This window comes from Python bivittatus, unplaced genomic scaffold, assembly GCF_059951505.1.
Source record: "Python bivittatus isolate LINGU-HERP-01145 unplaced genomic scaffold, Pbiv_v1 ctg000350_np1212, whole genome shotgun sequence".
NCBI lineage: Eukaryota > Metazoa > Chordata > Lepidosauria > Squamata > Pythonidae > Python > Python bivittatus.
Window position 1 is genome coordinate 39,175,668 of NW_028277074.1, and position 576,716 is coordinate 39,752,383.

The 576,716-nt window shown below is 37.7% G+C and overlaps 11 protein-coding genes and 2 long non-coding RNA genes across 25 annotated transcripts; 8 read left to right on the forward strand and 5 right to left on the reverse strand.

Annotated features, from left to right (window-relative positions):
* Positions 1-9,165: 9,165 nt before the first annotated feature.
* On the forward strand, positions 9,166-31,076 carry MXRA5 (matrix remodeling associated 5). The gene is made up of 6 exons (XM_007431422.4): positions 9,166-9,371; positions 13,473-13,602; positions 14,929-15,319; positions 17,125-21,822; positions 23,536-24,436; positions 27,955-31,076. Exons 1-6 carry the CDS (start codon positions 9,166-9,168, stop codon positions 29,861-29,863), a joined length of 8,235 nt encoding a protein of 2,744 aa, XP_007431484.2. The 3' UTR covers positions 29,864-31,076.
* A 75,520-nt stretch (positions 31,077-106,596) lies between these two features.
* LOC148215161 (uncharacterized) lies at positions 106,597-119,700 on the reverse strand. The gene is made up of 3 exons (XR_015796862.1): positions 119,610-119,700; positions 119,235-119,301; positions 106,597-107,035 (listed from the first exon to the last, which is right to left on the reverse strand). It is a non-coding gene; the product is annotated as an uncharacterized LOC148215161 (long non-coding RNA).
* Positions 119,701-119,786: 86 nt separating this feature from the next.
* LOC103048308 (arylsulfatase D-like) lies at positions 119,787-143,458 on the forward strand. Of its 5 annotated transcripts, XM_088144973.1 has the most exons (13): positions 119,789-120,189; positions 126,004-126,098; positions 126,182-126,251; positions 128,486-128,526; positions 130,522-130,671; positions 133,059-133,180; positions 133,572-133,694; positions 134,911-135,334; positions 136,106-136,242; positions 137,965-138,099; positions 140,772-140,934; positions 141,548-141,669; positions 143,058-143,458. In XM_088144973.1, the coding sequence occupies exons 4-13, from the start codon at positions 128,507-128,509 to the stop codon at positions 143,414-143,416; spliced, it is 1,755 nt and encodes a 584-aa protein (XP_088001099.1). In that variant the 5' UTR covers positions 119,789-120,189; positions 126,004-126,098; positions 126,182-126,251; positions 128,486-128,506; the 3' UTR covers positions 143,417-143,458. The 5 variants fall into 5 exon arrangements, with proteins under 5 accessions (XP_088001102.1, XP_088001099.1, XP_025024439.1 ...); XM_025168671.2 differs by lacking the exon at positions 128,486-128,526; XM_088144975.1 differs by lacking the exon at positions 126,004-126,098.
* Positions 143,459-147,880: 4,422 nt separating this feature from the next.
* Positions 147,881-172,742, forward strand: LOC103067924 (arylsulfatase L). The gene is made up of 10 exons (XM_007431420.3): positions 147,881-147,940; positions 153,852-153,992; positions 156,227-156,348; positions 158,061-158,183; positions 159,266-159,680; positions 163,402-163,538; positions 165,322-165,453; positions 167,635-167,797; positions 168,113-168,234; positions 172,349-172,742. Exons 1-10 carry the CDS (start codon positions 147,906-147,908, stop codon positions 172,705-172,707), a joined length of 1,749 nt encoding a protein of 582 aa, XP_007431482.1. The 5' UTR covers positions 147,881-147,905; the 3' UTR covers positions 172,708-172,742.
* Positions 172,743-175,389: 2,647 nt separating this feature from the next.
* On the forward strand, positions 175,390-193,124 carry LOC103048767 (arylsulfatase D). Of its 2 annotated transcripts, XM_088144977.1 has the most exons (10): positions 175,390-175,500; positions 179,141-179,290; positions 180,246-180,367; positions 182,224-182,346; positions 185,345-185,768; positions 185,862-185,998; positions 187,418-187,552; positions 188,165-188,327; positions 189,127-189,248; positions 189,905-193,124. In XM_088144977.1, exons 1-10 carry the CDS (start codon positions 175,454-175,456, stop codon positions 190,270-190,272), a joined length of 1,791 nt encoding a protein of 596 aa, XP_088001103.1. In that variant the 5' UTR covers positions 175,390-175,453; the 3' UTR covers positions 190,273-193,124. The 2 variants fall into 2 exon arrangements, with proteins under 2 accessions (XP_088001103.1, XP_025024444.2); XM_025168676.2 differs by lacking the exon at positions 175,390-175,500 and having other exon boundaries at positions 179,191-179,295.
* A 221-nt stretch (positions 193,125-193,345) lies between these two features.
* On the forward strand, positions 193,346-209,786 carry LOC103048536 (arylsulfatase H-like). 3 transcript variants are annotated; one of them, XM_007431424.4, is made up of 10 exons: positions 193,347-193,661; positions 196,211-196,351; positions 197,963-198,084; positions 199,107-199,229; positions 199,861-200,284; positions 201,794-201,930; positions 202,683-202,817; positions 205,042-205,204; positions 206,034-206,155; positions 208,277-209,786. In XM_007431424.4, exons 1-10 carry the CDS (start codon positions 193,630-193,632, stop codon positions 208,645-208,647), a joined length of 1,770 nt encoding a protein of 589 aa, XP_007431486.1. In that variant the 5' UTR covers positions 193,347-193,629; the 3' UTR covers positions 208,648-209,786. The 3 variants fall into 3 exon arrangements, with proteins under 3 accessions (XP_025024442.1, XP_007431486.1, XP_088001104.1); XM_088144978.1 differs by lacking the exon at positions 206,034-206,155 and having other exon boundaries at positions 193,349-193,661; positions 208,277-208,443; XM_025168674.2 differs by lacking the exons at positions 205,042-205,204; positions 206,034-206,155 and having other exon boundaries at positions 193,346-193,661.
* An 860-nt stretch (positions 209,787-210,646) lies between these two features.
* GYG2 (glycogenin 2) lies at positions 210,647-233,357 on the reverse strand. Its single transcript, XM_007431421.3, has 10 exons — positions 233,172-233,357; positions 231,301-231,434; positions 225,249-225,390; positions 221,048-221,222; positions 220,123-220,285; positions 218,650-218,776; positions 215,027-215,240; positions 212,635-212,775; positions 211,766-211,870; positions 210,647-211,147 (listed from the first exon to the last, which is right to left on the reverse strand). The coding sequence occupies exons 2-10, from the start codon at positions 231,305-231,307 to the stop codon at positions 210,989-210,991; spliced, it is 1,233 nt and encodes a 410-aa protein (XP_007431483.1). The 5' UTR covers positions 231,308-231,434; positions 233,172-233,357; the 3' UTR covers positions 210,647-210,988.
* Positions 233,358-237,670: 4,313 nt separating this feature from the next.
* LOC148215162 (glycoprotein Xg-like) lies at positions 237,671-256,006 on the reverse strand. Its single transcript, XM_088144462.1, has 9 exons — positions 254,276-256,006; positions 248,462-248,509; positions 246,293-246,334; positions 245,779-245,844; positions 245,643-245,681; positions 244,828-244,884; positions 243,166-243,204; positions 240,193-240,326; positions 237,671-237,742 (listed from the first exon to the last, which is right to left on the reverse strand). Exons 1-9 carry the CDS (start codon positions 254,340-254,342, stop codon positions 237,671-237,673), a joined length of 564 nt encoding a protein of 187 aa, XP_088000588.1. The 5' UTR covers positions 254,343-256,006.
* A 197-nt stretch (positions 256,007-256,203) lies between these two features.
* Positions 256,204-286,060, reverse strand: CD99 (CD99 molecule (Xg blood group)). Of its 2 annotated transcripts, XM_007427673.3 has the most exons (11): positions 285,810-286,060; positions 273,105-273,146; positions 271,164-271,202; positions 269,658-269,690; positions 267,560-267,631; positions 265,201-265,257; positions 263,958-263,981; positions 262,192-262,227; positions 261,966-262,076; positions 261,699-261,752; positions 256,204-259,949 (listed from the first exon to the last, which is right to left on the reverse strand). In XM_007427673.3, exons 1-11 carry the CDS (start codon positions 285,868-285,870, stop codon positions 259,921-259,923), a joined length of 558 nt encoding a protein of 185 aa, XP_007427735.1. In that variant the 5' UTR covers positions 285,871-286,060; the 3' UTR covers positions 256,204-259,920. The 2 variants fall into 2 exon arrangements, with proteins under 2 accessions (XP_007427735.1, XP_007427736.1); XM_007427674.3 differs by lacking the exon at positions 263,958-263,981 and having other exon boundaries at positions 285,810-286,050.
* A 157-nt stretch (positions 286,061-286,217) lies between these two features.
* On the forward strand, positions 286,218-332,163 carry LOC148215163 (uncharacterized). 5 transcript variants are annotated; one of them, XR_015796866.1, is made up of 5 exons: positions 286,218-286,355; positions 286,826-286,944; positions 293,133-293,187; positions 294,086-294,175; positions 308,273-309,413. XR_015796866.1 is itself a non-coding variant. In XM_088144979.1 (4 exons), exons 1-4 carry the CDS (start codon positions 293,046-293,048, stop codon positions 327,409-327,411), a joined length of 333 nt encoding a protein of 110 aa, XP_088001105.1. In that variant the 5' UTR covers positions 291,845-293,045; the 3' UTR covers positions 327,412-332,163. The 5 variants fall into 5 exon arrangements, 1 of the variants encoding a protein (XP_088001105.1); XR_015796865.1 differs by lacking the exon at positions 293,133-293,187; XM_088144979.1 differs by lacking the exons at positions 286,218-286,355; positions 286,826-286,944; positions 308,273-309,413 and adding exons at positions 323,408-323,488; positions 327,392-332,163 and having other exon boundaries at positions 291,845-293,187.
* Positions 332,164-339,297: 7,134 nt separating this feature from the next.
* Positions 339,298-343,023, reverse strand: LOC148215164 (uncharacterized). The gene is made up of 3 exons (XR_015796869.1): positions 342,930-343,023; positions 340,090-340,198; positions 339,298-339,355 (listed from the first exon to the last, which is right to left on the reverse strand). It is a non-coding gene; the product is annotated as an uncharacterized LOC148215164 (long non-coding RNA).
* A 17,888-nt stretch (positions 343,024-360,911) lies between these two features.
* Positions 360,912-483,453, forward strand: DHRSX (dehydrogenase/reductase X-linked). Its single transcript, XM_088144464.1, has 9 exons — positions 360,912-361,012; positions 362,424-362,631; positions 362,721-363,132; positions 383,734-383,841; positions 397,912-397,980; positions 427,536-427,637; positions 447,595-447,802; positions 460,293-460,500; positions 482,987-483,453. Exons 1-9 carry the CDS (start codon positions 360,912-360,914, stop codon positions 483,173-483,175), a joined length of 1,605 nt encoding a protein of 534 aa, XP_088000590.1. The 3' UTR covers positions 483,176-483,453.
* On the forward strand, positions 362,995-374,560 carry ZBED1 (zinc finger BED-type containing 1). The gene is made up of 2 exons (XM_007427677.4): positions 362,995-363,132; positions 367,726-374,560. The coding sequence occupies exon 2, from the start codon at positions 367,778-367,780 to the stop codon at positions 369,863-369,865; it is 2,088 nt and encodes a 695-aa protein (XP_007427739.1). The 5' UTR covers positions 362,995-363,132; positions 367,726-367,777; the 3' UTR covers positions 369,866-374,560.
* Positions 483,454-576,716: the final 93,263 nt, after the last annotated feature.

Here is a 576,716-nt window from a genome sequence, read left to right on the forward strand (position 1 = left end):
TCAGAAAATTAAGGGCATTCTTCTCTAATGGGAAGCATGTGTCCTTTGAAGGAGGCACACAGGGATCTGCACAACCCACTCCAGTGTCACTTGGTCCCATACTTCTGACACATCCTTCCGCTGCTACTCAGAGTGGAGCTGGTAAAGTAATCAGCCTTAATCCTTTTCCTCACCACCTACTCCTTCTCTCCCGCCTCCAGGAGGAAACCTGAGGCTACTTTGGGGATAAATTCCTGGATTTGATCCCACAGTCCCCACCTAAGCAAAGGGCACCTATATGCTGGAGTCTCCCATAATGATCTGCAGAGTTTGACCCAAGGCAGCTCTCTTCTGAACAAAAGGTTAGTTCCTCTTACTTCCCCATGACCAGACTTTCAGCCAATATCCTCCACCATCATTGGCCAAACACTACCATCCCTTAATCATCACTTAGGACAGACATAGCACTTTAGGGTATGTTGAGCATCAGACATTCTCTCCCATTCCTGATTTCTCTATTCTTCCATAGCTAGGTAGTTGCTCTAAACAGTCCCTAGGGGGCACTGAGCCACAGTACGAATATTCAGAAATCAAGTTGAATTTCCTTTGAAAAACAGCCGATGGGGGGGGTGGAATGTCTTAATCTTATGTATATTTTTTCCTCTATTTTGGAGGTCAGTAAATATTTGGGCATGAGCAGGATACCCCAGAATGGGGGCCACATCTCATAATGTGCTTCAGGTACATTATTAAAGAATTTGCTTTAATAATGGCTGAACCATCTTGGAATTGTAATACAGTATGAAGTAATGAGAAAAGTTTAAATGTAAAGCAGCAAAAAATACAGTATAATACAATAAAAAGAATCTGTGCCAATATTCCACATCCAGTGCTTCCAGATGCCCATCCTATCTGTTGGGCACTAGGTTGGGAAATACTGCCCGATTTTAATAATTCTTATTCCTTTCCCCTCTTTGGTTACATTATTATTTATTTTAAGATGTGTAACCTTCAGGATTTCAAGGTAGCAAATGTAGCACTCCTCATCCGTTTCTCCATTTATATCCTCTCAAGAAACACTGAGAGATAGCTTAGGCTGGGAGGTAGTAATGGACCTTTAGTAGCTCAGTGAATTGCTAGTTGAGTAAAAATGTGAACATAGGTCTCCTTGATCCTAGTTCCAGCACTTCAACCACTACATCATACTGATTTTAGCAGAACAAAATCAAAGTTTATATCATTTTACACAGTATATAATTCAAACTCAGCTCTATCTGCCTCCATACAAACCATATCTATATAAAGATTAACTTGAGCCAGATATCTTGTGGAACATGTCCATCATTTTATTTATAATTCTGCCCTTCCTTCAAGGTCTTTAGAGTGGCTTCTGTTGATGTCTTCCCTTCCCCAAAATTTCATAGACGGGACTATTCTGCTGAGACACAAGAATAATTTAAACCTCCATTGAACTTTATGGGTATGTAAGAATCTGACTTCACATCTGCCCAGGGTTCACTGCACATTAATTCATGATGACAGGACAGAGAAAACAAGAGAACTGCAAACTGATTGAATACCTTTAGGCAAAGTGCCATCAGGTATAATCAGTGCTGGCTGGAAAACCATAGAGTGTCCAACAGTAGTTCTTCATTAAACTGGAGCTTTGTGTAAAATGGGCTACCAATCCTCCTCAATATTTTTATCAAGATCTTAGATTAAGCAATGACAGTACTCTGCATCAGATTTCCAAATGACATAAGTTTGTGGTGGATAGGCAACATCTCATCAGATAGAAATAGATTTCAAAATGGTTTTGGTAGAATGGAATTCAGGGCTAAAGCTAAGAAAATGAATGAAATAGATATAAGCCCATTATGAAAATGAATGCAATTGAAACAGGAAGACACAAAGATGTATTATAGTAGCATGGAATATCTTGTTTGCCAGAAATAGATGTGAAAACCATCTCAGGATAATAAATCATAAATCTCATATGAGTTAACAACTGCAAAAATACAAGTGCAAAAAGTCCATGTATTATTACTATATATTTAAGATGAAGAAGAGAAAACATAAGTAGAAGGCTATACTAAATCTAAGTTACAGGATGTTAGATTTCAATTGCATGTTAGGATAATTGTCTGGACTGTAACACTAATTTGATAGTAGAACTATCAGGAGAGGTGTTAAGGCTCTGCTTCCAGGAAGTCATAAAGCAGAGGCTGAACAATCATCTGCTTGAGATGGATTTCCTTTTCTGTATCAAAAAGAAGTTGAATGGCCCAGAATAGCTTGTCCCAACTTGGTGACTCCCATATGTGTTGGATCTCAAGTGCCATAATAGCCTGATCAGCATAGCCTTTGCTCATTTTAGCTGCGGATTAGAACATCTGAAGCAAGCTTAGGCACTTCAGAAAAAAATTGAATATATTCAGTGGTGTACTCAAATTCCCCTACATAGATATTAATCTAGTAAGACTTTAGTCCTAATTAAAGCAATAGAAGAAATATAATAATTCATATAGGTATTTGGCAATTGGTGGTCTGTCTCTATTTAAAACATTTAAATAAATGTTTTTCTTACTTTTCCACCAACACTGGCTCATGGCCAAGTTTCCAGCAGAATATCTTTGCTCATCATCAGTAAACGTGTGATCTCTCTCCACTGAAAAGCACTTCAGACATGGCCCTCTGCCATGATTTAGTGATACCTGAAGAATTTGAAAGGAGCCTTAAACACACACACAGACTCCTCCATTCTAGTTCTCCACTTGTGTACACAGTTTCTTCTTGGAACATGATAAACCACAATTTCCTATTAAACATGAAACAACAAAATATGGATTCTGTTTGTTCTCCAAGCCAGGATCAAACCAAGAAGTAACTAATGAAGCAGACTACAAAATGGGAAGAGAGGGTAAGGAGAGGCTATAGAGGCCTGAGGCACATTCCAAACTCATTCACACGCATAACACAAAACTGGTTTCACATCATGTCTGAACCAAGCCATTATCTTTGATGTAATGTATGGTGTATCAAAGTCTTTGCCAATAGTATTGGACCTATGATGAATGCAGTTTGATGTTGCAATTACTGAATTATGTGTATGGAAAATGAAGACTGTCTGCCAAAACTAATATGAAGGCATAATGCTTTCAGTAGCTTCCATATGAACACACAGCCTCATCTCTTTAATCAGATGGGTTTGTCATATGAAAATATAAATGTGAATATAAATTCTAAAAATAACTTTTATTTGTCTTAACTGTTAGCCTTTACTCATTTCAGGACATCAGCTGTTGATAAATATTCTTCTGTTATATGTTTATTTAAAGAAAGATAAGCACTGTGGAACAAAAGAATGGATATATGACACCAATTTATTTATTTAACTAATTATCCCATTTATATCCCACTGCAATCTCCATGGCTCTTTCAGAGAAAAATTCCATAAATATCCGTTTATGGCTAGAAAACAAGAGCCCATTGTTCTAGTCCCACCTTAGGCATGAAAACAGGCTGGGTGACTTTGGGCCAGTCACTCTCAGCCCACAACATCAGGCTTGGGCAACAAGGCAGCCAGTCCCCCAAAAAAGCAGACCCTGCACCTGCAGGAAAAATACTAGGAAGAAATATGTATACGTATATGTACAGTATATATATGAGTGGCTGGATAACGTAGTGGTTAGACTGCCGCCCTTTCACATGAGAGACTAGGGTTCAAATCCTGGTTGGTACCTCCCTCACCAGTACGATCATTGGGCAAAGACCCCTTAACGCTTCACCTGCCTACCTCGGATATGAGAGTGACATGAACTAAGAGAGTCATGCTGGCTCACAGATTGCCCGGATTAACAAGGTCCGCACCAGATGTTGGGGAACCAGGACAATCTGATGATAAGAAGGCTACTGGAACAAACTCTACATGTATGAGACAACAGAACCTGGATTAATGGAATGCTATTACAACAGTAGACCTAATGAGAGGGGATATATTAATTGTATAAGGGAACTATGGATGGGCAGAAGACCCACATCCACACTAACTGAGAACCAACTAGTTACCCAATGCTCCCAAAGCAAAGAGGAAGTTGCTCTCACAACTTGAGATAGACCAACTACACATTACATCCTGGACTCAAGAAGACCCAGAAGAACAACTGGATGTGCAGCTAACACATGAAGCTAGAATGTCACTGCCACCCCCTCCATTACAGAGCACAGCAGCTGACATGAGGCATAAGATCATGGATAAACTAGCTACAGTCAACCCTTGAGACTGATTAACAAGGCTCAGTGGAGGAGGACCAATCAGATAGTATGCTAGAAGATGCCAGTAATGCCCTCACGACAATCCCTACTACCACCATAACTCAAACCAATGAACTGGTATACACTACAGCTGCTGTAATCCTGGAGATGCTTGGATACATGATCAAGAAGAACAGCAGTACACCCCACCCCCCGGAAAATGAGGTTGGAGGCTAAAATCAAGGCAACTTAGAAGTTAGTCAACTGGTGGAACTACAGAACGGTGTGGACAAAGACTTGGCTACTTAAAAAATACAAGGGCCTGACTCCATCTGAAGCCCTAGGGACTGCTAAACAAAGGCTCACAGCACTGGGTACCAGGCTAAGGAGATACACTAGAGAAACAGAGGCCAAGAAGATAAATGCCCTGTACTCCAAAGAGCCATCCAAGGTGTACTCCCAACTGCAGTGCAACAACACAGTAACAGCAGACCACCAACAGCAGAAACTGAACAGTACTGGAAGAACATATGGGAGAAGGAGAAGACACATAACACCAGAGCAAATTGGCTGCAGGACCTGAGAGCAGATCATAGCAATCTCCCAGAACAGGAACCAATCACCATCACAGTAGCAGACATCCAACAGCAGGTCAAGAACATGAAGAGCTGGACAGTACCTGGCTGGACATGATCCATACCTAGCGGCTAAAGAAACTAACAGCAGTGCATGAATGCCTAGCAGCAGAGATGAATCAGCTGCTAGCAGCAGGCTTCAACCCAGATAGACTAACACAAGGAAGGACAGTGCAGATCATGAAGGAACCCACAAGGGACCATCCAACTACTAGCCAATAACTTGCCTCCCCACAACATGGAAAGTCCTATCAGGCATCATAGCCACCAAGCTACAGAACCATATGGGCCAGTACATGAGCACAGCTCAGAAGGGCATTGGGAAAAACACCAGAGTCTCAAAACACCAGTTGCTCATAGATAGAGCAATCACCCAAGACTCTAGGTCTAGACAGACCAATCTGAGCACAGCCTGGATTGACCACAGGAAAGCCTATAACTCAGTGCCACACACACGGATCTGTAAATGTCTGGTGCTATACAAAGTCAATAGGACACTAAGGACCTTCCTCAAGAACTCAATGGGACTGTGGAATTCAACACTGGAAGTCAACTCAAGACAGCTCACACAAGTGGCCATCAAGTGCAGCATATACCAAGGTGATGCGCTGTCCCCACTGCTGTTCTGCATAGGCTTGAAGCCGCTCAGCCAGATAATCACAAGGACTGGATACAGATACAAGTTCAAGAGTGGAACTACCATCAGCCACTTCCTCTACATGGATGACATCAAGCTGTATGCTAAAAGTGAATGAGACATCAAGTCACTGATCCACCTGACATGGATCTACAGTGAGGACACTGGGATGTCATTTGAACTGGAGAAGTATAGCCTGATGGTAGTAAAGAGAGGGAAGCAAGTTAAGACTGATGGGGTGGAACTACCACTGGGCCACTTAGCAAATGTAGAGACCAGCTACAAGTAGCTTGGTATCCCACAGTCACATGGGAATCACGATGAGGAGGCAAGGAAGACAGCAACATCTAAGTACCACCAAAGGATAAGACAGATCCTGAAGAGCCAGCTCAATGGGAAGAACAAGATCCACACCATCAACATTTATGCCCTGCCAATCATCATATACACTGCTGGTATAGTGAGTTGGCCAAAGGAGGATGTGGAGGCTGCTGATGTGAAGACTCAGAAGCTCTTCACAATGTACAGAGGTTTCCACCCCAAGTCCAACACCCAGAGACTGTACACCAGCTGGAAAGCAGCCAGGAGTCTATCAGTAAGATGGCACCCATAGTTGAGCTGCTGAGACAATGCCTGAGACAGCAGCAGTCATGGGAGGAGATTCAAGTGGAGGAAGTGCCATGGCAAGACAAGCCCCTGCATGGGATGTACCATCGACAGATAGCTGAGGTGGCTGACATTGGGAAATCCTACCAGTGGCTGGAAAGAGCTGGATTAAAAGACAGCACTGAGGCACTTGGATCATAGCAGCACAAGAACAGGCACTAAGCACCAGATCCATAGAAGCAGGGGTCTGCCACACTAGGCAGGTCTCAGAGACAGTCCAATACATAGTGGCAAGGTGTAAGATGCAGGCAGGAACAGAATATACTGAATGGCACAACCAAGTAGCTGCCATTGTGTACAGGAACATCTGCACAGTGTATGGGCTAGACCCTCCCAAATCCAGATGAGAGATTCCACAGAAGGTCATGGAGAATAACAGGGCTAAGACCCTGTGGGACTTCCAGATCCAGACAGGCGGGCAGGTACTGGTCATCAACCAGACATCATGGCAGTAGACAAGGACCAGAAGACAGTGGTGGTGATAGATGTAGCTGTGCCAAGTGACAGCAACATCAGCCTGAAAGAGGAACTAGAGAGGATGTGGAAACTAAAGGCCAAAGTAGTCCCAGTGGTGGTAGGAACACTCAGGGCTATGACTCCGAAGCTGGGAGAGTGGCTCCAACAGATCCCAGGAACAACATCAGAGCTCTCTGTCCAGAAGAGTGCAGTGCTAGGAACAGCTAAAATACTGTGCAGAACCCTCAAACTCCCAGGCCTCTGGTAGAGGACCCAAGGTTGAGGAAGATACATACTACCCATAGGGGTTAGTGGGGGGGGGGGAGAGAGGGAGAGGGAGAGGCAGGCTTCATTTACAGTTATCCTTTTGGCTATGTACAAATACAAGCGTTTATACTTTGATGTGATAAACAGGATCAGATAAAGTTCTCCAATTATGCTATCAATGGTGGCTTCATAGCTTAATTAAACGTTCTTCAGATTTGACTGTCCTTCTTTGTAGGAAAGAACCTCAAAAAGACCCTAAAGCCATTGTTTTCTGATTGGTATATATTTGCTGACCCACCAGACTTTGATGGGGAAGAAAGATAATGCCAAAGCATAGTGTATATTTTCCATTGCTATGGGGTTTTGTTTTCAAAAAAGTTAGAAACCTCACTGTACTGTACAACATTTTCTACTTAGAAGTTTGAGTCTGGGATTTTAAAAAGCATCTTTTGATGTTACAGCTTCTGTTTGGCTCTAAACAGGAATTATAGGAAGAGAAGATGGTGTAGATTAGTCCTCAACAGAAAAGAAAATAGGCAACATATCTAAATATGACTAGTTTCATGAACGAAATACCTTGTTAAATAGAACTTTCTTAGACATATCATACAGAGTTTTTGTTTGCTTTTAAGAAGAGTACTCTTGTCCACAAATATTTGGGAAGGGCACTCTGACCACAAATATTTGAGAAACCTACTCAGCCTGATGAAGCCTTTCAATTATAATGGCTTGCATATGATGCTGATAGGAAAGAAAGGCACTTTATTGCTTGCAGATTTAAATGTATACAGAGTTTTTTGAAGGCTAGTGGCTCAGCACTATGAGCTATCGTGAATAGGAAATGGTTTGTGTGATTAGCAGTAAGGATTATAATACTGTCCTGAAGCTATAGCTTTACTTGGTAAATTTGTGAAGCCAATCAAGAGTATGGCTTTTCCACTGCCCCTGTACAATATATTTCTGCAATCTAAGGTGATAAACTGGGTGGGTTAGGCATGGCATAGCAGGTCTTGGGTAAAAAGGTAAGAGGATAGTGAGTAAGATTCAGGAAAATTTGGGTACAGCAAGAAAAGAATCAGAAACATCCAAGTGGAATTTATCAATGAATTAGAACAGCTTGTGCCATTATATCGGCTTTCAATAAGTAATTTTCCTTATTGTGGGGGGAGAAGTTTCCAGATAGGAAAGTGGAGGGGTAAGCTATCAGAACACTTATGCATTCTTCTATGACACTTTTAAAATGTTTACTTATACTAGCCATAGTTAATATAAGATAAGGATTATCTAGCTGTACAGCCGTGCTTCAATATTTACCAGTAGAACTACTGTTTCCAGCAGTATAGCCATAATTTACTCCTTGGGTCCAAATATTTAGGACTTTTTTTAATGTGATTGGTGAGTCTTAAAAAAATCTGTGTTCATTGCCAGGAATAATTGTGAATCTTGATCTTACATTTACAGACCTTGGGGCATCGCATTATAGTTATTTATTTATTTGGTTGGTTCTCAACTTATGTTTCACTTCAGTCATAAAACTATCTCTAAGTAGCATACACTTCAATCCAATAACAATTACAATATAGCAACTTTATATACCCCTGCATTAAAAAAATATGTATATCGACAAACATTGTGCTCATATGATACTAAACAAAACTCATGCAAAAGAATAAATCATATTTATTGGATGGAGAACCCAACTCTAGTTACCCACTCCCCAATAAGCTTCTTAGAAAGGCCAGGTTTTAATGGTCTTTCTAATGTCAACAGGGTTGGGGGTGACCTATCCTGTGGTGAATTCTGCTCCATAGAATAGTATTATATTCATAATTATATAAATAGATGAGGGATCCTTTGTTCCCTGTTCTGAACTAATGTGGTAATGTCTAGGGGTGGGGGATTCAGCCTCTTTCAAGAATTAGCACGTAAAGTTGCTCACAGATTGAAGAGGTCAATCTAGATGAGCCACTAAGACACCCCCTAACATTGAATGACTTGCCAGACCCTATTCCTGTTATTCACACATTGTATTGGATACTGGGATCACAATGCTTAGAATAAAACTGGCTGTGCTTTCAGAAATGTCAGTTTTGCTGCTTAAGATTAAACGCCTATGTTAGACTACATTTTTTTTTTTGTCAATTGATTCTAATTTAGAAATCATTCTAACCTTATTAACAAATGCTTGTATTTGGAGATCTTGGTTGCTGTATCTAAGTTGCATGCATTTAATAATAAATCTCTTTCACAAATGAATTAAGGTAGAGCGAAATGAAGAATTTTAAGAAGATGCTAAAACAACCAAATTTGGGGACACTATCCATGGTGCTGATTCTCTGCCTGGGGATTCCAGAAGTCATCCTGGCATGTCCTCACCCATGTGCCTGCTATGTTCCCAGTGAAGTTCACTGCACATTTCGGTCCTTAGCAGCTGTGCCAACAAGAATTTCTAAACATGTGGAACGGATTAATTTGGGGTTTGTATAGCAATTTTTCTATGGAGTTTTATATTCTTCAAGTACAATCTTGTGAAATTAATCCTATATGTCATCTAGGTGAAGCACTGTGCATTGTCATGGAACAAAACTGCTATCTGATACCATCAAATCTCTTTCATAAAGAGATTAATGACTGATGTAAAGATTTTGATTAACTATTGTAATTCAGATTTTTATTTAGGCTGTGAGATACTCTCCAACACTATCAGTAACCCACTGAATTTGTTTCAGACTTGTCCTCTACCCTCATTCTAATTGTTACCTTTCTAGACAGGAAGTAACTGTTACTGTATTTTACCATAAAAGCCTCATTCAGGTACTATATTTAGAAACTACTTTTGTTTTTATCTCTCCTTGTAGTTCTAAAACTAAATCTGAATTCAGTTCTCCCATGCCAATGTTTTAAAGCTTTCACATAAACAGCTTATCCAGCTAACTTTATACAAACCACATTTACACTGATCATGGTCTTTCCCTATCTATCCTATTTTTTCAAAATCACCTGTATCATACTTCTGTTACTGATATTGCTCTCATCTTTTCTCCTCCTACATCTTTTATTTAATATCTGTCCTCGTAGCCCCCTTATATTTCTCCCCAAATCATTGAGAGCTTTACTCCATCAGCATGCATTTTGCATATAAAACTCTATGGCCAGTTAATATATTTTGCTTTAATTTTGATCCTGATGTTTCCCTAGCTTATGCAATATTGTCGGGGTAAGGAATTCTCATATTCAGATATTGCTGAGTTGGAAGGTACTCCAGACAGCATGACCACGAAAGAAAGGTGCCAGGAGTTGTACTTCAGCAATATCTGGAAGGCCATGAATTTTTAACCCCTGCCATATTGTAACAATAACCCCAAAACACAAAATAATATATCTGTTCCTTTACAATCATTACTCCTACAATGGCTATGTCATATTCTAGGAGAAATATTACCAACGTATTGAATTTTTTTTCATATTCCAAATTAAAACTGATTGAAAGATTTAGAATAAGAGACCCATAAATCTTTAAGTTCTTTTTTTCCTGATACTTGTGACTTTAGCTTTATAGTACATTGTACCTTCTAGGCATTTCAAAGTGAGAAAGAAGTCTATAGCTTGAAAGATACGTGGCAGATGGTATCATATATGAATGCCATAATTGGCACCTTATTAGCAAAGTGAATGGAAGAACCTTTCCCATCATCTAGAAATTCAGCCTAGTGACTTATTAAAAATAAAAAACCTCAAAGGAGCATAGAATGAGCTGCTTGATACTATTAAGAATAAAATTATAATGTCTTCAGAAAAGGTTCAGAAAAGGAGCTTCTGAATGGATGAAATGCTCGTTTAAATAATACCAAATAATTTCATTCAGTATAATCAAATAAATGAATTAAGAAAAAGATGAAGGCCCATCTGGTTTACTATTCAATCTCTGTTTACATGGCTCAGAGTAGTAAATATGTGGCCCACTATATAGTTGAATTACAACTCACAGAAATCTTCAGTACTAGCTGTACCTGTTACAGCTGCTGAGATCTATAGTTCACAACCTCAGAAAGGCCATAGGTTCCACTGACCGTGATCTAGAAGTCTTCCAGATGAGTTAGTCTTCAGCAACTGTACTCTAGGGATAATAGAGTTATTGCTCAATATTTTGGGGAGATACAATCAGAAGAAGGAAGCCTCAGGACAATGCATAATAAAAAGAACAATGAGAACCCTATGATTCCTTGCAGCAGCTCAACATTTGTAGAAATCTTCCATTCTTTAAACATTAATGTGACAGCAACTGAAATCCTTAGTATGGTGTAGAACAAAGATTCCAGAACAGGACCAGTAAACCAGCTGCTGACTGTTAAGAAGGCAAAAATCCTGGGAACAAGGCACGTTTGAATGAAGAGAAGATATGATGCATTACAGTACTGTATGTCATAAACTGCTATGGCCTACTATTGTTTAAACAGCTTCTTTGCAGGCCTGGAGAAGTTTCCTTCTTTGGCCAAAGGCTGAGGCAGAGAGCTGGCTGAGTCCCTGCCTGGTATTTATCAGAATCTGATTAAGCTTGAGGCCTAATATTCAATGTACAAGTGATCTGCCAGAAGCCTGAAGTTAAACATGACCAAATCTGGATGATTATATCCCAATAAATTTTCTGTATTCTATTTAAAGAACCCTTCTTTCTCATTCTGGATTTCTTCTTGCCTTATTAGAATACTCCAGTTCTGGATGTCTTTCTCATAACTCAGTCTTTCCTAGTCCTTGTAAATAAAATATCTTTATTATTGGCAAAGTTTTAAGAGGTATGCCAGAAAAGCCTGATTAACCATTTACTTACTGCAGCCTACATAATGATCTTGAAAGCTTCACTGTTTGAATAATGCATTCAGAACTATTGGCCACGATATCATTTATCATTCCTGTTGTTCATATTAATCCTAACTGCACAATACCCAAGGAATCCTTATGACAAAGCAAGAATCAGACCTATCTCGAATCATCTGGATTGATTTTGAGGAACCACCAAAGGGATATGACTACTATCATCAAGGTAGCTCAATGCTCTAATGTACTTTGGCAGAGTGGAGTCTTCACTGTAGAAATTCTGTTACTATGTACTGTATGGTGACAGGTAACCAATTGGCAGAATCTATCCTACAAGCTGGTCTTCCTGATCCCAAAAGTAGACACCTCATACCAACCCTAAATTTCACTGGCTTGAATTAGAGGCAACAGATTTACTTAAAGCAAGATTCAGACTGTAGAGCCACTTGTGCAAGAGAGAAAAACTCATGTATCAACCTATTACAGGTTTATTTATATAGACACAAAAGATCACAAGTGTGTGTTTACATACTGATTTTAATGCATTCAGTCACTATCTAAACCAATGAAATATACACAGTGCAGATTCTTTGTTTTTACTTCCAGTTACCTGATGACAGCATATGATCTGCATATGGTTATCTCACTTGCCAGTCCTGATGATTTCCCAGCATTTTGAGAAGAAAGGGGATATATTGGCTAGAGCAAAGATGTCCACTATCTCCCTTGCCAAACACAGATGCTGTTTTTGCTGACATAAAACAAACTAAACACTCTGTAGAGGAATATCTGATGTACAATCCCTAAAATCTTTACCTCCTTAAATTCTTAAGTTTTATTTAATCCGCTGATCTGACTTTCCTATCAAGGCAGCCAAATGCAGCATGAGTCACTCTTTTTTAGACTTCAGTTTTAAAATAGAACAGTGCTTGTTGATCTGGATAATTTTTAGAAAATCAAAATTCATTTAATATTTCTTTTCAGTTGATAAGCAAAGGACTTTGAGTAGGTTTTCAAGCATTTATTGTTTAATAAATAGACAGATCCATTAATACATTTGATTAATAAATGGCAATTTTGAATTAGTGAGGCTGTAAGTTAAAAATGTATGCAAATTTTTAATTTTTGGTGTTGCTGTTACATATTAGGGACAGCTGTAGAAAATAAAAATATAATTGGCCTTTTGAACAATTAAAACTGGATTTTGTTTAATTAGAAGCTATTTTATGTTCTGTTAACATTTCAAAAGCAGGCAGTAATAATATAATGAAGTTCTAGTGAAATACAGATTTGTTTAAATGAACCAGCTGTTAATCTGTTCATGGTGCTGGTTTCTCATTCTACCAGATTTATCTTACCAGTTAAATTTCTTACTGCTTCTTATGTATTCAGATGAAGCAATTCAGCTAGCAGCTTTGGTTTTCTGCTTCCAGAACTTATTTGGCAGGCATCCATTTTTAAATGTCTTCTATATAACTTTTATTCATTTAAGAAGAATGTTATGGGGAAAAAACCATTCTAACTGGCATTTTTCATAAATTTAAACTTCAACTGGATTGCCTTTATTTATAATTTACGGCCAAAGAACCAGAAAGAAAGAAAAATGCTTATAGAAACAATGTATGAAATGCCAGTTGCAGATACTAATATTGTTTAAATGCTTCATTAACTTTGTCAAAACAAAGTTACCTATAAAGACTGGCCTTCTCATTACAGAATAATGAAGCATGATGGAAAAAAATCTCAATTTCTTTTTTCTCCAGGTTCAACAGCATACAGGCTATATCTGAAAGCTCGTTTGGAGGACTTTCAAAGCTAGAACTGCTCATGCTTCATGGCAATGATATCCAGAATATACCCAATGGTGCCTTAAAAGATCTGTCATCGCTACAGGTAGAGCCAAAGATATTCTTTAAATAAATAAATCACAACACTTAGAGTCTGTTTCCTAATTTCCTAAGTGTTAGTGGACAAAACTGTGTTCCAAGAAGCACCCAGAAGACTCTCTGTACAGAGGCCAGTTATTTTGTTGCTAGAGAATCCATGTGTGACTATAAGAGCTATGTGCAAAAAGTACCACAATACTGAGCAAAAGCTCCCACTGATACATGCCAGTGATGTATGATATTGAAATAAATACAGTGATACCTCGGGATACGAACGCCTCTGCTTGCGAATTTTTCGGGTTACAACCAGCTCTGGCCCCAAAATTTTACCTCGGTTTGCGAACTCCGCCTCGGGGTACGAGCCATTTTCTGCCCGTGCCACGTGGTCCGCGGCCATCTTCTGCCCGTGCCACATGGTCCGCGGCCATTTTTCCGCCCGTGCCACGTGGTCCGCGGCTGTTTTTCCGGCCCTGCCGCGTGGTCCGCGGCCGTTTTCGCGCCGCGCCGGGCTGTTTTCGCGCCGCGCCGCGCCGTTTTCACGCCGCGCCGCGCTGCACCCGGCCATTTTCGCGCCGCACCACGCCACGCCCGGCCGCTTTCCGTGTGGTCCGTGGACGCCAGAACGGATTAACGGTAATTACATTGAACCTTATGGGAAATTGCCTCGGGTTGCGACCAAATTCGGGCGGAGGGTGGAACGGATTAACCGGATTTACATTGAACCCTATGGGGAAATTTGCCTCGGGGTGCGACCAAATTCAGAGGGCGGAACAGATTAACCGGATTTACATTGAACCCTATGGGGAAATTTCCTTCGGGTTACGACCAACTCGGGATACGCCCAGAGTCACGGAACGGATTAAGTTCGTATCCCGAGGTACCACTGTATACAACTGATTTTAAACATTGTGCAATAGAGTTACCATCTCAATTCTTTTATATCTAGAAGTTCTTGAACCTTCTTGTTAATGTTCTGTATTTCTTAGCACTAATCCAGTAAAGTCTGTTATACCTAATTTCATGGGGATACATTTTTATGTGTCCAGCTTAAATTCCCTTGATTCTGAACATGGTTAACCAAGAGTCTCTAGATTGGAGCCATTGCATTATCCTGTACCACTGATGCGCAAGTTATGGCCCTCAACATGTTGCTGAATAACACTCTCAGCATCCTCCACAATTGTTCATGCTTCCTAGAAAAATTGGGAGTGGTAGTTCAGCTATATGTGGTGGAACACAGCTTTCCTGTCTCTATAGTGTGCTGAACATGTTTTTTCTGTAAAATTCTAATATTAATAAAGGCAGTAACCTATTCATTTACTTGCTCCTTTAGGTATTCAAAATAAGCTATAACAAACTACAGTTTATAACTGGCCAAACCCTTCAAGGGCTTTTCAGTTTGATGAGGTTGCACTTGGACCACAACCGAATTGAATTCATCCATCCAAATGCTTTTCATGGATTAATTTCCCTCAGACTTCTCCACTTGGAAGGAAATCTGCTTCAGCAGCTTCACCCAAGCACATTTTCAACATTCTTAATCCTTGATTACTTCAGGATGTCAACAATAAAGCATCTTTATTTGTCTGAAAATGCCATTAGAACTTTACCTAGGGGCATTTTTGAAAGGATGCCTCTTCTAGAGAACATTTACCTTCATGGGAATCCCTGGTCCTGTGACTGCAGGCTGAAATGGTTCCTTGAATGGAGTGAGAAATCTGCAGGTAAGAAGAGCTTTCATGAATGGTGGTAGGAAATCACCTTCCGAAGAAATCAGCCAGAAATACTGTCTGGGTACAGACATTGTATTAAGCCATCTTGAGGTGTTTTTGTGTAATGTATTGTGTGAACCCAGCCTTTGTGGTTTATCTTGTAATCTGTAATTCAAATATGACATCCATCATGTTTGAGGCTTTTTTCCCCCTAAAGAGGATAATTTGCATAATTTGGCATGCCAAACAATGAACAAGACACCCCCCCCCAGTACATCAAGAATAAGCATACAAAACTGAATACATTTGAATTAACAATGGCATTTCTTTTCAGAATTAATAAGGTACCATTCAGTTTGCAGTCAAAAAAGCCAGATTGGGAATCTTAACACTTAATGCATTTCTGATACTGTACAATATCAGTTTGGATAGAACAAACTTACTTTCTCACATGGTAAGCATTTAACTAGGTATTAGAGGAGTCTTTTAGTCACTAAAAAGACTTCGTAAAATCCTCTGTTTGGGGTTGTAAGGGAAGTCTTGTATTTATGAGCTGAGGCTTGCAAGTGATATAAGAAACAAAATTAACTTCTTTGGCTATGCCAGGAACAAGCTCAATATTGTGGAAGGGGCAGATTCACAGCATCTGGTGGAATAGTGTGAGCAATTATGAGTCAAATTCTTATGTATTTCTTTGTTTAGTCAAATTTCTAGTACCTCATATCCATGGTTCTTTAGGGAGTATATAAACTAATTATAAATATACACGAAATAGTTAAATATAATAAAACACAGGAGATATATTAAAATCAGCAGCAGCAGCAACAACAACAAAGATGATGATGATGATGATGATGATGATGATGATGTAACATTTGAAAATTCCAAAAAGGCACCCACAAAATAGTGTCTAATAGCCTTAGATGGTTTCCTAAACTCTCTATGAGATTATAAAAATATTTTCATGGTACTGTGAAGTTGATAACATGGCACTAGGAGATACCCTCTGGGAATGGCATGCTACAAACAGGATACCACTACTGAAAAGGTTACTGTGGTCAACTGTCTTGACTAATTTGCCAGGAGTACCAGAAGACATTATCCATTCCATTAAACAGTTTTGGAACCCAGCATATGTCAGTTGTTGCATTTATATGAGCAAAGGTTGTTTGGAACCTGGCTAAATTAGTCTCATTAAAAGTCACCACTAGTAATTTAAAGGGACTATGGGTTGACTAGTCAGGATTCAAGAGAAGTATTTCCAGCATGAACTGCTCAGAATGGAAGGGGTTCCCCATTCCATTCATTATAGTTCCTCCTGAGATCTAATTTATCTAGGTAAATGTCTACAATAAATTTATTATAGCCACACATGGGAGTAAGGAAAGAAAGGCCAAATCCGAGAGAAAAAAAGAAATGTCAAATTTTACAGACAGCTTTATAATATTTTCAATTCTGTATTGTCTCAGTTTTATATCTGCCTTTCTGTAAAAATTGCACAATAGTGGCAACATTGCATTTAATTAGATTTGTTTATTTTATTACTGTATTTAAACTTATTTATGAACCAATGAGCTATGGGTGGTGTGAATATAAAATAACAAAGTTACAAAATCCAGATTGCCTAATGGTTAACCTGCATAACATAAACATTATCTCAATAACAGCATGAACAAATTGGATAAGAAAATAATTAAAATAATTTCAGCCAGTTAAAAGCATGATTTAAATTCAAAGTACAGTTTAAAACATGGAGCAGCAGAGAAAGCCAAATTACATCTTGTGAATTCAGAATGCCTCTTCGTTTTGTCTTTCAGGTATCCTAAAGTGTAAAAAAGATAAAGCTTATGAAGAAGGTCAGCTTTGCCCTAAATGTACCTTCCCTAAACAATTCCAGAAGCAGGATATTCAAAATGTGAAAGAAATTTCCTGCACAAAGCCGATCATACAGTCCCCATTAAAACAAAGCATCAGCCTCAAGAAGAATGAAGAGGAGAAAGAAGATGACACCTCTGAGCTACTGATGGAAGAATTTCAGTGGTCCCCATGGAACATTACTCTAAACATGACTGATGAACACAGAAACACCGTGAATCTCAAATGTGAAATTAAAAAACCAACAGATTCTACCAAAATTCAGTGGAACCAGATCTCTCCCCATGAAATTGTGGTCAATGGTACTGTTTCTCTGGATCTGGAATGTCGTATGAATCGAGAAAACTATGAGAAATTGTGGAAGTTTATTGCATATTACAGTGAAGTGCCTGTCAAACTTAAAAGGGAACATATGCTCAGCCGTGAACCTAAATTAAGCTATCATTATAGGCAAGGTTCTGATTACGATGCTCCCTATTACACGGGTGTCAAAGGCAGGATCCTTGCCGAGCCTGCCTGGGTGATGCAGCCATTGATATACATCCAGTTAAACAGACACCAGAGCACAGGAAAAAAGGTGGTTCTTTCTTTTTCTTCCCAGGTTTCTCAAACACTTCAGCCTCATGAAAACAAGCAGCAGAGAAGCAGCTGGGTTATGATAGAGCAAGACCAGCACACAAGAGTTGCTCAAACTGTTGTAGAAGGTTCAGATGCTCAACTAAGCTGTAATGTCAAAGCATCAGAAAGTCCTTCCATCAAGTGGATTCTCCCAGATGGGACAAAACTGAAAGCTCCATTCAGAATGGAAGGCAGAAGGTTTTCTGTCCTCAGCAGTGGCCAGTTAATCATCAGGTCAGTGGCCTATGCTGATTCAGGGGTGTATCACTGTGTTGCTCAAGTGAGAGATGATGTAGACGCAGTGGCCTACAGAGTTCTAGTGCAACCTACAATTATTCAGCAAGTTGATTCTGAGCTAACAAAAATTGAAAAAAATGTGGGGGATTCCATATTGTTGCCCTGTACTGCAGTAGCTATACCAGATGCTCTTTTAAGCTGGATACTTCCAAGCAGCCAAATTGTTAATGATTTATCAAACTCTTCCAATGGATATTTGCTAGAAAATGGCACATTGTTAATTCCATACAGCCATGTCAGTGACAGCGGTTACTACAGATGTGTGGCCATCAACCAACAAGGATCAGATGAAGTTGTTGTTAAAGTAACAGTAAATAAGATGGTTTCTGACAGGTCCTCTAAAAGGGTAAAATTTAAAAAGCAACCTGGTTCAAGAACCTCTGTAAAAGCAAGGGGGCAGGTCATAGGAGATGATGAGGGTTCAGGTGATAAAGAGATTTATGGTATGCCAAGCAAGAAAATTCATCTCAAGGACTACGAACTATCACTTAAACAGAAGAGTGATGGCATTTCTCATGTTCAGGTAAAAACAAATAAAAAAGGAAAACGTAAAATGAAATTATGGAAAGGCATAGATAGGACTGAAGAGATAAATGTTGCTGAGGGTCGAAGAGTATTTGAATCCAGAAGGAGAATTCATATGGCAAACAAACAAATTAATCCACAGCACTGGGCTAACATTTTGGCAAAAGTCCGAGGAAAAAATCTTCCCAGACTTACAACCACGGCAGTTGCTATTATAAGTACTACAGCAGAGATTCCGTTCCCACACTGGACAACTAGAAGTCCTCCACCTGTCTCCAGTCTCCCACCGACGAGTGCTATGGAAATAAATGGAGAGGAATCTTCAGCAGATACATCACATTTGGATGAAGCAAACTTATTCTCAGTCACGGTTCCCTCTGTCATCAGCATGCGGAATTACAGTCAAGATCAAATACTTTTTACAGCAGTGCATATGGAGCATGAAGCCTCAAAAATGGCAGAACATCCAACCAATGTAGCGCAGGATATCCAGATCTCTCCAACTATACAGACACAACCTTGGCATCATAGTGATTTGAGCACAGATCAATCAAAAGTAGCAGAACCAAAAAGGATGGACAATTTTGATGGAGAAATAAGTAAGATTTCAAAAAAAGAAGTTATACCTTACACTCAGAGCACTTTAATAATCGTCAGCAACAGGGAGAAAGCCACACCATATCCATATTCAGACGTTTCAGTCAAAGATCCTGTTCTTGCAAAAACCCAGAAGAATGAAACTAGCAAACAACACCTACAACCTAAATCTATGACTAACATAAGTAATTTTGCAATAAATTTTACACATGCTCAGATCAACAACTCTGCTACCATTGTTCCATCTGCCTCTCAAGCAATACATTTTGCTCCTAAAGAACATGCCAGCGCAGAACATCTACAATTAATTCCTTTTAATCCATCTAGGGGTTCTAAAAACCTAGTATTCACAAGTGTGCATCCTCAAAAAACAAAATCCTCTTCTACTATACAGAGTACTGTTCATCCATTGAAAAAGAAAGAATGGATGTTGACAGCTGCTACTACTAACAAGCCAACCACAGCAGCCACAATAACAGCATATGAAAGAAAAATGACTGCATCTGAGCCACCAATCAGTCATCATTCACGAAGGAGACCATATGGGAGACGGAGATTAAGACCAAATAGGTTCAAAAGACCCAAGCCTATTCCCCCTACGGCTTTTAATGTAGAAGAGATGACTTTTGCTAAAAAAATATCTAAAATTGACAGTACTACTCAAACAATGCAAGGTTTTATGGCTAGACGTCAGAAACCTGAGGATGAAATACAAAAAGTGAGTTCTTCATCATCAACAAGTATGACTACTTTACAAAAGTCCACCAAGGCCCAGGACACAATAGTAGCTTCAGATGTTCATCTTCCTACTTTGTTACCTAAGACACCTTTAACTCTTTCTAGTATCATAAAGGATCAGAAAGGTCAAATGGTAATACCAACATATGATTCAGTGACTACATCTCTCCCAAAGCAGTTGCATTTATCTCACAGTCCAGAATATGCAACAGCTGCAGACAAATTAATCATAGGTTATAATGAAGTCACAGATACACCCACAACAAGCATTTCAGGAGAAAGCTCAACATCACCTTCTGGCCTTAGCTCCTCAATGATTCCACAACTTGAAGAAAAAGCTGACTTTGTTTCATCAGCTTCCACAAAAGTTATTGATTCAAGGGTAGCTCAGTCAAGGCCTGCTACTCTACAGTATCTGTCTGTTAGCAAAATGGGACATCCTGAGACTCTGCCATCTTTAGAAGAATTGCAGAACTTTTCAGAATACCTAATAAAGACCACAGTTGAACCTTTTTCTCATCAAGGTGAAAAAGTGACGACATCTCACCACAGTTCAGTCTCTGATCATACTTCCATACCTACAGAAATGAACCAAAGTCTTGATCCTTGGCAAAATAAAACACATATACTACCAACTTCAAGATACTCCAAAGGAACTACTAGTCAGTTCCATGATCGTGATGATCAGACTGCTATATATATAACTGAAAAAAAATATCCCCCAGTTGTATCCATTTCAATGATCACTACTCTTCCTCCATTAACACCTAGCAGTCTTAATTCATCATATGATTCTTCTACAAAGAAAAATCACACATCTGTTCAACTAACACATCCAGACAGAAAAATGCCCAGTGTTGATAGCATAAGAGCCAAAGAGAGTTCAAGACAGAATGAACTTTCCACCATTCAACAAAAGCAAGATGGCAGTAGATCTTATAGCAGCTTTTCATTAAATCCAAATATTCCAAATCAATCAGTTGGAAAAAACCCTGGTTTTGCACCTCCAAAATATGTTCATGTGAGGGGGACTGTGAGACCTCCATATCTCATTGCATCAGGATTCTTTCATCATTTTGTAACTCACCAAGTGCCCCTTCATTATACCAATAAACCAGAGATAACAGCATACGCAGCATATACCACACAGGAGAGAAAAACTTCTTCCACGTTCCCTACCCCCACAGCTGCTCCATTATATAGATCTAAAATATCTACTCCAGGCAGGTCTGACAACCAAGATGAAATCAGACACAATATTCATTCCAAAGTTTTTGTCAGCAACTATCTTCCTGAAACTAGAGATAAGCCTGGAAGAACAATCAATCACGCTATACCATATTTGCACAATGTTAGAACACCATTTCTGATAAACAGAACCAGAGTATTTCAGCACTTGGGAGTGAACTCTAAACCACCAGTGCCTAATCCACCAGTCCCAGTAAGCTCAACTGAGAAAACATTTCTCTCTCTTACCAGAAAGATAATGCACAGCACTTCTTTAAAAGCTACTGCTATCCCAGTGCCTCCTATATCCTTGGATACTATACCAGCAGCTGGGACAATCATTCCTACCTTCACTACCCCTAAAATTAAATCTCAAATAAGTTCAACCCTACAGTCTTCCAGTGGTATCTATTACAATAATCCAAATCTGTTATTTGTGCCTAAGCTGGATAGAATTAAGGTTTTCAACTCTAGCATCGCTCAACCTTCTGTGCCTTTAAGACCCCAAGGAGAAAAACCTAAAATTATCACTAAAATATCTAACAGTCTTTCTGTCCTTGCTGAGTCAGATGCTGTTATCCCATGTGATGCCACAGGAGAACCCAAGCCTTTCTTTTCTTGGAGAAAAATCTCTACAGGTAACCTTTTTCATCCTTTCATTTCAACACAGTTGCAGTAGGATATAAACCCAGTGACATTGAATGCATTTTATTTAACAATAAGCATGTCTTTTTGTTTCTTTCAATAATTTAAGACATTCAGTAAGTTCATGAAGTTGTTCACCAGTCAGCAGAATAGATGGATGCACCATGCATATTTGCAGTCCTTGGTGTGCATTGCTGATGCAAAATGAAGATTTACATCTTGATAGGCGTTCCATCTTTATTGTAAAACTCATTGAAGCTATATTGAATGGGTTAAATCAACAGGTTGGTTCCATAGAGATGTTAATTCCAGTCAGTCTGGCCAAGAGCATAGGATAGTGGGTGATTTAATTTAAAATATCTGGAGAATACCCTGATGTATGTCACAGGACTTGATGCTTCTTTTAATAGAAAAAGGTCACACCAAATTTAGAGTCATTACATGTTATTGGACGATTGAAGAGAATGGTTAAATTTGGTACTTATATTTGTGAATCTTAGATTCTACTAGGGTATTACTATCCAGAATGAAGTGATATTTCTAGGTTCTACAGATGCCCCTTCAAGTTACCTTGAAGTTACAAACATGCTGAAAAAAGTGACTTACGACCAGTGCCCAAAGTTACGGCCATTGCAGCACCCCCACGTTCACATGCTCAAAATTCAGGCGCTTGGCAGACCACCCACACTTACAATCACAGGGGTGCTTCAACTTCCCCCACCCACCGATCTTCCCCCACCTATGACCTCTTGGTCCCGCACTACCCAGTGCTCAGCTGCCCCAGATGACCTTTACCATCTTCTTGCTCCAAAAAGTCCCTTTGCAAAAAGCTCCTTGGCAAGGTTGGCCTGGGCTTTTGCTTTGCACTGTGGGGGGGAGGGGGGGAAGCAAGCCCTTCTTCCCTCCCTCTCATTTTTTTTCCCCCCCACAGGCAGACTGGCCCAGCAACTTTGGTCCTCTGGCCACAATAGGCAGGCAGACCAGGCCCTTGCAGCCCCCTTTGACCCTCTCATTTCCTTTTTCCATGGGTAGACCAGTCCTCCTTCTTGGGAAGGTAGATAGACCAGTCCTGCTTTTGGCTGCCAGGTAGACTGGGCCAGAGCTTAGCCCTCCAAAGCTAAAGTTGGCACGCTGCACTCCAGGAGCTTTTTGCAAAGGGGCTTTTTGGAGCAAGAAGATGACGGTCAGCTGAGGTGGCAGAACGCAGGGCAGCAGGTGTCTCAGAGTGCAGGGTGGTAAGGGTGACTGTGACTGGGCTGGGACAGCTGCAGCTTCCTGGGGCATAGCAAGCAGCCCCAGAGCCGCACAGTTCTGGGGCTTCCTACCGCCCTGCAAGGCAGGGTCAGTGCAGCCAGAATGCCAGAGATGGGGAAGGAGATAGGTGGGTGGGGGAATTTGAAGGCAATCCCTTACCTAACTGAGGCTTGGGGCTGGGAGGGGCCAAGCCCAGAATGGCTTGGATTGGGGTGATACTTAGACCTGTGATTCTCGGTTAACAATGGCAACCAGGACTGCAGTTGCTAAGTGATGTGGTCACGTAATGTCTTGCTTTACAACCGCATTGCTTAGCAATGGAATTCCAGGCCTAATTGTGGTCATAAGTTGAGGACTACCTGTATAAGAACTGTTTTAGAAAGTGTTGTATTTTTTGTTTATTACAAAACTATCAACAACTTTTGTTTCATTTTCCTATCCTGAAACTTCAGGAGCAATGATGACAGCCAAAACAAAGATGCAACGTTTTGAAGTCTTAAAAAATGGCACATTCCTTATTCACAATGTTCAGCTTCAGGACCGTGGACAGTATCTGTGCACTGCTGAGAACCCTCATGGTACAGATAAAATGATTGTCTTGTTGACTGTCATAGCTCAACAGCCCAAAATGCTGGGTTCCCGCTTTACAGATGTGACTGTTTATTTTGGAGAAAAAGTGACTATGGATTGCCAAGCCACGGGAATCCCAAAACCACACATTTCTTGGATTTTTCCCAACCGGAAAATATTTCAAACTGTGAGTACTACGGAGGGAAGGGTGATGCTGTATGAGAACCGAACCTTGGTCCTCAAAGACACTAACTTTTCAGACCGGGGGATTTACAAATGCATAGCTAGCAACGCTGCAGGAGCTGACAGTGTTGCCGTGAGACTTCACATAGCTGCCTTACCGCCAATTATCGAGCAACAGAAAGAGGAAAACGTTTCCCTCAATGTGGGGCAAAGCGTTAGCATTCACTGTAGTGCAAAAGCAGCTCCACCACCTGGCATCCGTTGGGTACTTTTTGATGGTACTCAGATTCGAACCTCTCAGTTTGTCCATGGTAATCTTTTTGTTTTTCCGAATGGCACCCTTTACATACGTAATGTCTTGCCCAAGGACAGTGGAAGCTATGAGTGCATTGCAACAAATATGGTTGGGGCAGCCAGGAGAACAGTACAGGTGCAGGTGAAAAAGCAGTCGACAAATGCCAAGATCACAGGAAGCTCACCCCAGAGGACAGATGTAACATATGGTAGCACCCTGCGGCTGGACTGCAGTGCATCTGGGGACCCCTGGCCATGGATACTCTGGAGGCTTCCTTCAAAAAGAATGGTGGATTCTCTACAGAGGTAAAGGAAAAAAACCTTGATATTTATTTTGGCATGCTACATATAAGTTGTTGAATTGGGATTTTATTTATAACAACTCTGCAAATTAACATCATTCTTTCATTCATTCCAATAATATTTACAGTACATTAAGCCAGGGAGGCATAGACTGTGGCCCCAGGATTATTTGTGGCTTCCTAAGCTTTGGGAAATCTCTACAGTCCCTACAGAACTTCCCTACGAAGTCCCTACAGAAGTTGCCCCCAGTGTGTGACGTTTAATAAGATACTAATGGGAGAAATTATTACATTTAGGAGAATAAATATATTGACCATTTAAATTAATTCAAATTAAATCAAATCTAATGAATGCCCTTGCTGCACCCATTGGAAATCTGGTCCTTGGTTCCCCAAAAGTCGCACATCTCTGTTTTATGTTTCATGATTATAAATGAAATTTCACTTTATATCTGGGTATACAAAGATGCAGTGAAGTCTAGCTGTCTGTCATATGCAGTTTCTGAATGTGAACTTACCAGCAACTGTATTATAACTTTCATACCATTGCACTTCTCTTCCATATAGTATTGCAACTTCTGTGAACTGCTTGATTTTATGTACGTATTTTCAAAAATAAACCAGGTCAGTGCATAGCTAAACCTGATCTTACGAGTCAGGGTTATTGAGGTAGGAACTAATGCATAGTTTCAGCCCTTGCAATGCTTGGATGGGTTTAATAAAGCAAAAATTATTGCTCTGCTGACATTTGAATGGGAAATAAGACAGGGACAGTTGGACAACTTTACGTCCCAGCCTAAAATCATTTTCTAACTGCAGTGAAGTCAGGTCGCTATCTAGCTCAATATTCCAGCTTGTGAAAGAATTCTATCTCATGCCATTTGCTGCAGGCTGCAATTTCTGGTGAGCATGTGCTTAATACAAAGAAGGTCCCAGATTTCACTTCCTGGCCTCAAATCTTTGATGGCAAGCCTAGGAAAGATCTCTGCCATAGCTTTGAAAAATATTACCAGAGCATGAGTAGATAAACAGTCCCTTTTGCATTTGTCTGGCAATGTTTCTTGTAATATCTGTAATATGTACATAGTCTATGGATGTAGATATAGTTTAGATCAGTTTTATGCTTTAATATCACATGAAGCTCTGTCTGATTAATGAAGGAGTATCCAGGACATGAATTAGTATTGGAATTAAATCTCAAAAATCATTTAGCAGGAATTGGATAAACAGAGCTAGGGTATCCCTTGAGTTAAGGCATGTCACAGGTTCCTCATTGTAAGTATCAACAGTCTATTAATTATAAAAATGACCCCTGTCGTGATAACAGCTAGAAACCTGGTTGCTATGATCTACTTGATGAAGTCTGCAAAAGTGCCAGATTAAAAAGCTATTTAACCAAACTGTCATAGATTCAGCAATTTAAAGCTTAGACAATTCCATCTTTTGCCTGCAATTTCAGAGCCCATTACATATTTCTGTCAAAGTGGGATGATAACTGCTAAGATACTTTTGAGGATGAAATATTTGACTGAGATGGTGATGTTCTGAGTATCATTTCATATCAGTATTCCTTGTAATTTATATTGCAGAGGGAATTTAATGTTCCCAGTATAGAAATAATATTTCCTCAGTTATGGAATTGAACTCATAGTTAAAGCTATCAGATCTTGGTTGCAAAAATCTGGATGGCCACTACATGGGAGTCAAGAGTTATTAGTTATCTGTATATTCAGGCTGTCATCTATTTGGATTATGTTTTCAGCGGTTTATGGTAGTTATCTAGTCATTCTACAAAGCTCTTGGCTGGAATGCAGTTATAGGCCTCAGCCTGGTACTCTCGGGGCTCAAAGCTAGCTATTTTTTCAGCCCAGATCTGGTAGCCCTACTCACTAGGCCAAACTACACATTCCCACATAGATTAAAACCTTAGTGTGGGAAGATAGGTGGACTTTAATTACTTACCCATTGCCTTATGACAGGAGCAGAACCTATCTTGAATAGGGGATTCCAAGGAGGACTGGGAGATATTAGAAAGGAAAGAAATTATAGGAAATCATAGGGAGCATGTATAAAAAGTATCAACTAGAGTTCCCACTGCAGAGGAATGTATGGCAATTAAATGTCCTGTTCTCACAGCTTTGAGTCCCAAAAGTACTAGGCTGAGGCCTATAACTGCATTCCAGCCCAGAGCTTTGTAGCAATGACTAGATAACTACCATAAAACACTGAAAACATAATCCAAATGCTATTAAAATATTTACTAATAATATATTTAATGAAAAGAAGAAAAGAAGGGAGCAAGCATATAACTAGTGAAATTTGGATGCCTCCTAAAGAAAAAATGGACCAGGATGTGTGGTGTCTTTACTAGTCCCAGGAAATCTGTTCTTTTTTGTTTGATATGAGCTTGAAAGACCGAGAAAAAGTGTGGATGTGTAGAACACAGGCTGTAAGCAAGCCCAATTTATGATCTGTTCAGTGTCATTGATAGTAATTGGTTATGTCTTAAATTTACATTTTCTATCCTTGTGGAGTTTGAGTGAAGCTGAATTAGCTCTAAATCCATTAGAAAACTCTCTGTGTGTATACTCAGTTTTACCCTCCCACGCACCACACATAGACATATGCAAAAATATAGAGCTTGAATGCTTTTGTTTCTAAGACCTGACATTAATGGAATGAGAAGTGCCTCAAAAAATAGGAGCAGCTGAAGGGTGTAGAAATGCTCAAGCAGAATCAATATCCAAGGCAAACATCTAATTTGCCAAATAAGCATAATAGATCAAATTATGTCATTAGATGTCTATAACTATTTAAAATAGACTGATCATATATTTCACTGTCACATGTAATGTTTTGCCCTTATGAACTAAGCATATTGGCTATATTTTTTAAAAATTGCTTCAAGTAAATATTTTGTATAAGGTTTGTAAAAATGGACCTTCCATTTCTTTTCTACTCTAAGAAATCCCATGATGTAATATTAATGACTGACAGCATAATTCAATGAAAGTCTATTGCAATGTGATATATATTTCCCAGAAGTATGTATGAGACTGGCGTCAAAATTTGAATATTAATAAATACAGATATATTTTACTTTTAATGGGCAAAATTTTCTTAACTGCTATAATCAAAATAACATAATTCTCTATGGAATAGTTTCTTGGTTAATAAATGTGCGTATATCTTTTCATATGGAGTGTATTGTCAATATCCTGTTCATTTTATAAACATATGCATCCATGTGTATAAAGTTACTTGGAACTTATCCATGGTATGTATATATAAGATGATTTTTTTTTCCATGTCTACATGCAGGATTCAGTTTTATAAATAAAGCCACAGTCTTCAAAAGGGAAGTTTGAAGTAATTAACAACATCCGTTTATTAAAATAAAGTCAGTTTCAGGATGGGATTGTTGGCCTGCAAATGAAGATAATTATTGTTTGTTTTCTAGTTCAACAGATGATGGTTAATGAGCTTATGTTCTCCTCTCTCTTTTTTCCCCCTTCAAAATAGTTGGGACAGCAGAATCAAGGTCCTTGGCAATGGAACCTTGGTTGTCCACTCTGTCACTGACAAGGATGCAGGAGATTACCTGTGTGTGGCCCGCAACAAGATTGGAGATGATTACGTGGTCCTCAAAGTGAATGTGATGATGAAACCTGCCAAAATTGAACACAAGAATGAGAATAATCACAAAGTGATATACGGAGGAGACCTAAAAGTTGATTGTGTTGCCACAGGTCTACCAAACCCTGAGATCTCCTGGAGTCTTCCAGATGGAAGTATGATCAACACCTTCATGCAGTCGGATGACAGTGGAAGCCGAGCAAAGAGATATGTGGTATTCGACAATGGGACATTGTACTTCAATGAAGTAGGGCTGAGAGAAGAGGGAGACTATACCTGTTATGCTGAGAACCAGATTGGTAAAGATGAGATGAAAGTGCGGGTTAAAGTAGTGGCTGAACCTCCCACAATTAGGAATAAAACCTATGTAGTTCTCAACACCCCATACGGTGATGCAGTATCTGTAGGATGTGAAGCAAAAGGGGAGCCTACTCCAAAAGTGATCTGGTTATCTCCAAGCAATAGACCAATCCCAGTCTTGTCAGATAAATATCAAGTGTACATAGATGGGACACTTCTCATACAAAAGGCCCAAAGATCTGACAGTGGCAACTATACATGTGTAGCCCGGAATAGTGCTGGAGAAGACCGTAAAATTGTTTGGATCCATGTCAATGTTCAGCCCCCTAAAATAAATGGCCACCCCAGCACTATCACCTCAGTCAGAGAAATGGCTCTTAAAGACAGCCGGAAATTTATTGATTGTAAGGCAGAAGGCATCCCATCTCCCCGTGTCATGTGGGCTTTCCCAGAAGGAGTGATCCTCCCTGCCCCCTATTATGGCAACAGAATCACTGTACATCGCAACGGCACACTGGATATTCGTGGGGTAAGGCACACAGATGCTGTGCAGCTGGTATGTATTGGCAGAAATGAAGGGGGAGAGGCCAGGCTAGTTGTGCAGCTTCAGGTTGTGAATCATGTGGAAAAACCCGTCTTTGGGGATCCTGTAACTGAAAGGATTACAGCAACTGCAGGTCACAGCATCAATCTAAATTGCTCGGTCCATGGGACCCCTCCACCCAGAACTGCCTGGATCCTTCCCAATGGTACAGAATTGCTGAAAAGCAGTCATCTGCAGAGATTTTATCACAAGAGGGATGGTATACTACACATCAGTGCTCTGTCTGCAGCAGATGCTGGGACTTACCGCTGCACTGCCAGAAACCCAGGTGGTTATGCAGAGAGAGTGGTCTTCCTCAAAGTGGGAGTGAAACCAGAAATCAGCAATCATTATAACAACCTGGTGAGCATCATCAATGGAGAGACTTTGCAGCTTCACTGTATCACCCAGCCTGGCCAGCGAGCTCGTGTGACCTGGACTCTGCCTAATGGAATGGTGTTAGATGGTCCCCAGGTCATTGGACGATTCTCCCTACTTGAGAATGGCTCTCTCATTGTGCGTGAGGCTTCTGTATTTGATAGAGGGACTTACCTGTGCAAGGCAGCCACAGATTATGGCTCTTCCCTTATGAATGTTCCTGTGATTGTGATTGCCTACCCACCCCGGATCACAAGCGAACCAGCACCTGTCATTTATGCAAGGCCAGGAAATACAGTGAAGCTGAACTGTATGGCTATTGGAATCCCTAAAGCAGAAATAACATGGGAACTCCCAGAGAAACTGCATCTGACAACAGGAGCTCAGTCCCGTCTGTATGGGAACAAATTCCTTCATCCTCAGGGCAATTTAATCATCCAGCAGGCTACACAAAGGGATGCAGGCTTCTATAAATGCACTGCTAAAAATATACTAGGCAGTGATTCAAAAGCAACCTATATACACATATTCTAAAATCCTAGCAAGCATCTTTGGTTATATAGAGGTATCTAAAATCCTTGTCAATGGTGGGTCACACAGCTTAACATTAATAAAATAACAAAATGCAGTTGAGGCAGGTAACGTGTTAGAGAAAACATATGAACAATTTCTATGCTATAACAGAATTTCTCATCATCTGTCTTAGAATCTGACACTAGAGCAAGGAGGTATGCAGTCAAAATTCGATGGGAACAATTGAAGTGGATGTATTTAAATACAGCTTTGAAATTTGACTTGGAGGGGCCATGATTCAATCAAGCCAAATTTGTTTGGATCCCACTAAGGGGAATTTCAGGGGGAGCAATCAACCCTTCTGTACAATCCATGAAACCTAAAACAAATCCTTAACTTGGCTTAAGCTATGCTATGTGTTCTTAACTTCTCAGTTCAAGTTATTTCCCTTACATTCATATATTCATATACAGATATGAATATATATCCCGTAGATATAATTGCCTCCTGAATCTGGTAGCATCATTTTTTGAGGTCCCTTGCTCCCGTGTTACCTCACTAGCTACCAGTGATACAGGTGGAGAAATTCAAAATACCGTTGCATGATGGGGAAAGTTACAAGGGAAAGGCAAGAAAGCTATTTTCAGCAGCAATCCTGCAAATCTTGTAATAAATAGTTCTGGCCTAAATCTCATTTATAAATTTAATCCAATTTTTTAGTGTCCGCTTGGCAAATTATTTATTATTCTCATTTGTGTTCTGTGTGTTCCATAATTTGTAATGTTATTGGACAGGAAGCAAATTGGAGTGTAAATATGCAGTTTTTACAAATAATGTTAAATCGGGAAAAGATTGTCGACAACTTTTCATACCCCAGGCCATTTCTACTGTTTTCGAACCGTACACAAGCTAAATGTATTCCATTTTGCAACAAACACCTTAAGACATACCAAAGTAGTATTACTCTAACAAAAGTGTTGACAGAGGAAAAAATGCTTCCTTCTTGTTGTTGGCTATAAGCTACTCTCTTATATTCCATCCGACCACACCCAGGTTTCAAGCCTTGCTGGAAAATTAGTACTAACTGTTCTTCTATTGCAGGGGCCAAGGAATCTGTGGCTCTCCAGAAGTTGAACTATGACTCTCAGCAGCCAAGGCAGCAAAGGCTTTTGATACAAGCCATAGTGTAATTCAGTGTTGTCCAAACTTGGCCACTTTAAGATGAGTGGACTTCAACTCCCAGAATTCCCCAGCCAGCTGGCTGGGGAATTCTGGGAGTTGAAGTCCACTCATCTTAAAGTGGCCAAGTTTGGACAACACTGGTGTAATTTGTCCTGAAGTCTTGACATTTGTGCAATGATGTTGTGATGTATATGACCTGACCTACTGCCTTAAAGATTCCCATGCCAGGAACCATGGCCAGAAATGAGGGATGCTAAGAGTTCAGCAAAATCAAAATATTCCCCCTTCCTCTTTTGCAGTTCTCTGGAATCTTTCAGTTAGAAATAATTGAATAACAACCATCTGATTTTATTTCAGCATGGTCAAACAATAATTAATGTAGAAGTAAAAATGTCACTCAGCAACGGAATTCCTGGCTGACATCAGTCATCCTTTTATTTTATATTTGTCTATGTGTGTTTTTCAGACTATGAGACTAGAAGAATAGCAGTGACCAGTGTCTCAGTGTATAAATTATTGGTCTTTACAAGACTCTGATATTTTTACTGTATTTTATGTAATATTAAGATCAGTATACTGTATGTTTTATAATAAAAAATATTTTCCACATTTTTTTCTTAGTGGCTTTTGTAGTGATGACTTCAGGATGAAGATACGCTGTAGAACCAAATGAGGGTGTATAACAACTTTATTCCATTTTAATTCTTAACTATATGTTTATTTAAGTAACCATGTTAAAAGTTGTCTTTGATTTAAAAGTGATGTTCCTATTTTTAAATGACTTGCCATAAGATACGTATAATATAATGCCTAGATACTTTAGTGTTCTGAGCAATGCACAGTTAGTTCAACCTGGGTTTCTATCTTGAAGACCTAAAATGAAAGAATTTGAAAAACACATGATTAATATCATGGTAAATTGGCATTTTAGTCTCTTACTAGCATGTCAGGAAATCCATTAAGATTTCCTATGCTTAGCAAGATTTTTATTTTAAGCAGTTGAGTATAACGTGCATTTGCCCACATGAAGTGGTCACCTGAGCATTGTGAGTTCATAGTTTCAACTGAAGTTGTCTTTTGGAAATATTTGTACTTGGTTGGCAAATTGGCATGCAGGGCAACAGTTAGATAAATGCTAACAAACTAGTTCTGATGTTTGTTGCACCGGACTGGAAAAGGATGGAGCACCAGAGACCCAATGGTTGTAGACGAGGGGCTAAATGTCCCATTTTTGCCCACTGATTCTTTGTCAGAGAGAGAGCCTCAAACAGAAGCATAGCACCCATACAGTTTTCTACTATAGTTGTATCTCCATAGTGGATGCTTTCAGTACTCAATATACACAATGTTGGCTGAGCTACCTGACTCGGAGCTCATGCTTTTGTGGTTAGTGGGGGGCAGCATCTATTTGCACTGTCCTGCCATTCAGTTATCTCCATCTTTATCCTTGCCTTCTGTGCCTGATCTGAAGGGTGCTGCTCTTCACTCCCGTTACTGTCATTGGTTCAGGTCCGAAAGAAAAACTTGGAGAGATGAAGAAGTTGGTTGGGATGCATAGGAGGAAGAGCAGTCATCAGTTCCAGATTGGGCCCATAGAGAGAGGGAAGGATCTCAGGAAAGAGCAATAGAGCTAACAATAAAAATCAGGAAAGCTAAAAGTAACCATCATCACTATCTAGAAGCAGCTTCAAGTTGCTCTAGTTGGTATTGCAGCTAATGGATGCACTGCACAGCCTACTCTGTGCAATCATAACCTCAGATGTGCATGTTGATTTTTCATGGATATTTGCTGCTTCTCATCACGCTATCCACATTTTGGAGAACGGTGCATATTGGAACGGTAACAGTAACTATCTACTGTTGTTTTTCTCTACACCAATGGTAGCCAATTCCATTCTCTTCTTGTATGGTAGTTGTAAGGGTAAGATTTTTAGCACTAGTATAATACACATATGATCCAGGAAGTCACACCAGTTTGCCATTGCTTCAGGTAGCTTGCAATAATTTTGCATTCTTAGTGTATCCATCAGGACTTTTAAAGGAAAGTAGTCCTTACTTTGCTGAAGTGAAAGTTATTTATAGAATAGACTTGTGCACACGCACAGAAAGAACAGATATTTCAAACCCTTAATGATTTAGCAGACTGTTCAGGAATGGCAAATATATTCAATACTGTTCAGCTCCTACATACCTATTAAACATGAAAGACATCTGTTTTTAGTCAGACAGAACAGGCATGCCTCCACATAATACAATGGCAAATAATAACTTTTTTCAATCAGTTACAGTTAATTTGTAACACTAAAAGCTGAAAGGAGATTTCATTTAAATATACACAGAATTTTTTAACTACGCCTTATAAGTTGCAAATGCCAGTATAACTGATGAAGGAGATTAATTAATGGCATTTTGAAGATACAAGGTAGGTTGCAGAAAGTGGAAGATTTTTTTTAATGCCTGTTCACAAATTTATTATTATGGTTGATCACACAGTCAGCCAGATGTTTAGAGGATTTGGCATTTTATCCACTTATTGAGTCCTTCCCAAGGACCTGGGACAGGCAGAAGTTGTTCGATGGTGTTAAAGGTATCGTTGCAGGATGTAAGCTGTTCCAGGTAACGCTGGCTTTTGCAATTGACTGATGGCAATTTTGTCAATGCCAAAGGTGTTCAAGTGGTGCTCCAGATGTTTTGGAATTGCACCTAAGGTGCCTATAATTAGAATTATTATACTTTGAACTTCAATACAGCTGTAAAATGATGGGACTTTTGTAACTAAGTACTGCATTAGATTTACTGCTTTTCAGGAACTCTGGCAATAAATAGGTTTGCAGTGAGTCTGTATGATTCACCCGTCTTCAAGTTCTTTACTGATACGCATATCCTGATGCCATTTTCCCCCTCTCTCCCAGCAATCAGCATCCCTCACAATTGTATGAAATGAATTTTTAACATAACTCTAATCAACAGCAACATTTAATGTAATCTTTAATTTTCTGCAATTATCAGAACCATTCAGTAAATCTTACATTGGCACAAACATTAACAATATAATATTGTTATGCTGTCCACACTTCCTCCAAGCATGAGGAATTACAAATGTGCGGTGCTAGTTCATTTTCAAAGAAGGTCACTAAAATGCTGGCATTGTAAAGTCTTTGGGAGGGAGCTACACATTGCTGCATCTGTGTATAACAGCATCATAAAACCATGTGCACAGAGAACCAAGTCCTCCTGTTATAATAATGCTATCAAAGGGAACAACTGCAGAAGGAAGGCAGGCAGGCAGGCAGGCAGGCAGGCTGGCAGGAAGGATTTACAAGTATGTAATTTCTTACTAATAGATCTCCTTAGAATTCACACAAGAGGTTCTCCAGAAATTCACAATATCAATCCATTATTGATATTTTTAATTGAACTATGATTACATTATCAAGTAACTAAATTAACATAAATCCAAGATGCATAGGACAAAAAGATATAGAAAATACAAAAAAAATCTAAAATGTAAGTAAAGAGATAGGTACTATACATGTACAAATATGGGTGTGTGTGTGCGTGTATAAAAATGTGTGTGTGTGTGTGTAATTATATTATGGTCTATTGCTATTGACATAAACCATAAAATCCTTTTATGATAGAATTGTGGTTCCTGCCTCTGATGTCTCATTATTATAACTTTGTCTGCAATTTTTTTTCTAATGTGACAATTGAAGAGGCCTTGTTAATCCACATTGCAACTGTTACATTATCTAGAGTTTTCCAATGTCAGGCAATTATAATTTTAGCTGCTAAAGTTAAATGGCACAAACTTTTATTCTTGTATTTTCAAATAAAGAGAGCATAATAAAATAATTTCATGTTTTTGATTAAACAATCTCCTTTGATAGCTATAGTCTTTTTCTCTGTTTTCAGATGGGTTGAATCCATGATGTAAAAGATGTCAAAGAGTGACCTTATACACTCAATTCCTTTTTTGGGGGGAGGGGCAGCAGATTATGCACCATCAGGTCAATGTCGACTCTTAGCAGCCACACAGTTAAATTTTCTCTGTAACTATATGTCCCTAACTTGATCCTTCATATCTTCCAATGGTGCACCCATTGCCACTGTAACTGAGTCCATCTACCTTGCTGCTGGTCATCCTCTTCTTCTCTTTCTTCCACCTTTCCTAGCACTAAAGCCTTCTCCAGAGAGCTAGGTCTTTGCATGAAGTGTCTGAAGTAGGACAATTTGAGCCTGGTCATTTGTGCCTCAGGGTTGATTTGTTTGATGATTCATTTGTTTTTCTTGGCTGTTGACTGTATTCTCAGGAGTCTTATCCCATGCCAGAGTTCAAAAGCATCATACTCTTCCTATCTTGTTTCATCAAAGTCCAACTTTTGCTTCTATAGAGTGTTTACCAATTGTTTGCACTATTCTGATCTGACACATCATGGCATCTGCATGTTTTTTCCAAGGCCTTCATAGCTGATTTACCAAGATCTTCAAAATAAAATATTGTTTTAATTTATAAATATTTCTGTTCCAGAAGAAATAGATTTATCAGCTCATGTTGTTTGTTAGAGTCATAGAAGAAGGGGGGAGGAATCTACAAAAATATATACAGTATATTCTTTTCTTTGACTGGCTTGATTCTCAGACCTACAATAATCAATTCACATAAGTTTCTAAGAATCTATAGTCATATCATTTCAATTCATCAAACTCATATTTATATTATGTGAAATGACAACCATGGAGTTAACAGGAGCACCTCTATAAAATTCCCATCCTGTTATTAAGTGCTATGTACTTTGAGAAGTACCCATTAGCAAAAGAGTCCTTGGCCTCATGAACTTATGCTGCATGTCTTACCATATTATGACCTTGTCAAAGTGTTGCTAAGTGTGCCAAAACCTTGGAGACAGTAACCAGTTAAACATTTGCATTTTATCTTTGCTTCATATTGATGTACCACACAAGAGCTAGTAGCAACCTGATTTTATGGATTTAAGAAGTCTAAACGGACTCTCAAAGCTATGGAATGTATTTGTAACACATGTCATGATCCAAAATTTGGTTTTAAAGAAAAATGGAAATGTAAGCAAAAAATGAACAGCCTTGGAGCAATCAGTGCATGACACAGGTAGGAATTTTATACTATCAGGCATAGTCCATGGAGATCCTGCCCCACAGGAATTTATGCTCCAGTTAGTGCCACAATACTCTTAGATATTTTTGCTCCAATAAACTAAATGTAACAGGAAATGTAAGGTTGGATGGCCATTAAAAATGAAATCACCATTGTAAGAATGGCATTTCGCACATAAATCTGCAGGAAGACAAGGTGAACAGAAATAACATAACTCTTTACAAAGTTAACACCCAGTTGTGAACTTTCTTGTTAGGATTGTTTCCTTGTTAGAAAAGGATTTTATTGGCTGGTACCTATTCAAGAATCTTTTGTTTCTTCTACTCAGTGGTGTGGCCATCATTTCTCCCTTAAATATTTTTTTAGAAGACATTGTGCTTTTTAAGGATGGAAAAGCAAATGCCATGTTTGCCAAAACCAACAATTAGCCTAGTCACTAAGGGCCACTGCCTCTTAAGCTCCTTCTGGTTTAGCTTACTTGAAATATTTATACATTATCCTTTCCTTATGCTTTTACAGTAATCCTAGCAATAGATGGGGAATGTTAACAATTGAGACGACAAGACCTGACAAGCACAATATTATGAAATCTTCCACAGAATGATGACTACCGTCAGCTGAATGGTATAGTCAGATGAACAGCCAAGTTCTCTGCTCACTGAAATTCAGTAAAAGTAAACCAGACTCAAATTAGCACAAGACTTGCCAAAGGTGATGTTAATTAATATGTGTCAGCCCTTTGAGGTAGTCCAGACAGGAAACCAAAACCATGAGTGCTAACACTACCTTTATTTTAAGGTTATAGGAACAGAATTTTGCAAGTCTGATAGCCCTTCCCCCTTCCCCTGCCTTTACTTTCCAGAGAACTAGGGAGGGACCCTTCTGAGACGCTTTCTCCTTCCCATCCCTCCTCTCGACTCAGACCTCTCTTATCAGACTGTGGTCTAGGCTACGGCTCTTCCTCCTGTCTCCCAAGGATATTCACACAGCCCATTACCGTTGGACACCACACCTTAGCCATCTCCAACAAAGACAAAGCCTCTGCTATAAACAGCACCCAGCGGCACAGTGCTGGTGGAGAAAGGAACAGCCCACAGACACATATCTGAGGGCTCATTTTAGGGAGATGTGAGATTTGTACAGATTTACCTTTGTCTGATCATGTTAAGCCATAGGATGTGCTATGCTTCATATAGCCATGTGACATAGCAATATAACAACATTCCCCCCCACATACACACAAACACATACTCCTTAAGTAAATTCCTTTGTGCAAATATGTATGCATGACTGCCAAATAAGTATTATAAAGAGTATATTTAACAATATTCATTCTGTCCTAGAAAGTACATGCAGTAATCCATTCCTTTAAGTATCCATGGATTCTTTATGTTATTAACTGTATTAAAGTTTATTTTTAAAGTGTATCTCTCTCTCTCCCTCTCTCTCTCTCTCACACACACACACACACATACACATACACACACACACACACATGCTTCATAGATCCATTGGCATTTTATAATATTTTATTGATCCCGCAACTTTTACAGAATTGATTATCCTTTCTCATTTATGACTCCTCCTCCTCCTCCTCCTCCTCCTCCTCCTAATTATAATTATAATTATACCTTGTGGAGATCTGCATTATTGGCTTCTGAGCTCTGTAGTCCATCAGCGCTTATTTCATAGGTGTTACTGCATTTTAACAAGAATGTTTTACAAAAACGAAGTAACAAGTGTCATCTTGCAAACATATGACGCCGATCCCTAACTTTAGCTTTACCACAAATGAATCTAAGGACAACTTCCATGTAGAAATAATATCATCGGAACCATCTCTTCTCATTTCCTCTGCTGTTTCATGTAGCTACTCATTGATATAGCTGCTCATTACATGCTTAAAAATTCAATACAGTGGTGGCATCCATTCAGTAGGTCCAGCATCTTACCATACTTTTGACCTCTGTGGTCCTTTGATTAGGATTCTCAGAGTCCAGCCAGAATGCCATTAACTATAAAAGCAAAGAGTTTCTGCCATTTATATTCCTTCCTGTACCTACTGATCCCTGCTCAGTGCAGATACTACCAGGCCCATACCAAAGCATACAGCTGTACTAAATAAAAAATAAGGAAAAAAATAAAGGAAACCAAATGAACATGGAACACAAGCAAACAGTGGTTTAACTAGGATTGTTAACAAGGTATGATTGTTTCTGGGATGCCCCTGCTGAAAAGCGGGGAACTAAAAATGGAGAAACTTGTGATAAATCACGCAGATTCAACATCAATAGCAAATGGTTGTTTTAGATTACATAGGTGTTTCTAAGGCTATATGAATGTCCCACTAGATGGTGAGATATAGACAGAAAAATAACTAGCTAAATTGGCCTCTTTCCTAGGTCAAAACCATTCGTATCTTCCTCATTGATAAAAAGGACACAAAGAAACAGGACAAGGTAGGCATTGCTTAGGTCTGTTTTTCATTACAAAGCTCTTAATGCCAGAGCCAGAGTCAGCTCTTAGTTAGAATAAATAGGAAACATATGAATCATTCATTATATTTGGCACAGCTCTACGAATTGCACTACTGTAGTTGGCAAAGTCTTGTGCATGTAATAACTAAAAATCAACACCACAACTGACAGAAAGAATATATAAAAGAACAAGAGCAAAAAAATATTTAAAGTTTTTGCAAGTACTATAGCTGTAAAGAATTTTAGCATTTCTTATGAAGAATGTTAATGCAAGATAAGAAGCAAGAAAGAGTAATCTATAACAAGACAAAATGTACACCCAGCTAATGTAACTTTCCAAGGGCAGCAATCTAAGCATTCGTTCTGAAAACAACTTTGGGCTAATTGGCCCCCAACATACCCATCCTCCTTTTATCTCACTTCTCCTTAAATCAGATACTGTATGTCTGTTGTCATTGGCCCTTTGTACACAATTCAAGATTACTGCTTAATCCTTCCTTGTTAACAATTCAATTATGTTCATCAATGAAAGAAACATATTAATGATGTCTTATACAGGTCTACTTCCCATTTCTCTTCTCAATATCTTTGAAGGTTAATTCTGACTTCCAATGAGATGTCAAGATGGTCCATAATAAATTGCCACTGTGTATTCTATCAGTTACAATTGAAATGGAAAAATTGGAATGAGGTCACAGGCTGATTTTTACTGACATTTTTAAAGTAGTTTAAAGTTTATATTGAAAAGTCTTGCCGTCATCAACTTTAAAGTTATTTTTTAAAGTAATAAATTCACTATCAGTCCTTTGTGTTATCAACCACTTAGTCTTAGCTGAAAAGCTTCACCAGGATTTTTCTTTGAAATTTATTTGGTTTGTTCCTATAAAAGCCCCCTGAAATCCAGTATCTCTTTACTTGGCCAATGTTTCACTTACATTATTTTAAAATTGTCTTAAAAAAGAAATGCCAAGTGACTTCATGCCAGAAGAATCTTCCACCATTTACTTGGCTTTGTAGGGGTTTCCTGTTTAGCTAACATAAATATAGTCATGATAATTATATATTGATTGATTGATTATTTGCCATCAAGTTGTTTTCGACTCCTAGCAACTACATAGATAGGTTTTCCCCATGACAATCTATCCCTAACTTGGTCTCTCAGGTCTTCCAACATTGCACCCATTGCTCTGCATCCACTTTCCTGCTTGTTGTCCTTTTCTTCTCTTTCCTTCCACCTTTCCCAACATTAGAGTCTTTTTCAGAGAGCTGGGTCTTCGCATGTGTCCAAAGTAGGATAATTTGAGCCTGGTCATTTGTGCCTCAAGTGAGAACTCTGGGTTGATTTGTTCAATTATCCATTGCTTTTTATTCTCAGGAGTCTTCTCCAACACCAAAATTCAAAAGCATCAATATTCTTCCTATCTTGCTTTTCAAAGTCCAGCTTTAACTTCCTAGAGTTTCATAGGGAATACCACAGCTTGCACGATTCTGATCTTTGTACGTAAAAGGACATCATGGTATTTGAATGTTTTTTCCGAGGCCTTCATGCCTGTTCTTGCAAGTGCTAGCCTGTGGTGTATTTCTTGACTGCTTGTTCTTTTATTATTGATGGTTGATCCTAAAAGGCAGAAGCTATCCACCACTTCAATATCTTCATTGTCAGTTCTAAGGCTGGTTGTTCTACCTGTTGTCATTAGTTTGGCATTCTTTATATTTTAGTCCCATTTTTCACTGTGCTCTTTGACTTTTATTACTAGAGCTTGCAGATCCTTTGCATTTTTGGCTGTCATGGTAGTGTCATCAGCAGAGTCAGCCAGATGTTTAGACTGGATTTGGCATTTTAATCCACCTATCGAGTCCTTCCCAAGGATCTGGGATGGGCAGATGTTGTTGTTTGATGTGTTAAAAGTATCGTCGCAGGATGTAATTATTGTTGGTCACAAAGTCCAACAGAGGTTTAGACTGGATTTGGCATTTTTATTCATCTGTAAAGTCTTTCCCAAGGACCTGGGATAGGCAGATGTTGTCGTCTGATGGTGTTAAAGGTATCGTCGCAGGATGTAGGCTGTTCCAAGTAAAGCTGCCTTTTGCAATTGACTGATGGTGATTTTGTCAATGTTGATGGTCTTCAAGTGGTACTCCAGATGTTTTGGGATTGTACCCAAGGTGCCTATTCCTATTGGTACTATCTTTGCTTTCTTTTGCCATAGTCATTCTATTTATATTTGCAGGTTTTTGTATTTTGTAATTTTCTCCAGTTCTTTCTCTTCTCTTCTGCTGTCTGTTGGTATTGTAGGTATTGTAATATCCACTATTCAGATTTTTTTGTCTTTCTTATCAACAGTTGTTAAGTCTGGGGTGTTGTGTGGCAGGTGCTTGTCTGTTTGAATTCTGAAGTCCCAGAGCACTTTCGCTTCTTCATTTTCTATTACTTTGTCTGTTTTGTGGTCCCACCAGTTCTTTCTTACAAGCAAATGGTACTTCTTGAAGATATTCCAATGCACCATTGTTGCTACTTTGTCATGCTGTTGTTTGTAGTCACTGTGCTATCTTCTTGCAACAGCTAACTAGGTGGTCCACTGTTTCTTCAGTTTCTTTGCAGAGGCAACATTTACTATCTATTGCTGTCTTCTCAATTCTGGCTTTGTATGCATTTGTTCTTAAGGCTTGGTCTTGTGCAGCCAGAATTAGCCCCTCTGTCTCTTTCTTCAACTTTCCTGTTCTTAGCCATTGTCAGGTCTTATTATGTAGTTTGCCTGGTAATGTGTGTGTGTGTGTCTGTGTGTGTGTGTGTGTACTGGCCAGATAACACTTTGCCTTGCCGTGTCTGTTTTCTATTCTTCATTTGGTCTTTCTTGTAGGCCAGTTTGGTCTCTTCAATATTCAGTAAGCCATCATGGAGAACTAGCTTCAGTGCATCTTCTTCACTGTCCTTCAGATATTCTTCCAATGCCCTTTTTTCTTCTTCAACTGTCTGGTGTACTTGTAACATTCCACACCCATCTATGTTCCTTGGTAAGTAGAGTCTGTCAATGTCACTGTGTGAATGAAGGGCATGATTCATTGTCATTATTTTTCTGGTCTTCCTATCCAGGACTTCTAGTTCTGCTTTAGTCCAGTCCACTATTACATTGTCTGTTTTGTGATCCCACCAGTTCCTGCTTGCAGATATTCCAAGGCACCATTGTTGCTACTTTGTCATGCCATTGTTTGTACTCAGTCCTTGTGATCGTCTTGCAGCAGCTAACTAGGTGGTCCCCTGTTTCTTCAGCTTCTTTGCAGAGGTGGCATTTGCTGTCTGTTGCTGTCTTCTCAATTCTGGCTTTATATGCATTTGTTCTTAAGGCTTGGTCTTGTGCAGCCAGAATTAGCCCCTCTGTCTCTTTCTTCAACTTTCCTGCTCTTAGCCATTGCAAGATCTTGTTGTCTGCTTTGCCTGCTAGTTTTTTTGTGCACTGGCCATGTAATACTTTGCCTTGCCATGTCTCTTTTCTATTCTTCATCTGGTCTTTCTTGTAGGCCAGTTTGGTCTCTTCAGTATTCAGTAAGCCTTCATGGTGTACTAGCTTCAGTGCATCTTCTTCACTGTCCTTCAGATATTCTTCTAATGCCCTTTTTTCTTCTTCAACTGTCTGGTATACTGTAACATTCCACACCCACCTATGCTCCTTGGTAAGTAGTCTGTCTATGTCACTGCGTGGATGAGGGGCATGATTCATTGTCATTATTTTTCTGGTCTTCCTATCTAGGGCTTCTCATTCTGCTTGAGTCCAATCCACTATTCCATCTGTATATCTAATGACTGGAATTGCCCAGGTGTTAATTGCCTTGATGGTATTTCCTCCACTGAGTTTGGATTTTTAGATCTTCTTCACTCTCATGATGTATTCACTGCTAACCTTCTTGACTTCAATATGCTTGATGTTGTCAGCTTGAAGGTTGCCCAGGTATTTGTAGTGATGTTCTTCATCCAGACTCTTGATGTTATTTCCATAGGGCATCTTGATTCCGTCAGTTTTCACTATTTTTGATGGTAAGAGTGGCACATTTGTCCAGTCTAAACTCCATTGCAATATCTATCATCATCATCATCATCATCATCATCATCATCATCATCATCATCATCATCTCAATAGATCTTTTTAAGATGTGGTAGAATGAAAAGTTATTATAAAATAGGGTATCTGATCAGGTTATATAGACTGGATCAGATCCAATTCAAATTGTTGATTTGATTTGGATCTCAAAGTTTGATTTAATTCAGACGTCAGTCAATCTGATTTGGAAAATCAGTTCAGGTGGGTGGAGAAGCTTTTCTGCTCATGTGTAAAAATTCATTGAATCATCCAAATGATTTTTTTTTTTTTTTATCTGCACTGAGTCGTTACCGACTCTGCAGTGACTGCTTTTGGATGAGTCCTTTGCAGTTTTCAAGGCAAGGTGTTTCGGAAGTGGTTTGCCAGTGCCTCCTTCCCAGAGCAGAGCCCAGCTGGCGAGTGCAGGAGGCGGAGTTTCCGTTGCTTCACTCCTTTTTCAGGCGAGCGCCGCTTCCACGCTACCGGCAACCGCTTCCGACTCCTTTTGCAAGGCGCCGCCAGCATTTTTCCTCCCACCAGACTGAGAGTACCCATTTATCTACTCACATAAGTTTTTTAACTGTTGGGTTGATAGGAACTGGGGGAGAAAGCAGGAGCTCACTCTGCTACGCGAAGGCTGGGCTCGAACCGCTAAAATGTCGACCATTTCTGGCCGGCAACTTTCAGCGTCATTAAGCTGCTGCGCCCAATTCATTTTAATACAATCCTGTTTAGAAAGCTGATGTGAATATTTCATCAGATTCCTTTGAACAAAACTTTCAAAATAAATTTTTGGTCAACCTTATCATCTGAAATATCATACACATTCATGCTATTCCACCAAAGTATCATTTTCATTCTGTTTTAGTATCAGATTTAACTATCAATTCATCATTTTTGTAGGGGATATAGCAAAAGGCCCTGAAGGACAGTGAGAAGATCTATTACCAAGGCAACAAACAAGCATAGCTTAAGCCCATTCCAAGAAACTAATCTGAAAAAACACCTCAGACAGATCCCTCCCTAATTCACACAAAGATAAAGTGAAGGAAGAGGGAAGCACGTTCAGATTGGCAAATTCTGTTACTATAGCTGGTGTAATAAAACTATGTTTAGATCTATGTATATGGCATTGGCTTCTTAGTCTGGTCTACCCTATAGGGCTGAGAACCTTATTGAATAATCATTGGCCACATATTAATTATTTGATCTGTATTTCTTTCCATGTTTTTATTGTATTCCTTGGCATTTGGCATAATTCAAATAAGTTGTACAAAATTCATCCAAGTATGTATAGTCTATTGATTTTATACTTTTTTGTTGTTGTTGTTGTTGTTCTGAGATTCAGAAATATTTGTCTCGCAATAAAGCAATGCTTTATTTTGCCTAAATCCATCTGTTCATAAATTGGAAACAATTAAAGACTTATTTTCACCTTGTTTATTCTGTCAGTTAGACAAAATCATAACTACCTAATTTTACTAATTAAAACACCCTTTCCAATAGCCTGAAGATTTGGGGGATGACTAATTCCCTCCAATCTGCTACAAGACCTATTAAATTCCTACTGTTTTGCCAAATTTTCATTAAGTGTATCTTTCATTCTTTTTTGTCTGTTTGTTGACCAATGTAGGAGGTAAATTTTTAGAAACCATGCAATACATATTAAAACTCTTGACAACATTTCAGGACAAAGATATCCACACTGTCTGACCAAGCAAGGCAGCTATTTCAAACCTTGGATGATACAAAAGAAGTTCTGGAGATTAGCACACACAGCTATATTCCCCCAAAGCTATTCTGGTGCCATTATATGTGTTGGAAGATTCTGAAGATTCTGATACCAGCAGTAAAGTGAGTAATACTTCAGTCAACTTCTGTATGCGGAATGGAGGATGGGTCATAATGTCTTTTATTTCTTAAAAGTAGAATGGACAAATTGAGAAGACTACTCCTTTCTTCCTATCTTCAACTTCAAAAATGGCTTAGTGGTTACAGTAGGACTAAGACTGGTGAGATACTATATATTGAGCTACAGAAGCTAAATTGATAGCTTTCAGTCAGGAACTCTCACTGTCAAAAGAAAATTGAGCAAGTAAGTATTACGATGCTACCTTGACCAGTTGGTGGAAAGATGAAATACAAATCTGTCATTCTTTGACATATCTTCATTGTCTTCATTCTGGATTTTACTAGCAGCTCTGCATAGTTTAACACTGATAGAAAGCTACATCCATATGGTCTTGATATTCTCCAATTTAGTTCAATGCACTGGGACACAAGCATGCCAAGTCATGTTCCACAAATCTGTTTTATTTCTAGTATTGAAAAGGGAATCTAAAAAGACCTTCTTACTTTATAATTCATAATGAAATATTCTGTTTGCATTTATTGGGAGGGTTTTTAAACAATTAATAATTTTGTCATCATATTACTTATTTCACCTTAGAGGTTGAATACTTTATCTCTATTTCTTTTTTTACCAGAGCCAAGATGGCTTCTCCAAATAAATTTTGTGTTAGACCAAAGAAAATCTTAAAAAGATAATAAAGGCCTTATTTAGCAGTGTCATCACTGGATAAGATCCAAGTCTTTTTATATAATGATAACTTTTATGCATTCTTCCCTATAAAATTTATTTTCTTTACATCCTAGCTATTTAAAGACCAACTGTTTCATCTGATTATTATGTGGCATCAAATCATTATTGACTCTTAGTGGCCAAATGGATAGATTTTCTCCATGATGATCTGTCCCTAACCTGGCCCTTCAGCTCTTCCAATGGTGCACTTATTGCTACTGTAACTGAATCCATCTTACTGCTGGTCGTCTTCTTCTTCTCTTTCCTTCTACCTTTCCCAGCATTAGGGCCTTGTCTAGAGAGCTAGGTCTTTGTATTATGTGTCCGAAGTAAGACAATTTAGGCTTCCAGTGAGGATTTATGGTGAACTAGATGTCCCTGAAGGAGCAGAGATGGCATTATGGTGGAGATCAGTGGCCAGACAGTGAATTCCAGCTGGTGCAGTCTTTCCAGAAAAAGGAGAGCTCGTGAGATCACCCACTTGCACTCCAGACAGCTGCTCCTCATGAGTAGACTGCTGGAATTGAGGTTATTATGGTCAGCTCAAAATTGAGCAAAGAGGATTGACGTTTTAATGAGAAAACTAAATTAATGTGGTCCATTAGCTGGCTTTAAGATTAATAAACAAAAGACAAAAACAAATGAGTTTTAAGATTGAGAAAAAGGTTAGATATTTGGGTGTTAATCTGACAAATATGAATCGTATATTGTTTCAAAATAATTACGTTAAGACATGGAACAAAATTTTAAAAAGATATGTTAAGATAGGAAAAATTACAATTGTCATTGTTGGGATGAATTTCTGTGATTAAGATGAATGTTTTACCTAGAATGTTATTTTTGTTTCAAACAATACCTGTTTTGACAAGTGATGCTCCATTTAAACAATGGCAGAAAGATATATCTAAATTTGTGTGGCAAGGTAAAAAACCATGAAAGAAGTATAAAGTGTTACAAGATGCTAAAGAAAGAGGAGGTTTAGGTCTACCAGATTTGAAATTGTATTTTGCAGCTTGTTGTTTAGTTTGGATGAAAGATTGGGTGACTCTGAGAAATAGGAGGTTATTAGAATTAGAAGAGCATGATTTGAGATTGGGTGTCATGGCTATTTATGGTATGATAAAGTTAGTTAATGGAGATTTTAAAAAGCATTTTATTAGACATGCCCCATTGAAAATATGGAACAGATAGAATTAATTTTAATTATATTAATATTAATGTAATTATTTTTTTCTTTGTTATAACTTTATTAAATATTTAGAAAAAAACAATAAAAACTAAGAAGAACTCATATTAAGAAAAAGAAGAAGAAAAGGAAAGTTGAAAAGAGAGAAAATAGTAAAAATTAAAAGTGCCGAAAGGAAAATGAAAGAACAAAAAGAAAGAATTGACTTCTGACCCTTCTCACAACAGATATAAGTAACAATATACATCCAACTCTTACTCTAAGTTTAAAAAACTACTTCCATTATTTCTATTAATCCATATTATTTCTAAGCATCAAATCCATTAGAACTCAATTAGAACTCAAACATGAAGTTCATCAGGGAAGACATCAAGGACAACAGGCTGGCATTTCTAGACTGTGAGGTTCTAATTGGGACCTGTGGCTAGCTAGAAATAGGGATTTACAGGAAACCCACACACACAGACCAATACCTGCAATTTGACTCCCACCATCCACTGCAGCACAAACTAGGAGTTATCAGGACATTACACCACAGGGTAGCAACCATCCCCACCTCCATAGATGCCAAAAAGAAAGAAAACAGACACCTGAGGACAGCTCTTAAGGCCTGTGGGTATGCAAATTGGGCCTTTATTAAATCCACTTCTAGATCCAACAAAAAAATGGCAGACAGAGCCGAGACCCAGAAGATTCTACAGAAGAATCTTGTCATTCCATACTTGGCTGGTGTGTCAGAGAAGATAAAATGGATATTTGGAAAACACCACATAACTGTGTTTTTCAAACCCACTAACACACTGAGACAGAGACTTGTACACCCTAAGGATCGAACAGCAAAACATAAGAAGAGCAATGTAGTATATGCAATCCAGTGCAGTGAGAAGTTTTCAGAGCTCTACACTGGAAAAACCAAACAGCCTTTACACAAGAAGATGGCCCAGCACAGGAGGAGCCACAGGACCAGAATCAGCAGTTTATTTTCATCTAAAGGAAAAAGGACCGTCATTTGAGGACAATAATGTTCGCATTTTGGACAGAGAAGATAGGTGGTTTGAGAGAGGAGTGAAGGAATCCATTTATGCCAAAGTGGAAAATCCTTCCCTCAATAGAGGTGGAGGCCTCAGACCCAGCTGGTCTCCCATTTCTCATGCTGCTCTTTCATCAGTCCCCAGGAAGATTAAGACCACTTCACAAGTTCACCAGGGAGGCAGCACTTAATGACCCACTTGGGGATGAGTGAGCAAGACATCCACATCCCAAAGACTCTAGTAATCACATCTCCTATTGTCCCTTCAACGAGCCCATCATGTTAGTGAAAAATACACCACCCTGGAAAACATTTATGGGGTCCTCCCTAACCAACTTTCTAGACTGAAGGAGCTGCTTGGACAAGCAGCAAAATGTATCAAACCAAAAGAAAAGAAGTCCAGTTGCCATGACTTAACCTCCAGATATCTCTCAAATTCTTAGAAAATCCCAGTACTAGATAGAAAAGGTTGCACTCAAATGTTGTGATGCTAAATGCACCTATTAAGAAGTAGTCTCTGTGAACTGCAGTGGGATTTACTCCTGAGTAACAATGATTAAAATAAATACATCAAGTTTATATTGCCAGGTTTGCTGTGCAACATCAGTTTTAGACTATTACTGCGTGAGGTTATATGCAGCGCTACACAGAGCTACAAGAAATGACTAGGAATTATTATTTTTATTTTTATTTTTGCTCAGAGCTCTCAAACTCCTGTGCCAAATTCTCCAAAGGTGTTTAAGTCCAAGATGTCAAGAAGCTAACTGGGTAGCTCTAATGAGAAAACTGTAAGCTTGGAAAAGCTGTAAAAGTCGGTAAATCCAGGCTGTTGATAAACCTCAAGAAGTGATTACATGTTCCTGATTCAAAGGAGACATTTGCCACAATGTATGATATTTGCTCAGACATGAACATGTATCAATCCTATTATATTGGTTCATGAATTTGATGAAGGAAAACACCTCCCAAAGCACAGGAAGATAACCTATTATCTATTGAACCGCTGCTTTACATTTTGAAGAGTGACTTGTCCGTGGTCAGAAGAAGAATGCAGGAGAGTCAGCGGAATGACAATAGAGTGGGAGAATCTCGTGTGAACTTGAAAAGATAAATATTTGTTTTGCCCCTCCCTGAAATGCACACATATGGATTGTGATGTGGATGTAGCCTTTTGGGGTAATATAAATAAAGACTTCAGTATGAAGGATTGAACTTGCTAGAGTTCAGTTAGACTTCCTGCCATGAAAACATAAGTGTTTGCAAAGCTGGTTTTCCCCATCTCACACCCTGCTTCCTTACTCTCATTTTTATTTTTTCATGAAAGGGCCAGTTCCAGTATTATACTTACAAAAAGAAGTTGAATCACAGAGATGAAGTCAACTTACTGGTTACTTGGAAAGACTTTCTGTACAAGGTATATTATTTGTTTTGCCTGATACTTTTGGGATCAACTTCAGGACAGTTACTAATTGGCACTTCAGACATCATTTCCCATCAGCCCCAGCCAGCATGCCCAATGGCAAAGGAATATGAAAACCCCACACTACTAAAGGGCACAAGGCTTCTGCTTTATTTATTCCTTCTGAATATAATTATTCTGAATAAATTATTTATATATATGGTAGTTGGCCACTGGTTTTGGAGGGAAATTTCTATAGAAAAATGGTCATTGGATTCTTTTAAAAGTCAGGTAGAGGTGAAGGCAAGAATCTGATGATATGACAAGGTTTCTCAGCAACTAAACCTAGTTTTCCTGTCAAAACTGACTCAGCTTGGAAAGTATGTATTTATTTATTTAAATTTGTTATGGCCACCCACTCCAGTAGATTCTGGGTGGCTTATTAAATCCAAATACACTGGTAAAAACATTAAAAAAAAAAAACAACCACCAGAAAACAGAATGTGACAGCCTGGACTAAAAACAATTGTAACAATAAAAACAAGACAGGGGCCTCACAAACACATTAACTCCAGGCCTGGAAGCAAAACCAGGTCTTCTGGAACCCCAGGAGAGAGGGCACTATCTGTAACTCTGGGGGGATGCTGCTTTGGGGGTTAGGGCAGTAACAGAGAAGGCACGCTTTCTTGGTCCCACAAGATTGGAAAGTTTAATTGAGGGGACCTGAGGCATACTTACTGTGCCTGAATATACTAGGCAGGCAGAAACTGCTGGAGTTAGGTGGTCCTCAGATATCTAAGTCCTATGCCAAGTAGGTGGGATCTAGTGGAAGGAAGTAAATAATAAGATCACTAGTTTCTCCTTGCAACTGTTAAAACTAGGTTATTGCACAGCTCCAAACAACATTTTTGAAATCTAAATATTAAGATAAAACCAATAAAATCTCAAGGACCTAAAGCTTCTACTCTGAGACATTTTACTTCAAAATGTTTTACTGTGGCAGACTTCCTAGTTTCAAACCTTGACAGAAATTGGCTAAGACTGTTGACAACATCTTTTTGAGAGACTCTGTACTGTAGCTTTTGGAGCACTATGGTGGTGACATTATCCCCTGACTGACCTCTTTTTGTAAGGTGATTAAAGAAGTAAACTCTGAGATGAAAAAAATATATTTATAAAGGAGTTTAATCTTGACAGATTTTTTTCATTGCTTAACCAGAGCTTTGCAGAACTTTTAATCTGAGGACCAAAAGGTTCTTCAGAGGGCACAGGGTTACAAATGTTGTACAGTACTTGTTTGCAACTCCTTAAACCAAATGTGTGTTTCCTGGGATCACAAGGGAAAGGGCTTAGTTCCTACACTTTATCAAGTAAAATGACAGTAATATACAATACTGTCCTTGGCCATTTTCCTTGCCTTGTGGCCAATCAGGGAAAAATCTGCAATTTAGAAATGATAGTAGCATTTCAGGCCTATAACCACATTTTCTTGGAGTCCCTAGGATTTGGAGTAAGGTACCCAAAAGCAGTGTCATAAATTTCTCTTAGTGATGGCCCCTTGCTTGTGTCAAGTTCAGTAGCTTTATCAATTCAGGTGAGAAAAGGTTTATTTTATGATTTTATACTCCATACTTAGAAAAACGTTCAGAGTACCTTTTAAATAAATAAACCAAGCATTAAAAGAGCTGGGTGCTCAGAATACTTGATCATGAAGTTCTCTCTCTCTGCTTCTAACATAACTTCATAGAAGGTAAACATTTTTTTCTTTATTAATTTGAAAAGGTTCTGGACCAGAAATAGAAAAGTACTCACTTCCTTATCCCAAAACCAGTTGGGCTGTTCATATGTTCACTGTCAAATATCTGACATTTCTACATATACAGTATTTCAGGATAGAGAAGCTATTCTTGGAACCATAACTACTCAGATCAAAGCACAAAGAACCTTTTATACTTACCAGTCTCATCAAATTTAAACAAGAAAAGTTCTACCAGAACTTCTCATCTTAAGCTACTTAGCTACTGCTGTACTAAAAGTCTGATCAAAGGAAAGACCTCTGAAAAAGCCAATATAATATGGGAGGTAGAGATTAGAAGACACCCTCTGCATGGAATAAGTGATTCAGTTACTTCGTTAGATTCTGGTACTGCCATAGCAGAAAGAAACAAATTTAAATATTATTTGGTGCAGCTGTCAATTCAAATGGGAGTGATTCAGAGGATAATACCAATGTTGCTGAACCTTTAAGCTTCATTCAGTTTCAAGCATGCTCTCTGTCAACAACCAGTTGCCAATCAGGGTCCTTGTGCATGAAAATAAACATGATCACCCACAAAATACATATGTGTGCTTGAGCAAAAATAGGGTCCTATCTTAAGGCCAACATATCTCAGAAAGTTGTTCTGTCAGCTGCCTACATGAAAGATTGGTGTTCATTTTGCATTAGTACCGGTTGGATATCATTATTACCCAAATTATATATGTTATCCCTGGGCTATTTTGATTGGCGAATAGAATAAACTAGCTGTCTTGTCAAACATCTGTTTTAGTAGAGAGTATCATAATTAAATTACGTTGCTGCTGGGCCAACTGAAAATCACGTGTGTAGATCTGCCAGTGTTGAATTGGAGACGTTCCAAAAACTTAAAATGTACTTTTTGTGTATATATCTGAAATAGAGGGAACAGAACATGTTAGGCTCACTGTTCAAAGACGATCTTCCAGTCTATTCCCTGCAGTTGGTATCGGTCCCCCTTTGAGACAGGTAGTGGCTATGTTCATGTAGTTTCTTGTCAGTCACTAGTCAGGCACCTTTTGCTTGAAGCATTTAGTTGTTTTAAGCCTTTATACTAAATGGCAAACTCCAGAAGAGTCACAGATGCAGCCCTCAGAACAACTAGCCAGCATGCCTTGTCTTGTCTTGTACCTTTGAGGCTAATGTAGAATTGAACCCAGCCACTCAAAAGAATTGGCAATACACTCCAGTTTCTTGGCAGTTTTAAAATACACTTTTAAAGATTCATTTAAAGTAAAATATGAAATCTGTATTTGTATTTACATATACAGTACAAAAAGAACAAAGACTGTGCAAAGTTTTATAAGATACTAAAGAAAGAGGAGGCCTGGGTCTCCTGAACTGGAAGGTGTATTTTACAGCTTGTTGTTTGGTTTGGATGAAAGAGTGGGTGACTTTGAGAAGTGGGAGGTTATTGGAACTAGAGGAACATGACTTAAGATTTGGGTGGCATGGCTACTTATGGTATGATAAAGTTAAAGTTAATGTAGATTTTAAAAATCATTTTATTAGACATGCCATGTTGAGAATATGGAACAGATATAATCTACATTGTCTCCCAAGATTACTTTATAGTTGTCATCACTAGAAGCTTTTAATAGAAGAGAAATGATAACTAAAAATAGATGATTAACTTATGGTGATGTATTGGCATTTTCTCAAAGGGATATTAAATTAAAGACAAGAGAAGAATTGATATCAGAAGATTACATGTGTCAATGGTTTTCACATGTACAACTACAAGAAAGATTTAAAATAGATAAAAGGACTTATGGTTTTGAATATGGTAAGACTGAATTTGAAGCAAAATTATGTACTAATGATGAACATGTTATTGCAAACATGTATAAACTTTTATTGAAACTAGAGACAGAAGATGAACAAGCTAAGGACTGTATGATAAAATGGGCTAAAAACTTTGGTTACAATATACAGATAGAACAATGGGAAAATATGTGGCAGAAAGGACTGAAATTTACATTGTGTCATAAGAGAATTTTTATAAAATGATGTATCGTTGGTACTTGTCGCCAGAAAAACTGTCTAAAATGTATAAAGGTACTTCAGATGTATGCTGGAAATGTGAACAACAAGAAGCAACATCTTATCATCTCTGGTGGACTTGTAAAAAAGCAAAAAAAAATTGGAATGAGACACATTCCTACTTATATCTGTTGCAAGGAGGGTCGGAAGTCAATTATTTTTGTTTGCTCATTTTTGTTTCTTTTTCTTTTCTTTTCTGCACTTTTGATTTTACTATTTTGCTTTTCTTCAATTTCCTTTTGTTCTTATTCTTTCTCTTAATAATAGTCTTGGTTAGTTTTTACTGTTCTTTTAAAAAAATTAATAAAGTTATTATACTGCTCTACTGAGTAGCATTTCTTCATAAAAGTACAACACATAGATTCAGATCATGAGAAAGTGCTACTGGATTTCATAGGCGCAGATATCTTCAATTTGCATTCAAACTATATTCCACTACCATCTTAAAAAGAGAGTGGGGGGTATGCCTGATTGTATGAACCAACCTACAGTCACATAGTTTGTAGGTGCATAGCTGAGAACATGGCTCGTTTCCAATACACACGCATATATATTCAGATCCCATTATTTAAATGTATAAAGAAGAATATGGTCCAGTAGATATGGTGTTAATGGCAATTTGAGCGGACCAGCAAAAATGCTAGCACTGTGTGCTAAACTCAGTAGCAACCAATTCTGTTGCCCTTGCCCGTCAAGTCTCAACCTTGTAAATCAAGTAAACGGAGAACAGAATACTTTCAAGCAATTTCATTAGACTTGTAATTATTTAGACGGCAGCGTAACAGGGAAGAGACCATTGTGACATATTATAGATTCCTGGTTCTATAGATGAAAACAACACATCAAGCAATATTGTCTGTTGAAAGACTGATGCTATGGGTGCGCCAAGTTTTCAAATAGTTCACCCTTTAGCACCTTTTTAAAAAGATCTCTTTAATTTGGTCTGACAATTTTTTGTAATGAAAGTTGGGTGTATATTTTGGCATGGATCTTATAGTAACTGGATGAGCTTTAACATTTTGAGCCCCAAAAAAGTAAACAAATCAGTTTTAGTGAGACATCAGTATGAAGGGGTTCTTTTGAACTTTCTTCATATTTAACAGCCCAGGACGAAGAAGAGTCTTATAATTGTTTTTTCTATTTTAAAATATGGAATTTCATTTGGCAAAACAGCAATAACACTTCTATTGTTTTGACTTTGTTTCAAGCCAATTGCATTCATACCTCTCCATATGATACATTATTTTCAATATGCACTTAATAAAATTATTAAATTATAGTATGTTTGGAAGGAACATTAATTCTTGTACATCTGCTAACTATATGAAGAAGAAATTATTCCACACTGCCATTGCTTTTGAATGCCTTACTCCAGATCCTAGGGACTTCAGGAAAATGTGGTTATTGATCCACAACTACTACTGTCTACCATTTCCAAATTGCAGATTTTCTTATTGTTTTTCCCAGTTTGCCACAAGGCAAGGAAAATAGCTAAGGACTGTGTTGTACCTCATTTTGCCTGTTAAAGTACAGAATTGAACAGCAATATGTCTACACAATTCTTAAAGTCTACACATGCATTTAAAAGCACTATTCTTATAAATTCTGTGAGGAGAGGCAAAAGTTGTTATCAATACCTTTAAGTAAAGAGATAAAGTATTTTATTCTTTTTACCCATCTGGATTTGACAAAGAAAGAACATAGACTTGGAACAAAAAAAGCTACTTCATATTGAATCATCCCATTGGTTCATCGATCTCATTATTATTGATATTGACTGGCACTGGTTCTGTAGAATTTCAGAAAGTAATTTTTCCAACACTAAATGAAAATGCTATGGATTGTCCTAGAAACTTCTGCATGCAACACACTTACTCACCTTCAACTTTTCCTTTAGATGAATATGAATCATAAAAGGATGGAGGAGGATTTTCTTTTTTTAAAGAATGGATGGATCTTTATGGGAGCATGTTTGATACCAACAGAGGTGACCAGAGGAGCAAAACAAAACCCCCACCCCCACCAGCACTGGCAAGGCAGGCCACAGCACATAAATAGAGAGCAAACCCTATCCCATTTTAGCACTGAAGATGTTACCTAGCCAGGTAATGAAATGTTTGCAAGAAAAGAACCAAGCTCAGAGAACCCCAAGGACTCCGCACGTTTGATATTTACACAAAAACTCTGATATTGCCTTAGAATGGAATCTGCAACGACCTCTCTTTCTTTAGTCAAAGATGCACAGGATAATCGACATATACACAGATTTTGAAAGATCCACCTAAACAAGAACATTTTTGCTGGAAGTTTCATAAAAAAGGGATAATAAATGTCTTTAAAATAAGCCTGTGTTAGGATTGTTAGTAGTACTGTAGTAGTAGTCTTTAGTATAGAGAAGAAGCTGAACCTCTGGCAGAAAAAAAATTGTAAGTTAAAAGGGATGTGAATTTCTCATGGATTTTTTTTTTCCCAAAAAGCAGGTTGAAAGGGAAAATATCTTCTGCACAAGATATTCCATTAGTTTTTTAAGCAATATTTAAAAAATGTATCCTTAAGCTATTATTATATGAGATTTTTATTAAGGTATCTTATTTTGTTTCTCTGTGTTACTTGTTATCAGAATGCTGTGATCAGGGATGATTTATGAACTATATAAGTGCTGCTACATTGCATAATTGGACCTGCAAGCCAAGAGTTTCTTCACTACACTTTAAAAATGACAGACAACCCTTTTTGTTTTATTGATTTCTCATTGTTAAAACAACGTCATGCTTTTATCATACAAAATGAACTAATAGCATTTCCCCTCTGAATGCAAGTGACTTGCAGGTATATCTTTCAATGAAACTTCCCATCTTGTTGCCTTCTAGATGTATTGGATTTCAATTTCTATAATTCCCAGGCAGAATTCCATTGGATATTCTGGAGTTGTAGCCTGAAAAATCTGTTGAGCATATGTTTCAGGCTGGGAAGATTGGATTAACAATCAAACATATTACAAAGTCTAATTGCATATAAATTACCCAAAGTAGGCAAGTTTAAGATAAAGGCACCTTATGAATGTCTTCTGAGTACTAGTTGCTGACATGCATTATAATCTTCTGTTGTGTATTAAAAGTACATCACACTGAAACTGTTTGATCATTTTTAAACATGGGATGTGGGCTAACCAAATTGTGTATTTTAACTGTGTATTCACATTGGTTTTGCTCACTATCATAGGCAACTCCATCCAATTAGTTTCTTAAATGTAGAGGAAATCTTTCATTTTATCTGGTTAACCAACACACCATGTATCTACCATGCAAACAGGTGTCACTGGTTTTAGGACAGTTTGGCCTTTCCTATTCTCAGAACCTGGAGATCATTCCTGGAATGCATGTTAATATATTTATTAGTGCACACACACACACACACACACACACACACATTTACATAAACTACACCAAAGCAGGCAGGGCTGCTATTACCCTGAAGCTCAGGGTATATTCACTTTTAATTACTAAATGTATCAGTGAGATGTGGTGACAGTTCTTGGAGGAGATATCCTCATGGGATTCATAGAAAAAATGCTCTGCCAATAAAGGATTACACTGAGACACCAGTTGACACAAGCATTGTTTCTATGATAGCAAATATGGGACAAAGATGGTTCAACAAGCTTCTTCAGATGATACTAACACACCAACTGGTACCTTTAAGGACTTCATCTTCCCTCTGACGTCCCTGATGAGCTGCTCAGATGAATCAAGAAGGAAACTCTTCGTTTCTTTTCCTCCTTGAGTGCTATGGCATTTACTTTATGACAGTGCCTATACTCTGAGCAAATGAATCCATTCCTAACTGGTACCACAATTGCTCAAGGTGCCTAATCTTAGGTTTCATGCCCATAACCTCTATGTATACCATGAGGGCTTATAGATTCTGCTATAAGGAAGGGGTCTTTAAAAAAGAAATAAAGATTGTTCCAAGCTGAATTTGACTCCTGGTGACTTAACAGATACATATAAGAGTCACCCATTGGGGGAGATGGGTGGCATACAAGTTTAATAATAAATAAAATAAATAAATAAATAAATAAACTCAAGGAAATAGTATGGAAAGGATTTGTTATTGCGCTCTACTGAGTTGTTGTTCTTGTTCTTATTATGATTATTTCCAAGTCTATCCCAGAGCCCAGGTATTTCTTGGAGGTTTTCCATCCAAATCCTAGTCAGGCTTGATCCTGTTTAGCTTCCAAGTTCAAACATCAACCAGATGCTGCCATCTGCTAAGAGCTGACTAAAAAGCTGATTAGGACTTGCTACATTAAGTGCCCAGGGTACTCTGTTTTCTCTATTTCAGCTGGGTCACCCTAGTTTAAGAAAACTTCCACCAGAGCTTCCAGGGAAAATCAATCTAATTTGGTCTCCTTCTATATAGAAGGGGATTTCCTAACACATTGTAACCTTCACCAGTTAGTGATTTGCCTACAGCATGAGCACCACCAGATCACCCATTTCCAGGACAAAATCAGATTGAAAATATGATTTATCTCAAGTGAAGATTCCAAAATACTCTGGATAGAAGCTGGAACTACAGTGAACAAGGTCCTCGACATTCATGTCGAAGTCTCACAAGAGCAAAACCATAGGGGTCTATTACACCATATCTGAAGCTACCTGCACAAGCTCAATCAAGCATTTCCTTTGGCAACAGAAATTTGGAGAGAAGTTCTCTATCATGCTTCCATTTTGCCAAGATCAGGCTAACCAAAACCACACATTTTGAAAAAAAGCAAAATGACTGTTTTTCTTCTGAGCCAGCCAGCTCTACATTAAACAATGTTTTCATGTCTTTCATTTCACTCACAAATGATCATTCTCTATAAACTTTGTAAATAAATGAATAAGAAATCTGCTGAATAAACTTGCAGATTTAAATTTTAAAATGTCTGCTAATGATGTCTAAACTTCCATTTATTGGAAAGGCTACATTCTAATCCCAACTGCATCATAGAGAACATTATACATGCTCCTGGAATTCTTTCATTGCATCCATATTTGCATATTTTGAAAGGTCTTATTTCCTAACCAGTTATAAACTCTATTGGGAAATTACAGTTTCCTAATTGGTCTATTGACAGCCAGTTTGGTGTAGCAGCTAAGGCACTAGGCTAGAAACCAGAAGACCAGGAATTTTAGTCTCACCTTAGGCCAAAGCCAGCTGGGCAATCTTGGGCTAGGCCAAGTCTTGGGCTTGGGCTAGAAGCCAAGGGCAAACCATTTCTGAAATCTTGCCAAGAAAACTTCAGGGACTGGTCCAGGCAATTGTCAGGAGTCAACACTGACTTGAAGGTGTGCACGCATGCATGCATGCATGCACACATGCGCACACACAAAATTGGTCTATAAAGTTGATAATATCATCTTGGGTGATTGTTAACTTCTGGAATATACATTCATGATTCTTCCAATAGGAACATTTTTTAAAAAGTTAGTTTTGACTATATTATTTGGTAAATATTTATTTTATTTATGGTCCTTCCAGTCATTTGTAAGAATGTCCAGAGTTGATTGTATAAAGGGGATAATTTTCTTTCTTTTTCAAAACTGTGCTATGAAAACTGAGAAACATTGGTTATGCTCTGTTATCAGTTGTTTTGAGAATGGCTAATCATCATCATCATCATCATCATCATCATCATCAGAACATATTGTATCTACATTATTGACTAGCTCTTTGCCTTTACACAATGCTATTTACCCAAAGACTTACATATCTCCTTATACTGAAGGAACACGGAAGGGTCTTGGGGGATCATTTGGTCTACCTTCCCTTTTACCCCTTCCCAAATTTTGCCCCTGTTGCCTTTTTCATCACTTTCATATTCAGACAGCATGGAAAAGGGCTTAATACATGTCCTGATATGTCTATACATAGCTTCCCCTTCAATCCTGATTACCTTATATCTCTCCTCTAATAATTTTGATTAGTCATGTGCATCAGCACACAAGTCAAATCCTTTCCTTAATAGCCAAATGCTGAATGTTGCATTTGCCTGGTTCCTGAACAGCTGAGTATATTTGCTGATTATTTGACCCTAGCCCCTAGATACTCACCCAGTTCTGCCTGATTATACTGTAGCACCACAAGCAGAACATCCATTTGCAGGCACAATTCACCATCCATGTTGGGAAATGCCTAAAGAAACTTCATCTGCATGTTCCTCTGTTCAACCTGAAATGGGCTAAGCAACTATTTATGAATGTCATTTTATTATGGTGGTAGAGACATCTGCAATAGTTTATTTATTCCTTTGTCCATATCATGGCTAACCACTGGACACTTTACAAGTGAAGAGGGAAATTACTGTATGTTTGAAAAATAATATGAACTCTGAAATCCTGGGGGACATCCTCCCTCAAAAGCTCCCCAAATGATCCACTAAGTTGGGCAAAGAGTATACACTAGACCTTTGAAAACCTTTAATAATATTCCATGGGATTCTGTGTCTCTGTGCTGTGTAGATATTATGACATTGCTGCCATTCCTTCTTTAGTTATTATTCCACTATGATTATAGAATAATAAAAAGTGATAAAAGAGATGTTTTATCTTTTGCAACTGTTACCGAGGGTGGGCATTAAATCTCACTGAAATAGTTTATTACCATGTCACGGTACATATTGAAGGATTTATAGGAGATTAGTCAGGTAATCAGTTTCATGATGAATGCCTTCTTGAACAAATGAACATTCAAATTGGAATTAGGCTGGTTTTCTGCAGTTGCTGACTTTTTTTTTAAAGGAAAGTGAAGTACTAGTAGTTGTTGTTCTTGTTGTTGTTTGAATTGAAAAAACATATGGAAATACCAACTCTGTAAGTTCTTCACTATTGCAGAAATGTAGGAAAGAGAGAACTGAAGTGGAGAGGAATAATAGTCCTCAACTTTGCTCTATGGTAGGTTTCTATTCTCTCAAAACAAAAATAGTTAAAAAGAGACACCTTGCAATAGACAATCGAGAAAACAGGATGGACTATTCTGGAAAAATCTTGATTTTAAAAGACTAACATTATTTGAATACAGAACTGACAACTTTATGGATATGTTCGTTTACACTAAAAATTATACACAAAATCTCTAATCAAAAATCTCCTTAACTCCACTATCTAATGTTATTCAAAGATAATTATTTTCCTTTGAAGTTCAGTTATGTTAAGCCAGGTAATGTTGTGTTTAATTAAATACTCCAGAGCTACTTGAACTTACTTAATCTTCAAGCTGCATTCTAAGATTAAATTTATGCACGTCATAGTGTTTTTCTTTAATTGAATTATTGAAACAGATTAGAGATTGTTAGTACTTTTAACAAAGCAGCCTTTTAATGGCTCCTGACACAATAAAGGTATTTTTTTGTATAATATAGTTACCTCCTTTAACCTTTTGATGGTTTTTTGTTATAATTTTTCAACCACATCAAATAGAAGATCATTTAAGGACAAATGGGGCCAGATGGCTTGGAATTTTTCCCCTTAGGAATCCATGTGCATTTAAATTAAGACAGGTAAATTGTTCAAATTACAGATGGGTTTCAACATGTATTGCTCAAACCAGCAATTGTAAAGTGATTGTCTTATTTAGGTTTCAGAAGAATCCCATCAGTTCCCCAAAGTAGATCCTTGTCACACTTTTTTTTTAAAACATCCCTTAAACAATGGGCATAATTTCCTTGATATAATAATTGGTTTGGATCCAGCTTTCAATCATTAGGACATTTAGGAGTCTGTTATTTCTAAGTATGACTAGGTTTTGATCCAGCCAATGATCCAATCTCCTCCTTAATACTTATATACTGAAATAGCTTGTAGGCAAAAGAGCTGGAATGTGCATGCAAGCCTTTCCAATATGTAAAGGTTTCTCCTTCTTAACCAAAAGGGGGGGGGGGCTCCTTGCATGTAAAACAATTAAATATAGTGAATGATGTTGGGACCCTACCTCCAGGTTAAATTATACATTGTATTAATCATGATTTTTAAAAATGTATTATTTATATTTCACTGGGTAAGAAACAGTTGTAAGACATGCACAGGTCAGATTTGGAGCATAGACCTGAGTAGTCTTGCATGGCTACTTTAACTTTAGAATGGACAGGGAAGTACTTTACATGGGGCTACCCTTGAAGAGTATCTGGAAGCTACAGCTGGTTCAAAATGCTGCCATGTGGATGATATTAGGTGCCCCTAGGATGGCACATGTAACACCTTTGCTGTGGGAGCTACATTGGGTGCCAGTTTGCTTCCGGGTCCAATTCAAGGTGTTGGTTATCACCTTTAAAGCCCTACAAGGCATGGGGCCAGGTTACCTGAGGGACCATCTCATCCCCATTACATCAACCCTTCCCACCTGGTCAGGCAGAGAGGGCATGTTGTGGATCCCGTCAGCGAGGGAATGTCGGCTGCCAGGGTCCAGGAAGAGAGCCTTCCCTGCCATTCCCCCCACCCTTTCGAATATTCTCCCCCCAGAGGTGCAATGGGCCCCTAACATCCCACTTTCCAAAACGTTTTAAAGACCTGCTCTGCCAGTGTGCATGGGGCAATATGGGCTCTAACCATCCTAGGGAGAGGTTAGCACCCTGACGATGCTCCCTTGAATTATTCCCCAACTTTCCATCTTGCTTGGAAGCTATTTATTATTAGGTCTGTTTTATATTGTATTTTAATGAATTTTATTTTTGTTGTAAACCACCCAGAGTTGTTTCAATGAGATGGGTGGTGACAAATTTGATAAATAAAATAAAATTAATTAATTAAGCAGTAAGCATTCATTCATTTGTTCATTCATTCATTCATTCACCTATTTACTTACTTATTAGGACTTCTACGTTGCTCCAATCCAGCAGGAATTTTGTTTTTTAAAAAGTTGATTAATGGTTTATGGTTTGAAAAGAACAAAGTTACTTGTGGGGGGAGAAAGGAGAAGGATGAATACAAATAAAATGGAGCAGTGTCTTACTATTCATGACAGCTAATAGCTTGGTTAAAACTTAGTCTAGGAACTCATTGATAGCCATACTGGGATACATGAATGAGTTTGAGATCAAAGAAATGTTTCTAGGTAATAATAATACCAGGGAACACATGGCCAGTAGAGAAGCCTGTGCACAATTTGCATGACACTGTCCATTAACAGAAACTTGGCCTGAAGAATACAACATTTCTTGGCCTTTAAATTTCCTTGCACTAAAAGAGAATTATTTTGCCTCTTATGAGAACAATGGTACTCTGCTTTATGACTCTGGAGAAACTGAACTCATTGTAGCCCTGCATTTCCATCTGGCCCCCTCTAAGCAGCTGAGCAGTAAATAAAAGTTAAACCATGCATCCTTTTGCTTGGTGAGTCTTGCTTTGAAAACTCTCAAGCCATTTGTTTTTCAGGAGTTGGAGGCAAGAGTTCAGCTGTGTCAAGAGTTAGCCAAAAAGCAGGCCAGAAAGTCAATTTTTCCAGCTTAATTCTCCAGCTAGGCATCTGTCCAGGTCGTCATTAACAAGAAACTTGTTAAATGTGTGGTGCCCCGGTATCAATTTGCCGGACATCATCTTTTTGATGGAAGATGCAGTAATAATAAAGTCATGCCTCGGCAGTGAAATATATCCATGAATGCTGGCAGCAACGTCTCTTTCTTGCTAACTGGGTGGAGTGCAGAAGCATCAGTTCTCGATGGAACAGTTTGCTGAGAATTGCTTGGATTCATCATTTTCAATACAGAACAGGTTTCACTAATGAAGTTCAGACAGTCGTGTAAATGATGGACCTTATCTGGTATCCCTTTCTATGGCCCATTTATTTGTTTGTATTTGTAAACAGGACAGTGGATTAGGAATGGAAACAATCCCAGAACACAACTGAAACCATATATTGGTGATTTATGTACTTCAGATTTAATGGAGCTAAGTCTTAGCTTGAGATGAGAAGAGCCCATAACTTGAGACCTAGACTGGTTAGATACTATTCTGAGTAGTTACTTCTACTACTCTGACACCAGAGGAGATCCAGGAAGTTATAGGCCAATTTGTTCCAGGCAAATTAGAGGAAACAATAATCAAAGAATAGATAATTAAGCATATTGAAAAACAAGCCTTGCCGAAGAAAATAACCATGGATTTTACAAAGGTAGAACCTGTAAAATTTTCTAGAGGCTTTGGTGAGTGTCATATGAATACAGGTGACTCTACCAATACTATATACTTGGGCTTTCAAAAAGCCTTTGATACTCCTCATCAATAGCTCTTGAATAAATTTAATAGCCATGGGATAAGATAAACTGTCCTTTTATTGGTTGCTGGCTAGTTGAAAACACAGAAAGCAAAGAATAAAATAAAATGGACAGTTCTTTAAATGGAAACAATAAGAATTACAGGGCCTCAAGGATTTATGTGAGGCCTAGTGATAAGATATATTATAAATCTGTGTAGATTCTCAGCCAAATGATGAATGTAAAATGGTGCACATTGGGATAACAAATTCTATACTCGTGGGGGCCTGAACTGGTTGCCACTAACTGGGAAAAAATCTTGAAATCATAATGAATAGCGTGATGAAAATGGTGATTCAGTGTGCAACAGCTATGAAAAAAACAAATTTCACATTAGGCATTATTAGGAAGGGGACTGAAAATAAACTGCAGCATTGTCATAGCCTCATAAAAAGCTGTAGTACATCAGTAACTGCAATACTGTCTTCAGTTGTGTTCACCATGGTTGAAAAAGGATATTATATAGTTGAAAGAAAGTGCAGCAGGGGGCAAACAAAATAATTAGGGGTTCAAACACTTGCTTATGAGAAATAGATAGAGCCTTTGGGACACTTTACTATACAAAGAAAGGGCATGTGGAATGGGAAACATTATTGGGGTATATAAAACTATATGAGGCACAGAGAAAATGGACAGAGACTTTTTCTCCCTCTCTTAAAGGGCTAGGCTCAGTGTGATCTCATTCAGCTGATTGGAAAGAGGCAGACAATTGTATTTCTTCACACAATACATAATTCACCTGTGAAATTCATTACTACAAGATACAGTGATGGTCACTAAATTGGATGGCTTTAAAAGATGATTAAATCAATTCATGCAGATTGATTGAGGTCTTGAATATTTATCTCTGGCTGTTGGAAACATACCTCCAAAACTGCAGAGATAAACTTTTACCTATGAAGAACACCAAGGAGGTAATAAATGGTTTGATAGATTTTCTGACATAGACATGAATATCTGGCAAATAAGTTTTATCATTCAACCCTGCACCTTTCAGAGTTCTTTGGAAATAACAAAACATTGCTTTAGGCTGCATTCACTTTCTCAGCTCTCATCCTTCATGTGACCTGCCACAAGTCTTAACATTGTTCTCTCTTGTGCTAACAGAATGTTACACTTTTGTCTTGTCCTGCTAACATAGTTGGAACTTCAGCTAATTCTTGACAGCCTGCATATAGTACACGCCATGCATGCATACACACAAGCATACCTTGTGTGGGACAGAGAGAATTTATATTGTACAGGTAGACCTCATTAACAACTGCCTTATTTAGTGACCATTCACAGTTACAACAGTGATGAAAAAGTAACTTTATGATCAATTCCCACATTTACTACCTTTGCAGGTCTGTAAAGCAAAGAAAAGCTGAAGTAAAATCCTAAGCATAGCCAAGGTTTCACTTGGCAACTGCTTCACTTAATGACGGAGTTGCTGGTCCCAATTGTGATCACTAAATGAAGACTATCTGTATATAAGTAAACTTGGGTCCAAGTAATTTTACTTTTAATCACTGCATCCTAGAGGACAAGTTGAAGAGTGTTGAGTTCACTCTTAACAATGAGTGAACTGATGCTAGGCTAACTCTTATGGCTACTGCCTAAATATTGATTGCTTTTAAGAATAAAGGGATAGCAAAGCCTGAATGCCACTTTCTGTATTGAACTCCTTTGAGGCTGAGGGACCTAACCCAGCAAGTGGCCAGCGTCAGGAGCCAACCATCAACCAACCACCTGGGCCTGATTCAGCAGATAATCAGCCGGAGTAGATGTAGGAGGAGCCAGGAGACAAAGAGCTTAATCCTGGCAAGGTACAAATTGTCAGAAACTATCAGCAACTTTGGAGAGCCATGCCAAAGGAGGTCTATCTACTTCTTGAGAAACAAAGATGTCAACATCTGTACCTGAGCCAAACCTGCATCTGGACTAGCTAAAAAACAACCACCAGCAACTGCCCACCTCAGGCCTTTGTTCCTATGCCTTGCTTTCTTTGATTCTCAACTGAGACTGGTGGGCTAACCTCCTTGGCATTTGACTCATAGACAGTCTGCCTCTCTGTTGCTACATCCATTTCCCTAAACTTCTGTCTCTGGACTGAATTTTGAATTCCCCATACTGCATCTGGCAATCAGGCAGGACCTCACTTCCTTGTATTTATTGGAGTGTGTGTGCATATCAGCACAGCAGCTTTCTGCCTGCCTTTGAAACTTATGGCACTTGAATTCATCAATAAACCATTTGTAAATTATTATTGTTGGTCGCACAATCAGGCAGATGTTTGAACTGCATTTGACATTTTTATCCACCTACTGAGTCCTTCCCAAGACCTGGGAATAGGCAGATGTTGTTGTCTGATGGTGTTAAAGGTATCGTCACAGAATGTAAGCTGTTCCAAGTAAAGCCGCCTTTTGCAATTGACTGATGGTGATTTTGTCAATGCCGAGGGTCTTCAAGTGGTACTATTGGTACTATCTTTGCTTTCGTTTGGCACAATTGTTCTATTACTATTTGTAGCTCTTTGCACTTTGTGATTTTTCTCCAGTTCTTTCTCTTCTATTCTGCTGTCTCCAGGTATTGCAATGTCTCCAGACTTTTTTGTCTTTCTTATCAACAATTGTTCAGTCTGCAGTGTTGTGTGGCAGGTGCTTGTCTGTTTGAATTCAAAACTCCCAGAACGCTTTAGCGTCTTCATTTTCTATTACATTGTCTGTTTTGTGATCCCACCAGTTCCTGCTTGCAGATATTCCAAGGCACCATTGTTGCTACTTTGTCATGCCATTGTTTGTATTCAGTCCTTGTGATCGTCTTGCAGCAGCTAACTAGGTGGTCCCCTGTTTCTTCAGCTTCTTTGCAGAGGTGGCATTTGCTGTCTGTTGCTGTCTTCTCGATTCTGGCTTTGTGTGCATTTGTTCTTAAGGCTTGGTCCTGTGCAGCCAGAATTAGCCCCTCTGTCTCTTTCTTCAACTTTCCTGCTCTTAGCCATTGCAAGATCTTGTTATCTGCTTTCCCTGCTAGTTCGTGTGTGTGTGTACTGGCCATGTAATACTTTGCCTTGCCATGCCTCTTTTCTATTCTTCATTTGGTCTTTCTTGTAGGCCAGTTTGGTCTCTTCAGTATTTAGTAAGCTTTCATGGTGTACTAGCTTCCGTGCATCTTCTTCACTGTCTTCAGAAATTCTTCTAATGCCCTTTTTTCTTCTTCCACTGTCTGGTGTACTGTAACATTCCACACCCACCTATGCTCCTTGGTAAGTAGTCTGTCTACGTCACTGCGTGGATGAGGGGCATGATTCATTGTCATTATTTTTCTGGTCTTCCTATCCAGGGCTTTCCATAGGGCACCTTGATTCTTCAATTTTAACTATTTTCCCCCTGTTGATGGTAAGGATGGCACATTTGTCCAGTCCAAACTCCATTGCCATATATATTGGCTGTATATTTGCAGTGTTGAGCAGCGATTCCATTTCAGATGGTGTTTTTCCATAGTTTCAGATCGTCCATGCAAAGGAGGTGGGATAGCCTAGCAGATGTTTTTGATGTTTGGTAGCCATGGCCTGACTTGTTCAGTATTGTTGACAGAGGAATCAATGCAGTGACAAACAGTAGCGGTGGTAGTGAGTCTCCTTGAATGATTCCTCTCTTGATATTAACCTCTCCCAGTATCACTACTCACCAGCAACTGTGTCTTCCATTGTTCCATTGTTCTTTGCACAAAGCTTCTGATGTTTCTACTGACTTCTGATGTTTCTACTGACTCCTCTTATTTCTTGTAATCAATCCAAGTTACATTCAAGTTGGTCTTCCTTCTCCTACAGTTTTCCAAAATTATCTTGTCAATTAGGAGCTGATCTTTTGTCCCTCTGCCATTTGAACAGTTTCCTTTCTGCTCAGGTGGAAAGAGCTTGTTTTCAACTAGCTGCTGTTGGACTGCATCAGCTACAACACTAGTTAGCAATTTGAAAGTTGTTGGCAAGCAGGTAATTGGCCTGTAGTTGCCTGGTGCTGCCCCTTTTGCTGGATTTTTCATTATCAGGTAGGTTTTGCCAGATGTTAACCAATCTTCAAGTTCACCTCCTTGCAGTGTGTTGTTAAACTGGCTGGCAATGAGTGGGTGCAGACCAGTCAGATGTTTCAGCCAAAAACCATGCAGTTCATCTTCACCTGGTGCTGACCAATTCTTGATCTTTCTTGCACTTTTCTCCACCATTTCTGCTGTTATTGCAAATTTTTATTATTACTTGTAATAATAATTTAATTAATTAATTAATTAAAGTGGTTGTTGTTGTTGTTGTTGTTGTTGTTATTATTATTATTATTATTATTATTATTATTATTATTGGTTGCAGAATCAGCCAGATGTTTACACTGCATTTGGCATTTTTATCCACCTATCAAGTCCTTTCCAAGGATCTGGGATAGGTAGATGTTGTTGTCTGATAGTGTTAAAGATATCATCATAGGATATAAGCTGTTCCAAGTAAAGCTGCCTTTTGCAATTGATTGGTGGTGATTGGGTCAATGCCAATGGTCTTCAGGTGGTACTCCAGATGTTTTGGGATTGCAACTAAGGTGCTTATTATGGTTGGTCACACAGTCAGCCAGATATTTAGACTGGATTTGGCCTTTTTTTATCATCATCATCATCTTCATCATCATCATCTCCAATGGGCTCCAGGCAGTCTACAAAACTAGAAGAAGCATGAAAACAGCTAAAAACATAAAATCAGACAGACAGCCCAGACTAAGATGATCCAATAAACAACAAAATCAACAAAACAAAACAGTGGCCTTAAAAAAATAAAAAACCTCAACCCCAGGCCTGGGACCAAAGGCAGGTTTTCAAAGCTTTCCTGAACCCAGGAGAGAGGGCGGCGTCCTTATCTCCTGGGGGCTGCTGTTCCAGAGGGTGGGGGCTGCAACAGAGAAGGCATTCTTCCTAGGTCCCACAAGATTATAGTATTAAATAGAGGGGGCCTGGAGTTCACCTACTCTGCTGAAACATACTGGGTGGCCAGGAATGATTGGAGACAAGTGGTCCCTCAAATATACCAGCCCTATGCCATACATGGCTTTATAGATAATATACAGCACCTTGAATTGCACTTGGAAGGTGACTGGTAGCCAATGCAGCTCGTGTAGCAGTGGTAATACATAGGCATACTGAGAGGCACCCATTACTGCTCATGCCAATGCATTTTGAACCAGCTGTAGCTTCTAGGTGGTCTACAAGGGCAACCCCATGAAGAGCGCATTGCAATAATCCAATTGTGAGGTGACCAGGGCCTCCCAGTTGAGGAAAGGGCACAATTGGTACACAAGATTAACCTGTGCAAAGGCCCTCCTGGCCACAGCTGCCACCTGCTCTTCAAGGAGTAGCTGTGAATCCAGAAGGACCTCCAAGTTGTGCACCAGTCTTGAATGGGGAAGTGCAGCCCTATCCAAGACCAAGGATGGTAATATCCCTGACCCTGGAGGTCCAAATAGTCACAGCCACTCAGGATTGAGCCAAAGTCTCAAAGTCAGGATTGAGCCAAAGAAATGCTTCAGGAAGGAGAGTGCAGGGGGAGGCAGGACTCTTAACCAACCTTCCTTGCATCCCATGAACCCCAGTGAACAAAGGAAATAAAGCTTCACTACTCCATAAAAGCAGATCATTGAGAATTCTGAGCCTAACATCCCAAAAAACAAGGTGGAAAAGTAATTGTTTTTATTTTTCATTTGGAGTGGGACATTTTCTGCCTGGGTTTAATCAGCATAATTTAGGCTATTTGCTGGATAATATGAAAGCCATTGTTCTGCAACTTCCTTATTTTTCCTACATGCTTTAAAAGAAGTACAAGATGAATATTTAAATAAAGTATTGTAGTGAAATTCTTGTATGTACTGTACCTGGCTGAAACTCAGCAGAGCTCATGTCCTCTGAAGAGTTTACCATTCTTTTGATTTTCAAACTATTCTGTCAGAAAGTGAAACAACTGTAGGCTTTTTATGCCAGCTCGTTGTAGCCTAGGGACATACCTTTTCATATTAAATCTTGAAGCAGCTCAAATCAATCAATTTGCCCTTGAATTGTGAAGTCCATACTCAAATAGAAGTATGCCCTCTTTGAATCCCAGTTCAGATCAAATCAGAGTTCACTAGGGAGACTTAACAGATAACTCTTTTCCATTTTTTCCAATCCAGAGGTTCTTCCCTATCCTAAACCTTAATTTTTTTCTTTTTCAATTGACTGTCAACCAACACATCTTATTCTTTCTGTCCCTCTCTCTCTCCTTCTCTCTCTCTCTCTCTCTCACACACACACACACACATGCACACTCTTCCACAGACTTAGATTTTAGCTGCAATTTACCAGGATGTTAATTTTTCATGACCATCATGATTCAAGAGAATTTTTGCTATCATCAAAACCACCATTTATGGGCAATTTTTACAATAGCATTAGAGACAAGGTTAGCTCCTAGCTCAGCTTTCCCCAACCTAATATTTTCCAGATGCGTTAACTTCAACTCCCAGAAGTCCTAGCCAACAAAAGCCAGTTATGGAAATTGAACCCAATACATCTGCAAGGCACCATATTCCATCAGAATCTAAATTATTCCAGGAGATGATCTAAAGTCTTCTTAAATATAGCTTCCAGAAATTGATATAGTCATAAGTATCATGAAATCATGTCTCTCCAGAGTCACCATGATGATATTATCATACTCTGGAGACTCATGTATATTTTTGATGCATATTATAATATCTCTGAAGTGGTGTTGGGCTGTCCAAAGTTCCAAACATGTTGCATAGAGTTCTGGAATAAGAACTTAGGACTTTACAGCAAACTCTGGAAAATTCAGATCCCAGACTTTCCTTCCTCCCAAAATTGGATTTTTATTGAAACTTTGCTGTAAATTTGTCTCTATTAATTTTAATAAATTGAGCTTTAAATACATTTTAGCCACTCACCAATTCTATTTATTCAATATAATATCCTTCATGGATTATACTGCAAAATGATGTAATGAAATGTTTTTTTAAATCAACAATGTTGGGTTCATTTTTTAAATGGAATTCATTGAAAATCAAATATTCATTTTGATAAAATACTCCCATGCAATTGAGGAATCCCTGGGGTTTAATTTATGTTTAGTTTCTAAGGTTCAAATTTTCAAATACAGATTAGAAACTTGATGTGATGGAATGGAATTATGAAGGCCAGACTCAGGGAGAGAAACATTTTCTTTCATCTCCTGAGGCGTGAGGGAGAGATAAAAGGATGAGACTGGCACCTCCTTGAGGAATTCACAATGTTGTGGCTGGCATTACTTGGGAGCTGGGGTTTCAGTCTGGGAAGATTCTTGCTAGAGGTTGTAGCTAATAAACATTGCTGGACTGAATTTACATGGTATCTTGGAGTTCCTTGGGCTAGGCCTGACACTTGGTGTCTTATTCTCATATTAATCATTAATAGAAATTCCTGAGGTTGACTTTTGTTAGAGTGCATGACCCATACACCTGAGCTTCATTAGCAGAATTTAAAGGAAACCTATCCAGATTCTACAATGGATAGGGCAGACCTAATGCAAAAGTCTTCCCTGTGATTCACACTGATGATGATTTAGACAGTTTTCTTAGTAAACATGCTGTTTTTCCAACACTGTTCATCTCCCAGCAAATTATTCCACTTGAGATCTACAATATCAAGATACATCCTGTTAACAGATGAGAGTAGTTGAATTCTAAATGACTGATACGGTTTTTCAGCAACTTTTAATTGTTAGATATTTTTGCTACATAAAATAGTTGGAGAAGTGTTTATGAAACAACAATCGTACATTGAGAGCAAATGAATGAATATTCAGAATATTCTTAATACTCAGAAACTGAGACAAGAACAAGGACATAGCTACTACTAAAATTAATTTTGAAGAAGGTCCTTTTTAATAATGAAATTGTTAATATAATGGCAGAGCAATCCTATTTCATTCTAGAAACCCTGGATACTTCTGGGTATGCTGGAATTACAAATTCAAGAATTCCCAACTAACATGATAAAACAGAACTCTAGGAGTTCTACAATTATACTGTAAATATATTTACAGGGCACCTGGTTGGGAAGGTGCATTATATTTATACTGTATCATCATTCAGTAGGATTGCACGGGACTAGAGGAATGAAGGCTGAATTAATGCCATTAATATATCACTATGAGAAAGCATACTAAGGATATGGGGGAAAGGCTACTGATATAACCTACTTATTGACAGTTTTATGAGTTTGGAAATTTCACTTTGCATTGGATATTAATGACTGGGCAGCAAAACTCCTAAAATTGATACCCCCCAAATCAGTGCCATATATATGAATTGCTTCTTTGTAAAAGCATACCAGCAAATTCGGTCCTTCTCTGGAGCTGATTTCTTTAAAATAATACTATCCCTAAAAAGCAACTGCTAACTTGTCTTCTTGGGGGAGGAGTAGACATAGAGAAACTCAGGCCCTGTATCCTCTATTTATTGTTTGTTTGCCTTTTATTTTCTTCTTAACTGATTAAAAACAGAAGGCTGGATTTTCAATAATATAATGGAAACACAGATGGGTAACATAGTTTAAGACACAGTTTAAATATGAATTACTTTTTCATCTTCCTAGCAACTGTGCTGTTAGCAAACATACATCTTTTTCATTACCACGATCACCTTACTTTTTAATAGTTTATTATTAGCAGTTACTAGGGTTTTTCTTAACAAAAATTGCAGTTATGAAAAGTAGAGCATATCTATTCTGATTTATTGCATATCTGACCAAAATATTCTCAACATACATGCTCTTGGCAGAAATATTCTGTATAAGAAGTTTCCAGATAATGGAATCCATATGAAGCAATCCTCCAGCCATGCTCAACTCTTCCTTGATTCTCTAGCTCACATTCCAGAAAGAACCCCAATTTTCCAGAAAAGCTTTTCTTGGGGACAGGTAAAGGATCAACAAACCTTCATGAATTTTAATTCATTCATTCATCCATTAATTCAGCCATACCATATTTAGCAGTACTATAGTTTCATAGTTAGAAAACTACAACAGGATACTGTAGTGTTTCCAAAAATATCCATGAGGAATGTAAATAAGGGACGTTTGCCCTTATGCAAATCTACAGATCAAATAAGTACCGCTAATTGACATTACAGAGATGTCCCACGGATTGTGTATGGTTCATATTTTTGGATCTATTGCAGGGAGTGTCAGGGCAAAACCCAACAGCTGCATCAAATATGAAGCAGCGGAAACACTGTGACATAACACCAAATTCTAAATTAGCTATTAAAATGATTGGCTTTAGATCATTGGCCATTACTGAATAAAATCCATGCACATATTAAGAGAGGCTTGTCCCTTTTCCAGTAGAAATCCTCAAACCATATTATGAGAACTTGAAAAAGCAATTTCTAAAGCAATGAGTTGTTGTAGATAGCATCTTCCATATTCCAAAAGGAATATCCTGCCAGCCATTACTTCTTAAATATATCCATCCAAAAAGGATAATTAATAACAACTTATCATGAGTATAGTTGTAATGTACTTAATTAGTTTATGTGTTCCAGATTTGATTCTACACTCACTTATTTGAAATTTGTTCCACTGAAATAAACAGCAGATTACATATGTTTAGGAATAGGATACCAAAATAACAACCCTGATAATTAAATGGATTAAGTCTTCAACAATTAAGGACAATTATTTTTCACAGGATACTCCCCCAAACAATTATATATGGTCAGAACTAAACTTGCTAAATCCCAGACCACATTAGAAACTCTCTTTTCAGTAATGTTAACATTTACTTGGTTCCTATAGTGTTGCTTATCAGCAGCCAAATTTTCCTAACAGATGTGACTGTTATTTAAGACTATGCAGATTTGCCAAAATGTACATTTGGCAAAAATCTGCCTTTGGGAATGCTGCAATGGAAATAAAAAATCTGAAACATAGATATATTATACAGTTATATGATTATTCTCTTTTATTTTCTGGAATTCCCTTCATTTTTAAAAATATTTTCTCCAAGCAGTCCTCCCAAACACCTGATAGTATGTTCTCATATTAATAACACTGATTACAAATTAGAATACGAGTCGTTTTTACTCAAAAATACAGGTTTATTTAAGGTTTTATAAAAAATTATTATACAGAGATTAGAATAAATGTCAGTTAGCCTTATTCTTTGATAGTGATTTTGCAGATTTATGAAAGAGAAAAGGAAATATATGTCAGATTAACTCAACTGAAATTTCAGTTGACAACCTGGACAATATAAACAGGAATTGCATGAAATTCTCATTGCCATTTCTTTATAAAATGCAATTAAATGTAATATCCTGCATATTAAATATTTACATACATTTAATTTCTGCTAAAATCAATAATATACTATAATGTAAAATTGCAAAGAATTCTAGTTAGGATCCAAACCACAGTTATGTGTGCTCAAATCACATATTAAAACCAGTACTGCACTCTTAATTACACAGTGGTGTTGTACACACACACACACACACACACACACACACACTGTAGAAGTCATTTAGACAAGCACTTCATTCACAGCAATGTCATTCCTCAACATGTTGAAGTGGCCACATTCTCCCAAATGTTGAGTGTGGCAATTTCAAGGGCTTTCCAAGGTGTTCCACATGGAAACACTCAAGGCACTTTAGACTGACCACAAAGCAGCAAACCCTTGAAAAGACACAACGCCTGAAAAGACACACCACCTCTTGACAATTCACAGAATTTCACTTGCAGCACTAGTGCAACCCCCCCCCCCCCGAATCATTTGCGCAACTCAAATCTAGATCGACACACACATAAACACACCCGGTATTTCAGAAACAAACTTCTGTGGTTAAACTCTAATAAATGCTAGTCTGAAATGCCCTAATTAGAGACGCATTGAATACACAGCAACTTACTTTCTGGAAAAAAGAAAATAAGATGTGTACAACTATATTGCTCCTATGAAAAAGTGATGGCAAGAAAGGAAAGTTTAAGGACCATATTATGAATGGGCTGGAATCTCACACTTTGAAATCCATCACATAATCTGAAATGCTTAGTATTTAATTGCAAAACTGTGCTCATGCAGAGCCAGGTGTAATCCAGCCACTAAAATAGTCCAGGATATGCTGTCTTCTGACGAACTCCAGGAGATTTAGCCTTGGCTCTCTGCATAAGCATTAAATGTAGAGCAATTGTAGACATCAGAAACTGATCCATATAATACTCATTTAACAATCCTCCTGACTGCTTAATTTTCCTTTACATTGTTCACGGTACAAACAAAGAGGTGGCTAAGGCTCATTACACTTTTGGCTCATCTCACTGGGTTGGTCCAAACTTTGCTTTCTCTGGCTCAACTTCTTAAGTCCTGTTTTGCATTAGGCAAGAATTTCATCCTCTGAACCCACCTATTGGCTTGTGCAAGGATTTACTCAAACTGTTTATTCTTTTGTCTGGGATTATTCTTCTATGGAAAATGGGAACCCCTTATTTGACACATGAGGCAAGCCCATATTTTACAAATGACAGCAGCATGTTATTATTAGGGACAGAAAACCCTGCCCTCAGGGTGGCTAAATGAATTGGCATATTACCTGTATGGTGCTGCTTATTCTACAAACATCAGTCAAGCTAAGTGGTCGTCTGTTGTAAACCACTTAAGCTACAGTCACTATTCACTTATTTGGGAATTATCCCATGGGCCTGCCTGGCCCTTGAGATTTACTACAAAAACTCAGGTCACAGCCCAGCCTATTACAATTCATATGGCATGAGACAAACTCTACTAGAAGGTCCTGAGGACTGAACCCAAGATCTACTTTATGAAAAAATAGGTTCTCTCCCCTTGCTGTGGGGCCCTTCCTCTTAGTGCCTGGACCAGCAGCAACATATCCACATCTTAATATTTGCTAACAGTGGATCAAGTTTTACAAGAAGGCCGACTTAATACTGCTTTAGCATGAAGGGTGGTATAATGAAGTAAAATGAACTCATGGATCAGTTTTAATACCTTTCAGTGAACAGGTATGGTTTATATATGCATAATTAACAAACATTAAAAACAAAAATACAATACAGGATTTATGTTGGTTAATAGTTATAGTTCCTGCCACTGAATTTTGTTTATATGATTACCTCAGGTTGATGTGTGGACTTCAACTCCCAGAATTCCCCAGCCGGCAAGCTTACTGTGCAATGAACTACTTCAGTTACCATTGAGGAATTCCATTTTTCTGGCTTCTTTATGCAAGTGTGCTGCTTTCCAGGCTTCCTATCTCAGCTATAATCTCAGCTGGCTTTAGCTGAGAAAAATCACAATGCTTTGCATTTATTATAACTGAGAGCCCGTGAGTAATGTTATGTGTACTGAAGGTCTTGAAGGCATCCACTAAAAATTTTGCCTGCTTTTTCTCTGCTGCTTGTACCTCCTGCTATACCATGAAGCTCCCCTCCATTTCAAGAGATTTGTTGTGCAAGCTGGCAAGCTGCCAGCATAGTACCTTGTATTCACATTTCCTTTGGGTAAGGTTCACATCATTCCTTGGATCCAGGCCATCGGATTTTAGAGCTTTGCACACAGACGCACCGACCCGATGCTTGTCCATCACTATATCCCACTTCCCAAAAAGCAACACTGAAACCATTTGTGCGAGGTGATTTTGACAATTAAAAGCACAATGTAGACATTTAACATTTGTGGCTAATAAACAGGCATCAAGGGGGATGCAAATGCAGGCATCACTGACTCTGAAAAGCAAAAATAGTAATTCTTTTTTTGTGTGTATGTGGATGTATCTTTTCCAGAGTGAAGGAGGGATAACAGTTTAAAGTAAAGGATAGAGGTAAGTTTAAAAGCAGACCAAGCCTGATCTCACACTGTCTGTTGGCTTGACTAGATGGTTCTAAACTTACAAAGTGCAAAACAGTTGAACAAGAGCATCTATGGAGGCAGAGGGAGAATCAAAAAAATCAAGTGGCTGTGTCTGCCTGACTAAAGTCCCACCTCTATTTACATGTGTCACTCATGACACATATGAATGAAGGGTAGGCTTTGAACATGCTACCACAGCTGCCTTGTTGCTTTTGACATGGATGACAATGGAGCTGAGTCTTATCCATGGACTCTTACGATAAACTATCCATGGATATTCTTACAATAAACTAATTCAGGTCAATGTATAATTCTTCCACATCCCAATCAGTTTTCTGCTCTTAGGCCACCAAGTTGTATGAATCCCCTTTGTGTTTGAGGTGTGTTGGGAAGCATGAATCAACTCCAGAAGAAAAGAAATAGGAAATGTTACCTCAGATACGGCTGAAAGTCCTGGAGCAAGAGTCATTTTCTTCACATAATCAGGGTCTGTGGTACAAAGCAAAGGTTCTTCCAACCACCTGCTTGCAGCACATTCATCAAGCCATGTCTGCAGGATAGTGAAGGGTAGATTGAACATGCAAAGTATTTCCTTTGTCTTATTTGGACAGGACAAAGAGAATACACTTTGGCCTTGGCAAGCCACAAGAGCTTTACAACCTCCATGTATAAATATCGCCCAGCATAAGCTTAAAGTTAACTGGATCCTCAAAATAGTTTACACGTTTTCCTTGGCATTGGCATCATGTTCTACATAGTCATTTATAATCAAATGCAGCAGTTCACGTTTAGAGAACACATGCTCATTCCCTGCCCAGAAACCATATTTTATATTTTATTTAAATAAGGTCTAGTGTTCTGTTTGAGATCTAAATCAAGATTCCTGTTAATAATAACCCAAAATATATCTTGGTGCAATAGAATGGAAAACTGCTAAAAAAAAAATCACAATAAACCATTGAGAATTTTTATGGACGTGCCAATCTTCTTAAGTATCCCCTATCTCTTTTTAAAAGTATCAGTATTTAAACTTGGATATTACATCAGAGATAGCAGGTGCCCATTCCAGATATCTATCTCCACTAATAAAATAATGTTCAAAACTGGTCCTTTTTGCAACTGATCTGATTGCAAATGTGATCCATAAGGTTTTATCTAAAAATTAAAACAAAACACAGCAGCAAATTCAGGGCTAGAGGCCTTAAAGATTTTAGTTTCATAGAATCTGTGGTGGGGTCTTAAGTTAATAATGACGACTACGTTGCCAAATGAAAAATGTCCATCATTCTTTTGATATTCTTACTGTAGGGTCCTATAGTAGCAATAATTACCTAGGAAAAAATGGGATAAGAATCGTTTCATTTTTTATTTCTTTTTTTTATAAAATTCCCCTGCATGTATGTTTCAGAGATTTAATTCCATCCTTTTGGAAGATGTATTGCACCTACTTTTACTATTGTGACATATTAGGGTAACATAATGAAAAAAATAAATAAATAAATAAATCACTGCAACATTATCCTAATGTAATAGCTTAGCATTGTCAAGGAACATTGTACTAAAGCATGGCAAATTAGAAAACAAAACAGCAATCACAAGAGCCTAGGGCTGAATTTCAAACCTATTTGGCACTGGGATGCACATCCCAAAAGCATCCTAAAGACAAACACTCCTCATCCTTTACAATTTCCAGTTGGAACAAACCAAGAGGAAATAATGGAGGAAAAGAGTAGCAAAAAAACAGACCCCTTCTTTCTGTGAATCTTAAATGAGGCATCACAAGGCTGCAGCTCTGTGACATTGCAGCAGGAAACTCTGGAACCAGGAGGTCAAAATATACTCATAAGAGCTAGAACCACCCCCACCAACCACAGTACCACCATTTAGAGTAGTGGTTTAATCCACACCAACTGAATATTTTTAAAACCGTTTTCCTAGGGCTCTAGATCACTGTTTCTCAACCTTGGCCACTTTAAGATGTGCGGACTTCAACTCCTAGAGTCTGGGAGTCCCCATGCTGGCTGGGGAATTCTGGGAGTTGAAGTCCACACATCTTAATGTGGCTAAGGTTAAGAAACCCTGCTTTAGATATAAGTTGTTACAGCTCAAGTGGCATTGCTGCAAAATCTCAGCAGATGGTTCCAATTGACAATGCCTCAAGCCTCAAAGCTGAGAGAATACTCTTCATTGTAGTGTAAAAAGGCCAGCAATTCTCTCCATTGTGTTCCCATAAAGGTGCTACTTTATGAAAGATTGGCAAGGGGAAAGGGGGTTGGATCTTATCTTGTCTTATGTTCATACTCTGAAGCTGAGATACTCCTCCTATGGCTAAACCATATGACTTTATTGCACAGCTATAAAATACTGCCAAAAATTCACAGAAGTAGGTTTTTGTCTGAAGAGTCCCTGAGATGATTATTGTTTTGAGTAATATTCTTTTACTAACAACCTCATTCCAAGATACTTATATCAAATGTCAGATCTTTGTTGTTGATAGCAGGGATGGATTACTAGTAAAATCTGGTCCATTTTACTGCAGCAATTCAGCTAAAGGAGTTAGTTTTGCATGGTAACGTTGTTATGAAAACTTGTATAATTATTCAACTCCCTGGAAATTACTTAAGAATCTGGAGGTTAAGGTCAAACTACATAGCTAATACGGGCTCCCTATCTTGAGTTAAATCACTATGGGCAGACAGAAGTTTAAATCTTTTTATCATAGCTATTTACTTTCCAAATCCCTGGCTTTATTATTCTTCAGTACAAACTCCCTGTGTTGAAAGAGCTAAAATTTCCAGTAGTAGAAATTCACAGAAAGGAGCCAAATGCACAAATAGCTACGGACAATTTCTTGGTGACACGATGATCTCCAAGAAGTCAGCAAATTGGTTCTTTAACATTTTCAGATCTTAACAAAGGTTTTGCTTTGAGTCCTATTTCAACAATAAATGTTTCTTTGTGGAATTATTCTGCCTTCCTTACTGCAGCAACTATCTGTCTTTAGCTATATCAGTGTTTCTCAACCTTGGGAACTTTAAGAGGTGTGGACTTCAACTCCCAGAATTCCCCAGCCAGCATAGCTGGCTGGGGAATTCTGGGAGTTGAAGTCCACACCTCTTAAAGTCCCCAAGGTTAAGAAACACTGAGCTATATTATGTGGGGGGGGATGCGTGCATTTGTTTGTATTTCAAGATATGCATGATATGAAGCTCTGTTTGGATTTCTCAGTTTGATCCATATAATAATTGTGATTGGATGATTTAAACCCTCTTAGAAAAATCAGCTTGCAAAAGTTCTTCCAGCTCAGACTCATCCAATTTGATCTGATGATTCAGTCTGAATTATTTGAATTCAAGAACCTGAATTAAAGTTTTGGAATCAGTAAAAAAAAAAAAAAAAAAAGTCTCATAAAACTGTGCCTGGGAAAGAAACAGGTGTATCACTCTTAGCCCCCATGTATTCACTGAATGTATGAATAAGTTTCAGGAGCGTTTTCATGCATAAAAATTATGTGAGATTTTAAATCACAAATGGGAATGAGCCAAAATCTGAACCAGTCGACCAAAATATTATATTTTGACTTCTCTGGGCTTTCGATCAAATATAAAATGAATTATTTTAAATTTTAGTTATTCTTTGCACATGAAGGCTTCATCCAAAACAGCTTTTGTCATGCCTTGAAACGAAATCCCTCAGTAGAACTGTGTGGGATTTGTGGCTTTTACATCTGAGGTCTGAGACGGAGATTGCTGTAACAGATGAACACGACAAGCTTAGCCAAAATGGAACTTTCAATAAACTGAGCATGGGGAAAATAAGTTAATGGAATCCTTGTAAAACGGAATCGATGGCAACATGTGTGCAAATTATATTCATCTACACATACACCTTTAAGTTAATATGGCTTGAATCTGCATTTATTATCATTAGTGAAGGGATTTCTGCCACATTTTATATAAATACAGTGGTATCTCGGTTCACGAACGCTTCTGTTCACAACCAATTCGGGTCATGAACAGCTCCATTCGCAAAATTTTGCCTCCGCGAACGCCGGATCAGGTGACAAACAGGATCCGTGGCCATTTTCCCTCCCGTGACACGTGGTCGTGGCTTCCTGTAGGGAGGGGAACTCTCCCTCCAAGCAATAACCGCCTCCCCAACGGCCTTCCTGTCCTCCACGCCAGAAGTCATGTTGAGCAAGATTAGCGTTCTCTCTCTTCGTGCTGTACTTTGTGTCATATTTTTGTTTAAAAAAAAAAATACATATGGCTCAGAATGGATTAACCGTAATTACATTGAACTTTATGGGGAAATTTGATTCGGGATGCGACCAAAATTGGGTCGCGACCAAATTCGGAGGAGTCAGAATGGATTAACCGTATTTACATTGAACCTTATGGGAAAATTTGATTCGGGTCGCAACCAATTCGGGTCGCAACCAGAGTCGCGGAACAAATTAAGTTCATGAACCGAGGTACCACTGTACGATGCTACAAATATTATTTGCTTGTTTCTTTATTGATCAAATGCATACAACCAAATATCTAACCCCTGGAATTCTAGGTGGCCATATACATTTGCCATTTAGTATTGCTAGAATGATTTGCTAATACCTCTAGCACCATTTGGAGGTCTCAACTTCATAACAGCAATGCTGCCTTGACCAGAAAACTACAAACACCTTGCAGAAGCATATATATTAGAGTCTGGGAGCTGAAGTGGCAGAACATCTCAAAGAAATAAGCCAATCAATCAATCTATTCCAAAGAATACGCATAACAATAACTAAGTGGTTGGATTCATACATTGTGCTAAATAACAGCATGGTTTGTTTAGTTTTGGTTTTAGGGTATTGCGTGGTTCCACATGTTCACATTTCTCTGACCTTCTCTCAAGTGTCAAGTGTTAGATTGTAAACCCCTTAAGGCAGAAACCTGTCCTCTTCTACTTCATAAAATACCATCTATGGCAATGGTACTCTGTTAAAATCTCCCTATTTCAAGATGCGGAGAACATGAGATGCTATTTCACCCTGAGAAAAGTAAATATGTATGAACAAATGTCTGTCCCTCCATCTTAATTTTCAGTATGTGGCTACCTCTTCTGCCTTACCTCTTCTCTGAGAATAAAAACCTGTGTAAATTTTATAAACTTTAAGCTACCACAGTCTTCAAGTGAAGAAAGAAATATTTTTACAGTTCCTCCCAACCTTGAAACACTAGTGTGTGGGTTGTTGGAAGAGAACAGCCCTAGAGATACATATTCTGCATATAAACCATTTATTTCAGATTTACAGAGCTAAGGGGACAGCATATGCTGGAATTTTTATATGGATTATGTTCTCACACTCTGGTGGGCTACTTCGAGAAACATGGCAATTTAACAAAAAATGAGTAAATTGAGCAGTCTGTCACTTTAAATAAACTAAGTCATATGGTAGGGATAAATCTTCCAAATGCTGAACTTTTTATAAACTGGCTCTTTTGACTTCATTTCTTTAAACACCTGAAATAGACTTCCTTGCTGGTGAATGGGGCTATTGTGTATGTTAATCCTCTGTAGCTTTCTTTAAATAATCCAACCCTATATTAACATTGGCTGTAAAATGACTTGGGGATCCAGGAGTAAACTCATGCAGATAAAATTTTTCCATGAGACGATGATTCACTGTGACCTTTTGCTGCTTGTGTTGCAGTTCTGCAACCATTTGTGCATATACATATACATTTATTCACAAAACATAGAAGCATAGAATTTGAAGAAGCCATTTAGGCCATAAAATCCACCCCCCTGTTCAGTGAAAGAATTCAAATTAAACATCCCAGACAGGTGGCTATCCAGTTTCTGCTTGAACACATCCAGTAAGAAGAGCTTCTCTCTCAATAACTGGTTTCACTGTTAGATTGCTTTTACTATTATGAACTTTCTTATCCTAATATTCAAGCAGAATTTGCCTTTCCCTAACTTTATATACTTTGCTTCTGGATCAAATGATGCAAGGGCCTATGCTTTTGTCACTGCTGGAAAATAGTTTAAGCTTATAGTTTTGGCACATGATTATTTATGCATGTCTTTCCCAATGTGGATTCTTCCTGATTTTTTTTTTTTACTGTCCTTTTCATTAGCTTTAGCTGTCATAACTAATTATCAGGGATCATAGGAGTTATAATCCAGAACATCTGTATAAACCATGAAGGTGCCACCACTCATACCTACCTTTAGGTACTTTCTTACTAGTGAGGACTAAAAATCACTTCCATGAATTAGGCTATCATCCATTTAGTTCATAATTCTGTTTTCCACAGGATCACCACAAGGTTCACAAACCATGTTTCATTCCTCTGATGTTTCCACTAAGATGTGAGCCTCAGAGCTAAAGTATCTCTGTAAAGGAAAGATGGCACAAAATTATTTGGAACTGGTATTGAACAGATTACTCCTTTCTAGTCTAACATTAAACACCAATTTTCAAATGGCAAGTCCATTAATTTATCCATAAGGCCTTTATAAAATGTTAATTTATCCTCGTTTGGAGCATAAATTCCCATTATCAAAGTCTTGGTCCCATTCAGAGTAGCTTCAACCCCCACATATCTGCCATTATCATCAGTCAATATCAGTTCTGGTTGCAACTGAGAGTTTATATACAAAACAACTTCATTTCTCTTTTTGACTCCCACTGAAATAAATTCTTCGCCCAAAGTTTTGCAGATCAAATATTTGGTATCCTTTTGTCTAATATAAATTTCTTGTAAACAAACTATATCTTGTTTCAAATTTTTTAAATAGTGAAATAATTTTCTTCTTTTTTGAGGAGCATCTGTTCCATTTGCAGTCCACATTAGGCATATAAAATCCATATTTATACCACAAACGTAGACAAATCAATACCTGGGGCACCTAATGTGGTGATCTTCTCTTCAGTTTCTTGTTGTGTTTGTTGCTTAGAGCCCTTTGTCATTTCCATTTGCATTTCTTCCAATTCCCCTTTAAACTTTTCTAGAAATTCTCTTGCTTTTTGGACTTTTCGGAAATTCTCTTGCTTTTTGGAGTTCAGTCTGAACCTTAAATAATATTTAAGTTCAGGGAACATTCTCTTGCCATCTTACAACAATATTTTAATAGCAAATAATTTAATATATGGACAATGTAGAAGCAGAGATGTTTGGAAAAGATAGATAGGTATGAAAAATGCAGTGTTGGCATAAACTAGATTTAATCCTTTTTTTTTTTTACATGTCACCTGTGTTTAATTTATTTTCCTTACTATTTCTCGCTGTTTTTATGTGGGCATCTCTGCACTTGCTTACCCTGATAGGCATGATAGGTTTGTATCTTTGTATGATAAATAAGTAAATGTATTTGTTATGCGCAGTGCTGACTCAGTTTCCAATTATGTGCTTCTTTTCTCTTCTGTAAGCTTCTGACTAGTAACAACTACTTCCCTGGGGAACTGAACTGTTGGTCTCCCAGGGTAATGTTTGGTATGGCATGACATTTCAGTTGTTCATTTGACCTTTCCAAATATTTCTCTGATTTCTCTGCACATTTTCTTGTGATTATCAGAAATTGATCATGATTATGATTTTGGATGTACTGAAATGCATCTTTGACAGCAGTCTCCTATTTGCATAGCATGCCCATCCAATTCTTAAGGAAGCCCTCTGAGCTTTATTTGAGAGATGGGATGCTCCCGCCACTGCTTAAAGAGATGGCAATTTACCTCCTCCTCAAGAAGCCATCACTGGATCTGACCAGTTTAGATAACTTTCATCCCATCTTCAGTCTTCCATTCTTAGGGAAGATTATTGAGGAAGTGGTCAATGCTGCAACTTCAGGAAATCCTAGAGGAAATGGATTATCTGGACCCTTTTCAGTTAGGTTCCAGACCTGGGCATGGGACTAAAATAGCATTGATCACACTTGTGGATGAATTTTGGTTGGAGTAAGTTGGGGCTGGCTCTTGCTGACTTCTTGGTGGCATTCTATGCCATCAGTCATGTTATCCCTCTGGACTGGTTCCAAAGAATCAGAGTGGAAGGCAGTTTTGTGCTAGTTCTCCTCCTTTCTCCAGGGCAATTGTGAGATGGGTGACTATATAAATTGATGAATGAATCTCTTCTTCATTGGGCTAGCAGGAAGGATAACAATAACAGCAGTTATTGCTTTTGCTTAATTATCTCCTGACAGAAGTGGAATGAAATGCTTCTTGATACACAGAAGGTTAAGGCAGAATTAGAGCTTATTTTGGCAAATAGAGTGGAGGATCAAAGGAAATACACTAAAGATGTTAAATCATCTGAGAATTTCCACTTATTACCTTCAAAGCCCTATGTACTGGGAGTCAAAAACAAACATATATACTCACTAATATTTCCCTGAAAATTCTCTACCAAACCCTACAACAGCATTAAAAGAAATTATAACACTGGAAATCTCCTCTCCACCACCCACCACCCTCCCACCCCCCACACCCCCCACGCTATCCTGTTTGGCTGTTAATAATGTAGTTCTCAAGCAAATTGGCATTCCCATTAGAAATTTTAACCCACATAGATTATGTTACCTGTTCACAGCCTACTTTTTTTTTAATGTTCAAGTGGGAATAGGGATAAAATCCAATTTTAACAAAGTCTTTATTGCATTTTGTACAATGCTTGGATCAGAAGACTAGATATGCCTTTCAGTTCTCACAGTGTTTTAAAATGGCCTTCATTCAAGACCGTGGTCTGAAATTCACAGTGTCTCTTAGTAAGACTTTAAATCAAGCTTAATAAAATGTCTTGCTCTTTAGAATAAGTAAAGGAAGTGAAGCTCTGAGTATATAGCTGGTACAGCTAAATCTATTTTTATTCTCCTTATCTCAGGTCAGTAAAAGGCCAAAACTTTACCTGAGGTTAACAACTCAGCAGACTCCAACATCCCATCTGTGCACATTCCATTTCTTAGTATGGCAGAGTTCCTTAATGCATAGATTTTGATCACTGAATTTAGTAGCACTTACCTTCAAGAACATAGACATAGAATCCTAATGGAAAATGAAAGCTACAGACAGAAATACCAGCTCCATACTTCCCACTCCTTCTGTGTTTAACTCTGTTTAGATTTACAGTACATCAAATCTCCACCTAAGCTAATGATCCAGTAAGATGCTTAATCATCTTCATGATGCCTTTTGAAATGCCTTAAGCTTCAGACCCAGTCTTCCTTACTCATTTTGATGAATGTCATAACAGGACATTGGGAGGTGACTGAAGCATAAGTGACTATGAGCAGAGACTCCCAGTCCAGGTACAGGCACAACGGGTGCACAACACAAAGTTTAGCTTCATTTGGTAAAATACCCAGGTCATGCACATTTATTTTATATGCAAATTCTTTTCTCTGATTCTTTTCTCCTATTTTATTTCCTTGTACATTGACAAATTTTGTTACACTGCCTGTAAAACTAGGCATGAACTAACCTCTCTTTCTGTGCTGTAATATCATGTGATTGCTGTTGGCCATTGATTGTAACAAAAATACTGACCAACTGATGACAACAGTTGTTACTACTCTGTATTTGCAGCACAGAAACCTAATGTTTATCCTTTGAATATGTCTAGTTTTATAGTTTGAGTGTTATTAATGTTATGTATTTTAATTTTACAGTTTAAGTATCAGTTTTATAAATAATAATTTTAGGGTTAATTATGTCATATTATATGCCGCTTACATTTAAGAATATTCATTGACCGAAATAAAATATGGATTGGAATTGGATTGGAATTCACATATAATAATATTGTAAGGAAGTTTGTAATGAAAATATATATGCTTATAAATGGATCTTTAAAGTTTGTAGTGATACCTTGTCCCTAACCCCCACACAATTACTTAAAATATTTCAAAATACATCTGCAGAATGCCTTTTGCTGTAGCTGTAGAAGTCTTTTCTCATCCTTTTGACTGGATTCACAACTGAGGCTAAACTATAGTTTGTTGACAAAGCCATAATGGCCTGGTTCACATAAATAGTAAGCTATAAATCATGGTTTGGAAAGCACTACGGCTAGGTTCATACATCATAGTAATCTAAAACCAAACAAATCATGCGAGGAGGTAAATAGATTATCTTTGAAGTGTTATATTGTGATAATCTCTGTCTGTAAAGCAATGCATGCTTTTGCTAGTACTTCAGTAATTACATATTTATTGCACTTATATCCTTCCTTTTCTCAGAGAAATTGAGGCAGTGTCAGTAGATCATGTTCAAAAAGAAAATTCATCATTTTAGTGTTGCATCAGCCAGTCCTGCATTCTAGCTTTCCAGGAAAAAGAAGGCTAGAGGCAGGCTGTCTTTGCAGATTAATCACAACTCTTGAGCACATTGTTCATAACAAACTGTTAAGGGACAAAGCCCTAATTTAGGCCTGAAGCACAGATAGCAAACTCGGGCAGAAACTGGAGGCATTATCCTGGCTCAAGCCAAAAGTTCAAAACATGAACAAAACACTTCGGGCAGATCCCCTATTGTATATTGTGGCAAGTGTCCCAAATATGTTTTTATAGTTATCTCTGCATGCAGGCCTAACTGGAGTGCTCTTACAGTAATCTTCCTTAAGCACACATATGCCATAGGTTCACCCATCAAACACAACAACTCCAAAGAGGAAGAGGCAACCACAGAGGGAATGTAACATTTTCCTCAACCTCTTCCACCAACCCCGTTTCCCAGCATTGTACATTTTACAATGCATATATTGGTGTTGGATTATATTGAAATTTAACACTTAACGCTTAAAAGTTATAGACTGATACGTAGAATCAAAACTTGCTCATTGCTGTATTGTGCATTATCTCCATATTTTACTTTCTTGGAGTACTTAGTATTCTTTTTGTTAAGTTCTCAGTAGAAAAGAAGTACATTTTTTCTGCTCTACAATGAGCATTGTCTCTGCATGGATAGGCATTAACCATCTTTTATATTCAGGCAAATAGAAACCAAAGCCTATGAGATTGTACAGAAAGTTTCTACCCTGAAGCAAATCACTGCTGTGGGACTTATGTCTTTAGGATGCCCTGATCCTCAGAAATCATTCCAAAAGGGGACGGACGACAACAGGTATATTGTTAGATCTTACCTGACAGCAGCATATGTGGGATTTTCCCTTAATTATATGCCAACAACAACAACCCTGTGAAGAACGTGAGAGAAAGAGACAGCTCTATGGTTGAATGGGGACTTGAACCTGGATCAACTAGATTCAAGTCCAGTACTCAAAGTTGGATTGCTCATAAGAGTCTAGTTTATTGATAGGATGGGAAACACACTCCAAGTGTAATAGCATGCATTAGACTGAAATTAGTTATTAGGCTGGAAGTCTATATTTATTTGGGTTTAAATATAAACATAGTTAGCTCTGTTGTGAGGTTAACAAACTACCAGAATGGTTTCTAGTGTATAAATACTTCTTTTATGATAGTATCGGTTTTATGTCTCTCCTAATTATTTATAACTGTCTAGCAGTCATTTTGCTTGAAAATGTCTATGGGATATTAAATTATTACTAGTAGATCTCCTGATTTAATTTAAAAGTGAGCAAAATATTCAGCACTTTATTAGATAAAAAAGAGACAAGTAGATGTGGAAAAACAAAGAAAGGAAATATAGCTGTTGTGGTCTCTGTATAAATAAAGTCCAGAGAGCTTGTGATTTATAATCAGTTAATCCACTAGCTTTAACTTCTCCATTTCTGTTTCCAATTATTAAGGTTCTAAAGATTGGTAATTGCACTGAAATGTAGCATTGGCAGAGATTCAGCTCACTAGGATTTTATCAGGTTTTCCATTATAAATATCCATTTTCAGAAGTCTACACTGTTATTTAGTGGAAATAAAATCCTTAGAGGGATACAGGATTAGGAATTCACATCCTTAAATACAAGGCTTTTACTTGTGGGATATGAAATCTCTTCACCCCGGATCTGTGATAGTTGGAATTATTACCTCCTATATGTGCTTATGAAAATGAGATACTTTTGATGTCTAGAAATTAAACACTTTCATCTGGAAAAATGGACTACCATTTGGAATAAGGTTGCATTGTGATGGCTTTTTGGTTCTGTGGATCCTTTCTACTGCAGCTCTATTCTACTCTCCTTTTTGAATGTGCTACAAAAAATCTTTTGTTTCTTTGACTAGGCTGGTGGGATTAAAGCTATTTTAAATACAGGCGTGCTAATATTCTTTCAGAGAAAGGGAGGCAGACAGGCAGGAAGAAGGTTTGCCACCACTCTTTCCTATATGCCTCTGTTTTCATTAATATTCCTTCTTTTCAGTTCTTCGCACTGACCAGAATCAAGAATTACTATATAATTCCAGTTAAGAATGATATACTGTAGTAACCGTATTGATGACTTTATCAAGGAGTAAGTCCACCTATTCATATGGACATTTCTGAAGCAGATACCCAAACTCAAGAAAGGAATAGCAAACCAATTCTGAAAATTTTCCCAAGAAAACTGCTTAGATTTGTCCAGGCACTCATCAAGAATGGCTTGAAGGCACCAAAATAACATTTTAAAAAATGATGTCATAATAGAATTGCATATTAGGGGGTATGCTGTAACAATAAAATGTTGGATGACCGCTCTTTATGCCATTTTACTGACCCTTGAAGGACTCTTCCTAAGGTTTGCTTCTTTGTTCCCATACTTCTTTTCCATCACTTCTTTGTTTAACTGGTGACACTTCATGGGATGGAATCCTACTACTGCAATGTTTTAAGTTCATCAAATCTCTGGCCACCTTCCAAATGGCTGCTGACTTCCATCTCCCCTTCCTAATAACTCGAAGCAGTATTTTTGCACTTCTGTACAGTGGCCAGCAACATCCTAATTTTCTCCTCCTTGATCTGGCCAGCATTCTCTCCACCTGACCCTCAGGGAACACTAAAAATGACAGCTAACCACTACTTTCCAATCCTCTGTTCTCACAGTTTCTTTTCATGCTTTGAAAAAAAAACCAAAAAAACACACCTAAATTCCCCCCTTGTCCTTGTAACTATGGAGGATATGAAGAGGAAAATAATAGAAATGGAGAAATACAATGAGGCAGAACTTCATCCAATGGAAAATCACCCATCCCAGAACACCACAGGAAATGCTTCTCTGTCTTGCGATGTTTCCTCCAGAGCAGATCTGAGTCAATAGTGAATTAATCAGGTCAGTTTCTCAATCCTTATGGAAGGCCTACTATGCTCTGGGGACACAGGTAGCACGAAAGACAATGAAAAGACTTCAATATCAGATAACATGCAATAATGTTTCCCTTCCTTCTCTTCCTCCTCCTCCTCCTTTTTCTGGGGGTCCCTTGATTCTTCCTGTCTTCTCAATTTCTCTGTAAATCTTAAACCATTCTCATCAATGTACCCCTGTGATATCCATCAAATACAGATTTAATTGTGCAGAAATTCTGTAGTTTCGTATTCTATGCTGCTACTAAAACACATGTAAACTTCCTCCTTGCATAGAGTATCAACTGCTGGCTTAGTCATAAGAGATTGTCCAGAATCTAATGGATGATGTTCTGATTCACTGATGTTCATGGAATGTTTTTAAGAAGAGAAGATATTTAAGAAGAATACTGTCTTACAGAGGGCAAGATTCTACTGATGAGAAAGTGAGCAATCCCACTTTCTTAATTTTCTTTAGAAAGGCAATACGCATTTTTAAAATATAAAACCATATGCTACTATGGAGATTTCAGATACAGGTAGTTCCCGGGTTAAGAATGCTCAGGTTACAGATGACTCATAGTTAAGAACACAGCCTATTGTACCAAAATTCAAGTTAAATACACAATGATTTGAGTTAAACTCCCAATAGTTCGAGTTCATTACACAATACTACTTATACAGTTTTATACAATAATAAAGTTCTGGCTTACATACAAATTCAACTTAAGGACAGACCTTGGGAACAGAACTCTTTCTTAAATTGGAGACTACCTGTATATGGACTTAAATATTGAAATCCATTCTTCTTTCTGGGTCATTTAGACAAAATAGATTGGGGGTACAATTGGAAATTATTTGTTATTATCTTTTCAGACCATTCTGTCAGGTAAAATATTTGGGGTGGAGACATATATTGTTTCAAAAATTGCAGCACTTTAGCTGCAGTTTTCTTATAATTCCCAAGCAATTCTACATGTCACTAACTACAAGGCAGACTTACTTATTATGAAACACTGGTAATATCTGACACTTTGATCCCAATAACCATCTCTGAAGTGTTAATGACAGTATCATTTTTAAACAGAATTACTAATTACCAGGAAGATTTCATTTTCACCTACTTATTTCCATAGGTTGATGATCTCAGCTTACAGCCAATAATTTCAAACTCCACCAAATGATTTGACTATGCTGTCTTTTTTCTTCTTCTTTTTTTGTCAGGTCATATCAGTCATGCAGATCAGTTCAGTTTGCTAGTAAGAGTATAATTAAATCTACCCTTAGCAGAACATAAGCAAATTGCAGCTAAGCCAAATGCATCATATATCCATTACTTCCTTGTAGACCAACACCTTGTAGACCAACATGGCTGAGTTCCGTTGAGAAGATCCAAAGTGGCTTAATTCTCCTTGCACTGCATTTGCACTTTAATCAAACAGTACACCAAGGAATTAACTACTCTACATAGGAGGCATTCACATGGCCATTATTGTATACAATGTGTGTGCAAGTCAGACATAAAGCATTGGTTGCATTCATAGAGACAATTTGTATACATTCATATCCTGCCACATATTAGTCCAGATTGGGGAAAACACATCATCCTATTTAGCTTATGGTTATCACAAAACAGGTTGTGGCTGTGTTCGAATAAATCGCACTATTGATATGAATTAAATGTCAATGCAGTTTGAATTGGAATGGTTGTATATTTTCTCTCCCTTTTGAGAGAAAAAGTATTCTGTCTTTGAAATTCAAAAGATAGCATCCCAAAGAGAAACATGATACAATTTAGAAATTATTTCCTGCAGGCAGCATAGTCAAGATACATCTAACAATATGCAAAGGAACCAAAAATCATCCTTGTGAGACAAATGGCAACAGTTTGCATTTATTTAAGCCACAAACAGTTGGGTTGCAGCGTAGGTAGACGACTTACATGGGTAAGATAGACAGTTCACCTCTTTTCCAGTCTCCTGCCTTCTCAATCACACTCACCAAAGATGGGGAGGGTGGTGCAGTGCATACCACTACTGGGATCTCGATCTCTTTAAGGTGGAGGTGCTTTTTCTGGTTTGCGAACTGGAAGTGTTACTTGCAGATTGGAATCAGCTGATTTCTCACATAAAGAAAAAGATGCAATTTCCTTAAATTACTTTGAGTATCTATTTTCATGTTTACTGACTGACTGACTTACTTACTTTATTTATTTATTTATTTTATCCAAGAGCTCAGGCTAACAGCTTGGCCAAGAAGCTCAGAATGACATTTGTTGTATAACTTATTAAAGAAAGGAACACGCGCTCCTCAACATGCTTCTCTGGGTGTGATTTACAAAAAGTATATACTTTGCACTCAAAAGTCCTTCCCAAAAGTCCTTCCTAAATCCTTGGGGAGTTGCAACAGCTTCTAATGATAACTTGTGTTTATCATGGGTTTATCTGTTATATACAATCAGATTGGAAACTTAGCATTCCATCATTGGTTTTCTGAGCATTATATTTCTCATGAAACAAAATAAAATAAAAACTATATGCCACAAGATCATGACACCTGGCACGCAAATAGCTCCCAATCACCTTCACCAGCTGACCAGATTTAGTAAAAATCAGTTGAAGTCTTATCCTGCTTCTTGGAGGTCCCAATAGGTGACCAATTGAAGGAAAGGCAAAAACAAATTTATTTTCAGTTTTGACCATTTAAACTTGTGTCAACCCTCCCCCCCTAAAAATGCTCCTAGTCAAATGCAGTTCTAAATATTAGAGGGATAAAAGGAAGGCTGAAAATACTGAAATCAGCATTAGAGTACAAGCACACGATCTGAACAGTAGCTGGATTTTTCAACACATTGAGAAGATAAACCACTTCCATAGTCAGCCTCCAGAAAAAGGGAGAATAATGTTGGCTCTACCAGCTGCCCCACTGTCAGAACCACACTAACCACTGTGATGGGATGGGGTTGGGGGAAGGTTGCAGACAAAAGGGTTGTGGGTGTAACCAAGCCAGGTCCCTTTTCCCTAGATGAGTTTTAATACAGTGTGAAAAGTAAAGGGACAGATGGGACAAATACAAGGACCACACATGGTGGCAGGGCATTGAAGAAGTCTTTGTGGTATGACCTTCTCAGTGAAAATTAAAATCAGATTGAGCCGTCACAATGGACTGATGCCTTGAAAACAGTTTTTGTTTAGAGGAACACATTCTTTGTACTTTGATCCATTACATTTTTTAAAAGAAACTTAGGAATAGAGATTTCTTTTGAAGATATATCAGTCTCCTTTAGTGATATCTCCTTTATGTAGTGCTCATGTAAGGAAAGATATGGAAGAAGGTAGACATGCAACTTATCATGTCACTGTTCTCTCTTCCCAAAACTGTGCCAATTCTGATCTGGAAAGCAATAAATCATCTGCTGTCATGTATCCCAGGGCTCACATTAGTATTCAAGGGGTCCATTGTTCGTTTCAGTATAAATTTTATTTTACAAGAACGAAAGACTGATAGATATTAGTATGTTTATCTGTGTTGAGGCTGACTGTTTATTTGGCAAGGGAAAACTATACACTTTGCAGAATGTAACTGAACTGTCTAATGTTATAAACTGTATAATTTGATCTAATTTTTCTACATATTTTATGAAATTGGGATGATTTTTAGAAGTATCCATGTATAATGAACTATTGGATTGGACTGTATGTTTTATTCAGTTGAATACCTTAGTACTGGAACATTATTTATTTCAAGTTATTCCTCAATGACTTTGAAGAAAATATTTGGATCACACAAAACAAACCAGTAACATGAACTATTATTTATTCCAGACAAAATAAAATCACCTGGAAATATCCTTAAGTCTTTTTTTTTTTTTTTTTGGTCTGTTTCAATTTGTGCATTCTTCCCACAATTAAAATAAATGAATTATCAAGTGACATATATTATGGCTCCACAAAAGATGACTTAGTGTTGGACATCTGTTTCATCTTGAGCAGAGCTATTTGGTACATAAATTAGTTGAGCTGGGATTTTCTACCCTTTAATGAACTTTTCCATTTAGCATTACCAGAAAATGCATCAAGGAATCTAACAGCTTCATCATCCCTTCATTACAAAGCACAGGATGTGCATTAGGTATAGCCGTTGATTAATATAAATAAAAGTGGTTGCAGTATTTTAAGCCAAGAACAGTTACATTATTGGCTATATGGACACAAGTCAGAAGATTTCTAATTAAGCTTACCATTATATTACCATAGTGGAATGTCTGTGGTAATATATTTTTACTACAAAATGTAAAAAATGTGTGAAATTAACAAACATGTTTATTTATTTATTTAGATTTCCAAGGTGGTCCAACTCAACAGTGACTCTGGGAGGCTCACAAATTAAAAACAAAACCCAGTACATTAAGCTGGGGCAGGGGGGGAGATTATCATGACAGGGGAACAAACATACTGTACACCATAAAGTAATCTACAAAGTTGAATTCAGGTGATCATGCACCCCAACTTTTCACAGGGCTTAGGAAAAAAGCCAGGTCTTCAAGGCTCATTGAAAGGCTAGCAGGGTCAGAGCTGTTCAAATGTCTGGTGGATGCTGCAACAAAGAAGGGCAATTTCCAATGCTCTATCAGATGGCATGACTTGAAAAATGGGATGTGAAGTGAGTGCATTCTGTTGGATCTTGTGGGATAGGCTGACTTAATTGGAAATAAGTGGTTGTGCAAATAATCCAGTCCTATGCCATGAAGAATTTTGTAAGTGATAACCTGGATCTTGAATTGCACCTGGAAGCCTATAGGAAGCCAGTGCAGATCATAATATAACAGTGTTACATGGGCATACCATAGTGTATCCATAACTACCTGCACCATTATAGTTTTGGATGTGTTTCAAGGACAGCCCCAAGTGAAGCACATTGAAATAGTCCAAGCAAGAGGTGATCAAGGAATGAATGACTATGAGCAGTGCCTCCCAACCCAGGGATAGGTGTAATTGGTACACATGATGAAGCTGTGCAAAGGTCCTCTTGCCCAAGGGTACCATCTGCTCTTCAAGTAACATATAGATGAATTTTCCTCAGGCTTTGAGAAGGAAGTAGGAGAGGTAAAACAACTGTCAGCTCTGGGAAAGTTGCAAGTGTGAGAAAGCAACTCAGAACAGTCCCACTTTGACTTTGTTGTCCTAAAAACGGGCAATAAAGGTTTTGGCAGACCTTCAAGATTTGTTAATAGGCCTTAAAACAATAAAGTAGCATTCCTGGAATCCCTGCAGGGTCTCTTCCTTGTTCTGGCTGACACAGGAGGACCCTCAAATTGTACACCGGTTTTATCCCATCTACTCTATCCAGAGTTAAAGATGGGAAATCTCCAGATCCAGGGGGCCAGTCTTGTTTGGGTTGAACCAATATCTGTCCTTCCCCACAGCCTCTCCCAGACAGACTGTCCCTAAACAGACAGGCCAGGACAGAAATGTAAAGCTGCATATCATCACTGTACTGATGAAATTTAACTCCATGCTGATGGATGACCTCACCCAGCAGCTTGATGTAGAAATTAAATAGGAGTGGAAAGAGAGTGTAATCCTACAGAACTTCATAGAGGAAGAGTCTAGAACTAGATTACTTTCCCCTACCAATACCAACTGGAACTAGCCTTAGAGCAAGGAGAACTGCTATAATACTATGTCCCCTGCTCCAAATCCCCAAGGCCAATCCAGAAGGATACCATGAATTATGGTACTGAAATCCCACTGAGAGACCACGGAAGGCCAGGATGCATGCACCTTACCATCCTACCTCAAGTTTCCTCTGGAGCCTAGGGCCAGGGTTGCTGTAGCAGCTATGAACTCCTGAATCACCTCCAACCCCATACAGTATATAGCAAAGGCAGGTTGAAGTTCCCCAATACCATAAATCTGGGGAACCCCACTACAAGCATCGAGCAGCTCAGGCAGAAAAGCCAGTATACAGCAGAGAGACTGGTACAGTAGTAGAACCACAAGTGATCCCTAAAACCCAACTTTATCAATGTGTTATTGATTCAGTTACCTGTGGAGCAGTGCCTCTTAAAACCACCAGGCTAACAACTGGGATTGAGCTCAGGGGGATGGAATGTGGAATTGGTATACTAAGACCATGTTCTGTGAGAGCAGTCATCCCCTATCTCCTACCATATCTCCCCCAGTCCATCACCACTGTGATGTTTTTGCATGCCTTGCCAACCCTTCAGCCATACCAGTCCCCTTAAACTCCTCCCCCTTCCCCCAGGAGAAAGGGTCCCTTCCCATAATTTGATCCCACAGACATCCAACTAGCTGACTACCAGTTCTTAGGGTCACTTTTGACTTAGCACTCAGCACTCCTAGTCCTATGCAATCAGTTTACCCACCACAAACACTCATAGACATTCCACAGTAGGGTCTCCACTCCCTCCAATCTCATCTGGGGTAGCTAGACACCTAACTACACCCAACAATTCTACCAAGCTGGCTATGTAGTCCATTTCAGGCCCAGATCTAAAACCAGTCACCAGACAGGGCATTGAACAGGTCTTCTACCCTGCCTGCCCAAGAGGCTGCTCTGAAGGCTTTGCTCTTCACTCTTCACCAACTCCCATGGCCACCACAGACCTCTGCCACAGTAACTTTCTGGACAAGGAGGATCCAGGACCCACTGAATCTTCCTCAGGACCTCACAATCTCTTGTTGCAAAGTTCCTTCCTCCCTCCCTCCCTCCCTCCCTCCCTTCTTTCCTTCCTTCTTTTTCCTGTGGGTTTTTGATTTTCTTTCAAATGCAATTTTTTAAAAAAATTCTTTCTACACTGTATTCTCATTTCCTTCAGAGTAACAGTTGGCCTCCACCCACTATGAGGATTCTCTTACTTCCTCAATTTACTTTACTTCTTTAAACTTCTTTTCACTTTTCTAAATAGTTTAGATTTGTTCATTAGGCATCAATGGTAACTTAGTATCACTGGTGGATAAAATTGGAGACAGTTATTTAAAAAGTTCCCAAATGTGCTGCTGGATCCTTCTCAGATTAGTGTGGATCTGGCCTGGATACTAATTTGTTTTTCAATTATGCACATTCCCTGAGCAAAATCTAACAATAGACCGTAACCACATCATTGAATTTCCATTTTCAAAGGCAGAGTGCTCCTGTACCAGATCTTCTGCCAAATTTTATAGCTTTTTATCCTCTGGAACTCAAGTTGCATTCTAAAACTCTAGAATAAATGAGGGGATGAAATATCTCCATTCCAGGATTTAAATGGGAAGGCATTTGGCAAATACACTTTTAAAAGTATCAACTCAATGGTAGCTCCCAGGCTTCTAAGATAACTTTTTCAAAGTAAAATATAAAATCAATCTATTTTGCTCCAGTGCTATTTTTTATGGCACAGTTAGGAAAATGGAGAAAACCCATGGAATCCGAGAATGTACAAATTCCATTAACTGCACTTAAAAACAAAAAAATTGCCAGAAATGTAAGTTGCTTCCCAACTTTCAGTAAAAACATGCTAGACAGTTCTACATCATATATGTAGGCAGAAGCACATTGCCACAGAATAAAATTGATATATTTCTATGGAGAGATAAAATTGATATATTTCTATGGAGGGATAAAATGAATATATTTCTATGAAGGGGAGTAAATACTGGATTTATGGAACTATCTTTTAAAATTCAAGTTTCCTAGGCACTCATATTCCTAACAGACGCTCTTGTCTACTTTCTTCCCTCTAAGATATTTTTCCCTGAAAGTTATTGTTTTCCTAAAGTCATGTAGACATGACTATAATTATGTCACTAGAGTTATTTATTAATTATGTAGTTATCAGAGACTGAAAGCTTTCCAAGTTAAGAGGAGCAGCTTGTGCTCAAGCCAGGCCTTTTATAAATATATTTTGAAAAATATTTAACATTGCATGCTTTAAGTATACAAAATATGATGCAGAAAGAAGTTAGATGAAAGTGCACTGTAGAAAAAAATTCCAAGAGTTTGTTAAGAACTGGAGACCAACACACAATTCCACTGAAGCACAAATTGGTTTATTACAATATTCAAGGCACACATAAGCCTGAAGTGAGCGGGGATGCAATTCCTTTATAAAAATGTATGCAAATTACAATATACGTTGAATCAGTACAGCAAAATCCTTGATTGGATTTCATGTCAGAATGGTGAGGCAATGAGGATGAATATAATAACTGTTTGAATTGGGAAAGGAGTTTAAGAGTATATCTGTTAGTTGTTACCTTTCCCTTAAGTGCTTATCAAATGCCCTTGTTTCCCATTGCTTACTGTCCTCTGGTGACCTGAATCAGTATTCCTTTGTGCCTAAATTCCTTATTGCTAAGTTAACAGTTTATTTTCCCCAGGAAAATATATTTGGGGAGGGGTTGTCTTTTTTTGTTTGTTTTTGTGGGTGGTGTTTGTTTTTACTTGCCTAACCCCTCACCATATTTTCTCTTTCAGTACATAGCTGTCAAGTTGCCAAAAATCTTAATAGGGGTTAGTGACATATACAGACCTCTAATGATAATCATCCGCTTTATTCCCTGCAATGTCACTAATGGCCATTAAAAGTAAACAATTTGAAAAACAAAGTGGCCCAAGTGTACACATCTACATTAGAACAAATTTGCTAAAGGCCAACATTAAAAGCACCTCTTAAGTCTGCGGTCATGAAATGTTAAACATAGCATGGTGTAAATAGCTGTAAAAATAAAAAGTAAACCATTACATCCAATTGCTGTACAAAATGCTTAGTTGAAACAGTCTTTGGCTGTAATTGGGTGATATTTGTTTGGCCCAGCTTTACAAAACTGTAATAGGGTTAATAAGACACTAGGTGGATTTAGCAGAATGAATTAGTTTGTACCACCTTAAGTCTGTTCTGGACAGTTAGAAGATCTAAATCCTACCTGCTGGAACCAAAGTGGGCAAGGGGGGGGGGGGAATCCCATGTTATTATGCTGAATTGTATCCACTGTATATACTAAGCGCTTTAGCGCTTAAAAGTGTGATATGAATGAAGAGAACATAGGAGACATTATAGCAACAGGTAACTGCCAAGTCTTGAAATCTGATAACGAAATGTAATATCTCAACTTATCTTTAATTATACTTTCAGCAGGGTTTGGTTATTATTTTTAATAGCCTCTTAAAGACAGAACAAGTTTATAAAGCAGGAGTTTTCTAGGGCATCAGCTTTCAGAGAAGAAAATTGAGTCTGACCAATCAGTACCTTGGATGATCTAATCAGGTGTCTTCCAAGTGGTACTGGGACATAGAAAATTCAGCCTGAGATGGGGATTTAGGTCAATTCTGGCCCACATATCTCTGGACCTGACCTCAATTTGGTCAAACAAATGGTTGTAGAAACTTGATCCCTCACCACACTTATCTTAGAGTACATTCCAATAATATATGCCTAGGATTGCACTATGTGGCACTGAAAAAACTGTGACAGAATAGCTGAATTAATGTTAAGTGCTTTGTTTTCTATATTAACTAGAATGATTTGATGTACCTTCCCTCCCCTTTCCCCCATCTCTTTCACACTATCAGGTCTTTATTAAGTGGGGGGAGGGACCTCTTACTTGTTTTTACATAAGGGTTTTTCCCCAATTGCCTTCAAGTATTTCAATTCACATTGTTATTAGAGGTTGGCAGTAACCATAATTAAATTCTTTATATTATTAGAAAAATAAATAATAGGAAGGCACTGGAATTAAAAGGAAGAAAAATAAATATAGCATGCTATTTCAGACTTCCCATTACATGTTGAATTGTTCCCATATCTATCACTTTAACTGTGGTTTGATCTGTTGCCACAGTTACAGTAGTGATAGTGCGTGTGTGTGTGTGTGTGTGTGTGTGTATCCATATTTGTATATGTGTATCAAAATAGCATTCTTCCCCACCACCACCACCTTTGGGCAGTTGGCAAGCCACTGGCTTTCACACTGAATACACTCATTTTCTTGTTCCAGGCAACTTCAGGACAACAGATTTTTTAAAGCAATTCATCATTCTACAAAGCCATCAGAAATGATAGATGAGTAAGTGATATACCCATATACAACAACCAACAGTGATACTATAACAGCACCTTAAGGGCTCTGCAAAAAAAAAATATTATCTCATTTCAGCCTGGCTTCATAGATACAAGAGAGATGGCCAATTTTTAACAAATAAAGCAGACAAGCACAACTCTAAACCTTAGGCTGAATGCAACTGTCCAAACCGGTTCCCCAAAAGTTATATGCCCCTAAATTACAGAATAGATGAGAGTGAATTAGCTGAGCGGTCTTACTCCCAAATCTGATACATGCAGGATTAGGATGGGCTAGAGGCATCTTCTGGCAGGGGAGAAGAACTTTATTGGCAAGGATTGGCTATAGTTACTGCATAAGCCCAACCTATTTTTGTATGTGTGCATTTGAGGAGGACAAAGGGAGGCACATGACATCACACATGTCATTATATCACATGTCATTTGCATCATAGTGGCAAATAACATATAGTATATGACACACATGTCATTAGTGTGGTCTCTACCAGAAACCTGTGCTTGTCTGGAAAGTTTAATGGGTGTAAATCTGCAATGGCCTAAGAGAAACCTTCCAGGGGTGTGGTACAGGTATGAAGCGGTTGTACATATGATGGATTTAATGCATTTTATTTCCATGAATGTTCTCAGGATCAGATTTCTCACCTTATGTCAGCCTGAAGATAAAGAATTCAGTTTCCTATCCATTAACTCTATCCAGGCTTCAGAAATGGTGTTCAATCTGCCCCTCAGTTTTCTCAATGTATATGGCCCCGTCTAAATAATGCCACCACACAACAGAAATATTCCTGCACAGAGACCGAGTCTTTCCCTGTCCTGTTGTTACAAAAATCCCCTACATATTATACCCAGTTTGTTGAAATAGAAGGAGCTGCATCTGTGTTGATTTCCACCACCTGTAGTGGCTTTTGAAAGCAGCTGAGTGCACAGTAGTTTCCTTCTTGTGTCATGTTAAGCAAAGCTACTATATACATTTATAGAATTTGGTACTCTTGAGCATGCACAATTGTGCCTTTTGGTCTACAATTATCTTTGAAATATAAAAGCTCACATGTTATTTTTCCTTAAAAGAATGTGGGTGGGAGCAGTTTTTGCATGTCTCCCTGTAAAAGGCTGGGTACATCACGTAGCATAATGATACACCTTAAACCAAGGATGGGTTGGGCTTGCCTCAGGCTGGCCTCTCCTCACTCTTGCACTATCTACCCATAAGGATATAGTGTAAGATTAGCTTTGCAGAAAGGGCCAAGGAGGACTTTTAACCTAACAAATGATTTGTCCAAAATCTTCTTTCTGCTGTGACTAAAACAGGATTTTTTTTTCCTATTGACCAATTAAAGGAGGGACTTGATTCTAATTAGCTTGCCCTGCCTGGCCTGCAAAAATCCAGATAAGCACTAAATGGAAGCAGAGATACTCATAACTCTAATCATCTAGTGATCACCTGGATTTTTGTAGTTCAGATATAGTACTTCTAATTTTAATAATTACAGTGGTCACAACTGGTAGGCTGTACAGTAAAAAAATGTAGACATTTTACAGTGACGTGAAATTTCAAGGACTTCTTATTCAAGTCTGTGAATAAAGTGCCAGGCTGGGGTGCAGGTCTCTTTTGGGAAGAACTTACTTATCTACCTGGAGCTGTGGAGCATGAGAAAAAGAAGGATTTGTGAAAGGCTCTATTGAAACCTGAAGAAGTATGACTACACTGGGAAAGATAGTAGTTATACAACAGCTACTACTCCAGTGTTAATGTTGCACTTATCAGTGCCCTTGTTGATGCTGATCTTATGATAGTATTAGCTGGGACCCTCTTTTACCAAATACACTTATTTCATCATATAGTCCAGTAGTCACACAGATTGCTAATAAGATGTTGTGATTATATACATCTGAGTTAATAACCTAGTGGGGAGTTGGGTTCCCAAATGGGAAAAGATCCCATTTGGGAAGTGGTTAGTGATAATCACAACAGAACAGAAGCCAGCAAAAAGTGGGAATTCTAGGATTATGGTTGTTGTGAGAAATTGGGAAAACATACAAGAAGTTAGTAGATTGATTACAGGAAATGGGTATGTTTATTTTTGCTTTGCTTGTATAAAGTGATCAGAGCAGTAGTTGATATATAACAATGTACATCTCTGCTATCCGACTTGCACTCCAGGTGCTCTTTTGTAATTCACTACAGGAACTCAATTAAAGTAACGTATTGTACATAAAATCCAATGGAGGTGCTCACTGTGAAGCTTCTTGTGGTATATTTCCACCCTCTAGTGGTGAAAGCATCAAGTAAGAAATGATATGTTTAGATACTATTATCAATTTCACTCCCCCAAGGGATTTACACTAGCCAGCTGGATATTTCCTAACTTCCCTCCAGTCAGAACAGGATTTCCAGAAAATAAACTGAAATTTTATTTATTTTTCTTGCCTGCTTTCCAGAAGACAGCTGACAGCTTAATTGTTTAGCATATGATCTGTAGTGAAGAACAGACTTCAAGTTATTGCCATGAGTTTGAAAAACAGAACACCTATTCAGAAATTCACAAGAGAGCATAATACTCAAACTGTATCAGCTCTTATTCAGCAGCTGTACCATAGGGAAAACACTGAACCCAGTTACACCTCTTCTGTGCATGCCCTTCAGTTTCAGATATAGCAAAGTCTGAACTGGATTTATACTCACGTTCATATGAATGGAGGCAGAACAATCTTTGGATTGTGAATCCGGATTGTGAACTCCAAGATTGTGAGGAAAGTTTTACTTGAATTCAAATGTACAGGAATATAACTCCAATTCAGACAGTAGTCAAACTGAAGGGACAAAAGTAAGAACACATACAAGACATAGATAGTAGCATGGTCAAAGTGTGTAGGACAGTGTGTGGCTTCATAAATTCAAACAAAGGTCTGAAGACTCTTAGACTGTCAAGACATAAAAATTGACAATTCTATATTACACTGTTTTTTAAATTTGAATAAATACCATACTTCCGTCCACAAAATTGTCCTATATCTGCAGAAGCATGCTTCTGTCTGTGACAACAAGTTAAATTAGCTCACTAAGGATATCACCAAGGATCTTTCTAGAGGGAGCAGATCTTTTCCTCAGAATTATTTTCCACTAGTTTATCTACCTGAATATTCCTTTACAGGGCCGGAAGGTACAATTTTGCTACCTTATGAACTTTGGATTAACTACTTTAAAGAGAACTCATTTATTCATTTTTAACCCCAAAACAGTCAGAAGAAGGCACTCCAGTCAAGGAGGTAAAAGACTGTTCCAGCCTTACAGGAGTCTGGCCAATTCAGTAGGAAGAAAGTTAGATAAGGCCATATGAGATGCAGAGACACCTTCTACAGGGTCAATTTACACTAGCCAAGCGGTGACTAAACTAGCAGCTTCCCTCTGTCTCCACCCTAGACTTTCCAGCTACATGGCCATGGATATGAAAAGAAATCCAGTCTGGAAAGCAGAACGGAAAATTTGGCCTAATCCAAAAAGACGGCATTTTCTAAGGGAAATTTGGCCCATTTTCTGAATAAATCTGAAAATATCAATCTCAGGCAACCACTGACAATTACAGAGCTTTTCAGGGAAACAAAAGACAACTAAAAAAAAACAGTCATTCCTTCCTTCAACATGATGTGCTTCCAGGAAACAGGATGTGTGTCAGAAAAATCAGCCGATGTCTGCTTTGCTAGAACCTGAGGAACCACATGACAAGTGAACAGTTAAGAGATTTGGATGTCATGGTTAGGGGAAAAAGCAATTAAAATAACTTGATCTTAAAAAATTAGATTTCCTTTTTATTGCAATAAATGTATTAAGTTTAATTTTTTAAGATAACACCATAATTAATTGTCTTAATTCTAGGAATATGTAATGACCTGAATCCCACAACACATTTCATTGGGTCCATGGGAGACTGAGTATGTTGGAGAAACACTAAACAGTGATCAGTTATCCCAGTCAGTTAAATGTAGCTCAAAGCAGAGCTAATCATGCATAAGTTAAAATTAGTTATACCCAGTTGGTCATGTCTGGGAATGCCTCAGTCAATCACCTGTTTACCTGTTTAGTCCTTCGAGAAAAAGACCAGAGGAGCAAAAGAAGTCGAAAAGGAAAGCCTCTCATTAAGAATGCACTGCCAAACCCTGGCCAAACAAACACAATTCCCAAACAAAACTGTTTGGTTGTAGTATGCAAGCCATGCTGCCTGTCTGCCCAGTGTCATGAAGCTTTGCCAAATTCTCATTCTGCAAGAGCTCATGGGAGAGAAAATGAGCAGGGTTTGAATTTTTTAAATGGCGACTTTATACCCAGTTAGTCTGTATGATGTTATAACTGCCAGTAAGGAGAACTGACTAGCAAAGTAGTTGCTGGGTTAAGTATATTATCAGTCAGTTATCACTGCCATAATAACATCCTTTATTCGCCTCCAGAACTAATTACCTCTGAATTTCTCTGCTACTTAGTGGCTATTGTCAAAATAATGTAAATGGTTTTCACAGCTGCTTTCTGCTCTGTGATCCAGGAAAAGATCTAAAGAAAAAGTTCAGCTTTATACTAAGATATGCAGGCTACATTGCTTATTCTTTTTTATGTTTAGTTTTTTCAGAGTGTCAAAACAGACTACCAGGTCAACAGTATTTTAGGTGGGACAAATGAAAACAGTTTGCTAGGAGTGTCAATTCAGTTTGACTCAGTTTATGAATCTTGAGTAGGCTTTTTCTTGACTCTACTTATCTAATTTCAGTGTTGTCAGTTATTTCTTTACTTAACAATAAGAAACTGCTATAGTACAGTTAACAGAATTGTCCTAATTATGGTCTGGTATTTTGATGCTTGAACATTATCAAGATGACACTTTAGGATCACAGAAGATTCTGGGAAAACGTTGAGTAATAGAGGAGCTGGATGGAGACTAGAGGTCCTATAGGACAGCTCTAGTAGCTGTAGAAGATAGACTTGTATTGCTGGATTCATCCATAGGAAGGTTGGCTGATAAATGTAGAAATGTACTGACCAGTTGACACCAGCTAGGTTTTATAGAATTGCTGGATAAAACCAAGACAAGCCTCACCAAAGTGTACGAAGTCATGCTCTGGGAAAAAGTGTGCTGTGGAGGAACAGCATTGTGGATTCCCAACCAGATGATCCTATGGTTTGGCTGGTGTTGAAAATGATGGAAGATAAGAACATCAAAAGGTTTGCCTGTCAAAGAATAAGCAGACAGCCATCTGTCAACCCTTCAGTCTGGGAGAGTGGATAGCCCAATGTCAATTAATTAGATAAGCACTTGGCTTAAACTTAGAGAAGTAAATAAGAGTACAACTAGAAATTAAGAATGTAGAGGGTACACATAGGTAAGGCATGCATCAGATTGTGTTAAGATTTCCTTCCTTAGAATGATCTGTAGAACAAAGGCAGGTCTAAAGAAAAACAATGTTCATTTTGTATTTCTATTTTAGACTGTGTCAAGTTATCAGGTGAGAGGTGGGAATCAACCCACTAAAGAATGAAAACCAGCACCAAGTTGGTGAAAAGTGAAACTTCTACTTTGATCAATCTTGGCTTACACCCAAAGTGCATATTTATGTCTTTGTGAACTCAAATAAAGGAGAAATCTAGAAACCATGAGGCCCTGCCCTGTCCCCATCTGATCTTGAACCCATGTCCATATGTCCCCAGTGACAAAGCAGCTCTATTTTCTACAAACCCATCTGCTCCCCAAAAGAGTTCAAAGAGAGAGAGAGAGAGAGAGCAAAGAAAATATTATAGTACATTGTGGAATTGTAAAACTTAAAGAAACCTGAGAAGTAATTGGTTATGAGGTATAAATTTAAACCTTCAGAAGATGGTTAAAAGTATTGGAAACATACTGGATTTTTATGAGTGTAGATTACATATAATCCCACTGCTCAACATGATATATAGGTGAGAGAACATTCTAGCAGCAGTCCAATATATTAGACTTTTCTTCATGGAATGCCAAAAATAGCAGATATTTGATGGACATTTTGGCTAGGAAACTGCATATTCTATCCTCCAAAGTCTCCTCATGAAATAGGAGCAAGGTGTGAAGGAAGGGCGCAGCCACGTTCAAGCACCTCATATCAATACTCTCAGATAAATCATCACCATCCCGACATCTTCACTCAACAGAAGCAGCCAGTTGTCTGTGAAGATGCTATTCTGTTAAGTATATTCTCAGCTTTAGGTATCATCAGGACCTCTGGCATTTTTTTCCAAAATTTATTCATACACCAGGTCAAGGACTCTACTGGCATAAATGCATAGCCATATCCACTGATGCAAATATAAAATCTAAAAGGAGAACTTATGATTATCGGTGAAGGCTATAAAAGGCAACTGAAGGACCTGGCAAACCAGGATTAGACTAAGTACCACATAACTGTGTTCCCACAGGATGGATAAGCGCATCACAATCAAGAGATTCACTTTTGTGCGCTTGCTGCTTTCCAGAAGGAAGGAAATTTAACATCCACAATAATGATAGATTATATTTATTTTGGTCAGTGACCAGATAAAACAGAATGTACATAAACTAAATACCGCAAAGAGAGAAGAGAAAACAAATGAACAAACCATCCACATAGCCATAAGATAAATGAATTAGGTATGAGGACATCAGTCATGTGCAGTAGTCAGTTGTTCGTGCACATTCACAGCAGCTCTACAGAACTTTGCTACATTATGGGCGATAAGACTCTTCTTGTCTGATAAGAGAAATTTGACATGAAGGTTCTGAGGACAGTTTGATGTATGTAAGCAAGAGAGGGAAGATGAGCCTTCTTCAGCTATCATTGTAAAAGGAGCAGTGCAGCAGCACATGGAGAATAGATTCAACTGAACCACCACCACAGCGGCAGCTTTGGCTAATCATAGGGGTTTATTAAATCTCCTATGTAAAAGCACTGAGGATAGACCATCCATCCATCCATCCATCCATCCATCCATCCATCCATCCTATCTAACATCCACAATAACATGACCAAAGGAAAGAAATTCAGAGGAGGCCTAACTATTCCCTCCCCATCCTGTAAAAAAAAAACAACAATAACATTTATGGGAAACCAAATTTTGCTTAGGCTGTCAATCAAAGTGAAAATGGAATTTTTCCCCATGTACTGTACTTTAGTTACAATAAACAGCCTGACATTAGGAGCAAAGAACTAGAACAGATATCCAATCCTTTTATTCTCTGCTTCTTTATATAAATATCTACAGGTCAATCCAATATATATGTACCTTATTAAGAGTTGTCCAGTAAGGAGAATTGTGCTGAGCAGACCAAAGAGTTACCCAGCATTTGGTATCCCACTGTAGTCAACTAGATATCATAAGGAAGCAGAACACTAGCACTCTACCCTTCTTTCCCTTCAAATTCTCCAAGCTACAAGTAATCAGATGCATCCTGACTTCAATGCTAGAGAGATTAGAATACTGTTTTACTAGTAGTAGTATAGCCATTGATAGCCTTAGCTTTTAATAGCTTTTAACTATTAATCCAATACCTTTCTAAAATTACTCAGGTTAGGGGCTATCATTGCACACTTTTATGATAGTAGATTCCATACTTTAACAACATGCTGCTTCCAGACACAATTTTTATTGTGTAATTGCTCTACTTTATTCTCAGAATTTTACAAGTAATCCAGATGACATTGTCCTCTGTAACCTTGTCTGGACTCAGAAGCAAGTCCTGTTGGATCTGGTTAGTCCTTGGATAGGAGATCTTCAGGATGATCCAGGAGATGAAAGCTGTAGGATGGACCAGAAAGTTAAAAAAAAAAACAGAATAAGGTAGAAGCAGCCCCCTTCTGTTTTGCTTCCAAGAACACTATGTATGAGTCAACCAGAGCTGTAGAGACACAAGTTTAATAAATTATTATTATGTCCAGAAAATCCTCACGAGCTGAGCACAACTTGAAAAAGATTTTACTTTTATCTGTCTTAATCTCTCACAGTTTGCTTTATTAGGTGATCAGACTTTAGTATTATAGACGTGAAAGAAAAAGATCTTGTTAACTTTCTCCACACTATGTATAATTTTATATGCATTAATCAAGTCATCTCTTACCTTTTTACTAAGCTTAAAAGCTCCCTTCAGAGCTCTTCCATATTATTGCTGAGGAAGGACTTATGGTAACTCTTAACTAGACTGCCACCTTAGCGATTAAAATAACCACTAGAGGGGGCACGTATGCCTTTTTTTTTTTTTGCTTTTTAAAAAATAAAATAATACATAAGATACCTTAAGAATCTGATCTATGTGGCTCATGATATGAACTAATGTGATCCATCTTTCCCAACTAAGTACCAACTGAAAATTAGCTATCCAATGGTTTTTATAGGGCACTTCAATGTTAAATGTATAAACATGAATTGGAAATCCCTTTTTAAAAAAAATTCCTTGTAGCAATGCAGGCTTTTGTTTAGCACTGTGTTGTCCAAACTTGGCCACGTTAAGAGGAGTGGACTTCGACTCCCAGAATTCCCCAGCCAGCATTTGGGAGGGAAGGAACTAATGCAGAAATGGGGCAGGCTTTTAGGCTATGTTCCCTCTGCACTCTTAAGCTGCTTCTGTGTCATGCCGATGCCGGCTGGATACTACATCAGTTTAAAAAAATGTTGTCCAAATTCAGATGTTCAGTCTGGATTGCCAGCTATCCCAACCTTCCCATGCCTGTGGAATGATCAAATTCATCCAACCTGGGCACAGATCAGATGATATTTGGCTGGAGTAGATTTGACTGAACAGAAAAGGCAAAGCTGCAATTCTCCTGCTCGGTGTAGAAAAAGCTTTTAATAAAATGTATAGATGGTTCCTATATATTACCTTGGCCAAGTGTGGATTTCCTAGAGGATTTTAAAATGGGTACAGATTCTCAATGCATCCTTTAAAAAAAAAAAAATCTAAATTGAAGTTCAATCGCCATTTTTTCCATCTACTTTCCTACTCCACAAAGTTACCAAACAAGGATGTCTACTTTCTCCTTTTTTGATTTTGATACTGGTTTAACACCCTTAGTTTGGTTACCAGGCAAGAATATACTAATTATAGTTGCATAGTTGCATAATTCATTAGACTATAGATTGGCATTATATCCTGATGATATTTGTTTGCTTATTTCTGATCTTATTTATTCAGGCTCTGATGCAATTGATTAATGCATTTGGATGAATTGCAGGGTGTTCTCTTATTTTTGTTTATTTCTTTGCTGAACTGTCATACATCAAGAAGATATCAAAATCAGCAGAATCTATGTAATAGCTGAGAGGAAGAAAGGCTTGCAAGCCGCTAAATGTCACAGCTGGCATACGCATATATCTAAAGCAAAGATTGTCATGGCTGTCAACTCCTATTGAGAAAGTAATAGAAGAAATAGAGACAAATCATCAAGGAATATAATAATAAATAGAAAAACTGAGGTTCCTCTTGTTTACCTCTACTTCCTTTTCTCAGGAACAGGGAGAGCTGCACCATAATATCGCCAAACTTTTGGAGCCAAATATTTTTGCGCCATGTTTAACAATGAGCCTAAGAATCTGACACTACTGAATTTCTGCCCCAGTATCAGACCAAATTGGCCACCAGTATCCCTCATAGAGATCACCAGATTAATCACACAAATGAAAAATGGTAAAGCAGTGAGAACAAGTTTAACTTCAGCAGCATTGCTTAAGGTGGACATGGATTGCTGCATTCCAACTATGGTGCTGTTGTTCACTCATAAAAAACTTGCCTTTAAGATACTTGAAGACTGGAGTAGATCTATTGCAATCCCAGTATACCAAAAGGGAGATAGGAGGACCCAGGGAACGCCCACCCTATCATCCTTCTAAGTGCAATCAGCAAGCTCTATTTCAGATGTCTACTTAGAAAAATGGTGGATTGGCTGTTTCAGGATGAAATCCTGATAAGCAGCAAGCCAGTTTTAGAGAGTGATGATCACTTTCTTATTTTACATCATTTAATAGAAAAATACTCTAGACACACATGTTGTATCCTTTGTGTCACCTACAGTATATTGATTTAAAGATGGCATTTGATCCAATTTTCAGGGATAGGCTCTGGAAGAAATTGGCTTGATCAATGACTCCTGTTGCTGATTATGAAACTCAGTGAAAATAAAACTAAGCAGTGCTGTTTCTCTGTGATTGTATAGGTCATTTTTCACCTATGATTCACATCCTTAAAGTAGCGAAGCAAAATTGCATGTTGGCCCCATACCTTTTACAGTATTTTGTCTCCCTCCCTTTTAGAAGGAAAATTTCAAAATGTCCCAGTCAACTTTGCACCTGAGTCCTAGTGGAAATATGAACAGTTTCACATGTTCTCTTGCTATGCCCTTTTTATTCAGTTAATAAATCCACTTCTGACTCAATCATGCAAGATCAGACAAGGTGATTCTTGCTTTCTTTCCACTGACAGAACTGACAGCACAGCATATATCTCCACAAGGGTGGCCTTGTTCCAATGCAATTAATTCTCTAGTAATCTTGATAATTTGTTTTTCCTAAAACAATTTATTTTTATTTTTATTTTTAAAAATATTTTAAACAATTCCTCTGATTGTTTACTATATGTGGTATCTTAGTTTTGCAATCTATGTTTCACCCTCTGATTGTAAATTTAATTTAAGAATGTTCCAATTTTTATAGTTCATTATAGTTCCTCCCTTTATTTTTACCTGACTCTATGGACTGCGTTGTCCTGTAATACAGAAAGGATCTTCTGATTCAAGGAATTGTTATTTGGTTACTAGATACAGTAAATGACTAGTTGGCATTGCACAAAGGTCATTATTTCCTGTGAACTACTTAAGATATTTTGGTTTTGATGTGTATTGTATCTATGCAAGCTTAGTTACTATGGGTTCAATTCCTCTTTGGATTTCTATGCAGAAAATCCATCATGTCCCTAGGGGTGTACAACTCAGGTTTAGGACCTGATTGGGATAGCATAGGACCACACTGTTCCCAGATGTTTCTCTTATTTTATTCGGAAAAAAAACAGAAATAAGCAGTTTCAGTAACTAATTGAGCAGATAATTAGGTTTAACTTTTACCACATTTTTACCCTCTCTCTTTCTCTTTTTCTTAATAAATTCTGGCTGTTTAATTATTGTAGTATTGATCTAACTCCTAAGGGACAGGAACTGATTACCCTAGTCACATACAGATAGTCCTTGTTTAGTGACTGCCTTGTTTAGTGACCATTTGCAGTTACAACAGTGATGAAAAAGTAACTTTACGACCAATCCTTGCATTTATGACCTTTGCTGGTCTGTAATGCAAAGAAAAGCTGAAGTAAGATCACAAGCACAGTCGCAGTTTCATTTAGCGACTGGTTCACTTAACAACCAAGTTGCCAGTCCCAACTGTGGTTGCTGAATACCTGTACCTCAAAACTATAAGGGCCAGAGAGGTGTACTACAGAATTTATTTCATTTTTATCATCTTTTTCTCTTCTATTACCAAGTAAGACAACTAGGCTATTGGATCCCAATATGTCTCACAAGTTGAAGTTAAGGGGAAAGATGCCAGTAAAGGCATTCCTCTGGAAGACAAGTGATGGTAGTCCTAACTACCAAGCAGCTACACCAAGCACAAAGGTAGCCTAGGGTATGCAAATCCAGAGAGTTTGGGGGAACAGAGGTTTGAGGCCTCCAGATGCTCACTCTACAAGTTCAGTGACTATACAGATTCACGAAACATACTATAGTAATTGCGACGTTTGCATAACATGATATGTCCATACAAAGAAATTATGTGAACCAGGCTAATCTGAGGACTGATTCACACAATATACTAAGACAATGGTTGGGTTTCCACCACAGCAGAACCACAAATTTCTTCATACCATTTTAGTCCATTTTATTTCATTGTATGAACCCAGTCAGGGCATGTTATATCTCCCCTCTTCCAACTTCATTACTCCATTCATGTTTATCTTTAGTTAAAACACTCATTTATGCAGGTATCATTCATTTATTGTGGCAGTTTCATAGGCTGTTGGTGATAGAAGCTTATTTGTTCTAGTCAACTGGTGGGACATTTCAGGGAGTTGAAGAAATAGTGCTAAACTATGGTATACTGAATTATAGTTTTTTATCAAAACCACAGTTGGCTGTCTTTGTGCAACACACTGTGCATTAAACCATGATTTAAGACTATAATAGTTGTGTTCACAGAACATGCTAAATCACAAATAAATGAAACCCAATAATGCTTAGCATAGTGTACAAACCCAAAAAGACTATCAAGAAACAACACGAAAGCCACATTCTGCTGGTGCTGAGGAGAGGCCTCCCTCATCCCAGAATGATGAAGTATTTACCTTTTGGCATATTAATTCCACAACTAGAATGGCATGCAATAATATGCCAAAAGCTGGGTGTAGCCCATTAAAAAACACATGCAAATATCTCGCTATCAGCTGATACAACTAAAAACTGGTATAAGCTGGATAAAAAGCAAGCAATAATGCTATGAATTTGTCAGGCGGAAAGGAAAGACTGGTCATGACAGGTTCATGATGTATCATTTTTCAATCCTGTCAGTGACCTAGTGCCCCACCTAGTTCCAAACAAAATAGGCCTATTTCTGAGAAAAATGACTGCCAACTAATTGAAGGTGAAAGCACATCTGTGTAATATGTTCAAGGGCTCAGTGAATGGTATTTTCCCACTGCTAGGTTGAATACTGTCCACCCATCCTTCTCAGGAGAAGAGCATAACATTCGCAATCCCTATCCTGCTTCTGTTGTCTCTTTTCCAAGTTATTGACTTGAAAATAAATCCTGACTTCCCTTCAGGTTAATGGGTGATGAAGCCTAAGGCTGCCCTTAGAAAAGCCATTGAGGGAAATAAGATTTTAACACCGATACAGCTAAGGATGGCTTAAGACTGTTCTGCTCATGGGCTAGGTGAAGATAAGGCAGTCTCATGGAGGCATGAAAGAAACAAGATGTTGCCAGGGTATGTTTATGCCATGGTTTGGTGCAAATAGGAAAAGATACCAAGTATATCTCAAAAGAGTAGCCAATTATTTCAGCAAGCCTCCTGAAACCCTTACAGAAGCTTCTGAGATTCTCAAACTAGAAAGCTTGAAAACTCTGCTAACAATACGGTTGACCAAACTTTCCCCTTACCAGTGAGTGGGTAAACTTTGCAATTATAAATACACTTCCAGAATAAGTCTCAACAGAAACATTTCCCTAGCAGCAAAATGAACTTTTCCCCCAAGTTAATAGCTGATTTGGTTCTGCAGCTCCATGTAAAACGTTTAAAATATATTCTCATTTACAAACATAGCCTCCATTCAGCACAAGTTTTTTGGGCAAATTACAAGGTGAACATACAATATAATAAGTATTGAGCAAAAAAAAGGGGGGGATTAAAAATGTCTTTATTTAGCAGCAAAAATTAAGATAACTACATGAAGAGTAATTTTAAAAGTCTGGCTATGACAAAGGTGCAGGTCTAGTCATTTGGAAGAAGTTATTTCACAGTTGGAATGTCGCTCTTGAGAATGCCTTCTGGGATGGGGACACACTGGCCAGGACCTTTGAAAACAATCCATGATTGGGTGAGTATAAATGGAAGAAGACAGTCTTTTAGATAAACTCTTCCAGAGCCCTCAGGGGTTTTAAAAATCCAAAGCATCACTTTAAATTGGATTCATAAAAAGAATACAGAAGTTAAAAGCATATTCCTAGATGGACTGTAATTTCTAGTCCCATTTAATAATCCTGGAGTGTGTTTTGAATCAGTTGAGTTCCAAAATAGGGAACAATTCCAGATGTAATGCAATCAAATAGGCCAAATCAACAGTTCCCAGACTTTTCTTTTATACAGAACATTATATTAAAAGCTTTTGTGGACTACCACAGAAGCACAGTGTTTTGCATATACACACTTTTAAGCAAGCCCAACAAAGGATATAAATCCATTTTTGGATTCCCATGTTCTAACTGCTAAATGTACAAGGAATGCTTGTTCACCTTGATATGCAAAAGCACCATTATTTAAATTCAGAGAATGTCACACATGAATATTTGAATATGATATGTAATAAGTATAGGGTATTATATTTTTCTCCTCATCCCCACCTAATGGATCAGCAGTAATACGCTCCTGGACCATCTATCTTCCTGGATCACAGATTGGGAACACTGCCAAAGTGGGCAGTTACAATAGCAATTGTTTAATTGTGGCCAGGGTTAGCTTTCAGCTAATGTATCAGTGAAAGGTAATAAGCGTTTTGTGTCATACAACCGTTTAAGCTTGTAGTGATAGTGATCATGGAATAATACATTCCTCAAACTTTTTTTTGGCGGGGGGTGGGAATTCAACTTCTAGTAGAAGAAACTGGACACTATTTTCCCACTGCTGATCAGCCACCAAGAATCCCTCTGGCTTGTCTGAACTACATCTCTTTGCATTCATGTTCATCCCACTCATTAATCATCAAAGTACTGATCTGGCACAATCATGGCTTTGTCTGGCCCCAATAAAAAAGGAAGAGGAATAAGGAGGATCTGGATTCTGGCTAAACTTGTGGCATAAAGTGGCTGTCTAAGTGTAATCCTTTGCTACAGTATGCCTGTGAAATTTCAGGCATTCACATGATTCATTTTGAATCTGATGTTTACGTCTGTAATGAGTAACATATTATTTTATTCTGCCTGATTAAAGTTCAAATCTTGCCACTGTACACAAGACACTGCACGTATTAAAGTTGTAGTTCCAGGTCACTGTGACCTGAAAGCATTAACTTTGACAAGTACCTTATTTCACTAGATACTCTGATGTATGGCCTTGTAATAATGATTGATAGTCAGCTGAAGTTAAAATGCATCAGGACTTCCTTGCACTGTGAGCAACTGTGATAATTTGAGCCGTTCTGTTGATCATGACATTGGATGCCAACACCAAAGTGAAGTTTATGATGTTGATCTTTCTTTTTGTTTAAAGACTGGATTATACAATACTTCACCAAGGTTTGGATGAGCCAGGATGATTCACTATTCAGGACCACCATTTTGTCTCAAGCTAAAAGAAAAGTGTTACAGTTGCCTATGAATACAGTTGCCTTTGCATATGTCCAAAGCTGGCTGGGGAATTCTGTGAGTTGAAGTCCACTCATCTTAAAGTTGCCAAGGTTGAGAAACACTGCTCTAGATACTCCATCTCTGTCTCTTTTTTGTACTTTTTATGACCATCCCTACAGCCACTTATGGGGAAGAGGGTAAAAATGAGGCTGAAATGGGGCTGAAATTCAATTCTCAGGGGTGCTGACCTTAACAGACCACCACTGATGGAAGGGATATTGATGATTTTCCCCAAAGTGTCAGGATATGAGAGTTTCCCAGCCTCCTTTGCAGCAGCTGGGAAGACTTTGAAATGGCTGGTAGAGAACTGACTGGGTCATCTGTGACTGTGTGCTGCTAATGCACTGAAATGAACTAATGGCCTTTGCGAGCAGCCAATTCAGTCAATCGTATCACCCAAACAGAGTCTTCCTGTGCCAGCTTTGAAAAAAGTAGAGTCTCTGTGATGGGCGACTAAGTAAAGGAAAAATGCAACTACAAGTTTCAAACAATCTCTTCCTACAAAGTGCATTTATTTTGGATCTCTTTGCTTGCTTGTTTATTTGAAGTCTTTATCACTTCATTTCTTGCTGGTCTAATTACATTTCTCAGAGTCTCCTCTACAGGTTACATTTTTTCAAGCATGTAACTCAAGTTCTGATTTTAAATCCTGGAAAATCCAGACCAAAATAAATCTCTTTATTGGGATGGTGGGAAAAAGCAATGCCAAAATCTGGCCAGGCTTGGCAATGGCTGTCTAGTGACATGTTTCTTGCCCAATAACCAGTATCATTACTAAAACAGAGGTGTAACTGCTGGCTGGTAGTTGCCAGACAATTTAGAAGCAAATCAGAACCACGCTGAAACAACGAAGGCCAGAAGGAAGAGAGAGAGAAGCAGCTCATCATATCAAGCCACAAGGAGATGTGCAAACAAAAAGAATTAAAATGATGAATTCTGTGTAGCAACCTATTCCTTCTAAGAGATTTGCTGCCTTTGAGGTTGAAGACAACTGTAAACCCAAGGCTGCTTTGGAGAATTGGGAAGGTATTCAAATAGCTAAAACTGGTTTACAGGCTACCACTCCCTCTCCTACCCTGTCAGCATCAATCAAAGGAATTTCAAACAGTAAGTCTGCTTTATCTGAGGGAGAATCAACCAATGTGATTTCTCAATAAGGAGTGTGCCAAGGGCAGTTCAGTCTGTACATGAAGTTCCATGGCAAATTGCAGAGTCGTTACGTGTTACAAAGCAGGCTTGCAATCCGTGCAACTAGGAGGATATGAGGCCTACCACTTTAATCACTCTTTATCATAAAGGGAGGCAAAATGGTGAATAAACACCATAAATATTTCATGTACAGCTAACGGGCCTGTTTTATAGGCTCTTCCATTGTAACAAACAATGGCTTGCTACAAATCTAGCTACCAAACAAATTCCTTTGCTTAGCCCTTTAACTGGGATTAACAAGGGTGCTGGCAGCATTCCTCAGACATAGTTTTCTCTCTAAGTCAGCTACTGTAATGTCAGTCTTGTTATATCAATCTAGAATCTATATCCTATTTACCTAGTTTGAGAGTCATACGAAGGATTTTATTTCGGTTCAAAATTACTTTTTCTCCTCCAGGCTCCTGAAAATGTTAAAGTTTCTTTCTATGCTTCAGACAGAAGCCAAAGCAAGTTTTCCAAACTTTTAAAAGAGTGTCTCTATTCTCAGATAGGGTTAATTATCCCAAAGGTAAATTGTTTAACTCCAGCATAAATGTCTGTGACCCTCAAGGCAACGGGAAAGAGAAAGCCACCGAAATAGCCGTTTCTATCCTTCTGAATGCAAATGAGATACCATTATCACAGCAGCCTCATTTGCATTTTAGCCCTGCAAAAATGTCACAGCCAGACTGAGAAGTCTAATTGCAAAGGACAAGCCTGAGTGTCATTGTCCTCTTTAAAACTCCCAATAAGCAGGCCAGGGTTAGTTTACAGAAATCCAGTCAACCGGCAGAATGATATAGCCAATGTATAGATAGATACATTGACATCAGCTGCTGCTAACATAAATAACGATTTTCTTGATCTGGACACTGTTTTACAGCTAAGAGGAAGTATCTAGCAGCCCTGAGCCCTGAGATCCATAAGCTGGTGGAGGCTCTGGGGTATACCACAACCATGAGATGGACTGCTGTAAATTAATATTTTTTAAAAATTACATGGAACTAAGACTGCCAGCCAAATCTTTGGCTGAGGAAATAGGGGGAGCTGTGATAAAGACAGCCCCTGAATAATTTGGGAGATTATCACCCAGGTTTAAGACAACTACCCCTTGTGAACATCACAAAAATTGTGAGCTATCATGAAGTAGAGCCTATACATTAAGGAAAGGCAAAGCCAGATTAATTCCCAGTCAGAGAATGTTTAGGTATGTTTGCCGAGATAATTAAGGAACATTAGACTGTATTTCATCAGGTGAATGAATGAACAAATTTTACCTTCTCAATCAAGCATCCAGTACTTCATGACCAATTTCCCTTGCCAATAACCAAAAGAGTTTTACTCAGCTATTAACTTGGAACATACAGGTGGCGCTTGCTTAGGGACCACAATTGGAACCAGCAACTCAGTTATTAAACAAAGCAGTGACTAAGTGAAATCGTGATTGTGCTTATGATCTTACATCAACTTTCCTTTGCTTTACAGACCTGCAAAGGTCATAAATGTGAGGATTGGTCATAAAGTTATTTTTTCATCACCGTCACAACTCCAAATGGTCACTAAATGAGGCAGTCACTAAACAAGGACACCTGTAGTTGGATGGAAAAACAGAACAGCAGACAGAAAACAGGTGGTGTTCCTCTCAGAGTTTAATAACGTAGGAGGGCAGGAAGGCAAAAACTACTTTTATTGAGACTGGTTATTACAAAATCTTGCAAATCTGATTGTGCTGTTCCCTCTTTTCTTATATTCCAATGAATCAGGGTGTGTCTGTTTGAGCCACTTCCAAATGTTTTCTCTTTCCTTTGGATTTAAAAAAAAATGTTTCAGCCCTTAATGCCTATGTAACAGTTCCTGCGTATTTCCATGAAGGTCATCCTCCTTACTCTCTACAGTATGTTTCAGGCCACCATTTGGATAAACCAACTTATCTATATACTACTAAAACTCTCATGTCTGTAACCTTCAACTGGTCAAACAGCACATCACAGGGCAACAATTTTTGAACCAAGGTACCTCAAATGGGCTAACTTATAGAATGTGTCCAAAATCCGGGACCCATGACTCCCATGGGATTGAAATTTGGGAAATTTGTGGCTGTTTCAGCACTGCTGTGCTGCTGTGATCAGCCCAGGTCATGTGATTGTCATGGGCATATCCCTGACCTCTTTCCCACCTCCCTCTTCCCCTGTGCCCAATCAGCTGGCAGCAAGGCCCAGCTGGCAAGTAGCTGCTTTGGAAATACAGAAATTTGAAATATCTTAACAGCTGTGGGCATTGAAGATGAGGGAGCAATTTGGATGCCTGCTGGCGAGGTAAGGCTGGCTGCGGGCAACAGTGGTTGACAGGTGAGCCCTCTTCCTCCCTCAAGGAAGGGGTCCCTTGGGGACATGCCAGAATGAGGAGCAGGGTTGCAGTTTTCCTCACAGTCTGTGGCTCCCATTATTCCACCTCCCCCCAGCACAGTGGCAGGCAGTTCCACTGGTCAGCTGAGGAGGAGGCAGCTTCACCAGGGCATTCCTGAGGGTTGTGAGGGGAGGGCAAATGGCACAAGCCTACTGTATATTATATGTGGAAATGAAGGGAGGGAGGATGAATGGATCCCCAAACTCTTTCTCGCTTCCCTCTGGCCCCTATGCCCAGTCAGCTGGCAGCAAGGCCCAATGGGCAAGTGGCGATTGGCTGCTTTGGAACCAAGGCCAAAATTTGAAATCTCTTAATGGTGGTGGGCATTGAAGGAAGGATGAGGGAGTGACATGGATGCCTGCTGCTGAGGTAGGGCTGGCTGGGGGGCACCGTCAGTCGACAGCTGCACCTTCTTCCTCCCTCAAGGGAGGGGTCCCTTGGGGACATACCAGAATGAGGAGCGGGGGTGCAGTTTTCCTTGCAGTCCATGGCTCCCTTTGCTTCACCTCCCCCCACCAAAGTGTCAGGCAGTTCCAGTGGCCAGCTGAGGAGGAGGAGTAAGGAGGATGCAAGCCTATATTATATGAAGGAAGGAAGGAAGGAAGGAAGGAAGGAAGGAAGGAAGGAAGGAAGGAAGGAAGGAAGGAAGGAAGGAAGGAAGGAAGGAAGGAAGGAAGGAAGGAAGGAAGGAGACTTCTGCCAGCTTCCCACAAGCAAAGTCAATGAATACTAAAATAGGAACAAGGCATACTGAACTTAATGAACTTTAACTTTTGACAAGATTTCTCAAGAATTTAACACAACTTGTATACTTAATCTAGCTGTAATATTTCTGAGAAATAATTATTTTCCCTGTATTGGAGATGGATTTATGTATATCTGAGAGAGCATGAATTATGTCCTTTCTGCATTGGTTTTTCTGGCCAAATTCTGATCATTTGAAATCACTAGTGCAATTAAATATTTATCAATTTATGAAAGGAGCAATCATTATACAATTGATCAGATGCTTCTATATAATTTCTCTTTTTAACCATTTTAATTTGTTTGATTAAGCCATGAGATAATAATGTGCCTGAGTTGGTATTAACTAGAATTACCTTATAACTAGCTTTTAAAGTAATACTGTGCTGAGCTGTCCTCCAATTTCTTGAATATTTTCTTCCTCTAAAAAAGCCTCTTGTTTATCTCATTTTTAGAATGCATTTGAAATTTCTTTACACAATTTCATGGTATGTTTGATCTTACCATGCTGTGAATGGGGGTGGGGAAGCCAGCATCCACCACACGGGAATCTCTTCTGGGTATTCTTCTTCTTTGAATTACAGAATGAAAGTAATTCCTTTTTTATGATACTGAATACATTTTTGGAAGAAATTGTTTTTTAAAAAAATAAATAAATAAGCCGGGCACTAGTATGCAAACACTGAATGTTTTTTTCAAACATTCAAATGTTAATTTGAATACCCAAATAACACTGCAGACTTATGAAAAGCCCTGGTTATCATAAAGTATAATGAGACCTAGTGCAAACATAAGGAACGGGAAAGAAGGCATCATAAGATTATATACTAGACTGCAATGATAATGAAAAGGCTCCTTTTAAAAAAATAAATACTTTACATGTGTAACAAATCCCCCTTGCTGAAATGCAGCAAAGTTTGCCATTTCTCCTAAAGCAGTTGCTTAGATTTCTCCTAAACAAAAAGCTTTGAAGACAGCTCACTCTGGTCATTCCTGTCTGAGTAAGACTTCAGTTAAAAGGATGTGACGTCCCCTTTCTGGAGACTGGAGAGTAGCCATCACACTGTGCGAGCCGGATCTCTGTGAAAGACCTCACTGTTCTCTGATCAGTCCCACGTGGGCAGCTGAATGTTAACGCTGCACTGATGTAAGCGGCAAGAAGTTCAGGGTTGGGGAAAGGAGCAGAGATACGCTTGTAGAGTTTCCCACACCACTGTTATGCCATTAAGCTGTTTTTTTTTTCCTGTGGGCTTACAAGTATGCATGAGCAGATGGGACTGATGTGATGAGTTCCTTATTAGCCTCCAGCAGAGGCTGATGAAAAATGCTACACTTGTGAATGGGGTTCAGCGTTCTTGAAAAACCAGGAATAACGTTTGCCCTCCATCCACGCTCTCCAGTTGCTACTGTGGCTGTTGCTGCTGCTCTTATCCCATGGGCATTGATGAGATTTCTCCAGGTACTATATTAACTCATTTTCTCTGATCAAATATAGAAATAATTTGAATACCCAAATGTATTTCCAGCACTGGAAAAAAAAATTGTAAAGAGAGTTTAAAATAGCTTGTTTTGATAACATCTATTATGATACTAAGTTTCTCTGCACAAAGCTTCTGTGGATATGAAGGATAAGAACTCCCTTTTTTAATGTTCTGCTGCTGCTGATTTAATTGCTGATTTAATTTAATTCTAAAAAGATAGGGATTACCTTTTTCTTTTTTTCTGAATAATGCACCCTTGAGAGGCTAGGTTATGTAAAGGAAAATGGATTGAGTCATATTCATGCAATGTGCTTAGATCTATGCAAATGTTTTTGGAAATGAGATGCCATAAAAAAGAAAAGAGATGTTCATAAGACAAAGATCTGAACTGACTACACGATGACTACATCAGTGTGCTGCATGGTTCATAGGGTTGTGAGAAACACAGATTCAGGTGCTGAAACTCATCAGATGCTCTCTCAAATTAACACCCCCTGCTTTTGTGGAGGGTCTGTTTTACTTGGTAAAAGGAGGTTCTGGTCATGCACAGCACGTGTGCAGAAGCTGCTGTTAACCAGACTGGCTGATTGAGGCAGATCATCCCTGTGTGATCACTTGTCAAAATTGAGCAAATCGCCTGGAGGCTTTTCCCCACAGCAAGGCTGAGCTGCACATCTCTGTCAGCTGTGCATCTGTCAGCCTTGCAAGGTAGGCCAGACAAGAAGCACACCCAGAAGTACTAGTTCTAACTTTATTGTAAGGTTAAATTAACAAAATCTTGCAAATCTGAAAGTACCTCTCTCCTCCCCTTACCTTTACAGTCGAAGAAACTAGGGAGAGTCCCTTCTGAGATGTTTGACACACCCCCATTCCTTCTGCAGGCTCAGCTGCCTCTTCTCTGACTGTGGTCTAGTCTTCCACCTGTCTCCCAAGGCCATTCCCACATACCATTACAACATCCGTCTATTGTTCATGTATTCATAATTTTATATAAATTCCAAAGTATATGATTTCAGAAACAATGTATGAGACAGAAAGAGAGAGAAAAGGAAAGTAGGCTGCACCCATCTATTGAAATATCTGTGGAACATCTACTGTAAATGTGTATCTGTAACTTTTTTCATTGTTATGGTTGGTTGCACAGTCAGCAAGAAGTTTAGACTGGATCTGGCATTTTTATCTACCTATCAAATCCTTCCCAAGGACCTGGGATAGACAGATGTTGTTGCCTGATGGTGTTAAAGATATCGTCATAGGATGTAAGCTGTTCCAAGTAAAGCTGCCTTTTGCAACTGAGTGATGGAGATTTTGTCAATGCCGATGGTGTTCAAGTGGTACTCCAGATGTTTTGGGATTGCACCTAAGGTGCCTGTTGCTATTGGTATTATCTTTGCTTTCTTTTGCCATAGTCATTCTACTTCTATTTGCTGGCCTTTCTATTTTGTGATTTTCTCCAATTCTTTCTCTTCTATTCTGCTGTCTCCAAGTATTGCAATGTCCACCATCCAAACTTTTTTGTCTTTCTTATCAACAACTGTTAAGTCTGGGGTATTTTGTGGCAGGTGCTAGTCTGTTTGAATTCTAAATTCCCAGAACACTTCAGCTCCTTCATTTTCTATTGCTTTGTCTGTTTTGTGGCCCCACTAGTTCTTGTTTGCAAATGGTATTTTTTGCAGATATTCCAATGCATCATTGTGCTACTTTGTCATGCTTTTGTTTGTAGTCATTCTGTGCAATCTTCTAACAGCAGCTAACTAGGTGGTCCCCTGTTTCTTCAGCTTCTTTGCAGAGGTGGCATTTGCTGTCTGTTGCTGTCTTCTCAATTCTGGCTTTGTATGCATTTGTTCTTAAGACTTGGTCCTGTGCAGCCGGAATTAGCCTCTCTGTCTCTTTCTTCAACTTTCCTGCTCTTAGCCATTGCCAGGTCTTGTGTGTGTGTTTGTGTGTGTGTGTGTGTGTGTGTGTGTGTGTGTGTACTGGCCATGTAATACTTTGCCTTGCCATGTCTCTTTTCTATTCTTCATTTGGTCTTTCTTATAGGCCAGTTTGGTCTCTTCAGTATTTAGTAAGCCTTCATGGTGTACTAGCCTCAGTGCATCTTCTTCACTGTCCTTCAGATATTCTTCTAATGCCCTTTTTTCTTCTTCAACTGTCTGGTGTACTGTAACATTCCATGCCCATCTATGCTTCTTGGTAAGTAGAGTCTGTAAGCGTTGCTGCGTGGATGAAGGGTGTGATTCTTTGTCATTATTTTTCTGGTCTTCCTATCCAGGGCTTCTAGTTCTGCTTGAGTCCAGTCCACTATTCCATCTGTATATCTAATGACTGGAATTGCCCAGGTGTTAATTGCCTTGATGGTATTTCTTCCACTGAGTTTGGATTTTAAGATCTTCTTCACTCTCATGATGTATTCACTCCTAAACTTCTTGACTTCAGTGTGTTTGATGTTGTCAGCTTGAAGAACGCCCAGGTATTTATAGTGATCTTCTTCATCCAGACTCTTGATGTTATTTCCATAGGGCACCTTGATTCCTTCAATTTTAACTATTTTTCCCCTGTATGGCACACTTATCCAGTACAAACTCCATTGCAGTATCTTGGCTGTATGTTTGGACAGTGTTGAGGAGCGATTCCATTTCAGATGGTGTTTTTCCATACAGTTTCAGATCGTCCATGTAAAGGAGGTGGGATAGCCTAGTAGATGTTTTTGATATTTGGTAGCCATGACCTGACTTGTTCAGTATTGTTGACAGAGGAATCAATGCAATGACAAAGAGTAGTGATGATAGTGAGTCTCCTTGAAAATTCCTCTCTTGATGTTAGCATCTCTCAGTCTATCACCATTGTCCAGCAACTGTGTCTTCCATTGTGTCATTCTTCTGATGTTTCTACTGACTTCTGATGTTTCTACTGACTCCTCTTATTTCTAAGCACTTGATTATCCAGTCATGTGGCAGGGAATTGAATGCCTTCTTGTAGTCAATCCAAGTTACATTCAAGTTGGTCTTCCTTCTCTTACAGTTTTCCAAAATTACCTTGTCAATTAGGAGCTGATCTTTTGTCCCTCTACTGTTTGGGCAGTTTCCTTTCTGCTCAGGTGGAAAGAGCTTGTTTTCAACTAGCTGCTGTTGGACTGCATCAGCTACAACACTAGTTAGCAATTTGAAAGTTGTTGGCAAGCAGGTAATTGGCCTGCAGTTGCCTGGTTCTGCCCCTTTTGCTGGATTTTTCATTATCAGGTAGGTTTTGCCAGATGTTAACCAATCTTCAAGTTCACCTCCTTGCAGTGTGTTGTTAAACTGGCTGGCAATGAGTGGGCGCAGACCAGTCAGATGTTTCAACCAAAAACCATGCAGTTCTTCTTTACTTGGTGCTGATCAATTTTTGATCTTCCTTGCACTTTTCTCCACCATTTCTGCTGGCATTACTAGTTCTTTCATTTCAGTTTCTTTTTTATTCTTACCTACCTCTGTGATAGAAAAATAATAAAATAAAGCTGGACACTCTCCCCCCATCCCCCTTGCCTCTCCAGCAAATTCTATACTCCCCCTACCCCTTGCCTCTCTTTCTGCCGCCCCCCCCCGCCCTCTCCTGCAATCTCTTTTCTCCACTTCCTTCTGCCATTCTTTGCTCGTGCAAAACTGGATCAGCTCCAAACTATTGCATGACCCAAGAGTGACCATGTTCCACTGCCAAAAATAGCCCTCTTAACACTATCATACTGAAACAATGGGAGGGCCATCACCTGTCTGCTTAAGGGTTTGCCTCGGTTCTTATCTCACAATAGAAAAACCATTTATCCCCCATTTAACACCTATCCAAACCTATCCTCCAATCACATCCCTCAGATTTCCCGCCTCTCAGCCTCAAAAGTGTATAAATTCTATGCTTTTCTATTGTTCAGGGTCCCTTTTTCTTGAAAGCAGGAACCCAATGATCATTGCAATAAACACAGTTCTTCTCCTCAGCATTGTGCTCCTGTCTTTGGCAAAAATTCCATGACACCTCCTTTATCCAAGCTGCATTCTTGTATTTCTTTGGGTTGCCCCGTAGCTGCACCCAGGACTGCAATGTTTCTTCTTTGTCAGGTGTTCATTGGTTCATTGCAGTCTCTCCACTCATAGATTGGTAGAAACATTTCTGATTTGACTGAAATTGGAGATTCTGCCCGTACTGTGCAAGTCAAGCTTTGTATCTACTGATCTTGCGTATGGCTGTTATTTACTGCTTTATTATTTCCAGTGCTTCTTTGATCTTCTTTGTTTATAGGTGATATTTCTTGATCAAGTATTCTTTGGTCTTCTTGTCCTTCAGCTTCTTTTCTTTCATCTGTTCTAGCTTGCTTGCATCTGATCTTAGCATGCTGATCTTATTTTCCAACCTGATCTTCCATTTTGGTGCTACTGTTTGGCTTTTTTCTTGTTTGTTGATTTTGCATCCAAGGTATTCAGTTATATCTGCAGCTGTGCTGTACATCACTTGGTTTGTTCTTGCAGTGGGCTGGTGCTTAAATTTGATATTACAGTATTGGCATCTTTTAATACTTGTGCTAGCTATTCCTTTGTAACAAGCTTCAATGCAGGCAACTTTATTCTATTGTTTTTGTGCTGTTCTAGATGCTCAGTTATTCTTTATTTCAGTTCTTCTTGTTTTTAGTTAGAGGGCTTTGTTCTTTCTGAGGAGAAGGCAGAGGAGAAGGTGACTGGTTTGGGAATGAGAACAATTGAATAGCGATGCTGGCTTCCTCTACTACTGACCCCCTCTGAATTGTCTCCACTGTCTGAGCTACGTCTGGCTAGGCTTTGATTTCTTTGCCCTGGGTAGACCTTTGCAGTTCTTCCAATTGTACTTCTGTGAATGCTTTATTTTGTGTTATAAATCAATGTTGATCTGCTAGCCTTTGTGTTATAAATCAACATTATTTCTGATTCTGGAGGTGGTTCTTTCCAGAAGTGGTGCATTCTTTTCAGATATCATCTTCTTGTTGGACTTGATTTGTAATAGCAGATCATTATTTCTTTGTTTCCAGTCTTTGTGTATTTGCAATGGGTAAGCAACTTTTCTTCCAGTAGTCCTGCAGCTGTTGGTCCTGGTTGTTCAGCCAACAGTCCTGAGTCCTATAGTCCACTTGTCACCAGATGTCCAGGAACCAGAACACCTAGTGCAGTCCTTGTTGACCTGTGTGATAACCAATCCAGTATAGGTTTCTGTAAATTGTATCTCACCATATTGTTTATGGGAGAGACACTCTTGTTATTATTACTCAGATTTATTATAGCCACCCACTCCAGGAGATTCTAGTGAGACGCTAATACAGACTTCAATAAATTAGAGGGCTCCAGATATTTTTGACTTGTCTTGAGGGGACAGCAATCATTGTTAATATTGTGGGAAAGCACCTCTGTATGAGGGAGGTGTGATACAGATTTGCCTACACTTGTTTGTGTGTAATCACAGTTTATGCCTACATACACATTTGACTTCTAAAAACTTAGTAACATTTGTGAATAGGCATGTGGGCAGCAAGGAACTTTTACGATTAGCAGCACGTTTCAATGTGATGCCTGTCAATCTTTAGGACTCTACTCTTAGCAATTCCAGGCAGCATGAGGAATGGTAGGTTTTATGATCAAACCCAGTGGGAAGCCATTGGTTTGCAAAAGGGGCAGCACTCTAAAAGCCTGAATAAGTTGAGAAAATATTGGTACATGAAGTGGAAGTATGAAGTAATTTTTGCTTTATAGAGGAAGAGGCGTGGTAAGAGAAGTTAATCCTTCTTTGGCCTTTAAAAGGTATCTGTAAGAAAACAGAAGACGAAAAGAGGAGGAAAAACTTAGTTTCCAAACGGATTTCATAGACCAAGAACATCCGTGTGCAAACTTTGAAGGTATTTAATATTTATAGCATGTCAATATCATTTGCAGTTCTCCACATCTTCTCTAATATTGTCCTGTCTTTCTCTTGTCCAAGATTCTTCATTGCTGGGTATCTACAACTTGGCTCTCCTGAAAGAGATCATGGAGTGTTGTGCACATTTCTGGTAAATGGAACAAACATTGTTTTCTTTATTAACTTACTAATTCTCTGTAAAAATGAGTAAAGTAGTCGGACACAATTGCATTTCTGTAAACGTTAGTAGGTTTAATACTTTTCAGTTTACTATAACCCAGTATCAATTAATATGGAAACCAGCGAAAAAGGTCCATTACTCACCATTAACTTCTTTAAAGAGCAACACATATTACATAATTCCAAGAAAGCAGTTATGGTGAGAGTAGAGTTAAGACAGTGTTGTCCAAACTTGGCCACTTTAAGATGAGTGGACCTCAACTCCCAGAATTCCCCAGCCAGCCATGCTGGCTGGGGAATTCTGGGAGTTGAAGTCCACTCATCTTAAAGTGGCCAAGTTTGGACAACACTGAGTTAAGATATGAAGTGAAAACACCTTTTTAATTAGTGCTCCCTGGTTACCTTTCTGGGCTCCTTTTTTGATTAGTCATTTTGTTTTATTTCACTAGAACCTAATTATGTATGATTAGCTTTTATTCTCTACTGACTGAGTACCTAATTTACATTTGCCTTCATAAAAAATGATAATACAATGGGAAGAAAGAATAAATGACAGAAAATAACCTCTTATATAAACCATTCAAACAACAAAAAATTGACTATCTCATGGGACTTGAGAAGAAGAAAGATGATGTGAGTAATAATAAAAGTGCTCACAGAGAAGCAAGTCTCTGGAGTGGGATATGCAAACTGCGAATGAGGTTTAACTAGCAGCAGAAGCATGAGGAATTAGAGCCCCTGAGCTCCCTAGATTCAATAACTTCTCAAGACAGCTGCCATTTGTTCAGCTGCTGCAGCCACTTCAGAAGGCTGCCAAAAAGAGACCCTTAAAAAGGACAATGGTACAGACTTTGTATCCAGGCAGTGCTTCCTGACAGCCCAGCCTATAATTTCAACCCTTGAATATTTAACTGCAGTAGACAGAAAAGTGGAGTTTCTGAAAGAGTCCTTTGATGCATGCATGCTCTCCTGCTAAATTAGCAGAGGTTATTACACCAAAAACCCTCAACCTTAAAATAAGCAAGCTGCCTTTATCCAGAAGAAAGATCCTAATCTTAACACTGAATCAACTGGGAAGGGTGACCAACTCAGAAAAAGTCTCCACCTGGTGCATGAAAGACAGAGGGCCTGGAAGCAAAAACAACGACACCCTCCAAAATAATCAAGGTTTTGCTTTGTTTTACAGATCATCCTTCATAAATTCAATAAAGGCCTATGGGGCTCAAAGAAAGCAATTTTGTTCTCCTAAAGTCAATTACTTGGCTGTCATTTGTATATGACTGATCTATTGGAGGCAGAGCAGCTCCCAGTCAAATGGGCAACAAGTGAATTTTGCTGATATTTAAGCATCCCGCAGTTTCAAACATATTATTTAAAATGAAGCCCTTTGGGGAAACTTTCTCTACATTTCCAAAACGGGTGTTTTGTCAGGCAGAGATTACTTCCTTCTTTAAAGTACTGGCAGCATCTTGTTGGAAAAACGCAAACATGAAAAGCAACAGCTGCAGAGAAGCATGAAGACATCAAATCAGAAATGCTCTTGAAAAGCAGTCTCCTTAGATAGTAACCTCAGATAATGACCAAAAAATAGATGGTTGCTGAACCTCTGGAAGCCAACGTAATTTCTGATACTTTTGGAGCTTTCCCAGGAAGCAAACAGTTTCTACTGAGGAAACTAGAAGGTCTTCAGCAAACCTAACCTGAAATGCATGAAACAACTCCTCTGTTAATTGATTTGGTTTCCCCAACCCCTATAGATAACTGCAAAAAATGGAAATGCATTGCATCCTTCCACAACACTTTCTGAGATCAGAGGACCTGAAACCACTTCCAAATCTGCTTTTCCTGTGGACTTAGACATACCACCCACTCCTTTCTTATAGCAATAAGGACAACTTTATAACAAATTTTGCCAGACAAGATCCTCACCTTCTCCCAGTGTTCAAAACAGCAAATCTGGAAGTAAGGTGGGCACAGGTTAAAACCTTCAAATATATAGGGATAGTTTTTCAAGTTTCTAGAAGCCAAAATGCTCACCTAGACTATGTATCTCAAAATGCATATAGATCAGCTTCAGCTATCCAAGCTTATATTTTGCTCAAAGTGTACCGTTTCTACCTGATGCAATTAAATTATAAACTAGACTTCTATAATAACCTGATTATTATAGAGTCTAAATCAAATTTCTGACAATTGTTTTTCCAGGTTACCCACTGAATTCTAAACATGGTCTGGCAGGAAGCAGGGTCAGTAATGCTGAATTTAGTCTTTGAATAAATATTTTTTTTACTTATTGGCTAAAACTTTTCCATAACCCAGTTGTATTGCCCCATACAATGTTGACAGATACTTCTTGATTCTTCTTGAGAAAAAAAGCGATCGTATGAAAATTAAATTATTATGGCTTTTCTTGTATTGTTGTTTTGCTACTGGGGCCCACTGAGGCCAAATTAACCTTAATACAAAGGATTTTAGAGAATTTAAAACCATTAGAATTTGCTGTTCGCTGTATAAGAATCTCTGACTGTTGTGGATTTTTTTTGCTGAAGTAAGGAACACAACATTCACCTCCAAGTTGTAGTTACAAACAATCTATTTTCAGATCATGAACCAGCCTTTATTCATATGAAATTGTTGTCCCTAAATTTAGAAGAACTGTACCTCTGCTCCATTTCAAGGTGCTCCCCACAGCAGTTTTGGAGGAGAAATACAGAACATTCCATTCGCAGGGCAACTCCATCTTTATAGAATTTGTGCCACCAAAACCATGTCCTCCTTTACTGCTAATTCTACAAGGCCATCTGTCTTCAGCTGAATGCCCCTTCACTGATCAGCCATTAGTGCTCTCAGTTTGGCAAAAACCGTGCTCATGCATTTTTATTCTCTCGGTTCATTTTAGCAGTTTAGCTTTTTAGTTTTGTTACTATGGCTTTTGATATATCACGTGATTTTATATCATACTATAATTCTCATAGTTTCAATATTAATATTAATTATATTTTAAAGTGTAGATTTTAGTAATACTTTTTTATTTTTTGTTAGCTATTTTTATTTTTAGCTATATTTCATAATATATCCTTTTGACATTGATATCCCACAGTGTATATAGAACTGTGTTATATTATGCTGCCCTCTGGATGTAATCAGGTTTTATGTATCGCTGTTATTTTCATAATCTTAACCTTAAAATTTTAGCAGAACCATGATTTCATAGTTGTGTTAGCAATTCTAACTTTACAATGGGATGGTTATGAATGTCATCACTTATCTTATGCTGAAATAAAGATTACTAGTACTACAATTCATGGGATGTTGTTTTAATGATATTTGGAATAACATTAAGACAAATGTTTAGTTTTGACCATTTTTGCAAGAGCTGCTTGAAGTCATATGTTAAAAACAAAAATACACTGTATGTTTTATTCCAGTATGTCCTTAAATTTACAAGCTGCACATTTCTATACTGTTGTATACATTTCAAAGAAGGTGGTGTTAGGGAAATGAATATATAGGATAATAAATATAGCCTGTTCAGTCATCCTCTTAAATGTCTACTTTAAACCAAGTAGAATAACAAACTATGGATGCTGACCTAGCCTCCTCTGTTCTTTCTGTGTACACTAAGGATGAAGAAGAAATTCATTTAATCCACACTGAGATGCAAAAATTATAGCTGACTGAATGTTGCAATGCAGTCTACAGTTTTTTTAAAAAAGAACTATGTTAGGGAAAAGAATTATGTATAGAAATACAAATCACCATGAAAATATTGAATACAAGTCCTTTGATTGAAAAGTTCAAAAACTCTCTATTTTAGGCAAAACCACAATGAAAAATGCCTGCCTGGAGAACTGTGCTGCTCCATGCCAGCAGCGAAGTCAGAAGAAAGTTCTCTACTCCCTGGGTTTTAGCAATCCACAGCTGTGACTCAGCATGCATTATTCTTCGAATTCCTGAACTTCAGATGGGTTTTTCTGCCTGATGTGGCTTGATGGCTTTCTGGTGTGATGCATTCTGACTTCAGTAAGGAAATGTGGGGCAACACTTTCTGATTACCTTCAGGCAGCAAAATGTCAGGCTCTCTCTGTTCACATTAATGTCCTTGAGACTGAAGAAGAGCATATACCTTTGATACAATGTACTGTTGGCTTCTGCAGTTTTATAACAATCTATAAATGTATTAAGAACAGCCTTCCTTGGGATTTTACTAAAATGACTAACTGCTCTGTCATCTTTTTTAGGAGATATCCAATCTTATTTCTAACTTTTTACCTGGTGCTGAAGCCAAGTGAATTGCATGCTTTAATCAGCTACAAGCCCAATATTGTCATCTTATTGGCTGATGACCTTGGCATTGGGGACCTAGGCTGCTATGGAAACACTACAATCAGGTAGAAGCTGTTATACAAGTCCTGTATTTTATTTTATTTTATTTTATTTTATTTTATTTTATTTTCATACAACCAGGTGCATGCAAGAGTTTGGAAAATTTGCAGAGACATTACACATATTGGGGGGAAAATCCTGGTGCCATTGAGTAATCATGCTCTTTCTATACACAACATATGAAAGATAAATACTGATGATATGTTATTTATATTCTAGGAATAGATATATACAGTATCTTAGGAATTGTAAAAAAGAGAGATATGCCTAGGAATACTTGCACGATTATTATATGTATTTACCAGATGAAAAGATAAGGGGTTTTTTTTCCTCCAAATTTTAATTGTTAATTAAATTGTTAATTGGAGCTGGTCACCTTATACCCTGATAGTAATAGAAACAGCTGTTGAAACAGCTGTGTGGTGCTTCAGATCATGTAGGGGTTCTTACATAGCATCTGTCTGTACGGCCTTCATAGCCAAAGATCGCCGAATATCAGCTACTGCTTCCAAAGGGATATAATCCTTATTATAGGCTTTTCATATCATACAGAATTTTTTCTTTCTGTCTGTCCTCCATTACCCTACTCCTCTCTTTGCTAGAAGAATGGATTGATGAGCACGTTCATGTGCATACTTGAATGTTTCTCTATGAGAGAGCAGCTGGTGTGGGAGAGAAAATGGCTGATATATATTCACGGGGGGACCAATTAATTTTGTAAATTATGTAGCTAGTTTACAGACCCTTAATTCTGATTAATAGTTAATATATAATCATTTTTTTTATCATGGCTCTTCACATTTTTTGCAGCTTGGCTTCTGGCAGGTAACTCTACACGTACAAAAGGGTATCACATGTTCATATTTATTGTAAGTGAAGGAAATCTCCATAACAGGCCACAATTGATTAATTGGGTGAATAATATGTATCCTTCTTTTCATTCAGGATTTCAGGGCAGCATGCACAGTGCTTCCTTCTCCTCCCCCCCCCCCCCGCCCCCCATAGCAACAGTCCTGTGAGATAGGCTGGGCAGAGAAACAGTGAAAGTTATTTACTGTAGTTCTGTGATGAAATGGAATTATAAAGGCCAGGATCAGAGAGACAAACATTTTCTTAGCTCACCAGAACCGCATGGGAGGATCAAGAGGATGAGACTGGCACCTCCCTGAGGAATTCACACTGCTGTGGCTGGAGGACTTCGGGAACTGGGGTTTTAGTCTGGGAAGATTCTTGCTAGAGGTTGTAGCTAATAAACATAGCTGAACTGAATTAGCATTGTCTCTTGGAGTTCCTTGGGCTAGGCCTGACATCAATCAGAAAATGTTTGTCTCCCTGAGCTTGGCCTTCATAATTCCATTCCATCACAAGTTCCATAGCTGAGAATGCATGAGAACCTGGGTCTCCCCAGGTCAGTCTGACACCTTAACACTACACCATATTTTTTACATTTATATTTTATTCTGTCTCTTCTTTCTTTTGGGGAAAGCATTGTTTTTAAAAGAAGCCACCCTATTTATAAAATTAATTGATCCTGCAACCACATATGCCCACAAAAACCATTTTTACATGCACACAAACTACTTTCTCATACATACAACTCTCTACAGTTATGATCACACATATTTCCATCCATCCATCCTCCAAGCAGGAATAGAAAAAGGGAAGAGCAGAAAGGGAGATTGCTATAGTAGGAAGGAAGAAAAAAAGGGGGAACAGAACTGGATGGAGATGAGCTGAGAGAAAGTGGTAACTGAACAAAATGCTTGTTCAGGCATTATAGTGTTAAAATTCACCAGGCAAGCAGAAGGGATAACTCCCTTTCCTTCCAAGCCACTGGTGGCCTATGTTTCAAAAGAGTTCCTATTTTAACTCTTTTGCATATCCTCCATAAGCAGGAAATAAGTGTCTCAGGAGCATCTCTGAGAGAGTAAAAAAAAGTCAAGATGACAAGCCATGAGCATATGACTGAACCCCATCTTTTTTACAGGCGTCATGTGCATGGCACTCATTAAAGGGGACAGGGCTTTGATTGTGCAATAACAGTCACATCTTGACTTTTTTTATTCTCCTGTGGACAACCCTGAAGTTCAAAAGCATGGCTGGAGATGGGAAGACCTTCACATCACTACTACCTATCCATCCATTGACTTTGCACCCATTTTTCCTCACTTGCAAAAGGCAGAAGCAGAACTGTCTTTTTTCAATGAAGTCAGCCTCTGTTCTGTGAAATGAGACAACTCATATACAGTACACACACTCTGCCTGAAGTGAATTGAGATTTAAGTGAATTTTGATGCATGCAAAAATGCTGTTTTAAAACTGGACTAAATCTTTTATGTTTTTTCCCCCCAACTGTTCCAATGAAACATAATGTGTTGACATCTTTCCTTAGGACTCCTAATATTGATCGGTTAGCAAAAGAAGGAATAAAACTTACTCAGCATATTGCTGCAGCTCCTGTATGTACACCAAGCAGAACTGCTTTCTTAACTGGAAGATACCCAGTCCGATCAGGTTTGTTATAACTAAGTCTCAAGTGGAAACTATTAGCCATAATAGTGGAAATGTTCTTTACATTAGTACTAGGATATTAGTAAATATGAGTTAAGTAAAGATTGGGCTAAATAACTAGATGGGTTTTACCATATATTCAGAAAACAGGAGAACAGCTTTCCCCAAAATAATGGCCTCCAGAAGTTTCAGATTATAATTTCAAAAAATGTAACCCAATGTATCTGGAAGGAGAATCATTGAAGTTACTGTTTTTCTCCTTTCCCACTCAAGATTTCAGCATTAACTGCCTACTGATTAATACAAAAAATGGTCATTAGATGCATAGATGGTTGACCTATTGAGTCCACAGACATAGACTGGCTATCTTTTTTTATTTATGTTTTAAATTCAGGTATGGTTCAAACAATTGGTTATCGTGTTCTTCAGTCACTTGCTGGTTCTGGGGGTCTCCCTCCAAATGAGACCACATTTGCCAAGATATTGAAGAAACAAGGTTACAGCACAGGTTTAATAGGTAAGGGTACTACTTATTTGCCTCAAATGTTTGGGTAAAAGAAAAAGTAACATATTACTTGGCTCCTACTTTGGATAATTTTCATCAGAACTGTCCTTCCCACCAGATTTTTACCTAAGGATTCCAAACATAACAGAAGAATTAATTCCAACTTGTTTGGTAAGAAGCGCATGCTAATTCTTAATTTGAGGAAATACTCCAGTCAGCTGTAGCATTAACTGAGCACATGTTTGTAAAATTAATTTGCTTCAATTGGTGAACTGAGCTGAAATTATTCTATGAAGATCAAATGGAAGTGAGAAACTGGGATTATTCTGGTTAAAGGACAACAAGTTATTTGGTGGGATAAAATATATTCATTATAAGTAATTACATAATATTAAATACATTTTCAATCCAAGTTTTGAAATATCTGTCAAATGGCACACAAACAAAACTGCAAAGATGTAATAAATCAGTAATCATATGATTACCGACTACAGTAACATGGGTATGACTTTAACAGCCAGCACAAAATGAATAAAACATAAATAGCTTAATAAAGTTGTTAAAAAGTCTTGAAAGATTATCTAAAATTTAGAAAGATTAAACAAGATTTCTAATACTCTTTTAATCTTTTGATTAAAATTAGTTGATTTTAATTGAAAGATTAAAAGATTATTAAAAATCTTGTTTAGGCAAGCCTTATTTTCCTGTGAAAGATGCCTTGTACTTTATTCTATATTATTCCTATTTTTTATTTATTTATTTATTTATTTATTTATTTATTTATTTATTTATTTTAATCCCCATGACGACAGGCTTGGGCAACAACCCAGTCAGTTTATTCCTGTTGCAACCAATGGATCAACATTCGGTTGATTCAAAAAAAAAACAGACCCTGCACCTGCGGGAAAATGCTAGGGGGAAAAAAAATGTTTTAATTAATACTATATATTGTTTTGTGTTACTGATGAAAAGCAGTCAATACGTTTTAAGACTACATAATAAAACATGATAAAGGAATGTGTGTGTGTGTGTGTGTGTACATACACACATACATACTAATTTTTCCTCTCTATTCTGCAGAAATAGGCTATGTTTGAAGTGAGTTAGGAAATATAAAAAAAATTGTGGGTAACTAAACCTGCCTTTGGTTGGCATTACTGACATTGCATCTGCTTTGCTTTAATTTCTTTTGTTGTTTTGCATTTGTTTTTTCATTACTGTTTTTCAGGAAAGTGGCATCAAGGTATGAATTGTGAATACCGTAATGACTACTGCCACCACCCCTTAAACCATGGATTTGATTATTTCTATGGGATGCCATTTACACTAATGAACGATTGCCAAATCTCGCATTCCTCTGAGCTGGATCTGCCCCTGCAGAAGAAACTCTGGCTTTACACTCAGATGGTTACCCTTGCTCTGCTGACCTGCATAGCAGCAAAACTAACTCATCTGTTGCCTCTCAGTCAGAAAGCCATCTTCTTCCTGGCTTTGTCTGACTTCTTCTTCTTCATTTCCTGGTACTCAAGATTTGGCTTTGCAAGATACTGGGAGTGCATCATGATGAGAAACTATGACATTATCGAGCAGCCAATGAAAGTAGAAAGAGCTGCGCCTCTTATGCTAAGAGAGGCCATTTCCTTTATTGAAAGGTATGTTATTTGCTATTGGGAAAACATTTTAATGCTTTTATTTAATAACGCAGAACAATACGAGAAATAATAACAATAAAAATAAGAAAAGAAAAAAGCCAAACAAGAAGTATATCTGCTTCATGTACATGTGCATCCACACATCTAGGTGTAAATGTAAATATAGATGATACAGACAATGAGAGAGATACAGATACGGATATAAAGTTTTATACAACAGTGTCAATAAGAAACAACCATTCTTTATTGTCATTGTTCCATACATAATCTGCCTCTGTAAGCCACTCATTCATAAGAAGTTACAAATAACTTCTTGCTCTTATTGATGAAAGCCTCATTCTTTTAGGGGCAATCTATTGGATGCTAAACCATGACACGTGAGCTTGAAACAAAAAATGGGTTGCTCACCCCAAGTTTCTTTTAACAGCTTTTTCTCTATTTCTCTGAAGCATCAAGAAAATTGAAGTTAGTTCTTAGTAGGATATGGGATAATTGATTGTAAAGGGGTTTTGAAATTCAACCAAAGGCCATATGAATCTAAGCTGAGGACTACAGTACAGATACTCTACCCCTTAAAAAGCAAATAACTCTGAAATACTATAGAAAAAGGAAAGTATATCGGGCTTTCATACAGTGAGAACAGAGGGTTGGTGGTAGCATGGTTTAATGAACCAACTACTATTAGTACAATTATTTTGCAAAACATTAACTGCCCCTTCCTGAAAATTATTTCATTGCATAATTATTAAAGGCAAATTTTCCTTTTTTTAGAAACAAGCAAGGTCCATTCCTCCTCCTGGTTTCTTTCCTGCATGTCCACACACCTCTGGTTACTACAGAAAATTTCATCGGCAAGAGCAATCATGGATTATATGGTGACAATGTAGAGGAGATGGACTGGATGGTGGGTAAGTACATCTTAATTATATTATTGATCTATTTATTTGATTTCTAGGCTGCCATATATGTCAAAAGACACCTCAAAGCAGTGTGTATGTGTGGGTATCTATAATTAATAAAGCAAAGAAATGAAGCAATTAAGTCATTCAAATCTTATACTATTACTAAGAATTATGTAATATTTATGTAAAAACATACCTGTTAACAGTGACCAGAAAGGACAGTCTGGTGGAGAGATGAATCTTTATTGTTAGTAGACATACAATAAAATCCTATATATGCCTACTTGGAAATAAGCCCGTCTGATAACAATGGAATGAACTCTCAGGTAGACACCTGTATAGATGTTAGTTTAAAATATCAATGTATAGCTTGATCCCAAATAAAACTTTACTTCTAGTTTCTTTTGCATGGTTACTTCATATCCACATTCTTCTGCTCGTAATGTTTGGTCTAGCAATTACCAAAAGACTCCTTTATTTTGGATTTTGGTGGGTCTAAGACTTCTGAAATGAAGATGGAGAATGAAGTTTTCCTGCTTACTGCAGCACTGCAAAGAAATGAGGTCTTTCTGATCAGTTCAGTATCACGCAATCTCCATTCATTTCAAGAGAGCATTTGTTCAATTATAGGAAGGACGCAATCTTATGAGAAACCTCCTTCCAAGTAAATCTGGCTAAGTTTATTGGCAGGCTATGCATTGTGTAAATATGTAAACATAACTAGAGTGTAAACAGTGTTTAGAAACTAGTTTAAAATAACAAGAATTATACAAAGTCAAAGTACTTTATCCCGGTCATTGACCAAACTAGAGTCACACAGCAGAATAAGATTAATGAAATAAGATTAATGAGATAAAATAGAGTTAAATGTAAAATAAGGCCCATAAAGGTAAGTAAAAATATAATCAAATCAAAGTGTTCCTGGCAAGGTCCTGATAGATCTTGCCAGCTATTAAACAGAATTTGGTGATATTATAAAAAAAGTACATCATTCTGATCAGCTATGAGATAAGTAAAGTAAAAAGAATCAACACAAGCTGAAACTTGATCTAAGAAAGGTATACTAAGTTTGTGTCACAGTTCACAGTAAGATTGACAGTAGAGACGTACATGAGCTTTTGTTTCAATAGCTCCTGATTTGCAGTGACAAAGGTGTTCATTTTATGGGATTTTCTGGAATCTCCCTTCCAAAACTACAGTTTGCAATTCATTGCTACTTGCAAATGTTAAAACTCTTTGAAGTTTTAGTATAGCAGTTTGATTGAAATATCAGACAGGGTTATGCCTGGTGACATGAGTCCCTAAATAGACATCAGCAGAGATTAGGCTGTCCTCAACTTGTTGTTCCATATCAAACATCCCTGCTAGAATTAGAAATGAAGGTGTTGATCAAATGCATGCATAATGCAGTATGGAAAAATGATTATAACTGAGAAGAAATAGCATTCATAATCTGAAGTCTGGGTCTTCTACAAGAATGTAGTAAAAAGATGACCTTAGGCTGTCTTAATGTCTTATCTGCACAATTCTTGGAATTACGTTATGAAAAGTTGATTTTTAATTATGATTGTTACATAAGATCGAAATACTATATGTACCAAAATGCAATAATGTAACAATATTAGTGTCATGCACAAACTAGTGAAGATAACAACAACAAAAAGATGGTGTGGTAGGATTTTACCTGTCTTAAAAATTAGTGATACATAAGTGATGCTTGCTTTACAGGAAAAATTTTGGATACTCTTGATAAGGAAAATTTGAAAAACAGTACTCTGACATATTTTACTTCTGACCATGGTGGACACTTAGAGAGTTGGGAAGGAAATATTCAACGAGGTGGTTGGAATGGCATATACAAAGGTGAGAGTAAGCCTCATATATTTCTTTAAAAAACTTGTCTTGTATTTTAAAAGCCACTGTATGCTACCTTAGGTGTAGTTTAAGATATGGAACATTGAAATTCAGGTTGAGCAAAACCTGGTAGACCAATGAAGCATGCATCTGAAATAAGAAAATGCAGAATAGGAGTTTAATTCCTGCAAATAATCAACTTCACTAGTTATGAAAGAAATTAGCAATTTAATAGAAAATATAAACTTACCTATGGGAAAGGCAAGTCCTAATGAACATAGTTTCCTTGCAAAATCAACAGGATGAAAGTATGATTGTTAAATCTTCTAGATCTTTTAGCATTCCTTGATATCATCCTCTTGGTATCCTCTTTGATAGGTTATTTAGGGTGGAAATTGGATCAAAGTGTTTCTCCTTGAAAAAAGAGCTGTAATAGTAACTCTGAAGTCCCACATGGTTCCATCTTCTCCCTCATAGTTATTATATGTAAGTCTTTGAAGGAGAGTATGTTATCAATATACTGATAAAACCCAACTCTACCTCTACTTTACAACTGAATCAAGGCCAAATTACATTTAACTTCAATCCAATATTTAACCAAGCTGTAGAGGGCTGACACAAGCATCCTTAATCTGACTGCCTTAATTCTCAGAAAACCATTCACAAATTCCTGCTGTAGAACATACTTGTGATCCAAACAGAGCCATACACAAGATATTAGATGAAATTCATCCATACCAAGTTGCTAATTGGCCTAATGTATTCCTTACTGAACTTAAGGGAAACAGATGGTTTCCCTTAGGTTACCACGTGGCACAGAAGAAGGGAAGATGTCTCACTGGTGTTTAAACAGCTTCATTTTTTTCTAGATGCAATTCACAATGCTGATGCTTAACTTTTTATTGTTACATAGCTTTGAAACTGGGTAGCTGAAAGATCATTTACCCCCAAATAAACCATTGGCATATTTATTAATAAAGACCACTTAAGATAAGGTGCTTTTTCCAGTGAGGTTCACCTCTTATTTGCACATATTTTCTTTCAACACTAATGTGAATTTTTTTTTTCATACATTTAATTTTTAATTTCTACTCCAAGGGCAGGAGAAGCATACAGTGTTGGAATGAGGACTTTCCTATTCTTATATATGCATTCATTGCTGGGTAGTGAGTTAGGAAGTATACATACACAGATATTCATACACTTGCATACATACAAAGACAAATCATCTGCCCTTATGAGTTCAGCACAGCTAAGATTTTAGGAGGAAAGATTAAAGACTCTCCCTGCCTTCTTCCCACCTGCCTGTTCCATCTGAGTTAACAATATTGCTGTTGACTCCCTGGAAAGATCTATTTTGCAAGACCCAATGACTATAAGTCCTCTGGGCAAAAGCAAAGCATGGATAGGTACTGTGATACCTACATCAATGTGCTTATGGGCACCACCTTGAGCACCTGCTTGACTTACCCATTTAGCTTCATTTTTCTGTTTAGTTCCTTTTAATTGAAAAGCTAAATAATTGTTCATGGGTTCTTGCTCAAGGAATCTGATAGAACCGAAAAGGTTCTATTGTTTACAAGGTCTAGTGACCCTACAACCTGATTAGGATAAAAGTGAAAGTGTTAGAAGCACTGGGTTCTGGCTGAAAGTTCTCTGTATTTGCACAGCCTTTCACAAACAGAGACTTACCAAGAAATCAGCAGCAACTGCAAGACTAATAAATCAAAAGAGGCTGGCAAATGGGGAAAAGATGAAGGGACTATGAAGGCTACAATGATGGATGATGATGATGATGATGATGATGATGATGATGAGCCATCAAGTTGTTGTTTACTCTTAGTGACCACATAGATTTTCTCCCTAACCTGATCCTTCAGCTCTTCCAGTGGTGCACTCATCACTACTGTAACTGAGTCTATCTTGCTGCTGGTCATCATGTTCACTTTCCTTTCATCTTTCCCAGCATTACGGCCTTCTCCAGAGAGCTAGATCTTTGCATAATGTGTCCAAACTAGGGTAATTTCAGCCTGGTCAGTTGTGTCTCCAGTGATAACTCTGGGTTGATTTGTATGATGGTCCATTGGTTTCGTTTTCTTGGCTGTCCATGGTATTTTCAGGAGTCCACTCCAATACCAAAGTTCAAAAGCATCAATACTCTTCCTATCTTGCTTCTTCAAAGTCCAACTTTCACTTGAATACCATGATAGGCTGCATCAAAGGTCCTGAAGGCCACATACAGACCAAAATTGCCCACTCCCATCAGAGTGGTAGCATTAAGCTGCTTCTGTTTTTTATCTGGCAGCATGTAGTGGTCCTATGACTTTCATATTTTTCTTTGTGAGTTATTCTGGACAGATGTGTGTATGTGTGTGTGCGCACACCTTGACGGATGGAGCATTAATATATTCCTGAACAAAATCAACCACACCAAAAATCAAGTAGTTTTATTCTGTTTTCCATATGCCCAGCATTCTGGTAGCCACATGATAAAGTGTTTTAAAACATGAACAGAAGATGAGGAGTTGTATTACACCAAAGGAAAAAAAATATATAAATAAAAAAGCAGCTATATTAAGAAGATAATGTATTGATATGAAGAGACAGAAGGAACTTGGGTGCTACAGATATTTAATCCAAATATATATATAATCATGAAATGGTTTTTATGTTATTTCAAGGTGGAAAAGCCATGGGAGGTTGGGAAGGAGGAATCCGTGTCCCAGGATTATTTAGATGGACGGGAATGCTGCCAGAGGGCAAAGTTATTGCTGTACCAACAAGCTTAATGGACATCTTCTCCACATTGGCTCACCTAGCTGGTGGAACAGTACCACAAGACAGGTATGGATGCTCCCCAAAAACCTACTGAAAATTAACAGTACACACCTGCTATGATTTTAATTTATTGACTTTCAGAATATTTCAAACTGTTCCTTCCACTGATATGAATTCTTATCCTATCATGTAACTTTTTCTAAAGCTATAGAAATAAGAGTAAGGGTGCTTCCATTTGGATGGCAGCTACTAGAGCTTCCAATCAAAAAACATTCTGCAACTATGCTGACTTTGTTCTAATAAGAAAAAAGATGGATGAAGCCATGGGAAAATTTGGGAGATTTCAAATTAAAGAAGCAAATGTATTTTCCATAAATTTTCAGGAATGAGGTAAGGCAGTTGCATGATCAGAACGTATATTATCTGTCACAATATTTTTTTTTTAGAAATTGCATAAGTAAATAGAGAATCTTTTCTGGCTGAAGAGTTCTGCATATACTCCAGAAGATTCATGTGTACAAGAATTTGGAATTTCAGCTGATGCTGACTATATTCACATATAGCAGATGTCCAGCTACATTCATTCAGTGTATTAACAAATGGTCAGTTGCTTGACTATTAACAAAAGGCTCTGAATTACTCCAAATACACTCTACTGAAACTCTGTTTGCCCTTTTAGGGTGATTGATGGCCAGAATTTGATGCCTTTGCTCCAGGGACTGGTTCAATATTCAGGGCATGAATTTATGTTTCACTACTGTGGAACATACTTACATGCAGTGCGGTGGTACGAAAAAGAGAGTAAGTATAAAGGCTTCCTCCAAAGAAATCCTAATTTGCCTGGCAAAACCCCATTTTCTAAAAAGCTTATGTAGGGTTATGCGTTAAATGACTTCAAAATTGATAAGGTTTGCATTTCGATGTGACATTTCTGAACTGGAACAAAATTTATCCTTCTACTTTTACCCCTCTCCAAATGTAGAGATGTCATTAAATGATTTTTTTTTTTTAAAAACTGCATTCAAAACTACAGACATGAGAGAATACTTTATTCCAAAATGCCTATTGCAGGGGGGAAAGCTTGCAAATATTGGGGGAAATGTGGGTTACTTTCTGCATGCAAAAATTCATGTTTATAAACTGTTGTGGAAATTACAAAAAAAAAAAAGTTTGTGCTTGAAAAATGTAAATGTAGAAATCAGAAGAGATATATCTAATATCAATAGTTGTGAAAATAATTTGTGATTTCCACTGGCACAATACTCTGTACTTCTTGGAAGATGGTGGAATGTTAGCACTTTGAAGAATTAATGGATCCTTATTTCACTATCTGTTCCCTTTAGTTTGAAGGGGGAACAGTGACATCTATTTCTTTATAATTCACCAATCATAAGTTGTTACTTTGACCTGGAGCTTAATTTTGAGAAAGCCTCTATATATTAATGGTGCTGGCTTCTTGCATTTCAGATGATGGTACAGGTAGTCTGTTGTTACTACATGGCTCCAACCAGTCACTTGATCTGCTTATTTATTTATGTCTCATCGCAATCAAATTTGTCTTAGCTTTTATCTGGGACATCTATGCAGAAGTAAATAATTTGTAAGAAAGCACAAGTCCCTCCCATTTGAAATAACAAACCTAAAGGCAAATGTTTAATCATGTAGAGAGCTTAGTGATTTTTAACTGCATATTTTAACTTTATCTTTCATATGAAACCTGGAAGCCTATTTTGATCCAGAGAACCCTGGGGATTATGTATTTCAGACTGGCTAACCTAGAACTTAACATTAAAGATGCCCACATATTTTCTTGGCACCATCACCACCAAAACTAGTAATAACAAGCATACTTAATCTTGAAAGGCTAATTTTAGTTCTATGTATTAAGACATGAGCAGGATTAATTTTGATCTTGGAATAGTTGATATAAAATGTCTTGGGCCTAATTCAGAAATTAGTATTATTCTGTAAGAATTAATATGACCGAATGTTTGACTCCGGTACTCTTATATCATAAAGAAGTGTGGAAACCCCAAAGAAAAGCAATTTGCAACCTGGGTAGGGAAACAATGAGAGGTGAAGCTACATTACAAACAAGCCTCGCAACAGTTTTGTGGGTGAAAATCTGTCTTTCTAAAACTTGTTCATAGTTTGCCTCCATTTTAATGAAACAAATTCTTTCCCATCAGGTGGAAATGTGTGGAAGGCCCATTACATGACCCCAGTTTTCCAACCTGAGGGATCTGGAGCCTGTTATACAATTAAGTACTGTCCATGTTCTGGGGAAGGTGTCATCCATCATGATCCTCCTCTTCTGTTTCATCTCTCAGGAGACCCATCAGAAGCCATGCCATTGTCATCAGACAGTGAACCACAGTTCTACATAATTCTAGAGAGAATAAACAAAGCTGTAGAAGAGCATCGCAAAACTCTCACTCCTGTCCCACAACAGCTGTCTTTCTACAACACCATCTGGAAACCATGGCTCCAGCCATGCTGTGGGTCATTTCCATTCTGTTACTGTGACAAAGAAAAGGACAATATATAGAATGGTTGACATTTTTGAAGTTCTGTGTCTTTATTGTGGTATCAAGCCTAGAAAAAGAAACACTCTAAACAGCGTAGCACTCACTGGGTAGGAGAAAGAGAAGAGAGAGTTTAAAATGTGTTGTGTTGCAAAACAAAACAAAAAAAAATCCCTCTCAGCTTGGAGGGTTCCAGGATTATAGACACAATTAAGATGGAAAGAAGTAGATGTTATTGCAATTTCTTACTTTCCAATCAGTAAGGGAGGCCTAGTTTACTTCCCATGGGTGCTGCTTTGGTATAGCACTCAACACTGGAGCTCATTGGATGAGTCTCAGAGCCCCCCCCCCCTTTTTATTTGGATTTTATAAATTAAACATACTAAGATTACATGACACAGCATCATGCTACATTTACAACTGCCATTTCCAAGACAACATTTCCCATTTTATATATGTAAGTTGTTTATGCTGCAGATACATATCTGCCATTTCCCCATGCTGGGATTTAGATTGACCTCCAGGCAAACTTTTAATCCAAAATGACGCAATCAAGATCACATCCTGATTTTCACATGACAATGTCTTCCAGAAAGTTTATCTCATACTACACATGATCCTTAGCATTAGAGAAAGTGATGTAGCTACCTCAAATGCTTGATTATGAACAGGTCAGCCATTTCTCTTCCCATTGCCCTCTCAACCCTCCATCCAGAGTGGCCAAGCTTTCTCAATGCCTTTCTTTGGGGGCATCTTAGAAAAAAAAACATTGTTACAGATGGACAGCTAGATTGATTGATTGATTGATTGATTTAACATAATTATATAGCCGACCATCTCATACCAGGAGCAGTCAACTCTCATGAGTTTTTCTGAGGATCAACCCCATGTCCTGACTAAGAAACCATGTTTCTCACTAAGAAACCAAGGCCTGTGTATTTTCTGTAAAACCTCATATGGGTGTTTTCCTTCTGCAGCACCAGGAACACGGCCAGTCCAGCTCCACAAAATGTGCACTAAATGCAGAGGGAAGGCAACCGATGAAAAAAGTGTTGCAAGACTGTGACACAAACACTGCCCCTTATATAATACATACAAAGTACAGGTAGTATTCGTTCAGCGACCATTTGTTCAACCACTGTTTGAAGTTACAACGGCACTGAACAAGGGGATTTATGACCGGTCCTCATAGTTGCGGATGTTGCAGCATCCCTGTGGTCATGTGACAACAACCAGCTCACAATTATGATGGTCACAGTGTCCCGCAGTCACATGATTGCCATTTGCAACTTTCACTGCTGGCTTCCAAAAGCAAAGTCAATGGGGATGACTGTGGGACACTGTGACTACGCAGGATTTACCTAAGAAAGGCAACTGGAACTTATGCAGCTGCCGTCATAAGTCAGCATGGTCATGTGATGTGCTTATTCAAAAAAATTTTATAATAATTTTATTAAAGATTACAATTTACAACAATAGAAACTAATATAAACTAAAAAAAGAAAAGAAGAAAAACCAAAATAGAAGGTGCAGGAAAGAAAAAAGAGAAAAAATGGAAAGAAAAATAGAAAGAAAAAATAATATAGTAAAGAAAAAGAAAAATGTCTTAAAAAGTATATATTTATATATTTATTTTCTTTTTTTCATGATATACCACACCGCTTAGCAATGAAGTTGCAGGTCCCAATTACCATTGTTAAGCAAGAACTACCTGCACCCAGGCATGAAAGGGCAAAGCTTGTGTGTGATACCACAATGCATGTTTCATCATTTTGGCATCATCATGATTAGGAATGATGCCTAGCTTGCAGGAATTACCCTGTTCAAAATCCCGTGTAAATAATATACTTGGCAAACCAGAAAACTACTTCAGAATTGTTCTTGCCAAGCATTTGTTAAAACCACTAAAAGCTAGGGCATTAATTAATGTTTCTTTTAATCTTTGGTGGAGTTGCTATTAGGAGAGAGTAGGAAAACAGCCAGAGTGTGCAGAATTTCAAAAGAATTTACTGGTGTATATTTTCATGGCCCACATCAATCAAATGGTAATCATCATTTGGTTTTAAAGGAATTATCTAATTCTGTGAACCCCCCATTGAATCACCTCATCAAAACAGATTCATGTATCAAAGAGGGGACCTGCTTCTAAGCAGTGCATCAGATTTAGGTGTCTGTGAAAATGTTCAAAGTACTTCATGAATCCAAAGGTGTTGAATGGCAGTGGCAGTGTTGGGGTTGCTATGGAATGCTGCTGGTTCACCTCCATATATGGACAACACTGAGGGAGGGTTGAGTGAGATTGACATGAACAGCTGGCCAATCAGTTTTATAGTCTCATTACATTCTGCCTATCAGAGTTCTTTGGGGATAGACTATTATTACATTGTCCTGTTTCTGCTTGCCTTGTCTTTTCTCACTCTCTGTGTAGAATTTACTTGCTCTGAAGCTTATTCCACTTGGGGAAAGAGATGGGAAATCATTCTGTTGACCATTTTCTATCTGCTTGTGTCTTGAGTGGGTCGGTCTTGAACGAAGGCCCTAACTGAGTGCCTGGGGTTGCAGTATCAGGTACCCGGTACAGTCTATTCTTTAAATAACATAGTCCATTCTATATAGAAATGCACATGTGAGTTTTAAAGATTTTATTGAATTAGCACATTGTGAATTTTTTCCCATTTGTGATCCTTCTGATATCTCTATTGCAGTAAGCATACCCCTCGCAGACTCAGCAGCAGTACTCTTGGAGATAGCCTGTTCTAAGAAAAGTGACCCAAAAAAGAAATGAGGACAAAAGGTTTGAAAAGACAGATGTTCCCTAGACTCCTTTCTTCCTTCAGGAAACATGTGATATCTTTGCCCAGATTTTTTTTATTTATTTATTTATATGTCAAATTTATATCACCGCCCAACTCCCCCACAAGGAGGGACTCTGGGCGGTTTTTTGCCTCCTGTGCCCAAGTACTGTGACCAAAATAAGCAAACATACAACAACTTTGTTCTCTCCTTCCAGGAAAGAAACAGGGAAGTATCTGATATCCACTCACAGTCCTGCCCCTCCCTTCTCTCTTGTTGCACAGAGCGGCAAAGAAGCCACTCAAGAGCCACCAAAACCCAATCTGGTTGATTGTTAGTGAAACAGGAATCTGAAAAGAGGAGAGGAGCATTGACCCAACCATCAGCTTTTGGAAATAGAACAAGCAGATATGTCCTATTAACCCATTAGTGCCCAAACCCTATTTTCTCTGCTTTCTATACAGACTTTGAGCCTTTCTTCAAAAATACACTCCCTTGAAAAAGCAGTGTGAACTCTAACAGTAGTTCTGTATTCTCAGTTTCTATGCATTATAGGTCTCACTTTGCCTGAGAAGCACTCAGGGTTGATCTCTTCTTTAACAATGTTATGCAGCATCCCTATGCATATTTACAGAGGGGAAAATCCCACTGAATTCAAGGGAAGTTTTAAGTTTGATTTTTTGGCTGGGCATTTTGCTTTGAAACTGACTTGGAAGCATTGGGCCCTAATGTATGGTTAACAAGCAGAAACTTCATCTGAACCTGTTACTGAGTTATTTCGAGTAATATTTGATCAAGACTTAAATGGTGCCAATTTTGTGTTGGCTTGTCATTAGAAATGCACAGTTTGGAGTTAATGGCAGGCAAACCTTTCTTAGGTGAATATTTAATTTTCATAGGCAAGCTACTTGTTGGGCAAAAGTCTCATAAAGTTCGATAAAGCTTACTCACTTGTTAATGTGCATAGGTTTACATCCAGATCATAAAAAGAGTTGGAAGATAAAAAGTGATATAATTGGAACAAATACAAAACAAAAACAAATTATCTTCTCTGTTTCTTGTTCTTGTTAAATTAGGCCATCCTGAAAGCCTACAATAGAAATCAGGAAAAATTAAGGACAGCTATATAGGAAAAGGTTAACCAGAGGGGTTTGTTTGTTCATTCATTTGTTCTGGTGCCTTCCGGTCAGTGTTAACTCCTGGTTTTCTTGGCAAGATTTCAGAAGTGGTTTGCCATTACCTGCTTCCCAGGGCTGAGAGAGAGTGACTGGCCCAGGGTCACCCAGCTGGATTTGTGCCAAAGGCAGGACTAGAACTCACGGTCTCCAGGTTTCTAGCCTGGTGCCTTGACCACCGCACCAAACTGACTCTCAACCAGAGAGTAAGTGTATCAAACTCTACTTAAGAGTAAAAGAATAAACCAAAAATGTTTTGGCAGACTCAGATAACTGAATACATCAGCAAGTGATCCTGTTTTTCTTGCCAACAAACTCAATCAGAAAAGCAAAGGTGAACATTTAGCTTTTAAACTTCCTGCCAACGAATGAACTATGCAGTTCCTCATTTCAGTTTTGACTAGCAGAATTGCCATTAAACCCAATATATCTAAACAACCAATGAGGTAATCCGAGGGTGGGGAAACAGGCAAAGTGATTTCTTAATAGGAGAGAAAGAAGCCTTAAAGTCTATTCCAGTTCTGCCTCTGGTGTGGACCTAGTGATGCTGCTTAACATGTTCAACGGAGGAAATTCCAGGTAAGAGAAGCCTTAAGTGAGGAGTTAGCTTCTGATACTCATTTTGAAGACAATTTTTTTTCCCCTTTTTAAAATAGGACATACTGCTTGGTGTAATGGTTAGATTCTTTAATTATTGTTTCTAGCTGTTCTTATAACTATGTCTATAGGTAGTCCCCAGTTTAAGAAAGAGTTCTGTTCCCAAGGTCTGTCTTTAAATTGAATTTGTATGTAAGCCAGAACATATTATTGTATAGTACTATATAAGTAGTATTGTGTAATAAATTTGAACCATTGTGTATTTAATCTGAATTTTGCTACAATAGGCTCCATTCTTAACTATGGCTCGTCTGTAAACCAGACATTCTTAACCCAGGGATTACCTGTAATGGCAGCTATGAATCTCCTTGCCAATATATGGTGTGCAAGAACATCAGACTGCTATGACAATTATCTTTTTAAGATTTTTTATATACATTGGCCATAAATCGACCTCACATCTTCATAATCATGTACAGGACCATGCTCTAATGTATTTATCTGAGAAGAGAGGGCAGTTTTTCAGCAAGCTGAGGGGACAGCAGGTGTATAACTTTCTAAAATTTCTATGGTCTTTCCATGAACAGCAAAAAAGATCTGGTTGCTTGAGGCAGCATTTGAATTGGTGCTGCTTCAATAAATGCTAAAGATTTATGAGCTAGGGATGGGAGGTGAGGTTGAAAAGCTGAGTCCGGATTACAGTCATTTTTATACACAGAGTGATGGCTTCTGTGATAGTTCATTAATTCCTGACTTGGTTGAAAAAGTTCTCAACAAGAAGATAATGTTAATATAAGGCTGGGATTGCAAACCACACCTAACCAAATTTAAAGCCTTGATGGTTGCATTCACATATTACGCTAATCTTATTTTACTTTGGTTAGTTTTGTGGTTTAGCATGTTGTGAGAATGATTAGTTTATGATTCAATAGAAAGTGAAATCTCAGTGCAAAGGACTTTGTCTGCCGCAGACCAAATTCTGGTGCAATTTACTTTATTTACATAGTGATGTTATACAAATGAGTGAGTGAGGAAATTCTGTGATCCTAAAACTACTGCCAGTTGTCTAAAAATAAGACCTGAAACCCAATTTTCTTTGGCGTGGGTGGGGAGGAACACAACAATCTTTTCAATAAAAGGTACACTTGTTATAAAGACTTTTTTACTATATTCAGATATTAAGTATAAGATGCTTTGTTTAGGAAATATTTTAAGTTTGAAATAGACTAGACACTCAGCTTAGAAAGAAGGGAGATGGGGTAGGGTTGTGGTTTCAACATTCTCTGCCAGGAATCTAAGCATTACTGCTTCTTCCTTCTCCTTCTCCTTCTCCATATTTCTTTTCTTTTTTACTCTCACCCTCATTCTTTTTTTCATTCTTTTTTCTCTTTGCACGACTATGAATTCTTCTATAGTCAAAGTTTATAGTTTTATTACTAGCTTTAATGCTATTTTTATTCTCTTTAGACATTATATTTTAAACTGACAGTTTTAATTTGGTAAATAAGAACAGTCCCTTTTTGTCACCTTGATATTACTGTTTCTAATGTTAATTAGAATCTAATATACAGTTATATATCTTTATTCATTCACTTGTTCATCCATTCTTTACATTCTATATTTTGGAATGTCAAGAAACTGAGAGATACACCTAAGAAGTTTAAAACAAAAATTGAAGAGGGTGACGCTTGGAATAGGGTATTTTTTAAAAAAACAAACAAATTCAGGTTCTTCCCAGGTTCTTCCTTATATTTACAAGAAACTGGGTGGATCAGATTCATATCAATGGAATTTAAAAAGGAGTAGTTCTATTAAGTAACAAATCAACTGGATTTTGATGGATTGGATGTGTATTATCTATTTTTATGTGGATTTTTGAATGTATTATTGGATTTTGGTTTTATTGGAGATATATTATCTATTTTTTCCAGCATTAGCAATGCTGATAGTCAAATAGCTTTGATAACATTTTATGGCCAAGTAGGTATAAACCAGACATTCTGCATAAATGTTTTGCAAAGCCTATTCATTACAGGTGGTCCATAAAATTTTGGCAGGGTGTTTAACAGAGTTTTGTATCCACCAATGGACTGAAGTAAAGCTTCCAAGAAAAACTGATTACAGAGCTGGAGTAATCTCTGGTATTCAGGTATTTATTCTGGCTAATCTATGGAGATCACTAAATTTAACTGAATATATTATTTAAAAAAGATCTTCATGGCACATAATCTTCTCAGAATTTTTAAAAATAAATCTATAGTAAATTCGTCTGAAATTTGATTAATAATCTCTATTAGAATATCTGAACGTGCTATGGTATTACTATTATTTATTTATTATTTATTTAAATTTGTATGCTGCCCAACTCCCAACACCTCTGGGCAGTTCACAAATAAAAGATTAAAAACAAGGAAAAAATGAAATAATGGACAAAAATAAAGAATAGAAGATGGCAAGGATGTAAAAAAAAAAAAAAACAGGAATGAAAAAGCAAACCCACGCAAACCAAAGGGGGGCTTCACTCACCCTTGCCAAAGGTCTGGCAAAGAGGCAAATCTTCAAGGCCTTTTGAAACACCAGCAGGGTGGGGACCATCTAGACCTCAGGGGAGCAACTTACGACCACAATTGGGACTGGAATTTCTGTCATTAAGTGATGCAATTGTAAAGCATGATGTCATGTGATCATATTGCTTAGCTACAGCAAACATGGGCAGTCTTGGTTGCCGTCGTAACCCCAAGACATGCAGGTTGTTAGGCAAGGACTCACCCCAATCCAAGCCATTCCCGGCTTGCTCCCTCCCAGCCCAGATCCTCAGTAAAGGGGCTGCCTTCCCTTAACTCCCACCTACTGACTATTTCCCCCCATCTCTGCAGCCTGCTCAGCAGCATGGCACAAAGGTGCAGCATCTCGGGAAGCCCCAACAGCGCAGCGTGAAGCCACAGCATCCTGGGAAGCCCCAACAGCATGGCGTGAGGCTGCTATGCCTGGGAAGCCCCAGCAGTGCGGTGCAAAGCCAGAGCATCCTGGGAAGCCCCAGCTGCCCCAGCCCAGTCCCAGCTGCAGTTGCCCTCACCACCCTGCCTTCCGAAGCCCCTGCCGCCTTGCGCTCCACTGCCTCAGCTGACCTTTACCGTCTTCTTGCTCCCACTGCTGATGAGGCATACCCACCCTAGCCCTTCACAAGGCAGCTGCTGGCCACATGAGGTCATCTTCCCCAGGTCTCACAAGGAAGCTGCTGTGCGTGACTTTGGGAAGAAAGCCTTGTGCAGAAGAAAGCCTTGTGCAGCCAGCAGCTGCCTCACAAAGGATGAGGCTGGGCATGCTTGATCAGCAATAGAAGCAAGAAGATGGCAAAGGTCAGCTAGGGTGGCAAGGGCATAGATGGGAGATAGGTGGGTGGGGGGAGCTGAAACACCCCTGCAGTTGTAAGTGCAGATGGGCTGCCAAGCGCCTGAATTTTGATCATGTGACTGCAGGGGCTCTATAATGACCGTAACTTTGGGGACCGGTCATAAGTCCATTTGTTCAGTGCCACCGTAACTTTGAACAGTCTCTGAAGGAATGGTTGTAAATCATGGACTACCTATACAAAGAAGGTATGCTTCTGGGGTCCTGAAATTGTTTAATCAAAAGGATCCAAAGTGCACCAACCCTGCCCGTTAAAAATGGGAGACAGGCAGACCCTCAAGTAATTAGGCCTTATGCCATATAGGGTAATGACCAGCACCTTGAATCACACTCTGAAGCAAACTGGCAATCAAAAGCAGAGGTGTTACATGGGTATACAGGTAGTCCTCACTTATGACTGCAATTGGGACAGGCAACTCTGTCACTAAGCAATGCAGTTGTTAAGTGAAACATCATGTGACTGCACCAGACTTATGATGTCATCTCCACTGCAGTCATTAAGTGATTCACCATGGGTCATTAAGTGCGACATCACATGGCCACAACTTGCAACTTCCTGCTGGCTTCCCCATTGACTTCGCTTGTCAGACACTAGCTGTGAAGGTCACAAATGGCAATCACATGACCATGGGATACTGTGACCATCACAAATGCATGCCAGTTGCAAAGTGCCCAAATCGTGATCAACGTGACTACAGGGACCAGTCATAAACCTACTTTTTCAGTGCAATCATAACTTTGAACAGTCACTGAACAAGGCAGTCAGCAGGTGAGGACTACCTGTACTAAAGTATGCCCATCACTACCTATGCATTCTGGACCAGTTGAAACTTCTAGGTGGTCTTCAAGAATAGCCCATGTAGAACATGTTGAGATAGACAAGCTATGAAGTGACCAGGGTATGAGTGACTGCCTGAAGGGCCCACATTCTAGGAGAGGGTGCAATTGGCACACCAGATGAAGCTGTGCAACAGCCTTCCTGGACACAGCTGCCAACTGCTCACTGAGCAGGAACTGTGAGTCCAGGAAGACCCCAAGATTGTGCACCGCTGTGGGAAGTGCCACCTCATTCAAGATCAGACATGGAATATCACCAGGTCTGTGCAGCCCAAACACCCACAGACATTCAGTCTTGGTAAGATTGAGCTGGAGATGGTTCTTCCCCATCCAGACCTGCACAGCCTCCATTCACTGGGACAGAAACTCAACAGCCTCAGCTGGCCCAGAATGAAAACATATAATTGGGTAACATTAGCATACTGATGATACTGAATTTCACACCGGCAGATCTCACTGAGTACTTTCATGCAGATGTTGAAAAGGAGGGGAGAGATAGCAGACCCCTGCAGCACCCCACAAAGGAGGGACCTAGGGAACAATCTCTCCCCTAACAAATACTGACTGGAACCAGTCCTGGAGAAAGGAAAACAGTAAAACAAGGCCCCCAATCCCAGCCTACAGAGCCCGCTCAGGATACCATGGTATTGAAAGCAACTGAGAGATCAAGGAGCACAAGAACAGATGCACCACCACCATCCCTGCTACAACTCATCTACAAGTGCAACCAAAGTGTTTGTAGATTTACTATCTTAGTGCTAAACCCCAGCCTGAAACCTGACTGAAACAGGTCTAGATATTTCATTTCCTCCTCGGTTTTCCTGCAGACCAACCACTTTCTCTCTCTCTCTCTCTCTCTCTCTCTTTTAAATAAAATGTTGGATACAATAAAAGTCTAAAAGAAAGAAAGAAAAAGAAAAAAAAAAGGGCAGAAGTCATAACTCTATATTTTCAATGTGACAGGAGATAAAAATTAGTAAATACATGGGAAAGAATTGACTGCCTTTTAATAATTTTAAATATGTTACAAATAAATTTAAATTAAATCGCATTTAGTGTTATTGTGGTCCTGCCTACTTTTTGGAATGCTGTCCCCAACATGTATTCAAAGGTCTCTATCTGAAAAATAACAGACACCCCAATCTAAGGATTTAAAGACTGCATTTGTAGTTTTTCTGAGCATACCACAGTTTGCACAAGCAATATGTGGATCCGGTAGCTTCTAGAGCCAGGTATGATAATGCAGAATGGAATTTAAGATCACAGGGGAATTTAGGATGGCATTTAAGAACTCTGTCCATTGAAAGCTCAGCTATACTTGTAAGATGGCACTTTAATTCCCACATCCATTTCAAATTCATTACTGCCTGATTGAAAAGGCATCTTGTTGGTGAAAATTAGTACCTTTTTCCTTCAATAAATATTGCCATAGTCCATTTTCTGATTAATAAAGGAGGCAAACAAGAGTTGGGAAGAAGGTGTAACATTTCAATAAAACCATCAGAATAAAACCATCAGAAGGTCTTTCACACTGTAATTGATCCTGCTAAAAAAATAAAAATAAAAAACTCCACCTGTTACGATTGTAGGACATTTACGTTTCAAAAATTCTAATCCAATGATAACATTGCTCTTATTTTTACAGATGCTCTCCAACTGTTTTGCTTGTTTTCATCTTATTTTCCCAGTTCTGGGTAACCAACATGTCAAAACCTAACATTTTGCTCTTAATGGCAGATGATCTTGGATATGGTGATTTGGGATGCTTTGGTAATGATACTATCAGGTAAATGTAACAATAAAAGTAAATCATCTTTGGGTTTTGTTTTTTTTTACCATGTTTAAAAGAGATTTTTTAAAAGAATGTTCAAGAACAATGCACTATTTTCTAAAAGGGATAATGGAAAAGCTGAATTAAGTGATAGTGAAAATATTATATATCAGTGCAGAATATCAAAGAAGCTACATAAAGGATACATACTGTATTATAATTGGTACTGCAATATGAATCATAGGTGCCTGGTACATGTCGCAGTGACATCACGTGCATTATGATCATTATACAAATAGGCAGATGCCTATGATTTGAATGTAAATTTTAATTTAGGAGAATGATCTCTTGTACTACAAATGCCTGTTCACTTAGAAAAATGGGTGAAAAAACCCAGAAAGAAAAGAAGTGCAACAGAAACCTTTTAAAGAAAATCCATTGTTGGAAGGTGGTTGCATTTTTACCCACACAAGGCAAGAATTTTCAAAAACAAACCTGCAGAAAGAAATCACAGTAATTTGATTAAGATATCCAATCATGTATTTCCAGCAGACTTGGAAATGAGCATCAGTATCGATAAGGTAACAGATTCTTTCCTGTAGTCCCATTCAGTTTTGCCACCTAGTGGCAACAGCAAGTGTTGACTAACATCTGACTTGCAAAGCTAAATCAGCCACACAAAGACCTTGGGTTGAAAAAAAAAAAAAAAAGGAAATTATATTTCTTTCTAACCCCCATTTAGGTCTTTCTAAACACTATGTCTTCTTTGCGTGACAGACTCAGCTGCCCACTGATGTTACACATGGAGCCCAGATGCATGCATGTGATTTATGAATGTACATGCAATTCATTTGCTTCCATGTGAGCCAATGCAGCTTCTGTCCTGCAGACATTTACATTCGATGCATTAGTGCAGGAGGCTGACACCACAGATAGATAGATAGATAGATAGATAGATAGATAGATAGATAGATAGATAGATAGATAGATAGAACACTTCCTTAATTGTATATGATAGTTTAACTGTATTTGACAATTTTGCACCTTCAGCAATGACTAACTGCAAAAGAAAGATTGCTTTGATAGCTACCACCCTGGAAATCTGGTTTGGGATTCCCTTTCCTTATTTTTTTTAATGAAGAACCTAGACAATGCTTGCTTTTCTCTGTTGTCTTCCCATGCTTTCTTCACAGTAACTCACTGGCCAGATAAAAAAGTATTTAACCCCTTTTGAAAACAATCAAGCTATCACAAAGATTGAAGGACAAAAGACGTCACAGAGTGAGACCTCTTATGGCTTGGAAAGCTGCTACCATGGAACAAGAATTACAGGGTAACAGAACATGAGATTCACATTGAAGATCTACAACAATGTGAATGGTACAGTTCTGGTAAGAGCCAGGAAGGAAAGAGGCATCAGGAACACCTGCCAAAACACTACTCCAATAATAAATCAACAAAGCTACAATTTCCTCCATCAAAAACCACTAGATACTATGAATACCCATCAAATAAAAATTATCGAGTCTTCAGCTGATCATCATTCAAGGTTGTGGGAAGAGCAAGCTTGGCTAATCCAGAAGCTCTGGGAACATACAGTGAAGAAACACGGTAAAAGATGTAAAGAATGATCAGGCTGAAACACACAATCTCCATCTTACCCATGTTCAATTTGAGGCAATGGGAAGACATCCAGGATCAGTAAAGTCTTCCAGGATCAGTAAAGACATCCAGGATCAGTAAGACAGTCTGTCATGGTTGACCAAGCATTGCCATTAAGGGCGATGAAAGACTTAGTATGAGCGTAATAATGATATTGAAAGTCCTCGTCATGAATCAGCACACCCAGGGAAAGGATATAAAAGATAAACAAAGTAGGACCCAGGACTAATCATGGAGAAACACATGCTATAAGAGGGCATTCCAGAACTGTAATGCACCATGCAACACTGCAAAAAAACAGGAAGACAAACTTGAACCAGTCAAAAGCACAACTGATGATGTCCAGGGATTGTAACCTGGTCAGAAATATTTGGTAGTTAAGCGTATGAAATATAGTCTATATAGTCCAAGAGGACCAGCATCAGTAGGAGATGTTGGGACTTGGCCCCCAGCATATTATTCAGAAATTGAGATAGTGCTTTAGGCCCTATTCTGAAAAGAAGTGCTAATGTTTTGTTTTGGTAGAAGAATTCCTGAAGATGAGACAGACCATTTTATTTGGGTACCATTTTCTTTCTCCATTTTAGGACACCAAATATTGATCGGCTAGCAAAAGAAGGAATAAAACTTACTCAGCATATCAGTGCAGCATCTCTTTGTACTCCAAGCAGAACTGCTTTCCTGACTGGTAGATATCCCATCAGATCAGGTTGGTAGACTTTTGTGAAAATGTTAGACATGAAGTTTCCTTGGTTGCAAATATGCTGTTCTGTTCTTGAGAACTATATGAGATTGGTTCCAGGGACAATCCTAGAAAGGGTAGCCAGATCTCCATACTGCATATTAACTATTATATTTACCCTTTAACAAATGATGTTACTTTCTTTTTTTCTTTAAATAAATATCACCTCACAGAAAGAACTGCATGCCATTTAGTATTAGGTAGATGTTGTCGTGCAAAGGAAATGCAGACCTACCACCATTGATATACAAAGAATAAAGGCTACTTTTCTCCATAATGGGCAACAGATGGACACTGTTGTGTCCTAACTGTACTTCTACTGTATATTCCATTTGTATCTCAGTTCTGTCACCTGTCAAGAAGCACAGACTTACAGCAACTCTTGTTCATATACTACTCATGGTTTCTGTGTGAAAAGTCTGAACTCAGCCTAATGCAGTAGTCCCAAAAATCAGGTTGAGGTCTTACTAGGGAAACACTGCTACATTCTCTCTTTTAACACAATGGGGAGATAGAACTTGGTCTCATGTTTTGGTCTTCTGGCTTCCCGCCAGAGCCTCTGTGCCAAAAAATTCTGCCTACCCTAGTCCCAATCTTCAGCATTTTGCTCCAAATCATGCTCTATTCCAATTCTGAGAGTCGGCCTGGCTTCTCCTCAAAGCATACCCCTTTAGCAGGCTAACATTATCTAGTTCATCTCGGGATCACCAGACATCATTTGTTGTTGTTTAGTCGTTAAGTCGTGTCCGACTCTTCGTGACCCCATGAACCATATTGCGCCAGGCCTTCCTGTCCTTCACTGCCTCCCTGAGTTTGCTCAGTTTCATGCTCATTGCTTCAGGGATGCTATCTAACCATCTCATCCTCTGCCGTCCTCTTCTCCTTTTGCCTTCAATCTTTCCCAGCATCAGGGTCTTCTCCAAAGAGATCTCTCTTCGCATTAGGTGACCAAAGTATCTGAGCTTGAGCTTCATTATCGATCCTTCCAATGAGCAATCAGGGTTGATTTCCTTTAAGATTGACTGGTTTGACCTCCTAGCAGTCCAGGGGACTCTTAAGAGTCTTCTCCAGCACCACAGTTCAAAGGCATCAATTCTTCCCAGACATCATTACTTTTCCTTGAAACCAAGAGGCTTCAACAGCTAATGCTCCCTAGATCTATTCTAGGTTTGCCAGCAAATTTTCTTCCATCCAAGTTCCATCTTTCTTCACCAGCTCAGCTCCATTAATTGTCTTCTATGAGAAAGTCTTCCTGTGTGAAACTAAGCTACAGTCAGTCCTACTGTCAGCTTTTGCTTATTAGCTCACTAAAACAAAAGTTTTGGGTGCCTTGACTGCCTCAGTGCATCTGCGATGGAATCACACAGCGGCATGATCTCCTGTAGCCTGTCACATTCAGTATCACTAACTCACCACCGATTTCCCAGGTTCACTTCCCAGTGGATAGAGTTCCTTTTGCTTGGAGGTATTGGAGAGTTTCTGAAGGCCAGACTGATATATTCAGTTTGTGCCTGTGCTCTTTGCTGGGATTTGCAGAACAATCTCACCAGGCTTATCTGATGCTAAGAGTTTCTTGCAAATAAGTCCTTCCCCCAACATGGATTGCCATTTCCAACCCTGGAGATAAGGATGGGATAGGACAAAGATGGCACTCATTTTTTCTCCTACTGATATTTTAGGCATGGCAGCCACAACTGAGCGACGTGTCAAGTCAGGGCCTGGTACCATAGGAGGGCTGCCCAGAAATGAAACCACATTTGCTACGTTATTACAGCAGCAAGGCTACACTACTGGCTTAATAGGTAACGTGTTTTTCTCCATATGTGTGGATAATGTCAGGTTTCACGGTTTGACTTCAATTCAGATTTTAATTCCTTTCCCCAAGTTTTCCAGGTGAAGGAATAACATTTCAAGATGCAACAAGTTATATTTCTTTGGACAGATTTTACCCTTCCTATTCAAAAGTATAAAATACATTGGTATGTGTATATGGTTATTAATTACATACCCTGGTCCTGACTTAAGATACTATTCCGTATTCTTGGGATCTGACAGCCATTGGACAGTGCTGTCTAGATACTAGATTCAATTAGGTATATGTATATATCAGGTTGATCAAGGCAAAGTAGTAAATATCTTATTGATCCCAAAGCAAAATGCATAATAAATCTACCTACTTAATTTAGGCACAATATTTTATAATTTTTTCTCTTCATTCCTAGCAGCAAGAATTCAATTATAACAGCATACAAGATAAACAAGTTACTACCCTTTCACAGTATCCAGATCTGCTGCGAGAAACAGCTCTCTTGCTGGTCTAATGTTAGGTTGGCTCTGCTTCCATATGTTCCATTTATAATTAGTGTACCTCATCCATCTGTTTTTTATGAAGTTTTTGTCATCTTGTCATATATGGATCTTAATTCTATTTTGGATAGTTTTTGTGTTAAGAAGATTAAAATGAAGACTACATTAGGATCAAGAGTTGAAAATATGGTTTCCCTTTATTAAATAGAAGTCAAATAACTCCCTTCTAAATGGACACAATGCTGGGCATATTCACCTAAGGGGAAAAAAATCCCATGGAACCAGTAAGATTTCTACCTGGATCTGAACTGACTTACACCAGGGCTGGAGAGCATGGATCCCTCTTGATATTGCTGAACTTCAGTTGTCAGCATCATTCAGAACAGGCTCTATTAGCTGTAGATGCTAAGAATGGCATTCCACAAACGTTCTCCGCTTCACTATATTATGTCTTCCCTTTTGAGCATGTGTCATTTCTAGTAAATGATTATAAAATTAATTATTAATCCTTTTACATAAATATTGAATCTATTTTTGCAAAGCTGTTTAAGAACCACTTTGGTGTTTATATTTTCAGGAAAATGGCACCTGGGTTTGAACTGTGAATCCCACAATGACCACTGCCACCATCCTTTACACAATGGCTTTGATTATTACTACGGTGATCCTTTCACTCTTGAGAATGACTGTCTGAGTTGGGAATCTTCTCAGTTTAGATTAAAAGATGGTCCAATTCACATTCAAATAGTTGCCCTTTTGTTGTTTACTCTTCTGACTGGAAAGATTATTGGTTTGGTTTCTTTGAAATGGAAAATAGTTTTCTTCATTATCTTGTGTGGCATTCTCTATATTATCTACAATATTGCCTATTATTTAATTCTGCAATCCTGGAGATGTCTGATATTCAGAAATCATGAAATCATTCAACAACCACTGAAGCTAGAGGATGCGGCTTTCAGGACAGTGAAGGAAGCCGTCTCATTTATTGAAAGGTAACTAATTAAATTATCCAACTTCAGTAGAATACTCCTATAATATTGAACATGTGCTTGTTTGATTGATTGATTGATTGATTGATTGATTCAATTTGTATGGCCATCCATCTCAAACAAGTGACTATGGGCAGCAGACAATCATAAAATCAATTAAAAACTGAATTACAGTCACAACACTAAATACATACAGCAGCTGAGAAATATATCACAATCCAGAGGTGTTAACATAACCAGGAAATGGGGCCCTTCACAGACTCGGGGCCCCAGGGCTGGGCACATAACCAAGTCTTCAAGGCCTTATGAAAGACCAACAGTGTTGGGGCCATCCTAATCTCCGGAGGGAGGATATCCCAGACAGCGGGCACTATGACAGAAAAGGGATGTCTTCTGGTCTCCACTAGCCGACATTCCTTGGCTGACAGGATCTGGAGCACGCCCATCTGCCAGACCGGATCGGGCAGGTAGAAACAACTGGGAGAAGACGGTCCCTCAGATAACCCAGTCCCAAGCTATGAAGGGCTTTAAAAGTGACAACCAGCACTTTGAATTGCACCCGGAAACACAATGAAAAGCAATGCAGCTTACAAAGCAGCGGTGTTACATGTGCCAAATACCTGATGCCATTTGCTACCCACTGAGCTGCATTCTGCACCAGTTCAAGCTTCTGAGTGCTGTTCAAGGGCAGCCCAACGTACAGCACGTTGCAGTAATCCAGACAGGAAGTCTGGATGAGGGCAGTGAGCAGAGTCACTGTTGATGTTATTCTCTGTGTCCATGTGGAACAAAACTCAAAATGTGTCCAGTATTCAGCCCTAGAAACTGTAGACATCTTGCAACATGTACCCCGCCCCTTGTATTTCACCGCAGGACCACAAATAATAAAAATAACAATATTTATTTATTTATTTTTCAAATGTATATATGCCACCCATCTCACTATACAAGTGACTCTAGGCAACATATGTAAATTTGAAAAATAAATAAATAGTATTAGCCATCCATATTAACTAATCCATACTAGCCAATCTATCTAACATTGTCTAGGGCAATTATTTTTTTAAAACAAATGACACTGCTACTCAAGAACAACAATGGAACCAGTGGCTGTTCTGTTGTTTTTTATCCACTAACACATACAGGACATCTTATTTGATTTCTGGGCACATTTTTAACAGGGTTGGCTACAAAATAAGGTGCTTAAAATAGTTCCATGAATAACATTCATAACCACAAAAACTTTTCAAGCAGCAACATTCAACAAACTACCATAGTCTTTGCATTTTTAACATGTTCTTGAAAGCTTAACATTGATTAGACAGAGTATGTACTGTATATAGTACTCACTGCACCCAGACTAAAGTTCAATAAACCAATATTATCATCTATATCTTACCACCTGAAAACCTCAACTGCATTAGCAGCCCTTGTGTAATGCGCACGATGCATGCATAAACATGCATTCTTTTACCCCTTGAGACAATTGCATTGAAAGGAAGGACAATACAGAACAAAACACAATGCAGCCTTGAATGCTAATTCCCCAATAGCAAAGGACCAAAAATTAAAAAGGCAGCACACTCATTATTACAGAGACAGCAGAAGGCCTTCTTTGTCAATGCTTATGCTTCAGATCAGCCATCCAGATCACTTCTAAGTGGAGATGCAGCATCCTAGCAGCCAGAACATTTCTCCAGAAGACATGCTTCTTCACTGCTGCTTTTCTTTTGGCCTCCATTTCTTCATCTCCCCATGCAGTTTCAGCCTACCGCAGTACAGCAGAACTAATCAAGGCAGCCTATAGCAGGCTATAGCAAGGAACTAGTCAAGGCAGCCTACAGCAGTACAGTGGAACTAGTCAAGGCCCTCCACTGGAGAAGAGCAAAAAGAGTCAAGGTGTCCACAACACATGTACAACACCTTTGCAACACCTGCAAAAAGGAGACAAGGTTTCTGGCACACAGTCACAGCCAGTTATCTTGACCCTTCACCTGCCATCCTGCAGATGTCCCTGGAACCAGTCCCTGTTGCTGTACTGCCTAGGCTGCAAACAATTCAAGGGAAGAAAAGAATAATGACCAGCAAACCCAGTGGCCAATCATCTCATTCAGTGTTGCTTGCAATGGCCCTCTTTGGTTTCAAGGACCAGATGAAATCAGTATGTTTTGTCTCAAGTTCAGATACAGCCTACAGAACATGAATGTTCTCTTGGTGTGCCTGTTTTGATACTGGAACATTCTAATTGGACCGTTTTGCATATTTCAGTAGTTACATATTTTACTATAGCCTTATTTGAAACTTCTGTTATCAATGGTGTGAAAATAGTGTGAAATTACCTTCGAAGATATAAAAGGACTTCAAATTACCACCTTATGCTAATATCATGTGGTTGTTTCCAGTCACTGAATGCAGTTTTGCTGAAATGTTAAGGATCTGAGTCTTTCACAGATATATTGCTGCATTTCAGCCAAAGGGATATTCAGCTAATATGACCAGGGATATTTATCTACACCTGTAGTAAGGATTAATTTGAATCTCAAATATGACTTTATCTTGCACTTTCCCTGGGCAAAAGTTATGGAAAACCTATAATCATATCCCTGCGCATGTAATCATAAATTAAGCATTGAACCAACATCAGCAACCAGAATAATTAATGCTTAGTCTAAGCTTTGCAAGCCCCAAATGCTTCAGGTATATTATGCATAACTCTGTATAACTCTGTAATTATGATTAGTCTTTTCTAAACAGTCCTCTCTACTGGATTTATATTGAAAGGATGGCATAAATCTTCTTAAATATCTTTTAAGTTCATTCCAGGGGCTACGTTTTGAGCCCTCAGCCCAACAAAATATTATGCACACTGTTTTGATGGTAATGCTTGGAGTTGTACGTTCTGGTAATTGTACAATTACAATTTCATGACTAATAGATCAGTTTTTTAGCCTACTAGCTGATTATAAAATTTGAAATTAGTCCTGGTTTATTGAAAAGTCCCTATTGTAATCCCCTTTTTAAAACAGAATTTTAAAAATTCTGAGAGTGTGTAATCATGACCCGGAATAAGCACATTTCTGTATGCACTCTATTCTCTCCTTTTTTGGGGTTTCATATATGCTATTAATAAGACTAATGTAACTTTCAGTGGTGTCAGGGGGGCGGGGGGGGGATTCGAAAAGTCAAGATGGCCATTGTAACCATGCAATCATAGCCTACCACTTTAGGACACAGAAAGGCAACTCCCAATCTGAATGCTGTCCTGGACCACAAACACTGCAATGTCCAAATTACAAGTGATCCTGATAACTTTTCCTGCCAGCCACTTACTAGAAAGTAAACTTCACTGAACAGTGCAGGCCTTATTTTTGCCTGAACATGCTCAGAAGTGGGCTGTATATTCAGTGCTCAAATTAAAGATGGTTAACAAGAGCCCCGACTCCTCTTAACTACATTTTTAGAAGACTATGGGGGAACTGTTTTTGCTAAAATTGAAGTGCATGAGGGTGGGTTTAATTAGGCCTTCCTAATTTTTCTTGTACATCAAATATAAACAACTGGTGTGTTTACAGTAACATAGGCTGTGGTAGAAATTGTAACATATGGGCTTGATGTCATATAATAGTGTTCAAACTTTTCTGGTCATCTATTAATTCCACTTGGCTAAATGACATACCTTTAATGGGAAGAAAACCTTTAATTTATTTTATCTTTTTTTTTTCAGAAACAAAAAAAAGCCATTCCTCCTTTTTGTTTCATTCTTACATGTCCACATACCATGTTATAGCACCAAACTGTTCCGTGGAACAAGCCAGCATGGTGTATATGGAGACAATGTTGAAGAGATGGATTGGATGGTTGGTAAGTAATTAAAGTTGCTAATAACTTTCCTAGAGCCCTTTTCTTTTTATTGATCTTCAATATCTTCAATGTCTTCAATATCTTCAATAGTTTTTAGTTTTGTACCTTATCTGCAAATGACTGGGAACAAAATATATGAATCCCTCTTCTATACCTGTGTTTCTTTAAGAATTTCTGCCTGACAGAAAGCCCTTTGTATAATCTTCCATACATACTCATCCAGTTATTTCCTTTCAGGGTAAGAAAGACAAATATAGCTAAATCTAATTTTTGCAGAACAAAATGGCAGAAGAAACAGCAAGAAACATGTATATTTAGAAGGTGTCTACTGATATCAAACTGTATGTTGCATTAATCATACTTGAGAAAATGTAGCAGACCCAGCCAATTACCTTTCTATTTTCTCTAAATCACCATCAGCTGACTGTATGCCAAACCTTTGCACTGACTATTACAGGGGTAGATAAAGGAGAAAAGCTACTATCGGAAGAACAGGCAGAATTTGAAGAGCAGGATCAATTATAGAGCAGCACAATGTCTGAGAAATGCCAGTATCCCCAGCGGTTCCTTCAATGTGGTATTTATTGATTTAAAGCTGCTTTAATTCAGTCCCAAGGCCTAAACTCTGGGAAAAATTGGGACATTTGTGAGATCAGCGACTGGTTACACTAATCACAATATTACCAATAAGAGTAAAATAAAGGAAATGTCAGCTTTTTATATGACCTTGAAAAGCGGAAAACAGAGGCATCTTTTGGTCCAACACTGTTTAACCTTTGTATTAGCTCCTTAGCTGAACAAATGAATGGTCAGCATCTCTATCACCTAAGACTGCAGACAAACACCTAGTATGTGGGTGATGTGGCAGTCTGCTGGTCCAGGTAGGATGAGATCTCAGGTAAACACTATTTGGGAAGTAATGGGAAAAAAAATGATGAGAGTTGTTCTTGCAGGGTGGGACATGCTGAAGCAATAGAACATATCTTCCACTCTCTCATTGCCCCACTTCTTCCTGATGTCTTCCTGGCATTACCAAGATGTCACACAACCTGTTTGTTTGTTTGTTTGATATCACCCAAAGACATACATGAAGCCAAATTTTGCATAGTGGTCTACAGCAGGGCTTCTCAATCTCAGCAACTTTAAGATGGGTGGACTTCAACTCCCAGAATTCCCCAGCCAGCCAAGCTGGCTGGGGAATTCTGGGAGTTGAAGTCCACCCATCTTAAAGTTGCTGAGGTTGAGGAACCCTGGTCTATAGAATCAGAGAAGAAAGACGTTTCACTGTGTCTTGATAGATAGAAAGCAGTTCCCCTAATTTCTTTAACTGAGACAATTTGACTTTGTGATTTTAGGACGGAGAGTTATCTTATGTTCATTTAAATAACCTTGTGAATGTACAATATGTATGTTTATGATCTGGTAGTAAACATGTACCATGCAGATGGCATGTTCTTTTTGCTTGTAGGAACATTCATCAGTGGGGATGGAGGGTTAAACAAGCTACTTTGATCTTCACATGCAGAAGTTAAAAATGGGACCCTTACTGGTACTTATTGGCAACTGTTCCCCACTCCCTTTTTTTTTAACCCCAATGGGAGAAATGCATTTCAAGAAGAAAACAGCTGAAGAACCTCCATGTTTATTTTAGAATTAATAAAAGCCAAAAGTCAGCTTCATGATATGTAGCTAATGGCATATTAATTCTTTTTATATGTTCAGATATTAATGTTATTGCTATATCTTCTATTTGCTGATAATTTTTTTTTTTTTAACCCTGCAGGAAAAATTCTTGCTACTCTTGACAAAGAGGGCTTGACGAATGACACTTTTACTTACTTTACTTCAGATAATGGAGGAAGTATGTATATGCAATGGGGTGAACGGCTGGGTGGATGGAATGGTATATTCAAAGGTAAGACTCAGTGTGGGCTGCAGAACATTCAGCACTGATGGATCAAGTTTTATTAATGTAAAGTAGTTCTTTAAAAAATCATTCAGAGACAGGAAACCTTACAGTATTTTGAAATTTGCCTGTAAAATGTTGTTATGTTCCATCGAGTAATAGCCAGCTCCTGGTGACTCTATGGATAAAAGCGCCAAACTGTCCTGTCTCTTGCCACTTTACACAATTCTTGAAGGTTCTTCTTGAAGGAGCACCATATGTTAAAACAACTAGACATCGGAATAGTTTTTTCCCTTGTGCCATTGCTCTGTTAAATACTATATGACCTGATATGTACTGGACAGTGGCTTCTCCCTTTGGAAAAGTTATTTTACTGGGGCAGTGTTATTGTTGCTACTTATTAATTTTAATAATTTATTAATTTTATTTATTTATTTATTTATTCTAATTAATTAATTAATAATTATTTATTAATAATAATTTCCCGTTGCTATCCAAATGCACCGTTGATCTTGCTGTTCGTCACTGAAGACAAATTCCTTGTATATTTTTTATACTTGGTCATTAAAGTATTTTGTATTGTATTTATATTCTTAATTGTAGCTTCCAATACTTCAATTATCCGCCTCATGCACTGTTGGCCCCCTTTTCTTCTCCTGTCTATCTTGCCCAGCATTATCATCCTTTCTATAGATGCATCACCCCTCATGATGTGTCCAAAGTATGGTTGGGTTTTTTTTTTTTCATATTCCTTGTTCCAATGAAGTTCAGGTTTCTCTAGTATTGGACATTTGTTCTTCTTGGTTGCCCAAGACATGTAAAGTAGCTTCCATCAGCACCATATGTCAAAGGAGTCCATCTTTTGCAGAGTTCATCCCTCACATCTGTACATAATAATAGAAAAAACAGTGAATGACTCATTCTAACTTTTGTCTTAATAGAGATGTCAAATTGTTTCATGACTTTATACAGATTCCCCAATCTGTTTTTGCCCATTGTTAGGGCTATTGTCCTATAATTAAAGCATTTCTTTAAATCTCCCCTTTTAGAGATTGGGATATAGATGTATGTTTCCAGTCTTTGTTCCATGCTGGGTGGTTGTTGTTGTTGTTTTGGTTTGGTTTGGTTTGGTTTTTTCCATATTTGTTGGCAGAGGCTGTCATGATCTTTGTTGCTTCCACACTGGCCTTCTTTAACAGCCCTATGGGGATTTCATGTTCCCCTGGGGCTTTCTTATTTGCCAGTTGATTTATAGCCCTTCTAACTATTGGTTTTCCTCAAATTCTTCTCTCTCAAATGCAACGTCATCTGAGTTGGCCTTCTTGTTCAGATTTTTGTGTACTTCTTCCATATTTGGTTAACATTAAGTTCCATCATTAAAACCTCTTTATGCTTGTTCATTATGACACTGCTGTTGGAAGTTTGCATTAAGCTCTCTGGCTTTCCCAGGACCTCCTCTGGTTTTCACCAATCTTCTTTCTGTAGCTATTTCTGTGGCTTTATTTGACAGACAGAATGTCCTTTTATTTCTTACTGTTTCTGGTTTTGTGCTTTCCAGCTTCTTTTGTACAATCATTTAGCATATCCCCACAATTGCTCAAACACCATCTTCAAGGTCCCGGTCTTTGTATCTGTTTTGAACCTCAGTCTTACATGTATATTCTTCAGCAATATGTTTGAGGTTATATCTCATTGGGATTGGATCCTTTGTAGTCTTTCGCAGTCTGTTGTGTATTTCTGGGATTAGTAGGTTACTAATCAATGTTGACTGTGTGGAGTTAGGTGAACCACTGTTCTGACGCAGGATGAGCAACTTCTGTATTCATATGTGTTCAGCTGATAAAAGGAAGAAGGCCTGGTCCTATTCAGAAATGGTCCCACAAAATAAGAAAAGAGAGATGCATGAAGAATCAGATCTTATATTTGAATTCTACAGGCATACCCTGCAGAGGATAATTGCCAACATCAGAAAGAAAACTTGCCTAATGGATGGATGCTTTCATTGTTCTGTGTGTGCAAAAGTCTTTAATTCAGAAGGAGATTGGATCTAGTGGTGTCACCTCTCTTCCTTTTTCAGCTGTCCTTGAGATCTAGGCTTTATTATCAATGCATTAAATAACTGAATGGCGAAATGCTGCAAGATTGTAATTTCAATTTAAGATTTAATGATGCCTTTTGCCTCCGCTGCAGGTGGAAAGAGCATGGGTGGTTGGGAGGGAGGAATCCGTATGCCTGGAATAGTTAGATGGCCAGGAAAGATCGCCGCTAATACCATCCTTGATGAACCCACAAGCCTGATGGATATTTTCCCCACAGTGGCTCATTTGGCTGGGGCACCAGTGCCACAAGACAGGTATAAAGTATTGTCCTAAAAGGGATTGAGAGACACTGAATTTTAGCTAAGGAAAATACGCAAAATTGTAATCTTTATTATTGTCATAAGCCCTTAAGTGAGCATGTTAGAATGTATATGTACTTAAATCCACATTCTTTCCCTTAATGGTACATCCCTGTCTCTGTGTAGTATTGTTCTCAAGGACAATGTAGCATTGTGACCAAAATCTAAAACATTATATTTTTGTTCTGATCCGAACTTCTTGTCAAAATATCAATGATCAAGACTGAGATTAAATCAATTAATGGACTTAAACTTTATTTCTTCTAAAAGGATAATTGATGGCAAGAACCAGATAGCATTACTGCTGGGAACTGTTCAGCGCTCAGAGCATGAATTTATGTTTCATTACTGTGGGACACATTTACATGCAGTGCGTTGGCATGAGAAGGAGAGTGAGTATAAAGCTTTTTTCCTATAGTATATTTATTTAGGGGGGTCATAAAATATTTTGTGCAAAAAATGAATAATGCCAACCCAGCAGTAGTTATTTATTTCTCAGACAAACTTTTCAAGTCAGTTGTAAAGATATTCTACGTCTGGGGCTGCACACAAGACATTTGGTATTGGGTTGAATCTCAGCTTCCATGCATGTTTAAAAACTTTTTAAATAATTCTTTGAGGCTTTGCAAAATTCTTTGTCAACATTTGGTGAAATTTCAGAGTTCAGATTTTGAAATCCTGCATACTGTATATGTTGGAAGATTAAGAACTTGCTCACAGAAGAAAAATCAAAGCAGTTTGCAATTTCAAGTTAAATAATATTAAAACAATGTTGAAACATAAAACCTTTAAAAGATAGCAACACACACAAAATATTAAACCGCAGGGTTCAGTGAATTGGAACATTATCAGAACAGTATATCATGTTTAAGCAGAACCCTAAATATTTACAGAACAATAAAATGCATATTTACTCAGAAATAAAGTCTATGACACTGAAATGTACTCCCTAACAAGTTTAGGATTTTTTCTAAAAGTTGCTAAAAGCCTGGTAAATAAAATACTATTTACACCCCACTGCTCAAAGAGACTCAGTGTAAAGAAGTTCAAACCAGCCCTTTGAATTATTTAGAGAAAGGGAATGAAAATGGAAGGCTGTCTTATATTTGAAAGGTATGTTTTATTTAACGGCTCCATATCCGCTAAAAAAATAATAATGTGTTGTTCCAAAACAGAAATATCCCAGGATGGGTCAAAAAAGTCAAGATGGCTGGCATGACCACAGGATCAAAGTCCCACCCCCTTTTTAGATTACTGTGATGTATCTTAGAAGAGCAGGCCTTTGATTCTACAGTTGTGCCTGCTATCTTGACTTTTTGACTGCCCCACCCCCAAGATGTCCCTGTTCCTTATCCACAGTTTCACCATACTAATACTGGGCTGAACCTAGATTTAGCCATACTTAAGTCCTTTTCTCATCTCTACCTAACCGTGAACTAAACATGGCCCAGCATTTTTTAAAAAATTTTGTACTTTATCCCTTCAACTCATTCCCCAGCCCATCCAGTTTAACTTTGGCTAGCTGTACAGTATTATTCTGACCCTGTCAAAAGGCACTCTCAAGGTACGTAAAATCTATTTGATCTTGATCTTTCTCCACTCGCACTTCACCGAGGCACAAACACGGCCCAGATACTTCATTTTTCTTCTATGTCCTTATGACGTTGCTTTCATCTTATTCCCAAGCCATACCTGAGGCAGGTTCAAATTATCCACAGCTGTACTGGCATTAAAGTAGCCTTTTGCCCCATAAACAGACAAGAACCTGCCACAGTTTTGCCATGGCTGAAATTTGATGTGATTTTTGGCTAGAACTTGATATGGTTATAGCTTCCTGCCGGCTGAAAGGCTGAGCTGTGGAAGAGCCCTTCGCACCCATTATCTTGGAAAGCAGTCAGCTGACTGATAGTACTGAGAACTCAGACAACTGAGGCAGGGAAGAAATCAGCAACAGGGACAGCAAATTTTGTTCTTGGGTAATTTTCTGCCGACCCAAGGATGATGGAAAGTATGTAGGTATGTATGTATTTATTTATTTAATTAATTACATTTGTATAGCCGCCCATCTCACATTGTGACTCTGGGCAGCATACATAGTAATAATCATTTCAACTCTTTTTTTTTGCAGTGTTGTTTTAGTCCAGGCACTTACATGGTTTTTAGTTGTGTTTTTAAACTTACGTATTAGACATATTGTAAGCCACCCACAGTCTTTTTGGAGCTGGGCAGCCTGAACATATCCAATAAATAAACAAGCAAACAAACTCAGCCAGTACTTAGGATGAATACATTAGTTTCAAAAGATTATTTTAATCCGTCTGCATGTAAGTTTCTATATATATTAAGAACAGGATGCTTTTCACCGCTTTTGTGGAATGCAAGGAAGGTGAAGTTAGTCAGTATCTCTTAGGGAGAGGTAATTCTGCAAGTAACGCAGGCCATGGTTACGAATTTCTGTTGGTAGTACAACAAAAGGTATAGCTGTGTCAATCAATTCAATTTACACATTGATAATGTCAAACCTATATTTGTTCCTAAAATATAATGGGAATAACAGATGAAGAAACCTACTTTTTTTTTTTTTTTTTTTTTTTGCATTATCAAGTTTTTATATTTTATGTAGCTTCCCAGGTTGGACTGCTTTACTCACTAAAAACTCTGTGCATTATAAAATGATCCACTAGAGGGGAAAACGTACCCAAGCTTGCTAGGCCTAAAAACAGCCATTTCAAATTTTTGTGTTTAGAATTATTAAAAGCTAGCATCTATGAAGAATATAATCAAATAGCTTGGTAAACATTGAAGGAATTGGAGAGTATCCAAACAGAATATTGGCTTTTGATAACATGATTGTTCTTAATTTATGGCCATTTGTGCATGAAACTGATCAATTATTTCGCATTTGTGGAATTAGGAATAAAATAACCAGATCTTAAGAGTTAAGTATACCAGCTGTGGCCTGGAAAAGTCTCTGTTTAGTTATGTAACCATTATTTTATATGCTGATTGCCTGTTATATAGAACAAGAAATGGAAGATGTTGCCTCAATTGCTGTGAGAACAGTATTGATTGAATTTATCGCATGAGAAAGAATATTTTAGTACTTTAGTTCTATCATTCACATAATAATTAGACATACTGCCCAAAACATGTATAGGATTGCACTACAAATCAAGGTTTGTATTTCCCAAGCTGACCTGAACCACCACCCATTTATAAAAAATAAAATGTAGTTGAAGATGTGAGGGATAGAAATGGGAGAAGGTGGAAAGGCTGCAAGTACAGAAACGTTCAACGACAGGCCTTGGGTGGGGGAGAGCCAGAATTTAAATGTCCTGAGTTCTTCCTGAACCCTAAACAATGAAAGAGTTCCTAATATTTCATTAAAATGGATAATATGTAAACAGATTGATGGACGTTCAGAAATATATCAAATTATGACATAAACTAACATGTAAGGTAACATCTTATTTCAAAGCAAAAAAAAAAAATCTCCTTCAGCTTTTAAAAAAAATGATACAAAACCAAAATACGTAGAAACTGTTAATAGTATAGTAAATTAGTTTTCAAAAATGAGAGATTTTAGAGGATATTTCACAAGTCGGTATGTGAGCCTCAAATATTTTGCATTACCTTTTCTCTGTTCCCCCATCCCTGAAAATAAGTGTTTTTCCTATTTGTTTAACATAATGGAAGATAAAAGTCGAAATGTACAAATATCTGTTTTGGTACAAAGGTGATTATTTGGTTTTTGACATTAACTTTTTGCTGTTTGCTTCTCCTAAACATGTAAAAATAAGAAGATGGTACATTTCTTAGAGTTCAGGAGGCTATCGTTTCATTGAGAAAAAATTAAAGTGATTTTATCAATAAAGTTATTGTATAAATAAATTATACTTCTCAATTTTAATATCAAACATACTTTTATAAACAAATCAAGTAGTAAATTTATGGCATGAGCCACAAAGTGATGTTATGTTTCTGGGAGATGAAAATGCTTAGGTGTTGTATTTTTTTCCATTTTCCCCTACATTTCTGTTTTTTGAAAAAGAAAAAATGAAACTCTGTTACTTCAAACTTTCCAGAAATTTTGCATCTCTAACTGTATTATGCAAATACAGAATACAATACTGTACTCTGTATTTTAATATTCAGCTTGAAAAAACTGTGGGACAGACTCAGAAGTATCTTGCTGCAGCCATCAGACACCACCTATCAAGCAACTGACTGTTTCTAACAATATAAAGAGTATTTTTATAGCAAACACATTTTTGAAGTGAGAGCAGTGGAGTTCTACTGTTCTTTAGAGAAAACTTTTTCAAAGGCAACAAGGTACTCATAGTATCTGGCACAATTTGCTGAAATAGTTCAAAGTGTGATTTAAGATGGAAAAACTTTAGAAAAGCTGTCTTGTTTAATCATGTTGAATTTTGCATTTTTAAATTATTTTTCTCTCTTTCTCTCTGCCCCCCTCCCCTCCCCTCCCCTCCCCTCCCCCGGCAAAAGATGGAGCTCTCTGGAAGGTCCATTATGTGACTCCAAACTTGCAACCAAACGGGGCTGAAGAATGTTATGGAAAAATCCTATGCCCATGTTCTGGAGACGACGTAACCTATCATAACCCGCCTTTGCTTTTTGACCTCTTAAAAGACCCTTCAGAATCCACCCCACTCTCCCCAACTTCTGAACCACGTTTTGACACCATTATAAGCCAAGCTGAAAAAGCAGTGACAGAACACCAGATGACTATCACTCCAGTTCCTAATCAACTGGATCTGCCCAGTAATCAATGGAAAGCAAATCTACAACCATGTTGTGGAATTTTCCCTTTCTGTTGGTGTGATAAAGAAACCAATAATTTCTGAAGGAACTGTCAAAGAAAAAATCTTGCCTATTAATAAAAAAAGCATTTTGGATATCTTGAATCATATTACAGGAATTGAGTGGTTTAAAAGTTACTTTGGTGAGCAGAATGAAAAAGTAAAGTTAATCTTTTATTTTTTAAAAAAAAGAGGATCTACTGGAAGTGCATTAATAACATTTAAGTTTTAAATGGAAGAGGGACCGTGGCCGGTCAGTTTCTCCTGCAGAATTTAAATGTTTCTGAAACATGCTCAGATCTAAAGAAATCACAACTTCCAAGAAGTTAGGAAGCCTTGGGAAAAGAATTCTAGAGGTTGGACCATCAGAGAAAAAAGCTTCTTACTCATTGTCATCTTAGGAATACCTGGACTGATAATGAGGACAACATCTGTAACAGTTTGGCAAGCCCATAGGCTGGAATAGTGAAAGACTCAAACTTCTCCTCCCTGAAGGCTTTTGGATGTTCACAACCTGGGCCCGCTTCCTGGTTCTTGGAGTAATGAGTTGGTGGTTCTCACTGCCACAAACTATATTCTAGGGAGCACCACACCTGGATTCCCTCTCTCCAAGTCTTGGTGTGATAGGTTCCTATACCATACATTGCTCTGCAGCAGTTGCAGGGTAAAACTAAAAATATATAATTGTTAGAGTACTACCTCCTGGACCTAGAGTGTCAAGGCATGTGACTGGAATATCAGACTTTCCCTCTTGGAAATAAACCAGCCTCACAGGGCATAAATACAACTAAATTTTATTTTTCTAAAAAAAAAAAAAAAAGGATAAATTGTATAAAAAATCCATTTAGCTTTAAATGGTGAATGCAGGTTATCAGTGTTAGAAAAGACAGTGTTGTACCACTGAGAGTCCTTTTGGTTTGTGGCAGGAGATAAGCATGACCCAGTAACTGCCAATGAATGGAAAAAGAAGCAAGATTCAACAGAATATATTAAAGTAAAAAATAAGAATTTCAGCAGACCACAAGATGGCACAGATTTGCTACCAATAAGGGAAAGTGGTTTTTTTAAGAGATCAGTGTCAAATACCATCTCTCAGAGGCAACCGCAAGAACATTCAGCCTTTTAGAAAATGAGCAAGGATCCACAGATTTGGGTTCTCAAATCTTTCCATTGTCATATGGAAACGTAAAACACACATAGGAGAGAAAACCACCAAGCCAGAAGTAATCCTGTTAACACTTTCATTCAAGTATCTGTGTACAGAAAGTATATTGAGAAGTACAGAGGTCATTACATACCTGCACCTATACAATTAGGATTTTATTTATTTATTTATTTATTTATTGATCGATCGATCGTATTTATATAGCTGCCCATCTCACATGAAGTGATTACATTCCTAATCTCCCAGTCTAGGGTGGTTCTTCTTCCTACCCTGGGTGTTTACTGCCAACACACAATCTGAAAATCATATCAACCCTTTTAATTGCAGACAACTTTGGCAAAAAAAAAAGTCTGCTTTACCTAAAACATTTCTTAAGATTCTGCACAATGTGTGTCATGGGAACTTTCCTTTGAATATGCCCTTGGTCACAGTCTTGTGGAAAAAAATGAATGCCTGAGGTCACCAATAAATGGTTTAGGTCACCCATGGAGTTGGGAAGGATGGGTCATCTCGCTACTGTTTGTGTACTGAATTCTTCTTCTAGATCAGTGTTTCTTAACCTTGCAACTATAAGATGTGTGGACTTCAACTCCCAGAATTCCGCAGCCAGAATCCTTGGAGTTGAAGTCCACACATCTTAAAGTTCCCAAGGTTGAGATACACTATTCTAGATAGTTATGGATTGGACTCAGAGATGTAGATTGAATCTAAAAGCCCCACCATAATCAAATCAAATCAAATCAATCTTTATTAAACTCATAGACCAGCATAGGCCCCATAACATAAAGCCTACACTAGCCAAGATTCCCAATATCATGGCTCATACAATGGCCACTTTTTAAAAGACATGCCTCACAATCTAGCAAATACGGGCCATGGCTGTTAGCAAAGTCAGCTCTCACCCTTAAAAACATCCTTTAAATCTGAACATTTGAATTTAATCTAATCTCCTTTTTCGATGATGATGATGATGATGGAATTAAAAGAGAATAATCTATGTACCCTAGCTAAGCACCAGTTTCTTGGTATCAGCATTGAGAAGAAAATAAGGGGACCCTCATTCAGTCAAACCCTTGAATTTATGGTATACCCGTCTGTACCGCTGGAGTGAGGAATCTGATGAGTATAAAATAGGCCTTTGAGTGAAAGAATGTGTGTTTGTGTGTGTGTTGTCCCCAAAGTCTTGCCCTTGCTAAAACACTGTATATTAGACCAGGGTTGTTGCCTTTTTTTTATGCCTCAGGACCTAACGTGCACTTCTGACAACCCGAAAGGCCTTACTTCTGGGTAGGTATATCTAGGGCAGTGTTGTCCAAACTTGGCCACTTTAAGATGAGTGGACTTCAACTCCCAGAATTCCCCAGCCAGCATGGCTGGCTGGGGAATTCTGGGAGTTGAAGTCCACCCGTCTTAAAGTTGCTGAGGTTGAGGAACCCTGTATTAGACTACTGGATCAGTGAAAAGAGCTGAGTCTACGCTTTTGCTGAAGAGTGAAACTTTCCCTCGGTCCCTTAGCAAACCTTCCTAGCTGGAGTTTACGCCCTCGGGAGGCTCGTCCAGATTCTAAAGTTCTCGAAAGGTGGACAAGAGCTCTTGTTTTCTTCCGGGAAGGCGCAGGATTTGAACATGGGGATCGCGGAGCATGTGGTGGGACGCTTATTTCCGTCTAAAAGGTGTGCTTTATTCCAGGCTTCCTCAGAACTTCACCATTGGTGTTTCTTTCTCTCTATATTTCTCTTTCCACGTTTTTTATAGGCAGCCTTTAGCACAATAAGCTCTCGCCGCAGAAGTTTAGCTAGCTGTTTCGTAACGCGCTGGATTAGGGACAGGAAAAAAAAACCTGAATATTTGCTTGCTTGCTTTCCTCCTCCTCCTCCTCCTCCTCAAACCTCTCTTAGTGGAAACCCTAGATCAGTGTTGTCCAAACTTGGCCACTTTAAGATGAGTGGACTTCAACTCCCAGAATTCCCCAGCCAGCCATGCTGGCTGGGGAATTCTGGGAGTTGAAGTCCACTCATCTTAAAGTGGCCAAGTTTGGACAACACTGCCCTAGATATACCTACCCAGAAGTAAGGCCTTTTGGGTTGTCAGAAGTGCACGTTAGGTCCTGAGGCATAAAAAAAAGGCCACAACACAAATCTCTTGTTTCCAACACTTTACAATAGTTTGGTTTTTTAAATTGACTACGTTTTGTAACTTTTAGTTAAAAATGGCTGATTGTTCTGTTTGGAAAGAGAAGAAAAACAAAACAAAAGATCTGAAAAGGATTGAAATATGATTACTTCCCCCATTCCTCTGCTCCTATTGGCAGTCCGGTGCATGCCACAATAAAGCAGCAGTTTGGAGGGGAGGCGGCGTTCCCTATCAATGTTTCATCATATTAAATAAAGGTTCATTTACATATGTTTTCCTGCTCAGGTTTGGGTTAAAAAGCCATAAAGGTGATGTAAAATGTGGGTGAGAAAGAAAGAAAGAAAACAGGCTTGTTTATTTGCAGCAATACTGTGCACAGTTATGATTCTTGCTTAAGTGTATTCATTTTACTATGGAATACAGTAAAAATCAATGTTCAGGGTTTGTTTAGGATTTGTTCCTAACTAGAACTGTTGAACTAGTTACGGTTTTAATTTGATATCCCCTCCCACTCCTTGCTTGCTTGCTGGACACATCCTCATCGAATATGATTACCAGTTATTTGGAGGTAGCTGGAATATTTAAATTGAAATAAATGAACAGAGAATTTCTGTTGGAATGTGATACGCATGTAGAGACATGTCTTCATTATGCTGTAGACATCTGGCCTGCAGAGCAATTTGGTATGCTCAGTTTGTAGAACCACTTGCAGAAGCCCTTATCAGACCCACCCTTACATACTATCAGTCTTTTCAGATTTTGCCTTGTGAATAGATGCAAACATTTAAAGCAAGTAGATGCAGCTTACTAGAGATGGACATACAAGCCTTGTGCAGAGCATATTATCCATAGAATTTTCCAATGCAAGAATTTAAACTACAGCATTGGTAACTTATGACGGCCTAGTTTCTACTACAGTCACTTCCTTCCTTTTGCTGAAGTCCATTGTTTGTGCATCCTGGGACAATATTGAACAGGGTTTGATCATCTTTTGTGTGACATGTTTTCAGACATTTGAAGAATCCCATTATACTTCCCCAGTCTTCCCAAGAGTAAACATGGCCAATTCCTTCAATTTATCTTCTTACAATTTAGTTTCTAGCTCTTTCTTGTCTTTTTTCAACACAGTTCAAGTTTCTCTGAGTCCTTCTTAAAATGTGGTGCCCAGATGAACACAGTACTTGAGGTGAAATCCAATCAAAGCAAAATAAATTGGAACTATTACAGGTAGTCCTCACTTAAAGGTGGCAGTTGAGATGAGGAATTCTGTCATTAAGGTACGTGGTAGTAAAGTGTGATGTCACATGACCGTGCAACTTGCAATGGATTTCTGGCAGTTCCAGTTGCCTTTGTTAAGCAACTCCTGCGCGGTCATTAGGCACAACATCACATGATTGCCATTTGCGACCTCCTGCCGGCTTCCCCATTGATTTGGCTTGTTGGAAACCAGCAGTGAAGTTTGCAAATGGCGATCGCCTGACCACAGGATACGGCGACATTGTAATTGCAAGCTGGGCACCAAGTACCCAAATCACAATCATGTGACCATGGGAATGCTGTGACGGCTGCAACTACAAGGGCCGGTCACAAGTCTCCTTGTTCAGCATCATCATTATTTCAAACAGTTGCTGAATGAGGGGTTGCTGCGTGAGAACTACCTGTATTGCAATTTGGAAACTTCAAGTTGATACAACTTAAAGTTTCATTTTTGTACCCACAGCATACACCTGACTCATTTTATGATCAACTATTCCAGAATCTTTTTCAAAAGTAGTATTATTAAGCTAGGTATTCTGCATCCTATTTTTTTTTTTCATTTCCTAAATAACACTGCATTTGTCTCTGTTAAGTTTCATTTTGTTTCTTTCAGCCTGTTTCTCTAAAATATCAAGATTGCTTTGAATTTTAATTCTGTCTTCTAGAGTATTAGCTATCCCACCCAATTTTGTATCATCTGAAAACTGATAAGCATTCTGTCCACTCTTCATCCAGGTCATGAATAAAAAATATTAAAGAGCAGGGGATACAGGGTTGAATCTCAGAGCATCCCATTTTCAGTTTGATGGGCAAATATTAATGAGCGCAGTTTCCAAGCCAATTTTGTATCCACTTAATTGTCATCCCTTCCAACCCCACATCATTGACTTATTAAGCAGAATGTCATGGGGTTGCTGAAGTCAAGTTATATTATGTTTACCGCATTCCCACAATCTTTTAAGGAAATTACCTAACCCCCACAAGACATAAAGTTAATCTGACAAGTCCATGTTGCCTTCTGGTAGTTACTACACTATTTTTAAGGTGCTTACAGATCAGTCTTGAGCTAGAATCTTCCTAGGTATCAGTGTCAGATCAGCTGATCTATACGTTTACCCCTGTTTGAAGATAGGAACAAGATTTGCTGTTCTCTAGTCATCTTTAACTTCACCAGTTCTCCAAGATTGCTCAAATTCAACACATAAAAGTTCTTTCCATACTCTAGGACAGTGCTGTCCAAACTTGGCCACTTTAAGATGAGTGGACTTCATGGCTGGCTGGGGAATTCTGGGAGTTGAAGTCCACTCATCTTAAAGTGGCCAAGTTTGGACAACACTGCTCTAGGATAAAGTGGTGGGGGGTGGGTGTTAATCACATTGCATTGGTTGGCCTCCCTTGCTTTCAAACTTCTTCATCCATGCTTTAAGGGATGCCTATTGTGCTGAGGCTGTGGAAAGTTTTACGTTGCATTGTGATGTAAAACCATGATGAATCTAATCAAAATAAGCAAAAATTAGAGAGAGAAAAATAAAGTTAAAGTGAACAAGCACATGGACCTTGCTTGTTTGACAAACATTCATGTTGCTAAAAGTCAGTTATAAAAATATTACAAAATTAATTTGATCCTAAATATGGGCACCTTACTGTATTTCAGATACACAAAATATTTCAAAAGAATTATATGGTTTTTAATAAAGTATTATCTGCAAATGCAAGGATCCAGTATTTATCATCTGTTATCTTGAAACTGTCATTCTAGCTATCACCTAATAGTACTAATCAGTTATAATAAATTTTAGTTTGCCAAAAACTAAATTCTCATGTTACTTACTCTCTAGAGTGTGTGTGTGTGTGTGTGCATGTGTGTCTATCTTGACATCTTCTTACAAATATTAATCACTGTTTCCTTAATTTTGGTTTCAGAATCTATCTAGTGACCCTGTTGGCTTTACTTATATTGCTTCATACCTGTAGAGTGAATGCAGCTCTTGATTCTAAGCCGAATATCGTTTTGATGTTGGCTGATGATCTTGGAATTGGAGATATAGGCTGTTATGGTAACAGTACTATCAAGTAAGGTATTCTCAGATTACTTTTATATTATTTTAAAGCTGGTTAAACAGTTTGGCAGTGTGTTTTATTGTATACCACCCAGAGTCACTTCAGGTGAGATGGGTGGCCATATAAATTTAACAAACAAACAACTTTGGCAATTCTATCTAGATATTTTATTTTACTTGTATCTACTGGATCACATGAAGTCAAAAACAAATAATGTTATGACTTAGCAAGATGTATAGCCCAGTCTTTAAAATCTCCCTTGAAACACTGTCTTTAGGAAATGTAAAAAAAAAAAAAAAGGGTTGTTTTTAATCTGTAATTTTAGGGCAAATCTAGAACAGTTTCAGGCCATTTTTTATGTGCTCTGACTTAGGGCCTTCCTTGAATGGTAGGAGATGAAAGCAATTTGGAGCAGACACTCACCAAAGTGGAACAGTATTCTTCTACTCTTTTTTATTTTCTTTTGTATTGCTTTTTTCCTCCGTTGTCCTTAATAGGCTGATGTTATTTGTTTTAGTCTTGAGAACAAGCATACTCTGGATCTTTCCAACCAACCCCCTCCCCCAATACATTTTTCCCCTCTTTCTGCCCTCAGAGCTGTGAATGGTGATGCAGGTAGATGCTGCCATATGGAGAATGTTTCCAAGGGCAGTGTGCTTCTTCAGCCATAGACTTTGCACTCCATAAGAGGAGAAATCTATGCTATACCTTAGAGACCCTTCCTTCCCAAGGAATATATATGTGATGTCTTTAAGATTTAGACAGCAGAAGTATAGATATTTTAATCTAGCAATCAGTGGACCAACCCCACATAGATAGACACAGTTTCCAAGAGCCAGAAGCAGCTCTGTGTATGGTTGAAAGTACATTATGATAGGGTTGGTAATTCATTGTTTTTACTTCTTTTTCTACTGCTAGTTCCTTCTTAGCTACCTACTTAAATTAACATTTCATACTTTTATTGTAGGACCCCTAACATCGACCAGCTAGCTAAGGAAGGAGTGAAACTTACTCAGCATATTGCAGCAGCCTCACTTTGTACCCCCAGCAGAACAGCTTTTCTGACTGGCAGATACCCCATCAGATCAGGTAGGCTGTTTTTGGAACACAGAGTTGGATGAATAAAATCACATAAACCAAAAGATGGTAAAGGATTTAAGGAACGGGGCTACCATAACCTTTCCATAACTGGGAAAATGAATGGTATTTGATGCATAAGGACTAAGATAACAACATTGATACTTGCAGACACTATGAGGGAGAACATCCTTTAATGTTCATTAATGTCCTTGCTGGTAGAATGCATTCCTAAGAAAACCCTGCCTGGCAACATTCCTAAAATCTTTAGGGAGCCTAGCCTTTTAAAATAATTTCATTCAGCCTCTAAAATGTTAATCCTTGCAATGTGGTGCGGCTTTTGCATGATTATTTTAGTTCTGTGGCATGTATTTCTTTGGCTGTCTCTTACATGGTCCTTTGGGTACCCTGATCTTCAATTCTCAATTATTGTTAAGGTCAAAAGTATATTGGTTCAGCAATAAACCACCAGCCAATGCAAGTGATAATATAATTTAGAGCCATTCATAATTTAAGTTACGCAGTGCTGTGATCTGCCACTACGCTACATATTGCATATGCCTAGTACGTATGCAGTCTTAGACATCTGCTCATTAATAGAAAAAGGAATGTAAAGAATGCAAGTTTTAAGAAGTTAATAGCTGCTATTGTCACTGATTTCTGCTTTTCTACAGCAGTCAACGTATTTTATTGTACTGGGCAGATCAGGGGAGGGGTAGGAGGAGCTGGGAGTGGAAATATAGGATCTTTCTCTCTTTCTCAGCTTCAAGTGACCCCTGTCTTGTCCAAATAATTGGATTATGGTGAAAATGTGACCATAAGGATCTGGTGCTAGTGAATGGGTGCCAGCCAGCCCACACTTCCTATGATTCCTTCTTCTCCTCATTTCTTGTAAAGGAATTTAGAGACAGCCTAAGGGAAGTTATGAAAGAACCATTGAGGAGGGACTTGAACAAGTGATTACACAGTCCAGAGATTGAAGGCAAATGTGAGAAAGAAACTCAAAATAATCCCACCTTGATTTTGTTTAGTAGAAAATGGGATCAGAAAGTAACTTGGACTTTCAAGATTCCTACACGGGGGATTGGACTTGGTATTTAAATAGGTCCTTTTAACTGTGATTTTATAGTCCATCTATATGCAGTTTTTCTTTCTCCTTGACTGTACCTTTTACCTAGCATTCCTTCCAAGAACATCTCCATCAATTTTCACCAGAGGCAATAGGATTATAATTCCCTAATTTGTAAACCAGCGTGGGCATTAGCTGGGGTCTGTTCATTTTGGTTGACAACTCTGGGAGTTATTGTCCTAATTAATCTGAAAGATGCCAGCATGGAGAAGGTTGGTCTACTGATTTTGCAGTCTGATCTAAGATTTGTGTTCCATCTGGATCACTTGTAATAATTTGCAAATGTTATAGGATGTGTTTTTCCCCCATACACCAATTATACATAACAGATATTGAGAAAAAACAATGCAAATACTGTACTTGTACTTTGTTCTCAGTAACTGATAAATCCCACGCAAATTTACTGTTTCGCCTCCACATGTTGCTGCAGTCAGTAGAGTGAACAAAGCATAAATATCATGAAGACATTCAACATTTAACATTTCAGATTTCCACTTTTATTTTAAAGGGCAACCATATCTTATGCTTTCCCATCTTGGTGTGCTTTGAGCTTCTGCTTATTACAGAGTATAATATATGCAGAAGCCCTGAGTAAATGGGGAGTTCCATGAGTACATTCGCCCACTGAATTTGTAAAGCTGGATATACAGTATGTGTATTTTATCGGGATTTGGCCTCATTAGGAAATGGCAACACCGTTCTGTGACAGGTTACAGGGAAAAGGAATTTGTCTTTGCAGGCATGGCTTCAACAAATGCCTATCGGGCTCTGCAGTGGAATGCTGGATCAGGAGGATTGCCACGCAATGAGACGACTTTTGCCAAGGTGTTGCATCAGCAAGGCTATGCCACGGGCCTTATAGGTTTGTAGAAAGTTACTAATCTCTATACTGAAGATCTGGGTACAAAAACAAATACTAAGCCTTAGATGCAGAATCTGTGCATCAGATAAAACATTACTGTATCAGGAAATGCAAATATTTCTCCACGCCTACCTTTATTTATTTATTTTTTCATTCGAAGACCTACAGAATAGAGGAGTCTTTAATATAATGTGGTGGGCCTAGTCCAATTATCTCATGAGATTCAGGAGAGTAGCTCACGGAATGTATTTGTTTGAAGAGTCTAGCATATGTCACAGTAAAAGCTGAGGCTTTGTTCAATTATTTTTAGAGATTATGGTAAGATTAAAAATGTGCCACTTTCTGCACGTGTGGTTATATTTCTGCTGTGACACTATTTCTTCAAAAGATCTTTGTTTGGATTGGAACATAAGGTGTGAAAAAAGGGAAAGTGAATAAACAAGTACATTTACATCTGCAGACATAGTATAGTGTTACCTAACTAGGAATGGATTTTTCATATGGGAAGATAAGTTCAGTTATGAATTTCTGGTATACATCGTTCTTTGAGTCTCCAGTTATCAGTTTTCAGAGACACAGAAAGAAAAAGGGAGAGAGAGAGAGAGATTACAGTTAAGGTACATGTAAAACACAGTTTTATTAGTCTTGACATCTGATTATTTTTTACGTTCTACAAGGGTTAAATAAAAGTAATGTCTCCAAAGTTATAAATCATCAACAATTGGCAATATTGATACACTGGATGCTCTGATGTGTTTGTTTGCATATGTTCTTTTATTTTACTTGGCAAGACATTACTGTGAAAAAAGGTTCTGTTGCTATTGTTTGTGTAGTAAAAGCCTACAGTGAGTACTCAGTGTATTTTAAGTAATGCAGCACGATTAAATTTTTGACTGCCAAAGGAGTCCCTTCAAATGAAATTCACCACTGAATACAGGTTATTTTTGGTGATGACTGTGTTGACATAAGTACTGTGAATCACTGGGCCAAAAAATACAAAGGTGGTAGATTAGAGACAGCTGATATGTGTGATCAAGAGCAAAGATGACCTGTGATAGCAGCTGATGAATTTCATATGCAAAAAGTAGATGAACTGTTTAAGGATAATTAGGGGATCATGCAAAGGGGAATTGCTGCCAAGCTTGGCATTTCATAGGAACCTGTGGGCCACATTATTGATGTTCCTCAATATTGGGAGGATTGTACAAGATGGGTTCCAAGGGGTTCAATATGCCACTGGAAAAGATGAAAGCCTCAAGAGTTGAAATTTGCTAGCAATTCTTGTCATTAGAATAAAATGAGGAATTTTTCAGCCAATGAAACATGGAATCATCATTATGACCCAGAAATGAAGCTTCAATCCATAGAATATCATCACAAAACGTCATCTGCAAAAAAAAAAATCAAAACACAGGTTTCAGCAAGAAAATTCACGGGTACAGTTTTTTGGGATACAGATGGTGTTATTCACATAGATTTCCTTAAACATTGCCCTACTGTCAACTGAAAACACTACATTGTAATGCTCAAAACTCACAACTTCATCCCTCCTAACATTCAAGTGTTGTGGCTGAAGTTCCATGAAATTCCAATAAGTATGTCTCTACATATTTTCTTGTTAATTTTTTGGTTCTGAAAAGAAATTCTTACCCAAACTAACATATGCCGACATTCCTTTAATAGCTTCAGATGTTCCCACCTTCTTTAGAAGTTATGGGAGTTCTGCATTTATTCAATCACTCCTGATAAACCTTGATTTGTGGTTTTCTGGATATTTGCAAATATTCCTTCCTTATCCCTGTACCCATCTTCTTTGTATAATTGTAATGCAATAGGCTATTATTCTTTTTATAAATAGGTCTCTTCAGAACTTTTATTAAAACAAACGATTTGTTATTTGAGCACCTCTATGAGGTAGAAGTATCCATACCTGCTGTCTGCAAATTATATCTATTTAATTTAAGACCTGTAAAAACTTTGTTTCAAACTATTAATGTAGTTTTTCCTCTCTGAAACAGATGAGTATTGTGATGAATTGTATGTTTGCTTCCATAAAACTTGCATGAACTTCTGGGTCCAAACACCTTAATGATCTAAGTTAGCATAAGGCAAGATGTACATAATTCCATTGACTACTCTGCAGCAGAGTAATAGAATAACATAACTGGCCAGAAGCATAGTGGTAAGACAACTTCAAGTTTCACATGTATGGATATGAGCATTGTAAGGAACAAGCCTAAATTCTACAATTTAGTCATTTAGGCATGCTCATGTTTCAACAAAAATAGAGAAAAAAGAGACACAGGGACAGACAGAGAAAGAGAACAGATGTAGTTTCTTATGTATTTTAGAGAAGCTTTTATCAGAGGATAAAAATAGATGTGTATGGAACGATACCAATCCAAATTAAATTGATTAATGCACAAATGTGTAATGATAATTACATTTTTTCTTCTGGTGGCATAGTAATACGAGATATTTTGTAAGAGGGTTTGTTAAATCCTAACAAAATTCTGAGGAATTAAAAGAAACTGCCTGGTAACTGATTTAAATTTGGAATTAATCTAAAATCATTAGATTTCACATTGGCTGTTATTTGACATAGAACTCCTAAAAGTATATATCCTCTCAAGTCTTGTCAGTCTTGACTTTATATTCATGTTCTCCTCATAAGCACGAGTATATCCTTTAGAAGTGGACAGTGGAAGGCATTCACTCTTAGTTGTATCTGTGAACCACAGGATCATCAAATTTCCCGATAGTTTCCAATATACTTTCTTTGTAAAAAGTTATATAAAAAGTAACACAGTAGGTTTAGATTATTGTTAAAGAATAATAGGGAAGTAATTTGTTCAAGAGCATAGTCTCTGTCTTTTTTAATTTAGCCCTGATTTAAATGGAGTTGGGGAACATTTTTGGAGTACTGTGTTCTGAGTTTCTCCAAAAGTATGGTGAAAATAAATTCAGACTAAGTAATACTTTTTACTTTGTTTTTCAGGGAAATGGCATCAAGGCGTAAACTGTGATACTATCAATGATTATTGCCACCATCCTTTGAATCATGGCTTTGATTATTTTTATGGCATGCCCTTCACACTTCTCAACAACTGTCAGGACAACAAACCTCCAGAACTTGATAGAGCCTTTCAGGCTAAGCTGTGGTTTTATACTCAACTCATTGCCTTTGCAGTATTCACGTTTCTCATTGGAAAAATGAGTGGGTTGGTGTCCATTCCTTGGAAAGTGGTCATCTTCTTTGCTTTGTTTGATTTCCTATTTTTTGCTTCCTGGTACTCCAGCTATGGCTTTGTGAAATACTGGAACTGTATCTTGATGCGCAATTACAACATTACTGAACAACCTATGAAATTGGAAAGAACAACTTTTCTTTTACTAAAGGAAGCACTTTCATTTATTCAGAGGTAATAAATAGATCTGCTGAAATATCAAACATGAAAAGTATTGAAAGTTAATAAATGGAACCTAAATGTGATCATTTTATTTGTTTCTTTAAGCAAGAAACACAAGCCATTTCTCCTGTTTGTTTCATTTCTGCATGTCCATACACCTCTGTTCACAACTGAAAAATTTCTTGGAAAAAGCAAACATGGTCTGTATGGAGACCATGTAGAAGAACTGGACTGGTTAGTAGGTGAGTTGCTTCTCTTGCTATAGAACAGAGTTAAACCATTCTCAAGAAGGATTGCAATATGGTTAATCTACCATAACATAGTTGTCTACCCTTTGGTTATCTCCTTTTTTGGACAGCAATATTGTCCAGAATTCTTAACTTATTTCTGAACAGTTAGAAGAAAAAGTAAATAACTGGAAGTGGGCTGCCCTTTTTGTGGTTCGGAGGTGGGATTGTGTCATTTTATATACTTAAATTTTACAGTGTACTTGGGTGTGTTATAATGTTCTGTCTCAGTCCTGCAGTTTGTTTCTTTCCTAATGGAATAGAAATGTCCTCTTAAGGTTGTGGGCAGGATAGAAAGTTTCCTGAATAGTACCACATACAAGAAGGTGAATGCTGCTATTACAATCTAGACTTCGTTCATCTGTTCTGCTTCAGTTGTGTGCACGTCTAATGAGTAATCAACCTCTTAAACACACACACACTGTGCATACTGTATATAGATTGAATCTAGTCTAAGAAGCATCATATGAATAGGTAGCCAAGATTTCTGCAGCGTTTTACTGGCCAGATGAGGTGTGATCATTTCCTCAAGCTAGGTCTCCAGTTGCATCGAAGCAGAGCACAAACATGACAGGCTTAATTCTTCCTTAACTGTACCTATGTTAAATGTAGTAATTCCCCCCGTGTTATGACACCATCTAACACAGCCTCAAGGGTTATAAAAATCTATTAGGCTTTGTCACGCATGACCTTAGAGAAGAGTTGGGTGACTAGGAACAGTTTCACAGTGGACTGTCAGACTTCACTCCAAACCTATCGCAATACATCTCTACCCAACTATGCATTCAGTAGCTACCTGCAGAAGATATTGCACAGCTAGATCAGGGACATTTCAGATCCAGGGTTTCATTCCTAGGCTTTTTTCTCCCATATTTTAAAATCAACAGATTCCTGGCTGCTGGATTCTCAACTTTGAAGATTGACATCTGTTCTGTGTTTCGTCTGGCCTTAGCCTGATGTTTGCCAGCTTCAAGGCTTACAAGAACAGTTATGTGATCAGAAGACAGTTTCACACAGGGAGGGATTTTCTGATTACTGATAATTTCTCTCTGCAATGGCCATCTCCTGTGTTCTATCAAATGTTATCCAAAGGTCCCATAGGAGCAGTATTTGATAGATCCTTTGAGCTTCAGAAAAAGGAAAGTGTTTCATGATTGGAATTCACAAATAATGTTTAGGATCTAAGATAAAGATGGCAATTTTACATGATTGTTTTGAGGAAATAATGTGTGAGTTCAGGGAAGTATGGCGAGCACTATGAATATTTAAAACATTACTTTTGTTATTCTTTGAATATTTCTTAGTCAATTATAAGAATAACAAAATTCTGTATAATTGTATATAAGGTGGATCTTTTTTTCTTTCTCCATGCAGGTCAGATTCTTAATGCTATTGATAAGGAAGGCTTGCGAAATAGCACTTTTATCTACTTTGCTTCAGACCATGGAGGCCACCTGGAAGGTCAAGAAGGAACAATACAGCTTGGGGGTTGGAATGGCATCTATAAAGGTGAATAATGCGGTAAAATGGTCAGTCTGCCTGGCTAGAATTTTGGAAGTCATTCTTCTTCTGGCTGTATTCCAGGAGCAGGTACATAAGTATACCCAATGATGTACAAAGTACACATTTATTGTTTTATTTATAGCCTGTGTAGATAGGCCTCAAGAAGCTATTAATTATTTGGCAAACTATTTACATGAACTGTATCTGCTGACTTTTAGCATAATAGATACTATAAGCATGAATGTTTAAAATATAAGAGTAAAAAGTGATTCAAATTGTAACGGAAACTCAGATGAAGCTGACCATTTGGAAGTATAATTATTTGTTTCCACTGATTTTCAGACACTTCAGCTCAAGTGAGTTGTGAATTTTTAAGTTGCCATATTAGTAGCTTACAAAAGTTTCTCTTTCAGTCTCTCACTGAATGGTTGATACTAATCTTTGCAATGTTTGAAGGCGTTTGGGAAGGCTTCTTCTTTCCAGGCAACAATTCTAATACTTGATCTCCAGAATGAGATCAAACACAATTCGCTGTAATTGTATATAAAATTACAAGCCAGTTTGGTATAACTGTCTGTTTCTGCTAATAGCTGCAGTTATCTTGTGTCCATAACTTAGGGGGAAAAGGCATGGGAGGCTGGGAAGGAGGAATCCGTGTTCCAGGCCTGGTTCGGTGGCCAGGAATGTTGCCAGTAAATACCGTTCTTGATGAACCGACAAGCCTCATGGATATTTTTCCCACGGTGATTCATTTGGCTGGAAAAGATGTGCCACAGGACAGGTACAGAGCCTGTATTCTCCCTTTTACCCGGTATACCTAAATTTAAATTGTTTATAAGTGATCCAGCAGGAGGAGGCTAGAATAGTTTCTCTATTAAAGTATACAATATGATCTTATTCTTCTGTTCCTCCTTTGAAATCAATCTGTCTTAATGTGCAGTGTCCAGATATTTTTCCTAAAGTACTACTTTAAAAAAATTGCTCTTTGCCATTTACTGAAATCTCTTAAACCCAGAAACAAAATTTCCAGTCTATCTAATGCATCAACTGGGATTATGAGTGTTACATGGAATGTGACTGTATATGTGTTGTAAGCACCTTCTGCAGTTTTTTTGTAATATTGCTGATATTCTAAAGCTGTTTTCTTTGTGTCTGTACCATTTTGTGCTTTTTGGAAATGTTTATATATTTATGTATTTTAATTAATTATTTGCTCCCCTGCTGAACACTGACACACAGTTTTGTCTACTGCACAACATGTTTCAAGTATTTTTGAAATGGCAAACACTATGAAAATTACTCTTCAGCTTCAAACAATTCTTTGTATTTTTAGGAAAATTCTGTTCAATTTCTTTTAAAAAATTGTTCTTTTAATATTTTCCTTTACAATATAAGATATATATGCACCACCTAAGCAAATATATATATTTATTAATATATATATTAACAACATGCTGAAAAAAATATTGGAAACTAAATTTCTTTCAGGATGTTGTTAACATAGATTTGATCATGTCAGCCTGTTTATAGGATTTAATTTATTTACTGTTTGTTGACTTCTGTTTCCTATATCACTATAGAATAATTGATGGGAGAAATCTTCTGCCTTTATTGCAACAAAAAGTCAAACACTCAGAACATGAATTCCTGTTTCATTACTGCGGGAGTTATTTACATGCAGTACGCTGGCATCAGAAAGATAGTGAGTACAAAGAATTCTCCTGTATTTGAAAATGTCCCTCCATAAATACATACTGTACCTACATACCACCAGTGAATTATTTATTTAGTCACCAATGCAGCAATAATGATTAAATAACTAACTATAGCTAACTAAAATTATTTTACGAAATTTAGGAGGGGGTGGAGTGAATGCAATCAGAATTGTAGACAAAACAAGTCCACTGAGAAACAGGAGGGAAACAAATAAAGCTGGTAATCTTTTATCCTACGAAGTAATTCCTAAGGCTAATGTGTAAATAACTTACTACAACTTTGTACATGAGAAAAATGACCAGAACAAATGTGAAATAATTATCTTATAGGTGGGTTCACATTGTTTTGGCTCTGATTTGTTGAAGAAGCCATGGTTTACACATGACAATGACAGGCTTCATTCAAAAGACTAAAATCAAATCCAAACAAACCATGTTGAGGACTAGTACAACATGTAAACCACATTTGTATCCTGGACAAAGAGCTTTTGCACAGGATATATACAGTATGTGCATGCACATTTTGGGGGGTTGGCAAGGAATTTTAGTTTCAAAATGAAATAAGTCTATATATGCTTCATATCCCATTACCTTCATAAATATTTTAATACTGTATGTTTTATGTTTTGTTTTGTTTCTACAGGTGGTGCTTTATGGAAGGCTCATTATGTGACACCAATATTCTCCCCTAAAGATGCAGGGGGTTGTTATGAAAGAGGAATCTGTCCATGTTCCGGAGAAGGTGTCATCCATCACATTCCTCCTTTGCTGTTTGATCTCTCAAGAGATCCATCAGAGGCCATGCCTTTGTCGGGGGCCACTGAACCTCTGTTTCAGGTAATTCTAAAGAAAATAGATAAGGCTGTGGAGGAGCATCGCAGAACTCTCACGGCTGTCCCACAACAACTCTCTTTCTACAACATCATCTGGAAACCATGGCTTCAGCCATGCTGTGGGACATTTCCATTCTGTTGGTGTGACGAGGAGGATGTTAGTGTCCATTCAAATTAATGTAGACTAGCCTCCAAAAAATCTGTTAAACGAAAATTAACTTTAAAACTGAGAATTTCAGTCAAGATGATGAACTTCTTCAATATGATACTTTTTTTTTCAATTAAGATGGCTTGTTTTGTCTGTCAGACATCCCACAGGACCTTTCAATCTTTTGGGGATAGCAGGTTCTTTTAAAATATTGAGAAAGTGCCGTGGGCAGCATCACAAATTCCAGGAGTATATATTTTACCAAATGGCTACTGTGCCAGAAAAGCTAGTTCACAGAAGGTAAACTGCTGAGATTAAAAAGCAAACAACTCACCCTAATGACAGGGTGAAAGGAATTTGAACCTAGAAGACACAAGTGCTCAATTTTTTTTCTCCAGCGGAACACTCTTTTCACAGAAATGCATACTAGTGGGTGAAAAAGTAACTTGGAAAAGAAAATATACAAGCTGACAAACACATCAAAGATACACCTTCAGTATAAAGCATCTTTCCCACCATCTTCAAGATAAAATTCTGAATTTTGATTTCCAAGCTCCCACCATCTTCTCTTCATCTACAACCACATGAAGCTCAGAGGTATTCATGGGAAATAAATTCAGTTAAAAATCCTCTCTTTCCTTTTAAGAGATCCTAATTGCTGGAGAAGGAAGCAAGCAAGCAAGTAGAGACATATTTAAAAGTGTAAGATGCTTCATAAGGCATCAGTGGAAGAGTTGGGGAGTGCACTGAATCCCAGCACTTGCCAGCTAAATGCATTTAGCTACTCTGTACAGCATAAAAGAGGATATAGCCACAACATCTTAGCCATTAGTCCAGTAATCTCTCTCTCCTTTCTGATCAGATTTTATATTGTGAAGATAGGAAAATTGATGAGCAGTAAGTAAGCATATCTTCATAGATAGAGGTTTATCTTTTATGATAAAAGAAGAGACTTCCTAGCTTGTTGCTTGGTAACTGGCAATTATTCTTTTATAATCCTTGCAAAGAACTAGTAATCCAAAGGGCTAGAAGGAGGTGGAAACATTTGCCTTTCAGCACTCCCACTAAGCTAAAAGCCAAGCTTAAGAAACGCAAGACACAAAGAGAGGAGTCAAAAAACTACTATTGTCTTGCAGCTGCCTGGTCAAAGATATGTTGCACAGTATAGATGGGTGGTTCAAACATTAAAGTTCTGGATTTAAAAAGAGAAATAATTGCCAAGAGGCTTTTCTGATAGAAGAGACTATCTATAGCTGAGGGTTGAACTGTGGAGTTCTTGGGTGCTTGCAGACATTTCATTACCCAACTAAGTAACATCATCAGTGCAAGTTTTCTGTTGTAATTTGCTCCTGTACTTAGTCACTTAAAGCAGAAAGAATTGTAATACTGTATGATATGCCAAGTTTTTAATATAAAGCTTTCCATCCCAAACATTAAAAAAAAAAAGTGAGATGTTAGTGGTGAGATGTACATATGGAAAGATTGCAGGCAGAAAAAAGTACCATGCTGTAAACTGGTAGAGCAAAACAACCTAGATAGTAAAATGCAGGAAATAGAGAAACATCATGCTTAGTTCAAAAGGGCTGTGAAAAGTAGCTGAGTGGGGAGGGGAATGGAAAGTTAACGGGTTTTAATTACCAAATTACATCTGTGTATTCTTCAAACTTTCATTCTCCAAAAAGTGAACTGTGTTACCACCAACTGTAATAGTTGTGTAATTGCTGTTCGTATAAATAGGTAAAAAGTATTTTTTTTTAATCAGCTCTTATCTACAGTTTAACTGAATGCATGTAACTTAGAATGGGATTCAAATATTATTGATATATATTAATATATCAATATAAAAATAATAAAGGTGGGATAAAAATCTATTAAATAAATATTAATGTATGTGGTTATGATTTTAAAGTAATTCTAGTAAGGCAACTGTCATTTTGTGTCCACCTTTACAATATTAATAAATGAAATTTTGCTTTATGATTTCTGAATAACCCCCAATACATTGAATAAAGTAAAGATCATTTTCTTGTAACTTTCATCAGCTACAGGGCTATATAGAAGAATTTAGTAGTAAATCCTATTAAATTTATTTGTTGAAAATATGGACAGTTTCATTTGAAGTGTTGCTGGCTTGAGAATACACACATACACAGATGGCAAAGTTACAATAGAAATACACAAGGATAAAAAGCTAGATTCAGGCAAAAATGAAACATGAATGACAGTTCCTATATATTTCTACCAACCTCTCCGCCTCTGCAGAAATTTGCTTCCATTGTTTTTGTTCTCTTGCCTCTTTAGCAAATTACTTGAGAAAAGAGACCAGCAATGTTAAGCCTTTGGCTTTAGAAGCTGAACTGTACTGAATTGAATTGAATTCAGATGAACTGAAGTGGAAGAAGTACACCGGATAGCACTGGTTGAGCCAGTACAAGCCAGAAAACATTTTTTACACAGAACATGAAAAGGCAGGTAGACATTTGCCTTCCTGATGGGATGGGACAGACGGGATAATGTGTGTTCCTGCCCTGGAGAAATGGTCAGGGGCCTGTATCGTGTTGGGATAAGCTAGTCCTGCAGATCACCCTAACCATCTCAGATCCAGCAGTCAGTGTCATCAACAGTTTGCAGTGGGGGTAAAAAAAAGTTAGGAGGGCCCTGCCACTTTTCACGTGTAAAGGAGGCAGGGCCTTGATCACACTGCTGCAACTGCCATCTTGGCTTTTCTTCTCTGCCCCCCCACCCCATGGGGAGAGAAGTCTGGGGAATTCTGGCTGGTTTGTTTCTTTACAGGTTGAGTTTGTATCTTTGAAGTAGATTGGAAAATAAGAAAATATACTTTAAAAAAAATCCTAAACTTGCTGGATGGATGGATGGAAGGAAGGAAGGAAGGAAGGAAGGATGGATGGATGGATGGATGGATGGATGGATAGATAGATAGATAGATAGATAGATAGATAGATAGATAGATAGATAGATAGATAGAATATATATTATTATATAAAATATATATATAATAAAAGGAGTCTATTAACCTAACTGAATATATTATAGAATTCAAGATAACTGCATATTTATTGCTTTACAAATGAGTAGACGGGGGCCAATTTCCAAAGTCATGAGCTATGGTCACAAGTGAAGCTGGTGTGAGGCTCAGCAATGGAGAGAACATAAAACCTTAACTATATGCTTGAAGCTTTTCCACGATGAACTTTGAACACTGTTATTCAAAGTCTCGGGTCAATTTTTAACAACAGAGTTGTGGCTACACCTACCAGTGTTCTTAGCAAGCTATTAAGCAATCAGATGAAGGAGAAAATCAATAGATATCAAGGATAAACCCCGAGAGCTGCTCTTACTTGAATATTTCATGCTCTCTAGTGAATAATGCCTAGCCAACTGAACCACAGGACTGTCAGGTAAGAAACATGCTTTTAACAAGGACATGATTCTGTGATTCATCGTGTGATTGTGTCAGTAGCATCCAAAAGCAGGGACAAGAGAGGTGGGTTAGGCTGACAAATGTGTTGTGGCACTGTGAGCTAGGCCTGCGCCTTTTCTAGTGTGTCATGACCCTGCAAAAGGTGGCATGACCCTCCAACACTGTTTTCCTCAGAATGAGATCTTGTGGGCACTGCTAAACTCTGGGGTTTTTAAAATAGAATTGCTTAAATGAATCAGAAATCTTTGCCTGTTTAAAGGAGTGGCTAAGGAGAGCAGATCCAAAAAAGATATCCCTTTAAAACATATTCTTTGATACTTCAGTGATAAAACCTGTTGCTTCTCCTGTACAGAAAATTTGTGTCTCTGGGCAGAATATATGTATATGAGAGGAGATACGCACACATTAAAAAAGTTTCAGTCAATCTCAGAAGATCTAAACAATGGATTTTTAAAACGTTACAGTTGTTGATTGAAAGGTACTTGTGATCTCTCTCACATGTGGCCTGCATCTCCCTACCAATCTATCATCCCTTCCTTCTCCCCCTACCTTTTACCATCCACTTTACCCCAATTTAAACCCTCCATTAGTCTAGCCACTCTGAACATCTGATTAAAGGATTTGATGCTTATGCCTTTGAATAAAATGTGTTAATCAAAAAAGGTGCTACCAGATTCCTGGTTTTTTCACATACACACACATATTTTTTAAATGTATTTTAGAGCTGGAAATCAAGAAGTGAGGGATGGGGATTAATTTAATACTTGATTTATTTGCTTGTTTCCCACTATTTAAATCTTGTATGGCTCCTCCCCTTTTGCAGTGTAGCCCCCAACATGCCATTCAAATGTTGATGTGGCCTTTGGCCCAGTAAACCTTGTACATCTGCTTTAGGATAGAAAGCTGTATCAACGGTGCAGTAATTGTTGCCCCAAGACTGTTGATAATGGACCATAGAAAACCTTTCCTTTCCAAGTAATTTTATTTATTTATGCATTTATATGGCTACCCAACTCAGACTATGTGACTGTTGGCAGCATACAAAAAGAAAAAAAGAAAAAAACATAATCAACCAGTACAAAAGAACATATCTCATTAAATTAATTTAGGCCCAACTAGATGGCAGTACAAGCCAATGTTGCCTAGTCTCAGAAGTCAAAGCTGGATTGGAAGAAAGCAGCAGTAAATTCTGCCCAGGAAGTCGTCAGGAGTTGAACAAAACTGGAAGATTTTACCATAACATAATCTGGGGAAAGATGGTCTTGAAAGAAGGATTGAAAATATTAAATGGAAGAAGCCTTTTCTGTCAGTTCAAGTACTGAAGTCGAGTGAGGGAATAAGATAGGTAGATACAGATATAAATATGCATAAATATTACAAGAGAAATTTATGGTTTTTATATTGTTTGCCTTCTTTTAAACCCTGAGAGAATATTACAATTGTGTGGTGAAATCTTGAAATATTTGCACCAATCACTATCTAGTAGTTTTTAAAATAACATTCTTAATGTATGACTCACAAATAGTTTCACTGAATGTTGAATCATATCTATCTATCTATCTATCTATCTATCTATCTATCTATCTATCATCTATCTATATCACAGGAGATTTGTTCATTTATGCAAGTTCTTCCGACAATTATTGTGTGTTTCAAATTCAGTTTCAATAATCATTAATTTGGTTCCTAACCAATGGTTCATGCCAGCATTATGAAAGGTAAACTCATAAAGTTCAACATCTATGTACTTCTTTTTTTTTTAATTCATGAATGGATGCTGTCCTTTTCATATATATAATTGCAAATGTCCAAAAAGAAGATTACTGTTTGTGAAAAAAGGGATGAAGGGTGAGTATTCCCAAGAAAAAGGCAAGGAAAAGCATTCACTGGAAGCTACATTATGGCAATTCAGATTGTTGGTCAATCTTAATTTAACATAGTCTACAGTGATGGCCAGTCTCCAGATTTCACGCAGAACTTTTCTGATCCTGTCTTGGGATCCTAGGGAGGCTTTGAACACAACGTACAGGTAGTCCTTGACTTACAACCACAATTGGGACCAGAACTAATGATGTAGTCATTAAGTGAGTCTCACCTGATTCTATGACTTTTTTTGCCCTGGTTCTTAAGTGAATCACTGTGGTCGTTAAGCAAATCACATAGTTATTAAGCAAATCCAGTTTCCCCTTTTAACTTTGCTTTTCGGAAGCCCCCTGGGAAGGTCACAAATGGTGATCACTTGACCCCAGGATGTTGCAACAGTCATAAATAGATGCTGGTTGCCAAGGGCCTGAATTTGGATCACATGATTGTGGGGACACTGCGACAGTTGTGTCAGGGCTGGTCATAAGTAACTTTTTTCAGCGCCGTCGTAATTTCAAACGGTCATTAAACAAATTGTCGTAAGTCGAGGACTACCTGTATATGGTGTACCACTGAGCTAAGCCTTTCCTGTAATATTTTCTATCACAAATATCCCAACCATATAAATTTCTAATCCAAATGGTTTTGCTGCTGTCTATGTAGATGCAGTCTAATTGCTTGGCTGGTTTCCTCTTTATTTTCCCAAACGTACGGAGTAAATGTGTCAGGACCCAACATTTTGCTGATAATGGCAGATGATCTTGGATATGGAGATTTAGGATGCTTTGGTAATAATACCATCAGGTAAGAGTAAAGTTTAAATTGTGCCAGGGCTATTCTGTGATTCTAGGAACCGTGAAAGTACAGATAAGGGAAAATATGCCATATTTCTAATGAAAGGGGACAAGAGGAAATAAGAAATGAGAAAAATGAATGTGTCTTTAAAACTGTTATACATAAGGAACTCTTCTATTTTAAAGAAAACCATCCAGATCAAATAGGCAATGTTTTGTCTGCCACAAGTGTCCCCAAAAATTGATTATCTTGTCCTGCTGCAATGCAGGCAGCCAGCAATCCAACCAGGAAGGGGGGAGTTTAAAAAGTCAAGATGTCATTCACAAATGTGTGATTGAAGCCCCATTTCTTTTACATGAATTACATATACAACATTAAAAACGCATTAAAAACAGGGGGGGCTTCAATTGTTCAGTTGCAGCTACCATCTTGAACCACTCCCCAGTCATACCTGTCCTGAAAGGTCTAGTAATTAGACTGATGGATTTGCAAGGCTGTATTCTAGGGCTGTCCTCAAAAAGACCCTTTTTCCCCCTTCGGAGAACTCTTATGCTATAATTGGTGAGCTTGCCATAGACCAGTGTTTTTCTACCTTGGCAACTTTAAGATGTGGGGACTTCAACTCTCAGAATTCCCCAGCCAGCATGCTGGCTGAGGGATTCTGGGAGTTGAAGTCCACACATCTTAAAGTTGCCAAGGTTGAAAAACACCATCATAGACTATCTTAGCGCTACTGCTGATTTCCTTGGCCATTCATTTTTGTCTTGTCTTCCCACACCCATCACCTGGAGAACAGCTGCTAACAGACAACTGGAAATTTTATTTATCGTTCTCTCGGTTAAGCCTTTGAGGTTTCTAACTTCCTGGAATCAAAGTTCCCTGTGGTTTGGTTCATTTCTCTTTCACTTTATATCATCACAAGCCCATTATAGGGGTATTGAAGAGTTTGGTATAAAACTCTTGTATTGGAAGTTTGAAACTGTAATGTTCACTACAGAATTTTTATAGGAGATAAGACAACATGATAAAGACAAGCAAGTAAAGCAAAACAACACACAACTATTATAATTGCGGACTTTTATTTTCAGGAATGAATGGGTAACAAACATCATGAATAAGGAAAGAAATAAAATAATTGCACTTTAAAGCAAATGGGCCCATTATCGTACTTTCTAATTTGCATTTTTATCATATATTGACTTAGCTTTTGGGTTAGACTAGATTAGTTAATTTATGGATCTTACAGTACCCAAGAATGTTCATGTGCCCTCAATTTCCCAGACCTAGGGGAGTAGTTCTGGGCACTGTTTGAAGATTTGAATATCTTCAATAATAGTCTTTTGGAACCTAAACAAAGCTGAAAACTAACAACCCTAACAATAACAACAGAATGACTTGTGACACCTTAAAGATTAATAAATTTGTTATTATAATCCACTTAATTGTATTAGCTCTCTATAATATATTGGAAGAGTAAGAGTGCATACTATAAAACAGTCATTTCTTACCTGTATAATTCCCAAGACTGAATGTGTACCAAAGAAAGGTTTGTTGGTTTGGAATTATGACAGTTTCCCCTAATCATACTATTACAGGACATCCCTTGATTTTTCCTCACAGGACTCCTAATGTTGATCAGCTAGCAAAAGAAGGAGTGAAACTTACTCAGCATATTGCTGCAGCCTCACTTTGTACCCCCAGCAGAGCAGCTTTTCTGACTGGCAGATACCCCATCAGATCAGGTTGGCATCTCTTGCAGTAAGTAATGAATGTGAGAAAGAATCTCCTGCAGAAGGATATGCTGTTGGCATCACCTTACATCCCTAAGAGAAGTACAGAGCTCCTATTCTTTAGGTCGCAATGTTCTTGAACAGCCACAATGTAGCATGGGGCTCCATTAAGTCTTTCGCTTAGGTTATTCTGCAGTGATTGTGTTTGCATGATACACTAAGCATTGCTTAGTGTTCTGATGAATAAAATATATTCCTTTGAACATCTGGCAGGTGGTACAGCAATCCTTGGTCAGCTGGGATTTGGCAATCTGTTTACATTTTGGGTAATATCTCAATAACTTTCATGGGTTTGGGTCATTTTTTAAACCCATCAACAAAGAAAAAGTCATGTTGACTCAGTTGGTCTTGGAGGTGCAACTGAGCCTTCGTCTATCTAGGGGGATTAAAACAAAATGGGAGCAAAGCAGATAATGAGAACAGTTCTAGTTTAGGGCCACCCGGGCATCACACACTGATTTCCCAAGGGACTAATGGCTGCCTATAAAGTCAACATTGATCCAGAGTGGGAATGGATTGTGATTTAGGTAAACTATTCAGAATCTAGCAGTTGTTGTAGACTGTGGTTTAAAAAATTGTGCCTTTACCAAAGTCTGCCCTATGGTCTGGATTCAGACACGTTAAATCAAATCACAATATGACTTCATGTGTCATGTGAAACAGGTAAAAGATCTCATAGGAACTCCTGTTACCATGCTGAAGGCTATATGGAGAAATTATTCCAGTTTTAATGACTGGTCAGAATACATACCCTAAGTCTTCAGCATCCCCAAACAAACAGGGAGAGGTGTTAATGTTACCCTTTCATATCCGTATTGCTCTTCTGATGCATAGCAAAATTATCCTCCTCAAAATTATCTGTCACCTTACAGCTTCCAGACAATAATCAAGATCCTGCCTGTTCATTCCTTCCCTTCGTGTGGGTAGCTTAAGTTGAATATGCGACTAATTTCTTTCTCCCATTTATATTTTAGGTATGGTGTCTCAAATTAACACACGTGTTTTCATTCGGACCGGTGCCTCGGGAGGCTTGCCTGCAAATGAAACAACATTTGCTAAGTTGCTTCAGCAGAAAGGCTATGCCACTGGCATTATAGGTACAATATATAGATGCTTTATTTCTCATTTGGGTTTCATCTACTGTTCCTAGGTGCTAAATCTCATGTGTCTGTGGAGGGGAGGGAAGATTGTAATGAAGCCCATGGCTTGTTTTTCCAATCCGGCTTTTTCTCTCCATGCTGAAGTTTAAAATGCCCCTTTTCCAGCATGTTCTCCTACTGTTAGGTTACTTCCAGTTGGAAGCTTACCCACAAAAAACCTGCCTTTTCTTTTTTTGCTGAGTTTTCTGTGGAGGAAAAAAAAAATGGAAGAAAAGCTGGGAAAATAGTGGTGGGTTTCAAGTGGCAATTCTGAGAAATTCTGTGAACTTGGAGGTGTCATGTGGTACCAGGTTAAAACACTGTCTGAAAACATCCTGTTTATTAGTACAGTACTTCTTTCACTGAGTTAGTGTAAAAAGAAGAAAGAAAGAAAGAAAGAAAGAAAGAAAGAAAGAAAGAAAGAAAGAAAGAAAGAAAGAAAGAAAGAAAGAAAGAAACTGAATATTCCATCATTCATATCATGCAATACTAAATTGGATGACATGTTATCTTTATAACATACCTGGTATCAGGATCTGTTAGAGTACAATAAAAATCATGGTTCAGCTATCAACTTTTAACTTTTCAGGAAAATGGCACCAAGGTGTGAACTGTGAATCCCGTAACGATCACTGCCATCATCCTTTAAACCATGGTTTTGATTATTTCTATGGTATACCATTGACCCTAATAAATGAATGCCAGGCTAATAAGGATCCCGAACTGGATGTCCAACTGCAAGCTACATATTGGTTTTGCACACAGATGGTTGCCCTCTTAGTGTTTACTCTTCTTCTGATAAAGATGGCTGCTTTGTTCCCTGTGAAATGGAAAACAATTGCCTTCATAACTTTGTGTGGTGTATTATTTTTTATCTCCTGGTTTATCAATCATGGATTTGTAAGATACTGGAACTGTATGTTGATGAGAGATCACACAGTTATCGAACAACCAATAAACCTAGAAAATGCTGCCTCCAGGATAGTGAAAGAATCTGTCGCATTTATTGAACGGTAACTAATGAAATTATTGAATTAACTTCAAAGTAACTCTTGTTTCAGACTGGATAGAAAAGGTTTTAATTTTCATGCAGGCTGTGCCTAAGCAGGGGGGGGGGGAGTCTATCCTTCCAAGGGTAGTATTTCAAATCACCAGCAAAACACCAGCTTCCTGTTTGAGCATGATTGCACTGATGCAAACATATGTATCTTGATACTAGACAGAACTATTTCAGCCAAGCTGTCCATCTTTCCAGTGCTGATCATATACATCTTGCATGAGGAATGATAATGCTTCAGTTAAGGGGCCATGGAGGTGACTGCTTAACTTTGCTGAAGCAAAAGGCCAACTAATTCACTTCAACTATGTGATTGGGGCGGGGGGGTGGGGTGGAGATCTCAAATCACTTTAGGCCAGAAAAGAATTCTCCTAATCTTCTCCGAACTACTGGCCAAAGTGTTTCCAAGATGGGCGGCATTGACAACACTGCAGAAATGCTTTCAATGTTTCCTGAAGCATCCAGCCTGGAAGACCTTGACTTCTTGCAGACCAGACTCCCGGCTGCACACTTTCAATGCCCACCTTGGGTGCATTTTGGCCAAGTTTGTGGGGAAAGACTTTTTTCAGCCTTCTCCCCACTGCTTCCTGAAAATGTTTTGGCTTTTCTTAGGCCACTTACTTCCTCCTGATGGGGGGCCAATAGTGGAAAAGAAAGAGCTAAGTGGCACTACAGAAGATTTTCTATGCTGCTGGCCTGCCTCGCCTCTTGCCAATGGTTGGGGGAAGCACCTGCTGCAAATATTTTGCCCTTGACTAGCACTGAATCCTCACAATTTGGGAGACTTCAAAATGTATGCCAAGGGGACCTTGATCTCATTGGTTCTTCTGTAATCAAGAGGCTTTGGGTTGGTGTCTCTAGTACACCACCACTGTCCATCACTAAGGACATGTAGTGGACAATACCCAAGCCAATCTCCCTGTCAGCACAAGCAAATGCATCTCTCAGGATGGACAGCTTTAGCAGAGACATACTGCAGCTTCCAAACCTGAATCCTCCTTGAGGCATGACAGAGTGTCATTCAGACTGGGTGGCCATGGTGTGGATGTTGTCAGGAGGGCCTTTAAAGAAGTCCAAAGCAAAGTAACATAGTCATTTTCCTTCACTATTAGAAACAAGTGGATCACACTGCTTTGCAAAGCAGCTTCAATGGGGTGCTGCATACAAAGCTTTGTCAAAGCTTGGCGCAGTCCTATTAAACATATTATTATCTTTATAATGTGAATTCAAGAATAAATAGAGATAAAGTAGCTTGGCTGTAGTGAACCAGCGAACTGATGAGTGAGCTGTCAAGATTTATTGTTCGCTCTTTCAGTGATTACACTGCACTAGAAAAGCAGGGAATGCTTTGATATCTGCTAAATTAAGTCAGGCATATTCAGCTATGACTCTTATTTGGTTCATGGATGCTTTTGCAATTTTGGGTGGGGAATGATGATTGAAGTTTCTTATATTTGTTTCTCAGAAAGAAAGAAAGACCATTCCTGCTCTTTGTTTCTTTCTTCCACGTCCACACACCCTGCTTCACCACAAAGAAGTTTCATGGGAAAAGCCAGCATGGTTTATATGGAGACAATGTAGAAGAGATGGACTGGATGGTGGGTATGTAACATTGTTTAATGATTGGTATAGTGTCTGTTCTCTCCGGATCAAAGAGCTGGGAATTCTTTTCCCTCATACTTTTCTAGAATATATTCAGCAATTTCTTCACCACCCACCATTTTTCCTTTCCATTCCTTTCAGTTGAAGGAAATTTTTCATTCGGCAGCTGAATTCTAAACATTTGTAAATAAAAGTTCACAGTTCCCCATCACTAGTTCCCATTGCTAGAGCTTCATTGTGTTCATTTTTCACCTACATCTGAAATTTCAGTTGACAGATACAAGAATGCTTCTTGTATAATCTTGGGAAAATCTGGTGGCAGGAAAAAGGTAGAACAATGGTCTTGTGAACCTACAGTACATTTGAGTACTCTGTGTGTGTGTGTGTGTGAGAAAGAGAAAGAGAGATATTATATTTTATGTCTAAATGTTTAATATTTTTATATATTTCAAATGTATTTATGTATGAACATGATTTTTTATTGTATTTTAATTGTATTTTAATTAATATTTATTCTTGTTTTACTGTAAATCACCCAGAGTTACTCTTGAGTGAGATGGGCAGCGACTAAATTGGAAATATAAATAAATATAAAATGTATATTTTTATACACAGATTTTCACATATACTTATTTAGTATTGTGTACTGACAGTACATTCCAACCTCTGGCAACAAATGTGGTCTATAATTATATAAAAGCTGTGTTTTGTTTCATTTTAAATGAACTGTTGGGATTGCTCTAATTATGTAGGAAAAATTCTTGCTGCTGTTGACAGAGTGGGATTAAGGAACAACACTTTTACTTATTTTGCTTCTGATCATGGAGGATCTTTGGAAGCTAGAGAAGGAAATACCCAGATCGGTGGTTGGAATGGTAGACTTAAAGGTACGAGAGCTTTACTTCTGTTATCTATGCATTTAGATCACTGCAATGGCTTGAATACGGGCTGTCTTTGAAAAGTATGGAAATGTGAGTTGATGCACAAGATGTCTGTCAACGTGTTGACAGGGGCTGTAATAACCAATTATTATGGCAGAATTGTATTGTTTTTACTGGCATCCTGCCCATTTCGAGTATGCTAATTTTTTTTACCTTTTAAGGGTTCTCATAGGTTGAGATTGGAGTATCTGAAATATCACCTTCCCTAAGACATTATTGGTTTGGAGAAGAACTTAGACAAGTTCCTTCCTGAAACTCCACGACCCCCAATGCTGCTGGTGGTGCTATTCCTTCTCTGCCTAATGTGCTATGGTCCCTTATTGTCTTTTTCTTCTTCTTTTTTTAACAACCTGAAAGTGATCTTCCATCTTATGGCATATGTTGTAAGAAAAAGCCCTGCCTCAGCCAACTGACGCTGCAATCTTGTCCTAGTATTTTCATTGAAGTATTTTGCCAGGTGTGAGGGCGGCAGTGAACTGAATCAACAAATGTAGGTTTGGGTGATTGTTCTGCAGCATTGTGTGACTTGCCTTTCCTGATCTACTACTGTTGCCATCATTTTAGAGCTTGTGACTTCTGGACCAAAACTGGTACATTCCTGGCCCTTGAATTTCACCCATTTATACCTCTCTGAATCCTCGATGAAAAAGGCCTTTTCAGTAATAAGATTCAAGTTGTTGGAATAATAGAATTAACCATGTTTGATCACTTTTGGGCACATAGCAAATATTTTATTTCCTGGGTCTTTTAAGATCTTTAAAATCTTATTTTCCCAAGCCTTAAAATTTACTTCAGCTCACTGGGTGGTTTTTTTGTTTGTTTTCGGTAGTGGTTTGATCTACTACACCACACATGGGATAGATATTTATTTATTTATTTATTTATTTATTTATTCATTCATTCATTCATTCATTCATTCATTCATTCATTCATTCATTCATTTACTTACTTACTTACTTACTTATTAATTAAACTTGTAGCCTGCCTTAATCCCAGGACTCTCAGCAGCTCACAGAGAAAAAAATATACAATAAAATATGGAACATAAATATGGAACAAAGCAAACCCCAAACACAGTAGATGGATTGGAAAAGCCCAGCTTCTTCTGCAAGGCAGGCAATGTCAGAGACAGATGAACCTCTAACAGGAGGTCATTCCAAAGGGTTGGCCCCATCACCGAAAAATGCTTCCGCGCTTTAAATTACACCTAGAACAAATATGAAGCCAATGCAAGGCCTGTTAAAGAGGTGCAATATGTGCCCAGCAGTCCACACCCATGAGCACCCAGGCCATGCCTCAGTGCTGCAATTTCAGGTGCATTCACCCGAGCATTTATGCATTCATGGATTGCAGAGCAGCAACACAAAACATTGATGATGGAAAATAAAATGGAGAAAGCATGGGTTCTCCTAACAGGGAGAATGAAAATTGTGATTGCTTGCCAGTTAAACCACATTGCTCCAGTTAAACTCATTGTCTCTTCTTGGCTTTCATTTCCTTTCACAGAGGAGAGGAAGCAAACTGGTTAGTCATAAAAAAGGCCCCATCTATTCCCCAGAGCAGTGTTTCTCAACCATGGCAACTTTAAGATGGATGGTCTTCAACTTTTGAAGGCAACTTAAGATGGATGGACTTCAACAATATTCAACGAATATTTTTAAAACTTGAAAGAAATGAACAAAATAACCCCCCACTTCCTTTTAAGATCATCATTACAGCTTCATAGCACAATACGACTATTCTTTTAATAATTTCCCAAAAGTTAGTGAATATCTTGGACATATTTTCAGTTTCAGCTTTAGAACAATATGCCTGGTAGTTTTAGAAAGGATAATATGCATTAGTTTCCAACAGAATATGAAGGTTTTTAGAAGACTGTAAAAGCAGATTTTTAAAAAGACTCTTGATCTTTATTCCTTTATTATCCTTTTGTTGTTTAATCCATCATATATTCAGAAGTTATTTAGATCTGGGAAAAACTCTTATCAAGTTCCCAGAAACAAGAAATGGTGATCTATAAAAATGGTGAGTTGTTAATTATCAAGGGTCATAGGTTTCTCACTACTCACATTAAGTACATGAAGCAGGTGGACTATGCAATAAAATCAATCACTTGTACTTTTGACTTCATACAACTAATATCTTTTTCCTGCTGCTACTTTTGATTCAGGTGGAAAAGGCATGGGTGGTTGGGAAGGAGGAATCCGTGTGCCTGGAATAGTTAGATGGCCAGGAAAGATCGCTGCTAATACCATCCTTGATGAACCCACAAGCCTGATGGATATTTTCCCCACAGTGGCTCATTTGGCTGGGGCACCAGTGCCACAAGACAGGTATAAAGTATTGTCCTAAAAGGGATTGAGAGACACTGAAGTTTAGCTAAGAAAAATATGCAAAATATATTAAATATTAGACTGTGAAGGGTTTAATTTGGAAGAGCACAGATGCTGTACGGTGAAACAGCTGGCTCATTTTCTAACATTGTATATATGCAGTGGAAGATGCTTCATCTTTCTAGGACACTACCCATCACAGCTACCAGCATCAGTAAGGCTCCCAGCATGATGTTTTCTATTGTCACATTACCCAATTTGAGGACAAGTAACAATGGAAAATCAAATCCACCAGGTGTGTTGGAGTCTGCTGGCTTCCCAATAAGCTAACATAGTTCTACAGTCATTCTCGTTATCATAGATGAACTGCATGGTTCATACATTTCTTTGTCTTGACATCTCTGTAAATTAGGTATGTCTAAAAAGAGGAGAATTCCACCATTATAAAAACTTGAATATTCTAAATATGAGTAGGCATTCCCTCAGTATTTTAATTTGCATATTGTTGTGTTCAATCACATTCATTGTAAGCTTTATAATCTACATCAACTTCTTCCACAGTTTATAGTCCTCCTTTGAGTAATTACAGCACTACATGTGAAATTGGAAAAAAAAAAAAAAGACATCAAAACTGCTACCAGGAAAAAAGAACGCTGGTTAAAAAAATAATTGTCAATACTGGTATTAATAGACTTTGCATTCCTTTTCTCACCCCTTATAGCCCACCTAATTTTTAAGAAACTCTTCTCTAAGACTTTGCCTTGAACCTTTTGGCAGCCATATCTATCAGGGATAATCCTTTCCTGCCCTTGTTATTCCTTTATGCTAGGATAATTGATGGGAAGAACCTAATAGCTTTACTGCAGGAAGAAGTTCAACACTCAGAGCATGAATTCATGTTTCACTACTGCGGGTCGTATTTACATGCAGTGCGCTGGTACCAGAAAGAGAGTACGTGTAAATTGTCTCCCTTGATTATATGCTGTACATTCCAGATAATATTTGGGTCATATTTGTATGGCTCTTTATATACATAGTTCTTACGATTCTTCTTTTCTCTGTTGGTTTGTGTGTATGTGTTACAGAGAGAGAGGAAAAATACAACCTCCACTACCTTCTTTTTCCTTGATTTAATCACATGTCATGCCATGTAGCTTCTCTGCCACAATTTGACTTGAAATGCCAATATGATGTTCTTTTGCATATCCCTTTATTTGTAAGAAAGTACCATTAAATACAGCATGATTTACTTTTGACTTAAACATAGATTCGTGCTTGCAGTGTGGCTTGAGCAGTGAAGTTAAGTGTGGCTTGAGCAGTGAAGAGAAAATATCAGACAGCCAAGATTTGTTCCTTAATACTGTCTCTCTTCAATGGGTTGCAGTTATCTTGGGAATCTTTCATTCTACAGATTTACTTTGTGGTTCAGCAAAATTGAAAAATCAGTAAGGTTTAACTTAGTTTCTTCAAGCCCCTCCCCCCCCCCAAAATACAGTTTAAAAAGAAAGGATCATTATTATTCTGGAAATGTATTTTTCAACAGAAGAGAATATATGTAGCACAGGGTTGAATTGTGGAGTCCTTGGTACTCTCTGATTTTGGTTGTTTGCTTGCAGATGTTTCATTATCTAACTAGATAACATCATCAGTGCGAGTGAGTGGGGTTTGCTCCCTGTTTATATACAGTAGCTTACCTTGCCAGTTTTGCGGGCGTGTGGTTTTCTCTTTGGTAGTTCCTTGATTAGGGTATGGTTTTCTGCTTCATTGTCTGTCTGGTGTTAATCCCTGCTTATCTGGGCATTGGCTGCTGGAGAAGCTGAGTTCTGGTCTCTTTGTTTCCTGCTTAGCTTTTTTATTGTCTCTTTTGAATGGTATGTAAATATGGTTTATCTCTATGTGTCTATTGATGGCTGATTTTTCTGAATGCCAAGCTTTCAGGAATTCCCTAGTGTTTTTGGATTTAGCTTGGTCTAGGATGCTCAGTGTCCCGGTTGAAATTACGGTTGAGTCTGTCCATGCGTTGTGAGATTAAGGAGTTTTCATCTGACTGCTGTTGGTGTTCACGGATCCATTCTGCTAATGTTCTGCCTGTCAGTCCCACATAGTGGCTGTTACAGTTCTTACACTGTATGTTGTAGATGACTCCTGTTTTTTCTTCTTGGGCTACTGGGTCTTTTGGTTTACATATTTTGGAGGGCTTTAGTTGGTTTGTGTGCTATGGTGACGTGGTTATAAGAGTCTTTTGGTTGTTTCTGAAATGTTTCTGATGTATGGTAGTATTGTCCTTTTCCTTGCTTGTGTTGGTTATGCTACAGTGGGTTGAGTAGTCAGGCACTTTTTGATAAAGTTATGTGGGTATCCATTTTGTTGGAAGAGGTTGTCTGCAAGCAGTCAAGCTCTGAAAGCACCAAGGACTCCACAGATGTATTTTTATGCCTCATATATGATTAGTTGATTTGTCTCTACAGATTGAAGTCAATTTTGTATTATGTATTTCAAAACCAGGGCAAAAGTATTTTAGTTTTCCATGAGCAGCCCTAAATTATCTCCCCCCCCCCTTTTTGCAATGCTAAAATTTCTGAACAGTGGTATTCTTCAAAGCAACAGAATTGCTAAATGTGCCTATTGCTCGAATTTGAAAATGATCATCATCAGACCTAACTATGTTTAGCCCCACAGCCAAAATTGTGACTGTAATTTTAATTATATTTGGCAATGCTGTTGGAGTTCAAGACCATTCTTACCATAAGGAAATAGCTGCATTTGCAAGCCCGAGGGTTCTGTGCTGCGTGCGATCTTGTTTCGCTGCCTGCGGCCCTGTTCATTGTTGGCTCGCGCTGTTATCAGTGTATAGTTAAAGCTTCCGCTGCGGTTTTCCTGTTTGGCTGGGCGCAGGTGAGCCGTTAATTAGCGGCGCTTTCAGTTCCTCTTTTCCTCGCTAGCTGCCGCCGGTGGAGTTCGCTGGCTACGAGCTTCCCCGAAGCCCCGTGCTAACCGAACCTGACAGAATAGCCTTGGGAAAGACCACAGGTTTATATGCTAGGTACTGAGTATCTTTTTGTTTTCTCCAAGGTGGTGCTCTTTGGAAAGTCCATTATGTAACTCCGAACTTTAAACCACAGGAGGCTGGAGCCTGTTATGGAAATAAAATGTGTCAATGTTTCGGTGATGGAGTCACCCAGCATAACCCTCCTTTGCTTTTTGATCTCTCATGTGATCTTTCAGAAGCCAATCCCTTGTCCCCAACTTCTGAACCACTATTTAATATTGTCATAACTCAAATTGCAAGAGTAGTGGCCAAACATCGTAATACTCTCACACCTGTTCCCCAACAACTTGATGTATACAATGTTGTTTGGAAGTCTTGGCTGCAGCCATGTTGTGGAACATTCCCTTTTTGTTGGTGTAATGATGAAAGCAGTAATGATACCATAATTATTTAAATAGATTTTAAGATAATTATTTTGATAATAAACATGTCTTAAATATTGTCTTCATATTGTTGGTGAGGAATACGGTACTCATAATGTTCCTTTAAAGAGTGAAATAGGATGGCGAATTACAAGCTTATTTTGTCTGTATATTTCATGAATAAACAATGCAGTACTTAACTACATTAAATTATTTGCCTATCCCTTTCTGGATGAGACAACTGCTTCCCTTGAGACATTCCAAACTAACATCGTTTCTTCCTTTCTCTCTAATGGATCACCTCCTTAGCAAATGTAGTTTTTACTTTCCAAACACATGCTTGTAGACAGCCAAATATTTCCAAGCAACTTAAATTTTAGTGATCAACTGCAAGGAGGAGGAGGAGGAGGAGATGGAAACATCTCATCTAAGGCAAATGTTTGCTTTCTTTAACATTTTCGCTTCAGATCACTTTATGAATATAGTCCACAAGGGTACATAATCTGACCCTTATGTATTAACAGTGGGCAGAAGTCACCTCTTTAGCATCACTCTGGCTTCTTGCCCCCTCTGACTATCTCTTTACATTCTTTTAATTAAGACAAATAAATATATAGCTGGCATGCTACAAAACCAGGTGCCACCTTCCAGCATAATCTCTGTTTACATGAAACACTTGACTCCTGTATTGTAATGGAAGGAAGGAAAGGTTTCACAATTAAAATAGTGCCAGTACAATAAATTTGATAAACCTTTTTATCAGCAGGCTCTACTGGATATCCAGATGCTATTCATAGTATATTTACTGCTTTCTAATTATTCATGACTATAATCTCTCTACTTTTATAAGGTTCTTAAACCAATATGATGAAAATAGGGCCATGCAAATTTCAAGAATATAAAATGTTTATTTGATAATCTACTGTATTACAAAAATGAAAAAAAATCTGGAAATTAAAAAGTAGAATTTACACCTTTTACTAAATATTTACAAAATCAGAAAGTATCAAACCAAAACTACAAAGAAATAAGTATGGGTGGAAAAACATAAATTATCTAATACTGACATCTCCTCACATGCAAAACTAAACTTCCTCAAGAAACTATTAAAGGAATCTCTGCTTTAGGACTGCAGCCTAAAACAGGGAAGAAATAATCACAATAAAACTTAAGAGAGGGTGCAACAAATATATTTCAAATGTTCTAAAGTTTCATTTTAATTTGGTAATCGTCTAAATGAATACATAAGAGGTTATGTAGTGTTTTAGTGGTTCACTTATGCATAAAGCTTTGAAACAATGATCCTAAGATTCAGTGTTAAAGTTCAAAGATGATATATTCTTAAGTAAAATGAAGGCTATCAAGTTATAATTTCACTATGGATTACCCTCAACAGTAAATAAAAAAATATTTCACATTATCAATCAAAGAAGCCAGTGCACAATGAGAAGAAAGTGGCCCAATTAATCCAATATGACCAAGTTTCTACTACCAACACTGTTATAATGCCCTAACATTGTACCCATGGTGAGCTTCCTGCCATTAATCAGATAAAGTATTCCTTCACCTTCCTGATGAAATGGGCTCTAGTTCACAAAGGCTAATAGTACAATAACACATGACCTAAGAAGTTACAAGCTGCTCTAAGGTTTGGATGTAGCAGATTAATATTGCTAGCCCTCTTCCAAATGTACTGACAGTACAGTTCCCAGAATTCCTGGCCAGTATGGACTTCAGTTAAATTGCAGCTTGATTAATTTACACCAAATAAAAAAGGAAGGCTGGATGAAAATGTAGGAAATGTACAGCCTTCTCTACCAATCCTCTGCTCTTCATGAACAGTTTAGGGGAGGCAAGATTTTACTGAACCTATAAAATCCTCCATACCTGGAGACTATATTTGAATTGTGCCCCTATGTGTGTTTATTAGCGCTGCTGTAACTCTTTGAGTGTTTCACTTTTAAGTCTTTTACTTTCAAGTCTTTTATACCCTCCTCCATACAGAATCAAGTAGGGAGTACGTATTTGATCTGAGTATATAAAACCATTCTTTATTGATTCAGATTAATTTTCCAGTTACAAAATTTACAGGATTCAAGACTGTGGAGGTTATTCCTAAGCTAAATAAGGTTCTGGACAAGTTGAACCAAAGTTTGACTCAGCAAAAGGAAGTTTTAAAAGCACCATGCATTTCATTCTCTGAGACTAAACACTGCCAAATACATATACAGCTGTGCTTGCAAGTACAGTCATATCAGAAAATCTATTTTTGCTTAAATTTCCTTTTCACCAAAGCAAAAGATCTAATCCTGAAGGTTTTGCATGCATTGAAAATGTAAACAGATCAGCTGCAATAAGGATCAAAAAGAACACCTATAATAAAAAGGCATCTAACTTCTTCTTAATGTTTTCAAAAGCATCCTTCCCCAGATAATCAATATGGCCTTCCTCCCATTTTCTTCGTTCATCCGCACTTGATTCCTTTGGCTCTGGTTGAACAGCAACCTCTGCAACAGAGCTGGTAAACTCATTCTAGAAGAACAAATGAAAGGCATCTCAGATATTCAGTGTTACTCTCTTAATAATATTAATAGCTACAGCCAGAAAACTAGATTCAAGCTTTGCATAATGCAAGCAGCTGAATTTGCAGGTCTCTGAGTAACTAAGTCATTTGCAATGCAGGACTACAGAAGCTAAGCTGACTCAAGCAACATCAATAAGAGTACTGGAGTAGAAACAGGCACTGATTCTTCATCACGTGACAAACTTAAGCAAGCCATTCTTTTGACTCTTAACCATCAAATATTCCTCTATGTCTGTAGTGGAACAGCAGAATAAAAAAAATATTCGCTGTAAAGGCATATCATAATGTACTGATTTATTTAATTTATTAAATCAATTTATATGGTTGCCCATCTTGTGAACATGATTCTGCAGCTAACAGCACATTAAAATAATAAAAAACAGTATCAACAAAGGATTAAAAAACAAAACAAAAACCTTGAGTGGTCACCAAGGGTAAACCTAGACAAAACAGCCACCAAAAACCTCTCCATGGGCCATACAGCATATATATATGTTTTTAAAAGCATCCTTCCCCAGATAATCAATATGGCCTTCCTCCCATTTTCTTCGTTCATCTGTACTTACTGTTACCAGTGTCTGCTGAGGAACAGGCTGAACAGAGAACTCTGTGAAGGACTTGCTTGGTTCAACAATATCCTCTTCAAGGCTGCACTCAGCTTTCTTTACAGCCTGAATAAAATAAAAATGCAGGCTTTAATTGCACTCTAAGAGGGGAAAAACAACTTTTATTACAGCCCACCTGGATCATGCTCCATACTCCTAAATACTATTATGGTCTAAATATTTTACCTTAATATTGCACTTGCTGACTTCAAGTAATCATAAAAGATAAAAGGAATACTGACAATTAGCCTTCTTTGTTGAAATAAATATTTTTGTATGCCACTGAATAAAGTACAAGAATATCGATCGACTGGTATGCCATGTTCAACAACAAGCACTTCTATTGTTGGAATCTCAGACATGTTCAACTAAAAAATCATTCTTTTTAAAAAGGGCCCTCCAAACCCTAAACATCTTGTGATATGGAACTCAAAAGCACAGATACCATGACTGTAGAATTAGTTTCTCTGGATTTCTATATCTTGTTCAAAGTCCAAGGGGGAGATGGAAGTTGTTTCCAAGTAAAATATGCATACCCCCCATTGTTATTAAGTAAACAAAGAATGCTTTTGTAGTAGAAAGCTACTATTTTTAAAAGGCATTTCATTGGAAGTCATTTCCAACTGCAAACCTAATTCAGTGAGATGGTTTGAAAAGGAAACATCTGTTGTTTTTTAAGAAAAGTTAAACATATACATTAAACTACGCATATTTAATCTGAAAATATACTGATATTTTCAATCTGTGAAAATGACATCTTTACAAACATTTGGAAGCATCTTCCAAATGTCTACAACTATTTAAAATAACAATAATAAAAATACACTCACAATATTATTTTTGGCAGATAACTCACAGGGTGGATTTACAACAGATTCTGAGATACATTCTGCATTTGTTGAGGCTGGCAAAGAATTATTAATAAGAGGATTTTCTCTTTCAGATGTCTGCTCATCATTGTTCATGTTGGGCTGTAACAGAAATTTTTATAAAAATGAAGTTCTTCAAAAGAGAAAATGTCTAAGCTTGTACTGTATTTATTTAAATATTTTACCTCTGTATGTTATTTCTGCTTCTAACTTTATTCATTTATTTACTACAATTTATATGCTGCTCAATCCAAACAAGGCTCTATGCAGATTGCAAAATAATACAGAGATTGCAGTGAAAAATAACATCAAAATATAACAGTAACAACATTCCTATTCATAATCACGCTGAGAAATGGTGCTGTCAGTAAATCACCTAGTGCAAGAATAGCAACCCACTACTTTACCAGTCTCCAAAGGTATTCTGAAATAGTCCATTTTTAATTGCTTTTCTGAATGCCAGCAGGACTGGTGCTGAACTGAATACCTGGAGTGGACCAACTAAATAGGTCCTTTTCCCCTGCAGAGGTCAGAGGCATTGGTCAGCTCTACAGCAATCAATGATCTGACCATAACAATGTTAAAGATGGATACTCCGACATTCTCCTGTACAATTTGCTGGTACAATCTAGAATCCATTGTTCCCTCAGTGATTGTGAGCCATCTGGGTCTTGAGGCTGCAAAGCAACCCCAAACTATAATATTCCCACCACTACATTTCATGATTGGGATGAGGGTTTTATCAGAATGCAGAGTTTAATTTTAGCCAAACATTAATTAATACATTACTGTTGACATGCATTAATGTCAGAACATTCCACTTTTATATCATCTATTTACAGAACATTGTTCCAACAGTCTACTAGACCATCCAGGAAATCTATAGCAAACTTGAAGCAATCTGCTTTCTGGAAAACAAGGTTTCTTCCTTGCATGCACACCACTCTTGTTCACAGTTTTCCTTATAGTGGACTCATGACATTAAACAATGCAAGAGTGGCTTCCAAACTTTCACTGTTACCCTAGGGTTCTTTGTGACCCCCCTCCACAAATATTGTACACTTGTGGTGATTTTTGTTGGTGAACCACTTTTAGGAACAGCAACACTGGTGTTGCATTTTCTCCATTTGTACACCATCTGACATGGCAATGATTTTGTATCCCTTTCAGGCTCATGAACATTAACAGCACATTATTTAAGACCCACAGATATCTCCTGATGGGATCATAATTCACTTCCATTATCCTGTGTCATAAAGAGCAGACTCCAATGGTGGCAGTCAACATATATATATATTTTTAATATGAGAGACCACTCAAACTCACACCTGTCATCTTACTGATTGGAACAATTGATTTAACTTATTCCCTTACGAGTGCTAGTTATCCTAGAACTTCACAAACTTTGAAGCACAACAAAGGCAGTGAGCATTGGCTTGATGTGTTCAGTAAAGATGTGACACAGTACACAAGACCATGCTAGAATGTTACATTAGTTCTGCTTTAAAAGGTATTTATACATGAATGGATGCGCCTCAAATGCCTTGACCAAGAGCTCCTTTTTCCCATTCCATTAGTTCACAATTTCAAAAATGGTACACTACAAGAGACTGTCTTTTGAGAAATTTTCCTAAATCTCCTTCAGGAAACTTAACCATCAGCCTGAAGTGGGCAGGGTAATATGAATAATCTGAAAGGATGCGGGGAGGGAAAGGAGGTATATGGAAAAGAAAGGACAGCCACAGCCACTGCATACATTCAGCTCCTGACATGTTTCTGGACAGCTGACATATGTTTCTGTCATAAATATTTATTCTGGCCTAAAACCATAATAACTATCTTTTTTTCTTTTTGGGGGGGGGGGGTACCCTCAAGTCCATCTTGGCTCTGGCAACTGCCTGGACAAGTCTCTGCAGTTTTCCTGGCAAGAATTTCAGAACTGGTTTGCCCTTGCCTGCTTCCTAGGATTGAGAGAGAAGGACTGGCCCAAGGTCACCCAGCTGGATTTGTGCCTAAGGCAGAACTAGAACTCACGGTCTCCTGGTTCCTAGCCTGGTGCCTTAACCACTACACCAAGCTGGCTCTACTTATTTACTTGTATTTGGGTGGAAGTAAATTCACTGTGTTAAAATGCACATTCATTTTTATAAACAAAAGTTTCAGGACAATGTTAATTCCAATTCTTAATTATAATAAAGTACAAACACTTCTGAAGAACTAAATGTGGTTTATGATTGTTGTAATGTAAGCACCTTCTGAACACAATCTAAGTCAGACCTCATACATAATGATCATCTCTCATATCATTAAGTCAGTCAATCCTTCCTACTAGCCCCAACCCTAACCATTTTACCTCCTCTTGCTGGATTGGAGGCTCTTGCAGTTTTTCCAGTAATGGCAATATACTGGACCTGTATATTATCCACCAAAGTTCTAGGAATGGCAGCTGATTTTCTGATACAGGAGTTGAATCATTCTGTGTAACTGTTCTTGTCTGGGGATTGTACTTGTAGTTCCAGGGCTTTGCTGGTCCCAAAAAATGAATCACCTTCGTATCTTTACCAAAACTGGGGACAAAAAATGTAAAACAATGTTGCTTCAGTTCAATGTCTGGCATAAGACCACCACTTCAATTCTTGACATGCAGGTAGTCCTTGCATAACAACAGTAATTGGGACCAGAATTTCCATTGCTAATGAAATGATCATAAAGTGTGATGTCACATGACTGCATCACTTAGTGATGGCAATTCTGGCAGTCCCCATTGCTGTCGTTAAGCAAGGATTGTAGGTCATTAAGCGAGGACCTCACGTGGCTGCGACTTGCCACTTCCTGTAGGCTTCCAACAAACAAAGTCAATAGAGAAGCTGGCAGGAAGTCGCAAGTCCCAGGCGGCTCGCAAGCAGGCTGGTGGGCAGATAAGTGCTACAGAGTGTGGTTGGGCAGGGGCGGGTGTGTGCTGTGACACCACACTAATGTGGCCAGCAGGGGAAGGGGTGCTACGGCAGTGCTCGAGTGCAGCCGAGTGTGGAGGGGGTGGTGTGACTCAGTGTGAGTGTGGGCGGGGGAGGGGGTGGTGCATCGCAGCACAAGTGTGGGTGGAAGAGGTGGTGCTGCGGCACTGCTTGAGTACAGCCAGGCAAGAGAAGGGATGCTATGAGTGTGGCCAAGTGAGGGAGTGGTGTGGCACTGCGTGACTACAGCCGGGCAAGGGAGGGTGTAGTGCAGTGCTGAGTGAGTGGGGAGGTGGTGCTGCAACACTGCTCAAGTGCAGCCAGGCAGAGGAGGGGTTGGTGCAGTGCTGTGACAGCGTGGCCAAGCAAGGTGTATGCTATGGAGTGCGGGCAGGGGGGTGTTATGAGTGGGCGCTACGGAGTATGAGATCCCTGGGATCTCGTACTCCATAGCAGGCTTCTTGGGAGAAAAAGCGGTAGAAGTGACTTACGGGAGCAACTTGCAACCTTCCCTGCTGGCTTCTCCATTGACTTTGGTTATAGTAAGCTGGCAGGGACAGTCACAAATGGCAGTCATATGATTACAGGATGCTGCAACGATTGTAAGTGTGAGCCAATTACCAAGTGCCTGAATCACAATCACATGACCATGGGGATGCTGCAACGGCTGGAACTTCGAGGACCAGTCATAAGTACCACTCATTCAATGGCTGGAACTTCAAGGACCAGTCATAAGTACCACTCACTCATCACAACTTTGAATAGTCACTGAATAAGTGTTCATTAACCGAGAACTACCTATACAACGTTTTCAACTCTGCAATTATATGACAGCACTTTTAATTAATTAATTAGTACTACTTTTGCCAGCTTTTCAGATTAAAAATATATCCCAGTGGCTTACAACAATTAAAATTCAATACACAATGTAGTACATAAGTGAAAATATGTCAAGTCTTGCCTTTGCGATAAAAAACTGAAAACGAAATCAAGACACGCAACATAAGGAAATAAAGGACGGGGGGAACGAAATCACTTTGCCAATGCCAGTACAAAATGACAAAACGCTGAGGAGGCATTTATAATTAGTTTGTGCCACATTGGTCTTCCTTTGCTAGAGTTCTTTCTGAGATAGACACTGTAACTTTCAAGCATCCTTTGATCCTATGAAGACTGCAAGAGCTAACCTTCAATTTACTTTTGCAGTGTCAGGGCAACAAAGTGTTCTTGCTATAGGAAAAGGGAAAAGCAAGTTCCCCATAAGTATCTTTTTCAGGCCCAAAGCTGGTTTATTTCTCCCTACCATGGTATTCTTCCTTGAAGGTTAAGATACAAGCTTCCGTTAATTAATAAATACAGAAGCCCTGCTCCTGCTCAAAGGGAGATGCAAATCCCTTGGAACTGTTCATTAGAAATTGGAGGCTAAACCAGTTTATGCTGGGAAGAAATGCAAGAGCTGTTAGAAGGTGGGCAAGATAAGGCAGTTTTGCAGAAAGGCGTATGTCAAGGAACTGCATTAACTTGATTTCAGCCACTGCACATTGTTTGATGCCATAATTCATAATGACAGGAAACACTTTACTCAAGCCATTTTAAATACCTAAAGCAGCTGCAAATGTAAACATTTTCCAACACTTCATTCACTACATGGGTGATTGATAACTAGGCTTTATAGGCTCTAGACATTCCAACATAAAGCATAAAGCAAGTTAAAGTACTGGAAGCCTGGTGAAGATTTTGGATTTTCAGGTGATCAAAACGTGGATTGCCTTAGTTGCTTTTATTCTGCATGTACTGTTGTCTAATGAGTAACGATGTTTTAAATTTTGCATTCATGGTGGAAATATTACTGATTCTGGATTACAAAGGCATGATGACTGATACTGATGACTCTGAGCTTTGGTTTCTGTCTAACTGAAGCTTAGAGTCAAATAACTACACAAGGTAAGGAAATATATATTTATGTGTGTGCATGTGTATGTACGATAGACATATAATAGGATACAATGGAAAGAAGAAGCAAAAACAGAATACGCACGAACACACAGACACACACACTTCCTAAGAAGCATCTGAAAGGATTGCTGATAACAAAAGGCCAAGAACCAAGTGTTGGGAAACATGTCAGAATGCAGGACACATTTAAAATTTAAACACATAAATTAAATCTTCCATCGTTAGAGTTAAGACTTAGATGGAAGATATTTGTGTAGTGATTATCAAGAAAAGGGGCTTTATTTTTTTAAAAAAGATATCTAATTAGCACCATAAACCTACTGCTTCTGGCCAAATATTACCTAGCCCAGTATTGTGTTTCTAAAAGCAGAAAACCAGAAAGAGACACGCCTTCATGTCTCAAAGAACCTTGCTTTGCTATTTATCAATATTTGCTTTCAGAGATGGAAACTCTGTTCAAGCATTCATTGGAATATATTGAGAACAAAAACTTGGCAGAGAATGAGGCTGCACAGCAGTCCTGCCTCTCTCCTACCCCAGTGACCGGTCACTGGACTTTTAGAGTTAAATTAATGTTTATCAATGATTATAAAGAATTATTATTTGCTGATTGTTAAGACCAGGCCTCCCTTGATACTACTTGATGGAAACAAGTAGTATTGCACTTTTATCCTGCTTTTGGGCTTCCCATAGACATCTGGTTGATCACGGTAGGAGTCTGAAGTTGGTCTACACAGGTCTTTCATCAAATCCAGCAAGGTTGTTCCTCTGTTCTTATACATGTCATTTCATTAACAACAGATTACTATGACCTGAACATATCTATTAATAGTAATAATACGACAGAAGAAGACAATGTTTTCAGTAGAGCTAATTATATCCTAAAAGTGGTATGTGTCTGAAAGTGCATGTAACTGATATAAAGACAGAAGGTCTGCACCTATCAATTACCATGTGATATGTATGAGGTTAGGGTTCGATGCCAGCTATAAGAAAGAGAAATCTGTGAAAAAAGTGAACTGCTTATCCCTGGATTATCAATAAACAAAAACATTTTAGTACTTACTGCTGGAAAGCAGGAGCATATGTATAGACAGTGCTGCTGCTTAGATTATAGATAAATGGCAAGTGTTTATTAATATCTTTGGTTGCCCAGCTGCTGAAAAAACTGTTTAACAATCCCTGATCACCTCCTAAAGAATAAAAAGAGCATATGGAAAATTCAAACACTTATTAATGGGAACAACAGCCTTTCCCAACCCAGTATTATCCACAGGTATAGACTTCAACACCCATAATATTCCACAGAGTTGCAATCCAACACATACGATGGCAATTGGTTTGAAGAAAAAAGAAGTATGACATCAAAGCTTAGTCTTTAAACCCAGATTAACTATGATGTTGTACAACAATAAATCTAAATTTCTCCATCCAGACACAAGGCATGCCTGGAAACCAAAATCAAATAAATGGTAATAATGTCTAGCTCAATTGTTTGGGAACATACCTATATAAAATACCAAGCACTTTTCATACAAATTAACATGCCCTATCATTTGGCTCTTGATGACAGATAAACTGGCAAAAAAAAAGTTGATCATCTATGAATTATATGTTTGACTTTCATAGGGCTGACTGTCACTACAGTTCATGTTCAGGAAAAAAATATTAGATGTACTGTGGGTCAGAGATTTACACTGTATTGTGTTATTATGCATCACAAATATAATCTTAGTACATAATCTGTAAAAACTTTCCTTTATTATTGTAGAAAACATGATTGGCTGGTCCACCCACTACACTTTTCTCTAAATGGTTGTAATTACAGTCCAATACTTAACTATACTGGGTAGTGTTAATCTTTTAAAAATCAGTATACCCTTAAAATGGTAAAAGCTTAATAACTGTTAATATAATAGTCACATGTATTTGAGAATCTAAAAAATTACATTTGCAAAAAGACAGCAAAACAGCTAAGATAATTGCGTGCATAAATCAATTCCTTGTTCCAACATAGCTCACCTAGTAAAAACAGCAAGACAAGATAAAGATCAAATTTGAGCAAGGTGTGAGCAAAAAGCAAAATCACAAAAGTGAGCAAGATAAATGTATGTTAAAACTTCAATGTGATAAAATTGTTAAAAACACCTTTACATACTGCCATTTCAATATCATTTAAAAATAGTCTGAGAGCTAAAAACTGTAATACAGCTGCCCTCAAAAATATTATTTGTATATAAGAATTCCAAAGTATTCTCCTCCTTCCCTACTCAACTAGCAGTACCCAAACCAGGAATACGTTTAAAAAGTGACACCCGGATAAAAGAAACATGCCACTAGATATAAGAATGGAGGACCTGTATATATAACAATTAATTTTAGCAGCAGCTGCTATTTTGCCTTTGGTTGTTAGAGCCAGCTGGTTCTAGATTTAAATTTCAGGAGAATTTTTTAATGAACTTTCATCAAAATTTCAGATCCTTAAAAGAAGTTTGTCAATAACTTCACGCCAGGGAGAGGACCAGGTCCCGAGACTTACCATCAAAGCTACCATGTTCATTGGCAAATTGAAGGAGATGTTTGAAGGTTTTCAAAGAAGGTTGGAAAACAAAGACACCACTGTTAAAGCAGTCTGGCCAACCGGGATCTGGAGCTGCTGAGAATTCTTCCCGCTCAAAAAGTTCATCAACATTGCAAAGCACCTAGAAAGATCGTGAAAATCTGAATCAGTCAATTCTTGCTATAGATAAGTCAGTGATTCAAGAACCTTTATTGATCCCACTTACTATTCTATCTTCTACTATTAGTGAGTCTGCTTTGGCTCTGCAGCACCAATGTAAACACACTAAGATGTGGGAATGTCTTCATACACTCCTTTAACATAGCAAATACATTCTATCATAGTTTCAGAATCAAACATTCTTCAGCCTTGCATGTTTTTTATAGTTGCATTGTAATTCTAATGAGAGCCAGTTTGGTGTAGTGGTTAAGGCATCAGGCTAAAAACCAGGAGACTGTGAGTTCTAGTCCCGCCTTAGGCACAAAGCCAGCTGGGTGACCTTGGACCAGTCCCTCCCTCTCAGTGCTAGAAAGGAGGCAGTGGCAAATCACTTCCAAATAACCTTGCCAAGAAAACTGCAAGGACTAGTCCAGGCAGTCGCCAGGAGTCAACACTGACTCAAAGGCACCATTTAAAAAAAAAAGTAACTCTACCAACTATGCAGGCTATCGCTTATTTTAGGCAATAATTAGAGATTTGTTTTTCAAGTGTACAGGTATTATTCATACATTTATGTACTCATATTTACAAACTTAAATAAATATATTTTTTCTGAGTCTAAATCTCCTGAGCGCAAGTTCCATAACAAACAGGAAGAAGTTGCCTGCAAGTGAAAAATTTTTTTCACAGTTGATTCTTATGGCAAAATCTTCCAGCTTGTCATTTCTGACACCCCTGCCCTTACCAATGTATCTGCATCCATGAAGACACATTTGCTATACTGAGTAAGAGTCCAGCAATGCAGTTTGGTAAAAGTTACACCCAGTTCCAGCCTCTTCAGCAGAGTCAAGTGCATCAAGTCATTGCTGTCAATTTCTTTAACATCAACCACAGAGTCAAAGATGGTCCTGAGGGCAGCCCTGTCAAAGCAAGTAAAATCATGAATCCTACAGTCTCTCTTTTTATAATATATGCAGTGCAGTAGAGAATTAAAAAAATTGAACTGAAACAACAGCTTAATCTTTAATTATTAAGTAATAACTATACAAGGTAAGCAAATATATATTTATGTTTGTGCATGTGTGTGTACAATAGACATATAATAGGATACAATGGAAATAAGAAGCAAAACACACACACACACACACACTTCCTAAGATGCATCTGAAAGGACTGCCGATAACAACAGGCCAAGAACCAAGTGTCAGGAAACACGTAAAATCAGAATGCAGGACACATTTAAAATCTAAACACATAAATTAAATCTTCCATCATTAGAGTTAAGACTTCATCAATATTAGCTTTAATTCAAGTGTTTGCATCACTAGCGAAGTGATTTCAAGATGAAAGATATTTGGGTAGTGATTATCAAGAAAAGGGGCTTTTTTTAAAAAAAAGATATCTAATTAGCACCAAATATTACCTCGCCCAGTATCCTATGTCTAAAAGCAGAAAACCAGAAAGAGACACACCTTCATGTCTCAAAGAGCCTTGCTTTGCTATTTATCAATATTTGCTTTCAGAGACAGAAACCCTGTTCAAGCATTCATTGGAATATATTGAGAACAAAAACTTGGCAGAGAATGAAGCTGTGCAGCAGCCCTGCCTCTCTCGTACCCCAGTGACCGGTCACTGGACCTTCAGAATCCCTGGCTTTTGGCTGCTGCTGCTGCTGAGCACCAGGTCAGCCTGTAATTAAGCTTCTCTTCTTATGAGTACTATTATATATATGGAAAGAGAGCGTGACTGACCCAAAGTCACCCAGGTGGTTTTCATGCCTAAGGGAGGCCTAGAACACCAAGTCTCCTTGTTTCTAGGCCAGCACCTTAATCACTACATCAAACTGGCTCTCTTATTTGAGATTTAATTATGGATTAACGGGCTCATCTAATGTGCATTATCAAGGCCTGGATGGGCATGAAGGGGGAGTTTCATTCTTGGAAATTTGCCTGTCTGGATTTCAGGTGCAGCAGTAGCCGAGACTTCAAGACAGGGGTGGGGAAATAGGTACGATCATCTGGGACATTCTAGTGGCTTTCAGATAACTGGATGTGAGACCCTGCTTGCAAAGTTGCGCTCTAGGGATTGGTTGGGATTGTTGCCCCTGTACCAGCCTCCCTACGTTGGGGGTGTGATCTGGATTTTAGGAAGATTACCTTTACTCCCTTGTTATGGACAGATCACTTTCTGGTTGCCTTGCAGTGTTCTAATGCTGCCCTCACCACAGGGAGGTCGGACCTATTTGATCAGTCCACCACATGCCTGATGGACCTAGCAGAATTTCACAGACAACTTGGGGTTTTTCCTGAAGGTCTGGAGTACAGTTCAACTCAAAGCCTTGGTTGCCGCTTGAAAGAGGGAGGCAGCAGCTTGGGATCAAATTGTGCCTATGTGGCCAATCTTTGCTCACAGAGCCCAGAATTCCCCCTGGTTTACAGAGGAACTCCAGATAATGAAACCTGGAGTGCCCCTGGAGTAGGATGAGGAGTGCATCCAACCAAACATGAGTATGAGCCTCTATTAAGGACTACCTTGTGATAATAAGGGTGGCAAAACATTATTTTTCCACCCTTATTGCATCCATCCAGCAGCCTTGCTTAGGGTGACCCTCCTTTGGAAGAATGGAGCCAGAAATGTACTTGCAGGGTTGCTGTGAGGAACATCGTTGCATCTGTTGGATAAAATTGCTCAGATCCACTCCAAGCTGGACTCTGCTTTCTGGCAGACCTCATGGAATTGACTGAGGTGTGGTCTGCCTGTGTTACCAGGATGAGCTTGATCCTGTTGGTCCTGAGGAAGTGGATAGGGCTAGCTGGGGCTTTGCAGGGGATATGTGGCTGGGTCCAGGTGGTGAATTCATCCTTGAGAGAGGGTACTCATGCTTAATGAGGCAATGGTCTATCCTCTCCTTAAAAAACCTTCTCTGGACCCTACCATACTGGACAATTTTCATCCAATATGGTGCTTGTGCTACAGCTTCAGAGAGCCTTGGAGGAAGTGGATCATGTGGACCCTTTCAATCAGGTTTCAGGGCTGGGTATGGATCCTAGACAGCATTGACTGTACGTGTGGATGACCCCTGGTATGAGTGTGATCGGGGTGGTATATTCATCATGGTTCTCCTTGATCTCCCAGTGGCGTTTGATACAAAAATCATGGTATCCTTCCAGATCAGCTTAGGTGGTTGGGGATAGGGGGCAGGGTGTTGCAGTGGTTCTCCTTCCTTCCTTCCAGGACTAGCTGGTGGGCAGTGCTAACAGTGCTAACAGTGCGCAGACATCTAGTCCAGTTCCTCTTCTTTGTTGGGCCCCTCAGGGATCTGTGCTCACACTGTTCCGATTTAACATCTATGTGAAGCTGCTGACTGAAGTCATTTGCCAACATGGGTACCATCAGTACGTTGATGATACTGCCATCAATAGATGCTGCTGGATTTCTTTCTTGGTGCCTGGAGGCTTTAAGTGTCTAGATGGGTAAGAAAAGGCTTCAGCTCAACCCTAACAAGACTAAGTAGCTTTGGGTTTGCTCGCCCACACTCCAGTTTGGTGGTTTTCCATATTTAGTTCTTGATGGGGTAGCACTGCCCAAGACAGAACCGATGCACAATTTGGGAATCCTCCTGGGCTTGCAGCTCCTGTTGGAAAAACAAGTAGCAGCCATGGCCAAGAGGGGTTTTGCACAAATCCATCTTGTGTGCCTAATTAATCCCTTCATGGATCAGAAGGTGCTACTCATGGTCACTCATACCTGGTCACCTCCTAGGTGGAGTTCTGCAATGCACTCTACATGGGTCTGCCTTGAAGGTTACTTGGTTACTGGACCAACAACTGGTCCAGAATGTGGCAGTGTGGGGTGTTTGGGGTATACCTCAGTATATCCAAGTTATACCACTGCTCCATGAGCTGCACTGGCTCCCAGGTACAATTCAAGGTGCTGGTTGTCATGCTGGTTATTTGCAGGACTGCCTGATTCTTTCTACTCATCCCACTAGTTCTGACAGGGTAGGCATGTTCCAGGTCCCCTCTATTAAAGAGTGCCACGTAGTAGGACCCAGGAAGTGTTCTTTCTGTTGTAGCACCTGGTCTCTGGAACACCTAATTCTCTAAGATTCATGGGGTTCTGACTCTGCTAACATTTTGTTAAGTCTATGAAGATCTGAAAGTTCCCTCAGGCATGGGGTCTGGATGTTAGGTGAGCCTGTTACTGTGGTTTTATGCTTTTTGGGATTTAAGTTGGGTTTGTCCTTGACCACTATTATTTCATTATCATGCAGAGATGCAAGAGCAGATCACATCATTTTCTTCCAAGCTTGAGCATTCAGGCACATTCAGAGAGATATCTGAACAGGGGTACAGTGTTCCATTATTTGTCATTCTATTTCTAATGTTTAAAGGTGCCAGGACTTAGACAGCAGAAGCAGAATGGAAGATCTGCCAAATAAAAGGAAACCGTCAAAACAAGGGCTGACTTTTGTCACCGATTCTCTAGTTTGCCCATACGCCATGCTAATTTGAAAACTTCCTTAGTTGCTTTCCCCCACTAAACTTGGTATTTTAGCCTCTTCCAACAGAGGTTGTAAGTAGGAAATGTGTAGAGATAGAAGATTGAACAGAAGTTGAGACATACGATTGTAAGTATTTTTAAAAATGGTATCCAAGGCTATATATTAAAAGAAAAGTTAGGAATTGTTAAGGCTGACAAAACATGTCCAGAGTTACTCTGCGCACCTTACATGTTCTAACCATTATTTGCTTACAGTTCTAGACACAAAATGGTTGAAATATAGGGTCATCGGTAGAAAGCAGCTGAAGGTAATTAAAGCCTTAGGATTTTGATTTCAGCCACAAAAGTTTTAATTACCTTGGCTGGGAATTAAGGTACATATTCAGCAAGCATTTGCTATTTTGTAACCGGATAACAGAATGCAATGGGAGATGTGTCCTTACCTCATTGCCCTGGAGACTTGAGGTGTAATTAGTATTGCCAGTCTTCTAGATGTTCTATAATTTCTCAAGGATTGTCCAAGAACCAGAGCTCCATGGCAATAAACATCATTAGTGGCAAGAGTCACAAAAGCCTGGTCTGTCACTGGAAAAAAAGCATTTGCAGTGACCATTTCATACAGATTTGGCTGGACGACTGCATATCTCATCCCACTATGCAGGACAGGTGCAATTTTAGCAAAAACCCATGGTAGATTTCTTCTAGCAAATAAGATTATTATGTTGGCTATGTGAGCACTGTACAGCATACAGCACTATCCCCCACATTTGTTTTTCCAGAGAAAAATATGGAGAAGTACTGTTGCTGTTTTGGGGGGGCAGTATATACTCTATTTAAACACCGCACTGGTGTCAACATCCTATGAATGAAAAAAATGCTAACACAAGATTTAAGCTTATGCCTCCCTACTAAATATTAAGTATAACACATGATGTGGATTCTGTATACACTTACATGTGCCCAGGCAATTTGATTGTATTGATTATGAGCCAGGCACATTGACTAAACAAACCTTATTCAAATACAGGTTATTATTCAAAATCTCAGAAATGCTGGCATTCCAGACACATATTTCCACAATCTGTGTTTTGCTTGCTGCTAGTCAGAGACTAACAGAGCTCACAGATTCCATATTGTTCTGGACAAAATGGTCCAATTGGGAGAAATGCTAACAAATAAATAAAAGTCTCTGCTGCTGTTCACATACCACTGCTACAAATCTGAATTAAGGAAAACTATACATTCCTCCACTAATTAAACTGAGAGCAATTTTTCTGACAATGAAAGAATTTGGCGTTGCATATCTTATTCTGAGTCACCACCCAGAAAGTTGGGAAAAAAATACTGAAATCTTGAAATTTTACCCATCCTTCTGTATCACATAATATTGGACCATCACCATGATTCTAAATTAAACAGCCCTCTCTTGTTCTTAATAATTTGCCTTTTGTTAAAGCATTCCAATGAAGTTACTTTTCACAGTTCACAATGTACCCATTGGTACCTTGTCTAAGCCACGTTGAGTACACTGTCCAGAGTTCTTCAATACTTTGAAGGATTGGTTTTTATAACTGTCCTTAACTTCTTTCTTGCCCTGTCTTGGAATTTACTTACCATTTTGCTTAGATATTGGATATACAACCTGAACCCTCTACAAAGCTTTTTGTAAACCCCTGATCACAATGCTGTTGCCAACAATGTAACTTAAACTTAAACATGAGATACTGCTAATTAAGATACTGAGAAAATTGTAATTATATTTGATGATTATTTTATTTCAAACTAACTCATTTGAGAGTCTGGGGCCTTAATAATGGTTTAGCCTCCATTTAATCTTTCCAGCAATGTCAACAGAGTTCTGAAATGAAAAAAAAAATGATTGAAAACAGAACAAACATATTTACTCTTTCTGCACAACATGTGTTTTGAGCCATTTGGTTGCACAAATATTCCAAGATTCTAAAGCAGGAAGGCCATGGATAGCCGTGGGTTGGGACAATGATGTGAGAAGCTATTTCATGTAAGTGGATATACCCAGGACCTTTCATCTTTTTCTTGGGGTTTTGGAGAGGCAAAAAAAAATTGGGGATTCCAATGTGGGGGTTTTTTTTGTTTTTGTTTTAGGAAAAAGAGATTAAATTTATTTTAAAGCTACAATTTACATGTGATTTATACTTTAATACTGCCAATTTTCAACTATGTGGCCAAAGGGGGCTTCAAGAGATGCAAAAAAGTACCACCACATGCAAGTTGTAAATTTAACTTTCCACAAGTTAAAGATGAAATCCTTTATATTCCCCTCTTTCTGACACAAATGATTATGTACTATTGCACTATTCATTTTTTAATTTTTAATTTTATTCTTTCTTTTTTAAGATATATTAATTCTATCCCACATCTCCATTTCCCTGGTTGTTGAACTATCCAATCCTCTTATTGTTTCTATTCCTGATTTAGGCTATTAATGGTTAGCAGGCCAACACAGTGTTTAGAATAGCTTTCCATAATCTAGTAATTAGCCTATATCTGTTGGATTACATCTTCCATCATTCTTAGCACTGCCATATAGGTTGAGGATTATGGAAAACATAGTCCACCAGCCATAACAAACAAGCTATTGTCACATTTCAAATTAGTCATGTCTTGTAACCCATAGTCTTGTTAGTGTGCACTTAAACTACACCTTAAAACTTTAGTAATACTATTCTAAATTAAGTTTCTCATTTATGGTAAGTACAAATACTTCCATGAGCTAATGATTTTCAACTACTTGCAAGTCTGACTGAACTAATAAAAAGAAATGACTCCCTTGAGCCAAGGTTAACTCCTGGATATGTCATGTTGTTTTCTTGGTAAAAATAAGATTTGCCATTGCCTTCTGGAAAACTGTTATTAACTTTCCAGCCTAACTTATAGTCCTGGTATTTCCTGAGAGTCTCCTATCCAACTAATAACCAGAAGTGATCCTGATCAGCTTTTTAGTAGCCAAGCTTGGTTTAGGTGTTATCACTTGCTGTAATTATAAACTAAGGGACTTGCAACTAGCAATCTGAAGTATCTATTTCCTAATGTACCAAAACTACAAGACCCCAAGAAAGATTTGTGAGTCCTATTTTTGCTTATTTTTAAAATGGTCCCATCAAATTTCTTCTGCATTTTAAAATTCTTTTTCAACTTGATAAAAAAGATAGCGATTTTGACTTGTTTTTCAAATATAAAACTTATGGATGGAATTAGGGATTCTTATACTTGTTTTAGTTACCAGTTAAGGTCCATGGGTAAATATCTTTATTATTATTTTAATCAATCTATGAAGCAACATCCTCTAGCACAGTTATAAAATGAGCTCAACTATGCTACTAAAATTAATCTAAAGAAAAAGAAAGATTCGGGGGGAAAACAAAAATCTTTTTCACAAGGGAAAAGGTCTTTGGGAAATTGGAAGACAAGATTTCAACACACTTTAGATCATTTTTATTTTGAAAGATTCTTTTTAGATGGTCCTTTGATATCATTTTAAATCCATGGTTATTCTACAGTTCTATATTCTACTATGTGTAGCAGCTCTTTCTTCATGAAAGGGAGCAGCTGTATCAGGGAGGCTATATGAAAAGCAACAGACACTGGCCTGTACAAAAAGGTTGAACTCTTGTTTGTACAAAGTAATACCAAGGTTATAATGTAACTGAGTAGACCAGAGTATCATCATTCTGTACTGGGCAACACACATCATGGCTGCCTTGGTTACCATTGTCATGGAGGTAATAAAGTACAATTTGGATTGGTTAAGGACCCACCAATCTGAATTGACAGTAAGAAAGTCAGTAAGAAAGATTATTGGTCAGAAACTCTGGCCAGAATTTTCAAACAAGAAAAGATAATTGCAGGGTATCAACTGAAATGCTGATAAGGGAAAATAAATGAGTTCTATGGATGAAGGGAGTGGGAAATCTGCTCCTCTTCTAAATACTCTACTGAGAAAAAAATTAAAATTCAAAACTAGTATCTAAGATGGCAAAAACTTGAAGCAAGCAGCAGGACCCATCTTCTGAAAGGTTTGAGAAGACACCTGACCAAAAAGAGCTTCAGCATATTAAGACCTGAAAAGGAAATCTCTCTAGAAGCCAGAGGCAATAAAAAGAGCTGAAAACAAAGGAAGAGTATTCTGCAGAGTCTATTCTAGTTATTTGGGATTTCAATAGGATGATGTTCAGAGAAACCTGATCTGAGGAAAACACCAGTCAGTCTTCAACTAGGGAAAATTATCTCAAGTAAGAGGAATGGAATTTGATCACATTAAATCTAAGTATAGTTAAGGAGTACTTACTATTTAAAATGTGTGCTTTATTCCCTCTTCTAAGTGTTTCCCCTAATAATCATTATAAATCTGTTTAGAAAGTTATCTATAGTGGGATCATCAGTCTCATGCCCATACCATAGGACCAGGCTCCTGAGGTTCTGCAAGCTTTAAAGAGTTTATGACATTAGCCAGGGTAGAGATTTGAAAACTGCATTCAAAATAGTAGTAGGAAGTTCCCCAAAACCGTGTTTCAAGATTCTAACAGAAAGAAAAATAACACAGGATTTCTCCGTTTGTGATAGTAATTGTGAGATTTTGCACAGCAATCTTTTACAGGTGATGATTAGACTGTGGTCATCTTTCACAGGGCCTAATCTGGGTCTTAAAAACAACCTGTCCATCAAAAGACCACTCCTCTAAGATTCCTAGAAGTTCTTCACCTGGAGTCCTTCTGGCTCACTAAGATTGATGACACATGAAAGAACTAGTAAAAAACAATTAGGATACAAGTTAGGAAGGCTGTGCAATTTTTCAAAGAGGTACACTGAGTTAAATAAGACTCAAGCAAAGCTGCTCCTCAAAGATACTCTGAGAATCAATGAAAGTCTTTTGCATCCAAGAGTGAATAGTCATACTGCTTCATTTCACTTCTTGACTTCACCAGCAATTCCAATAACTGGAGAAAAATTCTACACATGGACACATGGAAGAATCTTCCACCTATTAGAATGAGAACTGTATTGTCTCCTCCCCTTGTAGAGGAGAATCATGTGATGCAACTGAGGCAAAACCAGGTCCCTTCATACAGGCCTATTAACTTTTCTGTATGAAATAAGCAAAATTTAAAACTGATAATCTGGGCTGAGTTACATACAAAATATTGTTTCTCTCTCTTTTTTTTTTACCAGAACTAATTACTCACTTGGAATTCTCAAATATTCTGTTACTCTAGCACAGCTTATTCCTTGAGCTTCTGCTGCATAGTAGGTCATTTGTTTTATTTTTTGTAACAGATGCCTTAATTTTAAGCTTTTTTAAAAATCACAAAATAAATGTTCACAAAAACAATCATCTTAATATGTCCACATTTCCATGCCTTTTATTATTATTGCTGCACATTTTAATAGCATGCATATATCATTCACACTATAAAGTTATTTTCACTGTCTCATTTTTATATTTTGGTTTTCAATCCCTTTTTATATTTCTGTAACATTAGTCACTTTGAGAATTCTCTGAATGGAAAGGCAGGATGTATACTGAATAAACAAATATACTAATATACCATTTTTATAATATGGTTCCTCTGTGCTGGCATAAGAGATGGCCCCATTTTGTTATGGTAAAAATTGACCTATTTTAGATCTGGCCTATTTTAAAAAGATGCAAATAAAACCATTATTATTTCATTCTTCAAATTTCTCCTTTGAAATGGATGTTTAAATCTTTAATATTATGAACCAAAGCAAAGCATATAATTTCCCTGCAGCATTTGCAAAAAATGTTCAGCTACTGTAAATAGATGTTTACTTCTGAAAACAGATGTTGCTCATCAAACAACATTTAATATGTAAAGACAAAATACTTCATTACAGACAATTTTTGATTTTGCCAATTCCAGACTATAGTTGAGCTAATAATGTCTAGCATAAAATTACAGGCAGAATATAAAATTTATCTCAAAATGGATAATTTAGAAATCTAACCAGATTTGCCATTTCTGTGAGGCAAAATAAACAAGCTAATATAAGCTCAGCAAATTATGTCTTTTTTACATAAAATATGTTTGGGGCTGCTTTGTTGATACAGAAGCAAGATTAATAAATAATTCTACTCATGTGTACTCAGAAGTAAACTCTTAGTTAATTGTGCCCCCCCCCCAGGAATTATTCTAATACACATTTTTTTAAAAAAATCAATTACTCTTTAAAAGATTAAAATATTGTTCAAATAAACCCCTTTCACATGTCTGAAACCAATCCCACAACAGCAACATCTGTAATTTTATTTGTGCTGTGGGTATTCAGTAACAAAATGCACACACAATAAAATGCATTCTTTGCTTTCTTATATATCAATAGGTAATATATTGCAGAAATGTTGAAATTGCACCTAGAAACTAATAAAACTCCCAGAAGGAAAAATATCAGAGAACAAAGAACAAAAGGAGAGAGTGGGGGTGGGAATCCACTTACCAGGCATCTTTTCAACTGGTAGTAGAGTAACGCGTAAAGTCAAAGGGCATTCCTTAATACCACAACTCCCTCCTTATTTTTAGCAGGTCCTCCTCAGACAAAAAACAGCCAGTTGGGATTCGTTTTTTTATTTCCTGTTGAAGACAAGTGAATTAACATTGATATATTCTCCAGTGTTTCAGATTTAAGACTTTGACCACATACACTGTCCCTAAAATCTTTAGGACAGGAAAAGTAAAAAAAAACAAAAAAAAGATTTTTCTTTTCTAATTCCCTTGTGTTTTATAAGTCCCTAACCCTTCCCCTTCCTTTTGGGGGAAAAAAAGAGAAATCCTCAGAGGTTCAACACAAAGCAAAACTTAAGGCCACCCTAATGCATACACCCCTCCATTCCCTTTTGCCAGCAAAAGGAGGGTCCAACAAGTAGTTTCATGTTCCCTTCTTCAAATTCCCTAGCAAAATATTAACTATTTAAGAGACATAAGCATTCACTATTTATTTGCATTATAGGGTGGGAGGTAGTCAGTGAAAAGCAAAGGCCACTATTAACGAAGTTAAAATGATCATACAATAGCAGGACAATAGATTTATTTGGACTTCTGCTGACACAGGCATTTGTTCTTCAAAGATGATGCCATAACAAAAGTATAACTGTAAACATATTACATTTCAGCTATAAGGCATAATCCTATGCACATGGAATTGTAGGACAAAGAGCTCAGTGGACTTATTTCTGAATAAACACTTCCAAGACAGAAATATTCAGGTTGGGGGATAAATCTGCTTATCTGGATAAAAGGATCTAGTTTCGTGAGACAGGACTGTAGTCCTTCTTTAAAGACCAACTTCCTAATCCAAATGGTGGCTCTGAATACATTTTCTTTCAGCGGCATAATAGGTAAGGAATGTGGTTTACTAACTGCTATGTCCCATTCTTTGGAAGGTGGACTTATATTAGTTCTGCATATGCTAATCACTTTTTACTGTACAGTATTGCAATTTCACTGGGCCTGACTTAAAAGACAACCTGGAAACTTCAGCTCAAGTCCTTGTTGGGCTATCCCAATTGCAGCCATTTGCACGAGTTAACAAAACCCAGATTCTGACATGGTTTTGGACCAGGTTATTTGAAAGGCAGCCTAAACCTGCACAAAGTTTGTGGTCTGCTAAGATCTGAAGTGAATGTCCTACTCAGGGGTCTGCCATTAAAATTACCAAAATCCTTTCTCCGCATTGGTCCCTGCTCCATAGAATGTTCTCGCAAGAGTGACAGAGTTGGTTCCATCTTTTAATAGGATATATATTTTAGCTTAATGGTTCATAATTATATATTCCCCCTCCTCACAATTATATACACACGCTGCTTTCATTTAAATTTTTGGGTTGGCTGGCTTAACTGCTTCAGTTTACCTTTGTTTAAAACGGATGCATTTTTATAGATAGTCTTCATACTGAAGATCTTTGGGGAAGCTTAGGGATGCCTAAAATCGTTTGCTATCTTTAGGTTGCCATTAAACACATTAAAAACAAAAAAAACGTTTTCTGCAACAGGCAGACGCAAGCAGCCGTCTCTCCGGAATTGATTAACAGAGGTGAGATGACTCTTGGAAGTTGGCAAAAAAGAGAGAGGGAGGAAAAGTACTATTAGCAAAGCGTGGCTCTATCTTAAGACTCCAACGCGTTTTCTTCCTTGTAGGGAGACCCTCCTCAGCCAACCTGAGCCAAGCCTTCCTCCTCCTCTCTCCTCCTCCTCCTCCTCCCCTGCCCTGCCGCAGCACAATTCCTCCTCCCGCCCCTCGTGCAAGAACAAGCTGGCGTTCAAACACGCTCCCCTTCCTCCTTCCCAGTTCCAGTCAAGGTGCAACACCAACCGCGCCAAGGGAAGCCAAACTTGGGAGGCGACGCCGGGCTCCTGCGCCCTCTTCAAGTCCTCCAGCCGCCCTTGGGACTCCATACACAGCTGAGCCAACGAGCAGCTTCGCCTCGATCGCCGCCGCGGCCACCCGACAGGGCGACAGCAACCTTCGCTGCGCCAGCCCAAGGAGCGGGCGAGGCTTCCCCCTCATTGGCCCGGGCGGCGGCTCCTCCTCCGGCTGCGCGGCACCGATGCCCTGCGGTGTCAGTCACGGGGAGGAATTCTCGCGCCGCGCCAGACTCTTGCAGCAGGGCAGAGCGGTTCCTCTCGGTGGAAGGAGAAAGCAGCGGGGATCTCTCCCTATCCCAGCGTTTCTCAACCTTGGCACCTTAAAGACGTGTGGACTTCGATTCCCAGAATTCCCCAGCCACATGGGGGAATTCTGGGAGTTGAAATCCACAGTCTTCAAGTTGCCAAGGTTGAGAAACACTGCTCTACCCATACAAGGACAGAACCTATTTTCGGGAACCCATTCCTGATCAATTATTGTCCCTACTTTTGACTTTGTTTAATCTTTCACTGTAGTGCACTTTCTCTGAAGAATTTCACCTTACCCAGCCTCAAGCCTTCCAGGTGCGTTATGCATTTTCCATCATTTAAGAAATGAGGATGGGAGAGGGAGGCCAATAGATTGGGAGCCCTGTAATGCAAGACTTGAAAGGGGCATTTGGTCTCTAGTTCTGCAGGACCGTATGTTGCCCAAAATAAAATATGCATGATACCTAGCCTTTCCTCATTTGCACTCATTTGCAAGCATGCCCAGGCAACCTCTTTTCTGTTGTGTCCTTATGTTTTTGATCTGATCACCAGCCCATACCGGAAGCAGCTTTAAGTCATCCTTCACTGTACCAGTATTAAAATATTTTTTTCACTCTTACAAGACAACAGGTTTTGCCATGCAGTCTGATGCACTTCAACCATGTTGGTGATTTCAGGCTGATGTGGGTACACCCCTATCCCTCTGGTTCCTGGGCCCTGAACTTTCAAGGATCTCTCAGTTTGCTCTGGGCATCAGGAGAGTCCAGTTCTTTCAAACTGTGTTCTCCTCCATATCTGTGCTGTCTCTGCTGATTCCTAACTCTGGGTCACCCTGAACAGCCACTGACCAGCAATGGCTGCCTCAGGCCTGCAGAGTGAAGCAAGAGCGTTGGTCATTTTGCTGCTTCATGGCATAGCCCTCCTCGCATCCGTCAGCTTCTGATAGTCAGGCTTTTTTGCAACAAAGTTTAGCATTCTTTCAGAATAGCACTAAACCCATGTTGAGCTCCTTTCAAACACAAGTTTAGCACACTAAATTCATATCCCAAAAGAATTGTATTATTAGCCAATACTTAGATCCCCTTTGAACGTAATTTGCAAAACTTTTGTTCCAAAACTAGGTCACTCTAACCATCTGTCAAAATTCACTTAGTTCCTAGTCCCAAATACAGCCCATATTAAGTAGAGTGATATATGGATGTTTTCGTGTCAAATTTATCCACATCTGACTTAATTGTGGTTTATTGAATTAACATAATAGCCAAGTTACCCACACACTGAATCATAAAGTAATCACATAGGTTAGTTCTTCACAGCACATTTAGCTAAAATCTGGTTGATAGGTTTGTGAGTTCAGGTGTCATGTGAAAATACTTTAAGATTCCTTCAGATGGGACGCTCTCAGAGAAAAGGTAAATCAGGTTGAAACCCATTGACTGAGAAGTGAATCCAGAAGTAGGTAGCCCATGGCCCCAGGGCCGGATATGGCCCATGAGTCCCATTTTCATGGCCATCAACCATGAGGCCTGAAGGAACAGCTTCCTGTCATTTTCTGTTGGGAAATGAATATTGTAATAGAAACCACAAAATAGGCACATTACATTAAAAACAACAACCACCTCTCCAGTATCTAAGACCATGCACATCTGTAATCTGGCCACATCCGTTTTGTGGCCTGCAAACCTCCCTCCAAAACACTGTGGAGCTCTAACTACCAAAAGATCCTCCGCTCCAGTTTGACTTTCATGTTCCATTAACATTTCTCAACAGCTAACACCTGCTTATTGCTTCTCTCCCCACTGTATACGTGTGCATGTGCACCTGCAATATGTTGTTAAAAGTAACATTTCTTTCCCAAGAGCTAAGGGTCCTATCCAATCTGAGGAAATCAGCTCACCCTTCAGATATAATTTGATTCTGAGGCACCAAGCAGTTTGCTGCCATCATTCCACAGGTGACAACATTTGACCTCGTTTTTTTAATTATAGACTCATCATTATAGAAAAACCACAGCAAGTTGCCTTAAGGCAACGGTAGCCAGAGTCATGATTTCTACACAGTAATACTAAAAGCCCAAGATACACACAGAAGGTAAATGCATAGGAATATTTCTGACATCTTCCAGTTAAGCATGATGTAACCCAGTGTTGTCCAAACTTAGCCACTTTAAGATGAGTGGACTTCAACTCCCAGAATTCCCCAGCCAGCTGGCTGGGGAATTCTGGGAGTTGAAGTCCACTCATCTTAAAGTGGCCAAGTTTGGACAACACTGATGTAACCTAAAGCTTCCAGATGATGCTTTTGTCATATAATCAGCTTTCATGATTCTATGACTTTTTACAGCTTACATACATACATATATGCATCATGCTATTCCCTTCTGAGATAAGCAAGAGACACATAACATATCTATTTTTCTTTCTTTGCTGTCCACCATTGATTCCTCTTACAGTCTACATCTCATTCATCCACATGTCATGGCTTTTATCAGATGGGCAAATAGATATTGACCTGCACTGTCCATTGTGATCTTGGTCAATCAAGGTTTTCACATAATGCTTTTTAGTAAGATAGAGAAGGGGTAGACTGGGTCACCAGCTGTAGTCATATAGGACCTGTGCCTCATTTAGCATTCCCTCTTAAAGGCAAGAAGAATACCGGTCAGTTTTGGTACATTTCCATCGTTTGCCCCAAGTGCAACCAACTTCCACCTTTATTCCAAGAATGCTCACACAATTCTAGGCAAGCTAGGATTTCCAATCAAAAGTATGCTCTTGCCTGCATCCCACCAAACTGAAGATCAGGGATCCAGATAATCCAATTTCTTACTGCATCTTTCCTGTATTTTCCCCTTCTATCTGGAAGTTCCCTAGTTCTCCAAAGAAAAGAAAAAATAGCTGCTTGTTTCCTATGTATAGAAATTAAATTGTTTCAGAGTAAATGTAGTGTTAGTCATGAGACCTGGGCACATTCTGCTTGTATAAGAAATTTTGAAGTATATGGGAATGTATAATCCCAAATAAAATGTGGACAGGCTTGTATGTATTTGAGCATGGAACTCTGTAAATATTGAGGACTGACCCTGTAAAAACTAGTCCCATTTTAAATTAAATCAGAGCACAGGATTTTGTTTATAAAGGAAGTAATCTTTAAAGAAAGCCAAGATCTTTGAATTTTAAAGAGCAGCTTATTAGTATATTGTCCATAAATTCTGCATTAGGAAGTTGATAAAACATTCTGAAAACAGACAAGGGCAAAGTACTTTCATGGCATGGATGTGTCCATATAAGTCACTGGGAGTCATATTTGACTTGAAGAAAACTTTACTTTTACATAGATTCTACAAAAAATATCATTGAAAAATTAATATACATGGCAATATATTATATATTAAAATTGAAGAAACAGGAAAAAAAGAAGAAAATTTCTTCATTCTGCCCTTAAGGGGAAAAAACATGCACATAATCCAGTCTATTCCCAATCATCACCTTTAAATACAATTGCCCTCATTTGGGGCTTCATGGAGATGACCACAGGCTATGTATATTCCTTACCACCTGATAGCATATCACCAGACTAACTAGTTTAGCTAGTCACACTCCAACACAGGTGAAATATCCCAGGACTTTTAAACAACATAACATATAACTTCCATTTTCATATAAGGTTAAATGCTGAAAGGAATCTGTGTGCATAAGCCTGACTTTCTTTGTGGTTTCAAGTAGCTAATGTAGGAAGATAACCAATCATGTTTGTTTCAATGGAATTTAATTATAAGGTTAGAGAAGTGTTTGCCTGCACACTGATATGGTATAGCTAAAGTAGGAGAGGACCTGGTGTGCATCTTCCAACATTTCAGCGCATCTATCTGCCTCATAGATTTTCATGTAGTCCTAAAGATCTGAAAAGGGTATATAAAGACCTTTGGCTGTATACCAATGGCTGTATACCAAAAGTGAGAATGAGATTCTGATAATTTGCATCAAATGATCTTATAGTAACAGCACATAAAATGTTTCTAAACTATATGAATTGAAAAACATACAAAGCATATTTTTACTATTCATACAATGTAGAAGCAGTGTATTACCTAATCTCTCGTTCTGAAAGTTGGTTTTTCAGTTTTTATACACAAAAATAAAATGCCTCATTGTATAACATCTTAGCAACATCATCCATATGTATTACACAGTGCATTCATTTGTTGATGATCTTGCAGAAGTCATTATTTCTTAGTTCATTTCTCGGTAGTTTAGGCAACTGTTCCACCTAAAATGCAAGTGTGCATGTTAATGTAAAAAAAATGGGTTACAAATAATAATGGAACATATTACACTTAATAAACAGTATATATCCTTGGATGCTTCTAGTGTGATAGTTCAATCAAAACATTTTTTTCCTGGTAAGAAAACAAATGGAAGAAATGATAAAATGGAATGGAAGGTAATTAAGTCTGGAATTTTCATAAAATTTTGTGAATGAGGTAGACTAATTGCATCATAAGAGACTTATCTAGAAAACATCTTCACTCTTGAGTCAAAATGTACTGTAATCTAAACATACTAGAGAACAAGTACCACTGACACAGTGGATCTTACTTCAAAGTAAATATGCGCAGGATTGTTCTATAAGCCTTCATGACTTACATTCCACGTAAAAAGCAGGATGGGGAGGTGTAAGATGAGTTTGGCTTGGATTTCAACCTGAGAGAACTCCCATTTAAACATGGTAATTCAAGGGCTATGATCCAACACACGCTCAACAAGCTCAGCCACAAATTCAGTCAGATCTCCTTACTGATGGTTCTGGCAGCGTACAAGCATCCTAACAGAGTCAAAAATAACCATTTTGGAAATACAGAGTCCCCTCCACTTTCTCCAGGAAGGGCTGGTATCCTACCAACCTTACCCTGACAAGGCTTGAGGGCATCACTGGTGGCTTCTCTGTTGGCCAGGAGGGCAGTAATAGGTATGGCCACCCCAGCTAATCAGTGCTTTGAGGTATGATTTGTGCTGCCAAGTTTGCAGTGAGTTCTGCAATAGAGAGGTTTGATGTTTTAGCCACTCTTTCTCTCCAGCACCCTTTTCTTGGACTGCAAAATGAATCTTTTGATTGGTTTTAAGTGTTCCAATAACCCAGCTGATGAAATGGAGTCAGTTTCACTTTTCTAGTGTTTCCATCACACGGTAACTGGCCCTTCTCCCATTGACCTAGATTTAGGGCTACCATATCAGGAATTAAAAGTCTAGATGACCACTATTTGGGAGCAAAGAGATACAGAAACCTTTTTGCAGCCCGGATATGGTAGCTGTATCCAGTTAAGGATGGTATGGGAATAGACCAGTATTCTAAATACACTGTCTGCAGTAAGCTACCATAGGTTGAAACAGAAAAGAGAAAGTGACTTTAGCTGCTTATTTTTTCAATGTTCTAAAGGCTGCTTGGATAATACAAATATGCACAGAAGCAAGGTGTGGCTTGGCAGAAAAAAACCCTCAGTAACACTGAGCCAGTAATACAGGACCAAGCCATAACCAATATAATTTGACTGAATAAAAACTAAAGACACCTTCAAGTCTAGCTCAACTCCGAGTGACTGCATCCATGTAGTTTGCAATCCTGAATGCACTATGAAAACTAGCTATCCTTAATATTAGAGCTACTAGATCTGGGCAAAAAGTCCAGATGACTGCTAACTGGCATCAAAGAAACACAGAAAGCTCTAGCTCTTTGCTTCAATCTACTGGTTTTACAAATTCTTGCAGTCCACGTCTGGAAGTCCTACTTAATATAAAATATTTAAGGAAGAATTTGAAAGTTTTAATGAAGTAGAAGAATACATTGAAATAGTTCTTATAGAAAGAATGAGGAAGGTTGTGCTTACTTTATATAATCATCTTTGTAAAATACAGGTAGTTCTCATTTAGTGACCACAATTGGTTCCATCAAAAGGTCGCTAATCAAACCACATGACTCAGAGAGAGACAGAGAGAGACAGATAGACAGACACTGGGAAGATTGCTGGTTGCTGCTGTCTCATTTAGATAAAGTTGTCTCGTGCAGTAATGCCAGTGTTACTCTCACTCTGGCCTGTGTTGTCAGGCGCAGAAATTTGGGTGCAAGTGCGCTCATTGGTTGGAAAATGATTTTTTTACTATTGTTTATTGGCATCAAATTTGTGAACGGTCACTGTCCGAGGCAGTCGCTAAATGAGGACTGTATTTCTGATGCTAGTGAACTCCTAAGGCAGCATGTAAAGCTGACTATAACTGGACAAAAATGTTCAAAATATAATTTACAGAGAGAAGCAAAACAGCATTCTTTATAAGTGGATATTAAAAATGAAACTTTGATTTTTTTCCCAAATAATCCACTGTAATTGTATGACATGTTACTGAATGAAATTTTGTTATTTGTTGCTCTAGCAGCAGACTAAGAAATAATAGTATTAATACGGAATCTTGGCATTTTGTTCCTAGAGCCATTCATAGAAAAAGAAAGGCTAGCTTTTTATTTTCTTTCATGCCCTCCATCATAAATGTCAGACTCACTAAAAATGACTGATTGATCCCATTGGAGATACAATAAGTCTTCCCTAATTGTTGTAAGAAGAGACAAATCTCTGATACAGCATGTCCAATGCATAATGAAGACATCCTCAAGTCTTATCTAAGCTGCTCCGTCCAGTATTGATTTTACTGATACTTTATAACACTTACTACAGTCTTACCTCTTGGTTTAAAACAGTATCTTTTCTGCTTATAAGCAGTGTAGCCAGCTAGGGCTCCAACAGTCAACAGCACAGCTACAGCAACAACAGGAGATGTAATCTGAGCTGTCGTAGCAGAATCAACTAAGGAAAGGGAAATATCAGTTATTAATATTTTTCCTTGAAGTATTATAATAAAATTTCATCATCATTACCCAACTCATATAAATGTCAGTGAATTAGAATGTTGCTACCATTTGAGATGGACAGAATGAAAAGCAGAAGAACCTTCTAACCCAAATTTTTGTCTGGGTCTGGTGGTAAGAACTTGTTTGTTTGTTTTCAACTTCAACCAATTTTCTCTTTGACTATTTATCTTCTTTTGGAAACAGTAAATAAGAAACTGGAGGATCAGAACCTTTGAAACCTTGTTTCCCAGGCTGCCCACAAGATACTTCCTGATCCATTGTCTGTCTGCATTAAAAGAAACAGAACAAAATCTTGAGTATTTGCTTAGAAATTAGTTGGAGTCCATGGGTATACAGTGGGTCAAAAAAGTATTTAGTCAGCCACCAATTGTGCAAGTTCTCCCACTTAAAAAGATGAGAGAGGCCTGTAATTTTCATCATAGGTATACCTCAACTATGAGACACAAAATGGGGGGGGGGGGAAATCCAGAAAATCACATTGTCTGATTTTTAAAGAATTTATTTGCAAATCATGGTGGAAAATAAGTATTTGGTCACCTACAAACAAGCAAGATGTCTGGCTCTCACAGACCTGTAACTACTTCTTTAAAAGGCTCCTCTGTCCTCCACTCGTTACCTGTAGTAATGGCACCTGTTTGACCTTGTTATCAGTATAAAAGACCCCTGTCCACAACCTCAAACAGTCACACTCCAAACTCCACTATGGCCAAGACCAAAGAGCTGTCGAAGGACACCAGAAACAAAATTGTAGACCTGCACCAGGCTCGGAAGACTGAATCTGCAATAGGCAAGCAGCTTGGTGTGAAGACATCAACTGCGGGAGCAATAATTAGAAAATGGAAGACATACAAGACCACTGATAATCTCCCTCGATCTGGGGCTCCACGCAAGATCTCACCCCGTGGGGTCAAAATGATCACAAGAACGGTGAGCAAAAATCCCAGAACCACATGGGGGGACCTAGTGAATGACCTGCAGAGAGCTGGGACCAAAGTAACAAAGGCTACCATCAGTAACACACTACGCCACCAGGGACTCAAATCCTGCAGTGCCAGGCGTGTCCCCCTGCTTAAGCCAGTACATGTCCGGGCCCGTCTGAAGTTTGCTAGAAAGCATTTGGATGATCCAGAAGAGGATTGGGAGAATGTCATATGGTCAGATGAAACCAAAGTAGAACGTTTTGGTCTAAACTCAACTCGTCGTGTTTGGAGGAGAGAGAATGCCGAGTTGCATCCAAAAAACACCATACCTACTGTGAAGCATGGGGGTGGAAACATCATGCTTTGCGGCTGTTTTTCTGCAAAGGGACCAGGACGACTGATCCGTGTAAAGGAAAGAATGAATGGGGCCATGTATCGTGAGATTTTGAGTGAACACCTCCTTCCATCAGCAAGGGCATTGAAGATGAAACGTGGCTGGGTCTTTCAGCATGACAATGATCCCAAACACACCGCCCGGGGAATGAAGGAGTGGCTTCGTAAGAAGCATTTCAAGGTCCTGGAGTGGCCTAGCCAGTCTCCGGTTCTCAACCCCATGGAAAACCTTTGGAGGGAGTTGAAAGTCCGTGTTGCCCAGCGACAGCCCCAAAACATCACTGCTCTAGAGGAGATCTGCATGGAGGAATGGGCCAAAATACCAGCAACAGTGTGTGAAAACCTTGTGAAGACTTACAGAAAACGTTTGACCTCTGTCATTGCCAACAAAGGATATATAACAAAGTATTGAGATGAACTTTTGATATTGACCAAATACTTATTTTCCACCATGATTTGCAAATAAATTCTTTAAAAATCAGACAATGTGATTTTCTGGATTTTTTCCCCCATTTTGTCTCTCATAGTTGAGGTATACCTATGATGAAAATTACAGGCCTCTTTCATCTTTTTAAGTGGGAGAACTTGCACAATTGGTGGCTGACTAAATACTTTTTTGCCCCACTGTATGTGGGTGATATGTGGGTGAAAGGGAGGACAAATTATGACATAAGTCATAATGTAAATTATGTGACTTACATATTTGCTTCAGATACTGTGATGTTGGATCTTTTCTGTGATGACATCATGTTGCTTGTTATTAACATTTCTATAGGGAGGACTCAAAGTTGGAACTCCTTTACAAAGATAGGGGTCTACCTCCATATTGATGAGAAAGACCCAATCTGTCCTCTCAGCTCTTGGGATTCATCATTCTAATTTAATGTACAGGCCAAAGACATTTAGAATCATTTTCTATTGAAATCAAGGACACAAACAAGCCAGAGTAGTGGATTGTACTAGAGGCAAGGCATTCATACACTTCAGGAAGCTATCTCATTAGCCCAAGCCAGTATAATCAGTAGTGATGGAAATTTAATGCAGCAACATCTGGATTTCAACTGGAGAATGAAATCAAATGAAATAAATATGGTGCTGCTTATCTGTATAGTGAAAGGACTGAACTAAATTTTGCATGTACCATAGTTTTGAAAAAAAAAATTGAGGAAAATCATTGGGGTAAGACTAGGGGAGTAAAAACAACAATATAGGTTGGTCCCAGATCTGATCTGGACTCACCTCTTCAACTATTTTCCATCAAAAATTAACCTGTTTCTAACTATTATTGGAAGTGGTGCTCAGCTACTTTTGCAGTATATTCCAGACCGGGAACTCCCCAGTTACCTTTTCTTTTAAAGTCAGTGTATAAATACTTGACAAAAATCTTTACTATATTATGAATTTTGGCTCTTAATAATCACACAGAAACAAAAGCAAAGCAAAACAAAAGCAAGCTCTTACCAGTATTTCCACTATGACCTGAATTTTGCTCTTTCTCACCTAAAATAGTGGCAATAACATGGTTATTTCAGGAACAGAAGCATTTAAAGAAAAATCCACACTACCGCAGTACCAAAAGTACCAAATACCCAAAATATTCAACAACATACTTTTCTGCCCAATAGTTTCATTTTTTAAAGAATAATGAGATCCTCAAAACAGAGAGTAAAGCAAGTTGACAGAATAAAAGGCAACGTATGAAGTGGTGCACAGATGTGATGGAAGCAAATGTAGTTTGCAATACTGTAATAGAAAAGTATGGAGAAGCATAATAAATAGTGTTGGTATAAATGAGAGCCAGTTTGGTGTAGGGATAAAAGTTTAGAAACAGGGAGACTGTGAGTTCTAGTCTCCTTTGGGCAGAGAAACAGCTGGGCTGACATTGCCCCAGCCATTTTCCCTCAGTCCTGGGAAGAAGGTATTAGCCAACCACTAACAGAATGTCAAAAAAACTGCAATTCCATGTTGTCACCAGGAGCAAGAACAACAAACAACAAACTAGATTTATAGTGGTACCTTGGGTCACGAACACTTCTGTTCACGACCAATTTGGGTCACGAACAGCTCCGTTCGCAAAATTTTGCTTCTGTTCGCGAACACTGGATCAGTGCCGTGACACGTGGCCGTGGCTTCCTGTAGGGAGGGGGATTCTCCCTCCAAGCAATAACCGCCTCCTCACCCGCCTTCCTGTCCTCCACGCCAGAAGTCACATCGAGCAAGGTTAGCATTCTCTCTCTTCGTACTGTACTTTGTGTCATATTTTTGTGGTTTAAAAAAAAAAATACATATGGTTCAGAACGGATTAACCGTAATTACATTGAACCTTATGGGAAAATTTGATTCGGGTCGCAACCAAAATCGGTTGGCGACCAAATTCGGAGGGGTCAGAATGGATTAACTGTATTTACATTGAACCTTATGGGAAAATTTGATTCAGGTCGCGACCAATTCGGGTCGCGACCAGAGTCGCAGGACGAATTAAGTTTGTGACCCGAGGTATACCACTGTATTTAGACTTCCTTTTTCCCTCTTATCTTATCTCCTGCCTTTCATTTCTTTTACTCACTACTTCTTATGCTTTTCTATGCTTTGCCTAAAACTGCTTACCAAAAATGGATCAGTGTGACATCTTGCTAAAGAGAACTAGAACATCATTCTTTGTGAATGGGATGTTTGTAAATGACTTTTTTTCCCCTGAACTGTGGGGATTCATGGGGGTGGGGGCAAGGATGGCAACTGATAACTTGTGTCTGAGACACAAAAACATAACTGCAGCATTTATGTGACATTATGAGCATCCATGTTGGTCGTTTCAGTGTCATTGGACACCACTTCTGAGCAATCTGTTGTAACGGTATAATATCTTACTGATAATGTGTTATGACCTGTTTCTATATTAAAAAGCAGACTAGAAAATAATAATATTGGGAATCTTGGCAATTTTCCCCTAAATGACTTCTATAAAAGATAAAGTATGGGTTTCAAACTGCCTACAGTTTTGGATTAAACTGGATTAAAATGTTTGACATTAGCAGAATAATTCATTACTTCTATCAATTAATTTATGTTGACAAACTGAGAAAGTGGAGGAAGATGTCATCTGAAAAAACATCTATACAATACCTGCTGGGTGTGGAGGTAAATGTTTCCCGTCATTGAGATCTAAGTCGTTAAATACACCTAAAAATAAAATTAATTATAGTGTTACTCTTTTACCTGTCTTTCATATTGTCCTTTTCCCCTTCCTGTGGATTTCAGAATCTGTCTAAAACAGGGTTGTCCAAACTTGGCCACTTTAAGATGAGTGGACTTCAACTCCCAGAATTCCCCAGCCAGCATGATCTAAAACATTAGCTGGTGTGCCCAAATGCATTTTAAAGTGTCTTGCTGGAAACTGACAGCATTTGATGATGAAACCACTGATATCCAAACCTTCTCAGTTTACAAAAAATTTAAATGGTCAGAAGCAAAGTCTTAAGCGATCACGCAGAACAGCAAAACAGATTCGTATGTGTGATGGCTAAAAGGCAGGACTGGTAAGGGGGAATCCTGCAAGGAGGTAGCACCAAAAGGAAATTGTTGTGGCCTTCTTACACAACTTGGTCTTCCCAGACCATGCGGATTCCTGCAGCCAACTGGCATTCAGGCTTTCTTGCATAGACATCCACATTTAACATGGGTGCTATTCAATCTCAGGAGCAATTGTCAGAAGATAAGATCAACTTTATATATAATTCCCTTCATCTGATGATATACATCTACTTTACAACCTAGTTAATTTAGATGATATGAGCAGTATTAATTTTCTTTAAAGTTCTTTAAATTAGAACTGCTGATCAATGTGATCCAATAATATTGATCCATGGATTTAGATGAAAAAGGTGAAAAGGTAGCTAAATATTTCAGAACTAAATTACAACAACAAAATAAAATCTTACCAGTACCACCACTGAGACTGCCACCATTAATGGAATTTCCTAAATCAACATATATTACAAATCAATAAACATGATCAAACCAGTGGATAGAAAAATACAATGAATAGATCTAAACAGTGGAAATATCTTTTCTTACCACCATTTCCATGATTATCTGAATATGGTCTAAGATCAGGATATAAGTGAGGTCGAGGTCTGTTACCTAGGACAAATATTTCCAGGTATAAATCTCCTTATCATACATTGTATTTCTTTAGGAAAAGTAAACATTTATTTAATCTACTCTTTTCCAGCAGAGCACCTTGGATTACAATGCCCATAAATGTCAACCGTTGTTCTTGTTATCAGTACTGGAAGATTTCTTTTATCCTTCCTTACAATAACCATTAGAAATGGGCAACTGATGAAAAGGGACAAGAAAAAACAGCATTCAAAATTAAGCAAGAGTTGTACACTGTAAAAACCAGCAAACCAGTCCAGAAATGCTTACAATGCCAAAAATACCTATACATTAAGAAAAACTCCTTAAAGACTGCTGGGAAAGTTTCAGTTACAGTTTTGGATCTGACACAGAGAAACTTTAGCATTGTGGTTTCATTCATACATAAACCACACAGTATTTATTTGAGCAGCTGCAGTGTAATGCTTACCCCCTGGTGGCTTTTTGGTTGGTTCAGAAGGCTTCTTATCATCTAAGCAAGATAAATCAACATTACTCCATTATTAAGTTTATCAAAAGGAGGCTTACACCAAAATAACTAATTGTAATTTCTAAAACTTACTGTGACGTTGAGAAGACAATCCTATCCCCTCTTTACTGGAAGTAAACCCTCAGAATTAACAAGTCAGGCAACTGAACTCCTCTTCACTTTTAAGGGCCCCTAAATTCCCAAGAACACATGTCTACTAATTACTATTATGATGAATACCATATTCATATTTTCAATATTTTTTCAATTTTCAGTAATATTCATTATTTTCAGGAGGATCAAAAATAAAAGGTATTTTAAGCTTCCAATAGTCTTAACAAACTAATAAAAAGTATCTTTAAAAAATGGGCAAAAAATCAGGCAGAAAATCACACTCCTGTCCTCTTTTGCTCTCTGCAGTAAAATAAAACAAAAAACAAAAAAAAATGTTGCTTGTTCCATTCAGTGGGATTGAGATGACTTTTATATGATTGTCCAGTGAAACAAGTTCCTTTCACAGAAATACAGAAATTCAATTTTCAGGACTTTTAATAAAAAAAAAAAATGACAAGAAACAAACACTGGATTTCTCCAAAAAAAGTTCTGCTAAGGAGAATCAAGCTTCAACATATATAAGATTAGGGAGCTAAGATTCAATTTCACAAATATTTTGCTTTGTCTCTAAGGTTACTTAGAAATACATCTTACTGTACTCAATGAGAATTGTTTCTAAATGAATATACTGTATACAGTATTGCTTAGTAAACTGTTTTATGACACATTCTATATAAAAAAAAGAGTATCATTCACTAATTAGATGCATATGAGTGCTTTAAGGGAAAAGTATGAGTACAGGGAGTCCTCAGGTTAAGAACGTCTGGTTTACAGATGACCTATAGTTAAGAACAGAGCCTATTGTAGCAAAATTCAAGTTAAATACACAATGATTCAAGTTAAATGCACAATGGTTCGAGTTCACAACACAACACTACTTATAAAGTATTATACAATATTACTGTTCTGGCTTACATACAAATTTGACTTAAGGACAGACCTCGGGAACAGAATTCATTCTTAAACTGGAGACTATCTGTAAATAACTACATACCACATTTACAGAGAGGTTTGTATTTATATTCTGTGGAAGGAAGTGTATAAATATATAGCTTACCTTGGCTGATCTTGTAAAGCTAAGCAGGGTCAGCCATAGTTAGTACATGGGTTTTTGGCAGAGCTTTCGGCTAGATCGCTGTTTTTCAAAGTTGGCAACTTTAAGATGCATGGATTTCAACTCCCAGAATTCCCCAGCTGGCTTCTGGGAGTTGAAGTCCACACATCTTAAAGTTGCCAACTTTGAAAAACTCTGGGCTAGATGATAAAATATCTTGGAAGCCAGGATACCTTCCTATTACTGCAAAGAAAACTGCATGGATATTCCATAAAATACCAGGAGTTGAGCTCAGCTCAGAAAAAACATTTCTTTACTATCTCAGGAAACTCTCTTCTTTGAATCCTAGCCTCCTATTTGCTTAGAGGTCAGAGCCAGGGAAATCTTTAATCCAGTCTGCAAATGGTGTTAAACCTATTATTCCTTATTCTGAATTACTGATTTAAATTTCAGTAGGTTCTGTATGTTCTTGAAAATCTAGTCAGACTTCCTTATTTAAGTTTCTCAGAGGTAATGTCACCACTGGCATAAGCTGGGCTAGGTTTGCTGGCAGTGTTTGAAATTTTGAGACCATATCAATGGTATATACCACTTACCATATCTGGACTGGTGGGCGTGCCACCAGACAAAGGCTCTAGTTGCAGTCATCCAGTCATCTTAATTTTCTAAGAATGCTTATGGGACCCACATGTGCTGAAGCAGTATTGAAAATAATTATGACGCTAAACATTAAGGCTTGGCTTTGCCATATGACATATCCCATTCATTTTTTAAAATTCAAAAATCATTTAAAAAATCAGGTGATGCAGGGAGCCTAGTGGTCTTGAAAAGAAGTATCCACTTACACACTGGTGGCCATGGGAATAATGTTGTCTACCCTTGGCATAAGCTGAAACAGAACTCAGTTCAATGAAAACATTTGACTTGTTCAGTAAGAATGTTTATTTTTCTAGTATACTTACTTGGGTCAAGAGCATCTTTTAAGTCAAAATCGCCATTGTCTATCAAAAGGAACACAAACATTAAAGAGTTTAAAAACATCTTGTTCCCTTTTTTCTTGGCCTAATCTAGTTTTGTCTATGTTGCACATTTCATATGGTAGCATGGCAAAATACTTTACATGTTCCATGTAGTCATTACATCTACCTATTCTTTCTATATATGTTGCTACAGTTGTATGAAGATGCTTTATGCTATCACTAGCCATTACTGGGAATGCCCATTAGTCAGCCATGAGTCCTCCATGTTTCCATAGGGTGGCCTGTAAAAATATTGCCATTGGTATACGGTAACATTTCATGGTGAGGTTGATTGTGGCACCCTTGGTATTAGGAACAATGCAAACGTATAGCAATTCCTAAGCAGTTTCTGATGGATCTTGTGCCTCTTTTGCCCATCACTGGTGTTAAAATCTCATGTCCGAAAAGTTTTGCTCAATGGCAGATAAATTCAGACAGGTTCTGTGAACTTTTATTAACCAATAACTCAGTTACATGAACAGTGCACAAATACATCATGTAGAATACATTGGAGACACCTGAAATAAGCAGCTGAAATTCACTGCAAAACTTTTTGGAGGGCAAAAAAGGAGAAACAGCCTTTCTGATAATGGTTGCTGGTGAGGAAAGCTCCACTGTAGTTTTTCAAAAAGAATTTACATCTTATTTTATTTTTTTTGTGACAAGTCATGTGCATGATTGATTGATTGATCCATGATTGATTGATTGATTGATCCAGAGTGCCATATTCAGTAATGATAGTGTGATGAAGTATCAGGAGGAGGTAGAGCTGTTAGTAAAAAGGATATCTAAGTCCTGGAAAAATAGAAAGTGTATAAAAGAAATTCCAAACAACTCTGCCGTGCCTGGCTTAAATACAGTATAAGTTGAAGTCAAGAGAGGTTTTGGTGGGCTTTCAAGATTCTATGAGAATCCCTTAGCCCCATTAAAGTTCCAGGAGTCACTAGACTGTGTCTACTTCAAAGGGCTGACAGTGTGTCAGCCCAATGATTTCAGTTAGATTATGCCACATAAAAGATTGTATCAGAGACTTGCCTATTCCTGTGTTCCCACAATGTCATGTGTGACCCCAATGTCCTAGGAACATCTTTGCCAGTTGAGTTGCTTAAACTTTGGCTCAACTGCTGCACTAAAGGAAAGTGCAAACTTCTGAAGTTGTGGGATGGAAGGTATCCTATCGGTGCAAACTTATTCCTCCTCTCAGCTCCCCCTGCTAAATTCCTCTGCCCCAAATTGAAGTCAGGGCACGCTTATATCTTGCCACTATCCCCTCTCTTTTCCAATCAGTCTTACCCTAACCCTTTGCCACTTGCCCAATAATATCTGGCTGCCTTTCCCCCCACTTCACCCCAGTGTCCTTATTTTATAAAGAAATTGTCTCCTTATTACAAAAGCAAGAGCAGGACAAGGATCAGAACAGGTCAAGGGAACACTGTTTGGAGCTGTTTTTTGGTATTCCCTTACTGGCCAGTTGGATGATGCACTGGTCTGCTCACAACATTTACTCAACAGCAAGGTGACAACACTCACAAGATGGTATGAATGAGGTTCTTAAGGTTTGGATGGGCAAAAATGGCACCTATATAAATGTACCCAATGCAGGGACATAGAACACTGGTTACTGGGATGGGAAAATGCTGGGCAGCACTATAATCTGCAAACGAATACTTGAAAAAACTCTCAGTGTTAGATGAATAACTAATGTCACTGAGTCTTCATAATCAACTGTGGGGAAAGTTGCTGTCTTAGGTCACCATCAATCACAGTGCAATTTTTCCCTATTACAAAACATAATGGACCAGAATTGCAGGATGGAGGTAAAAGAGTATGGAGATCTAAGGAACAGAAACATTAATGGAAAAGTAAAGGAATTTGGTGTTAAAATTAACAAAGAAAAGACAGAGATGTTAACAAAGAATATGAAAATGGAAGAACAATTGGAATTGATGGGGGAAAATGGTTTTAAGATTGAGAAAAAAGTGAAATACTTGGATATCATTATGACTAATATGAATTGTACATTATACCAGAATAATTATGTTCAGACATAGAATGTCATTAAGAAGGATGTGTTCAGATGGGAGAAATTACAGTTGTCATGGTTGGGGAGAATTTCTGTGATAAAAATGAGTAGCATATGGAAAGAAGGAAACTATGAAGTAACCTTAGAGAGAGAGGGTAAAATAGAAATGTATCTATAACCACTGTCAAGAAGGTTGGAAGCTGTGTTTTTATTATTTTTTCCCTTTTCTTTCTTTTCCTTTTCTATTTCCATTTGTACTGAATTGCTTTTTCTTTTTCTATTTTCTTTTCTCACTACTCACTATTTTTCCTTTTCCTTTTTGTTTTCTCTTATGGCTTTCATTTTGAGATAGATAGATAGATAGATAGATAGATAGATAGATAGATAGATAGATAGATAGATAGATAGATAGAACAGAAATCTAAAATGGGCTATGTAAATAGAGTACCTAAAATAATGGGATGGATTTGGAGTTAGACTAAGCAGCGGGGTCAGATACAAATACAATAGTAATGGATAATGGGCTTTGGAAGGAAAATGGAAGAAAAAAAGAAAAGGTTGATAGTAAGTGTGAAAGAAAGTTGTTATAAAACATTGACCCTGGAAAAAACTGGTCTAGTTAATAGAAAGATGTGGGATTAAAATGACAGTCAAGCAGTCAAGTACCAAAACTCAAAATATTAGGGAATCATGGAAAGAATATGTGGGCCAGGGTTGGAAGGAAAGGGAGCAAAATTTCTATATAGATTTGAAAATTACTAGAGCAATCTTCAGCCATAAATGAAATATAATGACTATGCATACTGAAGAGTATTTAAATATATTTATTAATAACATTGCCATGATGTTGTCTGGGTCATGCCTCTTCCTGTTTTCTACCCAATGAAGCAGAAGGAGGAAAGAAAATCAGTATGACAGAGAAGCTGTAAAGATGGCATAAGACTCTAAAAATGAAATAATTTAAGTTTGTGACAATAGAATTGACATTTTAACAGTCAGATTGATATATTATTGTAAAAGGTAATAATCAAAATACTTTTAGTATGACCCTTACCAACCAAGACTGAGTCTAAGATAGAGAGGGGGAAATACAAGCTATTGTACTGCAAATATGTGCAGTATTTTTGATACATGGCACATATATAGAAAAGGAAGGAAAAGAAAATGGAAGTTCTCTGCCAAATATATAACATTTCTGAAGTTTTATATTATTAATTATCATAAAGAATACATCTTGCAAAGTATACTACCCACATGTGGGGCTGTTTGTGCATGTGAAATTCAGAAATGCAGTTACATAAAGAGGCAACTCCCAGTGCAATTATTTTGAAACTAGAAAGTCCACATACCAGACTTAATGAGTGTTATGCTCCAAGGCTGAAACATTTAGAAATAAGAATCTAGGTTCATATGGCTGCTGAGAGTATTATTTTTTGCCAAATTCACATTAACTACCTTTTTTCCTTTCCCATTCCTCATTGTCATTCATTGCAGACAAAGAGAGCCAGCTGCAATACTTTTCAGAAAATATTCTGTCCTTCAGCTTGGAAAAAATGGCTTTCACTTTTGTAATTTAAACTTAGTTATTAAACATGTTTAAGATTGTGTAGTTAAAAAAAGCAATTTGTTCAGAAACATTGGACAAAGATTTCTAATCAAAGCTAGATTGCTGAAATCTTTGCTGAAATCACTCAAATTTATACAAAGGTTAATACGTTTTAAATCCAAAGGACACCTAGAAACATTTACTTGTACTCAGAGATTTCTCAAAATATCTGGAGGTTTTGATAAGTGAAGATATGACAAGTTTAATAAATTAACAAAATAACTACAAATTGTAATCAAGAGAAGACAGACTTGAATTCTTTCTTTTTCCATCACTGGCAATGGAAAAGCTGTAGCTTTGCTAAATGGAGAACATACTGTCTTCCAGTTATTATTTGTCTAGGACTCTCATGATCACCTACTTGGGGTAAGGCTTCTGGGAACTAAAGTTTTATAATATCTGGAAAGATACATTTATTTTGGCACTTTGGTTTATGCCGATAAACTTGGATTGTATTCTGATGTTCTAATAAAAACTAAGATCACTTTGTAAACTATACATAAATGCATTGTTATAAATTGGAACTCAAACTGATAGTTCTAAATAATGAATGTATCATGATGGAATTATAAAATACAGTATCAACTTCAATATTTCAGAAGACAGGCTTGCAATGAAATAAATCTAAATGAATATTGCCCGTCCTCTATAGGTTTCCTTAGATGATTTCTTAATTCAAACTCATCCATAATTATAGTCTATCTTCTATTTAGCAGAAGTTTTAACATGCCATATTAAAACATCATAAACTCTTATCCTGAATAACCAGTCAAGTTGTACAAACAGGAAATACAATGTTTCCAACATCAATTACTTGATTGATTATATTTATTCGGTCAATGACCAGCAAATTTAAAAGAACAAAAACAGAATGAAACAGACTGATACAATATACTAAGAAACAAATCCCATAATAATATTACATTCACTCCTCTATTACCACATTAAATCAAGAATTACCCTAGTAATAATAAATCTAAAAAAATTAATAGCAATGATATAAAACATATATCCCCTGACGACTTATTAAGTTAAAAATATCAAACCAAAAGTTATGTTTGGAATAAGAGTGAGCCAATTGAACCAATTACTTCTTTAACTGTTTTTGCCTTATTTTCATTGTGGCGATGTAGAATTTGGCTACTGCACAAGCACTGAAGGGTTTTAAAGACGATGATTCAGATAAAATTTATCTGGTCTCCCTGGACCAGATAATTAGGGGCAGAAAGAAGATCCATAGTTGATTACTGGATAGCATCATACAATTTCTTAAAAGCCCTACAGCAGTTGGAGGTAGATTCACAATTAGAAATTGATCATCACCCTTTATTACTAACTTTGACACCACATAGGAAATATGTAAGAGGTGAAACAATTTATCCTCTAATGCTTGAAAATAATAACATTGAGGTGCGAATTAAATGACAACATATTACAGATTCTTATTTCTAAAGGGAGCAATATCAGTACAAATTCTATTCATAGCAAACAAGACTGTGATAGTTGGCATCAAAAGTGTTGAAAATTTTAAGTTTCGAAGGGTCTTACTCTCCTGGCCTTTCTCTCAGAACAGCTCTACTGTCTATGCAACCAAGATAATTTTCATTCTGAAAATCTAAAATGTAGGTGAAAGCTATTTTGATAATCAGCAACATCCACTGATGCCTAGAGTTGTCCAGCTCCTACTTTTCTAAATACTTTGCTTCAAACTGAAGGTTAGAAATTGTCCTGTAATACTGCAAACACCCAGAACAAATGGCAGACTACTCTTATTTTAAACTCTCATTTTAGACATGTAATATTTTCATTTACACCCTCACCTACATATAATTGAACATCTGAATTCAGCTATGGAAGGCATATATTCTCTGACCATAGATTTCCCAGAACAACTGGTTGGAGGTCAAAACATGCCACAGGTTCAATTCACTGCCATGTTGATTTTACTGAGACAAATGAATTAATGTGACTTGGTAGAAGGCAGTTTCCTACCAACCTTGAAATACAGAGCTGGGCTTTTCACATTACTTGAGCCTGAAATACTTTGTTCTGGAAAAACATTGGACTTACACCAGTATCAAAGTATTAAAGCCTACTCACATAGTGTCCATCACCAAAACCGAAGAGTCCAATAACTTACCTGCAAGAGTTAACAGAAAGCACCCAGCACACAAAAGAACTGGCAGTTTCATCATGATCCTGTGCTTTTATTTTTATAATCTGAAGTAAAGGTATTAGAACTAAAAACAAACAAACAAACAAAGATTTCTTAGCCGACTATGTATCTGTCCAGCCACAAGCACCTTCGAATCTTCCAGATGCCCTAAATATCCAGTTTACAGGGAAGGATGGGAACATAACACAGTCCAGTCACAAACTATCTTAGAGAATCATTTGGCAGGTGTTTCATGCAACACCTACACGCACACATTGCAAGAATCATAGAGCTGCATCACTTAACCAATAGGAGGCATTTACATTGAGAAAGTGGGAGGAACCAAACTGCTGGCAGCCTCTGAAGAGGCATGGACCAGATTTTTTCCTTACTCATCTCTCTTCAAAGAAAATCCCCAACCTTCGCAAAATTGTCTTCTAAGACTCAACACAGGCAAACAAGGTGTGGCATAAAAGACATAAACATACCTTACACTTATCCTGAACAGAGAATAATGTTCTGTGGACGAATTTCTCTCAGTGTCATCAACTCTGGAAATTAGGAACTGTTGTTCTTATTGGACAGGTGTGCTGTTAAATACTTATGTTAAGATACTGAGGACTTCTTCTTTCATTCATTAAATCATGTATTAAACCTATTTTCTGTCCTTAAATATTGGAAAATATGTGGATACCCCTAGGTGAAGTTACTGGATCAATGGTGAAAGAGGACAAAGGAGGCATGGTGAATTTCAAGAAGCCAGAATATAGGGCAGTCTTTCCCAGGCTGTTAATTCCTCCCTTTCCAGTTAGCTGCAGCCTCATACATCTGAACTGGAACAGACCATAGAAAGTTGATATAGAACTTCAGTGCTATTTAACTATCCAGCACTTGAAAGAGACCAGGCCTGGTTAGTGCTTCATAGTGGTATGCAATCCAGAATTAAATAGTTCAATCTGCCTGATGGCCAGCATTTTACTAAATTATACTTATTTGGCGTATTTACAGCACATGAACCAAGTTTCCATGATTTAAAAACTGCAGAATTTAGTAGGTTGTAGACCTAGGTTGTAGAAACCCAGACCACTACTAGATAGCAGCAAAGAGATAAAGGAAGTTCCAACCCTTTGCTGCCATCTAATGGTTGTCCATATTTTTGTATTCCAATTCTGGAAGCCTTAAATTTGGAACATCATCATATAATTTTTTTTTTATGCATCATTACATTTGTTGCAAAATTTACTTTGTCAAATGATAATGATTTATCTATAAGAGGACATCTTTGAACTGATGAATGATCAAATGAAAAGCAACTATCTTGCTGTTGCTTAACCTTCGCAGTCCTCAACGTGTGAACACACTTGACAATTAAGCAACACCATTTCCTCATTTCTCAGGGAATCACTACAGTAAACAAAGTATCAACTTAAGTTGTCCAGTATGGCATTCCTGGAAGACACGTGTCAAAGTAGCTGGATTTATACAAATAGGTTTGACTTGAATCTACATGAATTACCTTGTATATGCTGATTGCAGTAAATTGTAGGGGTGATACAGAAATATGATTTGCATCTTTTTTCTAAAAAAAATTTCTTATCCTATTTTTAATATATGGTCTTAATGTCTTGTTTCATATGTTTCATACTCTGTATCTTGATATAGTCTAATGGCTAATCAATAATAATAAACTAAGTAAACCTTGTATGTGAATACCTTAGAATACAAGTTTGTGCTGGATATTACATTAGGTGCTATTGCCTCTTCCTAGTGAGATCAAAATGAGTCCAGATACCCAGATGTTCATATTTGATAAACCACTGCTTCTGCTTTCGATCCCAAATCCTCTTCTAAAAAAAAATTCCATTCCACAAGGTCGTTGTCTTGAAAGAATCAGGCAAATGTTAATTTTAGATTTGTTTATTAAAAAGAAATGACAAGTTTTAATTACCAAATATTTAGAGATTCTCATAATCTAAAGAGCCATAAGTCTATTTAAAAATTAAACACACTGAACTATTGATATATTTCACATAGCACGCATGAATCATATTGCCAACCTATGACAATGGTTTCCTTTATAGAGATTAATGGACTAATCATATCCATTCTTTCTAAAAGACAGTGCCACGTAGTTCAGTGGCATTTACATTCAAATACATGCAGAAGTGCAGCCACTCTTATGCACATTCACATGGAATAAGCTATACAGGCAGTCCTCATTTAGCAACCACAATTGGGACCAGTACTTGGTCATTAATTGAAGCAGTCACTAAGTGAAAAATCACATGACCATGACACTTATGATTTTACTTTGCTTCTTGCTACTTCCTTCAGCTGAACTGGGGTTCGTTCTTTCTCTTTGAGGACATCTTGGTATGGGGTAAATAAACAAGTGAAAATAAGGAGAGATGCGGTGAAGGTTGTAAATGCGAGGAGTGGTCGCTAAGTTGTTTTTTTAGCATCATCGTAACTGAATGGTCACTAAACGAGGCACAAATTCCAAACATGTTCTCATTATTTTTATGACAAAGTATGGACACATTGGGATAACATGATAAGCCATGGCTAAAGTACCTGTGATTGCATCTGCTGGCTTTTCTCTTCCTCAGTAGTAAATAGATGTCTGGGTTTGATTTAAACTCTGCAGGGAGCTTTCAATTGCAACTAGCCAAACAGCTGTCTCCATGGTTTTGTTTATGCCAAACATAGGGGTGCTCTCTCATTAGTTGCAGAGAAGGACAATGGAAACAAATGATAAACTGAAAACAGACCATGGACAGCTGTCTCCTACCTACACTGCTGGTGGGTGAGGAGGAACAAACAGACAAAGGCAGCACATTCAATAAACCATGCTTACAATTTGCCACATGTAGTCCAATGCATTTATGGTTTGACTTACAGTCCTCTGTTCAGTAATAATATGGAAATATCTCCATCAACAGCAATCATTTTTAGCACTGGTCCTGATTTACAAAATAAGGATCATATAGAAATAATACCATTTAGTAAAAGCTAATTGCAATCATTGAACTCATGCATGCATTTTGCTTCAAAATGCAGATTCTTACTGAATTTATTAACACATTTGGTGCCAAATATATGCCAGGTTCAATTTATAATATGACAGAAAACTGATACTTTGTTTATTGAGGTGCAAAGAGCAACTTAAAAATCCATGCATCACTTATATAGCTAACTTGCATCTAATTTAAATTGGAAATTGACCCAATATTCATGTCTAGAAGATTATGTATACAGATAACACATTATGCAAACATTTCCTTAATTTACATTGGCATGATGCTTAACTTGAAATTATATGAGTTACCCAGAAATAACATGAAGAATCTAACATTTCTTGACATCGTTTCATATTTGTTTTCAGCTTATCTCAAATTTAGGTTACAGTATTGAAAAGAAGTTGTAGGACAAGAGGTTAAGAATAACTCAATTTACATGGTCTCAGTGACCATTTCCAAGACACTTCCTCCATTAAATGAAACAATATGAAGTACTCAGCTCACATTACTAGTCAATTCATATATTCCTGATAATGGCACTTCAAGGTATTCTACTTAAGGCATCTGCAATTGACGTTTATCATGTTTTCTGAAAAATATTGCTAAATAGTCACAAGCAAATAAGTCTTTATGAAATGCAAAGCACAGAGCTAGTAGGCCACTTGTGAACAGTAAAGTAAACTCTGTAATCAGAGGCACATGCAGTTTTAAGTAAAGTTTTAAGTGGCAACTTCATTACTGAACAGTTACTTTATTATAGCATAAGGGCAAAAGAGCAGCCAATTATGGGCCAGTTCACATGCTTATTTAGGCTTATAGTTCACCATGGAATGTGCCTGCTCCTGCCCTCACTTCTACTCCCCCTATTGAAAGGGGTAGTAAACAGCCCTGACAAGTTACTTTAAAATGAGTGAGCAGTTTCCAGCTGCATATGATTCTCCCAAAGTAGCTCCCTCAAAATAGTATCACCAGGTGTTTGTGGTAGCTATGAATTACTATAGTGCCATTTTCTCACACTTAAAAAAAAATCACAGAACTGGAAGGTTTATTTAGACCAATGCTTTTCAAAGTTGGCAACTTTAAGACATGTGGACTGCAACTCCAGAATTCCCCAGTCAGTACGTTAACCCTAAGTATGCTTGCTGGGGAATTCTGGGAGTTCAAGTCCATACATCTTAAAGTTGCCAAGTTTGAAAAATGCTGACTTAGACACTTGAGTTCCCCCCACCACCACCACTCCAAAAGCAGTAAATAGGTGTGTTAAGCTCCTAAATCTTAACCTCTCCATACCAAATATGTAATACAAAGAGGATGGACCTAACTATCAGGCTCCTTGTGGCACTGGCAGCGGAGGGGCTATAAAAAAAGTGTGCTGGTCCCTGCTGCGCAGCTGGGGGGTGTTAAAAAAGTGCTGGTTTCAGATGCACAAGATTATGATTTCAGGACATAAATCTCATCGAAATCCAAGATGCATGTCATCTTTGGCAGTAATTGGCCAAAGAACATAAGCAAGCCACTGTATACCCTGGCTACATTCTCACATTTAATTAAGGCCTAACCAATGGCAGATGTTTACTAGCCATGCCGGCTGGGGGTAGGATACAGGAGGCATAGCAGACATTCTCTACATTAACCCTAAGCAAGCTTGATGCAAAGATTATAGTTTCATCCTATGGCTATGCAGTGTTTTGGACTCCATTCCAGAAAAGTGTTGTGGAGCACGTAGGAGCATGGTGAACACTCTTTAAAATCACATTTTTCTTCCCAGGACCATGCAGCTCAGAAACACAGCTTCACTATATTCAAATAAGAAACCTTCAGATGCAACAAGTTCAAGATAAGAATTATTTTAAGATTATTTCCAAGTCAGAAATATTAAGGCAACTTAATTAGGCTTTTAATGCCTTCAATTCCTATGTACTGTATATAACGGGAAAATTTCAAAAAGTGTTGGCTAGGTAGATAAGACATTTATACCCAATTTCCTAAATCTGATCAAGAACAGCTATGCAGAAGGAAAGATGTTAATTTTTACCAATTGGAGCTACAGGGACAAGGGGATTTAGCCCTAACATGATTCTTACCCTATTTGTAAAATGTAACTTCAACTATGGAGTGAGCAACTGATCTGGTAAGAGCAAACTTGGGCTTTGTCTCCAACATCTAAGTAGCTGGCCTTATCAATGTGGTGTGATGTGCATCAGTATGCAAAGACAAACTGCACTTCTCTGGGGTGTCTACAATAAACACAACTTTCCTCAGTGAGCAGCCTGCCCAAAGATATTTTACAAGTACATCCATCTCCCTTTTCAAGGTTCTTGCCGCAAAAAAGAAAAAAAAGAAAAACTTTAATCCAATCAACATATGCTGTAAAAATACATTTTAAAAACAGTAGTCACCCTCTCTACAATTTTGAACTTCAAAGGGTAAATGGTAGATGAAAACATTTTTCATTGGTTAAAACATCACACTCCCTTTCTAAAGATGTTTCAACAGGCCTATTTTAAGCTCTACTTTGTAATTCCATTGTTTTGCTGCTTCAGGGAATTATGCAGGCTATGAATCCAGTTTCTGGTCTTCTCTTCATGTCAACTTCTGCTATTGTTTCTGCAAAAGAGTACGTTGAACTAAAAGGGGAGAGAAAAAAAAAAAGCTGATGAAAAGTCATATTCTCTGCCACTGTATTGCCTGAACAGACAGAATATGAAAAATATATAGGCCACTATTGAAAGCTGTTTTAGCTCATGCCTAAATATAATACTTAAAAACGCCAAGCAGGCTGAAATCCCTTTCCATCCTTACAGGTAGAGATCCCCCTCCCTCTTTTATTTCCAAAAAAAAAAAATAGATGACAAAGATGCTAGCTATTAATCTGGGGTTGAAATGCTTAAAATTACAGTTGTAGAATTCTGAGAGGCAAAATCACATTTCAGTACTTGTACCTCAATATGGTATTTCAATGATTACATTTTATCCCACTTAAGGAAGTCAGGATGATATATGTAGAGTTCTTCCTCCTTTTTATTTTCATATCTGTCCTCTGAAGTAGGTGAACTTCAGACACAATGTAGCTGGCCTATTAATCTAGCAAATTCTATGGTGGCTCAGCCATCATTCCTGACCCACTAAAAGAAAGCTGTTGTCAGGTTTCTGACTCATTTCACCCATAGCTAACTTATAATTATATGTATAATTACAAGTATCAATTTTTCCAGTTAAGGCTGCAATCCTGAACACACTTGGAAGCAAGCATCACTGAACACATTTGGTTCCTAACAGATTTAAACAGACTGTCCTCAGAAACTACTTAGTACTTTAAGCATTTAAAGAAAGACCAAACTACTTTTCTAAAGATTGTCTACTCTCTTCATTTTTGTCTTTTTTTTCCTGACCAGGAGGTCATATTGCCAAAGTCACTCACTCACTTTCTTTTAAAGCCCCTTTGTGAGTTCACGGCATAATTGTAAATGAAGAGGATGATAGCAACTGGTGCTTTCCTTATATTAAATTTAAAAATAAACAATCAAAAAGTCAAGAGAGAAAGAGGAGCTTTGCAGACAATATATTGCCTCCCTTTCCTTTAGATTAAATGTACCCACTTGGACTTCATTATCATCCCAAATTCATTCTTTTCTTCTAGCAATTATTCCTTTTATTTTTGGAATTTCCTTCATTAAAAAATTCCTGAGATGACTTAGATTTCCAGATTCTGACTCAGATATTCAGATTTCAGGATTCTGATCAAACATTGAAATGAAAACAACATTAGGAAAAGTTTTTATTTAATGTTGTACAACAGAGAAAAGTTGTATGTATAGATAAAATAATAAAAGACAAGTATGCATATATACAAATCTGGCCTCTCCAGGACTACAAAAGATTGTTTGAAACTTTGGAAAGTGATAGAGACATAATGAGCTAAATGAAGAACAGATTCCTGCTGTCTTCTGTGGAAGTAAAAAAAAATAACCCTAATTCTGATAGCGTGAGCTTCATCTCTTATGTAGTAATTACGTCTGGTTAAATCTTGTCTTAGCAATGCTTAGAATTTACCACTGAATTCAAATGAGCTTAAAATGGTTCCATGCAAGTCCCACCAATTTCAAAGGGCCAATTTCATTGGTCTTGGTCCAGTCAGTTCTCTAAACTGAGCTAATGTATCTAATCTACAATAGAAAGATTAGCAAATAAACTAAACTGAAGATGCTATACTAGTCTAAAGAAAACTGACATCTTCTCTAAAATGGAATACTGTAGATGTGGCTTGATAAAACGACCTCAGTGGGAAACTGCACAAAATCACAAATGTAAGCCACTTTTGCAGGTGAAGAAAGGTACATGTGTAATTTTTAAAAGCTCTCTCTTTATGACCTTACCAGGTGGCTCAGCATGTGCTCCTTGCTGGCTTTCTGCATTAACATTCTCTTGATCTATAGAAACAAATATAGTTAAAATATGTTGCATTTTCTTATCTTCAGCTCATGCTTGAACAGAGTAACATTCTACATCCTAAAGCTTATTTCAAATTGTAAGCTTCCAATTACATTGGGAAATGCCCAATGTCAGTGCAACACGGTTAAAGCGATTATTTTAGGACGTCCTACCATCCCAACTTATTTCAAGTCAAATTGGTTATGACTTACCACTTGCTTTGAAGCAAAGCTTTTTCTTCTGATATGCTATAAAACTTGAAACAGCTCCAGCTATTGCCACTACAACTGAACTAATAATGCCAGCGAGCATGCCTTGAGAACCTGTGAAAAGATTTTCCCCAAATTAGAAAGCAGGTGTGCTCTCTTGATCTTCCAAGGATCATACAAAACTTGGAAAAAGTTACAGATGGTGTAGCAGGGGATAACAAAAGCTTACCTTCTGTATTTCCAGAGGAGTCAGAATCGTGCCCACCTAGAAGAACAGTTTGGTTAAAGAATTTAACAGTTTGGTTAAAGAGACAATAAAAAAGCTAAGAAGGAAACAAAATGACCAGAACACAACTTCTCCAGCAGCCAACACCCAGATAAGCAGGGATTAACACAAGACAAACATCAAGTAGAAAACAATACCCTAATCGGGGAACTACCAAGGAGAAAACCACAGCCCCACCAACACTGGCAGGGCAAGTTTTTGTATATAAACAGGGAGCAAACCCCATACTCACTAGCACTGATGATGTTACCTAGTTGGGTAACAAAATGTCTGCAAGCAACAACCAAGCTCAGAGAGCATGAAAGACCCTACAGTTCAACCCTGAGCTACATATATTCTCTTCTATTGGAATGCTGTTTACGTATCATGAAGCTATGCTATATAAGACAGAAAATGGTACCTTTTGATACAAAGTAAAACAGAAACCAGAGTTCTTTTATGAAATAACCTAGATGCACATTTGAAATTAGGGGATCTTCCAAACATTTCAGTTCAAACCATTTCACACTCAAAATGGGGTGTTTCATATTCTAACTGGTTCAACTCAAAATGTTGTGTACACCACTGCTTAAAACCAAGCCTTAACTTTTACTGTATACTGCTAGTATAAAGAGCATAGCATTTTTGCTGAAGCATTCCTCATTATTGCATTTCCCCAGAGATGCTCTGATATTTTTGGTTATGAGCTATTTTTAAAGTTAAAACGATTCTCCAACACAACATTGTAGAATAGGAAAGGACCACTTAAGTCAATGAACTTAACTCCCCTTCTCAGGGCAGGAATTCAGATTAAAATGTTCTTGATAACTTAGCTTGAATTTCAGTTTCAGAGGCAAATGGCATGCTACTAAATAGCAGAAATACTACTATTCTGCTACTAAAGGAGCAGAAATAGTATTTCCAGTTGTGGATTGAAAGTTAATATATTTAATTCTCAATTGAAGCACCTCTGATGGATAACATGCAGCCACATTGAATTAACATGGCAAAATAAGGGACTAAATTAAGTATTAAGTTTGCTTAAAAGGAAGAACATTGTTTCAATTATATAGGAAGAAGCACTGAAACTGTGTCTAGTTCCAGTTTGTAGTTATATTATTTCAATCTGTATTCAACTGCTTTTATTTATGATGAAAACATACTAGCAGGGTTGATCTTATCAAACCTAATTTAAGCCATACGTTGTAATAGCCATACATGCCATACATTCTGTGCTACAGCCCTGTCAATTCTTTTTTTAAAAAATTTCCTTTTGTCCAGGATAGAGCATGTTTGTGAACAACAATGAAATAAAGTCTATGTATCTTGTTCGTGTGCCTGCTTGACAACTGACCTCTTGTTAAACTTATGATTCTTTTTGTTTTATTTAACATTATTAATTAATATCTGTTATAAAAATGAATGTTACAACTTATCTGAATTAAAATAATCCTGTTTTGTAGCTGCCTATAAAATATTAAGGATTACCCTTACATTATTAAAAAAAAAAATCTTGATGGCTTTGTGTAAACAAATTTTAATTGACTTTTTTTCATTTTTAAATGAAAAAGTTCAGTGTCCTGTGAAGAAGATTTTACTAAATGATTAACACATGAAGTGCAGACATCAAAAACAAATTAATACAGTAACAAAATTAATGCCATAAGAAGTATCTTTGGAGAAGTGTTTGCTGTGAGAAATCAAACATGCGCTAATAACAGCCCACATACCTGAGGAAGGGTTAGAAGCACGGCCTAGGTTAAAAAAAAAAAAATGTGTATAATAGTATGAGAAGTAACAGTCCAAATTTTGCTCAGACATATAACTGAGAACCAAGTGATAAGTTTCTATTAGTTGTACATGCAAATGCACACATGCAATCAGGAGCTGATCCTACAGAATACCAATATAGGTAGTCTTTGTTTAGCAACTGCCTTGTACAGCAACCATTTGCAGTTACAACAATGAGGAAAAAACAACTTTGTGACTGGTCCTCGCATTTACGATCTTTGCAGTTCTGCAAAGCAAAGGAAACAAAAGAAAGAACAGTGGTCATTTCACTTAGCAATCGCTTCACTTAATGACCGAGTTGCCAGTCCCAACTGTGGTTGCTAAATGAGAACTACCTGTAAAAACACTGCTCTGCTTGCATATGTCTTGCAAAAGCAACTCCAAATTTTTAAAAAATCATGCTATTGAAAGTGGGGGAAGAAGCATCAAAGTTATAAGGAAACATCATAGCAGTTCAGCATATAATCATATCCAAGCAACGTATCACATGCATGTTAGTACAGGGACTGCTGTGCCTGTTCCTTTGCAGGAACAGTTCTGTCAGCCTGCAATCTTGTATTTATTCATCTGGTTGCAAACCTTATTGAGTTCAATGGGACTTTTAAACAAATGTGTGTAAGACTGCACTGGACTGCATATGACCGTATTTCTAGAATAGATGTATCTTTTGAAAGAACCATCTTAATATAAAGACAACTTTTAGTCTGGTTTAAGGAAACTTGATTTTTCAGCCTCCTAAACAACCATTATCTAACATAAAATATGTTGGAAAAGATGAGTATTTGACTGAATTATCTTACCTAACATGGAACCAAACTAAAACTTGCCAATATAATTATATATACAACAGGCTTGAGTTTTGTTCCTCTTATTCAACTGAAACTATTAACGATTATGCAAGTTAAGTAATACATTATTAAGTAAGAAGGAAAGCTTGCCATTACTACGTTTTTATGAAAATGTTTAATTGCAAAAATACATTGTTTAATAAAATTACTAATATAATGAATGGAACCAATACCAATCAAATCTGAAATTAAAATTGTATTCCTGGGTAACATATTTTTATGAACACACTTTACAATACTTTCATATTTAATATTTAATATTTAAAAGACAAAGCCAAAAGCTTACATAAAACTACACTAGTATTTTTAAATACAGTGAATATTTGAAACATACCTGATTGTGGGTTCTCAGGTGGCAACTCGCCTTCATATAAATCTGAATCACTAATTCCTTAAGAACAACAAAACAACAAAAGGAGTAAAGCACATTTATAAAGTTTACAATTTAAAAATATATTCTACCATTTGTTTGGTGGAATTGTACATAATTTCCAGCTTCTGTCATTACATTAAGAATCTTAACTATATTTCAAATGCATATGTTTTGCTGTTTAGATAGATTTTAGGATAAGCTGCAAATGTTTATGAATTAATAATGTATTCATAATGATGAATAAACATATGGCAAGAAAACAAAACAGTATTTTGCATGTGGGCTGGGCAAATCCTTTGAAATGGTATTTGAGAACATGTGGGAACACATATTAAGCATCTCTTTTCAAAGTCAAAACTTATCTACTTTTATTTATGGACACAGACATAAAAAATCAAATACACAATAAACTAAAATATTGAAAGAGAAAAACATGGCTAATTGCCCTCTGATATGGAATAATCTTTTAAAACATAATTATATCCAGAATTTCCTCACAGCAATTGTAATTGAACAGTATTTTATTACCTTTTTTGAGATTTCTAAGGATTTATCAGCTAATAGAAAAATGTATTCTCTTAAATTGCACAACTGAAGTGAATTACAAAGAGCGGTGATGTTAATTCAGAGCACTAAATACAGCAGAACATATCAAGATGATTCAATGACACTCCACACACGGACAAATTTGGTCCTGGAAGGGAAGACTGGCAAGAATAAAAGCTCTTTCTTTGAGGGACAGAGAGAATATTGTATACCATTTATCTTAAGAGTAGATAAAAGCCTGTTCCTAAGGCTGGGGTTATAGTGGTGGGAAATTTTGTTCCTGCCCTTCTGTAATTTTAGATTCAATTAACATGACTCAGTAAGTTTGACTCCTTGTGGAAAACAATCCTGGTTCAGTCTTGACCTATTGTAGATTCTCAGGTCCGTCGCTGAATTTAGGGTCTGAGAACTTTTAAAATAGAACTTTTCAAAAAGTTAAATACAACACTTTTTTTCAGTTTTCATGGATGTTTCGGAAGCTGCTTTTGGCTGTCTCTGCATGCAAGCACATGTGTTGCCATTTTGGTAGGGGGAAAAAAGCAAAATGAAGTGAATGCACAGCTAAGGGAAAGTCTCCAAAGCAGCTATGCAACCCTGGAGAAAGACACAGCTGCTTTAATGATTCTGAAAGAGTTTCTTTATGTTCACTCCTGTGTGTTCTAAAGCAACTCTTTTACAGGATTGGCGGAGCACTATTATGCACAAGTGAGCATGAAATCAATCATCATTTAGTGCTTTTAGAGTTTTCTAAATTGGTCTACATTTTTATCAGAGGATCCAGGGGAAAAGCAACACTGCTTTATTTTAACCACATACACAAATCACATCAAATCCCAGTTAAAATTAGAATAGTATCAGCATGTAAGTTCCACTAACACTGACAGGGAGGAATGAAAGGAAGACAATGAGTGGCTCATGCTACTCTCACAACTTTAATTAAACATCAGCAGCATTTGTTTATTGGCTAAACATTTTTAAAAAGGTCAAGCACAATAAGATTTAAGAACCCTGAAGTAGGAATTTCACTTCTCTAATCTCATATTGGATTATTTCCAGATTACAGACACAAAGTTTATTCATATGTCAAAAAATATTTCAAGAGACCTATACCCCTGAAATCAGATTGTATTCCAAGTTTCTGCTACATGTTGGTCTCTTTTTCAGCCTCTTCAGAGTTTCTAAATTTACCTTAAAAGCAATTTACTTGGCCTGCCTTGTTTCAAAATAATCTCTAAAATTTACATGAAGTGGGCAAAAATCTGTATAAAATTAGAGTTCCAGTTCTCCTGATATTTTATAATGATCTCTCAAATATTCTTGAAGTAGGGAAAAAAAAAGTATGGCAAAATAAGCCAGCCTTCTCTCCAACCTGGTGCCCTCAGGATAGGTTGGTCTACACATTTCTCTAACTCCTCATCAGCACTGTTGTTTTGTAGGTCACCAGGTAGAGAAAAGTTTTAAGCCAAAGCAAAATAGCGTAGCACAGTTCTTTCACAATGAATTCTGCTCCTTTCATGTAACAAGGTATTCTCTCATACAACACACTCCAAAATAAGCTGGACTTAGAATTCCTAGCCAACTTGGCTAAAGAAATTCTGAGTGTTACAGTCCCAACACATTTAAAAGTCACATAAGGTACAATCCATCATCAGTATGTATCAATTCCTTTGTACGTCTCCTCTCCTAGCCCTAACAACCACGGAGTTTTTCAGAAAACTATATTAAAAGCTTTGACTGACAAGGTGCTAAATATATACTTCTTGACAAAGCTTACCCCCACTATTGCCGTGACTCCCAGGTTTGGGCTGAGGGGGTGGTGGTGCTGGCTTTTTGGAATCATCGCCACCTAGTGATGAGGAAAGATACACGCAACCTTCACACAGAAAATCATGAGCAACCTAATGCTATATAGGACATATAGCCTTAGTAAAATAAAGCTACCTCATTATCTGAATTGAGCAAAATAAATATTTGACATGTTTAGCTACAATGGCAGAAAGAAAAAATACAGAATTTATGTGTACAACAGTCATACGTGAGCTCCGGCAAGCCTTCTGTTCATATGCTTCCATACTATCTTGTATTTAACACACTTTTAGACATGGGCTCCATACTATCTTGTATTTAACACACTTTTAGACATGGGCTCCATACTATCTTGTATTTAACACACTTTTAGACATGGGTTGCTATGGGTGTGTGGTGGTTCCCTCAAGTGACACCTCTGTTCGGCTTTCAGTGGGCTTCCAAACTAAAATTCAGGATGCTGGTTATCATCTATAAAGATCTCCCTACATATCTTGGCTATGATGTGATCAGTGTGTAAATTACATGCGGTTCTACTTCTCAATTTTATCACTGAATCAGAAGGAGGCAGTAAAATGTGTAAGGCCACATATGGGAAGAATAAAGTAAAATAGTCTGAAAAAGACTCCGGATAAAATGGAGTCTTCTGAGCTGGTGCTGATTTGAGTAGAAGTATGTGCCTTTTCTTGGAGGACATATTTCCTATCTTTTTGGCTCAGGGACATATGTTCTGATTAGATCAGGCTGGATTACTGCAATCTATTACAAGTGAAACAATCTTTAAAGAAGGCTCAAAACTGTTAACTCATACTAAATGCAAAAACAACAACAACAAAAGCTAAGAGGTCTACATATTGGAGACATATTATATCAAGCTTATACTACTTGCAGGTCGCATATAAAGCATAAGTTCTGCCATTTAAAATCTAAATGGTTTAAGACCAGTTTTTTTGATGGACCAGTACCTCTTTATATTTTTTATAGATAGAATGTATATAAACTTACATTAAATTAAAAACTACCATTGGTTTGCTTAGGAAGGTTCATGTCATTGATGTTCTACCATGAGATTAGAATGTGTACACAATCAACCTATAAACAAATCCCTTCTATGTAAGTCTCTGAAAGTCTGTGAGAGGGCCACTTGGCTAGATTTTCTGAGCAAACACAATTCCCCCCACCCCACCCCCACCTTTAGGTGGGAAAAACTAGTTTGCTGGAGGCTTTTGTTGATTGAATTTTCCCAGAAGCATCAGCTGGTTGTGGGAAAGCAAAAGAAAGAATTTAAACCCACTGCATCTTCTGAGATGAAATCTTCATAGACATAAGGAATTTAATCTAAACCAAAGTTCTATGTTCAAAGAGTAGTTAGACAAAGTATGGTTAGGGGGGCTGATTTTATTTTCCAAATGCTCAAGGCAAAGAGTGCGTTTCTTTCAAAGCAATTTTTCTTGGAGGCTTATTTTCCATTTTGGATGGTTATATCTATTGCTCCTTTTCTTTAAATCCTAATTGTTTTTTTTATAAGTCTAATATTCATCTGTGTTTTATTTGATGTTGTGTATTCCTAATGAATTCTGAATACTATTTTAAACAGACATTTTTGATGCCAGTTTGTGTCTTGGTGGGATGTAATCTGGTAACATGCCTCCAAAGACCTAAGGCTTTTCTGACTGATTATCAGTATACTGAATCTTAAGTTGTTCTGGTGTTTTTTAAACAACCAAAGGGGGAAGGGGCCATGCTCTTATAACACAAATACCAGTTGAAGACAAGTACATATGTATCACTCTGTCTTATCCTGGTTGGGGTGATGTGGGGGCGGGGGCAGGCAGAATGGCAGGAGAAAGCCTTCCAAGGCACATGGCAGAAGCAAGAAGTAGTGGTGGGCTACCTTGGAAGACCTTTCCCTCAAAGTTATAAAAGGTGGCAAGGGCCATTCTCAGGCAGTTCTTAAATCCAGTTATGCTGTTCTCAGTTATATTTATACTGTACAAAATTAGTACCTAAGAAGGTAAGGTAACTTCCAACGGGTGATGTTTGTAGAAACATCTTCTAATACTTACCTGATAAGGCATCTTCTAAGTTCAAGTCATCATCTAGGCAGAAAAAATATTAGACATCAATATCTCATGTAGAATAACCATACTATTTTGCGAACGAAAGATTTGTGCTCATGCATGAAGGGAAATGTACGTGTGTGTGTGTGTGTGTGTGTGTATATATACATACATATATATATATATATACACACACACATACACACACACACACATTATATATTTATATAATAAAAGCTAGGCAGTGAAAAACAGAACAAATCCACTTGCATCAAGAAATAAGTGGAGGAAAAATGATAGAGAAATATATTCATTAATTTGATTAAGCCTAAAATGTTGCCTAGAACTCCACTGATATTTCTTAAAAGTTATTTTGAGAGTTTTCCTATATCAGTAGGGGGAAAAAATCCCAGATGGTTTAAGACAAATGTCTGTTAAGAACATGAATAAGTCAGTTTATTTAAGAAGTACATGAAAATATTTGATTTCTTTTAAAAAACTGCCCTATTCTAAATCTATAGCTAAAAAACAAATCATGTGATAAATAGGACCAATATGAAAATATGAGAATACTCATACATTGACTAGCAAACAACAAACCATAAATATTCAGTTTGACTTCTATTAGTCATCATCATATTTATTTCAGTCATTGAACAATAAAAATACATACAATAAAACAGACAACAATATTACCCCTTTCATCAATAACTATTAGCAACCATTTGTGGGCGAAGCTTACACATTATGTAGCAAAATTTTGCAACTTTTAAAGAAATGGATTTATCTTGATTATTTAACAAATAATACAAATAAAAATTATCGGAATGCCCGGGGAATTTAAATAAAAGAGGGGTAATCAGCTGAAAGTGAATGTCCCTATAAAACTGACAATACAAGAGAACATGAACTGTGGTTTCAATGCCACCCGTACCACAGGGGCAGTATCGAATATCATAAGGGATTTTCCTGTATCTTCCTTCTAGAACAGCTGTAGGGAGAGCGTTAAATCGGGCTAAGGATAAAGCTCTCCTGAATTTTGGAACTGTAATGTGGTATAAGTATGAGACTGGTTTATTCACTAGAATTTGGTTATTTGCGATTATATTATGGGTAAAGACAGCAGTTTCTGCTTGGCCTTCTATATCTAAGATCCTTTGCCTTAATAGTGACCTGGCTTGATCAAACTCTAAAGCCAAAATGGCATCGTTGGAAAACCCATAGAGACTCAGTTTCTTTTGGATAGCTGTTTTCCAGGTCGTCTCAAAGTTATCTGCCAGTATTAGATGGGTCAGTCCACTGGGGTTATGGTGTAATTTTAGCCAGTAGGTAAAGATGTTAATCCAAAGATTGGTTTCAAGTGGACTTCTATTAGTCTTCTGCTATTCCTCAAAACTAAACAGACATATATTTTGAACCACTTATAAACTATTTATTGTTCAAATGTAGTCACATTCACTAAACAAAACTGTTCCCCCCCAAAAAATGCTTACTGTAAAAATCTATACTTACCTGGCTTTTTGGTAACCGAACTAGGATTCTTAGTAGAAACTAAAATATAAAAGTAGAATATAATTAGTTGGAATCATCAGTTATTGTAGAGCAGGAGAAACATTTAGTCCCTGAATCCTTTTCCGTAGCCCTTCAGAGCTGAAAATTGGTGGCATAATTTAATGTAATTCTGAAGTGGGAAAGCATTAAAATAGGCTTAATGCAATTTTTAAAAAATACTCTCATCCAATGAATTAATAGAAAACAAGAAAAACTTAGCTATCCCCACCCATTATTATTCTGTCACTGTAAGCACTGATGCTCCAAAAAATCTTCAGTATGTCCCACAGTCATAAAATCGCCCATCCCTGCAACAGAGTGATGCTAAACTGACTTTGTAATAATTAAATCTACAAATAGATACAGATTAGATTTTTAAAAATTCTTTTCCAACCCCAACAGGATGTTGGGAAAGAAATATGTGAAGGGGCTTGGGATTCTGTTATTCAGCAGGATAAGTCTCTAAAAATATGAACAGAAGAGGAACAAATTTGGTATGATAGAGGATGCCAGCAAAAGAAAGATCAGGTTTGACAGTGGGCTGCATCCAGATTGGGGCTATGGGGGGGAAAAAACCCACTCCTGAAAAAAATTTCCCAAAGCCTATATGAAAGGCAGTTGGGTGATAGCTCACAGTGCTACTGATTGTCCCATTCTAAGCCATCCTCCCTTATCTGTCCTGGAAATTTGTACTGATATATATTAAGTTACCCTGTGATTCCCAGTGCACACATAGCACAAGGGGAAAATAAAATCACAAACACAGAGACATATTATTTCGTGTGCCATACATAATAAAATACAGATGTCTGCTATGGCTACTGCTGGTGAACAGGTTGAAGAGAGTTTCAGAAGCCATGTTCACCATACTTTCTCTAATTTGTTATTCTATTCAGCCTAATGGAAAGGTGGAAAGAAATTATATGAAGGGTTTTGGGACTTTCTGTCTGTCCATCAGCAGAATGGACACAAAGAGAATATTCAGTGAAAATTTAGTGAGCAGAGAAACCAGGAAAAAAAAAAGATCAGGTTTAAAAATGGCTCAGATCCAGCTGGGGACTATGGAACAAAGAAAGAAACAAGCAAACAAACCCATCCATCCATCCATCCATCCATCCATCCATCCATCCATCCATCCCCCGGTCCATCTCTACAGGAAGAACCAGGGTAGCTGCTTGGAATGCTCTCAACTCTTCCTATCTAAGCCGCTCCTTTCTCTCCTGCCTGGCCACATGACCCAGAATGGGGTGTATGCGGCCCATCCCATGCTTCTTAGAACACATGCATATACTCATAGATGTAATATGCAGGGAGAAGAAAAGTACACACACAAAAGTCCATTATTATTAGACTCTCAGACACATACACACACAGAGAGGCAATGCTATGCCCATCACCTAATCTCTGGAGAAAAAAAGGCATGCACAGAAACACACAGAACACTTTATTACATTACACAGAAGAAAATACAGATGATTCCTATAGGTACTACTGGTAAACGAGTTGGAGAGAATTCAAGAAGCCATGGTCTGTTGTTTTCATGTTAGTGGTGGTGATGATTATATAATTACTGACTTTCTAAAAAAAACCTAGGCGTGATAACAAACATATATTTAAAAACCTTACAAAAATTAGCATGCTATCTAGTTTAGAAGAGCTTCATTCATAATTTGATGTCCTGCCAGCAAATTAAAGTTTACTAGCAGAATAAAATGCACTATTAAAACCAGGAAGATCTTAGGCACCTAGATTGAGCAAGCTGAAATAATGCAGCATTATACAACTCAAACAGAGTCAGGTTATTATTTGACTTAACTAACATTACATTATAATGTAATATTAGTATTACTAAAATATGTATAGAAAGTCATTTGCAGGTGTCATAGGATTGTAATTACTTACCTACATTTCCAAGTGCATCACTTAAGTCAAAATCACCTTGTCCTATTCCATAAAAACAAAAACAAAATCATTATTGTCTTGCATGTTCTACCCAACATTTAGTTAGTTAGTTAGTTAGTTATAGGCTGCCACAATCTGTACAGCTGTGGGTGATTTACACACACACAATACACACACACACACACATATAAACAGAGAATATATAAACTACAAAGAAAGTTCAGAGAAAAAGCAACGAACGAAAACAGCTAAACATCCCACCAGATGTTCCAGAGAGCAGGCAAAAAAGGCCCACTTCCTGGGTGCCATCAGGGACATTGTTTAATTGATGGGACTATGTGCATGTTGACTCTGTCAGACTGTCTGAGACAGGCAAAAACAACAGGATATAGTCCCTCAAATAACCTGATCTCATGCTATGAAAGGCTGATATCCAGTGATAACCAACACCTTGATTTGCACCTGGAAACCTATTGGGAACCAACACAATTCACAAAGCAGAGGCATCAGGTAGGCACGTCATGGCCTGCCAATAACCACCTGTGCCAGCAATAGCTTCCGAGTGATCTAGTTATGGCTAAAAGATCATGAGTAAAGAATTTCTTCTCTTGGTTCAATGTCCCCTTCTTTCTTGCAAGTCTTAAATATGTTTCAAAACAGTACTCCTGACTCTGTTCATACAATGTACTAAACCTGACAGTTTATCAAATTAATGCAATTAATTGGCTCACATAACACACACCCACTAACATCAATCAACTCACCTAAAACAGTTAACTGACAGATGTTAATATTCAGTACCAGCAGCATCTGCAGCAAACTACAACAATGCCAAAATTATGGCCCAAATATGAAGCACATACCAAGATGATCAGTATGTATTTGTACATGCTAGACATTTGGTGCATTTATTCACAAAGTTGATTGCTAATTCTGTGGAAAAGGTTATAACAGAAAACACTCTCACATGTACCGGCTATATTATTTCTAACGTTCTTCCTTCAAAGGAATCTCCCACTGCTTCCCACATAAATGGGAATATAAAGAGGGAGAACTGGTATGCCCTTAACAGAATCTGAGACAACAGATCCAATATACTCAGCTAAAATAAAAACAAAAAAAGAATTGCATGAATAGAACTGAAAAAAAATGCTTAGTACATGATCATTTGGATGTCTATAAAGTTAACACTCTCACAGAGAAATAAAATATTTTGATTAGCAATATAGAGGGCCAGTTTAATCCTCTGGCCTCACATTAATTGTTCTATTTAAACACCCTCCTTTAATATTGCTACTGGGAAAAATGTTTTTTTCTTCTACATTTTAGAAGGCTGCAGTGTCATAACAGCTGTAGCCCTGCTCCAAAGAGCCACTGTTTGTGAAAATAACCCTTACTACCACCATAGGCCATTGCATTCACGGAACTACAGGATATCAATAACAGATCCTGTACGGACTAGATTGCTTACGCTGTGGCTGGGGGTGCCACAGAGATTCACAGACACCTGCCAAACTGCCTGCCTTTGTTTTATTGCTTTAGATTATTTTAATTAAAAACAATGATCGGGATACAAGCATTCTGCAAAGCAAATCACCAACCATGCGCATAACTTGTATTTCAACAATGCTGCTAAGGTGCTGCATAGACTCAGTCTTAGAAAATAAAATGTTGGATGACTACAGCCAAAGCTTTGTTCATTTATCAGTAAATTGCTATTTTGTTAATGGTCAGACTAACCCTTGACACCATTATGTGAGAGGACCATAACACACTCTCAAAATTCCAAACGTGCCCACTGGTAAAAAAAAAGTTGGGAACTCCTGTTTCATAGCTGTTGGGTTGAAGAGAATTTTGAAGAGAAAGAAAGGAACCATCCATCAATAGAATTATCTTTAGCAACAGAAATTAGCAACCAGTTCACACATCTTCTTATGAAATGATTTTTGACCTTCAACCCTGTGATAAATATCAGTGTGGAAACCATTCTGCTGGTGGATGCACCACACATGAAGCCAAAATGAAACTATATACTTGGGTGTTTAATCTTGTCAGATGTTCAGCAATCAATCAGCAACTGATCTTCACTCATCAGTCATGCCAAAAAGTAGATATACCTATATTTCCAACATTAACTACGTTACACATGATCAAGAGTGTTCAGTCAAAATACTTCCACAACTTTTGTTTATAAACCAATCAGGGATCAGTGAGAAGAGAACTTTAAACTATATGCCTTCTCCAACTAGTCTAACAGAGCCTTTTTTATGCCCTTACTATCTGGGTTGTGAAAATCAGGCCCATGCCACAGAAAAATCAGACACCTAAGAATGAATACCTCATAATACAGGAGCTCGCTATATATCAACTTTTCCATTCTTAACTCTACTTGGGAGGTAGAACCTTATAATCTTATCAGTAAGGATGAGCAAAAATGGTCAGGCATGAATTGGGCACAATGGTTTGTGCCCAAACTGAAGTGTGAATGTTTAGATAGCATATGAAATGAAACAGATAATGCAGGCAGAAGTGACTGGGAAGCAAGAGCAGAAACAATTAAGGCCGACAGATTTTCGTGGTGATGGTGGCAACAAGTGTGGAGAGACAGGAGAAAGGAAGGAAGGAAGGAAGGAAGGAAGGAAGGAAGGAAGGAAGGAAGGAAGGAAGGAAGGAAGGAAGGAAGGAAGGAAGGAAGGAGCGAGCCAAGAACTTTGGGGCACAAGCAGGCACCATGTCTCCTTGTCTCTGAAGAAGAGTAGCAGGTGACATGCACTAGCCTTGTCCTACTTAGCCCATAAAATTACTTTGACCTCCCTGCAGGTTATTGTATCACACAATACAGGTTTTTGTTTCTGGTGAATCATGGCTGATTCAGAACAGTTCAACAGAACTTCCGGAATGTAATGTTTCAGAATCAAAACAAGACATTATTTTCCATTTCAAGCACAACTAATATACGGCATATCCTTCTAACTCTCCACTTTCAAAACAAAAGTTGGCTGAAAATGTGGGTCTTTAGGAAATAAAGTTTTCAGGAGCAAGAAAGGCACCATCCACTCTAATGATTCAGGATTCTCTCTACGATCTAACTTTACCTTTGTTTTTTTTTCTTAGCAAGTGGGCATAATCCCAAGCAAATCACTGGCAACAGCCAATTATCATTTTATTTTTTTTTAAAGATTTTTATCCCACCTTTATTATTTTTATAAATAACTCAAGGTGGCGAACATACCTAATACTCCTTCCTCCTCCTATTTTCCCCACAACCCTGTGAGGTGAACTGGGCTGAGAGAGAGTGACTGGCCCAAAGTCATCCAGCCGGCTTTCATGCCTAAGGCAGGACTAGAACTCACAATCTCCTGCTTTCTAGCCTGGTGCCTTAACCATTAGACCAAACTGGTTTGCTCCACTTTCTAAGGAAACCTTTAGGATTTACAGAAGCTATAGAGGTATTGTTCAAAATACAGATAATACTTTAAAACTGTGCTTTGCAGCATGTTAATTTCCCATTTTATTTAGTCAACATACATATTGAATACTATATTCAATATACCATATACTACTCCCTACCTTTTTAACAAGCATTCACACATCTTAAATTCCTCCATTTCTTTTGCAGTTATTAATAAACTTTCTACCAAGGTACCCAAATTAATCTACTTGCTCTAGTTTTTCATAATTTGAGTAACTTCTAATAATTCATTCCATTTTCCCTGTCAAATGCAACTGCATTCATTTTCACATCCATTCTTCTTGTTGCATCATGCAGTATAATATTTACTGTAAATCATTCAGGTTCTCACCCAACTGTGCAATATCTTATCTGGGCATATACATTCATGCGCCCAACCAACCTACCTCTAACATCACTAAAAGCATTCCTGATGCAAATATTCATACATGCATTAAAGAACAATAGGACAGTGTGCATCCTTGTTTTACTCCCTGTTGAACCATTCACTAAACATTCAACTTATTTTCATCTAGGCTTTACTTTCATTACTTTTATACTGCTCTTATCACATTACACAACCAATTATGAGTTTGCTTTAATGCAAGCCTACTTCTTTTATCATACCTTTCTCTAAATCAACAAATACTGTATATAGCAAGCTTTCTCACATGCATATATTTTCTAAGTGAAAAGCCTACTTCTTTTATCATACCTTTCTCTAAATCAACAAATACTGTATATAGCAAGCTTTCTCACATGCATATATTTTCTAAGAATATAGAAGAGCAAAAATCTGGTCTGCAGACAAGCTGCCTGTCATACTTTACTTCCACTCCCCCTTTCCCCCTCTTTTTCAAAGATACCTCTTTCAGTCAGAATTCTGCCAAGCCTAGACATATTAAACAAAATAATTCCCCTGTAGTTTTTGTATCCAGCCTTGCTACATTTCCCTTCATAGAGGGGAATAATAATGGCATTTTTTCCAATTCCAATTTCTATAATTTATGCCATCTACACCTACAGCTTTATAACTGTTTAACAATCTCACAGCCTTTATGAAAATCCTTAACATTTTTCTTTGGTCGCTAATATTCTTTGGTCGCTAATCATTTTTCTTTTATGCATCACCATCAATCCATACAAATCACCAAAATATTTCTTTCAGCATTCCTCACTTTAGTTTAATCCCAAATAATTTCATCTATATTATTTTTAATCCCATTAATTCTTCTACAGGTTCCTCATTTAGCCCTCCTCATGCAGTTTAAAACATATTTTTTCATCTAATTTTTAAATAAAAGGATCTTTTAAAAATTAAATGAAGTAAGGTTTACAGGGCAAGCAAGTTTTTAAACCCATTGCTTATTTTCAGTACAGTTAACAATGCAGTAACATATGAGGATAAAAAATAGGTCTTCCTTATTTTCAGTTGTTCTGCAATTTTGCAATGTGTCTGATTTAACTGTGAAAACTGGTTTACTACCATCACCATATATCCTAGCACATTTCTTTACTGAAGTTTAATTTTCAAAACGAAAGTACCTATACAAAAATATTCTTTCATGTAGTAAAAAAGGAACCAAGATAATGATATTAATAAAATGATTACAATGTTCCAATTTACTTTTGAAAGGAGATGAAAAATAGCGTTTTAATTTAATTTGTTCGCTTAAATTTCTCTTCAAAACTTAGTGGTCATCTGCAATGTAGCAGAATACAAATCAAAAAGATAGTGCTGGTCTCTCTTATCCTAAACAAACACCTTTGCCAATTATTTCTTGAAAAGGGTTAGCAGACTTTAAAACTTTTCAGAGGTTTTAAAATGGACAGTCTAGCTACCAGGATGACTCATAAGAATAACAGCAACTTGTAACAGCATTAGTCATTTCATACAAAGCAGAAATGTAGAAGCATCATTTGTCCCAATGAGGCAAATAAACCCTGGCAGGATGTTTATATACGGTGCCAAGCAGCATGGTATAATCAGCTCTGCAGCAACATACAGTGAAGTTAGGATGACTCAACACTTCACTGCAGTGTTGTTAGAGTACATCTAACAGTAGGATCAAGCAAAGAAAGAAAAAAGAAAGAAATTTATGCACAGATATAAACTTTTTATCCTGAAAAATAACTCCTTCAAGTCATTTCTGAAATCCATTGATCTAATCTTTGTTTAGTATAAATGATAAAAACAAATATAGCTAAGACTCCCAAGCTGGGAGGCCAATATTTTCAAGGTGTGAAATACTACTGAAAGTAAAAAATAAAGGACAATGGACAGATTTCTATTGTGAATCTCTATGGAGACTGACACTTTTTAGTTTGCTCATAAAATTTCTGAGAGCACAAAGAGTAAAGTGGCCAAGTTTCTTTCAGATATTGAATTATATCTAAGTTGCTGATTTATAGTGTTTCACAGGGTTTTACCATGTCCCTTATGCAGTACCCCTGAACTTCACCTAATCAAAATAACATGCTGGATAAGAGAAGACAAACTGAAATTAAATCTAGAGAAAATAAGTGCTGTTGTTAAGGAGAAAATTGAATTTGGAGTTTGAAGCAAAACCTGTTTTGGATAGGACTACATTCCTCCAGAAAGACCAGGTTTGCAGTTTGAGAGTGTTGTCACTAAATTTGCAGTGGAGTTTGAGTTACATAGTACTCTGTACAACTTCTGGCTAATATTATTTCTGTTACAATACCCTAACTGCATTAAAGCACATTCCACAGTACTTAGCAACTTGTTTCCAAGCCTTGCCTACCTCAGAAGGCTGACAACTGTTTTGTTTTTCATTTAAAAAGCAGAAAGGTAGCCCTAAATTTACTAATAAAATTTAAAAATAATATACAGTACTTGGAGGAAAAGTAAATAAAGGTTAATAATAGGATCTAAACTAGGAGAAATGGCAATAAAATGGAAATTGTAATATATATCTTTTAGACTGCATACAGTTCTGATCACTTCTCCTCCAAAATATACTGGAATTATAATGTTTATGAAGTTGCAGAAAAGAGCAATCAAAATGACCACAGAACTGGAATCACTTCTCGGTAACTAATGATTCCATCACTGGAAGCTCTCTTTATTTTTTTAAAAAAAGCAGGACGTTTTTCTGTTTAATTATCATAAAACAGATATGATCCTAATCCATATGGGGTTCATTCATAGAACCCATTTAAGAAGTTCCAGTTTAAGCACTAATGGATATTTTGTTATTGTAACTCCAATTTCTCCAAGTGGATGACCTCTGTATACGTTCTGAATTCCAACAAGGCCCATGCACTATGTGGGATGATCTGTTTTTTAATCCTGCATTCCATCTTGAAACACAGATTTGGAGGAAGGGAACTAAAGCCATCAGATTACTGAAGAGATGAAGCAACAGGGATATGAAAATATTGACCCCAAAGGTGCTATCTTCTCTCATAAGCAATACAGAAAATTAATTCCCTTGGATTCAAACACAACATTGCTCCTTTCAACTAAATTTACTTGAAAGAAGACTTCATACTTTAAGCCTTTAACATAACATTAAGAAAAACCTTAAAAATAGGTTGGTCTATTTTTTTTCCATTTGTCTCTTTTGGTTATTGTAAGTATTTTGCAAAGGTAACATTATTATTTCCTGTCTTTGGAATCTATTTTCTTTCCTACTGTCTCTATATATTCAAAACTGCAAGTAACAACTGAAATGTATAAATGCAAATATTACATTGTCATAGATGAGGAATATAGAACATGTGTGTAAAGTATAATTCCCACCATCTCTTTGTAGGGCTATGAAAAAAATTATTACACCGTCTCCTTGTTTAGCGGCCAAGTTCCATTCCAGCAACCAGGATGTTAAGTGAAACAGTTGCTAAACGAACAGTGACAGAGAGAGACACACAGTGAGGAAGGGGGTTGGAAAATCACTGTTGCCATCTCATTCAGATAAAGATCTCTAGTCTTGTGCCTGACCTGTTTTTTTCTTCCCCCCTCCTTGTAGAGCAGAAAGATTGCCTAAACAAGCTATCTCTTTCTATGCTGGTCTATGAGCGAAATAAAATTGATTGATTGAGCTATCTCTTTCTGACCTGCTTTTCTCCACTGCACAGTGCTTTCCTAAAAAATGCTAACTGCAAGTTTACAAGCTCAGCTCTGTGACCTTAACAGTTAATTAGAGTCCCCTGGGCTGGCACTGCTGCCTGAAACTGACCAGACCTTAATTAGTTTCACACTGAAAGCTTTTGTTGTCAGGTGCAAATGTGTGCATGGGTTGGAAAATGAATTTTATATTACCATTTATTACCGTAATATTTGTGAATGGTTGCTAAATGAGGAGTGGCTGTATCAAAATTGTGACAAGCAACTGTCAATATAGACCATCCTTTCATAAACTGAAACTATTTCAAACGTGTCAGACTACTATCTTCCACTCTTCCAAAAGTTCCAGTTAGCATGGAATCCTCCAGATCAGGGAAGTCTGTTATAGACAACATGGACTAGTGTCTACCCCATATAGTCAAACTGCCTTTGCTCCTCAAACTGACTGAAAAATGGGAGGCTCATCACTAAGGTAAAATCACCTCCACAGGAAAACATGGACAAGCAAACTCTTATCCATTCTTGGCGCAATGAATTTTCTTTTGAAAATGCTCAGATAACTCCTATTAATAAAACTGACTGGCAGTTCTACAGATTGTTTTTAACTCCACACTCCAGTGAATTATCAAGTTTAAAAGGGTAATGTACCATGTAACAGCAAGTTCTTCCCTGCCATATAATCCATTTTCTTAGGTAATAGAAACATAACTTTACGGTAATCCTTGTTTAGCAACCAAAATTGGGATTGGCGCCTCTGTCATTAAGCAAAGGGGGGAAGAAGAAGAAGAAAAAAAAGTGATTTCTGTAGGCAATCTCTCCTGTGCCTGGCCAGTTTTCTTCCCCCCTTGCAGAGTGGAGAGATTGGAGAACAGACTGCAAGAGAGTAAGCAGGCACACAGTGGGGAATACCCCAGACTTGTTTGCTTAGCACTCGAAGCTGCTGATGCCACCACATTGCTTTTGATGTGTATTTCCCACTGTGTGCCTGCTTACTCTCTTGTAATCCCTTCCTCTCCGATCTCTGCTCTGCAAGGGGGAAAAAAAAGAAAAACAACAGGTCAGGCACAGGATAACACATACTGACTATAACAGCAATCATATGACTGAGGGATGTTGTGATGGTCATAACTGTGGGCATTGGTCGTAAAGTTATTTTTTAGTTTATATCTTGCTTTTTTTTACATCAAGGAACTTAAGGAGGCATATTTGGAGTTTCTTGTTAATTTTCCTTATTTGTGAAGATTATCTAGGAAATTATGGTTATACAGTATTACTTCCAAGAGTGGGGGGTGCTGAGCAACAAAAGCAGGAAGCTAGTCTTCTGCTCTTATACTGATTTTGGGCTCCCTTTACTGTTGATCACTGTAAAGGAATTGATACAAGAATACATCAGCCTTTTTGCCTCATCCAGAGCAGCTGATTATAGCCACAGTCAGATCAAGAGATATCACCTTCATGAAGTTTGCTGCATTATGTCCCTAAATTTATCTTGTTTATATCTATGTCATCAAAAATAGGATTCATGTATATGCTCATGATAACAAATGTCCAAGGTAGTATTTTCTAGAGAAAGGCAAAAGCGTTTTTTGTTCATATAAATAAGGCTTGCAAAGATTTGCCTTAAGCAACACTGGGAACAAGCTACTTTTGCTTTTGAGTTCAAGAGTTCTTTTTTGCCTGCTGAAAGAGAGAACAAATCTACTACAGGATTGTTAGTAGAGACAATTCAAGAGGGTAAAAAGCAGAAAGGCAAGGAAGATAAAGCACATGAATAACAGCTTAAGCTATTCACAATGGATTATAGTGTAGTAATACTCTCCCTATTGTGGGTACTGGGGCCACTGGAGTTTGTTTTCAGCTTAAACTTTATTATGTATTCCAAGCAGGAGTGCAGCATTTTGCTGCCTTGCTGCTTACAATTCAATAATGCAATCTTCTACCACTTCTCCATTCTTCCCCCAAAAAGTGGACTATACCCCATTAAGTGGGAAGGTGGAAATATACTTTTTTGAACCAGGTAGATTATTTGCAGTCCTGAGAATAAGTACATAAAGCAAACACAACTTATCTACAGCCAGACATCTTTTGGCTAACTGAAGAAATCAAACGGTTGCTGACCAAGTCAGTTCTGGGTGAACTGTTTAAGAGCTTATCTTTTGATAGAAGCTGGCCTTTTGGCACCAGTTTTCTTGTACTATAATTAGGCCCTTAAAAGCAAACACTGAATATTTATCTGCTAAGCTCACAATTATTACATGTTATATTTATGCTCATCCATTACCCTTCTCTTCACTATGGAAAGATAACTTTTTGAAGTTTTTTTCCCTGAATATATGCTGTATTTAGGAAGTAAGTATATACAATCAAACTCTTACTGTTAATATCTGCATCTTTTTATTTTATAAAATGCATATCCCACATTTTAACAATCTCAAAGTGGGCATACAACTAAACATTTGAAAATATATAATTAAATGATTTAATTTCAAAGCAGCTACAATGAGCAATTCAATCAAACCTCTCAAAATATTGAAAAAACAAAGCTTAATCTTATGGAGTTAGGACAGCAATACCATCGAGACAGAATTATGCAGGAGAACTGACTGAACAGGGAAGGAATTTTTATAATCAGCACGAATAATTTAGGGGCTTTTCAAATGACAAATCTACTTTTTTAAGTAAAAAAAAAAGCTTTATTTGCAAATGGTAATTCTTGCTTATTTCCTTATTTGCTTGCCTGATCTACCCCTTGACTTTTGAATCAAAAAAGTTTATTGCAGAAATGTAAATGTATGATCTTGTGTTTAAAAGTGACAAGCCAATTGCTCTATAGTCAGGCTTCATATAAATTACCTAGGCTTAAAATGCATGGCTTCCCTAGGTATTCTTATCTTATGCAGCCCAAAATACTAGATCAGAATGACTTGCTTTTATATTAAAATTGCATAGCTGGTAACTTTTTTGAAATGATTGGTAACTGCAAACAGTTCAAAGGAAAAAAGCATGAAAAAGAGTTCTAAATATCTTGGTATCAATAGAGTCAATGCTTCATGTGCTAGCCCAAAAGAACTCAGAAGTCAACTTGGCACACCCCCATTCTGTTATAATGCTACAAAAGGCATTGGTGAGCTTCTTACTCTATCTTAAGATACAATACGAAAAATCTATGCAGTTTGTACCCTAATTACTGTTCTGTCCTCTGAAAGTAAAAATCATGTTTTTTTTTAAATGTAGATAATTTCCCCCCCCAAATGATTACTCCTACTTCTTATATCTGATTTTTAATGTTTCTCTTTTAACTTTTTTTTTTTAATCTATAGACTGAAAATATTGCGATATCCTAAAAATACTTGCAGGTCATTTTATTAAAGGCAAAGCAAAACAGCTGCATTCAACTGCACTGATGCATTTTTCACAAATGCAAAGGAAATTCTGGGTTGGAAAACTTCCTGCTCACATTCCAAATTCCTGAGGAAGCTGCATCTTTTTTCCTCTTCTTGCATTATGACTCCCTTAGTCATAAGACATGACTTCCAAATAAACCAGTCCAGGGACTGTGGCTAGCCGCCATAATCAGTCCATACTAGTAAGTTACAATGTCATTCAACTATACTGAACATTGCATAACCAGTACCACCTCAATTCCTGTCTACCGTTTTTCAATGCAAGTGTTACTGAGTCTAAAGCAGTAGTAAATAGGAATCCTAAGTATATAAAAAGGAGAAAAGTATGACATCAGAAATGCCAAAATTAAAGCCCAGTGAGACAATACTTTAGCTTTCTAGGACATTATTTTAATAAAATGATCATAATAGAGCAAAGAAACTTCAAAAAGCGATTAGACAAAAATAGCACAATGAATTTATTCATTGTCAAGTTGTTTGTGTTATCAACAGCAAATGTTAAAATATTGTAATGTGATTACTTCCTTCCGATCCCACTCTGAATCACATGTGCATGTACAAACACATTCAGGATAATACTTTACAGACACTGAGAAGTTCATAAATGCCATAATAAAATGATTAACCTCCTGCAAAAATCCATGTCATTTTACAGCAACAGACTAAAATCTCAGCTCTGGAGAAATACTTATTAATCCACAGAACTCAGTTGGGACATACTTTCTTGAAATGCAATTGTACTGACATTTAATGTAAGATTGTGCATGTAACATTTCACTCTGCAGATTTTCGAAGTTTTCCCTTTGGTTTTACTTCTTTTTCTGACCCCTCTGACAATCTACAGATTCAAATGTCATAACCTGCAGTCTGGCCTAGCAAATCAATGCTCTTGCCATCACAAATACGATTTGATTGTGGCATACTATGTTGACTATACAATGAATGGGGTTCACACAATTTGGTTGTGTTGAACTATGGCTGCTATGTACAATAATTCCAAGTGCAAAGTTGAAAAATAAGTGGATTCTGCTGGACAATAACTTCAAATTCCTAAGCCAAGTATACTGAAGTTCTAAATGGGACCCTGACAGTAGGAACTGCTCATCGTATGCTATCAAAACGAATGCTATAAGCAAAAAACACTGATTTATCTTGTGGCCAGGTCTTAATCTGCTTATAGTCCTATGAATTACAAAACCCTGAAGGAAAAATGCGCAATTCCACTCCAGTGAGCCATAAATGTCTCTCAGCCATCTGGCACTCATTCCATCTCCTTCGGCGTGGGGGGGGGGGGGGTATGCTAGGGAAGTGGCCCAGCTTCCATCCCTCAACCAGGATGTTGTGTGTGTGTGTGTATTTTTTTTCTCTCCGTATTGAACCGAGCCTTGGAACTTGACTTTTTTTAAAAAAAGGAAACTCTTTAAGCGCTTATAAACAGCCTCTCCGTTCCTCGCTCAGCCAAGAACGCTTCGCGGGCACTGCCGCGTAAAGCTTCCAGTCGCGAGTGCAGGAGGGCTGGATCCAAACCGTTCATCGATAAAAGAATCCGTAGAGGCGTTTCCCTGTTTCTCTTCCTCTATCCCAAGCTTTGTTTCAGGACCAGAGCGAAGGCGCGGGAGGAGGGAGGACCGAGGAAAGAAACCGCCGGGCTGAAGAAAATAACAAGCGTCCAGAGGGAGATTCTCCGAGCGACCACACCCAACTCCGTGGGCGGCCGCCAACGGTGGGAACAAAACCGGCCCGAGCAACCTCTGTCTTACCTCTGCAAAGGGTCGCCAGCAGCAGAAGCGCTACGGAGCAGCTCAGGCCGAGTCTCCCCATGCTGTCGGGTGCCTTTTAACAGCTGCTTCTGTCCAAGTCTCGAGGCAAACTTTGCGACGCCCAGAGCGCCTCCCGGGCAAGCGCCAGGAGAGCGACCGCCTCTTCTTTCCTCTCGCCGCTTTCTCTTCCCTGCCCTCGCTGAAGGAGCGCCAACTTTGGCGTAACACCCGCAACACAACAGCCCCAACTTAGGGACCTGCAGCGAAAACAGGATCGAACCCTTGAGCGACGGGGGCTGCCTTCCAGGCGCCGACCAGCCAATCCCGCGAAGGAGCTAGGGGTCAGCCGCCAATGAGGAGGGCGGAGGAGATGTCTGCTCCCCCCCCCCCCGCCGCGATGTCGAGCGAGGGAAGACACGAACGTTGAGTCACGGTGTCCCCGTAATAGGAAACCCGCGGGCGAGAGCGCGGCGGGGTGTGGCGCGTTTGGAATTTTTACGGCTGGAGGGAAAGGGTGCTGGTGGAGTTAACCGCCTAGAGTTGATTGTGAGTGCTGCTGAGGCACTAGAGTGTGCTGCAGGGGCGGGAATTTGGAGATCTGCTTCGATAGTAGGGGGAAAAGTCGGTCCTCAAAAATAGGATTTTCTGGTTCGTCTTTCGATAGACGTGCCTGCGCGTCGGGGGCCACAGTTAATAAGCCCAAGGTGCTATTGAAATGCATCTTGTGCCCTCTCTTATAAGGACTCGAGGACTCGTCTTAAAACTCCTTACCTCTGATTTTTTTATGTACAGTTATCTGATCAGTATGAGTCAGTCTCCTTGGGTGTAGTTAAATTTTGTTATCCTGCCTGTAAAATTAGGCAGACTTGGATTGTCCGCTGACCACCAATTGTAATGTTTTATCTTGTTTTGTTTTTACTTTATTCTTATTTTTTTAATGTGTTTCTGTTTGAAATTCTGGTCGATGGCCGTAATAAAAATATTCATTTAGTTTAATGACGGACGACTTCTTTCAGAGGCAGCGGTCAAGTCTCAACTTTCACCAGCTGCTCGCTCTCAACCCAACTAACTTCAGAGGATTGTTGTGAGTGTGATCTGGAAGTAAGAGTTGTACGTGCTTCCATCTATACATAGTGTAAGTACGAGAACTAATATGTGCGTATAAAGTATCCACACCTTGATGCATATGGCTTTCTGACCTCTGAACATGTAAAGAAGTGTTTTGAATTGGTATGTCAGCTTTCATGTCCTTTCACCCAAGCAGTTCATGGTTGAATGTTGCAGACTCGAGTTAGGAACTTCTGCAAAGAAACATTTCTATTTGTGGCTCATTCTGTAATATATTATTGTATTGTCTTTGTGTGTGTAGTTTTGTAGCGTTGTGTAACAGGCTTTCTCAAAAGGGTCCTCAGAGGGAAAAAAGCTGGAGACGATGAATTGGCATCGGTGGAACAAAATGCAGTATTCCTGCAACGTAGCTGTGAGATTGTGGGGCTTGACAGTAGATAAACTTTGCGTTTGCACAGCATGCTTATCCTTAGTTAATCGTACTACGTTTTATTCAATCCAACTATCTCTGGGTTCTAATAACACACTAAACCACATACTAAGCCTATAAGCTGCATTCATACAATGCGCCAAGCTAAAAAAAATGTTTTGCCTTTCAATTATGTCATGCAAACAGATAAACTGCAATAACCGATATAGCAATTAATAGCCAATGGTAAAACAAGAACAGGGTATTGTCCATTTAACATAGATGGACCTGTGCTGTATGAGATGGAACGCTTTGCGCCTTCAGAGAAATATCTGTTCCAGCCTTTTCCACCTATTTCCCTGCAGAGGCTTTAGAATTCAATTCCCAGGTACTTATCAACAAAGTAAGTATGGCTGTTGTGTACCTACTTGAACACATGGGTATGTGAACAGCCAGTGAGATACCATGGCAGGAGCAGGCTCATTACAAATGCAACTGCAAACCATATCTGTCTCTTTGCCAACAAAAATCACTAACACAAGTCTTGAACTAGAGATGGAAAGGATGCATATATTTCTTGTATAGGCTGCCTCATATATACATTGGACCAAGCTAAGACTTTTCATGCTTGAAGCAAAGGACTGCCCTGTTCTGTGCAGAAACTGCTTAGGCTGCCATTTGAATGGTTCTCATGAAGGCTGGCAGTTTTTATTATATTTCCAAGCAGTATATACTAGTAGGCCATTTAATGGATGAATAGTTGGGGAACTCAGGAGGTGAGGCTAAAGGTTGCTATTCCTATTCATAAAAATATGACATTTGAATCAAGAACCACATTCTCTTAAGCAGCAAGCTAGCCCTGCATATGCAAAGCATGTGTTATTTCTAATTGATGTGGTATTAAAAAAATATGCTTTAGAGTTAAAAGTCCCAAGCTCCACCATACTTTGAATTTCAAAAAATATTTGTTTGGTAATCATTGTAACAAATATTATTGTAGAGTTTCACAAACCTAATAGGTATGTGTTCTTTGGAGGTTATTTGATACCGGTTAGGTTGACTGAAATATAGCAATCCTGCTGAGTTCTCTTCTGTCAGAAAAGTATTTTTCAGAATTTGTGCCTGATTTATGCAAGTAAAAGTATATATTGCATTATAGTGGGCTGAAAATATTGCTTCGTTTGGCAAAAAAGCAGGCCTGTATGCTCTCATATATCACATGCTCAACCATCTACTTTCGTTTTTGCTAAATAAAGCTGCCTGAAAAAAGGAACCACTTATATCAATATACATGTGTGAACTATACATCAGTCCTATGTAGTTAGCTGAGAGAAGAAAAGATCTGTCGGAGAGTCCTTATGGCATCCAAAACCCTATAGATTATCAATGGCCAGGTTGCTCTATCTCCGTGGCACTGAATGCAGGGGCAAGGAATTAAGTTGCCAGAGTGAAGTTTTGCTACAAAAACTGAATTAAAAAGGATTTGAATTAAAAAGAGGTTCAAACAGCGGAATGTTGGTGCCCCAATTCCAGCAAGTCTATCTGAGGCCTCCAGAGTAGGCATGCCACCCCATCAGTAGTGCTCCATTGTGTTGGCAAAGGGGCACACCCAATAAGATTAGGACCGCTCTGCTCTAGTGGAAGAAAAAAAATGAAGTATTCATCAGAGATGACACATGCTATATCCATCTAGTGTTTAAACTGGTTACAAAACCTCAGAACAATAGGATTTAAAGCAAACTCAGCACTGTTCCTGAGCTATGATGAATCACTTAGTCTGCCTCAATACTACACTGAGCTATGATGAATCACTTAGTCTACCTCAATACTACATTGTTGTCATGTAATTTTTCATACTCTTCAACATTTTAATGTTATTTTATGTGAAAAAATTGCTACATTGTTGGTAGCTGCTACACACACACACACTTCTGTGGTCTAAGATTTGTAAATAAAAATGCAAATTATTAAAACCAAACTGAAAACACTAAAAAGTTCTTTAAACCCTAAAAGGTATGCATAAAAAGGAAGGTTTTCAGCCGCCTTCTAATTTATAAGAAATAGGAACCAGAGACAAAGTGTTCCATAGTCTAGGCACAGCCATGGAAATGATGGGGGTGGTGGTTGATATTAAGAGGATCCATATAAAAAGTGCCCCTTTGAAGATCTAAAAGTTCAGGATGATCTGTATGACGTTAGATGCTCCTGCAAATAATCTGGGACCAAATCATGTAAGGTTATATATATTGTAATGAGCTCAAATTCAGCCTGGAAAGTATTTTCAAAGGATACCTTCTACAGAGTTCATGGCAATAATCCAAAATTGAGGACACTAGTGCATGTATCACTGCTACAAGGAGCTTCTCCTCCAGGTGATTAGCAGCATAAGCTAATGAAAGGATCATTTTACAAATGGCATGTGGCTATACAGCATTAATGTTGGATCCAAGAACACATCCAACCTACAAATCTGGTCTGTAAGCAGAAATGCAATGCTATACTGATCAGGCAATTTCTCAAGCCATCCTTCAGAATCACCAGGAACCCCATCTTGTCTAACCCCAAGAACTATCCTATCTTGAGTTTCTGAATACAGAAACATAGCTGAATATTGTTATATACTGGTAGCCACTAACTCAAAACTTTTGTATGATACTCCCCCACAGTTTCATTCAGAAAGAGAGAGAGAGAGAGAGCAACAAACTTTGTATAACTGACTAGGACAGCTCCCAAGGAGTCAAGTAGATGCCTCCCAAACACATCATCTGATAGAACCAGGAGAAATAAGTATTGGACCTATAGATGTTCAGATTGGTTGGGTCCATGCATGGCTTCTAAGCAAAGTTTTCATCACTGCCTCCTGAAAGGAATTCTGCTGCTGAAGAGTGGTGTCGTCTATTTCAGCAATCATTGGTTACATAAAAGTCTTTAGAAGCCAAGCCAGAAAAAGATGTAACAGATAAGCAGTGGAGCAATAGATATAGAAACTCCATTTCCTTGAGTGACAAATAGTGAAACTGATCCACATACATTTTTTAAATAAGGTACAAAACAGCTTGAATATGGCACTCTGTCCTAGCATCAAGCACAACACAAAACTCAGCAATTTTATGGATAATGTAAATTGTTTCTAATAGGCTGAAAACCTTCAAGGTGCCATTGGTCGATTTTCCACATATGTGATCAGAGAGGAAATGTCCCTGTCTGCCATAGCCCAGGTGTTGTAATGATGCCCATACCATTTTCAATCAGATTTGCCCTTAGAACTCTGCTAAAGCCTCTTGCCTTCACACTTCATCACCTGCAACTCTTCTGTGTACTATTGGGCATCACTGACCCCAACATGGAACAGGATGCACATAGCCGCCTCATTAATAGAGTGGGGGTCAGGTTTGAGAAGACATCCCCCAGAACTGTCTGAAATGGAACTGGATCCTTCAGTATATAGCAGAGCTTCTCAACCTTGGCAATTTTAAGATGTGTGCACTTCAACTCCCAGGATTCCCCAGTCAGCATGGCTGATGGGAATTCTGGGAGTTGAAGTCCATACATCTTAAAGTTGCCATGGCTGAGATACATTGGTCTATAGGGATAAGCTAGAATGGGACTATGACACCAGCTCAGTGTTTCCCAAGCAGTGATCTCTCCATGTCAAGAGTACCATTTCTGAAATTACCACATAAGGATCACTTTCCTCAGGGATGCAAATCAGTCCGAATTCCTCATTTCAGCCCTAACAGAGTTGGGTATACTGTTGCTTTTAGAATCTGAATCACTCACTTCTGTTTTCTCTTTTGGGAGCAGGGGGAAGATGGAATGTTTGTTTGTTTCTATAACTGCCTCTGCATGAAGGGCAGGCAGAAGAGCCAAATAGCCAACTTTCCAAAGAGCAGGAGCCAAAGGATGGCTTGTGAAGTGATAGAATATTAGCTCTAAGCTGGAAGAGTCTGGATTTTTTGAAAACAACAACAGTTATTTGTATCCATTATCTCTTGCAGGTTAGGACTACAAATGAACAGAGAGTAGCAATGGCACTATAACTTTAAGACTGGAGAAGAGTGAAAGCCCTTTAAAATAACGGGATTTCAGAGGCAAATATGGACCTCTGGAAGATACTTTTGCCTTCCAAGAGCACTTATTGAGTAAATAAGTTTTTGCAGTTAAACAAAAGCAGGTTCTGGCATTATTTTTTTCCCCTAATTTAAGAAATGTGTGTTTGTTGGCAAACCCTGTATGTTCACTCATGTGGGAGAAAAAAACACTTTTTGCAAAACAAAAAGGCCCTTTTCTGATTACTCAGACTGTTGCCAGTATTGTTGTATTTTCTCTTAGCAACAACTCTTTGGGGTGGGGTGAACATACTGTAGGCTTGAAATGCAGCTCGGCTGGAAATAGAGAAACAGCAGGAAATGAGATGAGGAAAATTCCTATAAAACAATGTGCTACTGATAACTCTTCTAAGGTGTGTGTGTGTGTGTGTGATGTTCATTTCCTAAGCTTTTTTGGGGGGGGGGGTTTCATTTTTAAAAGGATGATGGATAAGGAGGAACAACAAACCTCTTGCTTCAAAAATTGGAACTTTTGTTAAATCTTTAGACAAGCTGAGTAAACTGTAGGAGAAAATCTGCCAGCTGAGGAACTATAGGAATTAGCAAAAGGGTCGGCGAGACAACTATATTTGTAAAGATACGTTGGTGCAGTACTAAACTCTGGCAGAATAATGAACTAGGTAGGAACAGACGAGAGGCAGGGTCACCTAAGCAATATCATGCACCTCTTCATTCCATGGCCATTGTCTTATCAATAATGCAACTAGGCCTGATTTAACCCTTTCTGCTAATTCAGTAGAAGAGGGAATATAAACACTACTGCCTTTGAAACAGTGGCATCCTACCCATATTTTTATAGAACATACAGTATGATTTAACTTAACACCACTAACAGTACATTACCAACTGTATATAAATTCCACACAGAAAGATTGTTATTCAGGCAACCATGCATAGCATGAGATTATAGCTCTCTGACTCCAAAGTCATGGTTATACAACCATGCTAAGCTAAATGTAATTTACTTGTTTGTATTTTAATATATTATGTATGAATCCAGCCAATGTGCTTCATAAATTATAGTTTATGGTTTAATGCAAAGTGTGAACCAGTATAATTTATAAACCATAGTTTATTTAATAAAATCATCATTGAACCCAGCCCTAGAAGTCCCAGGAGGTATTCCAGTGATAGAAAACTCTGAAGAAATTGTATTTGTTCACAAAAAGAGCCATTGGCACAAGCTAAATACACCCTTAATATGCCTGCATATAGAACTGTAACAGGTTCAATGTCTGAATTCTAAGTACTAACATTGAATGATAAACTTAACTTCAACAAGTGAGTAACTGAAGGGGAACCAAATATAACAGGGCCTTTTCATTTGTGATGGTTGCTGTGATCTGTCATCTGAATCCCTACAGTGTTGTGGGACCCAATATGAGGTTTGGAAGCTGAGCGAATCCATTTTTGGCTCAGATCCTTCTATGCAGGAAACAGGATGAAGAGATTCTTTCAGTATTTCTTCTGGAGTTGCAGGGTGGGGTAATTTCTCATTGGCAGAAATCTTTGCTGGGATTTCTTCTTCCCACCAAGGCCGTGATCCTGATCATCTCATTTTTCAGGAGTGATTGGAAGGGTGACTTTCAACCCTATCAACTGCTTAGTCATTGGTTTCTTTTCTTTCTCTTTTCTTTATTGCAAAATGATATGCAAAAGAAAAAACAAGGATGTGGACACAGGGGGCTCTGCTGGCTGGCCGATGTTTCAATTTTTATCCTTTTTCTTCTACTTAAGTTCCAGGGAGTAACAATGAAAACACTTCTGCAAAAGAGCAAATCGGTAGCACCTGGTAAGAAGGGGGAGGTTGATGCACGTGTGGAAATGCCCACAGAAAAATCTGCTGGTTGTTTTGTCACCCCCTGCCCTTTTAACGTAAATGAACCCTGGAACTTCTCTGAGTTCAAACACTCCACCAGCAGAAAGAGGCCAGTACTTTTTAGGCACAAAAGGGAGTTTCCCCGTGTACCAGTAAACGCTGCATTGGCAAAGACTAGGGACTTCATCCCAGTCCAATACATCACTTTTGCCTTGCAGAATCATAGCCGTATTGAATTAAGTAGACCAATTACTGCACATACAATTTTTCACTGTAGCTCCCCGAGGAGGAGGAGGAGGAGGAGGAGATACTTCATATTCACTTGTTCTTGCCTGCACATGCAGGGTGGGAGGAAGAAAGTATGAACGCTGCTGAGCACTTAGGTAGCATCATTCATTCAGTCATCTCTATCATTCTCCCTCCCCCCCCACACACTGCTGCACATCCAGGTTTAGGGCTCTTGACTGCACACTATTGCTTGTTCTTCTCAGTGTGCCCCTGCTGACTTACTAAAGGTACTTTCCTAATGCACACAATCCAACCCCCTCCCCCAAAAGATGGTTACTTGCACAAATTATTATGTTTTTGATAAAACTTGGGAAGGGGGACTTTTTAATCAAGTACAGCAATTTTTAAAAAAGAATTTAAAAACCCAACTGTCACATACTATACAGTTAAGAATCTGACAAAACTCATTGGTTACATACATGTAGAAAATATAGCATTCTTGTTCATTTAAGTTCAGGATTTTCATGTTTCAGGGAAGGTTTGATAGGTGGTTTTTGATTAATAGGAATGCACAGGTTTATCATATGTTCAACTGTTGACTAGGAGTTGTCCTAAAATGCTTAACACAATTTATTTTCTGTAGGATGCAAAAAGCCAAAAGGGCATTTTATGCCTTTTCTGCTGGTGAGACTTGAGCTTCGATTTCCTGCTTCTCAGGGTTATTCCCTATGCAGTAAGTTAATGGATGTTTCATATCAATGTGTGTCTGCAGTGTGTGTCCACCCGCTTGCTTCTTTAAGAAAAAAGAAAGAAAAAACTTCCATTCTGTGGGCAAATCTTTCCCCAAACTGGACTAAGTGTACATTCTGCAAGCCCAGGGAGGTATGTAAATGCTATGTAGATTCTTTCCCAGCCCCTTTTAAAGCATGGCTTTTCAAACTTTGCAATACTATAACCCCTGAAAATGAAAAATAAATAAGTGGGGATCACTCAAGTTCATTTATTTATTGAATTTACAGAGGCCAAAAGGAAACAATGTAATACAAAGTGAAAAATTAATACATTAGGGAGACACTGCTGGTGGCAAACATTAAAAGTTATTGGCCTTCTAGGCCCAACATAGGTAACCTACACTCTCTAAACATAAGTATAATTCAAACCCAGTGCATTCTGGCAGCAATCACAGCTGAGCAGAAACCATGTAGGCCAAACCACTAGCAGTTCTCCTCCATTTAGGAAGGATGAGGAACATTAATTCAGAACACCAAAAGATATTCCAGGAGGTGTGCAAAAAACAAATATTGATAGCTTTCTCTGAGCATGAGCAGAAGTGCTTCAAACATAGGTGTTAGTGAAGCTCTTTTCTACTTTTGAGAATAAGCTGTTAAGCCTGAATTGTGTAAATGCGCTTCTGTGTTAAATGAGTAATAAGGAATGGTGCAAAATCTAACACAGAGGGACCCCCATAACGATAGTTAGAAACTTGGGACCTGTTGTTCCACAAGGTCCATGTCAAGAACTCTATGTTCAACTTCTGACTGTTTCTCTGTGTTACGTACCCTGTTGTGGATGGCCTTCCTTTTTATCTTTTGTTCCTCAGAATTAAAGTACAACTTGAGGGAGATCTTTAAGGTCTCTGGAACAGTAGATAGCAGGTAACATGACTTGCCAGTGTGTCAGGAAAGTGCAGAACAACGCCCCACATTTGAACAAAACTCAAATTAGCATACATTATTTTAAAATATATCATTAAAAGGTAATGAGAAAGTTCTTTTAAGGTTACAGTTTAAGTTAACTTCTTTAGAGTATTCTCTTAGCTGTCACAGCAAGATAACTTTTTGCTATGTACATAGCACAAAGTGTCTGCAGACTGCTAATCTTTGCCTTCCCTGGAAATAAATATAGATTTCTAACCCTTTTAATCTGACAGCTGGGAAAATTTCTTTGAACTAGGATTCCAAGCTTTTCTCAGACCAATCCCTCCCTCTCTTACATCTTCCCTTCCTCTGGAATTTAAACTGTCCTATGTTACCATTCTTTGAGCAATACTCAGTTGTCACACACTCTGATCAAACATTGACAGGAATTGGGCTCAGAGGCCACAACAGGTCAAATCAAAGGATGCACATTTTTCCAACAGGAAATAAACTTATGACAGAGACTAAGTCTATAACATTTGTTTCAGGCAGTATTTCAAATGACAAATACTGTGGAAGTAAAACCCAATTCTGGCCAAATTAGTGTGTTTGGTACAGGTTGAAAAATGCAAAACATAGTTCCTATACATGTGATTGGACTGCTTCTGTTACATCTTTGACTGTGTGTGTGCCTTCAAATTAGTATCGACTCCTGGTGACTGCCTGGACAAGTCCTTGCAGTTTACTTGGCAAGATTTTTTCAGAAGTAGCTTGCCATTGCCTTCTTTCTAGGGCTGAGAGAGAGTGACTGGCCCAATGTCACCCAGCTGGCTTTGTGCCTAAGGCAGGACTGGAACCCACAGTCTCCCAGCTTCTAACCTGATGCCTTAACCACTACACTAGACTGGCTCTCTTACATATTTATTGGCATAAAATATATACCAGATAGCAGAAGGCCTAGCTCTTTGGCTATAAATAATTTAACTGCTGCAGGGACATTATAACAAGGAAATCTATAGTTCTGGAAGCCTTTCGGGTATGTGTTACAATTTCTTGCGTTTCTTGTTTCCAAGCAGTGAAAGTGCTTGGGCTGAAAGATTCAAAGTAGATTTATGGCCCCCTGTGAATAAAACTAATGATTTTATTGGGGGCTGAGCTGGGCAAGAAATAAATATGCCATTTATTTTTAATAATTTAAATTTAATTTATATCCAATAAAACAATTATAGAACTCTAGAGCTTTATAAATATAAAATGATTTCATTGGAATAAGAAAAAATAACATTTTTAATGGGAAGGACAAACCTGCTCACTTTCACATAATTCCTGAAATCTGGCTGCCATTTTGAAGACAGCCATTCTCATTTGCTAAAGTCAGGAGGGAAAAAAGAAAACAGCATTGACTTGCCTTAAACTGATTTCTCCAAAACTGCTCTTAAAATGCTGCTCTTTGCAAAACACTAGCAGACTGTAAGTTGCTCTTGGCATTCTCCTAGGAAAGCTGCGCTGAGATAAAGTTACAGCCCACCTTTTCTTTTCCTTCCAGTCACTTGCTTGGTGCTTGTAAATCTTCCCCCTTTCATTTTTGCAATTCTCTTTTTGCATTCTCCCACTTTTGCCCCTCCATCATAGTTCCTTTTGCAAAGTAAGTGTCAGGTCAGACAGTCAAAGCTTTGTTTAGAAGCCTTTTGGCCTTTGAAAGGCAAATACAGTGTATTAAACAAAAAGAGCATTCAGATTTCATTCAGGGTTCTAAAAACATTGTGTTGCTTTGCATTCAGCATACTTTTGCATCAGGCTAGTTAGCCTGCTTGGAAAAGACTTGCAAGGAAGGCATTCTCTGGGAACCCTCTTTCATGGACTTGCAAAATCCCTGAGGTTCACAACCCACACCCTGAGAGATACTGCCTTAATATTCAGTAAACAATTGCTTTGAAGGTGAAGGCTATATATGGCCTTTGAGTGATATCCTGGGGGTGTGCTCCAAAATGTCAGTAGGATCAAGATAAAACTAAATTTTATTTTGTTGTATTTACATTCAAGGAAGTTGTAACTATCAGCATGATGTTGGTCTAGGAATGAGGACATCTTGGTTCATTTAGGCATAGAAGTTCACTGGATTACTTTTGGCCTATCATTCTTTCTCTCAGCTCAGTCTACCCCATGTTGTTGTTGTAGGGGAAAAAATGATGGAGAAAAACTGCTACTTTTAGTTCCTGAAGGATAGATTACATTGAAATCTAAGAAATAATAATGCATAAATATTGAAGTATAAAATTGCAAAAAATATAGCACCCTGAGATAAATAGGCTCCATCTGTCATTAAGGAGTGTATATAAAAAATTAAAGAGGATGTCTTCACTCTATGGCCTTCCTAAAACAACAGGAAAAATAAAAAATGGCTTTCTCCCTGCCACGTCATAAACAGATAAAATGTTCTGCTAATATGACAGTAATGTGCCACTTCCAATTTTGTGAGTGGAATCTTCAGTAAACAACTTATAACAAAGATACAGCAGACTTCAAAGGTTGGAAAAACAACAACATTATTTTGATTCTTTTGTTCTGATCCGCCCCCCCCTCCCCGCAGACCATGAATGTAACAAAACATGAAAGGACTGCTGAATATAAATTGTCAAGTTGTTTGGCTTGAAGGAGAAAATCAGCACAAAGCCTGATGACCTTTTCCATCCACATTATAGCAGGCAGTAATGAAAAGCAGGAAAGATGATTATTATTAAAACAACCCTGAGGCTTTCCTTTCTTTTGCATATAATTGTTATGCAATAGCAGATAAAAGTTTATTAAAAAATAGATTATATATACATTCTTGAATCAACAAGTCACTATTAAGGCTGAATAGCAAGCTTAGTCACATTTGTACAAAATCCTGAACTGATCTATGATATTTTTAATCCATTTACTTGAATGAAGAAACTACCCTCCATGATTATGAAAGTCACATTAATCTTACCTCATGACTCATATGTAAAGCTGCCTCAAGTACTTATATAAATAGAAAGGTGGAGATTATTGCTATTACTATTGTTATCAATATTATAATTATCTGTAACTTTGGAAAATTATACTGGTAAAACATTCAATGTTTTTAACATAGAAATGATTTTGCATTAAAAATGGAAATTTGCTGTCCTCCAAATGACATCATGTCACTGAATAAAAAGATATACAATCCAACTACTCATCCCATTCCCATTTCAGTGTATTAAAAGCACTTAGCAAAGCATGCTCAGTGAATATAGACTAATTTCAAAATGAGTTATTCATTTAATCCATCAATGACTGCAAACTTCATACCATGTAGGCATTATGTTTTAAAATAGGCAGCATATGCCAAAAAAAAAAAAAGAAAAAAAGGAAGCCCATCTATTCTAAGAACAGATAGAATCAGGTACATAGGTAGGCATTACACATCCCCTAAAGGGACCTTATAAATGGAAGCCAAGCTTCCTAATATATAGGGGCACTGCAGAGTGGCATGTCAAAAAAATCAGAATGGCAGCTGTGACCGTGGAATCAAAGTCCTGTGTAAAAAGTAAATGTCCCTGCAAAAATTAAGGCATGGAGGCCAAATTTTAATAGCTGTGGTGTTTCTAAATGTACTGTACTATTTTGTTTCCATAGAAATAATTGAAACATATAGTTGTTGTTGTTGTTGTTTAGTCGTTAAGTCGTGTCCGACTCTTCGTGACCCCATGAACCATATTGCGCCAGGCCTTCCTGTCCTTCACTGCCTCCCTGAGTTTGCTCAGTTTCATGCTCATTGCTTCAGTGATGCTGTCTAACCATCTCATCCTCTGCCGTCCTCTTCTCCTTTTGCCTTCAATCTTTCCCAGCATCAGGGTCTTCTCCAAAGAGATCTCTCTTCGCATTAGGTGGCCAAAATATCTGAGCTTGAGCTTCATTATCGATCCTTCCAATGAGCAATCAGGGTTGATTTCCTTTAAGATTGACTGGTTTGACCTCCTAGCAGTCCAGGGAACTCTTAAGAGTCTTCTCCAGCACCACAGTTCAAAGGCATCAATTCTTCGGCGCTCGGCCTTTTTTATGGTCCAGCTCTCACAGCCATACATTACTACTGGAAAAACCATAGCTTTGACTATGCGGATCTTTGTCGGCAAGGTGACGTCTCTGCTTTTTAATATGCTATCTAGGCTTGCCATAGCTTTCCTCCCAAGGAGCAAGCGTCTTTTAATTTCATGGCTGCAGTCTCCGTCTGCGGTGATCTTGGAGCCCAAATAAATGAAGTCTGTTACTGCTTCCATTTCTACCCCTTCTATTTGCCAGGAATTGATGGGTCCAGATGCCATGATCTTAGTTTTTTTAATGTTGAGTTTCAAGCCAGCTTTTGCACTCTCCTCTTTCACCCTCATCAAGAGGCTCTTTAGTTCTTCTTCACTTTCTGCCATTAGGGTGGTATCGTCTGCATATCTGAGGTTGTTGATGATTCTCCCTGCAATCTTAATTCCGGCTTGTGATTCTTCCAGCCTGGCATTTCTCATGATGTACTCTGCATATAGGTTAAATAAGCAGGGTGACAGTATACAGCCTTGTCGTACACCTTTCCCTATTTTGAACCAATCGGTTGTTCCATGACCGGTTCTAACTGTTGCTTCTTGGCCCGCATACAGATTTCTCAGGAGACAGGTAAGGTGGTCTGGTATTCCCATCTCTTTAAGAATTTGCCACAGTTTGTTGTGATCCACACAATCAAAGGCTTTTGCATAGTCAATGAAGCAGAAGTAGATATTTTTCTGGAACTCTCGTGCTTTCTCCATGATCCAGCGTGTATAGTAACAATCTATATAAAAATGTCCCTTGCCCCCAGGGTCCCAGTTTTTGAGAGAGATGCAGGTTTTTGCCTTCCTATATAGTCCGAAGCAATTAGCCATACATAGTTCAACCTGTTCTCTTTTTTTTAAATCACAGTAAAACATGACAAAATGTTAAAAGACAATCACAAATACTGGAATTGGCTTTTATATGTATTGTTACATTCTTCTCATTTCTATAAGTTCTGAAAAGTTCCAGAGGTAGCATTATCAAGTTTTAGTGTCTTTTGCATGAAAGAGCATTACATACCTATAGGTCCCTTGTAATATGTCTATTTTCAGATGTGCAACTATAATCCATAAAAACAGGCACTCTTCCTGTGACTTGCATTGCCATTCTTCCTGAAGACTTCATACCAGTTTTCCATTTATTCTTTACTATCACCTTCTGTCTCTCTTTTCTTTTTCTCTACCCTCCTATTTCCTCAGCATTACCAGTATGAAGCATTTTTCTATTTTCCTGCTCATTCCATCATCTGAACAGGTATTACTTTCTTTAAGTTCCAATAGGTATCTCATTCAAGAAATTTAAAAGTGATTCACAGCTATGAATAGCTATTTCCTGCCATTACTTCCCACCACTGATGAAACATCTGTTGATTATCCCAGCCTAACCTAGTAGGTAATTATAACCCCACTCAAAGTTATCACTAATCAGCTACTTATCTGCCTTACAAAAGCTTGGGAAGCCATTAGCCATAAAATATAGATTCATAAACCTCTCTACTCAGAAATAAGACACACTGATTTCAAAGGGAATTAATTACTCATGGGTATGAACAGAGCTGAGGAACTGGTATTTTAACCCATATGTTGCTCAATTTTGCTGCTAGAACCCCAGTGGCCAGTCTGGGAGCTGTTGTTTAGCAATTGCAAGAAAGGGCAGTGTTTTTCTTCGTTAGATAGAATAGATAGATTAGAGCCTCACTAATAGTAGCCTCACGAATGCAGAACAACTTGTGCAATTCAGGGAAGTTTTTACTAATTTGGCTGCTCTAGTTCAACCTCTTCCCAGCTCAAATGAAGCTCTGCCCCGTGACAGCCCTGCTGTGTGAAAAAAAGCATCTTTAAAAACTAGTACCATGTCTTAGAAAAGACCTTGATGGGAAAGCAAGGGAACTGAATATTGCATTCAGTACAGGGGCTATCCCTGAGACCGATACAAAATAAGTTGGGTACCTTCCACAACCAAGAATTGAGCCACAAAGATGTTCCTTCCATCTTTAATGATGATATTTTAGTAAATAATAATAATAATAATAATAATAATAATAATAATAATAATTAGGAAGACCAGAGAAACAATGACAATGAGTCATGCCCTTCATCCACCCAACGTTGACAAACTCTACTTACCAAGGGGCATAGGTGGGTGTGGAATGTTGCAAGTATAGCAGAAGGTTGAAGAAGAAAAAAGGGCATTGGAAGAATATCTGAAGGACAGTGAAGAAGATGCACTGAAGCTAGTACACCATGAAGGCTTACTGAATAGCAAAGAAACCAGACTAGCCTACAAGAAAGACCAAATGAAGAATAGAGACATGGCAAGGCAAAGCATTACATGGCCAGTACACCAAAAAAAAAACCAAACAAACTAGCAAGCAAAGCAGATAATAACAAGATAATCTGGCAATGGCTAAGAGCAGGAAAGTTGAAGAAAGAGACAAAGGGGCTGATTCTGGCTGCCCAAGACCAAGCCTGAAGAACAAATGCACACAAAGCCAGAATTGAGAAGACAGCAACAGACAGCAAATACCGCCTCTGCAAGGAAGCTGAAGAAACAGAGGATCACCTAGTTAGCTGCTGCAAGAAGATTGCACAGACTGACTACAAACAGCATGACAAGTAGCAATGATAGTACATTGGAATATCTGCAAGAAATACTATTTGCCTGCAAGCAGGAACTGGTGGGACCACAAAACAGACAAAGTAATAGAAAAGGAAGAAGCTAAAGTGCTCTGGGACTTTAGAATTCAAACAGACAAGCACCTGCCACACAACACCCCAGACTTAACAACTGTTGATAAGAAAGACAAAAAAGTCTGGATACTGAACATTGCAATATCTGGAGGCAGCAGAATAGAAGATAAAGAACTGGAGAAAATCACAAGATAACAAAGACCTGCAAATAGAAGTAGAATGACTATGGCAAAAGAAAGCAAAGATAGTACCAATAGTTATAGGCACCTTTGGTGCAATCCCAAAACATCTGGAGCACCACTTGAAGATCGTCGGCATTGACAAAATCACCATCAGCCAATTGCAAAAGCCAGTTTTACTTGAAACAGCTTATATCCTGCAACGATACCTTTAACACCATCAAACAACAATATCTGCCTATTCCCAGGTTCTTGGGAAGGACTCGATAGGTGGATAAAAATGCCAGTCTAAACATCTGGCTGACTGCAGATGTGCAGTCCAACCATATGGTGCAACCAACCATAATAATTTAATGATAATGATGGTTATTACAGCGATAGTCCCAGAGTTAACTTTGCTATTAAGTATCCCTGTCCTCATTTTGGATTAAGATAATACTTCTTAGAAAACCAATACCTGCAGACCTATGGAAGGAACATCACTTCTTAGCACCCCTTCAGGCCACTCAGTTTGATTTATTAAATGCATGTAAGGCAAGGCTAAACTACCCTGGTTTGGATTACAAATCCTATAGTTCCTTGCCAATTGTTACGTTGGGTGGGTAAAAAGTTCAGTCCAAAACTTGGAGTGTACCAAATAGCCACTTCACCATTAAAATGGAAAAGAGACTAATGCTATGGGACAGAAAGAAAGATTAGGTATTGGCAGATTGAGATAAAAGACATATGAGAATCTATTTCCCAAAGAATCCTATGTTAATCTATTGTACTAAAATCCTTGCCCACGTGGCACCAGTTCTATTCCTCAATTCTTCCGAAGCAATTTAAAATGTGCTGTGATATTGCCTTGACTCCTGCTGGCCTCAGAACTCCTTTTCTTTCTTGTTTCCTTTTCTCCATTATGGGAAAGTTACAGTAGAGGCTGACTAATGATGGCTTAGTTGCTGTTTGTAGCTGGAAGGCATGATGAGGCAAGAGGTGTGCCAATAGAAAACTAGACTTAGTTAGCTCAGGAGAGAGAAAGCTGGAGAGGAAGGGAGGAAGGAAGGAAGGAAGGAAGGAAGGAAGGAAGGAAGGAAGGAAGGAAGGAAGGAAGGAAGGAAGGAAGGAAGGAAGGAAGGAAAAGCTCAAAACTTATTAGTGTCATTTGAATGTGGTTCTGGGAACTGTGCATAGATGCTGCAAGAAGGAACCTGTTGGCATTTGGTATATTAATATTTATAGCATAGGCTTTCTGTGGACTACAGAATAATAGGAAAGGCTTCATTAAAGAACCTAGAAGAAAAGTTCATTCAGAAAAAGGGCATTAACAAGAGTATATAATTCCATATTATCAGGTATGTATAAATAAAGGCCCATTAGGATGTGGCAAGTTATATAACAATAGTACAGTAACAGTGGACTTCTTGATAAAAGCAGAGTATATGTACAGAGTACATATTTCATGATATTATAAAATCAAGAACAATCATCATGCATGTTTGCTTTTTAGGATATATTCCAATCACTGACATTTTCACGTGTAGACTTTGAAAAATGTAATACTGTGTGTCAGAAGTATAGGAGTCACATACATTTTTGCAAAATTTGGCCAAACTTCTTGTTCTAACTATAGATTCTAATAATATAACTTGGAAATAAATGTTATTCATATCATGTTCATATTGGTTTGTAATGAAGTGTTTGTAGAGTATGCTGACCATAAAATTAAAATGAGACAGTGAGAACGAGAGAGAGAGAGAGAGAGAGAGAGAGAGAGATTGATTTCTAGCAGAAATAGTTGATTTCTGCTTGCATAAAAGAGAAAAAGTATTCTAAAAGTAGTACATCCATTTGGCTTTAATTTGTTTGACTGATGTGGGCTGTTAGAAACTAATATTCTTGTTCCCTTTCTTCATTTCATTTCAACTGTAATAAAGCCACTGTACTGGTCTGGAGTTTACTAGAATACAGAATAGGAGAAATTTTAAAGCAACAAGCAAAGGGGCTTTGTACATATTCATACTATTCAAGAGTTCTACTTCATCAGGTGGCAGCATTGGGCACAGCTTGTCCAAGCTTGGAAGGTAAGTATCTACAGTTAGAACTAATAATTGGTGGGAACCAACCAGAGAATCTCATTGCTGTAGGCTGGACTGGGAAGTTAAAAAAACAACAACAAAACTTTGCCATGAAAACTGCATGGATATTTCTATGAAATACTTTCTGCCATGAAGAGTCATGAAGTGGAGCTGAGAAGTATTAAATAGGAAGAGTTGAGAGCTAGCTGGAAGAAAATGGTTATTTAAAGAAGGGGCTGCTGGTTGTGAAAGATCAAAATGGTGAGATGGAGATGGCTGAGAAAACAGGAGGAGGAGGAGGAGGAGGAGGAGGAGGAGGAGGAGGAGGAAAACAGTTACAAAGCCAATATAAATTAAGTGCCTCAAGGCTCAGAAGACATCCCAAGGAGGAAGAGCATAAAGTGGCGAGCCAAGAAAGGGTGATTATGGCTGGAGGTTTGAGTGCATGAATAGGCAAGACAAGAATGGAGAAGCTGCAATCAGCAATTCCACAGACCCAAAGCCTCAGAAGTTCTGGTCAAAGCTGATCTGGGAGAGAACATTGAAGTGGGGGCAGTCTTGTCATTTATCTATTTATTATGCAGAACCTATTAAGAATGGTAACGGTTGGTGGGGCCAGAGAAAGGAGGATATGGAAATCTGTGATTGGAAGAAAAGCCAGGACAAGAAGAAGGATGAAAAGAGAGATCCCTGTATTCACTCCAAGGGCAATGGTGTTAGTTATGGTGTTATGTCAACCAAAAAAAAGAGCAACTGCTATCCTGCTGTGAACAACCAACCTTGGACAAGACGCTGGAAGGAAGAAGCTGGAAGAAGCAAAACAAGTAGGAAGGGGGGCAGAAAAAAATATGAGAAAGGAAAATACTAAAAGTCTAATAGTTGAACTGCAAGCAATAAAAGGGTGAAGAAAGTGTATTGTCGAAGGCTTTCACGGCCAGAATACGATGGCTGGTGTGGGTCTTCCAGGCTGTGTGGCCGTGTTCTGGAAGTTTTGTTTCCTAACGTTTCACCAGCATCTGTGACCAGCATCTTCAGAGAGCAGGAGCACAGACAGGAGCAGTTCTCTCTGTGCCCAGGATGATGTGACCCTTTTGTGGGTATTTATAGAGATCTGGGGGGGGGGATTGGGGGTGTGTGGTGGGGGGGTGGGGGGATAGGGTGTGTGTGTGGGAGTGTTGGGTTAACGAGTGGCTGCTTGTTTTGGTGTTAGAATATGTGTGTATCTTTCTGGGGATTAGGCAGGATTTTTTCTTCTATTGAGTTGTTAACGAGTGGCTGCTGAGGGTGATTAGTATGTTCATTGTGTGAACTGCTCACATGTCCTGGTGGTTGAGCTGAGTTCTTGACCTTTTGCAGGCTGTATTTTTCAGGATTGGTAGCCAGGTTTTGTTGATTTTTAGACTCTCCTCTTTTTTATTGAAGCTGTGCTGGTGTTTGTGAATCTCAATGGCTTCCTGGTATAGCCTGGTATAGTGGCTGTTGGTGTTGTCCAGTATCTCTATGTTTTCAAATAGGATTTTGTGTCCTGTGTGCTTGAGAACATGTTCAGCTACTGCAGATTTTTCTGGTTGCTGTATTCTGCAGTGTCTTTCATGTTCTTTTATCCTGGTCTGGATGCTGCGTTTTGTGGTCCCGATGTATACTTGCCCGCAGCTGCATGGTATGCGGTATACTCCTGCGGCGGTGAGGGGATCCCTTTTGTCTTTTGCTGATTTTAGCACTTGTTGTATTTTTCTGGTTAGTCTGAAGATTGTTTGGAAATTGTGTTTTTCCATCAGATTTCCCATGCGGTCTGTGACCCCTTTGATGTAGGGCAGAAATACTTTGTTGGTGGGTGGCTGTTTTTCTTCTTCAGTCGCATGTTGTTTTCTTGGTTTGATGGCTCTTTTTATTTCATTCTTGGAGTAGCCATTCGCTTGTAGGACCCAATTAAGGTGGTTAAGTTCAGAGTTTAGGAATTGGTTCTGACCCACATCAGAAAAGAGGCATTATCAAAACCCTGATGGATCGGGCCAATCAGATCTGCGAAACCACTGTACCAGGCTATACCGGGAAGCCATTGAGATTCACAAACACCAGCACAGCTTCAATAAAAAAGAGGAGAGTCTAAAAATCAACAAAACCTGGCTACCAATCCTAAAAAATACAGCCTGCAAAAGGTCAACGAACTCAGCTCAACCACCAGGATGCGTGAACAATTCACACAATGAACATACTAATCACCCTCAGCAGCCACTCGTTAACAACTCAATAGAAGAAAAAATCCTGCCTAATCCCCAGGAAGATACACACCTATTCTAACACCAAAACAAGGAGCCACTCGTTAACTCAACCCCCCCCCCACACACACCCTACCCCCTAACCCTCCCACCACACACTCCGAATCCCCCCTCAGATCTCTATAAATACCCACAAAAGGGTCACATCACCCTGGGCACAGAGAGAACTGCTCTTGTCTGTGCTCCTGCTCTCTGAAGATGCCGGTCACAGATGCTGGCGAAACGTTAGGAAACAAAACTTCCAGAACACGGCCACACAGCCCGGAAGACCCACACCAGCAACGGTCAAGAAAGTGTTAACAGAGATAATCAAGGAGGAGTGAGGAATTTAGTGTTTGGTGGAGAAAGTACAAAGAAAGTTGTAAGATTAAAAACTGAAAACCAACTGAAAGGAATTAAGATAGAAATGTAAAAAGATAGTCTTAAAAGTGACCCAAATAGGAAACCATTGTATTTAGAATGTAAACATTTATTATACATAGTATACATGTATAATGTATGTATGTATACATAGTATACATAGTATAATAAAGCACTTTTAGTAATAAAAGCCTCATCTCTTGCCTGTTTGCCATCATCCCTTATAAAAGAACCTGTAACAAATCCTATCAACTCTTACTAAGTTTCTAATCTGTCCAATAATTAGATTATTTCTGACCAACATAATTTTAAATGTTAAAAATAATATGAGCACATGAATGGCACTGAAGATATATAAAATTCTAGCGTATTATAGGCACTTACATTTTTTTTTTCTAAAGAGATGTTGAGAAAAACATTAAAATGTCATCAGTCTGGGCAGCAGATGTGCCTTCCTGTGATGCACATCCTGAAGAGCCCCACAACTGAGATTCTTTTCTAGCCAACTTGTGACTGTAAAACTCTTGCCATGAAGAGTCATGAGATCTGTTATTTACTCCAACTCCTGGTGGGGGGTGGGAGGGGCTGACTGAGATATTCCAGTCGCAAATTCTCTAAAAATCAGCACCAGGATCTTTGGCATAATACACCAAAGCAGCATTTTTTGTTGCAGATAATTCATGAAGTCCACTACTGTTCCTTATCATGCAATAAAATTATATTTGAGAAATTTATGGAGTATACACACACACACACACACACACACATATACATACACACCTTTATAAAAGGCATTTTATGTTTGGAATGTTTTAGATTAAGTAAATTTAGAATTATTATGTATGAAAAAATATTTTTTGAAAAGCTGCATATAAAAATCATACATTAGCAATATATCTATACAAGAATGAATACCTTAGCTTAGCCTTCTTCAGTTGTGGTACCCTTTCTGTGGTGGGGGGAGTCAAACTCCTGTAATTTTCAGTAATGACCCTATTGGGAAATTCTGAGAGTTGAAGTCTATACATTTGGAGCGCGTCCAAATTAGGGAAAACTATACTGGGGAGACTGTGTGTGCGTGTGTGTGTGTGTATGTGTGTATGAGAATGAATGAGTCAGGGATAGGCTTTCCTGCTTCTTGCTTTGTGAAACCTATAGAAGAACTAGCTTCAGTGAATCTGCAACAATTATAATATATGGCAGGCAGTCCAAGGTAATTGAGTAACAATGCTAGATCTCAGACATGGTTAATCAATCAGATAACACTAACCCAATATACTACAAGATTGCCTGAATCTATAAGGATAAATGTCCCTACTGAAGAATAGTATTTTGGAAAGCTTTCAGTATCAGTCACTGCCTGTTGACTTTTAATAAATATTAATAATATGTGAAGGACTCAAGCTCCATCAAAGAGCAAACAAGGGATAATTACTATAGCTATTCAAGTTGTCAAACTCCTGAAATCTGTTTACATAACAAGAACAAGCTTGTCAGCTACTCTCTCTCTCTCTCTCACTCTCTTTTTTTTTTTCTTGACAGATGTGCAAAGATCTCTAATTTTACATGGGTAGAATATGATGCTGAATTTTTCATAGATTACATTCCCCTGATTAAAGGACTGGACTAAATCAATGCCAAAACAGACAACTAAGACACGTAAGCCACTAAAAGGAAGAGCTGAAGTTAGGTGGATCACATAGTTGTTTAATACCATTCATACTGATGCAAATAATAAAAATAATGTTTTCTGAAAAAATCATGGATGACACAGCAATATGTTCCTATCATTCCTGTATGGAAGCCAAAGAAGGAAGATTCTGATTGCATAACTAGTAATATTCTATATCAGAGATGTAAGGCCTGGGGCTCCAGATCCCATGCAACTCCTGAAAAGTTTAAATGTACCTAGAGACAGCCAAAAGTTATCATCAGATTGTAATGCATGTGACAGAAGGGTGAAATGATTCTATTTTTTGACTGGAAAGTAGTAATGCTAACTGTATTTAATTTTAAGCGAAATAAAATGACATGTAATTTACCTTTTATCCCAACCTCAGCCATTACTTCGCTGTGTTGACATTTATTTATTTATTTATTTATTTATTTATTTATTTATTTAAAAGATTTGTATAGCCGCCCATCTTACAGCACAACTCTGGGTGGCTCACAACAACAATAAAACTACAAAAACTATAAACCATAAAGCATACACTAAAAACCTGCCACCTCAGTCATCCTTCCAGGATGCCTCGACAACCATCCATAGGCTCCCACCACTCTACCCCAGTACCTGGGTAAAGAATCAATATTCCATTTAAAAAACAAATATATATTTTTAAAAATTCATATTAGGCTCTTGACAGAAAAAGGATTGCATTGTTGTTTTATATGATGACTGAAGCATTTGCTTACCAAAGTACTTTTTGTGTGTGTGTTTGTTTTTTAAGAGGAAGATTGTATTTTTTAAATGATGTGGCTAATTCAATTAATGTCATGTGAGCAGAGGGAAAGTTTGGGAAAATATCTAACTAACTTTTTGGTAGTTGCATCAAAACCTACATATTTCTTCCAAACAAGATTCTTGCAGAGCCTTTTTTAACAAGATTTATTGAACTAAAAGAGATAGAGTTATAAGAATTTAAGTAAATGAGCTATTTCCATACTAGAATCCCCCATTAGAATCTCCCCACTTCTCTTTCTTCTTCTTTTACTTTTTATAATTTCCTTAGTTTGATTTAGTTTTTTATCTTTGTATTTGAAAACTCTAATAAAAATTATTATTAAAAAAGTCATGTTTGTTCATCATTAAAGTTCATTGAAATAGTAAAACATCCATACATAAGAATTCAATTTAAAAAGCAAGATGATATAACTACTTGATTCCATAGAAGTTTTTAATAATCTATGCTCACATTAAATTAAAATACATCCACATCCTTTGGCATTTAAATATACATTTTACATTACTACTAAATTAAAGAAAGCAAAATAATAGAATATCTACTACAACTCATATGGATAATATTTGGCCTATCTTCTGTCTCTTCCTTGGTCTCCAGTTGACCTCTTTTGACTAATAGCTGGATCTCTTTCCATTTTACCAGTCATAATTATTTAAGAAATTACAGGGAGCATAAGATGTCATACACTTTAGGCTGATACTGTTAGTTTGTAATGTCTGAATAATTAACAAGAACAAAATTGGATTTCAGAGGATGGCTAGAATCATGGCTAATGTTCCAAACTGATTCCCTTTCTCACTGAATTTCACTTACCAAATCATACAAGGCTTGCACTGCAGAGGATCAGATCTAGAGAAATCTAGGAAACTGAAGCAGAAGAGCATTTCTTTCAAAATGTCATCTGTCTTGCAGAAATATGTAAATGTGTAGCCAGGAATTTGTGCACTGTTTTCTGTGTTGTGCTGACAGTTTTCTTCATCTCTCACCTTTCAGCCTTCAACAGTATTTCAAGCTATACTCATGAAGACATAATTGTTCATTAGAATCTTCTAGGGAATTGTAATAATGAGAATGTAATAATAATATAATAATAGGTACTATTATCCATTTGCTCCTCATCTGTAGCAGAGGTCTGTCTGGACCTCTTTTCAGTATTTCTTTTTTAACAAATGTGCATGCCATGATGGTACTACGATCTTGTAATTCTGTTATTACTTTATCCACATTTTATGTCTGCATTTTAATACTTACAGTAATTTTTTATATATATATATATTTATCTTTTTTTTTTTAAGTCTGAATTTGTTGATCTTCTGTGAGACTGAATTTATCTCCCAAGTGAGAAAGAAGGGCTGAATTGTGTAGTCACCACACCTCTATGTTATATGACATGCGATGGCAGAACAGAAAATATTTCAACTTTTGCATTTTGGACTTTTAATCTCCTGAATGGCAGCACCATGTATGACAGTCCTACCTCAATAGAGAATCAGGGAGGTGGCCTTGAAGCAAATAATCAGAAACTATTATGTAAGCAAAAAGGGCATTCCTTAAGTCCTGGGAACAGACAGTATTAAGAAGAGATTCAGGCTGGCCCCTCCCTGACTCAGTGGGTATAATAGAAAGGGGAGGAGATGCACAATTAGACTTTCAAGATTCTCAAATATAAAGGTAAACCACATTTACATACCATTCAAAAGAGACAATAAAAAAACTAAGGAAACAAAAAGACCAGAACACATCCTCTCCAGCAGCCAGATAAGCAAGGATTAACACCAGACAAACAATCAAGCTAAACACAATATCCCAATCAACCTACCAACTTACCAAGAAGAACACCACACCCCACCAGCATTGGCAGGGCAAGCTACTGTATATAAACAGGGAGCAAACTTCACACTCACTAGCACTGCTAGTCTTACCTAGTTGGGTAATGAAACATCTGCAAGCAAACAACCAAGCTCAGAAAGCAACAAGGACGCCACATTTCAAGATTCTGTTGTTATAGCTTATCAATAAAGGATAGTTCTAGTTGTCTTGTGCTGTCGATTTTTGGGTCTGGTCTATCTAGTGGGGCTAGTATCAATCTTGCAAGTCTCATTGTGCCACGCCCCCCCCCCTTTGCTTTTTGTCACCTTTCTGGAAATTGGAAATACCAATTATCTATGTGCCTTATTTATAATGCTTGTTTCTACACGGTATGAAGTGGAGGGTATTTTCATACTTTAACAGGTAATGTTTCTAGAATATATGCATTATCTTATGTGGATATTTATCATCTCCTACAGCAATATGATATGTTGATGGTGAGCAAGTATTGTCTTGAAAACAGTAACATTAGTGGGTGCTTCCAGAGGAAGAATCAATCTTAATTTCCCATTGGATTTCCATTGGAATCCATAATGGTTGGCCAAACTTCCTGGGATCTAGCCTCTTTTGTTTTGTCTATCTGTAAACTATTTATGGAGTGAATTGCTTCAAGGACTGGGTATATGGCCACACACTGTTAGCGTTGATTCAGAAAGCCCATCATGGCCTTTTCAGCCCTTAATCATAGAGCTCTTAATTCCTTTAAGTCATACAACCATTCTTCAAACAGTGGAAAAAAATGAAATCTGTTCTGGAATTTTACCACATTGGCTAGTTTTCTTCTTGGGCTCAGATGATTCCTACAGCTTGAACCCTTGGGCTAAATGTTATAACAAAGAGCATTCTTTCTGTAATCCTCTGTACTCCTCTACCAGGGTCGCATATTCTTCAGCAGTCAATATGATCTTTACTATTTACCATTTTAGGGAGGGAGAGAGAAATAGCACATTCATTTCTATTTTTGAGGAACTCTATTGTTATGCTGCTGCTAGACAAAATTAGTCTGCTGAACATGATTGTGGTGTTCATTATATGGTGTCATATGGGAGCATTATGTTTACAGGTAGTCCCCAGTTTAAAAACAAGTTCCATTCCCAAGGTCTGTCCTTAAGTTGAATTTGTATGTAAACTGGAACAACATTATTGTATAATACTGTATAAGTAGTATTGTGTAATTAACTTGAATCATTGTGATTTAACTCAAATCATTGTGTATTTCACTCAAATTTTGCTACAATAGGCTCTGTTTTTAATTATGGATCATCCATAAACTGGGCGTTCTTAACCCGAGGACTACCTCTTTGTGCCAGAATAGCATTTGGGACAAGCTTTCCTAAAAGATTCTTAATGCTGTCACACATTATAGGATATACTACAAATATACATATAGTGGGCTCTGAACTCTTAAATTCCACATTAAACACTAGACATAAATGTCCCTTAAATGTGTATGTAGTCACCTTTCCTTACTTTAATTTAGCACTCATTGTTACTTTGTCATGTGAGTATTGGACTGGAATATTACCCAGCATTATTTATAAAATAAAATGATTCTCCTGAAAAGTAGGAATAAAACAAGTGTAAAAACCAAACTAATCTAATGGATCATGAATTCCTTTGGTGTAATTAAGCTCCATGTAAAGCACATCAAGATGTTAAAGGTGACTCCCAAAAGTTAGTCTTTCAAAAGTGATTAAATTATTAAGTATAGACAAGTGCATGTGTTCTGCGTTCAGAATCTCCCTTTTATTTCTGTTAATAAATTGAACTTGGTTATGTAAATTTTCAGCGATTTTTCTAATATTTTCAGCAGTTTGACTTTGCCTTTCACTCTGTCTTCTTTTCTATATGTCATTGACAATGATTTAATTTAAAATTATTGAATTGTTTTGTATTTACTTGTTGCTGTTTGTTTGTTTTAATCTAGAACTCCTCTGGTGGTCAGAATCTTTATTGTGATAGAGTTCCAAATAGGAGGGCAAGCACTATCAGAAGTCCAAAATGGGGTATGCTGTGGATACAGAAAAGCAAGCTTTAAATCTGTAGAACCAAAATCGATTCTCTTTCTGAAATGTGCTTGGACTGGACTACATTCAGCTATATCAGCCTTTGACTTAGCATCTTGATGTATCTGATTTCTTGCCTCAAGATTCTTTCTTGCCGAAAAATTCAGCAAAGGAATATCTGGTCATTTCTGCTTTAGTCAATGTGAAACAAAAGTCACAATTAAGGGAGGAGATATGCCGCTGTATTTTTCTTAGCCCCATAGACAGTTGCATTATTGAGGTAGGCAAAAACGAATGTACAGCAGCAAAACTAATAATAAACAAGAAGAAACGAGGCAAAAGGAGTCAAGAACACACATATAAGCTCTATTAATAACATCAGAGGATTATAATATATGAAAAGAGTTTACTGTATCTAAAAACAGTGCAACAGTGTCAGTTATGAGTTCAAGCTAGGCTAGGATATAGCCTCTGGTCCTTTTTGATATGCAATGTATGGGTGGCAGTTCTTCTGGATGCTTTCAGTCATAACCCCAAAGGCAAATGTTGTATTTGTATCTTTAGACTGACATGTGCCTAAGGTAAAATTTGTTCTCAAAATAGTACTACATGCTTACATTGTCCCCCTTGTTTAATATATTACAATTATATTTCCACTTCTAACTGTATTTAAGGTACCTATTAACATTTTATGTTTTGCACGTGGAAGAAAACATTTTAATTGCTAATTGATCAAGCTGAAACATACTATACGTCCTAATAACCAGTATTCAAGTTTTGTGATAGTGTAGGTTTCATCCTTAAATTAAATTAGGGTAGGATATATCTAAAATGTTGGTCTTCTTTAATATTTTCTGGCATTTTTAGCCTAATTCAATTAACATTGCATATATATTTAAAATAAAATGTGTAATCTGATTTTTAGGGAAACATACACGACAGTGAACTCCATGCCTGAGATATTATGGTTACCATCCAACAACAAACATGAGAAACAGTATCAAAGTAGTTAATGTTTTTTACATTGGGCTTAATATATCATATAACTGAATACATTAGACATGCTTAGTTATGTGTTGACGATGTGTTCGTTATAGTAAATACCAGTTTCACTACCTTAAGATCTATTCTGCAACCATGGTCTCAGAAACAAAACAAACAAAGAAAATAAAAACACAAAGTTTGGATTATGTTACAAACTCCCCATTGAAAGTTGAAATCATTACAGTAAGTTTTTACTTTGGATAAAGTGATGAAACTTCAGCAATAACAGTGTGGGAAGCAGATAAAGCCTTCATAAGACATGAGATAATTAATGGATTAGTTTTCTAAACAAAGATCTGGGTCTTTTAGTGTCCACACTGAGTTTGCCCAATTAGGAGCTAGCTGGAACCTGTCCCAACTGGAAGGAGAAAAAATGTCTGCAGTGCCTGTTTAACACAGCGTAGAGCTTGACTCGATACATATCAGTGTGGGAGAGTGAAGCAGGCACAGGGGGCTGAGTTTGGTCTGGTGGAAGGTCGTGGCAATACTGTGTGACTGTGAACTGTTCATGAACTGGAATTCCTGCCTAAGAAGTGTTCCTTAACAAATTATCTAGATACGTTAAATGACAATCAAGGTATTTACAGGAATTGACCATTCTTTTTTGGAACATTGCTGGTTGGCATTCTGAATGTAGGGTTAAATTTGTTTAGATTAGATTTCTGTGATGGAATGGAATTATGAAGGCCAGGCTTAGGGAGATAAGCATTTTCTTAGCTCGCCGCAGGAGCGTGGGAACTACAAGAGGATGAGACTGGCACCTCCCTGAGGAATTCACACTGTTGTGGCTGGCTGACTTGGGACCTGGGGTTTCAGTCTGGGAAGATTCTTGCTAGAGGTTGTAGCTAATAAACATAGCGGAACTGATTTTGCATTGTCTCTTGGAGTTCCTTGGGCTAGGCCTGACATCAATCTTCCCAGACTCAAACCCCAGTTCCCAAAGTCCTCCAGCCACAACAGTGTGAATTCCTCAGGGAGTGCCAGTCTCATCCTCTTGTAGTTCCCACGCTCCTGCGGCGAGCTAAGAAAATGCTTATCTCCCTGAGCCTGGCCTTCATAATTCCATTCCATCACAATTTCTAAGTATAAGATAATGCATTTACAGGAGACATGATCCACTGAGAGCATACAGCTTGACAAATATACTGTCAGAGCTACTATATCTAGGAAGGAGGGTAAACCAAGTGGAGGGTTATGTATTTGTGTCTCAAATAAGATACAATCAGAGGTGACTAAACTGAATCCCTACAGCCTATTTGATATGGGTATAAGTCTCCAATTCAGATCAAGCCAGCAGATGGCATTCAAACAACGAACAATTTTAGCACACACTTCCATTAAAAACTTGCCAATAAGACCCCCATAATTCAGTCATAGTAATTATAATTCCCCGAAAGCTCTGTGGAGGAGAAGTGGTCTAACTGCCCCTCTGAATATTAACAGAGTATCCTTAAAAGATGGAAGCCATCACCCCACCCATCTCCTGCCGAGTGGGACTTGCAGCTTGCCATCTATGCTAATTCATACTGGATGGACAAATTCTAGATAAGGTGTCAAATATACCCAGGATCCAAGACATAGAAGGTTTCATGCATAATAACCAGCACTTCAGATTGCTCCTAGAAACAAATGTGTAGCTGATGCAGTCCCCGCAATAAAGGTGTACCATGGCTGTAATGACTCCCATGTACTAGCAAAAGGGTAACTGAATTTTGCATTAGCTATAGTTTTGTACTGGGTTAATGAATTTAAGGGAATTAATTAGGCATATAAAATATTGTACTTTAAATATAAAGGGTGCAATTTTATACACATTTACTTAGAATAGCTCTGTTTATCTTCTAACTAGATTTACCTTTGAGTCAGCAGTCTCACGCACAGCTTGAGGTAACTTCCATTGATTTTAATAAGCCTTATTGCGACATTTTCTATTTGCAATTTATTTCTATTCCAGTTTCTAAAATTAAATATTTAAACTAGTATGCCTGAATATTTTGGCTATGATTTTTTAAAATAATTTACCTAAAGAAGAGACATGGGGAGCAGTGAGGAAAAACTGTAATGGGTTCACACACAGAGAATTTTTGCCTTCCTGGATTTCTTTCTAAGGGGAATTTCCATTTCTCTGAAGATTAATATTTTGGTGGGATATTTTTATGGGGGGTGGTTGTTGCTTTTTTCTATCTCAATCTATGTAGTTCTCACCAAATGCTATATAATCTCTAGATTATCTAGCCTCAAATACCAAATTTAGACTTTTCTGCCCAGTGTTAGAAAAATGAATTAAAAATATTTGTCTACCAAGATATGATGCATTAAACTGAACTTATTTTTATTATGACACTAACATTTCAAACAAAGATATAACTAGAGAAAGGGGGGATATATTCATTGCAGAGAAAATGCTTTTGTATAGATTATAGTGTTCAGTCTTCTATTATACTTATTAAAGTTATTTATAGACATTTTACATTCTCTGAAATCTCAGATCATACAATACAATGAGTGTTATGAAATATAAGAGCCTTTTCACTTACTTTTGATTAAAATGACCCTTTCAATCTCTGAATATTTAATACTATTTTAATTTATGATATTTAATCTAATGTTTTGTTCTGCAGATAAACAACAGAGGTGGGGAACTTCTGAGTATCAGCTGCTGAGGAAACAAAGCAGGAGAGGGCTTTATCTTCTTGTCCTAATTCAGTATTTCCTGTTGCCATCTGCTTAGTTGCTGTAGAAAAAAATGTTTCTCCTAGTTTCAGACCAATGTTGCCCAATATAGTGTCCTCTAGATGTATGGTGACCCTAACTGCAATAGCCATGCTGGCTAAGAATGCTGAGATTTGTAATGGATAGCACCACCTTGAAGAAGGTTATTCTGTGGCAATGTTTACAGTTTAAAATATCCCTATTACTGGTCTTAAATATTATCATTTACAATATATATATATATATATATATATATATATATATATATTTTCAAAGCTTTTGCCTTGACATATTGGCTGGGATCCAAAAAGTGCTTGAATTTATTGAAGTGAGCTTAATTCAACCAATGGATTTTAGTTTATTTTTATTTTAAATAGTTAAAGCCATGCTATAACTTCAATCCTGAAACACCTTCTGCTTCAAAAGCAGATTGCCATGTTAACACTGAAAACAATGTTATACAGATCAAGTTCCTTAAAGCCTATATCTGAGTGAGGGACAAAGCTCATTTTGTCTCATTTCATTTAGAACAATACATCTCTTTGCAAAAACTGTATTGAAAGAAGCTTACCTGGAAAATCAATGTAGGGAAAGTGTTTCCTAGAACAAGTGTTTGTAACTAGCAATCTGATTTTTGATGTAGGCTTTCACAGCCAGTATCTGTTGAGCAGTATTGAGCTTCAGGGTTTAGTGAGTGTGGCCTAGGCAGCAGATTTTCTGACATTTCACCAGCTATTGAGATCCACAAACATCCCAATAGCTTCAACAAGAAAGAAGAAAGTGAGGGGTAACACAGCCTGGTTATCTGCCTTGCCCCACACCAAGATCCTGTCCAAAAGCAGGATCAGTGAGAAATCAGTTCCCATAAATGGCCAAGTCAGAAACTTGCCTGGACGAGGACCTAATCACGACTCAGTTGCTCAGACTAACCAACCACAACCCAGCAAAAACAAAGAACCAGTCAGGAATCAGTACCCCAAAATGACCAATCAGAAGCTGGCATGAACAAAGGACCAATCAGGAACCAACATCACCAATGTGACCAATCAGGATCAAGCACAAAGAACCAATCAGAGACCAACCCTCACCAACTTGCACCAATCAGAAACCAGCTTGGATAAAGACCAATCATAAGTCAGGTCACCTGGCTATAAAGAAAGAGGCCCAGTCAGTCCCTGCTCAATTGCCTGTGGTCTGTGTAGCAGACTGCTGGGCCTCTAAAGATGCCAGCCACAGTTGCTGGTGAAATGTCAGGAAATCTGCTGCCTAGACCATAGTCACTAAACCCTGAATCTCAACACTGCCCAATTTGATTCTTCATGGTACAAAATATGGAATAAAACTTGGTTTGAATGCTTCAACAATGGGATTCTTCAGTTCTTTTAGTTTAATTGATTGATTGATTGGTTATGTGCCATCATGTTGGTGTTGATTCTTAGCAAGGACATAGATAGACCTTTTCCAGAATGATCTGTCTCACACTGGCCCTTCAGGCCTCCTAATGGTGCATCCATCATCACTGAAATTGAATCTGTTCATCTTGCTGTTAGTTGTCCTCTTCTCTTACCTTCCACCTTTCCTGGCATTGTAGCTGTACAAGCAACTGTACTATAATTATTATATTTTACTTACCTGTTTTGGGTGGCTTACAAAACCCTAAATCATAAATAAAAATCCGTATAACTATTCCCATATCTAACTGTTCTTAAAGTAAGAATTTGTATCTTGTTCTCTCTTGAGATATTAAGGGATATGATGGTAATTATGGGAGGGAATGATACAGTGCATTTCTTTAACACCTATAGAATTTCCATATTAGCAATTTGTAGTATCATTTAACTATTGCTACAGTGATATATTACAAATATGGACAGGCTTTATACTGCAGTAAGGAATATATTTCTTCTAGATAAAATCATAAATATGAATTTTGTTCTGGCCGTTAGCTACTCAGGATGTCATCATGAACTCTACTAGACATAGACCTGGATTTTTTGGAAAAAATGGCCCTGAGACCTGTGCATGGTCCCTTCATTTTTGATCTTACGTAAGTTTCTAAACACATTTTAGTTTAGGCAGTCTTTTTAATTTTTATAATAATGGTGGGCTACTTTGTGTTTGGATTTGGACTTTGCTTTTATGTTGGTTGTTTATTGGGGTTTATGTTATCTTATTATTTTATTATTTTTATGTTTCTAAATTGCCTGAAATCTTGGGTAGAAGTAGTATATGAACAACTGTGATCAATCAATTAATGTAATCAATAATTATAAATGCAAATAATTATTTTAAGGTCTGCACATCTACACATCTGATAAGGTAGGAATTGTAAGCTAATGGAGCATTAATACAGTGATTACTTTGAAAAACTACAGTTAATGACCTTAGAAACCTGATGGGACAATTTAAGGCATCATGTTAAGCCATGGTTTGTTTTAATCATGACTTCTGGAATATCCCAAAAACAAGTCAAAGTCATTCTTGTTTTGTTGTTCAATGAATGATTACTTTTTAGTTTTATTTCTTTCTTTTTAGATGCTTTTGTCTTGCACTTCTGTGGATTGGTTAGAAGCTTGGGCAGGTCACAAAAACAGACCACATATAATAGATCTGAAGTGCAAAAATGTGGACAACCATTAGATGGCAGCAAAATCTTTGCTGCCATCCAATGGCTGTCCAGAGTTTTGCATTATCTGGTAAAACTAATACTGTATATCTGGCAGGAAATAACAAACGAAGTATTTGTCAATCTGCCTTGGGAGCAACCAGGACTGGAAATGATAAATCCAAGGAATAAGTATCTTGTAGCTGAAATGAGTAAAGGTTATTAGGAAAAGGGTTAAAGTAACAACACAAGAATCCCAGTAAGTGCTTTAGTTTCCAAATGAGAAAACTATATATAGCCAAATTAAAGCAGCTAGATTCTCATTCTCTTCCTTATGCTCTTTTGGTGAAAGTAAAAGGAGGTCTATTTACTGAAGCTGCAGCTATTGGAAGCAGCTACTAGCCTTCTTATTAATATGAGAACCAGCTCTCATAGTACTGCCTTAATACCAACTCTTCACTTACTCCATTCACACAGGCCAAAACTAAGCAACCCATGTTATGACTTAATATAGTGTGTGAAGATCAGAAGTAACCAAGACCATATTTTATGGTTTATCTCAGTACAAATGGCACATCTGAGCTCAGCAAGGTTATTACATGGTTTTACAAAAGCAGTCTTATAAAAAGAGAAACTCTGATTAAGGCAGAGTTTCTAAATTATAGTTGTTACATAATTTAGTGAAGTTGGTGTGAAACAGCTCTGCTATCTGGGAATTGTAGTCTAGAGGGTACTTGTAGGAGAAAGCTGATACTAAATTCATTAAATAGGATAACATATTTTGGATTAGAATATCAACTGTGATAGATCTATAATAGTACTCTGCTGAAATCTCTTGCATAAATCCTAGAAGTACTTGGTTGGGTTACATATAGGGCCTTCTCCACAGCACAAACATGTGGGCAACAACCTTTTCTGCTGTGACCCTACAGTGTTATCGTTACCTTGTTCCCAGTGTATGAAGAACACTCTCATAGGCCATCCTTAGCTGTGCTTCTTAAAATGGTGTTAGCATTCCAAAACAGCTTCATGGTGTATAAAACTTATACAATAGCTTTGTTGCCTATTATTTAGAGGGAAGTCAAGTAAATTTAGTTACTGGGAACAGAGGCAATAAAGGCAGGGTAGAATCTGGCAATGTGAAGATGAAATTTCATGCCAGTATAGTCTTCTGTCAGCTCAAGGATGGGCATCTCAACTCAGCAGTGGGGAAGGAACCATAAACTGGTTGTAAAAGCTTTGCAGGCATACTCCTGTTAAGCCCATTAGGTGGCACTGTTAGATAAATCAGACATGGAAGGAAATTAAAGTTGCCTAGTCTAGAATAATATAGAAGTAGCATTTTGTGTTTTCTTTTAAAGTAAATTCCCCTTTTGATTCATTAATGTGTTCTCTAGAAATGTTGATTTTGGTCAACTCAGCCTCTTCCCATAGATGGTTTCACTATTTTTTCCTCATTATTTATTTATATGATTTATATGGCCCCTAGTTAGGCTTGAGTTCTGGGGATTACGTAGAAAAATGCTCATCCTCTCACCCAGCTCATCAATTGAGCTTTTCCAAGGACATTATTACTGTATAACCTCCTTGATACATTATATCCATCTTATCCATTATCTTCCCCTTCTATTTCTCTAACTTTGTGAAGTGTAATCATTTTTTCTAATCCATCATCATTTGCATCATTTGTTTAAAGTATGTGAATTTTTGTTTGTTGATCATTATTCCAAGAGAATAGCTACTTTTTTTTTTTTTTTACTTTGGCTATTATTCTAATTATTCTGATTTTATTGCTATAGAAATATCCTTATCCTTCCTAATCTTCTCTAAGTTTGTTATTGTCTTCCTTCCAAAGATTAATCCCTTTGCTTTTCTAGCACAAAATTTGTCTATCTATTCCTAAACCCAATAAAACAAAATCATCTACCTTTACTCCTTTGCAGCACAGCTGTAAGTTCACTAAGCATGTGGTGTACTTTTTTCATTAGCTTAACATAAAATTCAAAGTGAGTGAGTAGGAAATACAGTAATCATTTGTATATCACAGAGGAAATTTCTGAAATGAAGGAAGGAGACAGATTCACAAAAAAAGTTAAGAAGCAAAAAGAAAAAAAAACAATACACAGAGAAAAAAGGATTTTGCAAACATGCCAGGATTCTGTCATTTAAATAATTTATAACAAACTGATCAAGTATAAAATTTCTGCTTTTAAATTCTGCACTGAGAACATCAAAGTAATATCTTTAATTTATTTTAAGAAGTCATTTCTAAGGCAGAGGGAACCAAGTGTCTAATTATGCCGCATGCAAAGCAAATATTAAATAGCTGCGTAACCTTCACAGATTACACAATTAAATTAGAATATGCTATCAAACTTTGAAAAAATGATCTGGAGAACCAACACATGGTTTGTTATATCAGAAAATAAAAGCAACAGATATATTAATGGGTACATATAACACCAGTAACTAAGATACTTGGTTTATATATCATTTAACCCCATAAACCTAGTTATCCTAACTTCACTGATCATTCACAAGAGACTGTTTACAATTAAAAACAACAGCCCAAAAAAGTAACTGAAGTACTGCTTAAAATCTGATCCCCTGAACATATTATTACAAGCCACATAAGGCCACCTTTGGGAGAAATCCAGGAACTATCCAACATGGGACCCATATTTAAGTTTTAAACCAAATCTTCATTTTTTTTTCATGTATGAATGCACTCAAACGATTAATATATCAATTTATAACCATTTGTATACTGAAATTACTGGTTCACTTTGCCCATGGCCACCATGTCAAGGACAAGGTATCTGTAAGGGTGAAAGGGCATGTACTTATGCATTTGTCGCAAAGGCAACAATTCACTGATAGAGCACAGATTCTGCATGCAGGTCTCAGTCTTCATTCTGAGCATCTTCAGGTAGGATATGAAAATCTCCTGTCTGAAATTTGGAGAAGTACAACCACTAAGAATGGGGTTATGCATTGCACTACTAAGCCAATAATGTTATTTGATTGGTTCATATCATGTGAAGCCATTATGGTTTGTAAACCATACCTGTACACAATACCTGTGTTTCTCAACCTCAGCAACTTTAAGATGTGTTGACTTCAGTTCCCAGAATTCTTCCAACCATGGTCTCCCAATCATGGAATTCCCCCATTCTGGCTGAGGGAATTCTGAGAGTTGAAGTCCACACATCTTAAAGTTGCTGAGGTTGAGAAACACTGCTCTGTACTTTAATGTTGTGTGTAAACTAGGCCATAGTACAGTGAGTAAGTCCTGGCTTTTGGCATTCTGTAACCCAATACTTAGTTACATGAATCAAGTTCTAATTCTCTATGAGACACCTTCTCTATGTTCCAAAGGAACCCAAACTGTTTCCCCCAAGGTATTTCTGGCAGTCATGTCTAATCTTTTCTAGCACTAACATTTCAAAATATAGTTCATGGGAAATATAGCCTTCTCTGACATGCCTATTCTAAAAGCTTGCACATATTTTTTTTAATTTTGTTTTTCCTCCAATGATATGCCTGTGTAGTATCCAGCTAAAAAAAAATCAGTTCTATTCAGGTGTTAATTTGGTTTGCCATATAAGCTGAAGAAATGGGATACTATTTTTTTAGAAACATTCAAGACCTCTTTGATCATGCGAGACTAAGTTGCAGAGTTTTCCTACATCTTGCCCCAAAGCATTAGTTTTTGGCTTGTTTTTTCCTACAGAGGGAAGAAAAAACTTCCCTGTTCTTCCTACAGAGGGAAGAAAAAAATTATAATGACTTACTGAACAAATGACTGAAATAAAGTTTGGTCATATTTGGTGAAATATTTCAACAATATTCCTAGAAAATGCTATACTTAATATACGGAATTACTAACTTAACCTGATCACCTTCAAGTGTTGAGAGAAGCCTATTAATCTTTGCTTTATGCAGATGTAACAGTTTCATAATTATCTATTTTCAGCAGAGCTCAGCCTCCCAGGATTTAATTTAGCTTGGGTGAGAAATTCTGATCACTTCATGACCATTGGTGTAGAATGCTTGGGTAAGTTTTCATTTTAAGTAAGATTAGTTTTGCTGTATTTTTGTAAGAAGGCATTTTGCAGACACGAAGATTAGAAAACGTGTTCCTGCACCATTTTAAATTATAGCATTCATTAATTTTCCAATGTGTAAATTACTAAAATTTATATAAGTATATGAAATATAGCCACCAAATCTGGGCTCCAAAAAGCTAGATGACCATTTGATTTATCTCAAATAGATGACAGCCTTTGGGATCAAAAGCTAAATTAGTCATCAATATTTTAATGTATTGAGTATCCATGGAAGCTGTCCCAAATTCCTGGATAACTTCACGTTTAAATAACGTGTTTATATATTGTCTTATGTAAGTAAGAATAGTGAATGAATACATAAGACAATGTATACACAAGCTATACTTTCAAAAGTACTTTACAGATGTTCTTAAACTTGGAGATGTTCAGGAACATACAGTATATGTCATTCACATTCATTCTCAAAGATAAGTAAAACTGAGTAGACACCTTGATTATCTGCTATGTCTGGTGTTAGGAAGATATTTGTTCCTCTTTCCACACTGTTTTCATTTTGAAAAAGATTATAAATTTTTTCCATTATTTCCCTTTAGTTTCTGATTGTAAATCTTTATACGTTATTTAAAACCATTTTCTTCTCTGTTATTTCAGTTTTCTGTGGAAATATTATATGATTTAATTATCTTTTTGATGTTGTTGTTTTTGTTGATAAGTTTCTCAGTAGAAAGCTGCTTCATACTGAATAGGTCCATGAGAGCCATTCATATAATAAAATTGGAAGCTAGTCTCATTTGTTGTGAAACATACTGTACATCTGCTTTACATTTAATAGATTTTGTAATTCCATTCAATGCTTCTGTTTCTCAGTTTGGATTCTGCCTATACACTTATTTTCATTAAATTACTGTTCTACTCTGCAGAGATTCTAGCCCATTGCTTTCCAACAAAGTCCAAACCTAACACTTAGCACAATGCTTAAAATTCATCCCAATATTGTTAATATAAAAACTGCCTAGTTGATTTATTTTGATATCCACAGAACCTGTAGAAAGATAAAACTGTTTTGACTTTAACAGTTGAAAAGTCATTTGAAATACTTCCAAAAATGAAAGGATTAGAATCATTTGCTTGTTGCTTCTTCCCCCCAAAAATGGAGAATATCCTAGTGTAGGAATGGAAAACTTTCTTTGGTTCAAGGCTTCAGTTGGTTCCTTTCTATAAAATGGATGAAGAATGCCAATTTTCTTTTGTTCCTTTTTTACTGTTTGGGTTTTTTAAGGGTAGAATTGGAAGTGTGAGGGTCTTGGGAACTAAATTATTCCCATTTCTGTCCCTAAACCCCCTTAGCGGCCAAAAATTGTACTGGTGAAGTGAAGTTAAACATGACTGAATTTCACGAGCATGATTTGGAGCCATTTTCTCTAGGGCTTCAGTGTGGAAATGGCAACTGTTTTCCTCCCAGAGGCTTCCCAGTTCCATCCTTACTTTTCGGGAGAGAAAAAAGCCACAAATAGGAGGTTGCAAATGGGATGCTAGAAGAAACATCTGACCATTTTAGGTTGCTACTACTGACCAATAGTCTGGGCCAATAAGACCCATATTTTCATATTTGGAGGTTTACCTTCACTGCTTCTAAGAATATAATTGGCACTACCTTGGCTCAAAGACCAATCATATTCACCCCTCCCTTTTCCTAGTTTCCAACCACCTGGCCTCATGACCTTCAGCTCAAAACATTGCATCTATTGTAAGTCATTATAGACCTTGGATTGTTTTTCCTCTCATGGCCACTCAAATACTGTTGGGGATATGTATATGTTTGTATGAGAGAGAGTGTTTGATCCTGAACATAGACAGCATTAATTTTTCTCCATTATTTGATAAAGAGATGAATAAAATAGTAGCTTCAAAGAATAAATAGCATAGATACCTAGGATTAGTGGCGCCCCTTTTTAAATTTTTTTTTTTTTTTAAGTTCTGAGCATATACTGGAAATTTCTACACCACAGTCAAGCTGGTTTGTAAATTCTGTCTATCAGATAAACTATTTCTTCAACAGGTATGCACTCATTGCTAGAGACACATATAGGAGACTAGTGTGTTCTGAGTAATAAAGATTTAGAAACATCTTGCTAAGATAAATCAGCGTTATATTCATTTTTACCATAATGCCTGTAGCTGCTCATAAGTAAGGCATGAAAATTATTGTCCCACTGTCTGATATACTAAGATATCCTAAGCCTGAATGCAGTTGCCCCATTTAGCTTTCAAAGAAGGAGCTGCAGATTGATCCATCTCTCCTGAATGTGTTTAAAGCTTAGACTTGGCTCAAGCTGTTTTGCTGCCTGAGCTACAGCAGCAAATGGTCTCCCCTCCTCAAGTCAAGGTATATAATAACTCTTGAACAATCAATTGTTGCCTGTGGTTACCAGACCCTTTTTTTTTTTTGCTATGAAAACTAATAGTGCTATAGCAGATTATACTGCTAAAAATCGTAGATGCAAGAATCAGTGGTAGGGTTGTTACTGATAGTTCCTGCCTTTGTCTGGACTTCTAATTCATGTCTTCCAATATTTCAGCTGAAGACAGAAATGTGATTTTTTTAAAAAAAGTTTTGAATGTGAATACCAAAGATCGCTGTAGAGTTTTTACCCCCCACAAAATAACAAACATGTACTACATGTTATAAAGGATCTAATATACTGGTTGCATAGCTTAGGTTGACCCACTCTAGTTTAAAATGTAACAATTTCCTGCAGTATTATCCATGCTACATTTAAATGGGGAAAAGTTTAATTATACTTAGTGTAAATTATTTCTGAGTAAATATAACGCTGTTCTATAACCCTTCAAACCTTTTAAAAAGCCATTTTCTCTCCATTTCAGTCTTTCAATCTCTCTTTCAATTTCTCTCTCTCTCTCTCTCTCTCACACACACACACACACACACACACACTGCCATTTTATCGTAGTAAATTTTACAAGTTAATTAAGCATTGTGAGAAAAAGAACCTTTTTTTTTTTGGTCTGACCTGAATCTACTGCAAATCAACTTAATTGGAGTGACCCTGAATTCTCTTACTTAGTAACTAAGTAGAACTGCTCAGGAGGAACACACCAATTAGACTCCTGTTGCTATTGTTTCTTCAAGTATTTCTTTTTTATTTCCCCTGCCACTTGCAGTTTTCTTTGGATTAGCTTTTCTAAAGTTCACCATTTTATTTTCAGCACCTGCTTTGCTGCGCTTGATTTCCTATAAACAATCCACCAGAAGTTGTGCTTAAATTGGTGGGTCTAGCCCATGGCCAGGCTTGCTTTGGATGGTCTGGGCAAGTGGTTGCGAATAACAGGAAGCATAAACAAAACCGCAGCAGGAATTGCACTGGACTTAATGAAAGATTGTGATCCAAGTTGGGAGACAGTGGTCACTATGGCAGTAGAGATAGCCAGAAGAATGTCACGCTGGTGCTTTGGGAGAGTCTTGTCAACCATTTACTCAAATGGGCAGCCCATTCCCAGTCTCTAGAAACAGAGAATGCAAGTTCATAGAATGTGACTTGAAATCTCAGCTTTGAATTTTTGATCAGACATGCTCTGAAAACATTGTGTATAGTTTTCTATCTGGAAGGAAAGGGTGAAAAAAGAGGTGTGTGTATGTACAGTATATATGTATATGTGTGTGTGTATGTGTGTGTGTGTGTGTATATATATATATACACACACACATACATACATACATACACACATACACACACACCTGGTGTATATATATAAGAGGTGTATATATATATATAATTTTACTCATTGTTTGAAAGTTATGCATGCTTATCGTAGAACCACAGAAATTAAAATATATGTTGGTTATGAATAACTTGTCCCATTGATTTCAGTGGTACTACCAAAGGCATGACTACATCATAATCAATCCAGTGACAGGAAACAACACTTCCACCTTCATTTCCATTTTTGATCCATATAGTGCTGGGGAGAAAGTGGCATGAAAAAAAGGTCATGATCAGCAAATATGAAAAATAATCATTTTATTGAAATGATTTTGCATTGTGATTCTACATTTTACAACTTCAGTGAATTCTCAGAAATCCAAGTCAAGTAGCAGACTTCCAGGGAAGAAATGGTGAGCTAAAGATGGCTCTGCTAAAAGCAGAGCCGATGTCCTCAGCGGACTGAAGAGCGGGTGAGTAGATCAGATCTTTGTAATTCCTCTCCGGACAAGGAGAGGACTTGATATGGCCCACACATGCTCCAGACAGCTGCTCCGCATGAGGACGCTGCAAGACAGCAGTCTCCAGTGGGTTTAGAGCTCTGGTAGATGAGGGAATAGCCATCTTGCTCAAACCATGGTTGGTGCTTTTAAGGACACTGGGTTTGCCTATTTCCTTTTCTAATCACTTTTGGAAATTGCTTGTTAACTGCTTTTTAGCTGTTAGGAACGTTTGGATCAACAAATTTGAAAACACTGGGTGAGTTTCCTTCAATCCTTAGTGAAAGAAGTTTTAAATACAAGTTTAAGGACTTAACTTTTTTTTTAAATAAATAGCAAAAGGATTATTAGAATTTTGATTTTGGAAGTTACAAATGGACTAAGGGTCCAGATAGATTTGAAATAAGATTTTAGAATAATTATAAGAATCTTTCCCATGGGAAAATGCTTTTGTTTTGAATTCTTAAAAAAAAAAAAATCATAGGATGAGACTTTGAAGGTTGGATACTAGAAGGAACCAGAAGGAACTAAAGGCTACAATTAAAGGAAAGAAACACTTAATTTGACTTACTAATACAAAATGAAGCAAAGGATTTTAACATTGGACATATTGAAGGATATTTTTGAATGGACCCAGAAATTAATTTTAAGAGTGTCTGCCTCTATAGATAGACTGTGTTTTACCTGACAATACTGAGACTGATCTGAAAGTAAATTTAAAAATGACAGGCTACAAGAATGGCATAGAAAAAGATACTACACTGGACATACAGAAGAAACTGGCTGTCTTAATAATTAAAAGGGATATACAAATAAGAAACCAAGAGAGTGGTCTGGATAATTTTCCTATACTGGATTTATAAAAGAAGCTTGTTAAAGCTTTGAAGAATTTTGTGAGGAGGGACAAAGAAAAAATGAAAAGAAATCAAGTTCTAGGACATTATTTGATGGGACTAAAGATCAAGATTGTTAAAAGGAAGAAATATAAAGTTGGTTTATTTGATCAAGGTTAAAATAGATATGTTGTTGTCTCTGGTAACCCTTAATGGAGTTTTGTTGATCAAGACTGAAATGACGAGACTTTAAGGATTTGTTTGCAGATAAGAGGTGGGATATGGGAAGAAGAGATCATTTGTTGCATTTTAAGAGAAGGTGATAAATTGCTAAAACTGGTTATACTTGTTGTGATGATGGGGGAAGTCATTTATTTATATATTTCTTTTCTTTTTCTTTACTATATTCTTATTTTTTTTCTTTTCTATTTTTCTATTTTCTTCTTCTCTGCACCTTCTATTTTTTCTTTTTATTCTTTTATTTTTTTAGTTTGCATTAGTTTTTATCTTTGCAATTGTAATTTTTAGTAAAATTACTATTTAAAAAAGAATCCAAGTCAAGTAGAAAAACTGCAATGCTTAGAAATAATTGCTGTAGCCCTGGCAACTGACAGTGTCCTCAATTCGACAATATTTCAATTGAAACAAAACTAATTTGCCACAAAACATTCAATCTGCACCCCTAAATATACTTATCATTGGAATAAATGAATCTCTCAAGTTTGCTTTTGCTCAGTTTCTCATTTTTTCAAGATTAGATCCAGCTTTTTCCCCATTTCTGCGTAAGTTTTTCCTTTAAAGTTTGCATTAAAAGTCATACATTTTTTTCTCTATGTTTATTCCTATTTACAGTTTTTTAAATGTAGTTCAGCTACAGGCCTTCCTTAAAGAATGCAGATCCTATCCATTCAGTACATCCAATCTAACGACAAACTCTTTTGTTTCTCAACAAGGAATGTTTTGCCTTAGAGCTTACTCCCAGCATTAGGACTCCTGTTAGTGGCTTTATAATAAGTACAGAATCTTGGAAACTAAATTAAAAACCTCAAATTCTCATTTATTAGTGAATTCATTAAGCAGAACATCTTTGAACATTTTGAATCTCTTTTTCCTAGGTTTTTGGCAGCCTTGACTGAGCTGCCTTTTATGAGATAAAATGTTAAATAACTCCTCTCCATCTATCAGTTATGTCTGACATTGGTTTGCCACTTTCCCAGCCTCCTCTTAATCTTTCACACTTCTACTTTTTTTACAGTTTCTTTTTCATAACTAAGTTCACTTTTCTAAAATATGTTAGAACACAAGCAGAACTCTGTCAGATTGGGCTATAGATTTATCAGCCTTCTCTAAATATCTGGCTGTCCAGATGTTTAAGAACCTCACAAGTTAGACCTGAAAGCAGTACTTCTCTCCCACCATTATTGCCATGGTAAATTTTATTCTAGAGAATTGTATATTGAGGACAAGAGGCGGTGTCAAGCTTTTTATGGCTGATACCAGCTGGATTTGTACAGGCAATGAAACAAGGATGAAGGCCTCTAATGAATACGTTAATTAGAACAATTAGGAAATCCATTAAGAAAAAAATAATTAACTACCAAATGTAAAAAGCAAACCCTACTAATAATGAATTGCAGGTGTGATTATTGTATCTTTCTCCACCAGACATAGTGCAACATGTTCAAGGTCTCCCACTTTGGGGCAAGTTGAAAGGTTGCCCACTGTACCTCATTATTGTAATAATGGTTCTTTGCTTTTGACCTTTCCCAAACTATTTCTCACAGTTATCAAGATAGCCTGAGACAAGATTTTTTTTTTTTTTTTTTTTGGTCTGTGCTCAGTCGTTGCTGACCCTGCAGTGACTGCTTGGACGAGTCCTTGCAGTTTTCAAGGCAACTGTTTTTCGGAAGTGGTTTGCCAGAGCCTCCTTCCTAGAGCAGAGCCCAGCTGGCGAGCGCAGGAGGCGGGGTTTCCGTTGCTTCGCGCCCTTTTCGGGCGAGCGCGGTTTCGCGCTTACCGGCAACTGCTCCTGACTCCTTTTGCAAGGCACCGCCAACATTTTTCCTCCCACTGGAGTGAGAGTACCCATTTATCTACTCTCGTGAGTTTTCGACCTGTTGGGTTGACAGGAACTGGGGAGGAAACAGGAGCTCACCCTGTTAACGCGAAGGCTGGACTCGAACCGCTGAAGCGTCGACCATTTCTGGCCGGCAACTTTCAGCGTCATTAAGCCGCTGCGCCACCGCGTCCCCCGAGACAAGATTGGCCCATTGCAATAATCATGCATAGGGGCCAACCGCTTCTCTCACTGAGAAATGAATGGTCCATTATGACATAAAGATGTGAGGAAACAAGCACACAGGATTTGAACCTTGGGACAGTATCTCCTTCCCTCCCTCCCTCCTTCCTATACAGAACTTGTTTTCTTTGATATTAAGGGCTTTCCTAGCATCTGTGGTGAAAAAAAAATCATAAGAGCTGTGCTTGTGAATCTCCAGCTTGAGTCTTTTAGGTCAAGTCTTTGTTTGAGTAAAGCTTGACAACATACAGCTATCAAGGGTAGTAGCACTGATCCCCTTAACAATTAATCTGTGAAGTTGACTTTTAAAGCCAACCAAATTGGTGACCATCATCTCACCTAGTGGCAGCAAATGCCACAGTTTAACTATGATTATGTGCAGAACTGCTTCCTTTTATCTGTCTTGAATCTTTCCACATCTACTTTCAATTGATATTAGTATGTGAAAAAAAAAAAGGAAAAAAAAACCCTTATCAATTTCTCCGTGTCTTTTATATACATTATACTGTCTTTCTTCACCTACCTTATTTCTAAAAAACCAAATGCTGCAGCCTTTCTTTACAGGAAGCCTAGCACCCTAATGATTCTGGTGACCTTGGTTAGCATCTTTTCAAATTTTCCAATCGTGTGGATAAAGGAAGAAACATTCTGGCTGGTTCTTTCCTACTTACTGAGAAAACAGTTTCATTATAAAACAGATTTATGTATTAAAACTATGCCACAAACTGTGTTCCCTTGCCTGCCATCTGAGTGGCATTTCATCCATAGAGCTCAAATGTTACAAAACCCAAAGTTTAATATGTCATAAGTGTTCATAGATTGCATGGAAATAAATTTGTAATCTGTTATCGTATATTCACTTTATATTTTATCTTAATGCGTGAGTCTTCTAAACTTGCTGTCTTCGGTTTGTTTTACAAGATGTTTTTGATGCAGGAGTTTGCATCAAAAAAACACAGCAGGTTTTTTGTTTGCTGTTGTTGTTATTACTACTACAGATACAGTCTCCTAAGTGTAGATTATTTATCTGCGAAATGAATTGCTGTGAAATAACCAGACAGATTTTGTTACTTTTTTTTTAATGCACTGGTCAAAGGTTTTTGTGTGTGTGTGTTGAGAAACAGAAGGCTGAACCAGAATTTTTTCCCCTAAAAGTACTTTTTTAGTACTTAAACTAATTAAATGTACTTTTGTCATGTTAATATTTAAGATCAGCAAAAAACGCTATGTGCATTTCTTGCTTGCAATACTTAGCAACACAAATATATTTATTTATTATTTTTATATGAATTGTTTTAATAGTGTAATTCAGAAATGTTCTTTTTCAGCTTTCATATATCATAGAAAATATACATCTAAAATTTGGGTGTGATGAGTCGTTCACTTTACCATTCTCTGGATAAATTCTTCCATACATTTCTGACCAAATTTTATTTATTGCATGTAAAATTTATGTCTCTATATACTTATGCAAGTGAACAGTTCCATAATGGGAGAAATAAGCAATGCGCTGGCAGTTCTAAACCCTAGACCAAGAGGCAAATGAGACTCTTTATTTATTCATAACATTTTGTTGTGTCATGAGCAGTTTCCAAAACTTGTAAAAAAAATTTAAAAATCAATAACACGAAAAATTAAATATAAACATAATATCAACTCACCCAACCAAATTAGTAGATGATTAATATAAAGTACAACATAAAGTAATATAAAAGCAACCTCCATACTAGAGAATATAATGATGAATCAACAATCTAAAATGTGCTAAGTAATATTTGGAAACTCAGGAGAAAAAAGTTCATTATCTGGTGCTAAAAAGAAGCAGATAAACTCAAAATGTAGCCACTAAGCAAGACAAGTCTCTCTAGAAAGAGTATACCTGATAAGCCATTGAAAAGCCTCTTCACACAGGTGAACTTACATAGTCTATGATGCAATGCTGTGCACACTCACTTGGATACAGATGTCTGTGTAAAAAACTCCAAGTGGGATACCTTTCCAAGCAAAGATGAGTTGGATTAAACTGAACCTCTTTATCCCATGCCTTACAATTACAAACCACATCATGGTAATGATCATCAGATGGAAGGCCATCTGCAGTTTCTATACATTCTCTCTCTTTGTCAGTATACATTTTATTTCTGGCGGGAACTGTATCATATTTCTTGAGAGAGGCAGAGCAGCCCTACCATGTACCCTGGGTAATTTCCAGAGGGCTGATTTGCACTCCACAACTCAACTGGAGAAGCCTTCACAGAAATTATTGCAGTTGACATTAGGTGAAGTGACACCACAACACGATGGTGTTCAGTGTGCATACAGTACAGAAGGCATATCACTGGGTGATGCAATCAACCTGTGATGAGTAACATGCATCTTGAATCCACTGTACCAACAGATTTCTGAGATACTTGCCTGAAATACTCCCCATGGCACATCGTTCCTCTCCCATCCCTTATTATTGATTGTTTAAAGAAAGAAAACTCTTCCTCTCCTCCTCTGGCTGCGGCTACCTTAGATGCCTGAGGAAAACTGAAGCGAAAGAACACCCGAGTTAAACTCAAAGGGAGGTGGTAGTGACAAACCCCGCTCTCCCCTACCTCCATAGGCACACACCGCTTTTCGCACTCCCCTGTAATTACAGTCACAGCACAGGCAAAGACACGCATCGCCAGTAACGGGCGAGGCTTCCCCGGCTGCACCGGCGTTTGCGAGAGAAGAAGGACGAGACAAGGCGCGGGGGGCGGGCGGGCGAGTGGGAAGGAGGCGGGAAAAAGAGAGGACAAGCTCTGCTGGGTGGAATACTAATCAGGCAGGTTCCCTTTCTGCAGCGAGCCGCTTCCTCCTCTGCAGAAAACGCGCCACAGACAGACTTTGCGAAGCTCCCTCCCCGCGCCGCCGCCGCTCAGCTGAGGGGGAAGCGCCTCAGGGCGAGCAGGAGCAACTTCTAGGCGCGCGCCCTCCTCCGCCTCCCCTGCCCGGCCGCCGCGCTCCTGCCCTTTCGTGGCTTTCGGCAGACAGCTGCTCGGGCGCATTGTTTTTCCCGGCGGCTGCCGCTACTGGCAAGCGGCCTCAGTGCCGCCGTGCAACTTTGAAGGTACGCACCGCTCCGCCGAGTCCAGGCGCGTCTCCCCAGCGCGTCCCTAAACGGGGGGCGAGCGCAGCGGCGAGAGGAAGGGAGCGAGTCCCTCTTTTCTGCCCCCTCCCTTCCTCCGGCACCCGCGGGGCCACAGCGGCGCGCGCGGCGCCCATGGCAGCACCGTTTGGAGCGCCAACTTCTCTCCGCCTGCCCCCTCCGCTTCCCGAAGAAGCGCTTCTCAGCCTCTTCGTAGCCGACGGATCGCAGCTGCAGCAGGACCGGGAGAGCGACGCCTGGTGAACGAGCGCCCGCGGGTCCCCCTCTTCTCGGGCGCCCTGACAGGGAGGCGGTGTGGAGCTCGCCTGCCCGCTCGCCCGGCGGCTCTGCTTCTCACCCTCTTGTTGGCAGCTTGGCACGAACCAATGCAGATGCAGCCCGGGTTTTAGCTGGGCTATTTCAGACAGCCGGGGGAGTTCGGCTTGCTCTGGCTGCTGCTGCTGCTTCTGCTGCTTCTGCTTCTGCTGCTTCGACCTGCGCCTCCTTGGTTATTCATCACCGGGCTTTCCATTCCTGACATTTCTTCCTGAACGTGGTCGCAATTGCCAACTGATCGCCTTCGGCTGCTGCTCTCCCCGGGTGTCATGCAGTCCCTCATTTCTCCTGTGACCAAGGCGATTCTGGTGGCTTTGTTCATCTTCGCCATCCTCCTCATCCTATATGTGATTCTCTGGTACATCTGCCGAGATGTGGATTGCGATCATGGGATCTGATTGCGGATGCTAGGCAAAGGCTTAACAGGCGACTTCTCATTGCCTTCTAGAACTGTGAGGACCGGTAGGAAGAAGCTACTGACTGGGGGATAACCAGAGAAAGGTGGAGGACGAAGGGGGTGGTGGCAATAAAGGTGAGAAAGAAAACCAAGTATTCTGGGGGTCCTAGAGGGAGAACTACAATCGAAGTGAGCAAGATTGACCTTCAGAGATCAGGATGACCTGGTGAGTCTCTCCTCTTCAAATGGAGAGGGGGAAAAGAAAGAAAACTTCTTATATCCAATTAAGCAAAGAAAAATAAAGCAAAACCCAAAGATTAGTTTATTTGGTCTTTGAGAAAGTACTGCAGTATCAGGCACTTTTGACTGTCCTGTACAGTGGTTCCATATGTGCCTACAATCATTCCTGCCCCCCCCCCAAAAAAACTATGTTTCTGTAAGGATATGGCAAGGTTTTGTCTTTTCCCTTGTTTGTGTTTTCCATGTGGTTTTTAAACCTGAAGGAAAATGCAAAATAGCTCCTACTGTACTTGCCACTCTGGATGTTAACCTGGATTCGATTACATTAAATAAGGAATGTGGATCTAACAAGAAAGGTAGATATCTAACCAAAACAAAAAAGCTTCCAATTGTTGCCGTGTTCCTTCTTATTTAAAGTCTCCTTTTAAAATATACAAAATCTATGTATGTGTGACTGAAAAGGTGCAAGGCTGTTATCAAGGACTGTTAGATTGTCTTCACAGCCCCCAAATTGGTATGCAGAAGGTAACTGCACTGCTAAACAGACCATAAAGCTAAGTCCATTTGGCAGAAAGAACAAAACACTTTATGAATTCAGGAGGTAGAAGGTCAGTTGAAAATTAGACCTTTTGCACTCAAGATTGCAGGGGTACAATGGAACCCCCCCACACACTATATTTCATGGTGTAACCATTATAGAATGATTCTCCTATTCTTGGTTTGCATGTGCATTTTTAAAAGCCTGTTGAAGGGTCTTGGGATGGGGGGGGAGGGGGTACGCAGAGTTTTTTGTTTGCTTCTTTTCCTTTTAGTATCCAAAAGAATCAAAACAGTATCAGAATTTTAAAAATGTATCACATATATTCCTTCTGAATAATAGTTAAGAGTCTTTATTTTTTGTTTAAATAAAACCATCTACACCTTCTCATGCTATTGTAGTAGATGAAATCCATTTCATAAAAATAAATTGGTGGGAGTTTTGCTACTGAATTCAATGGGAGGTGGATAAAACAGGGTTTTCAGTTGCAAAGTCAGTGAATATGCACCCTGCAATATCATAAATATTAGGAACACTATTGTAAATACATCTTGCTTGCATATATTCCACAAGCATAAGGGAAAGAACAGGAGCATTTGCAGAGGGGAATGTAACTGTGATAGCAGTACGTTGTCATGACCTAGTCTCCCGTACAAGAGAAGAGGTGTGAGATGAAAATATCAGATACAGGGTTTAGAAGGAAATGATCAAGGCAGGATTTCTTTCTGAAATGGTGTGCGTTTGCAGGATGGGGGAAGGCAGTAAGCTATCATGCTAGATTGATAGAAGAAAGCTTAGGAACCAGAGCATACATGCCAAGAGTATACCTCCTAATTTATGTATGTGCTGTGTGAGACAGAGGTACTGTTTCTTGCACAGCATATCCGTTAATTAAGAGAGACACATTGGGGGTCAAAAGGGGAAATTGATTGTTTTTCAAATGCTCAAAGGTCAAAGCGTAGCTCTTGTGATCTGACGCTGTTGCACTGGATTGTCTGAAAGTGACTTCTTACCTCTGGAACCCCTGTTTAATAGCCTTGAGAAATGGAAGAGATGGGGAAATATGCTTTTATGAAATAAGAGCCATTAAACATTGCTCCAGATTATGTTGTATGTCAGAGGTTTTCTGAGCTGGATGGTCAGATCAGTTCTGACATTACTGTTAATATATTCTTCCAACTAATATGATTGCAGTAGCAATGTCATCAGTGTTTACATGCCTGGCAATTCCACTGCTGAATCTGTTTGTTTATCCTTTCCCTCTCTCCAGCTGAAATGCCTGCTGCTCAAGACTATGAGCATGTGAAAGGTCACAAGCAGATGTTTAACACAAGTAGAGTATCTTTTGTGAAAACCAGTTTTTCCCAATGGCATAAATCCTTCTGCCTGAACATTATCAAGAAGAGTACATAGCTCTAATGACAACAGCAGCAACATCCAATGTAGTTATAAGACCTTTCAAGTGTTAGGCACGCAATTCCCAGAAGTGTTCTCCTGCACATATCCACTCTGAAATGAAAGGGAGTTACTCAGTACAAGAGCATAGCATTTGTTCCTGTGAGGACTCCAAAGACAACTTTCTAATGGATTATGCCACTGGCATTGAGATAAAAGGGCAATTATATGGAAAAGCTAACATTTTTCATCTCTCAGTTTAAGTATACACAGAAGATGACCTCTGTTGTTTCTTAATACCTTCTACCAGGTATTATTATTAACTAATACTTGGATATTTTTTGTGTTTTCTTTTTAATTGCAGATAGAAAGATGAATTCATAGACATGACACATGATCAAGCAGTCTCACGCTTGCACAGGCTGTGAAATTGTGTTTTCATGCATATATCTTATTACTTCAATACTAGGTAAGCTGTCTTTAAATTTCTTCTGCAACATAATACATTAAGGTTGAAAAAGGTAATTTGTAAATCAAGCTAACTATCCTTCAGTTTTAGACTTCACCAATGAAGTGGTCTTTCAAGATAAAAATACATTACATAACTCCTAAATATTTACTTGGATATAAGCCCAGTATAAAACAGTGGGACTTATTAAAGGAAAATGTATCTTTATAGTGCGATCTTATATATTCTTGGAAAAAAGCATTAGGAATTAATTGGGGCTTATACCCAGATAAGGTAACACTGCAGTCCTTGGAATCTTATTCTGTGCATGTTTGCATGAAAATAAAGCCACTAGACTTCATTAAGCCACTAAACTTAATTCTGCATAAGAGCTTACTACTATTGTTATTATAAATCATTCTGCCAATTCTTTCAATGGGAAGTGTTATAGATTTTTTTAAAATAAAATAAATAAGTTGGGTTTATAAACATGCTCTAATTCAGGATCATGTAAAGCCTTTTGTTCTTAAAAAGGATTCATCTTGAATGTGCAGATATGTCAAATTAAGTTTTGCTTTTTGATTATGCACCTTTTAGAAATATACTATGTGAATTTGTATTTATGTGACTATGTAAATAGACTGCAGCTGCTGTTATTGGAGGATTACTTTGAAACATTCAGTGTATCTCTAAGAAAAAATAACTTTCTTGACTATTTTTGAATTGAAGTTGTAAACACAATTTAGACTGTCAGTATGGAAAAGCACCAGTGTTAGAGAAAAGAATGCTGTTTAGGATATTCTCTTTTTTCACTTGAATTAATCTTTGTACCAAACAGGGTTAATCAGAGAAGATATCTGTCAAGTACTTATATAATTTTTGCAATAGGAACTTAGGAAAATAGGAAAATATCTTATACCAGAAACAAGAAAAAATGATATTTGAATCTTTCTAGTTTCTGATTTTTTCCAGTAATGTAATAGGTATTGCAATAGAATAAGAAATAACTTGGAAAACTGAGACAATAAACTCATCTGTGTAGCTTACTAAATGATATTGTTAGACATCTATCAATCTAGGTTTCTCCAAAGTGATGTCCTCCTTATGTATTTCACAAGGAGTTAAAGTTCAACACATATGTTATTCAGATACAGTTGAGGTTGGTCTAATCTTACTTTCAGAGCTGTGGTACTGAAAAAAGGAAATAAAATGCATGTGTTGCTGCTTTGAGTTTTAGGGGAAAAGTGAGATATAAAAGAATATCAGTGATGTTCTTTCCTGTTCCTAGCCTATCAGGCATTACCTATAATTATGATTTCTTAGAGACATAGTAACTCCTCTGCTGACAGGCTCTATTATGACTTTAAGAGCTGCATATAGTAGATACTGGGTCTTCCTTTTTTCCTACATGATGCCACAGGGACAGGAAAAATCAAGTTGAATTCCTTCTTGCTATAAAGCTGTAAAATATGTAGAACTGGTGATTTACTTTTCTATAATCAGATTTATTAATGTATTTACTTATTTAGCTACCTAATTACAGAGTGTATGGCAACTCCAGTCAGAACCAACTCTCTCCTGTAAATTCCTGCCTCTGCTAGTTGGAGAATATATATATTCTCCATATATAAAGGAATAAAACAAAATAAGCATGCATCAACTACATGTAGCTTGAGGGAAAACGGAAACAATAATTCAAACCCCAGGCCTGTCTAAATATCCAGGTGTTAATAGACTTCCTAAATGCCAAAAGGCAAGGGCTATTTAATGTTGCGGGGCAGCTATAGAGAAGACAGGTCCTGAATATGGTACTTACTGAGCAAAAATATGGAGAGATATACCATACTTGATCTTATTGGATGGGAAGGTGTTATTGGAAGACGGTGTATTTTGCAGTACTTATTGAAATTGCATAGAGAAAAATTAGGCAACTTCTAAACAACGTGAAAAATAAAGGTAAGCTTTAAATAACCTTTGTTTCCTTTTTTTGACCAGGCCTTATATACAGTATTTATCTTCTCTGAAATGCACCTGTAGGAATGAATGAAATGCTTGAATTAAAACAATGTAAATTATTTAAGTTGTTAGCTTTTGAAATGTTAAACCACTGTTTTTGGATTAGTAAGCATGTTTGGATTTTTGCTGTGGCATGATTTGGTGGTAGAGACAGGTTAGTGCTGGGGTAGATTAGCATTGATGGGATACAGATAATTCATAAAAGTAAGTGAACCTGTTTTGTACCTCTCACTTTTCCAATTCTAGTTGCTAGTGGCATACTTTCTGACAACTTTTACTTCACAAATTGAGCTAAAAAGAGTACTCAAATAAGTTATTATCCTGTCCCTCCACTAAGCTATCCTTCCTGCTGACTAACCTTTAGTGTAATGTTCAAATTACAGCTCTGTCATGGAACATCCTTGTTGTGACGATCTTTTCCTTTATTATCCTTTTGTTCTGCTGCCACTATTAACCCCATTTGAGGGGTCTGAAACTCTTGGAGTCTCTAAGGTAACCTAACTGGGTGGAATTTGGGGAGGATACAGGATAGCAGAGACACTTGGCTAACATGGAGCAAAGATCAAATAGTAAGTAACTACAAAGATGGTTTTTAAGACGTAACTTAAGTTCCACACATTATTGTTATCCTGTCACTATTGCCCTACCCCAGCATTAAACATAGTCCTAGCCTGTCTGTCTGTCAGGAAGAGCTATTCCCAGGCTTCAGCTTGGAGCCTTCCTCATATCCATCCTCCCCAAACTCTCACCTCCAGTTCCCTTCTGCTGGAATATAACTTGGGAGAGGGTCCCTGGAGTGGTCCTCCTTTGATTGGCAGCTCTATCACTCACTCATAATTGAGTGCTCTTGCAAAGTAGCTGTTGTTGGGAAACCAGATATTCAAAAATAGAATTACTATGAGTACATTATCAGTGCAATGCAAAACATGCATTGATTTATGACAATGTTACCTACCCTAAATCTTCCTGTTCAAGGCACTTTACTACTTTTTCAGGGCATGGACATATTTCAAAACAAAGCATTAGGCTGCACATACACACACAAACAAGATCCATTTGGGTGCATAAACATTGTTGAAAAAAGGATCACACTGGAGCTTGTGGCTTTGCTTTTCTGCATTATTTTTTTTTTTTAATCTTAACAATCAATTAGGATAGGGAATCTGACAGCTATCAGGTGACCTATTTGTGGGCCTATGAGCCTTTCAGAGCGCCATGTTGGGAACCCCAACATTAAGAGTGCTAATGGCCCTGTCCCATGAATATACACTGGTATATGATTTGCAGAACATCTTACATAAATAATTCCACTGACACACACACACACACCCCGCCCATTAGGACTTGTTATGATTAGTAGTAATAGTTACTAATCACAGCAAGTCAGTAATAAAGGTTCCCAAATAGTTGTGGTGCTTTTACCAGTTCTCTCTAAAATATTTGCATACTCAGTACTTGAATACTCTTTAAGCACAGGTATTGGAGAACGAGTTACATTTAGTTCAACAGAAATTATTTCTGAGTTTTTCCTAAGGTGTGTATTATTACAGTTGTGGGACTAGTCTTGCCAGGTCAAATTCAGTGACAAAATAATATTTTTTTTCATTATTTTTTTTCTCTTAAAAAACAAACTTTATTTACTAATGATACAACGTATATAGATACACAAATATAGAGATATATGTTCATTTCCTTTTTTTAAGAAGTACATCAATGATACTCTAAGGTTGTTTCATTATTATTATTTAGTCTTATAATCATTTTATTTTATTTAAAACAAAGGTATATTTTCAAAAAAAGGTATTGTCTGTGAATAAACAGATAATTACTGATGTTGTACAATTATTACTCACTGACATTAGTAAGGTTCCAAGCAGAGTATTTATTTTTGTGACATCAAAAAATATACATTTTTTTAGTTTAATGCCAAAATCACCATTATATTATTGTTTATAAATGTTTAAAAATAATTTTAAAAACACCAGCAGTGCCTGTTGATATAAGCATTAAAAACCATGCTCTAAATTGTGTTTACCTTGCTGCGTAATATGAAATATATATGGAAGATATATATATATATATATATATATATATAGAGAGAGAGAGAGAGAGAGAGAGAGAGAGAGAGAGATTATTTTGCCAGGAATTAACTGGAGTACTTTTGTCAGAAACAGATTATAGCTTGCCTTAGCCCAGGGGTCCCCAACTCTTCAGCTCATTGATTCCTTCATGAAGTTTCAGATTGTTCATTGACCTTCATACCACTTTAACTAATAGTACTACTACCACTACTACTACTAATGATATTGACCTTGGATAGTCCCATTGACCCTTGGGGTTGATACTGACCACTTTGGGGAACCCTGCCCTAGTCTAATAAACATTTATTTGTCCTCTTTGTCATCTTGCTGTATAAAGAATAATAATCTGAAGTTTCTTCAAACTTCAGAATGGTCAGACGCAGACTGGTAGGACAAAGTATACAGTAAAGTATACAGTACTTTACTGTATACAAAGTATACAGTAAAAATATTACTGTAGTAATATTTGTTTTAGATAATGAAAAATAACTGAAATTGGTAGTTTTAGGTTCTAGACCTCATGTAAAATCAATTTTTTGAATGTTGATTCTCTTTTTCTTCTGATTTATGTTATAGAATATAGAAACAAACTTTAAAAAATCAAATTTTTGAATGTTGATTCTCTTTTTCTTCTGATTTATGTTATAGAATATAGAAACAAACTTAGCAATTGCTGTTACATTATTTTCTTCAAATGGATTGCCAAGAATTTTTAAAGAATTTAGAGCATCCTGGTGAGCTTTTAGCAAAATCTTGAATCTGAAATTTAAAATCATCCTTTAAATTTGATTTTAATATGTGTAACTTCTTTCAGTATTTTTATTTGTGCACAGAGTATATTATAACATGAGCAATATTTTATAATGATTCATGCCTGTCTGTTACAGTATGCATAAAATAGAGTATGATTTGTCAGAATCTTCCATTTTGAAGAAACCTTTTCTAGCTCAGTTTGCGATACTGTACTCTTATGAATGCGTCTTTGAAATTAGGCTTTGAATTAATCATTATATTAATGGCATTTTGGACACTTTCAGAAAATTTATTTATTTATTTGTCAAATTTGTCACCTCCCATCTCATTGAAACAACTCTCTAATATATTACCTCATGTTATATATTAACTTAAACTAACCCTAGAAGACAGGTTTCCTAAAGTATTCAAATGAGCTGTTACATACTCAGTTCAGTAAACAAGATGTCAGATTTATTAAAGAAGATTACTCAAACTACTTAGTTTGCTCTGAGCATTGCCCTGGTATTAACAGAAAAGATCAGTTATTATTTGTGCAGGAATACTATACTGATCTGCAGTAAACTGAACTCTTGATCTGCCAGAGCTTGCCTTAGTGGACTTTGGATGCAATGGACAATATCTACTGTATTTTTCCATCAATAAGACGCCCCCATGTACAAGACGACCCCCACTTTTCCAACCCAAAATTAAGAAATCAATATTTTAAAGATAGTGCAGAACACATTTTTATTTAGTAATTAGGTAACATTGACCTGATACACTTGGTGGGAGGAGGTCCAAACCGTCTCTCTGCAGCTTTATTTCCATGCTCTTTTGCATAACTGATTACATTCAATCACAAGTGAAACTGCCGATAGCTTGTCTCTGCAAACATACTTCCTCCAATTGGTTTGTTCAGCATCAGCTGACATTAGTTACATAAGGCTCATGATTGGAGGAAGTCTGTTTGCAGAGACAGTATGGGCAGTTTCACTCGTGATTGGAGGCTTGTGATTGGAGGAAGCCTGTTTGCAGAGACAAGCTATTTCACTCATGATTGGAGGCTAGCAATAGGAGGAAGCCTGTTTGCAGAGACAAAGTATGGGCAGTTTTGCAACTGCGTGGTTCTCTCCTCGGCTTACTTCCTTGAATAAGACGCCCTTCAATTTTTAGCGTAAGGATTTTAGAAAAAAGTATCTTATAGTCGGAAAAATATGGTATTTGTTATTTAATAGATGTGTAAAATCCCATTTCTCATTTAAAAGATATCAGGCCTTTCCCCCATCCGGTTTACTGAACTGTAGATGCGTAAAAGTCATGGGAGTGCAAAAAAATTCTAGAGTTTCTTTATTGAAAGAAAAGGTTGCAGAAATATCAGCAACTGAATTGTTTTCCCCCTTTAGAATTCATTTTCTCTCCTATGGTTGCTAAAGTGGAGACTTTTTCAGTCTCTTACTCATGGTTCCTATGTGAATTGGTGATGAGACTATTCATTTAACTGATAACAGAGGAATGTCCTGCTTGTTAGAATTTAAATCTGTCTCTTGTTCTTAACATGCCATTACAGCTGTCCTCAGATCTACAAGGTAATTTTAGATCAATACACCATTGTGTTCACGAATCACATATTTAAACCATGATTTGTTGATTAAGCCATAACTTGAAAGGTATACATATCTTCCTAAGCTATGAGCTATGATCCACGGTTTATAAACTAGAGGATAGATTCATACATGCTAAGTCAAAATTAAACAAAAAGCACTGTAATTTAATGTGTGTGAATGTAGTTAATACTGTTTTTAGACATTCTGACATAGCAAGTTTCCTGACTGGAAAGTACTGGTCTGACTTGTTAATGTTTATGTATAACATACCACACAGTACACTCCTTTGATCATGGCAATGTATTGTGGACTGTGGACCCTAGAATTACAGCGGTGCATACAGGATAAGAAAGGAGCAATAAAATAATCAGTTAAGTAAATTGCAAAATTGACCTAAGAGATGCATAAGAAAGTAACTGTGTGTAACATTTTTATACATGGTTTCTAGAAACTGTAGAGAGAAAGCCTTGAGCATTTCCAGTAATGCGTAATGTTTCATGATCATGAAATTCATATACATAATGCAAAATATGTTGTTTGTTCTTCCTTTATAAAGATTGTGCACTTAATAAGCCCCTATTAATAAACAGTTGACAAATGTATCTGATAAATAGTTTGACTGAAGCTACAATAATAATTATATAAAGTCCCTTTATAATGGTCTTTAAGGAGAATAAATTGACACAATTAGGAACAAGTAGAATAGGGCTTTAAAAGCCCCTTTTAAATTAATGCATTTAGAAAGATAACAAGTTATCACTGCCGCCCTTATGAGATATGTATATTGAACAAGGATTAAAGCTCAGTTGATAATCAGATTCTGTTTTAATGACTTGTTTTTATTTCATACAGCAATACCATTGTATTGGGCCTAGTGGGGATTTTAGCTAAGTGGGAGGTTAATGGAAACATGGTATCAGTAAAGATAAAATAGGAGGCTGGGTGCACACAGAGAGACTCACTGGCTCTCACTGGCTTAACATTACAGCTACTGAAGTGTTAAGGAATGTACATTTAGCCAGTCATTGCCTAAGTAAATCACAGCCTATATCATCAGTGAAATTCCTGAAGGATACACTGAGAAGGAAATAATTATTTGTTTATGGATTGATTAATTGATCACGCTTATAGACCATCATAATCCTGAAAGACTCGTAGTGGTTTATGAAATAAAATAAACTTGTTTTTACTTCTGAAAAATGAAATTGTTCTTGATGACTATTTTTTTCCCCAGTTAAACATTCAATAAATGATGTTTTACTACTACCTAGATATTCCAAAATAGGAAACACTGTGATAAGAAATCAGAAAAGTACTAACTTTCATCCTGTACGAGACATTTAAAGTTGAGGCAGGCAGCAGTGGTGCTAAACCTAACCCCACTATTATTAACATAAAATATTGGACAAGTACAAGTATTTACGTTAGCTGGTTGCTTATGTATCATTTGTCAAGCTTCAAAATGATTCCAACAGTGTTTGAAAAAGAAAGTGGCCATTTCTGAAAACAGTACAAAAATATTAAAATGGATTTGAAAGCATTTTGGTAAGCAGCTTGACATCTGTGCTTTGTGGTAGCTCATTCCTTGTCTGAAGTGATCAAGATATACTCCAGTAGCATTGCCATAAACTAGCTTAACTTATAAAAGACAATGTTAGTCCCAGATGTTTTAAGTGCAAGTTCTCATGATTTAGTTTTTCTTTCTTTGAAATAGCATAGAGAAATCATGTCCCATGGAAGGAAAACTTATATGCAGTTAACATTGTTTATGTCTTCTAAGATCCTCATGATGTCTTTGAAGTCCTATTTAGTTTTATTTGTAGAAGGCAAAGCAAAATTCAGCACTGACAGTGCTAATTACAAAACATGATAAATATGTAGTCAAATGAACTCTACGGACAGCAGGTTGCCATTGTTCTGCTTCTGAGATAATTTCTAAACTAGCCACTCTAGTTGTTATCTTGTGGATGTGTTGAATTATTCTGGCTGGGAAGATGGAATTGTCCAACATACTTAGAAGATGTTGCAATAATGGATATTGTTCTAATTATTAATTTTCCATCTTATTTACAATTTGATAAGAAAAAAGAAGGTCAAAAAATGAGTTGTGCAGTGTAATCCTATACAAGTTTACGAAGTTCCAGAGTTCAAAGAGACGCACTTTTTGCATTGCAGCCTTAAATGATCACTTACTTGCATTTCTTGGGGCTCTTAAACACGTAGTAAGGCATTCATTCCAATTAATAAATAGCAATCAACAAAGTTATTTCTGTATTACAACTTGATAAAAAATTACAGCAATAACCAAATTTAGCCATAATAAATCTATGGTTAAGAATGAAACCTGATTCCCCTTTTCCTGGTCCAAAACCTTAATGTACTGTCCTACAAAGAGCAGTTAAAGGAACTTGTTATGTTTAGCTTAAAGAAGAGAAAGTTAAGGGGAAACATGATAGCAGTCTTCTAATACATGAAGGGATATCACAGGGAAGGGGGAGTAGGTTTATTCTTCCTAGCACCTCAGGGTAAGAGAAGAACCAATGGGTGGAAGCTTTACAGTGAGAGATCCAAATTTAAACTAAGGAGGACTTTCCTGACTGTGAGAGCTATTAAGCAATGGAACAGGCTGCCTCCTGAAATTGTGGGTGCTCCATCACTGGAGGTTTTCAAGAAAGACTGGACAGCCATTTATCTGGAATGGTATGAGGATTCCTGCACTGGCCAGGGACCCCCAAGGTCCCTTCCAACCCTATGATTCTACCCCACACTGGCTCTTAATCACACTTATTCTGTCTACCTTTGAAGAAGCTAAAGTTTCATTTTAGTCCATCAATTTGAGAGGAAGCACATATATTTTTCCTCAATATGAACAAACTACTTTTGTTTTGTCTTACTTTATGAAGAAAGCCGATTGGGATTGGGGAGAAATCCTCCTTGACCCTGGAGTTTACTGGGTGACATTGGGCTATTCATCATCTACCAGCCCAGCAATCTCAGTAAAGTAATATAGCAGTAACAACAACAATAGTAACCCAATGAGGTTTGGACTATGCTTAGCACAATGTATAAAGCTAGTCAAATTTTCTTCAGTAAGCCTTGGTTGTTCATTCCTATCCCAGGCCTGTAGGCTAGAATGGGAAATTGAAAATAGGACTTGCACACCTAGCAAAAGGCAGTGGCAAGCACATCTATGCTGTTGCCAAGAAAATGGTATGGATAGTTACCAAGATTTGAGGGAACCTCTACCTTATATTCCTCCTAAGATAGCTGAGAATGATATACAAAAGTAAGAAAATAAAACAGTATTGAACAAACAATCTGTAACAAAGTAGACACAATGAAACAGAACAAGAAAATAATAAAAGTACAATATTTCATTTAAAACAAAGATAATTTAAAAAACAGTATGATCTGAGTTATCATGCAAATGCCCAAGCGAATAAGCAGTGTAGCTTAGCCATATTTCCCCAGGACAGAGTTTCCAAAGCACTACATTGACAAGATGTACCCTATGTTATATAGAGAGTGAGATCCACAGGTGGAGCCCCAAACAGTGCCTTCCCAGCTAATTTTCACAAGTGGACTTTGAACTGGGGTGGGGAGGAGGCTAAGAGTGACATCTGTAACAAGCACAAAAGACATGAAAATAAGGACAAGTGTCACACATTTGACACAATGTATTACTTGCATTACAATGTTCAACACAAGTATGTAAATCATATCACTCTAAACAGAGTGCATTGCTGTAATTTAAATGAGTATCAACAAGGAAATGAGTTACTGTAGCAAGATCATCTCATTTCATTACAATATCAAATTTGAAAAAAAAGGAAGAGGAGGAGGCAATTTTAAAGGCTTACATACAACATATTGATTGCAATTATTAATTATCAGTGACTAGCTAGATTATATTATAATCTGTAAGCATGTAGGTATAGAACCAATTGGTAGCAAACAGGGTACTGAGCTAGAAACTAGGAGACTGAGTTTTAGTCCCAACTTAGACACGAAGCCAGTTGTGTGACTTTGGGCCAGTCATTCTCTCTCAGCTCTAGGAAGAAGACAATGGCAAACGACTCCTGAAAAATGCAGAGAGCAGTTGCCAGGAGTAAAAAATGACTTAAGAGGACAATTTTTAAGTGTGCATGTGACACAATACTTTCTAGTTTCTATACTTTAAATAAGATATATGTAAATATTTTAACATGTTGCTATAACATGCATTTGCAGTTGACTCATACTCATTTTATGGTTCACAGATTTGTACTTGGTTTTGGAAAAGCTACAGAAAACAATTTTTTTTCACACGAGGCAGGTCAGAAATTAGAGGGAACATTGGTGAGGAGAAACATAAAATCAAATTGAAATCAATAGGAGTGAGTTACTTAAGAAGTCTGTGTTGATAAGAATTAATGGATGCTGAATGAATGTGGATTAAATAGGCCCAATATATACAAAAGAGTACATTGAGATGCTTTGGCCATATGGACAGAATGAATAAACATCAAATAGCAAAACAACTGTAGTGAATGAGTTGAGAAGAAAAAAAAAGATAGAAAGTTGTAGTTGGATGCAATTGATGAGTTCCTTTAAAAGAAAGAGGCAAGAAGCTTAAAGAAAAGACAATGCGTGCAATAATGTATCAAGGCGGTAAAGCAAAAAGGTTTGAAGATTGGAAAGGTATGGAAAAATACAGTAATTTAGCTGTATTTTTATTTTTTCTTAAATCATGTTTTTAATTTCTTTTCCTTATTCTTTCTCACTGCTTCAGATTTGTTTACAGGAAGATTTTAAAATCACATGACTTGAAAAGTTGAGTTGTTTTCAGTTGTACTGATAACCAAATTACATTAATTAAATTATTTGAAGACATAATTGCACAATACTCACAACGTAAAAATTAACTATTTCATTGCTATTTTATGTATGTATGTTTATATAATTAGACAGATTTTTCTAAAAGTGTGGTCTATGTTTGATTATGAGTAAGCTTGCATTTAAACTAATCTTTTGTGGTTGGAAACCAATTGTGTATGATTTCATGTCATGAAATCATACATTTCTAGAAAATGAGATAAACACAAGACTTTAAAATGTAGGCACCGACCTCAGTTCAAAGGATTTCACATGTAGTGAACAACTTTCCAAACGATGTATATAATGTGCATAATTATGTCATTATACAACAAAGTTAATACTATATTTTACATCATTTGTATGCTGTCATGCAAATGGCACAAATTATGTCTTTTATATCAATTTATACCATTTTGTATAAAAACATAATTTTGCCTAATTTGTATAATGACATCATCTTGGGAATAATGTAAAATGATGCAAATCATGCAAAATGCATTGTTTGTGCAATGATGTTATGATGCGATTGACATAAATCATTTCAATGACATACTTTCCTATTTAACAAACTTTCATGATTAAAGACTGCCAGTTAGTGTGTTAAAGCAATGATTCGCTGTTTATAACTGGGCTACCTATTTGGATTTCCAAAAATCCAAATGATTATTAGAAAGAAATATTGTGATTCTGGCCATTACTACCTAAGCTGGAAGCTCAAGAGAAATGCTTGTTTCTGCAACACTATTTTCTAGGTCATATTGTTGTATTAAAAAAAAAAAAATACACCAAAGAAATACCAGATAAACAGATATATCTAATGCTCAATTCATGCTATTTTTGTATTTTTTTTCCCCTGTTGGATCACATAGGTATTTTCTATTTTTTAGAATGCCAAGGTAACGTCAATAGGGAAGTGAGTTAGTGTTTTGTTTAATATCTCACAATTGTTTGGAAACCATGCACTGGAAGAGAGATTTTAGAACTTTTTTGTAAATGTCATGGGACTACATGCCCCTTTCACTCACTGAATCCATCACCATATTTTCTATGTACTCTTCTTTTGCTCCCTATTTTAATTAATATATTTTTGACACTTGAGGAAGAAAGAGGCTATGCAATTAATTTCTGATGCCTTTACCCGCTAATTATCTTCTGCTGCTACCCAAGATTTTCAGAGCCTTTGAGAGCTTCATAATAACTTGTTTTGATTTATAAGCATAGATTTACTCCTGATGGGAAGGAAAATCTTACATATTATCACTGCTATTTTCTTTCAAAATAATCTGATTAGTTTTTTGAATGAATATTAGATGAATGTTTTAATGATTATTATTTTTAATCAGAACGTTAGCCTGAATTTCAGGGAAGCTAGGAGATGTTTAAAATAAGCTTACCTGTGCCATAGTTGTTACAGAGAATGTTCTACTTGACATATCTAGATCCCAGAAAATATGAGACAGTTTTCACACATTGTGCTAAGTTGCAGTTTGGTTTAGATTTTGTTCAAAATGTGAAGTCAGCTTCTTTACCTTATTCAACAAACAATAGTTAAAGCATATTATGGTTTACTGTGTATTAACCCAGTCAGTATCTGGAATTTGCTAGTGAGAATCTGCTTCGGTTGGGTTATTCTGTATGAAGATGTAGGCTTGCCACCCTGTGCTTGAGAAGTGCAGTGTCATTGCCTAGTAGATTATTTGATTGTCTTGAGCTGGAGGTGACAACTAGTGGCGTTCTGTTGTTCTGTTTTTGTGGTTTGTTTTTTAATAGGCCCTCCCTGGGAATTGATCTGGCTCCATTGAATTCTCTGTTGATCTCGCTGGTTTCCTGATTGCCTGATTTAATTCCAATTAAAGACAGACCATAAAAAAATCAACAACAGAACAGGCCTATACTTGCCACCTGAAGCAGATTCTGACATGTATCAAGAAACAACAGGACAGTGATGCTGACATGGGACCTATAGCCTGAAACCCATGTATCTTCTTTGCTCCCATATTTACATCAACAGCACCATCACGGGCTCCACAACTTGAGCCACAAGATTAGAGGTGCCTTTACCTGCTGTTCCTCTAATCTAATATTTGCCATCATCTGCCAGAAATTCCTATATGGATTCTATGTAAGGATAAAAAGGCCAAATTTTGCTTCCCAAAAATTGATGGACACAAATTTGACATCAGAACTCAAAACAAGGACAAAGCAATATCAGAGCATTTCAACCTTCCAAGGTGCTCCATTATATAGCTTAGAGTGAAAAAAAGAAACTTTAACAGCACAATCCAACAAGAGACTGCTGATTCTCCAAATGTTTCAAATTATCTCAGCTCTCAACAAACATGTTGTGTTTTTAACATATTACAAATTTTAGTACACAAGGTACTTGTAATCTGTGTCACATGTAACCTGTATCTGCATACCCAAACTGTCTTTCCCTACTTCATCCCAATTTAAAACCTACACAGTTTGGTCATTCTATGCATCTGATGAAGTGAGCTGTAGCATATGAAAGCTTATTCCTATTCCTTTTAAGCTTTTAATGTTCCTTTTAATAAAATATGTGAAATGTTTAAAAGGTGCTACTAGATCCCTTTTGATTTTTGGCTACCTTAGACAACTGATGATAGGCCATTTGGCAGAAGATGATATCTCAGATGCAGATGTGTCAAAGGAAAGAGTTATACCTGCAAGAGACCTGCACTATAAAGTTGCAATTCTATGGATACAGGAACTGCTATTTATTTATTTTTGTTATTGAAAGTGGATGCATGAGCTATATACACCATGCTGCAGTGAACACTTCTTCACACTGAAGAAAACTATTAAGATATTAAGCCATTTCTCATTTATTTAAACTAATAGGATAATAATAGAATGGAGTTATTGTGGCCTAATTAGAGTTCAAACATCTGTAGTTCTGTCTGAGGTGATCAAGAACCCAGCAACCCAGTCCCTCCGAGATTCCTCCTTATGCAGTGTTAAGAATAGAAGCTCTCTCAAGGACATTGAAAATGTGTATAATACAATGCTTCCAGGGAAGATGGTGGACTGAAGATGGCTCCGCTTTTTGCCATTTGTGGCCACGAACAGGAAGCCAATGAGTAAATCAGCTCCTTTGATCCTCTCTGGACAAAGAAAGGACATGAAATCACCCAAGCTGTTATCCTTACAGTTGCTCCTCACAAGGAGACCGCAAAACAGTGGTCTCTGAAGGGTGGAGAATTGGGAGATGAATGAATTTGCCATAATTATTCCAGCTGCAAATGGAGCATTTTCAAAGGATGCTAAGTTCGCAATTCCCTTGCTAACCACTTTTGTAAATTGCCTATTTACTGCTTCAAAGGCACCTTCAAAGTGACAAGACTGCAAATACTGGGTGAATGCCTTCAGTCTTTAACGTAAGAAAATGAAGATGCATCTTTATAATCTTTAAGAATTTAAAATATTCAGAAAAAAGCAAGACAAGGTTTTGGCTATAGAAAGTTTCAAACGGATTAAAGGCTTAGAAAATGTTGGAATATTGGATTTTGAATATTAAGACTTTGAAATTTATCTTAAAGAATGAATGCATTTTTGTGGGAAAGAAAAACTGTTTTTTATGTTGGAGACATAACAGGACAAGTAACTTATAATGGCATTCAGAGATATCTTTGAGGAACTGCACAGGGACTTTGAATCAATTATGTCAGCTATGTTGTGTTTTCTTGAGAACAGTCTTTCCTAGAAGAAGATATTATAGAAAAAGATATAAAGAACAACATGGATGAGAATCTGAATAAGAATTTGTCAGCAGATATAAAGAAAAAATTGGATGAGGCTTTAAAAATTAAGAAGGAAATAAAAATGACAATCCCAGAGAACAATTGGAACAATTTCTTTTTGCTGGACTTACAAAAGAGGCTGTATAAAGTTTTGAAGAAATTTGAAACAAGGATCAACAACCATATGAATGGATTAAAGAGCAAGTTGTTTTGTGTAAAAAGAAGGAACACAAAGCTGGTTTATTTGACCAGGGCTAAAATGGGACATATTGCTATTTTGGGTTGTTCTTTTTGGATTTGTTGATATCTGGACTGGAAAAATTATGTGTATTGGATTTGCTTACATTTATCAAGTTGTTTAAACTTTTTCCCCTACAGTTACTTTATGTATCCTAACTTGATAGCATTTAAACTGGCTCTGTATTTAACTTTTTACTTAAAGTAAGGAAGTTTTGTGAACTTGTTTTTTTTAAAGGAGAAATTATCCCTCTAAATGTGTTAAAATTTAGTTTTTTGTTTATATTAGGATACTGGGATTTCTTTATATTTGCTAAATGTGGATTTGTTTACAGTTAAGAGTTGAGATACGGAATGTTTATTTGAATGGGATATGTGGCTATTTGGGGTGGTTCTCTTTGGAATTGTTGGCATTCAGAATGGAAAAATGTTGTGTATTGGGTTTGCTTACAGTTAACATGGTGTTTAAGCTTTTTTCCTTACAGTTAATCTAACAGAAGGGGTATTTGTGGGCTTGTTTTTTTTAAAGGAGAAATGGTCCCTTTTTGTCATGTTAGACTTTAGTTTTTAGTTTACGCTAGGATATAGGGACCACTTTATGCCTTTTAAATGTGGTTTTGTTTACAGCTAAGAGTTGAGATGTGGAATGTTGAGTTTTATATATGTTCATTCATGTTATTATTTTAGGGCTCTGTTTGGACTTTTTGCTTACATCTGGATTGGAGACGATGTTACTTATTGGATCTGCCAATACTTAAGAGATGAGTTATGGGATGAAGATTTTATATCTGTTAATAAGAGGAGGGGAAGAGATTATGAAATTGTTTATCCTTGTAATGAGGATGGGAAGTTGCTTTCTTAGGGTTGGGGGGGGTTTGCACCTTTTTTTACTTTTCTTTTTTAGTTTGTATTATCTTTTCTGTTGTAACTAAATTTTTTAATAAAAATTATTATTGTATATAAAAAAGGAAAATTTGTATAATATAATGAGGGACTTCACAATTCTCAAAATATCACAAACTTTATATTATTTATTTATTTATGATACCTACAAAGATCATAATGAGTTTAGACACTGCCCATCTCATGAGGAAGTGACTCTGGGCGGTTTACAATAAAATTGTATCCTAGCTGTTACACAAAGCACAGATGGTCTATCTGAGCTTCCAGAATACAACATTTCCATCAGCTTTGGGTTGACATCCACCAATGATATGACTTTTCAACTGATTGTTGACCTTTCCAATACTAGTAAATTTATATGCGATATTTGGAAAAGAGGAAAAAAAGTCTTTTTCTGATACCATCAGTGCTTCATTTTGATTATTCTATGTAGCTATTGCCATATTTACCTTTGTTTAATTGCCACTGTGGAATGACCTGATAGTTTCAGTAGTTCCCTTTAGTAAACTCTATCAACACAGTAGGGATGGGCCCACTTCGCATATATCTGCTTGCTTCCTGATTAGCAGTTGCATGATTCAGTACCCTGATATATTTAGGAATAAATAATCTGCTTGAATTTTGTTAGCTGGGTTCACACATTGCACTAATCTGAAGTGTGGTGTTTAATTTTGGATTAGCACAGCACAATATGGGAATCCATCCAGTGTAATTTGTAAACATGTAAATTATAGATTATCATATGTGTAAACACACAAATGCTTATCATGTTGTATGAAGCAAGTCACTGGTTTGTTCAACAAACCATGGTTTACTATGCTATATGAACCTAGTCACTGTGTCTATACCTACAAAGATCATAATCATGCAAGCCACAGTATTCCCTGTGACACTCCATGGAAGTGAAAATTGGACTTTGAAGAAGTAGGGGAGAAAGGTATTGACACTTTTAAACTTTGGTGTTGGAGAAGACTCCTGAGAATACCATTGGCAGCCAAGAAAACAAATAAATGGATCACTGAACAAATCAACCCAGAGTTCTCACTTGAGGCACAAATGATCTGGCTCAAATTATCCTACTTTGGACACGTTATGCAAAGACCTAGATTTCTGGAGAAGATTCTAATGCTGAGAAAAATGGAAAGAAAGAGAAGAAGAGGATGACCAGCAGCAAGGTGGATAGACTCAGTTACAGTGGCAATGAGTGCACTATTAGGGGACCTGAAAGACTAGGTTAGGAACAGATCATCATGGAAAATAATCTGTCCATGTGGTTGCTAAGAGTCGACAACAACTTGATGGCACATAATCAATTAATAACCTTCCAAGACAGAATATAATTGTGCAGTGGGAAGAGGGATAATTTTTTGGGAGGGTGTATGGATATCTCTGATTATAAATGTCATTTTGGAAGTTAAAGAGGTTAAACAGAATGGAAGAAAATGTTATTCAGAGAGCTCACAGCAGAACAAGAGAGGCTTGAGGACAAAGGGGTACATGGAACATGCTCAACGCATACTGTAATTAATAAGAGAAGCACAACAACTCATAGTTGGTTATGATTGGAACAGCATGTAAGTCCTGTATGTAAGTAAGTAAATTAATGTAGCTGTACACAATTCTACAGCAATACCTATGCAGAATGAGGTCTATGCATTTTATGAGCCATGCTTTTGTACTTTAAATCTCTGATGACATAAAACCATTAATTTTCATCTTGATGTAATTCCTTGGCATCTCTATTTAAGCACATAATCTGTAAGTGCATTTGCCTGTTGCCATTTGTGGCCAGACTTTCTTTATGGTGGCAAGCACAAGATGGGAAAAGAATGGAGGATTGTTTTTACAGTGATGTAAATGTATTGAGGTATTCCAAAAGATGTTCTTTTCTCATTAATTTGGGAGAATGAAAGACATATTGTATTGTTGTTATTACTGGGCAAAATACTGAATTGTTAAAATATTTAAAAATCAGAAAAGAACAAAAATAAAATGTAATTAATAAGCAGTAGAGTAAGGAAAAATATAAAACATGAAATCCATTATCGCTATATATTATGGACACTTAATATTAAATTGGCTACAAAAGTATAAAAGTGCTGTGCTCTGGCGATGAGCAATTTTGGCAACTATTCAGATCTTTTTTCTTCCAGGATCTTTTTTTAAAAAATGAAACAGTACTTGGCAGAGCCATCTAAATGCCTTAAGAAGATAACATTAATAGAATATAGAAGAATAAATTCAGGTGGAGAGATGGAAAGAGAGCCACATACTACAGAAAATGGGTGTGCATAAAATAAATGGGTACCTGGGCTATTACACTTTCATCCCTAAGGATCTTTATTTGAAACTATGCCCAATTTATTTCAATACATATTACTTTTTCTTAGTAAGTGTATATGTACAGTCTAATGGAATATGAACAGGCTGTAAAAATTGGCTCTTTAAGCACTAGATTCAAAAGAATGGCAGAAAAGAAGCTTTGCCTCAAGATTCCAATGAATGAATGGATGGATGGATGGATGGATGGATGGATGAATGAATGATCTTATATTTATTTATTTGACTTTTACCTGGCCTTTTTGCTCTGGTAAGTCAATTTTCAAGGCAGCTGGCAAAATCCTTCTTCCTAGTACTACAAGTGAAACTTGATGGGTGAGGTCAAATAATATGAACTTCTATGAATTGAAAAAGCCACTTACATAGGTACCTGAACTTTGCTAATAATTGCATACAAATTGGATGAGATATAATCCCTTTGTACATCAGAATAGTGCACTGGAGACAGAATTTAATTATGTACCTCAGCTAGGTAGCAGTTGTTGCCTTGGTCAACCTGTACTTTCTTAGCCTGTATCACAGTGATACAGTCATAAAATAAAGAAACAAATCTCCACTGAGAAAATTTGGGGAAAAATTAATAGAAACAAAATAAATTCCTTTAGCTAAGTTTACTAATTCCCATACCTATCATGAGTGAGTCTTGAATAAGTGGTTTGCAAACAGCAGTGTTATCCAGGAAGACTTTTATACAGAGATTAGGCTGCAATTTTAACTTTACTCACTTAGAAGTAAGATATACTGAAATCAGTCAAACATGCATTGCAAGTAAGAATATTAGGATGAAAGTGTAAGACTTCTAATTGCCACTGTCAGGAAAGAGTTATAGGTTTTTGCTTAATATAAAAATATTATTTATTTTTAAAGTATTGTAGAATTGGAAGAAATGCAAAGAGGCAGAACAAAACGTCACTGTAATAGTCATATATTTCCATAGCTAGTTATGTTCTGGAACCCATATCTATGGTGTTATTTAATATTTCCAAATTACACTTTAAAAGACAGATTCCTGTAATAAAATTCCTTTATCTGAAATGAATCTGTTGCTTTCCTCTCTTCAGTTCCACCCTTGATCTTCCTGCATAGAAAATGTCACTTCTATTTCCTGTTGCAATTTTCACTAATATGGAATCCTGAAGTCATATTGTTTATTTTTCCATTGGTCTTATTTTTACAGACATAGCATGTTAATCTAGCCAAATCAAAATAGAATTAATTATAATAAAACACATTCAAAAATGTGTTCTTTTAAAAAAAGTAAGTAAAATTAGTTCAGGCTGGAGTAGTCCATATAACAAATAAAATATGTATAGTACAATACAACACAATTCATTTGTATACAAAAGATACACTTTCTTCAATCACACTCTAGTGTTTGAGAAAAGGAATGATAGAAACATTATGTACTCCTAGGAACTGTAGGGAGGAAATAGCATGTTCTGTTGAATCATTTTGACACTCTCTACTTACTTCAGTGTAGTGAGCATATTGAAGGGCTCAGAGGACCACCAAATATTGAATATCTGCTGGAAAAGGAAGATAGAAATAGAAATATTAATAGAAATCATGATGGGAAATAAATTAATGCATTTGAACTTCTTAGTTCATGTTTGGTTGACTGGATGAAACTATAATCAAAATACTGGGACTACACCACAATATTGTGTTGTACATCCTCATTTATTTCTAAGTAATTAAACAGATATGCTTCTGCCATCTATTTTTCTTAGTGAGTTCACATGTCATGTAAAAGCATTTATGGTGTAGTGATTAAGCTGCTGAATTTAGGACCAGGATAACTCAAGTTCACTCACACAAGGGAGTCAGTTACACTCTCTGCCTAATCTACTCCACAGGATTTCTGTAGGGGGAAAAATAGAGGAGGGAGGGTAAGCTATGTCAGTTTGAGTTCTTTCAGAGAAAGTACAATGTGAATCTAACCAAAAATAATAATTGCTTAGCTTTGGCTTAGCATTTTGTGGAGTTCTTGGGGTTCTCTGAGCTTGGCTGTTTTCTTGCAAATGTTTCGTTACCTGGCTAGGTAACATCTTCAGTGCTAGAATAGGATGGGATTTGCTCTCTGTTTATATACTGTGGCATGCCCTGCCAGTGTTGGTGGGGTGGGGGTTTTGTTCAACCCTGAGCTAGACATATTTGCTTCTATTGTTAGCATTTTGTGTTAAAAATCAGGTAATTGTGTTGCCACTGGAGTTTAAAATAATACTATTTTGGGGAGTATATGTGAATTATTTTAAGCACAATAGGAAAGTGTGAAACTTTCTTTGTATGTATTGTAGCTCAAGTCTGATTTGACAGATACTTACACTGGAGTAAAATAAAACTGAAAGAACAGCTGGAAAATATGGACTTCAAGTATAATATAACCTGTCTGTATTTCTTAATCCTTTTCAGTGTTTCTGATTAATATTATGGATTTTTTCCCCAGTTAAATATTACACACACACACATACACATCATATGTTAACTAAGATTTTGAAAAAGAATATAATTAGATTTATGATTCCATGGATGATAACCGCCCCACAAATATTACTGTGAAAATCCAAGAATTATAATATCAAAATCAAAAAGCATCACTGGATTCAGATATGCTTACTGAAATCACTGCCCACTAACAGCTATATTCCATACCATACAGCAGGTTTTTAATACAAAATATCAAAACAAAATGCTAATGTTATGGGAATATTGACTGACTTATAGTGCATGTTTCGCTCTCTGTATGTATTTAGAAACATGACATTTCAGAAAAAGGATAGCAAGTGTTTCTTCTTATGATTTAGAAATGATCTAGAAATTATTTTAGAATTGTATGGTTCACTGAGAAATCACTGTATACTGTACATTGGACTAAACAATTGTAGCAGTTAAATCAAGAGTACAAAGCTTAAGTATAACAGCTACACATTTTATTTTGCCATTTATTAAGAAAACCCCCCCAGAAAAGTTGGATGACTACTTTTAATCTTGAACAATCAGCTTATTCCCATATTATTCCTAATAGTAGTAAACGAGCAAGAGAAGATGAGGTTGGGAAAGATAAGCAGTCAAATGGCTACCAGGATAATGGTTTTGGTAGTGTTTTTGTACCTACTGTCAGATCTATGATGTTCAAATCATCAAAAATCTCTTGAAACTCGAATCAAGTTCAAAAAGAAATTCATTTATTGAGATGTACATGCAGCTTCAAAGCATTGCTGAAACTAAAAAGCCCGCACATTCCCAATCTACTTTTACCCTCACCTCTACCTCCCTTCTTCTCAGCCAGTTCTCATGGCGGTACGACCTTGGACATTCCTGGCCCCAGATAACAGTCCATCTGTGTTAACGGATTCACTATCCTTGTTCCCCCCTCCCCCTAATGAAAAATGGCAGAAATGAAGCAAGCAACTAGTGAGCGGATAGATTGATTGCTGGAGGTTCTGACATGCCACCCCTCCCCCCCCAAAAAACACAGAAAAATAAACTTCAAAGCTGGTTCTCGAAGACCTGCAATGAAACAAAGAAAGAAAATAGAACAGGTACATATATATGCATATCATATTATTATTGTTACAATATAACTTTAGTTTGGTTTATCAGGATATTTTTTTGATAAAATTCCTTAATCAGTTTTGGAGCTTTCACATGTTTTCTAGCTACCCATTCAGAAAAAGACTTTGGAAAATGTTTCCATTGGACTAGAAATTGTATTTCACCCTTATATTTCCTGACATCTAGTATTTCCCTTATTTCAAAATGTTGCTCACCTTCAACCATTAGAGGTTCCAGAACTGATGGAGCCATGTGCCACCGTGTTGATTCTTTATAAGGCTTCAGCAAGTTACAATGAAACACGGGATTGATCTTCCTTAATGATTTGGGCAGTATGAGGTAAACAGTTATTGGGTTCAATTTCAAAAGGTCCGAGGTATTTAGGACCTAGTTTCTTTGATGGTTGTGACGATTTCAAGTTTTTGGTTGAAAGAAATACTTTGTCGCCAATTTTCCATTTCTTTTCAGGCACCCTCTTCCAGTCTGCATATTTCTTGTAAAAGGAAGAAGTTGTGTTTTATTGGTATAGTGCTGATCAAACAGAATGGCAGTATTAAGAACTTTATTGGAAGATCATAATTGCTCACTTTTCAAGGGTCAAAAGATGATAGACAGACAGACAGACAGCTAGCTAGCTAGCTAGCAAGGGGCATCAAACTGTTCATCATCTTCATCACTTAATAATTGTTTATTATCTCTATTTACATATAGAATGAAAATCCTTTTGATAACAGGCAGGGGGCCGAACTGTCACTCTGGGTGGGAAGTACCACCAGATAAGCAACTGAGTACTGTGGAGCAATGTGTGCTTCACAGGGAAAGGGAAAGAACCTGTCTTTAGGACCTGAGGCAGGGAAGTAATGAAACCAACAGGAAGCTCTGGGTTTGGAAGCATAGGTTCAGACGCAAAGTGAGAGCCAGTACCATGACTGGACCATGGGAGTATATTTCTATTAATGCAGTCTAAAATTGTGTTATCTTTTCTGCAGCCGGGTCTTACTTCTGATTCATATGCAGCTTGTGATCAATTGCACTTCCAAAACCCATTTCACACATATTCTTGTTTCCAGCCTACACTTGTGCATTTAATTTTTTTCTAAGCAAACTTATTTTCATTTTTCTGTAATTAAATTTCATTATGTTATTTTTAATCCCACTTTTGCAGTCTATCAGGACTGATTTTGAATTTTGTTGCTTTCTTCTTAGGTATTAGCTATCATACCAAATTCATTGTGGATTGATGATCAGTCTTTGAGTATGATTTTTGAGCCATCTATGTATCCATTTAATTGTCATGTCATCCATCCTAGTTCCTAATTCTTAAATTCAGTATAGAGTTTAAGATATATCTGGAACTCTCCCATCTTTTAAATAAATTAACCTATTAAACTAATCATGATAGACATGTTTCCATGCACAAGACAGCTGTTTCAAGTGGTTTGTGCCCAAACTGAAATATATATGTCTGAACTGGACTTGGAATCAATCAAAGCAACAAATGGAGGAGAGGGGAGGTGCCCGGAAGTTAGGGAGTGGGCAGGCCAGTGTAATATCTCTCACACTGGGAGCTCTTAAGACCTTCAAAGATCTGTTGCTAAGGTAGGTGGAAGAAATAACTGTAACACCATATGTTCTAAAAAAGGAGAGGGGGTAATGCACCCGATTTTTTCCTACTAACCATATAAAACAAGATTGTTTTAACTGATAGCAGAACAACAAAAACATTCTGGGTTTTGTTTCTGCCAAATAATGGCTAGTCAGGAGTCTGACAGGGCTGCTGGAATGTGCAATGTGTTTGCATAGGTAACAAAGCAGTATGTATTGCTACTTTTCTCAGTTTCTGACTTCTAATAATCACTGCATTGTTTTAAGGTGGTTACAGACTGATTGCCTGGGCAGATCATAATTTCCCATGTATTGCCCAAGAAATTTCCCATGTATTTGACATCATCAGCTAGTTCTTTCAAGGTTGTATTTGAGCATAGAATTATTGTTAAGTAAACAGTCTTACTAGAACACAGGACCTCCATTAAATATGGCATTCCCATTTACAACAAATATGATTTACACATTTCTTCACCTTTCTTAGGGGGGGGGTGGAGGTTCCATGGATACCAGAAAGCTGCTGTCAGTTTATTTAGCACTGATCTATAAGAACCAGTGATGTGATTCAAACCAGATTGATTAGTCTGATTTGTCAACTCAGTGATATTCCAAGATTCCTCTCTATGGCATGTTTTTTTATGAATCATCCATATGGTAATGATAGAATAGGATGCATAAAGTTACACCTTCCTTTTAAGTTTATTATAAAGATAACACAATGTAAAATTATCCTCTAGTTATGCTGGTGCAAGGTTGGTGACTAACCCTATATTTCCAGGAGAGAGCACAAATGCTATGCATTTTCTGGCCCAAGTGATCAAATACATTAAAAAATTAATGGTTTATAAAAAACAGGTTATAACAAATACATTAAAAATGTGCATTAATCTAATGGCACAATCCAAACTGTAAAACAGGCAATGGCTATTGGGAATTAGATCACAACTTTGCACAATTATATTTGTTTTGTGAGTTGTGTTGAGTATTATAGGTGTGTCTGATTGATTTAATAGTGAAAATAAGAGCAGGAAAAGGCAGAGTTCTGTCTTCCAAAAGTGGGAATAGCAATATAAATGTCCCCTAATATCTTCCATTCTGAAGAGTGGTAAGTGCTGTAGATGACTTGTGAAAGAGCCTGAGAAACAAATTAACACGAGTCTTGACACATTCGAAGTAGGCAGCATTAATAAAGCTTAAAAATAAGAGTTATGCGGGGAGGATCATTTCACCTTTTCATTCGATTTGCAATCCTCCTCTTGACTCAGCTGTAGCCACTATTTAAATTTCTATTTTAAAACACCGAATTTAGATCGAGCTACCTATCTGCCTACCTATCTTTGTAGCTTTAAAATACAGTATTTAAGCTGTCATTTCATCATAATATAATCGGTCACTTTTGATCCAGATACCTTTCACGAGGTTACGATCTACTGTTTCTTGTTCCAGTTATATCAATGTTTCTCGACTTTGGCAACTTTGAGATGCGTGGACTTCAACTCCCAGGATTCCTGGGAGTTGTTCCACACATCTTAATTGTTGTGGGAGTTGTTCCACACATCTTAAAGTTGCCAAGGTTGAGAAATACTGAATTGTACAATGAATCAACATCCAGAGTAAGGCAGAGGCAGAATTATTGGTACCACAGCTCTAATTGCAGGGTGCCTCGTAACAATGCGCTTATCTATCTGCCTGACAATTCCAGGGATTACAGGGTGCAGCGTCTCTCGAGCTCACGCGACAAGGGGGCGACAGGGAGGAGCGGAGCGACAACCACTCACGCAGGCACAAAGATCCCCAGCCCCGGCGCACATGCTCAGAAAGGCGCCGATCGTTCCGTCGAGGCGGGCGCAGCCCTCTTCCGCTGGGCGTGGCTACCTACTCGCGTCCCGATTCTGCGTCTGCCCCGGCGGGGAGCGCGGAATTGGCTCTTTTCGCCGCCGACCACGGAGCGGAGCGGAGCGGAACCAAGGCGGTGTCTGAGCTTCGGCGGCGCTTGGCAGCCATGTCGCTATTGTCCCTGCTCATGCCTGCCCTTTGGGTCTATTTTGTCGGCTTCCGCGTCCTTCTGGAGCAGCTGTTTCGTCGCCTCCGCCAGCGCTCTGTGTCCAAACCAGGTTAGTAGGTTGCACGCGGAGCTGGGGCGAGCGGTGGGTGCCTTGAACACAAAAAAAGCCTGACCCTTCTTGAACGCCGTCGCTCTGCTCGTCTGCACGAGTTGGGCTTTTACTCTGTGGAGAAAAGTGCAGGGACGCGGATTCACAAACAAGAAACCAAAAATGGCAGGGAAAGCTTCCCGTTTGTTCGTGGCTGTGCTGGGAGAGTTGGGAGAAGTCCCCGACGTAAAGCTTGTCTGAAGTTGCTCTCATCCCGGTAAATCCTAGCTAGTTAGAGCAGGAAAATGCTGTAATCTAAGACAGATTTCTCTTGAATTAGAAAGTAACTTTTACTTCCTTGTTAGTGTAGCTAAGACTGAACCTGTGGTTTCATTTTTAATAGCACTGCTTTTGTACTGAAACTTTGGAGATAGTGTCAGTTATAATCTATATGTAGTTCAAATAAGGCACACTTGAACTGCTCTTGGTCTGTACAGATGCATCTCCCTTGATGTGATTGTCCTTCTTTAGACCTATACCGATTCTCTGGGTGAGATCAGTACTTTCCCCATCCACAATATAGCTGTGAAAAATCTGGTTTACCTGTGAATACACCTGGTCACTCATCTGCTGGATGATCAAGCTCATCCCCCTTGTTTGTGTTTTTTTTAGATTGTCACAATACGTTCATTATATGCCTTTTTTCCCTTCCTTAACTTCTTTTGGTTGGAAAAAATCATGGAGCTAGGTTTGCAGGATCTTAAAGCAATCTGCAGATAAATGATTTGGAGCCATGCTGCTTAGGAAAAGGATATACTGGACACACAAATAAACCAGACTTTATCTTGGCCATGTTATGTGAATGGACATTATATTAGATCTGGATTGGATTTTTAGATTCCATTTAAATTAATCTATACTATGTAGAATGCAGATTCTTCCTAGTTAGGCTGAGCAAAATGTGTTGATTTTGGTGGAATATATCACTGATGGTCTATGCTGTAGCTGTATATTTATTATTTTGCTTTAATTGAAGTAAAAAGTGTTTTGGTAGTGCATTTATGCTGCATTTAACTAAAGTATGAAATGTTTTAAATGTTTAAAAGTATATGTTTTAATCTCTACAGAGATCTTTAAGGGATCTTCCTTTTTTATTTTGATAGGCATAGCTATCTTAATGAAAATCTACAAACATAATATATAGGGATGATCTATTGAGGGCAAGTTTTGGTGGGGTTGCTTTGTATTCTCTGGCACCATTTTGGTTTATGAAATTAATGAATGTCATAATTTGCCTCCTCGTTGGATCTGAAAGTCAAAAGCAGAAATTGTATCCATTCAGGCTATACTACATTGTTGCACCCCTGCATTATGTAATTAGCCTTGCTTAATTACCCTTGCTTAGTTACCCTTTACAGGGAAGTTTTAAAAACTACTACTACTTTTCCTTCCTTTTCCATTTTTCCAAAATGCACCTGTTGGGCACTTAGATGGGCAATATTGCTCCTCTTGATTCCAGATTGCTTACAACAATAAAGACAAGATTTCTAAGAAAGGGCAAGAACTTCTAAGTATGAGAAAGAAGAACAGTAGCATCTCTTTGTGAGGCAAAGAAGGAGGCAACTCACCTGATGTGGGAGAGCAGCAAATAAAAACACCCCATTTTCAATAATTCTTCCCCACATGTTTTATTGCCTCTTCTCCTTGCTTAGGTAATTAGTCAGATTAGGTACTGATGTTCAATTTTCTCCCTCCTTGAAGGCATGCTATTCTTTGCTGAAGCTTCATAGCCAGAAGGCTACAGTTTGATACGACTAAAATTATAAATATGACTTTCAACTTGTTTGTTCACCATCAACTTGCCACGTTCCTCTAAATTTTGTCATCATTTGTATTAAATTCCAAAGTTTGCCAGCTATTTTACTGACTCCTTTCTTTTGCTTTCAGGAATCTGCTCCAAGAGAAAACACTGCTAGATATTCTGAATTACAGAACATCTAACTATTCCTGCAACATGCAGGAATTCTTACACTTTGCTTAAATTCTTACACTTTGCTTAAAAGTTATGAGAAAATATAACAAGGCTCTATTAAATTCATGAAAATGCTTAGCTTTGAGTATCTCAACTGGGAAAACAAGACTTTGGTTTTTTGATATTGTTAAGATGAGACAAGTTTTAACCTAATTTAATAAGAAGAAAGAGTGAACATTGAGCCTTACTTTTCTTATTGAAGGAAGTTGAAGGGTAGTTCTTATTAACCAGCATGGAACCAGTAGTGGTTGTAGGGGAGAAAAGATCTGATGGGGGAATCATATGTGTCCATATGCATTACAATATTCCATCTAAATTAAGAGTAGCATCTTATACTCATTTATTTTACTCTAATATTAGTTACCTGTCATGGAAATTTTGTCTACTGACAGCTGTTGTTGGGAAATGCTGGTTTGGTTCCATTTATCAAGTAGCTTATGAAGTGCCAGCTGTGATGCTGGTTATAACTTCTAAAAAAGCAAGCTAAAAGGACAACAGATGTTTCCCTCTTTTGATCCATATATCAGTGCAGTGTAATTACAAGTGCCCAGGAGGAATGTTCAAAATAGTAATGGTCTCATTATTAGCAGTAAATGTGTGATTTACCAGAAGTCTTTAAAGATACCTTGACAGTGAAAGTGGATCTGTTGAGCTGGAAAACCTAAATAGTGCAATTTGTTCTTCCTTTTGAGTTACATATTTGCACAGTGGTAAATGAGTGACAAAATAATTTGCAAAATAATTTGCATACTTAAAAAGTCTGGGCAGTTGTGCAAAATGGCTTGCCGTTTTCAGTAACAAATATTGAGTAGGGGAACTGTATAGTTTCCCTGTTATAAGGAAAATAAACACACATATATTTACATACATACATATGTATTGGCGAAGCACATATGTTAAACTTTTCTTTGTATGCAACAATAAAAACTTTTTATTTTCTTTTGAGATTCCACAGACCCTTGATTTTATGAGTAAGCTAGTTATTGATCGGGATATAAACATGTATGAAAGATGCATAGTTATTAGCTGTGCAGATGACAGAGAGCCACCCAGAACTAATTACGAGATCAGCATACACACATTGTAAAATAATTTTATTTTATTTATTTGCATTATACAATTTATTTCAGAGGAATTTATTACAGTTTAAAATAAAGGCTAAACATGACTCTTAGTAATTTCATAGGATATGTCCATGAAGTTATCATGAAAATAATAAAAGTGGTTTCTCATTGCCTTCTTCAAGTTGTTTTTCAGCTACTCAGTCTAGCTTACCACTCTTCAGCTCTTGGATTTTGTGGTAGTCTCCCATCGGAGTAAAACTAGATCCAACCCAGTTTAGCTTTTTTAAGATCACCTGTCATTGGTTGAATGCACCCCATGTTCTATGATGTTAATTTGGGGTATAGTCCTGGAACAACTTTTATGGGGAGAACTGTGTGACCATCCGGAGGTATTTTTGAAATTTCTGTTGTCCAGACCCCTTGCCTGCATACATGTGCATCAAAAGCAAACAATTCAAAACTGTTGCTTGCTACAGAAAGCAGTTTACACATCGAGACATACTGAGACAGCTTTGTAGGAGTGAATTTCTGAAATTTCAAATGCATCACAATAAATACTGCATAACCTAAATTTTCCTGTAAACTGAGAAATAACGGAGGGCATTGTTTTAAGTTAGATTTCAGATGAGCATTCAACAAATGGTCTTCCAAATTCTGCTCACTAAGATGCTGCTAGCTTCTAGGTTATATTTCTTAAGTAAATGCTATGAAATATATAAAAATGTAATAGCCAGGAAAATATTTGGGTACCCACCTAGACACCCATGCCTATGACAGTTGTGAAAGATTTATAGTGTCAAAAAGGGAGAAAAGAATTCAAAAATTCTCAGTTTACCAAAAGCTTCCTTGCTCACTGGCTTGAGCAGTGCTATGTGTTCAGGACCATAAAAATTCATTTGTCATGGTGAGTGTTTCTTCTGGTGAGTGTAATGAGTCCCTAACACACTCTTATGCACGACACGGGGAAAAAAGGCGTCAAGCTGTTTCTGCGGTTATCCTCTATGGAAGCATTCTGAGATTTGAACTAGGAGACCAAGTTATTGATTCTTGAAGATACACAGTCCTGGTATGCACAGAATTGTATCAGAAATGAGAATGTATTTGGGGTTGAAAGGGATTTGGTAACATTTTGTTATATCCTTGGATGCATAAGCTTGTTGTAATGATGTATTCTCCATTTATTTAAATTAAACATATGTGATTGAGGCTTTGGCACTTACTCTATTTATAATACTGTGTACTTTAGCAATTTATATCCCATATTTTTGCCCAGAGGGCAATTAATTTTGGTCAAATCTTTTGTCATGAAGCCTGAATAGCTACTGCTTGCAGAACACGTAGAAGTAATATTGCGTGTATTCAGTTTCCAAAGAGAGTGCAAAGCTACAGTCCGCTCTCAGGCACATTCCAATATTGTTATCAATAAGGTAGGTTTTGAATATTTATAGAAGCATTGATTTTATACAGTTGACCAAACCAGTGCTTTCTCATTTTATGTTTATCTGCTGCCTTTATCAGGTGCTCATTAATGAGTGAAGAATCAAAAGGTTGGGAGAGTGGCTAAGAAGCAATGGAGAATAAAACTTTGGAAACTTCCCCATCAGACCTAAAGTTAGTGGCCCACCCAAGAGCAAAGAGTAAAGTGTGGAAGTACTTTGGCTTTGATACCAATGCAGAGGGATGCATATTGCAATGGAAGAAAATCTACTGCCGCATTTGCATGGCACAGATTGCCTATTCAGGAAATACGTCCAACCTCTCTTACCACCTTGAAAAGAATCACCCAGATGAATTTTGTGAATTTGTGAAAAGCAACACTGAGCAAATGAGGGAGGCCTTTGCAACTGCATTTTCAAAGCTGAAGCCAGAATCATCTCAGCAGGTTGTTCAGGACAACTTAATTATGAAAACAAGCCACAGTTACGAGAATAAAAAGCATCAAGAGCTAACTTCAGCAGTGATTAGTTTAATCTGTGAAGGGTTGTATCCTCCATCTATTGTCGATGAACCCACATTCAAGAGTCTCTTAAGAACAGCTGACCCCAGATATGAACTTCCTTGCAGAAAGTACTTCTGCACAAAAGGAATTCCTGAAAAATATGTTGCTGTTAGAGATATTGTATTAAAAGAATTGATGGACGTTCCATGGTGTGGCATATCAACTGATATATGGAGAAGTGATAACCAGAATAGATCCTATGTAACCTTGTCTGTTCATTTTATTAGTAATGGCTCCTCCAGCAGCCTGGCTATTAATTCTCGTTGTCTAAAAACATTTGAAGTGCCAGAGGAAAACACTGCAGAGACAATTACACGAGTCCTGTATGAGATATTCATTGAATGGGGAATCAATACAAAGGTTTTTGGGGCTACAACAGATTATGGGAAAGATGTTGTGAAAGCTTGCTCTCTCTTGGACATTCCAGTACAGATGCCTTGCTTGGGTCAGACTTTCAATGTGGGTATACAGCAAGCCTTCCAGCTTCCTAAATTGAGTAGCGTCCTATCTAGATGTCGAAAATTGGTGGAATACTTTCAGCAGTCTGCTGTGGCCATGTACATGTTGAGTGAGAAGCAGCAGCAGCAGAATATTTTGCACTGCATGCTTGTGAGTGATCGTGTTTCCTGGTGGGGCAGCACGCTGGCCATGCTGCAGCGTCTTAAAGAGCAGCAGTTTGTCATTGCTGCAGTACTTGTGGAAGATAGCAATAATCACCACCTGATGTTGGAAGCTAGCGAATGGAATGCAATCGAAGGGCTGGTAGATTTGCTTCAGCCTTTCAAGCAGGTAGCTGAGATGATATCTGCTTCTAAGTACCCAAGAATAAGTATGGTGAAACCTCTTCTTCACATGCTGCTAAATACAACATTAAATATAAAAGAAAATGACTCAAAAGAAATAAGCATGGCAAAGGAGGTGATTGCCAAAGAATTATCAGCAACATACCAGCATACTCCTGAGATAGACATGTTTCTCAACGTTGCAACTTTCTTAGATCCGCGATACAAGAAATTGCCCTTTCTTTCGGCATTTGAAAAACAACAGGTTGAGAACAGAGTGCTGGAGGATGCAAAAAGTATCCTGGAAAAAATAAAAGAAAATACTTTGAGGCCTGAAGAAAAATTCTTTGCAGTGTCAGAAGAGCCACCAGTGAAAAAAGTGGCAGTTGCCTCCACGCCGCCTCCTACAAGTGCTATTAATAATATGCTTGCAGAAATCTTTTGCCAGACGGGGGGTGTTGAAGATCAAGAGGAGTGGCATGCTCAGATTATCGAGGAACTGAGTAATTTCAAGTCCCAGAAAGTCCTTGGGCTCAGTGAAGATCCCCTCAAGTGGTGGTCTGATAGGCTTGCTTTATTTCCTGTTTTACCAAAGGTGCTTCAGAAATACTGGTGCATTGTAGCAACAAGGGTCTTCCCTGAACGTCTTTTTAGTTCTTCAGCCAATGTTGTTAGCGCTAAAAGAAATCGGTTAGCTCCAGCTCATGTGGATGAGCAGGTTTTTTTGTACGAGAACGCTCGCAGTGGGTCTGAAGCTGAACCTGATGAAGAGGATGAAGGGGAATGGGGATTGGAACAGGAGCACATGATTAATTCAAGCGATGCAGCAAACGGGAACAGCGGTTTTTTTAATATGCGTGAAAGTGGCTTCATATAGAAGCAATACACTTTCAGAAAAAGGCTACTGGTCTGAAATTACCAAAAGAAAAAAAGACCTATTATTTTAAAAATGTATATATTGAACAGCTTCAACATAGGCAGATTTTATATGTGGAATATGTGTGTAAATGTCTTGGAACATGGTTGTGATTTGTAACTCAAGAACACTGAAATTGGCATAAAAGTTATAATAAATATAAGTATAGAGTCAGGAAAAGATAAACATCTATTTTCTCATTGATTTAGGACTACATTGTATAAATAGTAATTTATAAGCAGTTGGTCAGCCACCTGGTATAGATCCCTTTAATCAATACCTTCAGCAAATCTATGGCTTAGGTCAATATGCAAAACTTTTTTGATGTAGGATTTTTAGTTTTTAAAAGCTTTGATTTAAGTGTTCACACATTTAAATATTTAAAGCTTTTTAAAGGTCAAATGATCAGGGATTATTATATAAAGGACCTAATTTTTAATAGGTTCACATGTTATTTCTGACAACCAGATTAATTCTTTGTTGTTTGCTGTGTCCTGTAATATCTCCATACCAGTGTTAGAGTTTTTATTTTTTCTGGATATGGTGAAGTCTTGGCACACATACCTGGGTATGCTATGCTATACAATTGCAGTCTTTCAGATGTAGTTGAACTACAGTACTCTTTTCAGGAGCTCCATGCTGTGGTCAGTGGTAAGGAATAATGAGAGCTATAGTTCAACAACATCCTCATCTATGCTATAAATTGAATATAACTTTTCCCAAGATTAATGTCAGGAGATATTATGGTTTCCTTTATCAGCAAATGAATCTGAAGCTGAGTTATATTGCTACAGTACAGAATTACATCTCAGTAGTTCGTATATCTTGTGCTGATACTGAGTGATCCTCTGAAGAGCCTAGGAGTGCCTTCTTCATTTCCACCTTCAAGGAAGCCTCTATTCAGTATAAAGTAAGTGGCATCACGCTTCTAGGCACCATAGCAGACATACCACATTGAAACAGCTACTTTGCTAATTTATTCCATAAATTATAAACAGATCTGTTACATAGAAACATCTGTGCCAATTGGTAGCAATTCTTATTGTGTCAGAAGTGCGATGAAATTTACAAGCTTATATACCAGTTCAGTATGACATTTGATGTTACTCAAGCACATCAAATTTGCTTATAAGCGTTAAAATTATTATTCCAGACATTTATAGAGTGCTTCAGATATCTGTTCTCAGCAATGGGTGTACTGCTTGAGAGCTTCTAGAGTGGTTGTCTTCAAGCTTGAGGATTCCCAGGTTGTGGAAGGATAAACTTGAAAAGTCTTTTGAAATACTACTAAACACTTACTGTTCTTTTGAAGATAGCATTCCTCTCCTAGACATTTAGGCCATAATCTCTTCTTTAGCTCTGATTTGATGTTTTCCTTTTCTGAGGTGCCATTGATTGTTAAAGACATCATCAATGCAAGCAGTTCTCTGATGCGTCCCATATCTATGCTCTTTGCCAGAAATGATTAACTACTTTATGTAGAAAACAGTATAGAAGAGTTTTGAGATATGATACACACACATGTGTTTGTGTCTGTGTATCAGTTTAAGTCACCAATGTAACAAACTCTGCCCTGGAATGTACTCTTGCAAAGAAGAGTTGATAAATACAGAAATAAGGTACTCGATCTTTAATCAACCGTAATTAGCCTGTTAAAGCAGACATGGATGCAGTTGTGAAGTTTCCTATGATAAACAGTGCTTAGGTAACTTTCTGACAGAGTTCTGAATGCTCTGTTTTAGCATTGGTCTGCTTGGATATAGCTGATAGATACCATTTTGGGGTATGGTTTCTATAAAATGATCATGGTATGGTGCAATGCTTGCGTTTGTATCTCATTTGCCATCTTATCTGGGCTGATCTCACATTTTTGTACTTCTCATTAAGTAATTAAGGATGCAAAACTACTGCATGATGAAATAGTTATGTTAATCTAGTTATTATAAAGGTGTAACTTTGCTGAATCCTCAGTCCATGCATCATCAAATTGAAACCTAAGCACAGTGTAAATAGGGCAGTGCTGCACTTTGGACCTGAAGCCACAGAGATGCTTAGGAGCAGGAGTGGACGTGCATAGCTATTTCTCAATGCCTCTTTAAAGAAGCTGCAGGTTTTCCTGGGCTTACCCGGTAACCACATCCCAGGAAAATAAATACTCATTTTTGTTTAGGAGTCCCTGACAGTGCTTCAGAATGGGTATGAGCTCACAGGGTGGGTGTGGGCTGGCTGTCAGAATCTCAGACATTTCCCTGGGATTACACAGCATCTGTTGAAACCTCACAACTTCTTTAAGGAGGTGTTGACAGGTGCAGCCCGCATACCCATGTCTACTCTGGAGAACCTTTGGGGTTTTATATCTGGAGTACACTACATCCCTATTACAATAGTATAAGCTGCACTCTTCAGTTATCAGAACTCATCTTCCTTCTTGTGGTAGAGTCCAGGACAGTGTCAGGGTGGTTGCCCAAGCCACAGTCTCCTTTGTGGTGTCTATGAAACTCCATGAATTTTAGGCTACATGCCGATCTTTAGGTGGCTTACAGGTCTTCAGTGTTTTAATTTTACCAGTTGCTCACTATTTACCTTCAACAAAGTTATTTCGTTTGTGCTGCTGTTTTCTGACTGACTACTGATAGTTTTGCAGTTCTGTTTTTGTTATCTTACATTATGTTCTAAACTTGTAAATATTCAGGATTTGGTATGATAGCAGAATATGGTATAATTTTTAATTGTGATATTTAGTCAGTAGTAAAATCCATTTGGCTTAGTGGAATTTACTTCCAAGAAAGAGCACATGAGATTGCCCTAACTCTGTGCAGCCCAACGGTGATTATGCGCAGGAATAGAAAGAAACAAATGTGCAGATAAGTCTAACTCTAAAATGTGTTTATGTTAGGTTTTCAACACCTGACACATTAGAAAAAATTGAACGCAGAAATGCAAATTTTGTAGTGTGTAAGAAGGAGTTTAATCTTTAGAGTTGTACAGTCACAGTATTAAGGGCTATAGCATCTTTGGATAGCGGGTTAAAATGTATAGCTTTAAATCTACTATCATTCTCCAAAAATGTTACATATTGCCATTTAAACAGGTTTTTCATACAACATTTTCTGAGTAAATCGAGTCTTTAAACATTTATTGCATCCCAGAAATTCCAACTGTAATTGGAAAAAAATGAAAGAGAAATTGTCAGAATACAAAAATGTTTTTTTTAATTTTCTGAGCCATTCCTAGTTAATTATATAAAGTTTTTTTTTTAATGTATGTTAATCCTGTCTTTCCACTTCTATTATTTCATTTTGTATCATAATTAATTTTTAATGAACATTTTGAAATGAACTTAATCATGAAATATTTTCTTAAGATGTTAACTGAATATAATTAGAATATATCTTCACTGATGTCCAATTCGTAATAAATTGTCTTTTGGGACAATTTGACTTTTGGGACACCCTGTGTATCATTTTATAGAAGCACTTAGTCTATGCCTCCGAATTTTGCCTCAAAATAATTACATTTTTCATGTACAAATTAGACTATTTGTGTCACAGGAAATAAATACAAATTGTCAATGGCAGAAATTCTAAGTTGAAAAAAAAACCAACTGAAAGTGGAATGAACCCAAAATAATTTGTTTAATAATGGTAATTCTTATTGAATTGTAGTAGCTTTGCTCAAGCATAGGAAGCAGATTTTATTTTATTTTGCTATGTTAAACTCTGAACAACTATAAGATTCTCTGTTCATTTATTGTAGTTCCTACTCATATTCTTACTCATATGTTAAAATGGGAATTGATTATACCTACCTGGCCAGGAAGGGAATCAGATCTCTAGATTCAAAGAGTCATTGTAACTTCCTAGTCAATTACAAAGTGCTTGAACATTGAATTTTTAAGGAAATACGATGTTTAGCTCTTTTCTTATTTCCTTATATTCACAATTTAATAGAAGCAATGCAAACAGAATATGTTGAGTAGAAAATTAGAATATAAATGAAATAATTAAAAGGAATCTGAAAAGTGCAGATTGGTTGTTTATACATTGACACTATTAATAAGATCTCCACTTCTACTTTCATTTCCATCTTATTTCATTGTTTACTTCTTTCTGTCCCATCCTCTGCTGAATTATGTGAGGTTGTGTTTAAATACTTGTAATTCAAGATAACATTTAATACTTCTGATGGCTTTTGAGTACATGAAAGCTTATGCTGTAATAAAGTGTTAGTCTAAAGACCTGAAAGACTCATTGTTGCTTTTTGGTTTTTTAATTACAAAAAATTGTAAGGTGGACCCAAGTGGTCATGGGCATTACACACTTGAAAATACACAACTTTTTTCTCCCAGAATAAAATAAGGCTTGCACAAATGTTTGTAATGTTCAAATGTTTGGTAGACCTTCCTGCATTGAATGTTTCAGAGTTAGGGTGTGAAGAGTGGTAATAATCTACACTGGAGACAGTATGCTGATCTAGATCTTCCCTGACAGATAAGAGATGAAGCCACAGAAGACAAGTCAGTCCCTGATTAGTTACATCCTCTAATTACCATAAATGTCTGCTTTCTTGTATGTCTTTAAAACACTGGTATATACTCTACCTGCATCTGTGAGCCTGGCTGTTTCTTTAGATTGGCATGGTACTTTTGTCACAAAAGTAGAAAAATAAATAGATGGTAAAACCCATGAGTTTATGCTATTTTCTTTTTCTTCAGAAGTGGTTGATTTTCTGTCATGGATTGCCTATTGGAAGAAAAGCATGCATGCATGTATGCAGACAGAAAATTGGCCTTACTTGTGACATGTATTTTACACCCTTGTTTTTCCTCTTACAACCCATAAATAAGCAGCACATACATCTTTAGCTGAAAATTGTTTTGATTTTGGCTCCCAAAGATCTGTTGAATTATCAGTTTGTTCTTTAGCATGGAAGCATTAACATTAGGAATGGTATCACCACTGAGATTATTAGTTACTGAAAGGTGCATTTGCTAACAACAGCAGCAGCTGACAAAGAGTTTTCAATTTCTTTGGTACAAATTGTGAAAAAGTGCCAGTTATTGCATACCTGAGTTGAAATAATTCAAGTACGGGTAGGGGAAGGCCTGCTATGCTAATAGCTGGGTTGAAAGAAATTCTCACATTTTGTTTCTTTAGATGGCAAGGAACCATTATCTCTACCAAATTGAACTTCATCTTCCTTTGCAGTTTCTGTTTCATACTACTAGACTTCCTGAATGCAGGAAGTATTAATATTAATGCAGATTTTCCTTATTTCTTGTTCAGTTATTTTAATGTGGGGGGAGGGAGGAAAAATGATCATACAAACCTATGTCCACATGGCCTCAACACTGTTGTTCAGGAAAGCTTTTAAAATGTCTTTCCTAAGGCTCTGATATTGGGATTTTATTCCTTGGTGACTCCTCCTCCAATATAATAATACTTAATGTTTTTTTGTTGTTCATTGATGTTTTCACCTTCATTGTTTTAATAAGTTGTATGTCTCCTAGAGTCACTTGGATGATTAAAGCCACTTATGAATATAAGAACTAAATAAATAAGCATTAGGCAATCTGGTGTATAATTCAAGTTCATGTTAATATATTGTAGAAACACAAAAATGAGAGAAAGATGAAATATATTGTAAAAAGATGAAATGAGAATGCAAGCTATCAAATTTTCAGAACATTGTTTGATAAAAAGGTATCCTCTTAACTAAGATGAAGTATATATGGGCATATGTGTTCGTGTGGGTATGATAATACATGTCTTTACTGGGAGCGGCAGAAGCACTGTGAATACAATGAGACCAAAATGTAAGAGAAGGTGGGGGGGGGTTTGCATGCAAAATAAAATTAAGATAGTCCCTTTTGGGTGTGCTGCAAGTGTGTAAGAGCAGAGAAGTTAACCTAAAGTTGAAATATCTTATGCTTTGGAAGTATCATGGAAATATAATACTTTTATATTACTAAGATAATAGCTCATTTTTAATCTAAAAAATCTTCTTTAGAAAGACTTGTGTATTTAATTGATAGCCGAGAATTTCAAATCTACTCTCAAATATAAACTATTTGCTATTTCTGTTCTTACAAGTTATTCTTTCTTATGAATCAATGACATTTAGTCTATATATTGCTCCATTGTCAGCTAATTCTTTGACTTAAAATGCTTTAGAAGTTGGATTCTTAAAAACAACCTATATTGCTGTTGTATCACCAACAAAGTATTTTGATATCTTTATTAAGGTGTAGAACTGTGTAAAAATAGTGCTTCTATGTTGTTTCAAGTATGATATCTGAATGTTTTCCAGCTCATTGTTTGTATTTATGTTTACTTAAGTCTTGTGTACTTTTCTGACTTTAACGGGAATAATTTCTCAGTAAACATGCATAGGACTGAGCAGCATATCCCTTAATTTCTCAAAACCTATTCAAAGTTAAGTGTGTGGATAGAATCTATGTGTCAGGAACTTAGGAAATCAATTATCTTGTAGGAGCTTCTAAATATCTACTCCCCAAATCTATTTTTAATGAAAAAGAATCCATTTGATGATTCAGTAGGACAAGTGTTACTTGTAATAAATTGTTGTAATGTGGAGTACTCCTGTAAGATACTCCATGTCCTCCTATCCCCATAGCTGCTTTCTACAGCATTTTATTTGTTGTGGGTCTTTGTGCTCTCTATGGCTGTATAAGCTGTTGTTTGGGGGGTTTTTAGTTCTATTGTAATGGATGGCATGAGGGGGAAGATTCTGGAATGGAAGTTCAAGGTTGTCAGGAGGGGGAGTGGCGTTCCAGAGCAAGCGCTTCCTCAGCCCACAACAAGAGTGTGGGAAGACGAAGAGGATGAGGCTGTCCCCTCCCTAGAGTCTCACGGGGTATATCCACTAGTTGTTTTAGCATAGGTTTAGTCTGGCAAGATTCTGTCTATTAGGTGCAAGCTAAAAAGGAACTGAACTATACTGGATTGCCTCCTTGTTCTTAGGCTGAACCTGACAATTGTAGATAGTACTTTTCAGATTGCTTGAACACAGGGAATCTGAACTATAATAATATTGTAGTTCTGGGTGTCAGTGTAACATATCTGGAGTATAGAAAGGCGAGGAAAGCTATCTTAAATAATGTTTAGGTTTTCAAAGAAATTGATGTCTTTTAAATTGATATTCTATGGTTTCTTTCCAGAACACTTGCAGCCTTCAGGGTTAGATAAGGCCAAAATAATCAAGCAGTGGATTTGAGACGGTGTCAAAACAGTTTAAGCCAAAATGCATGGTTCTGTTGCCTTCTGAGGAATACCCAGGTAAACTTTCTTGTAGTATACCTGTTGGACATTCTTTCAAGCCTGCTCTAATGGTCAGCCTTTGGCATTCTTATATGGTAGATACAATACAATTTCAACCTCAAAGAGTACAGTCTGCAGAACAAAGGAAATTCAAACATGTCCTATTATGTTTTATGCTGATTCTCACTGAGGCTAATGCATACTTTATTATTCAGTTTCCCATGTCACATAGACAACTTTCATATTGATTATTTACTTGCTGACAGGGACAAGAGAATGAGCGAGTGAGTTAGCTGCAAAATTTTCCTTTTTTGCCACTAGAATCTGGCACACAACTGTATCCTCCCTGGGTTAACTAGCTAATAATAATGTCAAGAGTATAGCTGCTGATATTCACTAAGTTTGTTAATTTAACAGTATTTATATTTGTATGCCACCTGATTTATTAGACTTTATGTGGCTCGCTAGCCTCTATTCTGGTCTAAGATCACAATAAATTGATGTCTTTCATCTTTTAGTGATAAGTGAAATGGGCTTAATTTTTTTTTTTATTTATTTATGTATCAATACTCAGAAAAACATCGTGTCAGCTGGTTCCCTTCTCAGGTACATAAATCATTCACCCTATTTTAACAACAACAATAACAATAATATGTCAAAGTATTGCTCCTAGCATTAATTTATCTCACATCATGACAGTTCATCTTTTAATTACAATATTTAAAGTATCAAAGTAAGTCCTCGTATAAATCATTAATCCACTCATAATGATAATACTAAGATTAATATAGTCTAGTAGTGTTTCTATAGTTAATAATCCTACCTACTCATCTATCAATATAGATCGTTTACCATCTTTTAACAAAATTGTAATAATGCTTAAGCTATCAAGATGATTCATGTATTACTCATATATAGTAGTCATCTTCTAACTACTAACTTCCACCTCTTTTATCAAGCCATTGATAAAATCTATCCCATATCAAATAATATTCTGTATCATCTTTATCTTTTATTTTTAAAGTCAATCCGTCCATCTCTGCACAGTCCAATATTTTCTGAATAACACTTTCATCTGTAGGGGTGTCTTCATTTTTCCAATATTGTGCGAATACAATTCTTGCTGCTGTCAATATATGCAATATTAAATATACAATTGCTTTATCATAATTTTCTGGGATTACACCCAGTAGAAATGTCTCTGGTTTTAAGTCTATATGTTGCTCTATCATTTTTTCTAACCAAGTATGTATATGTATCCAAAACCTTTTTGCTTTGGTGCTTGTCCACCACATATGATAATAGGTACCTGGTATTTGCTTACATTTCCAGCACTTGGTGGACATGTCTTTGAACATCTTTGCCAGTCTTGCCGGTGGCAAGTGCCGTCTGTAAAACATTTTATATAGATTCTCTTTATATGCCGTGACCATCGTTAATTTATCGTTTCTCTCCCAGAGGTTTTGCCATTTATCTAAATCGATATTGTAACCAAAGCTTTTGGCCCAGACAATAATTGTTTCTTTCACTTGTTCATCTTCCATTTTAATATTTAACAAATAGCCATATAACTTCTTAATCAGTTTTTCTTCTGTAGCCAGTAAGATTTGATCAAGTGATGTTAGCTCCTTATAGAAACCCCATTCCTTTGCATCTTTCACATATCTAGATTGTATCTGCGCAAACGGCCACCATGCTAAGTCTACCCCTTGATTTTGTAATTCCTGTCTGCTTTTTAATTCCCCTATCTCATTCAAAATATCCCTGTAAGTTACAATTCTTTCCAAATTAACCAGATTTGGATGTGTTAACGCTTCCATAGTCGATAGCCAAATTGGTGTTTTCCTATAGTTTTTTACCTTTATTTTTTTCCAAGTCCTAAGTAAAGCATTTCTCACGTAGTGTCTTTGGAAGTACAGTGTTTTTCCCATACCATAGGAAAGCATGCCATCCCAATAGCAAGTCATGTCCCTCCAGCACCAATAATCTTTTGTGCCTCAAAATGGGCTTAATTTTCAAAGGAAGGCTGTATGGTAATGGATCCCTTGATCTGTTCTAATTTTGTTCAAAAACACATTCAAAACATTTTGACACAAATAGGATTTGAAGTTCCACGTTTGCAAACTCAAACTGTAAAAAAAATTCATATGGTTTACTTAATGCTAGAATAATTCAGGCTTATTTAAATGTTGTCATGAAGCCACTTTAGAGAGAAGCTGTGTGGTGTTCATTTGTTTTTCTTGTATGTCAAAAGTGCTGGCAATCTTGTACCTCCCTCAGATCCTTCCTGCTTTTGTCCAGTATAATCCATTTTATCTGTTCTTTCAAGATAGAAGAAGCTGCTCTCATTCAACATTAAAAAGATCTCTCCCAGCTGTTTTTTTCCAGTCTTGTTTCATCCTTCCCTTCAAAGAGTATATTGAATGCACCTGCTTCTTCAATGAGATCAAATTGTTTTTCCTCAAGCATTCAGTACAGTTCACAATGTTAAGGCAAATAGCTTCAATAATAAAATATGTGTCAGTTGGAATAATCTTCTGAATGTAGACTATTTTTTAAAAAAAGACTTTATTATAATAAAGTATATTTAGTTGATAGAAAAACTTTTTGAAATAGGATATTTAATATTTCGTTTCATGTGCTCTAACATAATCAGAAACACTTGAATTCCAGCACTCAGTAGAACATAAATATGGGATTAGTTCTGTCCTTATAGTCATCCTGCTGAAAGTAACAATGCCTGTTCTGTGTTATCTGGGCTTGTATGCTAAGCAGTTTATGGATGGGAAACCAGAAGGAATTTCAGGATTCTATGCTAGATTAGGAAGTAACGCCCTCCGCCCATCTACTGGGAGAAGGGAATTGCAAATGACTTCCATATATGTAATCATCAACTGGACTCAAGGGATTTTTCACTTTTTAAAAAGTAACTTAATATTCATACCCCATTATGGTATAGGTATGAGGCAATTTTGTGAGAACTACTTATCTATTTGTGTTCACACTCTTTCTTAGGTAATAATCTCCTAAAACCGTGGATTAAATAATGCTTTCAAAATTTCAATCAGTTAATTGATTAAAAATTTTTTGCAGTTTTCTTTTCTATTATATGTTGGACATTGTCTAGAATCTCTTGGACATTTAATATAGTTTATGAACTAAACAAAATAGATATCTGTGCAGTTTGAACATTTGGAGTTATAACTCATATACATTTTCTTATTCAGTTTGAACTCTAAAGGGATAAAAGTGACAGATATTAGCAATATCTTGAAATAGGTACTGGGACCAGCCCAGAAAAGGTAGCAAAACAGATCCTTCAAAATAGAGAAAATTAGTTTCTCTGCTCCCTGACTTAACCAGTCAGTTCTATATGACAACCGCAAATTTCATAATGTACTCTGATTACTTTCAAGTAGCAATATATTATTGAGTAAGGGGGGGGGGGGAATCACCTTTCCTCAATCCTTTTCTGCTTGTCATAACACTCACGCTCTAGAGTGTTTTTGCTCTATTTTCACATCAATATTTGGAGATAACCAAAATAGAATACCATGATATAACCAATATATTTCTAGTATTTCAATAATTCAGTTATTTTCAAACTAGGTTACCCACTAAACTTTTCCTGCTCCTGAGATAATGAACATGCATGAATGTATATAATTAATTTCAAATTATAACCCAATTCTCTTAATGTAATGAAAAAAACATATTGAAAGAAGCAAATTTCAGTGAGTTGTGACTACAGTAATAGTTTTATTTTTTGTGGGACTGATAAGAGTGTACTCCATTGAATTAAATAGAACTGCTAAATAGTTGTATGTTCACAGTATATTTACCTATTTATGTATGTTTTGTATCATTGTATTTTCTGCAGACTCCAAGCTAATCATGAAGGTTATTTATTAAATGGTTTATAAATTTAAACACTGGGTTTTCTTTTTAATTTAACTAAATTTATGATGTGAAGAACTTATTTAAATAGACAGGCATTGTGCATTAAAGGACCTATAATTTCCTCTTTCTTTTGTTTCCTAAATGTATCCTTTACAGCTTTATGCTGGCAAAGGAGTGTGCAGAATAAAGTTTTGCTGTTTAGTAAGTCATTGTGAACGTGAGACAGAAAGTTTGTATTTGTTCTTCTTATGAAAGTATATGATAAAGAACATTGGCATATATTATGGAGTATTTTATGCAACTAGAGAGTGGAAGGTTGCTGAATGTGATGAATTTGGTATATAATGGAAATAAAGCATGCATGAAAATGGAATGCTTAGTGAATGATTCAATACTGAGCAGGGAATAAGATGTTAAATAATTTCTTCTTGGTTGTTTAATGAATTTAAAAATAAATGCGTAGGGAATGCTTCTGGTGATACGAAAAATATGTTGAATGGAGATGTGTACGTTTGTACTTTATATAGAGACAATGTTATATTGTTGGTTGAAAACCTGACATACAAATTGAAGCAGAAAAGTGAGTAAAAGTGGTCCATTGCAAGGAGTAACATTTTTGTTTAAAGAAACAAACTGACTGTCTAAGAGACTGAAAGTGAGAATTCCATACATAGGTGAAGCTAATATATGAAGGACCAGAGAATGAGTGGAGTGGAAGGTGAAAGCGAAGGACAAGAATATTGTGGTTGGATAGAGTTGATGAATTACATAAAAGGGGGGAATTGAGAAGAATAAAATCAGCTCAGCAAATCTGTTGACACATGTGGATCATATGGCTCAGATTCTAACAGAATGGAGTAAGTATATCACTGCTCAGTTGTAGATAAAAGTACTCCAAATTATCATCTAATCAAACTGTTGACTCATAAGCCAGCTGTACACCAAACACCTGAATGAGAAATTGGTCAGCTGAATCTTGTAAAATAATTACTGTATATGGTGAAGGACAGGCCAAAGTCTAATATAGTCCTCCAACATTTCACTGAAACCCATTGTGTATCCATGTGGTAAACTCTAAATAGAGTATGAGACAAACTGGCTGCCTTTGTTGATCAGCATCTTTCCATGTTCCTTATGAAGATGCATGAAAACATCACCAAAGTCTAATAATAATCTCTCTCCCCAATATCCTTCCAAAGGAGAAAATGTATGAAGCTGGATCCAACTTCATTCAACTTGTGAATTAATTTTTTGCTAAACTATCAAGAAAGGGATGCCACTCACCTATGCTGGCCAATGAACCAGTCTGCTTCTCAGTACAGGCCACACTACCATCCTTTTGGCTTCCCCAGTGGAGATGAGGTGATCCATTTGGGGTCTTGCATTTGTACTACAGGAAGTTTAAACTTACCATAAACTGAGAAAACTTAAGGTATTCTCAAGACATTTCTTCTCTACTCTTGGAAATTGACAACATTAGCATTATGTAAACAAAACATCATTTAAATATTTAAGAATATCCTGGTCTGAACAATGGAGATCATTATCCCTGCAAACTCAATGTGTGTCAAGCACTATCCTTCCCTTTGCTTCCCATAACAGTGGCTGAAGTTACAATCTTCACAGATAAGATAGTAATTTATTTGCTCTATCATGCACAGGTCTGCAGCTATTGCGGTGTAGCTCTTCGGGAAGCTTTCTGATCAGAACTTCTAAAAGCCCTATTCCATGTGTCACACGTGTCACTAATTCTTTACTTATTAAGACTGGAAACAGGCTCACGTTTACTAAAGCCCTGAATCTGGCCATGCTGACTGAAATACAGGCTCTAAAGCCACCCAAGATTATAGTATGTAATCTTCCCATTTCAAAAATTGAAAAAAGGGCTACTCCTGTCTGTTCGAGTGGTATCACTGTGCCCTCTCTAGTTTTTGGTGCCATAGTAAAGTGCAGCTCTCAGCTATTAAAATCTTACTCTTTTAGAGTTGCAGAGAAACTTCTAGAACTAAAATTGGATTGAGTCCAAATGCTTTTCATTAGCTAATTTGGCTATATTATCCATGCTCTGGTAACTCTTTAACTTCATGGTACATAGGTGTGGCTTTAAAGACTTGTCAGCCTGTGTGAAGAGCATCTATTCCAATGAACCTGCTGTGTAGTTGCTTTCTGGGAAAAGAGAGCAGGTAACTAAAAATAATTTATCTGCTGGCTATGCTGCTTTTCAAACTAAGTGACCAATACCTATTCTAATATACCTAAATTTCAATTTAGTTCCTGCTTCTGCTGGTTTTATTTAATGTGGTATTGTATATTAACAGAACCAAATTGAAACGGTATATTATGTTATATGTTCCATTCTTATTTGCAGCTGCAACAGTCAGTCTTTGTGCCATTTATTAAAATGTGATATAAAAACATTAGAAAATAACAATTTTGATAAGATTGATTTTTTAAAAAATATGTACGTTACTTTTTATTATGATTATAATGGTATATAAACTGCCCTGGGAAACAGTTGCAACTACAAGCACTTTGTAATTAACCTGTGAAATGTTAGTCATTTCACATGTTCTGTGAAATACTTGTTTTGATGTGTGATTTTTTGTTGTAAAACAGTTTTTAACCATATTTTTTTCTCTTTTTGTGCAGTTTTGCCTCTTCAAAGTGGTAGAGTTGCCATAGTAACGGGAGGAATTAAAGGAATTGGTTACCATATTGCGAAGGAGTTGGCAAGACTTGGAATGCACGTTATAATAGGTATTACTGTTGTGTTAAAATGTGTTAATTGCATGTTTTTATTCTGTATATTAAATCCCTCCAGAGATATCTGGACAGCATTTTAAATCTTGTAATTGCCCTCAGAAGAAGATTACTTTGTAAGGTAGAGGCTTGAAGAAGAATATTTAACACTATTAGGAAAACATTAAGTTATGGCTATTGAAAAGGTTTAAGAGGGTTGCAATTGGGGAAGAAATATAAATACTACATGTACAAAAGAATTGTTAGATGCAGCTTGCTTTGGTAGTGCAAGGTTCTTCTGTTAGGTAAGCAATGAAAAATAATTGCTTGGAAAATAGAAGTTTTTATATATGTGTGTGTGTGTGTGTGTGTGTGTGTGTGTATTATTGAAAGTTTTAAGACCAATAATAAGAACTAATACAAACTAAAATAGAACAGAGGCAACAAAAGGAAGAAAAAAATAAAGAACTAAAAGTTCAGTAAGAAAAAAAGTAGAAGGAAGTAGAAAAAATGAAAAAGATATAAAGATATAGAGAAATGGCTTCCAATATTCGCCATAGCAGTTATAACTACAATTATATTTTAACCTCTCTCTAAAGTTACATCATGACTCTCTTCTTTCTATAATCTATCCTGTCTAATCATCAAAAACATAAATCACAAGTTCATTTTTTTTTCATTTGTATGCAAAAAGTCCATAAAGGGTTTCCAGTCACCAGTAAATGTAGATATTGTCCTTCCTCTAATAAAAGAAATAGTTTGTCCATCTCAGCAAGTTCTGTCAATTACACCAGCCATTCCTCCATGATAGGTAATGCTGAATCTTTCCATCTTTATGCATACAGTATAGTAATCTCACCACAGTAATCATATATTGAAATAATATTCCATGGCTTTTTTCTAACTGTGTATCCATCAATTCTAAAAGGAAAAGTTCTGGCTTCAATTGAATATTAATCTTTAAAATCTTCTGTATCAATGTATGTATCTGAATCAATTTTTAAAAGCTTTTTTACATGTCCGCCAAACATGATAAAATGTCCTTTCATGTTGTTCACATTTCCAACGTATATTTGAAGTGCCTTTTGTACATTCTAGATAATCTCTCTATTGTCATGTACCAAAAATACATCATTTTATAAAAATTCTCTTAAAGATCATAACATAATGTAAATTTCAGCGCTTTTAGTCACATATTTCCCATTGATCCATCTATATATTGTAACCAAAATCTTAGCCCACTGTAACTTACATTCTTTAACTTGTTCTTCCTCTGTTTCAAATTTCAACAAACGTTTATACGTTTTAGCAATTACACGTACATCATTAGTGCACAATTGTACTTTAAATTCTGCCTTACTTTGCTCCATAAGTCTTTTAATCCCTTTTGAAGTTTTCTGATAACTGTAAATGGGAAAACCATTGACTACTACATCCTTCTGTCATTAGTTGCTCTCTTGATTTAATTTCATATTCCCCTTGATGATTTTCCAATAATTCCTGGTATGTTAACCATTTTCTTTGCCTGCTGTTTCTCTTCTATGGAATACTTCTTGTGCTGAGATCCACAGAGGTGTTTTTGGGCACAGTCTGGGTTTATATCTATTCCATATTCTCAATATGGCATGTCTAATAAAATGATTTTTAAAATCCACATTCATTTTAACTTTATCATACCAGAAGTATCCATGTCATCCGAACTGCAGGTCGCGACTTTCTAACTCTAAAAGTCTCTTGTTTCTCAGCACTCTCTTCTTGTCTTATGTCTCTATTCAGTACCTCAAGAACCAAGATGAACAAGAGTGGAGACAGCGGGCATCCTTGTCTTGTCCCTTTTTGAATCTCATAAGGTTTTGTTAGTTCTCCATTAACAATTATTTGTGTTTTCTGTGACGTATAGATCAATCTTACCGATTTAATAAAATTATCTCCAGGACTTATATGTTCTAGAACTCTAAACAAGAACATCCAATTCAAATTGTCAAAGGCCTTCTTTGCTCCTAAGAAGATCAATACAGCTTGTTTTTCATTGTGTTGCTCCAAATACTCCAGAATATCCAAAGCATTTCTAATATTATCTTGTAATTGTCTTTTAGGTAAAAACCCACATTGATCTTCATGAAATAAAGTCCTGTAAAATTATTTTCAACGTTTCAGCCAGAATTGTGGTAAACAATTTATAGTCATTATTCAATAAAGCTGTTGGTCAATAATTTCTTGGTAAAGTCAGGTCTTGGGCCTCTTTAGGTATTAATGCTATTTCAGCCTCTTTCCAGCTGTGAAGAATCTTTCCATTCTGTATATTCATTGTAGAGGTGGTAAACATTCATCCTCAAAACATTTATAGTCAGAAGCTGGCAAGCCATCTGGACTACTGTAGGTGCCTTTCCTGTTTTAGTCTTTTTAACAGCTTCACACACTTCCCTTATTGTTATAGGTCCATTCAAAATCTGTCTCTGATTCTCTGTGATTTTCTGTAAATTCTGTTTTTGTAGATATTTATCCATTTTTTCTGATGAAATTTCTTGACCTTATTTATAGTAGTATAATACTGATGAACACTTTTCACATATTTGCATCATCTGTTATAACTTTTTAATAAATTTATAGACATTTCTAAAATTCTGTTTTCACTTTGTCCTTATGGGGTACTGAGTGTAGATTAATGAGAAAAAAATGAATTTGAACGATTGTAGTATCAGGCTGTAACATAACAAAATTGAAAAAAGTGAAGGGGGTCTGAATACTTTCCAAATGCACTGTATATCAACAATTTAATTGTACAGTAAATTAAAAAAATTGGGGGGGTAATTTGCCCTGTGTATTTTAATAATTTTTTCAGAAGTTCTATCTTTTTGTGGAGAAACCACCCCATTCTAGTCTCCCAGGAGACACCAATTTTCATACAAAAAATCCAATAATTTGTCCATAAGTCCTTTATAAAATGCTGTTTTATCTTCATTTAGGGCATAAATTCCAATATCAAAGTCTTAGTCCTCTGTAAATTAACTTCCACCCCAATTTAGGGGGTTTTCCACCCCAAAATAGAAGTTTTTCTGGTCATTGAGCTGTTACACTTGCTACTGTTACTAGCTGTTGACTAGTAAAATCAAAGCAACATAAAATTTGCATTCCACAAGGACTTGTGAATGTAATTATAAAATGAACACCATTGTTAAAATTGCATGTATTAGAAGAAAGGTTCCAATAGCACGCTGTGTATTATTATTAATAATAATAATGATGATAATAATAATAATTTAAAAAACCCACTATAGTCTATTCATCCAAGTCTAGAAAAGGAAGCAAAATCCCTACAAAATAATGGAGTGACACCTTTATTAGGACCAATCAAATAAACCCAAAAATATGTGTGAGTTCTCCAGAATTCTACATTAAACAAGACAATATCCTGTAAATAGATACATAAGACAGTTAAAAGAGATACTAATAGAAGAGAATATGTGTAGCTCAGGGTTGAACTGTGGAGTCCTTGGTGTTCTCTGAGCTTGGTTGTTTTCTTGTAAACGTTTCATTACCTGACTAGGTAACATCTTCAGTCCTAGAAAGTAATGAGGTTTGCTCTCTGTTTATATATTGTGGCATGCCCTGCCAATGTTAGTGGGGGTATGGGTTTTGTTTTGTTTTATTTTTTCCCCCTCTGGTAGTTCCTTGATTAGGGGATTGTTTACTGCTTAATTGTATGCCTGGTGATAATCTCGGTGTTAATCTCAGTTTATCAGGGTGATGATTGCTGGTGAGGTCTTTTGTTTTCCTTTTTATTGTCTCTTTTGAATAGCGTGTAGATGTTGTTTATCTCTATGTGCCTGTTGATGGCTGCCTTGTCTGAATACCAAGCTTCCAGGAATTCCCTCTCATTTTTGGATTTAGCTTGGTATAAGATGCTGACAGTTTCCCGGTTGAAACTATGGTTAAGTGTTTCCATGTGTTGTGAGATTAAGGATTTTCGTCGTGTCTTCTGACTGCTAGTTGGTGTTCATGGATGCACTCTGCTAGCCTTCTGCCTCTCTGTCCTACATAGTGGTTGCCATAATCCTTACATGTATGTTGTAGATGACTCTTGTTTTTTCTTCTTGGGCTATTGGGTCTTTTGGTTTGCTTAAGATGTTTTGTAGGGCTTTAGTTGATTTGTATGCTACAGAGATGCCATGTGGTTGTAATAGTCTCTTGGTAGTTTCTGATGTATGGCGGTGTTGTCCTTTTCATAGTTTGTGTTGGTTGTGTTGTAGTAGGTTGAGTGGTCAGGTGCTTTTTGATAAAGCTGCACGGATATCCATTGTGTTGGAAGATGTTGTATAGGTGGTCTGTTTCCTTTTTCTGCTGTTCTGGCTTTGTGCTCGTTTGAATAATGTTCTTATACAGATCCTCTTGTGGGAGGTTGGGTTGTTACTTTGGTAATGAAGTACTTGATTAGTGTGGGTTGTCTTCCAATAGACTTGGGTTTCTAATTTGCTGTTGTTTCCTCTGCTGATGAGGATATCCAGGAAGGGTAGTGTGTTGTTTTCTTCCTCTCTGGTGAATTTTATTCCTTTGAATATGTTGTTGATAGTTTCATGTGTATTCTCTCGTTGTTCCTTTTTTATTATAACAAAGGTGTCATCTACATACCGGATCCAGTGCATTACAATCTCCTCACTAGCAATTATCACTCAGATAAACAGATATTAACACCAAGATTATCACCAGACATACAATTAAGCAGTAAACAATATCCTAATCAAGGAAGTACCAGAAAGAAAAACAAAAAAACCCACCAACACAGGCAGGGCACGCCACTGTATATAAACAGAGAGCAAACCCCATTCCATTCTAGCACTGAAGATGTTATCTAGCCGGGTAACGAAACGTTTGCAAGAAAACAACCAAGCTCAGAGAACACCAAGGACTCCACAAAGAGATACTAAGCATGACCACACAGTTCAGCTTAATTCACTTCCCTTAGTACTAAGTCAGAGTTCTTCAATGACTTTGTTTATGGAAGGATTTATATTCTATTCTATTTCTCCTACTCTTCCAATCCAAGGTGCCATGTGTTCAGACATTGATTGGTTATACACTGGGATCTCATGGTCTTTTGAGGTAGGGGAACCCGTGGCTTTCTTTGCCTCTTCAGAGTGAGTTTAATCAGATCCCCAAAGCAGTTAAACTCTCTCTGCTGAGCTTGCTTCTATTCTGAAACTACAAATGTCACAACTTTAAATATCCAATCTAATGTTTGTGAACTTCTTCTTTCCTGTCCCCCTCCCCATATCTCTCATATGATAGTAAGGTCTGGAGACCTCAAAAGTGCATGCATATTTAATGTGTTAATTTGATTATCTAGTTACTACTTATATGGATTTTGAATATTGTATCAAAAGGTGTTAAGAAAATATTTAGACTTTGAAATATTTTCCTGCTGTAATAGATTTATCATTAGTTATTCAAATTCTTTTGGTTAGCAACACATTAGATTTGTCTCCACATTTACTTTTTTCAAACATAGTGTAACTTGTTCTTAAAATCTTTATAGTCTCGTCCAGTGCTCTTTGAACTGTTTTCTGACAATGCAATTTTTTTTTTAATCTGGAAAGATTTTGTTCATGATTTAATTGTGGTATAGAATTCCCCAAAGTTTAGAATTTCACTTTTTGGAAAAAGAAAGGCCTGGGGATTCATGCAGGATTAATATGTGCTGTTTTGATTCAGTAGTTGGTAGATGCTTTTTCTTTACCATGGGAGGGCTTAGTGATTAATTCCTGTCTAATATTAGGCCTTTATACAAATATGGAAATTAAGGACAGGATGAAAATTATGAGTCATATCTTTTTGGCTGATTGTATTCTTAGAAGCTAATTGTGATTTTTTTTTTTTTTACAAATTTAATAAATGCAGTTGTCTGTATTTTGACAGTTTAGTCAAGAATTAATGGCTTAAGCATTAGAATTAAAATTTTAACTGTTAAAATGCTTATCGAAATTTATTTGATTGCAATTTTCTTTGAATTTTTTTAGTTCTTTAAGACCTTTATTTTGAAAGAAATTGCTGGTCTGTGTAAAAGTTCTTGTCCTCTTTTTTTTCCTATATAATATTAGCAAGCTGTATCATCTGATAGACAATAAATTGTATTATATATCTTTTAAAACTTTTTTTATTTAGGCCTATATTTCAGCATGTAAAATGCTGTTTTAATATTCTTTTCTTAGTGATGTATCATAGATTAGGAAAAAAATGATATTTCACCTGCCCAAGAGATCTTATGTGAGTATGATTAAATACTCTTGTGATGCGCATGTATTAAAAAAATTACAGAAACATTCCCTCTGTTGTATAAATAGAATGGGTATATTCATACTAGAAAGTTTCCATCTTAGATCTTAACACTTTGCTATAAAATGTATGTTTTTATTTGTTTTATTGGCCAAGTACAATTTATCAACCCAATAGAACTGCTTATGTGCTATCAGGAGAAATTGCTTAAATAAATAAAGAGATGGAATTTTAATATTTATTTTGTCATCAACTAGAGGGTAAACTGAAAAAAGGTACTCTGTGTGGGGTATCTATGATTTTGTGCAGCTAAGATTAAAATAAAAGAGGCTGTGATTGCTAATCCTTTTTGTAACTCTTCAAATTAATAAAAAAAAGATTATTTCATGCCAAACCTCACTTAACCTGTGGCTGACTTTGAGATATAATATTTTGCATTTTTTATCGAAAAAGTGATCTGTTCATCAAAATGTGTGGTACATTAAGTTTTCTGTTATTGGATTGCAAAAGGATTATGCATTGATACAATACAAAACTTTCTATGAACCAGGATTTTCAAACCTATTTTAATCTGGTTTCAAGATGGTGCCATTGTTAATTTTAGCGATACTTCTCAATATTGAAGATGAAAATGTGAAAAGAGAGAAGGAAATCAAGTGAATTCAAATCAGACTCTATTAGTAAATGATCACTCATTTTTCCATTCCTTCAAGAGTACAGCTTGACAGATATTTGATCTGTAACCATGTTTCTGAATGGCATAGTAATTTGGTTCTGCTATAGAAAGATATTGCTAAATTAGTACCAAAAACTACTGCACTTTGGACGAGATTGTAGTAATTTAGTTTAAACTACGCCCATATGAAACTAAGTGCACAAGAGTTTTTAACAATCAGTAATAATTGTTATTGCACAATATGTGGTCTGATTGAAATGACTGGTAAGAGATGCTGGAGACTTTAATAAATATACTCACTCTGTAGCAACTGCTGGAAAAGGAGGAAGATCAGATAAAAATCTTGCACTGATGTTCCTTCCTTTCATGTACCCACTACTCTGTTTGGATATTAATTTATTCTTTTGCTTAGACTGAAAAAGTGAAACGATTTGATTTCATGCCCATGACTCTTTTTAAAGAAAACTCAATGGATATTTTACTGGAGGATTTGTTTGATCTGCATCTTCTGATTATGATCAAACTGGATGCTTGTGCTGTATAACAAACAAACAAATTTAAAGTTAAAAAAAAAGGACCATATGTCCACTTTTTTCATTTTCAATTCAAATGAAGATTTACCTGTAAATAGATGTAATTGAAAAGTCGATGTAGTACATAAGGATCAGAGAGATACTTCTTAATGTGACAAAAGAGGAACTATGGAGTCCTTGATACTGTCTGAGCTTCTTTGTTTGCTTGTGGATATTTCATTACCCAACTAGGTAACATCATCAGTGCTAGTGAGTTTGGGTTTGCTCCCTGTTTATATACAGTATCTTACCCTGCCAGTGTTGATGGAGGTGTGGTTTTCTCCTTGGTAGTTCCTTGATATTATTTTCTGCTTGTTTTCTGCTTGCTTGTCAATACCCTAATCAAGGAACTACTAAGGAGACAAACAATCAAGCAGATAGGACAGACAGGCAGAAGACTAGCAGAGTGCATCCATGAACACCAGCTAGCAATTAGAAGACGTGATGAAAACTCCTTAATCTCACAACACATGGACAGACTCAACCATAGTTTCAACTGGGAAACTGTGAGCATCCTAGACTAAATCCAAAAACACTATGGGGAATTCCTGGAAGCTTGGCACTCAGACAAATCAGTAGACAGACAGAGATAAACCTCATTTACTTACCATTCAAAAGAGACAATAAAAAAGCTAAGAAGGAAATAAAAAGACAAGAACCCATCCTCTTCAGCAGCCAATACCCAGATAAGCAGGGATTAACACCAGACAAATAGTCAAGCAGAAAACAATACCCTAATCAAGGAACTACTAAGGAGACAAACAATCAAGCAGAAAACAAGCAGAAAATAATATATTATTACAGTCAAGCGGAAAACAAGCAGAAAACAATATCAAGGAACTACCAAGGAGAAAACCACAGACCCACCAACACTAGTAGGGCAAGCTACTATATATAAACAGGGAGCAAACCCCACACTCACTAGCACTAATTATGTTACCTAGTTGGGTAATGAAATGTCTGCAAGCAAACAACCAAGCTCAGAGAGCACCAAGGACTCCACAGTTCAACCCCGAGCTACATATATTCTCTTTTAGAGGAACTATACAGTATGTGATGCTAGCAAAATGGAAACAGGAATTCTTGCAAATTGCTTGGACAAGATCAGACTCATGGCTATATCCTGTCCATACTGTATGTGAAAAAATACTTTTTATATAACATTGGAGGCCTTGCACAAGCATTCTGGTTAGCATATATTTGGATAGAAAGAAAGCTACATTTGTATTCTGTCCTGATAGATATCCTAGACAATGCTATATTCTGATTATGACACAGGTAGGTGTTAACAGCACCACATTTTGTAACTTAAATTATTGTGTTGATTTCTGATCATTTAATTGGTCTTCTTTCCAAAGAAAGTACAGAAGGAGTAAAATTAACAATTTAAAATAATAAATTATTAATTATACTGGCTGAGTATAATGGGAATTATAATACAGCATATTTAGAAAGTACTAATGTAGGAAAGGCCGATAGATTTATTCAGCTGAACTAGTGTTTTTAGAACAGTTATGCATTGCTGGATTCAGAAGAGCCAGGGGCATCTAAAATCATACTGTTAACATCTGATGGACAATGGAAAAGACAAAGGAGTTCCAAAAATGTTTATTTTTGCTTCATTGATTGCACAGAGACTTTTGATTGTGAACACCATTGGAAACTGGACAGCCTTTAAAAACTTGGGTGTACCAGGTGACCTCATCTACCTGTTAAAAGAGTTCATATGAGGACCACAAACCAACAGTTAGAACTTATTATAGAGCAACAAATGGTTCAGAATGGGAAAGGAATACACTAAGGTAGTATAGTATAATGCCATCTTATGTAATAAATTGTAGGCAGAAATAATAATTATAAATGGTATTTGAATTTAAAATTGTTGGGAGAAACACCCAAAACGTATATATTCTGATACCACTTTGTTGGCTGGATGTGAGGAAGATTTAAGGAATCTCTTGTTGAAAGTGAAAGAAGAAAATACAAAAGCTCACCTGCTGCTCAATTTAAAAAATCAACTCAACAGGTGAAGCAGATAGGTGCAAAAGAAGTTGAAGTAGTAACTGATTTAACTTAGAATCAAAAATTCACAGGGATAAAGACTAGGGATGAAATTAAGGAATAAAGACACAGGGATGAAATTAAGGGATAAAGATACAGGAATGAAATTAAGCTAATTGGAAGAAAAATTAGAATAGATTTAGACCAGCGTTTTTCAAGTGTGGTCTGAAGGCCCCTGGGGATTCCCCAAGACCTGCTCAGGGGTCTACAAACTTAGAATTATTTGCCAGCCTCTGTTTAAAAATAATATATTAAAATCCCATCAAACAATCATGAGAAGCGGTAGTGACAGTAGCAGGGAGCATTGCCTGGGCCTATCTGAGCAGTGGCGGTGGATTGGCCAGCTGGTTGAAGACAGCACCTTGGCATCAGGAGCGTGAAATGGTGTGGAATGGCACAGGAGGTTGGTGGTGGAGCCTGGAAGGACCATGGATTGGCTATTTTTGGTGCAGCTGACTGGCAGTATTTGGCAGGCTCCTGAATGTGCAGCAGCAGGGTGAGACAGAAGTCAAGTGGACCAGGGTCTGCTTTCCATCCTCCATTTCATGATCCGTTCTGGAAATAGGATGGCAGCTGGCTAGGCAGTCTGTCTGCAGTGAGGTGGCTGTGGTTGAGGCCCTGGGAGTAGGAGTCCTGGCTGACTGGAGGACTCGGATGCCCAGGTAGATGGTTGCAGTGGGAGCAGGAACAGGCAGTGGTGCTATGGGAGAACCAACCTGTGTCCTATGGTCTGGCAGCAATTTTGGCAGCTGGTTCTTCCCTGTTAGTGGAACTTAGGAATTGGATGGATTTTTGATTTGATCATGGTGGCTAGTGGCCTGAAGGGACCTGCTCAGCAAGTATATTGTGGGTTTTCAACTGTTTTGTTGGAGTGAGGCCAACAAAATGAAATGTGTCAACATTTGAAAGAACTCAGTGAACCAATATTTTATAAATGCTGGACTATCAGAAAGGCTGAGGAAAGAATTCTTTGATGCCTTTGAATTGTAGTGCAGTAAAGAATTGTTGAGAATACCTTGGAACATAAGAAATCATTAGTATTGAGATTTAGTATAGCATCAGTATTAAAAGAAGTAAAAACAGACTGCTCACTGGAACAAATAATAATGAAACTGAAGCTTAAATATTTTAGACACATAATGTGAAAGCAGGGGAAGGAGTTACAGTGCTAGCAAAATGATGTCCATCAGGTAACAGAGTCTGAAGTGACTGAACAACAGTTAGTCTCAACTAATTCTCATGTATCTTCATCCATTTTAGCACATTATGCCATTTAGTAAATTTGCTTTTAATCGTTTAGCACAATTTATTTTATAGTTTTTATACCCTGCCAAATCAAAAGATTCTGGGTGGGTTACAACACATTAAAGATGTGAAAACAACAATAATGGAATATAATAAATCAAACCTCCTCCCCACTGCCCCGATAGACACCAATTATATTTAATTAGGGTTGAAAGCTCTTATTTACTGCTAAAAATGAAATTGAACACTCAGAATATATGCTTGCTTTCATATGATATCCTTTATTGCTAGCAGAAGCTTTATGAACAATATATCATAAACTTAATGACTCTTCATCTCTTTTAGTAGAGCTTTGAAAGCTTTTATAAATCTTATTTTGAATGCTTTTGCATGTTTATATGATTTTCCATCAAGAGATGCAATATTTATCTCACGGTTCTCCCTCTGAGGACTGGCAAGCAAGGAGCCTGGGAACAGAAAAGGCCAGCTGCCATCAATAGCCCAGTCAGAGCAGAACAAGAATGTTTGTCTGTCTGTCTGTTGGTCTATCGCATGAGCTGCCCCGGCTCCCAGATTCCTTCCGAGTTATCACCTTTAAACCCCAGAATGGCAAGGGGGCATGTTATTTGCTGGGCTGCCTCTCACTGAGGGTATCTGCCCACCCCACCAAGTTGGAGAGAGTGGGCAAACTCCAAGTCCCTTGCCTTAAATACTGTCATCTAGTGGGACCTAGGCAGGGTGCCTTTTCTAAAGCATGGGGAAAACCCTTTCCCCAGGGATCCGGCAGGTTCCTGCCCTTTTTAGCCTTCTGGAAGGCCGTAAAGACCTGGCTCTTCCCCCAAGTGCTGGGATAGGTAAGATGGGAGTCTATGGTTAGTTTTGTTGGAGGCATCCAAGGGCGATGGCTAAGGCCTAGGGTTTTTGTTTTTTGCTTTATGTTTTCACTTTTTCTTGGTTTTACTGTTGTTGTGAGCTGTCCAGAGTTGTGTTCTAAGATTGGCAGCCATATAAATATTTTAAATAAATAAACATCCATCCATCCTATTTTCTACTTCCCTGCATGGTTCTTAGATTCTGTGCAAACTGATCTTTGTCATTATTAGAAGTGTTTTGTATTGCACTAAACCTTCGTTGCCTGGCTCTGACCTTGATGTCTCCTGAAAACTCTTTCAGTATGCTGTTGCCTGTATGTAAGCCTGGTACATTTTTTGTTGGTTTAGTAAGCAGATTTGTTGCAAGGAAAATGTGATGAAATATGTAAAGCATTATATGGAAATTCAGGCAGCAGCAGAATAATTCTAATTAATAAATGTTCAATTTTAGTGTCTTTTGTCCATATATATTACCATATATTTTTATTTACATGGTAAATGTATTTTTTTATTTTATTTATTCATTTATTTACAAATGGTATATAACCATTTTATTTAAATGGCTGTATCAAGATGGAGAGAATGGATATTTGAAGAAGAGAATGAGTTTCCATTTATTAAATTACAAAACAATCCACGCGTTCTCATTTCTCCACTTCTCAACTTAAAAGTAGGACAGATAATAAAGGTGTTTTTGAACTTCAGTTATAGAATAGTGCCTTAAATGTACTTTCTATCCTTTGTTCTAACAGCTGTGTCCTTATGGTGACTATCACATTTATGTTTTTAGGCACTTTGCAAATGAAGGACAAACTGGCAGATTAATTTAAGATGAAAAATTATACCCTGAATGTGTATTGTTTATTTTTCATATCTTCAAAGGATATTTTTTGTTATATTTCATTTCTCTCTACTTTACCTTATAAATGGTGTTGGCTAAGCTGGAGTTCTGTTTTGAAATGGTGATTGTTTTCCTGACTTTGAATCCTTGCAGTTTTGAAAAATGTTGAACTTGAAATATACAATTTTTCCTCCCAGACTTCAATTTCCCAGAAAAATGTTCTACTTTTATTACTACCATATTTATTGGCGTATAACACACACTTTTTTCCTTAAAATTTGGGGCTGAAATCCTAGCTGCGTGTATTACACCGATACTCAAGCGGCAGGGCTGGGAGAGTGGAGCCTTCATTTGAGCCAGGGCTGTAACCGGGGCAGCTCCGCAGAGCAGGAGGTGAGTGGCGGGCGAGCGAGCGAAAACCAGTGCTCCCCATTGCTTGTGCGAGTAAAAACAGGCGCTCTCCATCGCCCACCCGCCACTCACCTCTTGCTCTGCAGAGCTCAGGCGCGAGTGATGGGGAGCTCCGGTTTTTGCTCGCTCATCCACCACTCAGAGCTCCCTTTATTTTGCTTCCAAGTCATTTATTTTAAATTTAAGGTTTTTTACTCAAACATCCTTCTTAAAATTAAGGTGCATGTTATATGCCTGTGCATGTTATACGCTGATAAATATGGTATGTTCTTTGTCAATTTTTTTTCTGCTGTTCTTGAAAATGAATGTAGAGGTTAAGCAGGTATTTGAATTTAAGTTGCCCATGTTGTGTATATTTGTACTAACCTTCATTTATATACCTTAATTTTTAAGTAAATAATATACCACAATTCTTACTTACACCAAGTCGACCTATGCTGTATAACACATTGGGCAACAATTGTTCTCCAACAGTTTTAATCAGATCTCATTGAATTGCATCTGTTGTTTCAGTAGTTTCAGCAATTTTTTACAAGGTCAGGTTATTAACCTGACACCCAACCTTCTTCCTTTCTTCTCCAGGCTTAGAACCAGAAATAGTGGAGTTATACTTTAATACAGTACATTTATCTATAATATCCCTTGAAAGGGGTTCATAGGTTGTATTGATGTACAGAAACTTCATTCAAGACTCTACATATTCATTTTTGTCCCATTATTTTAATTGGCCAAATTGTTTTACATTTTTCCCATCCTTTTATGTCTTCATTGAAAACTCACATAGGATTGAGTTAATATTTCAACTCATATATTTGTGTCATGAATATGTTTACCACTGTAGGATCTCAGTGATCTGATTAGATATTGAATTTTCAAGCAAATAATAAAAAAGCAAATAAAGCTAAGGATCATTTTCACTATGAAAAATATATCTTATATTTTTCTTATATCTTATACATATATCTTATTATATTTACTGTAAAAAAAGCCTGCACTGTTTTACTGCTTGCCATCAGTTCTGTTTTCTTTATCTAAACATTTGATACAAAGTATTTTTTGTTGTATTTTATATTAAGTTATATTTGCACATTTAACATACTGCCAATTATTCACTGTCCTCTGTTTTGATTTTTATGACAGTTGCAAATGATGAAAAGAAAGGCCATGAATCTGTGATGGAAATAAAAGAAGAAATTCTGAATGCGAAAGGTAATTTATATGGCTTTTTTTACTATAAATATTACATATTTCTCAATTTATTTTTCTTTGTTTTAGCTCATTCTCCTTTTTTTATGTATACTTATTACACAAACATATTGCTGAAAAACTGGTTACCCTTTCTCTGCAACATGGTAATGTTTCTAAAGGCTTTGTCCTTCCATTTTGGGTTTTCAAAAGAAAACTTTACCGCTAAAGAATTTGGCAGTAAAAGTGGTTGATGCTGGATTAAATGATACCAATAGTCCAAAGCAAAGTAAATCTTTAGACATTTGTAACATTAAACAATATATCATGGATGGACGTCGCATATGAAATGGGATTTTGTGTTCATTTTTTCATATATAGTTCATTAACATGCTAGCATCTCTGGTTATAATGAAGAAAAACCCATATCTGTGGCTATATACCAAACTTACTGTTAGGCTTATTAAATTCCTTATAATGTAACCTCACATGGGAGTGTTTAATTAAAAAACTAACACCACTTAACGTTAATTATGCTGGTGCTAGGCTTTTTGACAGTATGACAGAATGTGCTCTAAATGCATAACAACAGTTATAGCTGCCATCATTCCCTACCGTTGACCTTGCTGACTACAGGATGGGAATTATAGTTCAACAATATTCAGAAGTAATTCTCTTCTAAGTTACATAAAATTGAGCCTGGCTAAGCCTACTTGCAAACAAAGTGCACCTTTGGAGAAGATGACCCTTCAAAAACAACTCGGAAGTTTTTGTTTCCCCCTGTTTCATTTGCATGAGTTCTTATTTTTCACTTAATCTTCTTGTGGTTCCCACAGGATCCCACTCTTCCTGTGTTCTATACACCCCCTTCCTGCTATATTTATTCCTGTTACTATAACAGTTGCAGGTGTTCACAACTGGATATGTGCAACAGAATATTCTGTCTCCTTCCCCTGCCTCTGAATTTTATAATTCAGTTGTTCAATCATTAAGTTGTGTCTGACTCTTCATGACCCCATGAACCATATCGCGCCAGGCCTTCCTGTCCTTCACTGTCTCCCTGAGTTTGCTCAGTTTCATTCTCTTGCTTCAGTAATGCTATCTAACCATCTCATCCTCTGCCGTCTCTTCTCCTTTTGCCTTCAATCTTTCCCAGCATCAGGGTCTTTTCCAAAGAATCCTCTCTTCGCATTAGGTGACCAAAGTATCTGACCTTGAGCTTCAGTATCAATATAATTCAGTACCTCTTTAAAATGAGAGGGAGTGAATTTGTGCAGTCCCTGAAGCCCTAGACAGTGATAGTACAGATGTAAAAGAAGAGAAATGTATGTAGCAGTGGATAAGAGAAATAATTTGGCAATGGGTGAATTGCATGGCTCATCTGGGATGTTTGTACAGCTCGCAGCTTTCCGTTGCAAAAATGGTATTTGGTTCGCACCTGCTTTTCTATCCGTGGCTGTAGAAGCAGGAATAGCACAGGTGACATTTTTCAGGTCTTTCAGTAAGAAAACCCAGTTTGAATAGAGTGCTTACAAAATCAAGTAATGTTTTATTAGTTACCACAATTTTACTATATGGATCCATTTTACATTTCTCCTTGTTGGAGTTTTTTGAGTCATTCTCAAATGTGGATATTTCTGCATCCACGTAGAACAGTGTTAAAAGATTCCACAGGTCTGTGCATCTTAGTGGGTTGCAACATTGTCATTCTTGCATTGTGCATGCCCAAAGTCAACTTGCATTTATCCCAATTTTTTTAGCTGCAGCAGCATTCATATTTAAAATAATGTTTTTCATGATTGACCAGTCATGTAGTTATTGAGCAACATTAGGAAGGGCATACTTTCAATAGTTTTTATAGTCTTGAAATTGCCTTCTGAGAGGGGAATGACAGTGTTGACACAGTTTTACAAATAGGCCCACCAACATTAATTGCTTTGGGAGTATGGTCGTAAAGTAGTAGTCAGTGCAGGTAATTCATTTCTATGTAGCAAGACAATTCCATTTGCAACAATTGTGGCTTTAATTCAGCTTTATTACTAGCTACTATCTACAGTAGTATTTTAGCCAGAGACCTCAGTATTAGGTTACAGGTATGAGCACATTATATATTCACCTATCTTGAGCTTTCCCAGTAAATCAGAAATGCATAACATAAACCATTTTTAACATAAACTATCTTTATTCAAGCTTACTGTTCCCTTTTCATATTCTTACATATATGTTAGACCATGCTCAAATTCTTGTTAAAATACTACAGACTTACAAATACAATACAAAGAGTTCTGTCTAAGCAATGTCTGATAGATAAAATTGCCATGATTTCAATATGTAGATGGGTACACCATGGAAACATATTTGGTACACTGATAGTCTTTGACATAACTTGTAACCAGTAAAAAATGTGGATCACTGAAACAATAGAAGCATATTAGCAAGGTCAGACTATTCATTGATTTCTTGGAAATAATCAGGATGTGGAATTATCTTTTGGAGCTTTCCATAATTAAGTGTTTATAATAAAGGTGCAGTGCTGCAATGGTATGTACACAGAAGCAGCAGATAATTATGATCTATTTAGAACATCACATATGAATTCTGATAGTTGTAAAAAACTAGGAAACACTTTTGAACTTCACAAACATACTTTGGAAATACAGTTTGTCTCATACTGTTTACACATGAGTAGTCAAGATAATACAGTTTATACCACTTCCATTTGACAGGATCTATCTTAACCAGCAAAGATCTTGGGTAAGTTGTCTTCTTCAGAAGCTGTCAGGTAGCAGTTATAGTCTCAGAAATCTGTAAATGAATTTAGACTTAACGGTGATTGGCAAACAGCTAGCCATCATGTCTGGTTGGATATACTTTAATCCAAATAGTAAATCTGGCAATAAATTGCAAATGCCGTATATTTTCAAAATATAACTGCAATCCAACATTATTTTTTTTAAAAAAAACCTTACATTAAATTAATTAACCTTTTTTGAATTAGAAGTAGCTGATTAACCATTGTAATATGGTAAAATATTAAAAACCATAAAATAAAAAATAAAAAAGATAAAACAACATGCTATAAAACTCTGAGAAAATACAGCTCCCAAATGTGAACTTTTCTTATAGCTTCATGCCATTACTTCATCTACCTGTGTATGAATATTTAGGGAAAATTTTGGTAGATTCTTCAGTCCATTCAAGCCTGTATGATAGTAGTGCAGAGCATATTTGACTATCTTCATTTTTATTGGCTGAATCAAAAAGATAAAAAGATGAATACTGAGGTGGAGCACATCTAGAAACTTAGAGTAACAGTGTATTTCCAGTTTGAAAACTATAACCAATCGTTTTCAATACACAAAAGAGGAAATAGTTTTGTTTCCAACTCAAAACAAGCCATCATATTCCAAAATTCTGCTGAACTGTTTCACGTTAGCCGCAGTTGGGTCCAACAAAACCTGGAAGGTTTTAGTTCTTCTAGGGATTTCCTCATTCACTTTTGAGTTTCACTTCAACTTCTTTCTACACATTCCACCTGCATTCTACTTTCTTTTCCATATTCCTTTCTTTTCCCATGCAGTCATTTTCTTCTCTTTGTCTGTTGATATTAAAAAGGTCCTAGCATTCAGCAATAACAACCTGAGACCAAGGCAACTGAGAATCCAGTGACCTTATATTGATGAGCTCAAGGAGAAGGAATCTTTCTAGATCCTGTTTCTATTTCTTTGTTAATCACATATAAATCAAATTGTGTTAAAAACTTGGTTTCCTTTAATTGACCTAGTGGTCAGATTATGGATTATGTTGCCCTAAATAAAAAGTATAGAATACATTTGGCTTCAGCAAACATTGTTTATCCATTTTCTGGTAGGAACTGCTTGGGAACAGCTGAGTGAATTGGCAGAGAAGGCCAGAATGATCTCTGTGCACAGCACAAAGATGTATTGGATGGCTGGAGGCAGACCAGTGTTCCATGACCTTTGCTAGCTCACAACAGTCTAATCAGACATTTTGCAAGATATTAACTTGATGCTTGTATAGAAGGCTCGCCTCCAGTTTATTTATTTCCAAATCAGTCTTTAGAAATATACAGTCAAAATGCAACAGAGTAGCTGAATGGCCAACTGCTGATGCTGTTCAGTAGATATGCAGTTCAAACAGTTCTATATGGAAAGAAAACGTTTGGTTTTGGTTTTGGTCTGATAAATGCATACATCCTTGGAGGTCAGCACTTGCCAGCATGTATTAGGTCTAGAATTATCACAGATTTCTGACTAATGGTGGGACTGACCACAGAAACCATAGCTGATTTAATCAGCCATTCACAGTTACACTGTCAAGGCCCTGTATACTCAGACAAGCATGGCTTAATCTTTGAGGGAAGCATTTTATTTTATTTTATTTTTTATTTAAATGTTACATTATTGTTTTGAATGTGATGTGTTGCAATATTGTCTTCTTTTAAATTTGGTCTTAGACCATAAAAATGAGTTAATAAAATTAAAACTATTGTGAAAGAACTGCTGTTTGAAACATGTTTGAACTAAAATAGCTAGTTGTTTATAAGAAGAGAATGTTACTTTTGCCTACTTTTGCCTATTTTTTAATGAACTGTAAGTTTGATTCTAGGCCAAATAATTTCCAGAATAATGTTACAGGGGCTCCCAGGTCCAGCTTATGGTCACTCACTCACACACAGCCTGTTGAGGCATGTGGATCTTGTAAGTCCCTCTTGCTTTCTACCTGGGTTTTCCAGATGGGTGCGTCTGGAATAGACAAGACACACAGCGGGAAGTAATTAGGGAACGCACACATCATTTTCAACCAAACACTGAGGCACAACAGGTTCTTTGGAATATACAGAGACCTGGTGAATTTAAAGTAACAGCAAAGCTTTACTGGTTACAGTGTACATTTGCTCTTCCATACATGTGCACATATACTCATCCACACTTACCCACATCCTTCTCAGCTAAGCTGCCAGGCACTAGCTAGAGGGACGGAAGCCACCAAGTCTGGATCCAAAGATGCCTCAAGGACTGCGTGGGCTTCAGGACCCCTTTTATCCCCAAAGTCCTTGCTTTGTTGATTCACAGGACTGACAGCTACTCTTGCCTTGTTAGTTTACGAGTCTGGTAGCTGTTGATGGGATTGGGGGGAGGGTTTCCATGTGCTCAGGCCCAACTTCCTTTGTCTGGTTCAAGTGACATTTTTTTCTTTCTTTTCCTTGTTTCCTTCTTATCTACCTCTTCAAAAGGATCTTTTAGACAAGATTCCCAGCCTTTGGTCCTCTCTGCTTACGTGCCTGCTTCATCTTTTAGTTATGGCAGCTTCAGCCTCGCCTCACAATAATTTCCAGAATATACTGCCATTAAATAACTGTTTGTGAGGTTCAGAATGTTATGTCTTTTGTTCAGTTCTTAAATAGGTAGGACTTCTATCAAGTAGTTTTAGAATTAAGTTTCCAAGGCTGTAGGCTAAATTGGGAAGCCAAAATAAATAAATAAATAAACAAACAAACAAACAAACAGAAGAAAACAATTGTAAACAGCTTCCAAATGGTTGCAAAAAAGCCCTACATAGGTACATCCAAAATTCACCTAGAGTCAAACCCAATTTGGAAACTTTAGCTTTACCAGGGTAAAAAAATGAGCAATGATTTATCGTTTTTATAATTAGGATAGATTGTAGAAAGAAGAGAATTATGTTGTAACATAGAATAAGAGGTAAATTTATAATTGTACTTAAAACTACTGTAAAGAAGTTTGGAAGTCCCTTTTTTATATCTTTTTTCCCCCTCTTTTTCCTTTTCCTTTTCCTTTTTTTTTCCTTTTCTGTACTTTGATTTTCTTCTTTTTCTTTTCTTTTTCTTATTTTATATTTGTATTACTTTTTATTTTCCTTTTTATTATTTTAAATAAAATTATATATAAAAAAGAAAATGAAAATGTTAGTCTTTGCTAAGAAAACCAAAACATATAGATGTAAATAGATAACAATGAAATTGAACAGATAATATTTTTAGTATAATTTTTATAAAAGAAAATTTTACATGAGATTAAAAAACTACAGAAACATAAAAGGAAAAGTAGAAAAAAAGGAAATATGAAAGAATAAAGGAAAAAGTGAAAGATAACAAAAGAGAAAAAGAAAGATATCTAAAGAAGTGACTTCTGATCTTCTTTGCAGCAGTTACAAACATAGTAATTATCATCTCCACCCTCCCAAATTAATTACCATGGTTCCATTCTTCCCATAAACAAATCTTTTTAATCAATAAATCACCAGTTTATTTTTTATCTATTTATCTGTTTTCAGCAAAAGATGAACAGATAAGATCGTAAAGAAGTTGGAGTTATATTTCAGACTCCAACCACCTGGAAACACTTACTGTCTATGGAAAATATATTGAGGATTGTTTCTGCTGTGTCAAAGTGTTTGGTGGTATGTGATAAGCAATTTATCATTGTGGCATTTGAAACCTTTCAAAGCTAACATAGAGAACAGTTTCTATACAATACTTTTGCCCCTTTAAGATTGTGATCCATTAAGGATCGCTTAGTCTAAATGTTTGTGATTAGTTTTGGCTATGGAGCTATGTGAAATTAGCTATATTATATTGAGAGCTCATAAATTAATATTGTAGCACCTCTCTCAATCTTTCTTATGTCTATACTTGTTTTCTTTGATCACTTTTCTCAGTGAACTTCTGAATAGTAATTTTTTTCCATGTAATTTATCTTTAGTTATTTATAGTTCCACTGTAAGCATCACTTACTAAAGAACTATTCCAGCACAAGGTGGAGTATAGGCTGAAATATAAAATCTATAGCTAGTAGTGCATGGGTCTGGATTGACTATTAATGAATTGAAGCAACTTTGGATTGATTCATGTCCAGATGAGCAGTCACTAGAACTACTATGCCAACTGTTCTAATCTTTAATTAAAAACAACAAAAGAAATGTCTCGTAAATATGATCCTTGGTAATCTGATTTTAATGGCATTAATTATCTTCAAACTGTTGTCCGTTCTTGTCGTCCCTATATTACTTCAATTTTAATTATATTAAGTAGATAGATAAAAAATAAATTCAGCTCTAATCTTCCTATATTTTTACACTGATTCTTGTTGGTGGGAGTTGGCAACAGAAATTCTGTTCATTCACTGCAATACAAGTCAACAGAGCATGTTCTCAAGCCATCAGATGTAAACCTAACTAAGCCATAACTACCTAAAATTTACATGGTTGTACTCCAATCAAGCTCTTACAGAAAGGATGATTTTTCTTTCTTAAATGAAATTAGTTCAGTTCATTGCACATCCTGAATATTTAAAATATTCTAACAATACATATTGAATAAAACATCTTGGGCAGTTGGAGACAGCCTACTACAGGCATCTCTGTAGTTAGCCTCACACTTGTTCTAAGCTCTCATTCAATGGCTTGAGTACCAAACATACATTGTTAACAGCTACATAATTAAAACTAGTAGATGAAATTGTATGAGCTTTGACCAGTACGTGTACATCTTGTGTATATTTTTGTGATGATATAAACTTAGCCTATTTCAAGCTGTTTTATGATAGTTACAGTCCAAGCTTGCTTCTATTTTGCTTTAAAGCTTAAACTGAAATACACCCTGATAAATCCTCCTTCAAACTGGGTATTTTGAAGATATATTTGCAATATTTCTTAAATTACACCATCACTTGCAATACATCTGTGTTCCCTGGTGCATTTCACTCACCAATTGCACAAGGAGCTAGATTTTTGTTAGGAGAGATCATTCTGCCAGGCTTCATGGGAATCATGTTCTCCTTTTCACATACCTGCATTCAGATATGCTTTGGGGTTGGCTTTTTCACCCATCTGAAGAGCTCCTCCTAGTTCTGTTTTCTGCTGGAAGGCTTCCAGGGAAATTGTTGCTTGCTACTGTCTGGCAAATAGTGCTGGCAAAATGTTTTCAGCAGCCATGTCTGGAACAGGCTGTTTCAGGACAAAAAGAAAAGATAATTCTGGCTGCAAATCAGAGACAGAGAACAAATATTGTGTGGCAGAAATAATTCATTTTGTTTTCTCAAAGTCGATGAGGCATCTTGCTCACAGCAGTAAGGTGTTAAACTATTTGGCATTTTGGAGAATGGTACAAGGAACAGAGTCCACAGTGAAAGGAAGCAACAGCTATGAAAGCTGCAGTGACATTGTGAATGTGCTGTTGGTTGATGGGATTAGCATGGTGAGATTTGGTGGGTCTTTTAACAATCAGCGGCAGAACTGTACATCTTGCTTCTTCTTGTCCCAGTGAAGATCAGGCAAAAAGACAGTGATACATTTTTCAGACTGTGATTACTGTATAGTTTCATTCATTCCTTTTAATCAGGGGTATTGAAGCAATGAGCATGAAACTGAGCAAACTGAGGGAGGCAGTGAAGGACAGGAAGGCCTGGCGCAATATGGTTCATGGGGTCACGAAGAGTCGGACACGACTTAACGACTGAACAACAATTGGAGAAAGGGACAGGAGGCGCCAATGTTACGCTAAAGGGAGTGAAAATCTATTTCACACATGTGCAGCATCCTACAAAAGCTCATTTGCACCCATATACAGGTTTTGTGTTTAACCAACTAAACATGTAAAAGGATTAGGGCAATAATGGCTTAACCTCTTGTGCTCTCAAGACAGTAAGTTTATAGAATATACCTTTTTATTATTTGGGGATAAAAATGTCCAAAATAAAATCAAGAAAAATCATTCTAGTAGTTTGCTTCATTAAATATTCAGTGATTAATTAGTTTTACAGGACTTTTTGTTTGAATTATTCCAATGTATGATTAAGTTCTTAATTTTAACATTTTGAAGAAATGTTTATAGATACTATGAACACGTATAATTTCCTGAGATTGTGTTTGTGCATTCCATTGAAGTGTGTTAATAATTCATTATCTATGAATGCTAATGATTCATTAGATAGGTATTTGCTTGGGACTTACAGTAGGTGTTACCTGTTAAAAGATTTCCTGTGCTTTCTATACATCATAATAGATTTTTTATTTAAACTGAGAATACATATGTTTGTGGTTTGAAGCTGCTTATCATATTAAAGAAAAAATAGTCACATTTTGAATCTGTAATATAGGGATTGGCAAGTACCAGTGTTAGGACCACCCGAGACCCAGGCTCTCTCTTCTGACCAGGTTTGTTGGAAACTTCCAGCAGAATTTCCTGCCATCTTGAGTTGGGAAATATAAAAATTCTAAATCCTAAAATAGGCATATCACAGTTAACAAAAATAAAGAAGCCCGCCAAATTCCCACAAACAAACCCACCTCACATGTAGCTCTCAGGCCCCCAAAAGTGTAACAGTCAGGAACATCAGCAAATTACCCACCCTGATGTACATGTAATAGCTGCAGATAACAACACCCAACTGATTGTGGTTGATTTTGAAAAAAAGCTAAGCAGAGTTTGAACTTGTACTTGACATCACCAAGAGTATAGGTTAGGCTATGAAGTTGGGAAAAAAAAATCCTGGAAGAAGACAATTACAAAGCCTTTCGATATGTGAAGTGAACCTTAAAAAAGGTTGCATTCTGAAATGCTCCTAAACACATGGTGGCCAGCTGCAGACATGACTAAAGCTTTGTCGATTCACCATGGTGGGCCCTGCTGCCAAGCTGAGAACTCTTGAGTTTTAAAAGGAGGCTGTATCTTTCACAACTGAAAGTTCTGTAGCAAACCTTACAGCTATAAATTGGGCTCTCCCTGTGTGAATACACACAGAGTATTCAATCTTCCGTTCTTTTGGTTTTCTGTTTTGGAACCAATCATTGAATTCATACTGATAGCCAACTGAAACTGCTTGTGTTGGAAATAATCTTCAGAGTGCCCTCTGTGGGAAAATAAATTGGCTTGTATTTCAAAAATGTGAATTCGTTTGGGGCTTAAATATTTGGTTTTCAAACATCTAATTGAACTGGTAATCCCCGCTATTTTGTATTTATCTACAATTACTTCAGTTTGGGGAAAAGCATATCTTCAGATCATAGACACTTGCCTGGAATCACAATATGTCATTTGATTTAGGGCTGTGCTTCCTCAGCTATTCCCACCATAAACTGCTTTGCTTCCTGAGATTTATTGATGATGTATTTATAATTTAGGCTCATGGACAAAAAGCCCCTGAAAGCTGTATTACGACTTCAGTTACTTTCACTCTGCCATCACATTTAGTCAAGATGCACCTATATAATTAAATAACTCTGGATGCTACAGGATAGACAGCTTTAGCGTTGTAAAGCTCTGTACTGCCATCTAGTGGACATATGGAGTTCTGCATGCCAAATATGGTAGCTGTTTACACAGTCTTCAAGCCCTGCAGTGCAGCCGAATGATACATTTTTCAGGCTGTGGAATCTATTTTATTAGTGATTACTTTTTAATCCTTTTATGTTAATAAACAAACACCATTAAAAGACATTTTTCAAACCCAGTCAAATAGAAACCCCCGAAAAACTCATCATGGCAGTCGAAATAATCGTCAGCAAGATAGATAGACCTAGACCACACAGCTAATTTCAGACTTTAATTGGATCTTCTGAAATATTGGGGAAAAAATGGAGGAAAAAAATACATTTTTTTCTCCCTGACGTTCAAAAAATTGAAGAAACAAAGACGTGCCCTTTCTATGCTGGTTCCAAAGTGAAATAAAAACTAGATACGACAATAGAGCAAACTGGATATCAGTAGCATAAACAGGAAGCCCAAATCTACTGTTTAGCTTTCTAATAAGTGTTATGAGCCATCTATCATTGCTCATTTATTTCTTTTTCACAAGTACAGTCTTCCTGGATCTGTCTGCATTCAGTAGCATAACAACCTGAAATCATGTTTGACTTATATTTGTCATTGCCTTGGTAATGATACCTTGAGGCCCCAGGCTTTGTGACCATTTTAATACGTTATCTCAACTAAAAACCACTCAATATGACAGAGACCTCAGAGACAAGATGATTTAACCACAGTTAACTCTTAACTTTTTATATGTATCCCTGTCACACTGTTCCTTTCCAGGCTAATCAATCCTATGTGAAGTGCCCAACAGTAAGTAGTAGGAAGCAGAATAAAGCTATGTGTATGTGGAAGCTATTCCCACGTTCTGTACTTAAGCATCTGACATTTTTAAAGCTATACAGAAAGATTCATATAGGAGAGAGAAAGAATTGGTGTGGATTTGTGTATAGCTATAAGAAGGAGATACATAAAACCCACCTGATAGTTCTTTTTCTGTTTTTTAAAAGGCTTAAATAATCAATCAATATCAACCCAAGGATTTGTGAAAAAAGAAATTAAAATACCAGTGACTCATATGGATATATACATTTGAAACATGCAATTCAGAACTGTTAAGAATCATAAGACTCTTACGTTATATATTACAATATTTAATAATATAGTTATGTTATACTGCAAATATAGTTATGGCATACAGTTTTAAACAGAATACATAGTTACACGTATCTGATGTATTCCAAGAAAAGAAAACAATTGTCTTGCATAATTTCTGATGATTAAGCATCAGATAGATTTATAATGATAAACACTGTTTAGTGAACATTTTCACTGTATTAATTACAACAGTTTTTTTCTATCTAGACAAATTGTTCCATACCCTTGAAGAAGCAGTTTTCCTCTTTTGATAAAACTTTTTTTAAAAGTGGAAATTTAATTTTCATGTACTTCGACAATTACTCAGACTTATTGCTTGTTTCTCTCTTCCAGTGTCTAGTTGCTTTTATTGCTTAATTTCACATCCAGTGATCAAATTCAAGTTATATGTGACAAAGATGCATGGCTTAGTTCTTAGATTAAACTATTGTATCCAAAGTCAATGGATTTGTCTGTGGCAAGAAGTACTGAATCTATTTCAGTAGTGATAATTTTAGAAACTTTACAAAAATCCCTTGAGGCTACTTTAATCTTTCTTTACTTTAACTTTGGATTATGGGATGAAAGTTAGCCATCAGTAAATTATCAAATTATGTCCTGCTTTACTATCACTATATAATGCTTTTTCAAAGGAAAGAGGCCCAATCTTTTGGAAGATTAGTTTATGAAGGAAAAAAAATCCTTTTGCAGGTAATCAGCTAATTTATTCACTGTTCCTTGTTGGAAGTGTAAAGCCTTTAATAGTAGGCCGTTTTTGAGCGAAAGGAAATGTTTAATGAAGGCAAAAGCATTGTGTCTATTATTTGGTATCATTATTGGTATTCACAGATTTGATCACCTCATAAATTGTGCAATTTATCATTCCTACCACCACCATCACTTTTGTATATTCTTTTCAAGTGTGACTATGTGATCAAATGAAGCTAATACAGAATAAGGAAATTGTAAATAATGTAGACACTCTCTCAACTCTCCTGAGGATTTCATGGACATGGGCATGTAATTTTGTTGGCAACAATGTGGAAATGGTTTGCTGTTCTTCAGTGATGTTTGCATTTTTATATTCTTCGTGTTCAAATGCTAACCAGCTGCAAACTTGTTTAATTCTATTCAATCTTTGAAAATAGGGCCTATTAGCTTCCAGCATGCTGACAAAGCCTATAGCCTTCTGTGGTCATAATAAATGAGGTGTAGACATAAGTTGTAATAGACAATAGATTACTGTAGTCCGTTCAACTCAACATACTCTGTATGTGTATCCATAAATATATTAAACATCCAAGGAGTCATTACACGTTCTTGACTTACTCCCTGCTCCACTTGGTACCTGCCACTAATCATTTCAATTATTTTCACATTTTATTTTCATCATATACCATTCTTGTTGCATTGAAAAACTTCATATTGGATCTGAAATGGTCCACAATGGTCCATATGTATGTTTATAATATATATTCTCAAAAATCAAACAAATGAGCAATATACTTTCTCCTATTCATGGCCTGATAAGGAGCAAAAATCAAGTCTGTATATCTCTTGCTTGGCATAAAGCAACACAGCACTATCTACATTTTGTTCCTTATCTCTCATTTCCTTTTAATCAGAGTTGTTTTTCCACATATATTTAAACTATCGTGTGGAAGGAAAGCCTTGCAGTGGCCAGCATAAGCTCTTCCTTCCCTTTGTTTGCTCCCTTGGGACTTTAAGGCAGCCAGATCAGCATTGCACCACATCTGGTGCAATTTCCAATTATAAAAGGAAAATCCTCATAGCACAGAGTGTGGTTATATAGATGTGTTTGGAGGGAGAGCAGAGGGGAAGAATTTGCAGCTGAAGGAGTAGAGCAGGTATCTGATGATGGAGGAACAGGCTTGGACTTCAGGAAACCAAGAGCAGACAAGCAGAAGGGGGAAGCAGAGCCCAGCAGCCTCACTGTCCCAGCAGAGACATTGAGAGCCTACAGCCAGCCAGAAGCTGGTAAAGCACCTTCCTTCCCTGTCTGCTCCCAGACTGAGAAACTCCTGATGCTTCAGCAGCAGTTTAGAACAGCAGCTGACAGAAATAGGAGCCAACTAACTTGAAGGTGGCTAAATGGTGGCTGAGGACTATTATTAGTTCAGGCAACAAAGGAGAACACAAGTGTTCATAGGACTGTTCAGGAATTAGGTGAACACATAGGCATTGATGTAGACACCTGTATAATATAGCAGAGGCTTAGTGGCAAGTGTAAAGTTAGAGGTTAGAAAGTAAGTTTGTTAAACTTTGGTATAATAAAAGTCTTCCTGGAAAGATAATGGCCTCTTTGGTGGTGGAAGGGGTGTTCATTTAGTCTTCCTACCTTTTGGTTTTTGGCCACTCCATTCTAGCACTGAAGATATTTCCTAGCTGGATAATGAAATGTTTGCAGGAAAACATCCAAGCTCAGAGAACCCCAAGGACTCCACAGTTCAACCCTGAGCTACATACAGTATATTCTCTTCTATTGATAGGTGGCCATATCAATTGGATAAATAAATAATTTATTTTCAAGCATATAATTTCCTATATGGTTGTTCTTTTTGCTAGTTTGATGAATGTTTGGGTGCTTCTTGATCCTATTATGCATTTTCAGTAAACAGTGAACATTACAGTCATCCTGTTACATTCATGTTTTCTTTTCACATTTGTGTGGTGAAAGGGGCAGGTAAGACCAGGGATTATTCCATTACTAAATTTAAAATCAAGTAATAATGTACTAGAATCTTCAATCTGCATCAGACAAAATATTACAAAAAACAGGTTGTGAATGACAGAAGAAATGAAAAAGATTAATGTTGAAATCATGACCAGAGTTGCGAGATGGAATGGGAAAAGATCCTTAGACAAATTTAAATCTGACATATTTTGAAAATTGATAAATAATAGCCTTAGAAGTGGACAGGCATGTGACTAAGAACAATGTGCTCTTTTATTTCCTAGCCATTATACTGATAGATTGTAGATGGAATCAAGATTGTAGATGGAATATTTAATAAATGTTGTTGGGGCTCAGTTTTCTTCTGTTCATTGTTTTCCTGTTCCTGCTAGTAGTAGAGTATTTTTGTATTACATTATCTTAATACTTGTTATCAAAATTGTCTTTTTTTTTTTTAAATGCATATCTCATAAAGTACCAGTAACAAAAGTTGTGGTAGAAACTTATTTAAATAAGTGAAATGAATGACATTCATTATTTTGTTAACAAAATTAAATGAATCAGGAAAAGGCTGCGGAACACTAATGAAGACGTATTCTGCCATCTGTGTTAAAGATTTTCTGTATAGTTTGAGCTTTAAATAGCTGTTTGTTGCAAAGTGAAAAGATGGAGCTGAAACTCATTGCTTAGGAAAGGAGACTGCAATTGTTTGCAAATGAGAAAGAAAGCACTTGTGATCGTGCACCATTTCCTTTACGAATCACAGAACAGCTTAATAGGTTATAGTTGACTGGAAGTCTGCAACCATTCTGGTTCCTCTCTCTCTGGAAAAGGTTGCTTTGAAATAGAAGCAACATCTTGGCTGCTCTTAAAAGTTAGTCTTGAAATACATGCCCAGAGTTTTGTGCTTTCCAAGGAGAGGAAATTACAGCTTTATTTTAGCCAAATTGCTATGGCTTTTAAACCATATGATACATGTCAGGCATTTAATTCTTCGTTCAGAAGGAAAATTCTGTCCTGCCATCTTGTATTATGAACTCTTTAAAGTCATTCAAAATGGATTCCCTTTTGGATCTAAATTACTTTATTCATGGCACTCTTCCTTTGGATTAAAAAGACAGTCAGAGAAAAGAACCAGTTCAACTCATAATTCTAGAAGACAGGCTTCTACAAAGCTATTTAAAGCAAGAATATAGAGAGCTTATTGCTTCATTTTTTTCCCATGGGATCCCCATCTCATATTCCATTCCATTCCATTCCATTTTCAAAGAACTTTTTTAAGGTCAGTTCAAAGATCATAAAAATATTGCCCAAGCTTTCAGACTCTCCAGTCCTTTTCAAAATATATAGATGGTTCATCAGATGCAGCAATAGAGGACCAAAATAAATAAATAAAAATTGGTTGATTCTAAATGTATTGATATATAAATTCATATAGTCACCTTCTTAAGATTAAATGTGTCTTTTGATTGCAAATTATACCTTATCAGGTCTTACAATAGTTTCAGTTTGCCTAGGACTGATAGAATGAAGAAACCAACAAAAAGATTGAGTTTCTCATTTTGTCCGCAGATGGTTGATTTTCCCCAAGTGTAACTGATACCTGCCTCCATTCTTTGCATTTACTTCTGTCTTCTGGGAATGTGAATGATAGTTTTTAAATAATAAAATTATTTTAAAAGCAAATATCTCCCTACCCAAGAATCATTTGTATCAAATACTTCCAATATGTCTTTATCTCGAAAGCTATTATTTGCTTTCTGATTGCCTTCCTATATAATACTTTTCTGAGAAATAAATTTTTGAGTCAATGGGACATATTCCTATCTAAATGGATATATGACTACAGCCTAAATAAAGCATGAATACAAACATGGTGATTTATGAATGTTTTCATAGATAAGATTGAAATGAAATATTGCGGTACTGTTAGCCTTCAAGTGTTAGACGAATGGAGTCCGGTGCTGCAAGGTCGTAGCAGTTCATCCAGTCCATTTTTTTTCTAGGACTATGCAAATCCTTTGAAAGAACATGCACAGACAGCCAGGAGCAACTTCCAAAGCAGCTGTGGAGCCTGGAAAAATACGTGGTTGCCTAAATGATTCTAAACAGTGCTTTGTACACACTCCCACATTTTCCTTTTTCAGAGGATTTGTGCAGCCCTATTATTTCCCTTAGCAGCACCCTGTTGGAGCCATGCACAGCTCTGTTCAATAGAAGCTCAAGCAGTGTGGGAGTAAAGAATTTAAATGTTCTTTGCTGCATCCAGTTATTTTCTTTTGCTGTTTTGTTTTGATTTCTCTGTATAGGCAGATAGGCTACTACATTATAGTTTAATTCTTTTTTTCAGGACTATAATTGTTACATATTGTTTATAGGGACCATGTTTGGCATAAAAAAGGAGACACCTATTCAGTTTTTTCTTCATAAAATATCTTTATGTCCCACTCAGCCCCTCTTTGAAAGTATTGAAATATATGAAGAAGATAGGGCCCAACCCTCTAATTGGAGTATAATCATTATAATATGAAAGAAATAAAATAAAACTGAAAGTATTTGATCCAGTGCTGTTTTTCTAATGTTCTTATGAGATTGCGAGTGTCATCCACATCTTTAAATTAAAAGGAACAAGTTGCAATGTTGGAAAGTTCTCCAATTAGATATATGTTTACAATTTGTTGATTGCTGGCTATTTACCAATCAGTACTGTATATTGCTGTGGCATTACTAAAGAGATCATGATATATATGAAAGACATATGCATTTAATGACAAGACAATAGCAATTAGATTAAAATTCCATTTCTTCTTTTCTTGTAGTGAGAGACTATTGACATGCTCCATTTTTGTGATATAAAGTATTTTGCAGTTATTTATTAGGGAAATTTAGAGAAGCCAGCAACCATTTCATTTAACAGGAGTCCAAATTCAATTAATAGTATAACTGATTCAGAAGCTGGAGTTATTTATGTTTTAACATCAAATATTTACTAATCACTCTAGAAAGGATAATTTATTCTCCTTTATTTATTTAAAGGGAAGTGCCAAGTAATCTATAAGTGAGTAATCTATAAGATGCAAATAGAGTGAAGCATGTTTATCACATAAAATGGGAGCTTATCCCTCAAGTTACGTACAAAAATAAATGCATGCATGAAAATATTTTTAAAATGTTTATTTATTAAATTAGATTAACTGTTATTGCCTTGATAAACTCCTGTATGGTTATTCCAGTATCCAGTTTCTTTACAAATCATGTCTATGAAGTTGCTGTTCTTTTCTTTATTTTAATATTGTACTCCTATATGCAGATAGTTAAAGATCTTTAATAATAGATAAGAATGTTAGTTATTCCACGCAGAATAAAATGTATTCAAGCTTTCATTTTCTAATGCTTAACCACTATTGCAAGTACCTAATATATTTCTAGTTTTTAATAACTATTTTTCTGTTTTAAATTTATTTGCAATTTATAGAATTATAGAAATAATTAGGTATACTTTAATTCTCTCATAGCAAAATTTAATGTGAAATCATTACTATATTAGCTATTTTAATTGTATTCCCTTTATTAATTATTCCTTGCATGAAGTTCACAAATTTTAACATACCAGCTACTGCTTTCACCACCCCAAGACTCATAAGATCCTGAGAAGTCCCTTCACCGATCAATCACGTACAGTCAGGTCCAGAAATATTGGGACATCGACACAATTCTAACATCTTTGGCTCTATACACCACCACAATGGATTTGGAATGAAACAAACACAATGTGCGTTAACTGTAGACTGTCAGCTTTAATTTGAGGGTATGTACATCCAACTCAGGTGAACGGTGTAGGAATTACAACAGTTTGCATATGTGCCTCCCACTTGGTAAGGGACCAAAAGTAATGGGACAGAATAACAATCATACATCAAACTTTCCCTTTTTAATACTTGGTTGCAAATCCGTTGCAGTCAATCACAGCCTGAAGTCTGGAACGCATAGACATCACCAGACTCTGGGTTTCATCCCTGGTGATGCTCTGCCAGGCCTCTACTGCAACTGTCTTCAGTTCCTGCTTGTTCTTGGGGGATTTTCCCTTCAGTTTTGTCTTCAGCAAGTGAAATGCATGCTCAATGGGATTCAGGTCAGGTGATTGACTTGGCCATTGCATAACATTCCACTTCTGTCCCTTCAAAAACTCTTTGGTTGCTTTTGCAGTATGCTTTGGGTCATTGTCCATCTGTACTGTGAAGCGCCGTCCAATGGGTTCTGCAGCATTTGGCTGAATGTGAGCAGATAATATTGCCCGAAACACTGCAGAATTCATCCTCCTGCTTTTGTCAGCAGTCACATCATCAATAAATACAAGAGAACCAGTTCCATTGGCAGCCATACATGCCCACGCCATGACACCACCATGCTTCACTGATGAGGTGGTATGCTTAGGATCATGAGCAGTTCCTTTCCTTCTCCATACTCTTCTCTTCCCATCACTCTGGTACAAGTTGATCTTGGTCTCATCTGTCCATAGGATGTTGTTCCAGAACTGTGAAGGCTTTTTTAGATGTCGTTTGGCAAACTCTAATCTGGCCTTCCTGTTTTTGAGGCTCACCAATGGTTTACATCTTGTGGTGAACCCTCTGAATTCACTCTGGTGAAGTCTTTTTTTGATTGTTGACTTTCACACATACACCTACCTCCTGGAGAGTGTTCTTGATCTGGCCAACTGTTGTGAAGGGTGTTTTCTTCATCAGGGAACGAATTCTTCGGTCATCCACCACAGTTGTTTTCCGTTGTCACCCGGGTCTTTTGGTGTTGCTGAGCTCACCGGTGCGTTCCTTCTTTTTGAGAATGTTCCAAACAGTTGTTTTGGCCATGCCTAATGTTCTTGCTATCTCTCTGATGGGTTTGTTTTGTTTCTTCAGCCTAATGATGGCTTGCTTCACTGATAGTGACAGCTCTTTGGATCTCATCTTGAGAGTTGACAGCAACCGATTCCACATGCAAATAGCACACTTGAAATGAACTCTGGGCCTTTTATCTGCACATTGTAATTGGGGTACTGAGGGGATATCACACACCTGGCCATGGAACAGCTGAGAAGCCAATTGTCCCATTACTTTTGGTCCCTTACCAAGTGGGAGGCACATATGCAAACTGTTGTAATTCCTACACCGTTCACCTGAGTTGGATGTACATACCCTCAAATTAAAGCTGACAGTCTGCAGTTAACGCACATTGTGTTTGTTTCATTCCAAATCCATTGTGGTGATGTATAGAGCCAAAGATGTTAGAATTGTGTCGATGTCCCAATATTTCTGGACCTGACTGTATGCCATTTGTTTACATTTAAACTGGAGTATTTGAATTAATGCCCATCATTTTACTGCTTTGCTATTTTGAAGCCCATTTGCTCAGTTTGGATAGATCCTTTGGGAGCTCTTCTAGATCTTTTTGGGATTTTATCTCTATGAATAATTTGGCATGATTGGCAAACTCGACTTCAGCACTTATCCCTAACTCCAGTTCATTTATTAGCAAGTCAAAGCACTAATTTGGGTTCCAGTAAAAGTTCAGGATAAGTCCCCCTTTCCACAGTTCCACTGTATAAAGCAGTGTTTTGCAACCTTGGCAACTTTAAGATAAGTGGACTTCAACTCCCAGAATTCCCCAGCCAGCATGTGTGGGATTTTGTTTTCAAAGGCTTTTCATGGCCCAAGTATACAGTACAATGTCTGTTTGATTATTATCAGCATGTTTGTAGATTCCCTCAGAAAATGTACAGAAGGTTAGTGGAACAAGAATCTACATGGTGGCTAGCGACTGGTTGAATGTATATTTGAACACAGACAGTTTACAAGGAGGTGACATTGGTTACCAGATTTGTTTTCATGTCTGCCCTAAGGAGGCTAGCAAAATGTCAACACTTATTTATTGTTTTACACACCATTGTCCCACAGTAATTTCACTCACAAGAAATACCTTTCTATAAGTATTAGTTCTTGCAAAACACATGCTATAAGCTTGACTCTTTCATTAATATTGTCTCAATTTATGGGTATTAAAGAGACCTGTAATTTCCTGTATCACTTTAATCTCATTTTCTGTTCTCTGAACACAATTTTAAGGATGCATATTTTTGTTAGAAAATTAGCATTTTCTTGATCTCATGCGAATACTGCCTAGATGAAACCAAATTACTTCGGAGAGTCTGTTTCTTGTCTCAGCAACAGTGATTTTCATAAACAGATTGTTGTGCATGTGTTAGCTATTTAGATCATGTATTGATGTTCTATAAGAATATGTGATTTATCTATCTGAAAGGATAGTTCTTTACTATACTTAAGTGTATGGGATATACAGTAGATTGTAGGAAAGCTCAGAGACTTTCTGATAGAAATAAAACCATAGCTGAACAAGTTCTGTGTGCAGCCTATTTTCTCTTCTGTGCTTTTTTGGTTCAGTAAGTGCTCATAAAGGTAACTGGAACAAGGATTCGTATAATGTATTGCTTTAATGGGGTTATCAGCAGAATAGTTTAGATGCAGTTCTGTTTTATTAAACGAGGACAGAGATCTATATTAGAATGGGTGAATGGAAAACAAAATTCTCCCCCCCCCCATTTTAAAGAAATATCAGGAGACTCTGAGTTCTAGGGTGTGGTTGTGGGGAAAATAGGAGACAGGAGTATTAAGTATGTTTGGAGCCTTTATTTGACCAAATGTGTGTGTGTGCGCGCGCATGTGCGCATATTTATATATTTATATATAAAATAAAAAGCGGGATAAAAATCTAAATAATCAAGCTGACAACATCAAGTGCATTGAAGTCAAGAAGAAGGTTAGGAGTGAATATCTAAGAAGATCTTAGAGGAAATACCATCAAGGCAATTAATAGCTGGGCAATTCCAGTCATTAGATATACAGCTGTAATAGTTGACTGGACTCAAGTAGAACTACAAGCCCTGGATAGAAAGACCAGAAAAATAATGACAATGAATCACACCCTTCATCCACGCAGCAATGCTTACAGACTCTACTTGCAGAGGATAAGTGGGCGTGGAATATTACAAGCACACCAGACAGTTGAAGAAGAAAAAAGGGCATTGGACGAATATCTGAAGGACAGTGAAGAAGATGCACTGAAGCTAGTACACATGAAGGCTTACTGAATACCAAAGAGACCAAACTGGCCTATAAAACCAAATGAAGAATAGAAAAGAGACATGGCAAGGCAAAGTATTACACACACACACAAGACCTGGCAATGGCTAAGAGCAGGAAAGTTGAAGAAAGAGACAGAGGGGCTGATTCTGGCTGCCCAAGACCAAGCCTTAAGAATAAATGCATACAAAGCCAGAATTGAGAAGACAGCAACAGACAGGAAATGCCACCTCTGCAAAGAAACTGAAGAAACGGGATCACCTAGTTAGCTGCTGCAAGAAGATCGCACAGACTGATTAGAAATAACAGCATGACAAAGTAGCAACAATGGTGCATTGGAATATTTGCAAGAAATACCATCTGCCTGCAAGCAAGAACTGGTGGGACCACAAAACAGACAAAGTAATAGAAAATGAAGAAGCGAAAGTGCTCTGGGACTTTAGAATTCAAACAGACAAGCACCTCCCACACAACATCCCAGACTTAACGATTGTTGATAAGGAAGACAAAAAAGTTTGGATGGTGGACATTGCAATACTTGGAGACAGCAAAATAATAGAAGAGAAAGAACTGGAGAAAATCACAGAGTGCAAAGACCTGCAAATAGAAGTAGAATGATGTGGCAAAAGAAAACAAAGATTGTACCAATAGTAATAGGCACCTTAGGTGCAATTCCAAAACATTTGAAGCACCACTTGAAGGCCATTGGCACTGACAAAATCTCAGTCAGTCAATAGCAAAAGGCAGCTTTACTTGGAACAGCTTACATCCTGTAACGATACCTTTAACACCATCAAACAACATCTGCCTATCCCAGGTCCTTGGGAAGGACACGATAGGTGGATAAAAATGCCAAATCCCATATAAACATCTGGCTGATTGTGCAACCAATAATAATTCTATAGTTAAAGTGGGCAAACAGGCTGGATCTCAACTTTTATGCATTTTTCTTCCTAGCAAAGCTCTAACTTAATCCCAGTTAGTAGTAATTACTTGTAATTGAACTGTATTAGCAAATTCCAGGCGGTCTAGGTGATTTTGTACTAGCATGTGGTTGGCTCAACTTCTTTCTTTTTGTCAGAGGAAGCTTTATATTATTGGGGGGAGGGATGATTTACAGTATAGAAATAGTTTCTAAAATATTATCAACCTTCCATTAACTAAGGCATTCCTCCTAACTGGGCAACCTTCCAGCATGTAAGATTGCAGCTTCCAGAATTCCTCGACCCTGCTCTCTGAGAATTCTGGAAGTTGTACTTTTTACACTTATGGAGAGTGCCAGGTTGGGAAATGCTGACATAGAGTCAAACCTTGTGAAAGTACTTTCTGTACATATAAGGTTGTGAAGGGAGAGCAGCCATGACTTGAGTAAAGACTCATCTTTGTATTTTCTGCTGCTCCAGATGTTTTAGATTACACCTTCCATCATCCCAAGGCAGTAGGACTGACCTCTTCTATTGACTTGACTCTACTTTGTTTTTTTGTTGATGTCCCATTTGCAGTGATTACTTGTATTGTTCAAATGTATATACACACTAGGCATAGAACAGAACTGCCGACAAAGATGTATGTTCAAATTATGAGAACATTGTGTTCCTCTTTGGTTTTTTAAAGTATATATTACGATACAAAGGTGAGGAAATTGATGGTTCTACTAAGATTTGCATCTGCAATGAGCCAACATTCTCATTATATAGTTCATTTCTATTGTTACTGTTAAGCAGAAATCAAAATATTGCCCTCAGCAGAGGACCAAAGTATAGGTTGCTGTTCAAAGGTTGTTGAATTTTTTTCTGAGAATTCTAAGTACTCTCAGGTGCTCAGACAAATGTACACATGCTTTATCTTCTACCCTATTTCCCCATCACAGAAATTAATTAGCCTGATGCGGGCATAGCATATGCAGTGACTGTATTTTGTAGTCTACAAGATACTTCTAGGATCCAGCAGTCTCCACTCAAAGTCACCTTGCAAAAAGCATACTTCAGTAGTTGGTTCTTTGCCAACTCTATTTTGCTGTCAGTGGCATGAAAAGAATGAAGTGTGACCCTGTTCTCGAGGTACATTTTGGCACCAATAGCCAGAAAAAAAGAATCCCATGCATTATTCTCAAGAATGAATCATATCCCTGTGTTTATCCATATGGGTTGGCTGCAACATTCATAGCATGATAGAATGGAAATATTTTTGTGAGGCTACACCTTGTTTGTTCCCCCTCAGTACCTGACAAAGATGTAATTATGTTGCTTTTTATGAAAGTATTTTCTAGGTGGAATGACAAAAGGTTTTCAGCTCAGAGAATAGAAATACAGGTGCATTTGCTGCTATAAACATTTGTGTCTGTGCAGAAGAATGACATTCTGAATTAAATTGATTTTTAGAAGAACAGAGGATAATTTGTCAGCATGTGTTGCTAGAGTTTCCATTTTTAGATTTGGGTGATTTCTATTCTTAGACAAATTTAGAATCATAAGGCAAAGCCCCCCCCCCCAAATCCAAAAACTTATGCTAGACCATAAGGATTTTCAGTTGTGACTACACGTAGGTGTAAATACTTATATTGCAATTAGTTTTTATTAGAATGGATCCTGAATGAGTGCATTTTCCATATTTTTATAGCTTCCTTTCTTTCTACAGATCTATTAAGCATTCCAAAGTCTTGCATCATTTCTTCTTATCCTAGAACATATATTATTGATGGCTGAATGAGATTTAACTTTTACAGCTTAAGTTTTATTTGTTATTTGTTTATACAATTTATAGGGCACCTAACTCCCAGTTAAAAAGTAAAAAAAGACAAAAGACAAAAAAGAGATGAACACCCCTAAGACAAACTTATAAACCAACCAACAAACAAAAACCGTATCCAACATGAGCTGAAACTTTATCATGCTCAAAAGCTGAGGGAATAGCCAGGTCTTTAATCGTTCCGGAACATCAGCAGAGTGGGAGCCATCCAGTTCTCTGGGGGGATATCATGGCAGGCGCTGTGACACAGAAGGCATGGGAAATGATCCAACACATAGCTTACAAAAGCCTCCTTGGGAATATTTTGTTTGTTTGCTTGTTTATTAACAGAGAAAAGCAAATTTCTTAATTTCATTTACAGGCATGTAAAGCTCTCTGTGCAATAATCAGTTAAGGCAATTCACCAAGTGTGATTTCTTCCCTCTGCCCCTCCTCCCTTTGCCTCGGTGATACAGCAGTAGGAATGGGCAGTGATTTATTGGTCGTTGCACCAATAAATGTAAGTCAAGTGTTTTTGTGCAAAGTCTTTAGCTTAATCTGGTGACTATTTAGGTATATAGTATCTCAACCATCCCCTTGCTTTTTAGAGCTAAGCAAGAATGTTAATTACACTGGCTGACATTCTTTCTCAGGCTCACCGGACTTGGTCCCCATCCTTCAGCCTCCCCTTGGCAAGAGCTTCTGCATTGAGAAGACTTAGCTCTCATCAGCTATCATGCTTCTTCAGTGATTTTATCCAAACCCACCCCACAAACATTTCAGGAGTCTTGCCCCAACCTTCCCTGGAAAAAACAAGTCATCAGCCCTAACACTGCCTAGAATCCATTTGGGTTCACCAGCAATCTGTCCTTTTTCTTCCTCAAACTCTCTCTCATAGTCTAATAAGCTTCTTCCTTTTTTCTTGCCACTCCAATAGTTTTCCCTTTCTTGAGAGAAAGCTGCTGTCTGGGAGAAAAGTATGTTACCAGTTCTTTTCCAAACCTGTGTTATCATTGAGGAAGAAACAGCTTGCCTGGGAATTCATTTTTGGAATTTTAGTGACAGAATAACAGACAGCACTTTGCTTCTACGTACTGCCACAAGTCTTCAACAGAGAAAACTTAAGAATTCTGCTTGGAATTGTTCTTAACTGATAAAACATTTCACAATACTGTAGGCATTTTACAAATAAATAATAAATAGGCTAGTTAAGCCCCAAGGTCCTAAAGATCATTACTTTGAAGAATAGAATTTCAGAGTGTGCCTGAGTGTAGCCTCTGTATTACAATCTAATTCTAATATGCAATTTATTATATATCTAGATTTTGAAGCCCACTTACTTTCATTTTTACCCACAGAGACTAGCTAGAACAAAGAATGAAAAGAGGCTTATTAATTAATTGCATTTGTTTTGCATGTTGTCTTGCTTTAGAGGAGTTCTGACTGATTTGCAGAGATATACAACATTTTGATCATAGCAAATGTGAAGTATTTTAGGCTAATATACATTGATTGTCTTCTGAAAATATGAAGTTGTGATATTTATTTATATACATGAATTCATATACTACTCTGCTCCCATGATTGTCTGATTTTACAATAAAATTGAAAGTATAATATGTACAAATTAGATATTAATCCAAGAAAATCAAAAGCCCAAATGCCTTGCAATCATAACAGTATTAAAAGTCAATCGCCGAGCATTGATTGCAACAAAACCATTATCTGGACTCTGTGGAAAGGAAGTCGGGAGATACTCTGACACAGCAAGGGGGCTGTTACCAAGGATTGCCTTCATGTCTATGTCCCTTTGGTCTCTTAAGGATAAGAACCATAAGCATGCCCTTTGTGCTTGTACCCAAAGGCTAGACTGATTCAACCTAAAGATGTTTCCTAAGGTATCCAGTTATACAGGGATTTATGGGTCAAAATCAGCAGTATATAACCTTGTCTCACTTCTTGGACAGTGTGAAACCAGTCTGCTTTGTCATGTTCTGTCCAGACTGTGACTTCCCAACCTGTTTATAGGTTTCACATGAGGACAGTGAGAAGTTTTGGGATTCCCATTTTTTTAAGCACATTCCATCTCTTGGCACGATCAACACATTCTAAGGTCTTTCTATAATCAAAGAAGCACACATTGACTTATGGTATTCTTTGGGTTTCTCAATTATCCAGTGTACATCAGCAGTAATGTCTTGTATTCCTCAGCCTTTTTAAAGTCACCTTGAATATCTGGCAACTCTAATCTACGTTGGATGATCCCAAGCATTATTTTGCTAGCATGTAAAATAAAGTATTGTATGATAGTCTGCATACTCTGTTAAGTCTTCTTTCTTTGGTACTGGAATTTAGACTGACCTCTTTCAATCTGATGGCTACAGCAAATTCTCCAGATTTGCTGAAATAGCTTGTTTAGAACCTTTACAATACAATACAATACAAAATACTTTAATGACCAAGTATAAAATACATACAAGGAATTTGTTTTCGGTGACGAATAGCAAGATCAATGGTGCGTTTAGATAACAGAAAATTAATAAACAATAACAATAACACTGCCCAGTAAAATAACTTTTCCAAAAGAAGAAGCCACTGTCCAATACATATCAAATCATATAGTATTTAACAGAGCAATGGCACAAGGGAAAAAACTATTCCGATGTCTAGATGTTTTAACATTTGGAGCTCTATAGCGCCGTCCTGAAGGAAGAAGTTGGAACAGATTATATCCAGGATGAGAAGAGTCTGCAGATATCCTCTCTGCCCTCCTTTTGACCCTTACAGTATATAGTTCTTCTATAGAAGGCAGACGGGTTGCAATTATCCTTTCTGCAGACTTAACTATCCGTTGGAGTCTGAGTCTGTCCTGTTTGGTTGCGGAATCAAACCAGACAGTTATAGAGGAACAGATAACAGACTCAATGATTCCCCTGTAAAACTCTACCAAGAGCTCCTGGGATAATTTAAACTTCCTAAGTTGCCGCAGGAAGAACATCCTTTGCTGTGCCTTTTTAATGGCTGTAATGTTAAACGTCCATTTCAGGTCTTGGGAAAGTATAGAATCCAGGAACTTGAAGGACTCTACCTCTGGTACTAGGCTGTTGAGTATGGTAAGGGGAGGAGTATTAGAAGGATTCTTCCTAAAGTCCACAATCATCTCCACGGTTTTAAGTGTATTCAATTCCAAGTTATTACAACCACACCACAAGACCAGTTGTTGAACCTCCCGTCTATATGCTGACTCATTTCCATTGCGAATTAGACCAATGACAGTTGTATCATCCGCATATTTCAAGGTTTTAACAGAAGAGTCTTTTGAAATGCAGTCATTGGTATAAAAGGAGAAAAGCAATGGGGAAAGCACACATCCCTGAGGGGCACCAGTACTGATTAACCAGGTACTGGATGTAATTTTGCCTAACCTCACGTGTTGTTTCCTATCTGTTAGAAAACTGATTATCCACCTACAGGTATGCTCAGGCACAGTAAGCTGGATCAGTTTGTTGTAAAGAATTTCTGGTACAATAGTATTAAATGCTGAACTGAAGTCCACAAAAAGAACTCGTGCATAAGACCCCGGAAATTCAAGGTGTTGCAGAATATAGTGCAAGGACATATTAACAGCATCATCCACTGACCTGTTTCCACGATAAGCAAACTGCAGTGGATCTAACAGGGGATCCGTGATGGCTTTCAAGTGAGCCAACATTAACCTCTCAAAGGTCTTCATGACCACAGATGTCAGTGCAACCGGTCTGTAGTCATTCAGCTCACTAATGGGGGATTTCTTAGGAACTGGGATGATTGTAGAGCTCTTAAAACAAGAAGGGACCTAACCCATCTTCAGCGATTTATTAAAAATATGTGTGAAAATGGGGACCAGTTCTGCACAAACTTTCAGACACGAGGTGGTCACACCGTCTGGACCTGGAGCTTTTCCAATCTTTTGCTTTTGAAACAGACCTTGCACTTCTTTTTCTAGGATCACCAGAGGTAAGGGACCTGGGGGATTGGGGACAGGTGTTTTAGTGATTCTTCTTTTGTTGCTTGGATATTTCTGTAGATATTCCATCAAGTTCTGTAGCCTTTTGACTTGGTAATGACTGGAGTGCTGATATAACTTCATCTTCTTTCCCAAATGAACTGGTTCACAATTTGGACTCGCAACTTTTGCTTGAGAGCAGTTAGCATTTGTGGCCAAGAGGGCATTTTCCAGCTTCATCTAATGTACAAATAATAACCATTCTTGGAACATGAAACATTATTCACTGTTAGTCATACCTTCGTCACCTGTCCATTGGATTATTACAACACATTCTAAATGGGACTGCTTTTGAAGAGCATTCAGAAGCTACAACTGGTCCAGAATGTGGTGACTTGAATAACTCTGGGCACACATCAAGGTAATCATAGTAACACTATCACTTAGCTTCCAAGGACAGTTCAAGGTGCTGATTATCACCTTTAAAGCTCCTCATGGTTCAGGGCCTGGTTATCAGTGTGACTACCTTTTCCCAGTAACATGTCTCCACCCAGGAAGATCCAATACAGTGGGTTCTGTCATGTTCTCTTAATGAAAGATTGCTATCTACGGGGATCACAGAAGCATGCCTTTTTATTTTCTGTCTCCTTCCTCTGGAAAAAGGATATTCAAATGTCCCTTTGCCTCCTGATCTTCAAAAACATCTGTAAAGATGTTTTTAACAAGCCTTGGAACAGGGTTGATTTGGCTTTTTGTCTGCATAATGAGTAGGAAGGAGGTTAGTTTTGAATGTTTGATTTTGGTTAATGTACTATTTTATTGTGATTTATGGCCTTGGGGTTTGATTGATTAAATTGTTAAATAATGTATTTATTTTGTTTTCTAACTAAAATTATGTATTTCGGTAACTGTATGCCATCAGTTGAGTAGAAGAGCCTACAAATAAATATAACAATTGAATTTGGCTTCTTGGAAAAAAATGGAAGCAAACCTTGATATGGGATTGTACCATTACAAATGGCCAGATACAGTTTTTGCAAAGGTGGCCTTTGCTTATCTTGAAAAGCTAAGCAGGGTCGTATACTTGGATAGACTGGAAAGTCAAAAACACATCCTGGAAGAAGGGAGTGCAAACTACTTCTGTAGTGTTTGCCCTCCCCCCTGCCCCCAAAATGTGGACTTGTCTATGAAATCAGTAGGATCAAGCTTGACAAAACAGATATTACTTTACCATAGTAACCCAAACTGGCCAATGGAGTTTATTAAAGGTACCTATAAAGGAAGACATATGCCTGCATCTTTAAAATAGGACCTAGGGAACTATTTATTTATTTCATTAGATTTCGACAACACCAACTCCAGGACAATTCTGATCAGCTTATAATTTAAGGCAAACAATTATAAAATATAAAGCATGAAATATACAGAAAAAATTAAAGATAGCCTGCAAAAATATACTACATGCTGCAGAAATATTGCAAGGCTACAAATAACGTTTCAAATAAATTTGAAAATTGTATAATTTCCTAATCAGAATACATGTAATTTGTTTTGCTAGTCACTAATTTGTAATTGTTTTCCTTTCTCCTTCAGTGGAATTTTTATACTGTGATTTGGCTTCCATGAAGTCCGTCTGTCAATGTGTTAAAGAGTTTAAGGCAAAGAATTGCCCACTTCATGTCCTGATCAATAATGGTGAGTTTTTATTTGACTGCTTTTTTTTTTTTTTTGTATGAATGTTCATCTACTCAATCCATGCTGTTCCTTGAATGAAAATAGTTTATAGCCCTCTTTTAAGTTTTGAGCAAAATTATATAACTATAGCAATACAACTGATTTTCTTGTGCCTTTTTATGCTAAAGCACTTATACAATTAGCACCTCTTCCCCTCACTATTTTTTTTTTTTTTTTGTCATTTGTCCTTAGAGTCCCTCCAAAAGTATGCTCTAAATTTTAGACAGGAAAAAAAAATTAAATACAAAGAAATAATTGTATCAGTTATGTTTAGCTTATTTCAGATAACTAATATCCTACTTATTTCTTCTTCCCTAAATTTCACAATTGTATAGTATTTTAAAAAATTAGATTGCTTTTGCAAATCTTCATTGTTTTAATTTGCTTGTTTTGTTTAGTTTTTGGGGTCTCTAAATACAAGTAACTATAATGTATGTTAAAATGGAACATGAAATTATCTTGGCATTGGGGGAAGAGAGGTGTTTTAGTCTATGGTGGTAAAAATCCATCTTTTCTGACTAACAGATTTGAGTTACTATGCATCTGATGAAGTGAGCTGCAGGTCATGAAAGCTTCTGCTTTTTAATGAAATGTGTTAGTCAAAAAAGGTATTATCTAACTCCTTCTGAAATTATCTTGGGAGAGATTACCAGCCCAAACCATAACATCATAATGATCAGAACGGGGTCATCTGTGATTGATTAGTACGATTGCTGACTCCAATCATGTATTTTCTTTTCATGCAAAATGATCCACAGATATTGCACACAGTTTGTTCAAAACATATATTCTAAATGATGCATTATGGAAGCTCACAAAGAGTTCACGATTCATTGATTTAATTGCAGCAAATGAAGTTTGGCCATGTGAATAAACCTCAGAACAGTAAAACAGTAAAATTCTTTAAAAATTTTGAAGCATAATGCAGCTCATTTAAAGTGAGAAATATATATCGTATAGGTTATATTTCAGGACTATGTTGCCATATCTTTTTGTTTCTGATTCACTCAACATATGGATATTTAGTGCTGAGGCATGTAAAATAATGTTGTCCTAACAAAATATGACTGACAAAATATGCATTTTCAGACTTGCATTTTGCTTCAAGAACCTATTTTATGCTGCTATTTAAATATTCAGAGTAACAAGAAAGCAAAATATCTAACGATATTGCATGGTCTATTTTTTAAAATGAAAAACCCAAGGCTTTTATTGATTTTCTTTCTTCCTGGTTTAATAAACAAACGGACACAGGTATTACTCATCACATAATCTTGCTATTGCTGTCTAAAGCTGTTATTATTTCCATTAATATCACAGAACAAATACAAAGAACAAAAAGAATAATCCTTAAGTGATGGAAAACTACTTTAATTCCAGATATAAAGGATTTGATTTCAGAGATGCATGACTTAGCAATTTTTTTAAAAAAATCATACAATTCATTAAACAAAAAACGCACAGTATCTTTCCCTTGGGGGGAAAAATTCTTGGACAGGTCTGGTCAACATTGAAAGTTTAGTTATTTTTTTAAAGACTTACAAGATCTGGTGAATTTGGGATATAGTTGTAATTATATATTTTTTTCTTATTTGTTTGCTTTTTTAATGTATTTTCCTGTGTAATGGGTTTCTTTCCTTTCGTTTTTGTGTATTGTAAATTGTTCATGTTTATTTTGTTTAACATTATTTTATTTTACGTTATTTTAATTTTACATTATTTTATGTTTGCTTGACTTGTTTGTTTATTTATTTATTTATTTATATTTCAAATTTGCACTCCCCATCTCACTGCAGAGCGACTCTGGGTGGTTTACACAAAAAAAGAATAAATATTAATTGAAATAGAATAAATATTAATTAAAATATGCTACAACAACAAGTTTCCTATACAATACTTCCAAAAGACAGGAGTTATTAGATTCGGGGAACATCTTCAAGGCACCAGCCACGCCTAGGGTTGGTTGTATCTCTTGTCACCCCACATGAGTCGGCAGAGCCAGGTCTTCAATTCCTTCTGGAAAGCTGGGAGGGTGGGAGCCTGCCTAACTTCTGGGGGGAGAATAGTCCATAGGGCAGGGGCAATGGCAGAGAAGGCTTTCCTCCTGGGACCCACCAGTTGACATTCCCTCATGCATGGGATCCGTAACATGCCTTCTCTGCCTGACCAGGTGGGATGGGTTGATGTGGGGGGGTGAGATGGTCTCTCAGGTAACCTGGACCCATGCCTTGTAAGGCTTTAAAGGTGATAACCAACACCTTGAATTGGACCCAAAAGCAAACTGGTACCCAATGCAGCTCCTGCAGCAGAAGTGTTACATACGCCATCCTTGGGGCACCCAAGATTGCGTGGTGCATTTTGAACTAGCTGTAGCTTCTGGATACTTTTCAAGGGTAGCCCCATGTAGAGCACATTGTAATAGTCTACCCCAGAGATGACTAGGGCGTGAGTGAGGACTGACCAGAGGACCTCCTGATCCAGGAAAGGGCGTAACTGGCACATCACATGAAGTTGGGCAAAGGCCATCCTGGCCACGACTGCCACCTGCTCCTCAAGCAGGAGTCGTGAGTCCAGGACGACCCCCAGATTACGTACCGGGTCTGTTTGGGGCAGTGCAACCCTGTCCAAAACCAAAGATGGTAAATCCTTGGGGGGCCTCCAGTCCACAGCATCTTACCAGGGTTCAGTTGAAGCCTGTTGCAGCCCATCCAGACCCCCATAGTCTCCAGGCAATGTGAAAGGATGGTCACAGCATCACTCAAATCACCAGGATGGAGATGTATAATTGGGTATCATCTGCATATTGATGATACCTCATCCCATGGCGGTGGATGATCTCACCCAGTGGTTTCAAGTAGATGTTAAAAAGGAGTGGAGAGAATACCGAACCCTGCAGTACCCCACAACAGAGGGAACATGGGCTGGACCTCTCGCAATCAACTCTGATTGCAACCTTCTTGGAGGAAGGAAGTGAACCAGCACAAAACTGTGCCACCCACTCCCAACTCCCCAAGTCGGCCCAAAAGAATACCATGGTTGATGGTATCGAAAGCCTCTGTGAGTTAAGAAGAGCAAGGATGGATGCACTACCCCCATCCCGCTCCTGACAGAGATCATCCATGAGTGCGACCAATGCGGTTTCTGTCCCATATCTGGGCCTGAAACCTGACTGAAAAGGGTCCAGATAATCCATTTCATTTAGGATCCCCTGGAGCTGCAATGTCACTATCTTCTCAACCACCTTCCTTAAAAAGGGGAAGTGGGAGACTGGATAAAAATTGTCCAATACGGTGGGATCCAGTGATGGTTTCTTGAGGTTGGAGATGCACCAATCCCTCTTTAAAGATGGCTGGAAACATTCCCTCAAGGATGAATTCACCATCACCTGGACCCACCCACATAACACCTCCTGAGCAGCCCGAACCAGCCAGGAGGGGCATGGGTCTAGCTGACAAGTGGTGGCATTGACAATCCACAGGATCCTGCCCACTTCCTTGAGTCCAACAGAATAAAACTGTTCCCAGATAACTGGGTAAGTCCGTACCCTAGGCATCTCCATAGGCCATGCCCCACGCTTGGTATCCAACTGGGAACGGATCCAAGTACTTGTATCCTCTAGATGCCCAGAAAACTCCTCAGTGCGGCCCTATAAATGGGCCACTGGGCCCTTCTTTCACAAAAGTGATTGGTTGATCTTAAACAGGGCCGCCAGGTGGCATTCTGCAGATGCAATAAGAGCAGAGAAATATTGACATTTCATCGCTCTTACTGCCACAAGGTAAGCCTTAATAGCAGCTCTAGCCTGTGTTGGGTCGGGTTCTGTCCTTGTTTTCCTCCAGCAGCACTCTGGACATCTCTTAATCCTTTTCAAGACCCTCAACTCCTCCATAAATCATGGGGAGTATCGGGCTCAATGGACCAGGAGAGGTCGCATGGGCGTGATCTTGCCCAAGGCCTTGGCCGCTTTACTATTCCAGGTGGTGGCCAAGGCCTCCACTGGACCATACAGCAGATCCTTGGGTTTTACCCCCAGCTCCCTTTGGGTCCATTAGTCTCCGGGGGCAAACCAGTTGAATAGGTCCCGCCTGCCTGTGGAGGGGGTAGCATAGGAGAATCTCAAGGTCACCAGGACATGATTTGACCATGACAATGGGGACAGATGTAACTCCCCCTCCAGATCATCTTGCCACTGCTCTGACAAGAAAACCAAGTCCAGTGTGAAACCACTGTCCCAAGTCGAGTCACAAATAATCTGGGACAGGCCCATGGCCACCATGGTGGATATGAACTCCCGAGCTGCTTCTGCGGCACACCCCAGGAACGGCAGATTGAAGTCCCCCAGAACCATAAGTCTGGGGAACTCCACCACCAGCCCTGAGACGGCCTCCAGTAGCTCAGGCAGGGAGGTTGCTATGCAGCAGGGAGGCTGGTACAGTAGCAACAATTCCATCTGCTCTCAGGAACCCAACTTCAGGAACAGGATCTCACAAATGGCCACTTGTGGAACAGCACCCCTGAAGGCCGACCGACTCCCGGAAGACAACTGTGACTCTTCCTCCTCTGTCCTGGGGTCTTGGCTGGTGCCACACCACAAATCCGGCCAGGGACATTTCCGAAAGCCAGGTCTAAGTGATGCATGGCAGGTCTGCCCGCTCCTCAGTGATCAAATCATGTATAAGTGGGGCCTTGTTGTTGACTGACCTGGTGTTGAGAAGCAGCAGCCGAAAGCCAGGGCTTCCGTGGGTCTGCTGCCCAGGGCCGTGGATCTGAGTCCAGAGAGCCACTGGTAACAAACACTTATGAAGAGTTAAAGCTCTAATGATAGAAAATTGGCTGCATTTGAGTGACTTTTTTTTCCCTTTAATCCCTCATGGAACTTAATCAATTGCATAAAAAACCCTGATCTAATGGGTATAATTTTGCCTGGATTTTTTCTCAGTTGGGTTCTTGTAAGCTCATGCTTACATCATTAGCAATAGTATTTAGCCACCTTTGTTGGCTGCTTTTTCAGTTGCCTTCATTTTTTTCAAACATCAGGATCTTCTTCAGTGATCTTTGCATTAGTCCAAAATATTTAAGCTTTAGCTTCATTATTAGTGTTTGCAGTCTTTGACTATCTAATACTTTAGATATGACTTATTGTTATCCAAGGTATTCTCACATCAAAATTCAAAGACATAAATTTTCTTTATTCAACCTTTCTGATTTTCCTGCTTTCACAGACATTTGGCCTTGACACTGCATATATTGTTGTTAGTATCTCTTCCTTCTAATCTTTAGTCTATATCTGTCTTAGTTTTTCTCCCAGGTAACAGATGTATCTCTATTTCACGGTTACCATCACCATTCTTGTGAATTTTGGAGCCCATTTTCTACGCTCCACTTAATGTCGTTTTTTCAGAATTATTTGTCTGCAATTCAGTTAACAAACCTTTGTATTATTCATTTTAGGATATTTTTGTATAGTTCTTCCATAGATTTTGGCAGTTCTTTTTTATATCTTCTTTAATAGATCTTTGCCTTTTCTGTCTTTTATGATGTCCATCTTTGCATCACAGGGACCCTTGATTTCTGTAATTGCCTTAAATAATTTTTTGTCCTTCTCACCAGTTCCTTTGCATATCCTATTACTCTTGCTCTTGTCTGTAACTCAGCATTTACTTGCGCAACCTTTCCTTTGCCTTTGTTGCTTTTCTGCCAGTCTTCTTCTATTTTCATATCAGCAACCAGCCAATTCACCTTCTTTTTCTTTTTTGCATTTTGAGATATTTTTCTTTGCTTCTTAAGTTAGAAATTTCAGTCCACCTTGACAAGGTGTGACAAGTCACCATAGCCCTGTTCATCTTTTGCTTTCTCTGCATCTGTGGTTGGAGACCTGGATCACTAATATTGACCAGCTTCCCTTGGATTTGCATTGAGATCATTCTGTCATTCTGGGGTTGTGGCCAAGCGCTGATCTTGACACCTGTTGTGTTCTATGATTTTCTTGTCCACAGTTGTATATAGGATGCCCCTCTGATGGGAAGTCGCCCATTTCACTCCATTTCAGTTTTCGGATTCCCAAAATGTCAGTGTTCAATCTTGACATTTCTACTTCAAAGTCATAGGGTTTTTTGTTCAGGGTTCTGGCATTCCACATAACAATGGTATGGATATTTTTGCAGCACTCAACCTTTCTTTTGCCTCTGGGCATATCAGATTATTCCGGCTTATGAAAGACCATTTGATTTTCTTGGGAGAATACTGGAATGGGCTTCCATTTCTTCCTCTAGTTCAGTGTTTCTCAAACTTGGCAACTTTAAGCCATGTGGACTTCAACTCCCAGAATTCCCAAGCCAGCCATGCTGGCTGGGGAATTCTGGGAGTTGAAGTCCACATGGCTTAATGTTGCCAAGTTTGAGAAACACTGCTCTAGTTTTACATTTTCCAGTGTAAAATTTGCTGATGTGACACCTCTAACAACAGTGCACAACCAAGGAAGGAAAATTTACACAGTTTCATTAAGCAAGCTTAGACCTAAGAAAAAAAGTATTATATTACAGTATCTTGGAGACTAAATAAGAAAACTTTGATCCCCAATTATTAATGAGTACATCAAAGTGGAGTCTCTGTGAGTTGTTTGAATTTGTCTCTTCTAGATTTTCTAGTTGATAGATTTAGGCCTTATGGGATACAGCTTAAATGTTCATACATTCTTGTTTGCCACATTCTGGACAACTTCCTTTCCTTTCCTGTATTCCAGTCTTACAGCTGCCCTCGCTGGCAATTCCTACCCTGCTTTTTTGGGATCTCTGGAGAGTGATACTGTCCTTATGTACCATTTACATAGTGCATTAAGGAATGGGATTGCTGAATTCCTCTACCTCGCCCTTCCCCTTCGTTTTCCCCGCCAATCATTTTCCCTAAAAAGTGATGGGACTACAGAAAAGGAGATGAGTTTGAGTAGGCTGGCAGATTTAGCCGTCTGGAAAAACCTGCTCCTAAATTTGTGCAAGGGTTGTGAAAAAAATTTAAAGTTGATTAGTGGTGGTAAGGATTACACCATGAGGCTTGTCATTAATAGGGATAAATCAGTCAACGAACCATTAAATTAAGAAATTGCTCCTGTGATGTCTTAAACATATCTGTGCCTACCATGTCTCTGCATGACTTAAGTTTCTAAATTTATCTGCTTCCATATCTGTCCTTAATGCTGGTGATTATTACAGTTGTTCTGCTTATTAAATTATTGATGCAACTATTTGTTAAAATCATATAATCAATCATAAAATACCCTTTGTCTCTTTGATGTAAAGTACACATACACAGATTCGTTGCTTTATAATTATTTTCTAATAATTTAAATCATTGGTCTATTTAGAGTAAAATATCTGTTTTGATTGGAAGTAACTTTTCTGTTAAAACTTGATTTCCTCCATTTGTTCTTCTTTTGTTGCATCCACATGCACTGACAATTAAGCTTTGAGTTTATAAAAGTGTGCTTCTTGGTTTTAATACTGATAGTAAGCCATGCTTTAAATTTGTGCATTTTGGGAAACCCTGGATTAGTTTATCAATGATCTATGTATTTTAGAAAACTATATATGAGAATAAAATTAATTTTAACTTTAAAAATCCAGTGTAACATTTTACATAGGCACTCAACACATTTTATACTTCAATTAAAACTTACTTTGGTGTGCTGCAAACATGTGTATGAGAAATCAGTTTATATGTATTTATGATGTGTGATTGCTTTGAATGAAAAATTATTGTTGGAAATCCACATCTACTCATTCAGTTCTCTACAGTTAGGCTCAGCAAATAATACTATAATTTATGGGTACTGATATTTGTTATGACACGTTACTTTTTTACAAAATAAGCTTTGTTCCCTTGCTTTGTTCCTTTAGAAATTAGACACGATTGTTTGAGAAAATGAATACAGAATTCATTTAAAGTCATGCACCACAATATCCAAATTAAAAAGCTCATTCTTCCTGATTTACATTGGCTTCAGTAATTATGTTAGATAGAGAAGCATTTAAGTAGAGTGCTAATTTTTAGTTTCATATCAGGTTATGATTATGCATTGACTGTAATTTCTAGCCATTGTTTTTGCGATTTAGAGATATAGAGTATGTCCAGATGATACCAAGCATGCTCTGTCTACTTTGGTTCTAAGTCTGTGAAGAGGTAGAGAACAGTTATTCTGAGATAAAGAGCAATTTATTGCAGGGAGTAGTCCACCTTCATAGTCCATGCTGTCTGGGAATTACAGGAAAGTCCTGTATATTTTATAAGGAAAGACTACAGAAATATTGTTCCTCTAGGCGTTTTTAGTGCATATGATGTCTCTTCTTCTATTGATAATTTTCCTTTGGAGAATTGGTATTTTTCTCTTCTCTGATAGATTATTTTTTTTTCTGTAAAAAGGCACAGCCATTTATTTTATTTATGAATTAAGTCATCATATTGGCTGAATATAATGTTAATCATAGAATAGTTATTCCAGTGGAATTTTATTTATTGCCATTGATATTTATGCATTTAGTATGGGTTACTTTCTCCTCCATTATCTCCTAAGATAGATCTTAAATTCATAATGCTGTATCTACTTTGGGCTTCAATGTGGGAAGCACAACCCTACTAGGCCTGCTAGATCTTTCAGCAGCCCTTGATCCCATCAACCATGGTATCCTTCTGGATTACTTATGAGGGTTGGGAATTGGGTGTACCATTCTTAGGCCGTTCTGTTCTTTTTTAAGTGGGTGGTTCTAGATAGTGTGTATAGGGGATGATTCAGTAGCTCCTCCATTTTATTAAGCATTGTTATGCAGCCGCTGGGGGAGGTCCTCCAACATTTTGGGGTTCAGTATATTGGCGATATCCAGTTATACATCTCTAACCCTGGCTGTCTAAGAGATGTGAAATTCTTGAGCCAATACCCGGAGGCTGTAAAAGTCTGGATGGCGAGAATCAGGTTGAGACTCAACCCTAAATGGAGTTGCTGTGGTTTTGGAAGTCAGTTGGTTCTGGATAATACCACTTTTAGCTCTAGAGTTGTTTTGCCTCAGGAAGAACTGGCACACAATCTAATAGAACTCTTGGATTCTCAGCTTCTGCTGGAAAAGCAGGTAGAAACTATCCAGAGGGCCTTTGTGCTGCTTCAGCTGCTGGGCCAGTTGCCACTTCAGGAGTAGACTACTGTAATGTGCTCTATATGGGACTGCCCTTGAGGACCATCCAGAAAGTGCAACCAGTGCAGAATGCACAGCCCACATGTTAACACAGATAACCTGGTATTGTCATATGACACCAATATTGTGGGAATTGAATTATTTGTTCGTTTGATTCTGATGCAGTTCAAAGTCCTGGTGATTATGTTTAAAGTCCTCCATGGCTTGGGTCTTGGTTATCTTCAAGACTGCCTAGTCCAAATAAATCTGCCTGCCCAAAGAGTACTTGTGAAGAATACTGTACCTGCTGAGGTTCCCCACCCCGCATGAAGTGCAACCAGAGAGGACTCAGAGGTGGGCATTATCTGCAACTGCTCCCATCCTATGGAATGCCCTCTCACCAAGAGAAGAACTTCACTCTCCTCCAAGTACTTAGGTAGCTTTTAAAAATGTGGCTTTTTAAAAGTTCATTGAGGACAGAGGCAAGAACGTGGAATATACTTGAGCTAAATCTGTCTGCTTAGCGTTATGGTTTTTATGATGCTATTATTATAATTAAGTTAAAGCTATGTGATATTATTATTATATTTCGATAAACAATATATTATAATTTATTGTAAGAATTCCATGTTATGCTGTAGGCACTTAGAGTAATTATGATTGAGTGCCATAGAAGCATATGTAATAAATGAATAAATAAATAAAACAATTTAAGTACATAGTTTAGTCAGTAGTCTACAGACTGTCAGAATTAAATGCATAATTATATGAATTGCCTCAGAATCCTGATTTCAAGCATATCTGCTTGCATATACTCTAATGGCAGAAGAAGAATGTCTAAACAAAATCTGCCTTGACGTATACTGTACATATTATTCATAAACACTTTTGCTGCTGCCTTACTTTCTCTGTTGATGACAGATTAATCAAAGGCTTTTGAAATCAAACTCGCTAAGCTAAATTAGCAAATTGCACATAAATGGTTGTTCTATCAAAACAGAGGCACTTTAAATGTAAAACCCACATACTGTATGATGCCATTCCTGCCTCTAATCAATCTTTTTAAACATGGCACCTTTAAAATGTTTTGGACTATAACTTCCATGACTCCCAGTGACATCACCATATGCTAGATGAGGGAGGAATCAGAAACTATGGGAATTTTGAATAGTACCTGTTTGGAGAACATGGTTTCTGAATGCTTGTCCTATCTTTTAGAAAATTAAGAATTCTAAGGCAACCTCTAATGTTCCTTTTTGTAAATAAAAATAGCGTTACTGCAGTGGTTTTACTACTCAGAGGTAAGCAAGAAAAAAAATAAGTATAGCAAATTGTCATGCCTTTATGAGGTGAAGTGGTTGAAAGAACATTTCCTTGGTATTTAATCTGCAAAATATTTTTGAAGCCCCATATTCAGTGGCCTCAGGAGAAGGCTCTCCTCAAACAGCCTTTCAGCATTTCTTGGAATCTGCCGTTGCATAATCTGTGGTAGCTCTGGCAAAGGTAAAGGTGGCAGAAGATGTGTTTAACTTGCTATGCCTGTATCCTGGGTTTTCACTTTGGGTGATAGAGCTAAGGCCTGTGCAGTGGGGGTTGGAGCGGGGATGGGAGAGGGACAAGATAGGATCAAAAAAGAAGGAAGGAGGAGCAAGGGATCCATTGGGGCAACCGGATAAAGGCCCAAGGTTGTCTCCCCATGCTTAACAAACTTATTTCCAGTATGAAAAAAAATACAGTGTAGATCTTGCTCCCAGAAAAGGTATTTCAACATGTATTTTATTCTGGAAGTATTATGGATGAATTTGTCTTTTTAATCGGAAGGAATATATAAAGGAGGATTACCTGCTGTGCCCAGTTTCTTTGGAGCCATGTGAACCCTTGATAAAATTGTTAGCATAGCTATGAGTATGCCCTGTTTTGATGCACAGAGAATGACACCATCTCCTCCTCATCTTTGTCTTCCTTAACCATAAAGTAATGCCTCTCAATAGGTGTTGAACAGCTGGAAACAAGTACTGTATCAAGAACTCACAGGACTGGTGACACAGTTAAGACAGATACTTGACTGGATGTAGTGACACATTATAGAACCTGTCAGCTAAGAGTTAGCAGTTTAACACCAACTCAGCTTTGAAAATGGAAGTTGCATCCTGATGTATACATCTGCTACTATACTATTTTACTGCATTTGTTTTTTTTCTTCACATCTTTCATCTTTTTATTTTTGTTTGTTATGCAAATTTATATATTTATATGCTACTTCTGAAACCTAGAGGAGTTGTCTATGTGTACTCTAAGTCCAGGTAATACTTTTCTTAATATACTCAGTAGGATATGCTCACATTGTACTCAATTTGTTCCCCTTTCCTATTCCCACCAGCCTATGCATTAAATAATTACATATTTCATAGAAACTCAATGGGGTTGGACTTACCAGAAGAGTTGAGCACATTGTTATATAATGAGGGTACAGGATTTTGAACATGTTAGGAAGGCAGTGCCAGAAAAGTGCATAAAATACCTTTTCTTAGATAAAAAATGGTGCATTATCTCCTGCTTCTAGGATACGAACTGTTAAAAGACTTTTTAATGGAGTTGTAAGACAGAATTGATGGTGGAAAAAGGGCAAGTGCAGAGTGGCTTTTATGTCATTGAGACAGTAATCCATCTCTTAATACCCAGATTTGTATACTGTATGTTTTTGGATGGGAAACAAATCAAGATTTAATATATGTAAGATAGTAAATGGCAGCTTTATAGCAAGCAAATAATTTGGAATGAGAACTTATTGAAGTAGTGAAACTGTACTGATATTAAACAGCATTTGGCTTTCAGAATAATCTCTAATAGTGTGCATGAAATGCAAAATGCCTCATAGTCCAGCTGCCTGGATTTACAATGAGAACACTCAGCAACACCAAGCAACAAAAGAGCAATAATGCATCATATTACCTTGTAGAAATACTGTTGTGTGAACTAAAACACAATTGTGCATATGCATGTACATGCTGTACAATTGCCTGTTGCACACATTTCAGATACCCCCGCCCCCATAGCAGAGAGAAGCCACAGTAGCAGAAAACCTTTTTAAAAATAGCAGTAACTAAAGGCATGTACGAAGTAACATGACAACACTGCAACTGGAACAATTCCCTTTTGTTTGGATTGCAATCTGCTGGTCAGAGCATTGCCTCAACTTTACATGTGTACATTTATGCCCTCAGAGCATTCATTCATTCATTCATTCATTCATTCATTCATTCATTCATTCATTCATTCTTAAATTTGTATGCCGCCCATCTCCCCCAACAGGGACAACATATCCTGTATGTCCTAGCCAGATCAGTAGCTGCGGTTCAGCAGTATCACCATGTATCTATGTGAATGAGTGATTTATAGGAAGGAGAATGGACAAATCTCACTGCAACTCAGGTGATGCAAGGACTCAATGAAATCTTATCCATTCTGAACATCACTTAAGTAAATGTCAAAGATTAGAAGGGACAACAATTTGAGTTATATGGAATCTTATCCCACATGCATTTCTTGATTGCCATGAGGCAGGCTTCGTTAGGTGAGTAGGTGACTAGTTGAATGTGACCCAGGATAATTTTAGAGGCACCACTTGCCAAGTGGCCATACCTTGGTAATGGCTTCTCATATTGGCCTGCAGAGTGAGGTAATGGGGGTAGTCATCAGTTCTCTTTTACTAGCTGTTCAGGAAAGTTTTTCAAGGAAGGCAGTTCTTTAGAACAGGAGTGAGTATCTAGACTTTGAGTGATTGGATGTCACTATGTCATCTGTTCTTGGAAACATCTCTCACTTGAGACCCTAGTTAGTAGGCAAGCAATGTATTGTCAGTCAATTGTTGCCAAGTCTGATCCAGAGCCCAAAATCATTTATTTATGTAGAACATATATATGTTAACCCAACTAAGCAACATCACTCTGGACAGCATACAAAATAATTAAAAATACAAAAGAAAAATAGCACACACCAATAAATCAAACTGAAGCAATTAAAGTAGATCCATTTTTTTAAAAACTCCATCTGGCTCACTGAGTCACAGAATAAAGCATTCTGTGCTGCTGGTTGAGCCAACAAACATCTCTGTGATGATAGTTCTTTTTAACCATTGATAAAACACCCTAGCAAGCTTGAATACTAACTGTGCCAAATGGATTTTTTTGGTATATAATTCCAGTATCAGGTTGCTATCTTCAATCATCTACCCTGGCTCAGGGTTTTGTCTAATAGAAAGGCCTATGGAGAACTTGGTCTAGCGTGGCCAGCCTGGTGTTTAAGAGATTCATCACAAAGAAGAATGACTTAACTGCAGAAACTGCCTTGACCAGGAATCTCCAGTTTTAGGGATTGAGGAGATAAACAGTAGAGTCTCTTGCAGTGTTAATAACAGCAAACAGGTGAGATTCTTCCAGTTGAGACATCTTAAGGTATCAGGTGTTGGGCTGCATGGAGTTTGACCTGGCATTTTTCCATTTTTTTTTATACGTTTTGACAATATCCTTTTACACTTTGTGGAAATAACTAAGATTCTTGCAGCACTAATTTGCAGTAGTACTGGTAGCAACTTTGGTAATAGCTGGGATGATCTTGGTGCTGTGTCCATTTAGGCAAAGGCATTTGCAAATGTTTAGGTGCAATTTATGGGTAATGCTGGTCATATGAACAAACTGTAGACCTTTGTTCTACTGTTTGTTTCTGTGACCATGGATGGTTGCCTTTGAGCTGCTCAGTCAGCTAAACTTCAGTCATGTGATTCATGGTCATGTTCATCTCATCTGCTTTGTGTGCCAACTGCAGCACCTCAGCATGAAGCAACATACATGGGTCCTGCATCATGGGAAGTGCTGTCCACAGTTTCTTTAGTCTAAGTGTATTAATGATGTGCATAATGATGGAGCAGAAAGATGTATGCACTCTACTATATTGGTCTAAATGTCTGGGGTAGTTGATCTGCACTGTTGATATAGGGAGAGGCTGAAGTTCCTGATTAAGTACTGGAAGTGGAATAAAGCTGTGGAGTCAGGCATTTTCCATTGTACTGAATAACTGATAGTCCAAAGTGCAATAGTGTTGAGTGCATCAAATCTCTTGCTTTTGAACCACCTTTGCCTCCCCTCAACAGCATGTTTAGGCTTGCTTCTAGTCAATAGCATAGTTTGCCTACTTCTGCCAGGAATCAGAAGCTTACTTCATTCCTAAGCAAGTACTTAAGTGCTGACCCATGCTTTGCAGTAGTTGCAGGCATAATAGCAGTGCTCCCACACCATGCTTAGGCCTTCAGTGATTCAGCTTGCTGATGGTGAGTACCTGCTGGTAAATCTGAGTCATCAGCAGCAGCTCTAGACTTAGGTTTAGAAAAGGACAGTTCCTTCTTCTCTTAACCCTCACCCAATAAACAGCTTTGCTAAAAGAGAGGAGTGGGATGACAGAGCGAAGAGTCAGCACTACCTCTTCTTCTACTTCTGTTGGTTACGGGGCCCTTCCTCAGCTTCACCCTTGGTGAGGCCAACTGGTGGTATTATTGATTCTGCAGGAGGAATATGCATGTAAAATCAAGCCTCCTTATAACAATCACCTTCCCTTGATTAGCAGGCTTTGATTTGTTCCTCCTTTTCAATATTACTCTCCCTCTCAGTCATGGCTTTAGCAGGATTTTTGTATGGGTTACAGGCCTAATGTTCCATGCTCGATCTAAACTGGGCTGGGGTGGGGAGAGGCAAGGCAAGCCTGGGTTCAAAATAAGACAGGCAAAGTCTGTTTAATGTCTGCATGCATACAGTGAACTGTATAGCAGTTGTCAACCTGGTAGGGAGGTCAGTATTTTATAGCTAGCTAGCAGCGTAGCGGGTCTATTATAACTAGTCACTCAATATCATACCGTCAATTCTTCTTTTAATACCTAATTAGAATAATTAATTCTCACAAAACAAGTAAACAGGCCTTGGGAGAAGGAGGATTTTTTGGTCAGAGGAATGTCCTTTTAAATTCAAAAGGAGGTTGAATTGAAAAGATGAGAGGTTTGAAACTCACTTTTTCTCTCTTCCCTCTAACTTCATTAACACTGCTTTAAAACTCAAGCTAAAAAAAAAAACAAGACACCTACTTGAACTGCAGTGGGGTTGGGCATATGGTGTTGCCTCCAAGACAACCAGATATACTCACCAGCTCTAGTAACAGCAGATGCCCCAGCAGTAAGTCAGAATATATTTGTAAGTATTATGCAGCAATTCCTGGTTATCCTCTCTATATCTCTCACCACTAGTAGTAAGATGTGGAATGGCTCCCTCAGTGCCCTATGGGATCATTTTATATCTGCTTTTTTGCTCAAAAATGTCACCTCACCTAGGCTAAACCAACAGGCAGGAAAATTAAAGTCAGTTGTGAGAAACAAAACAGCACTTTAAACATATTACACAGATCACATGAAATGATGGTACTAAAAATCACCATATATTTTCTTCATGCAGTAATATCACTGCAGAAGAATTGATGAAGAGGTATAGTTTACAGTGTACTTTTCCCCTCTAGACAAATTTGGGATGAATTTCCTGCATACTTGGACTTTAGATTGCTCCAGATGGATTTTGAAATAAGATTTTGGAATTAATAATAAGAATCCTTCCAATAGGAAAATGCTTTTGTTTTGAATTCTGTTAAAAAAAACAACAACATGATAGGACGAGACTTTGAAGATTGGACACTAGAGGGAACCAGAAGGGACTAAAGATTACAATTAAAGGATTAAATTTGACTTACTAATACAGAATGAAGCAAAATATTTTAACATTGGACATACTGAAGGCTCTTTTTGAACAATGGACTCAGAATTTAATTTTAAGAGTGTCTGCCTCTATAGATAGGCTGTGTTTAAAAGATGTTATGAAAGAGGAACAACTTATATCTGACAAGATTGAGACTGATCTGAAAGTGGATTTAAAAATGACAGGCTACAACAATGATATGGAAAAAGATGTTACACTGGTTATACAAAAGAAGCCGGCTGATGTCTTAATAATTAAAAAGGATATACAAATAACAAACCAAGAGAGTAACTTGGATAATTTTCCTATATTACATTTACAAAAGAGGCTTGTTAAGGCTTTGAAGAATTTTGTGAGAAGGGACAAAGAAAAAATGAAAAGAAATCAAGTTCTAGGACATTATTTGAAGGGACTAAAGATCAAGATTGTTAAGAAAAAATGGAAAGAATATAATGTTGGTTTATTTGTTCAAGGTTAAAATAGATATGTTGTTATCTCTGGTAACCCTTGATGGACTTTTGCTGATCAGGACTGAAACAATGAGGCTTTAAAGATTTGTTTATAGATAAGAGATGGGATATGGGAAGAAGAGATCATTTGTTGTATTTTAAGAGAAGGTGATAAGTTACTAAAATTGTTTATACTTGTTGTGAGGAAGGGGGAAAGGAAGTCATTTCTTTATATATTTCTTTTACTATATTCTTATTTGTTCTTTTCTATCTGTCTCTTCTGTACTTTTCATTTTTTTTCTTTACTTTTTTTTAGTTTGTATTAATTTTTATCTTTTTAATTGTAATTTTTAATAAAATTACGATTAAAAAATCTGTTTGCAGTGCTGTTTTTTCCTAATGAATCTCAAGTCTCATAGTTTCTGGCAGCTAATAGCAAAAAGCTTTCTTGTGCTATTACTGAAATTTAGTACTTTGGCATGTTTTCCCAAGCAGCTGAGGGGGGGAAATTATGGCAAAAAAACAAAAAACAAAAATCAAAACAAAAATACACTCTCATAATTTTTCTTTGTTATGCACCTTTCCGACAAAGATCCACATAGTCAAAGCTATGGTTTTTCCAGTAGTAATGTATGGCTGTGAGAGCTGGACCATAAAGAAGGCTGAGCACCGAAGCATTGATGCCTTTGAACTGTGGTGCTGGAGAAGACTCTTAAGAGTTCCCTGGACTGCTAGGAGGTCAAACCAGTCAATCTTAAAGGAAATCAACCCTGATTGCTCATTGGAAGGATCGATAATGAAGCTCAAGCTCAGATACTTTGGTCACCTAATGCGAAGAGAGATCTCTTTGGAGAAGACCCTGATGCTGGGAAAGATTGAAGGCAAAAGGAGAAGAGGATGGCAGAGGATGAGATGGTTAGATAGCATCACTGAAGCAATGAGCATGAAACTGAGCAAACTCAGGGAGGCAGTGAAGGCAGGAAGGCCTGGCACATTATGGTTCATGGGGTCACGAAGAGTCAGACATGACTTAACAACTGAACCACAAAAATGCACCTTTACCAAGGCACAATGCAGTTCAGAAGAAAAACACGGTTATTACAAAATTTTGTCCCATAAAATTAGTTAACAACTTACTAGCCAGTAAAATATTTAGTATTAAACAATGGCCATGCAGATTTAAACTAATGGTCTACTGCAGAATGCACATGCATCTATAGTTAATATAAAACAAATATTAATCTGAAAATTAGACTAGCTCCACATAACTTACTTGTGGAAAAAATATATTTAATCCCCCTTTAATGGGCATCATGCTTTCACAGAGGTAAAGAGAAGGATGGAGCTAATTACAGGGTCACCAAGCTAGGTCCTGGCCCCTTAAAGTCTAGATCCTGGAGACCAAGGCCCTGGAAGAATAAACAGATGATCTACCCAGAAGAACATAATGAACAAGCAGGACTTTAAAGAGAAAGAAGAGCAGACACATACTTGGATTTGTCGTAAATGCAAGATTCTAGAGACAGGTTTGAATTTGGTTTAGCTCAGATACTGTGAGAGATTGTGGGGAGATTGGGAAAACAATGGAAAGAAGAGAAGATATAAACAACCAAGCAATAAAAGGCAAATCCATTGGTAGCCTATACTATAGATGGCAATTCATCTCAGGTGGCAAGAAAGCTGGAAAGAAGCTTTTCAAATCATTCAAAGAGACTCCACCTTGATGAACTCACTATAAATTAGGGTCAGAAGCTTATCTTATAGTTCCCAAGGTTCTGTATTTACTCCAAGATGGGCATTAAAGATATGTGTAGTTCTTGCTTCCTTGATCTTGCCCAGTTGTGTGGAGCTTGATAGATAGGGAGCCAGTAAAGAGCTCATGATGTTAATCATGGGAATAACATGGAAGGTGCAGAACAGGTCAAATAGGGTTGAAGAGAAGAATCAGGAATACCTGCCAGGATCCTACTTCAGTAACCTATGCATAAAGTAATCTGTGCACCAATAAAGCTTCAAGTGTCAGATGGAAATTTGCAGCCCTCACTGTAAGATCAGTAAATGGGTATAAGGTCAGCTGAACATCAATCAAGACCATGGGCAGTAGAAACTAGAACAATCTAGGTGGCTTGGTGATAAACAGGAGGAAAACAGAGAATGAGAAGGATGATCAGGCCAGAATACAACAATCTGCTTCTTATCTATATTCAGCTTGAGTTGATAGTGAATCTCCAAGATGAAACACTGATGAGACATTCTGTTATAATTAACCATGCACCATCATTATGGACTACAGAATCTGATAGACCTGAGTATCAGCAGTGTAACAATGGCACTGAAAACCCTGAATCAGGTCACCCAAGGGTATAAAAGGGTTTACTTATAAAAACTAAACAAAATATGACTGAGAAATGATCTCTGAGGAATACCCACTATAAAAGTTCCAAAACTATAATCTGCCATGCATACTGAAAGCTTGGGGAAGAACAAGACTTGAACCAATTGAATGTTTGGCCAGTGGTGCTCAGGGACCATAACCTAGATAGCTATAGCTGCTGATGAAGTGTATAAAATAAAGTTGTCTTTTCAGAAATTAAATACTGTATTGCTCCAGTGACTGCATCCTACTTATTGGAATGTACCCTTCATGTCCCCTCCCTGTTACTGGCATTGTCAGCCTGTGTGTTGTGTACAAGATCTTCTGTGACATTTATACATTGCTCTCAGATTCCAGCTTCATTGGGTGTATTCTGTCAAGTTGTGATTGAAAACATATTACTCAATTGTTTTAAACTACTGCACAGACCTGTTATGCAACTGCTGTAAATTAAAAGCAGCGTCTACATATTCCAACAATTTGGAGATTTTTTTCCCCGCACACCAAATCGAGAAGCTTGAGTTAAAGAACTGGGCTACTAGGTTTCTCTCTCTCTTTAAATATTCTGTATTTTCAAAGGATGGAGATGATATTTCTGCTACATCTTTATATTCTTTTCCATATTTGGCACTTGAATATTTAATTGCCTAATTTATAAATGTAGTGGGCGTTCACATTTTAGTTACTTCCACAACAGAATAATCAGATCACCCTAGATTTCTACTCTTGCAAGTTCTCTCACCACAAACAAATACAGATATGAGTAAAACTGCTGCAAATTCAGTCATGTATTTTTAGACAAATTTCTTAATTGTCTTCCTCCTGCATAAAACAAATCCACCATTCCTCTCTGCTTGGTTTGTTGGCTTTAGCTTTTGTTTGTTTTTCTGTGCAGATAGCCTTGGTCAGTTATTTTCTGTGTGTAGAAATTGACTTTTTTTCATACTACTAATGAATTTGTATTGAGATAGTGTAGTTGAAAATGAAATGGTGCTGCTTCATGGATGTCGTGCTTATGGATTTTCCATGGTATATGTTGGCCCCCAGAGGGAAAGAATACAGGACTTTTCTTGAATTTTTACTTGACTACATGAAACAAAATCAGGCATAAGTATCCATCAGAGTTCATTTTCTTGTTCAACTCTTCAGCTGCAGTGATGCTGGTGCCCGAAAAGAAGACAGAAGATGGGTTTGAAGAGCACATTGGTGTTAACTACTTGGGACATTTCTTGTTGATAAACCTCCTCTTGGATACACTGAAGCAATCAGGAACACATAGCCACAATGCTCGAATTGTCACTGTCTCGTCAGCCGCCCATTATGCAGGTGAATTACGTCTTCATGATTTACAAAGCAGGTATGAAACATTTCTTCCTAATATTATTAATCCCTCCTGCCAATAGAAGGGTATTTATTAGCAGAATAGAGAGGGCCGGTTCTCTTTTCATTCTATAATGCCCCTCCAGATTAAAGTATGCTAAAAAGGAATAGAAGTTTGCATAGAGAAGATTTGCAGGAGGGAGGCTGCAGAGGCGATAAAAAATGGAAAAATCCTATTACATAAGCAGGCTTCAGAAAAAATAAAGTTCTTAAAAAACAGATCAAATTATATATGAAGTAAATAGTCCAGATTTATTTATTTCAAGTTTGCATGCTATGTGTGCCTGTAGGACTTTTAAGCAAATTTGGAATGGGAGAAGCTTTGAAATGTCATTCTGCACTTCTCCTCTTGTTGCCATTTCCTCTTATCAGTTATGTTCTGCATTAGACCAGATTTCCTGAACATACTTGCCATTTGACAGTAATTCTGGCAAGTATTAGTTTTAATTTGTTCCACTTAAACCTCTCTGTTCATCTGCCTGCCCAGACCTCAGCATTTTCCTACATTTTGATCATGGAGTTAATTTGCTATTTCTCTTTTTTTGTATCTGTTATCTTTCTACACAGCTTTTGCTTAGTCTTGTTAATCTCATTGCTATAAAAGAAGACACCATACAACTGCAGGTATTATTACTGGTTATTAGTGATTGAACTAAACTCCCTGACACACTAGTCATTAAGGTTGGGCCTGAAGGCATTTTCTCATGACAAGCAAATTAGTGAAATAGAGCCAATTTCAATGCAATCTTGCACTATTTATAAATAAAAATTAATATTTTTCTTGCTATAGTAATTGTGTTAATGAGTTGTTTTTTAAGGTACAGTGCCCCTTTTCCCCACTCCCAATCCCTCACCTTTACAGTTCCTTTTTGAGTTTGAATTATTTAGGCTAATAATCCCCATTGGCTTGCTTCTCATCTAAATTAGTTGCGTTTGTATACATGAAAAACATATTTAAAACCTTTTGGCAGAGAGAGTTCTCTTTAAATTTGGCAATAGTTTAGATTAATAACACCACCTTGTCTCAACTCTTGAAACATAAGTTGATCAATTTTTGTAATTTATGCTTTTTTAAAAAAATGACAACCAACTTTAATGAATTATATCCACGGATAGCAAACTAATGGTAAAATAGCATTTACCTGCATAAAAAATTGCTATTCCCTCATTATTGTTATTGATACTTGTGTCTTAAATCTGTTTTGCATGATTGGAAAACACTTCTGAGCAATGGAACTTTACTTATATAGCATTGGATTGCAACACTATGTATACTCTTGGTTCTTCATTTCTTAGCAATGCAATGGTTCTTCACATATATCACAGGGCTGATAATAAAAGTGACAAGGGTTAAGTCTAGTTTTAGTGTGGAATGAGAGTCCTTTACAAATTGGTATAGGTGTACATAAAGGATATCTCAGAAATGTACAGTCGGAATATTTAAACTTGTTCATGATTTGTAGCACCCTATATTGTGAAAATATATTGCGCATGAGTTACAAATTACCTTGCCTCTTTGATTTACTGATTTGTATTTTCATATTTCAACAGCTTAGGTTGCATAACGTTACAGTTCAAATCATACCAGTAAAGCTATTGCAGGAAATGTATTTATAACTTAATATAGTTATTATTTGGAGTTGCATATGTTGAATATTAGTCCTAAAACATTGGAGCAAAAAGCTTACTGTGGAAAGTAGCATTAAATCTTAATGGAATGCAACATGCAAACTGCATGTTAGAACAGTTTTTGCTTTCTGTAGGACACAAAGTGCATGCCCAGGATCATGATCTGTTGGCTGAAGTACAGAGATTGATTTTAGGCACGCCCAAGGCATCTCCATTTCCAGTGGGCTTTTGCTTTCTTCTTTAAACCACAGTAACTTCACACATTGCTTTAAAATATTTCTGCAGTTTCAGAAGTGGTTTACAGTGTAGAATCGGGTGGGAGTAAGGATAGTTTTTCAAGAAGCATTAGTCTGAGCACAATTTTGATATCAGGAGCTCACAGTTCATTTGGAATTTCAATCGCTGGATACAAGTACGCCCCAGTGAGATTCCCACAGTGGATATCTTTCTGATGTACGTACTTCATTTCCCATAATTTGCAGCAATGGTTCAGCATTCTGGAAGTTAAAATCAACACATTCAGAAAACACTCAGATTAGGAAATAGTGTTTTGTAATTGCAAAATACATAGATTTCATTTAGGGATGCTCCTCAGAGGAGTGGAGGAATTGGCCTGTTCTTCTCCCCCTCTTTCTATACCTATCACTTTAGTTTTCTTGACGTATAAAAAATTAATGGAACAAATACAGTTTTAAGTATTTTATCACCGAACGTGGGAGAAGTATTTGAACTGTGCTGCAAATCTCCAACTCATGCAAATACTTATTTCCTTGCTATCAAAAGCTGAAATAGCATCCTCATTTCATTTTGCAAAGCTTTAGCTTAGCACAAGACTTAATGTTATTTCAATTAACATGTAATTTATGTGTGCAGCTTTTTCTTTCCTGCATTTCTCTGAAACTGCATGTACACAGTTAAGCAGGCAACGCGCCTATAACAATGCACATTCATTCCAGGGTAAAAATTCTTCTCAATGGACAATTAACTCTCTTTTCCCTGTTACAAAAGTCCATCAGTTACTTCAACAGAAGCATTTCCATTTGCCTTCAGAGCCTTCATATGTTTGAAATGGTGTGCTTCCTTTCAATGGGAAAACAAGAAGCAGCCCTGCTCCTTAAGATCCTGACTCCAAATCCTTTAGGATGGGGGAGCAATTAGGGAGTTCCCTTTGTAAAAGTTAAGTCAGTTGAGTTAACAGCTCATGGTTTACACAATGACTGTAAATCAAACATTACATTGGCATTTACTAAGAGCAACCCTCAACTTCAATAACTTATTCTATGAGTAGCTATTATGATCACATCTATTGATCTCATCTGTTTCCATTTTTACCTTTTACCGTGATAGAGATTAAATTAAATTTTGACAAATAGTATAATGATTCCTGCCCACATACACAGGGGATTCGAAGTCTAACCAGTAATTATATCCTGAACCCACCTTTTGCCCTAGTATTTGTTGTTGCACCCTTATTATAAGAGCATGATAAATTCAGAAGCCCTAGGAGATTTTGCATCAGAAAGATTCATGTCCTGAGTGTGTCCCTGCAGAAATTCTTCAGCTTTCAAAAGCTTTCTTTGTTTCTTTTAGATTTTAGTAGTTTTAAATCTTTGAAAACTCAAGTACTGAATATTACTGTATTTGCCTGAAAGGAAAAGGATCCTGAATTTGATACCCAGAAAGAGGAAGATACAAACTTTCACACTGCCCTGTCTTCCTTCTTTGTCAATTAATATTGCTAAGTGCCTCTGGAGCCAGACCAGGACAGAGTACCTTCATACAGTAAATATATGTAAACCACCCATTTTAAAAGTGTGTACTGACATTAATGTGCAAGTTTGAAGCCACACTCCAAAAATTAAGGGCAGAGCCAGGACAAAAAGCAAGTAAATTGAATTCAGATAATTGAATTTAAATAAGGTCAGGGTGGGGGCTGTACAAATTTCTAAGGAGATGCCATTCCGCTGCAAGAGAGAAGCCCATTTCCTGGGACCCAGATGGCACTGTTTGAGGTTCTCATCCAGGTCTCAGTTACACATGCCAGATTGCCGTCTCATCCACAACCAATTCATGGATAAGGGCAGTCTTATTACATATCAACCTGGCATTCAGTAGTACCAGCTAGAGCCCAAGACTACCAAAGATCCATTGACCTGGTCTTGAAATAAATACTGATGGCTGGAGGGCAGGACAGGTGTCAATCATCAGCCCTGCCATTCCCACAAATGGCCAGCCCTCAGCTTCTTGCCATCTCTCTCTCTCTGTTCATCATGACCTTAATGAAGCTTGGTCTATATGGAGGCAGGAATCTTCAGCAGGGTGGGGTGGGGGAATACAAGAACAATTTTATATTTTTACATGTTGATAGATTTGAATTTATTCATTTTTATAGAACTCACAAAGCAAATAGACTAATCATAATCCTGTACCTTAAAAAAAAAAGTGATTAAAGCAAGGTTAAAGACTGATTATGAAAAATATTGTACCCAGAATTTGAACAAGGCTGATTTATGGAATGAAATAAATAATATTCTTTACTTCATTGTTACAGTATTTTATAAGGGCAGGAAGATGCTGTTATATTAAGAAGGAAAGAAAATAAACTGGAAGAACTAGCCAACTTCAGTTGTTTGTACTTAGCAACAGAAGCAGAACAGAGAGCTCTAAGATTGCAAAGCTGTAGAAGATAATGGTAGTGTGAAAAATAACATCCAGAATTTAAAATAGCTTATGTAGAAGATGGGGATTTAAGTAGGATTAGAGGCAAGATGAAAGATAGATAGGGAGGGGGAAAAGGCAAAAGGTGAGATGAAATCTTGAGCTATATTCTAACTCCACTTCAATAGAGAGGAGAGTAGTTGAATATATCAAAGAGGAGAAATGCCTGCATATCAAGAAAGATGACAAGAGCAAAAAATTTTTAAAAGTGTGTGCATGTATATAATGTAACGTAGTTACAGAAGAAGTAAACCAGATAATAATTCCATATGTGCTGTGATCACTATGAAACTAAAGACCACTTAGATAGCTGTGATTCATAAACATTGCAAAGTATTATATTAAGAGACTGATTTATTTAAAAAAACAACAACCATACATATATTCTGCCTTGTGATCTAAGGAAGCAATTGCTGTTCGATGACTATAGTGATGTTGATAACTGAGTGCAAGCAATATGTTAGGAAAACTAGCAGCAATCACTCACAATCATACCATACATGACTATGGCTATGCTGTTCTGTTGAAGGACAACTACTTCAAGAAGCTCTCTGTCAAATTAATTCAATATATATGAAGGCTCATTTGAAATTAAGTGTGGCTCATTCCATAGAAGAGAAGAACAAGTCTCTTTTTAGCAATTTTTCCACTACTGGTTAGAAGCAAGTATCTAGCAGACTTCATAAGTAGAACAGATCTGGCTGCTCACCCGTTGTTGTAGGAGTACTGTCATTATATTCAGACAGTAAATACACCCGTAAATATTTCCTTTTCTTTGCTGTCTGGCATTCATTTATAAATAAACAAGTTCATGTATATGTGTGTGAACACACACCATTTAAAGAAAATAAGCCAAATAACTGGAAAACACTATTTTATATAAGTATACTTAATCATAAATGAAGATTAAAAAAAGAAGAAGCAACTACTGTGGGAAAAACACTATTTATTTATTTGATGATGGTATTCTTCACCCAAAACTATTTAAAGCAGGTTATACATATAGTTAAAGAAACAGAAAAAGCATTCCAGAAAAAGACAGTGGCAATCACTTCTGAATTGTTGCAAAGAAAATTATATAGATATGCATCGCAGTCACTAGGAGACTAAGGACAATAGTGCTAACAATTTATCTGCAAAATCCGTTGTCTCGCCTGGAGGTCTTTTTCCATCCATTTTAATCGAAAGACCAGTCAATTTCATGCAGTTGCCATGAGTATTTCATGTTATTCTCATATAACAAAAAATAAGAGATCAATGCTCCTCCTTTTACATTACTAATTTTCAAAGTTTGTGTAACTTCTAAGCTATAGATTTAAGCAGTAAGGTATGAGTAGTGTGCAGAAAATGACAAATGAGTTCCACACCTATTGTCAGCTATTTATTTAGTCCTGGTATTTTTATTCTACTCTACTCCGAAATGGTTTCAAGTGGCGGTGTGAGTAATCTAGTGTGCAGCTAGATTACATTTTCTTGGCAACAAAAATAGAATTGCACAAATTGTACAGGTAGTAAGAGCTGTGACTATTGCTGTAAGTTACTTCCCTGACAGATATCTCTAGGAAATTAAATACAGGTATATTTCTACCTAATGATCAGTGTTTAAAGTACAATTTAAGTACAAATTATTTCAACATAGTAGTACTTATAAAAGAGAAGATATCAGACAGACATATCTGACTTCTATGTTTGAACTTCTTCAAAGCATTTGGAAGTCTGATGCCAAAATTGCCACTAGAGGATGGAATATATGTAGCATGTCACAAATATAGGCATAATTATTAAGAAGATATTTAAATATCTTCAAATACATGTGGACTTGCATTAAGAACTGTTATTGTATGTAGTGTTTTTATGAAGGTGTATAGCAAAATGGCTTGGATTAATTCTTAATAGATTTTTTGTGCCTCAAGTCTGATTCCATGTAACTCACTGGACATCATTTCATTTCATTTCATTCATTTTTACCGATTTATATAGCCACCCATCTCACATATGTGACTCTGGACAACTCGCAAACAATTTTGCTATAATTCCCTGTCAGTAACTGCTTCTCTGAATGGGTATACTTGTATTATTAGTGATAGTAACTTGTCTTTGTCAATCTTTGAAGATTGCTTTCAACTTTTCTCAGTATCAGGGGCTTCTCCAATAATTCTTACCTTTGCATTATGTGTCCAAAATATTTAAGCTTTAGCTTCATTGTTAGTGCTTCCAGTGAACTGTCTGCTTTTACATCATCTAGTGTTGAATCAATGGTTCTTTTTGCAGTCCAAGGTATTATCAACAATTGACTAGAACCATAATTCAAAGGCATCAGTTTGCCTTCATTCTTTCTGCTGGCCCAGGTTTCACAGTGATATGTAACGTAACTGGGAATACCATGGCTTTGGCAATAAATACCTTTATTATCAGTGTGATGTTTCTGCAGTTTAGATTATTTATAAGAATTGGAGGAAAGTAGATTGAGAAACTAAGTGGAAGGATTTTATGTTTAAAAAGGAGGTTCTCAAACATTATGATACTGTTGCCCATAAAATGATAAATTTATGTGAGCTCCCACATGAATAAAGCTAAATAAATAACGCAAAGCACCAGGAGGAGTCCCTTCTCTGCCATTTCCCCCACCCTTTGGAATATTCTCCTTCCCGAGGTGTGGCGGGCGCCTACCCTCCTGGCTTTCCAGAAAGGGCTAAAGACCTGGCTCTGCCAACTTGTGTGGGGCGATAAGAGCTCTAAACAGTCCTGGGCGTGGCTGGCGCCTGATGACGCTCCCTGAGCTACTCGCCAATTCCATCAATTCTTGGAATCTATTATTTATTTAAAACTGCTTTTATATTGTATTTTAATTGATTTTATTTTTTCTGTAAACCTCCCAGAGTTGCTTTTTAATGAGATGACAAATTTGATGTATAAATAAAATAAATAAACTAACAAAATACTTTTTAAAAAATATAAAATAAAAACTGCTGTGGTTGGCAGATTTTTCAACAGATGGCTAAAGGGTTTAGCAGTCTTTCAAAACTTGTTCAGGATTTTGCTCCTGCTTTGCCTTTAAGAATGTGCTTTGGTCTTGGTATAGCTCTGCATGAATAAGCCACTTTGCCTCTAAGGGAAAGCTAGAAGGAGTTTTGACCATTCTCAGCCTTAGTGCACACGCACTGTTTGGCTTGAGCAGGTGAAGTGGGAGCACTCGTAAAACTTTATTCTAGCTTTGCTGCCTACTTTACCTACTTTGCTCATTGGTAAAGTGGGAGTAATATCAACAGTCACTCCATGCTTTGCTGTCCACTTTACCTGAACAAGCTGTACTGACTTTTCAGTGTGTTCCAGCTTAATATATAAGTGAACTATCAGTCTTCAGGCAGAACAGAGTGCTCTCAAAACTCATTATGGGCCTGGAAATAATTGTGACCGTCTCAATCTCCAAGTACCAACCCAGATTTTTAGTCCTTGATATAAAAATATATACTAAGTTTTTGCAAACCAAAAAATCCTGACTCCTGGCAGCAGTAATTTAATTATAGCTCTCTAATTGTAAGCTCTACTCAATTACATATCACTAAAGAGGGAGCTCAAACAAAAGTCTGGATAGGTAAAAGGCCTCCAGAAAGTTAGAATTGTCATGAAGTAGTCCTTGATGTATTTATTCTACCTGGCAATCAGTATACATCCGTTTCTCCTTAATAATGTGTACATTTTAAATAGCAATAGGTAAATGAATAAAAGAACATAACACAAAAGAAACAGTAATTGAAGACCAACTCAGATTAATGTTATGTTATATTCTTTTTTCACATATAATGCTGAGCCTTGTGTTCAGTGGAACATGAGAAAACAACACCTAAAGTACAAGGTACTGTATCAGGCAAAATAAGGAGAGTTGTTCCATTCTAACATAAGATATGGTGCAAGATACTCTCGACCATATGTAATTTTTCATCAGTTAAAGGAGAAGAAGGAATTTGTGCAAAAATATGTTTATTCTTGGGTGTAATAGAAGCAAGAATAGCTTCTGGAAGGAGAAAGAGGGAGAGAAAGTGAAAAGAAGTGACTTGTTTAATTGAGCATTAAGGATGAAGTTTCTTTTTTGGATTGAAAAACATACAGGAAAATGTGCACATTAAATAGCTATTTCAGTTAATATTACAAACCATTCTGCATTGGACACTTAATCTTACTACCTCTTTGTAACAATGGAAGCCAAGAGCTAGAAAATGAGGTGAGACAAAAATTCCTCCAATGAAAGGACAGAAACCATCTGAAGCACAAAGCAGAGATATATTGAACTGCTTCTGAAGCTGTACTGTATTTGCTGCCTTGAATTAATATTTAGAGGATTATTGCAAAAACAACATAGTGACAAGAAGAGGCAATGCTTGCCAGTCCACTGTGATAACACTGTGGGACTGATTGTAGAGGGAGAGTTTGACTTGTATCATGCGGGATTGCACTGTTGACTGGAAGACGTCACTATTTCTCAGTTCAATGCACCATATAACATTGTTGAAAATACTCTATTCATATTACTGAAGGGCAAGCACATAGTAGCTTTTTGCTTCCATATTGACCAAAGCACTGGCATCTTGGTAAAAGTGTGACTCCTGCATGTAATTGAATTTTCTGTGATGGCAGAAATATCAATAATTATGTTTATAGTTTTCACTATTTCATGTCTTAAGTTTTATTTTACATACACACACACACACACACTGGCCTCGTCACTCATAACAGAAACAGATTCTAAGTCAAGAAGATTTAGATAGGAAATAAGAAATAATCCATTTTGGATGACCCATTATCATCTTCAAACTTGCTAATCTCAAAATGCAAAGAGCAAAAATCACTGCTCTACCTCAAGCTGCTGCAGGGCCTACAATAATAAAAATTCCTTCACCTCTATCAACACCACAGAGGAATAAATAATTTTCTTGCACATACAAACAATTCTGGGAGTTGAAGTCCACACATCTTAAAGTTGCCAAGTTTGAAAACACTGATCTAGAAAGTGGAACTGATTTTTTTTTTGAGTGCACCATGTTAATTATATCCATTATTAATCTGAACACATACTTTATCACATCATGGTTGTGTGTGCCAAAGGGAGAAGGCGGTATCACTTAGATATATCTTTATCAGTATATATTTTGGGGGATACTGAATTGGTATAAAAGCAGCGTAAGGGTGTCTGTAGCTTGTGGTCAAAAAGTCAAGATGGTGGCCACAGTGGCACGATTGAAGCTTCATACAGTTTTCATGTGTTTTGTGATACACACAAAAACAAGGCAGAGCTTTAATCACACCATTGTGGCCTCCATTTTGACTTTTTTTTACCATTCACTGCAGACACTCCTTGAGGTGCCCTTTGGGATTGGCTAGAAGTTTGATTCCAGAGACCCTAATATTATATTTGGAAGATTCATACCAATGATACAATATGCTAGCACCAGTTGCTACCCCAATTGGTACAATATTGTACCAATGCTACAATATGTTGTATTCCCTGCTGTTTTAGAAGAGTAAGACTAAGTGGTAGTAAATCTTAGTTGATTAACTCATATACAATAGTATAAGAATAAGTTAGCTAAGCATAAGATTAAAACATTCGTTCTTACTCTCGCAGCGCCTTGCATTTTCGTATTTTTATAATCACCAATCTGAATTGTTATTAAATGAGTGTGTCTTATCCAGCAGATACATAATGCAATCACATCTATTTCTTCCTGACAAATATCGTAGCTGATGGGCAGTTAATGGGAGAAATGTTTAACAGTTTAACAAGGAAACCCAAATGGAAAAAAAAACAGAAAACAGAATTCTATAAATAGAACAGGAGATAAATTATATTTGTGTGCTTAATTTATATCCCTTAAATAAAATAATAGCATCAATAATAATAATGCAACCAAATTTTGCCCATGTGAGTCTGAATGTATGATTGTCTCCCTATACACAAAGGAAACATGGGAGATAGATAGATAGATAGATAGATAGATAGATAGATAGATAGATAGATAGATAGATAGATAGATAGATAGATAGTCCTGTCAGTGCCAGACTTTCCCATCTTCTGTTCTTAACAGCAAAAGTATAAGGATCACCATCTCCAGGTAGTTATATGAAATCCTCATTTTCATATTAAATAAATACAATAGTAATAAACAGGCAACAGTTTATTAAGTCTAAATACCAGATAGATTTTCTAGTTTTTCTCTAAATGTGATCTCTTGAGTGCCTTTCTCATCGCATAAGCCTGTGCTGACCTTCTCCAATTTTATTCATTATTAATGTTGAAGAAGTTCTTATAATTACACTACTTCAGTGACATCATAATCAGATGCATTCAATATGGGCATTTGGGGATCTGATCACAGGGTGTGTACCAAGTACTATAAGCCATGTATTAAATATGCATGAAAAAAAGCCAAACCCAGTAATGTGCTAATTGATGACTCATGGCTTTGCAATCATATGTCTGCACAATAAAACATGAATTAGATTAAGTTTCACATTAACACTTGAGTGTTGTGGCTCAAGAATGGCAATCTTCCGAGTCCTACTGAAATTTCCCATTCTTAACACTGGCATGTTCAATACTATTTGAACAGAAGATTTATACATTTCTAGGAAGGTGATTTGAAATGAATATATAAAAAATTAGACCTTATCATTTCTGAGTTACTCAGCCCACGTCAACATTCTTTAATGTAAATTATGTTACTGTGGAAAATTGTTTTTATCCTATATTCATGTTTACTTTGTTCTCCATTGTATTTAAAGCTGTGTGTGTGCCTTCAAGTCAGTGTTGATTCCTCGCAATTGCCTGGAGGAGTTTCTGCAGTTTTCTTGGCTAAGATTTTCAGCAGTGGCTTGCCATGGTCTTCTTCCTGGGGCTGAGAGTGACAGGCCCAAAATCACCCAGCTGCCTTTGTACCTAAGGCGGAACTGGAACTCACAGTCTCCTGGTTTCTAGTTCGGTGCCTTTAATCACTGTACTACACTAAACTGGCTCTCATTCAAAGCATACTTACTGTTTAATGTACAGTAGATAATTGCCACAGGACTGGCTTGTAAACCCTATAGCATGGGACTGTCTGTATTAGAAGCAAGATTGGATTTCTGGAAATCAGAGAAAATAGAATCATATATGGTATTCTGAGTTTTTCATTCTAATACTCTAAAGAAGAACAGGGTTTTTTGGCTTGTACTGCAATCTATATTGTAGGAGGACAGACATGTCAGTCTATGTTAGCCAGAAATCAGAAGGAATCTAGTAGTACCTTTAAACACTAACAAACTTTAAAAGGGGTAAACTCACAAAATATATACCTTAAAAAAAATTGTTAGTGTGAGATAGTGCTTTGAGACACTTTTTGATTATAGTCTACAGTAGAGGCTGAAAACTTATGGCCCACAGCTGCATGTGATCATCCCCTGTAGCTTCTGGAGTCTCCTTTGACAACTGTTGTGAGAAATGGTGGCATCATTTTTTACTATTTTTATGCAAAAGATAAATTAAAATTGCAGGTCTTATAACAGGCTTCCTAGAACTCTTTCCTGAAACCAAGGAAAGCTTGATCCACTCGGTCTCTTCCCAAGTCTTCAGTAAGGTCCCTAGTTGCCAAAGGTTGCCCACCTCTGGTTTATAGTAATTTTTCTCAAACATTTTTCATAAATCACTCAGTATAGGGTACATTGGTTCCAGCAAGATAATAAGTGATTATGGAGAGTCTTCCTGCTGTGTTGCAGCTTTTCATAATTTCCTGTGATGGACTGGAATGGTGGGAGGGGAGTAAAGAAGGTGCTCTCATCTCCAGAGGAGCGAGGAAGAGATAAGCGGAGGAGACTGGCACCTCCCTAAGAAAATCCATCGGTGTGAACTGGCTGAGTCTGGGAACTGGTTTCAGTCTGGGAACATTCTTGTTAAGGGGTTGTAGCTAATAAACCTTGCTGGATTGATTCTGCATGGTCTCTTGGCCTTCCTTGGGCTAGGCCCGACATTTCCTTTTCATAATTCATAATTCCCTTTCATAAGTTACCACAAGCAAGTATCTGAGAACTGTGCTACCTTCTGAAATTATATTTATTTTTATATGATTCTTCTTTTTTCCCATGTACAGTTGCTTGTATTCACCCTACGGAGCTTATGCTCAAAGCAAACTTGCCCTTGTATTATTCAGCTATCGACTGCAACATCTCCTGACGTTAGAAGGGAGCCACGTGACGGCTAATGCTGTAGATCCTGGACTAGTAAATACTGATCTCTACCAGAATCTCTGCTGGGCACTGAAAATAGTCAAGTGGATGATAGGCTGGCTCATCTTAAAGGTACTTGGAAATATTTTAATGGTTCCACATGCCATCAATCTTTTTGTATGTTGTTAATGATGTATTCTCTGATTTTTAGTATTTATTGTACCTTTTACACACCTCCTCTATTTTTCTTGTGGTTTTCTGTCAATGTAAGTGAGGGACATACTTGCCCCAAGAAGTTAATCTAACACAGTGAGGATCTATTGGGGACCCACTGATCACAGCAAGTCTCCAACAAATTCCATTCATCCCCAGCAGCTCAGAGGTATTCCTTGCATATTGCTGTAGTCCCTCAAACACCATGCAAAGCACAGTTCTAGCATAGCTAGCCAGCTTTGCTTCCACTTTTATAGCTCTGAGATTCCTACAGTATCCTTCACTTGAAAATTTCAGTGAAAATTTGATAAAAGACTATTTAGAACTAGTGCAAGATTTCCAGCTAAGTGTGGCTAAAACTCAACACAGATTGTCAGCATCATTATACCTGAGTGAGACTACTTCCTAGGTTCAGTGCTATAAAGGCTGACCAGCATAGTGGTAGGTGCCAGTTAACCTTTAGGTGTCACTTTTGAGCATTCTCAATATCAAAATAGAAAAGACCCAGGAGCCTTTGTAATCAGACCTTCATCTTTGATAGTGTGAGTGGCAAACAAGTGGAATGGCCGAGATGGCCCAAAGGGTCTGTGCTACCAGGGAGGCATTTGGCATAACCTGTCTTCATGTTGGAGCAAACACAAAGAATCTAGGGAGAAGGGATATGATGAATGGTAATTCTAGTGAATTACAACTAGAAATATTCATTCCCTGAGCAGCTTGATCTGGAAGGCTGCAATTATGTTTAGTTCTTCTCTGCCCCAGGTGAAAATTTTGCAAGCCAGAACTTGCCATATATTCTAGTGAAAGAGAACTCCCAGGATATAATAGCTATGGCGGTGAACTAAGATCAAAGAAACCCAAGTTCAAGTCCAGCTTCAAGGCAAGGAAACTCACTGGATGATTTTGGGCTATTCATTCATTCTCTGCTCAACCTATTACGCAGGGTTACTTTCAGTAGAGGTAGTGTGTATGCAGTATGCCCTCAGCTTCTGAAATCGAAATAGAAATCTAAAACTAAATACATAAATAAAAACTTGTTGTTTGCATTAGTGTACCATTTTCTTTAAATAGTTCATGTGAAGAGTTTTGGTTGCAATGATACCTTATATTATTACTATGTCAATATTATGTAATGCAATATTAATACTATTTTATTAATTTAAGGCTTTAACTTCTCATGAAAGATGAATAGCAAATTTGACCAAAGACTTTTGGTCAGAATCCCATGGATACATTTTAGTCAATAAAATTGATCAACTTTTTTTTTTTCCTTTTTGGTTTTATGTAGGAAACACGGTTGTCTGTCTTCCCCAGTGAAATGGTACCTGCAATATACCCCTTTTGAGGTTTTAATTATAAGTCAGTTGCACTTTCTGTGGTTCTCCACAAGGGACATTTTGACAAATAAAGGATATATCCTCTTGGAAATGCTGCAGATTAGAGAATGAGCATTTTGGCTGCTGATAGAACTGTGTTAAAACAACCACACAGAGAAACCTTAATTGTCTAATTACATTTTCTGTTTCTCAGGTGTATTTACTTGTTATAAAAAAGTGATTAGTAATACAGTAGAAATGGATTTTGTGGGGAAAATCTGTTTAAAAAACCAAACCCTGTTGCTTTCTGTATTTGCATTCAGAGGCATTACAAAAAAATTGCCTTACCTGCTGACATTCCTTTTCTTTTGAAATACAGTGGGGCAAAAAAGTATTTAGTCACCCACCAATTGTGCAAGTTCTCCCACTTAAAAAGATGAGAGAGGCCTGTAATTTTCATCATAGGTATACCTCAACTGTGAGACACAAAATGAGAAAAAAAATCCAGAAAATCACATTGTCTGATTTTTAAAGAATTTATTTGCAAATCATGGTGGAAAATAAGTATTTGGTCACCTACAAACAAGCAAGATGTCTGGCTCTCACAGACCTGTAACTACTTCTTTAAGAGACTCCTCTGTCCTCCACTTGTTACCTGTAGTAATGGCACCTGTTTGACCTTGTTATCAGTATAAAAGACACCTGTCCACAACCTCAAACAGTCACACTCCAAACTCCACTATGGCCAAGACCAAAGAGCTGTTGAAGAACACCAGAAACAAAATTGTAGACCTGCACCAGGCTGGGAAGACTGAATCTGCAATAGGCAAGCAGCTTGGTGTGAAGAAATCAACTGTGGGAGCAATAATTAGAAAATGGAAGACATACAAGACCACTGAAATCTCCCTCGATCTGGGGCTCCATGCAAGATCTCACCCTGTGGGGTCAAAATGATCACAAGAACGGTGAGCAAAAATCCCAGAACCACATGGGGGGACCTAGTGAATGACCTGCAGAGAGCTGGGACCAAAGTAACAAAGGCTACCATCAGTAACACACTATGCTGCCAGGGACTCAAATCCTGCAGTGCCAGATGTGTCCCCCTGCTTAAGCCAGTACATGTCCAGGCCTGTCTGAAGTTTGCTAGAGAGCATTTGAATGATCCAGAAGAGGATTGGGAGAATGTCATATGGTCAAATGAAACCAAAGTAGAATGTTTTGGTCTAAACTCAACTTGTTGTGTTTGGAGGAGAGAGAATGCTGAGTTGCATCCAAAGAACACCATACCTACTGTGAAGCATGGGGGTGGAAACATCATGCTTTGGGGCTGTTTCTCTGCAAAGGGACCAGGACGACTGATCCATGTAAAGGAAAGAATGAATGGGGCCATATATCGTGAGATTTTGAGTGAACACCTCCTTCCATCAGCAAGGGCATTGAAGATGAAACGTGGCTGGGTCTTTCAGCATGACAGTGATCCCAAACACACCGCCCGGGCAATGAAGGAGTGGCTTCGTAAGAAGCATTTCAAGGTCCTGGAGTGGCCTAGCCAGTCTCCAGAACTCAACCCCATGGAAAACCTTTGGAGGGAGTTGAGTTGGGCAAAGTCTGTGTTGCCCAGCGACAGCCCCAAAACATCACTGCTCTAGAGGAGATCTGCATGGAGGAATGGGCCAAAATACCAGCAACAGTGTGTGAAAACCTTGTGAAGACTTACAGAAAATGTTTGACCTCTGTCATTGCCAGCAAAGGATATATAACAAAGTATTGAGATGAACTTTTGATATTGACCAAATACTTATTTTCCACCATGATTTGCAAATAATTTTTTTAAAAATCAGACAATGTGATTTTCTGGATTTTTTTTCCCATTTTGTCTCTCATAGTTGAGGTATACCTATGATGAAAATTACAGGCCTCTCTCATCTTTTTAAGTGGGAGAACTTGCACAATTGGTGGCTGACTAAATACTTTTTTGCCCCACTGTATAAAGGATGTGGCGTGTCCTATCAAGCAACTGAAAATGTGCTTCAAGTGTTCTTTGTGCCATTCTGCTTTACCCATGTGCCAAAATAAACAATTGGTTTCATCAAAGTGGAATCAAACCGTTATTAAAAATTGTGGCTGCTGCTGCTTATGCTATTTTCTATACTGCCTCTCTCTTTATATTTCCAGTGAAGTACCTGTTATCTTGACAGAATAAAACATAGGAGTGCAAGTCAACAACTAAATTAAATCTGCCTTACCTGCCTGCAGGTATTCTGTTCATCTAATGCACTGTTGTCCTCCACGTAATAACTGAGCACAAGATAAATGCTCATGTTGCCATGAAAATTGCTTCTGTAAGACGAAAAGTAAATACAGTAGTAAATTTTGTAACCTCTGATTTAGTTCCCTGAAAACTGTATAGAGCTTCCATCAGGAAAATTCAGGAGGAGAGAATTTATCATGTAGGAATTTAAACTGAAAAGAGTCTGTGCCAAGAAATAAATTTTAGCATTGTGATGAGAAAATGGAAGCTGCAGGAAATCTGTCCCACAAATCAAGGAACCGTTTTCTCAGAGAAAACCCTCAGAAAATATGGATTGGATATATAATATGTTGCTGTCTTGGAGTGGAAGCACTTTGATTACAGGCAAGAAAGTTATGGGGTTGCTCCACCTTTCTCTTCCCAGGTTCCTCATAAGTCTCCCGTTATGTTAACCAACTCTGCTCACTCTGCCTTAGTTTTCTTCATGTCTGAAAGTTGCCTTCCTTCTACTTTTTTTTCTTCTCTCCCCCAACCCATGTTATTGTTACATACTTTTGAAAGAATATAAAACAGAGATGGAACAAATAAATTCAGTTACAGATCATGAAATACTTTTATATGTGTGCGAGATAGACAGACAGACCGACCGACCGACCAATCTGCATAAGGTTAAAAAGTACCAAAGAATAAAGAATAAAAATACAAAAGGCAAATTGAAAATTGAAAAATAGAACATAAGTGAAAACACTGTGAAGGGGAAGTTTGGTGACACATTCTCGCCTTCCCTCCCCTTCTTTTTCCCCAGCCACTAACCACTACTTAAATATTTATGCTAACTTTAATATTTAATATTAAACATTGGAGTTTATTACTTATATCTGTTTAAGTCATTTCATCTGTTGTTTTTAATTCATCTCTTGATTCTTTTCCTAGAAGCCATATACCAAATGTCTGAATCTGCCTTGCTGTGTAATGTGTCATATAGAGGGGAGCCATTCCTGCTTAAATTAAATTATGAATATATACTGTCAGTTTTACCATAGCTGCACATTCACCAGTTTTGTTCTCCCAGTTTAGTTTGCTATTCTTCCAAAGAGGAAATCAGAAATCTTTTCCAATAAAACCATATAGAATCCTTGCAGCCGTTAATATATATAATTCTAATTTAGTATATTTTGAAGGAATATATGGTTTAGTGAAATTTAATAAGAACACCTTGGGTTGTAGTGGGATTACAATTTTCAAAATTTGTTCAATTCTACAATGAATCACTTTCCAGCATTGTTAGGCTTTACTACTTCTACCATATATATATTTTTAAAAATCCAACCTGTTTGTAACATTTTCAACATTTTTTGGATAAAGAATTGTTTATTTTTGCTGGAGTGATATACCAACAGTAAAACATCTTATACCAATTTTGAGTATAGTCTTTGAAGTAAATTGAATATTCTTCCTTTGAATTTCCACTGTCGCATCTCTATTACTATATTCAGACACTGCATCCATTTAATCAAACAATTCTTCTACTTTCTGTTCAGAACTCACCTTTCCTGCAAAGTTTTTTTCTCATATCGACTGAAATCAAGCCTTAATTCTTGTAACAGTGTTTGTGTACAGCATTTCCAAAGTTAACACTTTCTTTGAGATTAGCAAACATAGTATATTCTTCAGTGTATACTGTATATTTCTTCAGTCAGCAACTTCTCTTCTTATTTATTCTCTCTGAAAAATACTGTATAAATTAGATCTGTATTGTTGTTGTTTTTGTCTTTAAGTAAGTCTTGACAAATCCATGTAGTTTTCTTGGCAAAGTTTTTCAAAAGTAGTTTGCCCTTGCTTCCTTCCTAGGGCTGAGAGGGAGTGACCCACCAAGGTCACCCAGCTGGCTTTGGACCTAAGGTGGGACTAGAACTCCTGCTCTCCTGGTTTCTGGCCTGGTACCTTTAACTACTGCACTATTCTGGCTCTCACATTAATATTAAAAATTACTGATTAAAAATTAGTAACAGAGCTACAAATGCAGAGTGATTGTAACATTTAGGTAACAAATTAAGGTCACAAACTATGTCAATTATACAAAGATGTGAGATTTTTGATGTCCTTTGGATTTGGGCTTTTATCTATTGTTAACAGATTGTTTAACATAATTATATAATATAGTTTAATAATTATATAATCAGCAACAGATTTTATAACCTATTGATTCCTGTTGTTTACATGGAAAAGAACTATTGCTCATTCCTGTTGCATACGTTTGCATGCAGATGGTCTTGGTTCACTCTCTAACCTCTTCAGCTAGAGTTGGTTAAGATTCCTGATTGAAATCCTACCATCACTGCCGGTCATTGTAAATTGCAATACACAATCTAAACACATAACCCCCAACCCTTAGCGTGGCCCTTTGGGCCCTCTCCAAAATTCACTAGTACAATTGCTGAAAAACATTAGTAGTTTCCCATCATCTGGAGGTGGGAAATTCACAAAAAATAGCAATGTATCTCTCAAGTGAACAAACCAGAAAATATTGTTTTCCTATTTTCCTGTTTCTCCTCATCAGTCCATCCATTCTTGCCCCAATAAACACTGAATGCAATTCCTGGTTTCCAGAAGTTTCCTGCCTGTGGTATAGACAATACCAAATTATATGTACCAATGCTGGACCAAGGGAGCTTCCAAATATCTCATGTAGATTCAATCTTTTTCAAAAATCATCTTTCATGAGCTAAATCATTTTCCTGTGAGCTAGGATGTGGGTAAATAATCTGCTCAAATTTAGTTTATGCTGAATATATTTATTACAATATTTTCCCGAACCAGAATATTACAGGGGCTTAGAATTATGGATACTACTATTTATAGCTGGAAAAATACCGTAGTATAATAATATGGGCAGAGAGCTTAGTATGGAAGCATTATTATTAGCAATAATATTCTGATCTGGTTTTCTTCTTCACTCTAAAAGTATTGCACATATAAAAATGCTTGTTCCACTGTGGTTTAGTAAGTGAACTACTGGGTGCTAAGCAGGTCTCCCTGTAAATCTATATGTATATGTGAGACCCTATTCATCTGGACACACTTTAAACAAGAAATTAGACAGTGGAGAAGAATTGATAAAGGGTGCTTGATATAAAATTCCCAACAGGTTGAATTTAATTATTCCAAAGATGCTCTTATGTGTATTTGTATTATTAAACACTATTCAATTAGCTTTTGCATGCTTAGCACTTGGTCTTCACTGCAAAAAAACTCTCTGTAGAGACCCCTCTTATAGTCCTCTGGTAAATCAGTAGGTATTGTTCTTTTACATGATTCATGTAAAAGGTTATGATTCATTAACACTTCAGAGCAGTACTGAGTTGTACATTTGCTCCTTGATGTAAATCCATGATGATATGTAAACATGACAAGTCTCTTGGATCCTAGTGCATATTTCAACTGTCAGGAAATAAGGAGTCCACTACTTTGAAACATAAGTCTCTTAAATTGTTCTGCATTTGGATGCAGTTCAGTAATTGTCAGTCTGTTCTAGGTTTTCCTTTTCTTGTTGGAATAGAAATATCTCTGGGCAAACAATATACTGAGATTATTTCAGACTCCAAGGAATTGGATAAACAGACAGCATCACTCTTGTAAAGAGACCCTTCACTGCAGATCAATGTTTTAGTGTGGGCCCATGTGAGAGAATAAAAGTGTATGTTAGTCTCTTTATATTATGTTAATTTGTTGAAAGAACTTAGTTATATCTGAAGTTAAAATATAAATTTTGAATAGGTTAAATATAACATGTGCTTACATTCATTCTTATTTCAAGATTTCCACATATATAATTGGGTTCTTTGCCCCAAAGCTATCCTACTCATTTAAAACAGTGAACGAACTTAATTCTCTTTTCTGCCTCTTTGGCTAACTTTATAGCTTTTTTTTTTTTTTTTGCTCTTCCCTTCATTTGCTTCCCTTCCATTCCCCATCCTCCAAATACAATTAAATCCTTTTTATCCCTCAGCCTTTTATCCTGTCTTGCCTCTTAACTTCTCTTTGACTTTGTCTAGTCCAAATATCTTCCACTTGCCTTGAACATTTAGCACAACAACTCCCAGCCTGTGGTCCATGATTGAGTAATCCCACAAGAGATTTATCCAGTAATTTTTATTTAATATATGTGTTTAGCAGATTCCATCAACTAAGTTAAGTTTGCCATAATGAGTGCAAGAGCTGGCTTGTGCAATGAATTAGGGCTAAGTCTGGAAAAGGTTGAAAACCACTGATATTTTGGTTCTGCTGAGTACCTCACTGCTATGGATACTTCTAGAGCCTTCCCTCAGATCCCCCAGCATCTGCTAGACTGAGATAAGCTTCAGGAGGTCAGGAAGGGACCTTGCCAGCCAGCAAAATGTACAGAATACAAGCAGATTCCTAATGTGTCCATATGGCCCCATGTCACAAACAGGCATTTGCATTTCATCACTTTGAGAGCAGGACCCCTGGCCACTATCAGATTGTCATTGACAGTCATCACTACTCTACCTCCGCTACGTATGCAAACCAATAAATTGTATACTAGCAGTGTAGCATATATATAGCTATGTGGTATGCAGGATACGAAACCCAGGTGAGCAAATTTCAAAGAGGGCGACATCTCCACCTTCCTCCAACCAGGTATTGGTAATACATGCCAGACCTGCACACACTCAACAACCAAGTCTTTATTTTATACCAGGCATTTACTAGGAAGTGCTGCTTATAAATTATGGTGTGTTACATCCTCTGTATATAGCAAGCTGAAAGCACTGGTATCTTACATTTAAGGAAGATAGAATCTTACAAACGTAAGCAAAGTCATTTTGTCTTTTTAATAGTATGAATGTTAATTATTAAAGGATTTGCTTATTGCAAAGTTTCAATCATTGAGTATTAGTAAACAATTTTATAATTTAAAACATATTGATTAGATGAAATTATCATCATTGATTTGCCTTGAAGACATTTTCATGCACCAAACCCTGGTTATTATTATTGATGATAATAATGCAAATCACAGGGATGCATGAAGCTGTACAACAGTAATAATTAAATCAAAATTGCTTTCAGGACAATAGATACATAATGTAGCTTTATGGATTTTTCTTTTAATTCAGCAATTTGTGATATTTCCAAGTGAGAACGTGGAGCATTTCTGCACAGGTGGTTTTCCCACCCTGGGAATGTTTTTTTTTTTAATCCTTTTTCAATGCTCAGGTAGTTGAGCAGCCACATGAGAGGCCCATTTCTATTCCCACCTTTATCATAAAGGCGTCTCTGTTGTATTTCTTCCTGTACCTTAGTGAACTGCATTTTTATTTCAATCCTTCCATGTTTCCACACAGCCATTTTCATGCATCTTAGACTCTACCTGGTTAGTGGTTTTTGGATGATGAGTCAGAAGATATTTTTCTCCATGCTCCTTCCTACCATTTGCTTATGATTTATGCCCAGCTCCATCTTTCTGTTCCCAAATGTATAGTTTCATTGAAGGAGCATGTTCTACACCTTTGCTTTATTTTCATCTTTACCCACCCCTGTAGAATTTCACCTCCAGTTCAGCAGGCTGAACTATTTCTCTCCAGCCTTTTTGCTTATTTGACAAGAGACCAAAAAAAAAAAAAAGGATGGAGGGGGTACAGTATAGTAAATTATTAGTTTTCTTTTTGTGAAATGGGGAAGATGGCTATGCAAACCCACAGGGCTTCCTCATCCAGTTGTCAAGAAATGACCTGTAAAGGGAGACTAGAGAGTTCTTTGCACTTCCTATTTCTCTTCCTCAATCCCACCCAAACAGGAGCACAATCTCCACTGTTAGTATACAATTTATTGGTTTGTGTACATAGTGTCTGGCTTTCTCTTTGTTGAGTTACTAGGCAACAGCCCTAGCCTGGGTTTTGTTTGTTTGTGTGTGTGTTTTGGAAGGGTTTGGAGGAGAGGGGAGGTAATCCCAACCTCTGCATATCTACTTTTTCTATAAGAAGCAATGATACTGCCTTTAGTTTTGGAGGAAGAGAACGACATGGAGCTTGCAATCTTTTTTGTCTACCTTTCAGCAGATTTAACTATGAGGAATTCAGAGAACAGTATATTTCAGAAGACCAGTTTCGATCCTGATGTTCTTTGGATGGCAAGATTTATGAGCTGCAATAGTGCCTTGACTTCAGTAAGGATGTGGGATAGTTGAGTCAGGATATGGAAAAAAGGCGAGAGTTCTCTTCAGTGGGAAATTGCCTGGTTCATGGCTCCTTCATTAATGCTGCAAAGTAATGTTTGCAGCATTTCCTCTGTATTGCAGCTAGGCCAGAAATGAATCGGCTGAATTGCTGAAAAGCTATGACTTTATGAGAACACAGGTGTAATGCCAGTCCTGAATTGGCAGAAATACTACATGTGGTAGAGCAGTAGTATACAAATGAAAGGTTGCTGTTGTCCTTGAGGATTTCTTCTTGGCATCTGGTTGAACTAAATAGGACTTTGATCTGATCCACCACAGTTCTTCTTTGTTGTGTTGTTGGATATTATATTTTAGGCATGCATCATATTTAGGAATCATTTAACATATAATGTTTGTACATGTTAAAATATGTGTTTTTATAAAAACTCATACTTTTATCCAAATTTTCAGCCCAGCGTAGTTGCTATCAGATACATATTACACTTGCAATTTATATTGAAATGGTTGTAGCCACTGCTTAGCAGTAGGATGTTTTCAAACAGGCAAAAGTAGTAACTAAGGACAATTACTTTGTTGATGGGCTTGAAATTCTGTTTTGTTTTGTTTTGTTTTGAAGGCAGGGAACCAAGTGAGAGACAAGGACAATAAAGGGGATCCCACAAGGTATTAAATATACTTTATAGACAAACATTAGGGCTATTCATTTTGATGACATTAGAGGTCTAGAGAAATCGAATTAAACCTGTGTAATTGTACTGGATTGAATTTGTATACAGATGGAAAGCTTTTTGCCGAGAATCCCATATCCAATATATGAAAGATAACTATCACTTTTTATGAAATACTGGAAATCAGCTAAATAGATCATTTTGTCATGCTGATCTGTGGTGTTTTACATTTAATAATTGCTATTTTTGTGATACCCACTGTAAGTTTATAAGATTGGCACTCAATTAATAGAATTAAGCCCACTGACTTTTTAAAAAAAGATTTATTTTTCTATAATATTCATTTATCTATTTATTTTACAGAAAAAATAAATTCAGATTCAAATTCTGTAATTGTTTCAATTAGAAATAAATTTAGATCATCCATAATTTATTCAAATACACAGAGAATTATTTAATTATTTAATACTTATTCTTAAGTATTGTAAGTACATAAATCTTGAAATATATTGGGCTTATCCTCTGTCTCTTCTTTTGTGTGTATTATGTTCTCTCATATCTTTGCCTCTTGAGATAAAATTAAGCCCAGAGCATGTACTTGTTTTATTTGAGTAAGTTGAAAATCTGTAGCACAGAATATAAATGGATAAGATTTTACAGACCTCAAAGTAAGGAAATGCTAGACCTCTAAATTGGGGATTATTCCCAAAATAAGAAACATTCTTTATAATCTGGGTTGATTCTTTGTATTTATTTATTTATTTATTTATTTATTTATTTATTTATATATATAACAAATTTGTCACCGCCCATCTCGTTAAAAACACGACCCTGGGCGGTTTACAGAGAAGCTAAAATCAATTAAAAAAGCAATATAAAATAGTCCTGAATAAATAATAAATAAATATAGTCCAAGAATTGATGTTAATCGGCAAGTAGCTCAGAGAACGATATCAGGGTGCCAGTCACCCCCAGGATAGATTAACATTCTTGTTGCCCCATGCAAGCTGGCAGAGCCAGGTCTTAAGTCCTTTCCAGAAAGCCAGAAGGGTAGGAGCCCACCACACCTCTGGGGGGAAAATATTCCAAAAGGCAGGGGCAACAGCAGAGAAAGCCCTCCTCCTGGGCCCCTCCAGCCAACATTCTCTCGCTGATGGGGTCTGTAACATGTCCTCTTTGCCTGACCAGGTGGGACGAGTTGATGTGAAAAGGTGAGATGGTCTCTCAGGTAACCTGGACCATGCCATGTAGGGCTTTAAAGATAATAACACCTTGAATTGGACCTGGAAGCAAACTGGAACCCAATGCAGCTCCTGCAGTAAAGGTATTATGTGTGCCATTCCTGAGGCACCCAAGATTGTCTGCATAGCCGCATTTTGAACCAGCTGTAGCTTCCAGATACTCTTCAAGGGTAGCCCCATGTAGAGTGCATTGCAATAGTCTAACCCAGATATGACCAGGGCATGAGTGAATGACCGGATAGCCTCCTGATCCAGGATAACTGGTGCATCACATGAAGTTGGGCAAAGGCCCTCCTGGCCACAACTGCCACTACCTGCTCGAGCAGGAGTCATGAACCCAGGAGGAGCCCCAGATTACACACCGGGTTTGTCTGGGGCAGTGCAACCCTGTCCAAAACCAAAGGTGGTAAATCCTTGGGCGGGCCTCCAATCCATAGCCACTCCATCTTATGCATGTTGCATCCCATCCAGACCCCCACAGCCTCCAGGCAATGTGAAAGGGTGGTCACAGCATCACTCAAGTCACCTGGGATGGAGATATATAACTGGGTATCATCTGCATATTGATGATACTTCATCCCATGGTAGATGATCTCACCCATGTAGTTGTTAAAAAGGAGCGGAGAGAGTACTGAACCCTGCAGCACCCCACAACGCAGGGGCCATGGGCTGAACCTCTTGCTCCCAATCAATACCAATTGGAACTGACCTTGGAGGAAGGAAGTGAACCAGCACAGAACTTTTGATACCATCAGCCAGGTTGGCCCAAAAGGATACCATGGTGATGGTATCAAAAGCTGCTGAGAGATCAAGAAGACCAAGGATGGATACGGTACCCCCATCCTGCTCCCGCTAGAGATCATTCATGAGTGCAATCAATGTCATTTCTGTCCCATATCTGGGCCTGAAACCTGACTGAAAAGGGTCCAGATAATCCATTTCCTCCAGGATCCTCTGGAGCTGCAACACCACCACCTTCTCAGCCACCTTCCCTAAAAAGAGGAGGTGGGAGACTGGATGAAAATTGTCCAATATGGTGGGATCCAGTGAAGGTTTTACTGTTCACTTCCAGTGATATATTCTTAGGTATGGAATATATACATGAGCTATTAAAATCATAAGGTAGGAAGAGTTCATTTAGTCCAGCAGTTCTCAACCTTTTTTTGATTCATGGCCCCCTTCTGAGCTACACTTACCTCTGTGACCCCCCTCATTAGTTCCTGTTAGTTGGAAAAAAGGTACTTTACCATCTCCTGTTTATTAATCTAAACTGCTGAAATTAGCACAGAGAATGAGATGTGAGGAGTATGACAAATTTACCATATCCCTGGCAGTTCAGTGTGGGTGGCCCCCTAGAAATATGGCATGGCCCCCTGGGAGTGGGTGAGCATATGACCCATGTTGAGACTCCTTTAGACTATCAAGTGTAACTCCTAATCTGAAGAGAGAAAAATTTTATTTCAGTTGCAGATCAGTAAAATAGATATATATATAACTAAATCCAAAATAATTAATAGCAAAATTAAAATATAAAATAATCATATTACTATCCAGTCAAAAAGTCTTGGAAGATACACGTGGCAATTAGCTTACAATTTACTTTCCAGATTACACTGCCATGGGCCACCCTCTGCTTGAATACATCTGGCAAAGGGAAATCCAAATGTTTGGTTTAATTTTTATAACAGCCTGATATCTTTATTTTGATTAAGCTCAAATAATGCGTTAGAACAATGTAAAAATACTCTGAAATTGAAATAAATATGCACAGCATATTTAATTAACTACAAAATCAAAGTTTAAAAAAACAGCCTCATTACTCTTCAGTGCTGCGTGTTTCAAAAGTGTTGCCGAAATATATCATTCACATCTAAGTTTTTAATATTTGTTTCTCTGTTATTCTTGTTCTCAAAGTTTCCTTTCTCAAAGCTGTATAAACTGTTTAAAACAACAGGCAATTTATTACTTGCTTAAAATTACAGGAACATAGGTTTAGCAAGATGAAAATAATTAAAGTAATTTATCACACACAGTGAGGTGAGGTGTTTTGTTTGAATAAAAATTAACTTGATTTTCTTTCTTCTGCATCTGTGTTCCAGAACTAACACTTTTGCAAAATTCACTAATGACTATAATCCTCTTAGTGAACACAGATTAAGATCTAAAAGGTTAAATATTTTTAATTCATTCATTAAGGATATTATGTGTTTAATGAAAAGCAAATAGTTCTTTTTAAAATTTATTTCCAACCATGTTGTTTGCTCTATGACCGCACTAATTCTACTTTAGCTTCCTTAAAAACTTTATTGTGGCTTGTAGTGGGGCCTAAAAAGGATAGGAGAGGTAGATGATATCTCAGGTGACTTCTGTCGGGTGAAAAAAAGTATCTTATTGGCATCTATTTTCATAACAGTCAAGTAGATCATATTGATATAAATGAAGTGCAGCTAGTTGATCTTTAGTATTTATTTGACTTACCTCTCACACAAATTCATAAGATATGGATAAAATAGTCCACATGGATTGCCCGCAAGTATTCCACTCTCCACAAGTATTCCACACAGGAATATGTTAGTTGACTTTTAGTATTCCTTTAACTTACCTCTCACACAAATTCATAAGAGTTTCTTACTATGATGCTATTTCTTATCTCCCAGTGTATTCACCATATTATAAATCAGAGCATGCAGCCATTTTTCTATCAGTGGCCACATTGCAAATGAGGCTGAAGTCAATAGAGGATGACATTAGTGACAAAAATTTATGAGTGACACTTACTCTCACTCTGACATGCCTCTTTTTCCATCATTTTCTTTGTGTTCCTGTCATTCTTTTCAAGCAATTGGTTTGAAAAGGGACAAGTCGCTCCTAAGATTTGAATCGATCTCCTATAAAATTAAGCCAAAGGATTACATATGAAATTAACTCAAGGAGCACAAATTGATCTTGTCTACTTGTCTTCAGAATAAATTGTTTTTATGTGTATCAGCATCAGTATAGTTGGTAATTTATTCCACTGCCATCAATATAGTTGATAACATATTCCACTGCCAACTTCCTTTCTTCCATTAAAGTCATGACTCCACTATGTGCATAATGATGCATGTGTTTTTCTGATCAGCTACAGCAGAACTCCTTCTTTGTGCTTGGCTTAACAGACTAACGTGGTTAGCCCTTTTGAATCTTATACTCTACAACTGTTTGTCTCATCTTTGTTCTTGATATATTGTGCCTTTTGTGTCATTTATTGTCTTTACAGTAATCCTCAGAGTATGAGAAATAAATGAAATGAACTTGAACACCTAGTAATAGAAGGGAGATATGATTTAATAGGTGTTATGGAGAGCTGGTGGGATGACTCACACCACTGCATCTAGTTATTGAACAATACAATTCTTTCAAAAAGAATGGAAGCCATAGAAATTCAGAGGAGATGTTGAAAATTTCCATTCCTTCTCAAATATCCAAATGAGTGATTTTTGGCAATCCTGTAAAGAGCATCTGGATTAAAATAATTGAAGGGATGGATTAAGAGTAGGACTACTGTTGCCTGATATCACCCATCCACCCAAGGAGAAGTGGATAATAGTTCTAAAAGTAAATTTCAGATATTTCAAAGAGGCATGAAATAGTTAGCAGTTGTAGGGAGCTTCCAATTAACTTGACATCTGTTGGAAGCTAACATGGATCACATAAAAACTACTATTAATGAATTAAAAGGCTAAAAGAGAAATGCAAAGTGTGGGGTCAAAACTGTTTGCATCAAACTTTTCATCTAGTTGTGATTGCAGTAATGCAGAATTTCTTAGTTTTGTGTTGATTCCACTAGACTTCACTCAGTAAGAGCACAATTTCAGAATGCACCCATTTCAAGCATCTGCTGTTGGGAAGGGAAGTTTAACTAAGTGCCAGGTATGAACAACTCAGGAGGATGTGTGCAATGGTGCAATCCAATCCAAACCAATGCAATGACGTTCTTGAAAACAGTTGTTCTTAAATCTCCCATCCATTACTGTGAAGGTAATGTGTCAAGTCTCACCCTTCTACTTGGGGCAGTGAGTTATTTGGGTATGGCATAAGGAGTGTCAGTGAAAGCAGTGTAGCAGCAATGTGATTATTTGGCTATCTTGTTTTAAAGGTCTGAGTCAAACACTTTTGCTTGATTTCAGCCATGGGTTCCTCTCTTCCCAAATGAGCAGAAAGACTGAAATAAGCCAAATCAGCAGCTCTATGTCTTTTCCAAGAGGAGGCAAATTTGTCAGCCAGGATAAGCTGAGATAAGGATTACCTCTTCCAGGCCTTATTTCAGCTAGCTGACTTTCTCCTGCTGAAAACGTTCTCCTTCAGGAAGTGGATAAAGGCACAAGGGATCTGCTATCCTTAACTTGATTCTAATGTGCAATGAAGCCTTACAGCTGTTCTACACAACCAGGTTGCCCCAGTGTGAGCACAGACCACTGACCACTTATGCAGGGTGATGATGCACAACTGCATTCTCTATCCACTGCCAGCCCACCTGGACAGCAACCTCAATCCATCTCTTCCTGCTACATAACAGAAGTGATATTTTCTGACTTGGGCTAACAAAAGCAGTGCTGACTGGTTTGCCTGCTGCATTTCAATGTATGCAAACTCCTCCATTCCAGTTAGCTACTGTCCACTGTGGTAGGAACACAGTCCTCTCTTCCAGGAACTGATCATTGCTCTCAGTTTTTTTTTTTTTTTTTTACACAAGCTCAATGATGAAACAGTGGAAAAGGAGTGAAAAGGAGGACATTTTTTTTAAAACAAGTGCCTGGATGAACAATAAAAGTAGACCTGAAATTCAGCTATTTTCTCCTTCCAGCCCAAGCAATAGGAGAAAATGGTAAAACGCATTCACCAGTGGAGGGGGTTCAGAAAAGGTTTATTGGTAGATGCAGTGATGTGCCTCAGGTGTCTCACACCAGCTCGTGAGAGCTGATTGTTAAATTTTCTGGAATTAGGCGAGTCAGTTGAGAGCAGAGCAAAGCCATGACTCCTAGTGCACAAATCAGCTGTTCCATGGCCAGTGGTGAGGCACAGTGGCAGCAATGGAACCAGCAGAGCCAGCTCTTAAACATTTACCAGCACATCAATGAGTGGATACCATATTTCCTCCCCCATCCATAAAAGAAAAATGCTTGGTGCTTCCCAGGCTGGAAGAGGAAAGAAGCAGGAGAATCCACCAGTCACAGATTATGCTAAGTGTGGGCTGGACAGAACATCAGGAGATCCTCATGGCCAAAGAAGAGGAAGAGGTTGGAAACCTCCTGATATGCACCTCTGCTATATGCATTTTTGAATATGCTTTCCTCATTTTACCCAGATCTATATGTGCATTTTGAGTTTCAGGATGTACCACAAAATGTGGAAAGCAATGGTAATGAACCCATGACTTTTCTTAGTTTATGAGGAGTGTATGTTTGCACTGCAATGCAAACCCAATTAATTTTATCCCCCTTCCCAGAAGATAGTGTTGCAGACCCTTTCTTCACAAGCCTTTATTTTTAAGAGATAACTGAAATACATTTTTAATATGCAGTACTTTACAGCCTGCTGTGCTGCCTTATTAATATGATTTTTAACTCCCCATCAGGGATGAAAGGGGGGAGGAAACAATTCTGCATTATTTATTAGTTCTGCAGCAAATACTAGTCCTCTAGGTTTTAGCCAAAATGTTTGGTGGTTGCATAACTTGTTAGGGAAAAACATTTTATCTATAGAGTTGCACTGGATGCTTTTAGACGTTTTGTTAATTTATTGGTCTAAGTCTTTAGTTAATACAGCATTTAATTTGGTCTCAGTTTGAGAATACCAGTGCTCTCCTCACAGCCCTGGGGTAGCAATAAATGAGAGGCTGCCAGCATATTTACTGATCCCTGGGACCAAGCTGCACATATGTAAAAGTGCATGGAGCACTATTCCAGAGTGATTTTTTTAGAAAAGCAATATTCTTCAGGAGTGGGGAAGTATCTAGAGTGAAAAAGTGGTAGGAAGACATAGTGATATTAATCTTTTTCTCCCTTTCAGCTTCCCATTCAAGATTATACATAGTTCCAATGCCATTTAGCCTTTCATTAAAATGTTTTTAAGATATAATGGATGGGCTGGAATGAAACATGGTAGGCATAGGAAAAATTAACCCAAGTATACAGACCTAGAAAAACTAATCGGTACTTTACATTTTAGGATCATACTTTGTTTTTATGTGTGCCAGACATGCAGTTGAACTATTTTTATTTTGTTTGCTTTTCCCCCTCCATCATCATTCCCATGCCAATGCCAAACTATGCATCTTTTGAAACTGTTCTTAGTTTCAGTACTAGTATAATGCTAATATAACAACCAGTGATGTTTAAGAAAGACAGATATCAAGGTCTCTTAGGTTCCTGGATCTGTTTCTTTGGTTTGAATCTTGCAAAATACCAGAGCAAGATGGACAATAAGTAGACAATGGATGCAAATAGCTAAGATGGAAAGAGGCTGGCATTTAAGTTACATAGTTATAGTCTGTATATTATACAAACTATTTTCAGCCAGTGTGTTTTATAAATATTCTTATATTTGCATATGGGATGAGACAAAACCCAGGAAAAGGAAATTGGAAGCATGGCTAAGAGTCATCTAGCAAAGCTGTTTAAAATTTTAGAAGTACTTATTATTAGTATTTTGGTTAGATTAATATTGTTATGTGTGCCATCTGGAAAAATAAATAGGAGTTGCACGTATGCTTGTTCAAGCAGTTCAACCTCGTGCAATAAATGTTGCAAAACATGAACCTGGCATATATAAAGTGCTAATTTATCACTTTATTTTTGTCTACCATACATGAAAAACAAATCTCCCCAAAGTGAGAAACTGTCAGGATTAATGTAAACATCTCTGCAAAAATTGTTTTCTACCTAAATTTACATTGTATATCACAATACTTAATCTGAAGTGTTTTATTAAGTATTAAAATGAGTCATGAATCTTTTCATGAATGGATGCAATTAAAATTGTCTGCAAAGGAAGATAAGTCACAGAAAAGTATTTCAACTGTTTTTATTTTCTTCTGATAATTTCTCCTTTAAAGGTTAATTCTTTAATGAAAACTGACTCAAGAAGCTTGAAAAAATCATAGGGCAGCATGAACTTTGTTTTCTTTTCTTTCTCTTTTTTTAATAGGCACAGTGATTTAGCAAATTTCACCAGCCTTTTGTGGGGGCTTCCAGACTGAAACAGAGAAAAAGAGAATTTTAAAAGAAAGCAAACTAAGTTACAGAAGCTCAGAAAGATAGAAAGGAATAATAAATTCATATATAAGGGGAAAACTATGACTTTTTTTTCAAAGTAAGATATGCAATTCACAAAAGGCAAAGAAATCTCAGGTAAGATTTCTTAGGGGTCTGCTATGGATTACCCTTTGTCATTTTCTCATTACTTCATAGTCTTCACTTAATGTGACATTTGTAAACACCAATTGGTTTCTTGATTTAGTTCTTAGGTCCTGAGTATTTGGCTTTAATCATATGTAATATATGACAGAATGGAATACCCTGGCAAGATAAGTACCTGATATAAATAATATTTGGAGCATATTGTTGTGGCTCACCTAAAGCAACCAAATCATTGTGAAGACACAACATAATTTTATTAGCATGCATACAGTATATACTGGGCTCCCAGCACTTTGCTGAACACTTCTGGGCAAAAGCAGAACTAAAGCTGATATATCTTTGGCCTACTGCACTGCAAAGACAAGACAAAGAAAAAAGGCAGACACAGTATAAATTATAGCGTGACATTGAAATGTTTTAGATAAACCCATCTTTGTGATCTTATTATTATCCCTTCCTAGTAGGTTGGCATGATAGCCATACTATCTGTGAGATATGATCTGTGAATAGAAACAATTTGGTACACTGGGCCACAGGTTCCTGACTGCTGCTTCTCCCTGTAGCCACTCAGGGTCAATTCCGCTTGCTGTGAATGTTTTCTTAAAAGGGCACTTTAAGCAGTTCACATGTTTGGAGGGGGGCACCTTTTACCACCACAATGTACTAGTTCTGTATTTAACTATCATTTGTATTTAAACATCATTTGTGCCTTGTTACGTGGGCTTAGGTGAGGAATAGGGAATCTGGTCTTGCCAGCTTTTAGGGCTATACCTTCCATCATCCTGAACTATTAATCACATTGGCAAAGGTTGATGGGTTGAATCCTAGAGTTCTGCCTCTTTTCTCACTCTGAAAACTGTCTGCCTTATATTCCTCTGAAAGTTTCTGTAGCAGCCTTTGCTTGCTCAGCAAGAAGCAGTCCCACTGTTATCCTTAATGGAACAACGAGTAGCTTTCAGAACACACAACTTGCAATCAGCAGTTATTCAAAACATAATCTTTTCATCCTGAACCATTTGAACACGCAATCATTCAGAATATATGGCTCTCTAGTTATGGATTCTTGTCTTTGGCTCCTAATGAATTCTGCTGCCAAAGTCTTATTTGCTCTCTCTATTTGCTTGCTCTGTAAGCTCACTCCCGAGAAGCATCATGTAGCCTTAGGCTATGCAACTTTATTGGGAACTGCTATACAATAAGATTCAGTGTTATCTGAAGTTGTCTTTCATATCACTAGTGGAAAGAAAATTTGCCGTGGCTTTGGAATAGAAATGTCCATAGCTGTTTCGATCAGCTCTAAGAGAGATCAGATCAAGAAACTAACTCCATAGAAATACAATAACTATATTGAGATGGGCTACAGTAACAGAATCTTGCAAATCTGCTTGTGTTTTATTTTCCCTCCTTCTTACATCCCACTCAGTCAGGAAGGAATCACCCTATGCCTTTTGCTCCTTTCCCAGGGTTTAAGGAATGTTTCTGCCCTTCTTGTTTCCATAACGACTTCTGCATATTCCCTTCAAGACCATCTCCATGGCTCTCCACAGTTTCGTTAAATAAAAATATAGAGTGTTGGACCAGTGGTTAGGATGTGGATTTGAGTGGATGAAGACAACAGGATAAACTATATTCAAAGAAAGAAAGAATATTGGTGTAGTCCATGAGGCATCTGTCGCTCTGTGAGAATAGATATGGGGCATGGAGTTCTTTCCGATCCATTGCTTGAGTTGACTTATAAAATGTGTCACTTGTTTTAGAAAACATATCACTTCAGTTAAGATCAGTAGCTAAATCCCTGCTTAAAATCCTGTATATGGAGATCAAGATAGTAGAATGGAAGAAGCCTTGTCTAAAATTGTCCCAAGAGTCTTGGAGGAAATATATGAATACTTTTGGATTGTTAAAGGAACTGAACTATGTTGCTAAACTCATTATCCTAACTGCTTCTATAGTTTTAGGCTATAGTTTTATTTTTCCACTTCTGTCCTGTCTTTTAATTTACAAGTTCTAAACATACAATCTGATTTTTTTTTTTTATAATTTAAAAAAATCAAATTTAATTAAATTATTTTTGCTTTCTGTTTCACATGGTTGTAAGCTGCAGTAAAATCTGTAGAATAAATTTCCATTACATTCTCAGTGTCAGCAGGTTGAGACTCCTGCTTTGGTCTAATTACTCATGACAACTCATGTGGCATTAGTTACAAATATAGGAATACATACAAAAGGAAAAAGGTTTAAATGCATAATTTTAAAAAAACTAGGAATATTTTAATAATACATTAAACTGTTAAATGTGCAGCAAATAGTATCACATCAATAGAAATCATTGCTTCTGGTCTGATTTTTCATTTGACACATTCGTTTTCCTTTGAAAGTAAAGCACTTTGATGATAATAATTCTTTGAGTAAAATTAAATCCTCTAATTTTAACGTGGTATCCTGGACTAAAGGCCACAATCTTCATTTGCTAGGACTCTTGTTTTCATGGTCTCTGGATCATGTGTTGGAACTGAACGAAATGCATTATACAGATAACTTACACCTTCATCTGTTTATGGCTGATTACAGAACATGCCATTGTAGTAAAAGGACTAATTAGATATTTCAGTATCATTGCTTGCTTTCAAAAATGCATCAATTCTGTTTCTGAAGAAGGGATGATTTGCAGTTATTTATAACATTGCTGCATAGAGATTGACAAATCTTGGACCAAATCCATAGTAGTGAAGAAGCCTGTCTTTTCAGTATATCTTCAGACACGCAGTGACCTCCAGTCATTTCCATTTACATATTGAAGCAAAAGGCAGAGGCTGACATTTGCAAAGGCTTTAGATTTGAAAACATCAGTGATGCCTTACCTGAAGAATCTGTTGTTCTAAAATGACTGAAATCATGGTCAGTTTTTAAGGACCTGGTGATATTGCAAGCATGCTAATAAATATAAAAGCATCACAAACAAGGCATCCTTAAGGAGCAGTATTATTAATGACATCAGAATTGTTCATCCTTGTTTTTTAATGGCCCCTGTAATCATGTAACTTCAGTTAGACCACTTTAATCATACATTTTAGGTCCTTATTGGTCTCTTGTGGTTCCTTCTCTTCTAATTCACTTCTTTTTCTTCTTCTTTAGAAAGAAATGAGCAGTCATTCTTCTGATTTTTTTTTTTTGTCTCTCAACTGCTAGTTTATGGCATAGAAATAAGAATAATTCTTAATTGCATTTGCAGAAAGGTTGAAAGAAATCCCTATTTTTATCTTAATTTTTCACATTCTTCGTGTTTTCTACCTGTGTTCATTCCTCTTTAATCTCTCCAATCCACAGACACCAGAAGAAGGTGCATCCACATCGATCTATGCAGCAGTTTCACCAGAGCTAGAAGGAGTTGGCGGCTGCTACCTTTACAACGAGCAAAGGACAAAATCTTCTGACATCTCCTATGATGAGGAGCTGCAGAAAAGACTCTGGACAGAAAGCTGCAGACTGGTTGGGATTCCTGATGTAGTGCCCTAGAGGTCATGGGGAGAAAACGATGAGTCTGCTACGGGAATTCAACTTGTCTCACTGACCTAAGCTGTGCAGCACCACTCATACTTCAGGAATTCACTGTTCAGTCACATGGGCAAATATGGACATTGTTTGAGCTGCCAGCCTGCCAGCAGTGGTGGCAGGGATGAAGGTGGGCAAAAAGTTCCCAACCAGAATTGTATGTATGGTGGTTTTAAATTTAACCATCCATTTTGTAATCATGATGTTTCTGCCTGTGATTAAAAACAAACTCTTTAACCTTATGTAGAATTAAGAGTTTTCTTTAATAAAAACAAAGAGGGGCTATCACTCAGGGTTAAAACAGTATAATATTGGTCCCAGTTCTTCAAAATCCAAGGATTTAATTTGCTTTTCAGCAACTTCAAAAAGCTGGAATGTCTTCTTTAATTCTTAATTTTGATATTCTTGCTCCTGCCAAAGGATTATAAAACTAATCAAATGTTCTTTTTTTCACATACCTAAAAACCAGGATGCCAAAGGTCACAAGCATAGCCTTTTTTCATATTTTAAATACAGTGGTACCTCGGGATACGAACTTAATCCGTTCCGTGACTCTGGTTGCAACTCGAGTTGGTCTCAAGTCGAGGTAAAGTTTCCCATAAGGTTCAATGTAAATCCGGTTAATCCGTTCCGCCCTCCGAATTTGGTCGCAACCCGAGGCAAATTTCCCCATAGGGTTCAATGTAAATCCGGTTAATCCGTTCCACCCTCCGCCCGAATTTGGTCGCAACCCGAGGCAATTTTCTCTTCAGAGCCTTACTCCTGCCAAGCCTGCTCTGCATTTTCTTTGGAGCCATGCTAACACACACACCAAAAACCTTCGCAAAACACCACAAAACACACCACAAACCTCACCGAACGTCTCCTTGCTACCGTGACCTCACCCACAGGAAGCCGCGACCACGTGGCAGCAGGGAAAATGGCCGCGGATCCGGTTCGTAAGTCGAGGCGAGTTTGTAACCCGAGGTAAATTTTTCCTGCCGAAGCTGGTCGTAACCCGAAATGTTCGTTAGTAGAGGCGTTCATAACCCGAGGTACCACTGTACTAGGCTCATTGTTACCTGTTTTGAACTTCTACTGACTCCTTAAACATAGGCTATAATAACTACTTTTTGAGCAGTTTATAATAATAAAGTATTTGCTGCTCCATTGTCTGGGACAGTTTATTTAAGATTCAAGAAATGCCACAGTCTATGAGATAAGATTGATATGAACCAAAAAATCATCTGTTTACCCTGTGGAATATCTTGTTCTTGCCATCTATATGTGAAACCACAATTTCAGAATCTAAAAACTTGACATTAAAAAAAAAAAGATCTGGCTTTGTTCTACATCAAACAACTTCCACAAATCCCTGCTTTTTTTTTTTTTTTTTTGGAAGACCGTTGTTTACTTCAAACATTTTGAAAAGAGAATTGGAGAAATATGCCTTAAAATTGGAATGCTTTCCTATGGACTCAGACATTAAAACTGTTGTTACAAACTGCAGTATAAGATTTTGGGGATATAGATAAAATCCATATTGTAACACATTTTAGAACAGATTTTAGGTATACATTTACATTAGATATACATTTTAGATATACATTTGCAACACAGTCTTCCAGGTCAGCTGACATAATTCTCTTTCTGCGTTAACTCTGCAGAAAGAGTGGACTGAAGTTGACTTTAGTTTGGAATTACTATATGTTTTCATAGAGATGATCGTGTCAATAGTCCTTTGCTACTGCTGTCCTTGCATATCCCATTCATGCCCACACTTTCATAGTTGTATAGGAATGTCCATGAGGTGGCAATAGACAACCAAATCGATAGAAGTTACAACGTGTGGAACAGCAGCAGCTTGAACTGGCACCTGCCCATTGCATTGGCGCAGCTGTATTTTAATGTTGCATGTTGGTGGTTAAGAAAGATGGTTCCAGTGATTCACTCCAGACTGGTGTCAACCCTAACCCAAATTCCTATTTTTGTGATTAAGCAGATTTTGCTCACAGTTGAAAGATTCTAGTAAATTGAAGTCTGCTTGATGGTGCTGAGAATCTCTCTTAGGTATAATGTTAGATTCACAGAATTCAGAATATGTTAGAAGTGTACTCAACATTACAGACTTAAATTGTCATAATCACAAGTTTGTAATGTAGGCAAGCCTTTGATATCTTTTGAATTACTTTTTTTTTTAATTTGCAAGATGAACTGGACGTTATGCTGTTGATTTATTTGATTTCAGCAATTTATCTACTATCTCGGCCCTCATGGACTCTTGGTTGTTCTGTAAGCAGAGTGTAAATCCTGAAAAGAATGATACAGTTTAATTTATTGCAGTTTGGTTATTTTACAGTTTCTCCAATACATTTAATACAACTACAGAAAGCACTGTTCATAAATTGGCAATAGCAGTAAAAATGATAATAAAATTATGAGCACAGTAATTTTGAAAACAATCGTGCCCACATTCTATCAATATTTAAGAGAGTTTTTAAAGTACATCTACACTTGAAGCAATATTCTTTCATTATAAAATATTACCTCTACTTCCGTTGTTCCTTTAGAAATTAGAGCTGGCCTCAGGGAGAACTTATTGCAGCTTCTCTATGCATTTGTGCTGAGAACTTATCTGCCTGTTCCTAGGTATAGTAGTCTTTTTTCTCACCTATTTGTTCTTATGACTTGCAGAGGCTGAAAGAAAAAGCTGTGTTTGTTTAAGCAGCTTTTGTTTGTGGAATGCACAAGCAATTGCACTCCTTTCCAATCTAAGTCTCCTTTCACAGACCAAAATGTACAACATGATCCCCAATGTCAGTGTTCTGAGGCTACCTGGACACACCCGTACATAGAGACGTCCATAAGATCTGGAACACTGTACAAGATTTAATCTGTTGAACAAGACTGTACATGTCTCTTTTCCAACTCTAATCTGCCCACCCAGCATATGGATCTAGGTGGGGATAGAGGTTTGAACAAAAGTCTTTTATTGATGAATGCTCTTCAGGCAAATAACATGAAAGTGGCATGAGTGGTCTTCAGATCTCAACAAACTACATACAGAAATCTGCTTGCACAAACTTCTCACCTATACAATTGCATTAGAAGCAATAAAACTTAGGAATATTTAAAGTAAAGTGGCTACAGGGATGGAAGAATGGCTGAATATTTGTAATGAGTGGATCCCATTCTTATTTTCCCTCTTGATTTGAGTACTTAATGTTTTTATTTAATAGTACCTTTGAGACTGGCCAAAACAACATGATCTCATGAACTGGCAGAACAGAGATTCTCATCAAACAACAGTCAATATTTATTTGAAATGTATATAGACAATTTAAGCACAACATTTTACCTTTTTTTTTTTTTTAGCTAGCATCATTCCCCAGAAAGAAAGTTTTCTATATTTTTAAGTGTTTTATGAAAACATGTGGCTATTGCTATTTTTTTAATGAAAATAATAGCACTCAGAGAAGTTGCAAGCAGTACATTTGAAAATATGTTTATTTTCCAGTTTGGAAAAGATGGTTCCTAGGACTAAAGTTTTTGTTGTTGTTGTTGTTGTTGAATGTGTATTCTGCCTTCAGCTATTCACAAGCAGAAGCTCTTGGCAGATCTGTGTTTTGCAACATAGCTTATTCTGGGATCAGTGACAGCTCCTACTCATTGTTCAACTACTGAACACAGTTTCTCTTTGCACATTCAAAAGCATTCATATTTTTTCTGAGTTGAAAAAATAGTGTGAATTGCTTCTACATTGTTTATTTTAGTAAATACATTTGAAAACTGGTTGCTTAGCATTGTTCAGAACAGCCAATATGAGCAATTGTCCAGAATTTTGTGGGGCTATGAGCTCATCTGAATCAGAACAGAAGTTTGGTAGCGCCTAAGCTCCAAATCTGATGGAGAGGCTTCTTTGCCAAACCAAAAATTCATCGTAAACAAATGTGTGTAGCTTCATGGTGGATGAGTGGGGCAGCTTCTTGAAGTAATTCTTCCTTTGACTTGGATTTTAATTAGCTTATTTGACAGTGTAGTTGTAATAACATGTTTAGGAGTGGTCACTAGTTCCTATCTTTATTTCTATGCCACATGTCACCTCCTTGGATGCTGGATACTAATTTATAATCACCTCCCAATTTCTGAGGTTTGACTGTTCAGGCATAAATTGCTGCAGTTATGGCTCTGTCTATGCTCACATATATTTTGCTAATTTGCCATGAGTTCTTAAGCTTAGGTCACAAGAGAATAAACAAGCCATCACTTTTAAATACAGTTGATTTAGGCCGCAAAATTACAAAGGAACAGAAGCTGAACTTAAAAGAAATATTGTTCTATGAATGAAAATAACAGGCATTACAATGAAAAAGGTATATTTTGTGTGTTACTGTTGTTTGATAGCCTTTTTATACAGTAATTCTGCCTTTAATATCACCTCTGACTATTCTAGTGCTATTGTATTAGTAAGAACCTCAGAATGCATTCTATAAAAAGGAAAAACAAAAAAATACATTTTTGCTTGCCCTTTTCTTATCTAACATTACATTTCACATAATCAATATCCTAGCAAGCTATTCCAACAAGCTCATTTTCTGGTACTTTCCGATTTCTGATAGGCTGTTCATTTCAGATAATGTTCACTTTGTTCCATTCCTATTTTTAGCAATGATTTTGCTTGTTTTTCTCTGGTCCTTCTACACCGTTTTTATTGAAAGAAAAGAAAACATCCCAAAAAATTCAGAGGCAAAATAGTTAATCAATCAAAGCTACACATGTCACTCTAGATAGTGGGCAGAGACCAGCAAAGCCTGGGAAATTCAAACCATGAGTGATCACTCAAGAGCAGGAAGACTTCCACTGTTCAGGTGAGCTTTTAAAAAAAGGTGGTGGCTCTATTTTGCTGTTGGTCTTTGGTTCTTCATCCCAGGAAGAAAGGCCACCTCTTTTCAGATTGGCTCCTCAAAGGTAGAAAAACCTTCCAATCCAGAGGAAGGTTAGAGGATCAGAAGAAAATGACCATGTAGGGAAATGTGTTAGATGCTGACTGGTATCCTTTTTATTTCATTTATATTATGGATTGATCTTTGAATCCTTAGTCCTAGTTTGTTCTATCTACTCTGGGTCTCTGTGTGTGTACATCTGCCTGTAAGAGCATCTGTGAATTGAAGCCTGCAAGATTTATTATATTCTCCTTTTTTCTTTCTCCCATTGATTTTTCTCAGCGCCTTAACTTTAATCTACAGAATAAATGACATGTACCTGATTCGAAAATCGGTAGACTCAGTCAGGCAGTGAATTTAACACACCATGCATCCTGGCCACTCTGCTAGCTGCAGAAAAGGCAATAAAACCAAGCATAGGAAGTCTTTCCACTCTCTACCTCCTGAGTAAAGATGCAGAGAGGAATTTGCTCTGTAAAAGAGTGGATGGTAGCCCTACAGAATAAGGTCTCCCCAAGACTATGAAAGAGAGTAACGATAGGGATGGTTGGAAAGAGCTAAAAGCCCCTGTAATGGTATGTGGGAACCTTGGGAGACAGGAGGAAGAGCTGCAGACTAGACAATGAATCTGCAGAAGGAATGGGGACATGGCAAACATCTCAGAAGGGGCCCTCCCTAGTTTCTTAAACTTGAATAGTGAAGGTGGGAGGAGAGATGTACTTTTAGACTTTGTAAGATTTTGTAACACCTGGTCATTGTCTCAGATGTGATACAACCTGAAGTTGGGAGACATGAATAGCTGGCTCTTGCTATGATAAGAGCCACTACTTCTGGGTGTGTTTCTTGTCCAGACTACCTCACAAGGCTGACAGTCCCCCACCTGAAAGAACCAAATGAGCCAATCATTTCCCACATCCCTGTGCATGCATGTGGAACCATGTACTCTCTTACACTTTTGTTCACTAAATAGAACAGTTCAGAGAACTTTAGGTTTAAACTGCACTTTCAGATTCTGATTGGTTAGCATCCTTAAGTTAGAGCAAACCATAGGGTTTTTTTTTTTTTACTTCTGTTTTAGAATTGAATTTGAAATGGGACTTGTTCTGAAATGACTCCCTACAATTTGTTTTCATTCACTCAATGATCATTAAAATGATCAGTTAAACCAATCCATTCTACAGAAAGATCAGAACTGAACTATATTTTACAAAATATTTCAAACTCAATTCCACTTTATGCAGTAATTGAGGGACAACATAATTTATTTCTCTGCTGCATAGGCCATCTCTGTCACAAAGGCCATCTCGCCAAAAAATGGAATTTAGGACAAAGGCTAGATCTTTCTTCCAAGCATGCTACATTTTAATTTACAGGATATTTTGCAATTAGAGATGTGATTCAGATATGGTACTCCTGGAGGGTTATAATTCATATTATAGTAGTTCTGAAAGAAAGCTAAGTTAGAAGTAGGATAGAATGCTTATTCTTAGCAGATTGCTTTTCCTAGTCCTCATAGCTGTGGAAAAAGATAGCAAAGTGGATTGTATTGGCAAGTTCCCCTTTAAGTCAAAGTAAACATGGTTCCAGTGTTGCAGTGGCTCATCAGCAAATTATCAAGTCAACCTTCACATTGATAGTTAATGGCATATGGAAATTATTCATGAAAATTTAATGTTGCTGAGCTGTTAGACAAGCCAATGATCCCCAAGCCTACAGACAGGCTTATATTTACCTTACTATTCACAATCTACAACAATTGTGCATGATTAAAAGTAGTCTGACAGTTTGGGAATGTAGTATTGGAAAAAGTGATTGTGGAAGACAGGTTGAGGTGATGAAATTGTGATTGAGAAAAGTGGGTGGGCTAGTCATCAGAGGGCTATCAAGTAACCAAGTACATCATTCTGTGACTAGCAAGGAGGAAGGTGGGATTAATAGAGTTGGGTACTTGAGAGGAAGTATACACCTGGTTATTGTCTCAGATGTGATACAACCTGAGGTTGGGGGGCATTAATAGCTGGCCCTTCTTATAATAAGATCACTCTTAGAGTGCAATGAAGTTGTCATGGCCCAGGACTCAGACTCTGAAGAAGCTGCTCCTGTGGAAAGTCAGCCTCAGGAGACACCAAGCCAGGAATCACCTGAGGCTGCTCAAACATAGGCACCATCAGAACAACTGGAGCGGTCAGATGATGAAGCACAGCCCCCAAACCCCCGAACTCGGCGAGTAAAGCAGAGAGCAGAACAAAGATGCTCAATGATGCTCCTTGCCAAGCAGGGGAGAAACTAATTAAAGTTAGTTGACGATAGCCTGATTTAAGGGGCTACTGTGACCATTTTTCTCTATTGGAAACAACCATCTGATCTCCTGCTCTGGTGTGTCATTCCTTAAATTTTGTTTATAAACCCTGAAACTCTGACCTTCGGACTGGCTGACAAACCTGACTTGACTGAACTTCAGACTGGATTTGACTTCTCTTCTGACTGTTCCTGTTGAAAGTGAAACTAGCCAGGCAAGCTTTCTTTCCCAGAGACTCTTCTTTAATTTATGTTCCTTTCCTTGTCTGTCATTTATCTACTCAGCCTTGAGTAAATTGCTAACCTCACCTAGCAACTATGTGTGTGTGAGTTTGAAACCTGAAACAGGACAGAAGCTGACCAATGCCTCCTCTGTAGGAAAGAGGGATCTATCCAGTTGGTTCACCCCAGGTATCTAATGGATGCATTTAGTTTCCAGAGGGTGCTTGGGTAAGTGTGCAAAACCTTGATAGGCAATTCTGCTAAGCCTTTGGTTATGTGTTGAAATTTGTAGATAGCCTTGGACAGATTTGTACCTGAATAGCCTCTCTCTAGGTGTGGGTTAGATCTCTGCTTTTTCTGGTTTGCTTGGGAAGCAACAGGCTCAGGGTTAATGCTGGCAAGATGAAGTGGCTTTGGATTCAGAAATCAACTAAGGTTGGGCATATTCCATCTTTGGTTCAGAACTTGAGGTACCTTTTGCTTGAGGAGCAGGTACAAGCTATAGTCAAGAGGCCTTTACCCAACTCCATCCTATGTGCTAGTTGCTAGCATTCCTAAATCATGAGGTCCTGCTTACAGTCACTCATGTCTTGGTAGCCTCCCAGTTGGACTATTGCATTGCCTGCTACATGGGCTGCAATTGTGAATCTACAGCTAATCCAGAGTGTGGAAGCCACAGTCCATCTCATTGTGCTTGGATAACACCTCTATTTTAAAAAGTGCACTAATTACCAGTTGACATCCAAGTGAAATTCAAGATGCAGGTTATCATCTTTAAAACCATACATAGCTCAGGACCTCTTTGGTCCTGGAATTCAACATGGCTCAGGATATCTTTGGAACTGCCTGTTTCCTGTGTTTTCTAGTCATCTAATAAGAACTGGGTGAGATCTCTTTGGGTCCCATCACCATAAACCACAAAATCAGGGCTTTTTTGTTTCTGCCCTTTTCTTTCAAACTGGGATCAGGTCAGCATTAATTCTCTTGGCATTTAGAAAGGCCATTAAGGCTTGGCTTTGGGAGGAATTGAAAGTTGGGTTGTGGCCTGAGTAAGTGTTGATTAATGATTTGAGATGAGTTTTTCTTGGTATTCTAAATACATATATATATTTGTTTATGATTTGGGGAAGTATATAGTATTATATTTTGTTACTGGATTTACCATTTTGCAGGATTGTAGGGTCAGTTTTATGACCGCAGTAGCATATAAACCTGAGAAGTACTTACACCATTTCCAATTCTTATTTGTTTCTTAACTGAATGTCCATAGACTAAAGAATTTGTTTACAACATTAACATAATGCATCTGTCCAGGAATAGGGAGAAAATTGAATTATTTCAATGTGTTTCCGAGAGCAGATTATTAACATTTGAATTCTAATTCTAATTCCATCCCATAATTCATGCAACATCACTTGGGTTACATTCCCCAGCAGCCCACTTGTTGCAGGATAGCTAGCATTCCATGGATGCATTTGTGGGTATTAGCAGCATTTCCTGTGACAATACAAACTTAAGCATTTATTTTGCCATATCTATTAATGAATGGAATGAGTGAAAAGAGTCGTGACTTGTTCCATCTTCCCACATCACCTAAATATATGTATAGAAATAAATATATGCATTTTGTACATTACAAAAGTATAAAAAGAGTCCATGCAATGTGTACAGTAAGAGTGCCATTCTTTTAGCAGCATTATGTTGATGGAAGGTTTTTGAGGACAAAGATTTTTCACCATCCTACCCCTCTCTTCTTCATTCAATTGACTTTGAAAGCTAAGGAAACCTTTCAGAAGAGAGGTAGGTAGCCTAATAACATATACAGATTGTACAATGGTTAATTATTAAATACAATAGAAATAATGTATTCAGAATAATGCACTTCAGCTGGATACTTTTCTTGCTACAGTGGAATTTTCAACTGCAAATTGAATAGCAATTTTCAATTCAATTCAGTTCAACAATTCAACTGTGAATAGCAGGAAGGCCATTATTTCATTTTTTTCAGTACAGCCTGAAAATCCATTTTTTGCTTGTCTCTTTCAAACAATACTAACCCACAGCAACACTCTGTGGAAATCAAAAGGGATCAAATTCTTATGGGTGTCTGCTATCCCTGCAGGCCTGAAACATGCTAAGAAATCTTAGTCTTTTCTTTGAAGAAACAGGAAGAGAAGTTATTCCTTAAGATGTTCCAATTTTTCCAGCCCACATTTGTTCCCTATCCAGAATCTTTGCAAGCAAAACAAGTGTAGCCAATATTTAGCATGGCTTGATTCACACAAATACATCAACAGAGTTCCCAGCTCTATCACACAGACAGCCACTGCTTATATTTATTTTTAGTTAATTTTTATCCTGCCTTTATTTTGGTCAACATATGTCAACTTATATCCAAATATACATTTTATGTTATTAAAAATATGATCTGAAGTAATCAGATCTGAAGTAAATAATATTGATCTCTGTAATATTGCAATTATATAAGAATTTAGTTCAAGTATCCTTTGCTTGATGACATGGTATTTGGCTCCATGGGTGTGCAGGGTGGGAGATGAAGGCTTACTTGTGTGTAAAGCTTTTTACTCTGCAGAATAATGTGCAGTTGTATTTTTAAAAATCCCTTTTGGATGTTTTGAATTTTTGCATATCTCAGTCACTAATGTTAACAAAACTTCATGTGGATTCTACATGAAAGTCATCCAACATTTGATAAGCCAGTGTGAAAAGGTAATCACCCAATCCTCCCAGTTAATAAATACAATTAAAGGGCCAGTAGTGTGACTCCTGCATTAAGCAATTATGGCTGATTCAGGCCAGCTCTGCCCTATATAAATCTCACAAACTTTGTCTCCTTTCATCATAAAATTGTCCATGAAGTTCCGAATCCCAGAACAACATTGAGGGAACTGGAGGTCTTTCTCACCTTGGCTAAAGTCTGATTCTAGAAGAAGCACTGGATAATATGGGATTCACTGAAGAACAGCAAGACAAAAGCCACGGCTCACTAAGAACTGTGATGCTTATCTCAACTTTGCCAAAAAGCATTTCGGTGTCCATTCAGACTCTTAGAGGGATATGATATGCAGTCAAAGGTGGAATTTTTTGGCTATATGGGTATTGTTGCTATATGGTGTTTACAGTGTTCTACAGTAAGGAACTCAAGCCAACTGTCAAACAAGGAGGTGGTAGCATCATGTTCTGGGGCTTCTTTGTCTGACTTGTCATCATTGAATGAAACATGAATTCTCCTTTGATACAAGTTCTGCAGAAGAATATTAAGCTATCTAATCATAAGCTGAAATGAACATGAGTCATGCAGCGGGACAATGATCCTAAACATATATTCAAGTCTACAAGAGAATGAATGAAGATCAAGTTCAGTGTTTTGTAATGGCCAAGTCAGAAGCCAGATTAAAATCCCATAGATGTAATGTGGTAGTACCAGAAACAAGTAATTCTTGCTATAAATCCTCAAATATTATTGTGTTGAAGCAGTTCACCAAGGAAGAATGGGCCAAAATTCCTATATAGCAAGGCAAGAGACTGATTGTCAATTATAGGAACTATTGGTGGCAGCTCTTGCTACTGAAGGAAGTGCAATGTTCTTGAATCAAAGGCTCACACTGGTAACTGCATGTTGGATAACTTTGTTTATGGGGGAAAAAAGATCCTAAGCACATGTGTGAATCTACAAGGGAACAGCTAAAGGCATAAAAAATGTGATTTGGAATGACCAAATCATGGCCCTGACCTTAACCCAACTGAAATGTTCTGGCATGACTTGAAGTAAGGTGTGGTCAGCCTTTTGGGATAGACCAGATCAGGAAAAAGACTCCACAAGAAGATTATTAGGATAGGTTATAATAAGAGACTCAAGCTTGAATGTGCTTTACTTCCCTTCTCTTTTATATCCCAGTGAATCAGGGAGGGAACCTACCTGAGATTCTTCCTTATATTATCTTGCTTCCCAGGACTTAAGGAATGTTTGCTTATATAACTGCTCTTGCCTATTTCCCCTAAGGTCATCTGATTCTCTACAGAAGTTCATTAAGAACAGTGTCAAAATATCAATGAGTTGAAGCAGTTCTGCAGAGGACAAACATATCTCCAGGCTGATGTCCAGAATTGATCAAGTATAGGAAACATTTGGTTACCTACTGTACTTATTAAATTTTCAGGCCATCCAACCTCAAAACAACTCTGGGCAGCTTTACAAGTTAAAGGAAGTATAACTATAAAAAAAATAACCATTGTCTGAAGGACAACTTAACCTCCAATCACATCACCTCCAACTCAAATGGGCCTGCTAAACACCTAATGCCTGGGGATAAAACAAGTTTTTAAGGATGTCTCGATGTTGGGCAAGTGAGGATAATGCAAATCTCTGGAGAGATACTGTTCCAAAGGGTAGGTGCTGAAACAGAGAAGGCCCAGTTCCTGGGTCCTGTTAGATGGCATTGTTTAATTAATGGCATCCAAAGCTAGCTGACCTGTTAGAATGCAAAGGACAGGCTGAGACTACAGGAAACAGGTGGCCCCTCAAATAACTAGGTCCTATGCCATGTGGAGGGGGACATGGTGGCGCAGCGGCTTAATGATGCTGAAAGTTGCCGGCCAGAAATGGTCAACACTTCAGCAGTTCGAGCCCAGCCTTCGCGTAGCAGAGTGAGCTCCTGCTTCCTCCCCCAGTTCCTGTCAACCCAACAGTTCGAAAACTCACGTGAGTAGATAAATGGGTACTCTCACTCTGGTGGGAGGAAAAATGCTGGTGGCGCCTTGCAAAAGGAGTTGGGAGCAGTTGCTGGTAGCGCAGAAGATGCGCTCGCCCAAAAAAGGCACAAAGCAACAGAAACCCTGCCTCCTGTGCTCACCAGCTGGGCTCTGCTCTAGGAAGGAGGCACTGGCAAACCACTTCCAAAACACCTTGCCTTGAAAACTGCAAAGGACTCGTCCAAAAAGCAGTCACTGCAGAGTTGGCAACAACTGAGTGCAGATTAAAAAAAAAAAAAATGCCATGTGGGCCTTCAAAGGTAGGCCATATAGAGTGCTTTGTGGTAGTCCATCCATGAGGTGACCAATGCATTAATCCTGAACTTCAGGATTAATGGTAGAAAAGGTAGAAAGCTAGAAAATCTCCAGAACCAGGAGGACTAAGCACCCACAGTGACTCACTCTTGCTAAAGGCTGAGCCTGTTCCTCAGGCCTTTGGGCTCACTCTCCCTCCACCAGTACAGACTGGAATCAAGCATAGAGAAAGGATCTGAATCACTGAAGCACCGTGCCCCCATGCCTGATCCATGCAAGTGGTCCGGAAGAGTACTATAATTAATGATATCAAAAGCCACTGAGAGATCTAGAAGGGAGATCTGGAAGGTTGCACCACCTTTATCCCAGCCCCACCATAGGTTATTAACAACATGACCAATGCCATCTTAGTACTATTTCCAGACCTGGAACCTTCTAGTATCTTTTGTAACTGAAACCCAACTACATTACTTTGTCAACAATCTTCTCTGAGAAGGGAATGTTGGACACTCACACCGGATGAAAATTGTCCAGTATGGTGGATCCAGTGATGGCCTACCACTGGACCCCTCAAAACGTGTGAAACCACCCCTCTCTTAAGGAAGCTGATATCACCTCCCAAACAGCTTTCACATGCCATGAGAGGCAGGAGTCCAACAAGCAGGTGGGTCCCAAAGATCCTGCCCATTTCTTCAAGAATTACAGAATCAAACTCTTCCTAGGTAACTAAATAAGACCCTGCCTCTAGCCACCTTGACCAGATCTGCCCAATTGGAGTCCAACTCTGAAGAAATCCAAGCTATTTTGTCTGCTAGTTGTCTGGAATATTATTTGAAGTTGAAGTCATTGCAGCTGACAAAGGTGCCACCAGTTACTAAATCTAAAGCTTCACATACTTTTTTCCAACAAAGACAGATGGACAGAATGGTGGTTTAGTGTATTCCATAAAGTATTTTGTTTTATGTTTCTGGGTACCTGTGTTTTAAACCAGAATCCCTTTATCTATTAATAGAATAGGAAGGGTAGCTCACACTGTAAGTCACTCTATTAATGTAAGATTGTAGAAAGTTTGAAAGGGATCGCAAACTTTCTTACACCATTACATGTAAGACCTCGTATCACCTTTATCCATCCTTTGAAGGCATGAGGACTGTTCAGGAGGACAGTCTCCTTGCTGATCACTCAAATGGCAAGCTTGCATCAAACCCCTTCATTGCAGTGGGACATAGTTGAACTTGATCCACTGTAACACTTAATGAGTGATTGTGAGAACAAATGCACGAAAGTACATAAAATCTGTTGAAAATTAAATCTCCAATATCAGATCTATCTAACAGGATAAGAATTCCAAGGTGGGGAGGAGAGTAAAAGTATGAGAGAGAGATCAGAGAAGCAAAAAATATAAATGTGCCAAAATGATGACATGCTATTTTCTGCCCTGAAAATAAGTATTTATAATAAAGTGACAGTGAGCTCTACCATACTTAATGATGTTCTGCCTAGCTTTCCTGCAACCTGGCATGATGAATTCTGCATCCAGCACAGTTGGTTAATCTCCACCCTCAAAGGCTTCAGTCCTTACCACTTTTCTTTTCCTTTACCCTCTTTATTTCATTTCCTATTATTTCTCCTCTTTCCAATATTTAACCCTCAAACTGTATGCCTGTTGTCAACATTTGCCCAGGCTGTTATTTCTTCCCTTTTGCCTAACAACCTCTCTTGTCTCCCTCTTCCAAAATCTACCTTTGTCATGAAGTCATTGCCTTCGCATTGTAATTCTCTCCTCCAGCTGCAATGTTTCCAGTTTGAAACAGTATTTGATTGCATGAGTTCTTTGAGTTACCCCTCCCTTCCTTCTAGCACTCTGGCATGTATGAGGGACTACAGGTTCCATTATCCCCAGCTTGCATGAATTGGCTTGGTCAGCAAGTTGGGAAAAGATGCTTAAATATGTTGCCCATGATTGAAACGTAAACTGTAAATTAATTAAGGGTTGGCTTTTGTCTCTCTCTCTCTCTCTCTCTCTCTCTCAAGCCAGCTACAAAGTACCCAGTGCAGATGGTGACTCCTGGGATGAATGAATGATCAGACACACCATTCACAAATGGGCTGCACTTGTGGCAAGTCATGAAACCTAGATAAGCAAGCCTTATTGTCTAACTTCACTGTTTGAGTCTGACTTTCTAACACGTTGAATGCTGTGCAGTGCTTGAATGAATGGAACGGGGTAGCTCCACAGCAGGGGTGTCAACAGGGAGGGTCAACAGCATCAAAATGGCAGCAGTTGAAGCCCTGCCTCTTTTTATGTGCATTCAATACACATTAAAAAAAGGTTGGATCTTTGATTGCCCCAGTCCAGCCATTTTGATGCTCTTGAACCTCTCTCTAAGGTTGCCCCTGCTCCACAGTGACTTGCTTTATCATCAAGACAGAAGCAAAATGGTTTTTGATCTTGGCACTGCCACGTTAGAGGAGCCGTTTCTAATCATCTCTCCCAAGCACCTCTTCCCTCCATTTTCCCCAGCATTTATTGTCTTACTGCCTTCAAGCAGCCATTGCTCTGTGGATAATGTTTGCAAATGAAAACAGTACCAGCATGCTAACAAAGTCAAGAGGCGGAGATAACATTACTGCCACAAAAGGTTACCAGAGAGGGGGAGATCACAACTGTGATTAGAATGCTTGGCAGAGGGAAATATGGCCTCTGTAGGCAGTGGAAGTTGTTTGTCTTTTGCATTTGTGCCTGCTTCTCAGCAATCTTGCAAAGAAGATGAAAAGGGCCTGGCACCACAAGAAGAAAATTAAAAAGTTTATGATTATTTTATGCTAATGGAAAACTTTTCTCGAAGGCTGCTTGGAAAAACCATATGGTAGAGAAGGGGAGGATGGCTGTACAACAGAGAAACAAATATAGTTCTTCCAGATTTTTTTTTCTTCCTCCCAATGTTATTTATTCTGACTGATGCTTGGCTGCAGTGAGACTTATGCTTCAGAAAATGATTTTGTGCAAAACCTGATTTTTAATAGAATCCAGTTTTTTTTATCCTGCTGTAAATGGTCATTGTAAAAGAGGCATGCAGAGACAAAATGTAGCCTTACAGATCGGCCCTCTGTAATGCTTGGTCTTTAACTGCTGCTTTCGGTTGCCACCCACTCAGTGCCGGAAGACTGCAAGATAATTCACCATGCATGACTCTTGCATCATCCTTATGGTAAGAGTCAAGCCAGATATGTCAGCTAAATAAATCACTGACATATCAGGAAGGGATGTACTATACTGGAAGAAAAAGGTTTTAACCCTTTATCCTATCACAGGCCACGTTCACTCTTCTCCCCAGGCCTGGTGTTTAAAACAGATCTGAGACAGGACAAATGTTGAAAACAAAGGTCCATACCGGAGGCCCAAAGCCTTGGCTGGGCTCCCAGAACCCTTATAAAGAATGCCACCTCATTCTCACCTTTTAATCTGGCAAAGGGAAAAATGATGAATTGCACGGGGGGGATGAATTAACTGTGTTTAAGTAAATGTAACATTATTTAAGTGAAATTCAGCTAAATGTACTTCTCACCTCATCCCACTCATTTATTTGCCTGGCCAAAGCCATTTGGGGGGATTGTATTCCCCAGCCAGCTGTTTGCAGCCCAAGGAAAGCCCTTGGATTCAAAGATTTGGGTGTGGGATTCCACTGGGCAACACCACTACCGGTTTCAAATCTTTTTCTTTTGGATTACCATCTTCTGATGATGATGATTAATGATTTACTTTATAACCCATGTCATAAGGGAGAATTATAGTTAGTGATGAAGTTAGTTACTACCTGGGTCTATCAAAGGCTCTGCAGTACTTGTGGCACCTGTTTGCAGTTCCTTCCAAAAGCCACACCAGTAGCTGCTGCACAATCCCAGGAAATATGGGTCTGGTGTAGGGAACTGCAAACAGGTGTTACCTTTGCACCCCCCACACTCTGCAAAGGACCTTTTTGAGTTTGAATCCAAAGCACTGAGCATCCATACTTCATAATATAATAAGCCAGCCATGGTGCTTTTGGGGGCTCACTAGCTTGAATCAAGAGCGGTAGAGGCAATGTGTTAGAAGTGAAGTGTGGTTGCATCTAAATCTACTGGAAAACGTAAGGTCAGGGCAATTAGATTGAGTTGGTTGATTGTAGCATCCCATAGAGGCCGTTGGAAGATAATTATTTAGTTGTCACATGTGGCTCTTTCTTCAGTCAAGTAACAACCTCAAAACCTTTCCCAGATTTGGGCGGGGGGGGGGGGGGATCACACTAGAAACCACTGAAAGCCTTTTCCTCCACAAATTTGTATAGCCTATTCTTAAGGCTTCTGAAAATGTGAACCACAACCAGTACTACGCTATGCAAAATAGTTTCAAACGTTTGTCCTGATTTTCTCACCATTCAGTTTTATTGGAAGTCTCCAAATTCCAATGTTATGAAAGATGGAAGAAAATTTCTCTCTACCCATTTTCTTTATAAATATATCATTGTACACGTCTTTATCATGCCATCTGAATTACTGTTTTTAGAACCTAAAAGCCTTGAACTTTGTGACCTTTCTTCATCCAGGTAGAGGGAGGAAGGATTGCATCATGGATCCCACAAGCATCCTGGTTGCCCTTTTATGCACCTATCTGAGCTCTACAGTATGACAGATGAACGTCTGTCTTTTAATTCGATTTGATTGCCAGAAACATTTTTTTAAACACTCTTTGCTTTAGCATCTTAGATAATTAACAAAAAATTAACAAAGCAGCTTATTGAATGTTATACCCATGTGGAACTGTTTCTATGCAACCTTTTTCTGGAATCCACATTCCTTTTGTTCTCCTGTCTGAGTCATTTATGAAAATGTTGAAGAGCACTGGCGCTGGGACAGAACCCTGGTAACCTACCGCATAACTCCCTCCATATAGACATTCAGTAGATCCATTAAGGACCACATGCTGCATATGGTTGCTCAACCAACTGCAAATCCATCCAGTAGTGTGACCTTTCATTTCACATTGTTCCATTTTATTAAGAAGGGAGATATGGTTAATTTTATCAAATACCTTATTGAAGTCTAGGTGCACTATATCCACAGCATTCCCTTGGTCACTAACCTAGCCACTCTGTCAAAAAAGGGAATATTTGTCTGGCACAATCTATTTTTAACAAATCATACAGGCTTCTAGCAATCACCTTGTTCCTTTCTAAGGGCTTGCAAAGCCACTGCTTGATGATTGTTTTAAGGATTTTCACAATAACTGAGGTCAACCTGATTGGTCTGTAGCTTCATGCCCACCTTTCTCCCCTTTTTAAAGACTATAACTATATTAGCTCTTCTCCAATCTTCTGGCACTTCCCCTGTACTCAAAGATTAATGTCAGTGGTTTTGAGAACATATCTGCCAGTTTGTTTAGCATCCTGGTATGTAATCTATCCACCTCCAGACAAAAACTTGAATTCATTCAAAGCAGCTAGGTATTCTCTCACTGATTTCTTATGCATTTTGACCTACATTTCTCTTCTTCTCCCCATGGTGTGGCTTTTAACAGGCTGGAGCACTTTATATTTTTGTGGAAAGACAGGTGAAAAATTGGAATTAAATAGTTCAGCCTTCTTCCTGAGGCTAGTTACCTTCTCACCATGTTTTCCAACCAACAGACTAACCACTTCCTTAGCTTTCTTCTGGTCCCTCACATACCCAAAGAATGCTTTTTTTGTTATTTTTGATATTCATTGCAAGCTTTAGCTCAATATGAGCCTTAGCCCTCCTTACAGATTCAGTCTATTGTCTGATATTATGTAATACCAACAGTCATATTCGCCCTGTCCCCTACGGGACTTTTTCCTGTTTGTTCCCCATACTCTGCACGTTGGTGTACAGCCATCTAAACCCTTTAGTACCATCCTTCTTGGTATTTCTTGCTGAGTTCTCTGGCAGACAGAAATTAACCTACTGCCCTATGAATGTTGTTGTTGAAAACATCTGGAACTTTTCCTAATCTATAGAACTGAAATATAGACAAATAGACCTGGTATTGAAGCAAATGCTCCATTTTAAAAGAAGAAAGAAAAGAACTTGACTGGTGACTATATACAGCTTCTCCTACCTCATATATCCACCCATATATCAGCAGGGCTGAAGTCTATCATGGAAATTATCTGTGAATGGGCAGTTAGTTGTAATATAGGTTTGTAATTTAATTCCACGTATGCCAATGTTCTTTTGGAAAGGAAGCTATTATCACCTTTAGCCAAACTGACATGTGTTCATCCCACCACTATCTCAGGACAGCAGTTAAGAAGGACAGGAATCTTTGCAATGAAGAAGCCCATTCAACTGTATCAAACATTGGATAATGTAAGGTTTTACAGGGTATGGCTCTGGTTTACTGAGAAACTGGAGTGTTCATATAAGCTGTGTGAGCTCCAAGTGGGGACTATATTGCAAACCATTATAGTGAATCATATTACTAATGTTGAATAGAAGAAGGCAAATGAATTTTTTTTCATGGCAAGGGCTGTATGGGAGGAAAACTCTGCCACAGTTAAAGTGAGGACAACATAGTCATCACAGAAAGAAAGCCAGATCGTTTTTAATACCCTTTCTAATTTTAGTTTAAAGACATGGATAGTCGGTCTGTCATTTGGGAGAGGGTTACTGCTGTCCTTTTATTCTGCCAGCTCTTGAAAGAGAAGACTGCCCACTGGTCTCAGTGATCAGAGAATCCCTTGGCATTTCTTATTCTGTCAGAGCCTCAATGCTGTAATGCAACTCTCTCCTCAGTTTCAATAGTCCTTTTAAAGATGCTTGCTTCTCTAGTGTATCTCATTAAATGAATTCAACAGCAGAGCAGACAGAAAAACTGCTGTGGGGTAAAATTCATCCCACAAGGCAGCCATTCTCACCTAGCAACAATGGACTTGTGAAAGGGACAGGTCCTCTTGAAATGGCCACGCACAGAAGAATGGCGACTGAGCCTTTTGAGAAATTGCACAATTTCTTCCTTTTCTTCATCTTTCTCCTTTTACTTCTCTGTGTGTCCTTCAAGCCTGTGGGGGATTTTGTTTTAGTTATTTTTGCCAGGGTATGTGGGGAGTCCATAAAGCACATGGCGTTTCTTTGCTAGCAAAGCAAGCCAATACCTGCTGGACAAATGCCTCGGTGTCTGTATTTCATATGGCTCTTTTTATTGCTAGAGCAGCTCTGCTGCCCATCTTTACCAATCCGGGAAACTACTTGGAGGTCTGTTGATGAGAATCATGCACACAGGGAGGCGGGGGGGGGGGCGCAGAAGAGAGAGATGCCAAACATAAAATCATGCAGGCAAACAGATTGCAGGGGCAGAAAGATTAACCCTTTTTCACTCATGTGAAAAAAGAACGACTCCCCCCTCCCCCTTTTAGAAGGAAGGAACAATGACAATGTTGGTATGGAAAACATCAATGCCCCACTTGGCCTGTGAAATATGCTTTATTTTTTATAGAAACGTATGCCAAGTAGAATGGGATCCCTAGCCAGAGAAAAGCCGCAACAATCAACCTGTTAATCATTCTCCCAAATTCTCTCTTGTTTCAATGAGCTGTAGAATTTCCTACTAAAGTGAACCTATCCATCTGCACTGGGTTGATTCTAAATGCTGGGACTCCCACATGGGTATTAATCGGCTCCAAAGAGATTTGGAGCAAGATGCCGCAGTGCACAATACGCGGTTTGGGATCTCTCGGCTCGTCTCTCTCTCGTCTTGTGATGCCCCACAGTAGCTCAGCATTCTGTACCCACTGATTGCATTTAGTCCTTTTTGGGTTGCCCTTGGGGGAGGGCATTATCCTCTGAGGATTTATTTCTCTTAAAGATCCTTTTTGGAATTGTGCGTATTTTAGAATTCCTATAAAAATACTGGTTGTTTTTTTTCTCTCTGTCTGGTGTGGATGGTGCTATTCTGATTATGTCATGCTGAACGTTGGAAAACTGTTGTTGCTATTACTGAGTATGTGTGTATGGGTGGGTGGGTGTAATTTTCTATGCTTTTTTATAGATGTTAGATGAACAAGAAAAAAAGGAAAGTCGAAAGAAAAAACTCTACATATTTTTGAAGTATAATTATATACTAATTCTATTGTTTACATATATATTTAGGTCCTGTTATACAATTTATTATATCCATTTAAGTCAGCTTACTTAACAATAGATACAAAATAATCCATTAACCTATAAATTAGTGTAGGCAGTCCGCATTTCTAAGTAGTCCCCCAATCAGAGCTCTTGGCAGTCGAATGTTTGTTTGAACATAGAAAAAGACTGAAGTTCTTTAGACCATTAAACTATGTAAGACATATTTGTCTTTCCAGCTTTGCAGTACTGGGGGGCGGGTTTTTTTGGCAACTGTTAAACTATGTGATAACTATTTCTATTGTCCTTCTGTAGGCTTACAAATATTGATACATGATTCAAAAGAACATCTACAGAAACCAGTGAACCTTCCAGGAACAATATGTGAATGTTGTTCACATGGGAGCCATTGCTGCACATGTCTACATCATATCAACCAGGGATGCATTTTGAGTTCCACATCTTCAATAATTAGTTTTTCTGTGTTGAAAATGCTGCTTTAGCCAGATTGAGCAATGTATTTTTGGTGGAAAGCCTCCACCACATATTATATGTGAAACAAAATCATTCTCTATGAAGGATCTGTTGGTTTTATAGCTTCAGTGCTTAATAGCTAATTTTTCGTGTATTGTCGAAGGCTTTCTGTGCTCCTGCACTCTGAAGATGCCGGTCACAGGTGCTGGTGAAACGTTAGAAAACAAAACTTCCAGAACACGGCCACACAGCCCGGAAGACCCACACCAGCTAATTTTTCCTTTTGATAAAAACAGACCTTTGGGAATAAGCCAAACATCAACAGTACTAATAGTTAGATTTCTTGTAACAGCCTAATTACTCTGAAGTGTTTCTTTGTGCTCTCCTTTTTCATTTTACAATACCCAATAGAATTTGTAAACCAAATTCCTTTTTAAATGGCTGAAAATATTTCATTTAAAAAAGGAGTGGAAAGTTGATTCCACCTAAAACAGTGCATTCTTGTCCATGATTACTCAGAAGTAAGCAGCACTATTTTCAGTTGCCCAAATATTTAAGTTTGTAGAATTTAAGGCAATTTTCTGAAAACGTTTAGTATTTTTTTTCATTTATTTAGGAAAAAAACTGCCAGAATTTGGCAATTAAGTCAAATTTCAGCAGCACATTTAAGTATGTGTCTATCAATATACTACTTCCCAGTTAATGGAATATAGGCAATAGTAGGTTAGCTTGCAATCAATGTTCAGTTGATTGAAAATCTGATAGATGGCACTGATTAACTGTAACATTCTGAATGCACACATTTTAGGCAAAAAACAAAACAAAACAAATAATTATGGTACAGGATGCCACAGAAGTGGATGGAGTAACGCTAATGGGAAATATGGAAGATGTTCCTTGATCGAATGATGAAATGAAAGAGCCTGTGAATGAGAAAAATATGTTGGAGAAGGAGATGAAGGGGAAGGGGAGAATTTATAAAGTCTATAAGGAGAAAAAAAGATAGTTTTACAAAATGGAGTCTGCGATAACAAGGAAGAGTTAAGATTAAAAGAAGCAGAGAAAATGCAGAGTGATTTTGATGGAGTTTTGGAAGTAGTGGAATAGCACTAAACAAGGAGTTTGTTAGCCATGTTAAATAGGAATTTGGTAATTGGAGTTCCAACAAATTTGGAGGTCAAGGAAAGTTGGAATACATTATATATCTATATCAAAGAAATGTAATAACTCTTGTTAAGTATTCCTATATATTTCAAAGCATTTCTTCATTAGGGTAACACACTTTCAGTTTTCCAGTGTTAAAGATCTAGTAGAAATTAGAAAATTCACAGACACTTAAAGATCATAGAAAGCTGTGCATTAAATGTATCATTTCTCCATTGTTTGAATTATTCTTGAGGATTGTGATATTCACTGATGGTGAAGAAATAGTGCTTCTTGGCTTTGTTATCAATGTTAGTTTATCCTAGACTGTGTTAATCCTCCTAAAGGACATATTTGTCTACAACAGCTGTAATAGTTGCATGAAGAAAATTTCCCATATTGATAGCAGCCCAATGCACTATACTGTGATCAACCTCTGCCATGTACTGAAAGTAGATGTGGGCTTTTTGGTGTTACTTTATGGTTTATCGGCATACATGGTATAAGTGTGTGTGTCAAAAAAGGCCAAATGTTTACAGCCATGTGATCAAAGTTCCTACCCTTTTAAACATGTGTCAATATTTAATCCCATACAATGCAGGGATTAAATGGTGTTGCTGTTACCACCATCTTGACTTTCCTCCTCCCCCCACCATGCAGATGTTGGTGTTGTGATTAGAGATGTTCCCTCTGGCTCTCCACCAGCATATTATCCTCTGAAAACAGCTATGAATCATTTTTTCTTCTCCAACCATTATGTGCCAAGAACAAGTCTTATTATGGACATTGATTGAAAATATTCTGATTTATTTTATTGCTTTCTGTTATAAATTCATGGCTCCTAACATATTGTCTCTAATGTGGAGGAAAATCATAACCATTTTTTTCCAAATAATGTATTAATTAGTCTTTACAACTGCAATGTGAAGGTAGCATCCAAGAATCAGAAAGGAAACCCTTTCTAAACAGCTTGGGCTAGGAGAATGAATGCAAGAGGAAGTCACTCTGCTATTATAACTTAGGATGGAAAAAATTCAGCCAACAAGTAAGTTATGTAATACAAGGCTACTGGAAAGTACAATAGGAGGTTTCAGCTATAGTTAACAGGTTGCTTATAAAGCGTGATACATAGTTCAGGTCTTCTTCACCTGCTTTAAATAAACTTCAGCTCACAGGCTTAGGGGACTTAACCTTTTAATATTTCACTTATTAACATGGACATTTGCCACCCTTTGAGGTAAAATCAATTATGGAAACTTTTACCAGCTTTCTCCAATCTTAGTCCCAGCACATTTGGAAGACACCCGGTTGGTGAGAAGTGAGTTACACCTACACCAAAAGTTTGCTATTTATCTCTCTTTAAAGGGAATTGGATAGAAAAGGACCATCTGCTTTGGTTGGATTTGATTCTCTCAGCTGAATAAATGGTCTTCCTTCCCTAGCTATTGGATGTGATGGAGCAAACAGTATTCAAGCTTCATGTCCTAAATAGAGCAAAACTAATAAGTTTGTGTGTTAAGATGAAGAATCTAGAGTACAGTTTGAATGACAGAAGCACATGAATGCATCCTCAACTAATTCAGGAATGTGAGTCTGCAAAAGAAGACACAATATTGAGTTATGTTTTGCATTGTGTGTGCTCTGTTAGGGAGCATCAGCCCTATGCCCACCTACCATCCAGAGCAATAGTGATTGGAAAAGATTGTTCAATGGCTTATTAAGACCAGGAGCCCTGACTCAGTGTGTGTATATGTGTGTGTGTGTGTGTGTGTATGTATCTCACAAGACTTCATTTCTAGCCATCTGCCAATGCACTTTTTTTCCCTTTGTTAGTTCCATATTACTAATCAGACACCTCCTCTGGAACATTTGTTATGACATGCTAAGTGAGGAATCCAGAATGTTGTGGCTTATGTACCTGACTGAAATGCTGAGAATTAACATGGGCAGGATTTATCCCACAGCTACCAAATCTCTTAAGCCCAAGTGTGAATGCTGGTTGATTAGCCAATGTCCCCATTCTCACCCTTCCTACTCCCAAACTTGTAGAGCTCCCAAACTTAGAGTCACAATGTTAAGGTCTGAAGATAAGAACTACTCACATAGGAGCATATATATCTCTCTGGAAGTGTCAGGTCTCTACTTTATTAGAATACTCAGCCAAATATGGAGAATGCTATTTATCTTTAAGTGATTGTGAATACAGCAATCTGTCAGACTTTGCCATTCAACTCAGAAAGTTATGTGATTCAATGTTCTTTGAATATTCTTTCATATCTAATTTGGGCTTACTGCTCAAAGAGGATTAAGGCCCTCTGAAATAATTTCTGTCCAGACTGGAATTCTTAATAACTAATCCATGAATTCATCAACAGGTCTACATTTTGCCAAAGTGAGAACTACCAGATTGACACATCCTTTGGAAAAGTTAGGTGGGGAGGGAAGTGAAGAGAAACTTTTAACAGCCGCAATATAAATATCAGAGCTCATTAGAGCAAAAGCTGCTTCCTTGTGCACCAGCACATAGCAAAAATGTCACTCAGAATTGCAGTTGTTCTGCCTGTGAAAAGCACTTGCTGCCCTGTGAGTTCCAAAGAGTTACAAACAAATCAACTTGTCAGAGCGGAGAAATCTCAGGATTTGGAGCTGCCAGACACGGGAGCTGTAATTGATGCATGTATACAGATCAAGGAAAAGAACCAGAGAACAAAACCTTTCCGGTTAGGGAAGGAGGCAATAAAATCTGACAAGCAACTGCAGACACCTGCCACACTTATGATTTGTTTTATTTATATTTTTATTTATTTATATTTCAAATTTGTCACCGCCCATCTCACTGTGGAGTGACTCTGGGTGGTTTACAGTAAAGATAGAATAAACATTACTTAAAATAGAGAAACATTAATTAGTTAATTAATTAAAATATGCTAAAAACAAATTTCCTTTATCATACTTGCAAGAGGCAGATGCTAATTAGGTATTAATACATTCAGGGAGCATCGTCAAGGCGCCAGCCATCCCCAAGGTCAATTTTCCTTTTGTAACTCATGACTTCAAAATATCACTTATAGGAATTTCCCATATACTTCAGCCATCTTCAAACAAAGATTATTTGGGGTTAATTCAAACAAGGATAAACCTGTGACTACACATCATAGTTCCTTAGCTAACTATAGTTAGTTCAAGACACAGATCCCTCAGGCCCCTTCTACAGGGCTGCCAACACTGATCTCTCAATCATCATCATCAGCTTTATTTGTGTTGTTGTTCATTTCTTCCTTTGCCGTTCCTTCCATGAGCTGAACAATATTTCTTCCACCTGGCCAATGGGGGAGCACCAAACAGGGCAGCTAGCTAGTACTTTCTACCATTCGTTTTTCTTTTTTTCTCTCTCTCGCCATGTTTGCTTTTCACAGCAGGGGTGTGTGAGAGACTAAACATAGAAAAAGAATGACCATTGTGCAGGGATGCAGCAAAGCTATTTCACAGAGAGCCAGGAGCCAAGAGAGGAATAGTATCAGGATATCAAAATATAAGCAGTGCCCTGCTGGATTGGACCTCTGGCCCATCTACTCCAGCAGGTTGTTCTCATAGTGGCCAACCAATTGTACAAGGAAGCCCACTCATCAGCCAGCAGGTGGCCTTCAGAGGCAGCACCCTGCCATCAAGGATAATAGCCAATGATGGCTATTTAGATGATAGATGAATTGATCTAACCCTTTTTTTGAAGCCAGCCAACCTGGTAGTCAGCACCACATGTCATGGTAGTGAATTCCAAGGTTCAGTTATGCTTTCTCTAAAAAAGATGTACCGTATTTTTCCGACTATAAGACGATACTTTTTTCTAAAATCCTTACCCTAAAAACTGAAGGGCGTCTTATTCAAGGAAGTCAGCCAAGAATCGCGCGGTTCCAAACTGCCCATACTTTGTTCTGCAGAGAGGCTTCCTCCTATTGCTAGCCTCCAATCAGGAGTGAAATAGCTTGTCTCCCAAACAGACTTCCTCCAATCACGAGCCTGATGTAACTGACGTCAGCTGATTGATCCAATTGGAAGAAGGCTGTTTGCAGAGACAAGCAGTTTCACTCGTGCTTGAATGTAATCAGTTAAGCAAAAAAGCCTGGAAATAGAGCTGCAGAGAGACAGTTTGGACTTCCTCCCAGGTGACCTGAGTGTATCAGGTCAATGTTAACTAATTACTAAATAAAAATGTGTTCTGCACTATCTTTAAAATATTGATTTTTTAATTTTGGGCTGGAAAAGTGGGGGGCGTCTTGTACATGGGGGCGTCTTATTGTCAGAAAAATATGGTATATCAGGAGTAGAGTGGAAACCTTGGAAGCTGGAAGGCAGGACAAGACAGGAATTCCTGACAGTGGGGACCTCTGCAGTTACAGAAGAGATGTAGCAAATCTGTCTTTGCTCAGTGTACAAAGCCCACTAGAAGTTACAGAGAATCATGAAGGACCCACAAAGGAAAAAGACTATATTTGAGTCTGAAGACAGTTAAGTAAAAAATTAGGTGCAGTTACAGAAACATGAGATTAATAAAAGGCAAGGATGATTCTTATGAATAGCTATTCCAATTTTCAGGAATGAACTCATAGTTACTGCTGAACTTTAGCTTCAAATTTAACTTTTGTTAAGTTACAGTGGGGCAAAAAAGTATTTAGTCAGCCACCAATTGTGCAAGTTCTCCCACTTAAAAAGATGAAAGAGGCCTGTAATTTTCATCATAGGTATACCTCAACTATGAGAGACAAAATGGGGGAAAAAATCCAGAAAATCACATTGTCTGATTTTTAAAGAATTTATTTGCAAATCATGGTGGAAAATAAGTATTTGGTCAATATCAAAAGTTCATCTCAATACTTTGTTATATATCCTTTGTTGGCAATGACAGAGGTCAAACGTTTTCTGTAAGTCTTCACAAGGTTTTCACACACTGTTGCTGGTATTTTGGCCCATTCCTCCATGCAGATCTCCTCTAGAGCAGTGATGTTTTGGGGCTGTCGCTGGGCAACATGGACTTTCAACTCCCTCCAAAGGTTTTCCATGGGGTTGAGAACCGGAGACTGGCTAGGCCACTCCAGGACCTTGAAATGCTTCTTACGAAGCCACTCCTTCATTCCCCGGGCGGTGTGTTTGGGATCATTGTCATGCTGAAAGACCCAGCCACGTTTCATCTTCAATGCCCTTGCTGATGGAAGGTGGTGTTCACTCAAAATCTCACGATACATGGCCCCATTCATTCTTTCCTTTACACGGATCAGTCGTCCTGGTCCCTTTGCAGAAAAACAGTCGCAAAGCATGATGTTTCCACCCCCATGCTTCACAGTAGGTATGGTGTTTTTTGGATGCAACTCGGCATTCTCTCTCCTCCAAACACGACGAGTTGAGTTAAGACCAAAACATTCTACTTTGGTTTCATCTGACCATATGACATTCTCCCAATCCTCTTCTGGATCATCCAAATGCTTTCTAGCAAACTTCAGACGGGCCCGGACATGTACTGGCTTAAGCAGGGGGACACGCCTGGCACTGCAGGATTTGAGTCCCTGGTGGCGTAGTGTGTTACTGATGGTAGCCTTTGTTACTTTGGTCCCAGCTCTCTGCAGGTCATTCACTAGGTCCCCCCATGTGGTTCTGGGATTTTTGCTCACCGTTCTTGTGATCATTTTGACCCCACAGGGTGAGATCTTGCGTGGAGCCCCAGATCGAGGGAGATTATCAGTGGTCTTGTATGTCTTCCATTTTCTAATTATTGCTCCCGCAGTTGATGTCTTCACACCAAGCTGCTTGCCTATTGCAGATTCAGTCTTCCGAGCCTGGTGCAGGTCTACAATTTTGTTTCTGGTGTCCTTCAACAGCTCTTTGGTCTTGGCCATAGTGGAGTTTGGAGTGTGACTGTTTGAGGTTGTGGACAGGTGTCTTTTATACTGATAACAAGGTCAAACAGGTGCCATTACTACAGGTAACGAGTGGAGGACAGAGGAGCCTTTTAAAGAAGTAGTTACAGGTCTGTGAGAGCCAGACATCTTGCTTGTTTGTAGGTGACCAAATACTTATTTTCCACCATGATTTGCAAATAAATTCTTTAAAAATCAGACAATGTGATTTTCTGGATTTTCCCCCCCATTTTGTGTCTCATAGTTGAGGTATACCTATGATGAAAATTACAGGCCTCTCTCATCTTTTTAAGTGGGAGAACTTGCACAATTGGTGGCTGACTAAATACTTTTTTGACCCACTGTAGGTGTGTTCAAAGGAGTTTTAAAATCTGCACATGTATAGACACAATCAAAAACATGCTATACTTCAGGAAAAGTAATGGAAACTGGGATTAAGCAATTCAACAAACTACATTTTTTACCATTTTAGCAGAAACTGCAAAGTATCTAAAATCTCCACCTTTTTGACATTCAATTTCCTTTCATTTCCATCTGGCCTTCTGATTTGATCTGAGAAATATCTACAGCTAGTGTTTTGAACAGTTCAGATTTTATGTTGCCCTAATCAGGACTTCACAGAAATGTCACAACTGTTATCCATAATTCCACTAAAATGCAGAAGGATTTTTTTTCTTTTAAATTGAATCAGAACTGTACTACTTGGGAAAGAAGACATATATGTGGAAAGAGGAAAAAAAAGTTTCCCAATTAAAAACATAATATGGATAACAGCTTTAGGCCTGGGCAGAAGAGGTAGCTCTGTTATATTTTCATCGTTTGGTATGGTCACATTACAAATTAGAAATTATTTCCAGCCTCAGTTAAGTGAATATATTCCAGATCTGATAAAATATGATCTTTTAGCCTCAATGTTTAACATTTAACTATGAATATTGAACAAAGTTTGTACATCATGCTAAGCCATGGTTTCCTGGGCCCCAAAATCCACAGGGTGATGATTGTAATCATGAAATACAGATTTTTTTTTTATTTTTTGGAGAAAAAATACTAAAAAAATATTAAAATACAGAGACTTCACATTGACACAGAAGTATATATTTTCAAAGCCATGGTCTTCTCATTTGTAACTTAGGGATGTGAAAGCTGGATCATCAGAAAGGTTGAATGAATAAAAATCAATAACTTTGATCTTTGGTGCTGTAGAAAGTTGTTGAGACTGTGTCATAGTCCTAGAAGAAGAAGAAAAAGAAATAGAATACTATATGAAGTGAACCCAGAGTCCTGACTGGAGCATTAATAATGAACTTAAAATTTAAATATTTTGTACACAGAATGTAGAAGCAAGAGTCTTTGGAAAATATTCTGTGGCTTAGAAAAACTGAAAGTTTTACCAAAAGAGGTCAGCAGAAAACAATATCGCTATCACTGATATCCTAAGCATGACCTAAAAAAGCTCAAAGAAGCAATTACGGATTGAATAATATTGGCAAATTGTTGTTCATTGGGTCACAAAAAGTAGAAATAACAGCAACAAAACAAATGCTGAATCAGATACAATGTGACATTTTAGTCTCAGTGTTTAATAGTTAGATTAGGAAAGTTTGATGGGGTTCATGCATCACACTAAGCCAAGGTTTGTTTAATCATGATTTATTTAATAGATCAGAATTGTTTAACTTCATACAACCTACTGAATCAGAAACAAATAAGCCACATTATAGTTTAATGTTACATATAAACATGAACTAGGCTTGTGTGCAATGACAGCAGTATTTTTTCAAGGAGTGCTAAATTTTACGTTTAAACAAGATTTGGATTGAAACAGAACTGTCTTGAAAGTAGTATATGTAGCTATGCTAGTTTCCAGCCCATTCTCTATGTTTATCTGTTATCTATCCATGCTAGGAAATGCATAGAATAATTTCTATGTAAGAAATTAAAAGTAGTAGTAAGAAAAGAAAATCATTGTCTTCACCCTTTAGTTAAGGGATATGACTGGACGAATTACATGTCACAGTTATTTAAAGAGGCCAGCCATGAGGCCTCAATATTTTTTTAAAAAACATTCCCTTGACAAATGGCTGCCCAAAGTCACTGAGAGTCAGATGGCACATACATTTAATATGTTACTGTTGGTCGCACAATAAGCCTGATGTTTAGACTGGATTTGGCATTTTTATCCACTTGTCGAGTCCTTCCCAAGGACCCGGGATAGGCAGATGTTATTGTCTGATGGTGTTAAAGGTATCGTCGCAGGTTCTAAGCTGTTCCAAGTAAAGCCGCCTTTTGCAATTGACTGATGGTGATTTTGTCAATGCCGATGGTCTTCAAGTAGTGCTCCAGATGTTTTGGGATTGCACCTAAGGCATCTATTTCTATTGGTACTATCTTTGCTTTCTGTTGCCACTGTCATCCTATTTCTATTTGCAGGCCTTTCTATCTTGTGATTTTCTCCAGTTCTTTCTCTTCTATTCTGCTGTCTCCAGGTATTACAATGTCCACTTTTTTGTCTTTCTTAACAGTTGTTAAGCCTGGGGTACTATGTGGCAGGTGCTTGTCTGTTTGAATTCTAAAGTCCCAGAGCACTTTAGTGTCTTCATTTTCTATTACTTTTTCTGTTTTGTGGCCCCACCAGTTCTTCCTTGCAGGCAAATGGTATTTTTCGCAGATATTCCAATGTGCCATTGTTGCTACTTTGTCATGCTATTGTTTGTAGTCAGTCTGTGTGATCTTCTTGCATTATTATTATTATTATCATCATCATCATCATCATCATCACTACTACTACTACTACTACTATTACTATTATTAAATTGGTTTCAGATATATCAGTTTGGGTCAAAAGTAATGTGTGGTAAGTGTAGTATCAGAGTTACCTGGACTTTCAATTAGGCTTTAGGCCAGGATATTGGAGTAAGAGCTTGATTATCTTGATACATGACAGATATGAAGAAATGGAGGAAAGGATCATGGGCCTATTACTTCTATTGGGCTTTCAGTACCATTACACATGGTGTCCTGTTGGACTGCCTCTCGGGACTAAGTTTTTAGGGCACTGTATTGCACTGACTCTGGTTCTTCAAGTCAGGTTATGGATGTTTTGGGAAGTTGTGTCCTAGAATGACCCACAAAGTTTTGTCTGGTCATCTAAGACACACAACTTGAAATTGCCAGGAAAATTGCAATGATGGACCACCAATCTGCTGATGGTACAAATGCTGTTTGCCACATAACTTGAAGGGAAGAATTAACATCCTAAGGCATTCCCTAGGTTCTGTAGTGGGTGGATTTGGTGAACAAGATGAAATTAAATCCAAACAAAACTGAAGTGCTGACAGTACAGAAAATGATGAGATTCAGCTATTTTGGAAGGGAGCACTCTTAGATCTGAGATATTTCTGTAATTTCAGTTAGTGGCAGCAGCAAATAGTATGTTTACACAGTTACCTTTGGTGTACTTGCTGCCATTTTTCCTGAGCGAGTCAATTCTGAAAGCAATTATCCAGACTTGATTATATCATAAGTACTGAAACACAGTCTTAATGGAACTACCTTTAAAAAGTATCTGGAAGTTTCAATTGGGTCACTGCCTTACACATAAAACATAGTAACATTAATATATTGTTCCAGTACCAGAAGATCTTCACTGGTTTACAATTACATTTCTGGCTCAGTTTTGGGTGTTGATTTTAAGCTTCAAAACACTCAATTATTTAAATCTTGGTTATCTGAGGAACTGCCTATCTCATTTGAGCTTTCCCATATATTAGCAGAAGAAAATGTTCTCCCTGGAAGAGGCCCACTTTAACACCTTCTCCTATGTTACCCTCAAATATATTGGCCTGGGAGTTTCAAGTGGTCTCTCCTCCGTCTGTTTTCAGAAAGCCAAAGTAGGACTTACCTATTTTCATCTTTTTTTATTGGTAGAATGCAAAATTATAGGAAAGAATAGGGAGACCCCATCAGTAGACCAGTTAAGCCATCATACAGTTGTGTCAGGGTAAAACAGAAAGTTTCTTTTTTCATATATTAGTAAAATTAATCTCAAAGTTAAACCTCCCATTAAATATATTTGTACTTAAAAATTGCCTGAATTACCCAAACAAAATAAAACAAATAAAATTAGAATGTAGGTATTAGCTACATCAGTCTCACAAAAACAATGAAGGTTTTAGAACATGATCCTGGGTAGGCTCTGGTTCAATTAAAAGCGGAAAAAACCCTGTAAATAGAGTTTTTACAGTTTAGTCTGCTGTTAGTGAGACCAGTGAAGTTCTGAAGCTGTTGTACCCTTTAAGATTTTCATGACATTATAATAAATGAACATAAATGCTGTGTAGGCACTCATATGCGGGCATAAACCTGTGTGCCCAAACCCACCTTTATGAATGACATTGCTGAGCAGAAAGATTGAACAGGGTAGACAAGGTCACTATACCTGGGGTCTGATTCATATTTTCTGTTCAGGTAGAAATATTATCAACTTGCCATACTGAGGTGAGCATTCTCATGTTTGACTTATCTAAGGACCATTTGAGTCATGTGAACTCATGCCTAACATGCCTGAACACATTAAATAGCATAGTGTGCAAGGAAGTCAAGCGTGTACGTTTCAACGCTATTTGAACATCCCCATGTGTGTCTCCATCTTCCCCTCACATTCAAGTGTCAGTAATCATGGGCAATTCCTTAGCCCCTCTCACATACTTTGTACCCTAATGCTTAATGCCAAGGAAAGCCACAGAGGAACATCAAGTTTGCTGACTTAATCAGGTTTTGAATTCTACCTGAAAGGTACTGAAATTTTATATATGTTCATGCTGGCAAAGCAAATATATTCACTTTCTAATAATTTCTGGCTCTCCATAAGCAAAATGCTTTCAGACTTTTTTTTTTTAAAGCTCCTTTGAAACAAATCAACCATCGACTTTATTTAGTATCAGCTGATAACTCAATGGGGCCAGGGATCAATATTAATTAACCTCACAGGTGCCACTTCTAGTGATGGTTAATGCACTGATAATGCCATCCTTGTTTCCAAATCCCATCAGAGACCAGACCGAGTGGAAGGAGGAACCTTATCAGATCTGGCAGTAGACAGTTTAGGAGGCTAAAATTAACCTTGGACAATTCATAGAAGGAACTAATGATTTGTGACTGCAAGACCCTGGTGAATGGCAGAGGTTTATTGCAGCATAGACCTTATCTAGATACAAAGAGAAGTAGGAAAAATACAATGAGCAAGAGAAAAGCATAACTTCATAAGCCCTAAGGGACCAGTAATAGAGAATTAAAAGCTTGATTTAGGATTGGCTCAATTACATTCAGATGATTTTGAACTTATATACTGTAAACCCAATATTTCTGAAGTGCTGGTATTCAGGGTCAACTATGTTGGACTGCAATTATGAGAATTTCCAGCCAGTACTGTATAATTTGTTTATATGAATTTAATCTTAGACTGATTTCTCATGAGACTTCCCAAATAAACATTTAACAACATAAAAACATAAGAGCTGTGCTGGATCAGATCAAAACCTTATCTAATCAAACATTATGTTCCTAAAATGACTCTCAAACAGGATGTAAATATAATAACACATTTCTACCCATGTTTCCCCAAAAATTGTATTCAGACATATTGCCGCTGTAACTAGATATTACATGTAGCTATCCTGATGAGTAATCACTGAAGTCCCCCATCAATGCATATCTATTTTTGGCTGTAAATTTGATAACTCTGCATTGTATGACGAAATACTTCATTCAATCTCTTCTGAATTTCATACTACTCATTTTCTTACGTGAACCCAGAATGATTGTTTATAACTATTAGAAGGGCATCCTTTGTCTCAGTCAGGGACTTTATACCAGAATGATGATGCAATTCACCTTGTCAAGGACCTCTTGTACATTTGCTGTGAATGTAGCATCCTTGATTGCTGGACAGGTTCAGATCCTCAATATACATTCTTTGTCGTGTACACAGATTCTGTTACACTTATGCCCTTTTTCTTTGGGATATGTTGAAAAACTGGTCAATTTAAAAGTAAGGCAGAACTCACAGAGAAGCCGCAAACCAAAACTGGGAAAAACACACAGCTAACATTATTCTCCCTCCCTACTTAAAAATAAAGGTTGGAATTTCCAGGAGAAAATATGGTCCAGGTAAAAGGAAGCAGAAGGTGTTTAATAAAAATTGCTGAAGAAAGAATGGAACTCCTTTAGGCTTTACAGAGTTTCACCATTGGAAAAAGAAGCACCACTTTTTTTAAAAAATGAGAGCTAGAAAGAAATTGGCTTGGCAACTGCACTCAGCTACTGAACTGAACATTAAGGGACTGCAGAGGTTGAACCTGCACACAAGCCTTGTGTGTAGGTGGCTTTAGTGAACAAAACTTTCCACTACTGAACTTCATGGTTAAGCACTGATTTGAAGGTATGTCACTTCTCATCCCAGCCCAGAGCAAAGTGGGCTAAATTGAATAGAGTTGAATGTGGGAATTCCACCTTACAATTTGAAAGTAGTTTCATGTTGGGAGTAAAAAAGTTGAACTACAGCAGCAAAATGCCTCTATGTCACAGCCCAGGTAAAGACATTATTTTCCTCAGAAGATAAGCTAGATTATCAACTTGTCACTCAGAAGCCCCAGTATCATGGAGGGAAGAAAAAAAAAAGATGGAGGCCTTGATACCCTGATTTAGAGGATTCTGCTTAGCGTTGGAACTAAGGTTGTAACCCTTGGCGATGCCAGTGGAAGCTTTGGAGAGTCAGAAGATAATAACCTGAAATCATGGCTATTCAGCTACAGCTGTGCCTGCCTAGACAACAACAGAACCTTGGATATTTAAGGCCCTCTCAGAGGAGAGCTTTTCTACTGGAACAATTATATTGAAGTCACGTATTATATGAATTCTGGACTGGATTTGACTTGACAACTGCAACTAGTTCCCTTCTGAAGCTTTTAAACTGTATTTCAACTGCTTGTTAGAGCTGATTCTTGGGCTGTCTTAGACACTGTTACCACTTGAAACCCTGATTGAAGGCTAAGGCCTGATTTATGGTTTAAGGAGCGAATACAACTGTAAGTAGATGTCTTGATTGTTAACTGATATCTTTACTTCCTGCCAGAGTCTAATTATGTTATGAAACTCCATTTCTAGCATCCTTATGTTGTTGTATTATCTCTAAACATTCTCAGCTTCCCCATGCTGAATATGTATGTTCACTTAAACATGAATAGAACTCAACACAGTTACAAATCCTAATAAAGAAGACTCCTGGTCATGGGAGTTCTCACTGATATGACCAGAAGTCCCCAAATGATCACCTGATCAATGTAACAAAGTCAAGGATCCATCCCTCCTTTTTTTGCTAGAGTATCTTATTAAAATATTATATCTACATAAAGCTCCTCATTCACCAGGCAAGCCACATCGGTCTTGCTGAGCAATATATCTCCATGCCAGCAGCTTTCGTTCTTAGCCTTCCCTCCCTCCTTATGTGACCTACACCTCCTATGAAAAATTGGTTAAGTGCCATGTATATGATCATTCACTGATTAAATTTAGCCTTGAAGGCACTTTAATTGAAGCATTCTAAATGACAAGGAATTCAAAAGAAACCCAATCAGTTTCTTTTTCCACATGTCACCATAATGAGGGGAGAAAAAAGGGAAGAGTCATCCCACTAAATGAATGACCTTTAAGTAGAAAATTAAAAAGACATTCATCTTCTCACAGCAAAATAATCACTGTAGCGCAAGGTTCTTGTGCCAAATACAACAGCTGCTAAGTTATTACCAATGACTGTAGAGCAAAGGGAAGGTGAATGAAATGCATATTTTTATCCTAAATATTGATCACGATGTCACCAAATTCTATCATTCCATTCCCTCTTCTGTGCATCATGCCCATAGGTGAAATTCTTTCCCATCGTTCCCTTACCACATAAAGCAGTATTCAGTCAGCTTACAACATACATTTCCAAGCATTTTCTCTTTTTTTTTGGTACCAGAAAACAATATTATTCCAAAAGAAAGACAACTCTGAATTTAAGATGATTTCCCCCCAAAAGAAAAATGTGTGCCTGTGCTTCACACATGTGTGTATATGTATATTGCTTAAAGCCTCACTCCAAGAAATAGCAGATTTAGATTGAGCTAATTTAGATTGAGTTAATTGTCTATACACCTATGATCATTTATGAAATTAACTGAGCCCCATATCACTGTTCTCTTTTACACCATTAAAACTTTGTCAGGGAAAACACATGTTTCTCCTTTCCACAGAAGCAGTGAAAAGAAGCATAGATGGAAATAGAGTGGAGGATTTGAAAAAGGAAGGGAGTAAGTCAGTGTTGTCCAAACTTGGCCACTTTAAGATGAGTGGATTTCAACTCCCAGAATTCTGGGAGTTGAAGTCCACTCATCTTAAAGTGGCCAAGTTTGCACAACACTGGAGTAAATAAACTGGAGGGAGATTATGTAAGGGAAAGAGGTAACTAGTCAGGGAAGGAAAAAAGAGAAGCCCTGTTTAGATATTACAGAAAGGTTTATGCAAAGGTTAATCTTCAAGCTAGACTTAAAGGCCATTTACACTTCACCATTTTACCTGTTTTCAACAGTTTTGTCTTTTCTTCTAAGACAACATTCTCCCATTCAAATTCCGAGAAAATTACTTATGACAACATTTCCTTCTATTGGGTTAACATGATAAGAAAGTATTAGGTAGTACTGTAGATATTATTTTTCAAAAGGACAAAATAAAAAAAAATTGTTAAAGCTTACACATAATGCAGAAACTAGCTGCTAATTAGAACCTACAGCTGAACTTAAAGCAGAAATTCTACAACTTTATGCCAAATAAAAACAGCCGGATATTAAAGGACAGAGCATCCATCTGTCAGGTTTTATGGATTTGTTTTTAGGAAATCTATTTAGACTGAATGGAAGTTGAAACTTACAGCTTCTGACATAAAAACATTACCCCTAGGCACAGTATAGGCAAGCCCAAAGCACAGTTTATATCACAGATGATCTGAAATAGAGACAAGCCAATTTACAAAGGAAGCAAAAAATATTTTATCATATTCAGCCAATTGAAAATAACCCTGGTTCTGTAAAACTGGATTCCCAAGATGAGCTTGAATTATGGTGACTACATCCATGTAGCATTCTTGGCATTAATGTGGAAGTGATTTTCCACTGCCTTCTGGCAATTCTTGTCTTCACAGAGAGTGGCTGTGGAGTGCATCAAAGCTTATTTCCGATCGCTATGAGTCTCCCATCATTTTCTGATGTTGCATCAGGCATTTCCCTTCTTTCTTGTCATATACAAGAGCAAAAGCCAACCTTCTCTAATCAAGGCATACTCTAGATGGTTATACTTTAACAACAGAATTCCAAACCATGATGGCCTCTGTGGAGAATTCTGGGAGAGTGGCCACACATCTGGGGGATACCCATGGAGGGGAAAGACTGGTATAAGCTTCTGAATGCATGCCCTTCAGATAAAATTCCTGAAATTCCCAGACAGCATATTCCTAGAGAATTCTGGAAACAGTAGTCCTGTCTTGAAGGTATGAGTTTGGCTGGGGCTGATATAAGTAGTGCCTATATCTATACCTTTAAAAATTATGTTTTATTCCATGTATAATGCTCCAGCATTGCTTAATTTATTGGCTGTTTGTATATTTCATTCTAGAAGAAAAACCAGCAGAGTCTTGTAGCGCTGCAAAGGCCAAATACATTCATTTTTGTGTAAACCTTCATGTATCACAGACCGATGCATCTCTTGAAGTGGGCTGTGATCTGTGAAATCTTGTGCAGCAATACATTTGCTATTGTTAAAGGTGCTGTAAGTTTCGGTTTTGCTGCCATTACAAACAACTAACATAACTGCATCTCTGAAAGGATTCATCTGTAAATATATAAAGGATTTAGAAAGGATTTTCTCTTTTGATCATTTGGGCATCAAATGGCTTTTGTTCTGTATCAGTTGGTAGATTTGTCTGAGCTGTATAATGCTACTTTATCTTCTGTGATATGTTCCTTAGACCTGCTCCTTAATTTTACCTTAAGTGTAGAATACTGTTGCTTTACTCTTACTGGGCACCAAGCAAGTTCTGTTCTTCAGCCATGCAGAACATCCAAACTCAAGAACAGTGAATCATAGTTTACATAAAGCTACAAAATTTAGCCTGGTGCTAAGAATAATCAGTTGCTCCATTTATTTGGTTGTCCACAAATAGCATCTACCCTCTGCACATCTTCTGCTTGGTTGGAGTCCTCCAAGGGCCAGCTTTCTTCTGCAGTACTGAAAATTCAACAGTGAGAGAGAGAGAGATAAAAGAATAACCCTTGATCTGTGTGCTTTGACTCCTGATTTGTCCTCCTTTGGGAAACTGCCCTGAAAAAAGAGTTATTGTACACTTCATCTCACAGGGAAGCCCATGCTATAAAACGTGGTCCAAAGCCTTCAATTCTCATCCTCACCCTTGTCCTTCTAGAATGGATTCAGCTTTTGTCTAAAAGAGAGCTTCTCAGACTTAATGAAAAAATACATTTCTGTAACCTTTAAAGAGAAAAATGATCTCTTATGAAGAACATTGTTTGGTCTTGCAGTGCTGTTTTATTGGGTTTGAGGGTTATTTGGAGCAGAACAAAAGTTAGAAAGACCATTAGATTAAGTGGCTAGCATAATATTAGTGTGAAACGTGGCTGATTTTGCATACATCAGGCTTCTGTCAGATCAGCGTAAGAACTGAATGAATCTTTGCATCTATTTTGTTTTTGAGTTTCTACCACTTTTGCATGTACTAGATCTGTGTGCTTTTGAAACATATGTACTGTACATACATTTGTCATATTTTATGACTTACTCATGGGAATGTGTATTCAGCATGTCCTTTATGGAAGTTGCATCTCTTAGAACACTGTTGTCCAAACTTGGCCACTTTAAGATGAGTGGACTTCAACTCCCAGAATTCCCCAGCCAGCCATGCTGGCTGGGGAATTCTGGGAATTGAAGTCCACTCATCTTAAAGTGGCCAAGTTTGGACAACACTGTCTTAGAATAATACAACTATAGAGTCAGAAGGTGAATTTAGGCCATCAAATCCAATTTCCTGGTAAAAATTAAAATACTTTCAACAAATATTTAGTATAGCAGGGCCCACACCTGTCTGATCCTATTACCACAGAAAGTTTTTCCTAATCGCTAATTAGAATCTTGTTAAAGAATTCATTAGGACAGAATGAAGCACAACAGTTGCTTTGCAGGATTATGACACACATTATGTGTGGAATTATGATGATAGGACAATGGTTCATTATCCTGAATAACAAGTGGCAGTGATCTGTAATCATCTCCAAGGACAATTTAGCAGAAAACCATTAAGTGACACAGTGCTGTATCAGACAAGGAGAACAGGAGGGGATCAGCATGGATAATGGTTCAACTACAACTTGATCTATATATATAGAACACAGGAGGCTGGTGATGCAAAATATTTTTAAATGTTCCCTTATGTTTCCTTTTAAAAGCATACTTGCAAATTAAAAAGTTGCATTACAGGAACAGTTTTGTTCTAAAGATCAATGGCACCTTTCATTTACGTTTTTGTATGATGAAAGTTTAGCTGCCTTTCAAGATTGCAGTCTTTTAGTGGGAGCTTATAATGAAATATGGATCAGTACAAGTTCATAAAGTTAGAAATCGATTATAAGTTTAACACCAAACCAGGCAAGAAAAGCCAGATCAAAATTTAATCAAGAAAAACAAGTAGTTTATTATTTTTTTAAGTTAAAAACCAAAGAGAACCAATAAAAAATGTTAAAGCAGCTTCACATCAACAAATGAAGCTAGGCATTTATTTCTTAGGAGGGAATTCCAATTTTGGCAGGGGCCAGCACTGAGAAGACCCTACGTATATTACTTTCCCATCTTGTAACCCTAATGGTGGGCCACCTACACTGCATGCACAATTATTAGGCAAGTTGTATTTTTGAGGATGAATTTCATTATTGAACAACTACAGTGCTCTCGGTCAATCCAAAATGTTAATAAACCTCAGCAAGACTTCTTTATGCACAATTTTGGAAAACCCAGACACTACCAACAATACAAGAATGGTTGTTAAAATTGATGGATATGGCAGAAAATGACAAATTGACTTGCCTATTAAAAGAAAACTCAAATAACTATTACCTTAAAGAATGGAAACTGTTGATGGACTATTTGCAAAATGCAGGTGGGGTTAAGCTTACATGGGGATTTGAAGATTAGATTATAAATGTAATGGGATATATTTAGACAAAGAATTATTGCTATTTAATGTATTAAAAACTGGCACTTATGATGGCCTTACTATTTCTAAGACCAGAGATAGATTGGAAGTTATCCATTTTTCATATCTTTTCCTTTTCTTTATATTTTGTATTTCAAATTTTCCTTTTCATTTCTAACTTGTAAATATGTATCTTTAAAATTTCAATAAAATATTATGAAAACAAAAAACAAAATGTTAATAAACCTCAAACCTGAATATTTAAGAAAGTAAAAGTGAGGTTTTGGCTTTCTTAGGAGCTTATCTATGTGTGCACAATTTTTGGGCAACTATTAGTGTGCAGAATTATTATGCAACTAAATGAAAAATGAAAATTCCCCCATCTTACTCGTTTATTTTCATCTGTTAACGTGAGAATAATAAACAACTCAAAATTTACAAATAAACATTTCTGACATTTCAAACAAAAAATCAGTGACCAATATAGCCACCCTTCCTTGCAATAACAGTCATAAGCCTTCCATTCATGGAGTCTGTCAGTTTCTTGATCTGTTGAAGATCCACTTTTTGTGCAGCAGCAACCACAGCCTCTCAGACACTGTTCAGAGAGGTGTACTTTTTCCTTCACCGTAAATCTCCTGTTTGAGAAGGGCCCACAAGTTCTCAATAGGGTTTAGGTCAGGTAAGGAGGGGGCCATGTCATGATTCTTTCATCTTTGAGGCCTTTACTGGCTAGCCACACAGTGGAGTACTTTGATGCATGCGATGGAGCATTGTCCTGCATAAACATCATGGTCCTCTTGAAAGATGCAGACTTTTTCCTGTACCACTGCTTGAAGAAAGTATGTTCTAAAAACTGGCAGTAGGTTTGGGAGTTGATTTTGAGTACATCTTCAACTGGAAAAGGTCCAACTAGCTCATCTGTAATAATACCAGCCCATACCAGTACCCCACCTCCACCTTGCTGGCGTCTGAGTCGAAGTGGAGCTCTGTGCCCATTACTGATCCAGCCACGGGCCCATCCATCTGGCCCATCAAGAATCACTTTCATCTCATCAGTCCATAAAACCTTTGAAAAATCTGTTTTCAGATATTTCTTGGCCAAGTCTTGCCATTTCAACTTATGTGTCTTGTTCAGTGGTGGTCGAGTTTCAGCCTTCCTTACCTTGACCATGTCTCTGAGCTCCGAACACCTTGTACTTCTGGGCACTCCAGGTAGGTTGCACTTCTAGAATATGACAGCACTGGAGGATAATGGGTTCCTGGTAGCTTCACGTTTGATTCTTCTCAAATCTTTGGCAGTTAATTTGCGTCTTTTTTTCTCAACACCCTGTTGACTATTTGCAACAAAACGTTTGATGGTTCTGTGGTCACGCCCCAATATCTTAGCAATTTCAAGAGTGCTGCATCCCTCTGAAAGACTTGTTACAATTTTTGACTTTTCAGAGTCAGTTAAATCTCTTTTTTGGGCCATTTTGCCTGAGGAAAAGAAGCTGCCTAATAATTGTGCACACCTTGATATAAGTTGTTGATCTCCTTAGGCCACACCCTCCCTTATTACACAAATACACAACATGCTTATATCCAATAAGCATTCAGGTTTATACAGCTTGGAGGTGGAAAATATGCATAAAAATGATATGGTCAAAATACTCATTTGCCTAATAATTGTGCACACAGTGTAGTAGGAACTCCACTTAAGACATGAGCAGGTTCAAAGGTTATCAGAGGTGAGAATCATGTGATTCTCCAGATTTTTTTTTTTTTTAGAATGCAACTTCAATTGTCCATGTTATCCTTATCTACCTTACCCTTATCTAGCAGTAGTACCTTGGAAGATATTATTATTTATGTATGAATGGGTTTTATTGTATTTTTATTGCATTTTAATTAATATTTATTCTTGTTACCCAGAGTCACCCAGAGTCACTTCCTAGTGAGATGTGTGGTGATGAAATTTGAAATACAAATAAATAAATAAACGTTGACCGGAACTCAAAGTTTTAGTGCAGTACACCAGCTGAAGTTCCCAGTGTTACCTTTAAGGAAGTCTCCAAGGAGAGTGCATTGGAAAAATATTATCTGGGTGCACATTATTTACTTGATGGGAAGGTGAGTTTTTTTCTTAAATAACTACTAGTGAAAAGGGATTGGGAGTTCGTCTATATTTTCTGAGTAGAATAGAAGCAGCTCTTGAAAACAGAGGAATGGGCAACAGGCACAAAATATTGCAGACACAGGTTACTACAAAATGTGCATGCTTTTAACGATTAGCTTGAAATTAGGTGTTATTTGGGCAGCACTGCTGGTTGAATGTAACCTTTCCCATCGAAGTAGGGATTCCCTCACTTTTCCTCTTTTTCTCTGTCTAGCAACCTCTTCTCCTCATCTCATTACAACCCATTTTTTCTTCTTCTTTGACATTTTTGCCTGTGTAATGTAGATAAAAATCAATATTGGACTACTTTAACTTAAAGCCATTAATTTTAGTTCAGTTTTTGTTGTTCTTCTGGCCTTACCCTTTTCTTTGGAGTGTCACTTCTGGCAGCTACACACACACATTTGTTCATTTTTGGTGGTGATGGACAGCTGGCAGGAATGACCAGGAACAATTTAAATTGAAGTTGGTAATCTTAGGATGACAAAGTACCAAAGCTGGGCACTGTGCAGGACTTTTTCCCATGCCTACAATTTTGTTTTTCCTGTCTAAGATATACCTTTTGGGGGTATATCTTAAATTCAAAGATGTTGTTCAGTTAAATGCAGTCATGAATGCATAACTGAGAATAGGTCTGTTTTATCTGACTAGGGTCGCAGCTGCTATATCAACTAATGCCACCATTTGTATGGATAGCGTTGGTGGCTTCATGGGCCATGTTTTGCAGAGGATACATTCTTTATGTCTCATTCATTCATTCATTCATTCATTCATTCATTCATTCATTCATTCATTCAGTATGCTGCCCATCTCCCCCAGAGGGTGACTCTGGGCAGCTTGTTTTGCTTTGAAAATGTAATATTAAATATTATAGGACAGCATAGGTATCCTTGGGAGGGCAGGAGCAAACAAGTGACAAAACATGAGTTGCCTCATTGTCGCACAAACTCTGTCCCTTATGTACTTGCGTGCAATATTATGATGCAACTACACTAGGATGGAGCTTGTGTTGCATTGTCATGATCCACATTTCATCATTGTGGCATCACTGTATTTGGGAATAGATGCCCATGTTGTACAGTTATAGAAAGCTATTATAAATATGCTTTTCAAGCTTACTAGTATGCAGGGTCATCCAATAAAATAGTTGGTCAGCAGATTCTGGCATGCAAAGAAAATATGTGACAGCCTACTGCTGATGTAGGACTTCAAACCTTTTGTTGGCTGGAGGAACACACTGGGTTTGGGTGGTATCTCAGGAGCTGCACTCCAAGTAGCACCTTTCAGCCCCTGTCCCTATCCTAAATTCCCCCCCCCCAAAAGGCAAAAAAGGTTGCACGTTTTGATCCCACTGTCAGTGGGCATGCTGGGGGCTGCAGAAGTGATGCTGTGTGCCCTATGTGAGTCCCTGCCCTACATTTTTGCATCCCTGATGTAGCTAATGTTTTATAAAAATAAGAGGGCAATTCCCTGTGCTAAGGAATTTAAAATCTAGGAAATAAAGGAAATAAAAAGTGGAGAAAATGTAGGCAAGACAAAAACCAGAAAAGAAAATTAGAATACTTTATAAAGACTAGAAAGATAAAACTAAAGGCTCCAGAGAAGTTATTCTATGGTATATAATTAGCTATGCACACTATAGGTGCTTTTTCCACAATCTGACTTAATGAGAATCAGGTATCTCACACCACTAGAATTCTAAACTCATTCTGAATTCTCCTTCCAAATGACCAGAGTTTGATGATATTTAAATCTAAGTCCCAGTATTATTGCTTAACCCTACTTCTAAGTATTTTATTTATTTCTTCTGCCTCTCCTTCCCTGTCATACATTCATTTTGTCCTTGAATTACTTAGAGAAAGAAACCCATCACCATTAAGGCTGTCACAGTCCTGCAATCGCACAAATGCAAGAGATGCATTTAAATTTAAAGACAAATGGATTTCATCTTCCCTGACTTGAATGGTCTGGCATAGTTTCTCAAATCAGAAAAGAACAAAAGTGTCTGTCTACATGGAATGCTTTTAATTATTGTGGTTTGGGTGAAGAAGGAAGGATCCCTCAAAGCAACTATAATGATTAATCTAATATAACAAATGAACAGTATGGATTTATAATAAATCATCCGCTACATTTTAAAAGGAAGTACAACAGCAACTTCAGAGAATAATAAATACTGGAGATTTTGGAGGCTCTTATAAAGCTGCTTACAAAGGAATGGGGTGGGGAGAGTGTAAATAAAGCAATAGGGTCAAACAGAACTCCAAGGGAAGGAATTCCAGTTCCTAACGCTACCACCAAGAAAACACTTTTTGTATAATCCACCCACTTAACATCAGGCAGAGATGGATCATATATAGGTGGGCTAGATCACACAAACTAAGCAATTGTTTAAGCAGGGTGATTCCTTACCTATCACCCCAAAACTCTGCAGATTTCCATAATATATTCATACCCATAAATTAGTGATCATTTCAATAGAAATTCAATTTATCTTACCATAGTAGCTATGAAGGATGGTGTATAAAGTTTTAAAAGGCAATAAAGAAGGGATACTGTATTTAAATGAATACAATAAATTATGAGCCAAGGAACTAGTCCCTCTGCCTCAGCTACTGTGCTGAGTTTTTGGAGGATGAGATTGATTCAGCCCATTGAAGCTAGGCCCTTTGCTTGCATCAGCATGCTTGCAAAGCATTCCTTCAAGTGGTGTGCATCATTTAATCATTTAGGTGATAGATAAGGAGAACTGAACTCTTCCATTTTGTCAATGATACAACTACTTTTCTCCCAGTCTGGCTTTAAGAACTAATAATCTGGGTGGGTAGGTGGGTGGAAATAATATCTGAAACAATTAGACCTTTTTCAGCTTGGGACACTCCAACTATCTTGGACTATAATCATTGGCAAGAAATTCTAAGAGTTATCATCTAACTCTTCTAGATAAATTATTGCAAAAATTGGGGGTGGCTGAAATGCAGATGGTAAGCTGCTATTTCAGGGGAACGACAAAACTGTTGACTGTATATTTTAAAACATTGAAATATGTTTATAAATAGAATAATATGTTTATTTTATAAAAGTAAAATATTTTATTAAACATAATATTTTAATAAAATATTTAAAATACTAAAATGCTTAAACTTGTTTCATCCAGTTTTTCTCTTTTAAGGGTTCTTCCCACTAACCATTGCACAACTTCCCCTATAACCATAACCAGAAATAGCCCCCTTAACCAATCACAGACATGGAATACCTCCATGCTTTCCACCTATTATCCAGGCAAGTTGACAGGTAGCTAAGCCTGCCATGTTAGGGAGAGTAATTGATGGCAGATGATACTTGACAGGAGGAGAAACTAAGCTAGGAGCATCCAGCATTTTTTTTTCTTAATTTGGACCATAATGGATACATCAGGACAGCACACTTCATAGGTGCACTTAGTTAGTTAGTTAGTTAGTTAGTTAGTTAGTTAGTTAGTTTTATGGCCACTCAACTCAATATATATGACTCTGGGTGGCATACAAAAAGAAAACCATTACAAAATAACAAGACTGATTAAAACATTCTAAACAATCAAATGGCAAATAGAACTGAAAACGTGTACAAACTTGCCCCCAAGGACTCCGTTCAACCTGACTCCAAAGCCTGAAATGAAAGCCAGGTCTTCACCGTCTTCCTAAGAAGCTGTAGAGTTGGAGCCAACCATATGTTTGGAGGAAGATTGTTCCAAACAACAGGGGACACCCCAGAAAAATATACTTTTTTAATATGGAAAAAACATGCATATTTTTGTTTTTTTATTTGTTTTTATCTTAATTTAAATGGGTTGTTTGAATGGTTTTTATATATTATTGATTATTACTATGTATGTTGCCCAGAGTCACTGTGTGAGATGGGCGGCTATACTAAATACATACATACATACATACATACATACATACATAGTTCCAGGGTCCCATAAGATGACGTTGTTTCAGTGAAGGGATCCAAAGTGTGTCCTTCCTGTCAAAATACCTGGATGGTACCACAGATAACCTGATCCTGTGCCATGGAGTGCTTTAAAGGTGATAACCAGAAACTTGAATTGCACCCAGAAGCCTATTGGGAGCCTGTACCACAAAGCAGGAGTCAAACTAGACTGCTCCCCCTCCACAAACACTGACTGGAATCATCCCAGAGGAAGGGATAACCACTGTAAAACAGTGCCCTCCACTCTTAACCCCCTAAGCTGGTCCATAAGGATACCATGGTTGTTGGTATTGAAGGCCACAGAGATATCAAGGAGGGCTAGCATGGATGCGCTACCTCATTCTGAGCTTGTAGAGGTCATCAACAAGTGTGACTAAAGCTGTTTTAGTATTATATATTGGTCTGAAACCTAGGATCCAGATAATCTGCTTCCTCCAGGACTCACTGGAGCTGCACACCAACCCCCTTTTCAACAACCTTCCCCAAAAAGGGAAGATTGGAAACTGGACAAAAATGTCCATTTGTCTTAGATGGACAAATCTAAGAGATCCAGTGATGATTTCTTGAGGAGCTGTAGACCAGCCCCTCTTTCAAGGAAGCATTCACTACCACATGGAACTACCCACATACCCGCTCCCTGGAGACCTAAACCAACCAGGAGGTGCATGGATTTAAGGCACAGGTGGCCAAGCCTACAGAGCCAAAGATCTGCCCACTTCCTCAGGATTAACAGAATTGAACTCCTCCCAGATAACATCACAAGACTGTGCCTCAGTCAATTCCATAGAACTTGCCCAACTGGAGTCCAATCAGAGTGATTTTATACACTGGGTATTGAGAATAATCTGCACAGTGACCTTGCAGAGGCTCCCCTGGCCTCTCCTGGCTCAGGAGGAATTGGATGGCCCTGAACAGAACTGCTGGCTGACAGTTGGAGGGTACGTAAAGAGTGGAGAAATAAACATATTTCATTGTTCTTATTACAACAAGGTAGGCCTTAATATAGGCCCTTACCTATGTCCTATTCTATTGCAGAATAGCAGGTAGCAGTGGGGGAAGCACAATTTATGGTAGCAGGCATTTCGGCAGGCTCAAGAACTGGTGAAAGCATTTTAATATAATCATCTGTGTTGCTTTAACTTAATTTCCTTTACATTAAACTATTGAATATAGTTAATATGATTATTTCAATGAAATAATATTCCCTTTCTATCAGATTAAAAATTGTAGTCTGTTGGCATCTGTTGCAGTTGTCCTGGAGGTGAATCCAAGGCCTTCCAGGCAACACCCCACTGCAGATGGCCTGAAACTAGTGGTACCTTAAGCTTGCAGCTACGTGCAAGACCCTCAGTGGAAAAGATCCTTTCTGAATTCATTGCACAGATCAAAACAAGAAAATCCAATGTGTGTCTGAATTTCCTCTTGCTGTTCACCTGCGCTATAATTCTACACAACATCTTTTCCCTTGATCTCCAGAGAGAAGCTTTGTCTCACCACTTGAAAGCCTTGATCTGTCTATTGATCTGCTTCTCTGTAAAGCAAACCGAGAGGTGTTTTTATCTGGGGACACAATACAGAATGTTTGTGGACATTGGGACAAGCTAGATTTAAACATGATTCATATATCTCACATGCAATGAGGCCAGAACTGGTGCTTAACATCTGGAGAAGTTTAGTAAATGAGGACCAGCATAAGGTTTAAGCCATCTGGAAAAGGAGGAGATTTCAGTTATCAGTTATATGATAATCAATTATTTCAGTTATCCTAAGGGTGGTTTGGTGGACCGAAAAATTCTTCTTGATCTTTGAAAGCTAGTAATAAACATTACTTGTTTCCTAATAGAACTGTCCTTTGGCAGTGCACAAAATTCTGCTTGACAGGTCATAAATGGGAGTATATTTGCAAGGAAAAACTAACCAAGTTGAAAACAATGAAATTTAAAAAGCAATTTAGCAGTGAACTGTTTTAAACCACATGGACTGAACACTCAGCTTAAGTGGGTTTTTCAATATGCCAGTCTTTTTCTTGGTTGAAAATATTTCCTGTACAGACTATGAATTAGGGTGGACACTGCTATACTTATCCAATGTAACAATAAACAAATGCCACGCATTAAAAAAAAAAACTGGTAAATCTGATGCAGTTGGCAGCTCTATTAGTAAATACTTTCTGAGAAATTTCCAAACATGCTTCTTCTAAAACGTGAGTTACAATGGTATCTAGTTTTCATTCTTTTCCATACAAACTTTTATCTCCCCCAAAATAATGCAGAAGGCTACAAAGGGATACTGGCCTGGAGCTCATAGCTTTATATCATTTCATAATATAGTTTGCTTCACTTTGGCTTAGTTAGTTGGGTCAAACTAGCCATTGTGGCTTATAAAACATGATTCCTAACTTAGTGTTCTGTGTAAACTAGTCAAGTATGGCTTATCTAACAAATGATGGTTAAGCCAAATCATGTATAAATGCAATCCCAAACTCCTATCTACTCATTAACTTTCTTTGCAACGCTACTAGTGCAGAAGTAGGCAAGATTTACACTTCAGATGTTCCTAGATTTCAAATCTCACTATTCCAGATTGCATGACCAATAATGAAAAACGACTAGAATTGTAGTCAAAGAATACCTGGAAGGCTAATGTGGGCATAAACTGATAAGCATAATTTGTGCTGGATAAACTTGCTACAAGCATCCAGTTCACAATTGCAGATCTCTGTCTGTTTATCTTCATTTAGAGCACTGCTGGTGGAAAGGCTTTTATTTGTACTTCTTGTTTCTTTCTTGACTTAGTGGAAAGCTTTGTTTAGATTCTACCCCCCTGTAGTGGCACTGAGGAAGACCACTGTATTTAGAGGAGATAGTGACATCTCCGAATTTCTCCTTCATATGAAGAAGCTTAGAGTTCACTCTGAGTCATAATAATGTTTAGCTGGCTTGTTCCCCCCGCAACCCCCCACTTTTGCCTGGTAAATCAAGGAAAGGGAGGAATCTTCTCATAGTTGTAGGAGGACCTCAAGATTATTGAGGTTAGCGCTGGCTTATCTGTGTTTTGTTCATTCCCATGATGAGCAAGTGCACCATCTAGCCAAAGTCAGGTCCTGCAGTCTCAGTACCATGGAAACAGGGTCATAAGATTTTAGTGCTAGACTTTGATAAAAACATTAAGATTGTCCCTTGAGCTTGGAGCTTCAACACAGACCTGGGTGCTGTGTGAATTGGCTGCCTTGGGGTATCTCCGCTGTTGTTCCATTGGGGCTCCTGACAGCTAAAGGGAGATTGGTTATCATCTTGCTTGGTTTGCTATGCTTTTATATATTATATGCTTTTATGCTTCTGTTTAATTTGCCTGCTAATTTTAACAATAAAGCTTAAATTGTGTTTTTGTTTAAATCTGTCTGCTAGAGTTAACAATAAAACTTAAAATCTCCTTACTTACTAGTGTGTTCATTGTCTCTGGATCCTAAAAGAGCCAATTGTCTAGCACCTGGCCAGTACTTGGCAAAACACCCCCATCACCGCCACTTAAATTTCCCAGGTTCTCTTCCCCTGTTTGTTTCCTCCCTGATCTCTTTTTGCCATGGTAGTCTTGAAGAACACCATGGTAATCCATTGTAGGTAATCCATTGTCATTTTAACTTGATGATAACTCTATATTGACTCAGCAAAGATTGATTGTCTTGTCACTCACTATGAATAAACCCTAAATAATTATCTAAATGTGAGATTCAGACCAACACAATGTTCTACCATTTCTATGGAACTTAAAAAGTAAAAGGGTAGAGTAGCCAGTTACATGTTTATTTTGATTTTGAGGGGCAAACAAGGCCAGTTTGAGGGGAAGGAGATATCAAGATATGCAGCAGGAGGGAGGCCTGGAAAACCAGGGGTTATCTAAATAAGGTGTCTCTCCACACCTCCCTCCTTCCTATGATGTGCCTACTGCTACAACAGTCTTCTGCCTGGTACTAATCTGCCAATTTCTTGCACTGGGCTTGCTCATTTCATGGCTGAGATAGCTACTATTCATGCTTGTCTCCTTTCTTGAAGCCATAAGGCCAAGCAGGCAAGGCAAAGGAATGGGCTTTGTGAGTGCAGAGACTAAGAGAGATTCCTGTAACCTGTATAATCTAGAAGTGATATATATGTACTTCTTCCATGACAATTTATATTCTCATCATTTCCTGATAGGAGATGAGCCAGTGAGTTTGAGTCTGCATGTTCACACTTCATCTAAAATGGTGCAAATTTTGAGAGACTCATTCCATTCAAAACAAAGTCCTCTGTAACAAGAATATACTTCAAAGGCACTGGGCTAAAAACCAAGGTACCATAAGCTCTAGTCCTGCCTTAGATGTGAAGCCAGCTGGGTGGCTTTGAGCCAGTCATTTTCTCTCAGCCCTTGGAAGAAGACAATGGCAAGCCACTTCCAAAAAATGTTGCCAAGAAAACTGCAGGGACTCATGATGACTTGATGACAAGCGCACACACAAAAATGTTGGTTATGCTATGAATGTATCAACTGCACTTACTTTTATTCCTCTGATACTTTCCCATGTTATATAAAGAAACTTGAATTGAGAATTATATCTAATGCTGAAACAGGATGGAAGTTGAATATTAGGTGTATGATTTTTATGCGGTAGGCAGGAACAAGGTGTTCAAATGACAAATAGAAAATATTAACATTAGAAAAACCTTTCTGATTGTAGCTCAGTAGGAATTTTAATGAAAGCAAAAGGAGAGGGTCAGATAGAAGTCAAGGTAAATTTTATGTGCATAGGAAATGCAGACCTGCTTCTCCCTATAAGAATTGCAGACATTATCATAGCTGGAAGCATTCAAGAGCAACCAGATCCCCATCTAATAAAGACCTACCCTCCCAACTCTTCTGAAAACAGGCCAAATACACCTGACCTGACATTAATCTGGGTGGTTTAGATATAAAAATAGTTAGTCAGTCAGTCAGTTAGTTCTCATGGTTGGGGTGTGTGTGTTGAAGAACAAATCTCATCATTGCAGAAACAAGTCAGATAGAAACAGGAATCAGAAGGGTAAAGTAGTCTTTTATGTAGGATGGGAAGGAAAATGAAATGCAGAAAGATTTAAATACTATTTCTATAAATAGGTTCTATTTCTTGAATCACAGGAGTTACTGAAATCCTTTTAGCTTTGCCTAATTTACAGGGGCAGATGCACACATATTTTTATTTCAGGATTCTGCTCAATAGAACAGAATAACTCAAGAGGTCTGTAATGTACTGCACTTGCACAACCAGTATGTGGTAGACTGTGATCCCACATCTCAGTCTATCACAGCCTTTGTGTGGCCTCCTATATTCCTGAGAAGAACCTATTTTGTACCCCAATCTCTTTTATTCCAAAAAAAAGAAATCCCTCTCTGCACTACCTAGCCCAGGAGGAGGAAAATGGAAAACCTCCTGCCTTCTTGTCCATAGTGAGGCTGGGAGAAGTGGGTGTTAAAGTTACAATCCTTTCAGAATGAGGCTACTGGTTCAGTAACAATAATGCATATCAAGTTCAAAGACCTAGAGCTGAAGACAAAAGGGGAAGGGGAAAAAAGTAGCAATGACTCTGAATAGTTTTCCCTGACTCTAGCTCTTCCAGTCAGGAACAGACAGACAGACGGAGAGGACAAGGGCAGAATGAAACAGGACAAAGGGTTACCAAGGCATCACAACTCAGATCCAAAACAAAATTAAAATTCTAAATTGAGTCTAGCTTCTGTGAGTTCCTAGATCTCTCTGTTTTTCCTGGGGATTGGAGTGCTGCTTACCTGGCTTGACCGAGCTGGCAAGAGATGTCCTACTCTTCTAGTGACAGAACAGGGACAGGAGAGACAAAAGTGCTTCTTTTCTCCTTTTCCAGCTCCCCTGAAAGAGGGGAAGCTTCCTGCTCTGACTGGCTACTCAGAGTTTTCTTTTCCCAAGCTTTGAACGTCTCTTGCCACTATCTATAGATTTGATTGACAGAGCAAGCTCAGTTTTTCTTTTCACTCTTTCCTGTCTATTCACCCTGCAACGACATTTTTCTCCCTTTACTACAAGGTGGTAGTAGATCTGGGGTCCGTTTATATAGCGGAAGTGTAACTGCATCTTCTGAGGTTAAAGAAGCTTGCCTTGCCTTTACATTATTATTATTATTATTATTATTATTATTATTATTATTATTATTATTATTATTATTTTAAATGAATTAGCTGCTCCAATGGACTCTAACTAAATGAAGCTCTTTTGGATAGAACAGATGGTATACAGTAGAGGAATTCTGCAATTGTTTACTAAGCCTATCAAAGCCTAAAATACTTATAAATATAGATAGTATACCCTCATTTTCAACATGCTAATGAAAATAATAGGAAATAGCATCTTCACTCTTAAAATATTTGAGTAGGTGTACTTTTTTGTGATCCAGCAAGATGTTTCTGTCACATTTTTATGCCTGAAATGCCTGTAGAAAACAAGGAAATGTTAAGTACTTGACTAGTTTTAATGATATACTCCATTAAAGTTTGTACTAGGCTCTCAGAGGAGATAAAGCAGAGACAGCATAGATCTTTACGCTGATTGTTACATAAAATGCTAACACTCAAGCTATGCTTTTGTGTCAGTAGAATTAAACCAGTCCTTCAACTAATGCAAATCTTTGGTTACATTTCATGTGCTAAGTGTTAGAAAGTCATTACAAGAACAATAAGATCTATGACAAATGTTCCAAGTTTTTTAACAGAAGTAGAATGCTCCAACAGTGCTATGTGAAACCAGTCTTAAGATGTTATCTTTGTTCCCTATTTTGGTGCTTAACATAAATGAGCAATAAAATAAAAAAAAATCTTTTCTTTTCTTTTCTTTTTTTTTGCCTAAAAGACTAAAACATTATTCTATTCTGTCTTTTAAAAGGATTTTTAAAAGAATAAAAATGAATATGCTGAACACTAAATCCCAGAAACTCACTTTATATTCAGTACTGTTACACAGGATGTCAATAGTTGAGCATGTGTTTCTGGCAGACAAGAATCATTGACTATATTCCAAAGATTGTGAAATACATTTTTTTTTAAAAAAATGCATATCTAGTTCTTAATCCAAAAAATAGTCACCTGCAAAAGACAGAGGGGAAAAAAACAGGATTTGCTGAAAGTAGATGAGAAGCCAAGGCCAGTTGGATCAAGTTTTTTTTCTTCTTCTTTTACCGCAAATGCAAATTCCAGTACAGACAACACATCATCAATACCCTCAAAATAAAGTTGTGTCTACATTTTCAAGGAGGTTCAGATTTCATCTGGAACACCATCTGCTCAATTTTCCTAATGCTAAAGGAAAGAATAAAGGACTCATGGATCATGCTCTGCTGCAAATGTTCATCTTTGGGATGAACACTTTTGCTTTCTGTCACATTCTAATTTCCAACTTTAATTTTGGTTCATCTGATTTCAGGATCAATTTTGGATAAAAATCTGTGTATATTTTTCATACTAATACATTATATATGTTAGTTTCATTTCCTGTGCCCATTTTCCTCTTACATATGCATTTTTGTGCATGGCTTTCTCTGATATATTTTAATTGGAGATTTGCGTTGCTAAATTTGGACAAGAGTTTTTGAGGAAAGGAAAACTTACATTCAGTGAAAACCAAACAAATTACTTTATTATCCCAAGTTCATCATATTATGTTCTGCCTTATTTTCTCACTACTCTTTAATTAATTAATCAATTAATTAATCTCATTTATCCTTCAGACAGTCACTCATGTCCTAGTCACCTCGCATCTTGACTACTGCAACACACTCTACATGGGGCTGCCCTTGAAGACCACCAGAAGCTTCAACTGGTCCAGAATGTGCCGGCACAAGCAGTAATGGCATACTAAGGTATGCCCATGTAATGCCTCTGCTTTGCAAGCTGCACTGGCTGCCAGTTTGATTCCAGGTGCAATTCAAGGTGGTGGTTGTTACCTGTAAAACATACATGGCATAAGGCCTGGATACTTGCGAGGCCACCTGTCTCCCATAACATCTGCTGGCCAATTTGATCCTCCATTGTTGACATGCTTCAGGTTCCTTCAGTTAAACAATGCCATCTCTTGGGACCCTAAAACCACACCTTTCTTCCTGCCCTCTGGAATGAAGTCCCCAAAATCTGATGCCTCTGCTGTTGTTTAGAACAGCTGTGAAGACCTGGCCTTTCACCCAGGGTTTTGGCAAGGGAGGATGAGATGATTGCTTCATCGCACTTGCCATCTTTTATCTTTTTCTTTTATGTTTTATTGTAATTTCTTTGTTGTGAGTCACCCAGAGCCATTGAAAGTCAGGTGGCAAACAAGTTTAATAAATTATTATTGCTGTGGTTATAATTATCATGGGATACATACATGCACACACATTTGCATGTGTGTGTGAAGCAGTTCAGATTTGCCTTAGCGAATAACTTTGTGTTACAATAAGAGTCTTCTCTTTGCAGCACCTGCCCTCTGGAATAGTATCCCCGGAAGGTACCAGTCCAACCTTGCTCTCCTTTAAATGAGCCTTGAAGACCTCACATTTTCCCCAGGTGATTTAGAGGGAAGAGGGAATGGCCTTGATAGACAGGAGGAAGAGCCGCTACCAAGATAAAGGTCAGATAAAAGAAATCTGAGCATTGGGCAGGACTATAACTTGAATAAATATCTTAGACAAGCCCCTCCCTAGTTCTTATGAAGTCTTGCATTCAGATTCAAGATTCAGTTTACAATAAAAGTAGTACTGACCTACATGGCATTGGATCCCTACTCTGATCTACCTTGAAGGGCTGACAGGTTCTGGGTTAGGGAAGGAGTGTCTTTTAAGTGGAATTGTATTAATGAGTTGCTACATTGGTTCCCTGGATATTGCCATTTTTTATCTGTTTTATTGTATTGTTTTGGATTCTGTTTTTAAATTGGACACCACACAGAGTGACTATGAGTGAACAGCCTTATATATCTGATTTATTTAAGTAAATAAATGCCAGAAAAAAACAGCCAGAGCTGCTTAGGCACCTTTAGAGTGACCACACTGTTCAGCAACACATTGTATGGAACTATTGGTTAATGGTTGACCCATAAAGTATGGTTAACTAAACTATTGCTCCATCAATTATGGTTGAAACTTAATTTTGTTAAACATATTTTATTGAATAAGCCACAATTGTATTTTGTACAACACCCTAATCCATAAACCGTGGCTTATGAATCACAAAGCCTGACTCTACACAAAGTGCCAACCCAAAATCAGATGCACCCACTCCTCATTTAGCAAATACAACGGTTAGCAGATACAGCGGTAATAAAAAATTCATTTTCTGACCAATGCATACATTTACAACCAAATTACATGCATCTGACGACAACACACACTGGAGTGAGAGTAATGCTAGTGTAACTGTACAAGAGAACTTTATCTGAATGAGATGGCAGCAACCAGTGATCTTTGCAGAGTCTCTCTCTCTCTCACACACACACACATGTTCACTTAGCAACAATTTCACTTAATGACCTGGTTGCTGGAATGGAACTTGGTCGCTAAATGAGGAGTAGGTATAAACCAAACCAAATTAGGGCTTACTGCAATGTCTGAATCCAACTAATTTGTCCTATTGTTTTTAATCAGTCTATTGTAAATGTAGCTAAGCCTATCTAATGAATTTAATTCTCTGTAGCCTATTACATTTAGAAATCCATATAAAAAGGAAGATATTTCACGATGAGATTAGTGTTGCTGCAAGAAGTATCACAGCATTATCTCTGAGTCTTGTCAGTTTAGGCAGGACTATTCTGACAGCTGCCATAGATCATTGATCTCCATTTCATTCCATGGCTACCCTAAATAGAATGTGGTACGCAGCATTGTTCTTCCTCGAAGATGTGGGAATGACTGACGTTTCCCAAATAAGGCTCCTCTTATACATGACATCTTCATCCGATTCACTGTCATATTTGCATTCTCAAAGAAATAAATCCTTAGGCTTTAGATTTCTTCTAGGGACTTCTGCAGTTTTAAGGAGGCAGGTTTAAGATGTTGTGTGCATGCACACAGATGTATAATAAATGTATGCTTTATATATAATCTACTGTTGTCTTTCAATTTCTTATTTTACGCTCTTTTTCTCTTTTTTAAAAGAAGGTTAAAAAATTAAACCAATTCTATTAAATTTTTCATTCTTTTTTATAATTATGAAGCATCTAGAGGGATTTTTTTTCAAGTCAGTGTTGACTCCTGGTGACTGCCTGGATTAGTCCCTGCAGTTTTCTGGGCAAGGTTTTTCGGAAGTGGTTTGCCATTGCCTCCTTCCTAGGGCTGAGAGAGAGGGACTGGCCCAAAGTCATCCACCTGGCTGCATGCCTAAGGCGGGACTGGAATTCTCACGGTCTCATGGTTTTTAGCCTGGTGCCTTAACCACTACAACAAACTGGGTCTATCTTGGGGGATACTATACAAAGAAAATCATTGTCAAGCCAATTACTTTTATTACATATACTCATTCCAAGATGTATTTTATTTAAATTATTATTATTATTTTTTTAAATGGGGAAAAATATATTAAAGGATCTTCAGCATATGGGTGTCTGGCTGTTAATTGGCACAATTATGTTATTTCCCAGATCGGTGTTTTTTATACAGATCTGTTAATTTCCATGCCATCTTTGGTATGTGGGAATGGAATATGAATTACAAAACATCCAGTGTGCCTCTTCCATTTATAATTTTCCTGGAGGGCATCCCAATTAAAACAATTGTTTTTTTGTATGATAATAAGAGTAGTAAAACCTGGCTTTTTTCCACTGTTTTCATGTCTGCAGATAGCCATCCAGCAGCCATCTTTAAAGTGACCCCTTCTGTCCTGAGGAAGGACAAGTCAGGGCTGCTATGAGGAATACTCTAAGTGTCTAATAGACGAAGTCATTCAGAATTGGACTCGGACTGGGCAGGTCCTACTGAGGTCTTGTGTAGTTAACTGGGACAGGTTTGAACCTGTAACTCTAGAGGAGATGGACAGGATTCTCAGGTCTACTAACCTGACTACGTGTTTATTAGATCTCTTTCTTTCCTGGTTAGTGAAGGTTGCCTGGGAGGTGATAGGCAGTTGGGTTCATGCTGTAATCTCAGAATGAGTCTTGGTTGTGCTTTTTCTGTCTAACAAATCTTATTAAAAAGCTTAAGCTTTCATGAGCTGCAGTTCACTTTATCAGATATATAGAGTGGCTAAGCTGATGTAGAATTTAAATTGCAATGAAGTTGGGGACAGGGGGAAAGGGAGAGGAACACAGGTTGGTTATGCAGGTGCAGTTTATATGTGACACAGATTACAGTACCTATCAGTCGACAATTGTAATATGTTAAACCAGTTGTGTTTGTTGAGATCTTCTGAGATTGCCTGAAACCTTTTTTATGTACATGAGTTAAAATCCCATTTTTCCAACACAGTCACTTCCGGGTCTGCTAGAGAGTATCCTGGGAGGTATTTACTGTGGCAAACCATAGGTTGTATCCATACCTGCAAGATGGTTCTGGTTACCAAATCCCTTTGCTGTGGTCCTTCAAAGACAGATATGCTACTTTTACTCATGTAATTAATGAAAAGAACTTCAAACCAAACAGACAAAAATCTAGATTTTGGGAACTGTATTTGAAGGTTGTGTGCTCTCCATTAGTGGTCTTAAGAATCCATACACTCTAGTGTGTGGTACACAAGTAAAGCTGCCTTCTGCCTAGCAAAAGGATCCAATCAGTTCCACTTCCCAGATGACTACATTTTTAAAGACACAACCCAGGAAGAGTAAAAAATGGTCTGAGGGAAGAATCAGAACTTAAAATAAAATGAAATATGAACATAGCAACCAAAATCTGAATCATTGAGGATACTTTCTCAGCTCAGCTTTTAGGGGATTTCCTGAGAGTTCCTAGCATAATCAGATCTTAATCCTTTGCTATCCACTTGACTTAGAGTGAATTCACTAAAATATTGCTGGGGAGAATGGAATATTCAACCTGACATTCAATATTTCAGCTGACCTGACCAGGACCCCTCTAGGAGAGTCTTTGCAGACCTGTTTAATATAAGGTTGAATGGGGAGAAACTGCATGAGATGCGAGATACCAATATGCAGGTTTTGACTGTATTTTTGACTGTATTCTTTGTTTAGAGTCACGGCCTAGCATGGGAAAGGAAATATTTTATTTATATATACACCTGAGCAAAACAAACATATGGTATTCAGTTTGTTGGAAACTAGATATTACTTTCATACTAGAAGAAAAAAACAATTATATTCATTCTCACTTTGGTTTATTCTCAATTTATAATGTTTATTATATTTATTTCTTCCTTTTCTCTATTTATAGAAATTCAACAAATATAATGAAAAAAATGAGGATATGTCTTTCCATCAGTCACACAATTTCTCACAATATTTAGGATTTTTATGGTTTATTTCCCTACCTAGTGGCTGTTAGATATCTTGCACTACAACTCCCAGTATTCACAAATAATACAGCCAGTGATTGCACTGGGGGAGTATGTGGGAGTTGTAGTCCCACATATAATTTAGAGCAGCTATTCCCACCTAGCATACCCTTCAAATGTGTGTTCTTGATAATGGGCATGCTAGGAGGAAATTTTGACAATTGAAGTCTATACATCTGAAGAGCATTCAGACTGATAAAGGCCTATCTAGCAGGTGGAAGGTGGAAGAAAACTACTGGATCAGATTTATGCTCCAAGTTCTTTCTTTATATGAAAATGTCTTAATTCTGGATTTTCTGCACACTGGGTATCTGGGAGAGATGCAGCACAGTAACAATACAGCAGTTTGTTAATCATTATCATTAAAGTGTCAGTGATAACAAATATTATGTATGAACTGGAAGTACAGCCACATGACGTAAGTTGCTCTTTGCATATTCCTTGCTAATTGTTGTTCCAAAGCACAGAATAATTTTTAAATGGCATTCATTCATTTAATAGGGCATAAGAGATGTGTACAAAACTTCAGTGTTCCTCAGGCAATCATGCCCTGCGGTTGCTTGATAACCTGCTGCTGTGTCAACAGGAACTAACTGAAATAGCTGTTCTTTGTTTCTGTAAGAGTGGTGGTAGTTGAAGTAAATAGGCTCCATTTGAATAATACAATAAAGCAATGAAATCAAAGCAAAGGAAGTTGTTTATGGATAAGAGCAGTGTAATCATGAAATTGCTCTAACCACCATCTTCCCAGTTCTTTTCAACTGCCTCAGATAAGAGGCAGAGGGAAACAGATGGCAAATACTGAAGTCAGCTGTCAAGGGGATAAGGGAAAGTTGCCATTCAGAGATATGATTATTTCCAATAAAGAAATTAATTTCTGCGGAAGAGGGCAACCAATTATGAAAAACCTGGAGAAGAGCAAAGAGCAAAGGAATGGATTAGCATACATCTTGGAAGGAGCTTGAAACATTGAATTGTGCAGCCCAGAATCAATGCAAGGGGAGTGGAGTGTGGGTTTGCCTACATTTCTTACACTTAGCATTGTGTCTCTTGGCTTCACTGTTTTTTGCTTGTCCCATTAGGGATATATTGAAGGAGACAGGAAGGATAGTGTTCCTCCCAAATGCACAGAATTGTTTCACACAGCCTCTCTTTGGCGCAGGGCCTGACATTTAGTGCACATTCCAGGGCTCTTTCAACTCGTAAGGACGTAAGAAATGGTCTCATACCAAACCAGAAACTTGGTCCATCTAACCCCGTATTGTGATACTGACTAGTAGCAGATCTCCAGGGTTTCATATCAGAGTTTTTTTTCCCAGTCCTGCTTGAAGATATACCAGATATTTAACCTTGGATATTTTGCAGTCAAAGCATGGTCCTGCCATTGACCCAATGGCCAGCCTGAGTCAATTTTCTGCATACTGGGTAGCTGGCACAGCTGGAGCACATACCATGCTATCCAGCCTTCTCAATATTTTAAATAGCCTAAGAGAAGGAAAGAGAGGGCAGGCTAGGGTAAAGGATATGCTAGCAGCAATGTATTGTGGAGAATCAAATAGAAAAATTAAAGTTGAAAGAAGTGGTTTTTTAATAAGCATTGTACTTAGGAGTCCTAGCATTTACTGTAGCAACAAAGATTTGCATTCCTCTTATGTCAATACAGCATGCAAATAAAAATATTTGAATTCAAGGAACAGAAATGCTAAGTGCTCCATAAAAGCTTTCCTTTATCTCTCTATCACACGTCTTTTGAATATCACTGCAGAGGGTAACTTTTTCCACATGTGTGTAAATCATTTCTACATAGGAAAGACATTAAACAATGTCATCTTGTTGGACCCACTGGGTTCTGCCAGCTGATCTTGTTTTACTATAGTTGGAATTTGCCGTTTGCTACTTCAGACATTTATTACTTGGATTATTTTAATCGTTGTTTTAATATCTACACTGCCCAAAGTCACTGCTGTGAGATGAGTGGTCATATCAATTACTTAAATAATAAATACATAAATACAGGGATTAATTCATTTTATAAACTGGGAATCTAATTTTATAGAAGATTAATTTAAATCAGTTGCAATTAATTTGGTTTAATATTTTTTAATCCTGCCTCTGCTTCTTTGAATCATGGTACTTGTTAAGATTTATATTAAAGGCAAGGGAATAATTGATCTGAACTATATTTTTCCCTTTTATTTTCTCAAACAAATATGGCTAATACAAATCATACTACTATTTCTGTTCTTACAGCACGGTCTGGGTTTCCTCCTAAAATTATTGACATAACAATTGCTATGTTCAGCTCTAATTTTAAGTAGTTCAGCTCAGAGAATTCTGAGAGTCTATTTCCTTTACTTGACAATATCCTTTATATGATTTAAAGATAATGAAAGAACACTGGAATCTTGAAGTTATTCAGTTAAACTTAGCATAATTTTGTCTTCTGTGCAGTGTTTTGTATTATATATTTTATAACCTTTTCTAAGTTTTCTCATATGTATATATATACACATATATGGAAATAAGTGCAATCTTTTTTTTTTTCCTTTTCTTGCCCTTTCTTCTTTTGGATTTATTTCCTTATTTTTGGCAATATGTAAGTACTATCCTATTTCAAGGAGCTGTTGGCTTTGATATATGGGATTTTTAAATACAAGTAGTCCTCGCTTAACAACAGTAATTGGGACTGGAATTTCCTTCATTAAGCAATGCAGTTGTAAAGTGCGATGTCACATGACTGCGTCGCTTAGCAATGGCAATCCTGGCAGTCCCTGTTGCCATCATTAAGTGAGGACTGTGGGTCGTTAAGCGAGAACCTCATGTGACCAGGACTTGCAACTTATTGCCAGCTTCCAACTAGCAAAGTCGAGAGGGAAGCTGGCAGTAAGTTGCAAGTCCCACTCACAACAAGCCTTCCTTAGGCAGCTTGCAAGCAGGCCAGAGGGCGGGTGAGTGCTACAGAGTGTGGGCAGGTGGGTGGATGGGCACTGCCATGAGGTGGGAATGGAACAAGGTGTGTGGGTGAGTGCTGCCATGCAGCACGAGTGCAACAGAGCATGCAGGTGGGTGCAGCACAGTATGAGTGTGGGAGTGTGGGCAGCAGCTCACCTGGGGCCCACACTTGCCCTGCTGTGCTGGCGCTCCTTGGGAGAAAAAGTGGTAGGAGCAGGAACAACCTACAGGAGTGACTTGTGACTTTCCCTGTCGGCTTCCCCATTGACTTTGCTTGTGGGAAGCCAGCAGGGAAGTCACAAATGGCATTCATGTGACCGCAGGACACTGCAACTGCCGTAAGTGCAAGCCAGTTGCCAAGTGCCAAATCATGATCATGTGACTGTAGGGATGCTGCAATGGCTGCAACTTTGAGGGCTGGTCATAAGTCCCCCTCATTCAGCACCATCGTAACTTCCAACAGTCACTGAACGAGTGGTCACTAAGCAAGGACCACCTGTATACTTTTAAAGCATATATAACACTTTCTATTTTCTCAGTCCTGCATCAGAGTTGTTCCGAACTAGATTATTTTCTGGAATACTGATCTTTACAGAGTGGATTAATAATGTAATATAGGTACTACTGCTATGTCTCATTAAGAAAGACTTCTCTCATTTTTTCTGAAATGGTATTTGAATATATTATTATAAAAGGACCCATATTATAATGCAAATGCAATAAGAATTTAAAATTTTATCTTATAAGTAAGCATTCTACAAATGTATTAATTGTTTGGGCCTATACATTGATTATCTTATGTGTACTTCAGGGAAAAATTTAACAAAATGAATATTTAGGGAAAAAAGTTAAGGAACTTTTCACTACATGTACAAGCTTACATACACCAAAATTATATAAAGCCTTTATAAATACTAAATCAGAACATTATGTACTTGAATATTCATTGGATCATAAAAACTAAAGTGATTGCGAGCAAGTGAAAGGTCTGGTTAATTACTAGCCTCTATTGAAACAGTTGCAACAAAGTAATGTTATCTTTACTATTAAGAGCACTCAGGATAGAATATATAATAATTCTGACTCAATAAATTAAATTTTTTAATATTTTATAATATCAATTCAAATGTAACTTGAGAAAGGAATTAATCATTTTTTTTATAAGAAAGCTCTTCCTAAGTATATGCATGATATATGAGAATAAGCTGCTTATTTTGTTGCAACTTTATCTTTCCAAGAAATTATGGAATACCTGTGAAAACCAGAGAAACATCGGGCCTAAATGGTTATCCCATGGAGTGGTATATGACATATATTGAATTATTTCCTCCAAAACTATTGGAGGTTAATATTATGCCTTTTAAAATATTTTTTCCAACCTCCTTTATATAACTGTGTTTTTAAGATCAATAAAGATTCCTGAACCGTGGAAGCTATTATTCAATTTCTTTGTTAAACACTGATTTTTAAAGGAACTCTGGCATTCAGATTACAAAGAGCATCGCTTTCATTTGGTCAACCTGCACAAACTAGTTTTATAAAAAGTTGTGAAATGTCCTATCAAATTATATTACCAATTGAAATTCTGGATTCATTCAGAAAAAAATAAAATTTACAATATTGTTAGATGAGCAAAAGTCCTTTTACAAGTAGTCCTCACTTAATGACCGCAATTTGGACTAGCAATCCCATTGCTAAGCGATGTGGTCATTAAGCAAGACATCACATGACTGCGACTTGTGATTTCACTGCCAGCTTCTCCATTGACTTTGCTTGTTGGAAGCCAACTGTGAAGAGCACAAAGAGTGATCCTGTGACTGCTGGATTCTGCGGCTATCATAAGTGCATGCCAGTTGCAGAGCGGCCAAATGGCCATCACGTGACCGGAAAGATGCTGCGATGGTTGTAAGTTCAAGGACAGGTCATAAAGGTACTTTTTCAGTGCCGTTGTAACTTCAAATGATCGCTAAACAGGGCAGTCATTAACTGAGGATTGCCTGTATATGGGTGCAGTGGATGAGTAGGGGATAAGTACTTTAGATCAGTTTATTACTAATGAAATTTATAAACCATTTGAGATATGGCAAGGGAAATTTAGATTGCCTAATATTTCAAAAGGGCAGACTATTCAGTTAAATATGCTTTTGACTTCATAGTTGGTCTAGCAGCATTAGCTGCATTGAAAATTATTATCACTATACTATATGCAAATGTATTTCGGATTTACAGTATTTTTATAAACAATTGAGGACTATAAATAATGTGGTTATTAGGCATTTGCAGGAGCTTCACAATAAACAGCTGGGATGTCTCATATTAAGAAATAAATTTTTAAGGGATTTAAAGATGTTTAGTGTCTTTCTTATCATCTTAATCTGAGGCTAATTTAACAAAAGATTTTCTTTCTCATTCACCAGACAATGTTTAAAGAGGACTGACTGTCACCCTCACTGTGTTGGCAGTGTAAAATGAGGGAAGGGAATGTTACTCTTATGATATGGACTTGTCCCCTTTTTGATGTCTTTGGTTTGATCTTTGGCAGTCATGAGGGGTTACTCACTTAACGACCCATGGTAATTGCTTAACAATGGCAATAGGGACTGCCAGGAGTTGCTAAGTGAGGCAGTCACATGACATTGTGTTTTATGACTGCATAGCTTAGTGACTGAAATACCAGTCCCAATTACCATCATTAACTGAGGACTACCTGTATATCAAGTGGATTTATCAGATGGAAATGGGTGAGAATATCCAAAAAGATTATTTTTCAGTACTGTAAATGCAGTTGGACATCTTGAATATTGATAAATGTTTGTTTTAGTGTTTATGAATTAATATTCCATTACTCTATTGGAAAGACAGTATTACCCTATGTAGTCAGGGTGTAATGATGTGTTTAAAAATGGGCTGAATGTGTTTTTCATATGTAAATTAATTTCTTTTTATTTTTTATTTCTTCCCTTTGTCTATTTTGGCAGTTTTTGTTCTTTTTCTTTCTTTCCTTTTTTTCCTCTTAGTGTCTTTCCTTGAGTATATTAAAGCAAGTTTAAAAACAGGAGATGCTGGCTGTGCCTGTGTAGCAAAACCAACCTGCAAATCAATTTGTGTTATCTTTGCTTTTAAACTCTCATGCCAACAAAAATAACAACATTCACAAATACAGATGAAAACTGAAGGTGAAATATATAGATCATTGTAGCCTGCTGATATCTGAGCCAGCCTTGGCTAACTTATATCAAAAGTCTCAAGAGTGCCTTTTTACCTCAAATACAAAATACATTTTGCTTTAAGATTCTTAACGCAGCTCAGAATAATCCCTAAAGCTCAGGAAAAGTTTAGCACTGGCCTTTTGTATAGTTGTTAAATAAAATACTTGATTCTAAAGCTTGTTTCTAAAATATAAAATGCCAGAACCTGAGACTATTTGTGACATTTTTTGTAACTACTTTGAAATATATTCACAGATGGGCAACTCAAGAATTGGAAGCTAGGAAAATAGAGGCAGCAGAAATTGGTTTCAAAAATTGCCATGGAAGAGGGGAAATGTTTTCCTGACATTTTCAGTGTTGCATTAGATGTAATTTATGCTAACATAAATGAAAGCAATTTTTAAACATAAAAGTCTGCCTTTAGGAAAGATATTTTCAAATGCACCATTTGATATTAGTATATTTTATGGCACTTTAAGAACAATAATTTAAAAGGAAATATCTTTAGAATTCATGCTGAACTTGTGACAGTGTGCTATATGTGACAAACTGGGGGAGTAGAGAGAAGAGATGCAACAAAATTTAAAATAGGGCTTTTTAAGTACTTCCTGCAGTTAAATGTATTGCATTGCCATTCTATGCCTTTTCTGTATTTGGCCGCTCATCAATGAGTCATCATGCCAAGGCTTGTCACTGGGTTGTTTATTTATTTATTTATTTATTTATTAATCATATTTATACAGCTGCCCATCTCACACAAGGTGACTCTTGTGTGAGACAAGTGGTGGGTGGTGGACAACAATTGAAAAAATAAATACATCAAAACAATTACATATAAAAAACTGTAAAAACACACAACATAGGAGGGGATGAAATTAATAAGGGAGCCATCGTAAAATCTCCACGGTCCCCCGGGAGCCCCAGGCCCGATCACATAGCCAGGTCTTGAGGGACTTGCGGAATGTTAAGAGGGATGGAGCTAATCTCACTTCTGGGGGAGAGGATTCTGCAAGGCAAGGGCCACGGCAGACAAGGCCTGCCTTCTGGGACCTGCCAGATGTAATTTTCTAGCAGACAAGATCCGTTGCATGCCATCTCTGCCAGATCTGATGGGACGGGCAGATGTAATCAGGTAGAGGCGGTCCCTCAGTTAACCTGGCCCCATGCCATAAAGGGCTTTAAAGGTCAAAACTAGCACCTTGAACTGGACCCAGAAGCAAACTGGCAACCAGTGCAGCTCGCGGAGCAGAGGTGTAACATGTATCACCCTAGGGGCACACAAAACTGCCCAAACCGCTGCATTTTGCACCAGCTGAAGATTCCGGATACTCCTCAAGAGCAGCTCCATGTAGAACGCATTACAAAAATCCAAACAGGAGGTGACCAAGGCATGAGTGACAGTGATTAGGTCCCTCTGATCTAGGAATGGGCACAACTGGTGCACAACACAAAGCTGTGCAAAAGCCCTCCTAGCCACGACTGCCACCTGCTCTTCATGTAGGAGTCAGTCCAGGAGAACCCCCAGATTGTGCATGGGTCTGTCTGGGGCAGTGCAACCCTATCCAGCACCAAAGATGGCATAGCTCTAGCACCACTAGGCCCCAAAACCCACAGCTACTCGGCCTTGCCAGGCTTCAGTTGAAGTCTGTTTTCCCCATCCAGACCCTCACAGCCTCCAGACACCAGGAAAAGACATTAAAAGCATCACTTAATTCGCCAGGGGCAGAGATGTATAATCGGGTATCATCAGCATACTGATGATACCTCACCCCATGGTGACAGATGAGCTCACCCAGCAGCCTCATGTAAATGTTAAATAGGGGGGAGGGGGGAGAGCACTGAACCCTGCAGCACCCCACATAAGAGGGGCCGAGGGTGGGATCTCTCCTCCCCAACCACCACCGACTGGAACTGGCCCTAGAGGAAGGAGGTGAACCAGCACAACACAATGCCACCCACCTGCAATCCTCTGAGCTGATCCAGAAGGATACCATGGTTGATGGTATCGAAAGCTGCTAAGAGGTCAAGTTGGGCAAGGATGGATGCACAACCTCCATCCCACTGTCGCCAGAGATCATCCAAAAGCGCGACCAATGCTGTTTCTGTCCCATACCCAGGCCTGAATCCCAACTGAAAGGGATCCAGATAATCCGCTTCATCCAAGGTCCTCTGAAGCTGTTGCACAACGACCTTCTCAATCACCTTCCCCAAAAAGGGGAGGTTAGATACCGGACAAAAATTGTCCAGTATAGTGGGGTCCAGCAATGGCCTCTTGAGAAGGGGGTGAACCAAGTCCTCCTTAAGAGGTGAACAACCCCCTCACTCAAAGATGCATTAACCATTGCTAGAACCCACTCACATGACACACACACACACACCCCCCGTAGCTGCTTTCACAAGCCAGGAGGACCATGGATCTAAAGAGCAGGTGGTTGAGCTCACAGCCCCAAGGACCCTGTCCACTTCCTGAGGTCCAAGAGGTTGGACCATTCTCACATAACAGGGCAAGACTCCTCCCTAAGCACCTCCATTAGACCTGCAGTAAAGCCAGCATCCAACTGAAAACGAATCCAAGCAATTTTATCCAACAGATGCTGGGAAAATTCTTCCGCACGTCCCTGCAAAAGGTTCTCTGAGCCATCCTTACCCAGGAGGGCTCATGTTACCCAAAACATGGCTGCATGGTGGCTATCTGTGGGCGCAATAAGAGCATAGGAGTAATGATGCTTCACTGCCCTTATCACCACTAAGTAGGCATGAATAGCTGCTCTAACCCGTGTTCGGTCGAATTTGGCCCTCGTCAAGTGCCAGCAACACTCTAGATGTCTCTTCTCTCACTTCCTCTCCCCTAGCTCTTCCGTAAACCACAGAGGGAGCCAGGATCCCTGAGAGGAGAGAGGTCACATAGGCGTGATCCGATCCAAAGCCTCAACCACCCCTTTATTCCAAGCAGTGACCAAGGCTTCAGATGGACCATGCAGCAGACCAACAGGAACAACCCCCAGCTCCCCCTGGAACCCATCTGGGTCCATTAGTCGCCGGGGGTGGACCGATCTAAAAGGTCCACCCTCCCTGCAGTGGATAGTGGTGCTAGGGAATCTCACTGTAATCAGGGCGTGATCTGACTATGACAAGGAAGACACCAAAAGCTCCCCCAATTTCAGATCACGTAGCCACTGCTCTGAGAGGAACACCAGATCCGGTGTATGGCCACTGTTCCATGTTGGGCTCTGGATGATTTAGAATAGGCCCATGGCTGTCAGGGTGGCCATGAACTCCCAAGCCACCTCAGACCCCACCCCTAGAGAAGGCAAATTGAAGTCCCCCAAGATCATAAGCCTGGGGAACTCCACTCTCAACCCAGAAATGGCGTCAAGGAACTCTTGCAGGGAAGTTACTATGCAGCAGGGAGGCTGGTACAACAGCAGCAATCCCAACTGATCCTTAGAGCCCAACTTAATGAACAGGGTCTCACATCCTCACATCTATTTTGTCCCCTGCCCCTTTATTTTCTCCACATATTAAAAAAAAATCCCCTCTCACCCCTATGTCTTCCTCAGTCTTGGATCCTCTACCAGAAGCCTGGGAGTTTGAGGAATCTTTGCCGTATCTTAGCTGTTCCTAGCACTGCACACTTCTGGACAGAGAGCTCTGACATTGTTCCTGAGATCTGTTGAAGCCACTCTCCCAGCTTAGGAATCACAGCCCGAGTGTTCCTACCACCACTGGGACTACTTTGGCCTTTAGTTTCCACATCCCCTCTAGTTCCTCCTTCAGACCCTGGTACTTCTCCAACTTCTCATACTCCTTCTTCCTGATGTTGTTGGCACTTGGCACTGCTACATCTATCACCACTGCTGTCTTCTGATCCTTGTCTACTACCACAATGTTTGGTTGACTGGCCAGTACTTGCCTGTCTGTCTGGATCTGGAAGTCCCACAAGATCATAGCCCTGTTATTCTCCATGACCTTCTGGGGAATCTCCCATATGGACATAGGAGGGTCTAGCCCATACACTGTGCAGTTGTTCCTGTACACAATGCCAGCTACTTGGTTGTGCCATTCAGTGTATGCTGTTCCTGACTGCATTTTACACTCTGCCACTATGTGTTGGACTGTCTCTGAGGCCTCTCTGCACAGTTTGCATCTTGGGTCCTGTCTAGTGTGGATCTGGTGCATAGTGCCTGTTCTTGTGCTGCTATGATCAGTGCCTCAGTGCTGTCTTTTAGTCCAGCCCTTTCTAGCCACTGGTAGGATTTCCCAATGTCAGCCACCTCAGCTATCTGTTGATGGTACATCCCTTGTCTTGCCATGGCACTTGCTCCACTTGAACTTCTTCCCATGTCTGCTACTGCCTCAGGCATTCTCTCAGAAGCTCATCTTTTGGTGTCATCTTACTGATGTACTCCTGGATGTTCTGGGTTTCATCCAGGACAGTGCCTTTGACATTCACCAGACCCCATCCGCCTTCTTTCTGCCTGGTGTACAGTCTCTGGGTATTGTACTTGGGATGGAAACCTCCTTGTGAGGAGCTTGCAAGTTAGGGTTGTCCTCTTTTGGCCAGCTCACTATACCAGCAGGGTAACTGATGGCAGGGTGTACATGTTGTTGGCTTGGATCTTGTTTTTCCCATTGAGCTAGCTCTTCAGGATAGTAGTTCCACTCTTAAACCTGTATCCATATCTAGTCCTTGTGATTGTCTGGCTAGGGGGGTTCAAACCTATGTAGAACAGCAGCATGGACAGTGCATCACGTTGGTATATGCTACACTTGATGGCCACTTGTGTGAGCTATCTTGAGTTGACTTCCAGTGTTGTCTTTCACAGTCCTATTGAGTTCTTGAGGAAGGTCCTTAGTCTCCTGTTGACTTTGTATAGAAGCAGGCATTCACAGATCCATGTGTGTGGCATTGAGTCAATAGTCTTTCCTGTGGTCAATCCAGGCTGTGCTCAGATTAGTCTGTGTAATTAGTTTGAGCCTCTGGTGTTGTTCCCAATGCCCTCCTGAGTTGTGCTTATGTGCTGGCCCATATGGTCATGTAGCTTGGCAGCTATGATGCCTGATAGAACTATTCATGTTGTGGGGAGGCAGGTTATTGGCTGGTACCAATAGAAGAGAATATGTGTAGCTCAGGGTTGAACAACCAAGCTCAGAGAACCCCAAGGACTTCATAGTATTGGCCGGTAGTTGGATGGTGCTGTTCTCTTGTGGGGGTCTTTCATGATCAGCACTGTCCTTCCTTGTGTTAATCAGTCTGGGTGGGCTAGCAGCTGGTTCATCTGTGCTGCTAAGTGTTCATGCATTCATTTCTTTAGCCAGTAGGTGTGGATCATGTCCTGTCCAGGTGCTGTCTAGCTCTTCATGTTCTTGACCCACTGTTGGATGTCTACTACTGTGATGGTGACTGGTTCCTGTTCTGGGAGATTGCTGTGGTCTGCTTTCAGGTCCTGCAGCCACTTTGCACTGATGTTATGTGTCTTCTCTTTCTCCCATATGTTCTTCCAGTACTGTTCAGTTTGTGCTGTTGGTGGCTCTGCTGTTACTGTGTTGTTGCACTGCAGTTGGGAATACATCTTGGATGACTCTTTGGAGAACAGGGCATTTATCTTCTTGGCCTCTGCTTCTCTAGAGTATCTCCTTAGCCTAGCAGCCAGTGCTGTGACCCTTTGTTTAGCAGTCTCTAGCGCTTCAGATGGAGTCAGGCCCTTGTATTTTTTCAGTAGCTGAGTCTTATCCTTAATCTCCACACACTTCTGTAGTTCCACCAGCTGACTAACTTCTCTCCAAGTTGCCTTGATCTTAGCCTCTAACCTCATTTGGGGGGGTCTGCTGTTCTTCTTGATCATGTAACCAAGCATCTCCAGGATTACAGCAGCTGTAGCATATACCAGTTCATTGGTTTGAGTTATGGTAGTAGCAGGGATTGTCGTGAGGGCTTTACTGGCATCTTCTAGCATACTATCTGATGGTCCTTCTCCACTGAGTCTTGTTAATCAGTCTCAAGGGTTGACTGTAGCTAGTTTATGCATGATCTTATGCCTCATATCAACTGCTGTGGTCTGTAATGGAGGGGGTGGCAGTGGTGTTCCAGCTTCAGGTGTTGGCTGCACATCCAGTTCTTCTACCAGGTCTTCTTGAGTCCAGGATGTAAGGTGTAGTTGGTCTATCTCAAGTTGTGAGAGCAGCTTCATCTTCACTGTGTTGAAGCGTTGGGTACTGTAACTAGCTGTTTCTCAGTGTGGATGTAGGTCTCCTGTCCATCCAGAGTTTCCTCATACATTTCATATATCTCCTCTCATTAGGTCTACTGTTGTAGTAGCATTCCATTAATCTAGGTTCTCTTGTCTCATCTATGTACAGTTTGTTCCAATAGCCTTTTTATCATCAGACTGTCCTGGTTTCCCAACATCTGATGCGGACCTTGTTAAACCAGGTTTCTGTCCATCCAGAGTTCCCTCATACATTTCATATATCTCCATTCATATATCAGACAGGTGATGTCTGAGCCAGCATGACTCTCTTAATTCAGATCAATCTCACATTTGAGGTAGGCAGGTGAAGCATTAGGGGGTCTTTGCCCAAGGACCCCTACTAATAAGGTAATAACCAACTGGGATTTGAACCCCGGTCTCCTGCATCAAAGGGTAGTGCTCTAACCACTACGCTATCCAGCCACTATATATATTTATTTATATAAATAAAATGGTTCATTGTAATATGGGTGTCTATATTCATATATGGTCCCTTATATGTTGATGGGACTTTTTGAGCTGCATAAGGACTGGCACTAGGATAATTAATACTGGTGCTGGTATATAAAATGATACTAGGAGACATATGGATGCCTTCACTGTCTAGCAGCATGTTAACAGCACTCCACTGTGATTATACTGTTAATGTTAACTGCAAGATACAATTTGCAATGGTTAATTAAAAGAATTGGTAATTCAGCACTCCTGAGGAGGGTCACTGTGGCAGGCAGACTATTGTGATAGTAAAAGGTACCCCCCCCCATACACATGTAAACTGCATGCACTACAAAGCCTATGAGATGCCCCTCCCATCCAGGTAGTCTTCACTTAACGACCCTAATTGAGACTGGCAACTCTGCCACTAAGTGAAGCAATCACTAAATGGGAAATCACATGACTGCTACTGTGCTTTCTGGCTGGAAAGAGACAACACTACTCAGTTTTACACCTTTGGCTTTTGTTTGCCTCCTAACTGCTCCCCCACCCTTTGGAATGTTTGAGTGCCTGCTTACTGTCTTGTGCACACTGAAAGCAATGTGATTGTGCTGGCAGTCTGGGGCTGGGAGCTGCAGGCATGCTATGCAAACAGATTACTCTCTTGAAATCCCTTCCTCTCCAATCTTTCCACTTTGCAAGGTTGAGCGGGGGAAGGGTCAGGCAAAGGAGAGATGGCCTACAGAAGTCACTTGCTTTTTTTTTCCTCCCCCCACAGAGAGGAGAGATTGGAGAGAAAGAGATTTCAAGAGAGTACTGTAAACTGTTTGCGTAGCATGCCTATGGCTCCCAGCCCCAGATTGCAGCATGATCGCATTGCTTTCAATGTGTAGAAGAGCAAACAGCTTACTTTCTTGCAATCCCTTTCTCTCCAATCTCTCTGCTCTGCAAGGGAGGGAAAAAAGAAAAAAAACACAGATCAGGCACAGGACAATGCATACTGATTACAATGGTGATCACGTGACTGAGGGACACTGTAAAGGTCATAAATGGTTCTAAATGTTATTTTTTCAGCACCATTGTAACTTTGAACAGTCACTGAATGAATGGTCGGTAAAGTGCCTTGCAAGAAAACATTCACAGCAAGCTGAATTGACCCTGAATGGTGACAGAGAGAAGACTCAGTCAGGAATCTGTGGCCCAGTAAACCAGATGTCTCTGTGAACTGACCATATCTCAAAGATAATATGGCTAGCATGCTGACTGAGTAGGAATGGATAAATAATAATAAGGTTGCACATATGGGCTTATCTAAAACATTCCAATGTCACACTGTAATTTCTACTGTGTCTGCCTTTTTCTTTGTCTTGCCTTTGCAATGAAGTGGGCCAAAGGCATATTAGCTCTGATTATGCTTTTGCTCAGGGCTCAGGAGGGTTCAGGGTTCAGGGTTCAGCAAAGTGTCAATGCTTTGCTGGGAGTCCAGTATATACTGTCATTGACTGCATGTAAATAACATTATGTTGTATCTTCAGAATGATATGGTTGCCTTAGGTGAGCCAGGTTTTGGCCACAATACTATGTTCACATAATCCTAAGTCTGGTTTTCTTAAACCAAGGCTTGTTAAACATATGTAATTAATTGGTTTGTGCATAATGTCAAGCCGTAATAAATGGTTTGATATATTACACTAATCCAAAAACAAAAAAATCACATTAAGGCTTTTGTTATATGTGAATTAGGATCTGAATGGTTGCCAGTTTATTTGAAGCCAAGCATTTGAACTGTATTCTTTTTCCATTCTAGCTTGGGATTTAGTAAGCGTTTGTCTTCCAGGACTTCTCAATATGTCAAGCCAATCACAACTTTGATTGACCAGAAATTTGGGGCAATATAAGTAACTTCCATCTTGAGAGCTTCTCAATTCAATCTACCTACCAGGTTATTTGATCTACCCTTCCCAGCTGTCCCTTAACAGAATACAGTAAGCTTGGATTTTGCTCTGAGTAGGAAGGAGAGAGGGAGGGGGGAGAGAAAAGAACATAGAGTAAGTACCGTATAAAAGAGAGAGAAAGGGGGAAAAAAAAAGAGATGAAAGGGACCTTTAATGTTGGCTCTCTTGTTATTTAAATCTGGTTGTGCCCATTCCCACTTTGTACGACTAAATTCAATTCTCAGGCTGAAAAAAAATTCCTGGCCCTAGTTTATGGATGTCATTCTTGCTTGACCTTAGCAGCAGAATGAAGGTGGAACAAAAGACATACTGTATATACTTGTTATTTGAATTTTACTGAGCTGGTACCTATTATTTTTATGGTCCTTAGCTTTCAATGTATTATGTATCTGCTCTGGAATAAGGATGGGGAACAGTAAGCTATTCACACATTAAACCTCATGGTTCAAATACGTTGGGATTATGGCCACATTAAGGCAGTGATGGCCACATTGGGGAAGACTGCCAATATATGTAAATCAAATAAAATGTGAAACATCCACATATATTCACTGTCTCACATGCTATTGCCTGGAAGTTATTTCACCTTTCAGTAGCAGCCATGAAAACCCACCCTCTGTGATGCAAATAACATAAAGTTGAACTGAAACCTAAAATGAACCGAACACCACATTACAAATGAATGCTGTTCTCTCTCACTTTCTTTCTCTCTGAGTTACTTTAGCAAAGCCTTTAATTGCAGAGATGAGCTAACCCCTGAGATAATTCAGTGTAAGAACAGATGCCAGAGGTCATATTTTGGCACCAGCAGTTTTGTGCAGATTTCTTCTGCAAACTCTGCTTTCTTGCTGGGTAAATTAATTATGTCATTGTCTGCTTTAAATTAACATAATTCTAACCTTTTCATGTGAAGAGATCAAACACTCCCACATAACTGGCAAAATGTGACTGTAAACGAGGGGCTTCACTCATCAAGGAAAGCTGGCTTTTCATCAGCCCTCCCTGAGCTTAATTAGGGAAACTTCAAAGACCATACAAGGGGAATTTCCAATTTAGATGAATATGCCAAAATAAAAGGGCTATTTATCTGCTCAGCATATTAAATGGGAGATACAATAAGGAGGCTTTCATACTGTGTTATTTTTGAGTGCCAGAACTAAGAAATACTTAAAGGGTAGAATAGTACCTATGTGTTTATTAGCTCTAGTTAGTAAGGAGAGACATGGAGGCAGAAGATCTTATCTACATGGTCTAGATCAATGTTTCTCAACCTTGACAACATTAAGTTGGGTGGACTTCAACTTCCAGAATTCCCCAGCCAGCCATAAGAAGTTGAGGTCCACCCATCTTAAAGTTGCCAAGGTTGAGAAACACTCGTCTAGATGCTCAGATATTGTAATTCTATAAATGCATACTTACTAATATAATAATATTTCAATGTCACCTTTCCTTTAAGGGGTTTTTCTCCTTTCTTTTAACTGCACAGTAGATATTTAAGGTAGTCATGCAGAGAGATTGTCTCAAAGTCACTCAGGAAGGCTGAAGAGGGAACCAGAGAGCCAGTTTGGTGTGGCAGTTAAAGCATCAAGCTAGAAACCAGGAGACTGTGAGTTCTAGTTCTGGCTTAGCACAAAGCTAGCTGGGTGACCTTGGGCCATTCATTCTCTCTCAGCCCTAGGAAGAAGGCAATGGCAAACCACTTCCAAATAACCTTGCCAAGAAAAGTGCAGGGATTAGTGCAGGCAGTCACCAGGAGTCAACACTGACTTGAAGGCACACACACAGAGGAAACCTGGATCTTTCCTGTCCTAATATGGGATTTCTATCCATTATATTGCACCAGCTCTCAAGTGAAGCTGTACTGGTGAACATTACTCTATATGGGTCCCTTTTCTTCCTTCACTGTTATTTATTTTAGTTTAATTTCTCCTTGGCAGCATTATGAATGGGGAGGGGCTGGGAAGATTGATTGACTGAGTAGGTGGGTGGGCTGGTGGTTATGCCATGTGGGTAATGGCAGCAGCAGCACCTTTCCTCCACTCTGGCTTCTGACATGACCTTGCTGTCAGAACAGTTGGAGAAGAAGGTAGTTTTGGCAATCTCCAAGGATGGTGCTGACAGTGATGTCCCTCAGTGGGCTGCTTTTTTTTTGTTTTTGTTTAATGCTTGTAGTTGGTCTCTAGAGAGAGAGAGAGAGAGAGAGAGAGAGAAGAGGAGGAAGGAAGGAAGGAAGGAAGGAAGGAAGGAAGGAAGGAAGGAAGGAAGGAAGGAAGGAAGGAAGGAAGGAAGGAAGGAAGGAAGACATCATTTGGAGTCCCACAATTCCCACTCTATAAGGGTTCTACAGATCTTTGAAAACCTGGCTTTCCACCAAGGTCTGGAGTTAGATTGTTTGTTGAGTTCAGATGGGTCCCTCCCCCCACCCTAGTATCCATTTCCTTTTTCCTTTTTTCTTCCCTTCTTTTTAACTATGTAAGCTGTCCAGAGCCATTTGGGAATCAGATGATCTTTCAAATCTAAACAAACAAACAAATACAAAATATTCAGCCATTTGGGGTTTAATAAGCATGTGTTCTCTCAAATGATCCATTAAATCAAGGTTTTACTGTAATCAATAAAGTAAATTAAACTTTCATTTTGTTATCATGAATTGGAAAAGTATAAGGAGAACTAAGCCAAAGTATAATAGAGTTTATGTGCATCTTACAATTTATACCATTATCTTTCCAACCAATAATCTTCAGCATAGCCTGATTGTAAGAACAAACAACAACAAAATTAAAACAAGCAAACAACAAAAATTAAAATATGCCACTAAATAATGTAAAAGTAGATTTTTAAAAATGGTATTTTGTACAAGTAAACTGTTCCACAACCAAGTTCTGAAGATTTTGGAGAAACCAAGATCTGTGCACATATTAAAGCTAAAACCTGCCTTTAATTTTATCAATTTTTTTCTCTGAAAAAGTGGTTTTTATATTTTATTTTTGGAATGCTTTAGAATTTCCTTTGAATTTACCTTGGTAATATTGAGCTTATGTTATTGTTGGATGGCAGAAGGTGCTCTTGTATGACATGTTCGGTTATCTCTGCAAGAACAGCATTCACCCAGAATTATAGATAGGAATATTCATAATCATTTGAAAATGTAATATAAGTTTGCCAACAGTTACATAAGAGATAAAACCATCATGAATTTCAAATGTAGCCCTACAAAAAATACTAAAAGTCTGACCTGTGTTTCCTGAAAATTTGAAGAAACTTTCAAATACCGTCAAAAGTCAGTAGATTTAATTTACAAATGTTAAAAAATATTTAAATAAATAAAAGCCTCCCTAAATAGCCTGGATTTTGCTCCAAATATATTAGTAAATCAATTCAGCTTCCAAAACCTACCAATATCATAGTAACTGGACAGGTCTTGATTGATTCTGAACTAACGGAAAGTCTTAGTGTGGATGAGATAACAATACAAACACAAACAATACAAACACAATCTGAATTATTTTAAAATGTAATCTCCTAGGAATGGTGCATGCAGGAAATGTTTCATGTGAAAGAAAAACATTCCCTTGCAGTTGGAAGTTACCTCACCTCTGCATGTTCATTATCACTGAATGCAAGGTGGGCTAATCAGCCATCGTATATCTCAAACATCACCAAGGTTTCATGTTATTTCCTGTATCATCTTTCCCAACTTGGCATCTTCCAGATGTTCTGGGATTACAATGTTCTGAGCCACCACAGCCTAACTGCAGGCCATTCTGAGATTTGCAGTTCCAACATATCCAGACAGCACCAGGATGAGGAAGATCAATGTCCTACATTTGTGCTGGAAGCAGTTCGTGCACTTTATAATCCTGTAAATTGTTTCTTGAGAAATTGCAAACTATGCCAATGTGAAACTTAGCTTTTGGGATAGATTTAAGGCTAAACTTTTGTTGTTGTTGCAGAAACTTGCAAAGGAGAATAGACGGAGTGAATCTTATCCACACCCAGTCATCCCGTCAAAACATATGCCTATATGATTAAGAAATATGTATTTCAGGAAAACTTTGTGAACTGCTAATGTGGGATGGTTTGTTGCAATGAATAAGGGGTCAAAGGATCTCCTCAAATATTTAAGTAACAGGTGATGGTGGTTACCAGGTGGCATGGGGTAATCAGTTTTTTCCTTCTCTTTATGTATCACAGCCTGTCCATAAGCCATGAAGGAGCTTTATCCCAGGAAGGAACAAGCTGTACGCAGGCCAGCCAATCTTTTACTGAATTCTGCCAGCTCTTCTCTACAGCCCTATTGAGGACCCCAAAGGAAGCATTTGTGGCTGCACGAAGGCAACTACAGGTCAACTGGAAAATGTTTTTGAGGATGGTGACAGTGTGGAAATGCCTCAGTGAACAGAGAGGGATCCAATTTAGCAGTGGACAAAGAGAATAGTCCCTGCTCCACCTCCTCCAAAGCCACGAGAGGTGGAGGAGAAAACAGGACAAATGGGGAGAGTTAAAAATACAGAGAAAGAAAGAGGGAGAAAAAGAAGCAAGAAGAGAGAGTGCCACAAATGGACAGTGGTGGTGTCCTGTCCCCACTCGGTTTGGGGAAAGTGGCCTCAGTATGCCACTCAAAGATTAAATGTAGCTCTCACCTCCCCGCCCTCCCCCAAACTGTGCAACTGTGCATATGTACTTTAGTTCCCTTTCTCATTATAAGCCCACCCTGAAGAGATTCCCGCCAAGACAATAAAATCGTTAAGCCACAAATAGTTCCTCTCTTCCACTCCATGGTGTTGAATGCATAGCACTTCATCTAGCTCAGCCACTAATGAGTTCAGGGCCTTAGATGCAACAACACTTTCTCCACAACATGCAGGAAAGACTGTTGCAAACACCCCTTTTCTCTACTGTTAACAGTTCAGTGGGACTAAGCATTTATGACCCAATCTCTCTCGCTAAAAAGCACAAATATTTCATTCACAGTAACAGATGATCATTCACTGCTGTAAAAAATGTGTGTACCTTGTATATATTGACCTTTCTCTTCTCCATTTTTTATAAGTGACCTACATAGCCATTTCCCACTGGTTTCACACCAAAAGATCAATCATGTCAGATTCTAGGAAAATATCATTCTGGCTAGCTATGCCTCAAGGATTGGGTATATGCAAAATGTATTTCAAGGTATAATGCAAAAAGGGTGGCATTAAAATAAATATGAGTCTGAACTTTCATTAAGTTAAATAGCACATTCTCTAATACTAGAAAACAGTTAAGAACACTGAATTATAAATATTTAGCTGAGATTCTGGGGAAAATGTAAAATGAGCACGATAAAATATTAATATTTTTAAAATGTTGAACAGTGATAGAGTTTAAATCATAATATGCCTTTTTAAAAAAAAAGTGAGGGTTACCTGTTATGGATATTTGATTACAACTAATTCTCAATCAGTTTTCTGAGCATCTTTCCTAATAAGTCAACACAGGATTGCTTTCCAGGTTGAATAAAACAAATAAACCACTGATATTGTACTGCTTGAAAACAAATAATTTGGAAACTGAGGCAATATCATCAGAAATGGACTGAAAACCAAAATAAGTTCTTTGATCATCTGTTTCAAGCAGACAATTGCAATTAACACACTGAATAGATCCAGCTATCTATTTTGCATTTCATCAGTACTTGAAGGCAAGCTTAATATTTAATAATTAAATATTACCCAACCTGCCAGCAATACTGTGGCCGTGGGTTTAATTATTTGGTTGCTTAAAATTATATACTTGTGATAACTGAAAGCAGTTCATGCAGGTAGGTCACCCTTCTGTAACCTGGCACTATCCACGTGTGTTGGACCTTCAACGATAGGAATTCCCACTCAGCATTGCCTGGGAGTTACAGTCTAAATGCATTTAGAGAACATCAGATTGAGGAATGATGGTTCACTATGCTCCTCTTCCAATTTAGTCTTATCCTTGTTGCTTTGAAATAACCCATTTAATACTGCTCTGATTTGGCATATTGATGTGTTTTAGTCCCTTTCAACTTAATTGTTTATGTTATTACCAGCAGATAATAAGTAAAACCTCAAGTTATATATAGAGCTTCTAGAGAACAAATTGACAATCTGGTAGCATTTAACTATTGTGGACAACCCCCTGCCAACATGAATAATAAGAGAAATAAATAAATAAATAAATAAAATAAAATTCCATAGTCTGACATATTGCAGGCCACCGGATTAGCTTCCTGCCCTCTGATGTACAGCCTCCAAAAACTGGTTAGTTTAATCTTGTAGGTCAGCTGTTTGGGCAGTCCTAAGGAAAAAAGGAATCACCTTGTTCTGCGGGGAGAAATACATTGCTGGGGTCCTTTGAATATGTGTGTGTGTGTACCCGAATGGCTGTCTATACTTGGTTGATTTGCAAAAAGATGGAAAATTAGCTTTGTATCTCCTGTATTTTTCACGATATTTGCATTTAGCAGGGCTAAACCATCCAAGTAAAAAGATCCAACAGCAGGGGAAGAGGGAAAGGCATGACAGAGATATACAACTTGATTAATTTTGCTGGTATCTTGGGTAACTTTAGAAATAAAGTTGTCTGTGGAGAAAATGATACTCTAGTCCTTTGGCCAAGATTATTACACACAGAATTATTTCTTCACACCTCAAGATATCTCATAGAAGTTGCTGAGGATGTCTTTCATTTCTTCTAATATTACATTTAATTCTGGAACCATTGTCCTGTTTTATCAGACAACTGAAGGACAATTTGAACATAATAAGAACTGGAGTTCAACACAAGCCATTACTATATGTTGATAATGTATTATGCCTTATGGATAATTATAAATGCTGTATACTGAAATGTATAGACATAGAACCACAATATGGTAAACTACCAGGCTATATAATTAATTGGAGCAAGTCTCATATATTCCTTATAGGCTCCAATGTACCTGTGGAGATTTGTAGAAATTGGTGTTTTACCTCATGTTTAGATTCTCTTGAATGAGATGAAAGAATAATGTTGACCTTAATTCATACTTTGTGATAATTCCAGGTAGAAATTTTCAGAAAATTAATACTTTAGTCCAGCGTATTGCTAATCAATTTTTAAAATCACATTATGATTTTAGTTCAGATGCATTAGCAGCATCTGAAACTCTGGAATTATCAGGTTAGAAAAGGGTGTTAGATTATTCTAAATCCACTGTTTTCTTTTATAGACAACTAAAGAGAGTATTAATTGTTTGCAAGAACTTTGAAATAAAGATTTTGAATGATTCCTATGAACAAATAAATGATTAAAAATGTTAATTATGTTTCTTACAGTTATAAAATGAGATTAATTCAACATTTTTTCATATTTATTGGACACCTCAGAAAACGCTTTAAAATAATTGTTGGAAGTGTAAATTATGGAAGGACACTTGGACATATGACATGGACTTGCCCCACTGTTGTTTCATTTTGGTTTGGCCCTGATGAATTTGTTAACGTGATTTTGTGAAAAGTACTATGTGTAAAAGTGTAAATGGATATTTGAATTATAATCCCCCAATTTGGAATTATTTGAATAATTAAGGATCTATCAGGAGGTAGTAAAAAAGATTATTCCATTATGACTCCAGATTTTCAATTTCCAACTTCAAATGAAGTTATGTTTTTTTTTGTTGTTGTTGTTTGTTTTTTTCTGATCATAAACTGGCTGCCTAGCAATGTAATGGAAAGTTTGGCAATATTATTTTGTGTGGTCAAAGTTTAATGCTATGTTTAAAAAATGAACATTGTTTTTAATCTATATCATAATATATTGTTTTGGTTTTTCTTGTGTTTATTTTTCTTTTTGGTATGACTTTTTATTTCTGTCTTTTTTAACCTGCTGTATATTAAAAGAATTAACAATTTTAAAAAGTATCTCAGGGCATTAGCACAACTAAGTAGGAATCATGTATTTTTATTTTGTGGAGATACCAGATGAAGTTTTTCTTTTGTGATCACCCTTTTTTCATTAATTAAATATCATGGAGATCCAGCTGTTGATTCAACCCACTGTTGCTAGTAGGCCTCTATCTAAAAATTCTTCAAGACTGAAGATTTCTTACTTGCAATATTTTGTGTTAAGCACAGAACTTAAGTCTTTAGCTTTATGCAGGTAACTGTTATGTTGTTATGAGCAGATTGCAGGAATAGAATGGGGTGATTCATCTAAAGACATTATGTTTTATTTCAAATGTCTTCAAGGCTTATGCCCTCAAAGCCTAGTGGGAGTTATATAGAAAAAGAAATTTTCAACTGCACATCTGAATGCAAGATGAACAAAAGTGGTTAAAGCTGGCATTAACACATTCCTTAGGCCAGTGTTGTGCAAACTTGGCCACTTTAAGATGAGTGGACTTCAACATGCTGGCTGGGGAATTCTGGGAGTTGAAGTTCACTCATCTTAAAGTGGCCAAGTTTGGACAACACTGCCTTAGGCTATCTTTTTTCTGCTCATCTCTCTGGGAATATGCTACATGGCTAAAATAACTGATTCTGAAGCTACGCTAAACCAGACATTGCCATGCATTCCACATACAGCATTCACCAATCTTTTTTTTTTTTTTCAAATCAGCACAAACAGGGTGACATAGAATCATACTGGAAAAAACAAAAGATCCTCAAACAGGTCTTGAATTTCCAATGCAAGAACACCACAAGGTCAACTTATACAATGAAGGGCATAATTTATCATGGATCCAGAAAGAGAAGCACAGCTATGAAAGATCTTTGCAACAAATATTTATTTAGTTAGTTAGTTAGTTAGTTAGTTAGTTAGTTATGCAATTTCTAGTTCCTAACTCTCCTCAAAGTTGATGCACTCCATTCATGGTGGGACTATAAATCCCAGAATGCCCAACCAATGGTCCTCTGGCTTGAAATTTTGGAAACTGCAATTACAAAGTATCTAGAAAGCATGAAGTTGGGAAAGGTGGGTGGTTTTTTGGTTTTTTGTGGTTGAAGACCACATTTTTTCAAATACCAAGCTTCGCAGGGAGCCTCTTCTCCCTATTTTTTAGAGTTCTTCTCCTCATTCAAATTACATTGCCATCATTTATTGTTCACCACTCCAACAATATCTTATTGTCTAAGGTGTAACAACTGCAATTTAAAACATTTTTGTAATTATTATTTTGTTAAAGCACAACGGAACACACACAGAGAGACAATGTGAGAATTCCATTTGCAGTGGCAAACATGTTTCACAAAGGTACACTTGTTAAGATGCAATTTTAGCTTGCATCACAACAAATGTTAGGATATCACATATAAAACTCACAGTTCATTTTTTTAAAATTAGCATCGCTTAGTGGCAGGCCTCAGTCTGCAAGTATGTATGAAATAGTTTTTGGAACCATGGTAAATTTTCATTTTAAAACCCAGCTTGAAAACTGGCATTCAAATTAGTTTCGATAAACACAAAACGTAGAATAATCATCGAACACAATCCTAGCTCTTTGGAGGCCCCTGGTTCTTATTTGGAGAAATGTAAGCATGTGTTTAATTTAATTCTTTGTTGAAATTGGTAGGAATTAAAAGAACTTCATTATAGATAGATTATTCCCATAAAGATTAAGAAAAGCACAAGTGTTTGGATACCGAATATATCTGTTTATGTTTTATCATGGCGAATCAAAATAAAAATCTGCTTCTCCCTGCAATCTTCACATATTTAGCCTGCTTATGGATTTCATCTAAGCTTTCATTCAAAGCCCTGGAGAGGAAGAGAAAAATTAAGAAATTACTTTTGCCTTTTCATCAATATTCTGAAAGGAATAGAATTTTGAAGACATGTTAATTAAGTTGTATGTATGTATGTATGTACAGCAGTACCTCGGGTCACGAACGCTTCTGTTCACGAACAATTTGGTTCACGAACAGCACCGTTTGCAAAATTTTGCTTCCGTTCATGAACTCTGCATCGGGTGACGAACAGGATCTGTGGCCATTTTCCCTGCTGTGACACATGGTCGTGGCTTCCTGTAGGGAGAGGGACTCTCCCTCCAAACAATAACCGCCTCCCCACCCACCTTCCTGTCCTCCACGCCTCAAGCAAGGTTAGCGTTCTCAATCTTCATAGTGTACTGTACTGTACTTTGTGTCATATTTTTGTGGTTTAAAAAAAAATACATATGGTTCAGAACAGATTAACCGTATTTACATTGAACCTTATGGGAAAATTTGATTCAGGTTGCAACCAAAATCGGTTGGCGACCAAATTCGGAGGGGTCAGAATGGATTAACCATATTTACATTGAACCTTATGGGAAAATTTGATTCGGGTCGCGACCAATTTGGGTCGCGACCAAAGTTGCAGAACGAATTAAGTTCGTGACCCCAGGTACCACTGAATTATGAATGTATGAGTAACTCTGGACCATCATTGCAACTTCTTTACTTTACAGAACACGTCATTTAATTTTGCAAAACCACTGGCAGATTAAAAGTATACACACCAGCATGTTTTTGCAACACATTAGACTCATAAAATAAAACTCAGTTCAGTTCAGAATTAGTTCACATAGAATTGTGTGTCAATTATCTGTAACTGCATTGTAGCACATGCAGAACTTCTATATCTCATTTGCTTTCCTTGCTCAGGAACATCTAGAAACATAACATTGCACAGTTGTTTTCCTATACAAGTAAGTAAGTTATGTAGTGGAGTTGTCCACATCCAGAGGACACTAGATTATTACCAAGAATAGGTGACAAAGAGACTGAAGAGAACTTCTTTGGATGACAACCTTGCATTTTCTGGGACATCAGGTTGCACATCAGAAGCAAGGAAACTATGCTTCACCATTCCCTTCTAAGATCCAGTTGTTTGTTTATGTGTTATCGAGTCAATATTAACTTTTACTGACCGCATAGATAGATTTTCTCCATGATGACCTGTCCCCAACCTGATTCTTTGGGTCTTCCAATGGTGCACCCATTACTGCTATAATTGAGTCCATCCACCTTGCTGCTGGCCACCTACTCCTTCTCTTTCCTTCCATCTTTCCCAGCATTTGGGCAGCCTGAAACACAGCCAATGTTTCTGCATTCTCATGGAAGCTTGCCAGAAAAATTTGGAGGGACCAGGACCAACTACTGACCTTCACAGCTTAATATGAACTGTTTATGGCAGGCAGGCCAGCAGATTTTCCTACAGATTGCAACAAAGTGACTTTTGTGCTAAGTTTACTAAAGGAAGCTACAGTAAATGGATCATACCTATCATTGGGGGCAATGACCCAGTGCTGGACAATTACTAAGACTTCATGTGAACGTTCAAAGGGTACTTCAATGATTTGATACCTGACAGCAAGTCAGATGATCTGCAAACTCAAACAAGGGCAGAGGAGGGGAGCAGCATATCTGCACTTCATTTCCATGGCCCAGATTCAGATTTCTCTGGGAATATGGGAGAAGGGACTGAAACTGATGGAAGAGTTGAGGTAATGGGTGGAGGGAATGGCCTTGAGAGACAGGACAAAGAGCCACTAGCAAGACAAAAGTCAGGCAAAATAAATCTGAGTCTGGGGCAGAACTGTAACCTGAGAAAATGTCTCAGACAAGACCCTCTCTAGTTATAACAAAGATAAAGGGAGAGAGAGAGGAAGGGCATTCAGACTTGCAACATTCTGTTACAATATCTTTATAATAAAAGTAATATTGGCCTGCATGATTTTGGTTTCCTAGTCTGGTCTATCTTGAAAGGCTGACATCTCCAGAGCGCGAGGTCTTTTCATTAATGTGTCCAAAGTGTGGTACTATGACCCTGGTCATTTGTGCCTCAAATAAGAACTCTAAGTTGATTTGTTTGATGACCCATTTGTTTGTTTTCTTGGCTATCCATGGTATTCTCAGGAGTCTAGTCCAACACCAAAGTTCAAAAGCCAAGTCAATACTCTTTCTATCATGCTTCTTCAAAGTTCAACTTTTGCTTCCATAGATTGTCACAGGGAATGCCATTGCCTGCATAATTCTGATTCTGATCTTTGTAGATATAAACACATAATGGCATGTGATTATCTTTTCCAAGGTCTTCACTAATGCTTTGACAAGTGCTAATATGTGGTGACCCCTTCATGGATCACTGCCTTGTCGTGGCGAAGGGGCTTGCGTAACTCAGTGAAGCCATGAGCTATACCATGCAGGGCCACCCAAGACGGACAGGTCATGACAGAGAGTTCTGACAAAATGTGGTCCACTGGAGAAGGAAATGGCAACCCACTCCAGTATCCTTGCCAAGAAAACCCCATGGACAATGTTAAAAGGCTAAAAGATATGATGCCGGAAGATGAGCCCCTCAGGTCGGAAGGTGTCCAATATGCTACTGGGGAAGAGCGGAGGGCATTTCCAAGTAGCTCCAGAAAGAGTGAAGCGGCTGGGCCAAAGCCGAAAGGACGTTCAGCTGTGGATGTATCTGGAAGCGAAAAGAAGGTCCGATGCTGTAAAGAACAATATTGTATAGGTACCTGGAATGTAAGATCTATGAACCAAGGCAAGCTGGATGTGGTCAAACATGAGATGACAAGATTGAACGTCGACATCTTGGGAATCAGCGAACTGAAATGGACGGGAATGGGTGAATTTAATTCGGGTGACCATTATATCTACTACTGTGGGCAAGAAACCCTTAGAAGAAATGGAGTTGCACTCATAGTGAATAAGAGAGTGGGAAAGGCAGTAATGGGGTACAACCTCAAAAACGACAGAATGATCTCAGTGCGTATCCAAGGCAAACCATTCAATATCACAGTCATCCAAGTCTATGCCCCAACCACTGATGCTGAAGAAGCTGAAGTTGACCGCTTCTATGAAGACCTACAACACCTTCTAGAACTAGCACCAAAAAGATGTCCTTTTCATCATAGGGGATTGGAATGCTAAAGTAGGAAGTCAAGGAGTAATCGGAATAACAGGCAAGTTTGGCCTTGGAGTACAAAATGAAGCAGGGCAAAGGCTAATAGAGTTCTGTCAAGAGAACAAGCTAGTCATAGCAAACACTCTTTTCCAACAACACAAGAGACGACTCTACACATGGACATCACCAGATGGTCAATACCGAAACCAGATTGATTATATACTTTGCAGCCAAAGATGGAGAAGCTCTATACAGACAGCAAAAACAAGACCAGGAGCTGACTGTGGCTCAGATCATGAGCTTCTTACTGCAAAATTTAGGCTTAAATTGAAGAATGTAGGGAAAACCACTAGACCACTCAGGTATGACTTAGATCATATTCCTGGTGAGTACACAGTGAAGGTGATGAATAGATTTAGAGGATTAGATTTGGTAGACAGAGTGCCTGAAGAACTATGGACGGAGGTCCGTAACATTGTACAGGAGGCAGCAACTAAAACCATCCCAAAGAAAAAGAAATGCAAGAAAGCAAAATGGCTGTCTGATGAGGCTTTACAAATAGCTGTGGAAAGAAGGAATGCGAAAAGCAAGGGTGAAAGGGAAAGATATAAGCAACTGAATGCAGATTTCCAGAGAATAGCCAGGAGAGATAAGAAGGCCTTCTTAAATGAACAATGCAAAGAAATCGAGGAAAACAATAGAATGGGGAAGACTAGAGATCTCTACAAGAAAATTGGAGATATGAAAGGAACGTTTAGTGCAAAGATGGGCATGATAAAGGACAAAAAAGGCAGGGACCTAACAGAAGCAGAAGAGATTAAGAAGAGGTGGCAAGAATACACAGAAGAACTATACAAGAAAGATCTTAATGTCCCTGATGTCCACACTGGTGTGATCACTGACCTTGAGCCAGACATCCTAGAGAGTGAAGTCAAGTGGGCCTTAGGAAGCATTGCTAACAACAAAGCTAGTGGAGATGACAGTATTCCAGCTGAGTTATTTAAAATACTAAAAGATGATGGTGTTAAAGTGCTGCACTCAATATGCCAGCAAGTTTGGAAAACGCAACAGTGGCCACGGGATTGGAAAAGGTCAGTTTACGTTCCAATTCCAAAGAAGGGCAACGCCAAAGAATGCTCAAACTATCGCACAATTGCACTCATTTCACATGCTAGCAAGGTTATGCTCAAAATCCTACAAGCTAGGCTTCAGCAATACATGAACCGAGAACTACCGGATGTACAAGCTGGGTTTCGAAGAGGCAGAGGAACTAGAGATCAAATCGCCAACATTCGCTGGATCATGGAGAAAGCACGGGAGTTCCAGAAAAATATCTACTTCTGCTTCATTGACTATGCAAAAGCCTTTGATTGTGTGGATCACAACAAACTGTGGCAAATTCTTAAAGAGATGGGAATACCAGACCACCTTACCTGTCTCCTGAGAAATCTGTATGCGGGCCAAGAAGCAACAGTTAGAACCGGTCATGGAACAACCGATTGGTTCAAAATAGGGAAAGGTGTACGACAAGGCTGTATACTGTCACCCTGCTTATTTAACCTATATGCAGAGTACATCATGAGAAATGCCAGGCTGGAAGAATCACAAGCCGGAATTAAGATTGCAGGGAGAATCATCAACAACCTCAGATATGCGGACGATACCACCCTAATGGCAGAAAGTGAAGAAGAACTAAAGAGCCTCTTGATGAGGGTGAAAGAGGAGAGTGCAAAAGCTGGCTTGAAACTCAACATTAAAAAAACTAAGATCATGGCATCTGGACCCATCAATTCCTGGCAAATAGAAGGGGTAGAAATGGAAGCAGTAACAGACTTCATTTATTTGGGCTCCAAGATCACCGCAGACGGAGACTGCAGCCATGAAATTAAAAGACGCTTGCTCCTTGGGAGGAAAGCTATGGCAAGCCTAGATAGCATATTAAAAAGCAGAGACGTCACCTTGCCGACAAAGATCCGCATAGTCAAAGCTATGGTTTTTCCAGTAGTAATGTATGGCTGTGAGAGCTGGACCATAAAAAGGCCGAGCGCCGAAGAATTGATGCCTTTGAACTGTGGTGCTGGAGAAGACTCTTGAGAGTCCCCTGGACTGCTAGGAGGTCAAACCAGTCAATCTTAAAGGAAATCAACCCTGATTGCTCATTGGAAGGATCGATAATGAAGCTCAAGCTCAGATATTTTGGTCACCTAATGCGAAGAGAGATCTCTTTGGAGAAGACCCTGATGCTGGGAAAGATTGAAGGCAAAAGGAGAAGAGGACGGCAGAGGATGAGATGGTTAGATAGCATCACTGAAGCAATGAGCATGAAACTGAGCAAACTCAGGGAGGCAGTGAAGGACAGGAAGGCCTGGCGCAATATGGTTCATGGGGTCACGAAGAGTCGGACACGACTTAACGACTAAACAACAACAATATGTGGTGAATTTCTTGACTATAGTTCCTCTGCTTTTGATAGTCAATCCTAAAAGGCAGAAGCTATTTCCCACTTCAATATCCTCACTGTCAGTTCTATGGCTGGTTGTTGTACTTCTTGTCATTAGTTTGGTCTTCTTTATATTTAATTTTAAACCAATTTTTCACTGTGCTCCTTGATTTTTATTACTAGGGCTTTCAGATCCTTTGCATTTTTGGCTATTAGGGTTATGTCATCAGCATAGTGCAGGTTATTCCTCCAATTTTAAAACAACATTCATTTTCTTCCAACCCAGCTTCTCTTAATATATATTCAACATATAGGTTGAATAAATAAGGAGAGAATATACAGCCTTGTCTCACTACTTTGCCAGCCTGGAGCCAATCTGTTTTGTCATGTTCCATCCAAACTGTGGCTTCCTGACCCGTATATAGATTTCACATGAGGACAATGAGATGTTCTGGGATGGGGATTTTTCTAAGCACATTTCGCCTCTTGATCAATACAACCAAAGGCCTTTCTATAATCAATGAAGCACATATTGACTTATTTGATTGTATTCTTTGGCTTTCTCAATTAACCAGTGTACATCAGCAATAATGTCTTGTGTACCTCAGCCTTTTTTAAAGTCAGCTCAAACGTATGGAATCTCCCTTTCCATATGGAGCTCTAATCTTGAACTAAAACTCTACACTTGAACTAAAAGTTATGGGATCCATTTAGTAAATTCTCTTGAATAACACTTATAGCGGTGTAAGGCCTGGGCAGAAATATTTGGCTGCAGACCCTTGGTTATGACATCCTTGCCACTGAAGCATATCTGGGTAGCCTCCATCCCCAGAGCCTTCATTTGGCTCACCCTCTGTTCACTCACTATAAGCTTCAGGTAATTCCTTTTCTAACCAGGATTAAGGCTATATAGCTTTTTATAAGGTGCATTTATTAGCAGATGACCATTATTCTATTTTAGCACAACATTTACTTTATTTCCTTGTAGCATTGTAATGAGAGTAATTTATGCCTATTATGGAGGAAAGGTATAAATTATCATATGTGTGTATGTATGTATACATTAAATACAGTAAAAAATTTCCAATGTGTATTTATCCTATATATTTCCTTATCCTTTTCACTGAATCTCCATCTTAAACTTTATACATATTTATTACCTGTCAAGGAAAATAAGTTGAATGTGCTGTTTGCTATAAATACTTAATATCTCTTGCATCTTGATATCCAAAAGGAACTGGAATCCCTCATCAAAATTAAACAGAAGTCATGGTTGGTAGATCTGTTTACATACTAACTTTACACTGATAAATTGGTATTCTTGTTATGAAATCAAATGTTGAGGAGGGAATTAATTGTGTTCTTCACAGCTGCTGCTGACACTTACAAGATGACTCATTAGAACGTCCCTGTTATAATCAGAACATCCACTTTTTAAATAAATAGAGAATATGTCAAAGTATGATTCATGAGCAATTGATGTCTTTGATTCTTTCATTTTCAGTTCGTGTGAGTCTATTAAGAAAAAAACTCAGATTCACAAATACTTTTGCTATAGTAGTGGGATATATATGCATACACATACACATACAGAGAGAGAGACAGAGAGAGAGAGAGAGAAGATCCAAATATCATATTTATTAACTCAGAGAATAATTTCCTCATCATGATCATCATTATCCCCAATGTAATGATACAATTTTTCCAATGCCAGAGGCCACTTCATTTTCTTTGTTGCAACAAGCCAATATAACTTATTTCTGAAATAGGCACTGAACAGTGGATTTAGGCAGCATGCCAAAGATAAAAAGAAGATTGTGTAAAACAGCTTTTTCTAACCTGTGTCCCAATGAGAGGGGACTAGAACCTCCAGAATTCTCTACTAATATGATCAATAACTATGCTTGCTGGAGTGTGAGGCCTACATTACATGAAAAGGCTATTTCTTCCACCCAAATGATCAGGGCTCAGAATTATTCAGACAACATTCCTTTTGGCTAATATTCTAGCATCGATTTTCTACTATCTATTATCTCTGACCTCTACACAGCCATGCTGACTTTGAGTACAGATCTGTGTTATTAGGGTTCCAGACTGCAGAGAGTTGTATTCATGTAGAAGCTAACTTAATTACAACTTCTGCTCAGATGTCTTTGTTCAATGCAAGAGGTCAAGTAGACCATCTAGTTCAAAGAGTTTTCGAGAACTAAATAGATGCTTTAAAGTTAATGACTGCTATGTTGTGCCATAAATGCAAAAAGGGGAAAATCAGCTTGATGATGATGATGATGATGATGATGATGATTTTCTGCTTCCAGGGGTAAAATTAGTGCCTCGAACCACTGTGAAGACATAAGGTAAGTAGCTGACTTCTTATGACATCTTATGGAAAAAAATCAGAATAAACTATATGAACAAACAAATCAAACTAAATATTACATTCAAGCATATCTAATATTTGGTATTGAGATCAGTTAGGCTTAATGCTAACTGTAGCTGAATCATGTTCATAACATTTCACTGAAAATATCCATTTTTAAACACTTACATTTTACCGTTATAGATGCCCGTCACTAAGAATGAACATCAACTTTCAACCATCCATGGATGATAATATGCCCCAAGAGACACTCTGAATGACAATGTAGCTCTGACTTTCTGACTTCCAGAAATGTGAAAAACTCCATTTTTTAGAATGCTGCTTATTTTATCAGTTGACATGAGGTTCATGAGATTCATCTTAAATTTCATTCTCTAAAACTACAATAAAATATGGCTCTTCTTGTAACTCTCAAGCTATTTTTTAAAGTTTTACAATTCCTATATGATCCTATTTATTGTAGAAAGAGATTTAAAATTACATCACTAGAAAGTATTTGTCCTAAGTATTCCAGGTCAAATCTATATAAAATTAATATTTTGTTATCTTTAGCAAAAGAAAAAAAAGAAAAAGCTAGCTTCTTTAGATAGTTTATTTCATTTTAGAATTTCCAGGAAACAAATGCATATATTATTTCTGAGAAAATGTGGCTCATATACGTATCATCTATAATACGTTGGTATATATTATCATTACAGCTACTTTAAATATGAAATCCAGCATTCTTCAATCTGATCTTTCAGATGTATTGAATGTCCAACCCGATAATCCAAGGATTATGACAAGAATTTTAATGGAACTAATTTTACCTTTTATTCCCCAATAGACATCTATTATGTTACTACTTTGTTACAATGGTTTTCCCAGCTGGAACTGTCCAACACATTTGTAGTTCATACATAGACTTGTTCAGAAGGTAGATTCAACTATCAAGCCAGCCAGAACACTACTTCAGTTACTTGTGAGGAAAATGAGGAAAATATATCTTTGGGTGAATCTTTGGGTAAAAGAAACAAGTTTTTAGAGGCCTCAGATGAATGAGATCGCCTTAATAAAATTGAAACATAAAGGAATGTGCAGCACCCTTGAAGCTGGCATGAACTAGGCTGATTGTAAACCCCTTATCACAAATATCCCCATAGCAATGTAAGAGAGGATGTCTTCTTCCTGGCACCTTGAACAATTTGTTTCTTCCCCTCTGACACTATTGCTTTCCTTATAGATAACAGCTGCTCCGTCCTTGTAGATAGCAGCCAAGAACAAGGACAGAAAGTAACTTGAGAAGTATTGCTCATTTAGGTATGTCAGCATCATCATATGAATATGTATACAGACGTGTTCTTTTCCCTTCCCCTTTCCTGTAGAGCAGTATAAATATCAGGGCATCCGTTTTGCCTACAGAGGAGTGTCTCCCACTAACCTTTGGTGAGGTCCCCCTCCAATACGTCCTGCCTAATAAACACTGCAGTGAAGCCTTGATTATTTTGCCTTTGCGTCCTGCATTTTGATTCCACATACTGAATCGGTGTGGAGTATTATATTAACTCAGCTGGGGCACTGTATTATGTTTACTTAGTGGAAGCAGAGAAAATGTCTCATAAAAAAAGGTGGTTTATTACAAGAAAGTCAGTCCTATTCCTGGTTTGTAACACTCTACCATGCTCTGGAAGTTTAGCAGATAAACCTTATAAATTGCAGAAATAATAATTATTAAAGCTTTTAAGAAAAATATGCTGAAGATAATAAACTATCTTTTAAAAACACATATAACACAAATCTCTCTCAGGAACCCAGTCATTGCTATAAGCATCAATCATCCTGAGAATATCAGGAAGTGAATCACACAAAGCAGTGGAGGAAACCTATAAACTAACAGCAGGTCTGTATATTTAGCAACAAATAGAACATTCAGGGTATACATTATGATTTTAATCTGATTTTCTGTAATTTGA

Bases quoted from the DNA above. Each gene is read 5' to 3' on its own strand.
- MXRA5 (XM_007431422.4), top strand. From the start codon at position 9,166: ATGAAGAATTTTAAGAAGATGCTAAAACAACCAAATTTGGGGACACTA. The intron at 13,603-14,928 runs GTAGAGCCAAAG...TTGCTCCTTTAG, and splicing joins AAGATCTGTCATCGCTACAG to GTATTCAAAATAAGCTATAA. The intron at 21,823-23,535 runs GTAACCTTTTTC...CTGAAACTTCAG, and splicing joins TTGGAGAAAAATCTCTACAG to GAGCAATGATGACAGCCAAA.
- LOC103048308 (XM_007431423.3), top strand. From the start codon at position 120,165: ATGGGCATTGATGAGATTTCTCCAG. The intron at 130,672-133,058 runs GTAGAAGCTGTT...ATCTTTCCTTAG, and splicing joins TATGGAAACACTACAATCAG to GACTCCTAATATTGATCGGT. The intron at 135,335-136,105 runs GTATGTTATTTG...TCCTTTTTTTAG, and splicing joins GCCATTTCCTTTATTGAAAG to AAACAAGCAAGGTCCATTCC.
- LOC103067924 (XM_007431420.3), top strand. From the start codon at position 147,906: ATGCTGCTTAACATGTTCAACGGAGGAAATTCCAG. The intron at 156,349-158,060 runs GTTGGTAGACTT...CTGATATTTTAG, and splicing joins TAGATATCCCATCAGATCAG to GCATGGCAGCCACAACTGAG. The intron at 165,454-167,634 runs GTAAGACTCAGT...CCTCCGCTGCAG, and splicing joins ATGGAATGGTATATTCAAAG to GTGGAAAGAGCATGGGTGGT.
- LOC103048767 (XM_088144977.1), top strand. From the start codon at position 175,454: ATGGGGATCGCGGAGCATGTGGTGGGACGCTTATTTCCGTCTAAAAG. The intron at 175,501-179,140 runs GTGTGCTTTATT...TTTTGGTTTCAG, and splicing joins CGCTTATTTCCGTCTAAAAG to AATCTATCTAGTGACCCTGT. The intron at 188,328-189,126 runs GTACAGAGCCTG...ATATCACTATAG, and splicing joins AAAGATGTGCCACAGGACAG to AATAATTGATGGGAGAAATC.
- LOC103048536 (XM_007431424.4), top strand. From the start codon at position 193,630: ATGCCTAGCCAACTGAACCACAGGACTGTCAG. The intron at 193,662-196,210 runs GTAAGAAACATG...CTGTCTATGTAG, and splicing joins CTGAACCACAGGACTGTCAG to ATGCAGTCTAATTGCTTGGC. The intron at 200,285-201,793 runs GTAACTAATGAA...TTTGTTTCTCAG, and splicing joins TCTGTCGCATTTATTGAACG to AAAGAAAGAAAGACCATTCC.
- GYG2 (XM_007431421.3), bottom strand. The intron at 221,223-225,248 runs GTAAGGACACAT...TTGCTTTGACAG, and splicing joins CAAGTCTCCAGGGCAATGAG to GGCTGCCCTCAGGACCATCT. The intron at 218,777-220,122 runs GTAAGTCTCGGG...TTTATTCTTTAG, and splicing joins TGAACATGGTAGCTTTGATG to GAGGTGATCAGGGATTGTTA.
- LOC148215162 (XM_088144462.1), bottom strand. From the start codon at position 254,342: ATGATGAAACTGCCAGTTCTTTTGTGTGCTGGGTGCTTTCTGTTAACT. The intron at 246,335-248,461 runs GTAAGTATACTA...TATCTTGCTTAG, and splicing joins AAAAGATGCTCTTGACCCAA to ATGATAAGAAGCCTTCTGAA. The intron at 245,845-246,292 runs GTAAGCATTACA...TATTTGTCCTAG, and splicing joins AACCAAAAAGCCACCAGGGG to GTAACAGACCTCGACCTCAC.
- CD99 (XM_007427673.3), bottom strand. From the start codon at position 285,870: ATGGGGAGACTCGGCCTGAGCTGCTCCGTAGCGCTTCTGCTGCTGGCG. The intron at 271,203-273,104 runs GTAAGTAATTAC...TTTATATTTTAG, and splicing joins TGATGCACTTGGAAATGTAG to TTTCTACTAAGAATCCTAGT. The intron at 267,632-269,657 runs GTAAGTATTAGA...CCTCATCACTAG, and splicing joins CTTAGAAGATGCCTTATCAG to GTGGCGATGATTCCAAAAAG.
- LOC148215163 (XM_088144979.1), top strand. From the start codon at position 293,046: ATGCAAAAGAAAAAACAAGGATGTGGACACAGGGGGCTCTGCTGGCTG. The intron at 293,188-294,085 runs GTAAGAAGGGGG...TATTTTCTGTAG, and splicing joins GAGCAAATCGGTAGCACCTG to GATGCAAAAAGCCAAAAGGG. The intron at 323,489-327,391 runs GTAAGTTTTCAT...CATTGATTTCAG, and splicing joins CATTGGTGTAGAATGCTTGG to TGGTACTACCAAAGGCATGA.
- DHRSX (XM_088144464.1), top strand. From the start codon at position 360,912: ATGGAGGAGAGGGGAGGTGCCCGGAAGTTAGGGAGTGGGCAGGCCAGT. The intron at 362,632-362,720 runs GTAAGGCAGAGG...TGACAATTCCAG, and splicing joins ACAATGAATCAACATCCAGA to GGATTACAGGGTGCAGCGTC. The intron at 397,981-427,535 runs GTAATTTATATG...TTTCTCCTTCAG, and splicing joins AGAAATTCTGAATGCGAAAG to TGGAATTTTTATACTGTGAT.
- ZBED1 (XM_007427677.4), top strand. From the start codon at position 367,778: ATGGAGAATAAAACTTTGGAAACTTCCCCATCAGACCTAAAGTTAGTG.